Source organism: Mauremys reevesii, linkage group 5 (assembly GCF_016161935.1).
Source record: "Mauremys reevesii isolate NIE-2019 linkage group 5, ASM1616193v1, whole genome shotgun sequence".
Taxonomy (NCBI): domain Eukaryota; kingdom Metazoa; phylum Chordata; order Testudines; family Geoemydidae; genus Mauremys; species Mauremys reevesii.
In genome coordinates, this window is record NC_052627.1 from 50,787,059 (window position 1) to 51,264,287 (window position 477,229).

General features: G+C 41.8%; 2 protein-coding genes and 2 long non-coding RNA genes across 15 annotated transcripts; 1 reads left to right on the top strand and 3 right to left on the bottom strand.

Annotated features, from left to right (window-relative positions):
• Positions 1-33,852: 33,852 nt before the first annotated feature.
• On the bottom strand, positions 33,853-77,066 carry LOC120406202. Its single transcript, XR_005599139.1, has 4 exons — positions 76,995-77,066; positions 56,314-56,398; positions 35,638-35,906; positions 33,853-34,700 (listed from the first exon to the last, which is right to left on the bottom strand). It is a non-coding gene; the product is annotated as an uncharacterized LOC120406202 (long non-coding RNA).
• Positions 77,067-171,768: 94,702 nt separating this feature from the next.
• Positions 171,769-352,738, bottom strand: LOC120406201. 3 transcript variants are annotated; one of them, XR_005599136.1, is made up of 4 exons: positions 352,574-352,738; positions 187,265-187,388; positions 172,813-172,957; positions 171,769-171,916 (listed from the first exon to the last, which is right to left on the bottom strand). It is a non-coding gene; the product is annotated as an uncharacterized LOC120406201 (long non-coding RNA). The 3 variants fall into 3 exon arrangements; XR_005599138.1 differs by lacking the exon at positions 352,574-352,738 and adding an exon at positions 201,337-201,362; XR_005599137.1 differs by lacking the exons at positions 171,769-171,916; positions 172,813-172,957; positions 187,265-187,388 and adding exons at positions 204,528-205,615; positions 285,591-285,671.
• Positions 352,739-372,864: 20,126 nt separating this feature from the next.
• NOCT (nocturnin) lies at positions 372,865-392,379 on the top strand. Of its 2 annotated transcripts, none has more exons than XM_039540631.1 (3): positions 372,865-373,718; positions 388,421-388,690; positions 390,197-392,379. In XM_039540631.1, the coding sequence occupies exons 1-3, from the start codon at positions 373,346-373,348 to the stop codon at positions 391,030-391,032; spliced, it is 1,479 nt and encodes a 492-aa protein (XP_039396565.1). In that variant the 5' UTR covers positions 372,865-373,345; the 3' UTR covers positions 391,033-392,379. The 2 variants fall into 2 exon arrangements, with proteins under 2 accessions (XP_039396565.1, XP_039396567.1); XM_039540633.1 differs by having other exon boundaries at positions 372,869-373,376; positions 390,197-392,377.
• A 10,040-nt stretch (positions 392,380-402,419) lies between these two features.
• ELF2 (E74 like ETS transcription factor 2) lies at positions 402,420-465,391 on the bottom strand. 9 transcript variants are annotated; one of them, XM_039539688.1, is made up of 9 exons: positions 465,117-465,391; positions 453,941-454,149; positions 448,009-448,174; positions 421,299-421,412; positions 416,480-416,653; positions 411,075-411,161; positions 405,854-406,046; positions 405,029-405,379; positions 402,420-403,592 (listed from the first exon to the last, which is right to left on the bottom strand). In XM_039539688.1, exons 2-9 carry the CDS (start codon positions 454,010-454,012, stop codon positions 402,965-402,967), a joined length of 1,785 nt encoding a protein of 594 aa, XP_039395622.1. In that variant the 5' UTR covers positions 454,013-454,149; positions 465,117-465,391; the 3' UTR covers positions 402,420-402,964. The 9 variants fall into 9 exon arrangements, with proteins under 9 accessions (XP_039395622.1, XP_039395623.1, XP_039395625.1 ...); XM_039539689.1 differs by lacking the exon at positions 465,117-465,391 and adding an exon at positions 464,427-464,544; XM_039539691.1 differs by lacking the exon at positions 465,117-465,391 and adding an exon at positions 464,375-464,478.
• Between the last annotated feature and the right edge of the window lie 11,838 nt (positions 465,392-477,229).

Sequence of the window (477,229 nt, forward strand, 5' to 3'; positions counted from 1 at the left end):
GTATCTCTTGATCACACCTTTAGTTTTGAGGACCTCCTCCCAGATCTTGGGTCTTGGTTCACTGGCCTTTTCCGTACAATTGTTAAATGGATTGTTTTCTGTCTATTCTTCCTATGTGTTAGTTGGATAATGATTCAATGTGCAAAATGTCTGTGTAATACTGTAACCTCACGTACACGGTACCATGAACTTTGTAACTAATGTTTCTTTTGCTGCCAGAGGCAGAAAGACCTCCTGCTTTAAGACAGTTTTTCCTTACCAGATAATGGTGTTACGGGGTTTAGTAACCACCAATGAAGTGTTAACACGGCATGGTCTTTGTCTGAAAGTGTATAAAAAGCTTGTGAAACTTGTGTGCAGTAGAGTCTTCTGTATCTATTAGAGAACTCTCCTTTCTTCTGCAGAATAAAGCATTTTTCCTTATCCCTGTCAGGCTGTTATTGGCTCTCAGCTAGGCAGACCCGATATTTCGGTAACATATTTAATCTTTTGTACTGGCCTAGTGGGTGGGGGAAAGCTGTAGATGTGATATATCTTAATTTTAGTTAGGCTTTTGACTCAGTCCCACATGATATTCACATAAGCAAACTAACAAAATATGATCTAGATGAAATTAATATAAGGTCAGTGCAAAATTAGTTGAAAGATCAGACCCAAAGAGCATAGTTCCCTGTCATACTGGGAGGGCATATCTAGTGGAGTCCTGCAGGGGTCAGTCCTGGGTCGATACTGTTCAATATTTTCATTAATTACTTGGATAATGGAGTGGAGCGTATGCTTATAAAATGTGCAGATGACACCAAGCTGGAAGAGGTTTCAAGCACTTTGTAGGACAGGATTAGAATTCAAAATGACCTTGACAAATTAGAGAATTGGTCTGAGATCAAGATGAAGTTCAATACAAATAAGTGCAAAATACTTCACTTAGGAAGGAAAAAATCAAATGCACAATTGCAAAATGTGGAATAACTGGCTGGATGATAATACTGAAGAAAAGAATCCGGGGTTGTAGTGGATCACAACATGAATATGAATCAACACTGTGATGCAGTTGCAAAAAAGGCTAATATTATTCTGGGGTGGATTAACAGGAGTGTTATAAGTAAGACAGGGAGGGTAATTGTCCTGATCTATTCAGAAGGAGTGCTCAGAGGGAGTACTATGCTCAATTCTGGGCATAGCGCTATAGGAAAGATATGGACAAATTGGAAAGAGTCAAAATTATAAAAGGTTAAGAAAACCTGACCTATGAGGAAAGATTAAAAAAACTGAGCATATTTAGTCTTGAGAAAAGACGACCAAGGGGGGACCTGATAACAGTCATCAGATGTTAAGGATTGTCATAAAGAGGCTGATGATCAATTGTTCTCTATGTCCACTGAAGGTAGGACAAGCAGAAACCATCTTAATCTGCAGTGAGATTTAGGTTAAATATTAGGAAAGATTTTCTAACTATAGGAATAGTTAAACTCTGGAATAGACTTCCAAGGGAGGTTGTGGAATCCCTGTCACTGGAGATTTTTAAGAACAGACTAGACAAACACCCGCCAGCAATGGTGTGGGTGTACTTGGTCCTGCTTCAGAAGGTCCACTCCAGCCCTACATTTCTATGATTCTCTTGTCTCCTTCCCTGTAATCTCTGATTAACATTTGCTGTTTAGGAGAGAATACACAATCAATTATTATGCTCTTGGCTTAACATTTTTCCACTTATTTGTCTTGCTTATCTTGCATTTGCTTCAAGGGAGATTGTGACTTGTAATATGTGCACATGCAAAGAAGTGAGTTTTAGACCCTTCCTTAAACCCTCCCTGGGCTGAGAATTACTTCCTTCTGTGATGCTCCAGGGGTAATACAGCAATGTGCCATCCCTCAACATAGGCTATAGCCTATGAGTTTGGGACACAATCTAGTCCTTTGACTAATTTTCAGTTTCATTGTTAGACAGCATAGTTAGATGATAAAAATTCTCCTACGTACAGGTAAGAGTAAACATCACAGGAGTCCTTTTTAATGCTTGAATAAAGTCCTCTGACAACCCAACTATTGAAGCTCATAAGTATTTCATCTAGTACATGTCACACTTCTTCAAGAATATCTGAAAATCCTGAAATGGGAATAAAAGACTACTGTTGGACCCCATTTTTTCTGGAAGTTTGAATGCAGCAAACGTCCTTTTCTAAATGTCTGTGCCATTTACAGTACTCACATTGGGAGCTATTACATGCCCTGCTTCTCACTGCTGTCCGTTATAAAAAGGAAAGAAAATCAGCAAAATGTAGGAACAATTCTTCTTCTCAATTCAAACTCTGAGTACTTAAAGCTATTGCCTTCATCCACTTTGGCAAACATTTGTTAGTCCTTTTTTGCAATTTTTCTGCCATCTGAGCCTATTTTCAAGGATGGTGTCCCTAGCCTCTGTTTGCCAGAAGCTGATAATGGGCAACAGAGGATGGATCACTTGATGATTACCTGTTCTGTTCATTCCCTCTGGGCCACCTGGCACTGGCCACTGTCGGAAGACAGGATACTGGGCTAGATGGATTTTTTGTCTGACCCAGTATGGCCATTCTTATGTTCTTATGACAGCAGAAAACAGTGACAGGCACATTACTACTGCCTGTTAGCTCACATTGCTCACCAAATTTATCCTGATTCAGATGCAGCCACCAGGAGCATCTTCCGCTGACAGTTTTCATTTGAACTGTTCTAAGTGAACCAAGGATTATGGCATCACTGCACAAACACAACACTATATGCAGCCACATTTCCCAGGGAGCTCATCTCTTCAGACTACATATGATTTACATTGCTTATCACTCAAAACATTCACACAACCCCTTAATACATACAGGGATTTTTGTTTATTTGTTTGGTTTTTAGTTTTGTTCTTTTAAGGCAGGATCTTCTTCATTAAGTTGCTGAAATTCTTTTGCAGCAATGGAACATTCTTCCAAAAGAGAGATTCTGAAAATAAGAGTTTCCCCCGAGTGGCAATGGGAAACATGCACCAGCATTTTCATGTTTTCCAGCAGTTTATTCCAAATGTCATATAAATTGCACATCCAAAAGTTTTAATATATAAACTAGACCAACAACATAAAGTAGTTTCCTTCTGAACCTTACCACTAACATTGAAATATTTATAAATATATCTATTTCTATTCTTTTTCTATGAGTTCTTAATCAACAGAAGGCCTGGCAAATCTTATATGCACTTTTGGCTACAATCTGTGGATTTTGAAGATGACTAAATTAGAGTCCAATGTGGTCAGTCCTTCATGCATTGAGCTCCTATTGACTTCAACAGGCCTTCATAAACAGAAAGATTGCATGATTTGTACCATGCATTGTCACTTCAAACTTCAGAGGATAGTCTGTTTAAACCTGCTTTGCAGATGTACTTGCAAATCATAGAATCATAGAATCTCAGGGTTGCCTGTCCTCCCCTCTGCAACTTGAGACCATTACTCCTTGTTCTGTCAGCTAAATGAGGCTATATGAATCACAGGGTTCAAAAATAATGGCACACTAATAACTACACTTAAGATAAACATTTACATGAATGAAACAAGGCACATACAGCAAAATAAATGACCTAAAATTCAAGTCTGGACCTGTGTTTTCCCTCTGCATACCTATGAAAGGCAGGAAATCTGCCTAATTCCTAGGTGTAGTAGGCACATCTTGTCCCTTCTGCTAGGTGATTTGTGTAACATTTTATTGCATCAAGTAAACCAAAGAGTCACTAGCCCAGCCATTGCTCAACACTGCAATTGTTATCAATATCATTCATACCTAAAAGGGAAGCTGAGCAAGATTGAAAAGGCAGGGAAATCCCCTATCTCTTCAACATTGGCAGTGTGTGGATGGCTAAGGAAATTTTGTTTAACAGAAGATTTTTGTGTATAACTTAGAGATGTTGTAGGTTTAGATATAGTCCTCTGGGGACATGATTTCAAAAATCAGAATAGGCAGGGCCCAATGCCTAAAAAAATTATTGAATCATTGTTTCATACTTTGTCACACTTGATAATGTTGGCACTGAAATAGACTAGGCAAATGTGGGCAGACAAATTTTCTGCTGCTTTTGTCTCTCTGACTAGAACAAGTTTTTAACTTACATAGGAACAAAATTCTGAAAATCTGAGTCTTCAATGGGAGATGAGTGTGAATGGCACCTCTCAGGAGGTGCACAGCACCTCAAAAGATCAGACCCTTCATTTTTTTTTTAAATGAAAACTTAAAATTTGTCCACAAGCTGTTAGAGTTGTGGACAGACTCTAGCGCAAGAGAATCTGTTCTGTGTCCAAAACACTATGGGTATAGCCAGGGCCGATGAGGGGGGGAAGCCGGTACAAATTACCGCGGCCTGGCAGTCCAGAAGAGGGACCAGGGCCTGGCTTTGTCGACCCTGTTTAGCTGGTCCGCCCTTGCTGGGGGACCTGAAAAAAAATTTTCACCGGGGCCCGAACCTGCTCTCGGCAGTCCTCGGTATAGCTACACTGCAATTAAAAGCTGTGGCTGGCCAGTGCCAGTTGACTCAGGTTTGCAGGGCTCAGGCTAACGGGTTGTTTAATTGCAGTGTACACATTCGGGTTTGGGCTGGAGCCTGGACTCTAGGACCCTGCGAGGAGGGAGGATACAAACATGTGACGAAATAAGTTCCTATTTAAGTACAACTTCTCCAGATTTAACTTTGGCAAAAATTTTAAAAGACAATAATATCTAATTTTTTATACTAACAAGACAGCAAAATAATTAAGAGAAGAAATAACATTTCAAATATTACTGAATATATTTTAAATATTCAATCTAAGTAACAATGCTTCAAACAATATTTATATCCAACCAGCAAACAGAAATCTAACTCAAAGAAGCCTGGACACCCAAGCTGGGCCCAGGGCCGCCCAGAGGATTCAGGGAGCCTGGGGCAAAGCAGGGGAGATGTGGCGCTTGTACTCATCCGGTGGTGATCAGGGTCTTCGGTGGCATTTCAGCGGTGGGGGGCCCTTCAGTTGCTCCACGTCTGTGGCAGCACTGAAGGGCCCCCCGCTGCCAAAATGCCGCCAAAGACCTGGAGAGACTGAAGAGCACCCCACCACTGAAATGCCGCCGAAGACCCAGACCGCTGCCGGGCCAGGGCTTGTGGGGCCCCTGTGGGGCCCGGGGCAAATTGCCTCACTTGCCCCCCCTGTGTGGCCCTGGCTGGGCCACACAAAATTAGTCAACACTTCTTTAAATATGGCTTCATGTGACATGTCAAAGGTTCCAGAGAAAGTCATTGGCAGAACCAGGATTAGCACTCAGAAGTTCCTGATTTCTAGTTCAGTAAGCCTGGTAATTTAATAACTTTTCTGTTTGCTTTCATTGTTCTTTCAGTAAAGAAAAAATAAGGACTTTCGGATCACAGGCCAATTTATGTAATCAGATATAACCATGGGACATACCTACTTTACCCTCTATTTGACTTGTCCTGTAAAAACACAGGATCCGTGTAAAATATATTATGGTTCAAATTCATCCCTGAAGTAATCCAATTGAAGTAACTGGAGAACAGTTACTAATACTTATCCACCTCATAGTCATGCTGGGAGGTTTAATTCATTCACTTTCTCAATTCACTCACTTGTTATTAAAAAAATCTGTTAAAAATCTGGTTCCTGTGAAAAGGGGACTTGTAGGAAGTTAAGCAAATCCTGAATTAACTGAGTCTCTAAGAAGGGCAGCTATATAGATAATTGCTCTGGATCAAAAGATGGCCATTTCCTTTCTTCCCATTCCTCATTACAAATGTTAAGAAAAAGATACCATTATTTCCCATAAAATCTATCCACCACCTACTATACGTAAGTTAGGACAAATATAACAGGCTTGTTCTCCCTTTCTACATCACCCCTCTGGCTGGGTTACATTCTTAAAAAGCAGAAAACCGCACTGACATCTCAGAAACCTGGGAATAAAACTTTTGTAATAGAAATGATAATTTATTTAACTGGCATCCTCCTTAATGCTTTCTTCTCACACCTCTCTCATTGTCCAAGTGAGGCTTCTCAACACTCAGTTCTGTTTTGGTTCGACATAGCTCCTGTCTGCAGACCATGCGAGTATCAGTTCAAGGTTATGGCATCGTGCAAGATGCATGCACAATAAGGTCAGTCTCCAGTCAATGTACTGCTCACTGATCTTGTTTGAAAGACCTTCAAGTATGAGATTGGCTGCTCTCTAGTATGCCCCTGTATCAGTGGGGGTAAATCTAGCCCAATAGCTTTGATTTCTCAGCCTTAAGCAGGTACATCCAAATATTACATATTCTAAAGCAAGACTGGTATACAAAATAAACATCAAGCTATTTAAAGAAGCAAAATAACTTTCACCCATAAACAGAATGTGTGTGTGTGTGTGTATAAGAGAGAAAGAATATTTACTGTGACTGATTTGACTTCTAACTAACATGACAGGTCAAGTCAATTTATTTCAAAAACCTGTTCTTCAGAGTTTTAAATAAAACTGAGTAAGAATAAAACCTAATCTAGTATTCTCTCAGTTTGCCAGTCAGGTTATGCAGTTGTGGGCTTTTATTTATTTTAAATACAAGAAATTGGTATAAATATTCATGTGAACAGAAGTATACAGGCTCAGATGAGATATCATATTAGTAGTTTGAAGGTATTTTAATAGTAATTCAAATCCATTTATTTCAACAAATCTGAACAAAACAAATTTTCCTCAAAATGTTTTGGGTTTTCATTAAAAAAAAATAAACCTCAAAAATTCTAGATGGAAACAAAAAAATTTTCACAAAAAAATCATTTTGTCATAAAGCAGGGTTCTGGTGAAAAAATATTTCAGTAGGAAAGTTCTGACCAGCTAATTACGATTTCTTCATTCTGCATTCATTTGAAATGTCCAACATTATGTCTTTAGGTAATTGGGTAAGTCACTGAAACCTCGTTATCTGCTGGGCAGTTTGACAGTTGAGAGAAAGTGAAATATTAACTCCATTTCTTAGGAAAAGAATTATTTACAGATTATTTAAAGCAGTGAATGCTTCTTTACCCATATATTTTTCAAGCATTGTCTGGGAGTATAAACTATACAACTCCAACTGAAACCGATCCTGCTTTAAGTCAGGTTGGCATAACTCCATTGATTTTCTGATTTCCCTCAGTGTGATTGAGTGAAGAATTGGACTATTGACTTTATTTAAATCCATTGAAATATTTGAAAAATTAAGTAACATAGGAGTTATCCTGCAAAGTACTGAGCACTACTTGGGTGATTCCGAATAGCCTGGACTCCTATTTAGAAGAGCAGAGTGGTGTGAGGCTGCTCATCACTTCATAGGTTCAACAGGAAACAGTGGGTTGTTTCTTTTTAAATGGAAAGATCTCTTTCTTCTCCTCTGAATACTAATTCTTCACTCAAGCACTGTAGTAATTTAACTAATTTAACTAAAATAGTCAAACTATTTAAAGCATGCCCAATAGATACTGCAGCCAGGTAAAAGAGAGAGTTTTTGATAGGCTGTCCTCTTCCCTTGCTAATTTATGTAAAATGAATAACAAAATGAAATAAAATGCAAAATATGGAAAGGTCAAAGTAGTAGAGAGCTTAACTCTATTTAACAGGATGCATTTGGCATTAACATTCTAATACCTATTCTCATGATAAAGGCTTTACTGAACACAAGGCAGGGCACAATATGAATCTGACCTCCTGCCAATGACTCTGTCAAGAGCTAAGAAATGAGAAATGATGCTGTGCTGGAAGCAGAAATGCAAACTGGAATAACCTACATAAAAATCTGATTGTACAGTTAGCATGGTTATATACAGCAGCTTAACTTTAAGTAACAGAGAGGGTTAGAACACCCAAGCTGACCAATGCGTCTGGGAGGGTGTGCAGTGATGAGACTGAGTATCTCAGGGTATTAATAACAGGATAAAAAGCCTAGTGCATTTCAGACTTCTAGTATGGAGATGAGAAATGGCCTTTTCCAGCATGATGGACACCACCACCTGATGGCTCTGAAAGGCAAAATATATCACTAAAAACTTTGGCCCAGATACCCCCCGTGGCATGGCTACTTTTTATTGAATCACTGGCAGATACTGGGCCACCCTCTGATAGCTGAAGAGCTGGCATAGTGGCTCCTGAGCCTGTCCCACTCAATGTGATGATCTACAGGGTCAAGCAATCCCTGGCTGCCCTATTGGCTACTTAATGCTGTTGGCAGCTATCTTTCTTTTTAAATTCTTAGACCACACCCTGTCACCCTGGTATCTGAGCACCTCTGTGGTATCTGAAGAGGTACAAATTGATGCAACCCTTAGGCTGCTTTAAATTACACTGGGGAACAGGTCCAGCTCACAGACCATCTACACTACCCGCCAGATCGGCGGGTAGTGATCGATTTATTGGGGATCTAGTGTAGACATGATAAAATTGATCCCCAATCACTCTGCCGTCGACTCCGGAACTCCACCGCGGCACAGGGGAGCGGCAGCAGTCGACTCGCCGCCATCCTCATGGTAAATCGTCCTTAGGTAAATTAACCTAAGATACTCTGACTTCAGCTATGCTATTCGCGTAGCTAAAGTTGCGTATGTTAGGTCGACTCCCCTCCCCCCCCGCAGTGTAGACTTAGCCTTGGACTGGGGAGCACAAAGGTGGCCTAAAGTCACCTTTCCACCTTCCCCTCCTGAGCTGTCCTGTGCATACCTCAGCTGTAGCCAAGGATTTGAACTTTTATTTTGAAAAAAATGTTTCACTGTGTATTCTTGCTGAAAAGTGCTTCTTAAATTTCAAACTTTATTTGCCAGACTGAACTAAATAGTTGCAGGTTTCCTTTTAACCTAGTGAAATTATGTAATGTTACACCTCATCATATGTATGTGATACTAAGTTTTGAATTTACTGTAACGATTAGTCAACTGTAATATGAAGAAACAAAATGCAAAAGTTGAGATACTCTTGATTTTCAGCTATGGAATTGCTTTTGCGCACTTTGATAGTCTCCTTTAATAAACTATGTACACAATAGCTGCACTGGCCCACTGCAATCAAAGTAATATAAAACATCATTATCAAAATAGAGATCCAGCCAGCTCAAGTATGTAGCCATGTTGAACCAAAGGAATTGGCACAAAGGAAAACCTGATTACTTTCAGCTAGTCTACCAACATAAGATCAATTAGGATGTGGGGTGGATTTTAAATACAAAAATGAGAGAACATAGGAAAACATCTAAATATGTAGATGTATGAGCCTGTTGAAACAAAATAGACTTGAATTTTGCCTCCAAAGCCGAGATCCAGGGCTGCTGATGGAGCTTCTTTGCTTATTAGTATTATTATTTGGTGTCACCAAATTTATCTAAGATTGCAGAGGTGACTGGAAAACTTTTTTAAGCATCCTCCCCACCAGCAGGTGCATCTCCACCCTTTGTGTTTCTGGTGTAAATCACTTGGGCTCGGTGCTTGGACACAAGTTTGATCAAACCTTTGCTGAGCAGTTCTTGGAGGGCAGCCCTTGCTAAAGATCCTCGAATCTTCAACCTTTCAGAGACTACAGCTGGTGTGATGAGCTTGTAGTTGGGCACTTCTTTGCACAGTTTATCATAAGTAGCCTTATCAAACAAAACAAGGTTGTTCAGCTTGTCTCTTACCATTGTGCTCAGCACTTTATGGAACATAAAGGAGACATGCGAGTTTTGCCACTTACTTCTATGAGGCCAGGATTTCATACCAGGTCTCTAGCCAAAGAAATATTAAGTAGATTAAAAACAACAATACAAGTCCAACACAAAGTGCACTGGCTGACTAGATGATGCATTGGATTGTCTGGAGATTTTTAAATCTATTTTCAGCTTGAAAAAGATCAATTAACTTATTAGGAAATCCTGGAGGTATGCAGATATAGATAATAAAATACTTTGCAAATGCATGGGCATATGATTAGTTTAGAGTTGATTAGCTCAATAAAATTAAATCTGATTCTGTGAAGAACTAAAAGGAGATTTGGAATACTTTCACTGATGAATAAATATAATACCCATTGCAAATGACTCCTAAAGCCTGCTTTGTGAGCACCCAACACCCAACATACAGTTGCTGTTATATGTTTCTGCTGGGGAGAGTGCTACGGAGCAGGGAGTCCACACAAGAAAACTCTGCACCCCTCCAATGCTGGGGGAATCGCAGGATTGTGAAGAGAGGCTCTGTGCAGAACCAGATCCTTTACTAGAGCTGGAGAAATAACTTATTTTTTGATTTGTTGGCAGCTCAGAAAAACAATAATTTTAAACAAAAAATTAGTTTGGGTTGAACTGAATCCAAACATTACAAAACAGTTTGACACACTGAAAAAAAGTTTCATTCAGTTTTGTCCATTACTCCAAACCCTGTGTACAGGAGACTGAATTGGCCAGGATGAACTCCTCTTTCACACAGCTTACAATAGTGACCACCAAGCATACATCTACATTGCAATAAGACCCAAGGCATGGTCACAGCTGTCCCAGGTCAGCTGACTCGGGCATGTGGGCATGGGTGGCGAGTTATATACCCATGTGGTGCCTGGGCACCAGCAATATTCAGAGCCCAGGGGTCCAGCTCCACCAATGTTTGGGGCCAGGTCTCCCCCCAGCCCCCACCTGCCGCCCCCCCCCCGGGTGTCCCCGGCCCCCCCCTTGCTGGCCCCGTGCACTTCCTCAGTCCTGGGAGGAGCAGAGTGCACCTGCCTCTTCCGTGCAGCTCCATGCTGCCTCCCTGCAGCAACTGCTGCCGCTGGGTCCTAGTGCCCCCCATATTAACTGCCAGGGCAAATTGACTCTGAGCCTGTCCTTCCACCTCAGACCCTTCCCTTTTCCAGTGGGACCCTCCATCAGCACAGCCTCCCCCCACACCCCGCCCATGCTGGGCAAGGAGGCAGCCCCATCCCCCATGCCCAGTGAGGCTACAGTCAGGGGCAACAGCAGAGGAGGAGGTGCACACAGCATCCCACTGCACCCACCACATGGGAGGTGAGGGAGATTCCTGGACCTGAGAGGGGCCCTAGGAGCACATGCAGTGACAGTGGTGGGGGTGAGTGTGCTGCTGGGGGGCGGGAAAGGGGGGTTTCTCCCCCAGAGCTCGCTGCTGCCGGCAGGGAAAGGGCTGGGGGGAGTCCTCCTTTCTGGCCCCTGTCCTGGAGCAGCCTGCCTGCACCCCAAACTCATCCCCAGCCCTGCCCCACCCTAGAGCCCCCAGCCAGAGCTTTTACCCCCCCCCCCCCGCACCCTAACCCTCTGCCCTAGCCCTGAGCCCCTCCCACACCCCAAACACCTTATCACCAGTCCTAGCCAGAGCCCTCATCCCCCTGCACTCCAACGCTCTGCCTTAGCCCTGAGCCCCTCCAACACCCCAAACCCCACAGCCCCAGACAGAGCCCTCACCCCCCACACCCCTACCCTCTGCTCTAGCCCTGAGCCTTCCAACACCCCAAACCCCTCATCCCCAGCCCCAGCCAGAGCCCTCACCGCCACACTCCTACTCTTGCCCTGAGCCCCTCCCACACCCCAAACTCCTCATCCCCAGTCCCAGCCAGAGCTCTCATCCCCCCGCACCCTAACCATCTGCCCCAACCCTGAGCCCCCTCCTGCATCATGAACCCCTCATCCCCAGCCCCACCCCAGACCTCCTCCCCTACCCAAACTCCCTCCCAGAGCCTTGGGCAGGTGCGGGGGCAGAGTTTGGGGAGGGCAGAGTTTGGGCAGGGGCAGGTTCTGGGCACCACCAAAATTTCTACACACCTGCCGCCCATGCTTCTGGAATCAGATGGCAGGGCAATAAAACTGCAGTGTAATCATTTGAGCTCAGGCTGAAGCCCACGACCCGGAGACCCCCCGGAGGGTGGGGATACTTCTCAGACCCTGGGCTCCAGACACAAGGCTATCAAATTGCAGTACAGATATTCACTGCAGGGGTCTCAAGGGAGGAGTGTCTCGGAGCCTGGGCTCCAGCCCAACCCTAAATGTCTACACTGCAATTTTATAGCCCTTCAGAGACTGAGCCACATGAGCCTGAGTCAGCTGAGCCAGGGTCTGAGTCTCAGTGCTGTGGAGTTTTTAATCACTTAATTTTCTGAAGAAATTTAAATTGTTTCCATAGACAGTTTATTATCAGGGTTGTTAAATAAATCGTTTCTCTTCTCTTTCTATTTATCATAAGAACACTTTCAAAATGAATTCATATTCAAGCCTCTCCCTCAGTAATTAAGAATATGACATTAGGAACAGATTACAAAGAAGAGTGCATTTGAATAAATTACATGTTCAAATGCAGCAGCTAAATTTGGATGTTCAATTAGACAACTAATTACGGTGAAAATACAGTTGTGTTTGTAAGTAGATGACCAAACCCCAGCCTGCCTAAGTGTTTCTACTCTCACTGTCCCCCTTATATGTACAATAGTGTCTGTTATTCAAATGCCACCTGTTGGAATCTGGAGGTGTATGTAAGTGTAATTGTACACCTATGTATAGACATCTCTCACTGGACTAAAAAATGCCCATTTCATATACAGCTAAGAGTTTTTGACAAGAAGTGTTTCATACCATGTAAATGTTCAGTATTATGAAAATTTGTTGGTTCGCCTCTTTTCAGGGCCGGGTTCCCAGTGGGGTGACAACCTCAGCTCTGTTGATGCATGTTCACCTTTCTGCCTATGTTTTTAAAAAAGTGGAAAATCAATGTATGCTTCATTTCCACACACAAAGGGATTTTATGAGTAAATGCTATCCTTTGAGTTCACAAGGGATCAGTTGTGCAACCATCAAAAGCAGCCAGATTTATATTTATAAAATATGGTGTTTAAAATACTGTTATACTGCCCATGCTAGCAATGGTGCAGGGATCAGGTATGGATGAACCAAGGAATGTAAGAATCATTACTCAAAATTAGATTCAAGGATAATTTGTTGTTAAGGAAATAATACTCCATCTATGATCCTGCATTATATTACCCCAAATAATTATGTAGGAAAGATTAACATTCTGATTAACTTTTCTTGTTTCATTTGTTGGAGAGTTTCACCATTGTTCCCATGTAGATATGCAACAAAACCCAAACTCTAATATGCAAAAGAAACAAAACCCAAGCTCTAATAACTGATGAGCACCACATGGAGCTAAATGATTTTCTAGACATTTCCAGACTTTTTATGTATCTCATTTCCTAACACAGGAAATGAATCTTCAATAAAGTTAATCTGTGCCAATGCATTATAAATGTAGGCACAAACAGGTGGCATAATACTCTTAAAGAAAAAATTATAAATTTCATATAATGAAACAGTGCAGGTTTATTCTTGGTAGTATTTCATACAAAAAGTTGCTGCCTATTTTTTCCATCAGTTGGGATGCTTAAATATGACAGAGAAATTCACTATAGAGAAAAGGCACCTGAACATTGACTTTCCAGGCTAGCTATTAGATCTTTCTTATGAATTGTCTAAGATACAAGATCCTTTTTAAAATGCAATATCACTGTGACACAGCTTCTGCTTACTGTTAGGCCACACATCATAATTGTTTTATAAAACTGTGTTCATAGAACCAATATTTTCTCCACGATCTGTTTAAGAGAACAGTCACTAAAGAAAAACCTGCATCCCTACAAAAGGGAGCCACAGAAGTAACCCTCCGTCTCAATCCTTGAATATATGATAGGAAACATTATTCCTTGAGACCTTTAAAATTAGACTGGATAACCACTAGAAAAGATAATGTCTGGAGCAAGGCAAGGGGATAGACTAAATCAAGTTCTTTTCTATTCCTTACTTCTATGACTACAACGGAGAAGGTCTTTAAGATTATGTCCTACTTTATTCTTTTAAGAACTTGCAGTAGTTTCCTCTGTAATAACACTGCAATCAGAATCAGAGGATTCTAGAGGTGTGTTAGAATATACTTCATAAATTTATAAATATTCTTTTAAAATGCAAAACTCAGTGTAGTTTTCTCTTTGCAAATTACATAAAAAATAAATATGTTCAATTCCTGGCATGCCATTTTGAAGTGCTAGTCATGGTATAATAGACTATTTGAGAGATACAGTAATGGGGTTAGCATTTATCATTTACTCTTAGGTTTTCTGAGCAGAGGCAGACAGCTTATTCAGAAGATGAAACAGAGGGGTGTCAGAAAGTGCTTTAAAAGTTCTTAAGAGGTTCTGATGACTGTCACTAAGCTTGTTTCGCTGCAACAGATTGAAAAATGTGAGAGGTTTTTCAGCTGAAGTCATGTGTGATTAGAAAGAGGATTAACATGAACAGTCTATGAGCTAATGCCAATTTCTTTTTTTTCTCCTCCCTTCCCCCTCTCCCTCCGTATTCTGGAATAAAGTTTTATTTGCGTTTCACTATAAGCATTTTCCCTTTTGGGAGTAATGCATAAGGGTGATGATGTTTTTAATAGATGAAGTTAGCACAATGTAACTGTGCACTACAAATATGTACTGTGTAGTAAAGATAGTATTAAATTAAATTAAAGAGATTTTGCAACATCTTAAGGTCACAGCTGATCATTTACCCCATTCAGTTGCTGTATGCTTATCTGGACACTCTGCTGACCCCAATATGTCAACAAAACCTATTCAGTCAAAGGAACAAAATCAGGTTAATATCCAAAGCCATTTCAAACAGAAATAAACCAGAAGTGTCTCAGGGCAATCAAACTAAACTTCAGAACCTTATCTCTACAGAACCAGAACAGGAAAATATAACTTTCTACAATTTCTAACATACAAAATCACCTACACAGTGCAGTCAATGGACAAATTTTTGCCTTCATTTACAATTACGCTACATTAATATCAGCAGAATTTGGCCAAGTTTCTGTAAATATCATGCCGATCAGGTATATCAGATCACTTTGTACAGAATAGCAACAAAATAGGAGAAATAACCATTGTCACTAGTAGCACTAACCATTTTTTCAGGATTGAATAGTTTCATTAATTAGGTTTGCACTTCAAAATGTACACACCTTTCATCTAGAAGTTCCTGTCCAATGCAGTCTAAATCCTTTGAAACATGCTAAAATAAAAATTAAAGGGGATATAAACTTTTTAAAGTCACTGAAAGGGGGAAATGAGTGACCTAAGGGGGATTAGTAACCATTCAAATGATTTCCCTCAACTTTCTTTGATCAGAAATGTTTTGTCCATAAGAATATGGTAGAGGACCCAGTCCTGATTTCATTAATAATTGGTGGACTCTGGTTTGAGAACACTGCCCTTGATACATGATATCCTAATCCAGTGTCACTGATAATTTTCCAAAAGAAAGAATCTTTTTGTTCAGCGGTATTGCTAGGAAAGGTTCCATAAGGCTGAATGCCATGTTCTAAACAAATGACTTCCAAATGTGCCTTACTCATGTAGAGACCATAATTGAAATTCTGTCTCCCCTGAAATCAAATGAGAGTTTTGCCACTGGTTTAAATACATCCAGGATTTCACCCCCAATCTTTTGACACATGTACAGGGAAGAAACTGACATAGCAAACAAAAAGCATAGCCTTTTTTAACCAGGACTTTTAGGAGAGTTAGTCCTATTCTGTAAAAAGCAAGCAAGAGTCCAATACATTTGTTAGTCTTTAAGGTGCCACAGGATTCTTGGTTGCTTTTTACAGATCCAGACTAACACGGCTACCCCTCTGATACTTGAGTCCTATTCTATTCAACATACCCTCGTATACTGCCCTCAGCATTGTCACATCTGAGCACCTTTCAGAAGTGCATTAAGCAATATGACCAATAGCTGTCATGTGTAGTTCCTTCTTTCTCTCATTCCCTCTCCCGGGGGAGAATTGTGTGTGTACAGGGCCGGCTCCAGATCCCAGCACGCCAAGCGCGTGCTTGGGGAGGCATGCCGCGGGGGGCACTCTGCCGGTTGCCGGGAGGGCGGCAGGCGGCTCCGGTGGACCTCCCGCAGGCGTGCCCCGGGACCAGCGGACCCTCCGCAGGGATGCCTGTGGGAGGTCCACCGGAGCCGCGGGACCGGCGAGCGGCAGAGTGCCCCCCGCGGCATGCCGCCGTGCTTGGGGCGGCGAAATTGCTAGAGCCGGCCCTGTGTGTGTAGACTTTTGTTTTTGGTGGAGAGGAGCGGGGGTGGGGAGAGGGGAGTGTACATGTTGCTAGCTGTTTATGTTAGAGAAGGCAAGGTTGAAAAAGTGTGCCTTGCACATGGAGCAGAAGGCAATACTCTTTTACTTTGGCACATACAGGAAAAGAAGTTTCTTTTAGCATTCTTACTCCATCTTTTCTGCTTCTAGTCAGTTATTTAAAAAATATGTTATTATTGTAACTACTTTAAGAAAACAAATGTAATTCTATGGAAGGTTCTATGGGTATAATCAAACTCCCCAAACTACAGGGCCTCTGAAAATCTGAAAAATCCATAAAGCTCCGGGACATATGAAATTTCAAAAATCCCCAAAGCTCCAGGGCCTCTGAAAAGTTTTGGAATATAGTAGAAAAATTTAAAGACCAAGATTTTTATTTATTTTTAATTTTAAACAAAACCACACCATAATATATTTTCACAAAAGTTTTTTTTAACACCTGCATCTGTTTAAACTGTGAACATCTCAACATTTACCTTTTAATTTCTTCGGTTAAGTAGTGCTCAGATTTAATTGCTGAGCATGGGGAGGATTAATTTCTGAATGGGGCCTGTGAGAAGAAGATTATATGTCCCATTATCATCATTACATAATATTTTCTCCAGATGGAGATAGAGTCAAAGGTAAATGAGACCCATGGGTCTGCTATGTTGTTCATTGAAGTAAGAAGCCTTGGTAATGCTTACACATTCTAAACTACTTCCCCCATACAACTTCAAACAAGTTTCTGTTTACCTTCTTAGTAAATGCTTCAGGAAGCACCCATTCAACAGAACGATTGTGCCTTAGAAACAAAAACAAACATTTAAAAAAAGCTGGAATGTAAAAGTACCATAGTAATAATAAGTTAAAGGACCAGATGTCTGGAGATTGATACAGCAGATAACACCATACATTAATACAACTGTTTCACCAGCACATTTAGTAAGTGAAATTCTGCCCTCACGTTCATATTGACCCTACTGCTGTGGTGGTGTGAGTGTAAAGGCAGAATACCAGGGATTGGTTTGTTTGGGTTTTTATTTGGGGGGTGGGTGGACGAGGGAGGGAGGTGCATTTCTGAGAAGTTGTTTTTAGTTCTAATCATTCATTAATTCTCTTTTCATCATTTGTCATATTGTGGAGTGTAGTCTGGCCATTCCCATGGGTTAAGACTTTAGCTGTGGGATATAAGATTCTCCAATGGACAGTTGATTTACTGTGCTTAAGGCATTAATTAACTATTCAAATACAATTCCAATTCTCACAGAAATCCTAAATCTGCATTTGCAAAGACAGCAGTTTATAGACACAGAAAATATCATTTCACCAGATTACCAGCCCAAAACCTTTCCAACCCATTCACTGAGAAAATAGTAAAATCACACCCAGATACGTGTCATATGTCAGCAGCATTTAAAGCTGTATATGTGACAGGTTCACATTCTGGAACTAGGTACACTTTGTAAATTGAAAACTACATGCTCTATTGTTGGTCACAGCATTCCAGACAAGGGACTTCATACAGGAACAGAGATATCTAATTAGGAACTACAAAACTAAGCTTCATTTTTGCTAAAGGCTACAAAGAGAGATTTATACAGTGGCTAGTTACAGCCAGATGTTCAAAAGGATGCATCCTGCTTGTGTAACAACCTCGACCATAGGTCATCAGCAGGCATGAACCTATGACTTTCAGCCCTTATAGCACAGACCACAGCACCAACCACCTGAACTGCAAGAGTACCACTATTAGCCTGTAGCAGTAACAGGCTCTTATTCTGTATGTTGATGAGCCATTAGAAGAGGTACCCCACATTTAGCCAGCATGTTACACTCACACCCCTAAATTCAGGCTGCATGAATGGAAGAGAGACTCATAGTTGCACTCATCTGCAGACCAGAATGCCTGGGCATGTATAAATAAATGCATGATAAATTCTGTATGCTCAACTATGTGAATTCCAGGATCATGTCCATACAGCTAATCATCGATTAATCTTAGTGTCTAGCTGAGGAGTTAAGTACAGTACGAGCCATTATATTTTCACATGGATATCAAGCAGTTAGCTATGCTGTACATAGATAGCAGCCCATCCCATATTGGCTATTAGATTCAATATACAGTACTTATTTATATATAAATTGCTCATATTGCTTAGTGCATGTCCTTAAACATAATTCTATGCTTATGGCATAATTGTTTGCAGTGGAAATGGTTACAAACATTCATTTAAACTGAGCTTTTACTTATTTAGACTATAGGTCATTTTTCTATAGAGAAATTTAAAAACTGCATTACATTTTTAAGAGTAACAAGGTGGGTGAAGTTATGTCTTTTATTGGGCCAACTTCTGTTGGTGAGAGAGACAAGCTGTCGAGCCACACAGAGCTTTTCTTCAGCTTGCAGAGGTCACCCATCTTGTCTCTTTAATATCCTGGCACCGACAAGGCTACATTTTAAGTCAATGAATAACAAATAAGAATGTCTTTTCCTTTTTAAATGAGGAAAAGAATATATACCATGCTTCAGGTGAATCTGGAATTGGCTGGGCTGCAGAACAGTCCCCAGCACTGCCTGTGTGACTCTCACTTCCCCTCTATTCTAATTAAAGCCATTGTCAAGGACACCATTGCTGCAGCCTTTTACCTATCCAGCAAAGCACTTGAGTAGCCTCACTGATTTTAGTGGGGCTTAGATTGTAAACTCTTTGGACCAGGGATTGACTTTAGGTTATACATATGGACATTGCCTAGTACAATGGAACCCTGATCTACCACTGAGTCTCTAGGCACTAGCACAGTATAAATAATAAAAACAACAATAAAGACTATCACATGCTTAATGTTAGGTGTGTGCTTAGTGCTTCACTATCTATAGCTCCCAGAATGTCTTGATGACCTGAGAACTCCACCAAAGGCCTGAAACTCAGGCTGTTTGCCTAAGGTTAGTCAAGAATGAATGAAAACAATGTAATCCCTTAATTTACTTGTGAATGTAAAGACTAATCCAAACCTGACATTACCATTAATTTATGCACATTTACCCACTGACGGAGCAGTTTTTTATATTGCTGTGTGCTCTTAACTGTGGCCTGGACATATTTAAATATCTAAGCCTCATGATTAAACAGAAGAACTGGCTCACAGGATCCCATCTTGCTCCAGTTGAAGTCAATGTCAGGAGTTTGAACCCATGCAGGACTGAGTCTAGTATGTAAATTCCACTGTTCCCTCAGCCTGGAAAGGGGAATGATTCTTCTCCATAGTGCACCTTTGGTGCCAGGAGGAATAAAGACGCTTCCGTTGAAGTGCTGTTGTATCACTCTCAGGCAAGGATTCATTTCCCAAGAATGTGAATTATATTAGAATAATGCAAGGATAAAGTTTGAGAACAGTCATGCATGTGCATGCACACAACTCTGTTCACCCAGCCGCCTGATCCTGGCCATCCCCTAACCCTTCTTCATAGATCAAGTTATAGAGATCCAGTTATGGGGAGATGAAAAGTCCCCATGGTGCACAAAGTTGCCTTGTCCAGCTTCAAATACTATTCAGAATAAAGAATCTCTTCCTGTTAGAGGAGGCTTGCATGATGAACCATCCCAATACTAATAAAACTGCAGTGGTTTAGCAGAGGGTGACTGATTATTTGAAGCACTTCCTACTCTCCTCCCACGGCACTCAACTGTTGTTAGATCCATGCTACTCACACTTTTGTGACGATACCAAATGTTTGGAACAAAGTGAATTCTCAGCAAACACAAGATCCTAGTAATTGTCTCCAATCTCATCATTTGACTCTTTCCCACCAGGAACAGGCATCAGAGCCAGAGAAGGAGAATTCACTAAAGTATTTCTTCTTTTAGGTACATGTCATCAGAGATGACCAGAGGATAGATCAGGTTTGTGGACAGATACCAGAGCATCCAGAGAGGCTGTCCAGCAAGAACTGGCTCATTTTCACCTCTAGCCCTTTTCGAAGTTAATACAATAACTATGCATAAGTAATTCTTTTAAAAATTGGAAAAGATGATGCCTGAGGCAGCTGTAATTTATATGCTGACAAGTTACATGCAATGCCACTGTAGTTTTGCATGGCAAATAAGCTATGTGGAATTTTAATACAGCAATTAAATACAGCAATGCAGCTGTCATTTAAAGATGATTACCCCAGCAGCCCTATTTAATGTACATTTTATATAGCATGTGTGTGTGCGCACGGACCCGCAAACAAGAGACATAATAAGACATATACAGGCTCATTCCGAATAAAAAGATATCGGATTTTATCTCACTAAGACCCCTTCACACTGCTTGGGCAAGTGAGAGCGAATCACATTTATACCCACTCCAAAGCACTTTTACACTGCCCAAATGGTGTAAAGAGGCAGCAGTGTAAATGAGAATCAGGCCCACCAATTCAAATAATACACTGTACTTTTTTAAAAAACCAAATGGTTTAGTCTGTCAAACAACATCACAGTGAAAATTCTGATGTGGAACAAATGATGGAACAGGTTGACTGTTGTTGCTGGTGGTGGAAGAAAAGTGCTTTGATAGCCTTCTGCCATAGGAAAAAGTAGGAAATCACTAAGAGCCACAGCATTTTCATCCCTCCTCTCCTTGTCCTTCTGACCCACCCCTGCACTCCTGCACCTTTCAGACACATCCACAAATTCCTTCTGGGCCATAAAGGGCTCTCATGACAAAAGGCTGTGTAGACTCCCTTTTTATCAAGAATCACACATCCCAGCTTCAAACCCAATGCAGCCAGATGGAGAGTCAAAGGTCATTGGAGGTCACCGGTCACTTTTAAGCTCCAACTTTCTAACAGGAGTTTCTCCCATGGATGTTAAATATCTCTGCAAGTAACTGTGTGTACTTTGGTGTGTGTCAAGGCTTTAGCATGCTATTGATGTAAAAACCTGACCCGTGGCAAGACTCTCATACTACACAGATGTGCGGCTGTGCAATAGAATGGCACCACTGTCTAATACCAAGGGCCAGATTGTAGCAGAAGGTAGAAGGGTGCAAGAAATTGTCTCTCATCCTCCCCCCGCTGCATAACGGCCAGCACAATTGCTATTCCTGTAATCAGAACTAGCAAACCTTAGGGCACAAGCCACCCAAAAGTGGTTGCAATGGAGGGGAGTCATTGGCTACATCTACACTGGGAGCTGGGTGTGATTCCCAGCTTGAGACTCACACTAGCATTTATTGAGCTAGCACACTAAAAATAGTAGCATGGGCAGTAGGGTGACCAGATGTCCCGATTTTATAGGGACGGTCCCGATATTTGGGTTTTTTTCTTATATAGAGGCCTATTACCCCTCACCCCCATCCCGATTTTTCACACTTGCTAACAGGCAGTAGTGAGCTAGCCACTCCAAGTACATACCCATGGTATCTGGGGGGAGGGGTTTACTTGGGGCAGCTAGTGCATGTCTGCATTACTATTTTGAGTACTCTAGCTCAATGAGACCTAACACGAGCATGCCTACTTGAGCTGGGAATCACAAACCGTAGCTCCAAGGGTAGACAAAGCCATTGTTCTAACTCCCCTCTTCCTACAGCCAACCGAGTTACAAAAAGCAGCCCCTGCTGCACCAGCTTTTTAATGAGTTAGGTCCGTTAGAAAATCCTATCACGGTTGTTTTGGCACAAGTGAGTATCTTGATTTGTAATAACAGGAGGAGGTAGTCAGGGGCAAGATGTATGATAAGATAATGAAAATAAATTCATCACTGTCAGTCCCCTGTAGCAGCAAAGATTTTGTTTTTAAAGAAGGAACATAGTTATAATGGGTAAGCAAAACAAATGTATACTCCTTTTAAATATTTAACTTATAGTTCTGTATATGTATATATACTGTATATATAGTGTGAGTCTACTGTACCTAAGCTTAGCAGTAAAAACAGCCACTGTATATATAAAGCTGCAGGTACTTGAAAATCATTAGAAAGTGTATAAGAAAGCTCTCTCTGTAGATCTCTGCAGTTCTCTTTCATCATCCAGACTACAATTAGGTGGTTCTAAAGAGAAGAGAGAGATGGCAGATAGATAAGATTTAGATTTACAAAAGGATTTTTATAAAGCCACTCATTTGAGGCAATTAAGGAGCCTTAATAACCAAAAAGTGAGTGATAAAGTCCTATCATGGATTAAAAACTGATGAAGAGAGCACTTTTCAGCATGGAAAATGGTAAGTAGCACAGTGGGCAATGGAGCTCTAATAGGCCCATTATTGTTCACCATGTCTACTAATGAACTGGGAGAAGGGACAACATTGAACTGGCAAAATTTGTTGATGACAAGTGAGGGGTATGAGGAAATCCCCAAAGACCTACCAATACTAGGAAATGGGGTAACATAATGCTAGATGAAATTCCATGTAAGCAAAGGCCAGCTATAAAACACAGATAAATTCTAAGCTACTGTAGCTGCCATATCTCAGTGTAAAAGAGCTCGGCGTTACCAATGAGAACTTCTACTCAACATGTAGAAGTTGCCAGGGCAAATAGGAAGTTCAAGAGTATGCCTATGCAAGGAACACCCTTCCTGAGCAGCTCCAAAAAAAACCACCATCCTCTCCTCTCCGTTTTTCAAATCCCTCCTGAAACCACTTCTGCAATTCCTACAAGAAGCTAACTCACTAAATCGTCTACTCAGTAACATCATTTATTTATCCTGGGAGCAAACTGCTCCTTTATGTTGAGGGCACTGGTACAGTATTAGGAGGGAGAGGCACAAGCGCATTGCTCCTGGAGATGGAAGTTGCTGTGGAGGAAAGACAAAGTGGCTGAATGATGGAAGGAGGGATGAGGAGAGGAATTTAGCAGGTTTAACTTTGAAAGTTTTCAAGCAAAACTAACTAATAAGACATGATACTTTGGCTCCTTTGTTGAATCCTTTCCCTCTCTCCTTCATCTGGCTCTCTCTTTTAGACTGGAAGCTCTTTGGGGCAGAGACTGTGCCTCACTCTGTTTGAATTGTTCCTACCACATTTTGAGCGTTAAAGCCGTCAGGGGATGGAGAATAATATGGAAATTACTATAGTGGCAGATTAGATGTATATGTACTATTACATTGGTTCCTTTGAGGGTTCAGGGAAGAATTTTTATTTCGTGAAACAGGCCAACCTAAAATGCATACAGGAGCTACTACTACTGATTCTGGGCCCCTCCCATGCAGATGCCTTATAGCACCATTCCTAATAGCATGGGGTCATAAAACCTGCAGGAAAATTCAGGAAAACTCTTTGGGAATGGGAAAAATCGATACTACACTCCAACTTTGTCAAGCAACCAGTACAGATGCAAGCTGAACTTTTTTTTATAGTTAGGTTGATCATGAGTGACAAAAAATGTTCACTTTGCCAGAGATGTATCACTTCTGCAAGGCTGGCAGTAGTAAAAAAATAATTTTTTTTTTGTCACTAAAGATAGCACATATAGCTTTGAATACACCCACAAAACTGGTCTTCTGAGTAATAAAATGCCACTTTTACCTACCTGCTTTTCAGAGTAGATCCTCACTTTAAACCTTGGTTCCTTCTGTGTTGATGTCTAAGTGTTCAGATACCCTACACTGACAATACAGCATAGTGTAGATCAGTTAGCGTGGTCACCCCTTTAGGTCTACTGTGCAATGACAGACTTTTGTGCTGCTTCTCTGCTGGAAACTCTCTCGATCTCTAATAGATGTGTGGGAAGGAAATCGGTACAAGACCGGTGCATAATATGATACACAACTGTATACTAAACTCTCCACCATCATTTATCTTGTATCTTGTTCTTTTGATGGAAACTGCATATGACGGCATTATACACTACTTTGTGCAGTCATACCCACAAAGATCTGAGAGCCAAGTTTAACATGGTAAGCTATTTATAACTGCTTTATAGCTTGCAGTTACCAGCTTCCTGTTTGTCATATATTCAATCATATTTAAAACCAGTATCAAAATGTTGCTGAATTATTGATAATGATCATGAACTGTATTAATTTAAACAATACTGATCTCTTATTTCTAGGCTTTCTCCACTTTATCTGTATCATGGCTCTTCTATTTACCAATCGAGGGACAATTAATTACCAACTGCTTCTCTTTCTTTTTCATAGCATCCCATTCACAGTTTTGCAGCATAGCAGCTGGTCATTTTTAATACATTTGACAGGAGCATACACATAGTTCTTGAGCTGCCAGGACCCAAGGGTGTGACCCTGACCTTGGAAATGTGTGAGCAAGACTCAATGAATGGCAAACAAAAACACAGAAGAGGAAGCCACAAAAGATAATGATTTAATTTCAGTAACTATATTGCAATTTGAGTTTCAGAGTTCAGCAGTTCTAATAAGAACATAAGAATGGCTCTACTGGGTCAGACCAAAGGTCCATCTAGCCCAGTATCCTGTCTGCCGACAGTGGCCAGTGCCAGGTCTACAGTAATAATAAAGAAATATCAAGTATGTAAAGGACAAAGGCAAATTGGAGCATACAATGAGTTGAATGCCATGGAAACAGAAATTTCTTTTCAGAAAGCTACTGAAGCACAACAATTTGGACTCCCTCATGCCGGAAGTACTTCTTACCCTATATATTGTGGGTAGGTTTTAACTATAAAGTGTTTAGTACATTTGGCAATTTTCAGGAAATGGTTTTCTTGCTAGATAATGACATCATATAATGCTGGCACTAATACTGATAGCCCTCGGTTACTGGGAGTCTGTCACCCAGCTTCCATCCTGCTTTGATACAGGACTTGGGTGTATTGTTAGACAGTTGATGACAGCAGCAGTCTCACTGAGGCTAAATAATTATACAGTATACTTGCTTTTTAAATTTGTTTCCTGTTCTATACAATTCATGAAGGGATCAGCAAGGAAACCTACCTTATTGAGGTCAGAGGGTGCAGGGAAGCTGTGAGAAAGGCAAAGCGACGAGTGGAGATGGACCTAGCGAAGGGGATTAAAACCAATAGCAAAAGGTTTTTTAGCCATATAAATAGGAAGAAAACCAAGAAAGAAGAAGTGGGACCGCTTAAAACTTTAAACGGAGTGGAGATTAGGGATAATCTTGGAATGGCACAATATCTGAACGAATACTTTGCCTCGGTCTTTAATGAGACTAATGAAGGGCTAAGGAATAGTGATAGAGGGACCGATGGGAATGAAGATATGGGGGTAGACATTACGGTATCTGAGGTAGAAGCCAAACTTGAACAGCTTAACGGAAGTAAATCGGGGGGCCCGGATAATCTTCATCCTAGAATATTAAGGGAATTGGCGAGGGATATTGCTAGCCCGTTAGCGATAATCTTTAATAAATCCCTAAATTCGGGGATTGTACCGACTGACTGGAGATTAGCTAATGTAGTTCCTATATTCAAGAAGGGAAAAAGTGACCCGGAAATTATAGGCCTGTTAGTCTAACATCTGTAGTATGCAAAGTCATGGAAAAATCTTAAAGAGAGAGTGGTTCGGAGCATGAGGCCGATGGCAACTGGGATAGATTACAGCATGGATTTACGAAAGGTAGATCGTGCCAAACCAACTTGATCTCCTTCTTTGAGAGAGTAACAGATTTTTTAGACAAGGGAAATGCGGTGGATCTAATATATCTGGATTTCAGTAAGGCGTTTGATACGGTACCGCATGAAGAATTACTGGTTAAATTGGAAAAGATGGGGATCGAAATGAAAATCCAGAGGTGGATAAGGAGCTGGTTAAAGGGGAGACTGCAGAGGGTAGTATTGAAGGGGGAACTGTCCGGTTGGAGGGGGGTTACCAGTGGAGTTCCTCAAGGCTCGGTTTTGGGTCCGATTTTATTCAATCTATTTATTGCTGACCTGGGAACCAAGAGTAGGAGTGGGCTGATAAAGTTTGTGGATGACACCAAGTTGGGGGGTATTGTCAATTCGGAAGAGGATCGGGATATTCTCCAGGGAGATTTAGATGACCTTGTAAACTGGAGTATTAGTAACAGGATGAAATTCAATAGTGAGAAGTGTAAGGTTATGCATTTAGGGATGTCTAACAAGAACTTTAGTTATAAGCTGGGGACGCACCAGTTGGAAGTAACGGAGGAGGAGAAGGACCTAGGAGTCCTGGTTGATCGCAGGATGACTATGAGTAGGCAATGTGATGTGGCCGTTAAAAAAGCTAATGCGGTCTTGGGTTGCATTAGGCGAGGTATTTCTAGTAGGGATAAGGAGGTGCTAGTCCCGTTATATAAGGCGTTTGTGAGACCTCATTTGGAGTATTGTGTGCAGTTTTGGTCTCCCATGTTTAAGAAGGATGAATTCAAACTAGAACAGGTACAAAGAAGGGCCACTAGAATGATCCGAGGAATGGAAGGCCTTTCGTATGAAAAGAGACTTGAGGAGCTCGGTTTGTTTTCCTTAACCAAAAGAAGGATAAGAGGAGATATGATTACACTCTTTAAATATATCAGAGGATAAATACCAGGAAGGAGAAGAATTATTTCAGCTCAGTGCTAATGTGGACACGAGGACAACGGATATAAACTGTCAGTCAGGAAATTCAGGCTTGAAATTAGACGAAGGTTTCTAACCATCAGGGGAGTGCAATTCTGGAACAGCCTACCGAGGGAAACAGTGGGGGCGAAGGACCTCCATGACTTTAAGATTAAGCTAGATAAGTTTATGGAGGGGATGGTATGATAGGATAACGGGCTTAGTCAATAGGTCAATTAAGTGCCACACTGGTAAATAGTACAATGGGTCAATGGTATGATATAACCTTTTCCAGAGGGTTTGGCTGGAGAGTCTTGCCCGCATGCTCGGGGTTCAGCTGACCGCCATATTTGGGGTCGGGAAGGAATTTTCCTCCAGGGAAGATTGGCAATGGCCCTGGAGGTTTTTCGCCTTCCTCCGAAGCATGGGGCAGGGGTCGCTTGCTAAGGAGTGGGTGGATCGGCTTATGTGGCCTGCATCTTGCAGGAGGTCAGACTAGATGATCATAATGGTCCCTTCTGATCTTGAATTCTATGATTCTATGATTCTTTCTGCTGTGTATTTTCAAAAATCAGCACTGAACAAAATGCATATAGTTTCCTTTGACGTCCAAAGCTAAGCTTTAAGAGTTGAATTCTAATATTCGTCTGGTAACAATGTAAAAAGTAATTTTTCAGATTTGCAGTTGTACTTTCATTCTAACAAGTTTTTCCAGCATGGATACAAGGGAAAGGTAGTGCCTCTTTAGGGAAAAAGAAAAAAAACAAGATTCCAAAAATTCCTAGCTGGACATACAATATATTAGTCCATACATGTGTAGCTTTATTTATATGAGTATCATGGAAGATACAAAGAACCTACCCATGAAAATAAATAAGTGAATAAAATTATCATCTATGGATAGCAAAATCCCAGTGGAGGATGAAAGAAACAGTGTAGCTACAACAAAATGCAAATTCCTACTATCTTACTCTAAATGAATATGGCAGTTTGACATGTCCAGAAAAAAGTAACCTCCATGTATGCTCCTTGAACAGCTCATTAAATGATTGAACCCAGAGTCATCGTGGTACCTGGACACTATAATTTGAGCCCAGTGAGGCTTCTGTTCTAACTGGGAAAATGGAAGCCTGTTGAAGATGAATGGGTATGTATGCTTTCATTCATTTCGCAAGGTCACAGATATGCTGATTACTGCACAGGAGCAATTTAGGAAGAAATAGTGACTGCCTACCTGAAGAATGTGGAGAGTCATAAGAAAATCTTACTGAATTCCCACTCACTTGTGTGGAGTTAGCAATGGCATTAGCTCATTACCTCAGTGGCAGTCCCCAAGTAAAATGGAGAGAAGAAAGCGTGACACATTAAAACAGAAAACTGAAACTGGCCAGGTGGCGATAAGATCTATGCCACACAAATTATCCAAGCTCATCAGATTCCTTAGCAACTCCAAAAATGCCACCATCTATAATTCAGAAAAGCACACCACAAGCATTACATACAGTAGCTTATCTTGAAAAGGTGCCATAAATCAAAGTCCTAACTATAGTCTTAAAGATCCAGTGGCATTTTGTTACAGAGGCAATGTTAATCCCAGTGACCTGGCTAAAATCCTATTCAGGTAATTGCAATCTCTCCCTCCCTCTAGTTTCCAGTGGCTACAATATTCTTTTTCACTTCCTGTCTGAAACTGCTGTCCAGTGTTGCTGTGCAATCTTAAACAACTACTGCACTCCATTGCAGAGACTGCTGCATTTCAGAGGAGGATAAAGTTACCTTTCTAGATCCCTACTTGATACAATGCTCTGAAGCTTAATAAATTAACATTAGTCAAGGAGTTTAAGATTCTCAGATGAAAGACACTATTAATGTTTGAAGTAATATTATTAATTAACCTTAGAACTCCTGAGACATGTTGAGTGCCCTCATCTCCCATCTGGCGTTAAAGAGTCAGTGGGAGTTGAGGGCACTCAAAGCCTCACAGGAGTGCTCAGAGCCAGAGCTGGTCAAAAAGTAGAAGTATGTTTTGCAAATGTTTCATTATTATTTTTCTCTTTTTTTTCACTGAAAATTATTGCCAGGCTTCACTTAGAACCTAGGGAATGGAGCCCTTAAAGTTTAATACACTGCCGCATTTAGCAACACATAGTTCCCGCTGCCCACCCAGCTGTCCTGCCTAGGGAAAGAATGATTTTATATCTAGGGCGGGAGAGAACATTTTTACTTTGGCATAAATGTTAATCAATTTGAAAATGGATGTAATTTTACAAATAATTTTTCTCTAACTGTCCCCCATTATAAATTGATTTGAATATTTGACACCTGCTCATTGAGTAAACATAGTAGTAAAATTATTTTGCTATACATATTATATATAAAGAATTATAGCTCTACAGATGATAGTTGTTCACAGTCTAATTGTACTATATGTACCTATGTAGCTGCTATGACTTTTTCTGTCTTGTAACCTTAATTTTTTATCAGTTGTGGCAGCCACCATTTTGTAAGGCAGATTAGAAGTAGTATGTTACAAAAAAAGGCAAAAACTATTGTATCTTATGGCAACTGTATTTTGATTCTTTCTTGTTTGTTCATTTCCCATCATCCCAAATAAAAGCCATTCAGCAATTTGGAAAGCATATAGTTTCTGTGTATTGAAAACAATTATATTATGTTTAAGTGCTAGCCAACAAGTACAGACCTCTTATTTGTTGAGGACATTATGAGTTGATTTTCCATTTCTGAATATGACTAATATAACTGCAATATTCTCATGCCCCAACCCAACCCTTTGGCACTTCCAGTCAAAAAAGCTACACCTAAACTGGGCCTGACAGGCCTTTTATTAAAATGAAAGAACAAGTAGATACAAAATACAGTTCCTCCAGTTTGTAAAGGGGGGCAGAATATGCTGTATGAAGGCGCTTAATAAAGTGATGGACTTCCAGTTAGGAGGACTTCCAATTAGGAAATCATTGTCTAATTCTCAGCACTTTCCATCTGTTTGTTGTGTCTGTTCCATACAACATTTCATATTACACTGTAAATACATATCAGCTACAGAACAACACTGTCCCTGCCATTGCAGTTACTTTGTACAGCACAGCTGTTGTGGCCTGTAGACTAACTATTTTTAGATAAAGATCAGAATCTTCAAGAGGAACTTTATCCACTATCAAAGCTCTTCCACATACCAGCAGTTTCTGCAGCCCTAAGTTTGAACATGCATACTATAAGTCAAATCAAAAGGTGATGTGTAAGGTATTAATAGACAGACGTTCTTAGCCCTGCTTACATTCACTTATGGATGTGCTGTGAGTGTAAGAGAGTCTAAATTAATTTAAATTACAAGCCCAGGAGCTCCCAGAAGATGATGATATATAAAAGTGATGAACTACTTTCACTTACGGGTTCTTTATACCTTCTTATTACAATGCTCACTTTTCACCTTTCCACTGAGAGTTACACAAACTTAGCTTCTCTCTGGACTCACTCAGGAACTGATTCCACCACCCCTACACACATTTAATAGTACCTTCTTCCACAAAGAGCCTCACTGAAATTATTGTTCCAGCCCAATGAGTCATAGAGTAAGGTAATATTCAGCCTCACTAAGACTGGCAGAATCTGGCCCTTAATGCACAAGCTGTGGCTATGGCAAGTCTGTGACTGCTGGAATTGTTCCATGTAGTTAAGTCCATTTCTAGACATAAGTTGTCTGATCTGAACAACTTTTTTAATACTAAAATACCCATTAAAGAGGAAACATGCAGTAACAAGCTCCAAGTGATCTTACAGCAGCTTAGCAGGCATCACTCCATGGAGGCTGGTCACAACAAGAAAGTTGGTTGAATTTTTTTTCCCCATATCTATCATTTCAGAAGAGACCTTCATTCTGATGTTATCCTTCAAATCATTGCAAAGATCAGTCTTGCAATAGTTATGGTTAGCTATTGATTACAAAAACAGTAGGACTTCCACTTCTGCAATTCATTATTTCAGAGAAGTTCTGTGTGCAACTGACTTGAATATGTTTTTTTTTTAATGCTTACTGAAGTTCCAGTTCTGCTTCCTCTAGGGTGGCAGAATCTGACTGAGAATTTTAAGTGAAGTAAAGGACATACATTTACCAATTCCACAAATAAATACCAGGCCCATGGCCAAATTCTGCTCTCATTTACACCAGTGTAAATGAAGTAACTATCCTGACTTCAGTGGAGTTGCTGTGGATTTTCACCTGTGCCAGAGACAGCAAAATTTGGTCCACTGGGTACAGAAATCTCAAAAATTGCTTGGATGAAATATCTTTCACAATATACATTTCTTTTTTCATTAGAATGGTCAATATTTAATCCTGCACTTGTTTCTCTCCAGTACAGCATTAGAGCCCTGCATTGGGATTTGAATGAAAACACAGTTAAACATAAAAAAGAAAGGAAATCTCAGGATTTCACTGTTTCATAGCACCTAAAACTTTGTTCCTATTCACCAGATTTCAGCTAATGTCAGAAAACTCAAAACAGTTTGGAATTTGACTTGGTTAAAATAAGCATCTTCTTTGAACTATCTGAAACTTTTGGGACAGATTCTGATCCCAGGTTTATACTTCTGAATATTCTATATCCAGAGTAATTTCAGTGAGTTCACAGGGAGTTAATATGCCTCCTCTGTCCCCATCAGTGGAGTTACTCCCGATTTATAAACAGAAATCTAAATCCATTCCCTTGAGTCTACACAACTGGTTGGGAAATTGATATTTTGAAACTGTCACATCAAGCCAGATAGAAAGACAGAGGTGCACACTAATGGGAGATAAATTAGCCAGACATTTTTTGACTCACAGGAAAAATATGGTTTAAGTTATGAACACAAGGATAGGTTGGTTCCTATTATATCAGAACTGGGTAGCCCATCTCTTATTTTACTCAGTTATCAGCAGGGCCCACCACTTAGATACATGAACTACAAGAAAGAGCCACAATAACACTCACCATCCAAATTAATTTAGATTTTTAAATTTACCTGCACTTAAACCATGAAACTTTAGTAGCAAAAAGCAGAGATCAGGATTCTGAAACAAAAAGAATTATGCATCTAAACTATATGGGTGTCAGGGGACAATGACATCTGTACTAATTACCAGCAAAGAATGGAAAAATTCCTCTAAATTACAAAGAGAGACAGACACAGACTTGTTAAGTCATAATGTGTTTAATTCCATTTACACCACAGAAATCACATACAGTGCTCAACACTTCTAATTTTCAGTCACATTTAACCAATCTTGGTCCCATGATCTCTTCTAATTTTTCTTTCTCACGATCCCAAGCAGTTACTGCAGTTCACCGTTTAAACATGTTTTCATCCCATGTAATTTAAATTCCAAAGACCAAACTATGAGCTTTTATTGTAGCTTTACGCATTTCTTAAATTAGATGAAAGGCATCACAAGCATTCATACAGAATGGCTGATTAGCACTGGCATGCATTGAATATGTGTTTGAGGATGCCTCCAGTTGTTTTCCATTCAACAGGTAATGTATGTTGTTAACACTGACAGGCGCTAAAGGTCAATAAAGCAGAATTTTATTATCATGCACGTGACATACTAGTCTTAAGATGAGTACTAAGGGTCTGATTCTCATCTACACTAACACCCCTTTACACTGCTCTGGCAAAGCAAATAAGAACAAGGACCATAACCTGAGACTTAGAGTGTGTCTACACAGGGGGTTAATATGAAGCTTTTTGATATGTGTCACATAATGCAGAGTATACAAGTACCAACAGCATGTATACAGAATGCCTGTTCCATTTTCAGTTTGCATTGTGTGAACCCACAGTGGCAGTTTGCTGCGAACTGAGGTAGTAGCATTCTCTGGGGCTATCTAACATTCCTTTGCTTTGCAGTTGAGCAGCATGCACCGTGGGATTGTTTTTGCTGTGAATTATGGAAATCCCATGTTTCCACTGTATCCGCCCTGTACTTCCTTTTCAGGCTGGCTCTCACCATTTTCAAATTGCTGTTAGCCTGTGTGGACCCAACAATACCCATCACTACTATGACAAGCACAAATATGCACAAGCTGTCTTGGGCTGTAATACAGCAGTCATAGACTGACAAATTTGGCATTAGACTTTGCCTATCACATCACCTAACAAATGATGAGGGAGCAGCAGAATATTCTACAGCAGCAGCAGCAGCTTCTTGGGCTGCACAGGGATACTCTGCAGCAATGACAGCAGGATAAGATAGAAGAAAGGAGAAAACTGAGCTGTTGGATCAAGAGGCTTGGGTCCTAGATCCCTTCACAGCCTTCAGCATATTTCCGGGCTCGGAAACCAGCATGGATTGTGGGAGACGATTGTTCTGTAGAGCTGGGATGACAAGTGGTGGCTAGAGAACTTCAGGATGGGGAGGGCTACCTTCTTTGAGATCTGTGCAGAAGTGACCCCAGAGCTTCAGCAACAAGCATACCAACATGTAGTGCCCATACCTGTGGAGAAATGGGTCACTGTTGTATTGGGAAGTTGGGCACCCCAGAATGTTACCGATCTGTAGCCAACCAATTTGGCCTAGGGCCTGTTGGGGCCATTCTCATGTAGATCTGCTATGCCACTGACAAGGTGCTGTCTAACCAGGTCATAAAGCTGAGTAATGCTCAGGAGATTAGTGATAGCTTTGCAGGCACTGGGTTCCCAAATTGTTTTGGGGAAACTGCATATCATTTGCTCCTCCATCCCAGGGCACAGAATTTATAAACAGAAAGAGGTATTTCTCCCAACAAGGCGTGGTGAACCACTGCGGCAGGTTTACCGACATAAATGCAGGGTGGTCTGGGAGGGTCCATGATGCAAGAATGTTTCAGAACTCAGTACTATTTAAATCACTGGAGAAAAGACTGTTTGCCCCCAGGAGCACTGTGGACACTAATGGTGTGGAAGTTGGTCCAGTTATTTTGGGAATGGTTTATCTCCTGATGCTGTTAATGAAATCATATGCTGGTCTCTTGGGGGGGAGGGGGAGGGAAGGAACATTTTAACTGTCACCTTAGAAGCTGCAGAATAGTAGTCAAGTGTGCATGTGGCCATTAGAAAGGCAGATGTCACTGTTTATGGAATATGTTGGAAGCAGTAGAAAAAAAATGTTCCAGTAATTATAACTGCATGTTGCATTTTGCATAGTATTTGAGAGAGCAAAGGGGAAGCTTTACTGATGGGTGGGAGGCTAAGGTCCAGAAACTTGCTCGAAGGTTCAAGCAGTCAGCAAGGCATCCCACAGAGGACACAAACTCACAGGGGATGATGTCAGGGATGCCAACTGCTGGTATGCTGAGTCTCATGCCTGAACATGTTAGCCCATGGGAGGATGGGAGGCAGACATTGCAAGCACTGGGGTATTGTGTGGAGGTGGTTAAAGTTTAATGTTCCTATGTGCTTTTGTGAAACAACTTTGAATTATTTCAGCTTTATTTAAAAGATTCCCTGTGTTGAGTACAGTGATATTCATAATGGATGAATATGCCTTACATCTGGCTATTCTTGTCCACCTGGGTTCCTGGGGTGGCGTGCCATAGCGCAAAATTCTCAGGTGTGTAAGAGCACAAGCATTCCCAATGCCCAAAGGCTGGATCTCAGAGGTGAATGGGAGCTGTTAGGAGCCCTGCTGTGGGAGATGCTGCTGGTCCAAGTAGCCAGCACTGTCCACAGGCTGAAGGACATGACTGGGTCCCAAATTATGGGACTGCAGAGCCTGCTGGCCTACCAGGAGCATGTTTTGCAGGTAGACATTCTGGTTCAGGATAGAGTCCATGAGTTGCCTCTGCATCTCTTTTTCCATGCTCTCCTTTATTGTGGTGATGCTGTCCTTGGCCACAGCTACATTTTCCCTGGTCACTAAAACACTGTCCTTCTCCTGGGAGAACTGCATTTCTTTCTTCTCTTTGATCCTCATATACCCTCTCAGCCAGCTTGGTTTACACTACTATGGGTTCTACAAACTTCTCTCCCACTCAGGTTGGCCACCCTGTCAGCAGTAGATAGAGGACTTGACCTTGATTGTCTGTGGCAGGTGCTGTCAGGTAGTGGGGGGAAAACAAAAGTTGTTTATTGTTCATATCCCAGGTAAGCCAGAATAGCTTTGTTTAGTTAGACAGAGAGAAAGAGAAAGAGAAAGGTAATTGGGCTGGGTGCATTAAGATTTCAGTCAACTACATCTGCTTTCATGTTGCTAGGAATGTGGTGGTTGGAGCTATAGTCTAAGTTTGTTTTTGCTGGGGGCGGTGTTGCACTGGAGGTGCTTCTATGGCATTGAAAATGTAAAGTGATGGTTATGAAAGATCTGAGAGATGAGCTAGATAATAATCCCCTCTTGACCCCCTTTTTGACTCTCAATTTCATTACAATGAAGTGGGTGACTAGGAGACAGAGAATGATTTTATTCAAAAGCAAAGGGCAGACCAGCACGATATGCTGTGAAGTCATTCACCAGGATGATCCCCAGAAGGACTGCAGGACTGGGAGAGGCTTGCAAGCTGTAGCAGGAGGAGGCATGAACATGCAGCTATTCCCTATAATGTGCTAAACAAAAATCAAGGAATTTCTCAGTCTTAAGTTCTGCTATATTTCCCCTACAGACATAGAGAAAATGCAGAAAAAAATACATATGTTCATATAACAATTGTCATCTAGAATGCATGTTACAGGGCATTTGTACTTCAGCAGGGAGCAGTATTGTTTTTCCTTGACTGGGAATGCAAAGTATGAAAACTAACCAAGTTTACTTTCCTGTAAGCACTGTCTCAAAAAACTGTTGAATTTTGTACAAATGAATGTTCTCAGTATTCAAATCTGCCATGGGGCAGAGGGAGGGAGAGAGACAAGTACAGCCTACAACTGCATCATGCTGGTAGGTGCCATTTTGAAACAGCAAAAGGGGTCATAGGAAGGATAGGGGGCTACTGGCTTGTCTCCATCAACACTAGTAATAAATTGTAAAGGTACGTACTTACATGCCAAAGTTCCCTCCAGGGGATCTAGCTCTTCGGTCCTGGCCTGCGTTTATGGCTGGGAGTTGGGCTCAACCGATGCAGGGCAGGAATCGGGCTCTGTTGTAGCAGCTGGCACTCCAGCTGGCTGTCATTGTGTTCCTGACTCCCAAAAAGACACTGGCCCTCAGCCTCCTCCTGCTCATCCTCTGACGGGTCTAGCAGGTCACCCTCGGTGTGGTGAGAGTGTGGACATCAGGCTCTGAACAGTACCTGGCCTGGTACAGGGCATACTGTAATTGCATAGAATTCTGTCAGTTCATCAAAAAATGGACAGGTCACATGTCTCCTAGCAGACTGTCTACTTGTGTGTCTTGTTTCAATGTACTTTCTCCTGAGCTGTTCAGTCTTTATCTGGAATTGGCTGGCATCCTGGTCATGATCCTTCACAGACACCAGCTCAATATCCCTCCATAATTCTGTGGCTGACCACAAGGGCCTCCTCAACTGACAATTAATTCTCCCCAGATGTTGATGAGATCCAGGGTCTCAGCACAGTTCCAGGGAGCTGCACTTAACAAGTTGTGGGGTTCAAGTGTATCACCAGAATAATGATACATTGGGAGCCAGGAAAAAAATCTTGCTCTGTGCCAGCTTTTGAAAAGGAGAAGGTTCATTCTAGAACTTTGACACTAGGGCGGGGAGGGCACACAAGTAAACTGATAGGTCAGCAAAGCAGTGTGGGATAAGAACATAAGCACAGCCATACTGGGACAGACCAAAGGTCCATCTAGCCCAGTATCTTGTCTTCCAACAGTGGCCAATGCCAGGTGCTCCAGAGGGAATGAACAGAACAGGAATTAATCATCAAGTGATCCACCCCCTGTTGCTCATTCCCAGCTTCTGGCAAACAGAGGCTAGGGATATCATTCCTGCCCAGCCTGGCTAATAGCCACTGATGGACCTATCCTCCATGAACTTATCTAGTTCTTTTTTTTTTATAGTTGTTGGACACATTTTTGATAGTTGTTGGGAGCATGCAAAAAGTGCTGCACAGCAATTGCTTGCACACGAACAAGAGACCAAACTAATTAAAGCCAATGCAAGCCTATCCCCATTTGCAAGAGGACTCCAGATTTCCTGATACATGTGGAGATAGTGCATAGTTATAGGTTGCATTGTGTGTATGCAAACGTTTTCTAATCAGATTAACTCAGTTTGATTCAGTTTAAAACCTATGTCTAGACTAACCCTTAATATCAAGTTATCCTCAGTGACCCAAAGCTTTCTCCCATTGAAGTCAGTGACAGAATTCCCATTAACTTCAATGAGAGTAGGATAGGGCCCCAATTTACTTTTGGTAAGACTGTTGTTTTTAAATTATACCCCTAAGTGTTTGTCTGGTGGGGAGGGAGAGCAGGGTGGTCATACCACCTCAAGTGCAAGAATGTATCATTATACCCAATTTACAGAAGGGTAAACTGAAGCAGAGAGCAGTTAAGGCAAACATTTTCAAACATGGCACTTAAACAAGTAACTTGCATTTCAGAGGTGCTGAGCACTCGTAGCTCCCCCATTGACTTCAATTGGAGTAGTTAGTACTTAGCACTGTTGAAAAATCAGGCTACATATTTGTCCACTTAAATTTAGATTCACGGGCCTAATTTGGATACCTATATTTGAACATTGTGACCTAAGTGACTTGCAAAAGATCACAAAGTGAGTAAGTGGCAAAGGAAGAAATAGAGCCCAAGAGTCCTGACTCCTAGCCCCTTGATATAACAACTAGGTAACAGGGCTACACAGAGGTTTTGGGGGGGCCCTGGGCAAAATCTAAAACTGAGTCCCTCAAAATTACCATAAAAATGAGAGCTTAAGAATAATGCTATTGAAAATGTCAAAGCTGATTTATTTCTACAAAAGACAAATTACATCATGTTTATCTTTCTCAATTTTTTTTAAGGGAATACATTTATAATGCTATCATAATTTAGATTCCTTTCAAGATCGTGCTTTGTTGACAGCCTCACTAAGGCCAATAATGCAGTCTTGGCCAATAGTAAATTGGAGGCTGGGCTTTTTTGTGTTTTTGTTTGTTTGCTTTTTAATCAGGGCTTAGTTACTAAAGGGAATTGGTATCAAGACAAAAATCCTTAGAGTGATGCAAGTCTGTGTGAAAACGTCTGCAGCCCTTTTTCAGAAATCTTGTTTAGCAACTTAATTATAGTCACTTTTCAAATAGTGTCATTCTGAGCTTATTTAAAAGAAGGGTCCCTTCAACAAAATCCTCTTCTATCAAATCTCGTAGTGGCATGTTGATATTTCTAACTCTTTTGTGATCCTGGAATTGGCATCATGTGTAGTTGGTTTCCAAATAAATGAGAACATGCTGCTGATTTTTTCAGCTGCTTCAGATCTTCTTGTAATTTCACAGATAAGGGTGTCTAGAGCAATGTAAAGCTTTGAACTCTGTTTCTTGGTTTTCATAGTCTTACACAGTTCTCCTGTCTTCATCATGGAATGTTTTCCTCTATCTGCCTCTTTTCTTCTTGAAATCTTGTCCCAGGCCAAGACCAACTGCTACAAGTTTGATTCATCAACAGAGGCTAAGATTCTCAAAAGCACTCCGGTTCAGTTAGAAGTGATTTCATCTGCCTTATTTCTTCATCCAGTGTAAGCTCAGAGTCCTGAAATAAATGATTTAAGTTATCAATGGCTTGTGGTTTTAAACCAGAAAGTGGCTGGTAAAATGAATTAAAACGACTTTAACCATTTAGGCAAACAGTCCATTTCATTTCAAAAGTCCACAGGCAGTTTGAGTTCTTCCTTCAGTTTTACTAAAGCATGTAGAATTTCCCTCAGAATCTTTGCTTATGATTTCACTGCTTAAATTCTTGCACACAACCAAGTCTGTGACATACTATGCAACAAAGTATTTGCAGCTTCCTGTAGATTTTCCCATCGGGAAGGGTTGGAGCTGAACAAGTTGAGAATTGTTAGTGTTTCCAAAGAAACTCTTCATCTCCATGCTAGACTCTGCACGCGTAGCACAAAAATTCAGAGCCTGTGTACACTACTCAGTGAACAGATTGTCTGAGGATTCTTCTGTAAAATTACAGCTTGCGCTCCTTTAAAAGCCCAGCCTTATTTGACCTCTTGTCATATCCTAGGCCTCTACCATTTTGGAACTTGATACCACTCTCTTGTAATACTCTGCATATCAGCTCTGAAATTCCTTTCTTTTTAATTCTTGCTATCTTCAAATGTCAAAAACCTTTTTCTAATTTCCCATACATTACCTTGATTTTGTTGAGCATATCGCAAAACTAAAATAATTCACTCCATATAAGAAGCACCAGGTGTTCCATCAACAACATTTGTTCTTATGAATGGTGCCATATTGACAGCCCTAGAGAATGACGTTCACTAGCCAAAGGACTATGAAAGCATAAGCAGTAAACGTTCAGAATTCTTCATTGTCCACTCAGTGTGATCCAGCTCCGTTCTCTAAGAGCCAATTCTAACAATGCTACATTCAGATTCAGTCTTTGGCCTTTCTGCTGATAATTTGGTTTTAGTGGTTATTTTATGATGTGGACTGCTGTCCTCCAGAAACTGAAATGAAACTATACAAATACTGATGGCCAAGAACTGAGAACTGATCAGCTTTGGAAAGATAGCCTGGGGCTGTGACACACCATAGTTCACCATCACTGGATCCCTTCAGGATTGAATTCACTGCAAATTCCGGACACTTTCAGGTATACTCCTGTGATGAAACTGGCTCATGGCAATTTTGTAATAGAAAAGCTGCACTGAGCAATACATCAGTTCCTCCTGAACAAATAAGACAAAACCTGTCTGCTCTTCTCAAAGATAGCCTTAGATTCCAAGTAGACCGTGGTACAGACCTGGAGCTTTACATTTTCACATGTCCTGCAGAGGAATTCATGACTTCTAAGGTGAATTTCACTGAATAACAGTGAGTTCTGGTAATAAAGACATGGACAGGAGGAATGTTAAGGCCCCCAGACTCTATAATCTCAGATACACGTCTAGTCCGAAAAACTCAAAAAAGAATGTTTGATTTTCTTAAAGGTCTAGGGCCTTACTCTTCTCTTACTTACACTAGCGTAAATCCACTGAAATCTATAGAGTTACATAAGACTGAGATAGTGAGAGGAGAATCAGACCACTATCTTTTATACACTATAACCAATGGGAAGGATTTTGGTAACGGTTTAATAAACAAAAGCCTATAATCTGTTAACCAGGAAAATAATCTGCCCTGCATAATAAAAAAAGAGTGGTTCATTTTACACACTCTTAGCATTTGTGCAAATGAGTACAGAAGTCAGTGAGGAATCAAGCTCTGAGTCGTTATGAAGGAATTACAGGATAAAAACTGTCCATTCTTTTCTTATTTTTTTGTAAATGAATTTATACTGTACATGTATGGAGGCAAGTCTCAGGGAATATACATCTGCCTCTGTGTGGGTGCTCATGCGTGTGTGAGTGCATGAGAGAGAGAGAGAGAGAGCATGTGCATGTAGCTGTAAATCCTGTGATATAAAAAGTGTGTGATATAAAAATCAAGCTGTGGGGTTTGCTCTTGCACATCACCAACAGAAGAAGACTGCTTATATTTATTATAGGTGTACAAGCAGCATATCAGTTAGTTGTAGCCAGGGGCGGCTCTAGACACCAGCACGCCAAGCAGGCGCTGGCGGCATTTGGCTCGGTGGAGCTCCGCCGGCATGCCTGCGGCAGGTCCACCAGAGCCCGGGATGAGCGGACCTGCCGCAGGCATGGCTGCGGCGGGGTCCCCTTCCCGCTGGCGGTTGAGCTCCCGCAGGCATGACTGCGGCAGGTCCGGGCTCCGGTGGACCTGCCACAGGCATGCCGGCGGGAGCTCAACCGAGCGCGGCGCAGCGCTCCGCGCTGCTTGGGGCAGCCGGATTTCTAGAGCCGCCCCTGGTTGTAGCATATTTAAATATTGCAAATATTTATAAATACATATTGAATGTAAAACCTACACTCTAGGAAACAATCCTACACTGGCAGAAGGCTAGACTAGATGACTTGATAGGTTTTTTATATCTCAAATTACTAGGAGTATCCTGTAAAAACTAACACACACATTACAAAGCACATTACCCAAAATGTCTGTGCTTCGCAAAACATTTTGGACTAGGAAAATTATAAATTTGACCAATAAAACTGCTGCAGAACTACATCTTTATTTCAAAGTCAGGCCATTAGTTACTTGTTTTGTTATTTTTAATATGATATTTAGCCATGCAGTAGATTCCTAACAAATGAAATTTGCTGAATGTTTGACACGTTCTATATAACTAGGCAGCCAGTATTACAAAATTTTAGGACTCCTTATTTCCCAAGGAGACAATTTTAGCTCAGGAACCAAAGCCATAATTTTCACATAGCCACATATGGCAGCTTGAACATCTATCTCTAGCATACTTCCCTCTCTCCAGTCTTCCACAGGAAAATGAAAATACTCCTTCCAGGCACGGATTACATGAGCTAGAGACCAGGGCAATAAAATCCATAAGTATCTGCTGAACACAGACTTTCATGAATTTATTCACAATTCATAATTTTTCAACTAATGCGTTGTGAGAACAAATTTCAGCCTATTGATTGCTAGCAAATTGTTTATTGTGACTTACTCTTCAAGAATTCAATATTTGCAATTGTGTGATTTATCACCAGGGCCAGCTCCAGGTTTTCTGCCGCCCCAAGCGACCAAAAAAAAATTTAAAAAAGCCACGTAGCTCAATCACACCGCTCCACTCTTCGGCTGCAGGTCCTTTGCTCCGAGAGGGACTGAGGGACCCGCCGCCAAATTGCTGCCAAAGACCCGGATGTGCTGCCCCAATAGCAGCTGGAGTGCCATCCCTAGGTATTGGCCGTCCCAACCACCTGCTTCTTTAGCTGGTGCCTGGAGCCAGCCCTGTTTATCACCTAAGTCATAGGGTATTGTTGCTGTTCTCTGATTGGATAAACTAATCTTTATTGATGAGAGGAATGCCTAAATAACCTTATCTGTGACAAAAGTACTGGGGCAAAAGAAGACAGGAGAAGATAATCAGGACTAGAGAATTTTCTTTTTTCTTCTTCGTTCTTTATCCTCCTGCCCTGTCAGGGGTATAGGATGTCTACCAGTTTCAGACATTTATTTTGATCTTGTGCTGGTCTAGTCAAGCTTTTTCATGTCATGTGGTTAGATTTGGCTTCTTTCGCTATTATTCAGTGTAATGTTTCTCTCGCCACCATCTTTTTCTCTTCCCAGATGCCATCTATCATATCACTTGATGTGGAAGTCATGTTGATGGCATCTTTAAAGCCTAAATATAGAATCATAGGACTGGAAGGGACCTTGAGAGGTCTTCTACTCCAGTCCCCTGAACTAAGTATTATCTAGACCATCCCTGACAAGTGATTGTCCAACCTGCTCTTGAAAACCTCCAATGACACAAACTACACAATTTCACTAGGCAATTTATTCCAGTGCTTAGCCACCCTCACAGTTGGGAATTTTTTTTCTCATGTCCAACCCCTTGCTGCAATATAAACCCATTGCTTCTTGTTCTATCCTCAGAGGTTAATGAGAACAATTTTCTCTCTCCTCCTTGTAACAACCTTTTATGTACTTCAAAACTGTTATCATGTCCCCCGTCAGTCTTCTTTTCTCCAGACTAAGCAAACCCAGTTTTTTTAATCTTTCCTCAGCGGTCATGTTGTCTAGACCTTTAATCATTTTTGTTGCTCTCCTCTGGACTTCAGTGCCCATCATCGTTGTCTTACCATGTTTGATGCTTTAAGTTGTTTTTTTCTCCTTAGATTTTTTTGATGCTGCAGGAAATTCTTGCTCCTGAGAAAGGTGAAGACTTATTTCTTCTAGTGATTCTCCAAGTTCTCTGATGGTTGCTTTTGAGACACTAAGAGCCATATATTTTGTCTTAAAACTGACATCTGTAAATTTTGAAGGAATAATCATATAAAGGATTATATATTGTGTTACAAATGTATCATTTTTTACCATTTATAAAACATTGTGGGGCAGTTGCCCTAAAAAAGTTGTCCTGTATTTGCAGCCAGTTGTCCTGTATTTCCTTGAGCTGTAGGTGATCACCCTAAGACGTAGTTTCAAAAATATGAACCACATGCCACTGATTGTATAACTAGTTTAACGCATTCATCTTTCTGATACAAAATGTAATTTAAAAAAAAAATCACATTAACCTTTGGTCTTTCTTTGCTGCGGCCTTAATTTCATGATCTTGGCCTAAGAAATGTGTATACATAAATCAATTGGCTAGCTGACACTTGTATAATGGTAGCACCTGTGTCTTTATGAATAGTGGGCATTATGCCCTGTCTAATCAAGAATTAAATATTTCTGTGGACTGCAATGCTAGAGAGCAGGGTGGATTTTTCTCATCTTTTGTGCAATTAAGAATAAAGAATTCTATTTTTCTAATCACTGATTATCTCGGAATTTCTGCTCATCCTCAGATATCAATATGGGGGTGGAGATGAGATTATTTGACCCTCCTCCCCAAATGAGTTGGTTAGTGAGTGCCTGGATGTAGGAATCTCAAATATTTCCAACCGTTCAAAGAGGTTTGGTTAATTTAAAAAATGATTAAAGTTTTGGCAGAGTTATCATTTTATCTGCCTATTTACAATAGGTAACTAAACAAAAGTGCCACCTATCTGGCATACAACCAAACTGAGCATGACATCTGCATGCAAAGAGGGCTCTCAGTGTCTGAGCGACAGTAGCACTGCAGTTGGTCACCCTTAAAAGAAAACATATTTTCTATTCATGTCTCCAAGTACTGCTAAGAGGAATTTTCAGAATCTGGATTATAATGGTTTCAACATGCTTTATTGATCTACTTCTCTACTTGCTGGAGTGTCGCTCTAAGGAAGATGATCTATTTTATATGATGTTCTGACCTTCCCCTATGTTTGACAAAATCATAGACATAGCTGAAAGTATGGCTGTCATGTAAAAAAAATAGATTTTTAAAAAGACTTTTGAAAAATCTTTCTCCAGTGAAACATCACTGAACAATACTTAAATTATAGGGGGAACTAGAAATTAGGATTATGCACATTTGTCTGCTTTTCAGGGTGTGAGAACAATTAAGAATGCAAAGAGTTTTCAATAATTAATTAGCAGGACATTTGTTGGTGCTGCTTCTGGGATACTTCAGACATTAAGAAACCCTATAAACTTCAATGGCACTGCACAGGATATAAATCTGTGAAGAATTTGATGTTTAGAATTTAAGACAATGTTCAAATTCAGAGAGGGGAATGGATTGCTATTGTTGTGATTGAATGGTAGTGTTTAACATGCATTTTTGCTAGTGTCAGGACTTTTATTTAGACTTTGAGAGGAGGCAGAGGACAAGAATTGAGGAAGACAATCTGTTGTCTAGTTTAACACTTCTCTGGGGGAATGACTAGGCCAGCCCTTCTAAGAAAAGGACTACAAGTGCATTCAAAATAAGTAACTGTAAGGAGGAAATGGTGGCATGGTGGAAGCATGAGTTACAAGGATGAAAGTTCAAAGATAAAGGGGCAGGGACAGCAGGGTCGGGGGACCCAAAGTGAGCTGTAAAAGGGAGAAGAGCCAGAGACTCTAGCTGATTGCTAGCTGATTTTACATGGAAGGTGCTCAGATACCATAGGGATGTACAGCCGTATAAAACTCATAGGTAGATAAATAAATGGATAGGAAGTGCAAGGTGAAAGAGGCAAGAAAGGTAGCAAAACCAAGAATACAGTACACACCTAAAAGTGTACACGACTGGCACAACACTCATTCCCCCCACTCCCTTAGAGTAACGTTAATAGATTAAACAACTGATTGTTTCTTCATCCCTCCCCATCACCCAAAAACATCCAAAGAAATCTCATGGCACAAGCTTGTGCTTATTCTCCACTCACCTTAGCTGCTGCACATCCCTGTGGTACTTGAGCCTTTTCCTTGTAAAATCAACTAACAACAGTGACGTTCCTAATGCATATTTAGTTCTTTTAATCTTTCTTCCTAACAAGAAGACTGTCCCAGTAACCTGGGGATGATGAAATTATCTTAATGTGTATTTTTGACTGGCTGGGAGCACCTGTTACTTTTTTGATCAGGAAAAGAGGCCAATAGCATGTCTGCACAAATGAGGCGGGAAAATGACTGATTGGAAGTTTAGACTGGGGAGTGATTTTGCACTTGAAAGCCAGCAGCACCAGTTAGGGGTTCTGAACAGATCTTTTGATGCTGGGGGCCTACAGTGACTTCAATAAAAGCCAAGGCTGAATCCAATTCTGTAACTTTAAAGGTAGATATTTGTCAAGGTTAGTGGTGAGGCAAACATGACAGGAGGAGACCACCAGGCAGTACAGATCTAATATGTGGCCTTGTATAGGCATTTACTTTCCTAATGTATTCATATGAATTGACAACCTAAAATAAAAATATTCCCTATCAGGAAAATAATGGGGTGTGACTTCACCGCAGGAAAAACACATTGAATTTCCAGCTGAACAGTTTTGGCGGGGTATAAAAATGGCTTTCTCCATGACTGCTGTTCTTTGACTGTTTTAAGTGTTTGCATTTTATATTTACCCAGCAGTCAGAGTGAACTTCCACCTCAGCAGGTGCCGAATGCCAGCAGTATGCCTGACCAGAGGACATGAACATTTCTTACTGCTTCACACAAACAAGGAAGAAAGATTAAATGACTGAAGGAAGAGAGGCAGGAGGAGGGGTGGGAAGAGCTAGGGGACAGAGAAAGAAAGATAAGTCATTGACTCTGATCAGACCTTTCCTGCAGAGGTTATTCCTATTCCCCACATACCCCCTACCCTTTGCACTGGGATCCCTAGCTCAGATCTGTGCTGCAGCACTGGAGGAGCATCCCTGTATTTTGCTTCCTACTTTTAGCACCATCTCCACCTACAGTACTTTATTGGCAGTTTATGAGGCAGGAAAGAGTTATATTACTTTCCTTTTTTAGAGTGGGGCTGATACTGCTGAAAGGCTGGACTGATCAGCTTACTGGTCTGAAGTTCTCTGTTTATCAACACAAGGACCTGAGCAGAGGACCTGTATGAGCCCTTCTGGACTTGGTGCTCATGGGATTTGACAAATCAGACTGTAAGGTCCATTTCATGTGATGTCACCATCCCTTACATTTTACTTTGAATTTCAGGTTTGTCTGAACTCAGTACGGTGCACACATAATGGGCAAATTTCATCAACCTCTGCATTGCTCATGAGCTCCTTCAGTTTGACTGTAACTACACCAAAAGCAGCCACTTTTGGTATGATCTAGAGTACAGTGCAAATGACACCAGTGCAGAGTTATGTGGTGTGGATGCCTCTGATGTGATGTTAGTTCTTTTAAAAAGATGGAAGTGAAATCACAGTGTAACACCTCTTATATAGATATATATCCACAAATATAGTAAGCTTGGAGGAGAAAAGAAATAAGAGGCTGTTGGAGATAGTGAAGTACAATTAACATTCCATCTGTCTATGATGTTTCACAGGGACAGAGCACAATTATAGGAACATCTCGCTCTTGCAACACAATTTCAGTCAGTAATTCACCATGGCTGAAGCCTTTGAGTCTATGGCCTCAATCTGATTGAGAACAATGGGAGATGATGGCCTTTTTGAGAAAGATATCTTAACCGAAGGCAGCCTGTGGCCTCAGTCCCACTGAGAACAAGACATGTCAAGCCATTTTGAAAGAGGGTACTTCTTCAGGGAAGTCTCTGAAAACAATGACCACCCTTCAGCTTCCATTGAAGGATGTAACGTGTAACATCCTATAACATGTTGTACCTATGTAGTGTCTTTTGTCTGAGGAACTCAGAGTGTTTTACACGCTTTGGAGAGTTAATATTCATTGATTCATACATTCCAAAGTGAAAAAGGACCATTGTGATAATCTAGTCTGACCTCCTGTATAACACTGACCACAAAACTTCCCCAAAATAATTCCTAGAGTATATCTATTAGAAAAATATCCCAATTTGATTTAAAAATTGCCAGTGATGGAGAATCCACCACAACTCCTGGTAAATAGTTCCTCTGGCTAATTACTCTCACTGTTAAAAATGTATGCCTTATTTCCTGTCTGTCTAGCTTCAACTTCAAGCCATTGGATCATGTTATATCTTTCTCTGCTAGACTGAGGAGTCATTCTTAAATATTTGTCCCCATGAGGGTACTTATAGACTGTAATCAATTCACTCCTTAACCATGTCTTTGTTAAATGAAATAGACTGAGTTCATACCACTCTAAGGCAGGTTTTTTAATCCTTTAATCATTCTCATAGCTCTTCTCTGAACTCAGCATTTTTCTTGAATTGTAGACACCAGAACTGGATAGAGTATTCCAGCAATAGCTGCACCAGTGCCAAATATAGTGGTACAATAACCTCTCTACTCCTACTCAAGATTTCCCTGTTCATGCGTCCAATGATTGCATTAGTCCTTTTGGCCACAGCATCACTGGAATTTTTGCAACAGGCAAGGGAAAAAAAATCCCTAGACAAAGCCTTCCCTTCAATCCTTCCCAGCCTACACAGGCATAGTTATTTTGTGTGTCAAGACTTATAAAACTTTTTATTTGCTTTTTCTGCTTTTGGAACCTGAGAAATTGCAGAGCTTAGCAAAAAACTCCCTGGGAGATCCCACACAGAAATGGCATGGTTGTTAATGATAGGTTGGCAGATTTGTTTCCATATGAAAAACTGTTGTGTTTAGAGTAACAGTTGATGCCTGTGATGTAAGGAGAACAGGTCTTCAACTGATGTAAATCAGCAAAGTTCCATAGACAACAATGGAATTATATCTATTTACACCAGCTGAGGATCTGGTCCAGAGCCTGGAATTTGAACTGGAGCTTTGAGTCTCTGCTCTCTGAGTGGATCAAGACATCTGCAGGGACTCACAACCCAATGACCCCTCTCTCCGATTCTACTAAACCTCCTGCAGGATCGCAGCCTCTAGAGAGCCTCCTTGAAGGTTTAAGCCTCACCTCCACCTCCTCTGGGAGCCAGCCCCATGGGTGAGAGATTGAAACAACCGCCAGAGCAGCAGGCATTGATGTTGTCTAGTTAGATAGGCACTCAGGGACAGTTTATATTTAAAATAGGCAAACAAAGAAAAGCCATGGAGCAAGCAGACCTCATGCTGATATCCACCCTCATCACTTTGCTTGAATCTTATATCCCACTCCTGTTATCTTCAAACTGCAATCTCTTTGGGGCTGGCCCTATATATTCATGTGTTTTTGTACAGTGTCCAGTTCAGTGAGGCCTTGATCCCAGATAGAGTCTTTGGACATTACCAAAATATGCATAATAAATCATAGTAATAATACTTATATGAATAGTTAATTGGTGGGTAAAAAACTTTTCCCTGTGGGCCAGTTATTCTGAAACAGTCTATTGTGCATCCTCTGAACCACCTGACCCAAAATAAAATATTTCCTTTAAATTTTTCCAATGGAAAGTTGAAAAAATTGAGATTGTGAAAACTGCATTTTCCATAGAATTATTTCAATGGAAAATTCCTGAGCAGCTCTAAATGGGACACATTCCAAATGGGAAAAACATTGCTCTTCAGAAGTATCTGTATAAACTGGGAATAAAAAGTAATCTCAGACAGGGATGCGCTAGCTCTCTTCAAAAAGGGGGTGGATTCTCGCAGAGGCAGAGAAATCTTGTATTTGTATATGTAACATAAGCACATGCAAAAGTCTGTGAACATTTAACTTTGAAAATCTGGTCCTTTAAGAGCTCCTAGTGTATTTGTCTGCAGATACAAAACTAAGGACAGCAGTATTTATTATACATTATAAATACAACTTTAAGCACCTTTTAAAAGTTCCTGATGTTGATCGTAAGTTTTTTATACAAAACTATATCTGTTTCTTTCATAAACATTTACTCGGTTACTGCTAAACTTATTTTTTTCTATAAAATTAAAGTGTGACTGGCCTGCTTTTGTTGTTTTTGTGACAATGCTGTGTTAAATCAATCTGGCAAAAATGACAACACAGTGGGAGATATTTAAGATTTCATCTTCTTTCCTGCAATGTTGTTCTTTTTCTAAATTGAAAATGAAATCAAATCAGATTTCATGTCAACTAACTCAATGCCCCTGCCCTGACCATTCTCATTCTTCACACACCACCGGCATAACAGCCATTCTAAGGCCTGGTCTACACTACGCGTTTAAACCGAATTTAGCAGCATTAAACTGATTTAACCCTGCACCTGTCCACACAACGAAGCCCTTTATATCGATATAAAGGGCTCTTAAAACCGATTTCTGTACTCCTCCCCGACAAGGGGAGTAGCGCTGAAATTGGTATTGCCATGTCGGATTAGGGTTAGTGTGGCCGCAAATCGATGGTATTGGCCTCCAGGCGGTATCCCACAGTGCACCATTGTGACCGCTCTGGAAAGCAATCTGAACTCGGATGCAGTGGCCAGGTAGACAGGAAAAGCCCCGCGAACTTGTTTGCCCAGCGTGGAGCTCTGATCAGCACGGGTGGCGATGCAGTCCCAAATCCAAAAAGAGCTCCAGCATGGACCGTATGGGAGATACTGGATCTGATCGCTGTATGGGGAGACAAATCTGTTCTATCAGAGCTCCGTTACAGAAGACGAAATGCCAAAGCATTTGAAAAAATCTCCAGGCTATGATAGACAGAGGCCACAGCACAGTGCTGTGTGACAAGTGTAACGGAAAGCCAAAGAATCAAATGGACACTCATGGAGGGAGGGAGGGGGTACTGAGGACACCAGCTATCCCACAGTCCCCGCAGTCTCCAAAAAGCATTTGAATTCTTGGCTGAGCTCCCAATGCCTGAAGGGTCAAAAACATTTTCCCGGGTGTTTCAGGGTGTATGTCGTCAATTTACACCCTCCCCCCCCCCCCGAAAGAAAAGGGGAAAAATCGTTTCTCGCCTTTTTTCTATGTCACCCTATGTCTACTGCATGCTGCTGGTAGACGGGGTGCTGCAGCGCTGGACACCAGCATCCCCTTCCCGTGGCAGATGGTGCAATATGACTGATATCCATCTTCATCATCAGCCCGTGAGTGCTCCTTGCTGGCCTCGGTGAGGTCGGCCGGGGGCGCCTGGGTAAAAATGGGAATGTCTCCCGGTCATTCCCAGCAGATGGTACAAAACGGCTGGTAACCATCCTCATCATAGCAGCTGGAGGCTGAGCTCCATCAGCCCCCACCTTTCATGTCTAAAGAAAAGATTCTGTACTGCCTGGACTATCATAGCAGCTGGAGGCTTCCTCCCCCTCATTTTATCTCACTAAAAAGTCAGTATTTCTTATTCCTGCATTCTTTATTACTTCATCACACAAATGGGGGGACACTGCCACGGTAGCCCAGGAGGGTTGGGGGAGGAGGGAAGCAACGGGTGGGGTTGTTGCAGGGCACCCCCTAGAATGGCATGCAGCTCATCATTTCTGCGGGATCTCTGGGGCTCTGACCTGGAGCAGCTGTGCTCTCTGGCTCTCTAGTACACTTGCCCCATATTCTAGGCAGGACTGACTCTATTTTTAGACAAAACATAAAGAAAGGAATGACCCGGGGAGTCATTCCCATTTTTGTCCATGCGCCCCCGGCTGACCTCAGCGAGGCCAGCCAGGAGCACCCATGACAGCAGCAGACGGTACAAAACGGCTGATTTCATCTCATCGCCAATTTACAATGGCAGACGGTGCAATAGGGATGGTAACCATCTCTGCTACCTTGCAAAGGCAAATGAATGCTGCTGTGTAGCACTGCAGTACTGCGTCTGTCAGCAGCATCCAGTACACATACGGTGACAGTGACAAGGCAAAATGGGCTCCATGGTTGCCATGCTATGGCGTCTGCCAGGGCAATCCAGGGAAAAAGGGCGCGAAATGATTGTCTGACGTTGCTTTCACGGAGGAAGGATTGAGTGACGACATTTACCCAGAATCACCCGCAACACTTTTTGCAATGGGATCTCAACCCAGAATTCCAATGGGCGGGGAACTATGGGATAGCTACAGGATAGCTACCCAGAGTGCAACGCTCCGGAAATCGATGCTAGCCTCAGTACATGGACGCACACCCCAAATTAATGTGCTTAGTGTGGCCGCGTGCACTCGACTTTATACAATCTGTTTTACAAAACCAGTTTATGTAAAATCGGAATAATCCCATAGTGTAGACAGACCCTCAGATCCTCTCCCTCCATAGGGAGACTGATCAAGCATCAACCCCCTGACAAAGCATTTGGGGCCTGATCCAAACTCCAATTAAGTCAATGGAAAGATGCCCATTGATTTCAATTAGTTTTGGATCGTGCTAAAAATGTTTCCATTTGAAGCTCTGTTTATGCACTCTGGTTTCTAGCCATGATACACCATGATATCCAGTATTATTCATTATAATTAAATGTTGGTTGGAAAGGGGCAGTAGGAAAAGCACATGGGAACAGAATATGACCAGATGGAAACCTAGGGCTCTCATAACCTCACTTTTACCTGGGGATTACTAGAACAGCAAAACAAGTATCTCTCTCCATTTTCCTGTCTAAGAAAAACTCTTGAAAGATTTCAAAGCAGGGCTCAGGGGAAGCATTAGGAAAGTAACAATGTCCAGCAGAGCTCTCATAATCCCCGAATTATTATTCTGATCTTGAATTCCAAGCAGGCTGTCAGCAATCTTATAGGAAGGACTGATGATCGTAAGGAAATGATTTAAACTGCCATCTGAAAAGAACAAAATTTAATCATCCAGTTGAGCTTATACGATGCCGCGCAAACCAAGTTCTAGCTGCCACCCCCTGAACTGTGGTCTGAAGAAAGGTTTGTTGTTTGCATTTCTTTGGTGCTGTAATTTTACTGCTGTTTTGCTTCTCTTACAGCTGGGTTTGCCTCATTTGAAATTCTGATGCACAGCACTAGGACACAGCTCAACATTTCAGGGATCTGCCTTCAGCCATAATTATAGGCTCACCTTTGTGATCTGCACTTTCAAGGGAGACAGTAGCTATAAATTACCAGGGGTGAAAAAAATATCAACAGCATTCTTGAAGGGGCACCAAAACAGGCTACAAGTTTGTCCATTGATATTTTCCTCCTGGATAACTCAGGGCAGAAGGTCAAAAAAATGTCTAACTAACACGACAGCTAGCAGGGAAAAGGTTACATGGATGTTAACACCAGCTGTTAATAATGAAACAGAAAAGCACTATGTGGACAGCTAATGTAGGGAAAATATAGCAGAAAGAGTGAAAAGAAACTGGGGTCATTCAAGAAGTGACTAGATGCTACTCAGGGAGAAACAATTAACTGGAAAGGATGCAATCTTATTGGCTAAATATCCTTCACATAAGATCATAAGAATGGCCCTACTGGGTCAAACCAAGGGTCCATCTAGTCCAGTATCCTGTCTGCCGACAGTGGCCAGTACCAGGTGCCCCAGAGGGAATGAACAGAACAGGCAATCATCAAGTGATCCATCTCTTGTCACTCATTCCCAGCCTCTGGCAAACACAGGCAAGGGACACCATCTAATAGGCTAATAGCCATTGATGAACCTATCCTCCATGGATTTATCTAGTTCTTTCTTTTAAACCATGTTATGGTCTTGGCCTTCGCACCATCCTCTGGCAAGGAGTTCCACAAGTTGACTGTGTTGTGTGAAGAAATACTTCCTTTTGTTTGTTTTAAACCAGCTGCTTATTAATTTAATTTGGTTACCCCTAGTTCTTGTGTTATGAGAAGTAGTAAATAACACTTCCTTATCTACTTTTTCTACACCACTCATGATTTTATAGACCTCAATCATATCTCCCCTTAGCTGTCTCTTTTCCAAGTTGAACAGTCCCAGTCTTATTAATCTCTCCTCATACAGAAGCCGTTCCATATCCCTAATATGCCATTTTGTTGCCCAGTCACCCAGTTTTGAGAGATCTTTTTGTAGTTCTTTGCAGTCTGCCTGGGTTTTAACTATCTTTAGTAATTTTGCATCACCTGCAAATTTTGCCACCTCACTGTTTACCCCTTTTTCCAGATCATTTATGAACATGTTGAATAGGACTGGTCCCAGAACAGACCCCTGGGGCACACCACTATTTACCTCTCTCAGTTCTGAAAACATTTATACCTACCCTTTGTTTCCTATCTTTTAACCAGTTACCAATCCATGAGAGCACCTTCCCTCTTATCCTGTGGCAGCTTACTTTGCGTAAGAGCCTTTGATGAGGGACTTTGTCAAAGGCTTTCTGAAAATCTAAGTACACTATTATCCACTGGATCCCCTTGGTCCACATGCTTGTTGATCCCCTCAAAGAATTCTAGTAGATTGGTAAGGCATAATTTCCCTTTACTAACTGACTCTTCCTCAACAAATTATGTTCATCTATATGTCTGACAATATTATTCTTTATTATAGTTTTAATCACTTTGCCCAGTACTGAAGTCAGGCTTACAGGTCTGTAATTGCCGGGATCACCTCTGGGGCCCTTTTTAAAAATTCACATCATATTAGCTATCTTCCAGTCATCTGGTACAGAAGCGGATTTAAATGATAGGTTACAGACTACAGTTAGTAGTTCTGCAATTTCACATTTGAGTTCCTTCAGAACTCTTGGGTGAATACCATCTAGTCCTGGTGACATATTGTTTATCAATTTGTTCCAAAACCTCCTCTAATGATACCTCAATCTGGGACAGTTCCTCAGATCTGTCACCTAAAAAGAATGTCTCAGGTTTGGGAATCTCCCTCACATACTCGGCCGCTTTAATATGTGTCCTTTTGTCCACAGGCTTTGGATGTGGAGAATGTAAATCCATTCACTTTTTCTCTTTTAAGTAAGGCAATGACTTACTGATTGACCGATGTTCTGTTCTTTCTCCCTGACTCCTGTTGAAGATCCCTAACTCATTCACTTGAGCCTGACAGACCTGAGGTTGAGAATCAAGAAAGACAGACAGACATTTGTTCTTATGAATGGAGCTATATTAACTGCCCTGCAGAATGAAGTTTACTAGCCAAAGGACTATGAAAGTATAAGCTGTGAATGTTCGGATTCTTCGCTCTCCACCTCGTGGGACCCAACTGTGTTCTCTGAGGACCACCTCTAACAATCCTACATTCAGATTCAGTCTTTGGCCTTTCTGCTGATACTTTGGTTTTAGAGGTAGTTTTATGTTGTGGACTGCTGTCCACCAGAAACTGAAATGAAACTATATAAATAATGATGGCCAAGAACAAAGTCAGTTTTGGAAAGATAGCCTGGGGCTGTAACACACCATATGCCACCATCACTGGATCCCTTCCGGACTGAATTCATTGCAAACTCTGGACACTTTCAAAGTATACTCCTGTGATGAAACTGGCTCGTGGCAATTTTGTAATAGAAAAGCTGCATTGAGCAATACATCAGTTCCTCCTGAACAAATAAGACAAAACCTGTCTACTCTTCTCTAAGATAGCCTTAGATTCCAAGTAGAGTGTGGTACAGATCTGGAGCTTCACATTTTCACATGTCCTGCAGAGGAATTCATGACTGCTAAGGTGAATTCCACTGAATAACACTGAGTTCCTGCAACAAAGACATGGACATGTGGAATTTTAAAGCCCCCTGCAGGGCCGGCTCCAGACACCAACTAAGGGGCGGCCAATACAAAGGGGCGGCACTCCGTCCTCTGTTGGGATGACCCATCAGGGTCTTCGGCCGGAATTTGGCGGTGGGTCCCTCAGTCCCTCTCTTACTCTTTGAGCTGCCACCGAAGTGCTGCCAAAGAGGAAGAGATGGAGTGAAGGACCCGCCGCCGAACTGCTGCCAAAGAATAGAGTGGCGCGACTTAGGTGCCGCTGAAGTGCCGCTAATTGGCTTTTTTTTTTCCTGCCGTTTGGGATGGCAGAAATCCTGGAGCCGGCCCTTGCCCCCTGCCTCTTGAATCTCATAATTATATAATATAGACAGAGTGGTTCATTTTACACCCTCTTAGCATTTGTGTACATGAATTCAAAACTCAGCAAGGAATCAAGCTATGAGTTGATATGAAGGAATTATAAGATAATAAATGTCCATTGTTTTTCTCTTTTATAATATTTTGGAAATTGATTTATATTGTACATGCATGCAGACAATTCTCATGGAATATACTCTCTCTGTGTGTGTAATGGTTATGAAGGGGGAAAGGGGCTGCATAGGTAGCTTACCACTTTGGAAATCTTGACTGCTAAGGCTTAGGATCTATGCAGTAAAGTTCACAATCAGTAAAAATACTCTCGTCTTACATATGTATGAAATTAAAACAGTTTCTGAAAGCACTTGTATTCTACTCTGCATGCATGCAAATATAATTTTGAAGTGGTTTTATTCATATCCTTAAAAAACACGACAATAGAAACAATTTCGACCATTGCTTTTGGTGAGCACTAAGTAGAAGAAACTACATCTATACAAAATCTCAGACAAGTTCTGTGGTAGAGGAGGGTTCAAACTAAAGACCAGATTCATATACCTCCAAATTCAGATCCCAGTTTTGTGACCTCAGTCCATCTCTATTGTGTGCTATTAAAGTAAGGGTCCAATTTTGGTCCCATTTAGATCAATGGCAGAAGTATGATTTACTTCAATGGGAGTATGATCAGAACTTGAAGCAGCAGCTCCCTTCCTAAAAACTAGTTAGAACCAATACAGATTTTATCCCCCACTATTTATTCTGAATAGGGCTGTCCTTAGGCATATGCAGCATACATGGCTGCATAGGGCACCCAAAAATTTGGGGCACCCAGGGTCTTAGTGTCTATCCCCCTCCCACTCTCCCCAGCATCTCTTCCTATCCCTGTTCTGACCCTTTCTGCAGACTCTCACCACAGCTGGAGGCTGCAGCCTCCTGTGTCTTGCTCCAGGAGGGGATCTAGTACTTAAAAGTGAAAAAGCCTTCCAGCCTGCCAGACCTATTAGCTCAACATTGAAACTGTTAAAGAGCCATTCAAGTGGTAATGAAGCCATTTAACTGGCATTTGCCAACCCCCAGATATATACTGTCAGTTTCTGAATTTACTGACAAAAACAGTTGTGTATTACTGTAATATTTACTCAGTACATGTTAGTCTACAGGACCTTAGTTTAAAATTTGCTTTAAAAATATTTCATTCGTGTGTTGCTGAAGATTATAAAATCACATCTCTAAAAAATCCTTGCATAGATTTTTAGATGCACAATCTGAGTATTCATCTTTAGCCTCAAATGATTGCATGCTTCAGACGTATAGTTTTTTAAATAAATCCTTCAGAAGACCACTCTTATCTAAAACACATATGCGAGCCCAGGCTGCCATCAAGCATAGGGGCACCAGTTTAATAATACTGCATAGGGCCCCATAAATCCTAAGGACGGCCCTGATTCTGAATATACTGTATTAAATCATAAGCCTATTCTGGCTATAACTGATATTTCCTGGAAAGACAAACCCAGGTCCTCTGTCTCTGATGTTGGGAGATATAAACACTGAAGGTGAAGAGTTGAGACTCTCATATCCTTTTAAAATAAAACCATATGGATAGCGGGAAACTAATATTTATTTTAAGGATACTACCATGTATGAAATGAGAACATGTACAAGACTTACCTGAAAAATTGTTTACCTCTGTATCTCTAGCTCCACTGAGAATAAGCAGCACGAACCATCCTGTTTTATATTTCTTCTCTTTGCTCTGAAATATCAAGCATCCTCTTTAGTGGCACAAGGAACTATGCCATAAAGAGGGACTGAAAAGAAGAGAGAGCATACATTTTATATCTTTTTATATATAAAGTCTGACTTTGATCAATTTTCAGAGCAATTAAGCCAGTCTGGGACCTTCTGAATCTCTAATACTTTATATGCCTCATTGGTTGTAATCTATGGAACTACTGTATGTTAAAATGTAAAAATCACCCAGTGTTCCAAACCGATAATATTCTCCTCATTGGAAGCATGATGTCTGCATAGAAATGAAGAAGTATAGCGAGCTACATAAGCTGCTAAAAATGTTAATCCACCCTCCCAGCATGAGAAAAATGTGGAGTATGTAGCTTAGTAACCTGTCTCAAACAATGGAAAACATGACTGTGCACAAAAGAAAAATAATAATTTGTTTGAGAAGTATTAGGATACTTAGATGCAAAGGGTGAAGAGAAATGAAAGGAAATCAAGGTGAGATTGAGTGTTGCTATGGTTTAACTATGTGAGCAATTCCAGCCTAAATCCTTGTTTTTAGGCATTTAAAACAGTGGGGAAACGGAGGCACGGAACAATCAAGGGTGTGATTTTCAAAAGCATTTTACTGATTTAGGATTGTTGAGTCTGAACTCTTTATGAACTGAAACTTAACTCAGACTACATGTCTCTGTCTGAAACTTTTAATCAAAAGCTTTGACCTGCGAACTACTCATGACACCCCCCCCCCCAATAAGTAGCCATCTCTTCCTTTGTCTTTTCTAATTTACATTTTAACCTGTTTTATCCTGTAGAATCTTGATTGATTATGCATGACCATTATGATCTGTTAATCACTTTGTTTACTTCTGTGTATAAACATTGATGCTCACCCCTAATAAACTTGCCACACTTACTCCAAAGCTTGGCTCTTAAGCTAAGGATGGTGTGAGCCCGTTGATCAACGAATTGTTGTCTGGTCTCTGACAGATTTCTGAGCCTTATACCAACTCCGCACAAACTCGGGTGCTGGAGAGGTGAGTAGGACTTGCTTTTTACCTAACAATTTGGGGGCTCGTCCGGGATTCCTTCTGGTGCGGTGCCTCTGTCCAGTGGCCAGACCACTCATATACGAATTGGCAGGCGCCATGGGAGATTTCTCCCAGCCAATTCAATATTGAGGGGTCGTGTACTGGACAGCAGGATAAACGCCAGTTGGAGGGCTCCTGTCAGACACCATGGGTCAAGGGACTAGCGTGCCTCTTGAGAGTCCGCTGGGGATTGTAAATAAGTTATGGAATGAAGGGAAACTCCCAGTACAGACAGGAATGTCTAGGAGGAAGTTGTACACACTGTGTGTAAGGAATTGGACTGGGTATACCGCGGTATTGGCCGACCCGGAGATGAGGTGGCCTTCGTATGGCTCTTTCGAACAGGCTGCCTTAAGAGGAGTAAGGAGCCAGATCGAAATGGACCATCCGGGACAGTTATGTTACTGGTTTTGTTGGGACACAGCAGCAGAGCTGTGGAAATCTTTAAAAATTATGGCAGTCAGGTATTCTTCCGAGAGTGAACCCCCTCCATGTTATTTCGATGAAGGGTGTAAACCACGGCGTGTTTTAACTCGTCAGTTGGTCCCCACTGCACCTGCCCCTATTCCTCCGCAAGGGGACTCTCTCCAGAGTGCAGAGGGGAATCTGCAGGACTCCAGATTGGAATCTCTGCAGAGGGATAAGGAGGAAATGGAGGGGCACACCTCGGAAGAAGTAATTACTAGGCAAAAGATCAAGCAGCTGCAGCAGGATGCATACTACTCTTATTTCGTTTTTTGTGAATCAGTCAGTACCCCCTGTAAGGGATTATTTCTTAAAGTTTCGCCCTGGTTGGGGAGGTGAGTCAGTCACTTCAGTGTTGGACGTAGCTGATTTTGCATGGGAGAAAGAAAGGGAAAGTAGTAAAAAGAAAGAGAAAAAGGAAGAATATAAGTTGATGGCTTTAGCTTTTTGCGGTGGTATTTGAGGCAGAAGCCGTGGCCGTGGCAGGGGATTTCAGGGTGCTCGGGGAAGAGGGTCCTGGCAACCCCAGCCATCAGGAAATTGTTTTCAGTGCGGACAGCCCGGTCACTTTAAACGTGAATGCCCCTGGGGACGCCCAGAGGGTCCGGTCGCATCCGCAGATACTTACACCAGGGACTAATACACCCCTGCACCACCAGCCCAGCCCGTTCCTCAGGTCTGGATCAACTACGGGCAACAGCAGCAGCTGCAGCAAACTCAGCCTTCTCAATGACGGTACCCCGGGGGCGAAGGCAAACAATGTGATGGTCTTATTTCCTTAATGTCTTTAGCCGGCTCTTTCCTCACTTTCTCCCCTCCCAGCAAAGAGCCTCATCTAACCCTTTCAGTCCAGGGACTGCCTGTCTGTTTCCTCATTGATACTGGAGCTACTTTCTCTCTTTTAAATCATGCCCCTCTCCTGGCTATCCTCTGAGGTTAAAACTGCAACTGGGGTGGAAGGCAATCCACAGTCTCTGGGACTCACTTTGCCTCTAAATGTTATTTATGCTGATAAATGTTTTTCTCACCGTTTTCTTTTTTCCCCAGCTTGTCCGATCCCTTTGATGGGCCGGGATTTACTCTGTAAGCTTGAGGCTACTTTAACCTGCACTCCTGAAGGGGTAGGATTATTGATGACAGTGTTAGGAGATTCGCCCCCAGCTCAGGGTAATTGGGAAACCCCCCCCCTCTCTCTCCCCTGACCTCACTGACTTGCCTTCAACCCTCTGGGGAATTTCTGACACTGATGTTGGCCTGCTCCTTTCAGCAGAGCCAGTAAGGATTCAAGTGAAGCCCTCCTTAGCCCCCGTCAGTCCCCCAATACCCCCTGTCGCTGGAAGCTCGGGAAGGCATCCGCCCCTTTGTCGAGGGATTGATTGCACAAAAGCTAGTCCGCCCTCAGTGCACTCCTGTAATACCCCTATACTGCCTGTCAAAAGCCTCCTAAAAAGGACGGAGACCCTATTCGTTGGCGCTTTGTACAGGATCTACGGGTTATTAATCAGTATGTGGTCCCTCTTCATGCAGTAGTTCCTGATCCAGCTACTATCATCAGCCAAATCCCTGGGATGCTGAGTGGTTCACTGTTATTGACTTAAAATCAGCCTTTTTCAGCATTCCTGTGCACCCAGACTCTCAATATCTCTTTGGTTTCACCTGGGAGGGACAAAGTTATGTCTGGCAACGACTTCCTCAAGGCTACAGAGACAGCCCCACGATTTTCAGCCAATGCCTCCGCCACGACTTGGAAGGCTTCACCAGTCCACAGGGATCCACGTTAGTCCTATACGTAGATGACATCCTTACTAGGTAACATGAAGAAGCCGCCCTCCGCATCGATGGTAAGGCACTTTTATTATACCTACACACCAGAGGCCACAAGGTAGACCCTAACAAGATTCAGTGGGTCTCACAGAAGGTCCGATATCTGGGCTTCCTGTTAACCCCAGAGGGGAGACAAATGGACCCAGTCCGCATAAAGACTATCCAAAACTGCCCTCTGCCAAACACCAAGAAACAACTTTGAGGTTTCTTAGGATTAATTGGCTTCTGCCGCCCTTGGTTGCCGTCCTGCGGGGAGTTGAGCAAACCGCTCCACCGACTCACTGCTAACCTTGCTCCTGACCCTTTGCAGTGGTCCCCAGACACGATCCAAGCCTTTCAGTTACTCAAGGACAGTGTGGCCTCCTCCATGTCTCTCCGCCCCCCCAATTACAGCAAACCCTTTCACCTTTTTGTCCACGAGAGGGGCGGAATTGCTAGTGGCGTCCTTACCCAGCTGAGCGGGCCCCACCATTTCCCGCTTGCTTTTTACTCCCAGCAGATCAACCCTGTCGCTCAGGGAACCCCATCCTGCACCCGGACTCTGGCAGCAGCTGCCCTGCTGATCACAAAGGCAAAGAGCCTGACCCTGGGTCATTTTACCACGGTCTGGACCTCTCATGCCTTGTCAGCCCTTCTGCGTAAGGGCACGACCCAAGTCTTTTCGGCCCATCGTCAGCAGCAGCTAAAGGCCGAACTCTTAGAAGACACTAACCTAATTTTTAAAAGGTGTGGGCCCCTTAATCCAGCTACCTTGCTTCCTGACCTGCCAGTCCTCCAGGATCAGCACGACTGTGTGGAAGTAGTTCATAGCATCTTACAGATAAGGAACAACCTGTTTGACGTGCCACTGGACAACCCTGATTGCATCCTCTTCTCGGACGGAAGCTCCTTCTATGTTGATGGCAAGCATTTCACCGGTTATGCAGTCACCTCTGAATGGGATATTCAAGAGGCCGCCTCACTGCCAGGCAACTGGGGAGCCCAAGCCGCCGAACTCTACGCCCTGGCCCGAGCTTGCCAGTTGGCCGCTGGTAAGACCGTTACCATTTTTACTGATAGCAAGTATGCTTTTACCCCGTACCAGTACCCGCTGCTGAACTACAGTCGTGGGAGAGCCTCGGAGCCACTCTGGTCAAAGGGACCTGGCTTATGCCGGATGGCCGAGCCTGCCTCCCTCGCTCCACATACCCCGTGGCAGTTCGCTGGCACCATGATAAGGGGGGTCACTACGGCACGCAGGCCCTTGTGGACACCATCGCTCGCTTTTGGTATGTTCCAGGCATTCAACCCTACTGCCTGTCAATAGTGAAAGCATGCAGCACATGTCAGCGTAATAAACCTGCTCCGCCTCTTAACAAAATTAAGGGTAAAAGACCTCCGCCTGCTGCTCCATTTCAACATCTTCAAATTGACTTTGCAAATATGCCAAAGGCTTTTGAGAAAAAGCATCTCCTTGTTTTGGTTTGCCCTCTGACTTCATGGGTCGAAGCTTTTCCTACTGCTAATTGTACTGCTGCCACAGTGGCGAAGATCCTCCTTAGAGACATTGTACCCCGTTTTGGCATCCCTCTCATACTTGATTCAGATCGCGGACCCCACTTTACTGGTAATGTCCTTGGCCATTTAGAACAAGGACTGGGCATTTCACACTCCTTTCATACACCCTACCACCCCCAGTCTAGCGGGAAAGTTGAGCGTATGAATAGGGAGCTTAAGCTTACATTGGCTAAATACTGTCAGGAAACAGGGTTAAAGTGGCCTCAGGTACTTCCCTTGGTCCTGTTTCACCTTCACACTCGCCCAACCCGTGTATTGGGATTATCCCCCTTTGAACTGCTCTATGGACATCCCCCTTTCAAAGGCGGGGTTGCTACCACGTGCTGATGTTTCACTATTGGGAGGGGATCATATGACCGCGTGCCAGTTTCTCTCCCTACAGGCTCGCCTCCGTACCCTTTGGAAAGCCTCACAGTTTTCCCAGACCATGCCGCTGGAAGAACAGATCCACCCGTTCCAACCAGGGGACTTCGTCTGGGCCAAAAAGTTAGTTCGTGGCGACGCCCTCCAGCCGAGGTTTACTGGACCCCACCAGGTTCTTTTAACAACCCAGACTGCAGTGTTCCTGGAAGGACGCAAATCCTGGATCCACCACTCCCACGTCAAGCCAGCCGTAGTGGACCACAGTGACGGACCAGCAGCTCTTGCCACCACTGAGGACACTGCCTCTGACCAGTGGACCAGCTTACCTCTTTCAGACATCAGACTTAAATTGACTCGGAAAAAATGAGAGGACCTTTTATTCTGACAACTGTATGTTTTTTATTATGCCTTTTTAGTTTATTTTCTGCTTATGAAGATAATGCTTTTATTAGATATTCCCACGAGGTTAAAACTCGTATTTTAGGAAATAGAAGTAATTGCTGGGTATGTACTCAATTTCCAGTAAATGCAGAACAGGGACTCCCTTCACACCCATTCCCCTGACCACTGCTAATATGACTTGGATGCCACCGGCTAGAATAAAAGATCCAGTCCAACACAATCTTACATGGGACAAAACAGGAGTGCCAATTAACAGATATCTCAGGGTAACAAATCAGACAGGATCACTGTGTTTTGTTAAAGAAAAAGGGTCAACTTTTGTGGGAACCAGTAAATGCAACATCTAAGGGAAATGGCTAAGAACTACTCCTCTGGCCAGCCACCTTATGATTGGTGGGGAGCCTTATGGAATTGGTTGCCTGGATTTGGGTGGGTTAAAAACCTCTTGGTGGGTATTGTTGGGGCCATAGTAATCCTTATAATACTGTGTTGCTGTATTCAGTGTGTTCCCTCCCTCATAAACTCATGTGGGTCAGTTTATTCTTTTTCTACTTCAGCCAAAGGCCTTACTCTCTTCGAGTTGGCCTAGGCTGAAATTGCCAAGCGGCCCTTGGCTCCTTAAAATGGGGTGTAGCTGTTGGTAAATAGTTATCCCAATAGCTACAAATGGAGGAATGTTGAGTCTGAACTCTTTATGAACTGAAACTTAACTCAGACTACATGTCTCTGTCTGAAACTTTTAATCAAAAGCTTTGACCTGCGAACTACTCATGACACCCCCCCCCAATAAGTAGCCATCTCTTCCTTTGTCTTTTCTAATTTACATTTTAACCTGTTTTATCCTGTAGAATCTTGATTGATTATGCATGACCATTATGATCTGTTAATCACTTTGTTTACTTCTGTGTATAAACATTGATGCTCACCCCTAATAAACTTGCCACACTTACTCCAAAGCTTGGCTCTTAAGCTAAGGATGGTGTGAGCCCGTTGATCAACGAATTGTTGTCTGGTCTCTGACAGATTTCTGAGCCTTATACCAACTCCGCACAAACTCGGGTGCTGGAGAGGTGAGTAGGACTTGCTTTTTACCTAACAGGATCACAATACTTTCAGTTGGACTTGGGCTTTTAAATCCCTTAAGCACTTTTGAAAGTTCTGCCCTGAAACAGAGCTGCTGACTCATCAGCACGGCGCCTCCTTCTGGTCCAGGGGCGGCTCTAGAAAATAGGCTGCCCCAGGCAGCGCGGTGTGCTGCGCCGCCCTTCCTCGGTCCCGCGGCAGGTCCCCTCTTCCCGCGGCTCCGGTTGAGCTCCCGCGGCAGGTCCACCGGAGCCCCGGGACGAGCGGACCTGCCGCAGGCATGACTGCGGGAGCTCCACCGGAGCCGCGGGAACAGCGAACCTCCCGCGGGCACGGCTGCGGACGGTTCGCGGGTCCGGCGGCTCCACTTGAGCTGCCGCAGTCATGCCTGCGGGAGGTCCAGCCGAGCCGCGGGACGAGCGCCCCCTCCGCAGGTCCGGTCGTCCGCGGCTCCGGTGGACCTCCCGCAGGCATGACTGCGGCAGGTCCACCGGCCCAGCCTGCCGCCCCCTAGATTTGGCCGCCCTAGGCACCAGCTTGGTTTGCTGGTGCCTAGAGCCGCCCCTGTTCTGGTCAGTCCAGGAATTAGCTCTTTCCAGCATCAGTGCACTTCCTGCTAGCCAGTTTCTCTCCCTTGGTTACCGGCCCTAGTGTCTCCACCACCTCTGGCCCTGTGTCCCTCCCGGACCCCGCTGCCCCATAGCAGTGCCCCCCACACTCTGGGTCTCCCCTCCTTAGGGGAACCCCAACCCCCTATGCCCACCTTGCCTCAGTGGCTACTGCCAGTCGTCATCTAGCCCCCTTTCTCTGGGGCAAACTGCAGTCTGTAATGGCCACTCATCATTGGCAAGGGGGTTGGACCTGCTGCCTTTCTAGCCCCCAGCTGTCTCCCTGCAGCCCCAGTATCTCCTTAGGCCTTCCAGTCAGGCATCAGCCTGGGAGGTAGCCAGGCCTGAGCTCCCCAGCTCAGCCTGCCCCTGTCCCAACACTGCTCTGTCAAAGGTACCCTGTATCTCCCAGCCACTTAGGTCCTTCTCACTCCAAGGCTGGAGTGAGACTCACTGGGCTCCTTACTCACAGCCCTCTTATCATTTATTCACTCTAATTTAAGGTTTCGAGTGCCAGTAATATATTTTAATGTTTTTAGAAGGTCTCTTTCTACAAGTCTATAATATATAACTAAACTATTGTTGTATGTAAAGTAAATAACGTTTTTAAAATGTTTAAGAAGCTTCATTTAAAATTAAATTAAAATGCAGAGCCCCCCGGACCAGTGGCCAGGATCCGGACAGAATGAGTGCCACTGAAAATCAGCTCACGTGCCGCCTTTGGCACACGTGCCATAGGTTGCCTACCCCTGGGCTAGCCTATGGTCACACAGAAAGACCATGGCAGAGATGGGAATGAAACCCAAATGCAACATTATCCATCTGCTGAAATAATGAACATTTATCTGGTGACTTTGAAATGGCCAGCTCACTCTTTTCAGCAGCTGTTTAATGGAGCTGTGAAATCAGCTCAGTAATAAAGCAAACTATTCAAGACTTGGGTATTCTGTTTTACTAGTAGTTTTTATGCAGCATGATGAATATTAAAAATATCAGAAGTCCAATTTTTTTCTGGGCATAAACAAAATAATACCTCTCTGAACTGTGCGACAATTCCAATTGTGCCATGTGTCACTTTTTCCCACTCTCTCTCTTTATCCAAGATGATGCCCTTAAAAAAAACTGAGCTGAACTGAACCTCTTATCTTTAAAGTACCTAACCAAATCATGTTCTAGGGTACAAAGGAATCTCCTATTGCTTCATGAGTAATTGCTCATTCATGGGGATGGAGGGAAAGGACAAGTGGGATGGGGAGCTTGAGATTAATAGGAAAGGAGTCTGGTCCACAAGGCAGCAATCTGTAAAACTCTGCTGGAAGGGGCAGGATAGGTCAGGAATGGCCCCAGTGCCCATTCAGAACCTCACTGCTATTAGCATTAAGCCTCCATCTGGACTGCAGTAGAATGCCACCAGCACCAGCCACTCCTAAACTTCCAACAGTGTTGGCTGAGATTCAATGGAGCCTGACAAGATAACCAATGGCTGTCCCACCAGCGATGCTGCACATTCCATCCACTTGATCCCCAATCATTCAAGTGAAAATTAACTTCCTCTCATCTGATCACCACCAAAAAAAAAAAAAGAAAGAAAGAGAGAGAATACCTTGTGAGAAAATGAAGATTCTGTTAATGCGAATGATTTGGGGTAAGGTAGGTGTTGGGGTTCAGCTGAAACAAATGTTTATTAGAGAAGGAGATTCAGCCTTTGTCACAGGGGGGAAGATAAACTATTTGTGTTAGCTACATCTGTGGCGCACACACACACAATAGCAACAACAAAACAGATGTAACAGAAGGAGAGTGTGTTCCCTGAAGGATGGAAAAATTGTTCACTTTCCCCACAAACAGACTCTTTTCACAACCTGGAAGTCCCAAACTTCTGAATGTTTACCTTGCAATTTGAGCACATGCTCCATGGGTGGCAGCAACTGGACTCCAAGTATAATCTGAGTCAGGCAACTGACAGGCTGTCTCTGCAAGAGACATGATGGTCTTATCAGAGATGAGCAGGCATTGAATAAAACTCCCACTCTGTCCCTTCCATTCTGCACCCCTCCATCTACACACACTTCTGGAGCATTTTTAAGAACTAGTCTAAGAGATCAGAAAACCTGAAAAGTTTTTGGTCTTGCCTAACGCTGCAGAGTTCCACAACCCATTTCCAAAACTCAGTGTCATTTAGGCACCAACAACCCCTACCTCTTACTATTAGGGACAACATTTTTTACAGGAAATTACATACTGCATAATAAACTACTGATCAAAGAGGCACACCAAACTATTGTTCATGCAGTGCCTTCCTGTGTTAGGATGACTGCCAGAGGAAAACTGGACCCATAATATCAGTTATTAATGCACATAGTACCTTTCTGAATGTCAATTCTATCACAAGCTAAATGGATCCTTTTATTATCTTAAAGATTATCTCGTTTTTATAACACATGAACAATCTGGAGGAGCTGAGTAATTGTTTCATAAACAAAGGAGCTTTTGTCCCAGGAATCCACTAATCACAAAGAGACTCCACCCTGCATAATAAACAGAGCAGATTGAGTTGGTTGCTGTCATTTAAAGGATAAAGAAAGACATGTTTTTGTGTCTCTTTAATTGTTTAGACAGAAATCAGTCCCAGAATAAATATGGAATGACCAACTTCAAGAATTCAAACATCCTGGATCTCCTCCACCACCCCAAAAATAACATGAGCTGTCTTAAAAATCATAAGACTATTTATAAAATCATATTTGGCTTCTGGTTTTGGGCTGTTGCTCTAGGGGGAAAGTTGACATCTGGATCTTAACTGTGTGGCTTATGTCTGTCTCATCTCAGAATCTACAGTATAGACTGGCTGAGCAATACAGAATGTTTTGCAATATGCTCTTCAGACCCTCTGACTAAGCAAAGCGTGCTTGGGGAAACAAGCCTACTCTCAAGTATTTTCAAAGCAAAAAATGTGGTGGACTTTTGCATGCAGACATGCTTTTCAGCTTGCAGATAGCTTATAACAATGTTAGTGGCCAGGCTCTAGTGAGAAACACAACAAAAAAACTAGACATTTTTGAAGTGACAAAGGCCTAGACCAGGGGTCAGCAACCTCTGGCACGCGGGTCGCCAGGGTAAGCACGGGTAAGCGGCGCAGGCGAGGGATGTGCTGGTCACGTCTTCCCACCACCCCTATTGGCCTGGGACGGCAAACCACAGCCAGTGGGAGCCACGATTGGTCAAACCTGCTGACACAGCAGGTAAACAAACTGGCCCAGCCTGCCAGGTGCTTGCCCTGGTGAGCCGTGTGCCAGAGGTTGCCGAGCCCTGACCTAGACCCTCAAAGATATTGAGGTGCCTAATTCCCATTGAAATCATTGAGAGTTAGGCATCTAAATACCTTTGAGGATCTGGGCCAAAAAATCCGCTAAATCCTTTGCATTCACGAATGGTGGAAGATTTTTCCCATTTTTAACCTTCCTGTGCTCTTTTGTTTGGCACTTTGGCTACTCATCAGTTAGAAAATCCAGGAGACTAATTACATTCCTAAAAATGGTTTCTTTTAAGGTTTTCCTTGCAGTTTGGGAGAGGGCAAAACTTGCAGGTGCTTGGATAGAAGAAGCATATTAGCAGAGAACTAGGAAACATTCAGAAAGCAAAAAAGAAATGGAAACAAGGCACAACTTTTTAACAGCAAAAGTAATTAACCACTGGAAGAGATTACCAAGTGAAATGATAAATTCATCCATCACATGAAATCTTTAAATCAAGATGGGATGTTTTTCTTGACTACATGCTGTAGTTCAAGTGCAAGTTATTGGGTTTGATGCAGCAATTATTGGGTGAAAAATCTATTGCTGTGCTATACAGGAGGTCAGACTAGATGATCATAATGGTCCCTCCTGGCCTTAAAATCCATGAATATTACAAAGACTGATGTGTTGCTCTATCCTCTCCCTACTACGAGTCCCTTGAACATCTAGCTTTAGAAGATATTTTAGCTGTAGTGTTGTTGTTGTTTTAGAGCCCTTCATTTTCATAAATTGACCAAAGGACTATTTTTAATTTTTTTTTAAATTTAAATACAGACTAAATAAGCATCCTGGTTCCTGGTGACGGTTTCTCTAAAGCACTGAGCCCAGAAGTCAGCTAACCTGTGGAACACATTAGTAGAATTCCCTTAAAAAACTGTAAGGTTAATGGAGATTTTCCCATTCCATTTAAAGCACACTGATGTACAGAGTCAAATCCAAAGCCACTTATATGAACTTATCCCCTATCACAGACTTTGGAGCAGGGTTAGAGAAACTGAGGTGCAGATCTGCACACTATTACCAGTTTAGGTTAAAGATTTGCAAAACTAAAATCTGACCTCTGTCTCATTGCACAAATGGTTTTAGTTAAACCTTGTCAGTTGGATCAGATTGCTGTCGGCAGAGACATTTTTTCTCATATTTACTTTATAAATCCCATGCATTACACCTGTTTAGACTAAAACCACTCATATTTTATTTGCTTTTCAGTTTACAGTTTAGAGTTTTTAAGTGGAGCCTTTTGTAATATGTCTTTTAAATTGCACCTTAATATAGCCTCCTATATTAACTTTTCAGTCAATAATAATAGCAGTCAATAAGGGTTACATTTAACAAAATAAATGAGTCACATGTACAGACTGTTAAAACCTATGTGCAAAATTTTTAACCAGTTGCAGTAAGCTTGTAAATGTTGCACACCCAGGGAAAGATTAGGCCAGAAGTGCAAAGCTTAGATCCAAATCCAAACTTTACCCAAACATAGGGTTGTTTGGAACCAGGCTTTATTTAGTTTGGTCAACAGTATCATATGTCGGTGTGGCAATACTGTTCTTGTATTTATAAAAAACAGTTATCTTGCTTTGATTTTTATACATGGAAAACAATAAAATATTACCTGTAAGAAGGTTAAAGTGGAACGCACCAGCAGTTACAGTGCAGCACGTTATTCTGCTTTACAAATGGCATCCCTATGGTGTACTTTGTTGCACCGTATAGACAAGTCCTGAATCCTTTGAAAACTAGTTGTTTCAATGGGCTTCTAATAAAAGTTAATAGCTCTCTGGAAACAACAGTTGATTTTGGCTGCAGCCATAAAGCATACTACTTACTATCCAGTTTGAGATTTAAATTATTTTATGCAAAATAAAAAAAAACGGTAGAATGTTTTGTGCTGATGTGTCCTAGAACTTAAAGTTCTTTAATATCTTCAGTCCAGTCTTTGTTTGCTTATTGTAAGTTCATGTCAGAAATATGTTTGTTTACTTCTTTCTCTTATATGTCCCCCATTGTTACTACAGGCATTTGTTTCCTGCTGTTTTTCCACTGCTGTTTGCTTACTGGTATATGTTGACCACATATGGACTGTATGCGGTAATGCAACCCCCATTTCTTTTCATCTCCCCTCTACATAAGTTACAGTATCACAAGGGGTTTTACTATCATAGTTCCGGCAGCAGCTTGACATGTACAGTCAGTGGTTTCCCATCCGTTATGCTCTTGTAACACATCTGTGACAAGATGTTAGTTCACACAGCATGAATTATGTAACATCGGAGGGTTGAACGTTGTCTAAGCAAACCAAGGATGATTTTTTTCCTTATGAAATCTCTGATACCTACTTTGGGTCTCTGGATCCTGGGGGCAAAATGACTCTCAAAGTACTGAAACCTCTGAAACCATAAGGAGAGAAGAGGGCTATTTTTTTCAGTTAAATGTTGTAAATAAAAGCTAAAGGTTTGGATTAAGTTCAGGTGTTCCAGGAAAGTAACAAGGGTTCAAATTCCAAGAGATAGTTACTTGCATCTACCATTGCAGTCAAAAAGAGATACACGTACTTAGAAGCAACTTTTTTGAAGATTTGGGCCAATTTTATTAACATGTAAGGCTAGATTTCCCTCAGATCACTTGTTCCATGTCATTAGAGACAGCCTGCAATTGAGATGTTGGGTTTGGCTACATCAAACAGAACAGGAGATCAAAACCTCATTTTTATTTATTTATTTTTCCCCAAATCAGAAGATGGTTTGGATCTGGGTCCCCCTGTATGCAAATACCCAAAATTTGCAGGGAAAGGGATTATTCTAGATGGTCCTGGATATGGCCCACCTCTGAAAGATAACAGAGGAAATGGAGTTTGATTTATAAGTCAGCTCTGGAAATACTGCTTCTACAAAGGAGCACACTATCAGGGATGAAGCCTCTTCGCATAATTGTCTGGCACTATCTGCAAAATCTGTGTTCAGACCCAGACATTATTTTGAGGCCAACTCTACTTCCATGTGCTCCCAATTCTCAGCTTTGTTTCTTCCTTCACTCAACATTCCATGCTTGGAACAGCCTCCCATTTTCCTCTTAAACTCCTTCAAACTCATTTCTTTTGTGATTTACAATATCTCCACAACTTCTTGCATGTATATGGTTATCCCAAACAGTCTATTATATTTGTCTGAATTGAATTATAAACTATGAACGGCAAGGGCCTTGCATTTTCTACATTAGTGAAGAGATATGTACACATACAATGCTCTATAAACAAATTAAATACAGAGAAAGCTATAAAGTAAAACACTTGTATTAGCAACCTCCTGCTTAAATGGACTGTCCCAAATAATCTCCAAACGTATGAAATTCTAGGCCACGTAATATTAGAAGGCCACTTCTATTAAGGACCTGTGTTTCAGATATCCTATATCTTTATCATAAAACTATCAACAAGATCAGCTTCTCTAAAACCTAAATCCAGTTTCCAGGCCTCACAAATGACACAAAACGTGCCAGTGAAACAATCTTGGCTCTCCCACACACGCATTTTACCTGGTTTCCTCGAGCCAAATCTGCAGTTTGTGAAGCAGTGAATCCTGTCTACCCTAAAGATAAAATTCAGCAGGACGCAGAAGTGGCAATAGTCAAATAAATGAGAGAAGGTGAGCTGATTGTCGAGACATCCATGAAATGAGCTTTGGTGGCAAAAATTGGTAATACCAGGATTGTCTTGGGAATAAATTATTGTTGAAGCAGTTTCACTTTGTATAAAATATTTAAATAGTCATTGGGCGTGAGAGAGAGAGAGAGAGAATATGACCGTATAACTCAGTGATTAGAGCACTTGTCCAGGAAGGAGACACCTGGGTTCTAGCCCCAGCTTCAATTAATATTTAATAACATTTACATAGTAGAACAGCTTCAACAGGAGATATTGTGAAAGACCCCCTATCCTCAGGGAGTTCAATTTTGATACCTATTATTGTTTGCCAATATCTTTTTTGTAAAGTCACTTTATAATTTTTTCTTTCTGTGGCTAATCTAAAGCAAAAGATTCTTAGCCATTTCACAATCTGAACAGTTAATGATGATACCTTCACCTTAGACCCACCATTTACATGATTCCCCATTCTAATGAGGCCAAACAAGCTGCTAGCCATCTGCCTCCTGATCAAGGTCACCTGAGTGTGCACAGCGAGCTTGTCCTTATAAAAAGCATATTGACAGGTGGTAATGCAATGCATTAGGCCGCTGCACTCCACCACTATAGTTCTGGTAACAGTTTGCTGTGAGCCAGGGCCTGTTGTGCCAGATCTAACACTAGTCTTTAATTTAAGGTTTACAACATAGACAATTTTACTCAGAGTTCAATGAACTATTGACACACATCACAATAATTTGTTCTGCAGCCCATGAACCTGAGAGGCAACACTGTGATGATAAAACTTTCGGACAGGACTGAACTGGGAGTTGGGAGAGAGAGCAATAGTTAAGACACTAGTAAGTAGTCCATGTAGTGGCTCCCTGCACTGCCACAGGCCTGGTGACGGCCAGTGACTGCAGGCACAAGGCAAAGCAGAGTCTTCCAGGCAGGACTCTGCTCCCATCCACTGGACCACAGCCTCCCCAACCCCTGCACCTTGTACTTATAGCGATCAAGTGTCACTGGCCCCACAGCAGCACAGGGAGCCCTCTGCAACTCCACTGTCTTGGCTCACTCATTCTCATGGCAGCAGGGCTGCAGAGGGCTCCCTGCACTATTGCAAGAGCCATTCAGCACCACAATGGTTTCCCCTGCACCTGGGGGCTCATCCTCTTCCTCCTCCTGCTCATCACAGTCCTGGCTGTGGGGTATCTGCTCTATTATCCAAACCGCCGCATTATCAAAATCCCTTCCTTGTCCCTCAGCATGAGATACACAGGGAACACGGAAGGGATCTGGAGAATGCAGAGGTTTGGATAATAGAGTTTAGGATAAACAGGAGTATACTGTATCAGTATCCACCGTTGTGGGTCTGACCTGAGGTTCTGGGCAAAGTCTGAGCCCCACTGAAATCAATGCAGACCCTAATTAATTTCAATAGGGCCAGGATTCATCTGTATAGGTTAAGCCAAATGGCACTGAATACTAACTCAGGGCACACTGCCATAAAGACTAGACCAATTTTCTTCTTAGTCTAGCACTCTGCTTCAGACGGCAGCCAGTACTTAATTTTTCTGAGGAAGGCAACATACTCAAAAAATGTCCTTGACTAATTGTATAATATTCTAGTAAGGGGAAGGAATTATGAGCCTGATCATACAGTCCTCCCCTGGGCAAAATTCTATTGGTTTCAATGGAAGTTTCACCTATGTAAAGACTCCAGCATCAGGCACTTTTTCCTGTCCCCAGCTGGTATTCAGTTTTTCCCCTGAAGCCAGATTAATAGCTCATGTATGTAATTTTTATCCTTGCTAGTGTAACAGTTAGTTATTTTCTTTTTCATGTGTCTCTAGTCCTTCTTCTGATCTAACCAGGCAATTTGCCACAGAATCATCCCACCTCAGCAATTTCCATAGATTAAATAAATGTTGCATGAAAATAAGAGTTTCTTTTCATCGGTTTTAAATTTGTTGCCTTTTAATTTCAGAATGTCCTGTTGTTCTTTTACTGTGAAAATGGTAAGTAACATCATCTGATTGGGCTTCTCTTTACCATTCATTATCTTATATACCTCAAACATATATCCTTTTATAATGTTCTCCTTCCTTAACTAGGTCATCCTAGCCTTTTAAATTTATCCTTGCTTGGAAGCCCCTATGCCTCTAATAATTTTTATTGCCCTTCTCTGGATCTTTTCTATTTTTGCCATGTCCTTCTGATATAATGTGACCAGAACTGAATGCAGCATTCAAGGTTAGGAATAGGATGTACCTTCTGTTTCAAGAATGTCATTTTATTATCTTCTGTATAATTTTGTATCCTCTGCTTAATAGAGTCTAATACCTCATTCATTCTGACTACCACTGAAAACTGTGCAGCCATCTTCAATGAGCTGTCAACTTAGACTTTTAGATCTTTATAATCACAGAGGTCACCACTATTATAAATCAGAATGCTTCAGTGTATTCAGATACTTCAGAACTTGTAAGCTTTCTGGGGCAGGGACTGTCTTCTTTGTTATTTGTTTTTACAGGATCTAGCACAGCGATGCCCTGGTCTTGATTGCGGTTCTAGGCACTACAATAATAATAAATTGTTCTTTCCAAGGTGCATTGCAAACTAAATCCCTGATCCTGCAAACACTTACGCACATGCATATCTTTATTCACATTAATGTTATATATGTGCACAAGAGTTTGAAGGATTAAGCCACATTTATTTCTGCTTAAAAACTGCTTATGAGCTATCTATAACTGTTACAATTAGTCTGTTGTATTTGTTAAATCTCATGAATGCTGTTGCTATTATTGAGCTGGAAGCACAGCTGGTTAACAACAAACTGTCAGAGTTTTCAGTATATGGAATCCATTTCCTATTGTTGTTGATTACAAAGAGGATATTTGCAACACTTTCTGAGTCATTCATGATTTCCATCACACTCACGCATGCCTCTTCCTCTTTCCACATTGGTTCCCCTCTCCAGTCTAATAACGTAAAGATGTTGATTTCTTCACTGACTGCTTCTGTGCTTCAAATTATATACCACTTTCAAATCTTGAGGGGAAAGGCTTTTTTTTTTTTTAGCTTAGCCATATGAAATGCATGTTTCAACCTATGGGACATCTCTTTGTTACATCTCTGTACAGTGCCTCACACAATGGAGATGGGACCTCTGTGCTGTCCCACAATCATAATAAATAATAGTAAATGGGTTCTAGGAAATGTTATAAAAATGTATGTTTAAAATAGAATGAAAAAAATATATATTTTCAGCTTAAAACCATTTGGAGGATTGTTGAGATTTTGGTTGTTTTTTTGTCTGGCTTGTGTTTTTTGCTCATCAATAACTTGAAAATGACTGATCAATAGCAATGGTAAACATGGCATCATGCTGACCAGGTATAATGCAGCTGCAGACAGTCAGATATAGGTTATCTACTGACAGTGCGGTTGCAGGAACCTGGCTATAGAATTCCTTCCCAGAAGATACCAAACTGAGCTGGGGTCTCACTGCACAGATGTCTGAGTATAAGACAAACACACACTTTTTTCTGAGGAAGTGTGCCCTGGAAATAATGCCCATAAACAACAACAACAAAAGAAAATAATTTTAAAAAACCCCACGAATTCATGCACTTTCCTTATAGGGGATGAGAGACAAATAACACTATTTTCTGCCATGGACTCTGATATTTCTAATTGTGTTTGACACTTGAGTTGCCTGGTGCGAGATTCCTCAGAAATGCCAAAGATTGGATAAGATTTTAGAAAACCTAAATGTGATGAGAGTGGGAGACAGATACATAGACAGAAAAAAAATTAATGTGCTTGGGTCTGGGAGCCTGTGTACAGCAGCTGTGTGTGAAGGAAAGCAATTTTAAAATGAGGGTGTCCAGACCCTAACCAAAGCCATTAGGTCACTCACATGTTAAAATTAGGCATGTGTTTAAGTACCTTTCTGAATCAGGTCTTTAATGTGTATGCTGTAGTTTTCCAGGGGTGAAAGGATTGACCATCCCATTAGAAACAGCTTGATGAGTCTGGCCAGAGTAATAAACAACCTACACTAGCCCACAACAGTTAGAAGCTGTCAAATGGTGTGCTGGCAGAAATGGCAGCTGCAACTCCCCAGAGATGTGCACTTGGCATGAGTACAGTTTTTGTACACTTATAGATGCCATGTTGAAAGACAGCATTTTTAACATGGTTATTTCATTTCTCTGTCTTTGAAGAAGTGCAACAGAGTGGTGCAACTCAACAATAATCAGGGGGTGATAAGCCGCTTTGTTTCCTTATTTTATACTTTGACTTTTTATTTACTATTAATGTTTTAATATTTACAAGATCAAAGTGCAACATTAATTTTAAAGATTTTTTTGGTTTTAAATTTGTCAGAAGCTTGTTGAAATCAAGGAACCTCTGTTTTTTTACAGGTAAAGCAAGTATGTTGACCAGGCAGATATCAAGCCTAACAAAATGTGGTTCTCTACATCTACAGACTGCTTTTTCCATAAATATTCATGATCCTGCTGACATCCACCCTTGGATATTTGAGGGGAATTCTGTTTTATGTCCATGTGAAGAAAATATGTTCAGAGCATCCTGATTAAAAAAAGGACCCTAACACAACTAGTATGCTTGACATGTCCTGTGCATGACAGTGCTGTGCAACTGGTTTAGAAAAAATAAAATACATCAGTATAAACAAACAAGAACTTGCCCCATAAATGGCTACTGAAGTGATGAAGTCTGGCCTCTGCAACAGAAACTATAGCTGCAACCATCACACAAAGTACATAGTATGGGGGGGGGGGGGTTTCAAAAGCTCTCAGCATTGGCCTAATACTGCTCCCAATGAAGTCAGAGTTTTACCAGTGACTTTAGTGGGAGCCAGTTTAAGCCGATGTTGAGAACTTGCATATCCCAGCCTACTAACATTTAAACTTTCAAATAAAGAGCCAATTTCAATACCGCTACCATTAGCAAATGGAAGAAAACCTAATAGCTAGAACTGAACAAAGGTTTATTTCCCACCCAGCCAAATATTAGGTCCATTCACAGACAGGTCTGGCAGGTAGGGCATTTTCTTAGGCAAGAAAATTCAGTTATCTGGAAGAAATGATTTCATATTGGGCAGTCAGGAAAACGGTTATTAAGCTAATCCTCTGTTTACAGCCGGGCCTTACTGTGACCTCCACCTTCTGTGGTCAACAGTGAGAACAAAGCATAATGAGCACCCTTCATAACATGCAATTTAAGGGATGATCACATTGTCACATGGCAGATGTGAGATCAGAAGCTATAAGTCAAGCTATTAGGAAAGGAAAGCAAAATAAGAGACAAAAAAAGCTGCAGAACATAGAAAAGGCAAAGAGAAGAGTCCATGATGGACAATTCTATATAAATCTTAATTACTGTATCTGGCACTCAGACAATACAGTAATGGGTGACCTAGAAATTGCATAGAGGATGGATTAGCTAGAAAAGATTACAGTATATTTTGAAAATCGTCCTTACAGAGAAGCTGGCCTAATTGTCTGAAGGATACAGTGTGAGTCTTGGTACTCTACTTTTAAAAACCTAGCCCACTAAGTCTGTTCTGTAACACAATCAGAATGCAATTAGTCAGTAATAGGACAGTAATCACTACCACATCAACATCCAGATGACAAAATGAGTAAATCTATATTATTCATTTGTACTAACAGAAATGAATAGTATCTTACAACATCATTGTAAGAGAACAATGTTGCACAATCAATGTCTCCAGCTTTGAAATCAATATTTTTGCTTTGCATTGGCTTTTATGTAGCAGCAGGCGCCCATTATCCTGTGACAATGTTCTTCTCTTTACATCATATCTTTAGAAAGTATAACAAAACTCTTTTTGGCAGGATTTTACCAGTAAATTTTGATTTAAACTGAAGAAATGGAAGCCTTCATTGTTTTCAATCTTTCCTAAAAAGCCATCTAACTTAAGCAGCATAATTCTTCTCCAGGGTGACTTATTTTAATGAAGTGCAATATTAAAGTCCAAAAAAAAAATCTTCTGTGAAGTTAGAGAATGGCCAGTGTTTGCTGCTAAATAGCCTCTTTTTAATCAGGATTTGCAAAGAGGCAAAATACAATCCAATTAACTGAAATAGCTTCATGTGATTAAACTCTGACTGGCACGATCGCTCTCATAGTTCATCGGTAGCTTTACTAACTAGCACATAACTGAACAGGATCACCTGACCTTGCTACACCGAGTTTATATTATGGTTTACCCTTTTGAACCCTGAATCAGCCTCATTACCTGCTTTCTTCCTCCCTTACTGCAGAGCTCCTTCCTATGCCTTTCTTGAGCTGGTTTCTTTTTAAAGTCATCCTAGCAGTCAACAATGATTATCAAATCACCAGCTTCCATAGTATCAAATTTTCATGGTGCCCCCACTTGCTCCTGAAAAGGAAAGTGAAGAGAGAAATACTGGAAGCATTAAGCGCTGCTTTCAACAAGAATCTTTTTCTTCTTGTACTTTAAATTCATTACAGTATTAAAATACAGCACAGGATGGTTTAAAGGCTATCTGGAGTGCAGTTTTGAGGTTTTAAGGGCCCACAAATGGGAACCATCAGTGTTTGCCAAAATGTAAACACAACTGCAAATGGTGCCATGAATATTGCTCAACAGTCATTTGCCAATCAGAACAGAAAAGCAGCTTCATAGAGCTCTTGGCAGAAACATCCAGCAGGTGACAAATGTCTAAAACAGAGCCACTGATTTCCCTTCTTGCTGTATCATCTGCTAGGGTTGCTCTGCAGACAACTTCCTTTCCAGGTGGTTTTGGCATGTGATCATTGCATTATTAATGATGAAGTCCAGACTAGTGCAAGTTATTCCTATTAAATAAAATAACAGAAGAAGGACTTACTAGACAATGCCTTCCCCATAACGCCCCTGTGGCTGCATGGCTTTAAAATGACCTCTGACAGAGTTAAAGATGCACAGCGGATAAAGGAAGTACTTACTATTTATTGAAGATAGTGAAGCAGTAATTGATAGCCATGATATTGCAGACTTTTGTTGGAAGGAGTTTTAGGAGCACTAAAGTACCCAAGAGCAAAGATTGTCAGATTAATTTCCTTGGGGATAAAGCAGAGCATCATAGGGTAGGTATGATGAACAGACTTTGGTAAAAGAACAAAAGGACTACCTATCTGCATCAATTTACAGTTTGGCATCTGAATTATAGTCCATTACCTACTAGAACTGATTGTCACACTGAATAAATACGGATACTGAATGAAAACTAATCACAGCTCTTTCATTGTAAACACTAGCATCCTAATACCAGTAATTATACCATTGTACAAACAACAACACTAAAAACAATGGTAATAACCTTAGTAGTGAAGCAGACAAGCATGAAACCATGAAACTATGCAATCTGTAAACTCAAAACCAAATTGGCACTTTAAAACATTTCCGTGATCAAGTCGTGGCTATATAAATCCCAAATCAATGTGCTGGCATCTTGTCTAATCAGGATGTTCCACATCCAACACAAAACAATTTAGCAGCCTCCGTACAAAGTAAAAGCAACCTACTGCAATCTAGAGCTAGCCAGAAAACAAGAACTCCATTTTATGAAAATTTTGAGATTTCAAAATTTGTATTGAATCTGATGTGGAATGAAATAGACCTTTCAAAATTTTTCATGGGGAGAAGAGGGAGACAAAAAAAACCCACAGAGAGACACCACCACTTCAGAATCACTAATAGCCTGGTGGTTAGGTCACTAACCTGGGATTTGGGAGATCCAGGTTGATTTGAAGTAGGAGGGTTGTTCTCCATGTGTGTCTGTCTCTCCAGAAATTCTGTCCTTGACTCAAGACACCTTTTGCCAAAACCAATATGTTTCCCTCAACATTTTCAGTTTCACCCAGTTGGCATTTTGTGCCAAAAATTATTTTGTCAAAAAAATTCCAAATGACTCTACTACAATCTCTTTTCCCTTCCATATCTCCCCTCTTCCCTGTTCAATCTCTGTGACATTTCCATTCCTTGTTCTACCACTCTCCTGATATTGGCAGTTCATCTGCAAATTGGGCCCAACTGCATGTGAATTTAGTGGATAACTGTTGGCCAGGGACTAAATTGAGACCACTAAGTTAACCTTCACTTGTGTCCTAGACTAAAGCAGATCATCAGATGTAAAGGCTAGTGTATTAACCCACTAAACTGTTTTAAATCATTCCTCTATAACACATCAATTTAGTATTGAAGCTTATCCAAAACTCTTTGGCGTAGAAATTGGGCTAGAAATCTCACAAGAAAAGGTTTTCACAAAATTTCCATTCTTGTTCCTTTAGCAATATCAAAGTTTAACATGAGGACAATTGTTCAATGTTTTTCCATTTCCAGTCCTAAATTACACACAAAAAATGCACAAATGTGCAAAACTCAAATGGAAAAGTTGAATTTGGTTCAGATTTTCAGTAACAGATCAAACAGGGTCTTACCTTATCTAAAGCAGTGGTCACCAACTGGTAGATCGTGATCGACTGGTCGATCACAGAGCCTCTGCCAGTCAATCGCAATCTCCGGACGCTAAAAATCCAGTGGTGCAGTGGGGCTAAGGCAGGCTCCCTGCCTGCACTATCCCCGCACCACTCCCAGAAGAGGCCAGCACATCCCTGCATGGCGGGAGGGAGGGCAGAGGTCTCTGCACGCTCCTCCTGCCTGCAAGTACCGCCCCCGCAGCTCCCATTGGCTGGGAACAGGGAAACACAGCCCATGGGAGCTGCAGGGATGGTGCCTGCAGGGATGGGCAGTGCTTGGAGCCATGTGCCCACCCAAAGGGGCTGCAGTGCATGGACATACTGGCAGCTTCTGGGAGTGGCGTGGGGTCAGGGCAAGCAAGGAGCCTGCCTTAGCCCCCCTGTGCCGCCGCCTGAGGTAAGCACCACCCAGTGGGCACCCACACCCCTCCCGCACCCCAACCTCCAACCCTGGAGCCAGCACCCCGTACCCCCTCATGAACCCCAACCCCCTGCCCCAGCCCTGATCCCCCTTCCAGAGACAGCACCCATACCCTCTTCTGCACCCTGAACCCCATCCTGCACCCCAACCCACTGCCCCAGCCTAGAGCCCCCTCCTTTTTTGACAAACTCCCTCCCAGAGCTCACACCCCTCACCACCTCCTGCACCCCAACCGCCTGCCCCAGGCTCATCCCAGAGCCTCCTCCCACACTTCAAACCCCTCGGTGCCAGCCCAAAGCCTGCACCCCCACCCATACTGCAACCCCCTGTCCCAGCCCAGTGAAAGTGAGCGAGGGTGGGGGAGAGTGAGCAACAGAGGGAGGGGGAATGGAGTGAGTGGGGTGAGGCAGATCCTGGGTTGCACTTAAATTCAAAAAGTCATCTTGTGCTTTAAAAGGTTGGAGACCACTGATCTAAAGCAATTAATCAATCATAAATTATATCACATAAGTAATAAAGTGCTCAACATTTTAATCTTTAGTAGATAAATTACTTAATCATTTTAATTTATTAAATTATTTAGTTTATTAGGACAGATATATATCGTACATAACTCAAGTACTTAAATGTTAGGAAATGCCAGAGTCAAGGTTGGCTACTAATTACATGATCAAATATTATTTTTTCACAGTACACTTCCAAAAGAACTATAATATTCTCCAAAACAAGAACTGAACAAAAGTATCTCCTCCTGAATATGGTATTAAGTTAAATATTCCAGTTAAATTTCCATCATAGTTCAGGATAAATGCTAGTGGATTCCTGGATATGCAGGTCCATATTCAGAATTAAATTAACCCTAATTTTGACCTGCATTTGACAATCTTTCACTGGTGGACACTCTCACAACATTGGTAACCCTTATGTCTTTCATCTATCCACATTTCCAATACTTATGGATCTTTTCTGGAGTAAATACTTATTCAACAAACTCAAAACACTTCACAGTGACATATCTATTTTCCCAAACTTTATTGAAATGTTTTATTGCATAATGTTTCATTCTGACTTGTATGTATGTTAAATTACAGTATAATAATAAAATATAGCATAAAAGTCAAACTGATAAAGTTGGAACTCAACAGTTTAATAAAGTCATTTTGATGTTTCTGAAATGAAATAATTTAAGTTTAACCTGAACTCTGAATTCTTTGGTTTCTAATGTGTGTATCTGGGATAATTATAGCATCCTCGTAATGTATTTTGTCCTATATTACTGACAGGTATTCTCAACAACCTTAACTCCATCTCAATATAGTTTTCAATTTGGTAACTTACATAGGGACTGATCCGAATTCAATGACTCCTGCTGATTGCAATGGGCTTTGTATCAGGCCTAAAGTTGCCATACCACCAATAATTTTGCAAGGAACTGTGTTAAAAATAAAGCAGGGATTTGGCGGCAGCCAGATCATGGTAATTGTGTGTGTGTAGGAGAATAGTTGTACACATGAGCCTTATAAAGTGAAAAGTGAGCCAGGATCTGGATAGGAAATCTCTTTCAAGGTGAAAAAGGTATAAACAGTGAGGTGGCAAAATTTGCAGATAACACAAAACTACTCAAGACAGTTAAGTCCAAAGCAGACTGTGAAGAGCTACAAACGGATTTCACAAAACTGGGTGACTGGGCAACAAAATGGCAGATGAAATTCAATGTTGATAAATGCAAAGTAATGCACATTGGAAAACATAATCCCAACTATTCATATAAAATGATGGGATTTAAATTAGCTGTTGCTACTCAAGAGAGAAATCTTGAGGATAGTGGATAGTTCCCTGAAAACATCCACTCAATGTGCAGCAGCAGTCAAAAAAGTGAACAGAATGTTGGGAATCATTAAGAAAGATAGATAATAAAACAGAAAATATCATATTACCTCTATATAAATCCATGGCAAAGCCACATCTTGAATACTGTGTGCAGATGTGGTCTCCTCATCTCAAAAAAAGATGTATTGGAATTGGAAAAGGTTCAGAAAACGGCAACAAAAATGATTAGGGGTATGGAACAGCTTCCGTATGAGGAGAGATTAATAAGATTGGGATGTTTCATCTTGGAAAAGAAACATCTAAGGGGAGTTCAGATAGAGGTCTGTAAAATCATGACTGGTGTGGAGAAAGTAAATAAGTGTTATTTACACCTTCTCATAATACATGAACTAGGGGTCACTACATGAAATTAATAGGCAGCAGATTTAAAACAAACAAAAGGAAACATTTCTTCACACAATGCACAGTCACTCTGTGGAATTCTTTGCCAGAGGATGTTGTGAAGACCAAAACTATAACAGGGTTAAAAAAAGATCTAGATAAATTCATGTAGGATAAGTCCATCGATGGCTATTAGCCAGGATGGGCAGGGATGGTGTCCCTAGCCTCTGTTTGCTAGAAGCTGGGAATGGGCGACAAGAGATGGGTCACTTGATGATTATCTGTTCTGTTCATTCCCTCTGGGGCACCTGGCAGTGGCCACTAAGCTATATAGATCTTTGGTCTGATCCAGTATGGCCGTTCTTATGTTCTTAATTGAAGGCACTGTATTGTATAAGACGAAAGAATGAATCCATCCTGCTCGGATTTGGACCTATTGATCTAGTCCATCTAGGCATTTACAACTGATTCTTAGACCAGCAAACCAAATTAGTCAAATCAATCCATTAATTCTGCCCTGCAAATAAATCATCTTTACCATGTCCCCATCAATAATTCTTTCCCCAATCTCTTTGCAGGGTTTCTCTCTGCTTCTACTGTTGCAACTGCTCTCAAGATCACATAGGAAACCCTGAACCTTCCAGCTTATGCTCATGTACTTGTGTCCTCTGCTCCTCGTTCCCACTCCCCTACTGTTAAAAGGACAGTAGCTCAAAGGCTGTTTTGGTCCTTGCACCATGTGAAAACATCTGTGACCCAGAGAACAATCTACTCTCTAATTCTCTCCTCCCTTTCTGTGAAAAAGCCATGACTCCAGCTATCAAGGTCCCTTCCCACCAGTCCCTAGGGCCACCTGTGGTAGTTGGAAAGCAAAAGATCAGAAGCCTGACAGCTACCAGTCTTGGGACACCAAACAGGAATCCAGTTTCCTCTTCACTGACTCTTGTTTACTGTGCCATAGAATACTGCTTACCCATCCGGACACACAGTTCTCACACATCTCTTGTCAATTCTCAGCTTAATACCATCACACTGATCATTATGGGCACAGTAAAATCAACACCATAACCATGACTTTGCATACTGGTACATGTCCATGCACCCCAAATTTGTCACTACATGTGAATTCTTCAGGATTCCCATCGTATCAAAAGTAACAAGGATCTCCCAATACATGAAGATTTAAACACCATACACAGATTCTGACTCACAGCCAGAAAACCATTTTGGCTTTCAGTGCAAGAGTGTGAAGACTCAGGGTTTTCCCCCAAATATCAATAGTGAGCAACATACAAGGATGCCAACATTCTGAACAAACATTTAATCAAGGACCCAACCTAGAGACTTTTCCCTCCCACAAAAAATATGGTCCACTTTGAATGGCATCTGCACATCAGATGGTAGATGTGCCTACCTTCTCAGTAAATGGAGACTGAGACACAATACTATTTGTGACTCTAGAAATAGACTTCAAACTACGGAACATCATGTCAGTCACTGTTCCAAATGATGTTGCATGATCTGGTGCAGAAGAGTAGAAGGAGAAGTAATTAGCAAAGCTGTATGAAATGTGGCTATTTCCCTTCACAGACGCTTCATGTGAACATTTCCCTCTGTTTCAGTCCATTGTGGCCAGTTCAGGGTCCCTGTGTTTTGTTTGGAGGTTTATATCTGAAAGAGCTCAAAATCTTAAACTGAGTAAAAGCTACCAAGTTTACCCATGGCTTTCCTTTCCCTTCCTGTAACCACACATTTCAAATGGTTTTAATACAATGTCATAAAATGGTCCAGGTTCACTCAAAAGGTTTGTAAAACTTTTTACAAAACTTGTAGTGAAATCAAAGACAGGACATGTTCATGTTTTCAGTTTTGTTGTAAACATCTCACAAACCCTTCATAATTAGTTTCAGATGCATTTATGTTACATTGATCAATCTCAAAAGACGCTAAGGCTCCAACAACTTCCTAATAGAATATTAGGGTTGGAAGGGACCTCAGAAGGTCATCTAGTCCAACCCCCTACTCAAAGCAGGACCAATCCCTAGACAGATTTTTACCCCAGTTCCTTAAATGGCCCCCTCAAGGATTGAACTCTCAACCCTGGGTTTAGCAGGCCAATGCTCAAACCACTGAGCTATCCTCATTACCCAACAGCAAACAATAATTATATAGGAAGTCATACTAGATGATCATAATGGTCCATTCTGGCCTTAAACTCTATACAGTCTATGAATAAAACATTAATATCTTTGGTTTCTGTTTCAAAAGAGCTAAATTTTATTTTGAGCTTAAAACACTAGTTTGCTTCAGAATTTCATCTGGAAAAAAAAAAGAGTCCCTCTCTCTCTTCCTATGACTTCCTGGAAGCTCTGACATTAAGAAAGATTGAAAGATGTGCAGGAAGGGTCTATCATCTGATCTCTTGACTTCTATGTCTCAGGGGTAATCAGCGGATCTTAGCAGCTTCTACCCACACAGGAAACACATGTAAGACTCCCACAGGGGAAAAAAATCACCTATATATTAGATTATTATCTTTGCAGCATGAGATAAGTGACTTTCAAGAATGGAACTGACATTTTTTCTTGGCCAGGATGATATTTTGAAACTCTTTTCTATTTGAAACATGTGTTAATGATACTATGTTCTTAAATTTAATGCATACTTATATTAAATGATGAAAAATCACATATAAACTAAGTCCTTTCGTAGTGAGCTGCTCACTAATAGTGTACTGCAGCATTCATTGTTTCCACTCCACTCAGAAAGGATTTCGGCTTCCTTACATTTTTCTTGGCCAAGTGACCAACCAAAAACAAGAAAAATTGACCAGAGATTATATAGTAATGCACCAGATCAAATAATGAAAAAAAAAATCAAGCCAGAGGCAGATAAGAATAACATATCATATAAAACACATGCTCCTATGTTGCTCCAGCTGGCTTTAGGCTTTTGCCTACCTTCATGTCTATTATTTGTGCAGTAGCTGCAATCCAGAGACTCGAAGATGCTAGGCACTGCACAAACACAAAGACAACTCCTGCCAGAAAAAGTTTACAAACTAATTAGACAAGACAATCACGGGGAAGGGAAACAGAGGCACAGAGAGGTGAAATAACTTGCCAAAGGTCACACAGCAGGTCAGTGGCCAATCTGGGAACAGAACCCAGAACACCTGTGTCCTAGCCACTAGACTATGCTGCAGTTCTACATAAACTTTCACTGGCTTAACGTTATTCTCTGAGCACCTATCCCTTAGTCTCTCTGCCCCACACATATTGGATGATTTAGTTGGCACTGGTCCTGCTTTGAGCAGGGGATTGGACTAGAGGACCTCCTGAGGTCTCTTCCAACCCTAATATTCTATGATTGCACACTCTCCTCCTGGACCAATGTGCAGAGGTGCAGCAAACCCAAGAGTCCCATATTAAATTTGGTCTCACCTGTAAACAAGCCTGTCCTACCCTCTTTCTAACCCCCATCAGCTGCTTGATTTACAAGGCCAAAAAAACTGTCCTGTTTCCTGTTATCTTAGTGGTCATGCTGGATAAAAAGCAATTGAATAAAGATGGCTAACAAAATCTCTGTGCTTGTGCTGTAACTAGTAAAGCTGTCTGTTGTGTGATTGCTACAGAAATTGTGGTTTTAAAGAAAAAAATACATTGCAGGAACCACCAAAACTATTCCTTAACACTAAGCGTTAACAGACATTCCGGTTGGCCAGGAAATGATCCCCCAATTCACACACTTGTACAGTATTAAATGTACTTTTCCCTTCAACTCATCGTGTGATCATAATGTAACAAATACGTGGCCTTGATCTGGTTGGGAAAATTAACTAGAGTATTCAATATACAATGTTAGTCATCATCTTTACATTAATTTTCATTCTTTAAAAGGGAACTATGATGGGGCGTTAACCCCACATTAGCACAGACGGGGCTAAAGGGGCAAGAGAGTCCAATTAGCCTGAAGCTGCACCTGCTGGGGATCTAAAGGGCAATGAGACTGATAGAGAATGAAGCGCACCTGGGCAGGAACAGGTGGGGCTTCTATAAAGCATAGACTAGTGCAGGGGGCAGCAGTAAGGTGAGTCTGCAATCACATTCCCTGACATAAAGAGGAGAATAGGAGGCTGAGAAAGAGCAGGGTAGGAAGCAGTCCAAGGAAGGAGCAGTAAGGTCTGAGAGAGATAGACCTGAACTGCTAGTTTGAGGGTCCTAAATTGGAACCCAGTGTAAAGGGCAGGCCTGGGTTCTCCCACCAGCCGCTACAAGAGTGGTACAGTCAGCATAGTGAAGATGGATACTGTCAGACTCCAAGGAAGGAGACACTGATGATACCCCAGAAGGGGAAGACAATGGTCACTTGGCCAGAAGGCTAAAACATGAAGAAGAGACTTCATGACCAGCTCCTAGCCAATAAAAGAAGGCTGCAGAGCAAATGACAGAGGCAACAGGCTGAGTGCCAGAAGCTGGGAATGGGCAACGGGGATGGATCACTTGATGATTACTTGTTCTGTTCATTCTCTTTGGGGCACCTGGCATTGACCATTGTCAGAAGACAAGATACTGGGCTAGATGGACCTTTGGTCTGACCCAGTATGGCCATCTTATGAGTGACTGCCTGGTGGGGCATAGACAGTGGCAAGCAAATTCTCCATGTGGGCCAATAGGAGGTGCTGTCAAGCAATAAGTAGCAGACCCTGTGACAGGAACATAATTTGAAAATCCAAGCTTCTTCATACTATATCAATGGCAGAAGAGCTTGAGGACAATTATGTTTCCAACAATACTTCACTATTCACCCAGGAAATCTCTTCAGTTTAATGTATCATGTTTCATATTACCAGATATGAGCTACAGTAACAGCTATGTCCTGCCAACTGCTATCCAAATATTTGAGAAAAGAATGGAGCAGCCAAAGTTGGATTATAGAAATTTAGTTTTTGTGGCTCTTAGCACAATATGAAAGATACAATCTTCCGCTGGCAATGCGCAGAAACTGAACATTTCATTTTCTTGTGCGTTACAGTATGGGACATTAACTACATACAGGAACTGAAACCAAGTAAAGATTTTAAATGGAAGGAAAGGAAGGCAGTGTGGTATAGTGAATAAGGCACTAGACTGGGTGTCAGATAATGTGGGTTCTATTTCCAGGGTGGCCACTGATCTGTTGTGTGACTTCAGGCAAGTCACTTCTCTGGGCTGTGCTTCTGTTTTTTCTCCTATTGTCTGTCTGTTTTTTCTACATTGTAACCTCCTTTAGGCAAGCACTACCACTCATCAGGTATTTGTACAGCCCCTGACACGATGGGGTCTTGATCTCAGTTGGAATGTCTATGTTGCTACCACTACATAAATAATAATAAAAACAAATAAATGACTTTTAATGTGAGTTAAGTTACAAATGACAGTACGCAACCTAGTACAGAAATACAGCCTATTAGCAGCTATTCTTACAGTTGCAGAAGAGTCCAATTACAAGAGAGGCTAACGTGTTAGTGAACCAAATCACGGAAAAATAGCAACTGTTTGAATTTCTGTAACACTTTTCATCCCAAAAGAACCTAAAATGCTAGTCAACCTTAAACTAATATGCCAACTATGCCCAATACATTGGAATGACTTACCCACAACTAAATAAAGCTGTAACAGTATAAGCCAGCATTATACAACAGAGATTAAGAATACCTTATCCAATTGAAATACTTTATACAATATTGTCCAGGGTCTGTGAGTAAACAGACAATTTTTCTTAGGCATGTAAATAATATTTTTGCAATAGAAGGGTTAGTCTTGAACTAGATCAGTTTTATTTGTCACACTTGAATACTCATGAACAGTCAATGAAATGACTAAATTTTGCATTCCAGTTACTCATTATGAAACTCTTGTTAGCTTTCCCAGCCATAGACCTTATAATAGATAGATATACTCTACAGGCAAATTGTGAAGTGAGAGTCATCCAAACCTAATGTATGTGAACAACAATCTAAAAAGTGCAAACTACAAACTACTGTCCTTTGCCTATACACAGAAACTGATTTCAAATGGAGATACAATTCACAAGCAGGGCAGCAGGAAAGGAATACTATTAGTTATGCAATGAACATTAAAACAGAATAATAACTAAGATGAGCAATTAGAGATTGACTTTGTTCTTTGGAGAAATACCAAGTACAGGTTAGAAAAACTGAGTTGCAAATGGCAGGATTGCAAATGAGGATGGAAAAAGGAAGTTAGAATCTTGTAGAGAGTACATTATAGGCAGGGCTAGTAGCATAATTTACTATTAAAGTTCCCTAACACTTCCCATTATAAGACCCTGTTTTCAGTTGCCCATAACTTTGTCAAACTTTACCCATTTGGACTGACATTTTCAATGCTGAATGCTTACCTCAGGATGATTTTTTGAGGAAATTTTCAGCCAAAATAGTTCAGCTGTGTCTAAGAATTTGGGTAGGGGAAAATATATGTTATTTTGCGCATGTTAAAAAATTCTAGTGAACTGTTCATTGAAATGTGCTAGTGCCTCTATACTTTAGAGGAGGGGCTTTAAATTTGACAGGGGGTAGCCTTTGTATCAGGGATGTGACTTTTACCATCCCCATGAAAATGCACTTGAATATGATCAAGTTGTAACCCTTTGAAAAATCCAATTTTGCACATGCTCAGCAGAGACTTGTGAGTTTAACAGCTAAAATAGCAAAAGATTCTGTTTGCATTGCAGATGCTTCAGCCTGGGTTGCTACTCTGGACTGCTGCAGACAGGGAGTCTGTCTATCCCATGTTCTAAATGCCAAACTGCCTGATTTAAATGCAGAGGGGATAAGCGAGTAATAGTGGGGGAGTAGAGTGAGACAAGGAGGCTAGGGGAGAGGGCAGGAGACTTGGACTGGATCCTGGGGGGCCAGGAAGAAGGAAAGTGAGATTTCAGGTTGGGGGAGAACTGGGACTGGCTGTGCAAAAAGACTGAGACAAGGAGCTGATGAGAAGGAAGCAATGAAATTGGACAAAGAGCTCCAAGAGGGAGACTGGGATCCAATGTGACTAGGGAACATGGAGAGACCTAATTGGAGGCCTGGGGAAAGGGAGGAAAGAAAAAGATTGGAGGAGCAGCTAGGTGGGGAGACTGGAACTGGCTGGGCAAGGAGTCTGGGACTAACGGCACAGGGAAGGAAGAGAAACTGGGGCTTGGATGGCAAATCCAGATGAAGAGATTAGAACTTGTTGGGCAAATAGACTGGGATGAGAATTCTGGACTGGGATGAGAATGAGTGTAGAGCATGGTACTGACAAGTGATGAGAATGGGCATTGGACAAGGAGCCAGGGGTTGGAAAAGATCGGCTGGAGTGGATGCAGCAGAAGCATCTGTGACCACTAGACAGCATTGTTCTCCACAGACTGGAATATAGCCAAAGATTCCTCAATGGGGCAAGGTCTTGTGGAAAAAATAATATGTGATCATGTAATTAAAGATTGTACCATAATGCAAACACACAGACAGCCCAAACTGAGGCTGCCCAGGCAACCACAATGCTGGTATATCCTTATTTGATTGCTTGACTTTGCAACCTTAATAGTGTTCCTTTAATGTAGTTTTTATGTGTAATTAAACATTTAATTTAAAGCAAAATAAATGCTAAAGGCAACATGTACAGACAGCAGTGACAGAAGTGAAAGCAACAGCCTCCCAGAGTTGACACTGGCCTTCCCTTATATTTGATTCTCAAGCCCAAAGCACCATAGCACTTCCCAGGATTAACCCAACCCATTAATCTCACAGTACTACCAGGTTTACATTATTCAAAGACTTGCAACTTAATTAAGGTCCACAGCTATTTGAAGGCCTAACAAGACTAGACTACAGTACAAGACAACCTCTGAATCTTTTCAAAAGAGTTTGGGTCTACCTGTGAATCCACCCTCTTCTACACTAAAGATGAAGTGATGCCTAATTCACAAGAAAAGGAGGCATTACTCCCAGTTCTGGCCACTTCAGGGTTGGCAGAGCCAACCAACCCTTCCACATTAATTCTCTCACTGCTGGTGGGAATATAACCCCTACTACTAAAATCAACGGCTTACAGTGGCATATATAAAATGTACCATGACATTAAAGTACAGTTATTCACCAAACAACCATGCAACATAAACCCACATCAGTGCTTCACAGTACCTGTGCAGTGAAGGCTTTGAAAGCCTGCTTCACAGTCAGGATGCACCTGTGCCATGAAAATCCATGCAGCTGCTGAAGTCTCTTATTTTATTTTGTCTGTGGCAGGGGCAGGGGCAAGAAAAAAAAGCCAGTTGCCTTGAGCTCTCTGTTTCTTCACAACTGTGCTCAGAGTGTATAGATACCAAGTTGACAGACATCTAAAAATATGAAAGAGAAGAGTATTAGGATGTTGATTACCTGACAGCCTGACAAAGAGAATGGTTGAGAGGTTTGGCTTAAAAGACACAGTGGCCCAGTGTCACCAAAATGTTTATTTATAATAGCCTTCTCTCATTCTATTGTTTCCTGCAGCCAATGAGACGGGAGGCCTAACCAACATAAGGAGGAGGGGAGGAAACTAGCCTTGAAAAAAAATTCTAGAAGCAAGCATGCACGCATTTTGGGAAAGCTAAAAGCACCTTGAGATAATGTCCGCTGCCACTCAAAAATTCCCTAATTTCATTGGTGGCCTGTGCTTTTTAATCTGTTACATAAGCAAAGCCCCAGCTTGGTAAAGATTGATATTATATGCTAGGAGAAGGCAATAGTTATTTTGAGTGCATCTGTCAGATTAGTACTGCATCACTGATAATTTTACCTATCTCCAGAAAGTAATAAGCTGATCTGTCCTGTCACATTTTTGTTGAGGCAGTCAGCAATCCTGCTCCTTGAGCTCTTAATGGGATTTTAAAGTGTCTTCTCAGCATTGTTGCCATACACATTTTGCTTCATGTCCAGGACAGCTGACTGGTACCAGGGGTGCTGGAACAATTTGTAAAGTGGGGGTGCTGAGAGCCATTGAACCAAACTATAAACCCTGTATATGATGGAAACCACTTCAAGCCAAGGGGTTCTGCAGCACCCCAGCACCCATAGTTCCAGCACCTATGATTGGTAGATTTTATCTTTCAGAGAGTCACACTAAACAATTCAAGGGCACTTTTTACATGGAGTGGGAGCCACAGAAGAGCACAGAATCTGAAACTGGAAATATGCCTAACTCTTAACTTTCTCCTTTCATGTTTCTGTCCTGTTGATTTAATAATTTCAGTGATTCCTTTGATCAGTGACCCAAACCACATGCTGCAAATAAAGTGGCAGTTAAAAAGTACAGTGAGGAGCTGGAGGCCTTCGAAGGATTAAACAAACATCTTTCCATACAAAACACATTTTTCCATACAAAATAGAGGATGTGATCTGAAAAGAAATGCTAGTCAGCAGTAGGCATCAGTTCATTAGCTCAGCCTCAAAGAATCACATCAGCATTCCAACCCCACAAGAAAAAAAAATCACCCAGTTCTGTGGGAAAAGATCAAGCTGAAAAGAGCATACAGCATCTCTTGTGAGTAATACTGGAGATTTATAGCACCTTCACTTTTCACAGTGCTGCTAAGCAGAAGCTATAAGGTACCATGTCCTCCTTTCTGCATGAAAGGAAAGCTCTTTCTCTTGTTTGCTTTCTTTGTATCTTGTTCTAACAATGACTTACACATTCAAGTTACAGGGGTTGTTTTTACTAAATTAGAACAAAAATAGGCAGGTCCCTGTAACGCAAGTCTGGTATATATCTCAAATGACCCTCATTTTCAAAGACTGGGACAGTTGCAATGGTTGCAAAGGTAACTCTACTGTGAATTAAGTATAACACAAATTCCATAGTGAATCAAAACTACTTCTGAAATGTTGTAAACAGTAATGGATGAAGCCTTTGTCACATAATCCACTCTCTTCCTGTAGTTTTCTGTAATGTCCCAAAATAAGGCCTTATTTTCAAATGTTGAGGCTGAACCAACTCCAGCATCCAAATTTGTGTGACTCCTTTGACTTGGGTGGATAATCAGCTGAAAATAAATTCTGAGTGTGAAGCCATGGGCAAGAGGTCTAATGCAATCCTTGGATTAGAAACAGGGAGATTTTCAGTAGGAAGGTAATATTACCTCTGTATTTGGCATTGGTGCAACCACTACTGGAATTCTGTGTCTAGTTCTGGCATCTACATTTCAAGAGGATGTTGATAAACTGGAAAGGGTCCAGAGGAGAGCCAGGAGAATGATTAAAAGATTAGAAAACATGATTCATAGTGAAAGACTCAAGGACCTCAATCTGTTTAGTTTATTAACTTCTCCTTGTTAAGTACCAGTCTATAAGTACCTACATGAAGAACAGAAATTTGATAATAGATGGCGCCTCAATTTAGTAGAAAAAGGTATAACAAGATCCAATGGTTGGAAACTGGACATAAAGTAGAAATAAGGTGAAAATTGTGAGGGTAATTAACCATTAGAACAATTTACCAAGGGCTGTGATAGATTCTCCATCAGTGATGATTTTAAAATCAAGATTGGATGTTTTTTTCTAAATGATATGCTCCGCCATAAACAGGACTTCATTCAAAAAGTCATATGGTTTGTGTTATGCAGAAGGTCAGACTAGATAATCACAATAGTCCCTTTTATAATCTATGAAAATGATATGCCTACTTCTTTTTCAGCCTTACTTTTCAGTGCCCAAGAGTTCCTGGATTAAAGGCTTAAGTGATTTAAGAAGTTTACCTTGGAGTCAAAGAGGTAAATTTCACCAGTGCAAATCACTTTTTTATACTGGTGAATGAATGTATACTTGAGGTTTGTACTGCTGCAGTTATATTGGTGCAAGCCACTGGATGGGGTATACATATTGCATTTGCATGAGAAAATTGGGCAGTTGTATGCCTTACTATCCAATCTGCAACTTCAGATAGAGCTCAGTCATGCCATTTAGGAACTGTCCTCTTTCTGGGCAGGGTAAAATAGTATCACCCACGGGGGGAGCTCCAGGATGAATCCTGCAGAATTCCTCCCAAAGCTCCTCAGCTCACAAAAGGAGCATGTCTTCTGCCAGTCCCCTTTGGTACAGTTGGGAGGGCACCATGCTCTCCCATGCTGCCCTGTATGTAGTTGGGGACATGGCCTTTTCAGGCTGCCATGTTTTAATCTTGGGCTGTGTGGTAGGCATCACACAGACAGGCTCTTCAAGCAGGATGGATTTCAAAATCTGCCAAAAACCTAACATTATGACATAACAGATTTAGTCAGTAAATGATAACATAATAGTAAAATAATAAACATGGAAAGAGCTGGGATATAATTGTAATTGTAAAAGTGTTGAAAGCAATCCAGAATTTTCTCTTTAGCAACATTAAAGGTGTGTCAGTTTATTTTCTCCTTGTATGAACCTGCCTTTGCTGATGTCTTAGGCCTGGTCTACACTAGGGGTGGGTGTCGAACTAAGGTACTCGAACTACCTTAGTTCGAACTACTCACCCGTCCAGACGCCGCGGGATCGAAGTCCGCGGCTCCCCCGTCGACTCCACCACCGCCATTCGTGGTGGTGGAGTTCCGGAGTCGACGGGAGCGCGTTCGGAGTTCGAACTATCGTGTCTAGATGAGACGCGATAGTTCGAACTCTGAGAAGTCGAACTCTCCGCGTCGACCCAGCAGGTAAGTATAGACCTACCCTTAGTGAAGTGACAATGTTTCATTTTAAAGAGAAACTGATTAGTATGGCCAAGTAGTTAGTAATGTAGCCATGTTAAAAACTGTAGCCTACAAAAGTGACACAGAAAGAGCATTTGGATAAATCACAAAATGTCTGCTTCTGCATGCTCCACCCTTTCACCACATCTCTTAACTGTCCCCTCCGTCACTTGTACCAAGAAATAGCATGGTCTCGTAATTAGTGGAGATCTCCTGTTAAGGAGTCCAGAGATCTTGCTTCTATGGGGACCTATTCATTAGCTTTCTGTGTTGCTATGAGCTAGTCATTTACCTTTCTATGCCATAGTTTACCCATCTGTAAAACTGAGATAATACTCTCACACTTTTGAGATCTTCAGATGAAAGGTGCTAGTAGTAAAACCCTAAACTTACTACAGAATTTCATTTGTCCCACATTCATTACTACCAGTTTTTGACTTGAGAAAATATCAAATCATAAATCTGAGGTGATAGCAATGGGATGGCTACTAAAATTAAAAAAATGTTTCCATATTATTTTAAGCTTCCTGATTTTTTTCCTACTGTCCTTCAGTTTAAGACTCTGTGACAAATTTGAACGTTAGCACATTGAGAAATGGGCTTCACATTTCGTCCCACTTTAATTTTGATGTGGAAAAAAATCTTGAAGCTTTCAATAATCTTATAAAGTTTGAACCCTATAGGGTCATAAGATTTTAAGCAGAGTTCAACCTTGAAGTTTGATTTTAAAGAAGAAAATGCTATATAGCCAACTGTAATTCTCAGGAAGAAGCAGCGGGGAATGAATATGCTAACTCGGTGGGTCTCAAACTTTAGCAACCCAAGGACCCCACATTTTGATTTAAAAAATGTTGGGGACCCCCAAACCTCCCACTCAGCCCCAGGCCCTGCCCTCACTCCACCTCTTCCCCCACGGCCACACCCATGCCCCACCTTTTCCCACCCCTGCTACGCCCCTGCCACTCCTCTTCCCTGCCTCTTTCCTCCCATCCCCTGATTATGCCCTGTCCCCATTTCTCCCCCTCCCTCCCAGTGCTTGCTGCATGCCAGGGAACAGCTGGGAGGGAGGGGTAGGAGTTGATCCTCTGAGCACACCCTGTCCCCGCTCCTCCCCCTCCCTCCCAGCACCTCCTGCACGACGCTGAATAGCTGTTCCCCAGCATGCAGAAGGCACTGGGAGGGTGGGGGAGAAGTTGAGAGAAGGAGCAGGAGGAGTTGATCAGTGAGGCCCGCAGACCCCCTGGAGTACCCTTGCAGAACCCCAGGGGTCCACAGACCTCAGTTTAAGAAACGCTGTGCTAACTATTGTATTTCAAAAATTTAATCAGATGCAAATGTTTGTTTCCACACAGGTTTCAATTAATTTTGTATAGGGGAAAGAATTTAAAATAAAATGCATTTACTAAAGTATTACCCATTCAGCTAGCAGCCACCAATTTTGTAAATATTTATATACTTGTAAGTTAAAAAGAACATAAAGCTTACTTTTGAAATTGGCAGAGCTCCAAGTACCATTAAGCAGCCAATCCATCACACTTGGAATAACCTGATTGTATCCATCTCAGATTTGCATTGTTTTACATCTAAAGCAAAGTTTAAATGGGTTGTGTGTGAGAGAGTACAATCTGATGTTCCTCCTGTATAATGCAGCATTCTGTTTAAAGCATAATATTCTAAATAAAGGTCATTACACAATAACTAGCAAATCCCTCCCCCCCCCCCCCGCTGATGTTAACCTCTGAATTTGAGCCAGCGTTCTCTAAACATTTTACTAAACAATAAGAATTTCTGTAGGCAGCATTCCTAAAAAGAATTTGACTAGCCAGTTAAGTCTTTAAGCAGAATTGGCTGGATTACAAATCCAAAAGCATAATTGTAGCTATCTTTTTTTCCCCAAAGGGTCTTGTTGCTAATAATTGATATTCCATTTTACAAGGCCTCCACCATTTTACATTCTGTCCAGCTAAATCCTATATGGTGAGTGTCCATTTACAAAATTGCAGTGTCTGTACCATACCCAAGAGAAAGTATTGACAGAAGTTGTACTAGATGACAAAACTGAGCACTCAGCACTCAGCACATGAAACAAAAATAAAAAGACATCAAAATAAAGGACGGGATAGCAAAAGTTCTTAAAAACACTCCTGGTATGTTGCAGATATGTTATATATAATAATTACACAGTTTCACACACTAGTTTTCACCCTGTGTGCCAATATTGGTGCATAAAGGATAGAGATACATAGCTATTATATCCTCCATGAGCCAATAATGGTACACAGGATGAAAAACTAGTTTCTTCCATTCCTCTCTGTCATTTGCTGCTGTTTCAATCTGCTGTATGAGGCTGAGATCACCTGTTCTGACCTCCCTGCTAAGGTTCTTTCTATGGTTTTTCTAGGGTACTCTCATTTCTTCACACCAGTTGGTTTCCACTTAACTTCATGTGGGAGTCTGTGTGTTAGCATCTGGAGTACATGCCCCACATATGTCCAGCACTTCCTTCCAGTCACATACAATGTCAAGACATTAGCTTGTTATACTTATTAAATTCATATAATTTTCCCCACTTGTATTAAAAAAGATATATTCTCATAGACTCATAGACTTTAAGGTCAGAAGGGACCATTATGATCATCTAGTCTGACCTCCTGCACAATGCAGGCCACAGAATCTCACCCACCCACTCCTGTAACAAACCCCTAACCTATGTCTGAGTTACTGAAAGTCCAAAATCGTGGTTGAAGACCCTGCAGCATGAGAGAATCCCCAGCAAGTGACCCATGCCCCATGCTGCAGAGGAAAGAAAAAAAAACTCTCAGGCTGCCAATCTGCCCTGGAGGAAAAGTCCTTCCTGACCCCAAATATGGCGGCTTACCAGCCAGCACCTAGGAAAGAATTCTCTGTAGTAACTCAGATCCCACCCTATCTAACATCCCGTCACAGACCACTGGGCATCTGAAAGGAAAAGGAACTGTAGCATTTCACTTTACATTCTCAACATATTCTCAAACCAATGTCCCTACAAATGGGGATGAAGGCAGTAATTTGAATAAATGGAATATATTTACCCTAAGTAATTGATTGTGCTTTTATTTAACTTGACTGATGTATATTCTTTTTAGCTTCCTACAGGGAATAAAAAGTACAGTTGTCACCTTGATTGCTAAGGACAAAATAACTATTCTTGTCAAGGTGACAAGAATACTCAATGCATTTGGAAAAAAACCTAATGAAGTGATAGCCCCATCCTAAATGTAAAACAATAAAACCTTTATCCTTGTGGTTATTTTTTCCCATGGATTACAGCTAATAGTTTTAATTGTCAATTTTCCTTTTCATTACATTCTGTGCATTTATTCATGATTCTTCATATAAAGGAGCTCCAATGCTAATAGTCTAGAAAACTTCATGTTCTTTTTAGAGTTGTTTGTTTCTCCTTTAATTAATTCTGAATGACATTAGGGTGAGCTTCCAATATTATCACCATAATGGTATTTAGAACATAAGAACAGCCAAACTGGGCCAGACCAAAGGTCCATCTAGCCCAGGATCCTGTCTTCCGACAGTGGCCAATGCCAAGTGCCCCAAAGGGAATGAATAGAACAGGTAATCATCAAGTGATCCATCCCCTGTCGCCCATTCCCAGCCTCTGGCAAACACAGGCTAAGGACACCATCCCTGCCCATCCTGGCTAATAGCCATTGATGGACCTATCCTCCATGAATTTATCTAGTTCTTTTTTGAACCATGTTATGGTCTTGGCCTTCACAACATCCTCTGGCAAGGAGTTCCACAGATTGACTGTGCATTGTGTGAAGAAATGTTTCCTTTTGTTTATTTTAAACCTGCCGCCTATTAATTTCATTTGGTGACCCCTAGTTCTTGTGTTATGAGAAGGAGTGAATAACACTTATTTACTTTCTCCACACCAGTCATGACTTTATAGACTTCTATCATATTCCCCTTAGTTGCCTCTTTTCCAAGCTGAAAAGTTCCTGTTTTATTAATCTCTCTTCATTCGGCAGTCATTCCATACCCCTAATCATTTTTGTTGCCCTTTTCTGAACCTTTTCCAAGTCCAATATATCTTTTTTGAGATGAGGCGACCACATCTGCATGCAGTATTCAAGATTTGGGCGTACCATGGATTTATATAGAGGAAATATGATATTTTCTGTTTTATTATCTTTCCCTTTCTTATTGATTCCCAACATTTTGTTCACTTTTTTTATGACTGCTTCTGCACATTGACTGGATGTTTTCAGAGAACTATCCACAATGACTATAAAATCTCTTTCTTGAGTGGTAACAGCTAATTTAGACCCCATCATTTTATGAGTAGTTTTGTATCATCTGCAAATTTTGCCACCTTACTGTTTAACCTTTTTTCCAGATTATTTATGAATATGTTGAATAGGATTGGCCCAGTACAGACCCGTGGGGGACACTACTATTTACCTCTCTCCATTCTGAAAACTGACCATTTATTCCTACTTTTGTTTCCTATCTTTTAATCAGCTACCAATCCATGAGAGAACCTTCCCTCTTATCCCATGACTGCTTACTTTGCTTAAGAGCCTTTGGTGAGGGACCTTTTCAAAGGCTTTCTGAAAATCTAAATACACTATATCCACTGGATCCCCCTTGTTGACCCCTTCAAAGAATTCTAGTGAGACAAGATTTCCCTTTACTAAAACCATGTTGACTCTTCCCCAACAAATTATGTCATCTATGTGTCTGACAATTTTGTTCTTTAATATAGTTTCAACCACCACAGCCTTCACAGTGTCATTACAGCAAAGTTTGAATTAGAGTGGAGGGGGAAATGAAGATGGCATGGGATGATCTAACTTTTTTCTCAGGTCCCTCATTCTCCATTATGGACAGGACATGTGTTTTCCTTACAGCTAGATAGGGTCCCATTTCTTTAATATTTGTTACATACTTGTGTGGAATGTAATATAACAATATGAAAGAGGCCACTTACATCTGAACTACAGTATGATGAATGTCAATACACCTTTTCAGATAGGTGCAACATGAAAGACAAATGCTATTTACTTTTCATTTACCTTATGTACAGTTCAAAGGTACTTCAATCAGCAACACTGAGAATCTGGGGTATGACATACCTAGTATGCCAACACACAGTTATTCATATCTTACAAAAATGCCATGGGAACTTTAATGATCAAAACTGATCTGGTCCTCCATGTTACATCTCTTTCAATGACAGCAACTTCCAGTGACAGACTACCCTTTAAAACCATCCTGGGACAGTGGTTCAATACAACTCAGGAGTGAACAAAAACATCTGCTGAACTGCCAGCACTCCTTCCTGTAATAGCTAGGTGTTCCTTAAAGGAATGCTAATCTAACCTGGTTTAGTTTATGAGAGATGATAAAATCATAAGAAGAAGATATAATTAAATAATTAGGACAATTCCTATCAGATTATAAACATTTTAAGGTGAAGTATGTCAAATGTTTCGCTTAGGGGGGTTGAGAGTGTCCCTTTTAGTGAAAATTGACTCAAGTTCAGAAAACCACCTAATTTAAGCATATTCTTATGAGCTTGACAATTTAAAATAGAGATTATCTATTTGGTTTTTAATAGGTTTCAGAATGGTAGCTGTGTTAGTCTGTATCAGCAAAAAGAATGAGGAGTACTTGTGGCACCTTAGAGACTAACAAATTTATTTGGGCATAAGTTTTCGTAGACTAAAACCCACTTCATCGATGCATGTAGTGGAAAATACAGTAGGAAGATGTGTATATATATATATATTTTTAAATATATATATATATATATATATACACACACACACACACACACACACAGAACATGAAAAGATGAGGGTTGCCATACCAACTCTAACGAGACAAATCACTTAAGGTGGGCTATTATCAGCAGGAGAAAAAAACTTTTGTAGTGATAATCAGGATGGCCCATTTCAAACAGTTGACAAGAAGGTGTGAGTAACAGTAGAGGGGGAAATTAGCATGGGGAAATAGTTTTTAGTTTGTGTAATGACCCATCCACTCCCAGTCTTTATTCAACCCTAATTTAATGGTGTCCAGTTTGCAAATTAATTCCAGTTCTGCAGTTTCTTGTTGGAGTCTGTTTTTGAAGTTTTTTTGTTGAAGAATTGTGACTTTTAGGTCTGTAATTGAGTGTCCAGGGAGGTTGAAGTGTTCTCTGACTGGTTTTTGAATGTCCACATATCTAGTCAAGGGACACCATCATAGGACCTAATCACATCAGCCACACCATCAGGGGCTCATTCACCTGCACATCTACCAATGTGATATATGCCATCATGTGCCAGCAATGCCTCTCTGCCATGTACACTGGCCAAACCAGACAGTCTCTACGCAAAAGAATAAATGACACAAATCAGACGTCAAGAATTATAATATTCAAAAACCAGTCAGAGAACATGTCAACCTCCCTCCGCTGTGACAAGTGAAGTCAAATGAAGTAAAAAATTAGTTGCCAGGTATGTTAGGATCATTCTTATTCTTGTAGTTAAATCTTAAATATAAACTGAAATAAAATGGGAACTATTATGTGCACTGCATGAACATGCCTGGAAAAGCATACAAAGGAAACATGCACCAATGCTCAACCCTCAAGTCTGTGTCCCAGTGATGTATTGTTATGGGTGGCAGGAATCACAGTCGGCTCAACTCTGTCACTCATTCAATAACTTACTTTGTCATTAGTCCAATGACTTCAGAGGATGGAGGAATAAGGTTTCACCTAATATGAGCAAGCTTCTCATTCTGTCCTCCAATATGAATAATGATTGCAAGGCACAGGATTCAGCAGATGATACCAAAGATATGTACTGCATTGTGATTATTCATGGCAGTACACTAAAACATGTTTGCAAGATGAGGCCTCTAGACCCTGTCTCATTACATATCTGTAAAGCAATACTGCACATCTACTGCACTCCATAAATAAATAATAATAATAATAATAAATAAAAGTTGAAACTCAGCTACATTTCGACTTACTGGTTAGAAGTACAAACATTGCATTCTCAATTGGTAATGCAGAGGTAAACATAGCAAAATTAAAGTCATCCTGTTGCTTAAAGTATACTGATTCCCATATGATTCTTTCTTTGAAGCTTCCATTATGAAGGGGCATCAAGGAAGGTGGCATATTTTATAGTGGCAGGTCTAACAAATTCTGTTCTTTTGAAATATTTAAAAAGTCACACAAAGATCAGTAGCATTAGAAAGAACTGGATGAGAGCAAGAGAACACTGCTGGAACAGCTTGAGGTAAAGCAGAGATGGGCCTGTGGAAGTGAATTTGCTACTGACTACAAGTTCGTATTATTATTCTGCTAAAAAGTTTGTCAATGTTTGCAAGCACTTCATGGCAAATGAAATGGGACAAAATTCGAGATGGGACCAAGCCACAAAGTTTAGAACTGGATTATGAACACCTCATAGAGAGGATTTAGATCTGAAGGTTTGGTTTAGTTCATTATAGAAATAGGTGGCACCGGCCAAGTTTGGATCCTGTCCATTGCATTGCACTATAATTCAGATCTGAATGTCAGTTGTCAGGGCAGGGTTGGGATCTGACCTTTATTTTCAGGCCTCTCCCTAGAGGGGAAAAAAAGAAAAAAAATTAACTACCAACAGAAACTTGAGAGAGTGTTTATCAGCTCAGAGTATTAAATGACTCTTAGGAGATTCCATTTTACTATTTAGAAATGTTAATTAGTGTGGCCACACCAAAGAATGAACCAACAGGGCGCTCTCAGTCAGAATGACCTAAATGTTAACTATTTTAGAAAGATTCTTCAAAATAAAAAAAAATAAAAAAGGTTGACTCTAAAAGTCTGTATTAATTATGGTGTGGTGCCAGGGTTGTAAGAACAGGTAATAAGGTTTGTCTTAAATGCCGTGATAAATCCATAGTTACCCTGATGCATGAGTGGGCCCTACTTCCTTCATGTCATGTCAGGCAGTCAACAAAAACTGGGGAGTATCCTGTCGCCAAGGGTTCCAATAAATCATTTTTGAGACTATAAGTCAAGACTGTTAAACACTTCAGCCACTCATAATTGGGAACCTGGAATTGCCCCATATCTTTTGGAATTTATGAAATACAGTTGGAAACAAGACGTCCAATAATTCCTAACATATACAACTTGTCAAATCCATCACACCCCACTTTTAATGAGAGATGCATTACTGCCTGTAGCCAATACAGGAAAGAAAAAGAGAAAGAGAAAAAATATTAGAGTATTACAAGCTCAAACTTGAGGTAGAATCTGAGCTATTGCCCCGACAATATCAAGCATTAGAACTTGAGGACTATGCAAAACCACAGAGTAATCACTTTAATGTCACATATTAAAAACACCTTTTAATAGATTGTCCTGCCTAACAACATATTTATAGCCACTGCACAGGGATAATCTGTACCTCACATTCTTGGTAAAGAATTTAAGTTTGATGTTCATGAAGTTTTGGTTGCATGTAGAACCTTTCATATATTAAGGGATGCATTTTACTTGAAGCATATTAAATCTTAAAGTCTTTTTTTTTAAGTACCTCAGTATGTGGGTTTTGCATTAATAAAAAATATGAGAGCGCACCAATGGTGAAGTAACACTAACATCTCTATGGAGATATGGGTAATCACCAAGGCATGTGCAGTGAATAAAGGGCCAGGTATTCAGCTAGTGTAATTCAATGGAGCGATGCTGATTTACACCAGCTGATGATCTGACCCAGAAAGTACACTGAATAAAAGCCCTGTTAAAATTCTTACCACTTGTCTAATGCCAGAAAGAGATGCATCTGATCCAAAGGTAGAAAAACAATTCTAACAGCTACTTCTGTAAAGACAGACAGGTTAGACAAGAGAGAGCTATGTAAATAGTCAAGTTAAACTACAGGGCTAACTTGATCCCTTCCCTCCCACTATCTTAGAATTCTGATGCATGTGTTTATTAACCTACGGAGAGAGTTCAGTTCACTCTAATTCTGTATCACTTGTAGAGACTATTATAAAGCCGGATCCAGAGCCTACTGAAACCGAAGGGAGACTTTCCATGGACTTTGGTGGGTTTTCCAACAACCCTAAATGATTGTTTCCTAACACAGAGGGCCATATTTTTCTTCCTAACCTATGCAGGCCATACATCTTCATAAGGAAGCGTACACCCACAGAAGAGGCCCTCTGTAGCAAGCTCCTTCCTGTGTATATGGTCTGGTGTGGCCTTCTTGGGTTTTTAGCTCTGCCTAATTAGAAGGGCTGGGCAAGGAGCCAGGGAGATAGCCATACTCCTTCAAATTCTCCTGCTAACCTGTGAGGCTGAGGCACTATTAACATCTGCTGATGTGGTCCTATGTCGAAACCCTCTTTAAGGAGAAGTCCCAATGGGAGACACAGGTAGTGAGACCTAGGCAAAGCTGCTTCTGGGAGCTGATGGTAAGCTATGGGGAACTAAAGCTGATGCAGCGATGCTAGACTTTCCCACAAATGGCTCTGACTCTAATGCAGAGCTCAGGGAATCTCCCAGCTTCTTCCAGGGGAGGGAAAATCCTGGCCTATGACAGTCTCATCTCTCAGAAACTCTGCTAGTTTCAGCTTGCCATTTCCTATCCCCTAGGTTGGTTATTTCTAAGTAGGAGAGAATAAGAGTGTTAGCTTTTGTTTTAACTCATTCAATGCTCCTGATCAGATAGATATTACACATTTGGCTGCTCTGCGATTTATTCCTTGAACTGCAAAAATTTTAATATTAGTTTTCGCTTTTGTTGCCAGAGGCTTGAGGAAAATGACCTTGAATCAGCAACAAGAGACAGCAGCAATGCAACAGCATAATTAGGAGAGTGACTAAATACAATGCATACAGGGTGAAATTCAGAGGTCCTCAGTGAAGTTAAGTGATACATAAGCCTTGTATTGACCCTCTGCTCAGAGGTGAATTTCGCCAACAATGTATATGTGTTTTTAGCTCTTCCAGTCTCTAGCCACTTTTACTGTTCTGGAGCCATTTCCGCCTCGCCCAGTTTTGTCTGTATGGCCACATTCAGCATAGCTTCAGTTGTCCTCATTTTATTTCAGCACTGTATAAGAGAGAGAGAGTGCACAGCAGCAATATTTGATGTCCCCCCAGTGAGCTATTATTAAACAATGGAGAAAATAATTGAAAAACAGTCCACTGCCATTCAAAGTGGTGGCTGGGCTGATTGTGCAAAAGCACAAAAGCTAAGCTGTTTATTTCTTCATTGACCTGACTGCCATCTTTTATTCAGTTTCACTGGTTCCATTTTGAACTTACCTGTTCTGTTGTACAAAGAGAGAGATCAGAAGTGTTATGACCTTTTAGCACTTGAATAACTGAAAAATATAGAGTAATCAACGAGTCTGCAGAAAATGGGGGGAAAGGTGAGGCTCGGGATCTGGCAACTGAACAGTGGGAATTTTGTAGGGAAACTTGTGCCCCTTCCTGAGCACTTTTAAAGGGGCTGTACAAAAGTTGAGCTGCACTATTTATTGTCCCAGGTAAGATCATGCCTTTCATTTGCCTGCTGAATAAATAAAAAAATGGGGAAGGCAGTTTGGAGAGACTGATGTTATAGAAAAGCAGGTGTTTGATGGCTAATTTTAAAAGAGGTCCATGACAGCAAAGAGGCAGTATATGACAGCAAAGAGGCAGAATTTGAAGTGTATCTTTTTATATTCATGTCATGTACATATGTTTTCTGGCTTAGCATGACAAGATTGTGCTTGAATTTTCTAATATAATAGGATGATATATATCCTAGCCTTGATTGAGAGTACTAAAGTATTGCAGATTGTTTCTCATACAATGGAGTCGCTCATTCATGGATTCAGAGCAGAGCCTGGTTGTTATCTTGTCAGCAGAGGTCTCAGGAAGAAAGTTAGAGGAAAGTAACATTATATTACTTGAATTCCAGCTACATTTTTTGAGACAGTGGGATATCAAAGGAAAGTATTGTGATTCCCAACAAGTTTAATCATATCACAAACACAGGCTTCTTTTCATCTCTGTCTCTTTCTGGTTCTTTTCCCCTCAGGCTTTGTTCTTTTCCTTCCTGAACTCTCCTGTTTTTTTCTGGGTTTTTCTTCCCCCTTTCCCTCAGGCTCTCTCTTCCTCTCCCATTCTTGTCTCCATGCCCCTCTTAATCTCTGGCTTTATCTCATCCACCCAATCAGACGGTTTAATTTTGCTTCTCACTCTGAGGTAGAGCAGTAAGACAGACAAAGAGAAACATTTTCCCCCCCTTTCTGTGTCAGTTCAGACAGTGTTAGATGCCAACGGGGATGCAGAGCCTGCAGTGTGAGACCCTGAAAGGGCACGCTCAACTACTTTTTTATAAATATTTTTGCATTCCTCTCTAAAACCCTTTTCCTGTTATTGTTTTTCTGTTTTGCAAACAGTGAATTTTTATTCTCTCCTATATCAGACCAAGATATAGATCCAAATTCAAACATCACCAGTGTTTGGGGGTTTCAGATTTAGTGTTCTAGTTTGGGCCCATTGCAGAAAAAAAATCCAGATTTGAGAAATTCATCCTCTTGAAACTTCAGGGGTAATTCAAAACCAGTGATCCATTTCAGCCCCATCCATATTTAAGCATAGGCTGCGTGCAACACTTAAGGGACTTCTATAAAGAAAAATCCTATAAGGATCTAGTTGTCAGAGAAGATCTTCTCCAATCCTAAATTCCATGATTCTACATCAGATTATAACCATTTAATGATAGGTCAAGTCTTAATACTGTTTAATTTTAGTGATCCAATGTCATACTTGGGCTAGTTTAAAAAGACACACTGTTGGTAGTTTTACTACTAGATACTGTTGAATGGAATGTATAAAAGGTGCATTCGACAAAGTGGGTATTCACCCACGAAAGCTCATGCTCCAATACATCTGTTAGTCTATAAAGTGCCACAGTACTCTCTGCTGCATGTATAAAAGGCAGATCATTGCCTCGTTCACCACACCATCCAAAGGTACAGGGACTTAATTTCTATTATTGTTTTTCATTAGTCCCTTTAATATCTAAATTCAATTAAAATACTAATGTATTAACACATGCTTCTCTCCCTCCTGAGTCTGTTAGAATCTGAAGCTAATCTGTATTGTCCATATAACGCTATCACTCTTCCAGCAACTGTAATATCTTTGGGTTTCCACAGGGCAGCTGAGGAATGATGCCATTATCATCTGAATCATGTGATTCTGCAAATTCAGCATCTGACTGTGGACATTTAACATAAATTCCCTTAGTCATAAACCCAAGTTATCAGTTGCACTCACTGAACTTTACAATAACAACAGGACGTGAATAGATTTATAAATTGTACAACCTGACATACCATAATAGGTCAGATGACTGTAACTTGAAATTGAGGAAGCGGGGAGAATCGAAACAGACAAGCATTCCACCTCCCACCCCACCCGCCCGCCCACCCACAATCATCCTATGACAGGTCAACTCCTGATGCAGCTGCTACATGTAAGGCATACATCTGTTAATTAGGTGTTCCTTTTATTGAAAGAGACAACAAAGTAAACTCAAATACCATAAAAGAATACAATTACCTGTAAACACTGTGCAACAGTTTAGAATGAGAAGTAAAAGACACTATTTCCAACAGAAACTCCTACCAGGGAATATTTTAGGTAGTCAGAATGTAATAACCCAAACTGGACTTTGTCCAAGACATCAGAGTAAACACACATACTACAGAGAAGATAGGCAGATTCCCATTCACATACCAATAGGTAACCCATGAGAAGAAACATAAAATCCATCTACATTTTTGCCTTTAAAGGACTGCAATCCCTGCTGCCCACAGAAGCTCAGCCACTCACCCCAAATCCCCTCTACGAGAATTAGAGGCAAATGTTCCAAGCCTGACCCCATTCTGCCCTCCCACCCAGCTGTGCAAACTGTCCAAAAAACCCTACCAAGAGCATTGTTTTAATCTCGTTCCAATCCCGCTGCTCGCACCCCGCACAGCCCAGCAAGCCAGCCTATCTCCTGTGTAGCTTTGTTAAGCTTCAGAAGTCTTTTATTGTGTTTCCTACCAAGCTGCTTGCAGCCAAGTGTTTTCCCTTTGAAGACTTGCATCCTCTCTATGCTGTTTCACTGCTTAAGTAAAAGGCTTTGTCTTAAGTAAGTATTTTTACAACTCAAAAAGTGTTTGTTTTTAAAAAGAATATTCACGGTTTAGCAGCAATCATGCTATAGTGTGAAATTTGACCGAGATTTATTGATTTTCTTTTTATCGTGTCCACTGAGAAACTACTTTGCATTTTATTATTAATATTGATTGTTCAGTGATCAGTAATCAAATAGACAAATCAAATCAAAAATCTAAGGACAATACACTATAATATACAAAATGTATTGCATTCAAAATCTGGGATCAGACAGGAAGACAAACAGGGACAAATCTGTGGCTAGCAGCAGCTGATGCACACCTTATAGTGGCTTAGGCCATAATGACTAGTGATAATGTCTTCTGAGTTTGAGATCTGTGTCACTTACTGCACCAATGTTTCAGTAACTGGTAATAAATTAAGGGGCTTTTACTTTGCACCCCTAGTTACATAATGTATCTTTCCCAAAAGATGGTGAATCCTTCTCTGCCACCCTGGAAGAAGACAACACCTTGTTCTGAACATATATGTCCTACAAGAAATCGCCTCTATCCCTCTCCAACAGAACCTGCTTTATTTACAGCAAAAGATGTGTATAATAAGGTTGTTTCAGTGCACCATTGCTTAGACAACTGGAAGGCTTTATATTGTCAGCCTCAGTAAACAGGCAGCAAGGGTTTCACTGGTTTAAACCATGTGGCAAAATGCACTTTTATCTGCAACAGAGTTGTTACAGATCCACAGTTGGTTCTTTCACCACTGCATCTAGACTTGCATGGCAACAGCATAAAGGAGTGTCTCAGATACCAGTGCAGAGTCACTCTTTGCTATACAGGTCAAGGGAAAGGTAAATAACCAAAGCTTCAAGGCGTGCTGTACTTGTAAGACATTTATGGAATTGGATTTGCAATGCAGAACTCACCTGTACTCCTACTTATTCAAATTAAGTATGGCCAGAATTTCCAAACATGGGTATTTAAAGTTAGGCTCCTAAATCCCTATACTCCTAGGCCTTCTGCCTGGGGCCTTTTCTGCTTTGGTATGCCACATCTCAACCCTACCTGATTAGAGTCTCAGGGTAAGTCTACACTACGAAATTAGGTCGATTTAATAGAAGTTGATTTTTTAGAAATCGATTGTGTGTATCCCCACTACGTGCATTAAGTCGGCGGTGTGCATCCACAGTACCGAGGCTAGCATCAACTTTCAGAGCGTTGCACTGTGGTAGCTATCCCACAGTTCCCACAGTCTCCGCCGCCCATTAGAATTCTGGGTTGCGCTCCCAATGCCTGATGGGGCAAAAACACTGTTGTGGGTGGTTCTGGGTACATGTCGTCAGGCCCCCCTCCCTCCCTCCATGAAAGCAATGGCAAAAAATCCTCTCTCGCCTTTTTTCCTGGGTTACCCGTGCAGACGACATACCACAGCAAGCCTGGAGCCCACTCAGCTCACTGACACCATATGTCTCCTGGGTGTTGCTGGTAGACGCGGTACTGCATTGCTACACAGCCGCATCCTCTTGCCTTGCCTTGCGGATGGCAGACGGTGCAATACGACTGCTAACCATCATCGTTGTCCCGTGGGTGCTCCTGGCTGTGGAGCACACAGCAAGCAGTAATAACAATGGGAATATTGGTTTCGCTGAGGTCTAACCAAGCCTGGAATATCATGCCAGCTGGAGACTCCGCTTGCAGAGGCAATAAAATCATTGTTGTTTCAAATTCATGCATTCTTTATTCTTTGGTAGCTTGCCTGAGCTCCTTACGTTTCACGCGGCACTGCTGCGGGTCCCTGTTATTGCGTCTGTCCTTCATGCCCTTGGAGATTTTTTCAAATGTTTTGGCATTTCATCTTTTGGAATGGAGTTCTGATAGCACAGATTCCTCTCCCCATACAGCCATCAGATGCAGTACCTCCCGTTTGGTCCATGCTGGAGCTCTTTTGCGATTCTGGGACTCCATGGTCACCTGTGCTGATGAGATCTGCACGGTCACCTCTGAGCTCGCCATGCTGGTCAAACAGGAAATGAAATTCAAAAGTTCCTGGGGCTTTTCCTGTCTACCTGGCCAGTGCATTTGAGTTGAGAGTGCTGTTCAGAGCCGTCACAATGGAGAACTCTGGGATAGTTCCCGGCGGCCAATACCATCGAATTGCATCCACGCTACCCTAAATTCGACCCAGCAAGGTCGATTTCAGCGCTAATCCCCTCATCGGGGAGGAGTACAGAAATCAATTTTAAGAGCCCTTTAAGTCAACAAAAATTGCTTCGTTGTGTGGATGGGTGCAGGGTTAAATCGATCTAATGCTGCTAAATTCAACCTAAACTCATAGTGTAGACCAGGGCTTAGTTTAAAGTCTCTGGACTCCATTGGAGTCTGTTCACTCCTAGCAATCTCTGGTCTCCCTGATCAGTTCCCCTCTACTGTAGCTTCCTGGTATTCTTTATAGGGAATCATCTGATCACTCAGGTGTGCCGCTTCCATAATCAGGTTTGACTGGCCCCAGGACTCCAGCCCTTAAAGGGCATGCTATCCTGTTACATTCTTTTCCTGAGGATCCCAAAAAAGACACTATTAATTGTTTTGTACATGTTGGAATTGCTTAATTTATCCATAGATGGCTGATTTGTTGGAACACAGCAGCAACTATTCTGTGTCAGCAACACTCACGCAACTATTTTATAAGGAGAAGAGAATAACTTCCCCAACTGATACTTGGGGAAAATTTGAGGTAGGGAAGAATACAATCAACCAAATCAGAATTTGACTAGGGCAGTAGTATTAACACCATGATTTGCAAAAAGTGCCATGTGATTTTTAATGACTAAGAATGGAGTTTTAGAAGCCAGGATGTTAACTCTGGTGCCTCTGACCAAATGCCAGCCTCGGTAGGTCTGTTTACCAAAATCTCCCAACCAGCAACAAGGACATTTGGGGGGAGGGAGGGTACCTACATAAATAGCCTGAGCTGCCATGGTCTTCAATGTTGCATTTAAATCATATGTTCTCTTGCAGAAATAAGAGCTATGGGTGCTCAGTATTTCTAAAAAGCAAGCCAGTTAATTAGGAGTACATGTATATACAAATGTGAGTAGGCCCCTTCTGTGCAGCCTACAATAACTATTCTAAGTTGAGCATATCTTTAGTTTGCTGTCAGCACTGCAAACACCATCAGTGCATTCTTGCTTGGATATGAGGGATAGAACCTTGGTAAGAGCTCCAGAGAGTGAAACTTCACTTAAGTACTTCTAGGCCCATTTTTGCAAAAGCTTATGGGATCACTGCAGCCTCCCTGTTAAGCTCAGGCTGAAGAACAAGTCTAAAAGCTGCCAATGCCCCTCTATTAATATTTGGAGAATTAGTTGTTTTATTAGAGAAAAAGGCCAGGCAGTCAGGAGAGAGATTGTGAGCTTAGGCTAAAAATAGTAGTGAACATTTATTCATCTGTAGGTCTGTTTGTCTTAGAGACTTTTCCATTGATTTTACTGACACTCTTCCAGGTCTGCAAGCTTGGAGAGCCTTTAACAAATAAAGGAACTTGTTTGTCAGATGGGCTATTTCTAAGCTCAAAGTAAGAGGCAGCCTTTAACCTTTCTGATAAAGCCATCAATAAGAGTGATGATCAGAGAGGAGCAGAGTCTACCCTGAGTAGCGTGTACCTGTGTAATGGCATGTTGTAAAGGAGGGTGGACATACCCAAACTGGAAGCAGAAAACCAGAAATGTGTGGAATAGGCAGCTATGTTGACTGACACTGTGCATCATGCACTTTCAACAGATGTCAGATCATTTGAAGGCTGGGCGCTGGGTTACTATTCAAATGAAAGACCTGTTACATGAAGTCATATCGGTGATGTGACAATGCTTTACCCTTCAGTGTTAGGTAAGACTGTATGCCGAAGGTGCTTTCCTTGGTATGAGACACTATTTTGCATTTATATAGCATCTTATAAAGCTCTGTACAAAAACTAATTTATGAACCATGAGGTATTTAAGGGAAGTAGAGAGATCATTTCACCCACTGCTGAAATGCACACACTTGTGAAGTAAAATGCAGTAGCTATTGTACATCATGTAGCAACAGTACACAACAGCTAAAAAAATAATGTTCACTTGTCCTCATAGCATAAGATAAGGTGTGTACAAGAAGCTACCAGCTTCAACTCCATGTGCATTTCCAGTTTTTAAATTCAAACCTGATAGCCTAATTGCGTGTACTCTCAATATTCTATAGCCATTGTATGGGTCTAGGGTCAGACCCAAAACCTCATATTGCTAATGGCTTGTGCATGATTTCTTGGTGTATAAACTTCATTCAGCATTAGGAAACATGTACTGTACATGTTTATTTACCACTGTTTTAGCCCCCTTAGTAAGGCACAGTGAAAACCCACACCTGAACACTACTGTTACTGATGAGTAATAATGAGTTAAATTATGAAGTGTAGGCTGAGATTCTCAGTTGTGTAAACTTAGACCAAATGAGGATCTAGCCCATACTTGGTCATTTTTTTAAATTTAAATAGAAAAATAATTTTAATGCAAAAAACTTTCACAAAAACCCCATCCCATTATTTAACCAGCTCTATTTTACATCTAGATGATGTATATGTCAGAATTGGATTTCACTCTCAGACGCATCAAAATTTAATAAATCAAGAGTAAGAATAAGATAAACAGTGTAGGGCCAGTAGATGAATCATGTGGAGACAGAGCAAGAAATGTTTGGCAGTGGGAAGACTTCAGGGCTTAAGAAACTGCTGCCCTTTCTGTATGATTCTCATACAGCCTCTTAAGTTATAGGAGAGTGGATCTCAGGCAGCGTTAAAATAACTTCTAGCTCACAAATGATACCTCACAGTCACAACAAAGTGCCAGCTTCAACTGTCGATGATACTTACCCACAGACATCATATTTTTCCTCTTTCAGTAAAAAGCTATACTTAGAGCATGATAAGTCCTTGATTTAACTCTTTGTAATAGAAGTTAACAGCACTTCTGCATGTCATAGCTAACTGAATTCCTGGGGTAGGGAAAAAAGTACTTGTCTGAAACAAAATGCAAGCCTATTGAGAAAGAGAGCATGCAGCAGCCAGGAAATAGAGCTGGTTGAAACATTTTCAACAGAAACATTTCACAAAATGCAGCTTGAATTAAACGTATATTTTGGTGAAATGTTTCAATAGGAAAAAAGTCAAAACATTTTGTTTAGACAGTATCAAAATGTTTTGTTTCGATAATACTGTTTTAACTTTTATATTACACTAAAATATTCTCTATGTATAATACACATATATTATATATTTAAATAAAATATAAAAGTCTAAATAAAACTGAAACTACACTACAAAAACAAAACATTTTAATGGTCCTGAATCAATTTTTGGGACTTGTCTAAATTTCTGCTTTTTGTTCCAAATAAGAACTATTCTTTTTTACATGTCAGAATTTTCCACAAAATGGAAAATCTGGTTCCCAGCTAGTTCTAGTTACAAACTGTAAAGAAACAAAAAGGTGCTGGAGGGAAGGAAAACAAACTAAAAATCTCAGTTTTATTGTTTTATGGTTTTACTGTAATGGCTGAACCTTGTTGTATATAAAATACTTTTATTTGGGGTGGCTGCCTCCCCAAATCACTGGAGCATCATATTTGTGACTATTAATGAATTCTGGTGAATTTTATGTGTCATTAAATAGGTTGGTATAAGAAGATAGATAAAACTGACCAATGAAGTTTCCAAGGTATATCACAGGAGACCATAACTTACCCACCTACATTTCCTTTACCATCCATATACCGGAACGAAAAGGGTGAGAAAAAAATTAAAAACTAAAATGTTTGCCCTACCAATTATTCCTAAAAAAAACCATGTTACCGTTATAAAAACATTTGTATTGCTTTGCTACCACACTACATACTTCTACGTATATGGCCCCAGTCACTAACAGACCCCAGTGAAGCAAATAATATTACATTTTACAGATGGGGAAGCAAGGTACAGAGAGATATAGTAACTTGTCCATGGTCACACAGGAGGTTTGTGGCAGAACTGGGAACTGAATTGGAAATCATATTGGATATGAGCATACACATTGCACCACATTTGTCCCCATGAGTGAGATTCAGTCCAAGAATACGTCTTAACCACAAGACTCCCACTTTATGAGCCTGCTACATACTCTATTTCCTAACCATTACCAAGTAATAACTGAAGCCCCTTTCTCTGATCTCAGTAGCTTTAGAAAAAAGGCAGAAGATAGTCAACTTCCCAATATACAGAAAGATCAGATACATAGAAGAATGTGTGTTATATGTCCATGATCATTCCTTGTATAGATTATATGAAAACATACCATGGAAAACACAGACATGGTATATTAAATCTCATGATGGATTAAATCTCAATTAGATTTACTAGTTAGTATATGCCTCATGTCTTGGGTATCATAGGAGGTCACAGAGTATAGCTTTATAACCATATCTGTATAAATTACAGTATGTTATGTTAAATATAATTAGAACTATGGAAAAATATCTCATTACTGCAGAATTGCCAAATCTACAGTTTTTCATACTACACTACAGCTTTTTGTCTTTTTCTACAGGTTTGTTTGAAATCTGTCTGAGTATTTCTGGCTCCAGTCTATGTGCAAGGCATGAAATCAAAAAGTGATTTGTGTGCTAAAATATAGATTTGGCACTAAAATGTTTAAAAATAATACCCTGCTTCTCCAAGTCAGCCCTTAGAGCTTTTCCATAGCTTTTCTTTAGCTCAATCCACTTCCCAATACCCTCCTACAAGGCCTATTTGTAAGCGAATAATTCTCCCTTTTTTAATAATGTCTATGGCCTCGATCCTATGACAAATTTCCATGTAGAAACAAGGTTCCTTCCCTCTGCATTATGCTCATTTCAAGATAGGGGCCTACATTCCTCACATTTCCATTTCATGCCATTCAAAATTGAAGTTTGTTGTGAGACCCTTTCAGAGCTATCTTGATATGATAGGTTGTTTTCTCAGATCAGAGATCAAACTGTTCTAGAAATAAAAAGTGAATATACTTTTCCGGATCCCTTGTTTGCTAGTGTATAACCTGCATATGGGGATGTTTCCAAAGGCGATGGGTGCCTCGAAGGAAAGCTGCAACTGGAAGTAGACCTCACAGTGGATCCTCTGTGCTTACCACAAAGGAAAATGCCCAGGGCCGGCTTTAGGCCCATTCCCCCGAATTGGGCCCCGCGCCTAAGAGGGCACCGCACCCGCGCCTACGAGGGCCCCCGCACCCTAAAGAAGAGCGCCTAACTTTTTAATTTTTTTACTCACCCGGCGGTGGTCCAGGTCTTCGGTGGCATGTCGGCAGCAGGTTCTTCACTCACTCCAGGTCTTTGGTGGCATTTCGGCAGCGGGTCCTTCAGTGCCGCTGAAGACCCAGAGCAAGTGAAGGACCCGCCACTGAAGACCCGGACCGCCGCCAGGTATTCGAATCGGGCCCCATGCTTCCTAAAGCCAGCCCTGAAAATGCCAGTGGCACTACATAATCAAGTATGCAAAGAGCTCAAAAGTCTGCAGAGTAGGGGTATAATAGCACCTGTAGAGGTTATAACAGCCAGGGTAGAGAGGAGGGTGATGCTAAAGAAGCCATCAAACAAATTACATATCTGCACAGACTCAACACCACAGAGCCACACATTGAAAAGATGCCATTATCCACTGACCACAATCATAGGCGGCAGGTTTGTATAATTTTTGGTGGGGCCCAAAATGGGTATAAAATGAAGCTACACGCGTCAGTGCCACCACAAGATTACAAGGGTCAAAAAAAAGTGTCAGAGCAGCACTTGCCTACTTCTTCATATACAGTATTATATTTTTTGTTGCATGTGTTGTGATGAAGTGAATGTTCTTAATATTTTCTCTGAATACTGTGTGGGTGCCTCAGTTTCCCCAAGCCAACTGAACTGAAGGTGTTGACAGAGACAAAGAGATCCTGCCTCCTCCAGAGAGAGAGGACAGAGAGAGGAGGGGAGAGAGAGGTTTGAGCTGGCTCTGACAGAGGGGTTCTGTTTTCTGTACAAAAAGCTCTGTTTAAACTGTGTTCCGTCATCTAATAAACCTTCTGTTTTTTTTTCTGTGCTGAGAGTCACATCCTGACTGCAGAGTTGGGGGTGCAGCCGACCTCTGGTTGCCCCAGACCAGCCTGGGCAGACTCACTTTGGAAGAAAGTGCATGGAAGGGCATGCTGCTCTGCCGAGTCAGAGACAGGGGCTCCCAGAGTCCTGACTGGCTTTGTATGGAGATGTTTCCAAAGCATCACATCCCCCCTTCCACACCACTTCCCCAGAAGCAGCACAGGCACACTCACTCTCTCTCCTCTTTCCTCTTTCTCTTTTCATAGGGGGGAGGCCACTCTCCTCTCTCCTCTCTCTCACCTCAGTTGGCACTTTGCAGGGATTTGGGAGGGGGAAATGAAGTGTAAAGCTGCCCAAACCAAGCTGAGAGAGAATGAGCTTTTGCATCTTTGAATGTGGAAGGGGGGTGGTGGGTGGGGGAGGGCTCTGGGCTCCATGGGGGGGTGGGGGCAGCAACTGTCTGGAGCTGCATGGAGCCAGATACGCTGGTCTGAGCAGGCACAGGGTTGGGGTTGGGGAGGGGAGGAGGAGAGGGGGGGGGGGGGAAGGGGGGGAGGGGGAGGGGAGGGGGGGGGGGGGGCAGGGGTTGGGCAGGCAGAGGCACAGCAGGCAGCAGGGGAGTGGGGAGTCTAAGGTTTATCAGGGACAGGGGGGGGGTGGGGTGGGGGGGGGTTGGGTGGGGGGGGGAGGGGGCAGGGGGGGGAGGAGGGGGGGCAGGGAGGGGAGGGGGGGGTGCAGGGGGGGGGCGGGGGGGGCGGGGGGGGCGGGGCCGGGTGGGGTCCGGGGCGGGGGCGGGGGGGCGGCGGGGGGGGGTGGGGGGGGGGGGGGGGGGGGGGGGGGGGGGGGGGAAGGGGAGGGGGAGGCTGGGGAGGGCTGGGCTTGGGGGCATAAATCTCAGCCGCTGCTAGGATTTAAGGGCTCTGGGCTGCCTGGCAGAGCCCAGAGCCGCCCCCTTTAAAAAAAACTCAGCAGGCGCAGGGGGGGCTGGGCTGGCTGCAATCAGAGGGCTCTGGGCTCCGCTGCAGCAGGCAGCCCCCGCCCCTCTGATGACCACAATTATGTCTTACCAGAACTTTCCAAAGCCAGAATTTTCACAGTCTGTGATGTGAGGAATGGCTTTTGGCTCATAAATCTGGATGAAGAGTCCAGCAAGCTGACAACTTTTGCAATACCATTTTGTCACTACAGAAGGCTGTGCATGCTGATGGGCCCAGGCCCAGCACCAGAGGTGTTCCAGAGAAGACTCATCCAAGCACAGGAAAGACTTTCCTCGGTGAAAATAATTGTATATGTTATCCTCCCTGTAGGTGAAGAGATCAACGATAAGAAAACAGAACAGACCATGATAGAAAACTACAAGCTTTTCTATAGTAATCCAGGTACAAGAACCTAAAATCAATCCAGAAAAAATATGACAAACAGCATGAGGTGATATGCTTTGGACATGTGCTCATAGAAGAGAGACTGAAAACAAATCCCTATAAGATCAAGGAAGTCATGGACCTGGCAGCTCCTGTGTTGTGACAGGGGTACAGCACTTTATAGGAATGACAAATACTCATAGACTCATAGACTTTAAGGTCAGAAGGGACCATTATGATCATCTAGTCTGACCTCCTGCACAATGCAGGCCACAGAATCCCACCCATCCACTTCTATAACAAACCCCTAGCCTATGTCTGAGTTATTGAAGTCCCCAAATTGCGGTTTGAAGACCTCAAGCTGCAGAAAATCCTCCAGTAAGTGACCCGTGCTCCATGCTGCAGAGGAAGGCGAAAAACCTCCAGGGCCTCTGCCAATCTGCCCTGGAGGAAAATTCCTTCCCGACCCCAAATATGGCGATCAGCTAAACCCCGAGCATGTGGGCAAGACTCACCAGCCAGCACCCAGGAAAGAATTCTCTGTAGTAACTCAGATCCCACCCCATCTAACATCCCATCACAGACCACTGGGCATACTTACCTGCTGATAATCAAAGATCAATTGCCAAATTAATTGCCAAAATTAGGCTATCCCATCATACCATCCCCTCCATAAATTTATCAAGCTTAGTCTTAAAGCCAGATATGTCTTTTGCCCCCACTACTCCCCTTGGAAGGCTGTTCCAGAACTTCACTCCCCTAATGGTTAGAAACCTTCGTCTAATTTCAAGTCTAAACTTCCTAGTGTCCAGTTTATATCCATTTGTTCTTGTGTCCACATTGTTACTAAGCTTAAATAATTCCTCTCCCTCCCTAATATTAATCCCTCTGATATATTTATAAAGAGCAATCATATCCCCCCTCAACCTTCTTTTGGTTAGGCTAAACAAGCCAAGCTCTTTGAGTCTCCTTTCATAAGACAGGTTTTCCATTCCTCTGATCATCCTAGTAGCCCTTCTCTGAACCTGTTCCAGTTTGAATTCATCCTTCTTAAACATGGGAGACCAGAACTGCACACAGTATTCCAGATGAGGTCTCACCAATGCCTTGTATAACGGTACTAACACCTCCTTATCTTTGCTGGAAATACCTCGCCTGATGCATCCTAAAACCGCATTAGCTTTTTTTACGGCCATATCACATTGGCAGCTCAGAGTCATCCTGTGATCAACCAATACTCCGAGGTCCTTCTCCTCTGTTACTTCCAACTGATGCGTCCCCAATTTATAACTAAAATTCATGTTATTAATCCCTAAATGCATGACCTTGCACTTTTCACTATTAAATTTCATTCTATTACTATTACTCCAGTTTACAAGGACATCCAGATCTTCCTGTATGATATTGTGTTAGCAATACCTCCCAGCTTTGTGTCATCCGCAAACTTTATTAGCACATTCCCGCTTTTTGTGCCAAGGTCAGTATTAAAAAGGTTAAATAAAATTGGTCCCAAAACTGATCCCTGAGGAACTCCACTAGTAACCTCCTTCCAGCCTGACAGTTCACCTTTCAGTATGACCCGTTGTAGTCTCCCCTTTAACCAGTTCCTAATCCACCTTTTAATTTTCATATTTATCCCCATCTTTTCCAATTTAACTAATAATTCCCCATGTGGAACCATGTCAAATGCCTTACTGAAATCGAGGTAAATTAGATCCACTGCATTTCCTTTGTCTAAAAAATCTGTTACTTTCTCAAAGAAGGAGATCAGGTTGGTTTGGCACGATCTACCTTTTGTAAAACCATGTTGTATTTTGTCCCAATTACCATTGACCTCAATGTCCTTAACTACACTCTCCTTCAAAAAAATTTCCAAGACCTTACATACTACAGATGTCAAACTAACAGGCCTCTAGTTACTCGGATCACTTTTTTTTCCTTTCTTAAAAATAGGAACTATGTTAGCAATTCTCCAGTCGTACGGTACAACCCCTGAGTTTACTGATTCATTAAAAATTCTTGCTAATGGGCTTGCAATTTCATGTGCCAGTTCCTTTAATATTCTTGGATGAAGATTATCTGGGCCCTCCGATTTAGTCCCATTAAGCTGTTCGAGTTTGGCTTCTACCTCGGATGTGGTAATATCTACCTTCATATCCTCATTCCCAATTGTCATCCTTCCATTATCACTAAGCTCCTCATTAGCCTTATTAAAGACCGAGGCAAAGTATTTATTTCGATATTGGGCCATGCCTAGATTATCTTTAACCTCCACTCCATCCTCAGTGTTTAGCGGTCCCACTTATTCTTTCTTTATTTTCTTCTTATTTATATGGCTATAGAACCTTTTACTATTGGTTTTAATTCCCTTTGCAAGGTCCAATTCTACATGGCTTTTAGCCTTTCTCACTTCATCCCTACATGTTCTGACCTCAATAAGGTAGCTTTCCTTGCTAATCCCGCCCATCTTCCACTCCCTGTAGGCTTTCTGCTTTTTCTTAATCACCTCTCTGAGATGCTTACTCATCCAGCTTGGTCTACAACTCCTGCCTATGATTTTTTCCCCCTTTCTTGGGATGCAGGCTTCTGATAGTTTCTGCAACTTTGACTTGAAGTAATTCCAGGCCTCCTCTGCTTTTAGATCCACAAGTTCTTCAGTCCAATCCACTTACCTAACTAATTTCCTTAATTCTTTAAAGTTAGCCCTTTTGAAATCAAAAACCCTAGTCCCAGATGTATTTTTGTTTATCCTTCGATCTAGTTTGAACCGAATTAACTCATGATCACTCGAACCAAGGTTGTCCCCTACAACCATTTCTTTTATGAGGTCCTCACTACTCACCAAAACCAAATCTAAAATGGCATCCCCCCTTGTTGGCTCTTCAACTACTTGATGAAGAAATCCATCAGCTATCATATCCAGAAAAATCTGAGCCCTATTACTACTACTAGCACTTGTCCTCCAGTCTATATCTGGGAAGTTAAAGTCTCCCATGATCACACAATTCCCATTAGTGTTTACTTCATTAAAAACATTAAAGAGGTCTCTATCCATCTCCAAATCAGATCCCGGCGGTCTGTAGCACACCCCAAGCACTATCTCAGGGGAGGCTCCAGTAGCGTTCTTTCCCAATGTGATTTTTGCCCAGACAGACTCTGTCTTATCCATTCCATCCTTTCTTATTTCTTATACTCTAAATTCTGTCCACACCCCTACTGCAGTAGTGGAATCTATACATCATCTCACAAGGCAGAATATTGAGTGGGACTGGGGAGGTCCCCTAGAGTAAACATTTAACACACTGAAACACATGATAATGAATGCCCCTGTCCTGAAGTACTACCAGCCAGTACAGCCACTGACCATCCTGTGTGATACATCAGAGAGCAATACTAACAGGGTGGTCAGAGGACAAAAGACAAGTACCAATGAGAGCAGAACCATATTTTCAAATTAAATATGGTCTGAGGGTGCTGGATGGAATCATATTTTGAAAACAGAGCTGTTGTTCCCACCTCTTTACATAAAGATGTCATGCAAAAAATACAAATGTTAGCTAATAAAAGCCAAAGCCACTGAAGTCAGTAGGAGTCTTTCCAATGACTCAAAGGTCATTTGATCAGACCTTAAATGCTTATGATAAATGTAAAAATAGCCAAAAAGAATACACTGTACTTGCACTCCTTTTGCTTTCTGGAAATAGGAGATTTAGGTAATATTCTGTTTTAAAAAGAGGAAAATAACCTGTGGTTTCTGTCTGCAAGAATAACTGCTCCCTAGGGCAAGATGACAGGTTGGGACTGAAATGTCTCCTGCATGGCAGATACTTCATCTTAGATTAAGATAGTCAGTGGAGAGAGATTCACCATCTTTTTTGTTTGTTTGTTTGTTTTGTTAAGGCAGTCTGAGCATGCCAGTCTAAAAGGATCTTGAATCCAGAATTCTGTATTTTAAATAATTTCCCCTTTTATAGACTCAGCAAAATAATATTTTCAGAATTACAAGAGAACTATCATTCCTTGTCACCAGTGCTGTCACCGTAAACAAAACTGGCATTTCAAACGTGCCCTTCTCAAGTGCTTTAATACACATAGAGCTATGTAACTACTGAGCCCAGCAACTTTCCATGTGTTCTTTACGTTTCAAGATACAGCATTACTTTGAGAAGGACAATCCAGTAACTGCTAAGAGAAAGAATCAGAGGAGTTGAAAGCAATACTGATAGAAGAATGTTACAGGTATTGTTTGGGAAAGGAAAGCGACAGATGCATGTAAATAAATATTTCACACAGGCAAACCTCACTGCAATAAAGCTCTGATGGAAAAAAAATGAGTTGGAATGATGTTCTGCAATTTTCCTAGATCTTTACATGGAAAGCTGAATGTGCTAAGCACCCAGATGACCAATATTACCCTGTGTATTTGCACAGAAGTACATAGACAGTGTTCAAATGACCACAGTAATCCTGCAAACAGAATCAAGCATCTTTCTTTTTGCCCACAAAAACCCTGGCTAAACCTTTTTCAAACTTAATGAGCCCTTTCCTAAAGCAATAACTGGCTTAAACCCTGTAGTTTTGGGGCACAAGGAAGTAAAAAGGAATGCCACAATGAGAGAGACTCCATCTGTTCATTGCATCACATCTGCCAACTTTTTCTGCCTTCAGTGCTAGCTTTTCACATTGCTTTCTCCTCCTAAGAGAAATCCCTTGTTTTTGACAACTATAAAAAAATCAAAGTTCTCTATAGACTTATTAGGACTGGAAAATACTTGTATTAGGTCCCAGAGAAAGGGGATGTGCTCTACTGGTAAAAGTATATGACTAGGAATCCAGAGACCTGGGTTGTATTCCTGTTCCCCCAATACTTTTCATCTAACCTTGGGCAAATCGTGCAAACCTCTCTGTGCTTCAGTTTCCTCAGCTGTAAAATGGTGATAGTAACATTTCCTTACATCACTGGGGGAGATAGGGGGTATGGAGAATAATCAATTAATGTTTGTAAACCTCTTTGAGATGACATAAAAGACATTATACACGTAAAAGCTAAGTATTATTCTAGGTCATCTACTTCCATCTTCTGTGCTTTTTAATTTTATTTTGCTGATCTAAATTTTGATCAAGGCTGATTGATTAAGACTCCTGTTGACTATAGGATTATACATACTGTACTACCATGAGAGTTTGAATTACAAGTGTTCTAGTTGTCTGCACTGGGTTTTATTTGTAACTTATTATATGCATGCTTATTTTTCTATGATTTTATGTACCAGGTACTCTCTAAAATTTGTAAAGATTCACTCTCTATTTTGTAATTAGCATAATTTCATTTGTTTTTTTGTTTCTTCATTATATCAAATTTAGACATGTGCCTTGACCAAACTCACTACAGTTCAGTATCAGAAGCAAGAATACAAACCAGGTCTCCTGGTGACTATCAATAAAATATGTATGTTTAATAAAGACACTGAAAAGATTTCTATACATCAAAAGGGCATGAAACAAACGACATTCACAAAAGAACATTTTTTCCATTTTTAAAATGTTGCTTTGAAAGTTAACAAAAAATCCACAAGGAAGAAGTCAGCAAGTCACATAGAAAGCACTTGAAAGACTGAAGTAACTAAGCAACTGAAAAGTTTTAACAGGTCTCTGAGGCTTGAACAATTTGTTCCCACCAGGAGATTTCTCTATGGAAGTCCATCTCCTATTACGAGTGACAAAACACCCACAGAGCAAGTAATGTGTGTCTAAAAAAATCAATCAAATACAATTATTTTACTGCAACTATATTTTCAATTATACTTTCTAAAGATTACAATATTTTATTAGTGCTGTCGCTGCTATAAAGTTCTTTTACACAATACTCTTGCCTCACATAGATGTTTGGCATTTTTATTATTTTTCGCTTCCTATTACACTGTTGTTTTGTTTGTTACACTTTTTCTGTGTTATAGAATCACAGTATTAGCCCTTGGAGGAAGCCTGTTGTCTAATCCATCTTAGCCTTCTGCCTCACACAGGATATGTCCCTGCATTATTCTATTGTCTTGATTAATCTATTCAATGTATTTTAATTGTAAACTTGTGCAGAGAAATAGAAAACAGAGAAGTGCATTGATAGGATTGGCATCAGAGGCAGCAGTCAATAAGCGCAGTATCAATTTCATTTCAGCTCTTACAACAGCAGAATACAGACAATAGTTAGCCCAGATAATTAAGAAACACCTGTGCCAGGGACTGAAAATTTTGCTAAATTGGTTCCTATCATGGAGTTTACTAAACATTCTTCCATGTCAGGTGTTATTTTTCTCCAATCCCTATCCACAACAACAACAACAACAACAACAAAAATGGTTTGGCCTTCCAATCCATGATCTTCCAAGACCCACTAAAGGCCATATCCTCTGTGTGTGTGTGTGTATATATCAGCTCTAGGGCCTCATTTATCCCCCTGCTTAGCAACATAGCTGCAACTCAGTCATGCTGCCAGGCTCTTTCATTGGCCCTGGAATCCACACACATCCAGGAGTTCCACATATCAGAGGGACAAAGCAGTTAACATTCATATTATCAGCATTTACCTACACGTGGAAGAGCCACAAAACAGTAATTAAAATGTACATAAGATTCAAAAGATAAAGATACAGCTTGGTTGTATACTTAATTATATTCTTAATTATCATTTTGGTTTACCTAATTGAAATTAGGTGGTTTCTTTTTTTTTTTAGTGCTTGCATATGTCTACTACACATATGCAAGTGGGTGAATGTCTCATGCACCAGTGTCAGAAAGTTTTCCCTAATGGTACCTGATGGAGTGTCTCCACCCATTAGCAGCTCCTTATGCTTTGGGAGGAGGGTATAAAGGCAGAACCACCCCCGCTCCTTCAGTTCCTTCTTGTCATCTGTGGTCAGTAGTTAGAGCATTCTGAGTTCACAGAACAAAGTTATGGGTACTTTAGCTCACTTTTTTCTAGTGGTAACCGTTTTAAATCTCTTCAATGGGTTTTTCTATTTCTTTTTTATAAAATTTTCTTTTTCATACTTTTTCATACAGTAGCTGGGGAACCTCTGATAAAGTTCCCAGGTTTCAGATCCTGTTCTAGCTATTGAAAGCCAGTGCCTGTCAGTGACCCTTATTCACACAGTCTAAGACGTTTTGGTGAGGGCCACGGATTTGATCTGCCAGGGCTTCAAGACCAAAATAAAAAGATGAGAGGAGCACCTTAGATATATTCTTATAGAGACTGTTCTCTGCCCAGCATCCAAACCCTCTTGGTTGTCAAGAGGGAGCACATCCATAACTCTTTCACAGAGGGTCCCACCAGCTTTCCCAGCAGACTGAAGCAGCAGGAGATCTCCAACACCATGACCATCTCCCTCAAGAATTAAGACATCAGATCAATCCCGCCTCAGAAAAAAAAGAAAAAAAGTCAGCCTTGGGTTATTCAAAATCCAAGATTCTTCCACAGAAGGCCAATTCAGTACCGAAGGTACAAGTGTACCCTTTGGCTCTCCACTGCCCAGTATTGTCTCACACTGACACCCATACGCCTGAGCCACTGTCTCCAATACCCACCCAGGGACCATTGAGACCTGCTACTTCTTTCACTAGAATAGTAAATCAGCCATCACTGAACATGGCAGGACAACCACCTATATTGGTGCCAACATCACTGGAGGGCTATGTGGTGGCAAAAAGCCTATTATGGCTTTTGATATCACCTCGTTCTTGACTCAGGGTGAAGACCCTATTCCAGCACCACTGCAGGTACTGTGCTTTTCAGCTCTGATACAGTCTGCTATGGGCCCATCTACCTTAAACCCAGTACCACATCCGTTGCCTTCCTTGGTGTCCATCTCTAAACCTCTCATTTTGTCATACGCTACCAGCATCAAATAAATCTTTCACGCTTCCTCCAATACTGCTTTGCTAGCATACATCACAATCCTGGTTTCCAAGGACTCCTCTCAATACTACCACCGCCTCAGCTTTGCAAAGACTGTGATTCTTCATTGGAATCAGAGGTGGAATCTTGGATCTCACACTTCCAAGTGTCCAGAGCTTCCTCCAGATCTGATTCTTGTACTCAAAGAAGGCGATATGAGAAGAGTAAACCCAGAGATTTGGAGCTTGATCAAGGCATAACTGAGCCATAGTACCTTACCAGTCTCCTCATTGGCTATATTGCATGTCTTGGGAGAATCTTCACTCCCTTATTGGGGCAGGAGAAGGTTCTGATCAACCTACGGACAGTTCAACCTGCTTTGGCACAGCAGCCTATCTCAGCAGCACAGGAAAAACCTTGGGAGGTATCTCCCTGGCCTCCTTTCAATGCATCATACTCATCACCAGAGGCAGCTCTGGTACTGGAAGTGAGCTCCCTGATACTGGATAACTTTAAAATCTACCAAGAGCTTCTCAGAAGAATGGTTGCTTCTTGGTATACAGGAAGAGCCGGTAGAGAATGCCCACATGCTAACTTATTTTTTGCACCTGGGTACAGTGGAAAGGTAACTTTACCTATAAATGAGGCCATCATACTTCCTATCAAGACCCTGTGGCAAACCCCTTAATCCATTCCACCAAAGGAATGAAAATACCAGGTCCAGCGGACTTAACAATTTTACTCACACCTTCCGCCAGGCTAACTAGTAGTAGCTGCAGTAAACAAGAGGTAGTGTCAAGGTCAGGCTAAGGCTACCTGCAAAAGAGGATGGAAAAAGCAGATCCTTCAGCTTAGATCATGAATGGTCTCTCAACACAGCCATTCTAGCTTCAGTGTTTTCCATGGGGGGCGAGGGGTTCCATTGGTGGATCTGTTTGTGACTCGGCAAAACAGGAAAAGTCCCCAGTTCTGTTCCAGAGCAGGTCACAATCCTGTGTCAGTTTCAGATGCCTTTGTGTTTCCAGGTGCCAAGGACCTGCTGGATGCATACCTACCAGTAGCTCTAACTCCCAGAGTCATTCTCAAGCTGAAACAATATTAAGGCAGAATGAGCCTCATAGCTCCAGCCTGGCCAAGGCAGCCATGGTATTCCAAACTATTCAAGCTGTCCACTTGTGAACCCTTGCTCTTGCCTCTAATCAAACACTTGTTAACTTAGAATCAGGGACACGTATTGCATCCAAACTCTCTTCACAGTGTGGTTCATCAGTGGTCAAATATAGAGAAGGTGCTCAGTTCAGTGGCAGTCCAAAACATCCTCAATAGTAGGAAACCTTCTGCAAGAACTGCTTACTTTAGTAAATGGAAGCACTTCTCTCCACAGTGTGACCACTCACAATGTGTCTCCTATCCAAGCGAAGATTCAAAAATTCTGGACTATCTTTTACATCCCCAGGAACCAGGCTTAGCATCTCATCATTAAGGTGCATCTGGCTATAATCTCAGCATTTCATCCTGAAGAAGATAGTAAAACAGTTTTTACTAATCCTATCATGATCAGGTTCCTAAAAGATCTAGATAGACATTTCTCACTTATTCAAGATCCAGGGCCACCTTAGGACTTGAATTTAGTTTTGTCTGCTCTTATGCTTTCTATGCCTCTCAACAAAAGTGGCCTTTATAGTAGCCATCACCTTGGCTAAGAGAGTGGGTGAACCTTATAACTGATCCTCCACACACCATTTTTTCAAAGACAAGGTCCAGCTTAGGCATGGCTAGAAAGGGTTAAACAGCTTGCAGGCTGAATGACCAAGCCCACCTTTAAAGTCTTGTTAGAAAGGTATGTGAATGATAATTAGGGCCATTCATGCTAAACGGGCTAGAACTTTATAATGCAAACCTGTATTGTTAGAAGTAATACTAATTGTGTGTATCTTGGATGCCACCTGTTAACGGACAGTTCCTATCTGTCACTATAACTATTGATTCAGAGATCAAAAGGGAATATTAACATTTAGATGAATCTTGGGTAAAATAATGCCATTATCTATATATCTCTTCAAAGTTTGTAAAAGACGGCCTAATGGATAAATTGCCCTATGTTAATTTGTGTAACTAATTACTGGTGATGTTTAGAAAGCAAAAGGTTACATCAAAAGCCTATTGTTTAACCAGGACTGTGTGGTCAAGTGGATGCTAGAACACTGAATAAAAAGACCCTGGGGTCCTGATCCTGTTAATCTCAGATCTGCTTCAGCTTCATCAGGGGAAGTTTGAGTCACAAGACTGAGGTCCCAGTAATGCTGGTACACCCTGAATATGATATTTGAACATTGGACTATAACGTATTAACTGAATTCTAAAGGAACTCTTTGCAACTACAAAGCTCACCTTCTCTGCTATGAATCTGAACCTCAATGGATTGAACTCATGTCTGTATGTATACTGATCTTTTAAACATACTCTCTCTCTTGTTTTTTAATACATTTTAGTTTAGTTAATAAGAATTGGCTGTAGCGTGTACTTGGGTAAGATCTGCAATATTCAGTAACCTGGGAGGTAATGTGTCCGATCCTTTGGGATTGGTAGAACCTTTTCTTTTATATGATGAAATAAGATTTTCAGAAATCATCATATTTGACTTAGGTACTTGGATAGAGGCCTGAGCTGGATCACTTTAAGGGAACTATGTTGTTTGGACTTCTGAGTAACTAGTAAGGTAATAAAGAAGCTGTTTTATGATGGCTTGATACATCTAAGTATTGGAATATCCACCAATATTTTGGGGATTTGGAGTTTGTCTGCTTTTTGGTGGTTTGTCTGCCCCATTCTTTGCAGGTCACCCTAACTGAGTGACCATAGCTGGCCCACACTGGGATCCCGGTCACACCTACATTTCTGTCAAAGGTAGTGACTGATTTCCGCCTGAATCATTTTATCTATTTGCCAGCTTTTTTCCCAAAGCCACATGCTCATAAGGATGAAGAAAAGTTCAGGGTGTGTGTCAGGCTTTGGCTTTTTATCTGGATAGGACAAAGCCCTTTGGGTTTTTTTCCCAGCTCTTTGTTTTCTATACAGAATACATGACAGGTCACCCAGTTACAGCACAATGACTCTCAAAATGGATTACCAACTGTATTGCTGTGTGTTACACTGCAAAGGCAGAGCACCACCTGGGAAGCTGACAGCACACTCAGAGTGCATTCTGCCCCAGCAGCATTCATGGACACTTACCTAAAGTGAACATCTGCAGAGCCTTGATGTGGTCCTCCAGCCAAATTTACTAGATAATATGCACTTACCACTGCATCAAGGGAAGATTCAAATGTGGGGATGTCTTCCAAGGAGATGCCAAGCCACACCATCTTTGATAACAGCTTGGAAGTCACCTATATTGTCATGGACATATGCAAGCACTCGAAGAAAAAATGGTTACCCAAGCTTTTATAATTGTTCTTCTAGATGTTTTGCAGATGTTCATTTCATGACTCCTCCTCCTCCCAGGTGCACTGGAGTCTATCATCGGGATTTTGGTGTGAAAGAACTGTAGGGGGGGTGCCCTCTCTGCCTTTTCTGCCCCCTTCTCGAGCATGAGGAATCATAGTGAGTAAAGCCCCGCTACAGACACCATTCAGATAAACTCTCCAGCATGGTAAGCGACACACACACACACACACACACACACACCCTATGGGGTAATGGACAAATGCAACACTTCTCAAAGAAATGTTATGAAAAGGTAAATCACTGGCTTTTTCATCTTGGCCAAATTAAACTCTAATTAAAATATTAGACAAAGTGGGTGAGCTAATATCTTTTATTGGACCAGTAAAAGATATCACCTCCCCCATCTGATCTCTCTAACATCCTGGGACTCACACAGTTACAACAACACTGCATATAATTATTGTAATTTCAGAGGTTCATTCTCTTTCAGTTAAACAAGGACTCTGTAAATTGGTGTATTCGCCAGTCTTTCAAAGTAGAAAATTAGTTGGTATTGGGTGGTGCAGCAATTGATTGATACTAAGGGTCTTACTACTTAGGTGTTCAATATAGCAGTACAGGAGGTGAGTTGTGCAGGGTCTTAAGACATCTTTTGGAAAGACTTAGCTTTAGTACTAAGGGTGGTGTCTCAGTTGGGTTGGATGGTGTGATAAGTGAAGGGGAGAGGGGTAGCTCCCTTTTATGGACACTCAGACAGCCAGTTAGCTATAAAGTCCCTTGGTGGCTGTTCTCTGCTTGCTTTACCTGTAAAGGGTTAACAAAGTCCACTAGGCGAAGGAAAGGGAATGGGCACCTGACCAAAAGAGCCAATTGGAAGGCTAGAACTTTTTAAAATGGGGAAAAAGCTTCCCCTTTGGCTCTGTGTTTTTTCTCTGGGAAAGAGGGGAACAAAGAGCACTTACGCTATGAAAAGCTTTAAGCCGGGTATGATCATAAAGCATCAGATCATACCTAGAACCAGGGATGGCTCCGGGCACCAGTGCAGCAAGCGCGTGCCTGGGGTGGCCTGCCGCGGTGGGCGGCGTGCCTGTCGCCGTGAGGCTGGGAGCCAGGCAGCCTTCGGTGGCGTTTCTGCAGGAGGTCTGCCAGTACCGCAGCTTCATCAGCAATTCGGCAGAGAGTGCCGAGGGCGCAGGACCATCAGATCACCCGCAGAAACGCCCCCAAATCCGCGTGACCAGAGGACCACCCAAAGGCATGCCGTCGAAGACTGCTTGACTGCTGTGCTTGGGGCGGCAAAAAATAATAGAGCCACCCTTGCCTAGAACTACTTATTTGGAACTCCCAAATGTGTAAGTAAATCAGGAATGTTTAGAAAGATGTGATTAGGTTTATTTCTGTTTATTTCTTATGGCTAATGGACTTCTCTGCGCTAACCCCAGATGCTTTCATTTGCTTGTAACCTTTAAGCTAAAACCCCAAGAAAGCTATTTTGGGTGCTTAATTTTTGGAATTGCTCTTTTAAAATCTAGCAAAAGCCTAAGTTCCAGATGTATTTTCTTTCTTTTTTGTTTTTAATGAAATTTACCTTTTTTTAAGAGCAGGATTGGATTTTTGGTGTCCTAAAAGGTTTGTGCATATGTTGTTTAATTAGCTGGTGGCAACAGATAATTTCCTTTGTTTTCTTTCTCAGCTCTTCCCCAGAGAGGGGGTGAAAGAGCTTCAGGATGGAATTCCCAAGTGCATCTTCCTGGGTTCCAAAAGGTGTTTTGCATTTGGGTGGTGGCAGTGTTTACCAAGCCAAGGTCAGAGAAAAGCTGTAACCTTGGGACTTTAATACAAGCCTGGAGTGGCCAATATTAATTTTTAAAATCGAAGTGCCAGAATGGGGAATCAGCCTTGACAGATGGGTTATCTTGATTTATTTAATCACATAATAGAAAAGAACTAATAGAAGGAAAAATCAGAGGAATGTATATGTGACACACTTCAATATGCAGATTCGGTCTAAAAATTACCATCTCTGGGGAACATAATAGGCATTTGTCCAAAAAGATTAATCCTGTGCACTCCCTTCTGTGTATGCCTTATATATAGGATCTTGTAGCTTCTATAATGAGGATAGCTGTCTTAAAAGCTATCTAAAACCAAAAGAAAATAGAAAAATTTGAGACCCTTCTAGTCTTGGGACCTTCCCTAGGGGCTGTAGCATAGGTTAGGGAGCTGGGACAAAGAAAAAAGCAAAGGACAGAGCTGAAGGAAGCCAGAAGTTTCTGGTTAGGCAGGATGAGAGGGAGAAGATATAAAAAATATCTGGATAAATAATGACCCTTTATCTTGCTAGTTAGTATTCCGTACTGCCACATGGAAAAATCTGGGCCAAATCTCTTTGCTCGCCAGTCTGTTAGAGGCACCATGTGCCAATCTGCAGCATCTCTGCTTGGATAAGCAGGGATAAAGGACTCCAAAGGGAAACTTTGCAGCAGATAGGTTTCTGATATACATCTTTGAGGAAGGAAGCAAGGAAATCTTCTGCTGAGGACTGTAGTAGGCAAAAATCCTCCACTGAGCGGGGAAGGAATAAGAATCTTTTAGAACTTATAAATCTTTCCAAGTTTTTTTTGTTGCTCTCTCATTTCTAGCTTGAATTTCATCAATTCTGAATTCACAGTGCCTTATTGTTCTCTCATTTACACTCATGTAAATCAGGAATAATTCCAGTGAAATTGTTAATTTAATCTAACATGTGAAAAGAGATGTGTTTTAAGAAAAAGGAAATGGTCTGGAAGAAACCTTTCATTGAATAGCCTTGTTTTTATTTGCGGGACCATTGCTATAGTATAGACTATTTGAAGGTTTTATTCTAGGAACATTAACTGCCTAAAAATATCATTCAACACAGTGCCAATGAACTACAAACAATTCCTGGGCAACGTTTTAACCTCATACAGCACAGGTTGCTGGGCTCATTGCATATTCTATCATGCACCCAGTATAACAAACCCACACTCCTGCATAACCCTTCATTTGCTGTTCAGTACAGTATCTTGATGCAGTGAACATCTTTGTTTTCTCACATCCAAGGAGAGAGACATATCATCAGCAAATCTGTATTTCTAATTTACCCCTTGGGCCCAAGCTCAATTTCCTTCGCATTCATTTATATTTAAAAATAATCACTGTGATGTTAGTAAGCTTTCCCCAGCTGACCATGGTACAAACACAGTCACTGGAAAATGCCTCAGCATGTGGTTTTATGACATCACAGTAACACACTTTACAAAGCTAAAGGTCTAATAAAATGCAGAAGTGTTGTGCAGTGTGTGAAAATGAATTATAAATAAAACTGATGAGGTTTTGCAACCATCTTCCTCCAGATGATGGTAACATAATGTTATATATGCACTGTTTGGCTGAGGAAATAATTCGTCTATTGATTCTACAGTGCCTGTCCTCTACCAAAATCAGGAAGGAATTTTGCTCCTTTTTTAATTAACAATGTAGTGAAAACAAAAAAACCAAACTAATCAAAGATTTAGAACTAGGAAAATAGCTTGAGGACTTCAGAGACAATCCCTGATTGTACATTCAGTTAAATATTTTAATTTCAAGATTGACTTTACACACTGGGAAAATAAGTTTCTTGTGTTCTATAGCCAAGCATATAGAGCTGTAAGCGTTTTCTGATCTTGTTAATATTTCAGAGCAAATATATCTACATCATTCTATTATTTTTATGTACTGCTTAGGGAGAAAAAAAAAGAAAGATAGAAGGGAAACTCAATTCATCTTATGGATGGTAACTTATGGTTAAACAATTAAAACCCCTGTGTAAAATCCTTTTCCTTTTAAGAACTATTCTGGCTAACTTGAAAATGGTCCTGGCTACATAAAGGGCTTGATCCTGCACCATTCAAGTCAATTCTGTGAAATTCTGGCCCCACTGGAGTCAATAAAAAAACTTCAATTGACTTGAATGAGACCAGGGTTTCACCCAGGATAATCAAACAGCCTCCGGGGACACTGAAGCTTACAGAAAATAGGTGTCTCATACTTAGGTACTGTGTTTCTTCCTAGCCTTAGAATCTCGTACCTCCTGTCTACACAATTCACTTTAAAATTTTACAAACCAATTTAAAGAAACACTTTTAAGTTAAGCAGCAAAGAATCCTGTGGCACCTTATAGACTAACAGTTAGTCTATAAAGTGCCACAGGATTCTTTGCTGCTTCTACAGAACCAGACTAACACGGCTACCCCTCTGATACTTTTAGGTTAATAATTCAGAATATCTGCTGCCAGGGGTGACTCCAGGCACCAGCACGCCAACCGCGTGCCTGGGGCGGCAAGCCATGGGGGGCTCTCTGCCGGTAGCTGCGAGGGCGGCAGGCAGGCTGCCTTCGGCGGCATGCCTACGGAGGGTCCGCTGGTCCCACGGCTTCCGCAGACCTCCCGCAGGCATGCCGCTGAATCCGCGGGACTGGGGACCTCCCGCAGGCAAGCTACCGAAGGCAGCCTGCCTGCCGTGCTTGGGGCGGCAAAATACCTAGAGCCGCCCCTGTCTGCTGCCAACTTTTAGTAATGAGCTGTGGTAAAACAGCAGGCTCATGTGGAAACAAAATCACTCTTGGACCAGAATTAAGGGTACTGCCACATAAATCAGGAATGGCCCAGGGTCATCTTCCTTTTCACTTAAACTTAGGGAAAAAAGCCACATATTTGAAAGGAAACAGACATCAAGCAATCACAATAAGGTTCCCCTAACATCAGAATCAGAACCCTAATTTAAAGTCTGCTCCTTGGAGGTGCTCAGCAGCGTCAGCTTGGTACAAATTGACTGGGTTTTGGCTTTTCCCAGTATCAAGTATGTGTATACTTTAAGCCAGGCAAACCTGAGAAAAGAGAGTTTTCACACTCTATTGATGGTCTTTAGTCAGGAAAAAGAGTAGAGAATTATACACACACACTGGCTATTGGTGAGGATGCGAGGAAAGCCTTGCGCCCCACCTCAGCCATGGTTTGTTCTCTCACTCTATGTTCTACCTGAAACTACCTTACTCTTATTAAAACAAAAAAGACTAGAACAGCAGGTAAACAAAAGAAAGGGGAGAAAACATGGAGGGGAGAGTAAATGTGTGATTTGCTAGTAAATATGGGACAGGGAGGAGTCATTCTATTCAAATACATTCGTAGAAGAGAAGTGCCAGATGCATAGAACCTGTTTCATTTAAAAAAAAAAAAAAAAAAAAAAAAAAAAAAACCTTGAGGTCTACTCCAAAGTCACTTATAAATTAAATTAGAAAAGGAACATTTCAGGAGTATAGGAATGTGATATTTAGAAAAATAGAAAGGCTGTAAGTACTTAACCTAACAAGTGACTATTGTACTTCCATACTGCTGGACAGAGCAGGTAAAACAATTTTCTATGCAATAGTGCAGAATGTAAATTCTATTGCCATATGAAGGACAGGTCTGTTTATAGGCAATATACTTAACCACAGCCTGCTTACAAGCCTTTGTCAGTGGAACTCACATTGACTTCACTGGGAGTTCTTCATACAGAGGGCTTGAGGTATCATGGAGACATATAGTGACTTCTGGTCATTTTTACCCTCCTCAAGTGGAGGACAGAAGTCAATACAAATCCATTGTCAATGGGGTCATCCTGGCTCTTATGGCAACAGTTCTCAAACTGTGGGTTGGGACCCCATTTTAATGGGGTCACCAGAGCTGACTTAGACTTGCAGGGGCTCGGAGCCAAAGCCCAAGCCCAACTGCCTGGGGCCGAAGCCCAAGCCCAAGGGATTCATCCCTGGGCATTGGGGCTCAGGTTACAGGCCCCCTGGCTGGGGCTGAAGCCTTGGGGCTTCAGTTTTGACCCCTTTCTGGTCAGGGGCAGTGGGGTTCAGACTTTGACCCCCCCATCTGGGGCAGTGGGACTCAGGTGGGCTCAGGCTTCGGTCCCTCCTCCTGGGTTCATGCAGTAATTTTTGTTGTCAGAACGGGGTCGCGATGCAATGAAGTTTGAGAACCCCTCTGTCATGGTATAATACCTGGTTACCCATTCATCGAGAAAGAAAATCACATCTGGGCTTCCTGTGACAATGTTGACACAGAAGTATAGGAGCAGGTCCTGGGCACAGCTTGATGACACTCTGAAAACCTGCATCTAATATTTTTTAAAATAGCTTTTTTGTGCCAGAAAGGGATACAAAAAAACTTCCACAAAATCCTACTGTGTAGGCTATCTATAATGAGATAATTTTCCTCATGACCCCCACTCTCAGAAAAGTTAGTCAGCTATTCTTATTGCACATAACTGAATAACAACCCTCTAACTTTTTTAATCCTATAGGCTCATCCAATATTTGCTTCACTACATTTTAACTGCTTAACTTCAATACCAAAGCTAAAGTGAACTACACCTACTCACCACCCCTTCCTCTGCAAAGTAATGGACTATGAAATTCCTCATCTTGAGTAAGGATAGAGAGGTTATTTTACTACTGTGACTGCTGCTTGGATATGTGTCCAGTTCGGTGTCCAAAATTCAAGAAGGATGTTAATAAATTTGAGAGGGCTCAGAGAAGAGCCATGAGACTGATTAAAGGATTATAAAACCTGCCTTGTAATGATAGACACAAGGAGCTCAATCTATTTTGCTTAACAAAAATAAGGTTAAGGCATAACTTGATTACAGTCTATAAATATCTAGATGGGGAACAAATATTTGATAAGGGCTCTTCAGTCTAGCACAGGATAATAGGATCCAATGGCTGGAAGATTAAGCTAGACAAATTCAGACAGGAAATAAGATATAAATTTTTAAATGACAGTAATTAACCATTGGAACAATTTACCAAAGGTTGTGGTGTATTCTCCATCTCTGGCAATTTTTAAATCAACTTTGGATGATTTTCTAAAAAATACACTCTAGAAATTATTTTGAGGATGTTCTATGGCCTGTGTTATGCAAGTCAAACTAGATGATCACAATGGTTCCTTCTGGCCTTGAAATCTATGAATCTGTTCATAACTTCCCTCTTAAACGTATGGCTTGTCCCCCAGTTCTGGTTTGTCCACCTAATACCAGAGGAAAATTACCCTCTCCTTAAGACCCACTTCTGCCATGCGGCCCACTTGTCTGAGAAATCAACCATACTGGAGTGGCTAGACTGATAGACAGGGGTGGATAGTGAGTACTTTGTTTCTGTATAATTTTTTTTAAAAGCATTAAAATGGTCTACATTTGGTTGTCTCTCTCTTCCCTCACCTTTCACGATTCACTTGTCTTAGATGATATACTCTGTAGGGCAGGAACTGTGTCTTAAATGTTTGTACAGTGCCTACCACTCAAAGGCCCCCAATCCCAAGTAGGACCTCTGGGAGCTACTATAATATAAACAATAATTATTCAGCATCAAATTTAATTTTATAATCCCTTATCTTTACTTCAATTATTTTACTATGTATGATCTTTTCTCAACACTAAATTCTGACTTTTTCAACCTCTCCTCATTCCCTTTTATTTGTCATTTTAGTTGCCCTATGATACACTCACTACAGTTTAACTAGATCTTTCTTCAAATAGAGTGACCAAAGTGGGACAATAAATGCCAAATGAAGACAAAATGGTGTTTTATAAAGTGACAGCATAACACACTTGGACTTAAAGTCCACTTGATACAAGCCAACATCTTATTAATCTTTTTACTGGTACTGCACACTGGACAGGAAATTTAAATATTGGCTCTATCAATACACCTCAATCCTCTTCTTCGACTCAAGCATTCTTGAAGTGTATTTGATTTTCTGAGAGTTTTAACCATTGATCATCTATCAGAATCTCCTTTTGAGAAATGACTGCATCACAATACAAAAGAAAAATCCCTGTATTGATACAGAAATATTTGATACAATAACAAAAGGAAATACTGACCAAGAACCTTTTTCTCAAGTATCAGAATAAAACGTTCCCTCTCCTTAGCAGGCTGGCTGCTTCATGGAAAAACTGCTCATTTAATGCTTTTGAACACGTTTAGATAAGATGAGGGAAAGAACTTTGGGAAATTAGAGGATGTTTATTCTAAGTGTGACAGAACAATAAAACACACTAAATTTGCATAGATTTTGCTTTTCTTTGGTTAAAGTTCATTTCACCACAGAGGTTTGTACTTCTCAGGAATTCAGAGATTGTGTTTCTTTGGCTTTGTGCAATATTGGCCATCTGGCTCCTCATGTTCCTTCCACAAAATGTTTATTTTCCTGTCAATTCTGTGCACTTAGGATGATTTTAATCTCTCTCTTGCACTCTTTTAAATGGTTTCACATAGTGCCTCATGGAGCCTTCACGTAACTGTACTGGGAGAACTTTGTTAGTGACAATTAGTCACTTATTGTACTCTGTGCCAGCTGTTCTTTTGCCTGTTGTGCATATTTTCCTAACTGCAGAGAGATCTTTGAATTTAAAAAAACCCTCTGAAAAACCTCTCTGTTCTTAGCACACTGGGGGTGATGAGTGAGCTTAGAGGTCCATCAAGTTCTCACCACCTCCTGCGTTCTGTGTCTATACAAGGAATAAGGCAAATCTTACTGTGTACTGAATTCTGATATGACCAACAGTTTTCCACTATTTCTATGAACAAAAAAGATCCTAGATTTTTAAAATAATTAAAATGACTGCCAGGGCACAGAGGCAGCCATTTTAGGTGTGTTGCAGTCCTATGTGCTGATGCCTCCCACCATTCCTCCATAGTGCCCGCGAAGCACTTTTTCCCACTTCTGTTGTCCCTTTCTCTCTCAGCTCCACCTTTTGGCAGCCTGCTCTCTCTCCCCACTTTATCACCGTTGTCTGGATACCTCTCAGTTTCCTAAACCCCTGCTTTGCTTCCTCCCTCTTCCCTGTCCCAGTAGAAGCATACTTCTCCCAATCCCCTTCCAAAAGTCAAAGCAGGGAGGGGATGACACACAGGATCAGAGATAAAGAGAAATGGGGAGTGGAGAAGGAGGAAATGATGCAGCAGAATCTACAGTCAATGGAGGAGGATGTGGAAAGTGGATGTGGAGGAGGAAGACATTGAGGACACAAAAGTGGTAGCAATAACCATGGCAGCCAAAATGGTGAACAGGCAAGAGAACTGAAGAGGCATTATTACCTGTGCATTACTAACAGGGGAAGAAAGGGCAGTATTCTGTGACAGGATGGAGGTACAGATACACAGCATATGACTTTGAGGTAGTTTCTAGTCATCGAGTTTGGCTCCAGTGTAGGGTGACTAGATGTCTCGGTTGTATAGGAACACTCCCAATATTTGGGGCTTTGTCTTATATAGGTGCCTATTACCCCCGACCCTCTGTCCCAATTTTTTAAATTTTCTATCTGGTCACCTTTCTCCAGTGAGCTTCCCAGGAATACTCTGAGAGAGTCTTAAACCAGTGTTCGACTCAGTACATCTCTATCTTAAATACAGGAAATGGTGGGAATGGAGAGTTAAGAATAAAGACATTTTAATAAACTACTACATGAATGTAACATTCTCACTTTCCATCAGATCGCCATTGTGAGAATTGTTCAAGCAATATCAAAAGGGCCATGAGGCAAAAGCAGATGGTTCTTTCTTGAACTAAGAATCCAATAACACTGTAACATCAACTAAGTTTTGCAGGATAAGTTACATTGGAAAAACTGTACTCAGAGTTCAGTAAAGGTTTTGGAGTTGTTTGTTTGAAGAATTGGCTTTATTATTCTATTGCCATTTTTTTCTGCTAACCCACAAGTAAGGGACAACATAATCTAATCACAGGAGCACTTCAGCAACCTCAGAGCTCATGAGAGTTCCTGGCAGGAGTACCTTTCTCATCTCTCAGGGAGAAGTGGAAGTGGAGGTGCCATTCCAACTCCTTGTAGATGTACCCATGCTGACTCTGCTCAGGCTACCCCACTGAAAATAGCAGTGTAGTATGGGCAACTTTATATTTTCAAGGGCAGCTGTTTCATTCCTCCAAGCTTACAGCATCTCCAACTGGAGAGAGATGCTGTACTTCCAAAAGGAGAAAGGTGTTAATGAAAACGATCAGAGGGGGTTGGATTATCAATTCTGGGCAAAGTGTTCAAAGCGTCTCTTTGACAGGATACCCAGATATGAACTCCTTACAAGAAGAGAGATAACTGAACCCCAACTTACCTGTGTTTAAATCTAAATGTGAAGCACATTTTCATGAAAGTCCCTTTTCAGGAATACTGGCTGTAAACAAAACCAAAAAAATAACCTAATGTTATAAAACCATCTTTAAGCACCTGTCTGATCTTCAAAAGTGATAAGCAACCAGCAGCTCCCAATGAAATCTTCTGGGTTTTCAGCACTTTTCAAAATCAAGTCACTTATTTAGGTGTCTAACCATGGATTTAGACTCCTATTTTTTTTTTTAAATCATGGCCTTTTATGTGTATATTTTATATATACGCATACATACATAACATACACACATGCACACAAAGGGAAAGAGAAAACATACTTTCTGTATACTTTGTGATTTTGTTTGTGATTTTGCTTAGATACTGTGAAAGTAGAATGAATTATATTGTAAAAATAAGAATGGATTAAAGAAATGTTGTATGTACCTTTAAGCAGAAATAAGAAATGTTGAAATACAGGTGCCAGGAAAAGAAACATTAGGCATAAACAATGGTGCTAATGGCGAAACATTAACAGAAGATGGGTAATAGTTAGTAAGGATGTAAGATATGCATGCCTAGCCCAGGTAAACTTATCTGATTCTGCTTCCTTTGTTATCTTGTTAAGTTCTCACCCTTTATCTGTATAAATAAGATAGTTTGTGTCTTGCATGGTGCTCACATTATCTGGGTGTTATTAGCAGAGCGCTGTGCTAATAAAACAGAGTGGTCTGACAAACTGTGAGTCCTGAGTCTAACTTTGACAATACCAAGGTGGCACATATAGTAGAAGTATCTCGGATACATCAGATACTATTGATTAGATAGATAAATAGATATGGAAGAGTGTTGCTGGAGGACTATTTAATTTTTATACGTCTCTTCAAACTCTTCTCTTGTTCACGTCAGGTGGAGAGAATGCAAATGTCAACAAGTTATTACATATTGCTTACTCTTTCTGGCTCGTAATCCCTTCTTGATTTTTATGAGCCTTGAATAACAGAAGAGGGGTTTGTTTATTTGGATTCATTATGTAGGCTTATTCTGTCTGTCTGTCTACGTAGTACTTGTATAGTCTCAACTGCCAAAGTATCAGAGCACCTCCCAAATATCTGAACATCAGAGATGCTTTATATATAATTTTTAAATTCTTGGAAGTATCACCATCATCTCCAATACCAGTTATCACCTCTGTCACTTTTTTTGTACACTGCAGTCATAGTTTTCTCATATTATTTTAAGTTCTTTATAAATCATACATAATATATTTTATAGATACTGGATACTTGACACAGTTCTTACCTTTTGTGTCCAAACAGTTCCCTCTTTCTCAGAAACCCATAGAAAATAATGTATTGTTTTTAACCATTGTGACAGACCCAGACCAGTGGGGTAGAGGAGTCTGGTAGAGGGCAAATATACTGGTCACTGGATGAGTAGTTTTCTGTTCCCTGAGTGACCAGAACAGGGACTGCACTAGAGTAATCAGGAACCTGCTAGAACCAATTAAGGCAGGCAGGCTGATTAGAACACCTGCAGCCAATCAAGGCAGGCTAATCAGGGCACCTGGGTTTAAAAAGGAGCTCACTCCAGTCAGGTGGGGGGGGGGGGGAAGAGCTAGAGGAGAGGAAGTGTGTGTGAGGAGCTGGGAGTGAGAGGGTGTGCTGCTGGAGGACTAAGGAGTACAAGTGTTATCAGACACCAGGAGGAAGTCCTGTGGTAAGGATAAAGAAGGTGTTTGGAGGAGGCCATGGGGAAGTACCCCAGGGAGTTGTAGCTGTCATGCAGCTGTTACAGGAGGCACTATAGACAGCTGAAATCCACAGGGCCCTGGGCTGGAACCCAGAGTAGAGGGCAGGCCCGGGTTCCCCCGAAACCTCCCAACTCCTGATCAGACAAGGAGGAGTTGACCCAGACTGTGGGGAAGATCACTGAGGTGAGAAAATCTGCCAATAATCGCAGGACCCACCAAGGTAGAGGAGGAACTTTGTCACACCATCCTATATAATTTAAGTTTAAATTGTATTCCACATAAATCTTCCTTGTGGACTTTTATAGGATGGTTAAAAAAAACCTATAGAAAAGAGATCATCTTCTGTGAAATCATATAGCTTTTTAGAGTAATTTCTATAGAATCCTATTAAATTTCTATATAATAGTATTGGTTCCATTTTTATTAAATTCTATTGGGCTTTGACAAAAGAATGGTTTTTTAATTGTTAAATTAATGTTGGTGAAAAGGTGCTGAATTGACAGCCTTGGGATCCACCACACTTTATTTACTCACATAAGACACAACATACGGGCAATGCAATGCAAATAGTACACTGGTAAGCTGGAGTGAGTTCTCACAGAGATGAGGGCCCATTTAGTCCTTTATTGCTCTGCTGAAGCAGCCAATACTCATGTGAACTCTCATGGTGGCTTAAACTGTAGTGTATTTTGTGGGCACTTGCTCAGTAGGAAATGCAGTGAGACCAGCAAGTCATTTAGCCTAGCAGCTTTTGATCATTACCTATTGTTGCCTGTCTCTCTGTCGAACCCCGACACTATCTAGACTAATATTCAAACAGTGACCTAAAAGGTTAAGGCTCTGTATTCCTTTAACAGTCTCCAAAGCCATACAACTTTCCCCTTTCCCTCCCAACTCACCCAGTCTCCTCTGTTATCCAGCCAGACATGGGGCATCAAAAAGAAAAGGGAGATCACACAATTTTCAGGTCACTAGTTCATTGTAATATCCCAGCTGAAATAATAATTTCTTCCTGGGGTCCAATTTTTGGTAGAATAATAATATATTTGTATGGCAAATAATACATGCTAGCACAAGCACAGACAACAAACAAGTGTCTCTTCGATTTTGATTTAAAACCTTGGACCAATACAGGTTCTCAAACAGAGTGTGACAAATGATTCCATAAACAGAGAACATAAATGCTAAATGCATGAGCTCCAAATATCTCCAGTTCATGTTTTGTGCAGTCTAATATATCTCCAGAGTTTGAGAATAGAAAATGACAAGGAATATAAAAAGAACATAATCCGAAAGACATGCTGGCATGATGTTCTAAGGGCCTTCACTATAACCAGTGGTACTTCAAAATGAGCAATATCCCTCCCCATCCACCTGGTGATGTGATAATACTGTGGCAACTGCTCTATCCTTAACAACAACTAGAAAGCTTCCCAACTTACTGAAAAAGTTTTTGTCATTAGGTTAAATCAATAAGGAATAAGCATGCCATTAAGTAACCAGTTTGATTTAAGAGGACAGTCAGGAATACCGTTCAGTCAACACACTCCCCTTTAGCAATGGTTTAGTAAGATGTTATAGTCATCTTTTGCCCTCCACTAATTGTCACATTCACCATGACATATGAGTCAGCATACAAAGAAGAAGCAGCTGAGTCAATGACTAAAACTCCAGCGGCGGAAACATGGGCTGTATAGTGCCTTCATCTTGCATAGGACTCCCAGCACCATCTTTCTATATCATTTGTCCCAGATAACGTCAGTGACCACCTTATTCAGTGTCCAGCCAGACTTAATCTGAATGAGATCAAGATAACGGCGTATACTAGACAGGTGTTTTGTAATCTGCAGATGTTTACAGTTTGTTTCCTTTAGAGACAACCCCCCACCCACCCACCCGCAATGCTGCAGCACAACCCATATTCTGGGAGGTGAGTGCAGGGCCCAGCTGTGGCACAAATGCACAAGCAGGTTGTTCCTCACCAACATTGGCATTTGTGGTTGGATTATGACTGAGCAAGATAAGGGATTGTAACCCAGATTGTGAACCTGGCCTGTTATCTTTAAAACATGTAGGTGTATATGCAGTTGGTTAAGTCAATGCAATCTAGAGACTAGTTGAACATGCAGTAGCCATATCTATTAGTAAATGTTGCTGCTCTGTCTTTATTACCACCATCCAAGTGGATACATTTCTATTAATAGAAGAAATACAACCCTCTTTTTCCTTGGCATATCTTTCAAATATTGCAGATACAATCTTCAGGAATGGGCAAAGTGGAGACAAGTCTATTCAGTTGCATGTTACAAAGCAGACTGTGGCCACCCTTATTTGAACATCTGAGATGTGTTTCATAGAAACTGAGATGTGTTCCATAGGACACAATGCTTCAGCTTAATTCGTCCAAAAAGGCCACTCAGTTTCTCAGGTGGTCCTGCCATCTCCTCAGGCTGCACTTCCACTCTGGAAGAATAGCTGTTCTCTGTTCCATTTTATGTCAATCAATTACTGTCTGCTAGACCATCAGACTTTGAGGAGTTGCCACTATGGCCATAAACTGCGAAGCACCTAATACTGCATCAAGTTCCAAATGTAAACATATGCCATTGGTCTGCAGTCAGTATCTCTAAACAAACTCAGCAGATTGATAAAAAGTACTGCAGCAGTCAGTTCAAAGTCTGTGTCCCTTTGCTGAGCCAGTCACTGCTGCATTGAAGGATGACCCATAATCAGATTTTTGTTAGTGTTTCTTTCCAGGATTTCAGAGTCTTGTCAGCAAAAAGTGCTAAGAAAATGCTGGCATACAGCATTTTGTGGTTAATTTGGGTATTTTCATCTGATCTACCTTTTCTCTGCCTTCATTCCATGCACTTCCTTCCAGAACAGAAGCAAGCAAAAAGCATAACCATTTCCCTTTAAAGAAAATTTGCTGCATTTATTTAAGAAAGTCAAAAAACTACTGAGAGTGGAATACTGATGAGCAATCTCAAAGAGCTCTGTAAATAAAATCCAGACATTAAACCTGAGCTACACACTTGCAGTACCCAGGCACAGGACTTTTTTGGGCCAGAATCCTGATGCTGCAACACTACATTTACTAAGAAGGAATTTGCAAAATGTCAAGTTCAGTTTGGAAAATTAAAATACAAATTATTTAGGCAGTATCTAGATTCCCATCCTGAAGTATTTGTCTAGCCCTGGCTTCAGCCTTCCATTGGCAGAAGGAACGAGGAACTTAGTCATAGAACATTTATGAAGAGTTTACAATACATTCTATTTTTAAGCAGCTATAATGTGATCTTCCTCCAGATAAATCTCATAAGACCAATATATTGAGAGTCAGACTTACTTAGATTCCAAATAATCACTGTATGCCAAATTGCCACAATCATTTGCAAGTTCAAGTTTGCTGCAAGCCTCTCTTCCCTCATACAATGCTCTTCAGTCCTCCTAAATACAGGGTCTCTGTGTGCCAGTTATGCTGCTAATTGGAGATGAGTCTGAAAGAAAATCTCAAAGTCTCAGGACAAAGCAGAGACTTCCGCAGTGGTTGGCCCCCACATAGGGTGCTTTCCCTCGCCCATGCATCTCCACAAGTGCCAGTCATAATCTGGCCCTATATGAACAAAAACTACAGGCCAGATCCTCAGCTAATTTTAATGGAACTATGTCAATTTACATCAGCTAAAGATATGGCCCAATTACTGTCCATAACTATATTCAGTGATAGCTACCAAAGTGTTAAACTTTGAGGATTACTTAAACTTTATCTGTCTGACAGACACCTCAAAGTTCATCCAAGACTGCTTGGAAGAGGAGGCATATTTTCACGTCCACGAAGTAACTAATGTAACTAAACAAGGAGAAAATAATTGTTGATCATTACATTTCCCAAGGAAGTTTGAAGCAAGTCTGAATTATACAGCAGTATCACAAGAGGTGAAAATCCACCTGGTTGTCTCTCTATTCAGTTTCTTGTTTTTAATTGCAGCCTGGTTTCAACATTCTGAGACAACAACAAAGAAGGGGAAAATATGGTGGAAACAGCCCATTACAGTTTAATAGAGACAGCTGTTTCCTATATCGCAGTGAGACAAATGGTATAAAATAAGACCGTTTCTGAAAAGACATACTCTAATGTCTATTAATTGAATTATAGGTTCCGAGGCTCCAGAATTCCATTGAATTTACTTTTTCCTGGAAATCCAGTGGTCTAGTTTCTCTGATTACGTTTTTCACTTGGCTACTAATATTAGTAAGAAATATTATATACTCAGTTTTTTTCTTTTTAATAAAGACAAGGAGAATAATTTTTAATGTCTAATTCTTAGAAAACTTTAACATTTTACATTTTCCCATCTTTATTTTTTCTTAACTTCTCCACAAGAATGTTCTGCATCTCTGGAGATGTGCTGTTGAGAGAGCAGCACAGAGTATTTGAAAGGAACTACAGGGCTTAACATTTCATTTTAACACAGGTTTATGTGGCATCAGTTTCTAATCCTTGGAACTTCCTACCTCCATTATGGTAGCTTTTTACAGGCAAAAAAATACATTATTATTTCGATTGCAGTAATGCTCAAACACAAAGGGAGACACCATCCTTTCCCTAAGGAACATGCCATCTAAAATGAAAAAAAAAAATTTAAAAGATCTCATTTTGTTCCAATCAGGGAAAGCCTTGCAGGAAAGAACGGGCAGTTTTAGTTGCCAAAAATTTTCCTACGTACAAGTTTGAGAACAACTCTGTCTGTTATGTCATCATAGTATAAATATAGGGATCCAGTAAGTTCTCCTCTTCTACTGCCTGATATTTCATCAGGAGGTCTGTGAGGTCTACTCTCAGCCTGTCTTGGATTTTCTCCTCAAACTGAGTCAGAAAGACTCCCTTGTAGCAGCTCTTCAATGTCTAAAGGACACACCTGAGTATTAAAGATAGGCAAACCAACACTGTACAAAATAAGGATTCCCATTTCCTTACTCTCCTCCCCCACCCCCCTCACACCCCAGTCTGCACAAGTCTCCTGCTTTGAAGTCTATCAGGAGAATCTGGGCCAGTTGCCAATTTCAAATCTGGGAGACTAGGTGGAAGCAATGAGTTGGAGCAGCAGTGAACAGCCACTTTCTGATCCAGGCAGATTTCCACTAGGAAATCCCATTTAGCTAAGCCATCACTATGTCTTTCTACATAAGTGCAATATACCCATGTGAATGGGAAGGGAGGGAGGTGAGTTGTTCTGGAGCAACAGCTAGAAGGGCTAGTTTTGGAACATAGTTCTAAAGTGAGCTATAATGACATAGAAGCGGGTATAGTGCAGAAAGCTCAATAATAGTGACAGTCCTAGACTTTTGGCAAGTGCTGCTGCCTCCTGAGAGTGTCCTTAGAGCCATGATTCATGGTCCAATATCTACTGGACCATCCAGGGGTTCATTTCATGGGGTTGCACATAGGGAAAGTAGCCTCAAGGATCAACTAACATGCTCTAAACAAAAATCACAGAAAACCCAGTCACATACAATTGACAGTGATGGTGGCAACATTTATGATTTGGCACCATGACGGCCCCATCTCAGCAAGAGCCAAGCATTGAGGACAGGAAAACTCTGAATATTTTATAACAATCAAATTATAGTTAAATAAAAATTGAAAACAGTTCAAACAAGTCTACTGAAATTAAACACTAAGACAAACCATACAAGGATCATTATAAAATGTAGAAGTGGCCTAATTTGTTAAGTAGCTATGTGCAATGGCTATTTATCCATTACCAGAATTGTTCATTGCTTTATCAGTGATTTTTTTATTGATTTACTCTTTTACTTTATATTATTTTTAAAAACTGCTATAAAACTACAACCAAGCAAATGCAGCTGGTTAAAAATCTATGTCTATGCATAAGCTAGGAGATAAAATAATTCAAACATTAATCTCTCTCTTCAGGCTCTTACTGCAAAACACAACAGTAAATTGCAGGCAGTTCACCGTAAGGCTGTCTAAGGTGTAATGCTATAAAAACTTTGATAAAACTTTAGTACCAAATTTAAATCCAGTGACAGTCTCTATCACAAGGTCTTCATGCTCTGGCAAGAAATGGGTTTTGTTTAAGAGCAGCAACAAATTAATTAAAAGTTGCAATCAATAGCACAGCATTTTCAAACCATCACTGTTCATAGTAAAAGTGTGGTAATACTTCATATTAGAGGTATCAATATCATGTGAATGCTTTACATTGGACTTGTAATGCTCAAAGCTTTAACTGGAAGGTGAAACATAACTATAGAATAATTATAGATTACTTGGGCTTAAACTCTCTGCCCCTTCCAGATATACACACAGACTCTGAGCTCCCTGGAGGTGGGCTTGGTATAGGGCTTGAGTAAGGAAGAATCTTTCAAGCTACTGGACTGGTAGTGACGCCATTCTGCAGCAGCAAACCTTCAGTGTTCCCTAACATGCTGCTACATGCATTCACCATCTACTATCCACAGAATGAGGGAGACTGGTTTTGCTGCTGCAATCCTGAGGCTGTTCTGAAGCAATGTCTTTGCTTATCCATGAGCTGGGTAATGCTGGAAAGAAAATCTCCCTCCAGCTCCTTTGGAACCAGCTATATGCTACTTCCTTCTACTGTGGCTTGGTCCTGAGTAGAGGAAGGGGACAGAATATAAAATCAGGTAATCTGGATGTATAGTTATGTTATCTTCCAAGTGAAACCAGAAGATCTGCCAGGTCAGTATAAATGACAAACATGAAAAAATTATGATGTTACTACAGCAGATGCTTTCAAGACCCTGTGGTAATTTAAATACATGAGATCTCAGAGAATTCAGCATTTTGCAGAATCAGATCATTGAGTTAGTCAGTAGCACATGGCTCACCTCCTATAGTATGGGCAATAAAACTGACTTTCCAAGGCCCATACCAAATGAGCGCACAATTGGAATGAACAGCAGTGGTTGTGGTTTTTTTTTTAAAAAGGGTAGAGTAAATATACCTTCATCTATGGTCCCGAACTTTAGTACCAAAATCAATACATTAATCTTACTTCCAACAGGTGAAACCAGGTCACCCAGGGTATGTCTACAAACAGGGGCGGCTCTAGGCACCAGCAAAACAAGCTGGTGCCTAGGGCGGCCAAATCTAGGGGGCGGCAGGCTGCGCCGGCGGACCTGCCGCAGTCATGCCTGCGGGAGGTCCACCGGAGCCCCAGGACGACCGGACCTGCCGCAGGCATGACTGCGGAGGGAGCGCTCGTCCCGCGGCTCGGCTGGACCTCCCGCAGGCATGACTGCGGCAGCTCAAGCGGAGCCGCGGGATCCGCGAACCGTCCACAGCCGCGGGGGGTCCAGCCGGGCCACGTGGGACCAGCGGACCCTCTGCAGTCATGCCCGCGGGAGGTCCGCTGCTCCCGCAGCTCCGGGGCGCCTCCCGCGCATGACTGCTTGGGGCGGCCAAAACTGTAGAGCCGCCCCTGTCTACAAAGCAATTATATACACGTGGCTGGCCTCAAGTTAAGGGGGCTGTTTAACTGAGGTGTAAACATTCAGGCTCGGGCTTCAGCCCAAACTCTGGGACCCTCCCAGGCTCCATCCTGAGCCCGAATGTCTACATCGCAATTAAACAACCCCTTAGCCTGAGCCTGAGTCAGCTGATATGGGTCAGCCACGGGGTTTTAATTGCAGTGAATGAGTGAGTCAATTTTGAAGTGGATTATATGCTCTTTCTTTACCCAGATTATCAAAAGTCTGTCTCCCTAGTCATTAGAATAGTGTGTCACAACCATGCCTTTAGTTGAAGGTTGTCCCTAATTTCTCCGTCTCACAGAAATAAGGAAGGAACAATAACGGATGGAAGCAACAACCTTTACCCCCAAAGTAATGTGTCTCAACCCATAATGCTTCCCTCCTTTCTTGCATTATATTTTGTATTTAATATAAAAAGAATCCTGTGTGTGTGTGTATTAGACAAGGGTATCACAGATAGGGCCAGATACAAAACCCACTCAAGTCTGGGTCAGGACCGCCACTGATTTCAGTGGGCTTTGGATCAGACCTGTAAAGCACGCAAACATGGAGGAAAGAGAAAACATAGTTACATTGGAATTATCATAGTACATCAGACCCAAAGTCCACCTAGTCCAGTATCCTGTCTCTGACAATGGCCAGCACCATATGCCTCAGAAGGTGTAAGAACCCAGCAGTAGACAAATGTGGCATAATCTTTCCCATCCCAATAGGAAGACCCCATTAGGTCTCATGCTAATCTCCAATCGTTAGAGACTGACATAAACCCTGAAGCATGAAGCTTAATAACTCCTCCAGATTTGTTGTCATTAATTATTTTATCTCTGGATATTCTTGTTGTCCTATACATGTCTAGTCCCTGGCTGTACCTTGCTAAGGTTCTGGCCTCAACAGTTACCTGTGACAATGAGTTCACAGTCTTGCTATGTGAGAAAGTATTTCCTTTTATTAGTTTTGAATGTATCACCATTTAATTGAATGGCCCCTTCTTCTTGTGTTCTGAGGCAAGCAGAACAGAAGCTCTCAATCTACCTTCTTTATCCCATTCATTATTTTATATTCTTTTAACCAGATCTCCTCTTATGTCTCCTTTTTAAAATAAACAATCCCAATCTTAAAGCAGACAATTATTTTCTTATGAATAACATTTTGCATATATTACTCACAAAATATCTAGGGTTTTTTGGTTAAATATAAAACACTGCTAGCATTTTCAAATGTTACCAAGCTTACTCTTGGCTTCCAAGAAAACTTGAGAGTCAGATGTGCACAAAATAGAATATTGAACAGCAAAGGAAAAAGTATATGATAATTTTTAAAACATATTAAATGCACCTATCTATAACCTCAAAATAACATGCTTTCCTAAGGATCCTGCTAAATATTTGGCAGTTACTCATCTCCAATATTTATTCCTATTGAATTAATGTTGATTTTAAATTTTATTTTGATAATAGATAGCTTAGCACCTCCACCCACCCACCTACAAAAAATGACAGCATTTCAGCAGTTACCATGCTTTTGTATATGTTTGTACAGCACTCAGGATAATGGAGTTCCATTCTTAATTGGGGCCTCTCTATGCTACTGTAATAAACATATTAAATAATAGTACTATCCTCTTTAGATACACATAGCATAAAAACAGGTTAAAGGGTTTAGCTGTTGCAAAATTACACCTTCTGACTAGGAAGATACAGCTACCAAGGATACTCTCGAAACGCACCATGTTGAAGATTAAGCCATCTTAAAGGATTTTAATATAGAGGGCTAATTCATTTAAAGTAAGATTAAAAGATTCTGGTCCCCAGGATAATTGTGGCTGGATAAGATGGGATAAGAGTATGCATCAATTCTACAGGGTCAGTACTGTATGCTTTCTGTAGACAGCTGTTTGTGTTTATACAATAGTAGGCTTGTATAATGTTTATGCATTAAAAAATGCCCCCTGGCACATGGAAGAATCAAACAATGAAAAAATTAAAAGCAGGCAAGAGTCAAGGCAGGAAAGAAAACACAAGGAAGGGGCATGGGAGACTAACTTTTTTTAAAAAGAAAAGAATTGACAAGCTGGTTGGACATTCATATTTTCTGAGGAGCTTTTCATGTAATACAGGGACATGGTACACTAGGGACATCCAGCCACTCTAGGCAAATAAGTTTGTTGGACACACTCTAGTTGACTTATTTATAATCTTCAAGACGTCTGTCTCTTTAGTTGGTTCCATTTTCCGTATACTTGGCCTTCTGTTTCTCCATGCAATGCTAAGGATTCGGGATACCCTTTTGTATTTTTTGTTGCTCAGCCTGAGCTTCAGCTGCATCGCTTCAATAATAAAAGCAGCAATAAGTATCTTTCTCCTTCATATAATGCTTTCCTCCTGAAGGCTTCTAACACATTTAATAAGCTACCATACATACATGCAGATCCACTGAAATGCAGCCACCTGTGAGACAAAGCACAGCAAGGAACAAGCACTGTGCAACATTGAGGAGAAGAGGAAATTTTTGCTGAGGAAACTAGGACAAGCCCCTACTTTGATGGAAAATGTCTTTTTAAAAAAAAATGGTCCTGGAGTTTATTAGGACTAATCGAAGAGAGCAACAGTCATCTTCTAAAGGCCTTTCCAGTGAGCAAGAGCAGCACTGGCTAGCGACGGGGTAGATGGAGATTGATGCAGCTCTGCCTACTGATCTCTGGTCTGGCCACAAGCATCTTCAGCTGCACTGAGTCCAATGGCACCAGTAACGCTGCTGCCAAGCACCCAACTAGAACCCTGCTCTTTATCCGCTGCACTGCCAGTGTGCACTCCCAACAGCTCCAGGCTGAAGATGACCAGGAGAGTCTGTACAGCACTGCCCTCTTGTGAAAGGGAAACAAACCCTCCCACCCAAATAAAGCAGTAAAGGCCATGAAGGGCTCCCTGAGAATCCAATGGGACTAAATAAGGCCATCAGCTTCCTAGATAAACTCTGCAACTGGATCCACTGTGGAGCCAGGAGAATTGGGCAAGTATAATGTGCATCAAAACCTCTGGGAAGCACCTATTTCTACTTGCCATGATATTCCCCATCTCAGCCTGAACGGCAGGCTCAGTGACCCTTTCGAAAGGGATTTCTGTCCCCCTCAGCACTCTGTGCCCTATGTGTGGTGTGGGCACCCTGTGGTGACTCTCTACCTGGGCCCACATTCATAAAGAGACATACTATATTTTGTATCCTGAAGGAGCAGAGAAGATTTCAATTTTTGTTTCAATTTATATTTTATTTTAAAATATGACAAGAATAAGGGGACGACCAAAGAACAAAAAATGTAAACGATTCGGAAGGAAGGGAAAGGAAAGGAAGCAATAGGGGCAGGGAGAGGAAAGGAGAGTGATATTTCCATTTGGTAGGGATTAATCAACGGTTTCTAAAAATTTAGACCAGATCTTTTCAAACTTGTCTGGGATCCCTTTTCTCTAAAATGTTACCTCTTTAGCTGCCATGTCAGCCAAATCACTGAGCCAAGCATCTATCCCTGGAGGCAGCCTGCTCTTCCATTAAAGCAATATGAGTCATTTGGCTACATTCACCACTCTAAAGGATCAAGCTTTCTGTGAGCTGGAGAATTTCCAAGATGATGGGATATATCCCAGAACAGAGTTCTGAGTAGAAATGTTTAAGGAGGTATCCAGACCATTTTAATCCTCTTGCCTCCTTCTAGACAAAAGGATGGTATCCTAGGACAATCCCAAAATATATGAGCCCATGTGTCTCTGGGACAGCCACATCTCCAGCCACAAAGCAAGGCCCAAGCACTGTAACCTATGCAGGCACCACTGTGAACATAATACCATTTTCTGCAAGACCTTTGTTTTTAAATTCCAATCCAAACTACTTTCAGTTGTCTGGAACTCAGTTTACCTGTTCTCTGTTTGAAGTTGTTCCACAAACAGAAAATGAAGCAAAATTCTTTTAATAAATTTTGTTTTGAATTCTTTGTTAATCTCTTGGAGTCACAAGTCACTATGGACAATTTGTAAAGCTCTGTAAAATAGGTTAATTGAGCAATACTGCATAGTGTAGATAAAGCCCTATATTCTGTGTGCAAACAAGAATGTGCTTAGCAAATCAGGTAACTTTTGCACACACAAGTACTATTTCTACATGCAGTTACACAGTCTGGCAAGTTTACATATGTATTATGATTGATTCCCTTTTGTTTGTTAATGTATATTGCAATTACAGTATTTGTGTGGCACAATGTAATACTACAAAGGGCTTAATATTTTTATGTACTTCAGTTTGAAAATAACTCGATTTTGTATAGTCAAATGCTTTAATATGTTGGAACTTTTCACATCTTTAGAGTACCACAGAGGTCAAAAGAGATCAGAGACCTAGAGAGAAATCTGTTATAGTCATTTAAAATTATTAGGATACTAATTTTAGAATCTCTCCAAGCACTCAGAAATTCACTCCAAGCTTATCAAAAGCACACTGAGAAACAAAGTAATAGTCTCCCTCTTTCATTTTCAAATGCCAAATTGCTGTCTTTCTAAAAGTTGCCCTGTTCAAAAAAAATCAAGGTAAATGAGGAGAAATTCATGTGTCTCACAGTTTCATTATCAAAACTGGCTTATTAAGTTTGATAATTTGTCAGTCCACTAAGTGGCGATAATATCAGGCATGCACAGTAAGAGATCCTGAACTTTAATGCGTCTACAGTGTTTTACTTTGAAACGCCACATAGACATCAGCAGTTGTATAATTCATGCCACAAGGCTAAAATTCGCATCTTTGTTTTTATGGCTGAAGCAAACCACAGAGATGGAAATGGATGGATCTATTTCCATCAACACATCCTAGAATAAAACAAATAGAATACGTATTATATTCTCTAGAGTATTGGAAAGAGTTGAGACCCAAATCCTTTCAACACTCATGTAGTTCCTATCACTCGGACTCCTCATGGCCTTCAAGTTAAGCATATGAGTATTTACAGGAGTTAATCTAAAGCAGTGGTGCTCAAGCAGGGGTACGCAGAGATCTTCCAGGGAATACATCAACTCATCTAGATATTGGCCTAGTTTTACAAGAGGCTACATAAAAAGCACTAGTGAAGTCAGTACAAACTAAAATTTCATACAGACAATGACTTGTTTATACTGCTCTATATACTATAATCTGAAATGTAAGTACAACATTTATATTCCAATTGATTTATTTTATAATTATATGGTAAAAATGAGAACGTAAGCAACTTTTCAGTAACAGTGTGCTGTGACACTTTTGTATTTTTATGTCTGATTTTGTAAGCAAGTAGTTTTTAAGTGAACTTGAGGGTATGCAAGACAAATCAGACTCCTGAAAGGGGTACAGTCGTCTGGTCTAAAGCTCTAAAACCTTATATTTATTTTGCCAACTTAATTTGTTTTAAGGTGATTAAGAACTAGAATAACCCTATAAGATGGCTATTTAGAGCTGTTATGTTTTATTGCTATTTCTGGGTTCTTTGAATTATACAGCTAAAAACTGGAAAAAGCAATAAAATAGAACAAATTCTCCAGGATGTCCACAAGGCATCCTGGAAGTTGTGAACCTAGCGGCCCCCAGATTTTGGCTTATTTAGAAAACTGACCACTGACAAGATTTTCAACTGTTAGCACCTATATGCAGACCCAGTACAAATACCTGGCCTCTTTTTCTACAAGAGAGGAGGCTGGTGATAGCCCATACTTCCCCGCCACTAAAAAAAAACCAAAACAGTGAGGAACAGTCAAACGTAAAAGACTCCCATTTATACAGAACATATCAAGGCAAGCAACTAAATATTGACAAAATGTAAAAGTGCTTATATACAAATGCTAGAAGTCTAAACACTAATATGGGTAAACTAGAGTGCCTGGCATTAAATGAAGATATTTATAGGATAGGCATTGTGGAAACTTGGTGAAATAAGTATAATCAATGGGATATGGTAATATCAGTGTACAAAATATATAGGAATGCCAGACTAGGTCATGCTGGTGGCAGAATTGCACTATATTAAAAAAGCATAGAATCAAAGAAGGTCAAAATCTTAAATACTTTAACTGTACAATAGAATCTTTATAGCTAGACATTCCATGCTTGAATAATAAGAGTATAGGAGTAGAAATATGCTATCAATCGCCTGAGCAGAATTGACAGTAATTGTGAAATGCTAAGGAAGGTTAGAAAGGCTACAAAACAAAAAAATGCACTAATAATGGATGGTTTCAACTATTCTCATATTAACTGGGTAGAAGTCAAGTAAGGGAATGATGCAGAGATAACATTTCTAGACAGCATAAATGACTGCTTCTTGGAGCCCACAAGAGGAAAGGCAATTCTTGATTTATCCTAAGTGACTGACAGGATCTGATCCAAGAGGCTAATATAGCTGAATCACTCAGTAATAGCGACCATAATGTTATTAAATTTAGCATCCTCGCAGGGGGGGGGGGGAAATACCAAAAAAACTCCACCGCAGTAACATTTAACTTTGAAAAGGGGAATTACACAACATATAGTTAGATGGAAATTAAAAAGAGATGTCACAAGGGTAAAATGCCTGCAAGCAGCATGGAGACTACTTGAAATTACCATAACAGAGGCTCAGTTTAAATATATACCCCAAATTAAAAAAAAGACAGCAGGAGGATGAAAAGAATGCCACCCTGACTAGACAACAGAGTAATGGAGGCTGTTAGATGCAAAAAGGCATCCTTTAATATTTGGAAATCAAATCCTAATGAGGAAAATAGGAAGGAGCACAAACTCTGGCAAGTAAAATGTAAAAGTATAACCAAGCAGGCTACGAGAATTTGAGAGGCAACTTGCATAAGCTAACAGCAATTTTTCTTCAGTGCATCAGAAGCAGGAAGCCTGTCAAATTGACAGAGGGGCCATAGATGACAAAGGTGTTAAAGGAGCAATCAAGGAAGACAAGCTCATTCCAGAGCAGCTGAATGAATTCTTTGCATTGGTCTTCACTGCAGAAGATGGGGGAAGGTTGGGACACACATCAGAGCTATTCTTTTGGGGCAACAAATCTGAAATAGTGTCCCACATCAATGTGTTAATAAAAGAGTTTTGAGAACAAACTGATAAACTAAACTTTAATAAGGCGCCAGGACCAGATGGCATTCACCCAAGAGTTCTGAAGAAACTCAAATATGAAACTGCAGAACTACTAACTGTGGTCTACAAACAATCACTGATAACTGGAAGGTAGCTAATGGAACACTGATTTTTTTTAATTGGCTCCAGAGGAGATTCTGGCAATTACAGGCCTGTAAGTCTAACTTTGGTACCAAGCAAATTGGAACACATAGTAAAGAATAGAATTATCAGGCACACAGATAAAGATGTTTTGTTGGGGAAGGATCAACATGGCTTGCTGTAAAAAGAAGTCATGCCTCACCAATCTATCAGAATTTTTTGATGGAGACAACAAGCAGGTGGGTAAGGGAGATCCAGTTGATGTAGTTAGTTGGATTTTCAGAAAGCCTTTGACAAGGTCTTCCACCAAAGATAGGTCAGTGGTTTGAGCATTGGCCTGCTAAACCCAGGTTTGTGAGCTCAATCCTTGAGGGGGGTATTTAGGGAACTGGGGTCAAAGCTGTCTGGGGATTGGTCCTGCTTTAAGCAGGGGGGTGGACTAGATGACCTTTCAACCCTGATATTCTATGATCTCAAAGGCTCATAAAAAAACTAAGTAGTCATGGGATAAGATGAAAGGTCCTCTCATGCATCCATAACTGGTTGAAAGATGGATAACAAAGGGAAGGAATAAATGGTCATTTTTCACAATGGAAAGAGAACAGTGGAGTCCCCCAAGGATCTGTACTTGGACCTGTGCTGTTCAACATATTCATTAATGATCTGGAAAAGGAGGTGAGCAATGAGGTGCCAAAATCTGCAGACAATACAAAATTATTCAAGATAATTAAGTCCAAAACAGATTATGAGGAGTTACAGAGTGATCTCACAAAACTGGATGACTGGACAACAAAATTACAAATGAAATTTAATATCAATAAGTGCAAAGTAATGCACACTGAAAAAAATAATCCCAACTATACATATACAATGATGGGTACAATGATGGATACAAAATTAGCTTTGACCATCCAAAAATCTTGGAGTCACCATGAATAGTTGGTCAAAAAGGCTAACAGTTTATTAGGAACTCTTAGGAAATTGATAGAAAATAAGACAGAAAATATCATAATGCCACTATGTAAATCCATGGTGCACCAACACCTTGAATACTGTGTCCAGTTCGGATTTCCCCTCCCCAACATCTCAAAAAGGATATTGTGGAACTGGAAAAGTTTCAGGCAACATAGATGATCAAGGGTATGGAATGGCTTTTACCATGGACAGCATTACCACTGTCTTGTTGGGTTTAAGTTTCAGCTTTCAGTCAGTCAGATGGCAACTGGGTGATACTGCCCTCAGTCCCAGAAGTGAATGAAATTTAAAACTAGGCATTGTCTGCATATTGTTGACATCTGAAACTACAGCTGGTTGGAAAATGGGAAAACATTTTGTGATTTCTCTTCTTTTCCTGCCCCAACCCTCATTCTTCTTCAACATTTTAGAAACTCCTACCTGTACTTTACCAACTTTTACCCCATTCTGTATACTGGGATACAGAATCCCCCCTTTAATAAATTCATCCCTAAGGCCCCATTGTGTAATAGCAATACCTCATTGTGCAACAAGCGTACTCCTCCCAGTATCAGCTCTTGAAGCAGTCACAGAGATCAACACTCTTGTAACAGCCTGCCCAGCTTCCTGCAACTAAATCTTTTCAGGCATGAGTAAACCAACATTAAAAACAACTTCTAAAGTACAACAGCCTGCCACCTAAGCAACACCTGCTGTCAAAAACACATCACCACAGTGCTCTGCACAGTACACTGGCTATCCATAAGACATCCGGTTAATTTCCAGATAGCAGACTGCTTCATAGCCCTCCATGGCATTGGATCAAGTTACCTAAAAGATAACCCTTGGCAGTTGCATTCCACAGGAGCAACTCTCATCCCTAAGGGTTAAACTCATAAAAGTGGGAGTTAGAGTTTTCTCAGCAACTGGCCAAAGACTCTGCAATTCACTTCCAGAAGGGCTACAATTGACCCTAGGTCTCACCAACTTCAAGGCAAAATGCAAGGCTGTTTTTTTTCTCCCCCAAAGTAAGGGGAGGACAAAAGAAAAAGCTTTCCCACAGTGATGATACCTTAAAAAGAGATGACAGAAGAGAATAAAAAGAACTGTTCTCTTTCTCTCTCACACACACACACAAAATTATAGCAATCTCCTAGAAAGAGAAGAATATAATCCACTTGTTGGATCCTGTCTTGTGTTAGTCATTTTTCTGGTGGCACTAGATACTACAGCAATGGGCACGTGAAGGAGGGAGAAAGAGAAACATGTCATGTACCTTTAGAAAACTGAGGTTCTGAGGCTGTTTAAAATGTTTTTTTTCCCTAAAAACTAGTGCCTATTATGGCTCAAGTATTGAGCCACATTAAGAATTGGCTTTAGGGTTCCTTCTTCTTGTTTGTTGCTGGTAGAAATCAATGTATATATATTACACAAGTTAAATTGCACCCTCCATTTTGTGAGGAAAATGGCCAGTAGCAAATACCTTCTTAATCAATTTCATCTTGTCTTTACTTCTTCATTTGTTACAAAACAAGGGCAGTTACATTCCAGCACCTGAGAACATTATGGTTCCACAAGGATATAAGAATCATGTACGAGCAGTTTGAATCCCTAGAGTCTCCTTCTGCTCAAGGAAGGACAAAGAACTGGTAAAATAAGATTGAAGAGCATTATCTGGCAGTTGGAATGTGGAGTGAGTGAAATTCACATACAGTGACAGGAGGGCACTTTGGAAATTCCTTGCTTTTGTCAGGGCTTGGCTACACTTGCAAGTTGCAGCGCTGGTAGAGGCTTTCCAGCGCTGCAATTAGTAACCGTCCACACCTGCAAGGCACATCCAGTGCTGCAACTCCCTGGCTGCAGCGCTGGCTGTACACCTGGTCAGGTTGGGGTGTAGTGATTGCAGCGCTGGTGATCCAGCGCTGCTCATCAAGTGTGGACACACACCAGTGCTTTTATTGGCCTTCAGGGAATAAGGAGATATCCCAGAATGCTTTTAACTAAATTACTCTCTTTGTTTTGTTATGCAGCCTCTCTTTGTTTTGTTGTGAACTCCGATCGGAGCTGCTCCGGAGCTCCGTTGAACTGCTTATCTAAAAAAACAAACACTGATCACAGCAAACAGGAGCTATCTGTACCTGGCTGTGAACGATCAAACGAGAGGCAGGGAGTGAATGTTTGCTTGACAGAGAAACAGCATTGGATGCAGGCTGTTTGCAATTAAGACTAAGGGTTCGCGAACATTTTGTGATTTTTCAATCCAGGAAGCTAACACACAGTGTTGGCTCCAAAAATCCACTCTCTCTATCTTCCCCGCTCCCTGTCACAGTACACCACCCTCCATCCCCTCTTTTGAAAAGCATGTTGTTGCCACTTGAATGCTGGGATAGCTGCCCATAATGCAGCACTCCCAACAGCGCTGCAAATGTGGCCACACACCAGCGCTGTTCCTGCACAGCTGCATGACCAGCGCTGTAACTCCCAGCGCTGCAACTTTCAAGTGTAGCCAAGCCCTCAGTTTCATCTGAACTTTAGCCTTATTTGTTTATATGTTCAGTGCATGAGAATGAATCCATGAAAAGTGTCTTAAGAAATATTTGCATGTTAATAATTTCATTTTCTTTTATTTAGTAGCAGCAAACTTTGTGTTGGATTCTCTCAGGGATTTTGTTCTCAGTCCAGCAAAGCATTTGAGGAGGTTGGGATGACTCGTCAGTGCTTAAAAATTAAGCGTTTTGCTGTGTTGGGGCTTTTAAAACTCCACATAGGTTTATGAAAAAAAGCCATATAATATTAATTATTATTGGATTTTTGTGAAGAATCCAGGAATTGGCAGATCTTTCACAGTCAGCAATAACTCAACAGAAAACAAGACAGACAGAACTAGTGACATTTAAGAGCATATAACTCTGCTAGCGGCAGACGTTCAGCTGGTGAAGAAGATTTTATAGCACCTTTCTCATGAAACATGCAGCCTTGGGAATGATCATAATTGATAATCAGAGTGCAAATTTCTATGCTCAGCAGTGTCCTGTTGGATGCCCCCCAGCACTAAATTTGCCAGGGCTTTCATTTAATTTCATTTAGTTGGTTGGGAGGCAGGGTGAACTTGTATTTAAAATTAAGTGATCCTGATTTCAGGTGATACTGAAAGGTGCCAGAATGGCAGCCTGGGAGACTAAAATCCTCTATTTCTGTACAGAACAGGTGTAGCACAGGCAGTGTCAGCTTTCCCACTCTGGCTTCTACTAATCTGGCTCATCCATGGTCTCAAGTGAGAGAATAGTTTATCCTCCATAACCATTCAGTGCTCAGTCTCTTGGTTAAGATCACCTCAGAAGGGTGTCAATTAGAACCAGCCGTAGTGGCTGTTCTTGTAACGTGGATGGATATCTGGCCAATGGAAATTTGACTGAAGTTTTCGGATGAACAGTTTATTCACTGAAAAATGCATTTGTGGTCAACCCACAACCATTTGTGAATCTGACACAAAATTACCAAATAGTTTTTTTGCGGGAAAAGATTTTTCAAGACTTAGATGCCATTCACAAAAAGGGCAGAGGATGAGGTGGTAGTACCAGTGCCCTACCTATGACCTTTACCCCAGGGATTAGGGGACTCACCTGGACTGTAGAGGCCCAGGTCCAGTTCCAACCCCTGCCAGATGTGGTGATTAGGGCCAGAAACAATGGAAGTGCCCTAAAAATGTGATGGCCACTGGTACCTGAACTGTGGCCCTGCCCCCCACACCACCTCTTCCCCACGAGCCCCCTCCCCACCCTCCTGCCTCCCCTTCCGAAGGCCCCACCCCATTGTCTGCATATTATTGACATCTGAAACTACAGCTGGTTGGAAAATGGGAAGACATTCCGAAAATGGGAAGCAATGCCGTTCCCCCAGCCCCTGCCCTCATGCTGTCCCTTCCCCCCAAAGCCCCACTCTCACACCACCTCCTCTGCCCAAGACCCTGACCCCCATCACTCATCTTTACAGACAGTAAAAAGTGGGATAGTATAGCCCCCTGACCCCCCTGTTCTGGGACCCCTGATTAGGGCTCCCACCTGGGATGTGGGAGCCCCAAATTCAAGCTACTGCTCCAATGACAATGTATTTATAAAAAGTGGAACAGCTTCAACATGGAAGACAGAGAGGCCTAGCCCAGAATATCCCATAGCACAGTGGTTAGGGCATTCTCCAACAGGTGTTCAAATACTTTCTGCACTTTAGGCACAGAGTGGAATTGAGCCAAGGTCTCTGCCACATCTCAGAAGAGTGTCCTAAACAGAGCCAAAGATACTATGGTGGGGAGCTGCAGCAGCACCAGCTCCACTTCCTCTCTCCACATACACTTCCATTTTGTACTTTTAGCCCTTTAAAAAGTGCCTGAAACGAAAGATTTCAGGTCAAATGAAACATTTCATTCAAACCTCAATTTTCAGATTTGGTTTGACCCAACCCATACTTCCCCCAACCCTTTTTCTTTTTCTGTAGATTTTTCTCAACTGCCAGAGAACCAAAGTCAGTTATTTCCCCAGCTCTAATTCACACAGACCCCCAAGTATTCTTTGCCAGTGGAAAAGACCTTTGATTACTACTTAGTGCTGACCTGGACTAGAGATCTGGCTTTGAATCAGTGAGCCCTGGAATAGAGAGCCAGAAGGCTTCCTATTCCATTACAAATCATATATACAACCCCATTCCTCCTCCAGACTTTTACTGGGTATGTTATGCACTAGGTATGCTAAGTAGTACTATGGTATTGTAACTGAAGCACTTATGAACTTTGATCAAAGCCTTTTCAACATCCAGCAGTTGCTAATGGACTGATGTCACTGAATGGAACCTGTTCTAAACAAAGCTTGTGAGTGATGCACTGAAAGAGACAGCAAATGCCTCTTGATTTTACAACTTTACTCCCTTGGTCAACATCACTCCCTTTCCTGTGGCGTTCTCTTCCAACTAAGATCATTCAAGAGCACTTTTTATTTTATTTTTTAAAACTGACCATCACTACTGTCAAGTCACTAATTTTTAACCATATGTATCTGATTGTCTCCCATATAAACACCATTGTTGATAATATTTAGTCCTGCCATGCATGCAGGGGACTGGACTAGATGACCTCTCGAAGTCTCTTCCAGTCCTACAATTCTATGATTGTTGCGAGGTTTGTAATTTGTATCAGGTTAAACTTGGCATAGAATGGAAGGGGGAGAAATCATCTTTTGAGCAGTTCAGGACAAGGTTCATATCTTCCTGTATTTAATTATTTCATAGAATCATAGAATCATAGAATTCAAGATCAGAAGGGACCATTATGATCATCTAGTCTGACCTCCTGCTAGATGCAGGCCACATAAGCCGATCCACCCACTCCTTTAGCAAGCGACCCCTGCCCCATGCTTCGGAGGAAGGCGAAAAGCCTCCAGGGCCACTGCCAATCTTCCCTGGAGGAAAATTCCTTCCCGACCCCAAATATGGCGGTCAGCTGAACCCCGAGCATGCGGGCAAGACTCTCCAGCCATACCCTCTGGAAAAAGGTTATATCATATCATTGACCCATTGTACTATTTACCAGTGTGGCACTTAATTGACCTATTGACTAAGCCCGTTATCCTATCATACCATCTCCTCCATAAACTTATCTAGCTTAATCTTAAAGTCGTGGAGGTCCTTCGCCCCCACTGTTTCCCTCGGTAGGCTGTTCCAGTATTGCACTCCCCTGATGGTTAGAAACCTTAGTCTAATTTCAAGCCTGAATTTCCTGACTGACAATTTATATCCGTTTGTCCTCGTGTCCACATTAGCACTGAGCTGAAATAATTCCTCTCCTTCCCTGGTATTTATCCCTCTGATATATTTAAAGAGTGCAATCATATCTCCTCTTATCCTTCTTCTGGTTAAGGAAAACAAACCGAGCTCCTCAAGTCTCCTTTCATACGACAGGCCTTCCATTCCTCGAATCATTCTAGTGGCCCTTCTTTGTACCCGTTCCAGTTTGAATTCATCCTTCTTAAACATGGGAGACCAAAACTGCACACAATACTCCAAATGAGGTCTCACCAACGCCTTATATAACGGGACTAGCACCTCCTTATCCCTACTAGAAATACCTCGCCTAATGCATCCCAAGACCGCATTAGCTTTTTTAACAGCCACATCACATTGCCTACTCATAGTCATCCTACGATCAACCAGGACTCCTAGGTCCTTCTCCTCCTCCGTTACTTCCAACTGGTGCGTCCCCAGCTTATAACTAAAATTCTTGTTAGTCATCCCTAAATGCATAACCTTACCCTTCTCACTATTGAATTTCATCCTGTTACTAATACTCCAGTTTACAAGGTCATCCAAATCTCCCTGGAGGATATCCCGATCCTTTTCCGAATTGGCAATACCTCCCAACTTGGTGTCATCCGCAAACTTTATCAGCCCACTCCTACTCTTGGTTCCCAGGTCAGCAATAAATAGATTAAATAAAATCGGACCCAAAACCGAACCTTGAGGAACTCCACTGGTAACCCCCCTCCAACCTGACTGTTCCCCCTTCAATACTACCCTCTGAAGTCTCCCCTTTAACCAGCTCCTTATCCACCTCTGGATTTTCATTTCGATCCCCATCTTTTCCAATTTAACCAGTAATTCTTCATGCGGTACCGTATCCAACGCCTTACTGAACTCCCGATATATTAGATCCACCGCATTTCCCTTGTCTAAAAATCTGTTACTTTCTCAAAGAAGGAGATCAGGTTGGTTTGGCACGATCTATCTTTCGTAAATCCATGCTGTAATCTATCCCAGTTGCCATCGGCCTCATGCTCCGGAACCACTCTCTCTTTTAAGATTTTTTCCATGACTTTGCATACTACAGATGTTAAACTAACAGGCCTGTAGTTACCCGGGTCACTTTTTTCCCCCTTCTTGAATATAGGAACTACATTAGCTAATCTCCAGTCAAACGGTACAACCCCCGAATTTAGAGACTTATTAAAAATTATCGCTAACGGGCTAGCAATATCACTCGCCAATTCCCTTAATATTCTAGGATGAAGATTATCCGGGCCCCCCGATTTACTTCCGTTAAGTTGTTCAAGTTTGGCTTCTACCTCAGATACTGTAATGTCTACCCCCATATCTTCATTCCCATCGGTCCCTCTATCACTATTCCTTAGCCCTTCATTAGCCTCATTAAAGACCGAGGCAAAATATTCATTTAGATATTGTGCCATTCCAAGATTATCCCTAATCTCCACTCCGTTTAAAGTTTTAAGCGGTCCCACTTCTTCTTTCTTGGTTTTCTTCCTATTTATATGGCTAAAAAACCGTTTGCTGTTGGTTTTAATCCCCTTCGCTAGGTCCATCTCCACCCGTCGCTTTGCCTTTCTCACTGCTTCCCTACACCCTCTGACCTCAATAAGGTAGGTTTCTTTGCTGATCCCTCCCATTTTCCACTCCTGGTACGCTTTCTGTTTTTTCTTAATAACCCCTCTAAGACGCTTGCTCATCCAGCTCGGTATAAAACTGCTACCTACGAGCCGTTTTCCCCTTCTCGGGATACATGCCTCTGACAACTCTTGCAACTTCAACCTGAAGTAACCCCAGGCGTCATTTGCCTTTAGATCCCTAAATATGTTAGTCCAGTCCACTTCCCTAACTAGTCGCCTTAATTTAGTAAAGTTAGCCCTTTTGAAATCGTAAACCCTAGTCTCAGATGCACTATTGATTATCCTCCCATTTATTTTGAAACGAATTAGCTCATGATCACTCGAGCCAAGGTTGTCCCCTACAACAATTTCCTCAACAAGGTCCTCGTTACTCACCAAAATCAAATCTAAAATGGCATCCCCCCTCGTCGGTTCAGCAACCACTTGATGAAGGAATTCATTAGCTATCACGTCTAGGAAAAGCTGAGCCCTATTATTATTACTAGCATTTGTTTCCCAATCTATATCCGGGAAGTTAAAGTCCCCCATGATCAAGCAGTTCCTATTAGTATTTACCTCCTTAAAAACATTAAAGAGCTCTCTATCTGTCTCCAAGCTAGATCCCGGCGGTCTATAGCACACCCCAATCACTATCCCGGGTGAGGCTCTGGTAGTTTTTTTCCCCAATGTGACCATTGCCCAGACAGACTCTGTATTATCCATTGCATTGCTAGTTATCTCATTACATTTCACCTCATTATTGATATACAATGCTACTCCCCCACCTTTACCTTTGCATCGGTCTTTCCTAAACAGCACATACCCTTCCATACCTGTACTCCAGTCATGGCTACCGTTCCACCATGTTTCGGTTATTCCTACGATATCCGGTTTCAATTCTCGGACCAGGAGCTCCAGTTCCTCCATTTTGTTACCTAAGCTTCTTGCATTGGTGAACAAACATCCTAATTTTTCCTGTTGGGCTCCTCTCACTCTTTTCACCCAACTCGGTAGGGACACAGTACTTCCAGTATGACTTGTAGATCTAGTATCCGTCCCCCCCCTCTTCTTTACACCTAACCGTCCCCCTCTGGCTATATCTGTTGTTATCTTGTTGTTCTCACTCCCAATGTATAAATTTGGCGTGGAGAGCACCAGGACCTCTCCCAACCGTCTCCCCCCAATTTGAATTATTGTAGTACCTAGGATGTCCAAACCTGGACCAGAACCCCAATGTGCTAGGTGCTGTACAAAACACAGAATGAAATATGCATGGACAGCACATATTACACTGTGGTTGATACTAGAATACAAATAATAGATGAGACAACTTTTCTCTATTTGTTAATTGTATAGCAAAAAAAATGTTAGTAGCTTTAGATACTTTTGGCCTTAATGGAAGAATGGGTTAATTTTAAAAACCGAAGGGTCTTTTTCCTTGAAATAGGAAAAAACTGCAAATGACCCTGGTATTTCCTAAAGGCATCACCCAAATGGAGAAAGGACTCACATTTCAGCTAGTGAATGGCTTTTATCAAGATGTTAATTCTTATTGAGATTCATTATTTAAAATACAGCATTCTGTCATCAAAAGATGTCCAACTAGAGTTGGCTAAAAAAATTTGTTTAAATTTGTTTAAATTTTTTAAAACAAAAAATGGCTTTTTTCGCAAAATGGATATTTATGTTTGAAATGTCCATTTTCAATTTATTTATTTTTTAAAGATTTTTCATTAACTGAAAACTTTAGCCAGTCAGGTGTAACTTTTCAGTAAAACAAAATATCTTTGCCCAACCAAAAAGGAGGAAAAAATTACTTCTAGTAATTACATAGAAAAATGTCAATTAATTTTTTCATTCACTTTGAAATTTTCACGGGCAGACATTTTCAACTCGTGTGTTCTTCAGAGTCCCTGAATTTTTGCTTTTTTGTGAGTTTTTGAGGACGGAGAAGTGTTTCAACAGATTGGCTCCCAAAACCCAATTGTTGCTTTAAAATGTCCTACATTTAAAATTCCACATGAAATGGCTATGACAGTTATCACTGGCAGTTCTGAACTGAGGAGAGACTACGGAGAGGACTAGAGCTAAACACATCCAGATGGCCACAGAAGAAACTAAACAGTGACATACCATTCCACCAAACACATGGAAAAGGTTGGCAGGGGAGGGGAAGGACTGACCACTGGAATAGTAACTGAAACTACTTGAAATCTAGTTACTAATAATAATAATAAAAAGTTAAAGTTGATCATTTTTATTCCAGTGCAAGATTCTGGCTTTTCTAGCCTGCTAGGTAATGTGCAGAGGGGCTCAGTATACATGAGTTCTGAGGCTGGCTGACACAATCAAAATCCTTGGGGCCTGCTGAAAAATGTTTGCTGCATGGGTACCTTAGCAGCAGCTGTACTGCCACGTGGACACAGATAGCTCTGCATGATGTTGTAAGACAGGGGTAGGAGCATGCTCGGCCCCACAGATTGAGTCCAGTTTTCTTGTCTCCCACCCCAAATGCTCTCAGTTTTCATCAGAACAATTCCTTATTCTGTTTACATTGTGTATTGGGAATACCTGCTAGATTATTTGAGTTAGATGGAAGCATCTCCCCTCCCTATCTAGTTTACAGCCTGCCTAACAAGTTCTGCCAGTTTTCAGTAGAGAAGGCTAGTACCCCTGCTGCTTAAGCAATCAAACCCAAAGGAGGTTTCATCACTGAAGTTGCTCCAGTATTCCATACCACCCACATTGCTCCTCACCCAGGCACTACAAAGTTCACAAAGAAAACATGCATGCAATGTTAAAAAGTTATACGCACTCCAAAAGTACAGCATATCCTTAACAGGGTATTGTGTTAGGTCAGGCATTTTGGTCCTGGGCAAACCACTAATGACAAATTACAGAGAGGAACAAAGTTACAGAAAGTGACACATCCTAAAGGCACTTTTATCTTTTAGGTCAGTCCAGAAGTGAAAAGCTCTATCCGCCAGAATTTGCTCAGATCTTATCCCTTCTGAGGTCGGAGGATCTGGTGCTCACAAAAAAAATATGCTTCCATTTTGTAGACCCTAGTCAATAAGAGGAGAGGCACAAGGGAACATGTTACTTGTCCCCCAGTGCAGAAGAGTTGATTTTCAAATGCTCTAAGATTTAGGCATTAATACATTCAAAGATCCAGCAAGCAGAATGGAAATAAGAATTAATTAAAAAACAAAAACAAAAACCTACACAGTTAAGAGCATTTTCATGTGATTTATGAAAACCTGTATACATTTATAATTAAGTAGTCGTATGTGAACATTTAATGGCTCTTTTTTCATTTATTGCCCCTTGTAGGCCTCCCAGACAATGCCCTGTTCAATGTTAATGTGTCAACCCTAATGACTGTGTTGTTTAAGAGAAGCTCCATGGTGCCAACTACCTAGGAAAGCCCGTTCTCTAAAGAAGAAAACATTAATAACCAGTCCATTTTCATCTCCCTGTTATTGACATGCAGAAAAAAGCACCACTCGCTTTTAATAATAGGACTTCCTTTCATGCAAGATAGTGGAAGATTTCAAAGAATAAATAATTCATGGTCCTCCAAGCTCTGAGAATAAATTTGTTGCTTTTCTGTTTTGCTTTCCTTCAAGATATGACATATTAGGAAGGAGGGAGTGGGGGAACTACTTTGTGCTTCTGTGGGTATAAACAGCTCAGTGTTTTATTCTCCATTGCAAGAAAATTGTAAGATCAATAGACAAGAGCTGAAAAGCTTGTCCCTCCTGACAGACACTATGCCATCTAAATGTTCCTTCAAAAGATACAATCTCACAAACAGTAACAACAAAGGAACATTCAGCTGGTCCATTTTTGAGCATGCTCAGAGTAATCTCACAAGGGGATAAAACCACAACAAGATCTGACATCAAATTAATTGAACTTGATCAAATCTCTGGCTGACGACCTATAGTTCTGTCTGCATTCTTATAAAGTTTAGATTAGCCAACTCCAAAGGGGAAAAGGGAGATTGTTTTGCTTGTTGTGATAGTTTCTGTAAACAAGAAAAGAAAGTTGTAATCCATGCTGAATAAGGATGCAGCACACACCTTCTGTTAACTGGACTTGATTTACATGAGCCTAAAGAAGTGTAAAAATTGCCTGATGCAGTCACCAGTCTTGGTCGATGCCTGAAAATAACGTGAGACCAGACTTTCATTCCCACTAGGATGACCGGACAGCAAATGTGAAAAATCAGGATGGGGTTGGGGGTAACAGGAGCCCGTATAAGAAAAAGACCCAAAAATCGGGACATCTGGTCACCCTAGTTCCCACAAATCAAGTTGGCTCCTGGATCTCTTACAAGCTCAGTTCAGTTTGGATAAACATCCAAAATTCAGATTTGGAAGAATTCGTCAGAATCCTTTTGTCTGCAAATTGTGCTAGAAATCTTCTTAAATCAGGTTCTCTAATGAGATTTATCACAGAATTTAGAACAATAAGGTATCCCGTCCATCCTCCTGCCAGTGCAGGATTGTTTCCTACAGCATAGGTATTAATGCTTTGCCCAGTTATATTTTAAATAAATTAAGTAATAGCATTCTCAACATTTGTTTTGTGAGCTTCCACAATCTATTACAGATCACTGTCATCAGTCACAGATTACACACAGCTGTCCACATCATGGAGTAATACCCTTCAACATTATATTTTAAACAAGACATCCTTTTTCAGCACGACCGGACTGCATTACAAAATAATGAGCTTCTGGCTAAAGAGTGATTACTGGATAAGAGTAGTTTGAAACATTTAGTCGACCTATAGCAGGGTAATTTTAAGGCTAGAGAAAAAAAAACTTAACAGATGGAACTTTATATAAGTGATAGTGTCATCAGTTTACACCTCACTGCTGCAGGTAAATGATTTTCAGTAATACCGACAACTGAAGCCAAAAGAAATCATTGCCAATAATTTTTTTAATGACTGCTATTGTCAGTACTACTAATCCCCCTGAAGATCCCACTGAGATTATTGATCAAACAACTGTAAGATAATGCCACTACGAATACAGTCCACCATATAAAACAGCTTTCTGTTTCAAGGCTCACCAAATCAAACAGTGTGCCGGTACTCATAAAAGAGTGTTAAACTGCAGCGTCTACAAACATCACATTAGGAAAAGAGAAAGTGAATAAAAGAAAATGAGTTAGGCACAAATATTTTGACAGAGTGGATGCTACAGTTCATTCAATGACTGGGAGCAGAAAGGAGAGGGAAGAACACAGGACAGACAACTTACAGCAGCAGCATTATTGCTGTGGAAATCATTTGATCAATAAGGACTCTGAGCACAAATTCAGATATATTATGGGAATGGTACTGAAAACACAGTTTCTTGTTTATGCAAGAATGGCAGCTACGTAACAAAATGGGTTTGCTTGTTTTAAGGAGTTAATTTCACGTTCATGTGTGGGTTTGTGTTTGGTAAGGGGGAGAATGGTGAATGTTTTTTCTTTGTAGGTTTATTTGTTTCTTCTTTATTTCTTGTCTCTTTGCTATTTTTGCTGTTGACTGAACTGTGAGGGGAAAAAGCCAGCAAACATAATATTGAGCTTTTTTAGCTGAGTGCACTATACGCATTATTGATTTGGTATCACAGTGTGCATTCAGCAACATTTGCTTCAGTGACTTCTAGCTATAACAAAAATAAAAAGATGGAGAAGTGAAGAGAGAAATGTTCAATAGTGATTTTTTTTAAATCTTTTCCCATTTTTTCTTTATCTTTACATTTTGACTTTGTATCAAACAGAATTATATCCCATGTTGTTCTGTAAGACAAGCTCATCTAGAATGATCTTGATCTATTTCAAAGGTAGCATGATATGTATTGCAAGTACGGCTATGCACCCTACCACTGAACTGGAGAGAAGGCAGAATCAGTGCGCACTGAATAGCACCACCACAGTAAAAGCCTTTTCTAGCCCCCCTAGTACAAACTCAAGAGGAAAACTTAAAAAACTAACAAGAAGCTCAGCCTCACCCTTTATGTATTAAGGGCCCTGATTGTGATCCTAATAAGTCCTGTCAGGGGAATAAGGAGAAATTACATATACAGAGCCCTGCACAACCAGATTAGGGATGCCCATGATGCTAGTTTGGGACATTAGAAGAAAGACATGAGCTAAGCACCACTGATACTCCCTCCTCCAGTACATGGGTGAGGAAGGGCAGGAAATGAGAGGGATTTTGTATTTGTCCCTCCCACCAAGCCAGACAGACAGACAAGTGGAACAATTACAGAGTGAAAAAACAGTAAATTACTCTGTACAAGTAGCAAAGGAGTCACATTTCCTCCCCAGAGCAACTTCTGGGACAATGCACCCAATACTGGCCCATATTCAGAGTAGTTTGAATGCCCGAGGTGCTGTACCAAGCATGATGTGGTTCCATCCACAACAACCCAAGGTTGTGCTAAAACAGCATCATTTAACCATTAACGGTTTCATTTTTCCCAGGAAAGAAATGAAGAAACTAAAGCACTGCCTTCCTGGTCAGTACTATATACATTTCAAAGCAATTTGGTATCCAAAAGCAATAATTCAGAGTGAGAAAATATTGTGAGTAAAATTACCATGAACATAGGCACTCTGGCTTAGCACATCACTGGAATGTGAGTTATTCATTTAAAAATTAAATTGTAGCCTCTCAACCCAGCTTCACATACAGAATGAGAATGTATATGCAAGTTTTTAATTTACAGACTAATGAGGGAAGGAGGAAGAGAGAGGGAAAAAACAGGCTGATTCACTAGTTCCAAAGGGGAATCCATAATTTAAGACTGAGCTGCATGACAAATCAAGTCAGTCATTGTTTTCCTCCTTGGCTTCTGAGGCCAGGGCTACATTATGAATTTTTGCTGGCATAGCTCATCAGTCGGGGTATGATGAGATGAGATTTGTGACCAACATAGCTGTGCTGGCAAAAGTAAATGCAGTTATACTTGCAAAACTGTGCTTTTGCTGGTATGGCTTATTTTGCTCCAACAAAGGAGTTCAGGGGAGAATAAACTATGCCAGCAAAAGCGCAATTTTGCCAGGGTAGCTGCGTCCACACTATGAGTGCTTTACTGGTATAATATACTACTATAGCTATACCAGCAAAGCCTTCCAAGTGTAGACATGGGCTGAGAGGTAAAGCATAACTGAAGAGGCCTTTTCCTTCTAAAAGGATTGGGGTTTGGTAGGGCACTGAGTTGAAGTCTTCATGTTCAGTTTGGTGAGTTGCAGGGGCGGCTCTAGCCATTTCGCCGCCCCAAGCACGGCGGCACGCCGCGGGGGGCGCTCTGCCGGTCGCCGGTCCCGCGGCTCCGGTGGACCTCCCACAGGCGTGCCTGCGGCGGGTCCACTGGTCCCGTGGCTTTGGTGGAGCATCCGCAGGGGACGCCTGCAGGAGGTCCACCGGAGCCGTGGGACCAGCGGACCCTCCACAGGTACGCCTGCGGGAGGTCCACCAGAGCCGCTTGCTGCCCTCCCAGTGACCGGCAGAGCGCCCCCCGCGGCATGCCGCCCCAAGCACGCGCTTGGCGTGCTGGGGCCTGGAGCCGCCCCTGGTGAGTTGACTACAGTGGTTTCCTTCCCTCCTGCACTTGAGCTTTCCAAAACGTATATCTGGGTATAAGGAACTTTTCCCTTCCAGATATGCAGCTTGATCCTTTTTCCTTGCTTCCCCCAAAATAAGTTTTCTGTTCTGAATTCTAAACATTCCACCAATTTAAACAGCAGTTGAGAATTCTCAAATGGAAGTGCTACTTGAAAGTGGAGAAGTAGAGTCTACAATGGTCAACACTGGAAACTCTCCAACTGTTAGTGGATAACCTACAGCAACTCTTGGAGAGTCATTTTCCCTGAGTTTTGGACCGAGTACCCAAGGGACTCTTCCAGGCTCCATGACAGGAGACTCCTCAGCATCCCTGGTAGTAAATTCCTGCTCTCCTTTCAAAATTCTGTTCAAACAAAATGGGATCCTTGCCTTCTTCCCCTTCCATATGCCAGTAATTTTATATTAGATCTCCAGCTCCTGTTTTCAAGATATATTTTTTCCAAGAGAATGTAAATCTATTTCCCCGAGATCAGAAAAATTTTGTCTCTTAAATTCTCTGTCTTTCATGTTACCAAGCCTCATCTCAGTGGCAGACATTTTTGTTCTGAATGTATCGATGACCACAGTAGACTTCAGTTCTCCAACTTCATGTAGTACTTCCATTTAAGATTTCTTAATTTCTTTTTTAATCTCTTTTAGACTGGGCCTCCACATGTTACTATCATAGAAAGCTGTCTGCAGTAGCAGTCAGTAGCTAGGCTCCAAGTATGGGTCCACAGACATTCCAAAGACATTCCTATTCCTCAGGTCTTTTCTTGGGTTAAAAATCCTTAAAGTCTCATTCATTCTAGTGGCTTTGTTTTAGGACTGCCCTTTAAAAAAGCACATACAGAAAGAGTTCTGAAGTAAGTGTCTGAAGACCAGCATCTCTACTTTCCTATTTGCTATCATAGCATGAAAAATCCCCTGCTCATTTATATTTCTAAATATACTGGCTGCATCCACAATGTTCATATCATTTCTGCCAATGCTCACCTGTTCAAGTTTATTAGCAGAAATATTTGTGGAAAGCCAAGTTTGAGTTTGCAAACTACTCAGACAAACACATTTTCAATGCACCTTCTGGAAGCCTGATTATAAAAATTATGTTCACTAGCCAATGAATAGAATAACATCACATGAGTTACATGACCAATCACAGCTAAGCAACACTATTCAAACAGTAAGCCATACAATAAATATTTCTTGAAAAATGGCTGAATAATTTCAAACAACAAGTATACTTGAGAAAACAACAATGTATTCCTAGGCAATCCATGAACAAGAAGAGACCAAATTCAAATACATTATTAGTTGCATGTTATTTACTCAGCTGTACACACATTTCCTTGTTCACTAACGTTCCATCAAACAGTCAATAGCTTTCATATGGTGGTGCAATCCCTCAAGACTTCAGTTCCCAGGGGATGATCAATGTTAAGGTACAAATCAAGTTAATGAAGATCAAGTGTGCTATCCAGTGTATGGACCACACTTTCAGTGGTTTAGGTGCAGGGGACTACAATCTCCTCCATTTTATGCACACTGTTTTGATGGAGTTTTCTAGTCAGGATCTGTGTAACTCAATAAGATATTTACACACCAACACGTGGATGTGGATTCTTGGCCTGATGAAGTCAGAGAAATACGGCCATTAACTTCAATGGGCTCAGGATCAGTCTATGCATTGTTTCTCTATTAGCCTAACTGCTTCTAGGTTCAAGTCAGGGCAGGAAGGTATTTGGTTGCTCTGTGTTTGAATGATTAAATAAGAAAAAACGAGGGTGGGGGGAGAGGAGGGTATTCTGAATAGCCTAGGAGAAGTTAGAGACTTACAAAAACCACCTTTTTTCCCTGCAGCTATATTAAAAATAAAAGGAATAGTGCTGGCAATTTACCAGAGTCAAAAAAGAAATCCAAAGGATTTCTCCTGAATGATCTAAGATTGTAAACAGGAGTTGGTAAATCTCTTCTTTAGATAAGAATTAGTAATAATTTAGGATATTTGAATAAAAGTATTTTGAAGCATTTTTCCTTTATTTATACTGAAAAGATGCTTCAAAATACTTTTTTGTTTTCTGTTATAATTTCCAGCTCATCTTGCTTTTTCATTGTTATTTATGTAAAGGAGAGCTGAGTGGAGCTAAACTTTTCTCTTTATAAATTTCTCACCTCTAATTTCTATAAAATCCTTGGGGGAGGGTTGTATGCACTTAAATTGTAGTGTTTTATGTTAGATTTAAGAATAAACTTGTTTCATAATTTCTTCTCATGTTCAGACCAGTCCTTTAACTTCAGTGCAAGTTCTGGATGTGCAAGGAATTCACGCCTGGTCCTCTGACGCCTGCTCATTATTACTATAAGAAACCTTAATTAAAGGAGGAGGTAAGCAGTCTGACATGAGCACCCTTGAAACATGCCATTACAACACTTTACAGAGAACAGAGACAACCCTTACCCTCAAGCAAAGTATACAAACAAATCAGGGGTTACTTATGGCAGCAGAATTAATAATTAAATGTACCTTCTAGAATTAGAACAGGGAGACAGAGTTGCAGTTGGCTGGTAGGTCAGTAGCACCTGGCTGTTAGATGTTACCCTCAGGCTCCTGGGAAATTTCCAATGTGTCCTTCAGTTGCATAAAATGTGGGTATATCCATTTATTCCTGCTGTATGAAATTAGAAAATGGATGAACTGATGCGGATGATAACAATAGTAAGAGGAGTTACTGATTATCAACACACCCATATAAGATGGTCTGACTGGTACAGGGAATGTTAAGATACTGTTTCACAGCTATTGTCTCTGCACATACAGGCTCAGATTGTCGTTTCTCATTGTATGGTCAGAGGAGGGCCATCAAGACTCCTTGCCCAGTTCAGAAAAGGGCCAGGACATTTGCAGTCCATTTGTTTCAGCGATCACTCCCTGGGGTGCAAACCACCCCAAAAGGGACAGAGAAAGGAGCAAGGCATGCAGCAGAGCTGGCTGCGTGTGGAGTGAGAAACAGGCATAGAGGATGGTGTAGCTTTGGCACTCCTACCCTATATACCCAAGAGTTGGTAGGAATTGTAACTCACTGAGATGCAATCTTTCCCTGCACTATCGCTTGGGCAGTGCAATGCCATACTGCAACCAATGCAGGCCACTGCTTTTAAAGCAAAATCTGTTCTACAGCCACAGTATCTTACAAATATTTCCTTGTAAGTACATTCGATGTTATAAAACTGTAAAAGTGGTCAAATGTGCTCATTAAAGAATTCTTGTATTTTGGGGTGCCTGGATCTGGTTTTAGTTGGAAGCGTACATCCTGTGTACATTCCCAAAGAAGAAAAATCTACTCAATGGAGATTGTTTCCATTAAATCTCTTCATTCACGTATGTACTCCAGTATAATAATTTTTATTATTCTAGTCAGGAGTCTATGCTTTAGAGCATATTCTGGACTGCAGTTGGTAGGTGTAGAATAGTAAGTGCTAACTAGTCACCTAAATATCACTTCTGCAGAAGAATATGTTGCATAACATTTAAAGTGTGAGAATTGAGACTGGCAAGCAAATTGTCTAGATAACACAGTTCAAACACCTGTGCCAAACAAACTGTGTGTTTTCCTCTGGGCAACAGTATTGGAAACAAGAAACCTGCCAACAATTTCTTTTGCTGAATTCTTTACCTAATTTAATTCATTTTTTTCCACCCACTGCTGAACGTTTCTAATCTGAAACAAATCTAAACCAAGACATAGGCATAATGAGGAAGCCTCTCCAGAGTCTGGAACAGTGGCCATAGCAAGAGATCATTGATAAACTCACACCACTGTTTCTATGTTCATTACCAATGGGGTTTTATCAATTTAGACTCTGAATTGGAGGATCTTCGGTTTCACAGATGGAAGAGACACTGGGGGAGTGACACTCTTCTCAGTAAAGCTGTGAGTATAACTGATTTTTTCTTTTTTTTAGTTCACTGGCAGTTCCAAAAACTCAACAACAACACAATCAGGGGTTTGGGTCAAACCAAAGCCAATTTTTTTTAGAATTTTCAGCAAATCAAAAAGTCAGAAAAAAATGATTTTTTGGACAAACAAAATGTTTTGTTCGACCTGAAACAAAAACATCTCAAGCATTTTTATACAAAGGCAAAGGAAATGAAGGGCTAGATTCATAAAAACAATGGACAAGGGAAAAGTGAGTGCATACTCCTTATACTCAATAGCCCAGTTGTTAGGATATTCAGTCAGGATGTGGGAAACCCAGGTTCAAATCCCCACTCTGGAGCAGGGACTTTAACCAGGTCTACCCATGCCTAGGTGAGTGCCCTAGCCGCTAGGGGGGAGGGCTCTCTGAATCTCTCCTCTTGAAGCTGTTGTACTTCATATAAATAATTAATTATTCATTGGAACAGGACTGGAAGCTGGGTCTCCCCCTTACCAGCTAGCTATTGGACTATGGAATCATTCTCGCTGGCCAATGGCTATTCAAGTATTTTATAGAAAGTGGAACAGCTTCAACAGGAGAGACTGAGAGAGACCCATGTCAGACTGCCCTACGCCTGCTGCTTAGGGCACTCACCTGGGAGTGGGTAGACCTGGGTTCAAAGTCTCTGCTCCTAGGATTTCAAACTGGGTTTCCCATAACACAGATGAGTGCCGTGCAGCTCCATCTCCTCCTCTGCAAATTTGCCTAAATCCCCTCGTGAATCTAGACCTCAAAATAGAAACGTTTCATTCTGGAAATGTCAAAACGTTTTATTTCGACATTTCTGAAATCTTTTCTCTTTTCATTTCAACCAAAACAGTTCCACCAAAATCTACACAAATCCCCAAAATGTTTCAGTCGACCCAAATATGCAGTTTTTGGTGAAAAAAGGGTTTGGATAAAAAATTGTGCCCAGCTCTACTTCTCCAAAAAGAACAAAATAAATAAAATGAGAAGGTAAGATTAAGTCTAAGGCCTGGTCTACACTAGGACTTTAATTCGAATTTAGCAGCGTTAATTCGAATTAACCGTGCACCCGTCCACAGGAAGCCATTTAATTCGACATAGATTGCTCTTTAGTTCGAATTCTGTACTCCTCCCCGACAAGGGGAGTAGTGCTAAATTCGACATTGCTATGTCAAATTAGGCTACGTGTGGACAGAAATCGACCTTAGTAGCTCCGGGAGCTATCCCACAGTGCACCACTCTGTTGACGCTCTGGACAGCAGTCCGAGCTTGGATGTTCTGATCAGCCACACAGGAAATGCCCAGGGAAAATTTGACATGCTCCGGCACCTTGTGGATGTTCTGCAGGACCGCAGGCAGGAGGACAGAGCCCCCCTGCACTGTATCTGCAACCGCCCTCCCCTGCCACAAAGTCCAATACCCCCCTCACCCAAAATAACAAGAAGGAGGGGCGCCAGGGGCCGTGAAAACTGTCACTGCACCCCAGCAGAGTGCTCAATTACCCAAAAGCTCTCAGTCCATAAATTTTGAGAAGTCCTTCCCTTCCTGACTCACCCAAGCCCAAATCCCAGTTTCATCCCCCAACTGTGTTGTTGAGTATTAAAAGTAGTTTGCTGTTAATTACTGTTTCCGTCATGTTTCTTTGCAGAAGACTTTGTGTGAAGGGGGCTGGGGGGTTGTAATTGCATAGGACATTCACCATTACCAGGGTACAGACATGGGGGCAGGATCAACAGCAGGTCACACACAGAGTGCAGTCACTAGGCACCCTGGTCAGTCTGTGAGGTGTTTTTAATGTTCTGTTCATAGGCGGCAGGTGCCCTGCTCAAGGTATATTCGGAGGTGGGTCTCTCCCCCGGCCCTGCCTGGATCGGGCCCTGGTCCCCGCGGGTCTCCCCCCGCCCCGCCAATTCCCTGCCTGGGGCAGGTCCCAGCCCCCACCTGCAACCCTGTCCCCAGCATGTCATCTCCCCCCCACTCCCGCCGCGCTGCGTCCCTGCCTGACAGTAGAGCGGCTACCGGCAGAAATGCTGTCTGCTGCCCCAGGGTCCTAGCACCTGCCATCCACAAATGGCAAGGCAGGCTGCCCTTACCCTGCCCTTCTACCGTAGCCCTGAGCCTCTACAATGCCCCAAACCCTGAATCCCAGACAGAGCCCTCATCCCCCTACACCTCCTCCCCCTTCCCACCTACCCCGCACCCCTTCCTGCAAACCCACCCCCAGCCCAGAGCCTGCACCTAAACTCCGTCCCAAACCCTGCACCCCTCACCCCTTCCTGCACACCCACCTGTAACCGTCCTCCCCCAGAGACCGCTGTAGGAGCAATAGCCTATCATTCCTGGAGTCTAGAAGCGGTCTCTACATCACTGCACACCCGACCCACCACAGTCTGCGTCCCAGTTTCAACCCTTTAACGCAAAGTCATTAATAAAGGAAACGTAGTTAAGTAACAATGAAACATGGATTTTATTTTTACACGTGTGTTTGAAGGGGGGAAACGGGGTGAATGGGGTATATAACTGCAGAGGATAATCAACAGTAAGTGGGTAAAGAAACAGGGGCAGGTTCAGCTTCTCTGTAAAGAAACTGAATAGTCACAGGTCACGCTGCTCGCTGAGGAACCTAGCTTTCAAAGCCTCCCGGATGCACAGCGCTTCCCGCTGGGCTCTTCTAATCGCACGGCTGTCTGGCTGAGCGTAATCAGCAGGCAGGCGATTTGCCTCAACCTCCCATCCCACCATAAAGGTCTCCCCCTTGCTCTCACAGAGATTGTGGAGCACACAGCAAGCTGCAATAACAATGGGGATATTGGTTTCGCTGAGATCTGAGCGAGTCAGTAAGCTCCTCCATCTCCCCTTGAGACGTCCGAAAGCACACTCCACCACCATTCTGCACTTGCTCAGCTGGTAGTTGAAGAGCTCCTTGTCACTGTCCAAGGCGCCATTATAGGGCTTCATGAGCCAGGGCATTAGCGGGTAGGCTGGGTCCCCGAGGATCACTGTAGGCATCTGCACATCCCCAACATTTATTTTGTAGTCCGGGAAGAAACTACCTTCCTGCAAGCGTCTAAACAGACCAGAGTTCCTGAACACACGCGCATCATGAACCTTGCCCGGCCACCCGATGTTGGTAAAGCGTCCCCTATGGTCCACCAGTGCTTGCAGCACCATTGAAAAGTAGCCCTTTCTGTTAATATACTGGCTGACTGGTGGTCCGGTCCCAGGATAGGGATGTGAGTCCCATCTATAGCCCCACCGCAGTTTGGGAATCCCATCGCGACAAAGCCAGTTATGACGACCTGGACGTTTCCCAGGGTCACTACCTTTGAGAGCAGGAGCTCCACGATTGTGTGGGCTACTTGCATCACAGCAACCCCCATGGTAGATTTGCCCACGCCAAAGTGGTTCCCTACTGACAGGTAGCTATCTGGCGTTGCAAGTTTCCACAGGGCTATGGCCACTCGCTTCTGCACAGTGAGGGCTGCTCGCATCCTGGTGTCCTTGCGCTTTAGGGCAGGGGACAGCAAGTCACATAGTTCAAGGAAAGTGCCCTTACGCATGCGAAAGTTTCGCAGCCACTGTGATTCATCCCAGACCTGCAGCACTATGCGGTCCCACCAGTCCATGCTTGTTTCCCGGGCCCAGAATCGCCGTTCCACAGCATGAACATGACCTATTGCCACCATGATCTTCACGGCGCGGCGTACTGTGCTTTGTGAGAGGTCTGTGCCACTCTGTGACTTCCTGTCCTCACCGTGCTGCCGTTGCCTCCTCGCCCGATTTCTCAGCATCTGACTGTGGAAGAGGTGGACGATAAGGTGCGAGGAGTTGACAACGGCCATAAGTGCAGCGATGATCGCAGCGGGCTCCATGGTCGCACTGCAGTGCTGTGGCGTCCACGCTGTCACTGACAGAAAAAGTGCGCGAACTGATTTCCCGCCGGCGGGAGGGACTGTTGAATTCTGACAGTTACCCAAGACCACCCTTGACACAGTTTCCCCCCCAGCATGCATTGGGGGGAAATCCCAGAATTCCAATGGGCAGCGGGGAGGGCGGGAACTGTGGGATTGCTTCCCACAGTGCACCGCTTCCAATGTCGACGCTTGCCCCGTTAGTGTGGACTCACAAAGTCAAATTAGTGTCCTTAGTGTGGACACACAAATTCGACTTTGTAAGGTTGATCTCAAAAATTCGAATTAACTTAAATCGAACTAATCTGGTAGTGTAGACATACCCTAAGTGTGCATCCGGTGGCAGAAGTTTACATGTCTATGTAACATCTGCAGTGTGGAAGTTTTCAGCTATAGGCCAGACCCACTCCACTGAAGTCAAGACTGAATCCTTAAAGAGTGATGGTGAATGCTAAAACTATAGCATATCTTGGACAAAATAAGTCCATACAGTTCTCATTCTTTCACTGTTGCTCTTGCCTTGTTTATTCTCTGAGGTGCTAAAACACCCTCAATTCCCAATCCCAGTAGCCTCAAAACTTTCACCCTGTAGCTATAGCACACTTAATGAGGTGATTATAACCTTAAAATCATTCCCAATACTATATGATATCAAACATAGGATTAAGGTTTCATTGCAGGTTTAACAGAAGGCGACACTGGATTGTAAAGAAGAGTGCTCTTAGTCAGACACAATAGACTCCAAAATTACAAAGGTAATTATGAAAAATTGCTAATAAAGAAAAGTTTGGGGAGGGGGAGTTTTGTTTACCCCATTATGAAAAACATTATTTAACACAAAAAGAAAGGGTGGGGGAGAGTAATCAGTGATAAACTTTGAATTATTATTTAGAAGATAGAGATGGATAAATCTCTAAAAAGTTTTATTCAGATTGGCACCAAAAAGTTCGGATGCTTACCCAAACCTTTTCCTAGCTATGACCATGAATCTGAAAACAAACATTTGTGTAACAATCTGTATGTGACCAGACCCATTCAGTTCAAAGGACAAGACAGAGACTATAACTTAGCTGTATATGCAGACCATTCATATGGAGATATATAGTTGAGTAAGGTGCTCAGAAGCCAATGATGGATATTGTATGATCAATAGAGATTCAGAATAAATTCAGAATATCAGTTCTAGCTATGGATAAATAGTACCTTAATTGTATTTGCAGTCTGTGCACTGCCAGCAATTTTAGTTTTCTAAGATGTAGATTTGTGAACACATACTATTATGTGAGCAAGTTTCCTGACGTCTGTAGAGAACCTGTATTATGTAACATACGGATTTGTGCATATATATTACAATCACTCCCCAACTCTTTGGTCTATATGGTGGGAGCGCCCAAGCCACACCATCCTTAGGCCTACTAGCCACTCCATGCCCAGCCAGCTCTGTTGCATGGCTTACTCCTTTCTCTGCCCTCTTTATAAGGAATGTCAGATGACAGATTTGCTATAATAATAGGCAGACAGAGGGTGGGAAGGGTTGGTTTGTTTTTCATTACTCTGCTAATTAGATATGTATCTAATGAACGTTAATCTCCACAATGGTGACTTTCTGTATGGTGCAAGAACAAGACATATTACATTAGACAACACACCACTACAGTAATTACTAGAACATGAGTTGCCTCTGAGAATGGAAAGCTCAGAAAAAGAGAATTATGCCAGGGGGTGGAAATACTCACTTGCAATCTTTCTCCTTAAGACTTCAGCATATGCTGTAATGGATACCGTGGCCATCATACAGACTTTCAGCATAATATGGTATTATATTTATCAGAACTACGGTGTATATGACTGATCATTAATTCATTTCCTATGTGACAATGAATATTCAAAGGCTAAATATAAGGCCCCCTGTTAATTATGCAGGAAGATGAATTATTTCATATGTTAGTTGTATCAAAACCAGTTTCACCATCTGTCAGAGATTAATAGGGAAAAGATTTAGAAGCTCTAATGAATTTGTCACACCTCTTAATGAAAAATGACTTAGGTGATGACAATTATTTTCGAAGGAATATAAATAATAAATATGAATGTTACCTTTTGAACTAGACCCAAAAGTTCAATTTTGAAATAAGAAAAGTGGCAGGGGTATGAATTGAGAGCTAAGGTAGCTTTTCTTCCTTGTTTGTTAGTTAAGGAAAACAGCATATTAAAGCGGCTCCTTCTTGGACCTATGTGCATAGCCCTATGTTTTCTAATTTGAATCTAAGCCTGTTTTGGGTCCTTTTCTATGGGGTTTCTCTCTGTTCAGTCAAATGCAACTTAAAATCCAACAAAAGCTGATAGGCCAATATGTAAGAAAATGCTAAATTAGTATCACAGCTGCTCTTTACCATTCTTAAAGGGCTAACAGATTGTTCTGTTTGGTTTACAAATGTAATTTATTTTTTTCAAATCAGAGCAATCATACATATAACAACATCGAAAAAATACCAAACACAAAACTATACTCTGGCCCTTTAAAAAGGAAGAGCAACTTCCATCCAGAAAGCAGAGATAGATAATTCAGCACTGAATTGATACCAAGATGCTAACTCTACACTTTCTAAACAAGTCAGTCCTAAGCGTTCCACTATCTTTTTGATTTAGCTAATTATTAGATTATAAATTATTAATTATTATTAGTAGTAATATTACCATAGCACCTAAGAGACCCAGATTTGATGTCAGCTTTTCAGCAGAAATTTTTAGATCAGGCCTGTCAACTTAAAGGAATTTCTTTTTTTTTTTAGATTCACATGTATTACCCCAATATTAAACTTAACTCCCCACACTCTCTTCCTCATATATAACAAGTCGCTAACCAAGAGCACTTGTTTTTCCCAATCATTTAGTTTAAAGTTTTAAAGTACCAGTGACATCTCTAACTTTTGAATTTGTTGCCTTCTGACACTAGGCATTCCTAAACTCTAATCTAGGCTCTGACTTAAGGACCTAGCATAATATCATGGAGACACATTCACCAGATTCCCAGGCATGAATCTCAGACAACCAAAGAACAGAGACTTTCCTCAGGTTTACACTGAGTCAGATGCATGCTAGAACAGGATTTTGGGAGTTTAGTCAGCATTGATACTGTTCTAGGCACCTTTGACCAAGTTTGAAATACAAAACCTAGCTACAAACATGGCTAGACACATACATTGTACATGGTATATTTATATAGCCATCAGGTTAGATTTACAAATCTTGAAAATTATATTCTTTCATCAGGCTTGAATCCTGCCATCAGAATTGATTCCGATAAGATTTCCACAGCAGATCTATATCTGTCTTCATTTAGAATCGGAAGAAGCTCAACCTGAGTTATATGCGTGCTAATAGTTAGTTTTCCCACCACACCTACCCTCATCACCAAATACCAACTTGCATATTTAAAGTAATCTGACAACAAGATATGTTTGTTTATATATATATATACACACACACACACACAATTTTTCTTCATGATCTGTCGGCTTTTCCCTAATGATCCCATTTCTTCATATTTGGTTAAGTAAAGGTGGTGGCGCCATAACACTACAAAAAGACATACAATGTCTACTTCACTGTTAGAAGGGGCAGTTACAATATGTTTTTACTGCATTTTGAAAACAAATCGATTGCCATTCTGGGCATAAGTGCAGAAAATGTAACTATAAAGCAGTTATTTGCCAATAATATTTGTAGTGTTAAGCTGCCATAACACTACAAATATTGTGGCTCAACATAACTAACTCTACCTTCACCTAGGCAAATAGTTAAATGTTCTCGGGAGATTTCCAGCATGAGGTAATTTACACTATCAAAGATGAGAGAGTTTATGCTGTGCCATTCTCAAAAAAAACCCTAGTGATACAAGTTGTATTAAGTAGCTCACATTCCATGATGAGAAACTAGAACTAGAAATCATGTTTTTCTCTATAGCTCATCCAATTATTTTATTTGATTCCAAATGTGGCTTGTATATTCTGCAAGAAAATTAAACACCAATAAGAATAGAATTGAAAAATTGAAACTGAGAAAGTCCAGTCAGCTTCTCTTGTGGGATAGGGATGAATGGTTGCTAAGAGAAACCATGTATATTGTTAAACAAAGTTCCTGCTAAAGTTCATCTGACTCCTGGACTGTGGAGAGAGTAAGGAAATATTTTTGTCCCCTATAAGAAAGGATAAATTACTGTGGCCAAAACACAACCCAGAGCAATAAACTATGAGGAAGCCATACACTCCCTGGGGCTTGCAGTATAATGTGAACTCCAATTATCCAGATCAAACAGCAAATACCTTAAATGCAAGAAACTAACAACCCTCATTGTTCTCCTGTAACTAAGAAATCTGTCCAGTGTGAAACAATATTTTATATTTGTATAGCTGCTTTTCATCCCATAGAGCATTACAAATAATAAAGCATCACTGAAAGGCAGCCACCTCTGGGGCAGAAAATGGAAAACAATGGACAAACAAAACACTGTATCCCAACACTGGGAAAGGAAACACTGCTCAAAGAAACAAGAGCAAAACTCCAGCCCGTTCAAAAAGTGGTTTGTGGTCTTTAATGTCAGCAGGGTCAGGGTCTCAGCTTTTGAGGTCCCATTTGGAAGACCCACATGTAGTAACATGTATGGAGTACCTTGAAGAGTGAATCAACCTTGTCAGGATGCTAAGTTGTGACTTCAGGAAGTGTAGGTATTTCAAAGCTGAAGTAAGTGCACTATCCTCTCTGTGGACAGTATATGTATAAATGACTGTCTCTCTCATTCTGTTCTAATTTAATAGCAAAAATCAACCAGTAATTCCAGCCAGCTCCTGCTGTTCCATTTGAATCAATTTTCATCAGATTATCACCCCTAGCAGTGATAGAAATATTAATGATTTCTTGAAGGGAGTACTGAATTTAAATATGTCAAACCTGTTGGTTTGTTGTGTGCCAATGAGAGGAAAACATATTGACTTGGAGCTACAGCTAATGCTGGCTTTTATAAATATTCTGTCAGACAAATAATGGCTCTCAATAGATTCCAATATGATGTACAGTTCTAAAGCAAACACTATATTGCTGAGAGGCCCAAAGGAAACTGCCATCACAATACCATAGACTGAATAATGGGATTTTTTTAAAGTTTATCTTGCCTACCACAGAAGCTGAGCAACAGAGTAGATGGCTCAGCATGCCCTGAGTAGAATGTAGATTGATTCATCAGATTCATTGAAATGCCAGCACCTCTAAGTAAGAGCCTCTGCTACACAGAAGGACAAAGTTTGCTGGTGATTCCATTAGACAACACAGCAGCAGAGAAAATGCTTTTAAAGACTGATCTTGCTGACACTTGGAAACATATGTCCATGTGGCTCATAACAACAGCTGCTTAGCCTACATAGATATGCAAACACTGTACTCGAATCTATACATTACACAGCACTATGTATTTATGTCTCTAAGACCTGAATACATGAATATGCTCTTTTCTCTCTTGACCCCTTACACGGAAAAGGCCATGACTACAGTAGGAAATATAAATGTAAAAAACAGATTAGCATACTTCTAGCATCTTTAAACCACTTGGAAATTAGAGATGGTTAGACAATTCACAACAAATAACTTATTTGGTTAATTTACCCCCTTTTTCTGTTCATTAATTGTTCACAGACTGATTTTTATGAATATATTCCCTAGTTGCAACTGTTCAACCAATATCATGTGATTATGTGTGAAAAAATTTCAGCTTATGCATCACTTATTAATTTTACAGCTATTCCTTGGAGTATCTGAACTTCACAATTCAAGCTATGTGATTGGTCAGCTAAGTCATATGACATTGTTTCTATTTCCTGATAGGCTGACTTAAAGTTTATAAATAAATCATTAGGGCTATGGTTCTCAGGAGCCCAGGAGAGACCATTTAGAGAACGTGGCATCTTGTCACTGAGGACAATGCTGCTGCTGCCTATGAAACTGTGTTATTCAGTTGACAGGCCTTCAAAGCAATATTAATTTCCATTGGCACCTACACATGGCTGCTTTTTCTGCCTCTATGACTTGTTCCAGAGTTCTAGTTTTGAATTTCTGGATCTAACTTCACTAAACAAAATTTCCCCATGGATTTTAAACATGAAACAAAAGCTAAAGATGCTAAGGCTGCTTGGGTTGTTAAAGATTTGGTCTGGTGGCACTATGCTTTTGTAATGGACAAGGGGGTGCTAAAGTAATACTATGATCACTGTCACACTGTCCTTTTTCTGTAAGTCCACTTACCCGTCTGCTGAAGCATAGGCCAGAATTGTATCTTTTCAGAGGGGTTCAAAATGGTATTACTCAGAGTTAATTCTCAGAACTATGAGATGCAAAAACCCTGAAAATAGTCATTAATACAGTTCCTAGCCAGCTTCAGAGAGAGAGAGAATTTCTTAGTAAACAAAACCAACACTTAATACATACAAAATTATTGTAAATAGTTTTTGAACTACTTAGAAATAGCTTTTAAACAAAAGGTATTAGGCAGTAAACCTACAGGCATTCTCTATATAGATTTCCCCATTTTGTTGCTGTTACATATAGTTTTTATAAATATATACACTTTTATACTTTGGTACACGCATACAGACACATCGTCCTATGACCTCGCAGAGATTATTTCTCAATCTCTATGGGCCAGCCTCAAAATTTCTCTTTGAGCCTGAGGAAAATGGCATCCTCTCAGTCCCCTCCCTACACTCCAGAATCTCTTCAGCAAAAGCAGTCCAAAGATCTCTGCAGCCAGCAGCCAGAGCTAACAGCATCCTCAAATTTCAGCATGACTGAGAATGTACAGCCTGTATCCAAAAGAAATCCTGGTATTGGGATGCTGCTTCCATAGTGACACATCCTTTGGCCCTGCATCAATCAACCACTGAGTCCACATGACTGTCCATCTCCCATATTTAGAATCTCTTCTCTTTGCACTCCAACTAGCACAGTTTTCAGAAGGTGAATGTGTGGAATCTGCAAGACTGCTTTTCCTCAATGAAAACCTTTTGAACAGCTTCAGAAACAGCTAATGAGCAGGCCTAGTAACTGCCACACCCTACTCCTGGGTGTTTCTGGGCTCTTTTATTAACTAAGTTGCCCTGCCCTCATCTCTGTATACATTAAAGACTCAACTAACATCCAGATCTCCTCCCTACTGCTTCTCTCCCTTTCTATGGGTTTAAAAAAATCAAATACTGCAGTATAAACATGAGGGTTATGCATTCCTTTGGAAAACTAGTGCAATCACACATACACCATACAAATACTAACAGTGAGGAAGAATCTTGGCATGTTGTATTCCAACAAATGACCTTTTCCTGGAATTTATTCACTATTCGAAAATAATTGCTATCTTCTTCAGGAGCAATTGCTTGTGTCAAATATTCAAAAGTCAAGTTGTTTTGATTGGACACAGGTGGCTTGGTAGGTTTCTACTCACTGATTCGGTAACTCAGCTTTCTTACGCACACTTACACATTCAAAACTTACTTTTCCTCAATGTTCCATAATATTCACTTAAAATTCACTACTTTGGTGAGCATTCCTGCCAGTAAACTATGCTAATATATTCACAGAAAGCAAACTCAAAGAGAGCATGCAAACACAGTCAACGCACATTTGTTCAAAGTTATTTTTTAACTATCCACCCAGGTCCACAATGATTTACTTACTAACAAATATACAGAATTCAGAGATCCACATTTATACCCAGCTGTAGCTGTCTTTGTTGGGGTGGAGCGGTGGCAGTGTGGAAAGATGACTTGATGTCCAGCTAAAGTGCACGTAATGCAGCAACCCAGAAATCCCAGGGAGCTAAGGAGTTAGCTTCCAGAAATCTCTACAGCTTTCCAACTAAAAATATGACACAGAAAAATGTACCAGAAAAATAACTTGGCTCATGTTTTAAAGAAGCATCATTTTTACAAAGGAAACACTCTGCGCAGGTTTCTCACTAATGCTTTCAGTACAGTGGCTACTCAGCTATTAGGGCACTTTCTGCAGATTAAAAAACCTCAGCCTCAGTTAAGGGTGTCTGATTTCCTAATGTATGATTTATCATCAGTTTACCTGGAGTAGAGGAATTGCCTCTAGTCCTCTTTTATTCTCATCTCCAGTTTTCTTCTTTGCTGCCTGCCCCCTTCCCATCATGCTGATGGCAGAAAAATAGCATTTTCTTTTAGCTAGAGCAGTATTTTTAACCTTCACAGCTTAAGTGACAGGAAGGAAGCATAGTGGCAAAAGAGAAGTTTCTTTCTTGCCTTTGCTGTCTTCCAGAAATATAAATCTACCAAGGACTAGCCAATTTCTGGTTCTGAAAATTGTGCACAGTATTAAACATCTGTATGACATGCACTCTAACGGCCCAATCCAGTTCCCACTGAAATCAATAGGAGCTGGACCATTCCCTAATTCTGTATTGGGTTTATGTGAATTAAAAATATACACCACTTTAACAACGGTGGGGGAGGAGTTAAGTAAGGCATTCCTCAAAGCATGAGAAAATCATAGTAGTTGGGGAAGGGTGTCCAGACGTCCCAGTATTATTGGGACCATCCTGATATTAGGGGCTTTGTCATATATAGGCAACCTATTCTTCCCCCACCCCACATCCCAGTTTTTCACACTTGCTATCTGGCCACCCTAAGTTAGGGAAGAAAATGTCCACCTAACAAGAGGAAAAATATTGAACTAGGGCAAAACTTTACTGCATTTTTGTATGGCACCTACCACAATGGGGCCCTGATCCCTCTTTGAGGCTTCTAGGCTCTCCTGGAATTTAAATAATAATAAAAATGACTACTGAGGCTAGTAATTGTGGTAAATCACAGCACTGCAAAAAGCAACCAATTGTTAAATATTGAATGCTTCCCCATCAGTTAAAAAAATCATAAGAAACTAGACAGCAAAAGATGCAGGAATGACCTTTCTTTCCCTCCCTACTGTTTTAACAGACAACAGTAAGGTTAAGCACAAGTACTTATATTAATTAAACAGGGAGGGGAGCACAATCACTATATTCCTGGCCTCTGAAGCCAAAAGCATCACAGCGCTTAAATAATTGAACAGTCTCACCTTGTGCAGTCAAGCTAAATTCCAACAGGAGTAATTAATCTTCATATGGGTCTTTATCCCCTTCCTTGTGTATACTTGTACTCTTAACTAAAGAAAAGCAATTCCACGTGTTGCCTGTTTCTTTCTGAAAGAAAAAGTGGGGAAAGAATAACTTGTAGTTTAAATTAGATCACTGGGTCACTTCAGGAGATGCAGCATTTATACATTTATAAAATGGGTAATAAGGTATGGTGGGATGGAAGCTAATAGACTTATGTATCCCTGTATTTTTAATAATTTCTAAATCAAACAGCTCTCAATTTATCCTTTTCTAGTATTATCCTGAATATTACTTAGCACACATTTCTGCATTAGTACTGCTCTTTACATCTACAAACCAAAATAAATAATGACTACAGGATAATCTAAGTGCTTAACCATCAGGAAAGCCTTTGCTGCTGAGCGTGACAGCCATCAGGAAATCCACCACCCTATTGTTCTTGACTACTTGGCTTCTCGCACTTCCCACAGCTCTAACCTTGTACAATAGGCTCCTTTTAACTTTTACTTTCCCTGAGAAAATACAAATCATAAACTTTAATGAGTGAAGAGGCATCCAAAGTAGCACTACTTGCAGGGGCAGCTCTAGACATTTTGCTGCCCCAAGCACGGCGGCAAGCCGCGGGGGGCACTCTGCCGGTCGCCGGTCCCGCAGCTCCGGTGGACATCCCTCAGGCGTGCCTGCGGAGGGTCCACTGGTCCCGTGGTCTGCTGGTCCCGCGGCTTCGGTGGGCCCTCCACAGGCACGCCTGCGGGAGGTCCACCGGAGCCGCCTGCCGCCCTCCCGGCGACCAGCAGAGCGCCCCCCGTGGCATGCCGCCCCAAGCACGCGCTTGGCGTGCTGGGGCCTGGAGCCGCCCCTGACTACTTGTGAGGTTGGATCGGGAGAAGCAACAGCTTTTAAATTTGCCACTCCAGCCTTGAACCATTCCTCCCACCGCTCCTCATAACCAGCCTTGCTTTCATTATTGTTATACTGTTATAAAAGTTAAACCTGGAGCACAGTACACTCCCAATTTAGCATTTTTAAGAACAGCCCAGCTGCCTGTTTGGAGCTTCAAGAAACAGAAGAGGAAAGGAAAAAAATTATTAAATTTTCCACTACCCAAGGTGTATACTAATGGACCAGTAAAACATGCCCTGGAGTATCTTAATGCTTTAATATTAAACACTATGCGCCATGAGCGTCAAAGCCTATACACTGTAACAAAGCCTCCCCCCAGCCTGACCAATGCCCTGGTACTTAGCTTTACTCATTTTTCATATTTTCCATTAAGGAACAGCTTGAAATACAAACCTTTTTCCAAAGTGCATTGCTGCCCTCTAGAGTTGTAATAAAGAAAGATCTTTTCAACAAGCACAAAAAAACACAGTTGAGAATCATCCCTTGTCTCCAATAGCTCTGATCAGATTTCTGTAGTGTGTCTTGTATTTATTCTCTAGACTGAAAGGCCTTTTACATAGCAGTTGTCTGGTTCAGCCTGGTTAACTGATATTCATTATGTCAGCCTATCCAAATATATGACCTGCACTTTGATTACAAACAGGGATCTTTCTTGAGTGGGGGAAGCTTCCCCTTTATAAATTAAACCATCTCTCCCAGCAGACACCCAAAATAAGCCATGTTTCATATAACCTTTAAAATCCTATTTGGGAGGCTCAATCAAAAGACATTTACTGAAAAGCCAAGCTCAAGGAAATCAATGTTTGGGTCTGACAGCCATTCGTCTACCAAACAAATGTATTTGGTTTTAGATCATCCTTTAATCTTGATATCGGGAACAGACCTTACACTGACACCCCTGAAAATAATATTACTGGTGATGTGTCACATCAGAAGGTCCCTTTTCTTGCTAGATAAAATCCGGGCTATAGTTTGATGATAAAATTACTCAAATAATTTACTATGAAAAAAAGAGCATAACTGGAGTGAGTATTGTTAAAATGCTGCCTGCTAGAGCTCCCTTGTTGATCACCTATAAAGACATAAAGTACGATTTATAAAGGGCTTTCTTCTTCTATTGCAAAGGATTCCTAGTCAGCAGCTTTCCTCAGCTTAAAAGATGCAGCAACACAAATACAGCCGACTGCCTTTTACTTTTATTTAAAAAAAATATCTTCTAACAACCTCCAGGGGAAAAAACAACCCTGTGATTTCCTAACTGTTTTCTTTCACCAATGAAAGTCTGACCAAAAAATATCCCTACAGATGGATTTAGGCCACAAAATATAATACAGATTTGGATTTCAAAACACCTTCCCTCTCTACAAAAGAGTGTCAGGGGTGATCAGATGTGGTATTTCTATTCATCCCAGTATAGATTTAGAGGCTGGCATCAAAATTCAAGTCTGGATTCGTCTTGTTGGATTCTATTCTAAACTCACCAGAGCTCAGGGTTATTCAGGTTTGGTGGTTTGGTTCAGGGCCATCTCTTTAAAAAAAAAAAAATCCAAACAGTCAGCATCTGACTCCTTTTCATTCTGACTGAACAGTATGTAATAGCCACCTCCTCATAACCCCATCTACCATGGAGCTTATTGCTTAGTTCTTTCCTCATTCTGTAGACATTTAACTCCTTCCTATCCCTGGTGGTAGTCTAAATACAACAGACCAGATCCTCAGCTGGTGTTAATACATTTACTTCAGCATAACTATGCCAATTTACACAAGATGGGAATCTGACCCAATGTCTCTTGCCAAACGGAAGCTACAATGTGAAGGAAACAAGGCTCCCTAAGGATATCCTGATCAGGGTGAGTACCTACATCCCCTTTCGCTAGTTCCTTATTTCTTTTCTATACCACTTTTGTTTGAAGTGGAAGTTAGGTTTGGTTTTTGAGGAAGGAGAAGACAATATGAAGGCTCTAATTTTCTTTAGATACATGATCACAGGTTTCCTTAATATTATTTACATATTAACATAATTGGCCCTGTATCCATATCTGGGTTTTATCCAACACCCATCACCAGAGCACCTGTGCACTTATCAAGCATTAAGTGAAGGATATAATGGATTCTCACTCCTCAACATTGATTAGATTTTAGTAGGTACATCTGTGCCAAGCCCATTAACAGGCCCTTTCCCAAAGAGTTTGTCTAATTGCACAGTTGAGTATGATACAAACAGATATCAGTGTAAAGTTACTTCAGTGGGACTATTTACTATCTTCTTATGTCAAATGACAGTTTATGATGTATGATAGGCTAGACAAACCCCACACTGTACAGTGCAAGAAGAGGTTGATGGTCTGTCTGAGCGACTGGTGTTGAAGCCTGGATGCACAGCCCTTCACACTGAGGGAGTAGAAAGACAGGAGCTTCAGAGCTTGACCGTTCTAGCAAAGGGATCTTGGGTCTGCAACAGAGAGGCCTGTGGGGGTGGGCTGAGCAGCACTGAATTAGGAGTCCTACTAGCTCATCCAAGATTGGGGATAAGGCTTAGGCTAAACCTTATGTTGTCTTGTTGTTAATTTGCTTGTTCGTGTACTGAGACCTTCACGAAGAGTGAGAGTTTTGACCCTGTACAGGGGGTTATGAATGTTGGGAGAGTCACCTGTTCATAGCATGCATGCATAAAGAGGAAATAAAAGAATGGCTTCCTTTCTAGGCAATCTGTTCAAGGGCGCTGAACTGGGAGCCAACAGACCTAACTTCTATTTTAGTCTTTGCCACTGTCCTGCTGTGCGACCTTGAGCAAGTCACTTCATCTCTCTGTGTATCTGTTTCTTCATCTGCAAAAATGGGAATGATATTCGTCCATATCTGTAAAGCACTTTGTGATTTCTGGATGAAAACTGCTAAATTAGAGTGTAGTGAGGCGCACGCTGGGCCCCTCTGGTTTCAGCCCATTGCCCTCTCCAGGAATGCCGCAACTTGATGCAACGCCCGTGTTCTTTAGTTACAGTTGTTTTCCTGCCACAACTTTCCACCTATGTACAGGTTTCGCAGCCAACTTAGCTAAGTATAGGCCTGGCGAGCAACCAACCAGAAGGGCCTCATCTCCCTCTGTGCCTGGTCTTTCTCTCTTCCCCTTCTTCTGGCTTCCTCCCAGCCTTTAGAACCCTGGCTAACAAGACTGGCAGGGCAATAAAGGGCTTCATTTTCAAAAGGAATTTAGGCATTAAGGGCTTCATTTTCAAAAGGAATTTAGGCATTAAGGGATTCATTTTCAAAAGGAATTTAGGCATTTAGGAGCTTAAATTACATTGACTGTTGATGGCTCCTAAGTGCCCAAATCCCTTCTGAAAATGAAACATTGGCTCCTAAATCAGTTAGGTGATGCAATGCTGAATAGAGTAATGCCTAAATTTCTTTGAAAATCTGGGCTGAAGTGCTTTGCCAGTAAACATGATCCACGGATAGGGTACCCAATGGAATGCATGAAGAATTGCTCTCCCTTCCCTGATTATAGGAGGCTCTGCTTGTAGTTGTAGTTTGGGAAGGGTTCTTTTGTTTTCCATTTTGTGTGTGAGAAGAGTCTTGTAGCATGCCCTAAAAGAGGTAAATTGCCAGATTAGCCTCATTATATAAGGAAGTTTCTTTCACAGTCAAATCTTTTCAACGGAGAACATATGATTGCAGAGTCTCATATACTTTGTCCTGCACTTTGTGAGATGAATATCCTAAAGAAGTGCAACTTTCTTTGTGGGTCACTGACGGAGATGTTGGCCTTGAGGTAGGCCAGATCCTGACCCACTCAGGGCTCTGAAGAACAGAATCAATGCCTCAGACTGAAAGCAGAAGTGAACTGCGAGTCATAGGAAGGGGGTGCTGAGTTCAGAAATCCATCCCATTGAAGAGGCAGGTAGCTCTGTTCTGTGTAAGACAGAGCCTCTGCATGGTTTCCACATCCCAAGAATTACAGAATCTAATCAGGAGGTGGCGAACACATGAGTTGATGTGATTAGATCCTTGTCTGGTGGAAGAGGTGATGTCTCCTTACAAGCTGAAGGGAGAAGAAAGTAATTGTTACCACTGGTGTTAATGATGCATCCAAAGCTGGTAATTATTTGAACTGGACCATCTGACTTCACACCCTTTTGATAAGTTGGGGTGGTTGTCTATGAAGGAAAGGGTGGAGTTCAGAGTTCTACTACTCTGAAGCATTTCCATCTTCTGATTAGCATCATTTCACTCTTGCACAGGTTCAGTTTGAGGCAGCTGTACTTCATTCAGGAGTTGGACACTAGGCACAGTATTCATGGAAAGTGGAGTCTAACTTTCCAGGTTCAAAAGCTATCATTTGGCATGGGCAAATGAGGGAATGGAAGGTCTGGTTGGGGCCATCTGAACATTTAGTCCTAAACATTATAGACCAGAGATTTCATTCTGCATATTACTACTTTTCAGCAGCCATAATTGATCCAAAAATTGTTAATTTTTTTAAGACATTGAGTTCAATATAAATATTTTAAGATATATCATATAGATATATATTACCTGTACAGCACTAGCAATGGGACAAATATTGATTTGATAGCATTATGGAGAGAAGCCTTTTTATAAATGTGATACTAAGGTATGCTCACTAATGGTCATTCCCAGTACAGCTTTTTGTTCTTTTTTACTTTGTTTAAATGTTTGCTTGGTTTTTACAACACTTAAATCTCTCCCTCCCCTTTTAAAGTTTTTATGAGATATATGACCTTTCATAGAAATACTGTACAGTTAAATTTGCCTTCAGCAATACCACAAATCACACGCAAAAAAACAAGTATATCATGCTGAGCATACAAGGACTAGAATTCTATTAAAATCTTTGCCATACTTCAGCCTGGACTCCATTGAGAACAACTGTTGGAGTTGAAAAACAGAGGACAGGTTTGTTTTTTTTAATTATTATTCTTTTTTTTTTAAGGCCAATTTTCCAGATTGTCTCCAGATGGTGGAATTTTATAGCCGAATTACCTATTCCCCTCACTAGAGGATACTGCAGTGGTTTTTTTCACAAAACTCTGGTATTTGCAAAATGCCAACCTGCATCTGAAGGGAATGATCCAGTCAGCAGAAATTCTTGTTTATTCAAGCTGGTACTATGCTAAAGAATTAAGGCCCAATGCATAATTTTTTCCATGTCAGAAGACTCCAGTAGAGCAGTTTGTAGAATTCAGGCCTCAAATCTCTGTCCACCCCCATTCCCTCAACCCACCCAAGCTCTTCATTTTTACATCACTTCAAACCAGCAAAAATAAAGGAGTTCATTCTACTGGCACCTCCACAATAATTCAAAATGTTTAGATGACAATTTTCTATTAGCAAGTACGGCAGCACACTAACCCCACCAAAAAGAGGGAGCTATCAAGTAACGCCCAGGCCTTTTCAAAAAGCTAATAGTAAAATTTCTAAAAATACGCTTTCTCCCGAGCAACATTCTGTGTCTTGGACACTAAATGTCACTTGAAGTAAGTTTTTCTTAGCATACAACATTCCATTTTGCATCTGAGGCTTCCACTGATTCTTTGGTAGTTCAAAAGGATTTAGACATAGGTGAAGTGAGCAAGTACCTAGGGAACTATAACTAAGGAGATAATACTGAAACTGCTATGGTCACTCATCAATAGGTCACTTATAAAATACTTTAACCAGCTATGGAGTTTATGCTGCCTTAATCCTACTCCCAAAGGAAGCTTCATTTACTCCTTTGGTTTTGTCTCCACTTACTGTGGATTGATGCTGCTGCAATCGATCCACCGGGAGTCGATTCAGTGGGTCTAGTGAATACCCAATAAATTGACCACTGAGCGCTCTGCTGTCGACTCCGCTACTCCACCAGAACAAGAAGCATAAGGTAAGTCAATGGAAGACTTTCTCCCATCAATGCAGCACAGTGTAGACACTGCAATAATTCGACATTTATTCCAGCTACATTATTGCATAACTTAAGTCAACTTAGCCCCATAGTGTAGACCTGCCCTTTGTCATATGCAAATGAAGATAAATAATTCTAGAGACTTAAAGGTGTCTCAAATACAACTGTAGAATCACCGCTAATGCTGCTGGACCAAAGCATTCAGAAGTGCTTGGGAACTCAAGAGTATAAAAGCGTCTATGTATCTATGTATAATGATAAGGAAATGATACAGATAAAACAGGGTATTACCCAGGTTGGAAGAAAGAAGGCAGGGGAGCAATGGAATGTCAGTGACTGCTTAACTGGGGCAGTCATAAAATTATCACTTTAGCTTAGGGCAATAAAGTCACACCGCTGTTGCCTTGTAGTAGCTAGATGTTAGCATTCTCAGTTTTAATACAGCTGTACTAGTGAAACACACAACTACACAGATTACCGTCAATGAGACTGCGTGACAGGACAAAGAAATCAACCCCTTCTATGCCCAAAACAGAATAGGCTGTCTGGAATTTAAAGAAAATACTGTACACAGTCAAATGATAAGGAGGAATGAAAAATGCAACACTCTCACCCGTAACGGTTTCCTAACCGATTGGTGCATTGTACCACATTCACTACTTTTATTTGTTATGAGTGGCACCTCACCAGTATAGGACACAATAATGATCTCTTCGAATTCAATGGAACCAAGAAGTAAAACTCCTATTGATGTGAATAGAAGCTGGATTGAGGCCACAAGTCATTTCAAATCATATAGTAAATATAGACTACAAAACTGAAAAAAATATTGCAAGAAGATGGAAGCAGAAGAGACTATAATGACAGTTTTGTATCCACACTGTCCATTCATCCAACAGGGATTTTTTTCATCTATTGTAGCCTGTAAATAGGATTTGCAGATAACTGGTCTCTCTAGAGATAATTGTGCACCTAAATGACCACCACAGTAGGAGAAAAGTTATAGAGGACTAAAATAGCACAACCCAAGGGCAATTAGACTCCTTCCCAGTGATTAAAAGTGATGAATGCTGTAGGAGGTAATGAAGTGGAGTTAACTATTAGCAAATTTCTCCTTCATTCATACAGTACCTCTAAGCCTACAAAGACTCACATGGGTGACATTGTGCTTTTGTAATGCGTGACAGGCACAAAAGGAGAAAAACAACACAGAAGAGCAGAGGAGACAGCTTGAAATGATGTGGGATTAATATATATTAGTAAGTGTAAGGGCTTGGCTACACTTACAAATTTGCAGCGCTGCAGCAGGGTGTGAAAACACACCCTCTCCAGCGCTGCAAATTGCGGCGCTGCAAAGCGCCAGTGTGGTCAAAGCCCCAGCGCTGGGAGCGCGGCTCCCAGCGCTGTACGTTATTCCCCACACGGAGGTGGAGTACGGACAGCGCTGGGAGACCTTTCTCCCAGCGCTGGCGCTTTGACTACACTTAGCGCTTCAAAGCGCTGCCGCAGCAGCGCTTTGAAGGGCAAGACTTTATATTGCCATAGTTTCAAGATTCAGCATTTCTAGTGTCCATAAATTACAGTAATGCACAGTCAGAAAACAGCAGGCTGGTGAGTGACGAAAGTAAACGTGGCCATCACAGAAGCAACATAGCTTGTAATTGAGTACGGTTGAGAGATAAATCCTCCTCCAACCGCCCCCTCTGGAAAAAAAAATCACATTAAAAGAGGCTTCATCCTTTTAACTAATACAATATCTGCCCTACCAATATGCAAACGCGCTTTTATAATCAGGAAAAAATCAGAAACATTTTCAAGAGCCATTTCACCCTGTTTTAAAATCCCCTTAAAAATGCTGGAGGAAATGTTTGTTTACAGTATTTTAAATTTCTCTACCAGGAAAGGAGTTTAAGTTCAAGTATAGCTGTGGGAGCAGGAGCAGGAAAGAAGATGGGAAGGGGGGAGAAATGAAGGGAAGGCAATCCTACAATTTGGCTCTGCTTTGCCAGCAGCAATAAGGCAATGCAAAAGCCTTATGTCCTGTACAACCTGCCAAGTACAGAATCAGTATAGCACATCCTCTCTGTTACTAAGATTCAGGAAAAGATCAATTTCTTGAATCTATTGGAACAATAAATAGATGACGTAGTATCAATCCCATTAGGGATTAAGAGAAAGAAATTACTTATAGTCATCACTAGCGTGCTGCCAATATTCATAGAAATTTTTTTTTTAATTTAATAACTGAAATCTTCATGATCTTCACAGAAAAGATCAGTACATCTTAGGCTGAAGACTCTTGTTCGTTAATAATCTGGGGCTGGCCCAACAATCTAGTGGTAACATCAGTGTCCATGCTGGGGATCCAAAAATGGTTATCAGACCCCTGGCCTGGCTGAGACTGTTGGGATAAACAGTTATGTTCTGCCTGGAGGAGAGAAACAAGACACAAACTCCATGCTGCGATAGGAACTTGCTGATGGATTTATAGAAATCAAAGAAAAGATTAGATAGAAAATGACTCCTGTATTAGGTCTTCTAGTCTCCCCCCAGCCCCCGACAATAGGGAAGAAAATGCACTCTAACATATTTTCCAGCATTTTTTTGCAGTACAGTTTTAAATATCTCGTGCAATATGGCACCTGTCACTTCCATCTCACTCTGTGCTATTCCTGATATTCAGCCTTTTCTTAATTTCAACCCATAACTCCCAGCCTGAACACCATTTTCCCTGGTGTTTACACCCTTCCTGCGTTTGTAGCTAGATATCACGTGCTCTTCCTTTGATTGAGCACTTAGCTGAAATTTGGCTCTCATTGTAAATCAGTCCCTGCAGCCCCTTAATCATTTTTGTTCCAGCAGGAGCTGCATACAGCCCTTCTCAGCTGAAACTAGCGTTGCCATGACATCATGCCCAGCTGGGGAGATGGAAACTTGAAAACTAAAAGGTGGTATTGGAGGGATGCCTGAGGACCCCTCAGAAAAATCATAATCTAAATAAAATCCAGGTGAAAAGACAGAGGTTTTGAACTGCAGTCACTCTCTTTCCTTCTCTTAATTAAAAAATGGGCCCAGCATTTTTCAAAACTCCTTGTCCCACCCCCAAAAAAATTGGAAACCAAAAGAAGATATGAAAAGGCAGAGTATAAACTGCACCCTATCTAGACAAATCCATAAGAATTTGCCATGTGAGCTTCAACCAGCATGTATAGTTTCAGTAAGGGCAGATGCTCCATATAAAAAAAGAGGCAATTATTTACCTAAATTCTGTAAACACACTCTCCTTTGTGGCTCTTGAAGAGCAAATTGCCTATGACCAACATAATTGGCTTAGATGTGAAAGATTTCCATTATGTGTAGCACAGAGTTTGTGGCAGCTGGTGACATCAGCAGAATCAGGTAGACACCAGTAAAAATATGGTAAATAGCAGGCATTTGAGATGAAACACTCCCCTAAGGGTTTGCCTACACACAAAGTTATACCATTTTAACTATACCAGTACAGTTAAAGCAGTTCAGCCCTCCTTTCCCGCCCCCTCCCACCCCAAGTATGGATGCAGTTCTACTAGTATGAAGGTGTTTATATAGGTATAACTTGTTCTTGCATGGAATATTTTGGGTTTAAAAAAATAATCACATCCCTAGCCAGAATAGCTATACCTATATAAAAACTTCACATAGACCAGGCCTAATTCAGATGTGAATGTGTAGAGACAGATACTACTACTACATACCAGGCCATCTGCACCACTTTATGCCCTCAATCCTACCGCTGCTGGTATTGGGAACTCAGGGAAGCACCTTTTTTCATGAAACTTACATACAGTTGACTAAAAGAGTGTAATTTACACCCCCTTTTTAATGGTTTCAGCTAAAGGCAATTGAAGTGAATTGAAAGACAACCAATGACTTCAGTAGGCTTTGACTAAGGCTCTAACTGTACACCACCCACCAGATATGATGACCGGTCCTACGCATGTCTCTGGGACAAACTTAAATTGAGACAAGGAAAGGGAAGACAAAAGCAAGCCTATGTAGATCACTGACTGTATGTTAAATGGGCTTCAATATATTTTAGAAGAAGCACACATGCCAGGAGTTGTTTTCAATCAATAAATAACACAGAGGTTGAATTGTTCACCTGCAACCTCACTACTGCCCCCCAGCAGAGGTGGAATTATCTCTTAGCCTCAAGGTTACTGGCAAACTAAAAGTTACATTTACAAAAACATCTATTTGCCAGCCTTTTATTTTTTCCTTTATTTCCATTACAGGCAGCAACAGAATTTGACACCCACAAGGACCCTTCTCAGCAGGGCATTATATATCACAGCATAGAAATCCATAAATGACAAATTATCCCTGATAGCACTGTGTCTCTGCTGACCTGCTCAAGGTTTAAAGGCGGCTGGCAATTAAATGTCATGGCTACAGATCTGTTAAAGGCTTAGGGTAGGCTGTATTTATATCAATCCAGGGAAATTGAACCAAACTGCATTTTGTAGCTGTATTTCTCCACTGAATTCAAATAGTATTCATTCTTTTATTTCTCTTATTGAAATGATCTCTCCAGCTCTCTCTTTATGTTTCATTGCTTAACAATTTGAGTTCTAACTTGCACTGGCAATTGCTTGCGTAAATTAAGGACATTACTTTAAAAAATGCAATCTGCCAGGGACTGAGAAAATAGAATGATATTGCATGCCATGACTCTACAATATTTATGGATTTGTAAACAGAACTGTGCCACAGTGTATTATAAGGAGCTGGTGACGGATTGATCCTACAGAAAATAAATGCAACTGACCTTTAATATTGCTTTTTTAAAACACTGTGTACATTTAAAGAAAATAGAGTTGCTTTTCGCCCCTGTTCTTTTAGTTGTTACTTTGAAATATTGATTTTTAAAAGGTGTAATAAAACCACCACCCCGACTCCCTTTGATCAAGTGCACACCTGGCTACAGTATATGGAAAAATTCATATACATAAAGTTGGACTATGCCCTCCCCCATCACCCCTTAGTCCCCATGCAGCAGCTAGGCATAATTGCAGGCAATGCGTTTCAAATACAAGAATTGGTCTCTCTTAGTGCTCATGTGTTTGGATGGCCAGGCCCCCTGAAATCAGCAATGGTTAGCAGGGCCACCTATGCAGAGGGAAGTACACTGTATCCCCTAATACAGGTTCAGCTGTGGGCCTGCCCCTGGAGCTCTGGGATTGACTGTGCCTTCATGAAGTGCAAAGCCCCCTGGCTTTCACAACAGGAACAGTCAGAGGTACAAGATCCAGCGAGGGACACCTGAACAGAGCTATCATTCAGCACACTATATGCAAATAGTGCAGCAGCCTAGAGCTTGGCAGAGAAACAATGAGATTTGGTGTATTCTCTTTGGGCAACACCGAAGGGCAGGGACGAGGAGAGGATTGTTGTAAGATCACAAAGACAGAGAGAGGGGAGCAGAGGCCTGTTGTGGTCACAGAGACGGTGTGGGCAATCAGCAATAGAGACTAGGGGGGGGAGGAAGGATTAAAAACTAACATTTTAAATATTTGGTTGACTATGCATAAAACCACAAACTTTAGAGGGCCTATCAAACCAAGCCTCTGAATTTACTATGGCTCATCCCCTGTTAATGATATGGCTGGGTCTGTAGCATGCACAAGTGTGCATGAGAGACAAGGCTGAGAACTTTTCACTGGTTATCATCATTGTGTTGTCAACCAGAATGTGTAGTCAGGTCCCAAGAAATGAAAGCCCAGTTCTCTAATTAACTGTCACCAGCCCCTGATTTAATACAGTCTCCTCTTGCCTAAATGTAATGGTTAGCTATAGAAAAGCAGCCCATGTGAGAAAAATACATCAGAAACATTAAAACTATGTAATCTTTGAATATAATTATGTTTGGGTTGTATTGTACCCTTCTCAAAATTGGGGTGCATTATGTCAGTCACAAGATAAAACAGCACCACTGGTCTGGTGAAACTATAGCTTCCCGCACACACATTATTTATGTATCACTGCACTTTTAGGGTAAATAACCAATATCATATGGTCCTTTATTTAACTTTCCACTGTCAAAAAAAAAAAAAAAAAAAAGGCCCAGCCACACAAGTAAGTGAAGAAGCCTCATTATTAACTCTGACATTTCCTGGTTTTTTTCCTCAGCACTCACATGCTGAATATTAATAGTTAGATTTTCAAAAAGCACTCAATCTCTGCTCCTACTGAAGTCAATAGTTTAACTGTTGAGGTCAATGGAAGCAGACCCAACATTGAGCACTTTGGAAAATCCCACCCTGAATGTAGTTTTCTTGTACTGCGATATAATTTTGGAGATGATGTACATAAGTCTAAAAAGAAAATAATTAATATACTGTGCAATTAGTTAATATGATACACAAAGATCTCAGATGCTATAGCCTGTGTGTTATGATTAGCATTCATACCATCCTTATTACTTAAATACAGTGATAAATTTTGCAAGTCAGTTTCTCATATCTTTGGTCAGAAAAAAAAACAAAGCATGTTTATGTATGAATTTCAAGTGGCTATTGCAATGGCTGTGGAAGACATAATTTAAACACAAAAGAACTATTCTCTTGCATATAAACATGATCAGATTCCAGTGCCTTCACTACTCACAGAAAACAACCTGGGGAAGGATTACTGAAGTTTACAAAATTTTCAGTCAAGTTCAGTTGCATTTAACCCTGTGCATCTCTCATTTACACTACTGACGATCTGATACAAGAATACATTAAGAAGCCCTGAACATCTGATTCAAAAATCAACTGCATTGTAGAAAGCCAAAATTCTAAAGTCACATTCTCATTCACTTTTAAAAATTGGTTATTTCTACACAAAAAGCTGAGCTTAAATTCTGTTACAGTTGTGAAATAAATAAAATGGGTGAATGTATTCAGATGAAATAAAAATTAGCTCAAACCTGAGACTGAACTAAACCTGAACCTATGCACACAATAGGCTGGAAAAAAGTTTAGACAAATCCTTTTTCCAGTCCTTAAGACACCTGTAGCACAGTTGCCACTCCAGCACACCTCTTTGTAGCCAGATGTAGTGATATTACTGCCTTAGTTTCTGCCTCTGTCCTTAGAGCTACTCTGGCCATAGGAGCAATCTGGCCCTCCACCAGAGTCCAACCCTTTCTGGGACTTCAGAGTCTTTTATCAAAGTCCAATCAAAAATATGAAATAAACAAACCTTCAGTCCAGCCAGGCTCAAGGGGCTGACTCTGTCTCACAGTTGCACCTCAAGTGCTAAGGTCTTTCCCCAAACCTCTTCTCAGGCTCCTGTGCCTCCACTGTCCATGGTGCGAACACTCCTTCCCTTACTCATAGATTCATCAGGCAGGCTGAAGCTCATCAGTATTCCTGCCTCCACCTCATCCTGGAAGAAAACTCTCTCAAGGTCTCAGCACGATTTGGCAATCAAAGCTGAGTCAACAGCTTTCTCCATATTGTATGAGTTCTAGATTGCACCTTGAATTAATAAAACAATTAATTTGAAGGCCTTGTGACCTAAGGAAGGACAAGAACTTGTACTATTTTTAAATAATCAGGTAAAGCCCTATAGAGAAAGTGAGACCTGCTGAGACGTCTCTAAGTCCAAGATGCAAGAGGCTACCTGTCAGAGACATGGTTGGGAGCCAGGGGGTTATTTTGCAAGCAGAGAGAGCAGGGAAACCAAAAGTCCTGTTGGTTGATGAGCATATGAAACAGGAGATTATGGAGTCTGTGGTGGGGAAGATGCAGGAAGATGGAACAAGGGGGTGAACTTGAGAGAAAACAAGGGTAGGCTGAAGGAAAGGGGAGAAGGACAGGGTCTGATTGTAGAGTCATAGCGTTTAAGACCACTTAAATTATCTAGATTATCTAGTCTGACCTCACAGGCCAGCACCACCCCAAGAACCTACCCATTAAACCCAACAATGGGAATGGGACCCACGGGAGACTAGACTATTATGTGCCACAAGCCAAGGTACTTCAGTGCCCAAGTTCCTGGTGCTGCAGAGAAATGATTAAATGAGATATACCCAGATAAATGACCTGCACCTACATGCTGCAGAGGACCCCCAAGGTCACTGCCAGTTGGACTTAGGGAAAAATTATTTCCCTACCCTACATATGGTGATCAGATAGACGCTGAGCATGTGAGCAAGAACCAAGCAGCCATTGGGAAATTAGGTGTATGGAACAGAAAACAAAGGGTATGTTAGCCTGCTTTCTGCAACCCTCCTGCCCCCAACAACTCGCTTCAGCGATTCTAAAATCAAAAACACTTACCGGGGCCTCCTTTCCTGTTTGCACTTCACCAAGCTCCGACAGTTGTGACTGGCTAGCCTCCTCTGGGGTAAAGAAGACCTCCTGGCTGCGTGCATCTCTGACATCCAAGTTGTCCTCTGCCTCTGGGTCCCCCGCCCCATCCTTGTCCAAGATTTCCTCCTCCTGGCTCGGTCCACTCTCGACTGACACATGAACCACTGAAGTATCCACAGTGGCCTTCACAGGGGAGGTGGGGTCACCGCCAAGTATCGCATCCAGCTCTTTGTAGAACTGGCAGCTCATGGGTGCAGCATCGGAGCAAGAATTTGCCTCCTGCGCTTTGTGGTAGGCGATCCGCAGCTCCTTCACTTTCACCCTGCACTTCAATGTGTCCCAGTCATGGCTCCTTTCCGTCATGCATCATGAAATCTGTCCATAGGTATTATAATTCCTACGGCTGGAGTACAGCTGGGACTGGACAGCCTCCTCTCCCTAAATGCTGATGAGGTCCAGCAGCTCGGCATTGCTCCAACCACGGGGATCGCCTAGAAAGATGTGCTGAGACCACTGCACGCATCACCAAGCAAACAGGAAGGGGACTTTCAAAATTCCCAAGGAATTTAAGGGGTGAGGCTCACGGTTGGTCACCTGAGGGCTGGGCAGTAAAGTTCAAATCAATGATCAGAGAGGCAAGAACAGGCATTGTGGGAGGCCAGAGGCCAATTACAGCACTGTAATCAACCAGGAGGCCAAATGCAGTGCTGTAATCGACCACGGTGTCTACACTGGCACAGCGGTGCTGTAGCCCTGGCACAGAAAGCGGTATGCCTCTCGTTGGGGTGGGTTTTTTACAGCACTGCAACTGTGCAGTTTTTGCGTACTAAGTGGCTTGGCAGTGTGTACATCTCGGGAGTTACACCACAGAAATCTGTTTTACTGCTCAGAAACTTGCCAGTGTAGACAAGGCCAAAGAAATTGAGAGGAAAAGAAGGTTAGAGAAAGAGAGAAAGTAAAATTTTCTGAAGTGGCTTTTGAAATTGGGACTTAGGAACCTAAGTCACTTGGGGTATGTCTACACTGCAGTTGGGAGCGTGCCTCCCAGCCTGGATAGACAGACTCGAGCTAGCTCCACTCAAGCTAGTGCACTAAAAATAGCACTACGGTCATTGCAGCACTTGTGGAAACTTGGGCTAGACACCCAGCTCAGAGCCAGGGGTTAGGTGAGCTTGAGAGCCCAAGCTGGCACCTGAGCCGCAACATCCATACGCCTATTTTCAGCACAACTAGCTTGAGCTAATACAAGTCCATCTACCTGGACTGAGAGGCATGCTTCCACAGGCATTTTTTACTTTAAGGTGCTTATGTGAGCCAAATCTCCAAAGACTTTAAGTTTGCTTATCATTACTATGGTCACTTGGAGTTAATCCTTTGAAAATTAAGTGCATGTCACTTGGCAACTCTAATATCAAGAGTTAAGAGGTCACCACGGGAAAGGGCTGTGCAAGTGAGGATTGAAGTTTTCTGTACAAAAACCCAGCTTGCCTTCACCTGTCAGGAAGTCTAGACCTGTGCACCTGCTTTGATTCATTTCCTGCCTGTGAAATGTGCCGACTTTTATTCAGATCCTTTGGGCCTGATCCTGAAGGCTGCTGAGCAACCACTACTCCCTTTGAAGATAAATATCTGATTGGTCTCTGCTTAGTTTTTGATTTGAAATTAATGTCAGACTGGAGACATGTTTCCATTCATGCTTATTATTCCAAGTAGATATGACATATATGATATTTATCAAAGTGGTTGGACATGATCTAATTAAAATCTATCACCTGAGAGAGGAGATGGGACTTGCATCAAACTGTAGTTGTCAGATTGACTCTTGTAGAACAACAAGGAAAATAAATACTATAGTCTACCACTGTCTACTGAGAACACCCTGCCACCAACCCTCAGACTGTTAAACCTAGAGGCTATTAGTTTACTGCCCTAGCACATACACATTAGCTAAAGGCAGCCCATTCCAAGCATAGCTAAGAATTACCTTCATCTTTAGCACGTGATAAAGTCTTTTTTTTTAAATGCATCTTCTAAGCTTTTGTAACTAAAAAAATATACAGAGGACTGGATCTGGATAGCTTTATTCTGAATTAAGGAAAGGTACAATGAAAACAGCCATGGGAAGAAAGGCTAAATATGTGAAAGCAAATCTCACGCAACTGTGATAGGAACATGGCCAAATATGGGTCTCTCTTCAATCAGCTCTTTTTATTTCATTTTAAACAAGCCAAGTCCTAAGTGAGCATAAGCCTCTACAAAGTTTTTGTATATATTTCATGTTCACTACTGCCCTGAAAGCCAGCTAGTAAAACAAGAGAAACTACTGGCAGGAAGACGACAAGAATCTAGATGTTTTTAGCTACTTAAGGCTACCACACAGGAGCTGTTTTCTTGCAAGGACATTTCATTTTATTCACACACTTTCCATCTCAATTGGTCAGCAGTAAAACACAAATGATGCTCCTGCTAGCCCTCTTGTTTCAAAATGCCTCTTAAGTGAAGCCTATAGGTATTTCTTTCTGACACACACACACAAACCCTATTCAATCTGTTCTTCCCACATAAAAATATGTGGGTGGCAATCATGTCTCGTCTCCTGTGGGAGAGTATTATATATTATTAACTGCCTTTCCATTAGAGTAAGGCCTGTCAGAGATGAGCATCTTCTCCTCTGTATGAATAGTATGTGTATGCAGTACACAATTTCTTATACTGTCCATTAGCTTACTGAGAGTTGCATTTACCGTTATGATAGTCTTTCTATTTTTTTTTCCTTCTTCCATGGGTAATGGTGCGTGGAATGAATGTCTGAATCTTGAAATAGCATCTTAGACTAGTAATCTTTAAAAAAGTTTTCAGCATCAGAAAAAAAAAACAAGGGAGCACTCTTTGCTCTGTTTCCTTTATCAGAGAGAAACCTTTGGTTTGATACCACTGAAAATTAGAAGACAAGTTACAACTGTAATAATTAGAGTGCAAAGCAAAATGCAAAGCGCCATCAGAGAAAGTCAGCTAGGCACATTTGGTTTTGTTTGCTATACTGTATTCACAGCTTATCATTGGACTCAACTCTTTCCCAGCCCTTCAGTTTTGTTGATAATGTTGTCTTACGGGTTGCAAACTTCTCTGGTGATCGCTGGATGCTGCCCTTCAGTTTCATGATACTGTGATATAAAAAGAAGGAAATACTGGGCTGTGAATTACCCACAATTGCATGCATGATTATCTCACAACATCCCACTGTTCCCCACTTTTAACCATGTCAAAATTCCAGGCATACTAGATGTGAATTATTTCTTAGATTCCATTTTCCTCCTTGATGGAACATTAAAGCCTGAATGTAATTCCTTTCTTATAGACAAAATTATATGCCTCATAGCTGACTGAGAAATATGAACAGAAAATGATTTACTAATTAATTAATTTACTAATTAGTCACCAGCATGAATGTGAGAAATACAACATGTGATCACTCCCTTGCCTGGTGTCATGTTCTTACCGCTTGGCTACATCTACACTAACTAGTGGTGTGATTCCCCTGATTGTGTACGTATACTCACACCAGCTCTCATCAAGCTAGCGTGAGTGTGAATAGCAGTATAGCCAATGGTAGCATGGATAATGGTAGCAGAGGCACAGCTGAACCGTGCCAAGTACAAAATGGCCTCAAACTGGTGGGCAGCTACTCAGCACAGCTCAGCCATGCCTCCAATGCCACTATAGCAACACCACTTTTATACCTGATACTTCTACTAACACAAGAACATGTATACGAGCAGGGGAGTCACATCCCTACTCATAGTGTAGACGTAGCCAAGTGATAAGAACGTGACATTAGACACGGAAGTAACCCCATGTATTTTTCTGAAGCTATCACGGGGGGGGGGGGGTTTCTCTGATTTTGTTAGTGGATTTGGTGTTCATGAAAGGTGCTGGAACAGCAGCTCTGAAGATTAAAGCTCTCTCAGTCTATGAAACAGAATGATATAGCACAGAAAGCAGCAGTACTTCTCTATGCTGTGCTTCCAACGTGCTTTAGCTCCAAATGTGTATGGACCATATCTAGAGATGAAGGGGTCCTGCCCTCTACATGCCCAGTCAGCCCTTGGCCTCTCTGGAAAGGCTGACAGAAAGTGTGCCAATAATCATAAATAGTAGTGGTGGTTTTCTGTGACGTGGACACTTGGTTGCTGGAACTGAGCTTGGGGCTCGTCTACACAGTCAGTTGGTGCGCAGCAAGCCAGGGTGGGGAGGTACAGCACTCTGGCCTGCCATGCACTAACTGGTTGTGTGGACCCTGCTTCTGTGCTCTGCAAGTTACCTAATGCACTTTGACATACTGTTGTAACTCGTAGTGCGGAGCAGCATAGTCCACACGGCCAGTTAGTGTGTGACAAACTAGAGAGTTGTACATTCACACCCGGGCTTGCTGCACACTAAGTCTCTGCGTGGACAAGCCCTAAGGCAAAACTCCTATTACAAGAGCATTCCAAAAAAAAGCCATCAGATAGTAACAACACCTCTCAGATGTGTCGTGAGAATAAAAATATTACAGTCAAATTTTCCAAACATAGATACTGGACATTGGGAGAGGAAAGCAACATTTCACAGGTGCTAGCACCCATCATGGAGGGATTTGTGAGTGAAAGTGGAGGCATTATAGGTTACCAAAGACAATAAATTGGAACATTTAAAAATGGGTCCACTCCCACACACTTTTTGCAGATCTTATATACATACAAAAATTTGGATAGCTACAAACCTGCAATCAAATGCATTACAAATAACACAGCGAGGAAATGGACTTGTGCCCCAGAACCCTAACACACAAGCTATCACAGAGCTCTGACCACATCCTTCACTACTCTGACCAAGTAAGCACAACGCGCACTTGATTAAATTGTTTCTTTAAAGTAATTGATGGATTGTAACAGGTGTAACAGAAGATGAAGAGCAGGACATTTAGGGTGACCAGATAGCAAGTGTGAAAATCGGTAAGGAGTAATAGGAGCCTATATAAGACAAAGCCCCAAATATCGGGACTGTCCCTATAAAATCGGGACATATGGTCACCCCAAGTATATTCTAAAAATGCACTTGATAGATGTATCGAGTACTTCCATATGCGAAGCGGGAGTCTTAATGTATTTCTCATTTCTCTGGCTAGAGGCAGTGCACTGTTGTAATTAATCAAATGAAACACGGAAAGAAATATAACTGCTGCAACTATCCAGCATACGTGGTTATGAAATCGTTTCTATAGCAGAGCGATTGTAGGGAAGGAAGTGGAAAATGGAAACCACTAAATTCAAGTCCAGCTAGGTGGTAGGTATACTGATACTGGGCAAAAATTTTCAGTCAAATAGTAAATTCACCAAAAAAAATGCAGTTTCAGGCTGAAAGACTCTGCCAATTTGGGTCAAATTTGGTGAATTCTTTCAGCTGAATAAAAACTCAAAAATATTGCAGCTGTTAATTTCAAAGTATCACTTTTGAAGTGACCCATCTCATTTTGAACCAAAACACAATTTTTCAGTTTTTCTTGTTGGCAAGAAATGTTTTGTTTGTTTGTTTGTTTGGCAACTGAATCAAAAAATAAGACTGTTTTTAACTCAGCTGTAGTTTATGGTATAGAATGAGTAAGGATATTAAATGATACATTGCTGGGCCCAAAATGAGAAAGGTGATGGCAGCCTTCACAAACTGACTGCATCTGCACATGCAATTACTAACTGTGGTGACGATACAGAATGAAGGACAATTAATTCAGCCCATGCACTTGTTCAATTTACTATATGAAATATCATATTCTATTTGAGATGAGGAATACATAACACTTCCCCAAACCACCTGGGCTGTGGGTTGGACACTGAGGCAATTCATTGAACAATAGAAACCAGGGCCCATGACTGCATCCCTTGTAAATAAGACTGTATGTTCATATTAACTTACTTGTTTTTGTGACTGTGATAGAAACTGGAGGTTCAGTTTGCTAAATAGATGGTGATAATTATCTTAAAATTCCCCAGGCCTGTTCCCTGCCAAGCTTTCCCTAAATGCTGCTATCTATCACAATGAAAGAAATAAAAACCCAATGGTCATCCAATCAGGGAGCAGAGACACCTGTATGTGACTTAGGTGATCCACACAGCTCAAAGAGTAAATTCCAAGTATCAAATTCACTATCACTGTTCATTTGAGGGTAATAATCCACCAGCTAAAGATGGTCAAGGAGAAGATGTGAATAATTACAAGGAGAGTGATCAAATCTGTAAAAATCATTATCTGTTTTTGGATAATTCAAGAACAGGAAAATGGACTGAATCTAAAGAATAATTTTTTTTTTCAGTATGAAATGTTTCGCCAAGCCTATGTATAAATATTTTTCCCCCTGTGATAGTTCATGTCCAGACAAAGCATATTACAAATAAAGAAAGTATAAAAATGCAGGAAGGAAGGGAGGGGAAACACAACTTTGTAGTGCTATACTTGGGAAATAATTTGAGTTTATCCCGATTTTAAAGCTGTCTTCTACAGAAAGCAACAAAAGTCCCTTTTTCTGTGGGAACTGCCCTTTTAGAGAAGGTGTAGCAAAGCCATCTGCTGCTTTATTGGAACTGTTTTCAGCCTTGTTTTGTGGCAAAGCAATTAAACCATACTAATCACAGAAACAGACTGTTCAGCCAGCAAACAGAGGATGCCAGATTCCCCAGAATCCTAACCCACATGTATTGAAATTACAGGCTTAGCTTGCAATTTTATGGGCGAGTGTTTTTGTATTTATTGATCTGGACCAAGTTCGGGTCCTATAGGAGGAATATGACAGATTTCATCTGTTTGACAGCCAAATCTAATTGTATTTTTAGTATGAAATGACCAAAGACAAAAGTGCACATATCTAGGTACTTCACTGGGGTGCCATATGGAGGTTTAGATAAAGGCAGTGTTGGTTGTTAAAGCTCCCTATAATAACTGGACATGGCCTGCATCCTGAACAACTAAAGCAAGGAAGAATACATCTGAGCTTCCTTTTAAAGGGAGGATTAAAAGTGATCTGATTTTAATGCAAGATGTGGGTGTATGCATGCTGGACTTTTCAAGAGAATTAGTACTCAAATACTTATATTTATCCCATTTCTTTCTAGATAACATCACATAACCCTATATGGCACATAGCAATCCCATCTGTACAATGTTTCATACTAAAAGTGAAAAATGTGAAATCAAAATAGCTTCCCCCACATTTGAGCTATTTCTTCATATAAGATATTAAAACAAAAAAGGAATATTCCCCCAAAAAGACATCGCTCCAACTAATTTATAAACAGTGGACCAACTTCATGCTTTTTGTAGTTACATTCATTTTAGTGACTTTTTCCTTTTTTTGTTCCAAATGTTTTCTTTGTTGTTTTCTGATTCTTATGGTGACACTTTATATCCCATTTTTCTCTCCTCTCCCCAATCTTAAACCCCCCTACACACACTCACGTTTCAGTCAGTAGAACCTCATTTATTTGAAAAACAAAACCCAATTTAAATCTTTTTTCTCAGATACTCATCCTCCCCTCCAACCCCCCCAACCTATTAACATATAGAAATATTTATATTATATATTGATTATCACAAGGAAATGCAACATCAGTAAGTTAATTCAAGACCCTATACCAATACCCCCTTCATGCCCACCAAATGCAAAGTCTGCAGAACTACAGCTGAACATTGATTTAAGTTGTTCTTCCCATATTTTAATTAGCATATTAAAATGAAAGTTAAACATAATCTTTGTGTCACAGTTGCCTGCTACTGGTATAATAGCTATTAAAAGAGGTTATAAACTTTTAATATTGACATTGTTAGAAGAACCAGCTAAGGTTTTCGATATATCACGTTCATTGTTAAAAGAATGGACTAATTTTGCGTAATAACTATATTATTAGTATCTTTGCAATGAAAACAAGTATCAGGACTTTCTTGCCTAATATATTTTGTGAACAGGAATGTATTCTAATACAGTGACCTTTTTGATATTCTCTGTTCTGGTTGGCTGGCCTTTCACCCCTTTCCCTTGGGGTGGTGAGACTGTAAACTGGTTTGAGGAGAGGATACAATGGAATAATATTGAAGTGGTCAGATTCTAAACAACACACATATATAATTCAAAGAATAAGTGAGGGATTCAAATATAGTTACCATATTAGTAAGAATGGTAACATAACACGGCATAACTGTAAACCACTGACATAATACTTTACCAAGTAGCCTCTGTGTCAGGTGGTGGATTCAAGTCCCATTGCATGACTTAGTGCTGACTCTAGAAAGGCCACTAATATTAAAGGTACCATTCTTCAAGAGAGACATAGAACTAAGTTCCATTCAGCCAGTCTCTGGTGGCCTGTCCAGATGAAAATTAAAGACACCATTGCAGTTTTCAAAAAGAATAGCAGATAACCCAGTGTTGTGTGTCCAAAGTTGTATGAGCTACTGCTGAGTACACAGTGATTGCTCTATTTGCCTATACAATCAGTGCACTACTAGTATCCAAGTCATTATCCTAATGTGCTTTTTGGATAGTTTGATTATAAAAGGCATTACCTAAATTTAAAAGCCACATAATAGTAGCGTATTATAATTCTAGCCCATTATAATTATAGGCACCGGAGTGTAATTTTGGAGTTTTCATTAGTTGCTGTTTAACTGAAGGCAGAATTTGGTCCACTGTACAGCATTCATACACGCACACATCCATACGCGAGCACGCTGCATTGCTGAATACAGGAGGCTGCCATGTGAGCCCCAAAATCATTTTGCTTTGTTGTTTCTTATAAATTATGGAATATATCAAGTTACTCTTTTCTCAGACACTCAACAAATAGTCAGGCTGGTGATTGTTCTTTATGGGGCCACCCAAACAACCTCAGCACACCAACTGGAGATTACTGGAGGTGGGGGAGAGAACAAGGAAAGAGAGGGGCAAAGAACAGACAGCATAGTCAGGTATTAAGAGCGATGGGGCATCTTTGAGTGAAGGAGGAAAGAAGTGTGGGGAATTGAAGAGAGAACTCCAAGAGGAGGAAAAGGGAAGTGAGGGTGACAGAATATCAGAGCAGGTGAGTGAGTGGCAAGATGCCACTCACATATGCCAGGAAAGGCTTGCTAGATATCCACTCCCTTGGAGATGCCAGAGGGGAGGAGAAAACTTCTACTCTTGCTTCCAAAAATACCAGACATGGGAAAACATGTCAAGATTTCTCCAAACATGATGGTAAGGGGAGCCAGGGACTGTTAGGTGTGTTAACAACATGGGTACGTGCTGCTACATTGGGCAGGCAAAAGGAAGTCAACAGCAGTCTGAAAAAAGATTCTGCAGGTGCAGTGGTGCAGATGGCCCTCACATACCCTTCCTGGGGCCTAGTGGCCAACAACCCTCCTTCCCACTCCAGCTTTCTTGCCTTATGTAAAATATTGGTAACTCTGAGGAAGGTTTACTTCCTTGGGCTCGAATGGAAGCTACACACACTACCTGCCATTGGTCTGCAAATCACAGGGGCACACTGCAGTCCATGTCCATGTATTTGCAGAGAGAACATTTTAGTGTCGCTGTAAGGTCTTGTTTACGTTGGGAATTTGCACCAATTTTAACCGGTGTGGTAGCTGCACCAGTGCAAACCTCTTGCATAGACAAGGCAAAGATGCAAACTGACTGGCAACTGGGGTAAGCTTCACAGGTGCAAATACCTTTGTTTTGTTTGTAGTAGAGGTTTGCACCAGTGCAGTAACACTGGTGGCTGAAATCAGGGCAAATCCCTAATGAAGACAAATGGCCCACATGCTCATAGCCCTTTGAACTCCCCTATAATCGCTTTAGCTAAAGAAGATCCAAAGGCCCTAGTTGAAATCTTCAAGAACTTCAAAGTGGGCCAACCAGAACAGAGAGAGAAAAGGAACTTCCCCATTAGTCTGTATCCATTTGCTGTCTGCTGTCCTATAATTAGATTGTAAGCTCCTTGGGATAGGAACCATTTTTTGTTCAGTGCTTGTACAGCACCTAGCACAATGGGGACCTGATCCATGACTAGGGTTCCCAGGCACTACAGTAATATCAATAAAGAGAGATTTTTCTTATTTTAGAAACATATTTTTAGATTTTAAGTTAGAAAAGTTTTATTTTAAAGAAAAGGAAATCAAGATTTTATAAACTTTTTTAAAGCTTGTAGTGTGTTACAAATATCTTGTTTGGTTAAATGCACCACGGTTTCTCCTTAAGCATTCACATTTGATGCTTAAATAATACAAACATTACTAAATAATAATAGTTTTTCAAATCACATGGAGACAACCCAAATTCTTCCCTACCTTGTGGGGGAAAAAAAATCTTGGTTCCACTAATTCTCAGCTAACACAGGGTCTGAATCTGCTCTCATGTGTATAGCATAAGTCACAAGCATCTCCTCTGAGGAAAGTGGGAGGAGATTTTGGTCTGATAGTCACAAAGGAATCTACCTATCACATGTCACCATGAGCATCTAGTGAATGATTCAGTCTAATTGAAGTCTGACCCTTGGGAAACACTGCCAGTAACTGGTTTATTTCTTATCTTTGCTTCTCAGCAGAGGACCACGTTCTTCTGTATTTTTACAAATAGCCATAAATTTTTCAATCAGTGAACAGACAGTCTGATTCCATTTGGTTTCTATTCCTTTTTGTTTGGTATTGGGATGGAAAGGCAGGGGGATGTCTCTCTATCAGCAGTATACACTGTGTTTCTCACAAACTGTGCTGAAGCCCTATGGGATGGCACTAAAAAGAAGTTCATGGCTGTAAATAACTTGAATGAGTTTTCAAATGAAGTACAACATTTTAGCCACATGGTTCCCTTCTACATTAACTGCTTCGCTGCTACCTCAAACGTGTACACCACACATAATGTGCTTTCAGCTCTACCCTACATATCAACCATATGCTTGCAGGCCAGCATCTTTAAAAAGCTGAAGCTGCAGTCAAGGCACTCCTGTATTCTGCCACAGGACAGCAGCTGGTGTGGAAGACCAGCAAACATATTGGTATAAGGCATGGCTAGCACAATAACTCGTAACCTTATTCTGTTACCCTTCCTCAGGCTGTGTGACACTTCAGTGGAACTGGTCTCAGAGAAAGAACAGCAAGATCAGGTCCAAAATCTTTACTATAAACATTATCAAACATGTAACAGCTGGACTTCTTTTCACAAAGGGAGGGCTAATGGGAAGAATGCAACATTTCTGCACATTATTTCTGAAATGCTTTGTTTAAAAAAATTCCTATTCAATTGTAATTTAAGTCTATTTACCTACAGGATGGTGAAAATGATCTATACCATTCCACAAAATAGGCCAAATCTCACATTTATAAAATACCGTAATGGTGGGGATGGAGGTGAAAGTTCACATGTACAGACAGCACAGCTGTTAACTGGATAGAATCAAAACTTTTCAAGCGTTTGTCATAGGATCTACACTGCTTACAGCTAACACAAGGTATGTTTACACTTTGACCTGGAGGTATAAATTTCAGCTTAAGGAGACATATCTGCACTAGCTCTAATCAATCTAATCACTAAAAATAGAGCATAGCCATGGGGGCACAAGGGGCTAGCTTCCCTGAGTACATACCTTTGAACTGGTACGTACTTGGGGTGCCCTACCACTTCCACTGCCACGGGTACACTATTTTTAATGCACTAGCTTGATCAGAGCTAGCGCAGGCATGTCTCCTCAAGCTGAAATGTACATGTCCAGCTCAAAGTGTAGACATACCCATAGAATCTTCTTTAGATCAGGTGACAGGGGCCTGCTGTTTAGGAGCATGATGATCCACGTTCTATCTCCACCCTCACCATTCATCACACTGTGCCGCACAGTTAAAGCCCTGAACTCCTAGGTGGCCAAGGACTGGTTGCAGCAACTGTAACAGCAATGAAAAAGGAGCATCCTAGGAAACAGCAATGTGCTTGTAAGCCCTATGGCACAAAGCCTTGGAAAGGAGGGAGCTCAATACTGTCAGCTATTGGTGAAATGGGAGAAGAACAGCCCATAGCTGCTTAAGAACTGCAGATGGCAGGAACTCCATTGGAAAGAGCTCTCTGCTGGCATCTGTTGGAGAATTGACTAATAGGGCAGGCCACTCTTGCATTACTACATGACAGTTTGGGACATTTTGGTTAACGTATAATTATATTTGACATTTGGGGACAATAAAATGTAATTAACCTTTTGGGGAGATACCAGGACAAGACATCAACCCTGAATGTGCCTGGGGTCACTCTGACCTAGACTGCTGTCAGGAACAGTTGGGACCAGCCATTTTAGACTTGATTCTAACCACCAAGAAGAAATTCGTGAACTTTTCCCCCATAGATCACCCTTTAACATTCCATTCAGCAACTGAAAGTCACCCCCATCTGATGGCTGCTCATTCATCTGAGATGGTAGTCTCAATCCATTTCCTGGAGTAATGGTTCTCAACCAGGGGACTGGGGTCCCCTCGGGGGCCGCGAGCAAGTTTCAGGGATCCACCAAGCAGGGCCAGCATTAGACTCGCTGGGGCCTAGGGCAGAAAGCTGAAGCCTCGTTGCATGGAGCTGAAACCCAGGCCCCTGAGCCCCACCAGCTGAAGCTGAGGCCTGAGCAATGTAGCTTTTCAGGGGCCCCAGGCAATTGCCTGCTTGCTACCTTCTAATGCTGACCCTGGCTTTTATATGCAGAAAAACAGTTGTTGTTACACAGGTGGGCTGTGGAACTTTTATAGCATTTTGGCGGGGGCCTCTGAAAGAAAAAGGTTGAGAACCCCTGTCCTAGAGAACAGTTGTCCACCTCAGTTGAAACCACCATCACAACTGGCATTCCCAGTGGCAGTCTCAGCAAGGGCCAAGGATTCATTGGGCACAGAGACTGGTTTCTCACCCAGATCTGATGTCTCCCCAGGTCAGATTTAAGGCACACAGACATGTTAACATGGGGCTGATTGCAGTAGTGCTGACTACGTCACATGTGCCCCCAAAAAACTTCAGTCTCCAGTGTTGTCAGTCTTGCAGCTTTCATTAGCCTTAAATTCACTGACATTCAAAAAAATAATCCAAGAAACATTTTCAAGCAATAAACAGATTATTTCTCTGAAAGGAAACGTAATTTCCTGGTAACTTTTGGAAATATTTAAATAACCCACACATCTTTACAGCCAACTAGCTCATTTGAATAAGGAAATTTCTTATCTTTTGTTTACAAGTTTCCCATTCACTTATTGAAGCAGCTTTACCTCTCACCTTAAAAATCAACATCCCCAGTCAGTAACACTGAATCTGGACCAATTTTCTGGTCCTGTTCTATCCTGCTTTCCTAATCACTGATTTGATATGTACAGGAAATTCAGACTTGTACTAGAATGTACAGACTTCTTCCCTCCAGAGGTCAGAGTGCTATGGGAACAACCCACAGAACTATATCATTGCCTGGAGGCAGAGTTTTATTTCTGTCTAATTTAAAATAAATCAACAGCTTTTCTTTCCATTCAGTCCAGCATGGATAATTCCCTGAGGCAAAGGAAAATTGCCTTCATCATTGCATTGCCTGGTCCTGCTACAAGAATGCAATATTTTTAAAGCGCTTGTTCTCGTGAGAAAAATGCCATGAGCTATATTTATTTCTAGCTAATCCATTTCTATCTCTGCTCTAAGATTAAAGAATTAGGGACTGCTACAGATGCTGCCCTTATCATATTAATTGCTGTAAATTGGCAGTAGTCTCAAAAAAAAAATCCACTTCCAGAGTGTGGGAGTGCCGGGTTCTATGCTTCAGGCATCAGAAAGAACATATTGAATGGATCAGTGTTATGCAATGCTAAACAAATGAAGGATATGTTACATAGGAATGATTGGCTTGATCCAGCCGCCCTTACTGTGTCAAAATTCCCATTGACTAAAGACTGTAGGACCTAACCTTGTGTGTGCTAAAGTTTCTTTGTAGTCAAATGATTTCTAGTTCTGCTTTTTTCTTTTTTAAAAGAACACTTTGTGCTATACGTTTAAAAAGTGGTACATGCTAGGGGCCTAATCCAAAATCCAAAAACTCCCTTTGACTTCAATAAACATTGGATTATGCCAGGCAAGAGGCTGCGGGAAGCGGCGCGGGCAAGGGATGTGTTGGCCATGGCTTCCCACAGCCCCCATTGGCCTGGGACAGTGAACCGCGGCCAGTGGGAGCCGCGATCGGCCGAACCTGCCGATGCGGCAGGTAAACAAACTGGCCCGGCCCACCAGGGTGCTTACCCTGGTGAGCCGCATGCCAGAGGTTGCCGACCCCTGGATTATGCCCTAGGTGATATTAGCCTTTTGCTTTCACTTTATGTAGGCCTGGTTGATTTTCATACAGTTCAGAGAGGTAAGAAATCAGTTGATACCATTTTGTATTGTTAGATAATGCATGTAGGACTAAGTTTTTTCAGTAAATAGTAAATTTGCCCAAAAATGCATTTTTGGGGTACCCAAAGTATTCACAAATTAGGATCAAATTCAGTGAATAATTTCAGCCAATAAATGGATTTCTTTCCAAAAAAGTCAAAACAGTTCATTTCAGCCATTTCTAAACAAAATGTTTTAACTTGGTTAAAACATTTTGTTCCAACTGTGATAGACTGGGCAATTTCCTGAAATGTTTTTGGGAGATCTTACTGCATTAAGTTTATCTATCATGGTATGCCAGAGACTGTCTGTAATTCCATGGGAGAGGGTGACCACAGCTTGTCCAGGAACTAAAAAGAGCAAGGAATGATCAGGCAAATTAATTCTGGTTGTAATACCTCTAGACGAACAGTTCTCAACCCACGGGCTGCATGCGGCCCAATTAGCATACAGCTGGGGCCCAGCTCAGCTGTATGCTAAAGAGTGGCTTGCAGTCCAGGGTTCCACCAGGTTCCGAACTGCCCAGCATCTGAGCTGCCCTGCCGCCCAGCACACTGGAGGCAGGGCAGCCGCACACCAGGGGCTCAGGGCAGGCAGCTGGACAGCGCCACACAGCAGGGATCCAGGGTCAGGTTCCAGGCTGTCGCTGCCCTGCCACCTGGCCCCTGCAGCTAGGGTTGCCAACTTTCTACTCTCACAAAACCAAATATCCTTGCCCCACCCCTTGTCTTGCCCTGTCCTGCCCCTTCTCCTAGGCCCATCCCCCACTCACTCCATACTCCCCTCTCTCTCTCACTCTCCCCACCCATTTTCACCAGGCTGTCTCAGGGGGTTGGGATGCAGGAGGGGGTGAGGGCTCCAGTTGGGGATGCGGGCTCCGGAGTAGGACCAGAAAGAAGAGTTCACGGTTTGGGAGGGGGCTCTCAGTACTGCTTCCACCTTGTCATGGGGTCCACTCTCCCCTGGTGGTGTCTCCTACTGGCCATTCTGGGGATTAGCTCTGCCACCACTGTTGTGATCCCCTACAGCGGTGTCTTTCCCATTTTCCTCTTGTCCTGCGGACCCCTCTCACTCCAGGAACTGGAGCCTCCTCTTCGTGACTCATCCCTCTGGCCAGATCACTATGTGTTCCCCTTCCAGGGCTCCCTGGCAATCTGCTATCCTATGCCTGTCCTGTGCCACATCCCCAGTGGCTGGTAGGGAAACCTGAGCCCACCATCTACTCCACGTTCCAGCTCAGGGGCCTTCTGGTCAGCAGCCAAGGCCTGGTCTGTCCTATCTGCCACTTTTCCCAGAGACTTTTCCTACCTTACTGGCTTTGCCAGCCTCCCTGCTCTCAGAGCATCTCTGCAGCCTGTCTTCCTGCAGCCCCAGACACCCCTCACTTCACCCAGGGAGTTACTGAAGGCTCCTTCCCTCCAGTCCCTTCTCTTGCCAACTTCTTGACTTATATAGGCCCTGCCTCTTCCAGCCCAGCTGAACCTCTTCTAATTAAATCCCTGCTCCCTGTCTCCTTGTCCAGGTGCAGCCTGAGCAGTTAATTGGCCATCTTAACCCTTCCAGGCCTTCTGTGGGTTGGACACCCCATCACACACCTCAAGAATAAATGTGCTTGCTTAGAAAGGGTCGTGTGGTAATTTACAACAGCTGGCAATTACACTGTTCACAGCCTTTGAAGAAAAATTCAAGAGCAGACACTGACCTGTTCAGGCAGTCTGGCTTGCTGGGAGATATCACAGTGTAGGCAGGGAACTGGGCAGCCTGGAAAAAACCCCGGTCAGGAGGGAGAGAGACATGGGTCTCTGCCCAAGAGAGGTGACAGCTAGGGAGCCAGAAGACTAAGCGTGGTTGATCATTGGCCATATGACAGAATCTTAGAACATCATCTGGACTCAGGCCAGAACTACCAAGTAGAAAGACTACATCAGAAGCAATAGTCTGTACCTCAATGTCATGGTGAAGCACCAAGTGATTGCTCTTGGATTCCAATATCATTTTTCAGACTTTGTCCCCAAACAGAGAAAGAATGCACACTCCTCATATACTCTACTTGCCTACGCACCGTCCACCTAGAGGCTTGTTTAGAATGTAGTAAACTCAACAACTGGCATTTCATATGCAAAGATCTAAATCTAACCAGAATTTCCTAATTAAAGAAAATATTAGCTCTTGCTGCTGGAGAAGAATATTGTCCTTCCAGTGACCTTTTGCCTTCCCATGCCTACAAAATGAAAAAAAAATCACAGAAGGAATTTTCTCAGTCTGAACTAACTCAGATGCTTTTGACACTCCAAGAATTGTCAGCTCTCATTTCTGAATCTGAAAATCAAGAAAGATTACTTCAGTTTTTATGAGAAATGTCATTCTATTAAACTTGCATTTATTTTTTCAGATGTCATAAACTGACTGAGGGGAATGTTAACTACATAAACTTTTTAATATTCTTTCAAATCACTGTATTTCATAAAACAGCTACAAAACCCAGACCTAGTGTTCATATATCAACTCTTAAAAAATAAATCCACTCTGACATGTTTTATTGAATATCACCAAGTAATAAATCTAGACTCTCTCAAGCCCATATTCTTGTATCAGATGCATGGCATGCATCACTGTACAGCTCAAAATATTTCCTGTTCCTCTGCCAATCAGATTAGAATCTGGCACAACAGATTCATCTGCCTTAGTTAAGTGAAAGATGCTCATTGAGATTATAGAACTTTTAGTCTCACTTTTGCAAAACTATTAAATACGTAGAATCATAGAAATGTAGGGGGAGATGTCTAGCCCCTGCACTGTGGCAGGACCAAGGAAACCTAGACCATCCATGTTTCAGAGAAGGAAAGATTGAGGAAAATAAGGGGAAATTAAAAATGGAGGGGGAAAAAACTAACTTCTTACTAGCCAAGGCAATATTACAGAAAAATCCCACTTGGAAGAGTGATTGAGCAAAGAATATATTCTGAAAAGTACTATTTCTACTAAAAAGCTAACCAGTTAAAACAGTGAAATAAAGTATTTTATTATTTATGATAACGTCTGTGAGTTCCAAAATTCTTCTATATGATTCATCATTTAAATGCAATTTGAAAATCAGTTTGTCAATATAAAAATATACCCCTAATTAAAAGTATGACACTAACAATTAAGCTATAACAATCACTGAAGGGACTAATAGATATGAATAAATATTCCAGTGTTTTAAGAACTTTTCTTAACTAGAATTCATTGTGAAGTGAATGGATGAATGAAAGTTAAATAGTGAGTCACTCAGTGCTTATTTTAAATTTTCTTCAGTTTTCTTTCTGTCCACTTGTGCAAAAGTAAAGGCTCATTCTGCTCCTTTGAAGACAATGGTAACTGTTAGGAACAGGCCTTTAAACAACAGAGGGGGAGAGATTGAGAATCAATACTATATCTCTGTATTTTATTATCACAATGTCTTATTCTAATAATTTTAAAGCATTTCATGGGAAAATAAGTCATAATTAGCAGGAGAGAAAATACTTTGCACCTCCATGAAATGGATATAATTATACCCATTTACAGCTAGGGAAACAGAAGCACAGAGATGTCAAGTGACTTAAGCATGGACAGTCACAGTGAATCAATAGCAGACTTGGTTAAGAATCATAGAATCTCAGGGTTGGAAGGGACCTCAGAAGGTCATCTAGTCCAACCCCCTGCTCAAAGCAGGACCAAACCCAACTAAATCATCCCAGCCAGGGCTTTGTCAAGCCTGACCTTAAAAACCTCTAAGGAAGGAGATTCCACCACCTCCCTAGGTAACCCATTCCAGTTCTTCACCATCCTACTAGTGAAAAAGTTTTTCCTAATGTCCACCTAAACCTCCCCCACTGCAACTTGAGACCATTACTTCTTGTTCTGTCATCTGCCACCACTGAGAACAGTCTAGATCCATCCTCTTTAGAACCCCCTTTCAGGTAGTTGAAAGCAGCTATCAAATCCCCCCTCATTCTTCTCTTCTGCAGGCTAAACAATCTCAGTTCCCTCAGCCTCTCCTCATAAGTCATGTGCTCCAGCCCCCTAATCATTTTTGTTGCCCTCTGCTGGACTCTCTCCAATTTATCCACATCCTTCTTGTAGTGTGGGGCCCAAAACTGGACACAGTACTCCAAATGAGGCCTCACCAGTGCTGAATAGAGGGGAATGATCACGTCCCTCGATCTGCTGGAAATGCCCCTACTTATACAACCCAAAATGCCATTAGCTTTCTTGGCAACAAGGGCACACTGTTGACTCATATTCAGCTTTTCGTCCACTGTAACCCCTAGGTCCTTTTCTGCAGAACTGCTGCCCAGCCATTCAGTCCCTAGTCTGTAGCAGTGCATGGGATTCTTCCGTCCTAAGTGCAGGACTCTGCACTTGTCCTTGTTGAACCTCATCATATTTCTTTTGGCCCAATCCTCTAATTTGTCTAGGTCCCTCTGTATCCTATCCCTACCCTCCAGCGTATCAACCACTCCTCCCAGTTTAGTGTCATCTGCAAACTTGCTAAGGGTGCAGTCCACACCATCCTCCAGATCATTAATGAAGATATTGAACAAAACCGGCCCCAGCACCGACCCTTGGGGCACTCCACTTGATACCGGCTGCCAACTAGACATGGAACCATTGATCACTACCCGTTGAGCACGACCATCTAGCCAGTTTTCTATCCACCTTACCGTCCATTCATCCAGCCCATACTTCTTTAACTTGCTGGCAAGAATACTGTGGGAGACTGTATCAAAAGCTTTGCTAAAGTCAAGAAATAGCACATCCACTGCTTTCCCCTCATCCACAAAGCCAGTTATCTCATCATAGAAGGCAATTAGGTTAGTCAGGCATGACTTGCCTTTGGTGAATCCATGCTGACTGTTCCTGATCACTTTCCCCTCCTTTAAGTGGTTCAGAATTGATTCCTTGAGGACCTGTTCCATGATTTTTCCAGGGACTGAGGTGAGACTGACTGGCCTGTAGTTCCCTGGATCTTCCTTCTTCCCTTTTTTAAAAGATGGGCACTACATTAGCTTTTTTCCAGTCATCTGGGACCTCCCCCGATTGCCATGATTTTTCAAAGATAATGGCCAATGGCTCTGCAATCTCATCGGCCAACCCCTTTAGCACCCTCAGATGCAGCGCATCCGGCCCCATGGACTTGTGCTCATCCAGCTTTTCTAAATAGTCCCAAACTACTTCTTTCTCCACAGAGAGCTGGTCACCTCCTCCCCATACCGTGCTGCAGAGTGCAGCTGTCTGGGAGCTGACCTTGTCTGTGAAGACAGAGGCAAAAAAAGCATTGAGTACACTAGCTTTCTCCACATCCTCTGTCACTAGGTTCCCTCCCTCATTCAGCAAGGGGCCCACACTTTCCTTGACTTTCTTCTTGTTGCTAACATACCTGAAGAAACCCTTCTTGTTACTCCTAACATCTCCGGCTAGCTGCAACTCCAAGTGTGATTTGGCCTTCCTAATTTCACTCCTGCATGCCTAAGCAATACTTTTATACTCCTCCCTGGTTATTTGTCCAATCTTCCACTTCTTGTAAGCTGTTCTTTTGTGTTTAAGACGAGCAAGAATTTCACTGTTAAGCCAAGCTGGTCGCCTGCCATATTTACTTTTCTTCCTACACATCGGGATGGTTTGTTCCTGCAACCTCAGTAAGGATTCTTTAAAATACAGCCAGCTTTCCTCAACTCCTTTCCCCGTCATGTTATTCTCTCAGGGGACCTTGCCCATCAGTTCCCTGAGGGAGTCGAAGTCTGCTTTTCTGAAGTCCAGGGTCTCTGTTCTACTGCTCTCCTTTCTTCCTTGTGTCAGGATCCTGAACTCGACCATCTCATGGTCACTGCCTCCCAGGTTCCCATCCACTATTGCTTCCTCTACTATTTCTTCCCTGTTTGTGAGCAGCAGGTCAAGAAGAGCTTTTTCCCTAGTTGGTTCCTCCAGCACTTGCATCAGGAAATTGTCCCCTACACTTTCCAGAAACTTCCTGGATTGTCTGTGCACTGCTGTATTGCTCTCCCAGCAGATATCGGGGTGATTAAAGTCACCCATGAGAACCAGAGCCTGTGATCTAGCAACTTCTGTTAGTTGCTGGAAGAAAGCCTCGTCCACCTCATCCCCCTGGTCTGGTGGTCTGTAGCAGACTCCCACCACGACATTACCCTTGTTGTTCATACTTCTAAATTTAATCCAGAGACTCTCAGGTTTTTCTGCAGTTTCATACTGGAGCTCTGAGCAGTCATAAGAACATAAGAACATAAGAACATAAGAAAGGCCGTACCGGGTCAGACCAAAGGTCCATCCAGCCCAGTATCCGTCTACCGACAGCGGCCAATGCCAGGTGCCCCCGAGGGAGTGAACCCAACAGGCAATGATCAAATGATCTCTCTCCTGCCATCCATCTCCATCCTCTGACGAACAGAGGCTAGGGACACCATTCTTACCCATCCTGGCTAATAGCCATTTATGGACTTAGCCACCATGAATTTATCCAGTCCCCTTTTAAACATTGTTGTAGTCCTAGCCTTCACAACCTCCTCAGGTAAGGAGTTCCACAAGTTGACTGAAGAAGAACTTCCTTTATTTGTTTTAAACCTGCTGCCTATTAATTTCATTTGGTGACTCCTAGTTCTTGTATTATGTGAATAAGTAAATAACTTTTCCTTATCCACTTTCTCAACATCCCTCATGATTTTATATACCTCGAGCATGTCCCCCCTTAGTCTTCTCTTTTCCAAACTGAAGAGTCCTAGCCTCTTTAATCTTTCCTCATATGGGACCTTCTCTAAACCCCTAATCATTTTAGTTGCTCTTTTCTGAACCTTTTCTAGTGCTAGAATATCTTTTTTGAGGTGAGGAGACCACATCTGTACACAGTATTCGAGATGCGGGCGGACCATGGATTTAGATAAGGGCAATAATATATTCTCAGTCTTATTCTCTATCCCCTTTTAATGATTCCTAACATCCTGTTTGCTTTTGACCGCTCTGCACACTGCGTGACATCTTCAGAGAACTATCCACGATAACTCCAAGATCTTTTTCCTGACTCGTTGTAGCTAAATTAGCCCCCATCATGTTGTATGTATAGTTGGGGTTATTTTTTCCAATGTGCATTACTTTACATTTATCCACATTAAATTTCATTTGCCATTTTGTTGCCCAATCACTTAGTTTTGTGAGATCTTTTTGAAGTTCTTCACAATCTGCTTTGGTCTTAACTATCTTGAGTAGTTTAGTATCATACTAAATTTACTTAGTATATCATATCATACTTAGTATATCATACTAAGTTTAGAGTCATACTGCTCTCTTACATACAACGCAACTCCCCCACCTTTTCTGCCCTGCCTATCCTTCCTGAACAGTTTATATCCATCCATGATAGTACTCCAATCATGTGAGTTATCCCACCAAGTCTCTGTTATTCCAATTACATCATAATTCCTTGACTGTGCCAGGACTTCTAGTTCTCCCTGCTTGTTCCCCAGGCTTCTTGCATTTGTGTATAGGCATGTAAGATAACTCACTGATCGTCCTGCTGTCCCAGTATGGGGCAGGAGCCCTCCCCTCTTGCACTCACCTACTTGTGGCTTTCTCCCGATATCCCACTTCCCCACTTACCTCGGAGCTTTGGTCTCCTTCCCCCGGTGAACCCAGTTTAAAGCCCTCCTCACTAGGTTAGCCAGCCTGCTTGCAAAGATGCTCTTCCCTCTCTTCATGAGGTGGAGCCCGTCTCTGCCTAGCACTCCTTCTTCTTGGAAGACCATCCCATGGTCAAAGAATCCAAACCCTTCTCTCCAACACCATCTGCGTAGCCATTCGTTGACTTCCACGATTCAACGATCTCCTCCCTGGCCTTTTCCTGCCACAGGGAGGATAGACAAGAACACCACTTGTGCCTCAAACTCCTTTATCCTTCTTCCCAGAGCCACGTGGTCTGCAGTGATACGCTCAAGGTCATTCTTGGCAGTATCATTGGTGCCCACGTGGAGAAGCAGGAAGGGGTAGCGATCTGAGGGCTTGATGAGTCTTGGCAGTCTCTCCATCACATCATGAATCCTAGCCCCTGGCAAGCAGCACACCTCTCGGTTTTCCCGGTCAGGGCGGCAGATAGATGACTCAGTCCCCCTGAGAAGAGAGTCCCCGACCACCACCACCCTCCTCCTCCTCTTGGGAGTGGTGGTCGTGGAACCCCCATCCCTAGGACGGTGCATCTCATGCCTTCCAATCAGTGGAGTCTCCTTCTGCTCTGAATCCAGTTCTCTTGATTTTCTGAACCCTGCTCTAGCTACAAATTCTTCAACAAAAAAAACTTCAAAAACAGACTCCAACAAGAAACTGCAGAACTGGAATTAATTTGCAAACCGGACACCATTAAATTAGGCTTGAATAAAGACTGGGAGTGGATGGGTCATTACACAAAGTAAAAACTATCTCCCCATGCTAATTTTTCCCCTACTGTTACTCACCCCTTCTTGTCAACTGTTGGAAAGAGTCCATCCTGATTATCATTACAAACTTTTTTTTTCTCCTGCTGATAATAGCCCACCTTAATTGATTAGTCTCGTTAGAGTTGGTATGGCAACACCCATTTTTTCATGTTCTCTGTGTATACGTATCTTCCTACTGTATTTTCCAGTGCATGCATCTGATGAAGTGGGTTTTAGCCCATGAAAGCTTATGCCCAAATAAATTTGTTAGTCTCTAAGGTGCCACAAGTACTCCTCGTTCTTTTTGCTGATACAGACTAACACAGCTACCACTCTGAAACCTATTAATCATACTGTTTCTGTGGAATGCTGCTGTATGGAGAAGGGCAGAAACAAGCCATCTTTCATACACTTGCTCCTAGCCCATTCAGTGCTTTCAAAGAAAGGTCGGGGAGAGATCCTTAGCTGTTGTAAACCAACATAGCTCCATTGAAATCATAGTGGCACTGATTTATACCAGCTGAGGATCTGTCCACAAGATTGTAAACTTTATACTGGCTGCCAACCAATGTAAGACACAGAACAATAGTTACGTGCTATTGTCACTTTGTTCCACTTGGCAGACAGGCAGGAAGCTGACCTCTAGACCCCATCTGTAACAGGAAGATAACCCTGCATCAGTGTGGGCTGTGGGTTGAAAACAGTTTATTCACTAGTGTGAACAGGGCAAAACCATTTTCAACATCCTGTCCGGACAGAGAGTATACACACCATGTGGAATACACACCATTTGTTTTTAATTCAGTGGCTTCTGCATATTTTCTTCATGTTTTCTCTTTCTAAATTAAGATGTGAATAGGCTGCTTAAGGTTTGCTGCATACACAGTGTTCTACTATTCCACTCTCAAAGCCCATTGACACTGCAACAAATGTGGTTAAACACAAATTTTGAAACATTTTTCTCTGATATAATTGTTTTCCCCTGGCTTGTGTGGACATTCCCATACTGCCACATCTGCAATCAGCATAGGTGCTTGAGCTGGAACCCTCTCAATTTGAGAGAGAGGAGTTTGGGGGTATAATGTATTCTGTAAAAGACTTTCAGCTCAAGAACGAGATCCTCCCCTTGACTGAAACAGCCTGTGTCTGTTGGCCTTCAGAGCATGCTACAAAGTACATCTATTTTCATGGACTGCTGTAGGGAGCGAGGTCTGACAGGAGTTAGATCTACATGGGGGAGGAGAGTTTCATCTTAACGTTTTGTCAGAGGTTCAGCTCTGCTGGGGAGGAATAAGCCATTGTTTAATTGTATTTGTTTCTGTAACACTTCGCGCTCTGGATAGGCATCACTTTATAATTGTAGAAATCCAAATAAATAAAAAGGAAATGTTGCAAACGTGGTAGAGAACAGTGTTTAAACCCTGTCAATATCCTGGTCAAAATAGAGAGTAGGATCTCAACCCCATTGAAGTCAATGGCAAAACTCCCATTCACTTCAGCTGGGCCAGGATTTCAACCATTGCTCCTTAACATTGCACTCTCCCACCACATGGGCAAGGAGATGTCATGTTATAACACAGCTGGGCTCCTGCTGTAGATAGTGACTAAATAGGACATTACTGATTCTATCATTCACTTGGTAGCTAAGGCTATAGTTAAATTTGCAGGACAGTTTCAAATGTAATCCATATTTTTATTTGATCAGCACTTTAAAAAAAATTCTCTTTTTGGAGCTAAAGTTTTCTATGGTTGGCTTCAGCTGTAAGGTAAACTTTTCTGGAACGTTCCTGACACCCAGATATCAGAGATGTGAACAATAGAAATAGACAAAGAGAGTCAACTTAAAGATACAAGTATATAAAGATGTTTTGTGAATGAGATGAATCTACTTACACAGTCCAGTGCAACTGAAGGATAGAATTTATTTTCCAGTCCTCATACAAATAAGCCATTCTATCTCATCATAAGTCTAACCTATAGCAAATAAATGCATCTTCTCTAAATACATATGTTGCGCTACGTTATCTGTAAAGTGACTATTTTAACTATAATATATGAAGTTGGATGCCCTGGTGCTTAGACTACAGGGGACTGATCATGCTCTTGCTGAAGTCAATGGAAATTTTACCATTGGCTTCAATGGGAAAGAGGCCCAGGCCCTGAATGTCTCATATTTGCCACCAAGGCCCATTATGAACTACACGCAAGATTTTTCAGAACTGCTTATCTCCCATTTAGGCATCTAAATCTGGCTCTACAGCTTCAGGAGCATAAAGGGACCCGATTTCAGTTAGTTCCATTCTGTACTGCAAAAGGGCCTAAATGATGTTTTAACCATGTCCATAAACCACACAAAAGCCTTTGGTCACATCCAAGGCTTTAGCGCAGTTCGGGGACACAATTACTATCCCAGGTATGCTACAAAATGGAATTACATGATGGTTAAAGTTATTGTGTAGCTGGAACCTAAAAGTTTTAACTGCTTCTATACAAGCACAGCATGCTTTATAAATTAAAGGGGTTAACCACTGATATTTGTGTTATTTTCTGCCCCTTAAAGTAGAACAGGAAGCTACCTGTTCACATCAGTATGCTTATCTGACACCCAGTCCACTAAGAGTTTTGCAGCGCCAGACAACATCTGGTGTTCAGGCACAAGGGAAGTGACAACTCAGCAGAGGCACAGCACACATGCTTCTTTGTCAAGGCTTCAGGATGCACCATAATTTCCTCCTGCCTCTCCTTTTGTACCTCTGCTTCAGCTCCGCAGATGTGCAAGAAGGAACGGAAGCCAAAAAACAAAATAACTTTAGAACTCTTCATTTTAAGCTCTTTAACCGACATTGAAGCTTTCCCATCTAATCAAGACAAATCTTTCATACAGTAATTAAACTACAGCTCATCTTCAAGGGGAGAAAAACAAATATTGAGACAATTAGCTGAGTAAGCCAAACTGCAGATTTCTACCTCTCCACCTAAAAAGAAAACTTCCAAGTATTCCTGCAAGAGAGAACACTTCATCAAAGCTATAAAATAGAAAACAGAGTAGACTCTTAAATTAGAAATTATTTAAAATGAATTGTATATGAAAAATGCTCAGGAGTTGCCCTGCTTAAGACAAACTTCAGGTTCTCTGCATGGCTGGAATCACATTAGCAGGGAAAAGATAGCCTCATGTATCCACTAATCTATTACAGTCAAGTTAGAAATAGAATATTGCATTAGCATGCAAAAGGACGCAAGCCAGCACAACAGGGGAAAGTAACATTTCTAGAATAGTATCAGAGGGGTAGCCGTGTTAGTCTGGATCTGTAAAAGCAACAAAGAATCCTGTGGCACCTTATAGACTAACAGACAGCAGTTTGCAGCATGAGAGCTTTTTAAGAGGGGTATTCACCCACGAAAGCTCATGCTGCAAAACGCAAAGGTCTCTTAGTCTATCATTTCTAGAATAAGCACTGCAGAATGGCCATGCAGATTTCTATAAGTAATGAGTCCTAAGGAAAAAAAGGGAACTTGCACAGTTGTAATGCTTATTCGCCTTGATTATAGTATTAATATTGCATTCATTTTCATGTGTTAACTGTTTGGAATACCCTACAGAAGGCTGGTGTTTTATTTTGCTCCACTGGGCCCCTCCTTTCCTTCTCTTTCATTTGCCTAAAAAAATTAAAAGAATTAAAGCTCAGATGTCCTGAAATCTTTCAGCCACTGATGACTGCCAACATTCAAATTAAATTCAAAGCATTTACTACGCTCTCAGTTTTAGCTGTATAATTTACAAAGCCTACCCAGAGCAGTTCCAATCTAATTTGCAGTTCAGCAATGAATACCATTTACTGACTGAGCCTACCTGAAGTTTTTCTTTTGAAGATCAGAAAAAAATTAAACTTGCAACATTGGTGTCTTTCCTCTGGGTAATGCTTGAAGGGACATTGCCAATAGGTAGCCTGGCACAAAGTTTCATACTAAGCTAGAGGTGAAGGAAAGCATTTTGGAAACTGATGCTTGGTCATCCACATTTGGAGATGAGTCAGACAGGACCCCAAGATTTCACACCAATTTGAAGAATAGTAACTGCATGCCTTCGATGGAAGTTGGAGACATCTTGACCAGTTCTTCTAAGTGTTTTCACCTTTCCAGGTAGCATCACTTTGGTCTTGCCTGAGTTCAGCCTGAGCAAGCTGCTCTTCATCCAAGAGCTGATTTCTTGTAGGCATTCTGGCATTTTAGTAGCAGTGGTGGTTGCATTAGTTGAGAATGAGATATGTAGCTGAATGTCATTGGCATGCTGTTGGCAGCTAAATCCGTGGCATCTCATGTAGATATTGAAGAGAAGCAGGAATAGTATGGATCTTTGTGTGATGCCACAGGTGAGGACCTACAGAGAGGAGGAGCTGTTACCCATCACCACTCTGAGTTCTGCTGGTGAGGGATGATTGGAACCACTATAGTGGCTGGATTATCTACTCCTGCTGGGTCATGTAACAGCTAGTAATATGTTGTGGTCCACTGGGTCAAAGGCTGTAGAGAAGTCCAGCAGTACAAGCATCCAGATCTTTCCTCTGTGAATGGCCATGAGGAGATGTCAAGTATCAGGGGGTAGCCATGTTAGTCTGTATCCACAAAAATGAGGAGTTTGGTGGCACCTTAATGACTAACCATTTATTTGGGCATAAGCTTTTGTGGGTAAAAAAAACACTTCTTCAGATGCATGGAGTGAAAATTACAGATGCAGGGTGGACAGACTGGACTTCTACATAGAGTGCTTCTGCAGATGTGCACAGCCTGAAATTGTGAACAAACAGCATCACTTGCCCCATAACCTCAGCCGTAAGAACACAATGCCATCCACAGCCTCAGAAACAACTCTGACATTACAATTAAAGGGGCTGACAAAGGAGGTGCTGTAGTCTAATGAACAGGTCAGATTATGAACAGGAGGCTGCCAGGCAACTCTCCAACACCACATTGTATGGACCACTATCCTCCGATCCCATTGAGGAGTACCAAAAGAAACTACACCATCTGCTCAAGAAACTCCCTACTATAGCACAGGAACAAATCTACATGTACACATCTCTAGACCCCTGACCAGGGGTATTCTATCATCTACTATTCAAGATCCATAAACCTGGAAACCCTGGACGCCCCATCATCTCAGGCATTGGCATTCTTACAGCAGGATTATCTGGCTATTTGGACTCTCTCCTCAGACCCTACTCTACCAGCACTCCTAGCTATCTTTGAGACACCACTGACTTCCTGAGGAAACTACAATGCATTGGTGATCTTCCTGAAAACACCATCCTGGCCACCATGGATGTAGAAGCTCTTTATACCAATATTCCACATGAGGATGGACTACAAGCTGTCAGGAACAATCTCTCTGATGAGGCCATGGCACACCTAGTGGCTGAGCTTTGTGAATTTGTCCTCACATACAACCATTTCAGATTTGGGGACAATTTATACCTTCAAGTCAGCGGCACTGTTATGGGTACCCACATGGCCCCACAGTATGCCAACATTTTTATGGCTGACTTAGAACAACGATTCCTCAGCTCTCGTCCCCTAGCGCCCTTCCTCTACTTGTGCTACATTGATGACATCTTCATCATATGGACCCACGAGAAGGAGGCCCTTGAAGAATTCCACCTGGATTTCAACGATTTCCACCTACTTACCTACATGCCTCCAGCTTCCATCCAGGACACATCACATGATCCACTGTCTACAAGCAAGCCCTAAGATACAACCAAATTTGCTCCAATCCCTCAGACAGAGACAAACACCTGCAAGATCTTTATCAAGCATTCTTAAAACTACAATATCCACCTGGGGAAGTGAGGAAACAGATTGACAGAGCAAGATGGCTACCCAGAAGTCACCTACTACAGGACAGGCCCAACAAGGAAAATAACATCACTGGTCCCCAGCTAAAACCTCTCCAGCACATCATCGATGATCTACAAAATGATCCCTCACTCTCATAGATCTTGAGAAGCAGACCAGTCCTCGCTTACAGACAGCCCCCCAACCTGAAGCAGGTACTCACCAGCAACTACACACAACACCACAGAAATGCTAACCCAGGAACCAATCCCTGTAACAAACCTCGTTGCCTACTCTGTCCCCATATCTACTCTAGCGACACCATCAGAGGACCCAACCACATTAGCCACATCATCAAGGACTCATTCACCTGCACATCTACTAATGTAATATATGCCATCATGTGCCAGCAATGCCCCTCTGCCATGTACATCGGCCAAACCGGACAGTCTCTATGTAAAAGAATAAATGGACACAAATTGGACATTGGGAATAACAACATACAAAAGCCAGTAGGAAAATACTTCTATCTCCCTAGACATTCTATAACAGATTTAAAAGTTGCCATACTTGAACAAAAAAAAGTTCAAAAACAGGACTTCAAAGAGAAACTGCAGTACTACAATTCATTTGCAAATTTAACACCATTAATTTGGGCTTGAATAGGGACTGGGACTGGCTGGCTCACTACAAAAGCAACTTTCCCTCTCCTGGAATTGCCACCTGTTCATGAGGAGATGCTAATCTTTGAGTGTCACTAGAGCTCTCTGTGTTGTGCCCTGGTCTGAAGCCTGACTGTGAGGCATCCAGGATGTTGGCTGATATCATATGTTGTTGCTTGCAGTCCTGAAGACGAGCTCTGTGTAGCTTGAAAGCTTCTCTCTCTCTCACCAACAGAAGTTGGTCCCCACCTGGTCTATCACATGTTGTTGTAGTTTGATGGTTACTACTTTTCTCAATTATTTTGCCCGGAAACAGGAGATTGGAGATGTGACAGTAGATGGAAAGATCTTCAGGGTAGAGGGTTGGCTTTTTTACATTAAGTGAACTATTGCATATTTCCAGGGAGCTTGATAAGTGTGCTTCTCTGAAGAAAGCATTGACTATTTCCATTAATAGTGGGCTGCGTTGTTCTTCACTAAATCTGTTTCACAGGGAATGGCTATATCATTTTCCAGGGTTTCTTGAGTTTGTGAAAAGACCAAACTCAGTCAGGGGCAATGGAGCAGATAGTACAATCTGGCTATGGTGGAATTTTCTTTCCCTGTTGGTTCCATACATATTTGGTTGGTCTTACCAGAGAAGTATGATGAATGCTCTTCCCAAAGGTCAATGCTTGGGTCGGGTAACTTAGTTAATTAGCCAGTGTGAAATAGTTCTGCTGGCTGCGATTCTACCACATTGGTTGAGGAATAAAAGGTGGCTCATCTTACCTCCTTTACTGCAGTGGCATAGTGTCAGAAGTGTTGTTTGTGCAGCTAGTGGAGGTATTCATGATGTTTGTTGCATCACTGGCATTCTAATTTTCTGTGAACTTTATCTGCTGTAGTTCATCTGTGAAATCCAGACCTTATGTCAACAGAGCTGCACTCATTTACATCAGAGCTGAATTTAGCCTTATCCTATTAGAACATGTGAACAGGTTACAGGGTGGCTGGCCCTTTAAGGAGACTTGGGCCTAGTCCCACTTGTGACCAGTCAGTTCCCTCACAGATGATGCTGTACAGCCAAGGACCAGGTGATAGCTTGAAGATCACCTGGTCCACCTAAAAACAGCAAGTAGCTCTGTTGGGTTGGAGAATTCTGCAAGGAATAGGCAGGCTCCTATAGGAGTCCCTGGTGAAAGAGGCCAGTTTATATGTGACTTTCAGGCAGATGGTCTGTAGTGTGTAATTGTGCAGGCAGGAGGCTGTAAGGAGAAGAGAGCAGAGAGGATCACCTTGACTTCCAAGAAAATGGCCTCTGAATATAATCCCAATAGGGAGTAGGTAGGCCCCTTCAGAAGACCCCAGCCCAGGGGGAAGGGACAAGACTGACATATTGAACTTATGTAATTTTGAAGAAATTAAATTGAAGCCCTAAAGAAAGGGGACTGGAATCCAGTGACTGAAGACTGTTCTTTGTAAGCCAGCAGGCTAACTCACTGGCCCATACACCAGAGTGTCATCCATATGACTTCACTCTTAGGTAGGTCACTCATCTTCCAGTTTCTAGGGCTGAGAAGATAACACTGTAATACCCTTACTCTTGAAAAATAGTAACTTACTCTACAGGTAAAACACTGTCGGCATTGAAGATCATCATCATCACTCCCATAACCTCACTGGTCGTTGGGGCACCATCATTGATGAGCAATCAGCCAACTGTCTCCACCCCGATGATTGTGTGTCAGTGCTTGAGTCTCTGCAAAAGCCGTACCACTTCAGCTTGTGCTTCTTCATGGTCATCAGGAGGTCTTCATATGACCCAGCGCATTGGGTGATGATGTTGCAGACCTCTTCATTAGTGATGTGATTGAAGTAGGAGATACCCAGGATTTTACGGAAGTATCTCATCTCTACTACCTGTATTTTCCCTTCAAGTTCTGCCATAAGAGTCCATGTCTTGCATGCATACAGAAAAATGGAGATGACCAATGCATGCAGCAGTTTCAGTTTGGATTCCAGGGAGACGTTCTTATTCCTCCAAATTGGCTTTAGCTTAACCACTGCTGCTGTTTTGTGCAGTTCTTGCCAGAATTTCTTCCTTTGATCCTTCATCGGTGATGATTGCCCCCAAATACTTGAACTGTTTCACTGTTTCCAGCTCTTGTCCATTGACAGTGATATACGAGCTGATTCCAACATGTTTATGTCATCAGCTTAGAATCATAGAATATCAGGGTTGGAAGGGACCTCAGGAGGTCATCTAATCCAATCCCCAGACAGATTTTTGCCCCAGATCCCTAAATGGCCCCCTGAAGGATTGAGCTCACAACCCTGGGTTTTGCAGGCCAATGCTCAAACCACTGAGCTATCCCTCCCCCCAAACACTATGTAGTCGGCAGGAGCTTGGTTTTCTCTGCACTGATTTCCATGCCATATTTTGTGAAGGTTTCATCCAATCATTTCACAAGATTGGCAAGTTCATCTTCGCTGCCTGCCAGGCCGTCAATGTCATCAGCAAACCGAAGATTTGAAATTATTCCCCCCCCCCCCGATTCTGACTGTGCATATGTGATCTTCTAGGGCATCAGTCATTATGCGCTCCATGTAGTTGTTGAACAGTGTGGGTGAAAGAAGGCAGCCTTGCTGGACTCCAATAGTGGTGCGAAACCACTCTCCTGTTGTGCTATTGACGAGAACTGCACTGCTGGCTTTGGCATACAGTTGTTCAATGGTAAGAATAAGCTTATGACCAACATTGTACTTCTTTATGGTTACCCAGAGAGCTTCATGCCATGCTCTGTCAAACGCCTTCTTGAAGTCAACAAAGACCTGATAGGTGTCCTGCTGGTGTTGTCATAAACAGATAGTTAAGGGTTAATGTCTCTTTTACCTGTAAAGGGTTAAGAAGCTCAGTAAACCTGGCTGACACCTGACCAGAGGACCAATAAGGGGACAAGATACTTTCAAATCTTGGTGGAGGGAAGTCTTTTGTTTGTGCTCTTTGTTTGGGAGTTGTTCGCTCTTGGGACTAAGAGGGACCAGACATCAATCCAGGCTCTCCAAATCTTTCTGAATCAGTCTCTCATGTTTCAAACTTGTAAGTAATAGCCAGGCAAGGAGTGTTAGTCTTATTTTTGTTTTCTCAACTTGTAAATGTTCCTTTTTGCTGAGAGGATTTTACCTCTGTTTGCTGTAACTTTGAACCTAAGGCTAGAGGGGGTTCCTCTGGGCTATATGAATCTGATTACCCTGTAAAGTATTTTCCATCCTGATTTTACAGAGAGAATTTTTACCTTTCTTTCTTTAATTAAAAGCTTTCTTTTTAAGAACCAGATTGATTTTTTTTCCTTGTGTTAAGATCCAAGGGGATTGGATCTGGACTCACCAGGAATTGGTGGGGGAAGGGAGAGGGGATGGTTAAATTCTCCTTGTGTTAAGATCCAAGGGGTTGGATCGGTGTTCACCAGAAACTTGGTGAAAAAGCCTCTCAAGGCTGCCCAGGGAGGGGAAGGTTTTGGGGGGACAGAAAGTGATCCAGACACTGAAATTTCTGGATGGTGGTAGTGTTACCAGATCTAAGCTAGTAATTAAGCTTAGAAGTGTCCATGCAGGTCCCCACATCTGTACCCTAAAGTTCAGAGTGTGGGAAGAACCTTGACAGGTGTCCTGCTGGTGTTGTAAGTACTTCTCACATAAAACACGAAGGTTGAAAATCTGTTCTGTGGTACTTCTTCCAACACGAAAGCCAGCCTGTTCTTCAGCAATGATATTCCCGGCTTGTGGCTTCAATCTGTTCAATATGACTTTCAACATCCATTTTTCTGGGATGGCTAATTAAGCTTATGGTCTGGTAATTTTGACACAATTGCAGGTTGCCTTTCTTTGGCAGAGTGATGATTAGTGACTGTGTCCACGTGGAGGGCCAATCACTGGTCTGCCAGATCTTGTTGCAGATCTTAGTGAGTACATCTATTACTATTTCTCCTCCGAATTTCATCAGTTCGGCTGGGATGTTGCCAATACCTGTAGCCTTTCCATTCCTGAGTGATTTCAGAGATGTCCCCACTTCTTCACGCAGTACTGGAAAGTCATCCTCCTCTGTTGAATCTGGGCTGCCTAGGACACTAGCATCCCCATTTGTCTGGTGGTAGTATAGATCATAGCAGTAGTTTGTCCACTTTTTGATGACGTCCCTTTATTCGGTAAAACTGTTCCCTCCTTTGTCTTGAATTGCATTAGCTTTGCTCCATCTTTCCTTCGTCAGATCTTCTACAACCTGGAAGGGTCATTTGCTATTTTTATTATTGATACACCCTTCAATTTTAGAGCATTGTTTTTCAATCCATATCTCCTTGGCTACCTTCATTCCTTTCTTGATCTCTCTGCCAATCGCTCTGATTTATCAGCTCCTTCACTGTTCTTGTCTCTCGTGAGTTCTCTTCTAACGTCACACATCTGTAGTATTTCATTTGTGACCCACAAAAAGCATTGACGATAATGAAGTTCAAAAAAAGAGAGGGAAATTCCACTCAGCTGTATAAAGTTACATTCATTAGTACTAGCAGTGGTGACATTAGTGCTTATGACATTTGCCTACAAGGATTAAGGCCTGCTCTATACTACATGGTTAGGTCAGTGTAAGCTGCCTGCATAGACCTTGCCATGGAAGTGTCTTCACTTAAATTTGGCTCCCGCCAACTTAACTGCCTATCTACACCAATTAAGTAACACCACTTCCCGAGCGGCATAGAATCACTGTCGATGTAATCAAGTCGACACAGTATCAGTATAGACACTGCATTGCTTACATAGACTGTTACTGGATTTCAGGAGCTGTCTCACAATGCCCTACACTGGCAATACAGTTGATACCAGAGCTCCTGGTGAGTACATGTACCACTGATACAAGGAGCCAAGTGTGCTCACACACAAATGATTTAATAACTGTGGTGGCTGTATGCTGACGTAAGTTAGGTCGACATAGTTTGGTAGTGTAGAAGTGGCCTAAGATTAGATAGAATCAAATTCTATAGCCACAAGACACTTATTGCCATCCAAATTATTCAAAGTGTGTTGGACAGGATGAAAAGTGTAGGGAGAAAGTGTGGTCATCCTTGGCTGGGAAGCTGACTAGGAGTGAAAAGACCTGGGTTCCACTCCTTGCTCTGCCACTGACTCTCTTGGTGATCTTGGGCAAGTTATGTCTCCTCTCTGTGCCTCAGTTTCCTCATCTGCAAAATGGGGATGATACTTATCACTATACTTACCATAGATCCATAAAACTAAGACCTATGGATGAGAAGTGCTACATTAAGTATTACATTACTATTATACGGATACAGAGGATCCCAAGTTATTTCCAGTCTAAAAATATATAAGATTTCTTGGACAAAGAATATAAGCAGCCAACATCGGCTAGTGTTCTGTTGCTTAGGGTGCCCTGATTATTCACCATCTCCAAGAAAACCATGGTCTCTCCCATGGCCTATAGCTACTTGGCCATCAAGCCAATGCTTATTAAACTTGGTTTTAACAAGGAAAGTAGTCACATAGTTCTCTGTTCTGTATGCAGCAGGTGTTTTGCTTTTTGGTTTATGCACATTACAAGTTTCTATTTATACTTCAATAGAACAGTAGCACATTCAAAGAAAATGCTCCACATGCACTTAATTAGCATGTTGCACATTGCTTGATTAAATACAATTAGACAAAATTAAGCATCAGAAAGATTACTGAAACTTGCATTGCTCTTGAAACATTACACAGAACTACCCATCTTCACAATGAGAACAACAGTGAAAACAGTATTATTAATGGCTTTCTGCAACTATTGGAGCCTTCTCCAAAGTGCATTGAAGTCAATTGAAGATTCCCATTGATGTCAATGGGGTCTTTGGATCAGGCCCTTCAGCCCCAGTCCTCCAACTGATCTGAATGGACAGATTCCAGCACCCTCAAAGTATTCCAGTGAAATCAACGGGCTCCACCCACACAATCATTGGCAGCAAATAGGCAAATAAAAAGCAGACTTCTGCCTTTCCAGTAACGAACAAGAGATGGGAGTCTTAGAAAGCAAGTGCCTGTGACTCATATCCTTTAATGGAACAGTTTTTCTTTATGTAACAATAGCTATAATCACAGAGTACTCTCGCTACAGAGGCCCTAATCATTGTTTTGCTGATTTCCATGCAGATTATGCATCTAAATATTAATCTGTACTGCATTAATGAATCTTCATTGTAACCACTTTCCACTAAATATTCAAAAATATTTCCCCATTCTGGTTGGGTTTTATTTTAAAACCCAACCAGAGGATTAGGTTTTAAAATAAAAAACAGGCATACCTCAAGTACACAGTCATTAATTTCAAGTTTAACATAAACAATCCATTTACAGCTGTGGAGCCAGCATAGACTTTAGGTCCCAGTTCTCAAACACAAGGGGTTTCTGCCTGGATTGATTATTAAAGGATCACTCAGTATCTTTAAAAGACAGCTCTTCTATTAGGGTTAGGAGGGTAGAAAGAGACTGGATACATCATGTATGTCCTCCTTTTTGGAATTGACATAATATATACTGAAAAAGTCACATTTCCTGGAATACAGTATCCAGATGGGGTATTATACCAGCATATAGACCATTATAGTTGTGTAGAAGATTCAGCCACTGGCTGGAGGCCCCATCATGGCAGCCCTTCTGTCTTTGTTGCCCTCTGCTGGCAGTGGGCTGTTCCTTCTTGTGACTCAGCCCTCCAGCTAGGCCACTTAGAATATGTCTACACTGCAATTAAAAATCCATGGCTGGTCTGTACCAGCTGACTCAGGTTAAGGGGATATTTAATTGCAGCATAGACACTAGGAACCTGTGTGGTGGAAGGGTCCCAGTGCTCTGACTGCAGCTTGAGCCAGACATCGACACTGCAATTAAATAGCTTCTTAGCCCGAGTCAGCTGGAATGGGCCAGCCACAGGTTTTTAATTGCAGTGCTGACATATCCTTAGAACCTCACTCCTTCTGGAGTAACAAAAAGTCCAAACTACAACCTAAAATTAAAGGGCTTGTCTACACAACAAGTTATTGGGCAGCAAGCCAGGGTGTGACTCTATAGCGCACCAACTGGCCATGCAGCAATTCCCCATGTGAATATGGCTATAACACACCTGAAAGTGTAGTAAACCAAGCTACACTCCTAGACTTTCACTAGACTGCAGCAGTTTCTGCACAGGACATTTGTGTGTGACAAGCTGGTGCAATGTAGATTCACACCCAGGCTTACCAAGCAATAACATACCATGTATGCAACCCCTTCCTGTCCACCTACCGGATCTGGGCTAAGTAGATCTTGCTCCTTTTTTCCTGAAGCTTATAGTGCCCCCTCCTTCAGGGGGAAGGTAGGGAATCCAGACCAGCCTTCTCCTCTGTGTTCCAGCCCCAGGTCCGAGTGATAAGCATCTAGGTCTGTTTATGTTCCCTCGTTGGCTCCTTGGGCTGCTTTGTATCTTCACCTGCTTATGGGCCCTTGTCTTAGAGCTGCATTCTCCAAGCCTCTCTCCTTGGAGCTTCCTCTCTCCATGTGGCTTTTCCCAGTTTTTTGCTGAGGAGCTTTCCTTGGGGTGGCTCCTAGCCTCTCTAGCAGCCACCTGGAACCCCTTCCCCCTGCTGCCTTCCCCCCCTTCAGGGTCAGTCCCAAAGTATAATCTCCCCACTGCACCTCTCTTCTCTAAGTCCTCCCCTCTAGGCTCTTCATTCCTTCCCTTCTAGGAACCACACAGTCTAGTTCTCTCCAGCTGGGTCCTTAATTACCTGTCTTTTCCCCAAGTGCCAGAGCATGGGCTAACTGGACTCTCCGGTGCCCCTTAACCCTGTCACTGCCAGTGAGAGTGCGAGTTTATACACATATACCCCCCCACACATTTTACCAGTTAGTTTCCCCATGTAGAAAAACACACAGGCTACCTCTGGTAGAAATTGTACCACTTCCAATGCCCCAGCAAGGAGGGATCAGCTAATCTTTCAAAAAGGTCTTAGGGCAGAAGAACAGAAGTGAAAATCATGGACAGGGATAAGCACTGGTGGATAGTTACTCTTTTCCAGTTTATTTCTTCACTTAGGGCCAATTTTTCAAAAGTTGGATGGAAATCAAAACCCATCCCTGAAAAGAAAAGCCAGGAAAAAGCCAGCACCAATTCTGAAGGCAGCCCTGCACTCTCTCCTCAGCCCCTCCTCAGTGCATCACGTATTGCTTGGGTCCAAAAGGAAACACCCCCTACAATGCTGAATGAGGGAGGAACAGGGACTAGAACTTGGCTCTTCCAAATTTCATGATAGAACCCTAATGACTAGACTATAACATGCTTGTGGAAACACGCACACACACATATATTTTGTGAAAATGCTCAAAAGGTTTGATTTTGTTTTGTTTTTTTCAAATGAGGAATTAAACCAAGTTTCAAAATGTCAAAAATTGCCACCAAATGGAATGGTTTTTCCTCCAGTCAGCTTTAGTTTTAAAACATTCATTCATTTCCACCTTTCTTCAAGGAGTACAGATTTCGGTTTGCAACGTCTGATCAGTGCTTAGATACAGCAGCGATAGGCACATTGATGTTTTCCCACTAAATTTAGCTCAACAGCAAAACTTGAAACCAACATTTCCTTAACTTCTTTCACCCACTGAAACCAAGCTACAGTCACGCAAGTCACTATCTTGGTGTGGCAAAGACCAAATTTTGATGAAGAGGTTTTCTTTTTCTTTTTATTATTTATACTGCAGTAGCAGCTAGGAGCCCTAGTCATAGACTGGTTCCACGCTGTGCTAGGATAAGTACAGAACAAAAAAAAAAAAAGCTTACAATCCAAGTCAATCTAATTCTAATGAAGTGTGCTAGAGTGAAAACCATAGTCCTCCATATAGGGAACAGATACAGGAGTAACAACAGTCAAACTCACCCTGACATTCAACCCTAGGACTCCCCACTAAGAATGCTAACAGCCAAAATGGCAATTAGCAGCAGCTGACTTGGTTGTTTTGTAATATGAACAACTGCGTTAACCCTTAACCACAAGCTCGAGGCATACTTCTTTTCATATACCAATTTTATAGTAGTATAACTCCACAGACTTTAATGGAGTCATTGTTGATTTACATGGGTGTGAGGGGAGACTACAGCCTCAGTTCTAAAACCACTTAGCAGCTGTCAGATGGTAACAGATTTCACTATCTCAGCTAGATTCATACCACTGATCTAGTGGTAAAAATCTAGAGACACAATTTGAGCAATGAACTTACTAGAGTTTTTGGAGAAATTTTGTTACTTGAAAATTTCAAACAAACCCACTCTGAGGCTTGGGAGCATGACTACATTTCAAAAAAATATATAAAACTTTTCATATGCTGGCTGGTTTCTCATATTCACAGTACCACTCCTTGGTCACATAATAGCAGCCTACAGTGAATATTAGCGATAATAAAAACAATGAAATAGGAAGTTTGTACTGATTTGCATGGTGACATGAGGTATCATCCCTTGTGGAAAAATAAAGAAAGAGTGCGTATTAATAAAAACACTGTGCTTTTATTCACAGACAAACCACACCAACACACAGACACATTCAGACATCCACACAGTTGGTGGGGGGGAAGAAATGGGAGAGGGATGATTTTCACAGTTGAGTATAGCTCCAGCTTTCATTGGAACAGCTGTCTGCGGGGGTGGAGTGTAGAGGAAAGCACAAAGTGCCAAAAGGTGGAAAGGAATGAGCAGGAGGAGTTTGGAAGTGCATGAGAAAGAGTTCACAATGCTGTGAAGGGGAAGGCAGGCATGCATATGCTCAGTCTGCAGTGTCATGAGGGTCTGGAGCATGTCGGTTTGATGCTCCAGAACTTTAATCAGCCTCTCTGTGGCATCCCTGTTGTAAGAATCCTTCTCTTCTCTTTCCCGCTTTTCACTTTCCCTCCACTTCTTGCATTCAGTGTTTTCAGCCTCTGACTGCTGTAGCGTGATCTGGAACATATCTTCCTTGGTCCATCTCGGACGGTTTCTTATCTTGCGCAGATGCTTCTGTAGGGCGGTTGTTTCTCAAGGTGGAATCTGGAAACACATGGTTCACAATAAACAGAAGAGCTAGTGTCAGCTACACACATATTACTGAAACAGTAACATTAACACACTGCTGGTAACATACTTATCACTTTCTCAGTGACCCTAGGCAAGCACACATGAGGCAGATGACCCCAAATATGGGCAGGAGCATATTTTATTGTACTGAAGCAATCTGAAAAGGTTGCAGGTCACGTAAGGGGGGCAACACTCTAAACTCTTCCATTTTCCACAGGTGGTGGTCATTATGGAAGATATCTCACTCCTGACGGTAAGCAGGGAAGCAAGGGTGCATCTGCTACATGCTTGTAGCTTCCACCTCGATCCCTATGTTGCTTGCTTGTGGGCAGCTTTGGTCCCTGTCCAAGTGATTGCAGAGTGGCATGGGAAAGTGTCTTTCAATGGGGAAAGGAACAAGGCAGCTCTGCCAAGGAACCTAGGGCAGAGGATTGCTGAGTACCTAAAGGATTCCTTTGAAATCTCAGATTGCATCAACTCCCTGTTCTGCCGTACTGCCTAACTGTGTGGGGGAATGCTGAACACATACAAGCAAAGCCAGCCTTCCACATGTCTCTGCCCTCAACCCACTTCAGAACTTCACAAAGCAAAACCACTTACCAGAGGTCTGCTCTCCTGCTTCTGGCTCGCCTGAGAGCGACTGCAGAGACTGGCTAGACACTTCTGAAGTACACAACCGCTCCTGACTGGACACATCATGGGGTTCCCCATCTTCAGCCTCCACCTCTTCATCAATGACATCCTCCTCTGGGTTAGGTACACTTTCCACTGGTTCCAGACCCACTGAAGTATCCACAGTGCTTTTTGCAGGGAGGTAGAGTCACCACCTAGAATAGCATCCAACTCCTTAAAAAATGGTAGGTCTGGGGTGCAGCACTGGAGCGAGTTTCGCTCCCTCACCTTGGGGTACGCGTTCCTCAGCTCCTTTATCTTTGCTTGGCACTGCAGCATGTCCTGGTCATATCCCTTTTCCTGTAAGCTGTTTGCTATCTGGCTGTAGGTATCAAAATTCCTATGGCTTGTGCACAGCTGGGACTGGACAGACTCTTCTCCCCAAGCACTTATCAGATCAAGTAGCTCTGTAGTGGACCAAGCAGGAGATCATTTGCTGCATGGAGCTCCCTTAGTCAGCTGGGAAGATGCGATGTGAGCTCTGCATGCCGAGGAAAAAGGAAGGGGACTTTCAAAATTCCTGGGGCTTTAAAGGGGGAGGGGTGGATGGTTGTTTACCTAGTGTCAGGGCAGCAGAGTTGAAAGTGCTGACCAGAGTGGCCAGGATGAGCATTGTGGGACAGGCATCCGGAGGCCAATAACAGCGCAAAATTCAAGAATGGTGTCCACACTACCACTATGGCGCTAAACCCTCAGTGCAAAAACCCTTATGACTCTCATCAGAATGGTTTTATTGCAGCACTAAAACTGAGGAGTTTCGGCGCAAAACGTCACTTGTCAGTGTAGATGCCCATGTTGTTTCAACACAAAAAGCTGACTTTTAACACAAAAACTTGCAAGTGTAGACCAGGCCTAAGAGTGTCCACACAGGGGTTATACCGGTATAATACCACCTTTATAACTGTTAAAACTTTCCCACGTAGACAAGCCCTGAAGAGTCTGTTCACTCGAGAGAGAATTGTTACACTGCATATCAGATTGAATGGGGCAGGGAGGAAAGGAAATAGAATAAGACTCTTTAGATGTGAATTCTCTGATCCACTCCCATATTCCCCCCTTACGACTCTTCAAGAAGTAGAGTAACAGCTCAGGAACCAACCCATGCAACAAACCTCGATGCCAACTCTGCCCACATATCTACACCAGCAACACCATCACAGGACCTAACCAGATCAGCCACACCATCACTGGTTCATTCACCTGCACGTCCACCAATGTAATATATGCCATCATATGCCAGCAATGCCCCTCTGCTATGTACATCGGCCAAACTGGACAGTCTCTCAGGAAAAGGATAAATGGACACAAATCAGATATTAGGAATGGCAATATACAAAAACCTGTAGGAGAACACTTCAACCTCCCTGGCCACACAATAGCAGATCTTAAGGTGGCCATCCTGCAGCAAAAAAACTTCAGGACCAGACTTCAAAGAGAAACTGCTGAGCTCCAGTTCATCTGCAAATTTGACACCATCAGCTCAGGATTAAACAAAGACTGTGAATGGCTTGCCAATTACAGAACCAGTTTCTCCTCCCTTGGTTTTCACACCTCAACTGCTAGAACAGGGCCTCATCCTCCCTGATTGAACTAACCTCGTTATCTCTAGCTTGCTTCTTGCTTGCTTATATAAACCTGCCCCTGGAAATTTCCACCACTTGCATCCGAAGAAGTGGGTATTCACCCACGAAAGCTCATGCTGCAAAACGTCTGTTAGTCTATAAGGTGCCACAGGATTCTTTGTTGCAGTAACAGGGTTATATATCTGTTCATTATTCAGCTTCGCAAATTGCCATCTCCATGTGGACACTGCTGGTTACTAAGAAGTGTGTACCTTACAGAGGTGTAATTAAGGAGGCATTAAGATGTTTTCACCAAAAAGACAGTTTGTTCATTGCAGCTGCACTCTTTTTCTACAGGTTAACTACTTGGCAGTCCTTGCATGTCCTGGAGTCAATCTGTAACTAAAGGATGAAGGAAAGCGGGTGGTTCATCTTCTGTGTTCTCGTTTATTACCACATTGCTCAGTAGCACAGCTGACCCTCATCACATCATAACCAGGGATCACACACCAGTGGGACTGGAGGAATGAGAGGAAAACAAATTGTTTCCAAAAATCTACCTAATAAGTAAAAGTAATAATGAAACAAAGATAACAGTTAGTTTGAATGCCTTAATAGCAGCAGACGCTGGGTTTATTTATTTCCTTTACTACATCACCAATGTGGATAAAACTATCTTTATTACATAAATAGTGGTAATTATGCAATAAGCCTTATAATCACATACAGTACGTTTTTTATATTCTGCCTACAGCTGAGGTATATGATTCTATTTTTGTTTTTTAAATAGGAAATGTCTGCTCATCAACAATAGATGAGAGGCTCTGTCCCAGTCCTGACATAAGGTCCATCACACTTCGAAACCTTTCTGCATGATGATATATGACTAGAATGGCAAAGTCATCATGGACTGCACATGCTGTGTCACATCATTTATATCACTACTGTGTTCCCATCAAAAGCAGAGAGAAGTTGTGAGAAGGAAGGGATACTGGAGGATATTGTCAGTGTGTTTAAAGAGAATTGCCATTAAGAAGTTTAAATTGAAATAACCTATTTATAATATAGTAATTTTTTTCTGTTTAAATGTGCACAAAAGAAATGCAAGAACCATCCCCCTATCCTGGTTAGATCACTCTCTTCTCCAAATAGAAATAAAACTCCCTATTACAAGAAGCCATTACCATATCCCACCCCAAAAACTCATAGACCCTGCAAAATTCCAAAACCTACTTATGGAATAGTCTACCCAGCCAAGGAGTAGTAAAATTAGTGAAGTACTGCAACTACTCTCTGACCACTACTATAGACAGTATAACACTGAAGTGTCCTTTTCCACCTCACCGCCCACCACCTCTCCTGGGTGGCAAGAAAGGAAAGAATATCCAGGTTCTCTTCTGATAATTGGGCCAACAAATGTATTCTGGTTGTGAGTTTAATTGTAAGAAGTATATTGAAGTTTGTAAAATGTCACTATAACTTATAACAACAAATGCTGATGGGGAAAGGTACAAAAGCAAGACAGACCGAATTAGTCTGAACACAAAGGCCTATTGATACAACTCAAGGATTCTATTAAGATCATGTAAGGTAAATGAGAGAAGTGTGGGATGAAAAAATCAGTGAACCAAAATTGGTGTGTTATAAATTAGACCTAACTGGTGGACAAAATAATGATTGGAGGGGCTATTCCAACTATCACTCCCTTTTGGGGTTCTTAAAGAAACTTTGGGGAGAAAAATTAGCTACTAGAGCAAGATTTGCCATCACGGCTGCCACTCCCACCAAGGTATTCAGACAACCTGCAACAGAAAAGCAGAAGGGAAGAAAACTATCCTCACTGGCAGAGGAAACAGTTTAATAAAGTCAGACTCAGACGCAAAGAGTCCTACAAACCTATGCCACTGCTGTGAAGGAGGCAGAGACAACCAATGTCTCCTTCACCATAAAGGCATCTAAGGTGCATCCTTCAGAGCTTTTCTACACCATAAAGCATTGTGTAAACGCAGACTGCCTTCACTCAACCCCTGAACACAGAAACTTCTGCTGCATCCAAATCGGGGATGACCTCAGATGTCACTAAGAGCAAGCTGAGAGCAGGACCAGAAGCACAACATCCTCCTTACAAGTTATTCAGTCCATTTACCCGTGTAATAGTCATGGAATCACTGACAGCCATTAGCATCTATGACAGGACCCTTCTCCTGGGTGGCAAGAAAGGAAAGAATATCCAGGTTCTCTTCTGATAATTGGGCCAACAAATGTATTCTGGTTGTGAGTTTAATTGTAAGAAGTATATTGAAGTTTGTAAAATGTCACTATAACTTATAACAACAAATGCTGATGGGGAAAGGTACAAAAGCAAGACAGACCGAATTAGTCTGAACACAAAGGCCTATTGATACAACTCAAGGATTCTATTAAGATCATGTAAGGTAAATGAGAGAAGTGTGGGATGAAAAAATCAGTGAACCAAAATTGGTGTGTTATAAATTAGACCTAACTGGTGGACAAAATAATGATTGGAGGGGCTATTCCAACTATCACTCCCTTTTGGGGTTCTTAAAGAAACTTTGGGGAGAAAAATTAGCTACTAGAGCAAGATTTGCCATCACGGCTGCCACTCCCACCCAGGCTTTAGTCATCCTAATCCTGAGAGATGTCCCGACCAGACTCGCCCAGAAAGAGGGACCCAGATGACTCTACCAGCTCCAGCTGAATCCCAAATGCCATCTGGGATAAGAGATTTTGCCAGACTACCTCCCACTTGTATGTTCTTTTCCTTCCCCATCTTTTTTCTTCCCTCTCCTTTTTCCTTCTGTCTAATAAGAGTCTAGCTTAGCTGGCCAAGACTGCATATTTTGCAGCACAGCTATAAGCCTATGAACAGAAAGAGCCAGCTAGAAGCAATGCCCTAAATAGCCTGATGTTGGGACAAGCTTGCCAGGTCTCCGAGTGGCTGAACGTGCCGTGCTTGTGTTTCTCCAGCAAGGAGGTTGCATGTGAGAGTCAACGTCAGAGACAGAAGTTGCATTGTCTATTTTTGCTGTTGTTTTCCCTCCCCTTTTGGATGGGTGTCTCTTTTTTTGTCTTCTAGGAAACAGGATTGGACTTTAACAGCACCAGCAGCTCCAGCCCATCTCAGCTAACTTCTTCTCTTTGCCTCAAAAGGACAGTTATTACCATCTTCGATACCATCTTAGATCTCAAAGACTGTCAAACAAGGAGGTTTTTCTTTAAAAAAAACCTCTCTCCAGTTAAAGGGAAAGAGAATAAAGGATGTTGTTAAAATTAAAGCCTTACTTAACACATTTCAAATCCTTTGACTGTTTTTCCTTCTTTTCTGTATCTTTAATAAAAATATTGAAGACTTTTTAATGGTGCATTTGCCAGGGTACTAAACAGGCTGAGGTCTCTGTATATCAAACCCTGAACCTTGTCTAAAATTGTTTAATGTTGGACAGTGACTGAATTATGCTAACACCTTTGACTCTTTGGGTCTATTTATTCCATCTAAATTAATACAACAGTTCCCTATTAAAGAAGGTGTTGACAATCTCTGTTGAGGCGAGTCTACCACTTACTCTAAAACTATGCAATAGTCTAACCAGCACTAAAGAAATCATAACTCAGTGCTTGAGACCTCAGAAACATGGTAGTGTCTAGCCTCCTTTTTCTAAGCCAGCTCCTCAAGCAAGGAACAGTCTCCTATGCTGGTGGTCAGTTTCCAATTGTGACGGACCCAGACCAGTGGGGGACAGGAGTCTGGTAGAAGGCAAATATGCTGGCCACTGGATGAACAATTTTCTGTTCCCTGAGTGACCAGAGCAGGGGCGGCTTTAGAGCAATCAGGAACCTGCTATTACCAATTAAGACAGGCAAGCTAATCAAGACACCTGGAACCAATTAAGAACGTTCTAGAATCAATTATGGCAGGCAGGCTAATCAGGACACCTGGTTTAAAAAAGGACCTCCCATCAGTTAGTTGGGGGGAGGGGGGCGGTGCAAGGAGTGAGAAGGGGTGCTGCTGGAGAAGTGAAGAGTTCAAGCGTGATCAGGCTTCGGGAGAAAGATCCTGCAGTGAGGATAAAGAAGGTGTTGGGAGGAGGCCATGGGGAAGAAGCCCAGGGAGTTGTAGCTGTCATGCAGCTGATACAGGGAACATTGTAGACAGCTGCTATCCACAGGGCCCTGGGCTGGAACCCGGTGTAGAGGGTGGGCCCGGGTTCCCCCATCCCCCCCAACTCCTGATCAGACACAGGAGGAGTTGACCTGGTCTGAGAGAAACACCAGAAGGGAAGGTCTAAATTGGAAAGGGATCTGGCCTGTCCCCGACCCACTAGGTGGGACACAGAGACTGTGGGGATTGTTCTCCATTTTCCCCATGCTGGCCAGTGATGAGGTTAGCTGAGTGGACGGCAGGTTTGAGCCACTAGCAAAAGTGGCCAAACTGAGGGCTGCTGTGAGTCTCTGAGGCGAGCAAATCCGCCTATAAGCCCAGGACCCACCAAGGCAGAGGAGGAAATTTGTCACACAATGTTCTTTGATCATTCTCACTCAGGCATCAGGGCATGGTACAAATACAGCACTTGTGCCTCTGGTGGAGGAGCTCCTCTTTTTCACAGCCAACAGAAGTACATCCATACTCATCCTATTAGACTTCTCCATGACATTTGATATCAGTTTGACCAAATACTCCTGTCCCACGTCCAAACAAGCACAGGAGTGAATGTAAACAATCTGAATGGCTTGGAGCCTTCCTCATAGACTGAGCCCTCCCATAGTACATCCTCTTCTGAGATTGCCACAACACCACTATAGGAGTGTGAAAAGATTAATCAGATGCAGGCTGTGAATCTATACACCAATTGAGATTTAAAGTGCCTCTGTATTAAGAATCAGATAAATCTTGAGCAGGGGAATGAACTTGTCCCTTCTCGAGCAAGTTTAAACATGCTTAGATCTGTGATTGATAGATGTGAGTGATGGCTGCATACTCCAGGGTGACCCTGTTCATGCTGTCTCCTATGACAATGATTTCAGAATAAATTGCCCTGACTGATAAAGAAGAACAAAATAAATGATTCTGAAAACTCACTCACTTAACTTGTACCAACATGATTTTGCTCCAGTTAAATTTACCAGAATGCAGCCAAATCAATCTAGCAGGACTGAATTTTGGTGACTTAATCATTTTCACTTTAATGAGGCAACAGTTGTGCTAGATGGGGGTAAATTCAAAAAGGACCAGGATGATTTTGAAGTGCAGTTATTTTTTATATGAAAAATAACATGAAAATGGGGTCCTATACTTATTGTCTCTGACTCCTGGTCAAATATTCTTAGAAAGATTTTTTTTCTGAGGGGAGGGGGCTATGGAGACAGAGTTTTAGTTTGGATTTTTGAGGAATAGTGGTTGTTTGTTTTGACTATGTGATAATACCTAGAGGTCAACCAGATCTGGGCCCTGTTGTGTTAGGCACGGTATTAACACATAGTAAATGACAATCCCTGCCCCCAAATAGTTTACAATCTAAAATACAAGACACAATAGGTGGATGAGACAAGCAAGTGGGCTGGTGTGAGGGACAGAAGTGACCAAAAAACAAGAGGATGTGTGTTATTCTTAGCAATCAAGAACAGTAATCATGAGTCTAAACAGAGCCAGGGGTTGACTCTGACTTCAACAAGAATAAAGATTCTGTAAATGGAACTTAGACCTAGATCATAAGAGATATTTAGACACCTAACTCCCATTGAAATTAATTTAGGTGCTTAGCTCCCATCGATTTCCTTGGGAGTTAGGTACCTAAATACCTCTGAGGATCTGGGTCTTAGTTAACAATTCTGTTGATGATGTGTGAACCAGAACACAATCCAATACTCTCTTAGATGTGCTGTTTCTTCTGGGCTAACATCTTACCTTTTTGTCCCTAAAGTAAACAGATATGACTCAGAATCCAACAGTGAGTAGATCTATTGAGGAAAAAGGTGCCATATTTACATAGTCACTTTTATTACCCTAACAGCATTTTCAAGGAAATGGGCAATCCAAATTTAATATGTAGTGGGGAGTGCTTACTCTTTGATACTGTTAGAAAGCCAAGAGAGAAGCAAGAAACTAAGGGAATATGCAATACTCATAAAACAGCCAAACACGGAATGCAGAATTAAAAATCTCTTTCCTACCCAGTAATTTTATTGTGTTTCCATTAAATTATCTAGAACTGAAATGTCATGACTATTGCGCAAACTAGAACAGTGAGGTGTGATTCAATATACTTTGGAAAATGTTTATTATCAAGCTAAATTACTCAGATTATTTATTCAGAAAGGAACTAAATGTGGGAAAAGTACATAACACTTATAACTGGTTGTTGACAAAGCAAAGTTTGTTGGATAGACTAAATAATAAAGGGAAAGAAATCTTAGTATTTTAATTAAAATTTAGGCAAATATGTTCAGGGATGAGATCTGACCTATATGGTGTTGCATTAAAAAAGGCACAGAGAGCCCGATCCTCAGCTGGTAATGATCAGCATAGCCATTGACTTCACCAGAGCTGCAGTGACTTACTCCTGCTGAGAATCCTGCCGATAGTCACAAGTGGGAGAAGACAAAAGGTCTGTCTACACCAGGGGTCGGCAACCTTTCAGAAGTGGTGTGCCGAGTCTTCATTTATTCACTCTAATTTAAGGTTTCGCGTGCCAGTAATACATTTTAACATTTTTAGAAGGTCTCTTTCTATAAGTCTATAATATATAACTAAACTATTGTTGTATGTAAAGTAAATAAGGTTTTTAAAATGTTTAAGAAGTTTCATTTAAACTTAAATTAAAATGCAGAGCCCCCAGGACCGGTGGCCAGGACCCGGGCAGTGTGAGTGCCACTGAAAATCAGCTCGCGTGCCGCCGTTGGCATGCGTGCCATAGGTTGCCTATCCCTGGTCTACACTTTATACCAGCATAGCTATATTGGGGGTTCTACACTAGGGGTTACCTATGTCAGTCAGAGGTGTGAGTTTTTCAAACCTCTGAATAGCCATGTTGACCTAACTTTTATGTGTAGACTAAGCCAAAGGAGGTGATTGGGCAGAGTTGGGATTAGCTGGAGATGAGAACTGCAATGTAAACAGTGGCAGAGTTGGTTAGACCTTTGAAAGTGATGATGAGGACTTTGAATTAGGCATGTTCTACACTTAAAAGTTAAGTTGACATACCTGCATCATTCAGCTACCATCATTCTGGGAGGTGGTGTTCCTACATGGATGGAAAAATCTCTTCCATCAGTGTAGGTTGCAGCTACACTACATGGTTATGTCAGCATAGCTACGGCGATATAGATAGGGTGTAATAGTCCCTGTAGTGTAGACATACCCTTAGTTACAGAAAGAAGAGCCAGTGAAGGGACTTGTGGGGAGGGAAAGGGGAGATGCTGTCAGAGTGTCATCTCACGCCATAGCGCCATAAAAAAAATTCTGATAATTTCTTCTACCCACTTAACAATTTACAAAGGTACATAATAAAGATACCACACTATCTGTTCACAGTATGTCTACCTCTATCTATTCCTCTCACTCCCTGCCTTTTATCAGTACAAAATCAATTGTAAATAATAACTGATTTCACTATTTTTAGTATCAGAGAGGTAGCCGTGTTAGTCTGGTTCTGTAAAAGCAGCAAAGAATCCTGTGGCACCTTATAGACTAACAGACGTTTTGCAGCATGAGCTTTCGTGGGTGAATGCCCACTTCGTCGGATGCAAGAGTGGAAATTTCCAGGGGCAGGTAAATATAAGCAAGCAAGAAGCAAGCTAGAGATAACGAGGTTAGATCAATCAGGGAGGATGAGGCCCTGTTCTAGCAGTTGAGGTGTGAAAACCAAGGGAGGAGAAACTGGTTCTGTAGTTGGCAAGCCATTCACAGTCTTTGTTTAATCCTAATTTAGTTTCTTATATTCCAATATACCCAAATTACAGCACTGATGGTGTCAAATTTGCAAATGAACTGAAGCTCAGCAGTTTCTCTTTGAAGTCTGGTCCTAAAGTTTTTTTGCTGGAGGATGGCGACCTTAAGATCTACTATTGTGTGGCCAGGGTGGTTGAAGTGTTCTCCTACAGGTTTTTGTATATTGCCATTCCTAATATCTGATTTGTGTCCATTTATCCTTTTCCTTAGAGACTGTCCAGTTTGGCCGATGTACATATCAGAAGGGCATTGCTGGCATATGATGGCATATATTACATTGGTGGATGTGCAGGTGAATGAACCGGTGATGGTGTGGCTGATCTGGTTAGGTCCTGTGATGGTGTTGCTGGTGTAGATATGTGGGCAGAGTTGGCATCGAGGTTTGTTGCATGGATTGGTTCCTGAGCTAGAGTTACTATGGTGCGGTGTGCAGTTACTGGTGAGAATATGCTTCAGGTTGGCAGGTTGTCTGTGGGCGAGGACTGGCCTGCCACCCAAGGCCTATGAAAGTGTGGGATCATTGTCCAGGATGGGTTGTAGATCCCTGATGATGCGTTGGAGGGGCTTTAGCTGGGGACTGTATGTGATGGCCAGTGGAGTCCTGTTGGTTTCTTTCTTGGGTTTGTCTTGCAGTAGGAGGCTTCTGGGTACACGTCTGACTCTGTTGATCTGTTTCCTTATTTCCTCGTGCGGGTACTGTAGTTTTGAGAATGCTTGGTGGAGATTTTCTAAGTGTTGGTCTCTGTCTGCAGGGTTAGAGCAGATACGGTTGTACCTCAGTGCTTGGCTGTAGACAATGGATCTTGTGGTGTGTCCGGGATGGAAGCTAGAGGCATGAAGGTAGGCATAGCAGTCGGTAGGTTTTCGGTATAGGGTGGTGTTAATGTGACCATCACTTATTAGCACCGTGGTGTCTAGGAAGTGGACCTCCCGTGTAGATTGGTCCAGGCTGAGGTTGATGGAGGGGTGGAAGCTGTTGAAATCGTGGTGGAATTTTTCCAGAGTCTCCTTCCCATGGGTCCAGATGATGAAGATGTCATCAATGTAGCGTAGGTAGAGAAGGGGTGTGAGTGGACGGGAGCTGAGGAAGCGTTCCAGGTCGGCCATAAAAATATTGGCATATTGTGGGGCCATGCAGGTGCCCATAGCGGTGCCACTGATCTGGAGATATATATTGTCATCAAATTTGAAATAGTTGTGTGTGAGGATAAAGGCACAGAGCTCAGCAACCAGTTGTGCTGTGGCATCATCAGGGATACTGTTCCTGACAGCTTGTATTCCATCAGTGTGTGGGATGTTTGTGTAGAGAGCCTCTACATCCATGGTAGCTAGGATGGTGTTTTCTGGAAGGTCACCACTGCATTGTAGTTTCCTCAGGAAATCAGTAGTGTCACGGAGATAGCTGGGAGTGCTGGTGGCGTAGGGTCTGAGCAGAGAGTCCACATATCCAGACAGTCCTTCAGTGAGAGTTCCAATGCCCAAGATGATGGGGCGTCCAGGATTTCCGGGTTTGTGGAAATCTTACTACCCAAGATCTTGGTGGATGTGCAGGTGGATGTGCAGGTGGATGTGCAGGCAAGATCTTGGGTAGTAAGATTTCCACAAACCCAGAAATCCTGGATGCCCCATCATCTCGGGCATTGGAACTCTCACTGAAGGACTGTCTGGATATGTGGACTCTCTGCTCAGACCCTACGCCATTAAGTAGGACTTAATAAGGACATATTTTGTTTCACATGGAGGAATCCAAGGCTAAAGGTACAGTTAAAATGTTAACCAACATTATACCTTCTATATGCTCTACCTACAGGTATAAAAGGTTAGGAATTATTGCTCCAAAGGTGGCACCCCACAGTTTGAGGACCTCTGGCTTAGAGTGTCTTCACCAGAAGCACTACAGCGGTGCAGCTGCATCAGTGCAGCTGGGCTGATGCAAGTTTGTAATGTAAACCTGCCTTTAGTTTTACCAGGAGGAAAATTACGCGAGATCAGCCTTATAGTCTGCCTATTTGACTTCTTAGTAAAACAAAAGTGCCTTGTTTTTGTTGTGTTTTACCTCAAGATACCTGAAACATGTTATTTACCCCCAAGGTTTAAAAAATATATTTATTTATTTATTTGAGCAGTGAAGACAAACCCCACCATGACAGCACTTTATGGGAGTTAAATTGGACAGCAAAAGTGAAGAAAATTAAAGGGTTGAGGAAAACTTGCTGACTGCATTTTGATCAAACCAATATTTTGAGTCCCTAATTTTGAGAGGACCCTGTGTATGTGCACCCCTTCTGCTGTGTTGTTTAACTCTCAGAAAGCATAGAAATCAAAGTTCAGAAAAGATACTTAATCAAATGCTGAACTTCAGACTGCACAAGATTAAGAAGTGGGATTTTGGTATAAATCCTTCTTATGTTCAAGATCACTAATGACAGCAGAGGGTTTGCTCTTAGAAATAACAAAGGCAGAATTACTACACAAATATGGTGCAGTGAAATCATTTTTAACTATTAGTTAGGAAGAACAGCCTTCTGAAGATCAAAATTCTTAAATTCATACTTTTTTATTCATAGGCCTTGCCTACGCCAGAAAATTTTGCACCTACTTTCCAGCAAGTGCACCAGTGCTAGGGCTGAGAGGAAACAAAGAAAGAGCAAAGTCTTCATGAGATAGAGAGAGAGAACAGAGTGACTCCCTTTTGAACATTCTGTATCTGAACAGAAACATGAACCTTCTTGGACCAGTGGGCACTATCTGGGTTTTCTGCTCAGTGGCCCCTCCTGGTTCCATTTTACTATCCCTTTAACCCTGCTTCCATCCTACATGCTCTCATTTCCTGTGTATTTAGTTGACTTCTGTGTTTTTGTGGACCCTCAGCAGTGTTGGCATTGGTGTGGAACTGGGGCCTCACCTCCTTCCCAGAGGTCAGATAGACTGCAGTGAAACACACATTGGCAGCTTCTCCTGCGTCAGGCAGGGAGACACCTGTCCATTTAAAGGTACCATATGCAGAAAAAACAAAAACAACCTTTCCTTCTATACATAGTGATACCACTATAATAAATTAACATTTTCAAGGTAGGTTACTGCCAGCCTTGACAGTGACCCTTTAAAAGGCGAATAATAAACTAGGTCAGGCATTATAACACTGTACAAAGCCAGAAATGAATTCAAATGGAAAGAGGCGACATATCCAGGAAAGGACCTAATCCAAAGCCCACTGAAGTTAATTGAAAGACTCCCATTAACTTCAGTGAGCTTTGGATCAGGTTCTGAATCAACATGGGGAAAAATTAACATTAATGTCACTAATAATTATTTGAAAGTTACATTACAATCAGATGTAGCTTCACAGAGCACTCCCCAAGTCAGGCAGTTTATCACCACACTGAAATACTTGTTTTGGGGATCACTGGAGAGGCAATCACAGGATGGAAAGCCCTAAGCATTTCATAACCACAGAACTCAATTACAATTGAGGAATAATGTTAGACAAATGCTATTCTGGAGCCTATTCCCCTCCTGGCTCTTGCAAGTTAAACTGCCATGTACGGTTTCAAGTTACACTGCTCAGATTATATGATGAGGAGTTGCAAGCGTGACCTTGAGAGAGCAATAATTCTTCCACACACTGCTGGTTGCATCAAATCAACCAACATTCCTCTTTCCCCCTACCCTTGCCAGCATACTCAGATTCATTAAATATATTAATATAAAGCTCAGTGCAAAAAAAGGCAAGTCAAATTAGGGTGTGTGACAGGAAATGGAGTAATTATTAAACTTTAGCATTAAACTCAAAATGGAATTGCCAAGAAATAAAAACAATCAATCTAAAAAAGCATCTTCTTGCCAAATATAAATGACTTGTTCAGCTGATTATAATCTGTGGATTGCAAGGGCCATAAATACTTCCCAGGGTTCTGGAAGTATCATAATAAACCACAAGAGCAAAAAATTCATGTGGTTTATGATGTCACCATTACCATGAGATGTATTGATAGCCCTGCTCACTCTGTTCCCATCTATTACCTTATATAATACATGGATCCAACTACAAATTGTAATAGGAAAACGGTTTTATTTAGCAGAGAAATATAACTTGGAAATTGAGGGTTCTTTCCTAGCACCACATACCTCAACTTTTATATTACTCAGAAAAGGGCTGGCTGTAAGCCAACATGTTTAGAACAAGGTCTTGCTGCTGGTACAGACGCTCCCCGGGTTATGCAAGACCCAATTTATGCAAATTCGCACTTACGTAAAAGGTTCCAAGAGCCAGAAATAGGATTTTCAAGTTGCAGGAATTTTTGCGTAACATACGGGTATACGTTTCCGACTTACACAAAATTTGAGTTATGCAAGGCTTTCCAGAACGGAATGATTGCATAAGTTGGGGGGCATCTGTATATAAAGCCCTTAATAATCTAGCCCTGAGGTAGTTGAATTAGGTTCTCTTGCCCTGTGCCAACATAACTGAGATTGGCTGGGTTGTCCTTGTTCTCTATCCCAGTGTTCCATCTGAATCCGTTTGGGGACAGGACCCCCTTACTCCCCTCCTGTCTCTCTATAACTGTCCCCATGACTTGATGTAGGGCCTTTCTATTCAGAGCAACATATCTACAGCCCATTTGGACTCTTCTGCCAGATTTATATTTTGGCCAATTTTCCTTTTTTGTCAGAGGTTGATTTTCTGGGCCATTAGGTCCATTTTATATTCATTATTCCTTCACACGTTTACAACATCCCAGATCCTTATCAATGGGCATTGCTAGAAAACAAACGCCATGAAATAAGAGAGCTGCACTGACTTTATTTAGGTGATAACTCAAGGGGACTCCCTGTTTATGATGTACTAAGAAAATTCTCAGCTGAATAAACTCTGATGCCAAGATGTTAGTAGTCAAGGATACAGTTATCAGCTCACAAATATGGAGTACCCTCGAGTTGTCATCCCAAAACATGCTCTCTCACTAGACAGGCCTCCACTACAAATTTACATCAGCACAGCTGCATCAATGCAGCTGCACGGCTGTAGAGCTTCTGGGGAAGACGCTCTAAGCCAATGGGAGAGAGCTCTCCCATCAGCTTAATAACTCCACCTCCACGAGAGGCGGTACGTAGGTACGTCAGTGGGAGAAGTTCTCCCACCGACCTAGCGCTATCTACATGGGGGGTTAAGGTCAGTATAACTATGTTGCTCAAGGGTATGGATTTTTCACACCCCTGAGTGACGTAGTTATACCGAAGTAAGTATGTAGTGTAGACCCAGCTCCTGTCTCACCCATTCCCTCTCAACTCCCCTGCTACTTAGGAAGCCCTCCCCTCTAACCAACGACTATGTTATTCTTAAAACTAACTGATATTTATTGTTAAAGCTCTCTCCCTCCCACCCCTGCACCGCTTTCCCACCCCTCTTCACCATCTCTGCAAGAAGTCTGTTTTTGCTTCATTCAGTTCCATTCCAAAGCTGACCCATGGGGAGCACAAGATGCTTCATCAGCTCTGTTGGTCTGAAGCGAATGAAGGTGATGTCCAGGCCACATCTGTACCACTTCTCCAAGGTAGAGTAGGGAAACAGCACAAAAGCCTTGACTGGAGGTGATGGGAGCTTTGCCTTAGCAATGGCTATGATCAACGGCTTCACACACAAGCTACCATGTTTTATTATTCAGTAACAGCTCTGATATTTGGGAGTCCATGTCTCCCTTTGCATCCTCACCCAGTCTATCTTTTAAACTCTGATTAAGGGATTCACTTTTTGTGGAGAGGGGGAGAAGAGAGTCCATGAGAGGGTGGGAAAGGGGGTAAGCTGTTCCCAAGAACTGGGAAGGGAAATCACTGAGAGGATCAGATTGGATGAGGTGATAAAAAGGGAGGTTGTAAGAAGTTAAAGTGACTACATTTGCTGTGGGCATACAGATGGGGACTTCTATAGACAATAGCAATTAATCCCAACACTGCCACTCCTACAGGATATATACATATCATTTATCCATCCATATTACAAATGAATAAACTGATGCAAACAGAGATGAGGCGACCTGACTAGAAGATCAGGGAAAATCAGGAAACAGAACTCAAAAAGTCCTGACTCACAATTACTTGCACAGCCCACTTTTAGTGGAAGAAGTGCAATCAGAGGAAGTTCAACATACTGCCTAACTCTCCCACTGGTGCAACTCTCCTGGGGATGGTAATAGCAGGTGCACTCATAGAACATCTGCTGGTGTTTTTACCACTATGTTATCTAACCCTTTTCTGAGCATCTCTAGAAGCCAGAGTAGCTAAAACAGGTCTAGAAACCCTGGCTACATTACTGCTCCCTCTGTTGCTACCACTGGGAGAGCGGCACAGGTAGTAGATTTCACACACAGGCTAGTATAGACAAGACCAAATACTCACCGTCACTGCTCCTCAACCTTCGGATCTTCAGAATCTGTCAGTCACACGAGATTTGTAGTACAAGACAACTTCCAAACAATGGGGAAGATACAGAAACATACCCAGAAAAATGAATTACAGAAATATAGAAATGTAATATTTACAGCAATTGTTCATGTTCTGCAGGAGTTGGTTTAGTTTCAACAAATCAAGTTTAACATTTCATGAAGTCAGGATTATCTCCCCATTCTCCCTTTGATAAAGCCAGAAACGTCTCTATTTATACCTTAGTTGTTGTTGTTGTAGTTAATTTACACAGTGCAGACCATTAGTGTACTATGTTTGTCCAATGGAAGTGCTTCTAATCATTTATATTTTATAAGGCTACTTTGTAGTGATTATTTTTGTCTAGCTGAACCTCAGTAGACTGTTATCTGGCTCTTTCTTCTGCTTTCACTGCCATAGCAGATCTCATATGCCAATGAAAAGTCGTATACGGTAATTTTAAAAAAAGTAAAATCTGATGTAGAAAGACTTTGTGCTTGCTCAGTTATCACCCACTCTAAAAGACAGGCTATAATGTTTCCTGACCTTCAGCACCACAAGCTCTGCTTTCAGTAAGAAGGAAAAGGTTCTTCCTACATTTCCCCTTCCTCTGCATCCGACACACTGCAAACATTGCACCTAGCTCAGCAGCAGATTGTAGGGAAACAACAACATACCTGTTAGCACCCTTCTGTGTCTGCCTAAGTACAGCTCTAGACTCACTCTGACATGGGGACCTGATTAAATACAGCAAAGATTTTTTTTCTTTTCCTTTTTCTCTCCCCTTTCCTTTGTAATGGGTTCATCTTCTCTCAATATTTGCTATCTCCATTCCTCCATTGCTTGTTCTTTCTTCCCCTGTTCCCTGTCTCTTGGTTTAAGTCTCACCTACTTCTGATTGTTCTTTGCACTTCAGAATATGTTTGCATGATCAATCCAAAATGAAGGCCTGGTTCCTTACAGGACTAGGCTCTCCCACAAATGGGATTATGTCAATTAAAGGGACAGAGTTAGTGCCTAAGCGCATTAATACACACACACAAATTGTTGCATAGCAGCTACAATTACTACAAAAGCACACTTGATTCAAACCCACAAAAATGAGGAAAGGAAAAGTCACCTACCACTATTTGCCCTACACTTCTCCACCCACAAACACGCACCTTGCCACTACCACATACTACAACCACACAACACAATCCATAACACTGGCTCACCTTCCAAGGGACTCAACCTTCCCCCTTTAACAACCCTTCACCAGATTTTCTCCAACACTAACACCACCCAGCACTTTTCATCAGTAGATCTCAACGTACATTACACAAGAGGTATCATTAGCAGTTGTGGATTTTTGGTGTAGTTAATTACGTTTGAAGAGATAGATTGGTAAAGGATTATGTGCAGAAGGGAAGTTAAAGGGGGTGATGGAAGTTCGGGGACTTGTCCAGCACATTATTCCAAGTAGAGGCCCTCTGGGGATTTGAACTCAGGCCATCTGGATATAAAAGCATTGTTGACCTTCAGAAGCAGATAACACCTGTAGTGTTGAAGCCTAAAATAGGCACAAAGTTCTCTAAACTACAATTAACTCTTTCATTGCCTTTCATCTTAACACCAGCATTCCAAAGACTTCACATGCTTCTGACTTGCTTCCTGTGTATTTTTTTTAATTCTGTATAATTGAATGACTATTTATAATCCAAAGAGTTTTGAACATGGCCAATGAAACAGATAATACACACTGTAATGGGATGTCATACCCCTGAATTAAAAGATTGTTTATAACATCATAATCACAAATTATTATTTTTTTCCTCTGGTGCCAATCAGTTTATTGAATGGGAGAGCTATATATTATAACAATATATCATGACTAAGTCATTTGTCTTGATTACTTCAGCGTCCTTGTTTAAAGCTCCATCACTGTAGCAGCTGGTTGAAATAGAACTGTTCATTTAACAAAGTGATTGCAGGAGCCCCAAAGTAGGAATCTGTGTCCTTCACCATCAGACCCAATATTGTTTTTCAATGTTCTTTGTGGATCTACCCATCATTTTTTCTCTCAGACCCTCATTTGTCTCCAGCTTTCTCTGATCCTCATTTTTCTCCCTTTAACTCATGACCTTTCACAATGACTCTCATTAACACACTTCCATTGTGCCACATACAACGCCTGAAGTAATTTTTAATGCTATTTAGCACTAGTTGCATACCTATAAACAAGGGTTGGTCCTAAACCAAAACACTGGATTGGCATTGTTCAAAATCTGGATCTGCATCTGAATTTTACACTTTTTTCTTTCTTTCTTTATAATGGGTCAAAATCCAGTTCCACCCCCTCCCCAAATGGAATGTTCTATTCATCTGAATTGTGATACTTAAATCTCTCTACCTATCAATCAGTACAAGTTTTGACTGTGAAAACCTTTATCTCCCATGAAAACCCAAATACTATAGGAAGTTGTGGTTAGTGGCATTCTTTCCTCTGCATCAGTATTGAACCAATTAACCCAGCATGATAGTGGGAGACACTGAGCTGTTGGAAGTGCCACCTTTCAGAAGGAATATAAAAAGAGAGGTTCTGACCAATTGTGATGAATAAAAACCTATGGTGCTTTTCTCATGAATAAAGGTCTTAACCGTCATGTGCTGACCAAATTCCAGTTTGGGTAATTGTATTCTGCCTCCTAAAAGTTTTCCTGTATTTTTACTTGAATAAATTATTATTGCCCCCTGTGTCCCAGAGTGATTACCCAATATTTGGGGCTTTGCCAGGTTGTTCCAATTTTAGGAGGAAAAATTGATTATGCATATCTTTGGTAAATCCTGTTTACCTACAGAGAATGATCAAAAACTCCTGTTTCTCTGAACACAGTAGAGGAAACAACTGGAGCTGTTTCCTTGTTCACAATTACCAAGCCTGCCCAGGCGCTCCATCTCTGCTCTTTCTCAGGGTCACTCTCTTCATTCTTCTCTCGCTGTCTGCTAGTTTTCTATCCCACAGACACACACAGCTGCAACCAAGCAATTCCCTTGCCCCTGCATTTGCAATTACAGGGAAACTCTTTAACCCACATAGCTTAGTCTGGTCTACACTTGAAAATTAGGTCAACACAGTTATGGTGCTGAGGGGTGTGAAAAATTCACACCCCTTTGAGCCACAGGTAAGCCGACCTAATCCCCAGTATAGATGCACCTAGGTTGATGGGGAATTCATCTGTTGGCCTAGCTACCGCCACTTAGCAAGGTGAATTACCTACAACAAATGGAAAAACCCCTTCCGTTGCTGTAGGAAGCATCTATACCAAGGCACTACAGCAGCATAGCTGCAGCACTGTAGCTGTGCCTCTGTAGCACCCATAGTGTAGACATGCCCTTAGCATCTGATTAGCCTTGCCATGAGGCCCATTGCCTTGGGTGGTGACTTCTTATTGTTTCCAATTGTCACTTCATAAAGGGGTATTTAATTCCGTCTTCCATCTTGCCTGAAAGAAAAGGTATTTAGCACACCCATCATCTTTAATAAGATCTTTGATTGTCTATAGATCGAAGACTTGCATGGTGGCAGCCATTAATACCTTCCAGACACTATGAATTAGTTCTTATACTAGTGATTAGTGATACTGGATGTTGTTAGTAGTTGCTGTGTTTCACCCTTGAGGGGGCCATTTTTCAATGGTGCATTAAGTGATTCCTGCATAGAGCTTGTAAAAATCACTTTGTAACACACTTGGGATTCTCCTGGATGAAAGGTGCTACACTAATGTAAGATCATTATCTTGTTCATTTCTTTCCAATCTTTAGCAAAAATTTTGCTATGGGATTTCCTTTGAATACCGTTAAGGGAGGAAACATTTGATTGTAGTTTGGGCAAACACAATTTATTATTGTCAAGCACAGACTGTTTTATTCAGTCACCTGCACTAAGGTGGTGCTACTTCCAGGATTCACAAAGATTTTGCTGCTTCAAGAGAGCTTAGGACTGGAAAGCTTCAAAGCAGCAAGTTAAAAGAAAAACTCAGTGTATTGTATAATACTATTCTTAACCCATACTTCTAACCATAAGAAGTGTATATTACTACTTATATTAAATACTTCAAAATATTTGAAAAAGAATCTGATAGGAAGTTGCTGTCCTGACAGTCTGATGCAGCGCTGGATTGAGTTTATGCTCAAATTATGCTCTTCCGCACTGGGAACCTCTCCTTATCTGCTGATGTCCTCAGGGGACAGAAAGGTATGACTACATGGCCAATGAAAGAGTAATTGCAGCACGGTAGGCATACCCACGCTAGCTTTAATCTAGCTAGCACAGGTAACAACAGGAGTGAAGACATGGCCATACAGACTTCTGCATACATTAGCCACCCAAGTACAAGCCCGGTGTGGACCTGGGGGACCTCAAATTGCTAGCCCATACAGAGATCGGTACCACCACATCTACACTGCTATCATTACCCATGCTAGGTAGTTTTAAACTAACATGGATACGGCTAGCCATGCTACAATCACACTTTATTTTGATGTGTTGATGTACCCTAACTAGCGTATCCCACAGCCCTCTTGCTCAGTTCCTGGATCCAAGTGTCCCCATATACAGTCCACCATGTCTTCAGGGAGCACTGGATTAAAACAGTCCTCAGCATGGTTTTCTGCAACAGCCAGTAAGAGCTTCTGCCTTCTCAGTCACTAGGGCATTATTCTCACCCATGATATGGCAGCAGAAATACTCTTGTAGTGGATGGCTCTGTATTGAATTAGCTGTAGAGCTGCCTCATAAATGGTAAATAGGGCACACCCTACTGTACTGTACTAAGGAGTATTGTCCAGATCAGGAGAAAGCCAGCTGGCACTGGGAGCAGGAGTAAAAACATCTACAGTTGTAGATAAGTTAGGCCTATCTGCATATAACAGTCAATTGGCAATTAGAAGAGAGTCAAACTTGGTCAGTACATTTTGACCCTAATAAAATCAGTAGCCCCGGTGGAGTCCTATTTTCTGACTTATAAAGCAGTGCACTCTGACATCAATCTGTCTCACCTCAAGCTGAAAAGACTCCTTACATATTCCTACTCTAAAAGTTAATGCTATTGACTTCTGTCTTCACATCTGAGGGTTATCAACATCAGCCTAGCTCTTGTGGCCAAAAAGCATTCATTCTCCCATGGCACTTTGATTCCATATAAGCAGGATGTCTTTATCTCACAGGCAGACTCATCTACTGTCATGCAGCTCACAGAGCCAGTGGCAAATTGATCCCATGTGTACAAACTGCAAAAGGCTAGGCATCATACTTACTGGCCCAATTGCACAAAGAGGAATGGAGTTCAAATGCATGGAGCAGAACTGAAGAGAAAACAAGAGGCTACTTGTCAAATGAAGGGTCAAGAATGAACCATTTTTTAAAGTGTACATTTTTGTAATGTCTCCCTATAATTGTAATATTTATTGGGACACTGGCAAGAAAAGGTTGATGGCCAAAGCTGCCACAGTAGTAGTATATTAGAGAGAGTATACCTAGCATGACAGTTATAAACACACTGTCTCCAGAAAAACACTTCATTTACAAAATAGATTTGACAGCTTAGGTTTGTTTGCAATGCAAAGCAGCCCTCCTCAACCCCCACATGGCCCTGTGAGCTTCGATTACTTCTTTGACGCTGGCTCTTCCACAGAGACCCCTAAAAGGGAAGTGATGAATGAGGTCCTGTCAGGCTCCATTCCCTTGGTGGCCTTGAATCTATCCTGTTATCTGTTACACTGCCAGGGCTGACAGTGATGAACACAAGCCAGGCAGCTGGTGACACCCCTATTCATTACCCAAAAAGAGAGAAAAGGCAAGAGGTATGTCTGCCACCCTTCAAAGCTTCACTCACCTCTGTCCATGCTCCCTCTAGAGGACCTGCCTGAGGAGGAGCTGAGGTGGTCTGTTTATACAATTGTACTGAATAAGAAATCCAACATCCCTCAGACCTGCTAAAACTGGGAGGGAAATGGCCCAGATGCCAGCACTTCTTTTTTTAAATTAAGTTGCTAATAAATATGTAATACAGATTTACTATAGATGGGCATGCTGATGAATCTGTCATATGTTTGAATACTATAGAACACATTTGTACATCTATATTTAACAAACCTGGCTTTTTAATTAATCAATAAAGTGATTCAATAAGGGATTAAAACTGGGAAGGAGATTATTCTTGCAGCGAAGATTTTTTTACCAGTGAAATGACTAACTATACTTGCAGTAATTATGACAATTATGACTTCTATGGAGAAGTTTTGATTTCTGGAGATGCCCTGTAATTTGTGAGCAAAGATTCTTGCAGCTGACTTGTTCCTCTTGCTTTCTTTTGCTGCTTTAGCATGTTCAGTGTTCAGTCATTCATCTGTACCAGTGTTGGCCGGAATTCTTGTGACCTCCAGTTTGACCCATATGAGCTCAAGCATAAGCTCTTTTACAGCTAAGGCTGTATGGGATATCTTTACTTGTATAACCTTTGCCCTCTTCTGAAGCTACAGACCCACAAAAGGATTAACAAGCATCAAATAAAAACATAATATTCAGAACCTGAGAAAGACAGAGAGCTCGCAAAGCTCACCGCCCTTGTCTAGCTGCTGCCTATTGCCTTCCCTCTGTGGCTGTCTCTTTTTTTCTGATCTTTCAGTTAAACCGAGTTGGATGCTTAAGTATCTCTGCAGTTACTTACCAGTTAAAACAAAATGCATACACTACTAACCAGAGAGCTGTGGGCTTCATATGGTAGGGACACAAACATGTTATCACTAGGGCTGGTTGAAAATTTTGTCGAAACTGTCTTTCAACAGAAAATTCAGTTTTTTAAACTGGATCATTTTTCTCAAAATTGTCTGTTTAATGCAGATTTTTTTTATATTTCATCAAAAAACAAATGGTGAAAACCAAAACATTTTATTTTGACATGCTGCCACAGTATCTCATAGGAATTGTAGTTTGGTTGTCTAATGTCCCCATTTTCCTGAATGGGCCAGACATCCCAACCAGACTACATCTCTCATGATACACCACACCCAGGGACTCTCTTGATGAATTACCTTCCCTGTCCAAGAGGGGCTATTGTGCTGCATTATTTGAGACTTAGTCTGACAAAGGAGCCTGGCCTATAGAAAAGAAGAAAACATATCCAACAGCAACATTTCTGAAATGAAATCATTTGGACTTTAGCCAAAATATTTCAATTTCACTGAGAAATCAAAAATTTCCTGTGGAAAGTTTAGATGAAAAATATTGTTTGTTTTCATCAACATTTTCTGAGTGGGAAAAAAACAAAACTATTTTCCGACCAGCTCTAGTTATCACAATCTCTAGTGCCTTCTTTACATTAAGTGTTCAGCCTTAGCTGAGATATAAAAGTAATCAGTAATATATTTCAAAACCACTCCTTATTTCTCACACACAAAAAGACCTAGAGCTGGTTGAAAAAAGAACACCTTTTTGTGAAAGTTCTCATGAAAATTTTGCCCCTTAATTATTTTTTAAAATGAAAATTTTTGACAAGCCCTATTAAAAAAATAAATAAAAGCAAGCCCTGAAGAACACTTTACCTGGAAAGCAACCTCTCTCCCACTCATCTTATTGTTCTAGAACAAGCAGCTGAAAAAAGCAAAAGTAAGGTGTCATAAAAGGGACTAAATGCAAAAAGTACAATTTATAGTGGGATGTTATGAACCCAAGAGCACAGGTGTTGGAACTATGGGTGCTGGGGTGCTGCAGCACCCCCGGGCTTGAAGTGGTTTCCATTATATGCAGGGTTTACAGTTTGGTTCAATGGCTGTCAGCACCTCCACTATACAAATTGTTCCAGCACCACTGCATAAGAGCGTAACTTTTCATTCTAGCTCTATGCGTTCCAATTTAAATGTATTTATTTGTTTTTATTTCTCTTTAACACATAAAATGACACACCAGGGCTCTGGTCACTCTGACAAGTAATTGGAGAAACAACCCACCCAAAGCAGCATTCACAAACTAGTGGCCACTCCTGTACAAAACATTCATCCTGATCGCTCCCCCTCCCACTACTTCCCCAAAGCACTAAATCCCATCAAATAACCCAAGTTCTGAATATATCAGTCCTTCCCAAACTCCTGTTCAAATCAATGGATTTCAAAACACATCCTAAAAGACAAAGTTGAAGACCCTTCATGGAGATCTGACTCCCAGCAGCCCCCTCTTTCATAAACAAAGGAGACTTCAACTCAAGCATGTCTACTCATCACAACTTCAGCAGTATTATATAGGACAGGGTTTCTCAAACAGGGGTCAGCCAGTACATCCCTCGGCCCGCACCACTTCCAGCAGCTCCCATTGGCCCGGAGCAGTGATCTGCGGCCACGGACGGGGCAGGTAAACAAACCAGCCCAGCCTGCCAGGGGCTTTCCCTGCACAAGTGGTGACCCCTGCTTGAGAAACCCTGATATAGGAAGATCCTGCAGCTAGGCAGGTCCCAAGCTATTTAGGGCTTTCACAGCCTGATTAGATTCTAAAATGCTGGTGTTGTGCCCACAACTACATGCCCTATTTAATATGTATCTACATTTTGCACCAGCGTCAGTTTTCACATGGATTTAAGATGAAGCCCTATGGAGAGCCCATTGTATCAGTTTAAGATGAGAATGACAACGGGTATGTCTACACTACCTGCTGGATCGGCGGGTAGTGATCAATCTATCAGGGATCGATTTATTGTGTCTCGTCTGGATGTGATAAATCAATCCCTAAATGCACTCCCCGTCAACTCCGGAACTCCACCGCTGCAAGAGGAGGAAGCGGAGTCAACGGGGGAGTGGCAGCCATCGATCTTGCGCTGCGAGGATGCGAAGTAAGTCAATCTAAGTCTATCTAAGATATGTCGACTTCAGCTACGCTATTCTCGTAGCTGAAGTTGAGTATCTTAGATCGATCCCCGCCCCCAGCGTAGACCAGGCCAAAGGCTTGGATTACAGGGGTGAAGTCTACACGATTTGTATCAGGTCTATGCTACATGCTGAATTCATCTTTGGGTTAAACAGACGCTGCTCCACTGAAGACTGGAATTGTATTTGCTTGTGTCAATAGTGACTTTGTCCCTTAGTGTACGTCTACACTACCAGCCAGATCGGCAGGTAGTGATCGATCTATCGGGGATCAATTTCTCATGTCTCATCTAGACGCAATAAATTGATCCCCAAACACACTCCCTGTTGACTCCAGAACTCCATCGCTGTGAGAGGCGGAAGTGGAGTCGATGAGAGAGCAGCGGCCATCGCTGCGCCACGAGGACGCGAAGTAAGTCAATCTAAGTCAATCTAAGATACATTGACTTCAGCTACGCTATTCTCGTAGCTGAAGTTGCATATCTTAGATCGATCCCCCACTCAGTGTAGACCAGGCCTTAGACTAGAAGCATAAGGAGTATGAAAGGAAGGAAAGTTTGACTTTTATGTTGAGCCAGAATCTAAGACAGATGGCATCATCTGCTGTGAGATATTTTACCAGGCTTTGGCAGGATTAGCAGAACCAATCTAATCCAAAGTCATTCTGTTTTCTCGTCTTAAAGATACAAATGGTTAATAAATATTTATGTCTGAATTTCCTGGAGATATTATTAAAGAAGAGAAAGTATATTAACTGAATTACAAAAAGGAATTACAACAACAGATCTTCATCTACTGAAGCAAGCATGCTGTAGACTATCAGTAGTCTGGCCAAAAAAAGGCAGCAAATGAACAAAAACACAAGGGGGAGTGAAGGGTGGGTGGGGAAATGGACTATAAACATCAGAATCACAAAAATATTTTAAGGTGCAAAATTAATTATCTTAGAAAACAAATCCAGTTTGGCCATAGGCCTTCCTGAAAATTTCCAATGTCTCTTTTGAATGGAACTGGCCTCACGCAGACTAATCAAGCCACTTGGATTCCCTGTATAGTACAGCTAAATGTACATCTTCCTCACAATCTCTGCAACCAACTTACCATCAAAAAGTATTTACTTTGTTGATTTTGGCACAGGCATAAACCGTGTTAGAATTGGACTCGGGCTGAGCCCTAGAACCTCCACAGTGGTTGATTAGAATGAACACTAGACTTCCGTTGTTTTGGCATCTGAAATCCAAACCATGAGCATGGGAGAGGCAGATAAGAACGAGAATAGCAGCACAGCATGAAGTGGTTACCAAAGTCAAATAATCTTCCTCCACACTAGCTCCATTTTTTATACTAGATGGAATTCATCCTCACCCTACAGGACATCTTGTGGGGTTGTTGTGGAACTGCATCTCCCCAAAAGGAGTGTGGGTATGACTGTGACTCAGAGCATAACCACTTCAGCAAATCAACAATGCCTTTGAGGAGTGTGCATGCTGTATCAGCCCCAAAGAAGCTGGCTCCCACCAGTCTCTTGTACCCCAACCTCCTTTGGAGAGTTTTTGTGCCCTGAGAATAGTAGGAGGAAGCTATTCCTGTGCTCTCCTAAATACAGGCACTACTTTGTGCCTATCTGGGGAGCACATATGAGACAGGTGGCTCCCTTCACCCTCCTACCCCTTCCTGCACCACCATGCTCCTGGGCAGGGACAGTGCACAATACCAACCAGACTACATCTCCTCTACAGTCCTCTTTGTCCAACAATACTGGTGAGCCCCATTCTCCTCTTGGCCAACTTCTATTTTGAATGTGACCAAATTGTTAGGTAGAACATCAAAATCTTGATAATCTAACCTATTTTATGGGCTAAGATCAAGATCATTTCTTCACAAGAGCATGGGGCAACCAAGGTGCTATTTTAGGGATGATGGACCTGAAACTGTATTAACAACATTATTTAAAAAAAAATTACATAAAACATTGTCTGTACAATGAAACCATCCATCACCTCTGATAAAACCCCGGATATTAATACATTTTTTGAATTTAAAAAATTCCATCTTGACAGAGCCTGAGACTGGAGTCCTCATTTAGATACAGAAGAGACAGCACCTTCTGAGTGTGTTGATTATTGCAGAGCAGTATGCGCATGGCTGTGGTATACAGGGTGCGATATGAGAAGAATACCAGATTACCGCAACCAATGCTGACAAGGAAAATATGCCTCTGCACAGTTTAGAGAAAAACTCTTTACCCAAACACATAAGACAGACAACAAGTTCTCATCATCCCAACCTGGATGTGGACCAAGGCCCACGTCCCCACCCCTTCTAGTCCATATGTAAGCCATTCTGGGGGTTTAACAAAAAAAGAGAAAAAATACACAAACACAGTTTGTCCTTTCACTTTCCCTTACCTCAGCTATAATTGAGGCACTAGGCAAGAGACAGAGCTCATTTTACACACCCCTTCTTGTCCTGCTCAAAAGAACCTACACTGCAGATTCCCTACCAAAAACAGGATGAAGAATATGGTACAGTTCTAATCCAATGGAGTCACTGAGTTCTGGGCTCCCTATCTCAGCCACCTACATGGAACAAACAATTGGATGTAATATACATACAGCACTATAATTTAACATTTCTCAAGATCCTCCTAAAGAAAGCAGTGGATGAAAAATGCATACATTTTCATTTATTTGCATAAATTCAGGCACAGACAATTAGAAGTATGTGACTTCTCATTTAAAAAGAGAGAGATAATGGGAGAGATAATTACATGCGGTTATGCAGAGCCTAGAGTGATGGTATCATATACTGTACATAAATAAATGAATGGATTTCCATGCCATATTTCCAATGTTGTTCTTTTTAATGGTGACAAGTATTTAGAAAGTAGGAAAATGGATGCCTATGAAAACTATTCTATCTTAAATTATCAATAATTAACCCCCAAAATATCAGAAGGAAATGCAAAAATGTCAAAACATTTTTCAAGAACTCTACTGCAATGCTTAGGAAAACTGGCAACATCATCATCTTTTATTTGTATACTGAAAAGTCATGGCTACAAACTCTGCATTCCCATTTTTCCCCACAAATGTGTTTGTTTTCAGATCCCAGGGAACAACCTGAACAATTCCAAAGTAGCAACAAGAAGTTTTTATAACAAATTTCAAACTTGAATGGGATGAAATGGGAATTCTAAGTAAAGTGAATATTAAAATAAAAAAAACAAACAAAATAGTTATTTAGATTTCTCTCTTGTGAAAGAGCACTGGGGATCTGGATAATCTAAGATCTAGGATCTGTATGATAACGTTGAGCATTTTAGCACCAGGACTATTTAACACAGTATTTGATTTTATATTCATAATCACCCCTGCACTGAACCATATACTAACACCAGGAAAAGCAGTAGACTGCAACATCTGCCAATATTCTGCTTAGTTCATAAATGGGCTTCCATCTGGGAAGTGATACAGAGACAGCCATTATGCCCCTCATGGGAATATGTAGAAGTGGAATGGGGTATACAAACTCAACACTGAGCCTCGAAATAAAGATGTTAATAATCTGTCCTGGAGATGGTGACTTAAATCGGGCCTTCCCGCAAACTCAGCAATTTCTGTTCAGAAGGGTTCATGAGAATCAGTGCAGTTTGAGTTCTTATGAGTTCACAACCCCATTTTGAATTTCAAGTTTGAACAAATCCAGAATCTCAATAACAAGTACTCTGTTTTACCTAGTTTGATTGCAAAACCATAATCCATGCTTAAAACTGGGCTTGCTTAGCCTGAAATATTTGTGGACCTTCGCCTTACCTATTTTAGTATTTTCTCCGGTACCCCTCACCGTGGCATCTGTATGTTCTCAGATACCATGGTGACGGGTGCAGTTTAAGAAGTTAAATAAATAGGGCAATTTTGAATTTGTAAAGAAATAAAACCTGGCAAGTTCTGCCTTTAGTAGCTACTTTGGGTATTGTATGAAAGTTTTGCACAGCTTTAGTGCCGATACACTAAGAGCCAGCTGTCTTATATTATAGGCTAAATTAATCCCTGATGTAACTCCACAATGGAGTTACACCAGAGATGAATTTAACCCTATGAGTTAACTGTGGATGATTGGATTCTTCATCATCTGAAAATCAAATTCCTTACTCTCAATTTCTAAGAGCCAACTGTTGCACCTCCTGCTTTTTCCTACCTACAACTACTCAAGTCTAACTAATCTGGACCCATTTCCATTGCCTTTCTATTCACTAGTGACAAATAAACTTCTTTATTTGCAACTTATCTATAGAACGTAGAATTGATGGACAAGAATTAACTGTCAGTGTTACTACTGGAGCAAAAGAATCCATCAATCCTGTTGGCACTCTCTTATTCAAGAGAATCAAAAGAGAGCAGTAACATATTAAACTCCAAGAGACTAACTCAGAAGTTCCCAGAGCTTCGCAAGAAATGATTCTGATCAATGGACCAGACTAATCAAAAAAAGGGGAAAGTTTCACAGCCTGCAGCTCAATTACAAGGGTGAGTCACTTCTGAGGGTAAGAAGCCTTAAAATGGAAATAATCCAAGCAAAGGAAAGAAGGAGCAAATCAAAGCTTTGGGGGAAGAATTTTATTAGTGCAGCAGGGAGAGAAGGCGAGTTATTTTCACTTGCTCTTATCTCCCACCCTCTAAAAATTATATTCTAATTGATACACTAATAAATAGGGGGGTAAAGTATTTAATAAATGCCATATTGTTTTACTTGCTAATAGAAGTGTTAAGCTGCTCAATTAAATAGCTTCATTGCACTGAGAAAAATGCCCTGCCCAACTATAACGATATACAACAACAGAGGAGAACCAGGGCACTCACACTCTGCACACAGTAAAGCTATGCTCCTAGAAAATGTACTGATTGAAGCTTCTTAAGCTTCTTTGCCTTTTAAAGGCTCTGGGCTGTTTCATCAGCCAGGCAATGAGCTGCCTTTGTTGCTGGGCTCACTGGGGGCTTTCAAAGTTGAAATGTGTTGGGTTTTTTTTTAAATCTCTGTAAAGTAAGTTTTGGAGACTAATCGGAAATGCTAAACTAGCATCCTGCTTTGCTCCCTTCCAATTTCCTGGAGTTCCTCTGTATGAGAGTGTTCATCTCCACTTGTCTTCAAACCTCACTCTCTTCTGGTTCTGACTGCCACTTTGCCTAAGAGAGATCTCTCTTGTGTGCTTAACTGGTGTGGCCCTGCTGAGGAAGTTCGCCCATAACCAAATAAAAAGGAAAGCTAGAGCCAGAACAAAGCATTTGTTTAACTTGAAGTCAAAAGTATCTTTCTTCTCTCAGATACTGGGCTATTGTTACCTTTTATCAGAGGAACAAATATTCCAGGAATGACTTGAAAGTTACAAACGTGATGATTGATGGCCAGTCAAAAGAAACATCCAGAAAGCAATAAGCTGTAAAAAGGGGAATGTGTTGAGCCTGGTTCAAGATTGCCTAGCTGTGCCTTTCAAATTTCTTTCATCACATCTGTGACTGTAAGCACTATAGGGTGAGAACAAGCCAGGACTTTGTGGAATATTTGGAGCTGCTGATATGTAAGCCGTATTGCCACTGATAGCAACCTGAGGATAAAAGATTTAAAGAAATGAAAACACAAGAACTGGTTTTGTGAAAGAAAGAGAGAGAACAGTGAGATTTATGGAAACCCATTGGGAGTGCACTGGAAATCTCTTTGATGAAAGATTGAGATTGCTTTGAAATAGACTTTATTGAAGCAAAAAGTAAGTGTTGTGCACAGGGACTGAGGTTGGCAGGGCCACTTATCAGTCTTGCCTGACTTTCCCTTTCCTTTTTTCTTCTACATTTTTCACATGCTAAGTGAGTCCCTGGCTCCCCAAATATTTCTCTGAGTTAAAACATCACATGGAAGAGGGAAGTTTTTGGAAAGTTAATGACTTGTGCTGCAGTTAGTGTTAAAACCCATGGTGGCACTTGGGAGTGGGGGGAGAATAATATAACATATCTGAATGATCCTATCTGGGGAATACACTCACAAACATCACTTACAACAAAGATCTTGTGCTGAGGATAATTCCACTGATCTAATTAGGTGACTGGGATGTTAGATGTGATCAAATTCCACTAGGATAACATTTGGACTATAAAGTCACCCCTCCCCCGCATTTCAATTAAATACAGTATTCTTCATTTTCTATTCTGAACTCTTGTGCGATGTTGCAGGGATCTGTTATACAGCGGGCTCATTCCAACAGGTGGCTGGATGCATTTCAGTGGAAGTCATTTCTGATTTAATAGGACTCTGCGTCTCAGACACACTAGGAGGAAGTCTACCTCCCCTGTTGCTTTCCGGCACACCGTGACCCATGGGCAGCAATAATCCAAACCCAAGGATGGCATGACTGGAAACAAGAAGGCTAAGTCGATATAAGCCATTAGTATTATTTCTTTGTGAGCTATTCCAAATAATAGATTTGGTCTAGTGGGAAGAGACAGAAAATGTTCTCTACCACAGGTAATAGTGATTTTAAAATATGGTGCATAGGCCAAACTGTTTTTAAACAGCCTCTAATTTTGTCTATGGCATTTTGCACTCACAATCTGTCAGGAGTGCACTATTGCAGATTAAGTCAATCATAGATGCAAATTACAGGATTTAAATATCTAACTCTTGGATTTCTGACTACAAAGATTATTTGTGCCTGAAAACCAGACAACGAGACAGCTATATTCTGTCACTTGTGCCTGAATTGACCACATTTTTGATTGATTGTGGAACAGAATTACAGGTAAAAAATTTGGATGCCATTTACAGCCCCTTTTAAAATTTGGATATGAATATGAAGAAAGAATTTTGAACTACATTCCACCCTCAGTTACCCCAGGCAACCCCACTTATTAACAGAGGGAAAAATCTGATCCAATACCTGTATGTGTGAGGAATATTGCATTATATGTAATTTGTTCAGTTTAAATTGAGAATTAAGAAGCAGCATTTAATATACATAGTTGAAGGGAGTATACAAAGTATGATTTTATATGTATTGACTACACCTAATACTGTTTGCCCTCTAGTAATTTTCTTTGTATCCGCAACAACCTTCATCAAGAGCAATGGTGACAGGTTCGGTGCTAATACTATTGGTATTGTGTATTTAATGCCGATTATATGCATGGTGCTTTACAAATTAAAAACACAGCCTAAGACAGTGTCTATTCCAAAGACCTTACAATCTAGATTTATTTGCTTACAGTTAGAATGAGATGAGCCAGGACTTTGCCCAGATACCAACCAGGTGTGGAATAAGAGACTGCTTTTGTGAGTTTTTGTCTGTCCTCTGTTGGGTGGGTTGCCAGTCTCTTCTGAAGAGTGTGCCATGTATCCTTCGAACGGCAGCAGCCAACAGAATATATAAACTCTAATATCACTAGCCCCGGCCAGCATGAATGTTTCACAGGTTACTAGGCTACTAGTAGTAATGGCTAGTTCTGGTACATGCTAACTTTTTGGTTTGCTAATCAAGGTACCTGCTATAAGGAAGTAAAAGTGTTTTGAGTTTGCTTGCTTTTTTGAAGCACCAAGAATAAGGTTTTTGATGCTGACAGCCTGGTATTTCTGAATTTGAACATTGGAAATATGCCTCCTGAAGACAATTACTTTTGACATTCTTGGTTTACTGTGGAAACCGGAGGAGAGTGAATTTTTGTTCCATTAGAGTTCTTATAATTGTGGGTCATTGTACCGTGTAGGCAACCTGAGTCCATTTCTCTGTGCTAGTCTTTTACTCCTTGCTCTAGCAAGGATTGGGGGCACTGTGTGATGCAGTAATATTTTGATAGCAAACCTTTGCCTTTTGCTGCCAGCAGTTTGGGGAATCTCTCTCTCTCTCTCTCTCAGTGCTACAGACGATGAGGCGTCCCTACCCGTACAGTACGTGATCTAGTAAAAAGTTACACCAATGTCAAAATTATGATAATAAAATTGTGATCAAAGTTACCTGGCACTCAGAGGAAATGTGATCCCATAGTTGTACTGATATTTACTGATAAGCCTAAGGAAGGAGAAGCTGCCCAGTTTCCTTCTTGCCTGCTGCAGTGAAACTTGCACTAGGTTTGTGGGACTGAATGTCATGCTGAGCACATCTTAGAATATAGTATAAATTGAAGGTAGTTCTTTCCATGGTGAGTACCAGAACCTGCTGCCTCTAGTACATTATGCCCAGAGGGGTGCATAGACCTCTGTAAGTCACACTGAGAAGTGGGTAATCTTTCAGCAAAACTTGATCACGATAATGAAGAACGTGCAGTTACAGTTACTGATCATTATAACACTGAACAGGAGGGGGTGACTTGCATTAGGGTGGCTGTAACAACATAAAATAGCACAGACTGAATCCAGCTGAAGTTTAAGCATCATATTTGTTAGAATATGTCAACGGAAAGTAAAACCCACTTGTGTAAGATACAGCATATGATCATAATTTTTTCCCACACCACTGAGAGAAGCTTATCTGCACATCAGTAAGCCTGTGCATATAAGGGTATGTTTAAAAAGAATTAGAACTTCCTTATATAGAATTTGAATGGCAGACAAGTGTTGCTAGCACTGAAGTTTGTTTAGCTGTTGTTTATGTAGCGTTATCTATCTAGTGATGAAATAGGACATATTCCCCTGCTGTTTACCTTCAATTCCCGCATCAGCGCCAGCCTGTTATAGGTCTAAGTCATCAACTGACTGTGCACTGCAAGAGGAAATCTTGGAAAGTTCTTGTTCACTGCCACATATCTCATTAAATATAATAAATGTAAAATATTCTTCTGACTTACTGCAAAAGAAAATAAAAAATAAAAATATTAAATAAAAAATAAAAAGGCCTCCACCTTGCATGGTCCCTTTAAATGTGTTAACTTCTTATGCTAAACAATCTGTTCCACCTTGTATTTAGCTGTGACATTCTGAGTAAGTTCTCAGACCTGAAGAAGAGCTCTGTGTAAGCTCAAAAGCTTGTCTCTCCCACCAATACAAGTTGATCCAATAAAAGATATTACCTCACTCACCTTTGTGACACTGCCTTCTAAGAAGTGCTGATCACAACTGCAATCCTGGTCTCACTGAAGTCAGTAGCAAGACTCAGTAGAAAGAGTAAAATATATTGGTACTAGTAATAACATTAATCATGGGAAATATATGTAATATGGGTGAAATTTCTCAGTTGCACCCATGTGGCCCCACTGCAATCTAGTCAGGTCCCATTGAAGAGATTTCAGTGGAGCTGCACTTGTGCAACTGAAAGAAGAAGAATTTGCTACATGATCTGAAAAGATGCTGTCACAGGAATCATACACACTAAGATCCTCATATTGTCCAAATGGTAACCCAGGGAAACAAATTAATTGAGCAGAAAATTCTCACACTGCCGTGAATTTCTTCATTTCAGTTCAGATGGGGGTTTTCCCCCGTCTACCTGATGCAGGCTGAAAAATTAGAGCTGTGCCCACTGCTAGGCCCAGATCACATGCTTTCTGACTGAGCCCCCTTCCTGCATGAAGAAGCAGAAAACCCCCTGACAATTTAAAGTAGGACATCACAATTTAACACAGTTTTCAAAACACACCACAGTAGGCTGTTTGTCCCCTCCTTCCCTGCAGTAAGGAGTGAACAACCTGTTCTGCCTGTCCAAGTGGAAGGAGCAGATTGCTTGCCAGCTGTGCACAAGGAGCAGCCCTGGCAAACATACCCTCAACCCACCCAGCAATATTGTTAATCTATCCAGCTATACAATTAGGACAGACTCTTCTGCTGAGCTATCTCAGGGACTCTCTTTCTGTCCCACCGCCCCCACGAACACAATACAGTTCTGCAGTGACCTGAAAGCCTACTTTCACCATCTCCGCCTCAAGGAATATTTCTACCACGACACTGAACAGCGCAGTAGCCCACAGAAACCATCCTACCAACGATACAAGAACAAGGATTCTGTGTGGACTCCTCCTGATGGTCGAAACAACAGACTGGACTTCTACATAGAGTGCTTCTGCTGACGTACACAGGCTGAAATTGTGGACAAGCAGCATTGCTTACTCCATAACCTCAGCTGTGCAGAACGCAACGCCATCCACAGCTTCAGAAACAACTCTGACATCATAATCAAAGAGGCTGACAAAGGAGGTGCTGTAGTCATCATGAACAGATCTGATTATGAACAGGCCACTAGACAACTCTCCAACAACACATTTTACAGGCTATTATCCTCTGGTACCACTGAAGAGTACCAAAAGAAACTACACCATCTGCTCAGGAAACTCCCTAAAGATACACAGGAACAAATCCACACAGACACACCCTGGGAGCCCCAACCAGGGGTATTCTATCTGCTTCCCAAGATCCATAAACCTGGGAATCCTGGATGCCCCATGATCTCAGGCATTGGCACCCTGACAGCAGGATTGTCTGGCTATATAGACTCTCTCCTCAGGCCTTACACCACCAATACTCCCAGCTATCTTTGAGACACCACTGACTTCCTCAGGAAACTACAATCCATCGGTGATCTTCCAGAAAACACCATCCTGGCCACTATGGATGTGGAAGCCCTCTACACCAACATTCCACACAAAGATGGACTACAAGCTGTCAGGAACAGTATTCCCGATGATGTAATGGCTCACCTTGTGTCAGAACTTTGTGACTTTGTCCTCAGCCACAACTATTTCAGATTTGGGGACGATTTATACCTTCAAGTCAGAGACACTGCTATGGGTACCCGCATGGCCCCGCAGTATGCCAACATTTTTATGGCAGACTTAGAACAATGTTTCCTCATCTCTCGTACCCAAGTGCCCTTCCTCTACTTGCGCTACATTGATGACATCAAAAGCTCATCATCTGGACCCATGGGAAGGAGGCCCTTGAAGAATTCCACCAGGACTTCAACAATTTCCACCCCCCCATCAACCTCAGCTTGGACCAGTCCACACAAGAGATCCATTTCCTGGACACTAGTGTGCAAATAAGGGATGGACACATAAACACCACCCTATCCCGGAAACCAACTGACCTCTAGCTTTCATCCAGAACACACCATACGATCCATCATCTACAGCCAAGCCCTAACATACAACTGCATTTGCTCCAATCCCTCAGACAGGGATTCACACCTTCTTGTCAACTGTTGGGAATGGAACACATTCACCCTGCTTGAACCATTGACCCCCCCACACACTTGGTAAGGCAACTCCCATCTTTTCTTGTGCTGTATATTTATGCCTGCCTACTGTAATTTTCACTCCAGACACCTGAAGAAATGGTTCATAGCCCACAAAAGCTTATGCTCTAATAAATTTGTTAGTCTTTAAGGTGCCACAAGACTCCTCGTTTTTTCTCTGAGAAACAATCACTTTGGTGTGCCTCCTGGACAGCACTCCACAGCCTTCTATACGCAGCAGTGGCTGAAAAGCAACAATCCAGCCCTTAGCGTATTATGTGAAGTGGCATCAAAAGATGATTTGGTCACAGACACTTATATGCAAAATTCAAACACTGGCTTAGAGAGTCTCATTTGTTTGTCTGAGCATATATATGTTGTTTGATAAATAAGAAGATTTGCCTGTGACTTATTCATCATGAGGAAGTGAGACTGATTAGCATCAGGATGAAACAAGTTGGATCAAAATCTAACCACTGAAGTCTTTGCAGTTGGGACTTGAAAGGAGAACAGAGAGAGGGAGAAAGAATACCTTAAAGGGACAGTCTGAAGGTTGACAGGTGCATATTTGAATATGCTCAAAAAACAAACTTTTTTTAAACCGCTCCTGATCCTGAAGTACCTCTCAGCCATTCAAAACAAGGACTTTCGGTGCAAAACGATGTGCTAGGTGCCCAGCACTTCCTGGGTTTGTTTGACATCACAAGCACATGAGAGCTCTTAATGTAGCAACTTGCATTCCCATCACACCAGACCTTTCTGCTCTGTTGGTTTGAATGGAATGTTATATTGAAAAATATATTAGCCTGCTCTCTGAGGGTAAATTTCTGGAACTGCACATAAAAAGTGAGTAATTGGTCTTTGAGGTGTCCTCTACAGGCCACTGAGGAGGAAAAGCCACCTCTCTGACCCCGAGTGAGGCCATGGTCGCTGTTACTCATGCCTATTGGTTGTAGTAGCGACCACTACCCCATACCCTTTCCACAAGTGTGCCCAGCTCTCCGTGAGCATAGATATAGAGCACCTTCTCCAGCTCACTCTGAGTTCTCCTTTTCTTGCCTATTCAGAACTGACATGGGCCTCTACATCCCCTGTTCACTGAAGAAGGTGGACTCCTTCTGCCCAGTTGTTCGCTCCCCTCTCCCCCCTCACAAAGGTACTACATGCCATGTGCTACTCAGAGGGCCTTATACAGGTCATCCAAGAAAAGGGATGAATTCTACCCTGGCAGGCAGCTCTAAAGCCAAACAGCCTGGGCAGTACTCCTACATGAGATCCAAAGTTTGAATGTAGCCTGAACATTACTAACTTTTAATGCTTGCACAATGAAAATATAAACGTTTCTCTCTTGATTTTCAGAGGCGCTGAGCACCTGTAACTGCCGTTGGCTTCATCTGGAATTGTGGGGGCTTAGTACTGCTGAGAAATCAGGCCTACATGTAACAGTTGCTTTGATGTTAGTGATGTCTGTCTATGGAAATAGCAGAAGAGCTATGGTATGTGAGTGAAGTGGCACAATAAATGCAACGCAAGAGCAACATATTTGCCTTTGCTATGTCATGGTCAGGGGCGGCTCCAGACCCCAGCACGCCAAGCACGTGCTTGGGGCGGCATGCCACGGGGGGCGCGCCCGCGCCCCGGAGGCGGCGGGCAGGGGGCTGGGTGCCTCTCCCGCGTGCCTGGGCGGAGGGTCCTGGGTCCGTGGCGTGGTGGAGCATCTGCAGCGCACGCGACTGCGGGAGGTCCCGGGAGCGCCGCGACCCGCGACCGCAGAGCGCCCGCCCTGCTGTGCCCTGCTTGGGGCACTGTCATGGTTCCTGATATTTCCAACATGCAGGAGATCTCTTTCTTCATTCACATAGCTCTTTTCCAGACAGATACCATTAATTTTTCAAGGGATGCACAATAAAAGGGCAAGCCTCTGAACTTGGATCAGTTCAGAGGTATAAGGTATTATCTGATGAATAATCAAAGTTTCTGCTGAAACTCAAGATGCTGTTACTGCACTTAACAGAGAACAGTGGGCAATATTTTCATCTTAACAAAGCACTACATTTAATTGTACTAGTGTATGTGATTTGTCACTGAGTGATGTTCTTTTACAAGTTCAAGTTACAGCCAAACCTTGATCACTCATTACTTTAATGCTATTAAAGCAAAGTAAGGACCACTGATTAGGGACCTGCTCTTGTGAATGCCTACTGCTGGGAGTAGCTCTTGTTATGAAGAGTAGGCTCATTGATATAAAGCTCTCAGTAGGTGTGACATTAAGATCACCACTTTTACAGGACTATGATAAATTTTGTACAAAGTATGCCTTGTGATATTTCATTTGAAAACCCCATCTGGTGAACATTACTGTCATTGTAAAAATATGTATCAACATTGTATATAAAGTTATACATTTCTACTGTATAACATTGCTGTAACATGTTCCAGAGTTAGAAAGGCAAGATCAAACCATTTTCCAAAGACAAAGACACACTAGCACCCCAGACAAGTGTTAGAAGACTATCACCTACTTAAGCGGACGTCCTCCAGCGGGTGGGGAGGAAGGGTAGGAAAGTGTAAACAAGACATTTACATTTCATCACAGGGATGATTCAAACCTCACGTCCACAATGGACTACATGTCACCATGACTCTGTAAGGATGTTTCTAGCACAAGAAACTGAAATATAAAGAGGGAGGAAAACACTTGATTTCACCTCTTCTCCTTCCATCTCTCTGCTCATGACATCAATGACTATCAAAGAACTAAACTAAGGGGGAGTGATTCCAGGCTGAAAGGAGACCCAGCCTATGAAATTTACAACAGTGTACGGTGAGACAAAACCTTTCCTTTTAAATTCACTTAGCTTGTTAAGTTTGTAGTACGCAAGCTAATACCTCTTATTTTCTTTTTTGTAACCAATTCTGACTTTTGTGCATTGTCACTTGTAATCACTTTAAATCTATCTTTCTGTAGTTAATAAACTTATCTTTTTGTGTTATCTTAACCAGGGTGTTTGGATTAAAGTGTATGGGAAACTCCATTTGGGATAACAGGTCGGGTGCATAAATAATTTTCCTTTGATGAAATGACAGGCTTGCTATGAGCTTGCATTGTTCAGCAGTCTGCTGGATAGTACAAGACACACATTTCTGGGGGAAAGTCTGGCACTAAGAATTTGCTGGTGTTGCCCTGTAAGAAATTCACGAGTGACTGGCCAGAGTGCTCATGTGAATTTGCATGCTGAAGGCTGTGTGCAAGCAGGCCAGTAGTGGATGTTCTGACAGCAAAGAGGCGTCAAAGGCACCCCAGGCTAGAGAGTTAAGGGGGCATTGCTGTAACAGTCCAGATTGTACCCTGGGCAACGTCACAATGGGAATACTCAGAATAGCATGCATTGAGGCAGGGCCTCCGCTGGTTTAAATTGTCCTACCTCCACTGAAGTCAAGTCATTGAAGTCAACAGGGTTATGACAATATAGACCAACTGATGATTTGCACCTATGTCCACGAGTGTTTTAGCATCTGATCCCAATCAGGGGCGGCTCCAGGCGCCAGCATGCCAAGCGCGTGCCTGGGGCGGCAAGCCACGGGGGGCGCTCTGCCAGTCGCCGCGAGGGTGGCAGGCAGGTTGCCTTCAGCGACTTGCCTGCAGAGGGTCCGCTGGTCCCGTGGCTTCAGCAGACGTCCTGCAGGTGTGCCGCCGAATCCGCGGGACCAGGGACCTCCTGCAGGCAAGCCGCCGAAGGCAGCCTGCCTGCCGTGCTTGGGGCAGCAAAATACCTAGAGCCACCCTTGATCCCAATCCTGCAAAAACTTATGCATACACTGAACTTTATACATGAGACATCAAAGTGCTTACAGAATTGGGGCCTGTGGTATATGAAAAAATTCTCAGAAATCAGAAAAAAAAAACATGCCAACACTTTTTTAAACCTTACCCCTCCCCATTTGGTGTATTTGTCTCAACTGGTTTTTATTTTGGGTTTGGTTTGGTTTTTTGCATGAAAATGTCAGCACTTCTTCCTGAAAATGACAATGTTTTGTATTGCTGAAAAGTAGGGATTGTCAGCATTTTTTGAATTTTCAAAATTCTGATATTTGTTAACATTTTTTGCAGTTTGCAAACCAGCTTACAGAGAAGTTAGAATTTTCCAAAAGTTTGAAATTGTGATTAAAAAATTTCCAAAAAAAGTTACAAAATATTCTGCATTTTTTTTTCAACCAGCTCTGTTGAAAATACGAGTTTCACAAAATTTGCCAAGGTAGCGTAATAAAGGGAGTGTGACCAATCCAATTGTTGTTAAAGAGGGCAAAGGTCTATACTGGCATGTAACAAATCAGTATCTACTGATTGCAATGGTTAATGGCTCAGTTTGATCCACCTGTGACAATCTATAAATTCTCAGACAGGTTTGATTTAAAGATGAACTGCTATGGTAAAATAAAATTAGAATTAAGCTCAGAAAATCCTGCCAGATATCTTGACAAACCAGGCTATGAGGCAATTCAGCACAGAAACAGTTTAAGCTCATTTTTTCCAGGACTTCTCCCCACCCGCTCCTTTGCTGTTTGATAAAATTCTCACACTTCCAGCTTCCCTAAAAATCATCTCAAAATGTGTCATGCATAGACTCCACTTATCGGTCCTGTTCACCCCATTCCCTCAGAACCCTGCTTGAGCACTATTTTCAAGCCCAGCTGTAACTAATATGGTTTGTGCTCTGGTGTGCAAAGGGCCTAGTAAACCCTCAAAAGAGTCTGAATCTATTTCTCAGGGAGAGCACTGTTCAGCAGTGCCCTTTTTCCAGCAGTAATAATAACCCTTCATAGCTTTTCAACTTGTCATCTATGCAACTGTTTGCAAAATGTTAAGGCTAATGATATAACAGACTCTGATAATTACACTGCAGATGCAGAAGGACACCCCGGCATGAATAAAATATAGGTCTCCGAGTAAGCTGAAAGTGAAGGGGTAGGAATCTCACATAGGCATAGATCTTGCTGTACATGAGTAAACTTGCATATAGCTTGATTTGAGTGCAAGGTCAAACTGTAAACAAGGGTGGACAGGCTGTGTGCTGGAGATGGTGTCTCCAGACTAGTTGAGGTAAGTGACAACACCTTGATAAGCTTGAAATGTACATAAGGTGAGGAGATAAGTGATTGGTCCTTACACAATTTGCAAAGCAATTGGTCCTTATATGATCTGTACAATGTCCAGACCAATTTGGATTCAAGAAATATAAATGTTAGTAGCTAGGAAAAAAATGTATCTAACCTGTGTAGTGATGACATGATTTGGAATTGTGGTATCACCCTGTACCTAAACCTAGCCAGTGTGGGCAAAGAGCTGTCAAATGCCTAATAAATTAACCTGAGTGGCCAACTGGAAGCAAACTGAGTTTCTGTAGCCCAGAGAACTGGAGGAAGTGTTCTCTCAGAACTGAACATGGTGTTTGGATAAGCCTAGTGGAAAAGGTCTTGGAGGGAACCACGACACCTCAGACTTGAAAACGAAATATTGTTCCTAGTCTGCATAACCCTGATCTGGTCTAATTTTTAAAAATGAGGAGGTTTGAATTTAGTTAGTACATAGACGAGTAACCTGCACAGACAGTGTTCTAGGCATACAGCTTCCCAATTATTTTATATTTTATAAGATTCTATCTTGAAAAAGATTGTACATTTGATGCCCTGCCTCGTGATCTCATGGTGATGCTCTGAAGTGCTATGAAGGAGACTTGAGTTTGAGTCCTACTGCTTAACTTATTCCCCTGGCTTCCAAGTATAAATCAAAGGAAAAAATCACTATACTGGAAAGGTGTGTGATCTTGTCAGCTAATCAAGGCTGGGACTGGCCAGTTCTTGGATGGGAGATTTCTGAAAAGAACACTGTAGAATATGTATAATTCAGAATGCTCTGCAGATCTGTATTCTCTTACAGAAACTCCTTTCATTTGTTGTTTCATTTTCTTCCTCTCTTTTTTACCCTTTTTATTTATTGTGGTGGAGGGGAGAGTAAACTATATGCCTAACATTATGTAAGTGCGACACAAAAGGCCAAGAGTGGCAGCCTTTACTAACCAAACTTCCCAGTAAGGATTGCAGGATTGAAAAACAAACCTTAGGGGTAAAAGGAGAGGAAAAGAATACAATAAAAAAGTTGAGGGGAATCTTATGTAGAAGAAAGAGTTGTGCACAGGTGGAATGGGCTTCCAGTCAAGGTGATGGAACCAAGTAGTATTAATATGTTAGGGATTTATACTGACCTCACTATAGTGCCTGAGTGTTTGTTTTTTAATTTATGTAAGCAAAAAAAAGTATAGACAATTTAATACATTAAAGTGGTTTTAGTCAGTTTCCTGTTTTGTAGTAGCTAGCTGTTCTTTGCAGGAGGGCATTTACATTCTTGGGAGGATATTTTACATTGATCCTGTGGGGTGGGTTTTATTTGGTTGGTTTTTTACACTAGATTGCCAATGTGTTTTTTCTGCATGGGAGTGTTTTTGCCTTCCTCTGGCAAAGTTTAACCATATGTAAAATAGAGACGGTAGAGCTGTCAAACATTATAGACTCAAAGGGCCAGATTCTCAGCTGATCTCCAAAGAAGCTATGCCAGTTACATCACCTGAGGATCAGGCCCGAAATGCCTGCTTTTCGGACTGCATGTCTACACAACTATATAAGGTCTCTGCTTCTGCAGAAAAAGTGGGGCTTTCCCTGTACTGAAAACAAACCAAAAAAAGTTTGTTTTTTTCCCAAATTAATTCAAGGGACTCTGAGCATTACTGAAGATTGTGCTGTTCTCTGTGGTAGGATGAGTGACACATGGTGACTCTGCACATTGTGTTCAGAGGACGGGGTCACTTGCATTATTTACAGTGTCTCTAGTTTACATTTTTCAATTAGGAGATAATCAGTATGCCATTATAAGTTAAAATTGTTGGACTGACCTTTTGACTGTACTTTTTTATCTGGTGAATCCTCAGGGATGGCTTGATTGAAAGCATGACAGCAGAATGAGCCAAGCCAGACTGATGATAAATAAGAACAATTATCACACTTATTATCTGATAAATAATTTATTATGATTTGCCATTAATCCATCACAAAATGCCTTCTTCAAAAAAGAGCCGGAAGTCTGGCTTCCTTTTGTGTCCCCACTTTGTTTCAGATACTGGTGTTAAAGGAACATAAAAGGAATGTTTACTCAGAAACAGCAAACTGCCTCTGCATACCTGATCATTTCAATCAGTAAAGATACATTACAGCCTTCATGCAACAATTTGGCTCTTCTGGTTTATTTTTGTATAAAAAGGAAACAGAGTCTGTTGCATGTTTAAATATCTCAAGGTCCATCACAGAAATAGGTACTAACCCACTTTGGGTACCTCTACACTGCAGTACAAGACCTGTGACACAGCCGCAGCTGGCCTGGGTCAGCTGACACAGGCTCTTTGCGCTCCAGCTGTGGAGCTATAAAATTGTTGTATTCTACATTAAGGCTCAAGCTGGAGCCTGGGCTCTAAGACCCCTGGAGAAGGGGGGGTCTCAAAGCCTGGGCTCTAGCCAGAGCATCCCCATGGCAATTTTATAGCCTGAGACCCATGAGCCCAAGTCAGCTGACCTGGGCTTTGAGGCTCAGTGCCACACATTTATTGCAGTGCAGACATACCCCTTGACTTCTAGAGCACCAAAAATCTCAAAACACTTCCCCAATTGTAATTAGTATTAGTACATAGTATTATCCCCATTTCAACAGATAAGCATGTCGAGGCACAGAGGTCAGGCCAACATTTTCTAACTAGGGTGCCTAAACTTATGTCTCTAGAGCCCTATTTAAGCACCTAAATAGATGGTCTAATTTTCAGAGGTGATGAGAAGCTGTAGTTCTCGTTAGCTTTAGGTACCCACTTTTTAAAATGATGGGGTAAGAGGCTTGACCAAGGTTACAGAGGAAATCAATGGCAGAGCTAGGCACAGAAACCAGAAGTCCTGACTCTCTGCCTCTTGCTCATTAGATGACAAGCACTCTTTATGTGGAATTCCCTTTGACTGGGTTCAGTCAGTACCTGAAGAATAGACCTAAAGTAAACAGCACTCACTGCCTCAATAATAATGCACTGTATGTGGAATAATATTGGCTGAACATTTGTATGCTATTCAGTACTCAGTAAATTCAATTACTGGAGACATGTAGAATACATAAAAATGATTCTAAATACTGGAAGCACAGGGAAAAAAAACATTGTTTCCCCTACTGTGTTTTACTTGATGATAGTAATTTCAATAGGCATGAATGTATTTTAGCCACTAGTAATTGATAAGTAATTTGGACCTTTGGAAATGCAGTACCTATTTCCCAGCAAATTTCATTTATTGATCCATTGTTGCTTTTAATTTTTTCCTTTCGTCTTGCTTTTTATTTTATTTCCTTTTATCTACTCCCTTTGGCAATTCTTGCTTAAAAGGTTGAAGCTTAAGAAATTACACATTTGTTTGGGCTTTATCCAAAAATATTGTGTCCTGCAAGTGACTGCACTTAATTCACAGACTCTTTTCATACATTTCAGCCACTCATTTCCACTGTGTATGCATTAGCTTGGATGTTTGCATTCCTTATATAAATTCACCATCTGATAACACGCTATATCCAAAGAAGAGTGTTTCTCTCCATAAGCCCTTATTAGAGCTGTTCAAAATAATTCTCACTATAACATAACTGGCTAAAACACAAGTACACTGTTGACAATTTTGCACTACATTTTCTGATGTGATAAAAAAGGCATAATTATATAGTACCCAGAGGCACCAGCTCTGGCCCTGCTGGAAACTTCTATAAGGTCTCGGTCATATAGGCCTCCAAGGCCAAGTACAAAGATAATGCTAAGAAAAGAAAGAAAACCCCTTTTCTTTAAGCCCTACGCTGCCTCTTTAGGTCCCATGTTGCCCTTTAGCAAAACCCAACAATCTAGTAGACTAGCTTGGTGTTAAATGGGATCTTTTTGGCCAATGGTCTGCTCGAGATTCAAGTTTACTTTAATGAATTATATCAGCTGGCACCAGGGTTCTCTGCAGCCTCAGTAATGTCTTTAAAACAAGTATTATTTAATACAGCACCATGAAATGTGCATAACCAATTGTACAAGTCAAAGAAAGACCCTGACCCAAATAGCTGTCCATTGGACATTAAGGGCCCTAACCTACACCTCCCCTAAAGTACTGAGAGCCCTCAGCTCTCACTGAAGGTAGAGGATTTCTAAGCAGCAGAGATCCAAACTAATCAATGTGACAATAAGCTACTGTGGTGGGAGCAGCTTAGGTGATTAGTGGGAGCTTAGGGTGCTCAGCACTTTGCCCAGCAGCAATCAGTACAATGTCAATCACTGGAACAAACTTCCATCTGAGCAAGATGGCAGTCCAGACTAAAACACACAGTACTATCCCACTAGAGAACTCAGCCTCAGTAACACATGACAACCATCAGCAGTGACACCTGAAGCTCCCACACCCTGATGAGACAATTCATTTGGAGGGGAATTCATTTTTTCTGGGCTCAGGTTTATTACCCATTAGACTTGGGCTTCATTTTTCCACAAGGTTGGTGGTGTCAGGAGCAAATCATTTTATTCTTAGCTAAATTCACTAAAATGTTTGCATCCTGGTAAACTTCTAAGGCACAAATGGAGATCTTTGCCAAGGCCTACTGAAAGTATGAGGTCTTCCAATACGTAGCCCGATAGAACGTCCTAACCACAGCTCAAGTGCAGAAATACAGTTAGTGAGATAAGTCAAATAATTATACCAGGAGGGGCAGTGACTGCTACAGTTAAGATTAAACAATGATTTCTATTCTAGCTCCTTGCTTTCACAGTTGTTCCTAAAATTCCAAAAACTTTCAGCTTTGAGGCTGCAGTTCTCTAGGCATGAAGTCTTCCCAAGCATGATTTTTTTTAATAAATCTGAGCAAAAACAATTAAGTAATATGGGAGTAAAAAGAGTGGGAGAAATATTTTCCTCATTGTTTAAAAAAAAAAAAGCATTGTTGTTTTGACCAGCTGTTAGCACCAAACCACTTGGAGGTAAAAAGTAGCAATTTGGCAGGGAAATAGCCCTCTGAGAATTGTCTTTGAGGGCCAAATTCTCCAGTCTAACAAGGGCATGAAAGTGAACTTTAAAGTGGCTGGAGATTTGCACTAGGGAAGTTTCTCTGTGCTGGGGAAATATCCAGCAGAGTAAAGCTGCCAGAAGCAGCTCTGTCTCTCCCTGCTCCTGGTGTAAGGGGAGAGAATGAGCAGGTCAGTGGTTTGGAGGAGGCATGACGGGTGAAAAGAAGGGCACAGGGTGAGTAAGGCTCTGCTATGTCTGATTCTCTGTAGGTGCAAGTTCCTGAGGGACCTTTCATGAGTAGCATAAGTTAAAGCTGTCCCCACAACTTTAATTTGACCGGAGCTGGGGAGCTGAGAATTGGGGAGCTGTGGGCAGCTCCCAAGCAGAGCACAGGAACAGCAGAGAATTGAGCTCTGAGCATTCTAGTGAAAAAATGGTTTTGACTTGACTGATTTATGAACCTTTGGAAATTGCACTCCAAGCCTGCCTGGTAAATTTTGACCAATGCTAGAGCTGAGCTCCACGTGCACATCTAAGGAAGGCATAGTACATGTTTCTTGGCTAACTTAGCTGTGCATTTTACAATGTATTGCATTGCATGATGAAAGGGCTTCACAGGTGAAAAAATGAAACATTAAGAGTTAAAAAGCTCATCTATGCCACATTTCTGTCCACCCTCTATAGAGTGCTATGCAAACAGCTGCCACGGAGCAGAACGTAGTGTATTACAGGGAGCACACATACCTTGTTACAAGGGTGCTCTACATAGGCATACACTTAAATTGTAAGTTAATAGATAAGTTGTCTGTAGATGGTGCTCAAGAATATAAAGCACAATCCAATGGTTTTCTCTGTGGAGTTGTTGGCATGGTGTCAGTAGGAAAAACAGATTGACCACTTTAATTGTTTATTCTGAGTGAGTAGGGGCACTTCAGCACTCTTCCCTACATTGTTCAGCTGAATCAATCCACTCCCAAACGCCCTCTGTGGCCTTTAAACAGTTGATGTATGTTGATTAAGTGATCCAAACACACTGACAAATTACTATAGAGGCAAATATCGAAGATGACAAGTCTTAGTACTCAAGGGAGAGGTTAATTACCCACACACTTCCTGGAAGATACTTGATGATTTCTGTTTTACTGTATATAAGTTCCTGGGCTGGATTGATATTAACCTCTTATCTCTTAATAGAAAGAGCAGCTGGAGGTATGGCAGTGTAGGCCTGGTATTGACCAATAAGGAAGAAATAATCAGGAATCTGAAGGTGATGGGTACCATTGAAGCCAATGACCATGACATGATTAAACTCATTATGTTGAGACAGGCTGTTGCTTATTTACACTAATATTACTATAAAATACCTATAAAGTTGTGTAAGAAAAAGTCATGACGCAGAATGGAAGAGACTTGCTAAAGGACATAAAGTAAATGAGAAGTTTTACAAAGAAAACATGGGTAAGTGGATCACTCAGGAATGGGTAGCTCTCATTTACGGTTCAAGCCTGCAGTGCCTCGGGAGCTATGCTTAGCATCCTTAAGGATCATTGTCGTGAGCAGCTGACAACATCACTGGGATTTGAGGGTGTTCTGCGCCTCTCAGGAAGCACTCAGCACCAAGTCCTAAAAGAGCTAGGAACAATATAACAGAGGACTCAAACTAGCTAGCCCTTTCAGTCTCAGTCTGCAACAGAAAAATAAAGAGCATAAGAGCGTTGAGAGTTGAAGGCTAAAGATGCTTTAGGTAAGATAGTGGAAGGACTGATAAAGAGGCTGGTGAAAGAAAAAACCTTAGATAAACTAAATGTAGAAATCAGAGAGACTGGGTGACATGCATGTGAGGTTTTAAAGAACTAGCAGGAGAAACTGCCACTAGCACTGACTTCTTAAAATTCTTTGAGAAAGGCAAAGTCCCAGAAGGTTGGTGAAGAGCAAATCTACTACCCATCTTTAAGAAGGGGAAAAAAATCCTAAGCACTATAAAAGGCTATCAGCTAGTAATATGCAGTCTGGTAGCTGACAGAAGTGGGACAGCACAAGTTTGAAGAGTGAAAGGGAAAAAAACAAGCTATCATTTTGATGTATGTCTAACTGAAATTAAAAACCCCTGGCTGGCCTACACCAGCTGACTCAGGCTCACAGGGGTCGGGCTAAGGGACTGTTTAATTGAGGTGTAGATGTTTGGACTCAGACTGGAGCCCATTCTTTGGGACCATCCCGGGCTCCAGTCCAAGTCCGAATGTCTACATCTAGCCACAGGTGTCCAATTGCAGTGTAGACATACCCTTGGAAAACAAAAATGTGGGCCACTCTAGTTTTTGAAGAGAACAACTTACTAGAAGGAATGCACAAAACAGAAAACATTTAGCAGTGAGGGAGACCATTCTGGAACATCACGAAAAAAGACTTCCCATCCATGAAGAGCTGAAAAAGTGGAGACTTTTTTCTGTACAGAAGACCAGGGTCCTGATTCCACTAATAATAATCCCCATTCTTCAAGTCAATGGAATTACACAATGTGAGTGAGACTGGGGTCAGACCTATTCTCTTTGTTTTCATTTCCCATATAGTTATAACATTTAAAATTAGCTCACACCAAAACCTGAGATCTAAACACCCCCAATTGTATGAATGTTCAAAATCCAGACAGAAAGATCTCGTCCCCCCACCCCGCCATGTGAGCTCCCCTTAACCATGTGCCTCTGTGCAGCAGAACTACCCTACTTATGCCTGGTGCTCCCTATAGCGGAGGAGGAGGGACCCTCTTTGAACATTAGTTCACCCACTTGCCATCACTAGAACACTGATCATCTGCAGAACGTCCAGTTCTATCAAAGAGCCCTATAGTCAGCATCTTGGGAACAGCTTAATGCACCGTATTGATTCGAACAGATGAATTTTTTTTATTTTAAATAAGACTCAAGGATTGAGAGCACACTTAGGGCAAGCAGGAGCCAAGACTTTTCCCACAGCCAGTTAGGGTGACCAGATGTCCCTGATTTTTGGGTCTTTTTCTTATATAGGCTATTACCCCCACCCTCCCCCATCCCAATTTTTCACACTTGCTGTCTGGTCACCCTACAGCCAGCAGAGCCCAAATACCTCCCCCATCTGGACACAAAAGGTAACCAGTGAAGTGTGGTATTTAATGCATTTGCAGTCCCCTAAGAATAGTGCCTGTTTTGACATAAATAATATCCAGACACTAAAGAATTCAGAATGTACCATAGTACAATTAATCAGGCTCTTAGACATGCAGTCTGTGCTGCTGCCTCTACTTTGCAAAATAAAAGCCTCTTTAAGGAGAGGCATTAGAGCAGGTTCTCATCATGTGACACCCTGAGTAAATGAATGGTGTGGATTTAAATCTTGTGGTTAACAAGCAGCAGACTCTTGTCCCTGTGCACTCATTTCCCATTCTTTGTCCTCAAGAGATACATTTCAGGCCTATTTGGTCCTTTACCAAAAGCAATGTTACATTGGTCTAATTGCTACTTTCCATAGTTAAGCCTTTTTATGTAACACCTGCACTATTAACAGTATGTATCCTCATTATAACCAAACACTCATTCAAGTCAATATTCTGTTCAGGTTCTTATAACACCCTCATCACTGTAGTGTCTAGTGCCTTCTCATTGCATCACAGTGCGCTTCTGGAATTTGTCACGTGTGAGTCTATCTCCCTACAACTCTCCAAGTGGAAAATTATATAATTTCTTTTTAAATTGATTTTTTTATGTCTGCTGCAGCACATGCATTTGTTACAGAAGGCAAGGAACTGTTCAGGTGGAGCAGCTACAGAATCAAACCCTCACTAGGAAACCTCTGCTGTGGTATTTGATGTAATGTCCAACATTCCAAACCTCTTGTTTCTGATTTAACAGCCTTTCCAGGATTTGTGTAGAATTCCTTCCAGAAATTAATAATAAAATGTTAAGAATTATTGATAATCTTTAAAAGAGAGAATTTACATAATGTTAAAAAGTCAAATAAGCCACAGACATTTTTATTAAAAGGAATAACAGTGACCCAAGAGACTGATTTTACAAAACCAAGAATCAGCCAAGAAGTTAAGGATCAGTTGTTTCAAAGGGATTTCAATCCAAACACTAAAACTGCATGCACAAATCTGCATGTCAAAGATTTCATACCCAAAATGTGCAAAAATAAACTGGGCCAGATTATCAGCTGTTATACATTGCTGTAGCTCCACTAACTTCAAGAATATAGATATAGATATGGGTGAGTGTGTGTGCGCGCATGCAAACTGTGTTTGTGTGCACAAAGAAGATAGCTACACACAGATTCAAATTTCTTGTGCATAACAAAATACATGTGCAAAAATTTGACTATGCCAAATTGTTCCCATGGTTTTAGAGGCTGCTTTTGAAAACTTGGTTTTTAATGGTCTCCAAGTAGTGCAGGGGGGTGACAGTTTTAAGAAAACTGGAGAAAGTCATTTTCTATCTATCTGGGAAAGGAAGACTGAATAGAAGTAGTCACAATTCTTAAAAACATACAATGTGAGCAGATGCTGTTCCCATGCTGCTCCAATAGAGTCACCACACACACTGAGGGTTGAAAACTCACCCCTCACCAAGGTTCAGCTTTATTACAGTAATAACGAACTTCAGCCTTCTCCCAGGCTTGGCTGTTTCAATCTTATAACCAGAGAGCCACTTCCATCTTCCTTATATCCAGAGTAGATTAGCAACTGCACCTGCCACAGTGAATCAACAGGATTCCAAAACCTGTATATTCTGTGGCCTGCATTGTGAAGGAGGTTAGACTGGATGATCATAATGGTGCCTTCTGACCTTAAAGTCTATGACTCTATGATAACCTGCTGATGTGGTAGATCAACAGAAGTACCCAGCCATCTTGTTACATATGATCAAACCTCTGAATTATAAAAACAAGTATAATGATGCAGGATCCTACATGCCTTATCCAGGCAAAACTGCTATTGTGCTTTGGCTGTTACGATAATGGGAGTTTTGCCAGGGAAGGTGTGCAGGATTGGGCCTATAATTTATATAGGGGTGATTTTGATTTTAGATGCATCTCTGAGCAAGGACTGGTACATGAAATGTACCAACTCAGGAATAGCCCCAGGAGGCAATGTCATAGAGCTGCTCTGTGTGCCAATGGAACTTTTTTTGGTCAGAATTTGCCGATTCATTAAAACCAAACAGTTTTGCAAGAATGGTTCTGTTTGGATGAACCACTGACACAGCTGCTCTGCCTGCGAGGCAGATTTCCATTGCCTCGTTTCCTGTCAACACACTTGCCTGGCTCCTCTGAAGCTTGCTGAGCCAGCAACCTCAGCACTTGGGAACCAGCAGTCCCAGGGCTTCCAGCTCCCCCTCAGCCCACCAGGCAGGCTACTGAGAACAGAGAACTTCCCAGGCTTCCAAGCTCCTTGGGTCTCAGGCAGCCTGACAGGCTGGCTACCAGGGAGCTGGGAACCATGACAATCTTGGCAGCTGCAGGTTGGCATTAACATAATTCTTATCAGATTCCATTTTTGAGTTTTCAGCTTTTTGCTACAATTTAGGACAAGAAGCTCTTTTATGAAATCTTAAAAGCTTTCCTGGAGCTAGAACACTATTTTCTACCCAGCTCTAGAAACGTGACTCAGACACCCTGCTCGGTCAAAATTTCTCCCGTTCTTCCTCCTTGCTTCTGAGGATAGTCATTAATTGCTGGCTTATACCAGCAGTAGACTATTACCCCTGTCCTCCAGTGGCTGGTGAATAGGGAGCCATGGGTCTCTTCCCCACCCAGATGCTCAGGAAAGCAAGTGAGTGCAAGAGTAGCCCTGCTTACTGCTGCTTATCTGTAGCCAATGGGTATGAGTAAACCACATAAGGGTGTAAGGAGAGGTCCCTGCTTCCTTACACAGGCATCAAGCCCTTAAAAGATTATATCCATCCGATTCACTTGCCTTTCTAATGGGGAAAAAAATATTTTTCCTAAAGGGCAAAATATGATGTCTCTCAGCATGGAAACATACTGACTGCACCACCAACACCAAGTTGTCGGTTGCTTTGACTGAAGAGCAGTTAATAGCCATCCTCCTGCCACTGTTGTATAACTGGATTGCTGCACTTCATGCAGATGGGATTAGTTGATGTCAATTTCACTAAGTTTGAACTGTACATATATTAGACAATTTTCTCTTTTTATTTCAGAAAATAATCCTTTATTCTAAAATTGTTACATTTAATATTCCAGACCAAGCAATGCCAACCACGGTTTGCTATCACAGGTTTATAATACATATGTTCCGTACATCTCTAGTTCAAAGATGTACAGTAACCATATAATTTCCTCAGAACTTAAGATTCTGGTGTCACCTCTGTTGTCCTACATCCCTCTCCAAAGCAATAACAAGATGTATAGTGATCAATATCATACACAGTAGTGCCGAAGTACTAAAATATCAGTATTTTATACAGTAACCCCTAAATTTTTCAGGAGTTGTAGGGAATTCTAATGGGAGACTCTCTAAATAAAAATCTTGTAAAAGGGCATTGAAAATTTAAAGACAATATCTCTTCAGTCTTGTATTCTCATTGATTGGGAAGGTGAATAGAAGATTAAGTTGTAAGTAAGGGTCTAAAAAGCATTAGGCTGGAGTCAGTCTAGCTAAGATAAGCAGAAACACTCTGGTACTAGGGACAATGGACAAGATAAATTTGGAATGAAGAGATCAGGTTATATACATGAACTGCACATGGACAGAGCATGCTGTACATGGATTGATTCCTGAAAAGTAACCAAGCCAATCATGAAGCACGTGATGCAATGTATAGTCAGGAACGCAGGTGTCAGTAGAGATGTATACAAGGACAAGTTTTGCTGTGTAATTTCAGGATTTGTTATGTACCCTGCATCCACTCCCTGCCTGGCCAGCTTGGACATAGTGTTTCTGTATGCCAAATAAAGGTACTTGAGTGATATATTACAAATTCAACAGGCTAAGTATGTATATCTTTATAATTATAAACCAGTCAAAAACAAAGGCCGCCTCTGTCCTGTTACTGAGAAATGCTGAATTATTACTGATCTAATAATATAAGGCCTAAACCTGCAGTTCTGATCAGACAAAAGCCCCACAGACTTCAGTAGGGCTTTTGCCTGCACAAGGACCGGAGGCTTTGGCCAACAGCATTTTCATGTAATCATCCTGAGTGAAATTCACTCAGTCTGGGAATGCAGAGAAAAGGTCTCGTATGCATCTTAAGTCTTGAATTTCTTTCTCAGGAATATTTGTAAGAATATCCCCAGCTGTTCTAATCAAGTTCATTGCATACAACTGTAAGAAAAAGATTTTTCCATATGGACAATATCACAAAGCTAGTCAGAGGAAAACACCACAAAAATAGTTCATAATTACAGTTTGAGAAAGCATTTAAGTGACGTAAGTGTCTAAGCCCTTTCCAAAAGTGATTTAGGCACCTGAGCCTCAGTCTCACTGAGGCTATGTCTACATTACCCTAACACTGCTGCCAGTGATGTGCATGTGCAGCTACACACCACAGTGAAAAGCAGGCCGCGTTTACACTACTGTGTGTAGCTACACAAGACAGTGAAAGGGGAAATAGAGGGGAAAAGCTCTGGCAGCTCACTGCTGATTGAGCCTTTCCCTGCTGCCTCCCCCCACCAGAGCACAGTGGGGCACTTCACAGCTAAAAATAGCAGTGTAGATAGCATGGGCAGCACATAATGGAGACTGAAGGAGCCTAAGCCTCCCCAAACTTCCACTAATGCTCCCTGCTCCGGGGCCAGGCTCAGAGCTCCTCCAGGCAGGCCAAGGGAAGCTCAGGTTGGGGTGGCTCAGCCAACTGTGCCAGAGCTCCTCTAGCCAAGGTCTGGGGCCTGGGGTTCCTCTGACTCTGGCAGGCGAGAGCAGGGAAGGGGCAGAGTGGGGGCAGGGTTGAGATGGGACCTCATGTGGAAGGGGTGGGGCAAAGGGCTAGTCACCCCCAATGGGCCATTCATGCACTGCCCATGGTAGACAGGGAAGGCATCATGTGAGCATATATCCGCGTACATACCCACAGGCTTCCGCTGTGTCTTGTCTTGGCCTAAGCTGTGCCTCACCATCTACATTGCTATTTATACCTGTGTTAGGGCAACTAGCCATACATGTACTCTACACACTTCTTACAGAGGTGTGCAATATAGACATACCTTGAGAGTTAGTGCGACTTAGATAATATCATCAGAACAAAAGCAATGACTTAGGTAACATTTTCAAAGTGATTTCAGAGTGAAAGTCCAATTTTCAAAAGTGACATAGGGTTCAAAAGGTGCCCCCTAAATCATTCTTTTGAGACGATTGCCAGACCCACATTTTAAATGTTACAAATTATTTGTGTCAAATGCTGATGAGGTTTATGGTTAGTTATCAATAGAGATATTTACTGTTAGGAAAACACATAAAGGTGCAAGAATATTTATAAACTCAGGATGACTAATCAAGTAAAGAAAGAATACTCTTGCTACCAACAAAAACAAAAGCAAAAGATAATGAGGTGTTAACTTTTTGCCCTGGAATCTTTTCCCTGGAGACCATCCATATGAGAAAACTTAGAACATGGTCATGTTACTTAGATCTGTCCATTCTGTTTATAATGTGCTTGTCCCTCATAAAAAGGGAACGCTGTGGTTAGAAAGAGGCAGTTAGAGACAAAAAGACATCTTTTTCAAATTTGGAAGTCAAATCCTTCTGAGGAAAATAGAAAGGAGCATAAACTCTGGGAAGTCAAGTGTAAAAATATAATTAGGAAGGCCAAAAAACAAGAATTTGAAAAGCAACTAGCAAGAGACTCAAAAAACAGCAATTTTTTTTTTTTTTGGTACATCAGAAGCATGAAGCCTGCTAAACCAGAGCCATTGTGGTGAATCTCAATGAATTTTTTGCATCTGTCTGTGGAGGACATACAGGCGATTCCCCACACTCATTCTTCTCAGATGAGAAATCTGAGGCATCAACAGAGGAGGTTTTGGAACAAATTGATAAAACAAACCATAATAAGTTACCAGGATCAGATAGTATTCACCCAAGAGTTTTGAAGGAACTCAAATATGAAATTGCAGAACTGCTAACTGTGGTATGTAACCTATTGCTTAAATCAGCCACTGTACCAGATGATTGGCCGATAGCTAATATAACACTGATTTTTTGTGATTGCCAGAGGCAATCCTGGCAATTATAGGCCGGTAAGCCTAGTTCAAAGTACTAAACAAATTGGCAGAAACTGTAGTAAAGAATAGAATTATCAGGCCATATGTTGGGGAAGAGTCAACACAGCTTTTGTAAAGAGAAACTATGCCTCATCAATTTATGAGAATTCTTTGAGGGAGTCAACAAACATGTGGACATGGATGATCCAATGGATATACTGTATTTGGACTTTCAGAAAGCCTTTGACTAGATCCCTCACCAAAGGTTCTTAAGCAAAGTAAGCAGTCATGAGATAAGAGGGAAGATACTCTCATAGATCACTGGTTGAAAGAAAGAATAGGAATAAATTATCAATTTTCACAGTGGAAACACTCACTCAAATGATCTGGAAAAAGGGATAAACAATGAGATGCCAAAGGTTTCAGATGATACAAAATTACTCAAGATAAGTCCAAAGCTGACTCCAAAGAGTCATAAAGGCATCTCACTAAATGGGGTGACTGGGCAGCAAAATGGCAGATGAAATTCAATGATGATAAATGCAAAGTATTGCACATTGGAAAACATTATCCCAACTATACATACAAAATGATGGGATCTACATTAGCTGTTACCACTCAAGAAAGATCTTGGAGTCATTGTGGATAGTTCTCTGAAAACATCCACTCACTGTGCAGAGGCAGTCAATCGTTAGGAAAGGGAGAGATAAGTAAATATCATAATGCCACTGTTTAAATCATTTGTATGCCTACACCTCGAATATTGTGTGCAGTTCTGGTCATCCCATCTCAAAAAGATATTAGCAATGGAAAAAGTACAAAGAAGGGTATGAACAGCTTCCCATATGAGGAGAGATTAAAAAGACTGGGACTGTTCGTCTTAGAAAAGAGGTGACTAAGAGGTAATATGATAGGAGTCAACTAAATCACAAATGGTTTGGAGAAGGTTAATAAGGAAGTGTTATTTACCCCTTTACATAACACAAGAACCAGGAGTCACCCAATGAAATTAAAAGGCAGCAGGTTTTAAAACAAACATAAGGAAGTACTTCTTTAAAAACATACAGTCAATCTGTCAAACTCATTGTCATGGGATGTTATGAAGGCCAAGAGTATAACTGGGTTCAAAAAAGAATTAGATGAGATCATGGATAAAAGGTCCATCAATGGCTATTAGCCAAGATGGTCAGGGATTCAGCCCCATGCTCTGGGTGTCCTTAAAGCTGACTACCAGAAGCTGGGACTGGATAAGGAGGGATGAATCACTCAAATTACTCTGTTGTGTTCATTCCCTCTGAACCAGCCACTGTTCGAAGACAAGATACTGGGCTAGATGGACCATGAACCTAATATGGCCATTCTTATGTTCATAGTACAAAAATCAGGAACTGATGCCAAACTGTAGCCACATTTTAAAATGCACTGTGTTGGACTTCAATCTTCAAAACATAATAAAATATGTTTAACAAAAGCCAAAACTGCAAACCAGAGCAGGCAATAAAAGATTAAGGCCAAATTCTAACAATACATTTTGGGGATACATGGAATAAGGAATGTAAGGCCCACATTATTTTTAAAAATTCAGTTATCTAACCTGCTACTCCTCTTTTTTTCCCTTCTTTTCACAGGCTGTCTGATGTGCCCTGACACGTAAGCTGATGATGTGTAGTTAAATTGGACAATTACTGAGTGAAAAGTGCATAATTAATGAACAGTCACCGTATATGTTTGGAAAGCTGTGACCCAAACACTGAATAGATGGCTAAACCACTAAAATAAATGACTTGTTCAGCTCATTACCTGATCAGCATTTGTTTAGAGGTTCCTTGGTGCCCTATCAAAATTCTAATCAGTTCCATTTAAATTGCATTTTTTGCACTGCATTGTTACAAATGCTAATTTATGCCTAGAAAGGAATAGCTTTATTTCTTGCCTCGTGAAGAAACAGATGAATGAAAGCATACTTCTATAGGGCATAAAAGATTATCAGAGGTTCAATGACTATTGGATTTTGCATTTGCCAAGAGATCCTGAGAGTCTGTTCTAAAGCTTTAATCTAAGGACAACAAGGACATTCAAACCCTAATGCAGCAAAGTGGAAGGGAGACAGTTGTACTAAGTGCAGCATCTGCACATCAGCCAAAATTTTGTCTCTCTCTACTCCAAGGCAAGCAGAAAGGGGGAATGCTGCTCCTCCTACAGACAATTCATCTCAAGGAAAGGGGATTTCATAGCCAGGAAATAAAAAGCAAAATGAATTAACAGAAGCCATGCCCTGTTTCCCCTCACCAAGAGCCAGAGCTCAAAGCCTGGTGCCTTGCCTACAATATTCATCCTGCACCCCTCTGTGGGGAGAGGACAGGAAGAGTGGCTGGACTCAGGGAGTGCAAAAGTGATTCAAACCAGCACTCGGTTGCTTAATGTTGGTTCTAGTCTGATAGGACCAGATTAGTTGTTAATTGCCAGCAAAACTACAATATGGACCAAATCCTGCTCTGATTTGTATTCCACACAGAAGCTGGCAAAGGGATTTTTTTAAATGAGCTAGGCATGGGCTACCTTTAATCCTGCCTACGCTTGCATATAATGGCCATGTAAGACAGAGTTACTTTGTGATAGTGAATGCTTTTTAGTGACTAGTCCACAACTACTAGGGAGTGCACATACATTTCAGTCTATCTTTGGCACTGTCATTTTTGCTGAGAAGAACACTGACAGGCTGATGATTATTCAGACTAAACATTACTTTTATGAAATTCGTAAACTAACAGAAGGGATCCTGTTGGAAATAGAAATGCAGCTTTTGCACTCCAGGTATTTATTTATCATAGTAGAATGCAAGTCTCTTGTGACTGCACTGCTGATGCCTTGAAGGGAAGAGGAAAAAGAACTGAAATATTTTTAATATGAAAGTTATTCACTGCAGTTTTCAAGCAATATTTATGTTGGGCCCAATCCTGAATTCCTCACGGATTCAAAAGCCCTGTTGACATTGAGTGGGAATGTTGCCTGAGCAGAGAGTGCAGGAGCAGGTCCATTGAATGATGAAAGGCCAAACCATGCCCTCCATTTTTTCCAGGGGTGGCACATGAGACACACTGTCTCATGTGGTGGAGCGCTCAAGACAGCATTGGGTCCCACAGGCTTATGACACAGTGGTGCAGAACTGTGCCCCAGTGGCCCACTCCCACCCTTCTTAAAACAAATGTTTATGGAAGCAGGAGAAATGAGAGAGCAGGGGCTGGTAGTGGTGGGGATTCCCTCACACACCCAAGCATGAAACAAACAACATGAGAACCAGCTTGGGGAAGGGCCTCCCATGCTCTGACCAAGATAGCAGAAGGCAGCAAAAGCAGGTTGGAGGATTGTCCCCTCAGTAGCTACCAAAGGCAGCTTTCACAGTAGGGACCAGGACACTGATGCTGATACCTAGTATTCCTGGTCCCTTCCATGATAACTGATTTTCAGAAAATTTAAGTCCAGGCTGTAGAAGTTTCATTTGCCACTTTTAAAAATATTTTTTATACCCTGCGCCAGTGTTTTTTCTCCCCCTTGCCATGTACAACTGCAGCACCAATGGCAAGAGCTGTGGCAGTAACAGCAGCCTCCATCTTAGATTAATGTAAGTGACATTTTCCCTCCATTTTATATAGCTGGTGTCAGTCACATCAACTTTATTACTTCATTTTATTCAGGACATCCTTGGAAATGCCACCTGATGTCCCTGAAAGTATTTGCAAGAGTTTTTATTTACTGTTATTTTCATGTCAATTTCATTTTCTTTTTCTGTGATTTCTCTTTCCTACAGTTTGTCTGACAAGTCTATAAATGCAATAGGCTAGCAAAGAAATAGGCCTAAATACTTCAAAGTTTAAATATCTCAGTTAAAAAGGTCCTTTCCCCCCAAAAATGTCTTTCAGCTTCTGATTTACCTTCTACCGAGCTTGCTTTATGTTTAGTTCACAGGGTCATGAGATCTTATCTCAGCCAACCACTACCTGGTCAATAGTTCAAAAAACTATTGACCATCTAGAAGGGTAAGAGGATTGAATTATTTTAGGTCTCATGACCCTGTGTGAGCCAAATGGATTGTGTTTGAGAATCCATGGGTGTAATACATTATACAGCCAAATACACACACATTAGAATACTTTGGTGGTGTAGAAGACCACGAAGTACTGTGGTGAGGATAGGCCATATTTAAACTATATAATGAGTATGGGTCATACAGTTGCTTTTAAATTTATTCTGAATGCAGCTTGTTCAGGTGTTAAAACCTCTGTTCTTTTGCTAGGCAAAGAGATTGAAAACACAAATCTGAAATCCTTTCACAGTTTACCCTCCTTCAAACCATATACCATACTTACAATTATTTTGGGAACAAAAATCAGACAAACAAAAATAAAAACAAATCAGAAGCCACTTGTTCAGCCTTTTTGACTGGATTTTTTTTGCAATCCACTACCTAGAAAGATGGCAACCAATGGGGAAGGCTATCCATGAAGAAGCCAGAAAAGGAGAAACTGGTGCACAATGCAGCGCTGGTTTCATCATTTAGTGTGCTCTTACAGTGGGGTCAAAGCAGAGACCAGGGGCCTCTTAACTCAGGAGAACGTATTGGGATGTACTGGCTTTTTAAGACTGACGAAAGAATCCTTCTGTGCTAGCACTGTCCCATTCCAGATTTTCATTCAGGGAACACACCTGGAACATAAGGAAGGCAGCAGCTGAGCATGAGGAAATGGTCTCCTGGTAGCAGTTTGTGGTGTGGAGAGAGCCCAAACTCTGCTGATTCTGTTTAGGCCCTGGATTGGCGCTCCAGCATGGAGAGTGGGTTGCAACTCCCTGACAACTGAAGTAATTGTTTCCCAGGACAGATGCAATGTAGTATAAGTTTCCAGCAATGTATGTTTGGAGAAAGGAAGATTGATGTCCTCCTTTTTCTCCAGTGAGAGGAAATGAGGAAGGGAGACAAAAGGGCTGAGACGCTCCTGAGACAGGGAAGTAACCTCTGGCAATGTTGGTTTAGTTTTTTCAGTTAGGGCCCCAGTTTGTGCTTTGGGGTAAAAGGGAAGATTTGGCTTGAGCATTGGTGTAAGCCCGAGTCGGGTTTGTTTGGGAGATTTTTGAGACAGGCCAGGGGGCGGGAGAGGGAGTCTGGGATACCAGGAGAAGGACTAAAACCTTAAGAGAACTCCAAAGCCATGGCCTTTTTGATTCCTTTGGCCTGACACAGAGAGTTTCTTACTATTCCAGGCTCTCTCCTCTCATTAAGCTAAGTGGGACTAGAACCCACACTGGAGTTGTAGTGGGACACGCTATCTTGAACTGTCACACCAGATTCTTCTTCCTGCACCCTGCTCCTCTCCTGGACTAGAAGCAGCTCCCATAGAAATTGACATGCTAGCAGAGTCCTGCTGAATCTTTGAGTTTACTGACATCAATGCCAGGCAGTTGTAAATGATCCTAAAATCCACTTGGTTTACAAGAAGTCTGGGGTTATCTTAAATATAGCTAATAATTTATATTGATAAAGACGCCAAGCTAGGGAGTTTCATATCCATTGCTACAGAATTTTAGTCTCTAGGGCTGGCTATGGGAGTTCTGCAGCCTTGAGATCAGGATCAGCTCTGCCATAAAGGTAAATATCAGAGGCAATGAAATATGGATGACTAGAGGCTGATGATATTTTGCTGCTCTAGTCAACTGTCTATTTTGCTGCTATGACAGAACTGATATTGGTGTAAACCCAGTGACTTAGTATTTTACCTACTTCAATGAATTTGTTCCAACACATGTAAAGGTGGTTTGTTTATCAAATCAGAAGAAAGGTTTAAAAAAGACAACAACGATGATAGTCCCAGACAGCAGGGACAAACAGCAAAGGATGTTCCACAGAAAGTGGGCTTCAGAAAGCAACTAGCACATGTCACTTCGTTTCAGTACAATAAGATGTTAACCAGAAGCCATCATGACCAAACAGAGACATACTTGCAGCTGAACTTTAACACATGGACTATGTAAGATCAGTGAAACCGGAGTGAACAGAAACTGCTTTTCCCAGAATTTTTAGTTGCTTGATATATGTTTTCATGCATCTGACTTGTCTCCTTTCATCACCACAAAGATATAAGTGCTGATCCACTACTGCATTACTATAGTTACACAGCCGTATAACTTCCCTGATTTCAATAGAGTTATATTAGCAGAATACAGTTATGAATCGGGTCCAAAGTTGCATGTCACTGTTATCATTCCATACAAGAGGCCTGTCTTGTTCCTACAGACATAGGAAGTAATGGACATTTAGACTACCATGTGAAGGATCAAGATAACTTATAGCTAGAGCTGGGGGAAAGTTTTTGTGCCAATACTTTTTTCCATCAAAAAATTACAGATTTGGGTTGACCAAAACAATTTGCAAATTTAGGTCAATTTCAGGTAACTTTAGTGAAAAAATATTTGGCAATATGTAGGTGTTTCATTTCAGTACTTTTGAAACAAAACATCTTAACTGCTTCCGAAAGATGTTTTATTTTGAAATTTCCCCAATTTTAAAAAAATTTAAAGCTATTTTAAAAACCTCAAAATCCAAATAAAATATATTTTTTAGGGTCAAATGAAACATTTTGTTCAACCCAAAATAATTTATTTTTTAATTTTTTTGTTTACCTAAAAAAAATTGAAAATTTTTCTTTTTTTTTAAATCTTTTGATTCAGTAGCTGATATGAAAAACTGGTTATTTGAACTGCCCTGGTTTTCACACGATGTGACTAGGCATTACTTGGTTCTTCATCTTATACTTATTCCTGTGTGTTTTAGTCCATTTTGAATACCAGGAACCTCATTTGCTATTGCCTTCCCCCTTAGTGTAATCATTTACATTGGGCAAAAGTGGGTGTAAACCAGTGGTTCTCAAACTTTTGAACTGGTCACCCCTTTCACACAGCAAGCCTTTGAGTGTGACACCCCGCCCTTAAAATTAAAACCACTTTTTTTATATTTAACACCATTATAAATGCTGGAGGCGAAGCAGGGTTTGAGGGTGGAGGCTGACAGTTTGCAATCCCCACGAAATAACCTCGCAACCTCCTGAGGGGTCACAACCCCCCAGAACCCTGGTGTAAACAGTCCCAAATTAGAATAGTAGTATTTTATACACACTCTACACAGGCATAACTGACTAGGCAAGGTCCAAGACAGTGGAGAATCAGGCCCTGTATCTATTCTCGGCACGGATTCACTGCAACCATTATTGTAATTAATTGTTGATTCCCAACAACATGCTTGATGCAGTACAAACAAAAGGAGTGCTCACTGAAAGGAAGCAAACTTCACACTCTGGATTGATATGGTTTTCCCCTTATACCATATATCTCTCCTGCCTTTAGTCAATCAGAATACTTTAAAATCCCAAATGAAAAGTAAACACACAGCCCAGGCTTCTTTCATCTCCTAACATGTGTCATAAATAACATATTCCCAGCTTTAATCAGTCATTCATTTTCTGTGACTTGAACCTTACACAGAAGAGGATGATGTGTGTTTGCAATGAGAAAGTATCTAATGCAGGCTGTGCTTAATAGGTATGCACTGCATACCTGCACTGAGGAATCATTATGCCCCCTGTGAGCACTTCAGTATTTATATATAATGATCTCATTACCAGGCTGCTCTTCCAATTTTATCCCGACTTTGATATTTCTTGAAGCAAAAAGCATTCAAAGGGGTTTTGTAATGACAACTCAATCAGACGTCGTACTGGTGGACAATTACTCAACTGCCAGTCAGTACAAGTAGAAGAGAAAAAAAAAATCATCCTCAAACTAGGCTGAGTTTTCGTATATCACTACATTAGTTCATAACCTGGTATGGAAATGAGATACTTCAGGAATATAGTTCTATGTTGTACAGTGAAGTTTTAATGAAAGCTGTACAAAATCCAGCAGTTTTGCTTCACATAGTGTTGTACAAACATTTGATTTCATCTCCATCTATATGGCTCACATCTCCCACCCCTTCTATCTCCAAAGTTTCATTTTCAACTCTTGGTCTGAATTAACTTAAAATCTCAGTGCAAAAGCACTTTTAAATTACTCAGTTTGAACAAGATTCTCATCCAAATCATGTGAAGCTGAATTTTGCATGATTTCTTTAAGTTTTCATTACAATTTAACATGGGGGACATCCCATAATAACAAATGCAGGCACTTTTAATTTGCCCATTACTTGTTGATTAGATAAATATATTGATCTCCTCTAATTCACACTTTTTACTGTTAAAATTTTTGCATGATTCAGATGTAAAATCATAAGCTGGCCTGTGTTTCTGAACCTTAACCCTTGGTCTAAATTTTGAGATTATCATAACATTTCAAATGAAGCAGCTTTCACATGGTTTGGGTTTCATTGAAAACCTTTTGATTTACTGCAATTAAGTGAAATATTATACAGAGTCTCTTCCACCACCATACCAGTATTTGTGCTCTGGGGATAAGAGGACTGCAAGTCAGCCCCTCCCGTGGTGGAAACAACCCTTCTGACAGAGGGCAGGCTGTGGGAGCCCCACCACCTTCCACATCAGACAGTGGAGGTGGGCCAGCACAGAAAGCAGGTTACACATTTTCAAAGAGGCAGGAGCAGCCATGCTCCACTTCCACTCCAAGAGGCACTGTGCCTGCTTTACGCCCTATGAGCCAGATTCCGCTCTCCAGATGTAGGCGAGCATAACTGCATTAAATAAATGGAGTTACTTTTGATTTACACAGAGGCAACTGAGAACAGCATTTGGCCCAATATTTCCAAGAGTGCCCACTGCAGCCAACCCAGCAAGTGGCTTTCCCTTCACAATCTGGCCTTACATTCTTTAATGTAATTAGTATGGCAAAATATTGGGGAACATTCTTCCACTCTCAACAGAAACTTCAACATGGAAAAGGACCTTTCCTCCCTGTTATTGACATTTTCTGCTTGCATTAATATTTTGACCATAAGGACTAATTAACTTATTGCAACATTTGTCAGTGCTTTGTTTGGGGGAGGGGGGGTTGGTGTTTTTTTTGTTTTGGTTTGGGGGTTTTTTTGGTCTCATCACGCGTTCCTGTGACAAAGATTGCAACAAGAGCACCACATGTATTCTGGTGCTGCAAACTGTAATGAGAAGAGGGCAGAGAATTAAGCCTGTCTCATCATGACAATCTTGAGATTGGTATCTTATGGTCTTCCTCAAATGCAGAAACTGCAACATCCATCATTCTTATCCCAATATGACCTGTCACGCTAGAGGTAGAAGATACATGTCCTGTGCGCTATACTAGGAATAGAATGCAACTGCCTGCTGATCAGTAATCCCAAAAATATTACTTTCTCCCTGAACATAGTAAACAAAACCCAGATTAATCTGAAGAACTATTTTAGTGAGAAAGAACCCCTCAGGTGAACAGCAACCAAGACTTATCACCTGATCCTACTCCCTGACCCGTCTCTCAGTCACCGCCTCCCATACAGCCATGCTATCTTATTGCCACAAAGAAGATCAGTGGATTTTCTTTCAGAGGGTTTAATCAGAGCTAGAACAATTGCCCAATTTACCCTTATTTGTCTTGTCCTGGGGCATCTTGTCTTCCTTCTATAGAAAGCTGGTTTAGGTTAAATTAGGTGACCATGTTAGATTAAGATTTCCTCATACACACCTTCCCATATTATGGGTTCAAGCCTCTAATGTGACCTTAACCACCACCCATCACCATCCCAGTAGGAGCACTGAGAGAGACTGGGGATCTGGTACAGAAGGTCCTCATGGCCCATCTTCTACCAGCCCCTCTTTGGGGTAACTAGTGCTCACAGGGGAACTTAGAGAGAGCAGTCCCCATGCTGAAAAGTGTGCAGACACTGTGATTGTGACTGGCACTGCATGAGGGGAAAAAGCTCCTCATGCCCTTTCCCCTTCATGTACTTGTGCCAGGCCCTGGCCTCAATCTGGGATGACGATTAACAAAGCCACCCCCAGGGAAAGGCTAAAAACAGGTCAGATGTTGTTATTTGCAAGACAGGCTGAATGAGTCATAATAAGAATGATGCAGGCTTTCTAAAGGGATTAACAAAACAAAGAAATGACACTTAACTAAAAGCAAGGAAAGTAAAACAACAGCCTTTTTTAGCAGAAAGCAAAACATTATTTCCGTAACTTAAATCATATCTAACAGATATTCTCACCACGGCTTCTCTCTTTAGGAACCTGTATTCGGCTAACCATGTGATCTTCCCAAGCAAAAAAACACTCACTCTTTCCCCAATCTTTCTCTCCAGGTTAGGACAGCTGGATGTTTTAACCAGAGCTGAAAGGCCTACAATAGGAGTTGGGAGAATCTCAGGAAACTTAATTATAAAGCTTCCCTTCCTGTACCTGCCCCAGGAAATTTCCACCACTTGCATCCGAAGAGAATTGGGTTCACCACCATGCATGCAAAAAAAAAAAATGTTAGTCTATAAGGTGCCACAGGATTCTTTGCTGCTTTTACAGAACCAGACTAACACGGCTACCCCTCTGATACCTTCCTGTACAAACATTTGAAGACTTATGAGGTCTTACTGCTGGAATCCAAGAGGTCATCATCAGAACCAACATGAGTAACAATGCTGTTATGCTGGCCCTCCATACAGACAGGGGGAAATACAAAGGGGTTTTTGGGGTATCCAGAAGGCAGTAGGACTTTTTTCTAGTTTATAAAGATAACAGTGCACTAGTGACATGCCAGCCCTTATTGTATTAGTGATAAGAAAGGAAGAAATTAATGAAGAATTTGTGCACCAGAACTGAGCAATAGTTTACATAAAGGCTTGCATTTTAGCTGCACTGAATATGAATTCATTGTTGTAGTACTTTGACTGCTTGTGTTGCATTTTTTCATCCGGTGTTAGATTAGTTCTGTCAATGGGAAACAATGTTTCTTGTTCTGTAACTCATCATGACTAGATTTCAGTTGCTCTTTTCTACCAATTCGTATGACATGGTTCTGCAGCGTACTTACATGACGATCACCTCCTCATGGCAGTGGAGTTCAGTCTACAGTATTATCCAGAAGAGATGTGACTGACCTCCTACTATTTAAGTACAAATTTAGTTTACATTTAAACTAGAGGACGTTTGCTCATAATAGAAAGCAGCCCTAAAAACTAACTTTGGAGCATTTCTTCCAACTACAAAAATCTCTTGCAAGAACGGATTGTAACCTAGCTAATTATGTATGCCCTAAGTTATCCAGTAACAATGAAAGTCTTGTGTTGGATGGTGGCAGGAGATCATAGCACTAGGTAATCCATCATGCAAAGCAACAAATTGTGGAAACCTTTGTGATAGCTTCAGTAACATGAAAGAGGTCTGTTGTCCTTGTCTGTTACAGCTCCATTTTGTTTCTTAAAGCTGCCCCCTTACTCCATTTTGTTCTTGTTCTCCTCTGTGGCCGCCCCTCCCTGGCTGTTAAGTTGTTTACCAGGGCCTCTGCCCTTCTCAAAGGGAGAGCCCCCTAAGTTGTTTAACAAAAAGCCATTGCCCTTCTCAAAGGGATGGCCACTTATGCTAAGTGGGACCACTGCCCTGTTCAAAGGGTTAGTCCTGTTATCACCTTGTTAAAACCTGGGCTTGGTGTAGGGTAGGCTCTGTCCAGAGCTGCAAGACCTATTGTGTTTTTAAGATCCTGGGCATGAGTCATACCTCTGGGCTCAGGACTAGTCCAAACATGTCTTGGTGGCTGCCTGCAGTTTTTTTTTCTCTGCCTTCTCTCCTACCTGTAAGAGGGGGAGCCAATCAGAGTTACTGGCGGGAAGCTGCCAGGGTTTGCCTTTATAAACAGACATTTTTTGAACAGACTTCAGAAAGGTTCTTGCATTGCTGCCTGGTCTGATCAACCAGGGGTTCTAGGGATCCTTTCTCCGCTCTCGTTTTATTTTTGAGCATACCCCCGTTTTTGAAACCTCCCCTCCCCCACGAAGAACGAATTGCTGCCTGAGAGATCTCCTGATTATCAAGATTATACCGAGCCTTCTGATGTGCTTGCTGTTTCTGCCTCTGCTGCTGCCTTGTGGGATGGTAAGAATCCCTCTGTGAAACTTTCTATACTTTTATTTTAGCTGCTGGCTCTGTCTCCCCAGCACACAGACTCAAGCTAAACCTTGGTCTGTGTCCTAAAACCTCTCTTACCACCCCCACCCCCATCCTGGCTGCTGCTCTCTCCTCAGCACACACAGACAAGCTAAACCTTGGTCTGTGTTTTTTTCCTCTTAAACCCCGTGGCACTCTGCCACTGAAAATAAGTTTGTGCTGCTGCTAAGTTCTGCTCCTGTGGGCTTTGCCTTGGACTGTTTTCAGCTGTATCCACTGCTGCAGTCACCTCCCCCCCTCTTTGGAGCTGTGTCCTGGACACACACCACTCAGCCCTCTGGAACTATCCTTAGCATAAGGTGCACCCATTAAGTTAAGTTTAGCATTATACTTTGTAAGTTAGGCTTAGAGAATTGTTGCATTGTGTTTTAATTTGTGTAGTCTTGGTTAAGTTAGCTCATAGATAAGATTTTGCTGTGTTCTGTATAATTGTAATTGTCTGTCTTCCCACTGCAAACACACACACACACCCAGCTTCTCTGTGTCTTTCTACCTTGTTACACTCTCTCTGCTGCTTAAGCTTGCAACCTGTTTGCTCTGTCTCACTAAGTTTAAATCTCTAGCATAAAACCCCATTGGTTACTTTCTTCCTTTCTGGTACCCCTCACATTCTACATTTACACCACTGTGACACATTTTTACCTGGAATTGTTTGTTATTTAACACATTTTATCCATAACTGTTAGTTGGTTATATGCTGCTGTGACACACCTTTTTACATAGAAATCGCTAGCTACCTGTTACATTCATACCTCAGTGTTAACTGATTACCCACTGTATTGTATCCTACTGTGTTGTACCCCACTATTGAAACCCCCTTACTGTTTACCAAAAAAGAAACCCCTGCCCAATTGTCTACCTTAACAACCCATACCCCTCACTATTGAATTTTCCCTGTTTTTTGTATTTTCTTAATAAAGTTTATTTTGCACCCCACCCCTGTGGTAAGTGTTCCCCAAGATCCCATATACCTGCTGGCAGGGACAGTCCTATCTTAAATTAATCCATCCTGTCCACCATAACCTTGAGTTCTCTCTTCTTTTGGATCTAGATTTGCTCCAAACCTATTCAAGGGCTGAACTTTTTAAAAGAGGGAAATAACTTTACCTTTCATTAAAGATGCAGAGCCTGCTTCCCCCTACTCTCTTGGCCCTTGTGTAGTTATCTACACCTGTAGAAAGTGGATAGGTATAAAATGCCACCATTCTGATTCAGCCACATTTTACACCCACTTTGCATAGGCCCACAGTGAGAATTCAATATAATTTTGCATTTTCTTAAACTTGGTTTTGTTTCCTCCATTTTGATTATTCATTCCACCAATTAGACATACGCAGAGAGAGGGGTGTGACATGTTCGTACTGAAAAGATAAAAAAGTGCCTGTAATGGAGTAATCTGAGAGCGTGGAGCACGAGGAGCTTGGTTTGTCAAAGGATCAAACAGTAATATGTGTTACCTGGGCTGAAGTTCTTTACAGAGTCCCAGTGAGAGACTGAAAGTAAATAACCCAGTTGCTGTGAGGCATGCACTGCAAGGTTGGTGTCTCTATTCCTTTAGTTGCTTTTATCCTGAACTAGAGTTGCAGGTATTTTTACATTGGGGCAATGTGTTGGTTGGACCTGGGAGAGGCTGCAGTGTTTGCTTATTTCATAGGATATCAGGGTTGGAAGGGACCTCTGGAGATCATCTAGTCCAACCCCCAGCAGGACCAATCCCTCACTAAATCATCCAACCAATTTTTGCCCCATATCCTTAAATGGCCCCCTCAAGGATTGAACTCACAACCCTGGGTTTAACAGGCCAATGCTCAAACCACTGAGTTATCCCTCCCTCCTTCTAGTTGTGAGACTCAGATGAGTCAGGTAGAGGTGGCTGATTGGCCAGCACCTATTAGGGGTTGGGGCTAAGAATTATTTTAAAGCCTACTCCAGCCCTGAGAATCTTGCTTCAGTTTGGGAACTCAGTTAGAAGCCTGTTCCAGCTCTAAAGGACTCACTCATTGGTGACTCACTCAGGAGTGGTGGAGTTTACAGATCATCCTTTGTTCAGAGCTGTGCTTAAATACATAATCTAGCCCTCTGGGAAGGAGAGGGGTATGGGGTTTGGTTTCTTTTAAGACAACATTTATAATGCAGACAACTTCTTTTTGCTATGTACAAATGTCTTGGCTTTACAGTGTGTTAGTTTATCTGTATCTTGTTTCCTAATCCTATTATCTATATCTGTTCCATCTATTTAACTCCATTAAACCATCCAACAGTATATCTTTAGCAGTCAGAAGCTCACTTCCTAGTGCTACTTGCTGGATAGCACAGTACAAACTGCTCTTTAGATACTCAAGTAGTTTCTCCTATGTACCATACAGGAGCTTTTGTAATGTAACCCTTCTGCCAAGTGGAGCCAGCAGCAACCAGTGCTGAGTTCAATATCTAGGGGTTCTTTTCCAACAATACAACACAGAACCGGCTCGAGCCCCTGCCCAGTAACCTGGGGAAATTACACACCATCCCTGGGCACCTCTGAGATGCAATACGTACGCACTTGCAAGCACAAAGTCTGAGTGTAGAAAAGAAACTTTTAATGAAAGGAGGGAAAATGCCACAAGCAGGATTCATAATCATAAAACTGTGAGCAGGACACCCACCCCAGAGTGCATGGGGCAGTGCCTTCTGCCTCATGTTCCTGAGCTCTACAACCAAAAGTTCCTTTACTGTGCCCCTCTCTGCTCCCTCACCCCATCCCACTCACAGTGGTTGTCCTTGGTCAGTGAGGACCCAGGGCTCAGAGGTGCATGTATGTGAGTTCACCTCCCACTCAGGAAGAAAGCACCTTGCTTACTCTGAACACTTGCTCTGTCTGGCCCCCCTGACAGCCACTCGTTCAGTTCCACTGGCCGCCTTCTGCGTCTCTGCTGTGACCTCCGCAGGTTAGAATCTGGAGGTTCCACCCAGCTTTTAGTGATTTTCAGCTCTGAGGCTGAGCAGAAATGCTATCCCATCACAAATGATTGTCAGCTCTTTTAAGCACTTAAAATAACAAATGGACCCTATTTAGCTCTATCTTTGAGCAGTGGGGAGGAGCCAGTTAAACCAGACCAGGGACCCTTGGGGAGAGTCTACACCTCCTGGCTGGCGCACCTATTCCCACCTCTCTTTGCTTTCACAGGGGTCTGGCATTCAAGCCCCTGGCTTAATGAGGTCCTTTCAACTGAGGGAGACTCCCTCATTTGGGACAAATTAAGCACAGTTCTATTCCACTTTACTCAGAGAATAAAGACAACAACATTGATAACAATATGTCACTACCCCTGAATTCAGTACTAACGTGATTTGTAATCCAACACTAGTCAAAGCTGATCACTTGGAGCTCCTGTCTGCTAGATACCTATGCAGAGTAGGTGTTCATGTAAATACAGTTTGCCCCTGAAGTCTCTCCCCCTACCCAGCTAGCTGCCAGGGGAAGAGTTCGTTCAGACCTTGCTTACAGTAATATACAGTTGTTTCAAAACTGCCATCAGAAAGCACTTCCTGCATTCATTAACTCAGATAAATGAGTTGATCTTGCAACAGTGAAGACTATTTGTTAAAAGCATAAGATCCGGAGCAACAAATTTATCCATTCCTTGCTATCTATTTATTTAACCCATGCGAGACAGTAATCCAGTGCTTTGAGTGCCACTGAGGTCCCTGCATCCAGCTTCAGTGTTATACTGTTGCACCCAGAATAATTCATGTAGAATAGCACTCATATTAAGGTTGTTATATGATTTTCATCTATGTGGCAAATATCTCTTAGCTCATAGCATACTAGCTATGCAAGATATAGCTATATGAAGCAATATTGAGAACATATATGCATAGCTGATTGCTAAAGGCTAGTTTTTGCCATCCATATTCATGAGAAAAATTACCCTACTTTGAATGTTACACCACATTAGCTATTTAGGCATCCTCAGCATACATGTGACAAACACAATAAGAATACTCTAAGCATTCCACTTGCCTGCCTTTCCTTGCTTATGCTCTGCTTCATCTGCACCTGTATATAGAGGGTATTATCGTGCAGTTCTATCATTTATGCAGTTAGTTACAGCACAAAGATCAGGACAATTTTTTCCCTGTGAAATATATGTTCAAGACACAGGCAGCTCAGAGCGGTATATTTGAAAACCACCAAGTCAGCAGAAAAGTTATGACAATTCACCCAGTACAACATCAATGTATTACTTTATGGAGTACACAAGACAGTCTGATAAGTGCAGATGCCGTGTCCTTAACTTGCACAGTCTCCTCATTATGTTTCAATAGCCCAAAGATATAAGAAATAGAGAGCAGGCTGGGTATTCTGTGCTATGTTAAAGTGAAAGGACAATCAACATCAGGAACATTAGTGATGGCAGAGCACAGGATTGCTCAACAGTGTATGAAAAGAAAACTAGTCATCTGAATTGAATTTTCATCTGGGGCCTCAGAGGCCAAATTTAATCATCCACCTGAAATGATCACACAAGTCAATATTCCCTCCCTTTCCTTTGCAAAAAGAAAGGAACTGATTCTCTCTTTTTCAGTCAAGCAGGTGGCCTTGAGGCAGCTAACCAGCTGGCTGAAATCTAAATACCTTTGCCAAGACAAAAGCTAGTAACATGATTGATTATCTTCCTCTTGTACTAGAATTAGACTTTCCTGGCCAATCAGAATGGAAAGCTACTATTCAATTGTCACACAGTGAAGCTATTCTTGGGAGCTGGTAAGTAATGTTACCCAAATCCCGGGCTCCAACTGGCTGCCACTTCAAATACCAACTCAGTTCAGTTTACTGAATTTACCTGGATTAAAAAAATGTGTTTGTTTCTAAATTTCATTTTTAGAGACTCTGGGTTAAAAATAGCAGTGATCACAGCCAGAGAGACATCATGTTTCACCATTTAAAACACTAAGTTAGAACTATGGTACTTTATTCCCGATAATATCAGCTAGCTCTAGGTTTTATGGGCTCCATGTGAAGGAACATACATAGGGCCCCACCTGTCCTTTCCCTCACCCTATGACCAGATCCTATTCTCCAGGTACACACAAAATCCCTGTCTATCTCTATCCTATTTTGCAGCCCCTCCCAGTCTGTGGAGAATCCACACACACCCCTGTTTGTGATGCTTTGCTGTCTGGTGATCCCTCTCGAGCATGTGCACGTGCACAGGGAGGTAGAACCAAAGCACAATTTAAGGCAGAGTTAGAGAATTCAATTTCTGTCAATCTTTTATTACGCCCTGGATAAACAAGACCCCATGTTGATACACAGGTCACCAAAACCTTACACCCTAATGAATTTCTGAAGCTGTAATTCCCACCCCTGACACTGTGTACCCCTTCCCCTCAAGAAACCTGGGAGACAAAGTCAAACTAAAGACCCAATCTTAGTTCTTGGGCTTTCTATTTACTGCCTTTCACCTACCATGACATAGAGGTGCATTCCAGCTGGTCTCTTCTAACCATCCTGCTGACCTACTTACATTCATGATCTGCCTCTCCAAAAACTGAACCTAGCATAATTCACCTCCAATTCTCCCACTCAGATGATCCAACTTGAACTCATGGCTGATGTACTTAGGAATCAATCTAATGTACATCCCTCTTTCTGCTCAGCTACCCTTCCTTTCCCACATGCATGGTCAAGTAAGCAGAGCAGGGGAGTGTGTCAGGTCTTATAGCTTCTATGCCCAGTTCTACCTCTGAGACCTTAAGCAGGGTACTTTTAATCTGTGCCCATGTATCGAATGGGTAATATTAATATCTGTCCCCAGAAGGGTGTTGTGAAAGTTAGAGATTGGGGAGATTAAGCACTATTCAAGTGCAAAATATTTACCCGAGTCAATTGTTGTCACATGCCACTCATCTCATCCTATCCAATTTTTAATCCCACTCTCTATAGGGCCCTGCCACTGTTACTATCCACCTGCCTTTATTCTCTGCTCAGGAATCCTGGTGCTTCCTAGACATAAGCACACTGTAAAGTATTAGTGAACAAGTTTTTTGAGGTAGGGAAGCATTGCAGAGTCCAGAACATCTGACCAGGCAAAAGGCAATCCAATTATAGATGCATTGTCTGGGCCTGAGGACACATGGATCGAAGATAGAATGTACCGAACTGATGGAAGTAACTGGGAGGAATTAGGTGACCAGATGTCCCGATTTTATAGGGAAGGCTGATTTTGGGGGCTTTTTCTTATATAAACATCTATTACTCCCCACCCTGTCCCGATATTTTACACTTGCTGTCTGGTCACCCTAGGGAGGAAGAAAGGAAAATAAATTATCCTGGGGCAGGTGTATTTGTATTTGTAGTTAAGGGTTTTTGTTGTTTGTTTGTTTTTATCATCATTTATCCCATCCAAAACAAACCTTTAAAAACCCCACAGGTTTGTTTGACATCTGTGATGTCCAATGACTAAGTCAGTTGAGATGTTTGTAGCTGCTATTGCGTGGAGATTTATTTCTGTGTGCGTGTACATATAACAAAAGATTCCATTTCACCCCATAATGGGCCTGATCCTGCAAACACTGATACACGGAAGCCACATTGCTTATGTGAGCAATTCTGCTAAGTTCACTCAATGCAGCTACTCATGAACAAAGTTATTCCCTGCATAAGCGTTTGCAAGATTGGATCCTCTAAGGGCACAAAGAGTAGTTAGAGGTATTGCAAAAACTGCTGCCACAGTGCGTAAAATGCCTCAGGCTGATGCCTGAGAATGCATGAAGGTCTCTGGAGACACTTTCTCATACCAGCGCTCTTACTGTGTCACAGAAACATTGTTTACTTCATTTTATTTTTCAGATCAAGGGAAGAAACATTTCCGACATTATTTTCAGTAAGACCCCCTGCAATTCAGGGACAAAGTTAGCCGTATCCTCCGCATTATTTTTTCATTTCACAGGGGACAACAGCAGGACGTTGGGAATAGTGGAAACACAATGGAACCCAGGCAAGTAGAATCTGAAGAACCAGTTCCCTCTCTTTTGCATATTCTGCAGCACAGGCCTGTTATCTAGCTTGGTCTAAAAATAAGACTACACGCAGAGCTCCCAGGCTCAGTCCTGCAAGGTGCTGAGCACTGACGTTATTGCGATTACTCGTGTGTTAAGCAAAGGCTTAAGTGCTTTGCTGGATCAAGCCAGGAGTGCTCAGCACCTTGCAAGATTGAGCTTCTGGTGAGCAGCGGGGTAGACTGCTGGGTTTGTATCAGACTATAAAGTTGCTGTGCACAATATACTATAAGAGATAAGCTTGAGTAAACAGAGAATCAAAAAGTAAGCTACTGGGTAAGTTTCTGGATTTTCTTTCCCTTTCTGTGTGCATGTGTGTTTGAAAGGTTAAGCAACTGACCATGCTGAAAGCTGAAGTACTTTGTTTATACACAGAGCTGGTATGGTTCATGCACAGTGTAAGATCCTCCATTTTATGCCCAGTCACTAACTTCCTTCAGTCACATTCTAAAAGAGCAATATCCCCTAATAGTGTTAAGTGAATTGAGCTCCATGCTTCAGCTGTGTGCAGAAGGGTATGTGAGCAGAGTGAAATAAGCCCTTATTAAAAAGTCGCTTTTTGGTAGATTACAACTGAATGACAAATGAATTTCACTAAGGACTGTAGTTTTCAAGCAAAGAGCATAAGTGTTTATGTCTAGTAGGGTGAAGGAATTTGCTTATATTCTATGCAGGCCTGTGAAAAATATTCCTAACGAAATTGGGAAATGTTGACATTTGAAGATTTGCATTTCATAGAAATGATTGAAGTAGGCCTCCAGAATTTTCCCCCCCTCCCTCCAAAATTCACTCATCAGGATCCTATTTCTGAGCACAAGCCTCAATTTTTTGGCAGTTTTGAGTTTCAACATTTATTTCAAACAAGATGTTTTCACGTTGAAATATCAAAAATTAGAATGTGTGTGTTGTGAAATCCACCCACCTCACAAACATTTAATTTACATTTTCTAAATTCTGAACTGGCCCTGGGCACAAATATAAAAACACTGAAATATTACAGAAGTTAAAATTCATTATTTTGCACACTAATAAATCCACGTTTATAGGAACCATGAGGACTTGGTATCTATAGTCACAGAACCTTTCCTGTCAAATGCTTTGTGTTTTTCTCTAGGTATAGTATCTGTAACAACATGTACCTCAATACAAAAATTAATCTAATAAAATCAAAACTGTATAAAACTAAAATGTGAGGATAATGCAACCCTTGCAAAATCTGGTAATACTTTACAATATGTACCCTTGGGAGCACTAGCCATTCACAGCGAGCTTGTGTCCCCCCCACACACACACACACACACAAAACACCCTAACAAATTACACAATAAATTTTTGATAAGTGATCCATTATCAACCACCTTCTGCTACAAGGTCAAAGACCAAACCATACAACTCCAGAGGAGAAATATTCTTGCAATCCTCTGTTCCATTTTAGCTCCATCACATGGAAAAGTTTTCAGAGTCTAAACAGAAGAAAAGAATGACATTGTTTATCAGAATAGCACAAATGGTTTGGGGACAAAGTGTGTGTCAGATGCCAAAAGGTGCTAAAGCATCTGTCAATCATAAATTCAGATAGCAGAAAAGTAATGTTATACAGTACCAGTTGGCCTGCAGGCAGTGAGGGTAGGAGTTATCCAGAGAGTGCAGTATGCCCAATTACAGAAAGGGATAAAGAATGTGCTAAAAATATAGAAAAAGAAGGAATCGTTACGTCTGGAACATTACTTCTAATTTTTTCAGGATGTGTCAAACACTGAGCCCATTTTGGACACAAAAGAAATTTGGGGCCAGTATTATGCTAAGAAAGATGAAAGGGTTGCGAGATTGGAGGTGGGGGAGGGGAGGAAGAGTGGGAAAGTATTAGGTTTGATGTTATCCAGAGAAGGAAAAGGAGATCAGATAATCAAAGTCAATATTAGAGCAAAGGTCTGAAAGGGCAAATTCAGTTATCTCCATGTTTTGATGTTAATGGGGTTCTATGCGAGTAGCTGGGGTTAGAATTCGGCCCTTTGTTTATATCATTCACTCTGGAGGTGGTGGAATACCAGAGAAACAACATAAACCTGATTGCAAAAGCAGATAATTCATGAACCTCTCTGGGCAACAAGGCAACTTCTGTTCCACTAGTTAGCCAGAGTCAGCTTCTTTCTTTTTTTTTTTTAATGGTATCTGATCCTGAAGAAATGTTAGGTCAACCTTCACCTAACACGAAAGCTCATGCTGAAATAAATGTGTTAGTCTCTAAGGTGCCACAAGTACTCCTGTTCTCTTCACCTAACACTCACTCCCAAAATGTTTGCATTTTGAAGAACCTTTTTACTCATTAGATTTCATTTTTATTTATTAGGATTTATACAAATCCTACCTAGAAACAGAGCTATCCAGGGCTGTAAGTATTGTCACATATCGGAAATACACATACCTATGAAAAACAAACAAACAATTCCCCTAAAGTCAAGAATGAAAAAGAAAGCCCCTCAACTTCCAGTACATAAATCCTAGCCATCCGCACATGTATGTACACACACACACACACATAACAGAGCTTTGCAGCATGCTTGAAAGTCAACAGATTTGGGCTAATTCAGACCAACTGAGGAGAGACTTCCCAAGGTGAGAGCCCTTCACAGACAATCCTGCCAGCAGTTGACTCAATACCACCTCGTAATCAACCATATCAACAGCAGCTAATAATTCTACCATTGACTTCAGTGGGGCCAAGATTTTAACCCTGATCGTCATTCCCTGTCAATAGACCCTCTAGTAGAGTCAACAGTACAGTCTTTGAGCCATACACAAGCCTGCACCCAAATAGATATTTCTGACATTTATCAGAGGCATGTAAACACTCTGTAAAGTTTCATACCATTTGGGTGGGGTTCTGGGAGAGGGTGTTTAAGTAACTGGGTTACGTTGGCCGTGGAAGGGTTAGCATGGGTCCTGAGGACCAAGGACCTCCATTTCCAAGATGGGGTAAAAGGCTGAGAGTCAGTGCCCAGATAATATGCCAGAGGGGCCAATGAAGGAACCAGTGCTACAGCCTGCTGAGGCTCCAGAAGCTTGGAATACCCAGGAATCCAGAGCAGCGGAGGTTTGGCCCTGGTCTACACTATGAGTTTAGGTCGAATTTAGCAGCATTAGATTGATTTAACCCTGCACCCGTCCACACGACAAAGCCATTTTTGTCGACTTAAAGGGCTCTTAAAATCAATTTCTGTACTCCTCCCCGACAAGGGGAGTAGCGCTGAAATCAACCCTGCTGAGTCGAATTTGGGGTAGCGTGGACGCAATTCGACAGTATTGGCCTCCAGGAGCTATCCCAGAGTGCTCCATTGTGACCATCCTGGACAGCGCTCTCAACTCAGATGCACTGGCCAGGTAGACAGGAAACTTTTGAATTTCATTTCCTGTTTGGCCAGCATAGTGAGCTGATCAGCACAGGTGACCACAGAGTCCCAGAATCGCAAAAGAGCTCCAGCATGGACCAAACGGGAGGTTCTGCATCTGATCGCTGTATGGAGAGACGAATCTGTGCTATCCGAACTCCGTTCCAAAAGACAAAATGTCAGAATATTTGAAAAAAATCTCCAGGGGCATGAAAGGACAGAGGCTATAACAGGGACCCGCAGCAGTGCCACATGAAACTTAAGGAGCTCAGACAAGCCTACTAAAGAACCAGAGAGGCAAATGGCCACTCCGGGTCAGAGCCCCAGACATGCCACTTCTATGATGAGCTGCCTGCCATTCTAGGGCGTGCCCCTACAACTACCCCACCCCTGTGCTTCCCTCCTCCCCCACCCTTACCGAGCTACCTTGGCAGTTATCTCCCCATTTGTGTGACGAATTAATAAAGAATGTATGAACTTGAAACAATGATTTTATTGCCTCTGCAAGCGGAGATCAAAGGGGGGAGAGGAGGGCAGTTGGCTTACAGGGAAATAGAGTGAACCAAGGGGGCAGGTTTTCATCAAGGAGAAACAAACAGAACTTTCACACCGTAGCCTGGCCAGTCATGAAACTGGTTCAAAGCTTCTCTGATGCGCAGCGCGCCCTGCTGTGCTCTTCTAACCGCCCTGGTATCTGGCTGCGCATAATCAGTGGCCAGGCTATTTGCCTCAACCTCCCACCCTGCCATAAACGTCTCCCCCTTACTCTTACAGATATTGTGGAGCACACAGCAAGCAGTAATAATGATGGGAATATTGTTCTGTGATGTCTAACCGAGTCAGTAAACTGTGCCAGCGAGCTTTTAAATGTCCAAAGGCACATTCTACCACCATTCTGCATTTGCTCAGCCTATAGTTGAACTGCTCGTTACTACTGTCCAGGCTTCATGAGCCTTGGGAACAATGGGTAGGCGCGACCGCGCGGTGCTGCCAACTGGGAGAGCAGCCTGAGACAGAAGCCTCTAGCTGGCATGATATTCCAGGCAGGACTGAATCTCCATTAGATGAAACTTAAAGAAGAGAATGACCTGGAGTCATTCCCATTTTTGTCCAGGCTCCCCCGACCGACCTCACTAAGGCTGGCCAGGAGCACCCATGTCTGCCCAGGTGCCCCCGACCAACCTAAACGAGGTTGGCCAGAAGCGCCCATGGGACAACGATGGTTAGCAGTCGTATTGCACCATCTGCCATCCTCAAGGCAAGGCAAGGGGATGCTGCTGTGTAGCACTGCAGTACCGCGTCTAGGGTGACCAGATGAGAGGAAGAAAATATTGGGACACATTGGAGGGGCTGCCGGCGGAGCAAAAAGAAAACGGTGTGCGAAATATTGGGACAAGTTGCCTAAATATCGGGACAGTCCCAATTTTATCGGGACATCTGGTCACCCTAACCATGTCTGCCAGCAGCACCCAGGAAACATACGGTGACAGTGAGCTGAGCGGGCTCCATGTTGCCGTGGTATGTCGTTTGCACAGGTAACCCAGGAAAAAAGGCGAGAAACTATTTTTTGCCATTGCTTTCATGGAGGGAGGGGGGCCTGATGACATATACCCAGAACCACCTGTGACAATGTTTTTGCCCCTTCAGGCACTGGGAGCTCAACCCAGTCTTCCAATGGGCGGCGCAGACTGTGGGATAGCTACCACAGTGCAATGCTCCGAAAGTCGATGCTAGCCTCGGTACTGTGGACGCACACCGCCGACTTAATGCGCTTAGTGGGGACACACACAATCGACTGTATCAAATTGATTTCTAAAAAATTGACTTCTATTAAATCGACTTAATTTTGTAGTGTAGACATACCCGGAGTCCGCTCAGAGTAGTCCGAGTGGGTGACCAGGAGACGACACTCACTAGGTTCTATGATAGTCCCATAGCAAATACTGAGCTGCTACAGAAAAATCATCATCAGCATTAACACTGAAGTCACCAAGCACTGTCAGCCTTGGGTAGACACTGGTAACAACTGATTTTTCAGTTCACAGTCCGATCAAAAAAAAAATTTTTTTTTAATCATTTAGTGTTGACCCAACTGAATTTTTTGGCAAACCCAAAAAATAAAATGAAAATTGGGGTGGTGTGAAATGAAGTCTTTTGCTTCATTTTCTAGTTTGTTTTAAGCAAGGGGGATAATAAAATTGAAGCAAATTTCAAAATGAAAAGTCATTTGGAATTGTAAAAATCTAGTCTTTTTTTTTTTCTTCCCCATTTGAGGAGGAGGTTGAAATTTTTTGTTAGTTTTCCACCAAAACAATTTGGAAAATTCAACACCTGATTCACAGAGTATTTCAGTCAACCCAAATCTGCCTTTTGTTCACAAAAAAATACTTTATATACTTTTTTTTGTTGGAAACATTTCACCCAGCTCTAGTCTTGGGCTCCACCACCACCAAAACATCAAGCATTCAGGCAGTAATTTCACAGTGCAGAGGGACAATCTATATATTTCTGCACTACTCTGGAGTTCTGGCCAGGACTGGAAAGATAAGTGCCAAAATGCTACCAAGAAGGCTCATCTCAGTATTTCCAGCCTAACCAAAAACAGAAGGTATCAGGAAGGTTTTAAAACAGCCTTTTCTGATGAGATTTCTAGCCTGGCTTTAGATCTAAGAAGTTTGGATAAAAATCAAAACTTCTGGGTGGTTGTCCAAACCTTTTAGATTTTTCTCATCAGATTTGTTCATCATTCAGGCAGTGGCTAATTTCCCCCCCGCTACTTCACCAATTTTATCAGCACTGAATCAAGGAATCATCTTAAGAATCAGAAATCACCTACTAAACTTTAGGTCAGAAGAACCTCAGATTATAAAAAACAACTTTTAGCAGGTCTACTTCCAGGAAATTATGTGTAACATTCAGTGTTTAACACCACTCATCAATAACACTTCAGGAGGCTACATCAGCAATGGCTTTCAACTATTATTACTTCTGCTAAGATCAACATGCTAAGAGCAATATTAATGACAAGAGAAAATTGAAATGTGTGTGTGTGGTTGGTATAAGCCTTACCTTTATCTCCATCATCAACATTGGTAATTTTTTTATATCACATTATTACTACCATGGGAGCACATAATGTCAAAAAGTGACAAAAAAGCAAGAATCTGTTTCTGTCCATCATTGGTTTTTATATCTAAACTCCCATCTAATAGCTACAATGACAAAACAAGACCAAAAAAAATTGAATTTTAGTTGTCTCCTTAGCTATACTCTTATAATGAGGCAGGTTCTCTGCAAACCTTTCCCTCTGACCTGGATGTTCTGTCTTAATGGATCAGCATGAATACATTTGTGACAAGCCTAATGTTCATTTTTTTAGACAAAGAATAACTCTCTATATCCAGCCTGCCAAGACTATGGCTTATGCGTTTTCATTCCCTCATGCTATCAATCCTGTATTTCACTGCAAACATCACACAGATGTCTTGGTCAGTGCACATTAAAGGCTTAGCTTGTCCACTTCTTGGAAAGGAAACCTAACATTGGGAACATGCTAGATGTAAAAGAACAGCTTCCACTATTGAAAATGAAATTTTATATCTTAGGGAAAAATACAACATATAGTCTGTAGGATGCATTATGAACCCGTTATTGCACATGGGATTTATGATCAAAATCTCTCTTCTATGAGGATCCCTACATGACAATCTGCTTTGCAAAAGCCTTTTGTGCCATCTAGTGGCACTTCTTTATAAAACCTACAAAGTCTTTTCCGCACAGGGCTGTTTGGAAAAGATGAGCCAGGTTGGCAGCAAGAACAGCCCCTTAAGGCAGTCTCAGTAATGGATATTGAGCATCTTTTTACTGTACCAAACCAGCAAAATCTTATTTGTAAATCACAAAACTGTGCTGCATTTACAACAGATTGCCAATACGTTCATGAGATTTTGAAAGGAGCAGTTTGCAACCAAGTCTCTGAAGTGTACTGTTTTTTCCCAGTCACTGCCTCATCAGTATCATCTTGAAGCATACAGATAATGGCCAAATTCTGTTCTCAATTACACTTGCATTGATTTGGAGGCACACAGGTGTGGGGGAAGGATTTAGCCCAGAATGGTGTAGTGTATTGCAAAACAAAACAGATAAGAAGAGGTCTGATGAGTTGAAAAGGTTTGATTTAGCTTTGAGGTGAACAAATTATTAACTGAAGGAAGATACTCAAAATCAGCTCTTAGCAATTACTTGCTTGTAGAACATATTTGTGTCAGTCCCCTGCCTGCTAACTCTTAATTGCTGAAATGAATGCTAAGTTTGTGACTAACAATAATTTGTTTTTGTGGCATCTCCCCTCTGAGGATCTCAATGTGCTTTAAAGGCATCAGTAACTTCACAATCATGACACCCTTGTGATATAGGCAAGTATCATTATCCGCATTTTACAGGGCTCAGAGGGGTAGCCGTGTTAGTCTGGATCTGTTAAAGCAGCAAAGAGTCCTGAGGCACCTTATAGACTAACAGACGTATTGGAGCATGAGCTTTCGTGGGTGAATACCCACTTCGTCGGATGCATGTAAGTCAGTGGCGGCTCCAGGCCCCAACACACCAAGCGCATGCTTGGGGCGGCAAGCCGCGGGGGGCGCTCTGCCGGCGCCACGAGGGCGGCAGGCAGGCTGCCTTCGGCAGCTTGCCTGCGGAGGGTCCGCTGGTCCCGCGGCTTCGGCAGCCCTCCTGCAGGCAAGCCGCCGAAGGCAGCCTGCCTGCCATGCTTCGGGAGGCAAAATGCCTAGAGCCGCCCCTGCATGTAGTGGAAATATCCAGGGGCAGGTATATATATGCAAGCAAGAAGCAGGCTAGAGATAACGAGGTTAGTTCAATCAGGGAGGATGGAACTAACCTCGTTATCTCTAGCCTGCTTCTTGCTTACATATATATACCTGCCCTTGGATATTTCCACTACATGCATCCGACGAAGTGGGTATTCACCCACGAAAGCTCATGCTCCAATACGTCTGTTAGTCTATAAGGTGCCACAGAACTCTTTGCTGATTTTACAGGGAGGGAAACAAGGCAAAGTGAGGTGAACAGATTTGTCTAAGGACGTTTGGGAAGTAGCATAGTAGGGAGTAGAACCCAAATATCCTGTCTCTTATCCTCAGACGATGCCAAAAAAGCAAGTCATTGATAGCAACATGCTTTACATTGCCTAAGAGAGGGGTAACAAATGAAAACCATTTTAAGACCAATATTTATATAGAAACCAATTGGCTGTGGGAGGGAACTTTATCAAATACACTTATTAAAATTGTATCACCAGGGAACCTTAGTCAAGGACCAGACCCCACTGTGCTAGGCAAGGTAGAAACACAACAAAGACACTCCTGACTGCAAAGAACTTACAATCCAAGAAATACCATGGAAATAGACACAAGGCAAAATGAGAAAAAATAAGACAGAGGTAAGATAATTCTCTAGCCCTTTTCTGATTTTTTCTTCCCCTCCCAGTCCAGTGGTCCATGTCATCTTGCATAGAGAATAGTTTAATTCTCTGAAGATATCTAGAAAGGAGTGATTTAAAATTATTTTTAAAAAAACAAAACATTTCCTTAAAACAGGAATTTGCTAAGAATGAACCCAGGAGCCTTGGAAACATTCATTTCTTGCGCAGCCTTAGCCCTTGAATCTTCATCACAGAGATGGATTTTAGGGGGTGCAAAATCCTTTGCCAACCCCCCCCCCCAATTTGGGGTCCTAAAAATGTAAAGAGGCATCTCTGCTTTCATTTTAAAAAAAGTTTCTTGAACTGAGGCCTATTTCCTGTTCCTGTGTTTTGGCCTTGTCAGTGTATTATTTTAAACTGCTTGCAGACACATTTGCTGGCTAAATATGGCTGGGGAAGGAAAATCATTATGTGTTCAGTAGAATCTTCTGAAGCCAGCAGCTATAGTTTTACTGTTAGAGTATGTAGTGGGTAGAAAGATACGAGCTTTCCTGAGAATTTTAGAGCACATTCATTTACATTACTAATCAAAGCTAATGATCAAGAAATCAGTCTGACTCGTAAAGCTTTGCTATTGCAATCATTTTCCCTTTCCAGTTATTCTTTTATAAACCTGTGATGATCACAAGGAGGCTCTCACAGCTTGTACCTGCATATGCCTAGGCCAAATCATGATGATCTATTGTATAGGTAGATGAAAGGTACACTGTAACTCCCAGAATGGAGAGGAATTGTATGGGATGGTCCAAGGTGGTTAGAGTGACAGAATGGACGCAATGAGGAGAAAATGAAAAAATAAAAGGACATTTAAATTGACTATCAAGAAACATTTCCTAACAATCAGACTGTAGAATAGCCTCTCTGGGGAAGTGATGAAAGCATCACTGCCTGTCTCAAAAATGGAAAAGCACCGGAGATTTGGCAAAGGTGAACTATATAACTCAGGGCTAAGCTGTCAGTTTACAACCATCCTTGAGTACAGGGCAGCTGATAGTTGCACTACCCCAGGAGCAGACCAGGGAGGGAATTGTGACCTGATCTCCCACTTACTTCAGGGAGAAGGAATCTACTACTGATATATACCAGTAGCAGATTCTGTCCCTATCAACACCAGCTCAGCTATGCTGACTGGCATATAATAGGGGAGGAGAGTCAGGACTCTGCACATACCGTACATCTGCTTGCCTACTCCATATCACCTGTGCATGAATGAGAGCTAGCACAAGTATGTCTTCTTAAGCTAGGAATCACACACACTGCTCCAAGTGTAGACATATCTCGAGCTATGCAGGAAGTCAGACTAGAGGATCTAATGGCCCCTTCTGGCCTCTTTTTATACTGTTATTATTTAAAAAAAAAACACAACACACACACACACAGAAAATTTCCAGACCAAGATAAAGCAGCTATATCAGGGTATACAAATTACCACCACAGGGCCAAGGGGCCAAGATATCCATGGGTTTTAGGGCTCATTGGTTACAAAGACAACCCAATGTTAGCATAAAATTCCCTGGCAATATTTATACATTTAACTACCATAACTGTGTATATTTGTGCATGTAAATAGTCGTTTAGGTGTCCAAATGACAATTTGCATATTCCACTTCTCACTATGGGAGTACAGTCATGATTATTATGCTCACAAATTTAAGCTCAAATTTATGTACATATTTATGTACATGTATGGCCTTCTGTAAATATATGACCCTTAAATTCTAGGGTTTTTACATTACTCCTGGCCACATGCAGCTATGAGTAATTATATCATCTTTTTCCTAAAAAGTGAGACATTGTAATTATGACAAAAACTGAAATTGGAAGACATTGGCGTAGGAAGATGGAACATTTTATGAGCTATCCCAAAATATACCTAAACTAGAATTACATGATAGCATGCTTTGTTGCTGATGTGACACTGTTATAAGTTTTCAAGAGAGCATTGCTCTAGTCTTTTCAGTAGACCAGGCCTACCATGAGAACACGTATAACCATTTGGGAATCTGTAGAGATACACACATGAAAAAGTAAATATGCAATACTAGAGGTGAGAGGATTATAAATAAGGCTAAGTTTTTGGTCACAGATATTTTTAGTAAAAGTCATGGACAGATCATGGCAATAAACAAAAATTCACAGAGTTTTACCTCCCAGCCTGGGGGAGGGAGGCGGGAATAAGGGGCACCTTACATCGTCCAAGGCCAACTGCCCCGCCTCTCCCTGGGGTTCTGCTGCAGCCTTCACTGCGAGCCACTCTGCCAGCCACTCCGCTCCACCAGCTGTCCCAAGAGCCACTCCAGTCATCTTGCAAACTGCTCTGCCAGCCGTTCAGCAACATAGCTTCAGGCCCTCCCACAGCACTCAGTGATATCAGCTCTCAGTAATTTTATCTCTTTAGATGATTTCAGCTTGTAATAGTGGAGCCTCAGTGCTGAATTCATCTCAGCAGCCTAGACTCCTAATAGAATTAAAATTAGCTCTGATATTCCACAGTAGAGAGAGGAGGTGCAACTGGTATTTCAGGCCCTCAAAGGGGGGCCATACCATCAGGTACAAATTCCTGTCCCCAGCCTATCTCAATTCACTGGGTTTTGGAACCCATATTCCCTGTCTAGCGGGTGCTACTTAGTTGATGGTGAGTCCCTCTGTCATAAAACAGTTTCATTGTCCTTGATTCACATAATCAGGGTAACAAAACTTTATTCTTCCTGCCCCAGTAACAGAGAAACTAGGGATCCCACAGCAGCCAAAGTGACCATTTGGGCTGCTGTGGGCTCATGCTAGGCGGGGTGGGTGTGCCTATGCAAACAAGATCAGCCCCTGAAGTTCTTTTCCACAACTCGCCACAATTCACCACCAGATGTCAGGGTAGAGCTCTTCCTGACTCTGCTTACATGAAGATGCATCCTGAGTGATCCAAGACAAATGTATTAAAATGACAGAAGTGTTACTGAGCCACTCTGTTCTAAACCTCTATGAAAAAAAGCATTTACAATCTGAAAAAATCAAGAGGGAAAGAAAAAGACTTCAGATTCCTAGTCCTGCAGAGACTGATCCTCAGCTCCAGCCTACATATATTCCTTTCAAAGATCACAGGATATTTTCTCAGTTGCATGTTTTCCTTATATTGTCACTCCAGGGAAATCTGTCCATTCAGTCTTCAGTTTCAATTGTTTATTCAGTCTTGCAATATTTCAAGATCTCCCCGACATACACCCTTTTAGAATACCAAACATGAGGACTAATAGCTGTTTACATCCATTTAAACATTTCTAATGACTCCACAGAGACAGATTTCTATAACCTAGCCCTCAGGTACCTGAGCAACAGTCTTGCCCCTATGTTCCTCCATGGAGAGCAGCTGGCTCATCTTTGCTCCATGTCACAACATTCCAATTGGACTGAGCTAGAAATGGAGCCTTTTCAGTTCACAGAACACCCTGCCTAAGTAGTTGCACCCAAATCCCTTCGTAGCTGCATTCAAGGTTCAGCAAAAGGCCTTAAGGTCAGTTAACAGATCACTTTAGACTCCCTTTTTCACTAGAAGCAAAATCTCACTGCTGTGTCTGAATTCATTATAAGTGGGCTTCTTTGTATTTAACTACATTATTTTAAGAAGGGTTAGGAAAAGCTCCTACAAAGATAAAAGTAGAATAATTTCTAGAGTTTGTAATTATGACCCCTTATTGCTAGGTTCTCAGCCTTTTTCTTACAGTCAAAACCTCCGCTTCTCACAACCTTCACACATACCGCAGAATCCTAATCTTTTGTGACTGTTCCTCTGGTGCTTCAAAAGACTAACTGAGAGATGAAATAAACAGTGGTTTATGTGGTGCTTCTGGCATCAAAGGAGATCAGTCATAAATGGCTCAGAAAGCAACAGGGAATGGGAACCACGTTTCCCTCTCCTTCCACCCCTATACTAGCAGCTGCTAATGACCTCTTTTGGGGCTGCATAACCCAGAGGTTGAAAAAATTGCTTTTTCACTATTCTGTTGCTATTTTCTTCTTCCATTTTAGATGGCATCTCTCAGATAATTTGGTCTAAACGGCATCTCCTTATCTGAGATGCCTACACACAAAATGATCCCTACAGAGAAATACTATATTCTGCATGCAATTATTTTGTGTGTATACCAGCCATTAAGAGTTCTTATTACCCGTTAAGAACCACACTCCCATGTGAACAAATGGTGAACTCCTTACTCACATTGGGACCTCTCGTGCTCACCAATAGGAGTTTCACAATCTAGCCTGTTATTGTTACTTTGAAATAACACACTGGAGACACTGCCTTTCCCCTTCCTTCCTGCAGACATTATCCATTTTACCATGTACCAAGATTCGGCCTGGTTCCAAACTTGAAATTCAAACTCAGCACCCACTTTTGACAGCCTTTGCGCACATTGGCAATGCTCCCTGCCTGACAAAGCCTATGTTCTCAAATTTCATTGTCTTAGGGTATGTCTGCACTGCAATCAGATATGTGACTGTAGCACATGTAGACATATTGGAGCCAGTTTTGATCTAGCTAACTTGGATACCAAAAGCAGAGAAGTGAGACTTAGGTAAGCTTCAGCACAAAACAGCTGCCCAAATACATACCCATGTTCCCAGGCAGGATTGTACAGCCTGTGCTGAAGTTTGTACGACCATGGCGTCACTGTTAGTGACATCCAAGTCTATGCATGTTACAATCACACACCTTGACCCCAGTGTATACATATCTGTCACAGGGCAGCTGGTCTCTGTGGAATGACTGAGCCTAGCACCTCTGGACTGGAGCAGGTGAGCCTAATCCAGCTAATTAAAGAGGACTAGGCTACACCTGGGCCTATAAAGGGCTGCTAGTAGGCAGCTGGAGGGAAGGAGGAGTGAGACAGGCTGAGATCTGGGGTGCAAAGCTATGCTGGAGTGGTGTTAGTGCTTGGGGTGAGGCCCAAGGAAGCAGCCCCACAGGTGTAGCTCCAAGGGGAGAGCAGAGCTGGTGGAGGTGATGAAGCTGCCAGGAGCTGGAATGCCAGAGACCTCTGGGAGGGGTGGCCCTGAAGCCTGGTGGCCAGGTATTGAGTTAAGACTGCATGCTCTTTGTTAACCTTTGTTATAAAAAATAAACCTCTTTAACTGAGGTGGGGCATGGCAGCACATGGCTGGAGCTGGGGCGTGCTAATCACCTCTGGTGATACAATCCTAAATTAGAGAGACAAAGTGAGTGAGGTAATATCTTTTATTGGATCAATTTCTGTTTGGTGAGAGAGACCAGCTTTCACACTTGAGGACCTGAAGAAGAGCTCAGTGTAAGCCTGAAAACTGGTCTCTTTCACCAACAGAAGTTGGTCCAATAAAAGATATTACCTCACCCACCTTTTCTTTCTAATATCCTGGGACTGACACAGCTACACCACCAACACTGCATATCCTAAATCAGGGGTTCCCAAACTTGGTTCACAGCTTGTTCAGGGTAAGTCCCAGTGGGCCGCAAGATGCTTTGTTTACCTGAGTGTCCGCAGGTACGACCACTCGCAGCTCCCAGTGGCCGCAGTTCACCGTTCCCGGACAATGGAAGCTGTGGGAAGTGGTGAACCGTGGCCACTGGGAGCTGCAAGCAGCCATACCTGCAGACGCTCAGGTAAACAAAGCGTCTCGCAGCCTGCCAGGAGCTTACCCTGAACAAGCTGCAAACCAATTTGGGAACCCCTGTCCTAAATTAGACATTGAGATATTAACAGGAAAGATTTTTAGTATTCTAGAAAGAGGCTGTGAAACTTAAGACCACAGAAAGGAAGTTAAAAAGGGAGTTCTCTTTCAGAAGTTAAAATGTATGAGTACTTATTTTTGGTAGAGAGGGAGAAGCAAGGAAAGGAGAGTCAGAGACACATTCTAGTGCTCCCTAGACTATGAAGTAGAATGCATGCTTCACTAACTAGTCACATGGCACTTTTCACCTTTGTAAGCAAGGATGCTTTTAAAGCTTCCATATCTGTCACTCACTGCTAATTCATGCACCCAAATGTGACACTGAATCTAGTGTCTTCTCCCCAGCTGCCATATGGTACCAGTGATAACTATCACCCACCCATCCCCCAACATCCCTAGCCATCATCTTTCCCTCATGAAATGATTATGTTTTTACTGTGCACTGTAAACAAGTAACTGAGAAAAAGCATAGTGAACAATTTCCTCCATTCTAATGTCCTTGACTGGAAGTTGCGATTCAATTGCTCTTCTTTCAAAGCACACTGTATTTGATAAAGGACATCAGTGGCTGCACATCCTCTCATCAAAGAGGTATTGACTTTTTAATTTTATAAATGTGGCTCTTTTCCATGAGGAATACAGAGAATTCATTAATAATCACACAGCGGAGAGTTCTTCCACGTACATATTCCTTTCCTCTGGCTATTGTATAATTACACAATAATTTCTTATCACAGAAACTTTTCTCTTTAACTTCTGTGTAACGTTTGACTGTGGCTTTTTCCTGTACTTCTCATGAAGAGAAGGAAACCCTGAAACACATATGTCCAAGGTATAGGTTTCAATTTTGTGTGTTTTTTCTTAAAATTAAACAAAGGACACATAGCAAGAGAAATGATATTCAGCAAAACGTTCCAATCAGCTAGTGACAAATACACAACTATTGGTGTGAGAAGTAACAGAGCCCTCAAGAAGTTGCAATTCTTCCTCTATTGGTTTTTCTCTTTTTTCCTTAATTCCTTGTTGGTATTTTGTTATTAGTCCCCACACAGTAAACAATGGGTTGCAAATTCTGACAAAATAAACTACTGAAATGATTATTCATCCCTCCATGAGATTGCTCTGTGAGCCAAGGACTACATGTTCTGCATTCTGTGACTAAGATACAGTCCCATGTGTTTTCCCAGTTCAATCAAGTGTGCTAAGAACTGTCACAATAGTCCTTGATGCCAAGAAAATAAAATTTAGGGTAGAATAGTAAACCTGAGTTGCATCTTAATAGATTTTCATTTGCACCTGTTTTCTCCACTTTTTATTTTATTCTTTTTTAATCTTTATTGACTATCCATTATATTCTTAGCATCCCTTTCAACAGCAAAAGAAAAGGAAGTTGTTATTTTACCTATCTGGATAATTGTTACTGAAATGTTGTCAAATTCTTAGAAGTGACTATATTTCTTTTATGTCATACTACTGGGACTGAAATAAAAATCCATTTCCACGTTTGTTTGCATCTTTTGTTCCTTCTAGAATAAGATGTTAAAAGAACAAATAAGTCACAGTGATAAATTATGACAGAAAAAAAACCAACATTTGAATTGCATGATAATAGCAAGAGCATAGGGGTCTGAGGGAGGATTCTATCAGCATCAGAAAAGAACAGTACTGGAAGTTATTTAAAATTGATAGAAACCCTCTAGGATCCACAATCCCTGAGTTGTTTCCCTTTGGAAAAGCAGTTTTCAGAACAATTAACCTTAATTGAATTCTGCCTTAGTAGTAGCTGGAATTTTAATTGACTGGGAAGGTGATCATAAATCTCTGTTCAAAATACCGTTTGGCCATTAGCAAATCCCCTGATGGCAAAGCAAAGTGTCATAGAGAAGGACTTAGCTATTCTGCAGGTAAGGCCAGCTTTTAGATCATAAAACAAACATTCAGAAGGAAAAATCCCCAGTAGTAAGAGCCAGTCCTATGAGTAGTCATTGTTCTCAGTGCTAATTAGCTATGAATAAGAACTAGTGACTTATATAAACAACATATTCCTGTGCACAGCATTCTTAAAGGACTTACTTAAAAGAGTGCTTATCACATATTTTGCTTTTCCACTTACCTCTACTGCCACTATGCAATTATTCATCTAGGCCGGGGTTTTCAAAGGAGTCTAAGGGAGTTAGGTGCCCAAATGTGATTGGGGTTCATGGGGATTTGAATGCCTAATTTCCTTGGACTGTATTGAAAATCCTCATCTCTATTATTTTTCCTTAGCATAAGCTTTAGCCTTGGAGACATCTCACAAATTTTATGATCTCTGAATTGCCATAGGTCTTCTAACTGTACTGCACACTTATCACATGCTATGTTTCAGGCAGAAAATAAATATTTTTTCATGGTTAATTATGCTCTGCTTAACCCTAAGATGAGAGTTCAACAGAGTGTGGTAGAAACTTATGGTATGTCTACACTGTAGTCTTAGCCCATGCTCTTACACATTGTTTTCTTCAGCTACCCCACCAGCCACACACAAAACCTTCAAGCAAATGCTTAGTGAATTATTTGGTCAGTCATTAAGCATTTCCTATATAACATAATTTGGTGGTCTTGGTAAAATGAGGATTTAGTGAAACTCAGTGTTGGGTATGACAGACTGGAAGACATTTGAGGGGAGTAGCTAAAGCACCTCATTAAAGAAAGGTAGAGAGTGGTTTCTCTGGAAGTCCATGTAGAGCCATAGACTTCAATGAAAACCTGTTACTAGAAGCAAGGATAAGTTCAACAATTAAGTTTAATTATCCATATTTAAATATTTAACTAAAAATACCACAGTTTTTGCTTTCCATTTCAGAGAGTAGAAAAGAAGGTTCAAGATAGTCACCAATTTTAGCCCCCTTTCTTCAAAAGATTGATTTTGAGAAACAAGAATTTTGCGTGTATTAGCAAGGTCTTTAGGTCAAGGGTGTAGCAATGTGGCATAATATACTATAGTCAGAAATGAGGATTTAATAGCCTATATCAGAGGTGGCTACATAAAACACGACATCGGAGTGAAAATGTGATACATTTTGGAAAACAATCAAATTAATTACATTCCATACCTACAGCATGTTCCAAACTTGATTGAATGGTATAAGTAGAAATGGAGGGTGACATTCATGATGGGCAGGTTGATGTTGAGTTGAGCACCTGGCCCCAGAGCACCTGCAATTTTACTACAGATTGATTTTATGTTCCCCCCCCCTGTTTAAAGCCTGAGCGTCTTGCAGAGAACTTTGCCTTCTTAACAGAACTCATCAATAAGAAAGAGAAATGAGTTCTTGTCAAGGCTGCAGGACAGGTGTCTATGCAATGGAGCCATCAGCAAAACTTCTCTCTGGCTTTTCAAACAGGCTTAGCAGTATTAATCCCTATTCAGCCTCAGCAATAGAAAAAAAGCAGTTAGTTGAAAGAGTCAGTTAATAGCAAGGAAGACAGGCTACTAAGCTGTTTTTCCATCTCTGCATGAGAGTAGGGATCAGGCCAGGAATCATCTGACTGGGTATGAAAGTTAGTTCTAGAACTGGACGTAGATAATGATTTACAACTTAGTGTTTATGACAAACGTAACAGTTATTTTTTCCTAATAAAACATTTCTTGACTAAAGCATTATCATCTAATAGGTAATAAGGGATATAATTACTGTGATTGCCTGATTGCCATATACAGCTTACAGGGTTATACAATATGGCTGTGTGGTTTCTCTAAAAGCAGCATTTTATGATGTTGAATTACACATGCAGACGACCAAAATAAGGAGGTACAGTGAATCTGTAAAAGCATTAAACACCGACTCCAAGTACCAACAAATTTAGGGGTGTTTGAAATCTGGATCTGAATGTTGTGTCTTGGGTCCATCTTCCATATCAATTTTAATTTATACAAACATACAGAATACACATACTTTTTAAAGACACCATAATAGAGTCTTAACTTAAATGTATATCCCAAATTAAAAAAACATAGTACGAGAACCAAAAAAGTGCCACCATGAATAAACAACAAAGTAAAAGAAGCAGTGATAGGCAAAAAGGCATCCTTTAAAAAGTGGAAGTTAAATCCTACTGAGGAAAATAGAAAGGAATATAAACTCTGGCAAGTGACGTGTAAAAATATAATTAGGAAGGCCAAAAAAGAATTTGAAGAACAGTTAGCCAAAGACTCAAAAAGTAATAGCAAAAACAATTTTAAGTATATCAGAAGCAGGAAGCCTGCTAAACAACCAATGGGACCATTCAACTGTCGAGATGCTAAAGGAGCACTGAAGGACGATAAGGCCATTACAGAGAAACTAAGTGAATTCTTTGCATTGGTCTTCACGGCTGAGGATGTGAGGGAGATTCCCAAACCTGAGCCATTCTTTCTAGGTGACAAATCTGAGGAATTTTCCCAGATTGACGTGTCATTAGAGGTGGTTTTGGAACAAATTGATAAACTAAACAGTAATAAGTCACCAGGATCAGATGGTATTCACCCAAGAGTTCTGAAGGAATTCAAATGTGAAATTGCAGAACTACTAACTGTAGTCTATAACCTATCATTTAAATCAGCTTCTGTACCAAATGACTGGAGGATAGCTAATGTGATGCCTATTTTTTTAAAAGGGCTCCAGAAGTGATCCCAGCAATTACAGGCTGGTAAGCCAGACTTCAGTAAAGAACAAAATTGTCAGATGCGCAGATGAACATAATTTGTTGGGGAAGAGTCAACATGGTTTTTGTAAAGGGAAATCATACCTCACCAATCTGCTAAAATTCTTTGAGGGAGGGGTCAACAAGCATGTGGACAAGAGGGAACCAGGAAATATAGTGTACTTCAATTTTCAGAAAGCTTTTGACAAGGTCCCTCACCAAAGTCTCTTAAGCAGAGTAAGCTATTATGGGATAAGAAGGAAGGTCCTCTCAAGGATTGGTAACTGGTTAAAAGATGGGAAACAAAGGGTAGGAATAAATGGTCAGCTTTCAGAATGGAGAGAGGTAAATAGTGGTGTCCCCCAGGGGTCTGTTCTGGGACCTGTCCTATTCAACATATTCGTAAATGATCTGGAAAAAGGGGTAAACAGTGAGGTGGCAACATTTGCAGATGATACAAAACTACTCAAGATAGTTAAGTCCCAGGCAGACTGCGAAGAACTACAAAAGGATCTCTCAAAACTGGGTGACTAGGCAACAAAATGGCAGATGAAATTCAGTGTTGATAAATGCCAAGTAATGCACATTGGAAAACATAATCCCAATAATATGCATAAAATGATGGGGTCTAAGTTAGCTGTTAACACTCAAGAAAGAGATCTTGGAGTCATTGTGGATAGTTCTCTGAAAACATCCACTCAATGTGCAGCGGCAGTCAAAAAAGCAAACAGAATGTTGGAAATCATTAAGAAAGGGATAGATAATAAAACAGAAAATATCATATTGCCTCGGTATAAATCCATGGTACTCCCACACCTTGAATACTGCATGCAGATGTGGTCACCCCATCTCAAAAAAGATATGTTGGAATTGGAAAAGGTTCAGAAAAGGGCAACAGAAATTATTAGGTGTATGGAACGGCTTCCGTATAAGGAGAGATTAATAAAACTGGGACTTTTCAGATTGGAAAAGAGATGACTAAAGGAGGATATGATAGAGGTCTATAAGATCATGACTGATGTGGAGAAAGTAAATAAAGAAGTGTAATTTACTCCTTCTCATAACACAAGAACTAGGGGTCACCAGATTAAATTAATAGACAGCAGGTTTAAAATAACAAAAGGAAATATTCACACAATGCACAGTCAACCTGTGGAACTCTTTGCCAGAGGATGTTGTGAAGGCCAAGACTACAGTGTGGTTCAAGAAAGAACTAGATAAATTCATGGAGGATAGGTCCATCAATGGCTACTAGCCAGGATGGGCAGGGATTAGGGTGACCAGACAGCAAGTGTGAAAAATCGGGACAGGGCGGGGGGGTAATAGGAGCCTATATAAGAAAAAACCCCAAAAATCGGGACTGTCCCTATAAAATTGGGACATCTTGTCATTCTTGCAGGGATGGTGTCCCTAACCTCTGTTTGCCAGAAGCTGAGAATGGGAGACAGGGAATGGATGACTTGATTACCTGTTCTGTTCTTTCCCTCTAGGGCACCTGGCATTGGCCACTGTCGGAAGACAGGATACTGGACTAGAGGAACCTTTGGTCTGACCCAGTATGGCTGTTCTTATATAGAATATATATGTATTATCAACTATATATCTCATATACCTTTCTGTGTAGGCTATAGACAGAAAGATACAAAATAAGATGTAAGCTTGATCCAAAGCTCATTGGAGTAAATGGAAGGATTCTCCCTGACTTCAGTGGGCATTGGGTTGGTTCCTAAGGTTACCCAGTTAAGCACTCAAAAATCTATGTTCAGTGTGCAACCTTAAATATATCCCTTTGTGCCTAGACATTACAAATCAGTCTTTAATGACACAATCACATACTGCTGTATCATACAATTATCCTACAACCTTAGAGACACACAAAGCATCTCATAATATAGTTTCATTCTTTGTAAATTTAAACAAATTTCCTTCCAATAATGACCAACTACATCTCTTTCAGCTTACAAATTTTACATACATTTTCTTCCTTAAGGTATGGATTTGAATAATTGTATTAGCACTGATGCTTTATACATTCAATGGGATATTTTTGTTTTACCTTGGCAGCAGATAAATCTCTGAAGAGTAACCTATTATTGTATTATTTCACAAGCAGTTTCTCTTGGAAATACTTGATATGTATTGTTGTATTAACAGTATAAGGGTTCTTATTTGATTAGATTTCATGGAGAATTGAAATAATTTGCATTTCCATGTGGTCTGTCTTCAAATACTATTCTTTACTAGAGTTAGTCAGGAATTTTCTGTCAAATGCTTTTTTCATAGAAAAATGCAAGTTTCTGCGAATAGGAATTTTCCACTGGACAATCTGTTCGGAGGGGGGGGGGGGCGGGGAATTTTCCATTAGGAAATCAAAATTAAATCTCTCATTTCAGATCACATCAACCAAAATCTAAACATTTTGGTTTGTTGAAGCAAATTAAAACATTTCTGGTCAAAGTGCATCATAGGAGATGGAGTCTAGCTGGGAAGCATGGTCTAAAAAGGCACGGGGGCATGAAGTACTTGAACCAAAACTCTTATAAGTCCCCACAGCACCACAGGGGGGTGTAGTTTAATATTGAATGAAGGTGAAACTAAAAAAAAAATCAATTTGGGAGTGTCAAAACATTTCAATTTGACATTTCAAAATCAATTTTTTTGGAACTTGCCTTTCCATGAAAAACCTTTGAGATTTTTACACCATTGTAAATGCAAGAAGGGGCTTGAGGTTGCTTTAAAAATGTAAGGGTGGTGGGGAGGAGAGGTGATTTCGAAAAATTGGTAACAAAATAATATACAAACTTCAAATCCACCTACATTTGTTTAATCCAAAACAACGCAAAGCTGCAATTGAATCTGAGGTCTGTAAGAGTAGTTGAAAGTCCTACTTATGCTGTTTGACCACTAATCTACTGTACCTGCAGACTAACTCCCAGTTCCAGTGGAAACTTCAACATCAGAGGAACAAATGATTTTATAGACCTTTATCATGCTGGCTCATTGACTGATCTCAGCAGCAAAGGGAGGTAGCTACCCTGAGATGGAAAAGAAAAAAACTACACTGTTCCTTGGAACACTTAGTGTCAGTACCAAGTATATGAGATTTGCCAGGCCTAGATGCTTCTAATAGGTATCACCAAAAAGTAGTGATGTAAAGAAGTTTCAGTATAAATATGGAGTGAAAATTGAGACTGGTGGTGTCAGACATGTTACATTGAATGTAGCAGTAAAACCTGTCTAAATCAACCTGTGAGAATAAAGCAACACTTCACACTTTTAATTCATTGCAAAAGTGGCCTGCAAAGTAAAAAAACAGGGCTGTCTTTTTTATTCCTTTCTCATGTATAACAGAATGCCTGGAAAGTGTTTACAAAATTAGTGATATTTTTCTGCTTCTTTTTTAACATTAAAAATGCAGATCCTGCTTACCCTGTTTTTCTTGAAATACTTTATGGCCAACTGAAGAACTAGTGGGATGAGAACATCAGAGATCCCCCGCAAATGAAAGCTGGTTAACTGACTGGGAAAGTGATTTTTATTCAGAACGTTTAACACAATTTCAATATTTTGTTTGTTTTTGTTAAATAGATATTAACTCAAAAACTGAGAAACATTATTATTTGTATTACCAAAGCACCTGGGGACTCTAATCATAGCCAGGGCCCCGCTGTGCCAAGCACCCCGCTGTGCCAAACACAGAACCAAAAGATGGTCCCTACCCCTTAAGAGAAGAGATGTCTTTATTAAAGATTCAACATCCCTGTGACCCTTAATTAAGGGCTGAGAAAGTTCATGCTCCACACTGCTGATACCTCCAAGAAAATCAGTGGAGGCTAGACTGTATATCCCTGATATTTCTAAATGTAAAAGATACCAGGAAAGGAAGGGTGGGGGGAACATTTCCAGGGCTTCTTTACACATCATAAGGAAGCAAAAAGAGGGATAAACACAGTATTGTTTCCTTTGCTGGTCACCTTTAAGTGAATCTAGTGTTAGTGAAAAGTTCCAGATCATCAGCCTATTTATCCAAAGAACAGGCCCAGAAAAGACAGTGACGGTACAACGTTTCCCACACTCAGGGACAGATTTAAGATAAAGGCCCAGCAGATAAATGAACTAGAGGGGGAGGGCGGGTAGGCAACGATAGCGTCGAGCATGGGGTTTGGAGAAGAGAGCGGGATGGAGGGATAAGACTTGGAGACTAGGTTTTGGGGGTGGGAACCACCCTTTTTATTCCCCCATCCCATTTTGTGTCTCATAGCCCCATTCCTTCTCTCAATCCCAATCTCCCCCTCTTGATCTCTCCTTCCTGGGGTACACTCTCACAGGCAGCCACACACTCCCCTCATCCCTCTCCCATTCACACATCATTCTGTCTCACCTCTGCTGCTTGGATAGCAGGGTGCCACAAGCAAGATCATCACACCCCTCGAGCAGTGTTTAAATTACAGAGGGGGCAGAGGAGGCCAGGCTCCCTTGCTACTTTTAGGGACTACCTCATTTCTGTCTTATTCAAAGGCACAGCTGGGGAGGCATGTTTTGGCCTGCTGATTTCTCATCAGTGCTGTAATGCTGCTCAGCTGTGTGGATGCTGTGGCATGGGTGGCAGCTCAGGCTAGCTGCCCAAGAGCCAGCCTTCGTCCCTGGGGCTGAGCTCAGGAAGCTAGCAGCAATGCCCGTTTGTGCTCAGGAGACTACTATTGCCCTTGGGCTGCTGCTGCAGCCTTGCTCTTCATGGAGCTGTAGGCCATGATGGCCACCCCCCCTCCGCTCTCCCAGCCAGAAACTGGCCCCCTGTTCCTGCTGCTGATTGCCTCTGTGCTAAGGAAAGGGACAGATGGGCTGGATGCCCACTACCCGCTCCCATGCACCAAGCAGTGCAGGGGGAGAAACAGAGGGCTGTTCTGGGATCCTTCAGAGGCCATTTACACTCTGCTGCTACTGGGCTGGTCTGTTAACTCAGCCCTGGAACCATAAACCCTTGCAGAGCGATGGATCCGAAGCCCAGAGGCAAATATATCCTGTCACTATAATGTTCTGTCAGCCTAGTCTCTCTCCACTGTCTGTACCAAAGGCTCTGATAACAGGCACATTCCCTGCCTGGCTGCATATTCCTTGCCTCAATGCTCCTTAAACTTTCCCCAGGATTAATCCACCCACCTTATGGTATAAGACTCGATCTTTTCATGTCTTGTCTCTTTCTCTCACATCCCTTCCCCACCCCCTAAAGTGTCACCATCAAAAGCTGCCCAGGAGGAGGGGAGAGGATAAAACCCTAGAGACAGATGTCCAGCAGCCCTAGTGAAATCAGGAAGGGCAAGTTGCTTTTAAAGCCTTTTAGGTGCTCAGGAAATGCCTTTTGCAAAAGGAGCAGCCCATTTTCCCCTCCCCAAGTTTAAGTCAGTGTGTCAAGTCAGGTCTGGTCCAGAGGGAGACTGGGGATCTTTCATTGTGCTATGAAACAGTATCAACACTAGTGCTAAACTCCTAGAAACGTGCTCTCCTTTGGTAAATTGATGAAGGGACTGACCCAGGAGCCCTCAATCCAGCAAACATTCCCAACACTTGCTCATGTTCTAAAAATAATATTTTATTTTTTCATTAAAGATCCCACTACCTTTTTCCACCATCATCTGAGTATGGCTCTCCAGGCCTGGAAAGAGGGTACAGCCCTAGGAAGAACTTGCTCCCTCCACACACCAGGCCTGGTGTGGCACCAGTGGGGTGGAAAATACATTGCAGGAGCTTCAACTCCTTCCCCTCCTCCCCCCGGACTAGGAGCATTGCTGTAGGAGGAGCTTCAACTCCCTCTGAGTCTGGGAGTCAGGAGAGATTTGGAGGGATCACCTATAGGAGGAGGTGGAGAGGCAATGCTCCCAAACTGCCTCTCAGATAAAAGGGCTGGAGAGGTTCAGGGATCCAGATGACAAATGCCAATTATGCCGCCTTTACAGCTGTCGCTGTCCCAGCAATGGGCCACAACAACGGGACCTCTGGGGTGATGACATAGCTCAGACTCAGTGTCCATTCAACCATGCCTTCCTTTTGATTGTGGGGGGGAATCCTCCAGGAACCTTCGCACATAAGCACCCCCACTACAGCTGAGGAGCACTGGATGTGGTCCCCTCTATAGCGAATGAACCTCACTCAGAGTAGCAGCCAGATTTAAGTCAGCTGAGGTTAATGAAAGATGCTGCCTCCCCACTTCCAGGGGCTGAACATATTTCACGTTCACAGGGGCGGCTCTAAGAATTTGGCCGCCCCAAGCAGGGCAGCATGCCGCAGGAGGCGCGCTGCCGGTCCGTGGCGGCGGGGGACCTCTTGCAGACGCGCCTGCGGAGGGTGCGCTGGGAGTGTGGCAGGCGGCTCCGGCGGACCGTCCGCAGTCATACCGCGGGACCAGCGAACCCTCCGCAGTCGTGCCTGCAGGAGGTCCGCTGGTCTGGCAGCTCCAGCGGACCTCCCGCAGGCATAACTGCGGAAGGTCCGCCGGAGCCGCCTGCCACCCTGCAGGCAAAATGCCGCCCCAAGCGCACGCTTGGCGCGCTGGGGTCTGGAGCCGGCCCTGCACGTTCATGCCCCTGCACCCTGTTGACTCAAAGCTTGGACGCCCCTTTCAGGACAGTCACTGGACCCCCAGACTCTGTCCCAACCCTAAATCTGCCTTTAAATACAACATGCAACTGCATTTTGTATAGGCAGCCTTAAGAAAGATGCTATTTTTCTCTGTAGCGGTTCACTCATGAGCCACTGAGCAATGAGCAAGTTTGCCTCCTTGAAAGTAACAACCTAACATTTATGACACAGGAAATATTGATTGCATCTCTATAGCGCCCAAATGTAGCTCCTTTAAAAGAGGTTTTGTTGTTGTTTTACCAGCATACCAAGTGAGAATGTCTCTTTTAAAATATATCTAGCTTGTTTGGTCTCAGGGATGGTCTGTTTCTTTGGCAGTAAAATATCCACACTGTCATCAAGTTCCTAGTTGAAATCAATCCAGAAATACAATGGTAGTTCAATAATGACCCACTTCAGCCAAATAAATCAATACTTACCTCACCGCAAACATAGCTCACGCTGCAACCAGTCAATTATTTTGAAGGTGTTATTTCCCATACTCAACTGTATACCTATTTGGGGGTTTGGCTGATTTTGTTCAGGGATTTTTTGTTGTTTTTGTTTTGGGGTGTTAGATGAGTACACACTGGATCTCCCCCTTTTTTATAATTGTGTGTGGCTATTTGATGCTCAGCTATAAGGGCCTTGTAATGGAAGCAATGCATCTTCAGTGAAGGAAAATGACAATCAGAATAAGACGACGAACCCAATTCATCACTTAATGCAAAGCGTGATTGTGTTGCAACTAAAGCATCACACTGAGACAGATTATAAACGAGATGACACCTCCCCCAGGGGCTACCTGGGATATTATTATAAATAAAGACCCATTCATTTTGGAGTCTTTATTATTGCAGAGGATAAATTGTACCTCAGAGCCTTAGGTACACAGCAAATATCCCACTGAGTACAATGTCCCTTATCTGCCAGCAAATGAGTTTTGTCTCACATAATACAGTTTCATAAACAAGATAAGACTCTAGACAAGAACCAGGAGATCTGTAAAGAGCTTGATTGATAGTAAGGAACTATTTCCATGAAGGACATGCTAAAAATTCAGTCAGTCTTTATTACAGGAAACATGAGGAGTGCAGCAGCTGGAGAGGACTTTTGCTTGCTGACTGAAGGGGAGAAGGCCCTAGAGGCCTGTATTAATCCTTAAGGGTCATGTTTCCAAGACAGACTCAGTCCTTTTAATTTTCAAACATCTAACATCCCATGCTAAGTCTGCCCTAAATCTGTCATTCTGCAGGATTAAAATAAATAAATAATTTCCTAGGCAAGGAAAATAAAAGAGCTATTGAAAAACCGTAGGGTTAAATTTGAACCGTCTGTAAGAACTCAGATTTTATTTTAACCAAATACCCCGCTTCTCCTGACAGAATGGCTTTCTCCTCCTCTGGGTGTAACACAAGCGCCCTCTGCTGAGCAAACACCAGAGTACCTTTGGACTCTGTTGGCACAACCTGGACAATAGTGCATATGGACCTAGAGACAGATAAATAGTCTTCTGTCTCCTGGCAAACACGAGAAGCACTATTAAAATGAATAATTTATTGACCCACAATTGTTTATCAACCACTGTCCTGTTATTTACTCTTTGGTTTTTAAACACTTCACAATGTGGAGAGCTGGCAGCTTTTAGCAATGGCAAAAATCCTCAAAGTACACCACCAGCACCACCCTCCATCACTCTCTTTCTCAGCTGCTTTTGTTGGCTCAGGGTCAAGTTAAGCAGGGTGTAATAACTTTATCAATTCTTTTATTATATCCTGTCACTGAAAAAAAATGCCTCCTGCTTTCCTATTGCCACTTAAGCTGTTTCGAATGATCTGCCAGGCCTGGGGGTTATTTGTATAATGTTCTGTCAGCCTAGCACAGCTCCTGACAGCCACTTGAAATCAAGTGAAGAGAAAAAAAGTTAATGGCTTTTATTAGTCTCCATTCTATACATCAGAAAACAGATGCTATCCATGCTACGCTGCCCTTATATACAGAAATAGGCTAGGAAAAAATGTCACCTCCTCTAGTCACAAAACAATGAGCAAGATTAGAAGAACTGGTTTATGTAAGTACGGTAATTACACCTTTTCACCTTCTGAGTGGCAATGTCAAGAAATTTGGGGGTGGGGGTGACTTCTCTTTGATATCACAGGCATTTGTGCTCATTTAAAGGGACCGCAAAGTTCAGTATGTCTCCTCCTTTATCAGTTGCCAAGGTCCAGCTGATTCTACAGATGAGCTTTAAAAAACATGCATAGAGATGAAGGGCTCTCTCAATGCCAGTAGTCTCTGACTCTATGCTAACAGAAGAGAGCACAGCATTTATCAGGATGTGAGCATGATATGAGTATACACATGCACTGACTGGCACCTGTTTGCCTGCTGTGCCTCTCTGCTCTTTTCTAGTTCATAGACAGAAAAGCAAAAAAATTACTAGATTTCCAGCCTTTATAAAAGCAGCAAAGAATCCTGTGGCACCTTATAGACTAACAGACGTTTTGCAGCATGAGCTTTCGCGGGTGAATACCCACTTCTTCGGATGCAAGTAGTGGAAATCTCCAGGGGCAGGTATATATATGCAAGCAAGAAGCAAGCTAGAGATAACGAGGTTAGTTCAATCAGGGAGGATGAGGCCCTGTTTTAGCAGTTGAGGTGTGAAAACGAAGGGAGGAGAAACTGGTTCTGCAGTTGGCAAGCCATTCACAGTCTTTGTTTAATCCTGAGCTGATGGTATCAAATTTGCAGATGAACTGAAGCTCAGCAGTTTCTCTTTGAAGTCTGGTCCTGAAGTTTTTTTGCTGGAGGATGGCCACCTTAAGATCTGCTATTGTGTAGCCAGGGAGGGTGAAGTGTTCTCCTACAGGTTTTTGTATATTGCCATTCCTAATATCTGATTTGTGTCCATTTATCCTTTTCCTTAGAGACTGTCCAGTTTGGCCGATGTACATAGCAGAGGAGCATTGCTGGCATATGATGGCATATATTACATTGGTGGACGTGCAGGTGAATGAACCGGTGATGTTGTGGCTGATCTGGTTAGGTCCTGTGATGGTGTCGCTGGTGTAGATATGTGGGCAGAGTTGGCATCGAGGTTTGTTGCATGGATTGGTTCCTGAGCTAGAGTTACTATGGTGTGGTGTGCAGTTACTGGTGAGAATATGCTTCAGGTTGGCAGGTTGTCTGTGGGCGAGGACTGGCCTGCCACCCAAGGCCTGTGAAAGTGTGGGATCTTGCAAGACAAACCCAAGAAAGAAACCAACAGGACTTCACTGGCCATCACATACAGTCCCCAGCTAAAACCCCTCTAACGCATCATCAGGGATCTACAACCCATCCTGGACAATGATCCCACACTTTCACAGGCCTTGGGTGAAAACTTCAGGACCAGACTTCAAAGAGAAACTGCTGAGCTTCAGTTCATCTGCAAATTTGACACCATCAGCTCAGGATTAAACAAAGACTGTGAATGGCTTGCCAACTACAGAACCAGTTTCTCCTCCCTTGGTTTTCACACCTCAACTGCTAGAACAGGGCCTCATCCTCCCTGATTGAACTAACCTCATTATCTCCAGCTTGCTTCTTGCTTGCATATATATACCTGCCCCTGGAAATTTCCACTACTTGCATCCAACGAAGTGGGTATTCACCCACGAAAGCTCATGCTGCAAAACGTCTGTTAGTCTATAAGGTGCCACAGGATTCTTTGCTGCTTTTACAGATCCAAACTAACACAGCTACCCCTCTAATACTTGAGCCTTTATAAAGGAGTCCTCAGCAGAATTCTCTCCTTCAAAGGAACTCAAGATGTCAGCATATGGAGCAGAAGGCACTGCCAGTAGAACACTGCAAGAAACACCCTACCCCACCAATGGTAAACTCATTAAAAAGGACAAAAGAAACAAAAAACTCCTCTATTTCTCCTGTTTTATCTCAATTTCTTTTCATTGATTGGATTACAAAAGGAAGCAATAGCTATGAAGGCAGTAGCTGTTCCCAAGTGAAATATTATCACTTTCTCATTCAAAACCAGATAGTCTCACACACCTCTAGCCGCTCATGTTTTTCAGCTCGCCTTCCCTCTACCCCCAACTGAACAGTTCAAATGGAGAGAAATTCTAAATGCTATTTTGATTTTAAATTAAAAAAAAAATCTAACTTTCCAAATCCCCTAGGAAGTAAGAAAGAATTATTGTCCCCATTTCTCAGATGAGGAAATTGGAGAATGGAGCAAATAGAGGCCTGATCCTGGTCCAACTAAAGAAATAAATGGGCATGGGATAATCTGGCCTCAGTGTTTTCAAACCCATACAGCAAGTCTATGGCAGAGCTAAGACTAGCACCCAGATCCCATGCCTTAACCATTAGACTATCTTTTCCCTCTCTCTGGTGGTCCTATTGCAGCACCACCAAGTCACTGTGATACTCACTGAAGAAAACACTAAAAAAAAAAAATGGCTTGACTCTGTAGGGAGTTATTGGAGCTGGTCAACATTTTTTTACTGAAAACTTTTTTCAGTGAACAATGGCTTTTTGGAACAATATGAAAGATTTTAAATGTTCCTTCAGAATGATATTTTTAAGTTCTTTTGTCCTCCACCCTCCATTTTTCTTATTCCTCCCCCTTCGCTAGTGTAGGAACAAACCCCAAAAAAGAACACCCAGCAAGTTTTTATTTTGAAGCAGAAGGAAATTTTTCCTTTTGATGAAAAATTCCAAACAAAATGAATATTGTGCAGTGTTCTTTAAAATGTTTTATAGAAAGTAACTGCCATTTTCCAGCCAGCTCTACTAGTTACCTTGTTACACATCATTTATATGCAAGGCCTTTCTGGATGTTTCATGAAATTATTAGCGGATGTTCATCCCACATGGAGCTGCTCTTTCCAATTCTTTTTCAGTGTAATAGACCAAAGGAAAGTGGCAAGAAGATCTTATGCTGCTGTGTTTCACATGTTCCCCAATTTTTCTTTCTACTGTACGTGAGAAATCGGCTAGTGAAAATATTGCATAAACACACAGTAGGTGCTGGTCAGGTTTACTTCTAGCCAGTTTCCATGCAGCTGCCCCTTCACATAAAGCACATCATTCTAGTACACAGCCAGTGTTCAGGACCATATTAAAAGTAAACAGAAGGACGATATGAGTTCAGAGGTTTTATGGCTCAATGATTCTGGGAGCGAGAAAGGGAATATATCACTTTCAAGCTTACTGTATTCACCGTGCTTTGATTAACAGTACTGTTGGCCAACTTAGAAAAGGAAAGTTTGGCCTGACCTTGTAAACAGGAGTTTCTGCATAGGGGGAGCACCCATCTAAAAGTGGGCTATTCCTCTTCATTGCTGTTTCCAGACTGGTAGCTCACCACTCAGAAATGAGCATTGTTGCTATCCAGGGATTATGCTGGAATGAAGAGAGGGAAATGGTGGTACTCTATTCAAGCTCCACCCACAACCTAGGAGGATGTTTCTACTAAAATGATCTTCAGCAAAATTCTTAACAACGATTTGCCATATTGCCAACTTCCTGTGTGATTTGGGACTTGGCTACACTAGAAAGTTCTGCTGCCTCATCAACTATACCAGTATACATATGCAGCGTGGATGCAGTTATAGTGGTATAAGAGTACTTCTGGAATAAATTATATCAGTGTTTTAGGAATGGTAAGTCTACACTAGGAGCTCAGTGCTAGAACAGACTATACCATATGCTATACCAGCAAAATGCTCCTAGTGTAGAGGCAGCTATATTGGCAAAGCTCCGTTTTGTACAGACCTAGTAAAACTACCGTCCACAAGCAAAACAAGCTATGCCAACAAAACATAGTTTTTAGCAGTATAACTGTGCCTCCTCTGGGGCGTCAGCCGGCACAACTATGTCAGTCAGGGATCACACCTCTTTATACTCCTGACCAACATAGCTAAGCTGACAGATGTCTATAGCATCGACCCGCCGAAGCCAAATAAGCTAGACAGGTATAAGGTATCTTTATACCAGTATAACTGCATCCCCACTAGGGCTTATACCTGGATAGCTATATTGGTAAAAAATTACACTCCTAAACAACAAAGTAATGCTAACACAATTTTTCTAGTGCAAACCAGCCCTTGGTGTTTTATTTAGAGCTCCAGCTCCCGGAGACAAGTGATTATTTGACGTGATTGAACTGAAAACATGAAAGGGAACTAGATCATCTGGATCTAGATTTCAACTGGATTACAGCTTCATTTAAAATAAAACAAAAATAAATGTAAGTTTCTAGCACTCATGCTTGCAAGGAAAAGCTTAACACATGACATGAGCCCACCTCGAAGGCTCAAAAATCAGAAACCAGGTAAAAAGAACCCTTATTTATTTAAACTCTTGAGTTTGAGGCAATCGCCTGATTTTTTGAGCCCTGATTCTTGCTTTCTGAAAGTTTGGGGTTGGCAATACTGCAATGTCAACTTTCAATACTTATTATTGTTCAGAATTGGAAATCAGTGGAATTATATCAGGTTGGAGTTTGGCCCATAATATTTTTTAAAAGGCTAAACATGAATCGCTAATATTACCCCATTGTCACTTTTCTCCTATTGGATGTCTACTAATAGTTTCGGGCCTCTGTTTATCATGGCCATTAATATAACACAGAAGATGGCTGCCAGACAGACACTATCCAAGTATCTGTTTATTTACCACATCTCTCCTACTCTGATTATAGTCCTGAACTCCTCTACTCTTATCTACACTAAAGAAGCGCAAAATTGCTTATTTGGTAAAGTGTCATTACAAATCTATTTGTTGAGAAGTAGTAATTGCAATGAAATATTCAGGAAACAGTAGTGCGTGAACATATTGTGCATAGGGCCCAGTGTTAATCAGAACTCTCCATGCTCATTCTGTAGGGTCTTATACTGATGAGAATTTGTTTACCAGTTTTGCCTTATCACTAGTAATTAAGTCTTGGTATTAAAATATATTTCTTGCTAAACAGCTAATATGAGAGTAGATATGGACTCTAGCAATTAAACTCAGATCCAGAAGTCATACACCTTAAGTGTCAAGCGTGTTTGGGTTGAGTCTGGGGTTTTCTTTCAACCCATTATAATAAATAATAATACTTAGCTCTTAAATAGTGCTTTTCATCAGGAGATCTTAAAACACTACAAAGGAAGTCAATATCACTATCTCCATTTACAGAAGAGGAAACTTAGGGACCGAGAGGTGAAGTAACATGTCCAAGGTCAGTGGCACACCAGTAGCAGAGCTGGGAATATAGCAGGTCTCTTGAGACCTAGTCCACTGTGTTATAAAGATAAGACCATTTTCAAAATTTGGATCCAGATTCCAATTTCAAACAAAACCCCACATTTGAGGGGTGGGGTTGATTTGGTTTCAGCAGTGTGTAATAGTAACTTGCAAAACTGCTAGAAAATAGTGGGCCAAACAAAATAGATATTTTACAATCTGACCTGAACTCAGCAAAATAGACAACACAGACCAGGGATGCCAGCATACAGGCTGTGGGCCAAATGAGTCTAAAGGGTGCTACAAGCCAGGTGCACCATTATCTTCAGTAGGGAAGTGCAGCCAACAGCACAAGGGCAATGCTTCATCATGCAACATCCCATCATGATTTGAGTAGCCATGATGAAGATGCAAGCAGCCGCAGTCTGTTTCCTGTCATACCACTTAGGTGCAGTCTTCAGCTTCCTGGCAAGTTTCAGTGTGTCACCTCACTTTTTGGGCAAGATCTGCCTATTTACCACACTCTTACATGAGACATCACTATAATGCACATAGTGTTTTCATTTTGTCTTTTTAAATTTAAAAAAATAAGATAAAATAAAAACACAAATAGTAGGTTTACGTGCCCCAGTCCTTGCCAAACTGAAATGAAGCAGTATTCCCAGCAGAGCTCTCCTCTGTTCTCTACTGGTTTAGAAATTTTAACTTGTAAGGATGTAAATTCTGTAATTTAGGGGACATCTGTGGTGCTAAAACCCACATGAGAAGGTAAACAAACAACAGACTTGTCTTGTTATCAATTCTGTCTAAAGTGCTATTTATTTATGTCACAGCTAACTGTTTGGTGCTTCTTTAAGACTGATTTAAAAAAAAAGAGTGGAAGAAAGCCATAAAATAAATGTTGTTTATTCTTTCCCTTTAGACAACATAAAATGAAAAGCTAGTACAGCCATTCAGAACTGTCTGTCCTCTGTGGTCATACTTCTATTTCATTCACACTGTCATCTTAATTAAATGGTTTATAAAAAATTGCTTATAATGGGGGAGGGGAAGAAACAGATTTAAAAAAAAATCAAGAAAATAGAGGGAAATTATGTCAGTATTCTTTCATTGAAGTCAGAGGAAGCTTTTATTATTTATTTATTGCTCTGTGCCTCAAGAGAAATGCAATTAAAATATAATCAAACCCACCACCTGTATTCTGCAGAAAGGAGAAGAAGATAACCAGGAAAATATATGTTTTGAAATCCAGCTGCACACCTGTCTAAATCCCCACTGCCAAAGGGGATGGACAAAGGAAAGATTGCCACTGTCTTTACTCTTCTTTTTTTTTAAATGGGCTTTGAAGGGTTTCATTTTACCAAAGCACTAATGAATGTCTCTCTTGCAAACTGTAGGGGGAAAAAGGTTCTTATTTGGAAGTAATTGAAAATGTGTTTTTGCAGCCATTTATGCACCCTCTCCAAATAGCCTTCCTTTTTAATTAAATCACCCAATCCACTGGCTTCTGAAATATGTTTGTATGAATTCCTTGCAGAGAAGTAAAACGAATTGCACATGCAAAAGACAAAGATGGAGGTTTGGAAATAGAAGAATTTAGATTATAATATACTAGCAAAATAACATCATGCAACAGCACAGCAGAACCTCACTTATTCCCACTAATTATGAGGAGCCCGACTGCAAGTTACTGAATTTTATTAACCTGTAAGTAATTTTAAAAACAAGGATAAGTACACAAAATGGACTGTTCATTAAGCCCTGATCCTACAGTAAGCCCCATTGAACTCAATAATGGTGTGTCTGGGTGCCAGGGTTTCCCTGAACAGCTCTCCCTGCAAGACCAGGGCCTTATTTGTCTGCTATTTACATTGCAGCTGCTATAGTTAAAGTTGCAAAATGTTTCCATTTTGACCCTGTTTTTTCCACATGCTCATAACATTATGAAGCTTTCACCTTTGGGGCAGAAGTTCTTTCGTGCTTTGTCAGTCCAAAGGCATATGTGCGTGTTTGTTTTTGTAAGTTTGACCAAAGTCACATAGGCTGTTCTGGCATTATGAGTATGAAATATTGTTATCATAAAATAGTGACAGTCACTTTCTTTTCCACCCTTCAACACCCTGAGGGATACAGTATCCCTAAAGACAGCTGCTTTGAACCCTAATACAGAGGTTTTCAAACAGTGGATGTGCCCCCCAGAGGGGCATGGAGGAACATTTGGTGGGAGCAAGCAGCAGCACCAGGTGGCTCATGCCAGGCCCACACAGCAGGGCCAAGGCCTGCCACCCCAAAAGGCAGGAAGGGAGCACCACCTCCACCCCCTGACTCACCTCAGCGGGCCACCCAGGTTGTGGGTCAGTGTTAACATCTACTGTGGCTGTGCTGATTTCTGCTCCCAGTAGCCTCTGTTCCCAACACTGGCTCCGCCCCCAGAGACCACTACAGGTGCCTCACCCCACCCTGAAAACCTGAGGCGGGGGGGGGGCAGTTATCTGGCCCTGTTAGCAGTGCAGCTAGCAGTGCAGCAGGCTGCTGCTGAGGAAGACTGTGTATTTGAAGTTTCCAGGTGTATGTAATTTAATTAGCTGTGTTAAGGTCTCTGTTAGCCTTCTCATCAACCTATCAAGCATACTTTTGTGTGTGTATTTATCTCTTGGTTGAGGGGGTGCAACCAAAAATTGTAAGTCAAAGAGGAGAGAAGGGATCAGCTCCAAAAGTTTGCAATGTTCTTAATTAGCAGTGCCAGCTTTGGCAAGTTCAAACAAATTCTCTCTCAAGTAATCAAGTTATAAATATCTGAAAGTGTGGGGCTGAGCAGAATAGTTAAATTGTTGACTGTACACACAGGGCCAGATTCTTCAAAAGAACTCAGAAACAGATTTTTAAGAGCGCACATCCATAATTGGGGGCAGATTTTCAAAAAGGCTCAGCACCTCCACATGCTGAGCTCTCCTGAAAACCTGGCAATTTACTCTGGTGCTTAATTAGGACCTGAATTCTTATGCAAATTTGGCCTGTAGGGCTCAAGTCTGCTCCTCCTGACATCAATAGTAAAGCTCCAGTGGGAGCAGGATTGAGCCCCTAATGGTGGATGCAGTGCTCGTGCATGAAGAATTTGTTGAGTGTGCAGCAATATGCCCATTATCTGCAAAGCAAAAGCAAATTGATTAACTCAAATATCTTAAGATCAGCCCAGAAGGGACCATATAGTCTGACTTTCTACATGACACAAGCCATAAAACTTCCCTGTAATAATTAGAATTTCCCTCCTCATCTTTCACTACAACAGCAGTGAGGGAGCACAGTTCCATAGACTTCAGAATGATGAACACCTGGGGACACTTCTAATACCCAGATGGATCACTGAGCAAGGTCCATGATTCTCTTCTTTGCTTGGCAGGGTTGTGTGGGTGGAGGCAAGAGAGGTGTTCTACTTCAAAGATGTTGAGTGCTAGAGAAATGACACAGTCCTAAATCCCTCCCTGATGCAGAAAAACCCACAATTGAGCCCATGCAGTTCCTAATCTGTAGTTCCCAGCAGATGGCTCAGTGAGCAAGGAGAGACTCAATTCCCACCCATGGACTGAGCAGAGGGTTCAATAGATTTCCAGAAATCAGTATGGATCCAGGAGTGTCACTGATGGCTACTGCCAGGTGCATAGAGGCCTCCTTCTCCTCACTTCCTCCCAGCTGGGCTGTCAGGGATTCTCCTAGCAGCAACTGCCCTTTAGACCCTTTCCTAAAGGTGATTGGGGCTCAGCATTGAGAAAAGAGACCCTGTCAACATGAGATTTCAATAGTTCAGCTTTCTAATAGAGACCCCTACAAATGACATGTGCAGAAAAAAGAAATTTAAAAAAAAAATCTCTTAAATGTTAGAAGGGTCTTTGCACTGCTCCTGCTAATAAGCAGGGCTTCACGCATTCTGCAGCCATGAGCTTTACCATAGCATGCACCTGTTATTGCAGAACTATTTTCCCGATTCTCAGCTTTCATTTAAAAACAAACAAAAAAAAGACCCACAAACAAATGTTTCTAGCCTTCATGGTTGAGAGGGTAACTTTGAAAATGTAAACCAAGGCAATGCCATCTTCCTGAATCTTCACCCTTCTTGGAGCTATTGCAGTGGTTCTCAAACTTTTGTACTGGTGACCCCTTCACACAGCAAGCCCCTGAGTGTGACCCCCTTATAAATTAAAAACACTTTTTTATATATTTAACATCATTATAAATGCTGGAGGCAAAGCGGGATTTGGGGTGGAGGCTGATAGCTCATGACCCTCCATGTAATAACCTCGTGACTCCCTAAGGGGTCCCGACCACCAGTTTGAGAACCCCTGAGCTATTGTTTCAAGTTGTCTGAAGTGCCTATTCATCTCAGTGGGTTTTGAAAGCTGAAAATATCATTAACTCTTTCACTGCTAATTATTATAGAAGTAATATCCAGCTCACGGACCTTGTTCTCATGTCTGCGAGGGGTCCTATGCATCTCTCTGCTGCTGCAAAGTGGATGACCCCCAGGGGACAGAGAGGGGAGTAGTGGTTCTCTGCTATCCATCCTTTACAAATCTTAGCTCCCCTGTAAGAGGTGGAGCCAGGGAAAATGGGGCTAAGGCTGTATTGTCTTTGTTTCCCAGATATTCCTGACTGGCTAGAACAACCCTGAGAGCCATAAGCAGACAGGCATAAGTTAGAACAGCCCTAAGACTGCTCAAACTTATGCGGTGGGGTTGAACTGATACTTAGCCAATCCCAAAATTAGGGCTAAGATGATATCAAGTCACCTTTTTCCCCCCTTTGGATCCTGTACTGAGTGCAGCTTGGCCATGCCCAAGAATCAGAATCAACATTTTTATCTCAACTTTGAACTCTCCCACATGCCAAAAGCCCCAGCTGTTCCTACCCAGCTGCCAAAAACTCCAATTCCACCCTCCAGCCTCCTCTCCAATGCAGTTCTGCATCGTCAGCACAAATATCTGCAGCACACTGAAGAATGAAATTGTGGGGACAGCATAAATGTAATATACAAATAAACAGGCACTACTGTAATCAGAATTTTCATAATTAATTTGATTAAAACCCCAATTTTTAAAATGTAAATGAAGCTGCTGCAGATTTTACCATCTGCCTCAGCAGAGTGCTACAGAATTAGGTCCAGCTTGCTGCAAAGTACACAGGAGGATAATGATGGGCCCAAGAGTAAAACCAAACGTGCTCAGGCCTAATCCTCTTCTCCCTTTCTCTCTCTACCTGACTACTTGCTACCTATTCAGTTTCATTGCTGTGTTTACTGGGGAAGAATGTCCCTTTAATATAGCCTCAGGCTGTGGTCACTTCTCACTCAATTGCCACTGGTTTCTGGGCAAAAGGGAATTATGCACAACCTGCTGCCCCTTCCTGCAGCTCTCATTGCATGGTCAGGGCAAGAGAGTAGGATGCTAAAGAGGCAGCTGACCCCTTTCTATACCACCTGTTGTGATAATTGGGCCTACAGATTTACTCCAATTGTGAGTTCAACTGTAAAAAGTATGTGAGAGTTCATGTCACAATAACCTATAATAGATTGATGGGAAAAGGTATGAAGAAGACAAAAAGAATAAATGAGTCTTAACAAAAAGGCCTATGATGGGTGTCTGCCCCATACTGGCAGAGAAGGGATGAATAGAGCTTTAGGGAGGCAGCCAGTCAGAGGGGCTGTGAGGAGCAGCCAATCAGGACTCAGCAGGCCCATATAATAAGAGCCTCAGGGGGCAATCAGGGTCAGTAGCTGCCTAGAGCTTGAGGAGGGAGGATTGTGTCTGGAGTAGGTGACAACCCTGTGGCACCATGGACAGCTTAGTGCAGACAGGAACCCAGGGAAAAGCAAAGGAGCTCTAGATGGGCTGCTGAGACTGAGGAGTGTGCTGTGGTTGCAGGGAAGTGGCCCAGGGAAATCCAGTGATAGTAGAGGCAAAGGAATGCAGTAAGTGACACTAGTTTGGAGGGTCCCTGGGCTGGGACTTGAATTAGTGAGTGAGTCTGGGTCCCTTGCTTTGCCACTGGGGAAGTGGCTGGACTAGGAGCTATGTTCCCCTGGAAAGGGGGGATATAGATAGATAGTGAAATGCCTGGAGGACCACACCACAAAGAGAATGCTGCAGTTCCTGACCCTGCGAGAGGGGTTGCAGGCAAACTGCGGTGAGGGAGTGAGGGGGTGAAGACTGTGGACAGGGGTGTTAGCCTTGAGCTAATCCTTAGAATAACCAGAGGACCTGTCAGACCAGCAGTGAAGGAGAGGCCCACTAATATAACTCAAGGACTTTGTTAAGATCATGCTTGATCAACAAGAAAAGTGAGATGCTGGAAATTAATGAACCAAAATTGGTGATATTAGGCCTAATTGGTAGACAAAATAATGAGGGGATGAACCATGTCACCCACTCTTCTCCTTTTTGGAGTTCTTAAAGATATTTGGGCAGGTGGGGAATTATCTTCCCAATGAAGGCCAGCTCATCTTCCCTGACCACAAGACAGGGAGCAGATCAGACTGAAGGATTTTATTCCTGAGGGGTAAGGCTATCAGACCTTGCTCTTATTTAAGGGACTTTATTTTTCACCTGTGAATCTTGAAAATCATCATGATATCCCATCAGCAGGGATAGCTAATTGCCAGCACTGGGGAGGCACGCAAAATCCTGTTTTAGTCTCCCTTCCCTCGAGTGTTACTTTCTGTACCTACCCCCCCATCTCTTACTCTCCTGGTTTTTCATCGATTCCTGAAATCAACTGCATTGCATCAGCACAGCGAGATGAGATGTCCACAATCCTTCCTTGTCTAAGGAGAAACGATCCAACTAGATGATGGAATGTGAACCAAGGTCCAAGCAACAGATGTTGTGGTTGTTCTGCAAGCCCAAAGCATCCTTTCGTAACTGACTAGCCAACCAGTTTTCCAAAGACATCAACAAATGCCATATTCCCCCCACACACACACACACTTTTCTATCCTCTCTCCTCCATCTTCTGTCTCTTGGTTAGAAAAAGAAGTGAATACCCTTCACGCATCATAGCTGAAAGTAAAATTAACCCTTTTCATCAAAGAAAGGTTGTCAATGAAAATAAGACTAATATTTTGCCTCCAAAAGGAAAGATGCTTTAAAGGTTTTGTTTACATTTGTTTTGCATAATCACTCAATGTCCATTTCAATGTAGTAAGTGCTTGTTTTAATTTCCTGTGTTTGATCAATAAAATTTCAAGTTCACAATGAATGCTTTTGGGTGTTCACCAAGAAACCAGTAAATCAAGGCCTCTGTAGGTTCAGAGTGTTTTTGTTTTTCAGTAAGTATCACTTGTCAGGCTCCCAAAAGTCTTTCCAGAGTACCCAGATTGTCTCTGGGGATCTCTTGTGTCTAGTACACTTTCCTGTAAGAATTCAAACAGTGAGAGATAAAGTATCTTTCTTTGAATTTATACTTAGTGTCTTCACACACAAAGCAAGCTGACAGTGTCTCTAGCAACACAGGCTTTTCCTTTGACGTGAGGAATGCACTTAGTCTTTTGACCTCTGACCATCATATATAATGGCCATTTGCTTTGAAATTAGCATTTTCTGCTTAAGGCCTTCATTTGCATTTCAGAAGATTTCTTTGACTTATTTAGTTACAGGGATATACACAATGTAAATGTTTGCTGTTGCATTATAACAGGAACAGAAATGAAAACAATACAAATAACATCCCATTAGTTTTCATGAAGTTTAAACACCCAATACATCTAACCACTACTCTGATCTATACTTATACACAATTGGCCTGTGGCCCTGATCTGCCAGTGTCACATCTCTGTTTTAATGTTGGACAGCAAAAGAGTTTCTAAAACACATTTAACTCTTTTGGCCTTTGAGATCAATACAACCACATCTGGATATCCTGTGGGCCTTCATCCCCTCCAGCCACAGAGGAGGGGGTGATTTGTCTCATCAAAATTAAAGATGGACAAGAACTATTCGGTCTTCTAGTCCATCTTCCTGCCATTTAAATATCCCAACTGATGGGGCTTCATTTCCCTCTGGAGAAAGCCAGCCACTGCAATCCACAATGTAAAAATGCCATTTATTAATATCAAATACTAGCTTTCAAAACTTTACCAGAAGAGTCAATTTTGTGTTTTTAGAGGATTCCTGCCACCCATTGTTATCATTTTTCAGGCTGGGAAGATTAGTCTCTTGGTAAATTAGCAGTACCTCGTATTTATCTTTGTGTTTGTCCTTGTTTATTCACTCCAGGAGGCTTTTTCTGACTACAAGACGAACAGTGGACCTAACCTCAAACTGTCTAGAATGTGTGTCCTCAGATGATCAAAGATAGCATAATAAGTAACTTATATAGCCTGAGTCAGAATACTCTAAAATTGCTGATTTGGATTAGAATCAGATGCTTGTTTTGCTAGACTTTGGACCTTTGAATTGAAATGCTGGCTGGTTCAGGAATGAATGATGAGACATGGACTTTCCCCTTCAGGTCACTTGTTCAAATCCAGCCCAAGGCAGTAACAATTCAGAGTCATTCCCATCTTTCAGCTGATGAGAACCATCATATATCTTATCACCTTCTTCTCCAAGTGCAAAGTGCATTCCTTTGACCTTGCCTTCTCCAACATAAATACATAGAAAAGAGACATTCCACTGCACATACACCTCCCACTGCAGAGAGGATGAGAGAACATATAACACATGACAGATGTTAAACTCTGGACAGATATGCCTCCTAGTGGCTGGGTGTGGTGCTTGTCCTTCTCCCCTCTCCCCTGCTGACAGCCACATCTGGCCTCCAGTGGTCTGTTGCTTCTTGTGACCTAGCTGGAGGGCTGAGTCACATACAGTCCCACCCCTTCCAGAGTAAACAATAGTCCCATAAACCTCATATTGAGCCTTTGACCCAACTCCAGACTCACTAGTCCTTACCCCTTATATCAGGGGGCTTCAATAGTCAGCACTCTTTGTGCCTGGAGGTTTCTGTCCCCATCTTCCTCAGTGGACCAATGAGGGAACCCAGGCCCTCCCTTTCCTCTGGGATCCAGTCCATAGATCTTTTAATATGCAGTCAAGACCTGGCTGTACTGACCACTTGCTGCCCTCCCTGGACCACTTCCTACTGCAACCTGTCTTAGGCCAGTAACCTCATCCTGGCATCTTTCAGCTCAGCGGCGAGTTTTGCCTGTCCAGCTCAGTAGCCCAACTCAGCCCCCTGGCTCCAGCCAGGCTTCTCTCACTGAGTGAGCCAGCATTCTGCAATCCTTTCTGGTCAGCCCCCACCTGAGTCATGGTCAGCTCCCCAGTGTAGTATCACAGTCATGTTGCTCAAGAAGACCCTATGGAGAAGACCTGAGACTATATGAAGTAAATTGGTCTCAGTCCAGTTCCAGACAAGGACACACATCACAGAAACAACCAATAAGTGATGGTTTTGAAGGCTATCATCAGAGAAAGATTAAATGGGAATAGAGACTTGGTCCTGAGAGGTTATTTATACCTCAACATCAAGATTGAGGCACATTGGGGGTTGCAGTCTAGAGAAGGTTACTTTGCTGCTACCTACCACACTACCAGTTAGATGGACAGGGAATTTCTATCTTTAGGTCTACTACGTTATTTTGTTTCAAACCTATGGACCAGAGTGCTTCCATTCATATATATGTCTCTGCAAATATCAGTGGTCTACTGCATTCTACAAGACAGAAGCCAAGCATCCAAAGCCAATAACATAGTGACTCTGACCCACGTTGGTGCTTTAAACTTAGACTAGCTGGCATGGCTGGAGACCTAGCAAAAGGCTAGTGAGTTATCCACTTTGCAGTGTGGATATAGGCTAACTCAGGTGCTAATAGTCCTCTAATGCCTTACCACAGTTCCCTCAGAGTCTTATTTTCTTGTCCTCTAGCTACTCCCTTCTTCTGCACCAGAAGTCACATATGTATTTAGATACACCAGGTTGGCATTTAACATCCACATCCTCCCAGTGTTCTGCCAACTGGCCAGATGCTGACACCAACTTTCTGGTGGATCTTTAGTGTGAAAACAGTAAGGCCCACAATTTGGGGGGAGATGTCTCCCCAAAATCTGCAGTTCTGTGAGGCCATCTCCAAGAAGCTAGTAGAATAGAGGATTCACTGGGTGGTACCTCACTGCAGGGAGAAAATCAAATCCCTCAAGACCGTGTTCCAGAAGACCAAAGATCACAATGCCCTGTCCAGCAATTCACTGTGAATGTGCCATGGGTAGTGTGTTTATGTGGCTTGCCAATATTTTTACAAAGATGCCAAAAGATTTTAAAACTACATAGATTTTCTTACAACTTTTCATCACCCTGTAGCATCCATCATCATGATTTCATACCATGCACTTTAATATTATTGTGGCTGAGTAATGTCAGGGCACAATGTTTTCAAACTTCCATAGCTCAAGACAAAACCCTTAGCCAACATCCATTTGTCACTATTCATTAAGAGTGTAGGCATTAGTGAATTAGTCTGATCTAAAACTATACTTTAGAAGCTACTTTGCATATTATGCGTGTTATTTATTCAGAGAAGAACTATTTATGACTCTGATTTATAACTGTTGTAAATAGGTGAAAGTAAGTATTGTGCCCTAGCACTAGAAAATTTCTTTTTCTAGTTAATTGGAATTTAACTAGAGACTGGATGACTCCAGGAATTGTTAATAGAGTTGTGAGCCAAACAGCTCCTAACTACTATATATTTATCATACATTTCAGCCTTCAAGCCTGCTGATGTGTGATCCAAACAAACCAAAACATGTGGCAAGATGTGCAACATCTGGGCTTTGGGGCACAGGATACCATCATTGATAGGTTATAGTGTAACTAAAAAAAAAAAAAAAACAGGTAGGGATTCTCCCTCCTGCAATGCAGCCCCTATATGCCATTTCTGCTAGCTGTCCTCCAAAAGCACATGGCAGGGGTAAGGCGAGAGGGAAGTCCTTGTAACGTACACCACTATGGGGATGCTGGCCCTAAGGGGGAAGCAGAGCAGCCCAGATTCAGATGGATCCAAAGAAGGGTTAAAGCAGGCCTGCACAACATACAGCCCGCGGGGGGTGAGTAGGCAAGCAGCGGGGTGGGGCAAGCCAACGGCCGGCTGGCTGGTCGGCCTGTGGGTGAGCGGGGTGGTGAAGAGGCCAGTGGCAGGCTGGGGAGTGAGGGTGAGCCAGCAGCAGGGAGCGGGGGCAGCAGCAGAAGGTAAGAGGCCAGCGGCAGGCAGGCAGGTAAACTGGGGGTGGGGGGAACAGGCGAGTCGATGGCAGACAGGCAGGTGAGCTGGCGGCGGTGGCAGTGGGGGGGCTGACGAGGCGAGGTGGGGGGGATGACGAGCCGAGTGGGTGGGCAGTGGCGGGGGACGGGTGGGCTGAGGAGGCGAGCAGGCAGCGGGGGCTGAAGAGGCAAGCCGGCGAAGGTGGGGGGGATGATGACCCAAGTGGGTGGGCAGTGGGGGCAGGTGAGCAGGCAATGGGGAAGGGGGAGCTGAGGAGGCAAGTGGGTGGCGGGGGGTGAGTAGGTGAGCTGGGGGGGGAATGACAGGTGGGCAGTGGCAGGGGGGCAGGTGAGCCAGCAGTGGGGGAGGGGGGGCTGAGGAGGCGAGTGGGGGGTGAGTAGGCGAGCTGGGGAGGGTGGGGAAATGATGAGCCGAGCGGGCGGAGAGTGGCGGGGGGACGCTTTATACTTGGGGGGGGTGAGGAGGGGAACGGCGAGTCGGTGGCTGACCTGTTCTACTGATCTGGTCTCTCATAAAAATTGGTCCTTTTGCTGCTTTTCTCTGGGCTAGGGATTGTCTCAATGCTGCAAAGAGGGTGTTCCCAAAGGAAGGTGCTTGCTTCTCACCCCCGAAGCCGTCAGTATGTCTGCTCTTCAGTCAGCCCACTTGACAAGTTTGATTGTCCTTGGTCTAGCTCCCAGCCCCTCTCCAAGGGTTGCAGCTGTCTGGAGGTTCTGCCTTCCACGCCTTCCTCATTCACACCTCATTCATTCAACAGGGCACTTGATTACAAAGTGGGGGGGGAGATCTTACTCTACTTCTAGCAAAAAGACATTTTTCTTTTACCTTAATTATACTACCTTAGGGGCAGGGCCGGCTCCAGACCCCAGCGCGCCAAGCGCGCGCTTGGGGCAGCATTTTGCCGGGAGGGCAACAGGCGGCTCCGGCGGACCTCCCGCAGGCATGACTGCGGAGGGTCCACTGGTCCCGCAGCTCCGGTGGACCTCCCACAGAAATGCCTGCGGAAGGTCCGCTGGTCCCGCGGCTCCGGTGGAGCATCTGCAGGCATGCCTGCGGGAGGTCCACCAGAGCCGCGGGACCAGCAGACCCTCCACAGGCACGTCTGCAAGAGGTCCCCCGGAGCCGCGGGACCGGCGACCGCCAGAGCGTGCCCCGCGGCGCGCCGCCCTGCTTGGGGCGGCGGAATTCCTAGAGCCACCCCTGCTTAGGGGCCCGCTATAACATATTACCAAGTATCAGAGGGGTAGCCGTGTTAGTCTGGATCTGTAAAAGCAGCAAAGAGTCTTGTGGCACCTTATAGACTAACAGACATTTTGGAGCATGAGCTTTCGTGGGTGAATACCCACTTCGTCGGATGCAACCGACGAAGTGGGTATTCACCCACGAAAGCTCATGCTCCAAAATGTCTGTTAGTCTATAAGGTGCCATATTACCAAGGTTCAATACCGCTGTTTCTGTGGGGTGGCACTGGGGAAGGAGGGTTTGTTTCCACGGGGCCAGACGGTGCTGGGGGTGTTTCGGGGGGGCTGGGCAGCACTGGGGGCGGTATTTCAGAGGGGGGCGTATTTCGGCCCTCAGCTGTTTTCTTTGAAGTAATATGGCCCTCGCTGCTTTACGAGTTGTGCAGGCCTGGGTTAAAACTACCTTTGCCCCCTCTCCACCAAGGTGCCATTCTGGCAGCAAAGAATCTCAGCCCATTTTTAGGATGATTTCTCATTGTGAGAAGAGCACAGCTGCTCAGGGCCTGCTTTGTTCCCTCTCTCCTCTCCTACCCAAAAACTACCTCGTCAACTGGGGTCCTTCCATCAGAGGCCTCTCTCTTCACCTTGGAGGGGAGAGAAAAAGTATGAGGGGGTCACAATAGCAAGAGAAGATCTTAGGAGGAACTAATTGTTCAAGGAGCAGTAAGGATCATTAGCCCCAGCCAGTATTTAATCCCAAGGATATACAGTGTGGGAAGATAATTAATTCTGCTGTATGCTGGGGAAAATGGGTATAGAGATTTTTTTGTAAGTGAGTAACACAGTTTCCCAGATGTGATATTTACATGGCATTGCAAGACTGACTGGTCGAATCATGTCCCAACATTCTATTCAGCTTAGAATGACTGTTTAATGCAAAAAGAACATAGTTTATCCATATAACCAGCCTGAAAATCACCCTTACTCAGGGCAAATATTTATTGTTCCTGGCTAGTCTGAATATTGTTCAGTTGTACCTGTGCTGGCCAGGTGTAAGGAGAAGAATGAGTTTTCTTGGGCAAGCTAAGTCAAGTATTTCCAAAGTTAAAGGGGTCGTTTGTACTAGCATGTAGGAATCCATTTTTGCTAAAGAATATTATTGCTTTAAAAGCATCCCTCTGTGTGCCAACCAAATGCTTACTCATCTTTTGGAACTAAATCACAGTTCCTCCTGTCTTTATCAGAGGAAGTGGTAGGTGTGGAAGATAATTTGGTACATGCCAAAAAGCTTTTGTTTCTTTGAATAATGATAGATGCTGTCCTACTGATTTGTTCACGTACAGCTTAACAACCCTAACTGCATAGAATAACTGATTTAATACAAAGAAAGAAGTATGAAGCTCAGAAAACTCATATTGAGATAGTTTGGCCCATTTCCAGCTACAATCCTGTAATTAATAAACTGCATAATAATCAAATGTTTAACATTGAATCATTAATTATTTGATGAAAAAATAAATCTCACATCAAGACACTAGACTGGGTTGGAGTGGTAGATAGTAGGTAGAGCAGGATTGTTAGATGGAGGGGCAGCTATGGGGGCTCAATAAAAGTTAGGTGGATGCAGAGGCTGCATATTGGAAGCCGTGGGATGAAGGATCAGATGTAGACAGCCTGGAGGCCAGTCGGGCAAGGATTTAATGGAGTGAGAGAAACAGGGGAGGGGAAGAGGAAGAGACTGGCAGACTGAGAAGTAGCCAGATACAGGGCTAGTGATGATGTGGAGGAGAGATGATCAAGAGATACAGTGCAAGTTAGAGAGAAGCAGCATGGTCTAGTGAACTGAGCATGCAGTTAGGAAGTAGAAAATTCTGAGTTCTAAGGCTGGCTCTGGTACTGATGACTTGCTGTGTGACCTTAGACAAGTCATTTTATCGATATAGAAACTGAAGAGAGGTTAATGAGGATAATAATTATCTACCTCAAAGGAATTACAAAGGATTAATGTTTGTGAATTATTATTTTAAATAAAGGGTTGGAGTACACAACCCGTTGATTAAAAAGGCCAATTTTGCTCCCAAATAGGCACAGGATTGTTTTTTAAAGGAATGATGCAATTTCAATGCTTATACAGTCGGGTCTTGATTTACATGATACTGTATACAGACTTTACGTTTATATAGTAGTGTCTTTTGCCTGAAGCTCCCAAAACTCCTTACCAATATTCATTGTCACAGCATTCCAGTGAGACATCTGAAAATCAAAGCACTTATATTTACAAGCACTGAGCACCCATAAATCCAAATGAAGCCACTGGGGAACAGCAGGTACACAGCATCTTTGATATACCAGGCCATGTATAATTAGGCTCCTAAATCTATAGCTAGGTGCCTAACTTTTGGCACCCTGGTTTATAATTTGGCTGTTGAATATAAATTCAAACTACACCCTTTTTTTAAATGGGAAGCTAGTGTGGAGAGCAGAGCACTAAGATTGTTGTGAACACATCATCCGTATTGTTTAGTACATTGGCTGCTGCGTTTTGTACCAGCTGAAGCTTTTTGAGGGTATGTGGTTTCATTCCTAGATGAGTTGTGGTATAGACCTCCAGGCTTCAAATGTACGTACTGTATAATTGTGGCCACATTCGCTTCCATTAGGATGGAGCAATCTTCTAGCAGACACAAATGGAAATGGGCTATTTTCACATCCCTGGCTCTTTAGACATTCAAAAGCACTGAAGGTGCCAGGAGGATCTCAAGGTTATAAAACTAAGAATGGCCAGGTGCCTTCAGCGAAGGAGCATATCATGGATGAGGTGAGCTCTTTGAAGCACTTACTTTCCTCTTCTTACCAGTATCAGCTCAGCCTTGTGAAGGTTCAGCTTCAGCTTCAGCCAGCTACTCTCCCTTCAGGTGCTGAGCTCTGCTAGTCATTGGGAGATCTGAGAGATGGTACTATTTACATCTGCTGTAAAAGCAATAGAGAGGTGTATGTCTACATATTGCCGGCATTTCAGCATACATTGTCTAACTAGCTCTCCATGGCTTCATGTACATTTTCAGCAATATGAAGGGAGAGGACCGAATCTTGTGGGTCACTAAAGGTGAGGGCTTTAGAGACAGTCATGAGCAACCCTTCCTCAACCAGTTGGTTCTGTTTGGAGAAAGAGCCATTTAAGGGGATTTCCATTCATACATGCAGCTGCTTGGAGGCAGACCATGAGTATTTGGTGATTGCTGCTGTTTTATGCCAGGCACAAGTCCAGCAAGATGGGGATGGATGTAACTTCCCTGCCTATGAATAAGAGAAGGTTGTCCACTAGACCAACAAGAGCTGTACAAGTACCATGCACTGATCTGAACTCTGAGAAGAATCCAGGATACTGACAACTGACGGTGGGGTTGAAAGCTGTTTCTGCTAATTTCTCAATTAACTTGCTTAGGAAAGGAAGTTTTGGTGTTGGGTGGTAATTGTCAAGATTACCAACAGCAAATGATGGCTTTCTTAGTACTAGTTGAACTCTTGCATGCTTTGGAATCGAAGGTAGACTCCTGTCTTCAAAGGAAGTGCTGACAGTGTCTTTTAGTAGGAATCTTGAATATTCTCTACACTCTTTTTCCACCCTGAAAGAACAGTGGTCAGAATCACACACGATGGCCCTAACTGAGGTCAATGCTTCCATGACTATTTCTTGTGTCACTCATTGGGCTGATTTTTTGGAAGTAAGGCATTGTAGGTTGGATCTTGCAAGTCCATTCTGTACACTGATGATCTCCTTGTAATGCGTGATGGGAGAAATTATAATTCCTTATAATGAGAGATGGTAGGGGTGACATTGCACCCCATAATGCTTTATGGAAATATGCTTATGGATGTATATATGACATAACTGGAATACGTTTTATGCTACAGATGCTATGTAACATCTCTGCAAATGTTATGCTCTACCAAATATATTAATCCTGTTTGTATGCATGTATAATTTTTATATTCAAAGTTATGAATATTGGCTGTGTACTTGTTTGATTTTAAGTAGCCTTAGTAAGGCATTTGGTCAGCTTCTTAAGAAAGGAATTTGCAAGTTAAGTGCCCAATCATGAAACACTTGACGGATAATGAGACCTTGGAAGACTACAATCCACATAAGAAGTCTACCTGGGGACGTTCAAGGTAGCATGTAAGCACTGGTTGCCACTTGTAAGGAACTGAGTCATGCATGGACATGTGACTTGCCCACGTGACTCCAAAACTCCATCTTGGAGCTGGATTCTACATAGGAGAGAGGAGGAGGTCTCCACCCACAAGAAAAAGTATATTTAAGCCCCTGGGAGACCCCTCCATTTTGTCTTCAGCTGGCTCAAGAGCTAGCCTCTCTGCCCCCAAAGGATACCTGAAAGAAACTGGAACAAAGGACAGTAACCACGGGGGTGTGAGTGATTGCTGGACCCAGGCTAGAAGGAGGCTAGTCTGTAAAAGAAACTTACTGGAACATCTCTGAGGGTGAGATTTCATCTGTAATCACTTTCTTACTATATTAGGTTTAGACTTTGGTGTTTTATTTTATTTTGCTTGGTAATTTACTTTGTTCTGTCTGTTATTACTTGGAACCACTTAAATCCTACTTTCTGTATTTAATAAAATCACTTTTTACTTATTAACCCAGAGTGTGTATTAATACCTGGGGCGGAGGGGGGTGGGCAAGCAGCTGTGCATGTCTCTCTATCAATGTTATAGAGGGCAAACAATTTATGAGTTTATCCTGTATTCGCTTTATATAGGGTAAAACGGATTTATTTGGGGTTTGGACTCCATTGGGAGCTGGGCATCTGAGTGTTAGAGACAGGAACACTTCTTCAGCTGTTTTCAGTTAAGCCTGCAGCTTTTGGGGGATGTTGTTCAGACCTGGGCCTGGGTTTGTAGCAGGCTAGTGTGCCTGGCTCAAACCAGGCAGGGCACTGAAGTCCCAAGCTGCCAGGGAAAATGGGTTTAGAGGTAGTCTAGGCATATCAGGTGGTAGTTCTCAAAGGGGTTTCTGTTTTCCAACCCATCACAGTAGGTTTCAGGGGTGCTAGAACAATTTTTATTGTGGGGGTGCTGAGAGCCATTGTATATAATGGAAACCACTTCAATCCAGGGCATGCTGCAGCACCCGCAGGACTCCTACTTCCAGCACCTATGGTAGGTTTTGAGGTTGAGTGTAGTCAGTCCAGATTTACAAAATGATATAAAGTCAAGAGAAAAATGTTACAGAACAGTTGCGAGGGGCATGACTTTTTTGCCTCCATGGTAAAGGAGAAGCAAGCTTTTTTCCCCTTCTTCACAGTTGCAGCATAGGTTTGTAAAAATGTATTGTGGCAAAGGCTATCCGGAATGAACTGTGGTTTCCTCCAGCAAAACTGAAGTCTTCTTCCTTCCCTTTTTCCCTGTCATAGATCATCTGCAGACCATGGGGAGATGGAAGGAGGCACTCTGACACTAGCCATAGGCTGAGTGTGGTGGTTGTGCTTTATTCGCTTTTCTATTTCTAGACTTCCTTGTTGGGTGAAGTTTCCAGAAAGTAATGTGGAGTCTGAATTTTCCAGGGTGAACTTTGGTTGTAGCTTCTTCCTAATGAAGGCAGGGAGGTTTCTTATTGTATCCTGCTTGGAGCTAGCATGATCATCTGCCTGGAGGAGTTATTAGTAAATATTTTACACTGCATCTTTAGGCTAAGCTCTAGCACTAGAGCCAGTTGAAAATATTCCTTCTAAACTGTTTTTCAGTTGAAAATTGTGTTTTCATCAGAACTTGATGGTCAATTTATATGTATTTGTTCTGGGGTCCACACTGATGCTTAACTTAAATAACTCCTCTCCATCCCTGTATTTTATCCTCGATGTATTTATTTCAGAGTAAATCATCTCCTCTCTTCTCTTCTATATATTAGACTAAAAAACAAAGTCTTTTCTTCTCTTCTTAAGGTAGGATGATCTGAGGAATGTTTTCACATAAAGTGTCTGCTTTCTATAGAAACTTTAAATTTTTACCAAGAACCTGAAACTTTCAGATTTTCAACAAAAAGTCAAAATTTTCTGTGGGAATTTTTTTAAACCAGCTTGTCTTGCACCTACGTTTAGGATGCTACAGGGTTATCATGCCTACATAAGGATTTAGACCCAAATCCTGCAATGAGCTCCACAGAGGCAAATCTCCGTGCCCCACATGAAGCCCCCCCCACTGACTTCAGTGGGTGTTCACCCATGCTGAGGCCATTGTAGGCCTGGGATTGTAGATGCTTAATTTTAGGCATCAAATATGTAAATTTAGCCTGTGTAACTCACCCAAAGTGATGCAGTGAATTAGTGGCAGATCTAAGAATAAAGACCGTGATCTCTAATTTCCATTTCCCTGTTCTATACAACACTTTGTACATTAGACTATCAGATAACTTGACTCACTGTTAACTTCTTGTTTTCCGTTCAGCTTTTAGTAATGGTTACATGCCTGATTAGATCAGGTGCAACAAGGTTTTGAAAGAGATTTCCATTTTTTTTTTAATTCTTGTACATTTTTACTGTAGTGTAAGCATTATTGGGGAAGGGGAGATAAAGAAAATATAACTGAGAGCAAATCCTTAACTAAAAAGGCAAAAAATAAAATTTTGATAAGATTTGTCTCATCTTTCCAATCTGATTATGTAAAGTTATATTTTCATTTTATTACTTTATATGGGCAACACTAGACTTGGCAGAAAATACTCTCCTGTCCATATGAAAAAAGAAAATGTCAATTATTAAAATCTCTGGAAGTACTTCAGCCTTTGGAGTGCTTCCTGACTGCAATATGTTACCAAGATTTAAAAACAAACAAAAAAAACCCTCATGCAGTTCTTTTCACATAATATCTTGGTAATGAATGAAAGACCATTTCACACGGAATACCAAATCCTAAAAATGTGAGGACCCCACCACCACCACCAGTGCTGTCTTCTGACCTCAGGGTGAATTCTGCATAGGGGTAGTTTGACTTCTATGTTTGGAGGGGTGGCTCCAGTCAGGCCAACGGGGCCGCGTGTGTGTGTGGGTGGGGGGGGGGGATTCTGTGCCTGCCCATGGGGCTCTGTTTCACATGGAGGAGCGGGGGCATGCAATTTTAACAGTGATTCCAGGAGGTACTTTGGCAACTGAAAACTCTAGTGTTTTTGCAGACAGCAACTTAGAAATATCTGACAGGAGCATTGTATCTAATTCCTAGATCAAGAAAGAAAATTAAATAACTATTAGACCCACTCAGCTCTAATACTAACATGTTCTGACATCTTGTGGCAAGTCACTTATGGAACACTGGTTAGGTTTAAAATTGTAATGTAAATTCTTACTCAGATATGCTTACTAAAGTCAGGAGGTACCATCATGATCATCTAGTCTGACCTCCTACACATGGCAAGCACCACAGAATCTCACCCATCCACTCCTGTAATAGACCCCTAACCTCTCACTGAGTTACTGAAAACCTCAAATCATGGTTTAGAGACTTGAAGTTACAGAGAATTCACCATTTACACTAGTTTAAATCTGCAAGTGACCCCATGCTGCCGAAGAAGGTGAAAACCCTCCAGGGTCTCTGCCAATCTGACCCAGGAGAAAATTCCTTCCTGACCCCAAATATGATGATCAGTTAGACCCTAAGCATGTGGACAAGACCCACCAGGCAGATACCTGGGAAAGAATTCTCTGTAGTAACTCAGAGCCCTCCCAGTCTAGTGTCCCATCTCCAGCCGATGGACCACACACCATTGTAGGCAGTCTTGTCATACCATCCCCTCCGTAAACTTATCAAGCTCAGTCTGGAAGTCAGTTAGGTGTTTTGTCCCCATTACTCCTCTAGGGAAGCTGCTCCAGAACCTCACTCCTCTGATGGTTAGAAATCTTTCACCTAATTTCAAGCCTAAACTTGTTGATGGTCAATTTATATGTATTTGTTCTGGGGTCCACACTGATGCTTAACTTAACTAACTCCTCTCCATCCCTGGTATTTATCCCTCGGATGTATTTATTCAGAGTAATCATCTCTCTCCTCACCCTTCTATTGGTTAGACTAAACAAGTAAAGCTCTTTGAGTCTCTTCTCTTAAGATAGGATGATCTGAGGAATGGAAAACCTAATAGCTCTTCTCTGCACCTGTTTCAGTTTGAATTCATCTTTCTTAAACATGGGAGGCCAGAATTGCACACAATACTACAGATGCACACACTCACCAGTGCCTTGTATAATGGTACCAACACTTCCCTGTCTCTACTGGAAATATCTCGCTTGATACATCCTAGGACTGCATTAGCCTTTTTCATGGCTGCACATAGGTGCTGACTTTCCAAAGTGCCAGAGGGTGCTCAACCCCCAGCATTGCCCTAGGCCCTTCCCCCATCCCACCCCTTCCCCCAAGGCCTCACCTTTGCCCCTCTCTTCCCACCCCCAACCCTGCCTTTTCCCACCCAGTTCCGCCCCCTCCCCTAAATGCACTACATCCTCACGCCTCTCCCCTCAGAGGCTCCTGCATGCTGTGAAACAGCTGATCATGGCAGGCAGTAGGCACAGAGAGGGAGGGGAGGCACTGATCCACAGGGCCCGACAGTGAGCAGGAGACATTGGGGAGGTGGGAGGGAGCTGACAGGGGGGCTACCGGTGGGTGCTCAGCACCCACCATTTTTCCCCATGGGTGCTCCAGCCCCGGAGCACCCACAGAGTCGGCACCTATGTGGTTGTATCACATTGATGGCTCATAGTCATCCTGTGATCAACCAATACACCCAGCTCTTTCTCCTCCACAGTCACTTCCAATCGATAAATCCCTAGCTTCTAGCAAAAATTATTTTTAGGCCTTAATGCATGACCTGGCACTTTACACTTTTAAATGTCATCCCATTTCTATTATTCGGGTTTACAAGATCATCCAGATCTTCTTGTATGATATTCTGGTATTCCTTGGTATTGGCAATACCTCCCAACTTTGTGTCATGTGCAAGAGTTATTAGCACATCCTCATTTTTTGTGCCACAGTCAGTAATAAAAATGTTAAATAAAGTTGGTCCCAAGACTGATCCCTGAGGAACTCCACTAGTAACCCTCCTCTAGCCTGACAGTTCACCTTTCAGGATGACCCGTTGCAATTTTCCCTTTAACTAGTTCTTTATCCACTTTTCAGTTCTCACATTAATCCTCATCTTCTCCAATTTAACTAATTAATTTCTCATGTAGAAATGTATCAAGTGCCTTACTGACATCCAGGTAAATTAGACCTACTGCATTTCCTTTGTCTAAAAAGTCAGTTATCTTCTCAAAGAAAGATATTAGCAACTTTGTTACCATCTCTTGAATACAACACTTGGAACAACTGTACAAAAATCTACAATTACTCTCTACCATTTAGGCTACTTACTATTTATAATTCACCAAGCTTGGGACTGATCATTTAACTTTAGGAATCGACCTAACAACTCTTTCTTAACTTAATCACTCTGTTTATAAACAAAATTCTGACTCCCAGCCTCAGGGGTACAAGCTGGGAGCAGCAGGTCTCCTGACTCCTCTGCAGAACTCCTTACATTGAAGGCTCAGGCTGCCTGCCTGAGGCCTGGGGGAAAACACCTTCCCATGTGCCCACCCAGCTCCGCCCATGGAAGCACTTAGTATTACTATGATGGATACACACTTGATGGTGCTGTGTGTATGTCACTTCACTGAAAAACTTCACAGGACTATTTTATGTCACTTTTTACAAAGGCAAGAAGTCATCCAAATGTGAATTACCAAAATCCTTAACATTATTAAAGCTGTTACAAAAATATATATAATAAATAGGGAGAGAAAAGAGTGTCTCTACATCTGGGTATAGTGCTTAGATTATCCACAAAGTAGCAATACTGAAAAGGGACCTAAATGCAAAGCTCTGGCAAACTTAGAGGCCAGCACTATAGAAGGATACTGACCAATATGGAAACGGATCCAAGTCAGGGCAAAGGCAAACACAGGAGAGTGGGTTTTGGAACAGTTTGCTTTTCAAAGTCAGCTGATTTCCAGCGTGACACAGCATTACGCTTCCTTTCCATCTAGTCAGCTGTAGCGCCTCCGTCACGGGCTATTTATGCGCCCACCTTTCCCCTACATCCCTCCCACCCAGTCATTCACCGCCGGGCCACCAGCTTTCTCTTTCTGTGTGATGTCAACTGCAGAGCTTGGTTTCGGGAACCCTTTACGGGCAAGCCCATGTCATCAAACGGCAGAGGGGTGGATTGTAAATGGCCCGGCTCCAGACAGGCTCACCAACCCCCTCTTGTCCAGCGAAAGGCCGCCTGCAGCCCGGTAACACCGGGCCACACGAGAGAAGTCCCAGCCCGTCTAGTCCAGGCTTGCTTCAGCGGAGCGGAGTCTGCGTGGGCGCTCCCCTCCCCTGCGCTCAGCGCTGGTCGCTGCCGGATGTTTCAGAGACGCTGGGAGCCGGAGTCCCCCGCGTTAGGAGCTGGAGGCGTGGGTAATAACGGGAACTAGCTACGGAGAAGCTGCTGCGTAGATGGGGGGCGGCCTTTGTTCCTGCCGTGTCTGAGCAGCACCGGCCCCTTCTCCCCTCTGTGTACGTCTGTGGCGTCCCACTAACATCTGGCCGGGCAGCTAATGCTAGAGGAGGAGCCCGCAGCGGCAGCAGGTGAGCCAACCCCGCACTCCGGTCCGTCAAGCCTTCCACACTCAGCAGCTTTCTGGTGCCCTCGTCTAGCTTTTTTGGGGGGCAGCGGGATTATGTATCAGAGTCCTGCTAGGTCCTTGTGTTCGGCCCTGTCCACTCTCTGCTGTGCCCCTTGCACCACCACCTCCTCGTCGCCCCTGCTGCTGCTCCGATCTCCTGCTCCGGTGAAGAGAGCCCTTTCCCCGTCTGCACTCCTTGGCTCTTCCTCCTCTGCCTCGCCTCGCAGTGGTTGCTGTCACCAAGGGGCCTCGGCCGGCCAGTGTTCTGCAGCTGTAGGTCCAGGTGTTGCGAGTTCCCGAGCAGGTGAGTGTTTAGAATGTTCGGGGTCTGAAGCTTCCATGGAAGGAATGTGGGCATTAGAACGTTCTAATCCCGGACACAGGGAACTAATAATTTTTCTCACCATAAACCCAGTGTAGGCTGGTTTTAAAGGAATACGGTGTGGATTTAAACAAAAACCTAATCTTTCTCCGAAAGATTAAAAAAATGTTCCAAGAAAGCCATAGATTAAGAGAGTGTGTTTTTTAAATCAAATTTACTTTTCACACTGATCACTGATTTTTATTTTATGCAATCTTGCCCCGTTGATTAAAATAATGTATTCTTAGTTTTTTAGCTAGTTTCACTTTATGGCTCTCCATGTTCTAGCCAGGTGCTAATATGATTTTTAGTTGAAAACACTGTAGAGGAATTTATAAATTCTCCCAGACTGTAATATGTTTAAAAGAGGAAGTTTAAAAAGATCCACAGAGACTTATGTTTCTTGGTCTCTCTAGAACCTTACTTCTTGCAACTTTAAATTTCAGGCCAGTGCTTTTCTTTAACATTCGAGTCACACTTATAAAACGCAAGATATTTAGAGTTAAAACTTCTTGATACATCCTCACCCACTTCATGCCTTGGTATCGTCACTGTATGGTTAAGAACATAAATGGTCTGTTCTCAAACTTGATCATTCTTGTACACAAGTGGTGAAAGAGAAGATCAGAGCTAGGGCATTTCAGCCTGTATTTGCTCACTTGAATGAATATGCACATAAGACCTTGCATATTTTGATCTAGCTTTTTTGCAGTCAACTTCCCTTAAAAAGCAAAAACAAAACTTGTTTCTACATGCAATATTAGGCTTTGTTTAGACTAATAACTGTGCTGGTGTAATTAAAAAGAATGAGGAGTACTTGTGGCACCTTAGAGACTAACAAATTTATTTGAGCATAAGCTTTCGTGAGCTAAAACCCACTTCATCGGATGTATGCAGTGGAAAATACAGTTGGAAGATAGATAGATATATAGATATATACACACACACAGAGGACATGAAAAAATGGGTGTTACCATACTAACTATAACAAGAGTAATCAATTAAGGTGGGATATTATCAGCAGGAGAAAAAAAAACGTTTGTAGTATAAATCAGGATGGCCCATTTCTAACAGTCCTAGTATAGTTGTACTGCAGAGGTATAAAGTTTAATCCTTAATGACATTCAGACTGACATTCAGACTGTAAATCAGAGGTTCTCAACCTATTCACCAATGTGGGCTGCATCCATATACACACACACACCACCTCTCCATCTGCAAAAAAAAATACAAGGTTTAGTATTTATTATGTGACAGCAATATAATTCAAATCGATATAGTACCTTTCATTTCAACACTGGCAAATGTCTAACAAGAGCATTTTAAATTAGCAAAATAAGTCAAAACATTAACTAAGCGCTCGGAGAGCATGGATGCATAGCCTGCCTGCAAAGATGGGGAACACTGCCCCCCATGCACCCAGCCCAGGACTGTCCCCAGACTGCCCCTTCCCAGTTAGGGAATACCCCCTATCACCCAACCCCCCTGGGACTGTTCCCCCAGCATCCAGTGAGGCCCCCCCCCCAACACTGGGCTGGCACACGTGCCTGCCCTGCAGAGGCTGGGTGCCCTGTCCAGGGCAGAATACCCCGTGCCCCCGGGACTGCCCCCTCCAGCATCTAGGCCTCAAAGCCAGCAACTATCCCCATGCCCCCAAAGATTGCCCCTCAGCACTCAACCCCTCCCAGCCACCAGTCCCCACCTAGAGTCTGTCCCACATGCACCGGCTGCACCCTCTCCCCATGCCCCTGTACCCCCATCCCCATGCTCATTGGTCATCTATCTTGGCTGCATATAACTCAGTCATGCAGCCCACCCTTCCCACCTGCCGCTGAGGTCCTAGTGCTCGGGAGTCTACTCCAGCCAGGGTCACTGAACCCGCAATCCTGTGGGATATGGGGGTGATGCTTCTGGACCCGATCCTGCCAGGGGCTGATCCTGCACCATCCCATTTTTGCACCCCACCCCTGCCAGCTCTGTGCCCACAGCAAGTGTCCCTCTCTAGTTCCGACCCTCAGGATGACATATGGGCTTCAGTTGTATGCTGATCAGGCTGCAGGTTGTAAATAGTTAAATTAATCAATTTTATAGTATGCTGACTATTTTGCTTTGGGGACTGATCCAACTCCTGATTAAGTCTGAGTCTTTCCACTGACTTCACTGGGAGTTGTATCAGTCTCACTTGTGCCCCAATTATACAACTGGTTCCACGCAGGTGGACCATTGCACCTGAATGGCACCCCAGTAGTGGAGTAAGCTGAAGGACTGAGTCTTAATATTTGCTAATGCCACCACTTGGCACATATTACTACCTTTGCTGAGCCCTGAAGTTGTTCTATAGATCTATGGACAATAACACATAAAAACCTAAATATCCAGATTTTTTTCCCTGTTAAGTTAATAATATTTTGAATTAGCTTGGATTGGGGGTACAGAGTTGAGTGGATCATGGGCTGACATTGTGTGCAAAATTTCACCCTGGAATGGATTTTTATGACAAAGCTTTAAATTCCAGAAAACAAGGACTCAATAAATATGTTGGCTAGAAAGGATAAAAAAAAAGTACTAGAAATAAATACTGTACTATATTAATGTTTTAAAAATAATACACTAGCAAAGACATCTCACTAATGCAGAGGGCAGGGCAGTTGTCTATATGTAACAATAGGAAATGTAGTGCCTGAGACTATATATCTCCAACTACAGACCATTTTTGAGCCCTGAAGTACAGTGTTTGACATGTGGTTTCCAATGTATAATGACAGAAATACTTCAAGGTATGCATCTGACAAAGTGGGTATTCACCCACAAAAGCTTATGTGCCAATACTTCTGTTAGTCTATAAGGTGCCACAGGACTCTTTGTAGCTTTTTACAGATCCAGACTAACATGGCTACCTCTCTGATACTTCAAGTTATGTGGCTTTTAAAGATATGTTATTAGTGAGAGTGACTTACAGGCTTCTTCAGGCCTCTGATAACTAATGCCTGGATCCTGCAGTTGGCTCTCCATTGGAAAGCCAGTTGCAGGAATAGGACCTAATTTACTTAGATTATGATTTAGATTAACAAAAAACAAAATGGAATGTGTGACTTTCTGGTTTTGTGAGGTTACCCCCATCCCCTTGAATTAAAGGAAGGCTCAGGTTCTGAAACAGAGCCGAGTTTCTCAATCTCCCTTGAAAGCATGGGTTACATATCTCAAATTGTGAGGGGTGGGAGATTTTAGGCCAATCACATTTCCTACCAATAACTTCCCATGTTGTACTGTTACAGATCTCTGATCTTCAGAGTGACACTCATCTGGGGGTTTAAGATTTACTTTATATGCTTATTTTTCCTTCAGAAACCAGAAGTACTTGAGCAAGAACTTTAAAAAAAAAAAAAAAAAAAAAAGTAGGCTGCTCCTTTATAATTGCAGTGTAGATCTGGGCAGTTGATTGTATGCAGGAGTAACTTGTCATTCTTTAAAAAGAACGAGGAGTACTTGTGGCACCTTAGAGGCTAACAAATGTCCAAATAAATGTGTTAGTCTCTAAGGTGCCACAAGTACTCCTTGTTCTTTTTGCTGATAGAGGCTAACATGGCTACCACTCTGAAACCTTTTCATTTTTTATCCTTCTCCTAACTTTTTTTTTTTCTTCTCATAAGTGTCTTAGTTTGAAAATACAAACCTTGTTTTTAAAATGCCACAGGAGTATAGAAGAGTGCATTGGTGGGGCCAGATACTTTTTCATTTCTTACTCAGAAGAAACGCCCAAGGAGTTCTGCCAAAATAGACACGTCAAGTCTTGACTCTCGCTAGGATATGGCCATTCAAGAGGGTCAGCACTGGAAGCTGATAGGGTGGATAAAAATCAATGTTTGTTTGTTTTAAATGAAAAAATATATTTTTATTTTAAATTAAATACAAGTTTATTTTTTAAAAATAAACCTATTCAAAATTAAATTTGAAATTGACAGCTTATGCTAAGGCCTAAACTACTTATAATCTAGTAATCTTTAAATACAAAAAAATATTAAGTAGTATATATTTGGTGCCAGTAGTTTAAAGAAAGTCAAAGCACTGAACTGGCAGAAGTACTGGAACTCACTAAGCATCTGGAGCTAGAGTTTGTTGAAGTAGTATCCCAGCTTTTGTCAGCAGTAGCTTCTTCTGCAGATGCAGAGAGAAGATTTTCTTCATTTCAGTTTAAATAGTTCAGTTCTGTGATCAGTTGATTCAAAGGTAAGAAACCACTGTGAGCTGAAAAAAACAGGAAAGCTTTAAGAATAAAATGTAAGAATAAAACTGGGTGTGAGAAGATGAGATCTACTAATTCTAAAATTTTGAAGGACATGGTGAATAGAAATAACCAGTTCAGTTCACTAACTGCAGGTCCTACTTCCTTTGTTTAGTTATTTTTAAATGCAAAGCATGTTTTAATAAATGTTTTTCTTGTGTATCCAGCACATTTAAGGTAGTTTTCTTTAATAAAAGCAGCAAAGAGTCCTGTGGCACCTTATAGACTAACAGACAGTCTATAAAGTGCCACAGGACTCTTTTCTGCTTTTACAGATCCAGACTAACACGGCTACCCCCTGATATTTTCTTTAATAAGAAAAACATAAAATGCTGTTTTAAGCGTTTAAATTGAATTTGAATTTCCATCCCTGCAGAGCCTGAGACAAATCAGAAGTAAGAAAATAATCTAATAAATAAGAAGTGCATCAATCACTATTTTCCAATATAAAAACTGAGAATCTGAATAAATAGATATACACTATCTCTTAACACATTTAAATAATTATATCTTGGATTGCCAGAAGAGCACCAAATTTAGTTCAAAGGCTACATTTAGTTGCAAATCAGCATGTTTTAATGGTTACCAACCATGGAGAATCAGCCTTTCTTCAGAAAAATAAAAATACTAATGCAAGCTATGATTAAAATCTATTATGTAAATAAGGTTTCTTGCTTGCTGATCTAAATTTGTGATTAAATCACTTTGACTTAAATCAGTCTGCCATGGAAGCTGAAGAATAAATTTGGTATTGTACATCCAAGGGCTGTGGAACTTCAGAGCAGATAACTGTTTCCTGATGTAAATAAGTGGCCAGTACATAGCTCCTCATACTGTGTAATTCACAGAGCAGTAGTTGGTTCAATTTAAGTCTGGGAGAGGCCAAATAACCTGGCTTCAGTGAAGCCATGCTCTTGTTAGAAGAAACAAGAGCCCACCTCTAGCAGCCACAGTTACCCGAGTTTTGTTTTTTTTTAACAGGAAAAGCTGATCTCCTTTTGAAAATTCGGATTATCAGGGATAGCTATCCTTTTCCTTCTAGATCTGCTACTGAAATTGTGCTTCACTTCACCTGACAGGAGCAGAATTTGCATTATGCCTGTTCTGAAATGCACTATATTGCATAGTTGGAGAGCACTATAATTACTCTCTTGCTGAAGACCTGGGTCCTGATTGTTTCTCTTATGCTAGTGTAACTCCATTGGCTTCAGTTATCCTAATTTACATGGGTTGCTGAATGTGAGATGAGGTGCATGATGTATGTAACCCACACACCTCCTAGGTGTGCTGTCTGTCCCCGCTAGTGGCACCGAGACCACTTAGAGATTAATGAGTCTGCTATAGCCTTAGCTAAGAGCCATGTGGCTTTTAGCTCATGCAGTAGAGGCTCATATACTAAGTTCCAGAGGTCCCAGGTTGGGGTAAAGATACTGAATTGGACTCTTATATACAAGATCAATTTTTCTCTGGTTGTTGGCATGAATTCTTATTAAATACACTCTTAATAAAAGGGATTAATTGTAGTGGTAGAAAAAAGAGCATCTCTTATGCCATCCTCCTTTTTGAGGTGAGATCTATTAAAAGGGAGCCCTCTAATAAACAAAAGCGAAAACTTTGATAAAAACTAGAAGAAAAAGGAAGCATGTCCTAAGCTTCAAAGGCTTCCCAGTTGATATCCTGCACAAGCCCCCACTTGTAATGCTGACAGACTTACTGCATAAGTCACATGGCTTTTAGCTAAAGCTATCAGACTCATTAATCTCTAAGTGGTCTCGGTGTCACTAGAGGGGACAGAACACCACACCTAGAAGGTGTGTGGGTTACATGGACACTAAATCTTTCAAGGTGTTGTCTTCAATTTATGGCTTAGGTGACTTCAGCTGCGATCTCCTCACATACTCTTGAACGGAGAGCAGCAGCAATGTGATTGGTGTTCTGAATAATTTTTCCTAGATTTGTCATTTCTGAGGCAGACAGGCACAGACTTGATATGGGTGGAAAGGATTTCTGAAACTGCAGCCAGTTCCTTGTGGGAACAGGAGACAGAGAGCTGTGGGTCTATTGTGGAAACAAAGCTTTCTTTTGTGAATTAGTATTCTCAGTTTAAAGAAACATTTGCTTTAGTTAAACATGTTTCACTCCAAATAGAAACATCTGTTTCTTATCTCTAAATTATCCATAATAACTTGTGTAAACTTCTTGCATAACTAGCTGTCTGTGGCAATTTACAGCCCAAGAGGTGTTCTAGTAATTGAACTCAGCTGCTTATTTTATGGGAATGACTTTTGCTTACTATGTATGAACAAGTTGGAATAGAAGGAAGAAACTATTCAAATCTCTGGTCATTTACCATAAGTGCTGTTGAACAACCTGCTTAATCAGACCGAACTAGATTGGTGGGCTGAACAACAGACTTTAAAATAAAGTCCAGCACCTAGGGTTAAAATTTTCAAAAACTCCTGAGTAATTTAGGAGCCTAATAGCTTAGCAGTGCCAATTTAACCACTTAGATTGTCCTCAGACCTTTGTCTTGTACATGACACATTGTCCATCATGTTCAATTTAGGGGTAGAATTTTCCAAAGTGCTTCAGGGACATTTTACTTGTTGTCTGATATTGTGGACAGTGTGTTATGTACAAAACAAAGTTCTGAGGAAAATCTAAGTTATGGTCTGTGCATTGCATCACTGGGGAGAAAACATCAGGGTAGATGTCAAGATAATGATCGATATGTAAAATTATGGCTATCAGATTTCTCTAGGCCAGAAATTATTTTCCAAAATTCACGGGACAGTCCCATTAAATGCTTTAACAATTAATCAGAATGTCTCTTTTTCTACCCTTTTCCTCTGCTTTCGTTTTGGCTCTGCTGTATGGGGTCTGTCTGGGCTTCCCCCAAGAAACTCTTCAAACCATCAAAAAGAACAAGGAGTACTTGTGACACCTTAGAGACTAACTAATTTATTTGGGCATAAGCTTTCGTGGGCAAAAACCCACTTAATCAGATGCATGCAGTGGAAAATACAGTAGGAAGATATTTTATATATACACACACACACACACAGAGAACATAAAAAAATGGGTGTTGCCATACCAACTCTAACAGGACTAATCAATTCTATTACCAAGAGAAAAACTTTTGTAGTGATAATCAGGATGGCCCATTTCAAACAGTTGACAAGAAGGTGTGAGTAACAGTAGGGGAAAAAATTAGTATGGGGAAATACTAATACTAAATACTTTGTGTAATGACCCATTCACTCCCAGTCTTTATTCAAGTCTAATTTAATGGTGTCCAGTTTGCAAATTAATTAATTAGCCCACCTTAATTGATTAGTCTCATTAGAGTTCGTATGGCAAACCCATTTTTTCATGTTGTCTGTGTGTATATATATCTTCCTACTGTATTTTCCACTGCATGCATCTGATGAAGTGGGTTTTAGCCCACGAAAGCTTATGCCCAAATAAATTTGTTAATCTCTAAGATGTCACAAGTACTCCTCGTTCTTTTTGCTGATACAGACTAACACAGCTACCACTCTGAAACCTTCAAACTATCAGGCAGTTCAAAGGCAAAAACATTACACTGCAATTTAAAAGGCTGTCTTGAAAGACATGATCAAAGTACATCAAGAACTATGTTGAGACCATATAAGTTTGCACAGATAAGTAGTTAAGTCAGTAAATGCCAACTTCTCCCCCTCGGGGTGCATTTTCACTAAGAAAAAGGTCCATTTTTAACTCCTCACTAACACATGGTAACTAATATGGGTTGAAATTCCAGTGCAGACAAAGCAGTTTGTAGTTCGATGAGAGTTAGCAGGTCAAGGTAAGTCGTAGGCTTCCCCCATAGTCTTTACCTCAACATGCTATGGAGGAGCCTAGGATTTACCTTGATCTGCTAACTTCCGTTGAACTACAAACTGCTTTGTCGTCACTAGGATTTTAACCCATGTTAGCTATCATGTGCTAGCTAGCATGAGTTAAGAACATGCCTTTTTCCTAGTCAAGATAAGGCCTTGGTACATGTGTTACACATGCTAAGTGTGTGTGTGTCTTTGTCCCCTATAGTGGTTGGTCCTTATCAAAGGCTGGTTAGACTGTTGTTGCTTCCAGCTAATGGATGGAAAGTACTTTAAGTAGGTGCTTGATTTTATGCTGAAGGTCCAGGGTTCAAGCCCTGCTGTTGTCCCAAGCGAGGGTAGTTAAATATGCAGCATTCTATCTGATTAACTGACCATACTGTTTCTCAGTCAGAAACATTATATGATCTACTAGAACTTTAGATACAAGTCTAGCATCTTCTACTAATTTGTGCTGTCCAGAAAAGCCATTTATAGATACAAGATATGCAGTGAATGAGGCTGAGCTCCTGCAGAGAGAGCCCTTTGCCTCCCTGTGTTCCATAAAATCTGTGCAGTGAATGAGGTGAGGGCTGTCTCGAACCCTATTTCTTCTCAAGGTTAGGAGGGGGTGGAGCAGAGCACCAGTCTCTCTGCCCAGAAATCAGTGGACATGGCTCAAGAAGTGCTCCTACGTATCTACATAGATTATCTGGAGATTTCAACAGTGATCTTTCAAGCACACTTGTAATCATGTTGTTAATATGAAACCTATGAACTGCTCTCTGATGGCATTCTTAGGAAATCATGTCTTCTGCTGGTATCACTAGATGCCATGTGCAAACTTGGACTTGCACCCAGATTCCTAGACACGTTCTACCACTCCCACCATGTTGAGAGTACGCTATCTCTGCTGTAGGACAGTCATGGGAAGAATACTTGCCGAGATGGTGTTCCTGACTGCAGCATCACCCTAAGAATGTCACCTCCATGTTAACCAGCCCATGACTAAACTACAAACTTAATTGTGACTCTTCTCTCCCTGTAGGTGTTTTGTGATATGGTGAACTTCATCAAAAGGGCAGTTCAAAAACTTTATACTGTCCTGTTAATTACTGAAGATATGGAGAGCAACTGACATGCTTTAGCTCAGTTAATCTAAATTGTGAGCTCTTCAGGGCACGGACCCTGTACTTGTCTAAATGCCAGGTGCCCATATGGCACCGTAGAAATAACAAACAGAGAAACTTGGGAACTTGCTAGCTACCAACAGCTGCTTCTGGGAAAGCATTACTGTTCCCTGATTACAAGCATTATTAAGATGCAGAGGACTTAGGGGAATTCCCCTAATTTAAATAAATAGGGGACAAGGAGAGACCAGGATTCCTGTAATACAGCACTCTAACTTGGCTTACTGGCTTTTTTTTACAGCTGACAGGCTATCAGCTGTGATCTGGCTAGTTTACAAATCTAAAATGCTGAATAAACATCAGCCAAAATATTTTGATTGGCCTCTAGAAAAACATTACTTGGAATTTAAAGATGTTGCAGTATCATGCTGCATATGATGTGGTTGTGGTGTTAAACTTGTTCACTGGTAAGATTTTAATTTATTATCCTAGACACAATCTGTATACATTCTAGTTCTCTTAGTAGACACAAGAACAGTGTCTAATCTCAACTACTTCTTATGTTTGAACAGAAAAATAATCTCTTTTGACCCCTTAAATCTATTCCTCTTTTGAATTATTTTCCTCAAACTCTCCAAAAAATACTCACTTTGGGTCAAGACAAAACCTGAAAAACTTTCAGCCCAAAGAGACTTCTAAAAAAGTTATGAATATATGTTCTGAGGTTATAATGAGCATGTGTTCACTGTAATCTCTATTGCAGTCACTCTTATGCCACTGTTATAATACAGAATACTTTCTAACATGATGAATGTTCAAGTTCCTCATCTTTTGGTACTAAAGCAGTCCATAATGCTCATGTGTTGACTAACAAGCATAAGAAAAAATTTCATTCAAGAATCTTTCTTGACTCAGCATATTGGTCACTGTAATAGCCTATTTAGTTTAGCTTAACTATGAAAGTTAACCACTTAACCAAAAATATTTTCCACGCTAGTCTTGATTGTTTGAAGCAATTCTGCCAAAGGCCACTAGATGTCCCTACTTGACTAGTTTGTTCAATAAAGAATGGTCATGTGATGTTAGGACTCACATTTATGTACCTTTCACCATTTAACTTTGTTTACTGCATTGGCACTGGTGCATCCTTGCAGCTTAGCAGGTGTGTATGCAAGATAACTATTCTCTTTGTTTACTGTTTTGGAATTGTGTTGGAGTATTGCAAAACCTGTGCTCAGCTTAAACGCTGAGCTCTTGGGCAGTGCTTAATTTGTAATGAAAGAGGGACCAGGACTCAAGCCATTAGGTGCCAGGGCTCAAGCAATTTTCTTACTTTCATAACTGACATGCAAAGCCCATAGGGCCAGGGCTACAAACTGCCAACCTAGAGGTGCTGGGTCTGAGCCCTAGCAAGACCCAGCACCAATTAAGCACTGCTCTTGGGTAATACTGGAAGTGTTTAGAAGTTTCCACGTATGTACAAACTAGTAAATATTTTATATAGTTAACCAGGTATCTGGCAGCTGTAAGACAGCATCTCCATATATTTCTGTGAGAAAGAAGAGGATGTATAAATAACCAGTTATTTTTTTAATGTATTTAAACTTGATGTTTAATTTTAACAGCTATATGAGGCTTTAAGTTCTACCAGAAGCTTGAAGTACCCAACCTGCTATATTACTTTTACACTACTAGTAAATATCAGAATTTTAAAAATATTCTGTGTAATCTTATTTGTCTTCATGGTAAACAAAAAATGAGAGAGCCAGTTCTGCAAAGAATCTGTTGCGGGAGAGGCATCCGCTTCCTCCAGTGTAGAAGGTCAGACCACTTTTCTTTTTTTATAATTAAAGTATAAATCTGCTGCTTGATCAGGAGGAGCAACGGATTACAAGGAGAAGAAAGCTGAAATCCTTTACAGAAAGGTATTTCACAATCCAGATAATAATACTATAAGTAGAGGAAAGGCACAGTAGGGAAAGAATAGATTTAAAAAACACCTAGACAGCAGGAACGTATTTAAATAGGCAAGACCTGATTTAAAATTTACACTAGAATGCTAAAGCAGAAAGTTATTTAACTAGTAAGCTTTTTGGATCAGGGACTGTATTGTACTATATTTATACAGTGCAGTGGGACCTACTGTAGTACAGAATAATAGTAGCACCAGAATTGGTGGTCATTCTAGAGAAAGTACAGAGGAAAGGTACAGTTGTAAAATGGTAAACATCATATCTACTCTTACAGAACAAAAAGGGGAAGTTGTATTGAGGAATGATCCAGGCAGTGGTGCAAGTAGGGCAGTACAGTATGGTATGCTGTACCCTTAAGATATTGATTGTTGGTACACTGTACCGGAAAGACACAGGAGCAGAATGTGGGGCTGCCAGGCAGCCCCACGCCAGCAGCTCCTCCGGCACAACTGTGCTGCCCGTCTTCCACAGGGCTGTACAGACCTCAGACAGGAGATGCAGCTGCATGGAAGGGCTGGGGGCGATACAGCCATGCCAGAGGAGGCCGGTGGCCCCACGTTCTGCTCCTTTCACTGCTGTGGTTCCGGAAAGCCCTGCAGTTCAGAAGTCTGTATCCAGCGCAGAGGACAGAGGTCCCCCACCCCACCCCTGCCCAGATAACATGGGATGGGGAGAGCACAGGGGCAGGGAGGAGTCACGTGAGGGGTTGTGACACCCCCTTAGCTGGTGCCCCCCCCCTTTGTGTCCCTCCCATGAGTCACCTAAGCACCACTGGATCCAGGAAACTGCAGACCAGTAAGATTAACACAGTTTCTACTCTGCAAAGGTACTGGGTGGGAGGGAATGGAAGGGGCAGAGGATTGCACCATGTTTCTCTAGGTTTCCATATCAAATATGATCAGTTTATAAATTAAAAGGGGGGGAAGTGGGAGTTTCTAGTTGTCAGCCCTGCAGACTAATCCTGGGCTTTCAGAATCAAGATGATTTCTTTCCTTCTTGCACATCATCAAGGCGTAAAAGGCTCTGCAGATACAATTATGCTGTTAGTGACCTCTGGCAATTCCATAGCAAGCCCATTAAAGCCATGGGTATAACTATCTGAAATGACCAAAACCATTCTGTTGGTGCGGAAGAGAACAGAACCTTCTTAGCTGTTCTGCCTCTGCAAGGCTAACGTGAGTAGAAAGTTAACACTTTTTTGTCATGAAAGACAGCAAGTGTGATTACACAAGGAGCAGATCTTGTGGAGTAAGAAGGTGCCACTTTTATGTACTCTTCAGAAGAGAAGCACAATTGACTTTCAGTCCCTTTTCTAGCAGGTTTAACAGGTAATGATAAGTGAATGGTAACTAGGGCTCTAGTCAAGCAAGTCATCATGACATTCTGGTTTTATAACAAGCTGAACAGAAAGTGGCTGAACATCTCTAGATGTTTGGTTTGGTTCCACATGGCCCTGGGAGCAAACCTAAAGATATGTGGATTAGATTAAACTAAAATACTCATTAGGATTTAAAGGAACATGGTCATCTTGGGAAATTAGTCTTTTAAAAAAAAAAATTAACATTTAAGATTACCATAGACCTTAGTTCCTCTTGCGCCACTGTCACATTGGGCAGTCCAGCTCCTCCGTTGATTATGGGCACTCACTAGTAGCGGTACTTCTTCATAGGTGATGACAGCACATTCAGTATCCTCTGTCACTGTCCTCTGCCCATTCTTCCTGGGCCTTCCTTGCTTTCTTTCCTCCCTGGTAAGTTTGGATGGGCGATAAAATGTGACTTTTTCCCCCAAAAGTGGATCAGTTTGCCTAGACACTGTTACCAGATTTGCCCATTACTTTGGGGTATGCTCATTTATTCGGGTTACTCTTCAGGGGGCGGCGGTTCTGTACTTCTATCAATGTACTGCTTGTGTCACTTGTGTTTTCATATGGAGCTCTGCTTCTCCCTGCTACAAGTTCCCTCCCATTGGAGCTATCCTGCAGGACATAGGTTCCCTAGGACTGGGTTTCTCCAACCCCAGAGCCAGATGAACACACACACCCACACATACATTAACAGAGCAAGTCTGAGCGGACTGGGTCAATCAGCACTGTCAGGCTGTTACCCTTATGCATCCCAGATTCAGCACTTCCCTATCCCCACTCTCACATCACAATTGCACTAGCAGTAACCTACTTGATGAGCAAACCCCACAGTATTTTGGGTGCTGCAGGGATCTTTAGCTTAGGTAAAAGAAGTGTTGCTGTAAAGTGAATGGGGGAAGCTAAAAACACAAAAGAGTAAAGTTCAGCAAGAGAGAGTGAAGCGACCAACTTAACCATAAAAGTTATTTATTGAATAATAGTGATAACTACACAAGGGCTAAACCAATATAACATACGTTATTAAAGGTTAATACCTAAGGCAGAAAGGAAAACAGAGAGAGAGAAGGGGATCTCACCCACTCCATGAGGCTTGAACTGGTCGGGGTTCCCAGGTGATGGTGGTAGCTCAGGGTCCTGAGTGCTGGAGACAGGCAGAGCCCCCAGCACGATCAGTCAGGAGAAGATGGAGTCCCAGTGGAACTGATGCAAAGGTTGAAGGCTACTGTATGGAGAACACTCTTAGCAATTTGCACAACTATGATAGGGTTGTGTGTTCACACACCCAACTTTTCTGTGGCTGGTTTATGATGGAGCTCATCAACACAGTGAGTCAACCCTATTTGTCAGATTTTTACACCATGCCCACACAGTGTGAATAAAATCCTTTAGACAAAGCTATATAAGGAAATGGTTGGAAAAGTTGAAGATCATTTAATTTGGTCTTATTCAGTTCAAAAGCTGAAAAGAATTGTCATAACAAAATGTTTTTGGAGAATTGTGCTAATATGGGGAGGGAGGATCTTGAAGCCAGTTTCTGCTGGTCTCTTGGTTTCTGTCCAAGAATAAATAGTCCCAGGAACCAGCAGACCTGTTCACTATATACCTCTCAACCTGGCAAGACCCAGATATGGGCAAGTGTCTGACAAAGATCCACAATGAGGGACAAAAAATACGATTTATGCAAGAAACTTAAAATGCTGTGGGATTCCTTGTTTATGAATGCATTTATTTGTAACTTAAATCTAACTATTAGCCCTTAGTATTCACTGGATTTTTTAAAATTTAAAAAGCCTTGTCAGTTCCCCTTAAGGTGCTATGAAGAGGTAAGAAAACAGAACTTTGAGAGAACCCTAGCTGCACTTTTTGTGCAGCACTTTGAAACATTCCCATACAGTGAGGGGCAAATGCCAGAAGTTTCTGGACTTTTTGCAATACTACTGTTGGTTCACTAGCCTACTCTGACTTGGGAGATGAAAGATCAAGCCTGTATTTGAAAATAAGGAGGCGGGGTTAATCATACCTGATGCTGAACTGTCACTTCTTTCTTTCCAGCGTGTTCCATGGGAGACAGTACGAGCAGGCTATATAGCACTCTTGCTAAGACGTTGAACAGCAGTGCTGCCTCCCAGCATCGGGAATACTTGGAACAGTCAGACTCGGAGCAGCTGGATCCCATAGATCCTAAAGATCTGCTTCAAGAATGCCAGGCAGTTCTTCAAAAACGCCCTCCCCGACTCCAGAGAGACTTTGTAGACCTGAGAGCAGATTCTACCAGCACCCATCGTCCCATTAGGGTCATGCAGTGGAACATTCTTGCGCAAGGTATGAGCCTTGTATAAATCTCCAACTTGAGGTAGTCCCCTTGGAGCTAGACACTGTTGAAAATGAATTATATGTATTTTTTTAATGTAGATATAGTGTGTTTGCATAGAGTACAAATATATGGAATTGGGAGGGTTAGGGTAGAGACATGTCTATTTCTGAAGGAATAGCAAAAATAGAAAGCTTCTGGGTCTGAATTCATGTGACCTTCCCTGCACAACAGTCACACAAACATTTCCTTTTCTTGTACTTATAAAACTGAAGCTGCTACTCCTCTCTCCCCATCTTAATGTGAATAATAGAATATCAGGGGTGGAAGGGACCTCAGGAGGTCATTTCGTCCAACCCCCTGCTCAAAGCAGGACCAATCCCCAAACAGATTTTTGCCCCAGATCCCCTCAAGGACTGAACTCATAACCCTGAGTTTAACAGGCTAATCCTCAAACCACAGAGCTATCCCTTCCCCCGAGGCATCTCCTATTACATTGAGATGCACACCACTATTAGATCCTTAGTGACCTCCAAAAAGTAGACTTGCCCTCTGTACTACTTCTTTTGAAGTTGAATTATAACACATCCAGATCATCCTGTGGCAATGTATTCACAAAAAAACTAGTTAAACTTGGTTCAGAATTCCAGGAATTTTTTCATTTGTCTTGGTTATTGCTACTTGGAAAAGCACATTTGAGGTGAAATAATTAACTGGAATAATTGTGTTTATAGTGGTATTTTCCATATTGTGCACTCAGTGCTGAGGGTTGAACTGGGAACAGTGGCCTCATCTCCCCTTCTCTCTGCACATTTTTTTTAACTTTTGAAAAGACCATATTGAGATTAAGAATGTTGTCAAATAGCTCTCCTATCCAGAGTCCTTTCTGCCCTGTAACATCTTCCAAATGATAGCGTAAACACAATAGCATGGAAGAGACTTAACAAGAAATCCTTCAAGATGACGTAGCAGCCACATGTGCTAATCTAGTTTAAAGCAACTTGTAATTTTTGGGGTGCCCTGTGTGACACACTTCTTTACAAAGGCCTCGGTGTGTAGAGGTTGTTTTTGTTTTTCTTACCAGACACTTCTGAAAATAACACCCCTTTGAGGCATCTCAGATTGGGCATCCAAAATCAGTAGTCACTCCTGCAAACTGTGGCCACAAGTACTTGTAACTGGGTATTTTGGAGCAGCAGTTCCAATCCAGTCTGGTATCCATGACTTAGGTATATGCCACAACTTTTGCACACATGTATCCTACAAAGTATGGTAATAAAATCTCCTGACAAAATGGAGACAATATGTCCTATAAACCACACTTAAAATTAACTTAACCCTTAAATCCATTTGGGGTTAGGTCCAGATTTTGAGTAGAAATCTGTATACTACTTACTTGTAGCTGGCAGTATGTTTACAAGGGAGTCCCTTATTTTCACAGGCCCATGCAAGTCTCAGTTAGGAAGGGGATGATTTTCTTTGGCAATTGATAGGTACTGATGAATTTTTCATTCCAGCTCTTGGAGAAGGCAAGGACAACTTCGTTCAGTGCCCCATGGAAGCTCTCAAGTGGGAAGAAAGGAAATGCCTCATTCTGGAGGAAATCCTTGCATACCAACCAGACATTTTGTGCTTGCAAGAAGTGGACCATTTTTTTGATACCTTTCAGCCACTCCTTAGTCGGCTAGGCTACCAGTGTACTTTCTTCCCTAAGCCATGGTCCCCCTGTTTAGATGTGGAACATAACAATGGGCCAGATGGCTGTGCCTTGTTTTTTCTCAAGGACCGCTTTACACTGATCAACAGTGTTAATATCCGTCTAACGGCAATGAAGCTAAAAACCAACCAAGTGGCCATAGCCCAGACGCTGAGATGCACTGAAACTGGGAAGCTGTTCTGCATTGCAGTCACTCATCTGAAAGCCCGTACTGGCTGGGAGAGATTTCGATCAGCACAAGGCTGCGATCTTCTACAGAACCTAAAAAATATTACCCAAGGAGCAGAGATCCCTCTAATAATCTGTGGAGACTTCAATGCAGAACCCACCGAAGAAGTTTACAAGGAATTCTCTAACTCCAGTCTCAACCTGAATAGTGCTTACAAGCTGCTGAGTGCAGATGGGCAATCAGAGCCTCCTTACACTACATGGAAGATCCGGCCCTCTGGAGAGTGCAGGCACACACTGGATTATATCTGGTATTCCCAGCATGCCTTAAATGTAAACTCTGCTCTTGGCTTGCTGACTGAAGAACAAATAGGACCCAACAGGCTGCCATCCTTCAATTACCCTTCAGACCACCTGTCTTTGGTGTGTGACTTCAGCTTTAATCAAGACCCTGACAGGCTTTTATAACTTGTTTAACCTCCATATGGTGTTGCAGTGTCTTAACTCCCCATTGTTAAGGAAACTTTTGATGAGGTTGGATTTACTTAAGGATGGGGTATATGGATGGCTTAATATATTTTCAGGCATGTTCTTGAAAGTAACTTTGCCATTCAAACCTTATAATTTGAAGCCTCCAAAGGAGGAAAAAGGAGTTGACTGCCAATTTTTGAGTTGTGATGGTTTTGTTCAACATGTGCTTTGCCACAGCTTAATTTGAAAATTGGAGGGGAAACTGCGTTCTTCCTCCTTTCATTCACTCCTTTGTTTAAGGACTGAATCAATCCTGAAATGAATGTTCAGGCCTTTAGTTCTCAAGATAAGAATTCAGTGTATATGTAAACAAACAAAATTAGCATGCTGACAGGGCAAGTTTTAATGTTTTCCCCTTGGTGCACATACAAGGGTAAGAGGCTTGACTATATAAGTGTTTTTATTTATTTTTATATTGATGTGTAAGCAATGCAATTGACCAAGTTGTGTTAAGCCTAAATGTAGGAAACACAAGCATTTCAGACACACAAGCAGATCTAGGAAGGCCCTAGTAATTCTGAAATGATTTGAGATGGGAGAATTAATCTGTGTTTTAAGAACTGATAGCAGCTTCCATAGAGCATGTAATGTGATGCAAAGCCAACTCCAGTAGGAGTGCCTACGAGAGGAGACTTGACCATAGTGTATGATGTAGTAGTACCTTCAGTTTTGCAGAAAATGTGCCTGCATCAATGCATATGTGGCCTGTAGAGACACAAAGTTTTAACTACTATTTTCCCTGTACTTCCTTTCAAAGGACACATTTAATCCAGGAATATTTTGCTTGCCAGTTTAATGCCACACATTTCTGAATGTTTTAAATTTATAGTCTTATTTAGTCTTGTCATAGTTTTACTAACAGTTTTGATAAAGGTCCGATCTTCATGCTAAGCCCCACTCCCCCTGCCTTTTTTTTTTTTTTTGTGTATGTTGCATTGCATTTTGAAGACTTAACACTGGCATTTTTTTAGAAAATGGTAAACAATGTATTGAGAGGGACTGATGGATCTGCCTCTGCCATTATAAAACACAGGACAGAAAGGGTTGGCAGCAGTCTTGAGTTTCTCTTTTTTTGTGGGTAAGTGGAACTTTAGCAATGCATTTAAATTGTGGAAGAGAGAAAAATATTAGTATAAGCAGCTCTTGCCAGCCTTGCTAAGTGGGGAGTGCGTTTCTCCACCAAGAAGGCCCTGTAGCTATGGGTTGTGAATACAGCAGTGAGAGTTGTTGTTAAAGTAGGGGTGAGGAGGGCAGGAATGGTGGCTGGAGTGAGGAAGCCATGGGGCTGACTTTGAGGGGGGTCGAGGTGGGCGGGGAAGGAACCATCCATAGGGCAATTCCAAGCTAAAGCAATATTTCATTTCAAGTAATGTTACTGGCCCATTCTGAATTGTAAGTGTTCCAGATACATTAATAAATGGTCTTTTTAAAATAATTATCAATGTAATGTCTTCTTGCTAAAGTGTCCGAGTATCACAACTTTCAAAGACATATTTTTCAGAAATTGTCTTCGTTGGCGACATGCCCAATCCTTGATAGAGTTACCGCCACCGTGGAACTATAGACTCCATTTGGTGAGGCACGGACCAAAAGGCAGCCAGAACCCACAAAGACGACTTCTGAGAAATAAGCCTTTGTTTTGCTGGCGAACTGCCTTCTCTGGAAGTACTGCAAAATGCATCTAAACCTTACATTAGGCTATGGCTATATCCTTCTTTTAGGGACCCTAATTGACATACCAAATTCCACATTAGTGAGCCAATGGAACTAGAGCAAAGTAATGTCTTTTTTCCCCCCTCCCAGAATGCAAATACCGGCTGACATCTATCAATTAGAAAAAGCAAATGTGGCTACTTGGGTAAGGAATGGTGTCCCTAGCCTCTGTCTGTCAGAGGGTGGAGATGGATGGCAGGAGGGAGATCACTTGATCATTACCCATTAGGTTCATTCCCTCTGGGGCACCTGGCATTGACCACTCTCGGTAGACAGGATACTGGGCTAGATGGCGCTTTGGTCTGACCCAGTATGGCCATTCTTATGTTGCTCATGGGGTGAGCATTTTCACTTAGTCATGCTGTGAAATAGGGGCTCTCTGCTGCAGATATGTGCCCACTGGCTAGCTCCCTCCTTTCCTGGGTCAAACAGGAATGGTTGGAGTGGGAGGGTAAACACTCCAGTCTGATACTGTGTTGACCACTGCTTTGTCTTACATTCCCACCCCACTACCTGCTTGCTCTGGGTCACCACAATTGCAGCAGCTTATTCTGCCCTGTCTTTCTCTGATTCTTCTCTGAAAAGTCTTTAAAGTTCTACTCTTCTGCTAGTGTCCTGAGCCACAATTTTTTGTGCCCTTAATCCCAGTGCAAAACATGCCTGGGTGTCAACAGAATTGTGTAGATCACAGACATAGTATAATCCTTCACTTTCACTGTGGAGACTTGCGTTCATGAATCACAGGTAGTTTAAACTTGGGCCGTCAACCTCAGCAATTTGCAGTGCCTCAGTGAAAACTCAACCAAATAACCTCAGAACTGTTTCTTGCTGCCCCCTGCAAGCTGTTGTCTGAAACACTTCCATGTTTCCACTCCAAAGTGCTGTTTCAGAAAAAGGTCTCTGCCAATGTCTGACAACCCACCCGTCTACTTAAAGACAGATTGAAATAGTGTTCTAAAAACAGTATTAAAACTGAGATTTAACTAAAACTTAAACCTGTAACAAATTGGTTCCTTTCAAAATTTCATCTTTCATTTCCCAATATTAAAATAATTTAAAAAAAACACCACCCCAGTCTCATCAGAAGCCAAGCGCCTATTCTCCCTGCTGGATCTTCCAGCAAATTGCAACAGCCTCTACTTTTGGAATTGCAATCAGGTATCGGCCTAATTTTTCACCTGTGATATTACATAGTCTGGGTGACTTGCTGTCATAGGTCCAATCGAGCACTCCCACTTGGCCATTCACCAGGCTGCTTCGAGGGGATCCAGCTGCTGATCCCCATGTGTTAAGCATCTGGAATCTGAATAGAGTCCAGGCACTGTCCACTGACTTGGGGCTCCTAGGCAGGCCCTCCCTCCCAGCTTTAAACACAACCTTTCCCAGAATCCCATTGCAGGTATGAGCCTTCTGGTTTACCTCTTCAAGGGGGCATGTGTTAAGTGTAACTTTTAAAATGCACAGAGATTTTGCACAGGCTTCTAACACCACTGCTCTTGCTTTTAAGATAAAGCACAGAGTGTACAGATCGCATTGCACTCAGGATGTTTTCTATCTCCCTCACCATAGCTCACCCTTTCCTTGAGACATGGGCTGAGTTCAGCGGGGAAGGATTTCCACTGCCTCAGACCCCTGCAACAACTTCTCTCTGAGCTGGTGAAAACGGGCAAAGACCCCAAATAGATCAGCAGCTCCTGCCCTTTTATAACCTTTCAGTCTGTCAGGTGACTCCAGGATTAGCCTCAAGTGACCAGATCTTTGCCACAAGACTCACCTCCCCTGACAAACCAATTGTTGTGTGTGGAATCCAGCCTGTTGTCTCAGATGCTTGTATTTGGCTAGAAAACCATCCTGAGTTAATGTTCTCTATTGTCAGCCCTGTATTGCTACCCCTTGGAGTTTCAGTCCAACAGGGAGGCAAATAGACACTAGAGATGACAACTAGTCCCAGCATATATAATAGTTTGCAGTCTGAAAGATGCAAAGAGTTCATAATCTCACACACAACTCAAATTGTGCACAGGTTCCCTATGTTATCACACATGCCACAACTGGAAAACAAATGATACCGTATATCTTCCGTTCTGAGCCAGGTCACAAAATGCTGCAACCCACCCTTTTTCTCCTCCCCTGCACTTTTGTTATAAACAACATTTCCCTTCATTTCTATGTTCATGTTGCTGAAAAAATTCTCTGGTTTTTCTCACGAATGTCTCGTGATTCCAAACTCTCCTGGGGCACTGAGCCACAGCACAAAGGCTGCAATAAGTCCTGTTTACTAACGGGACCTACGAAGCTAAACTATCATGCAGATCGGCCAAAATGGCTTTTTCTGACTGATGGGCTGCCTCCCACCCTAGGGAGTGTGTGGGGGGGGGGGTTTCAGAAGATCTGTAGGATGCTTTTACTATTTTGTTTGGAATCTCACCATCAACGGTTTAATTTGTTTTTTCCAATTAGAGTTAAAAACCACTGTCATACTTTTACACCCCCCCCAAAAAAAAAAAAAGTTACCTCCATGTCTTCTGTACTTGATGGTCTGATTTCTGTGCAACTGTCATCACTGCCAAACCTTTATATGGTGAAACAGGGCAGGAGCCTCTTAGTCCACTCAGTCATCATTCGAGGATTGTCTGCAACTGATGCATGTCCTTGGAGACTGATGATGAGAGGGAAGTGAGAAGGGGGACACTAAATGCAAGAGGGCTGGAAAGCAAGTCACTTAATTCCTGATTTAACAGGCCCAGGAAGTCACAGCTTTCTGGTGGACTTGCAAGAGGAGATTACAACTACTGTAGTTGAAGATGTGTTGCATTCTCCCTTAGTGTAACTATTAAAGTTGGACAGCATTTGGCAATGAACTGCTACAATCTAGGTCAGCTTCGGCCTATTAACCCAGCTACTGCCATAAAAGAAGTTTTGTGGGCCCCCACGCTGAGGAAGACTAAAATGAAACGTTGCCCTTGGTCTTTTAGTATTCTGCAAGAGAAGAGTTTGCAGTGGTGAAAGTGCTTTTGTTCTTGTATTGATAGTAGCTGGTCATTTATCTGAAGGAGCAGGAGAGCCACTATCTTTTTGTTGTTGTTTTGGAGGATGAGGGGGAGGACCCCATGCCGCAGTGTGACTGATTCTAAAATACAAATGTCTTCACCACCCAAGTTCTTCTGGGACTTGCCTGCTCTGTGAACACACACTACTCAATATCCAGTGTCACATTCTCTTTTTTAATCTTAAGTAGAGGCTGTGCTAACTTTTATCATCATGGAGTCCTTGTTCCCTCCCCAAAGTTACGCTGCAGGAAGAAATTATGAAGTTATTTCATTGTCTAAAAGGTTGTTGGGGGTGGGTTTTTTTTGTTTTTTTTTTTTTAAACCTGCTGCAAGTTCATCTTTCAACACACACAGAGCTTAAACAAATTAATGTCACAGGCCCACCCCTCATCTCCCTACCCCCCCCCCCCAAAAAAACCTAATACCCACTAATAGGTTTACATACACTATTATGGCATACACTGAATTTAGCTTGTTCTGTCTATGATCATCTTTTTGCTTGAAATGGACATCTACATTCAACCAACTTCCAATGAGTAAGGACTGAGATGTCAGTCCTGCAATACAGTAAATTTACTTTACCTTAATATTCAAGTTGATATCTGACTGTCTTTTATCTACTAACTGTACTATACCTCCAATCACTCTCTGCTGTTATTCACCAAGCAGAGGAAGTGACAAAGAACGTAATTTTTGTTGGGAGGGAATTTTCCTCCAAACCAGCTTTTCAATACTGTTGAAGTTCTTGGATCAGTCTAGTAACAAGTGACTCCTCTCTCTAATCAGAGCTAAGTGTAAGATGCTGGCAACTATCTGCTAGAAAAATGCAAACTCTTGTTCCAGACTGTTTCATGCTAAGAAGGTGGACTTCATCAAACTGAGAAAATAGGATAGGTAACATGACAACTGATTGTCTATTTCACAGTTTGCAGCAGTTGCCTTGGGAACAGACAGTTTTGAGCAGATGGCATAGGATTCTGGTTTTGTAATTGATAGACCAAGGCCCCTGCCACAACAGGAATTAATAGTCTGATATTCAGCTATCTATTCAAGGTCACAACACAGGAAAGGCAGCCCTTTGTTGCCACTCATGTTTGACCTCGCTCTGGTGGTCTGGCTTACACAGAAATAGAATATCCTTGCTATAAAATGCAGGTCTCGTTTGAGAAGTGACTTTGAACTAATGACATTGTGGGATTCCAGCTCCGTGTCTCAATGGCTTCTGTATCAAATGTGCTCGTTTTACAACTACAGACGTTCTTTTGAACAGCACAGGCAGCCCGGGCTCTGAGTCAAGCCTGGATTCTTTCCACCTCATGCAGCAGCAGGCTCAAGAAGTTCTGCTGGCCAAACCAGGACTGCCCTTGCACAGAGCCAAAGGTATTTAGAGATCTAAAGACACAGATAAGTACCAGGATCTTCAGAGGGGTCTAAGTGCCTAACTGCCATAACTGCTTTTGAAAATCTCATTAGGCTCTTTTATGCATGTTTAGACACCTAAATAACTTTGAAAATCTGACCTAAACCCCCTTGTCTTCAAATCATGCCCTCAACAACCTCTTCCTTGCCTCCAGTGACGTTGTACAGGTGTCATTAACTACAATTTACTAAGTAATATGCTGGAGAGTGGGGAAGGAGAACTGTAGAAGTAGTAAACTTTGAGCTTCAGTTAGGGGTGAGAATTTCTTTCCTTCATGCATTATCTGTAGAAATCATCGAGAGGTTGCTGTTGCTCTCGTCTCTCAGGGGTTTAAGTGTTAGGGCCAGCCTCCTCTCCAAACTACCACCAGCCTAAGCTGCCAAACTGAGCAGAGTACTGGGTAGGTGCTCTGAGGGCCAACTTTCTTAATTTCAGGGCAGCTAAAGATATCTTCCTGCTGTAGCTCTCAGAGATACAGTACCTTGATAGTGACCAAAGCCTGCCTACCCTTTTAAGAAGCTAGTTTAACAAGAACTAGACAAAGGGACTGGATGTTTGAAGTGCACAGTAAGCATCCCTTCCATTTCAGCCATAGCATATTCATGGAGGCTTTCAGATTCTAACAGCCCTTGCTGTGCTTCTGATGAGTGATCTGCAGCAGCATTCACAAGTGTGGCACGCTCACTGCTGGAAAGAGGGGACAGCCAGGATAGTGGCTGCTCAGAACTTTAGGCTGTTGGGTTTAGAAGTACAGCTTATAGCTGCCCTCTATCCTTTTATTTTTATGATTGCATGAGGAAGAGGTAGAGAAAGTCCTGACTGCAGTCTAGTAAGTGTCATCAAGTCTGGATCCTTATTTGTGAACAGAAACTTCACTCTAACTAGAGTTGTATATTAGGTGGAAGGGAGTTCCTCTGAACTGTAACAACTCCATGTATTCAAAGGTTCATAAAGTTTCATGCTGTGGGCCATATCTTAAGTGTCTGAGTGATGTCAACTTCTCTCAGGCATGGTCATGCAACATCCCTTTGGTTAGCGATTGCTTATATGGAAGACATAAAAGTGTTCTTTAAAAAATATGACAAACTCAATTTTGATTTTCATCTTCCCCTCTATCTTCTCTGTTCTTCTCCATTGCATGTTATCTGATTCTCTCACCCCTGCCTCTCACCAGTGGTTCTAGGCAAGTCCAACTCTACTGTCTCCAGTTGGCAAGGGCAGCTCTTTGTTTTCACTCCTCTTCTCCATAGTGGCAAGATACACAAGACATAGCTACTTTAGGCTGGGTGCCTTTCTTCCAATCCCTTCCACGCACCTCCAGGTTCTTGAAATAGCAGTCTATGGAAGTGGCCAAGGAGAGGACACAGTCCCACTTGACATGGCAGCTCCTCAGGGACTAGTTGGTGAGCCTGTCAACCACCTACCCAATCCCCTTCACCCAAATAAGCTGATCAAGGGCAGTGTACACAACGTGAGGATTCTGTCATTTTTTTTATTCCAGCCTCCTCTCTGGTACTGCAGCACGTCAACCCAGTTTCTTCTTTCTCTCCTGGACTGCTGCGGTCAGTCTTCAACTTCTTTCTCAACGTGTCCCATTTTCTCCCTGGCTCATGAGTAGCAGGGTTCAGCTTCTTCATCTTATAGAAACCTCTGATTCTAAGGGTTAACCATTAGGACACTGGATGCTGCTCCCGCCTTTCCCTGAGTCAGTTCTCTGCCTCTCAAACCTCTCTTCCCTTCTACCGTGAGTATATTCAGAGGGTGCTCACTATGCAGCAGACTTTGCTTCCCACCCACTGGCTTGCCTGTATGAAGTCAGTCTGGGTTCTAAACCATCTCTCTTCCTGCCTGAAGATTTTCACTTGGTCCTGCTTCTTGCTTGACAACCACTTCTCCTTCACTACTTCCCCCCCACCCCATAGACATCAAGATTAGCTGGCCTTTTTAGTTAAGGTGCAAGCTTTCCTCTTTTTACATCTCCTTTATTGATTCACACGCTCTCTAGAGTATAAGCTCAGACTGTGCTTAAGTGAATCTAGAATCTGTACAACCCTCTGCTCTCAGACTGTAATACCTATGCAGTATCCCCCTCTAACCACTGTTTTCAGTCTAGTTCTCATGGATACAGAACTCTGCTACATGTTCCTGCCAACACCAAAAGTTCAAAAAATCAGATGAACGAACAATGTGGACCGTGAGACATGCCAAAACCCAAAGTTAAGTTTAAACCCAAATTTTAATAAATGTTTTTGTTAAACTTCTTCTGCCTGCCCAAACCCCAGCGCCCCCGCCCCTCAAGAAAATACAATCTCTCCACCCTGCTAAGAGAACAGGTTGTGTAGCTGACCACTACAATCTGACTTCTGTGAGAAAATGGGAAATGAGCTACTAAGTTATTTCACCGTTTGTGTTTGCACAGTGGCATCTCCTGACATTGAGGGGCAAAATTAGGACTCTCTGAATAGTTACTTCCACTAAATTAATGATGTTTATGATCACAGGCTGTCTCTCACACCCCATAGTGGCTTTCTCTGGTTCTGGTCTGAGAGGGCTTTCACTTAAAAAAGTTCATTGGAATTTCATACATGCAGTAGCACACAAAGGAAACAAGTGGCAGAAAAAAAAATTTAAATAGATTGTTCAGACCCCAAAGCCTCACCTGAAATCATGAGACTTGTGCTTGAATCAGAGGATTGACAGCCCTGTGTTGGCAAAATCCTCTATTATTCAAAGGCAGCTGAAAAATACTTTTTCCCCTTTTGTTATTGACTGACTGCAGCACCAGAATCACCTGTGGCATTTAATCAGAATAACCTAAGGTCTCTTTCTTGTAAAGCTTCCATGGATTTTGTTACATAATTTGTTTTCCAACCCCCTCCTTGGAAATCTGAAACAAATTGTCATCCCAATTTTCTTCTCCCTCATAAGCAACTGAAAGAACCGAGTCAATGTGGTCATGTGTATAAGAAACCTCACTGGGAGTCAGAAGACTTAGGTTCCATTCAAGTCTCTGCTGTTGTCTTGCAGGTGACATTGGGCAAATCAGCAAAAAACAAAACCACTAAACAAGACGCTCCACTGCATACACTTCTCCCCCTGAGGAGAGGATGAGAGAACAAACCATGTGATAGTTGTAGTCATATCGCCTAATGCCCGACTGGAAGGTGCTCAGATAATAGTGATGAGCACAATATAAGAACCTATTTACAACAGAATTTAACAACTTAATCTCATAAAAGATAGAAATAAGAGGACAAGGACAAATGATTACAGCGATGAGGCTAGATGAATAAAAGGGACAAGATAGAGGTATATAATATAAATGGTAGAGAAAAGGTAAGGGACCTGGTAGAACTAATGGCCGCTGGATAGTGTGATTAGACATGTATATAGATAATGAACACCCACAGAACTTTATAAGGAATGTAAATCCTCATATTTCAGGGCATATGCCAGCCGACTGATGGGGATGAGGAAGGAAATTTCTCCTGGAGTCAGGCTGTTCCACAAGCAGCCACTCTGGGATTCTTACTGTTTTCCTTTGAAGTGTAGCGTACTAGCTACTATCATAGACAGGATACTGCACTGGATGGGCAGGTGGCTTGAACGAGTGTTTTATTCCTTACTACTGTGTTTCCCTCTCTGTAAAATGAGGATAACATTCATCTAGGTTTTGTAAAGCATTTGGAGAGCTAAAGATGAAAGTGGCGTATGAAAGGAGATATTTCCTTATTATTTTTTATGTTTCTAATCCAGAGAAAAAAGTGCCCAGAGAGGTGGTAGAGGAGGCAGTGTGGGGAAGGAGTACTAACTAATCTATACCCTTCACAACCAACTGCAATGAGCCTAAGGGAATTTAACTTTTCCTTCAGCCACCCCTAGTTCTCACATTATGATCAAAGCCCACTTGTCCCTGCATTATGTCCTTATCATTCACACTAGCACACTTTCCACTAGCACTCTAACCCATTCTTTTCCATCTTCCCTTGCCTCATCTACGGCCCCACAAACCAGGTCCTCCAAAACCTTTGCAATTAATTTATATATAACAGAACCCTCAAGTTATGCACATGACTAACCAAAGTAACCACGCTCTCTTTCTTGTAACATTTGTTGTCCCCAATCTTGTCTCAGTTTTATCATTCATGTCTGAGCTTAGGAACAGGAACTGCCTTATCAGTCTGTAAAAGTGCTTAGTAATACTTTGGGCACCCACATAAAATAGTAAATAATAACTGCTGTGCTACCACTTAAAGCTGTTACTCAAAGGTGTTCCGTTTAATGGAATCAGTGCAACATCAGCTGTACTCTGCGACCACAGGATTTTACACAGCACATGTCTATTAGCAGTCATTAGGTTAAAAAATAAATTACCAATTATTCTGGCGACCTGCCTCACAACATTATGTGTAAGGGAGCAGAGTTCTTCCATTGAAAGTGTAAGGGAGCTCCAAACCACCTGACTGTGTCACTATCCTCTTAGCTTGGTGACTGGAGTATATCAAACAAGCAGGTAAGTAGTTGGACAGACAGAGGGGAAATAAGTTTTGATTTTTTTTGTTTTTTTTTTTTTAAGAAAAACAAACAGACCAAAATCAATTAAATTTCATTTCTATATTTCAGTAAAACCTACTTGAATACACTTTGAAACAAGAGTACAACAAAATAGAATATACTTCAAATGTTGAATATACAAACTATTATAGTTCATTCTGAACACTGGTACTTCCCTCTTAACTTCAACTAAGAAACTGTACAGGTTTAGAACTACCTGACAAAAATTCATGCTGAGCGTGACCTTTCAAGTGACAGAGTGGAGCTGAAATTGAAATGTATGCACAGATGTCAAGGCTAAGTGAGTGACACAGGCATGTTACAGCAAAAGGCCAAAAGCCTGCTGCTATTTTGTCCACAATTAAGAAATTTAGACAGACTTTAACTACCATACAAAATATGTTACATGTAATTCTATAACAATACTGTGCTAGGTACAAGATTTTTAAAAAAATTTGTTTTAATAAAAAAGCTTTACACAAACAAGCCATTAGCTTATTTCAAGAAAGATAACTGAAAATCAGTCTAAGGCTTTCATTTTAAATCTGCTTAAGCTATATGATACAAAATCCCTCTAGGTCTCTGTCTTCTTTTAGAAGCTCTTAATCCTCTCCTTTAATTCACATTCTAGTATACCTAGTAGCAGAGTTTTTCACATAGCACCAGTTGAGTACTGTGCGCACACAGTAGTAATTGCTGGTATGCATACAAAAATGCATCAGATTTGCCATTTGTAACAATGAGACTCCTCTCCCCCTGAAAATTAAACCAAGACAAGCCTCTCACAGAACTCATTTTAGTGTTCCAGGTCTTAGTGTAACTTGATATCGTAGTGAACTGTTTGGTCCCTTTCAGTCCAGTCCCTATAATTTTCCTTCTTCATAGGTTCAGTTGTTTCCCAACTGAAAGAGGCAGTTTTCTGTCAGCATATGAATGTGTGGTTCAATTCCCACTGAAACATGGGACAGTTAATTAATTTCCAGTAAGTCTCTGATATACGCATGTATGTTTACATTTTTAAACTCTCATTTTTGCCTTCTTGATCATGTCCATTCCCCCACCCCACCCCAAGTCTGTCAGAATGTTCAATCAATAAAAGTCAGGAAAATCCATGTTGGTAACTGCCTATTCTTCATTTCTCACATGTTACTATTCCTTCTGTTTTCATTGTTAGAGGAAGGGCAATGGCCGAAGGCGTACTAACTACTACGACATGCGTCACAGTCTTGCTTCCATCTGCTGGCTTTTCTTCTTGTACAAGTTGCAGTGTTTTCATTTCACGTTCCTGTTTTAAAGCCACTGTATCTGGTTTCACCTCTGGCCCTTTTATGACTGCACTAATAACTCTGGGAGGAGTCTGGCCAGATGCCTGCTGGGCAGGCATTGATAGTCTCATTACTGGTGTCCCATGAGCTATAGACACAGGGGTAAGTGCTCTCACAGCCAATGGGGTTCCAACGATGTTAATACTTCCTGATCCAGTCAGGCCTGTTTTTGTCTGCAACTGACACTGTGCGAGTTGTGTAGCAGGGATGGTAATGATTTTGGCAGGCTGCATTGTGATTTTATCTCCATTTTCAGCAGATGCTGGCATCATGGTAGGGATTGTCTGGATTACTACCTTTGGGGTCGTTGCCGTTGTTGGACTTGTGCTGGTTATTAATGGTGACCCTGCATTTACTGACTGTACTGCCACAGTTGAAATTTTCTGCCCCAGAGATGTCATTACGACAGGCACTTGCATCGCCACACGAACAGTCCTGTTGAAAGATTAATATATATGTATCTACATTCATTGCGTTAAGACAGCTGTCAGGTCACCACAAAAATTAAAAAGGATAAAATCCCAGGACTTACAGGGAATTTTGCCAAAAGAAAACTGTACCTTTTTGATCCACCCAGCAATCAGAAAAAGCATTCACATCCTTTTCTTCAGTTAAATAAATCATCAGATTATTTGAACATTGAGTCTGGTGGCAAGCATACTGATAGCAGCAGCACGATGAGTAAGGCTGTGAGCCTGCCACATAGGTCATGGATTCCGTGACTTTCCATGACCTCCACGACTTCTGCAGTGGCTGGTGCTGGTTCAGGGACTGCCTGAGCCAGGCAGCCCCTAGGTCAGCAGTAGCAGTTTGGGTGTGCGGGAGGGGGCTCAGGGCTAAGGGTTGGGGACCCCCCCCTTCAGCTCCCAGGTGGTGGAGAGGTGGGGGGCGGGTCTCCATGCCGCATGCCGCCAGCGCCCGCAGGCCCTATCCCTGCTGCAGTTCCTGGCCAATGGGAGCTGCAGCAGCCGGAGCTTGTGGCGGGAGCAGTGAGCAGAGGAGCCCCTGCCCTGACCCTGCCTCTGCTGCCTAGGAGCTGCAGGGACGCAGAGCCGGGTAGGGAGCCCTGCCAACCCCTGCTGCGGCCTGGCCCCCTTCTTCCCCAGCACCAGCAGGGGTCCCGGCGTGTGCTGCAGCCTGGCCTCTTCTCCCCCAGCACCAGCAGGGGTCTCAGGTCACCTCCTCCTGTTTAAATCAGTGGTCCCCAAATTATGGGGCGTGCCCCCTAAGGCAGCGTGGAGGAACATTCGGGGGGAGGCACAGTGAGGCCTGGGTCAGCCCCCATGGGGGGGCAGGGAGTGCCACGCAGGCCTGCTCTGCCCCCAGCTCCTTTCCGGCCCTACCCCCAGCCACAGCTCGGGCCCCAGCAGCGATCTGTCTCTCAGCCACAGTGGTGGCACCAATCCTGGCCCTGTTCCCAGCTCCCAGCCCCTGAGCGGATGCAGACAGGTTCCATTATTGGGGGGGATGGAAAAAGTTTGGGGACCGTGGTTTAAATAGTAAGGCCAAAGCTTTCTAAATTAAGAGAGTCTAAAGTCTGGCTCCTAAATAAGTGGTCTGATTTTTCATGTGCTGAGTACTTAGCAGGTGAGTCTCACTGACTTGCTGGCTGCTCAGCCCTTTTAAAGAATCAGGCCACTTATTTAGGAGCCTAAATATGAACCTTGGGAGCCACAAACTCCTATTTTTTAAAATCTTAGCCGAAGGGCTTCATGACTGGAGAGCAGCTTACAACCAGCTATGCAGGGCTCTCATTACCACAGTATGTTTTAGCAAGGTGGTTGACACCAGGTTATCTGTAGGCACTACATTACCACAACTCAGCTTCCTGACTGAAGGGTTCAGCAGATGACAAAGAGTGTGGCACGAACCTGGGAGCTGCTGTTGCTGGAACAGTGGGAGTGGTGGTGGGAGGACGAGATGACGTATCATGCCCTGGAGAGGCAATATTCACAACTCGGGTGACTGCCTTCTCTGCTCTTGTACAATTTAACGGAGAAGAATTTTTTCCACCACGTGCAGATGCTGCTGCTTTCAAGAGGCTTTCTGCAGACAATGACACTCGTTCCAATGACTTCTCATCTGTAGGCATTGCTAAATCTTCATTGCAAGATTCACTTTTGTCATCATCTATGACCACTATGTTTTTTGGCATCTCCTTAAACTGATATACCAGCCTTTGCCCCTCAACCTTTGCGAGAATTCCCCTTTGATAGTAATATCTGCAAGGAAAAGTACAATTATGAAGTAAACAACACTGATGGATGTACATAGGGACTCAACATTTCAAACTTGCTTGTTAACATAGACCAAAACCACACTAATTTCTACAATAATAGGAAAAAAAGCTATCAAACATACTAGCTAAGCATAACTATTCAAGGACCATAGCTTAAAAGTTTGGATTGTGGTATTTTTTAAATCATATTTACACAAAATATTTAAATAATAATATATATTCACTGGGAATATGAAAAAAGCAATGAAAATGGCAGAGATTATGATTTATAGTATACAGTTGCATTTTAACAATTGTAAAGAGTTAAAATCTAGTAGCTATAGAAAAATGTAGGTCAGATGTTTATGATCATACTTTTGGGGTTTTTTTTAAGTCTCCAATTTAAAATGACTAATTATACAATTGCAGACTATTTTGTAATTGAAGGAAATCCCCAATATTCTTCCCTTTCATTTACCTCAGGGCCCTTCCCATCGTCTCATAGTTCATGTCAGGTTTGTTCTTGTGCTTTCCCCATAGCTTGGAGACTGCTTTGGAGTCCACAAGTTTAAAGATGCCCTTCTCTCGCTGAGTCCACTTAATGTATCGAGGACAAGTATTTTTGTCCTGAAGAAGATCCAGAAGGAACTCCCACAAATATGTTGTATTTCCTACAAAAACAGAAAAGCATATGAACGTTAGACAACTTACACTTAAAGCTATTAAAAACCTCTCCATATATAGACATACAAAAGTGCACTTAGACAACTATCTGATATAGGAACTTTGAATTACTACATTACATACCATCGTCTGCCTAACCTCACTTGTAATGTGTATGTATTTGTTCACTCTGACAAATTTAGGAAGGATTTCATAAATATTTACATTCTGAAACTCAAAGGGGTTAGCACTAGAACTGTGCTATGCCACATGATGTGGGAAACTCTTCAAACCAAAATTAGTTCTCAACTGCTATAAGAAAGCGAGTGATGGAGTCCTACACATCACCAACACCTCCTGGCTGCCTAGAGGACATAAACAATGCTCTGAAAGGAGTTCTGTTCAGCTCTTAAGACTGCAGATAGCAGTTCCAGAACATAGGCTGTACATTCTGGGATGGAGTAGGAAGGGAAGGAGAGAGGATGGAGAGACTACTTAAGGAAAGGCAAACTTTTTCTTTGGCAAAGGAGAGGGGGGGAAGATATCCCCATACACAAACTCCTAGAAACCTCCTCCTTTCTGATCTGCCTCCATCCCTCACCTTTATTATTGGGAGTTCAGTGTTCACAAGGTGTCTTAGCCTGTTCACTGGACTCCACTGCTGCGGTAAACCTTCCCAACTGTAACATCAGAGTGTCTAAAACACCTCTAAATCTCAAAGCCATTCCCCTACTGTGTATTATTGTTTGTACTGCAGGAGCCCCTAGCCATCATAAATCAACACCCCATTATACGATGCAGTATACAGAGCACAAAAAAAACTGTCTCTATCCCAAAAAGCTTACAATCTAAGTAAGTGTGTGCTCTCAGGTTTCAGAGCTGTGGCATATGTAATAGAGAAGACCTAGCATTGCACTAAATTTAAACAGAGAAGCTGCTTAGACTCCGATTAGACCACTTCCATCTGGGAGAAAGGGGCTATGAATAATAAAAAACAGACCACATTTTGTTCATCACAGGTGGAAGGAAGTGATTTTGTGAACAAATCATCAAAAAAAGAAAGGAGAACCTGTAAAATCATGAGAAGGGAGAGCAGGGGAAGGGCTGCTGAATGCTGAAAAACAGTTCAAACAGTTTGTAAATTTTGAGATTTACCCACACCTAAAAAAATAAAATAAAGGAAGCCCTTCAATGAGAGTACAGATTAAAACTTGACCATCCTATTAAAGGGACACTCAGTCAGAGTCCCCAGATTTTGTGACCTGACCAAGTTTTCAATCCTGGAGGAATGCAGAAGCCCAAGTAAATAAACAAAAGCCCGTTAAAGAATAAATCTGTTTGTGCAACATGCTGCCATATCAATTAACAAATACTCACGCATCCGCTCCTGAAACTTGGTGACAGCATCATTGAAGCTAGACTATTACAAAGTCTATGATAAAAGCATTGCAAAATACATTTACTTCCCTTAGAGGTAGTTTAAAGAGTGCCACGGTCCTCAAAATTCCTTAACATTTACTAACCCTTATCTGGGGAAGCTATTATAGTTCCACTTTATAGATGGCTAAACAGAGGTACAGAGATTACATGACTTGTCTAAAGCAATATAGGTCCTGATCCAAAGCTTACTAAAATCAATGGGAGTCTTCTCACTGATTTCAATGAAATTCGGATCAGGCCCATAGTGAGTAACAGTCAGGAACACAACCCAGGAATCCAGTTCTCGGTTCTAACCAAGAGACCACACTTCCTAGACATTCCCAGATCTACTGGTTTTATTCTGACTTGCCAAATGAAACTGAAACAAAGTTCCAGTACTAAGTGCTGTTTTTTAGATATTCTACTTAATAGCTGTTCTATTTTGCACATGATAAAAAAAGCCAAAAATGAGTTTTCAATTCAATAAATTGTTCCTACTAGATAAAATGAAATTGTTAATTTGCTGTAATTTCTTTGGAATTCTTTTAACAGTTATTGATTTCTGGTCCACCCAGAGAGGATTTCTCCAATGCTCATTAACATGCTAAACCCCAGCTATCAATGCTATTTGTCTTTCTGCAATAGCTCCTGCACTGCGAAAATGAAAAACTCACATCATTAAGTGAGCAAGAATTTCAACATATGTTGTTTCCCCTGCAAAAACACATTAGATCCACAAAATACCAGATGAAAGGAAATGGCCCTCATTTTGCTGCAGTAAGTGGTACTGGTGATTCAGTAGGTGGCACTCTTTCCTCACAGTCTGTATTGAACTAAATATGTATGTCTCCATCAGCAGGAGTTTGGGACAGCTATATTACACCTCTACCTCGATAGAACGCTGTCCTCGGGAGCCAAAAAATCTTACCGTGTTATAGGTGAAACCGCATTATATCGAACTCGCTTTGACCCACCGGAGTGCACAGCCCCATCCCCCCAGAGCACTGCTTTTCCGCGTTATATCCGAATTCATTTTATATCGGGTCATGTTGTATCGGGACAGAGGTGTAATTACAAGGTGTGTGGCAGGTTATCCCAAAAGAGTGCCAATAAAACTAGATTATACCACTGCATATTCTGTAGCTATTACATATTTTCTAAAATTGTGTTTTTGTTAATATTTAATATAAATTTTAAAACATTTCAGTGGGATTTTTTTAATCCCTTCACTTGTAAAGCCAGGATCCCTTAGTGAACCAAAGCATACAGACTTCTGAGGAAGAGGAAATAATGCCTGAAAACCTTTAAAAATGATCTAAACTAGGTTTTCTATGCACAGAAGTGTCACAATGGTAAAGCCCAAAAGGGCAAGTCCTTCCAGGACTAACGCACATGCTGTATCTCACCGGAAAGCTATGAATGTGCTCTAATGACTCAGAACCCTATCTGTGATTCAAGAAAGATTTGTCAAACCGGAGTTGTTTTCACAAAAACGGTTCAGTTTCAACAAATCAGCGTTTTCAATAAAAACTGTTTCATCAAAATATTTCCAACCACCTCTAAGTCATTCTTTACCACCTAGGGATTCCTCTCCCGTAATGAGGACTCCTCAGGGGGCCAATTAAGCCAGATTTACAGCTACTTTGCACCACCACAGCAGCTCAAAGCATCAGGGATGCACCAGTGAATCAGTCTACATCTTTGTGTGAATATTATGTGTATAATATGATCTTTGATGGTTGTAGTCCAATATGAAACTGGTTGCACACCATCTGCTGTCACTCCCCTAGCCCTGAGTACCTTGTTGTCAGTGCTGAATTGTGTAAGGAGTTCCCCAAAAGATGCCAAATGTAAAAACGAACCATAAACATGCAAGTAACTCTTGAATACACAACAACCCCACAACACATCCCAGACAATAAACAAAATATACATCTAGTCAGGCTCAGGGGGAGAGAGAACTTTCCCCAATAAATCTTGGACACTGAGAATCCTGTGAGATGACCTCTTCAAGTAAGTACAATTACAAGTTAAGCAATTGCTCCTTCTTTAAAAATTCCAGGGCTGTCAAATACTTATTCTTGGAGACTAAATATTTTGAAAGATGTTAAGTTAGCCAATACCCAGCAAGAAACATAAATTGTTTTTAATATAAAAGAAGGGGTAAGAGACACAAGCAGAGTCAGTCTCAAAGAAAGTGTCCTCAGAAAAATAAACTTTCAAAATATTGGCCAACTAAAGAAGAAGAGATCCCCAGTGGAGACAACACTCAAGGAGATAAGAGTTTAGACATTCTTTAGAAACAGGTTCTCTAAAAGGCATAGAACTAGGTCACTTCTCTAAAGTATTTTTCAGGAAATGGAAAGCCAGCTCGAGTGAAGCCAGCAGAAAGGAACATAAACTACGCCAGCTAAATTGTGTATCTATGGCCATTCTCAGAAGGAGGAGATTTTGCACTACCAACTACACTAGAGCTGAAAACCACACATCTCATCCCATATGTTACTATTAAGATTACTAAATCTTTGTGTCTCCTGAGTTTGGTTAAGACCTTTGCTACCAATTGTATTAGCGGACAGGTGTACAGGATTTTTTCTCCTTTTCTCTTCTTCAATATAAAGAAACAGTATCCCTTACTTAGGGTGATTTTTTCCTTATGCCACAAGCAGAAGTCCAAACCACTTTTTGTTTAGTAAGTGACAAAGGCATCCATGTTTTGAGTCTTCCACTGGAGGAAGATCTGATATATCACACACTGACTCTGAGGCAACTTGTGAATGCCTACCAGCAACCACCTTTCTGCTGACTGGAGGGAAGGGGCAACAAGGAAGGATGCTCTATGCATCAATGGAACTGATGGTGAAAGCATGGCTCTTCTGACCAATTGGTCAAGAAAGAACAATTGGAAGGCTCTAAGGTAGTGACAGTTGGCAACATAGGGGCACGTATGCATACACACAGATAGGGGATGGTGGTTGTGCACTGACAAGCATTGCCTCACAGGGCCAAAACACTTCACTTTAAAGGCGTTCTCATCTTGTGGACAAAAAACCAAGTCTTGTGATGTAAGAAAATATATAATAATTAGTTTTCCACCTAGTTAAGCCAACCACTGAACCTACTGCGAAGGCAGGGTACTTCCTTGTGTATACTTAAGCCACTGCAGAGGCTGAATCCACTACTAAAGCAACAAGCTTCTCTGAACATACAACAGGGAGTCCTTAAATGTATTATTATACAGCATAAGTGCGCACACACTGTATTGCTTGCTCTGCCTGACCACAGGCTCTTCAGTGGCAGCATAACAAAGCACGTGTCCAGCAACAAGCCAACAGGGAGCACATCAGCCAGCGTGATAACTGCAGCAGTTATGATTATTAAATATTGATATTACAGTAAAACCTAGAGGCCCCAATTAAGGCTTCAATTTACTTAGACCCTGTACAAACACATACTAAAACATGGGTTGAAATTCTGGCTCTGCTGACTTCAGCAAGGTATTTACAAATCTTGGTATTTTACAAAATGTGTTTAGTACTAATGCATAAAAGGTATATTGGGATTTTTAGATAAAATGCACTATATTATTTTAAGACTTAATGCATGGAAGAAATTACCTTTGCCTTCTCTGGGTTTCTTCTTTATACCTAAATCTGGAGAACCATTGGAAATGGCTGACTGTTGGGTCTTTGGTTTACGGCCAGCTGTACATGACATTTAAAAAGAAAATTGTAAGACATACATATAGTAGAAATAATTAACATCTTATGTCTGAGTGGCAATTCATGTTTCTCATGTTATTTCCCTTATTACAGTGTATGGTCAAATAGGCCTTTATCAAGTAGGCTAATTTTAAATCTTATATAAAGGTAAGATTTTTCATTTTGCAAGTCACAATAGTAAGTTTGATTGTGGATTTTGTAAATCAATGTAACTCAGTTCCAGCTGAGTTAAATACAACATATGCACTAAAGATAAAAATTAACACACTTATAAGTTTGCATTCCTTTGGTCTGATGTCAGTAATAATTATTGCTATATTAATTTAAATATCTTATCCATTGTAGTTTATGCTTCCTTTCAGAAGAACTAATTTGTTTTACAAAAAGATTAATAAATATAAGGAAAACAATTTTTAAAGAAATCTGACCATTGAAATAGTACTTTTTTTCAACCACATGAAAAACAGCTCTTACATTAAAAATATTAACGCCTTACTCCTTTGTGAAAGTACACTATGCAAAGGATCACAATCCCTTCATTACTATATAACTGTGGAGCAGACACACATTGTACAGTAGAAGACCATTATGACACCACTGAAGCAGAGGTCAAAACAAAGTGAACAGGAAGTACTGTATCCCTTAATTTCTGTTTAACTTTTTGTCCATTAAAAGGCTAGAAGTGAGATTCTGTGCGGTACTTCTAAGAGGTGCAGCACCAAACTCACAGCACACGTAGAGAGGGGACTAAGGTGATTGTAAGCCAATTTTCCACTTCCTTGATGCTGGGCTGCTTTGTGCCGCTCAGAATTATTTAGACAGCCTTCGGGGCCTAAGTTATAGCAGCCTATCCATGGCTGCCTATGATCCCCCTGCCTGAAATCTCTGCAGTGCTGCATGCTATGGCCATGCCCTGACATGCCTTTCCTACCCCCAGTTATGCTCCCTAAAGGAGGGCTTGCAATGGGGGGGGCCTAGGAAGGCAGTTTTACAGCTGACTTCTTCAGGTTCTTGTGCCAAGAGAATCCTTCCCCAGGCAGATTTGGTGCTTTCAGAACCACTGTATGCTGCTATGACCCTTTAACTCAGCATAAAAGGGCCAGAGCAAAGGGTGAAGATCTCCCCCTATGTCAGCAAGCAGAAGAGAGTCTGTGTTTCTGTGTTCAAGGCTAAAGAAAACTTCAACCAGTAACTCATATCTTAGGAACGTGAACACAAACTGCTCCTGAAGAAAAGTGTTGTGCATCAAACATTGAAATTCAACAACATGTATTTTTATAGAGGTGCCAATTGCAGTTCCATAGTTAAGACTGAGTTGAGTTTTACACTTAAAGCAGGGAATCAAACTCTTTGTAATGTACAAAAAATAGAGCACATCCTTCCCAAAAATCACAGAATTTACTCTTTGACTATAACTCTGCTTGGTAGCAACACTATAATAGGTTAGGGAAAAGTGTTTTTAAAAAAATCAGTTTACTCTAATCTCGGACCACAAACACTAAAATTACTTAATCATAAAGATTACTTTAGGGTGTCACTTCAGGAAGGAGCTACGGTTGTTTGAATGCCTTAACTCTGTACTTCCATACCATGTTTGTATTTCTGTTAAGTTTAGCCATAATGAACTCCTTGGATTTATATCGCTTTATCCTTGTACTGTACTTTATCCTAAACTACTGCTGTGTCCTCCATCTTAATGTACTTTTTCTGTGTGAATTTTTAGAAATCTCTGTCATACAGAAGCATCTCTATATATGTGAATGATTCTGGTGCCTCAATTAAAATTGCTATTTTACTAATTACCACAGGGAAGTCTAGCCTGCTGTCATCCTCTGAAGGCAATATCACTCACAGATGCATATGAGTTTGGAGAATTTCAGTGTTTTAAGCTGATTTACGTTTGCTACATACATTTTTCTATTAAATAAAATATACAAAGCTCTTCTTAAAACTGTGCAACTCTCCAAATTCATGTATTCCCTGCTGAGTAGCATTTCCTTCATCAAATGGGTTTCAAGCAAACAAGAAAGAAAGTAGCTTCCTCCTTTAATAATTTAATTCTTGGTTTTTTTTTTAATTGGTGATTTATATATTTTATAATTTGATACAATGGTTAAAAAATTTGCAAATTACAGTGCAGTTAGTCACATAATGAAGCTGAAGCTTACAGTAACAGTGGAATATTTACAAGAGTCATATCCCAAGGAGGATTACTGCCCATTGAAGGCACATTTTTAAAGGAAAATACCTTGCTGGTGCTATGGTTTATAGTCACGCCTGCTTTAGCCAAGGAAACAGCTAAATTATTAAATTCAGAGGGGAAGCAGGATTATTTTTTAAAAAAAAACTGAAAAAGTGAAAGAAAGAGAGAGACAGACATTCTGTGGAAAGAAGAAAGTCCCAAAAGGTGCGCACACACAATTGGCTGCACTGGAGTTGTGTAAGTCTTTCCAACCAACAATTAGACATTCAAGTTATTGGCACCAAAAACTTGGCCTGCTAGGAGGGTAACTGCTAAGACAGCTTTAGTAACATGATCCAACTCTGGTAAATCTGACTGTTTGATAGAGAGAGATTTTGGAGGGTTGTAGATTTTATTTTTCACTGAAGCATTAAAATGGCTGAACAGAGTATTATTGTAGCTACTGCAGAACTCATTATGGCATCTGGATTTTGACAAAGTTATTTTTCTCCTCATTGTGCTGGCAGTAAGAACAATAGTTCAGGGTTAATGCCTCTTTTACCTGCAAAGGGTTAAGAAGTTCACCTAGCCTAGCTGACACCTGACCAGAGGAACCAATGGGGGAACAAGATGTTTCAAAAAGACAGAGGGAAGTTTCCTTTGTTTAGAGTCAGTTTCAGTTTCAGCTGGAGTGAAAAAGATCAAGGAACCAGCCTCTTATCAGAGTAGTAAGTTTTAGAAAAGAATAAATAGGTTTATGTTTATTTTCTTTTGTAATTTGTCTTTGTGCAATTAGGGGAATAATCAAATTTGGGTATTCTTGTGTGTACTAAGGTTTTTGCCCAGGGGAACATCCTGTGTTTTAAATCTGTCGTCTGTGAGATCAGCTTGTATGCTGTCTCCCAGAGGTTTTTTTTTTTTCTTCTACCTTTCTTTTCTTTAATTAAAAGACTTCATTTTAAGAACCTGATTGATTTTTCCCCCCTGTTTTTTTAGATCCAAGGGGACTGGATCTGGACTCACCAGGGATTGGTGGGGGGGAAAGGGAGGGGGAAGGAGTAATTCTTCCTTGTTTTAAGATCTAAGGGTTTGGATCGGTGTTCATCAGGGAATTGGTGGAGGAGTCTCTCAAGGCTACCCAGGGAGGGAAAGGTTTTGGTGGGGGGGAAAGACAGAGTTTTCCAGATGACTCAGACATCTGGTGGTGGCAGCAAAACCAGATCTAAGCTGGTAATTAAGCTTAGGGCTTCTCATGCAGGTCCTCATATCTGTACTCTAAAGTCCAGAGTGGGGGTGAAACCTATGACCCTACTATATTCAGAAAATAAGTCATAGTTAATGTAGGCACTATTGGAAGTTCAACTATAGTGTCTTAGGTGTTGTCTACACTAAAATCTTAAATTAACCTACATTAGATTGACTTAGAGCCACCGCAGTAATTACTGTGGTGGTGCATGTCCACACTACCCTCTTTGGGTCAGTGATGTGTGTCCTCACCCGGAGTGCTTCCACCAACCTCAAAGAGGCAGTGTGAGGAGCTGAAAGTCCAGTCTCTCAGCTCTGCTGGCAGCTCCCCACGGGCTCCTGGCGAGCTGCACCCCACCTCAGCGCCTCACTCCCTACTGGAAGCAAAGGAAGCCGCCTGGGGCTTCTCGCCTCCCAATTCCCTGCTAGGAGTGCGGGGGGGAGGGGAGAGGAAGGGAAGCCGCTCATGGCTTCTTGCCCCCAAGAGCAGGATCCAGCTGCCTCGGTTTCTCAGCCCCTCCCTTCCCCCACTGGGAACCAGGCAGACTTGTCAATTTGACAAGACAGCCAACAGCCAGGAGCAGGCACCCAGCCCCCCGGGGCTTCTTGCCCCAGCTTCCAGCTGGGAGCGGGCTCCAGCCGCCCAGCTTGTCAATTTCACACTCCCATCCCATTTCTGCTGGAGAAATGAAAGCTCCATGAAAGCCATGACAAGCGATCTAACAGCCCATGTAAGTAACAGAGTATCTACACAGACACTGCGTCAGCCTAGCTACACCATCATAATCCCTACACCTCTCGTGGAGGCGGAGTTATTATATCAGTGTTGTAGGGCATTTACATCGGCAGGACAAGGCTGTAGGGCAGACACTGACATGATTCAGTTGATGTAAGCTGCCTTACACCAACCTATCTGTGAAGTGTACACCAGGCCTTAGCTTCTAATGTAAGCTGTGAACCTCAGCCGTAGTAGGAGGAAGAGAAGCATGTTTCGGCCTATAAAGACACTGTTCACAAGGACCCACCACTACCACTTTCAGTGAAACACCTGCCGCTAATGTGCAGTCTACAGTTCTTACCCCCCAGGCAATAATTTAAACAGATGTCATTTGCTCTCATGGTGGCCTGGACTTGTTTCTGATGTAGCATTTGGAATTATTCAAAATGGTATTTAAGGCAACCATATATTAAAAACAGTATCTTTGAAAGGACCCTTAGATAAGCAAGGATGGATAACACACCAAGATTTTCATAGGTTTCAACTATTAAAATGTACCAAGAAAATTATAATTTTATTTATATTTGAGATGCTCCTTGTGATTTATGGAAGAAATTATACATATTCCAGATATCAGAGGGATAGCTGTGTTAGTCTGGATCTGTAAAAGCAGCAAAGAGTCCTGTGGCACCTTACAGACTAACAGACGTATTGGAGCATGAGCTTTCGTGGGTGAATACCCACTTCGTCATGCATCCGACGAAGTGGGTATTCACCCACAAAAGATCATGCTCCAATACGTCTGTTAGTCTATAAGGTGCCACAGGACTCTTTGCTGCTTTTACATATTCCAGAGAATATTTACAGACAAATTCCATCTTGAATCCCTTAATTTTTTCAGTGTTGCCTCATTTTCTTATCCTTATTTCTTCCATCTTTTTTCTTCTGATTTAACAAACTATATTCTTTTTGTTATGCTTTCCCCCTTCTTTTATTGCATGCTCACAACTCAGAGTTCACTTTGTACACATTAGCATATGAGTGGGGATAATGTCAAAACTATCTCCACCTGAACCAGCTCCTTTGCATACAATACTTTGGACTAGGGATAAAATACACTTAAAATCTCTTACTTTAAATAAAAGTCATGTGTACCTTTTTTCTTTTTCATTGGTTCACGGATATCAGGGGATGTTGGAACAGGAGACATATCCATTGGTTCAGACTCCTCGGTTGATACCTCCACTACAGTCTCTGTTATCACATCTGGCCTCATAGCAGCATGGATAAACTCTGGGGTTGACACACAAGGAGGGACAAAAACTTCCACTAAAGAAAAAAAATGCACCAGATAAAGTTTCTACCCAATTCCTTTATTATGTCATAAATCAAATTATTTATGGCAAAGAACCTGGAGGGGGCCCATGATTCAGGGACCAAATCATGCAAACTTTACATAATTTGTCACTTAGGAGCTCAATCCAGTCCGCAAAACATGCATATACAAGTCAGTGTTATTAGATATATGGCAAGGACAGGTATCTAAAAGTCCAATCTAGGTCTCACTGAAATCAGTAAGAACATTGCTATTCACATCAGAGGGAGCAGCAACTTGTCTGAAGGGCAGAAATAAGTCTAGAGTCTTAAATAAACTGTTTGCTGCAAGGTCAGTAACATTCTTAACATAGTAAGAAAACTTTCTACGATATTAAAAATAAGTGAAAGACAAATGGCTGAATTTTAAGTCAGATATGTTTAAGTACTTGTGAAACTTTCCACGTTCCTCTTTAAAGCCCAAATTTAACTTTTTCAAAAATGGGTATGAGTAAAGATGTGGCACTTTGATATTTACTGATGTTAATGGTCCACCAGCAGTTCTATCATACACTCCTATTTTCATAAGTTTATAACTTAGCCATGATTACAAATTCTACCATAGAACTCAACACACCATTAAGTTTAATCAAAATGTTACATACGCATATCGGAGAGTCCCCTCTGTCCCCACTTCAAAATATGAACTTGTTTAAAATGCAGCATATTAAAAAAAGAGATAAGCTTACAATTTTAGCTGTATTTTTGCACATGTATTTTAAAAATAGTTTTTAGGTGGATTTTTGAACACTGGTCATCTAAAACGTACACTCAGGCTTATAAGCATTTTTTGTTTTTTATTAAAAGTAGCCACTTTTTTCAGCTACTGGACACAAACTATTGTCCTCACTTGATTGATTTTCATGTACAACAGTGTAACATCACCATAGCACAGGTTGTATGCTACATTATATCACCCAACAAACTATATTATATAGTGTCTTCAAAGGAGCCATTATGGTTTACCTGGTTGGAAATCCTTTTTTTTTTTTTAATAAATACAGATTCAGCCAAGGAGCCATAACTGTTCTAAATAGGACTCTAGTAGAGTTAGAGGGCAACTATACATTTGTTACTATGTATACATATATTTACGCAATAGATAAGAAAATTTCTCAAGCAAACAATATATAGCAAAACAACTCAGGAGAAACTTTTAATACTTAAATGCTATTACAGTTCTTGAAAAAGGGATAAATTTAGCTACTAAGAACTATGGCCCCAATCCCACAGAGACTCAAACATGTTCACAATTACACATGAGTAGCCCTACTGAAGGGAACAGGGCTAATCATGTGTAAAGTTGAGTACATGCTTATGTTTTTGCAGGATATTTTAATATTATGGATTGGATTTCAACGACAAAAACAAAATTCAAAGTTAAGTTGAAATGAATTAGTTATACTTTTGATATATACATATTTAAACAAAAAATATCCAAGCAGTATTAAATATTTTTAAAATGATTTTAGAATGGCCTAAATTGAAGGAACCAAAAAAATTCTCTCTCAACTTTTGAAAGTGGCTTCTTTCCCAGGCATTCAAGTAATTTCTACATTCACCAAGTACCCAAACTTTACAATGTGACAGATTCCCATTTGTCTTTATTACAGGTGGGACTCAGAGCAATGCCTATTATTAAGGCTGCCCACACTTTCCAACTGTTTTCAGCTGCTTATAACTTTGCAAAACTCTAACAATTTGGGCTGAAATTTTGATGCCAGGTGTCAAGCTCAGGCTGAATTTTTTTGGAATATTTCAACCACAACAATTCATTCATTTCCAAAAATAAGACTATGGGGAAATATGCTGTTTTGCCCATATAAAAAAAATCTGGCAACTTTTTTGTTTTCGTAGCTCCTGTGCCCACCCACTTTGGAAAAGCGACTTGAAATTTGGCAAGGAGTGAGGGAGGACTTTATGTCAAAGATGTGCCTTTTCTGTTCCTGTGAAAATACACTCAAGTTTGGCCAAGTTATAAGTTTCAATAATCATGGTTCACAAAACTCAGTAGATACTTGCTAGAGCTTCACAGTTAAATTCCCTGAAGATTCCACCTGCATTGAGCGTGGGTTCCGGCAGGACTTTCCCTACAATTACAGCTGAGTTGCCCCTGGAACAGAGGTCACAGAATCTGTCTCTCCTGTGCACTCAATGCTCCCCCTGCTGGGCCCAGGCAGCATGGAGGAGGAAACTGCCCTATTTTTCTAGTGCAGAGGAGACAAGAGCCAGAACAAGAGGAGGGAGGGGAGTAGACTGAGAACAGGATCCTGGGAGCAGGGAGAGAGCAATCTTAATTAGGCCTCCATGTGCACAAGGATTATGATACAGTCTTATTATGACCACATGCTATTTTTTCCACAAGATCAGTGCCTCATTCAGTTCACCAAATGGATGGTGCTCGTTTAATGAGCAGCTACTCAATATTTTGGTTCCAATTTATTGTTTAAATGAGTGATCTCATGCCTTACTTACATTATTCAAACCCAACTCTGAAAACAGAATTATCTTCGTGGGCTTTCCTATGGTACTCAGCATTATATGGAGTGCTTCACAGATATTAAATTTATTTTCACAACATCGCATAGAGATGAGGAAGTATGGTTATCCACATTTTACAGATGGGGAACTGAGCACAGCAAGATTAAGGTCAAAAGTATCCACAAATTTTGGGTGCCCTAGGTGAGATGCCTAGGGCCTGATTTTTCAGAGTGCTTAGCATTATATAGCATTTTATATATTCAAAGCATAGCTTCTATACATGTGAGTTGCAGCTGTGGGCACTCGGTACTTCTGTACATCAGGCCCAAAGGTCGCAAGTCAGGCACCCAGAAAATAAGGAACACACAATTAGTGAATACCTGGGAAATGTTTGGTTAAAGTGATTCGCCTACCATCACAGAGGGAGGGACAGACTCCAATTATCTAGGGCAACATTCAACTGCCTTAACCATGAGATCATACTTTCATCTCCTACAATCCTCTGCCTCACTAGCTACACACCTTCCAACTTCTTCAACAAATGAGGCAGGAGTCCTACAGACAACAGACTCCTTCATTATACAACCCTGATTTATCTCCAGAGTAGGTCCGTCCTGTGGAAAAAAATAGTATGTGGTCATGTCATTAAAGACTGTATCATAATGTGTACACACAAGGGGTCCAAATTAAAATGGCATAGGCAACCTACATTCTGGCATTACCTAACTTTTGAGTGCTTGACTTTGCAGCCTTACTAATGTTCTTTTAATGTAGTCTGTGTGATTGTGTAATTATACTAAGATACATGGGCAGCTACTTTTCAGAGGTGCTGAGAACCCACAGTTCCCACTGAGTTCAACAGGGGGTCTTAGTTCAACAGGGGGTCTTCTGAAAATTAGACCCAAGGCTTCTGTGTATGATTTAGTCTCCTTTGTAATAAAATGGAAAAGTTAAACTGGAATTCTCTTTTAGGAACGTAACTTGGTTCTTTATCAGGCAAATTAGGGGTCATGCTCAGAACAATTTATGAAACAAACTAGAAACAAAGCTGACTGGTGTAAGTTTCATGTCTGCAATTTTTCACGCCCAAGAAAGTTTTATGTATACTTTAGCCTTTATAAAAGTGAAAAAATCATCATGTATCTCCACTGTGTGACTGAAGGGATAAACTATTTAAAGAGTCATGGACACTGAATGGACCGTGTCTAACCGAAAGCACTATTTACAATGGTTTTAGAATGACCTCAATGCTTTTGATCCTCAGCTCACTAGGATGAGAAAGTTTCTAGAAGTGAAACATTCCATCTGAAGGAAGAACTCACTGTCACTTCGTAAAAGTACCACCATGCCTATTGCTTTACAGTGAAATAAGCATTAGGCAAAGACTTTTCAAAGCTATCTTACCATTAAAACTAACTAATATGCCAAGATCCTGCCTCAGAAGGGTTGAAAATTATTAGGAGTACCGTATATACTCATTCATTAGCCCATTCATTTATAAGCCAACCCCCCCAAGATGGTTAGGTAAAAATAGCAAAAACTGTATGACCCTTTCATAAGCCGACCCTATATTTCAGGGGTTGGCAAACTTTGGCTCCTGGCCTGTCACAGTAAGCTGGTAGCAGGCCGGGACGTTTTGTTTACTTGGAGCGTCTGCAGGCATGGAGCCTCTCAGCTCCCTGTGGCCACGGTTCGCCGTTCCCAGCCAATGGAAGCTGCAGGAAGTGTGAGGGGCTCCATGCCTGCAGACGCTCTAAGTAAACAAAACAACAATGTATTAGATATTCAATTCAATGATTCCATAGAGTTTAAAATTATCAAATTCTGGTGTAGACCCGTTTATAAGCCGACCCCCACTCTTTGATGCGTCACTTTTTTACCAAAAATATTCAGCTTATGAACGAGTATATATGGTATATCCCTTGCAGGACAGACACATCAAATAAAACCTCTCACAAACCTGGGGAACTAAGACAAATCAAACAATTGTTTTGAAATGAGAAAACAAATGTATTTAATGTCTTACAGTCCTCAATATAAGCAAGCTCCTTGTAAATCTGATTATTAAATTAGTGAAGGGAGAAAGATCTTATACAATATGCAACTGTGGTTGACATACCAGGACTCCTGGCATCTCTCAAGCAGGTAGGAGACTCCATATGAAGCAAAGCCTCTGCAGCTTCAATTGTTTTATCTGTGCAGTGCACATTGCTGCCATGAACTGATGCTTCCACTGCAAAATAATACAAAACACAATCATACAAGGTTATTTATAAGAGGGTCACAGGTGCTGAAATACAACCTCCTTACATGATTCAGCACACATTTGAATTGTGTTGTACAAGGTGAAACCCAAAAGAAATCTGACAGATGTATTACACCAAGGGCTTCATGCTAACAACAATAAAACATGTTTTAGGTAGATCAAAGGCAACTAGAAACCAATGTCCCCACTTCTTAAACTGGATTTTAGTTAGTCAGTGAGAATACAGTTCCTGGTAGGTAACTAAGGGATTACAAGATAGGCCTTTGAGATTTGACTTCTGCCTTAATTTTAAACCAAAACAAACTGATTTTTAAATAAAGGATGGTTGTAGATGAACCGTTGTCTATGGAAGGAGTTACTATTCAGATGCATCGCCAAGCATTGTCCCATTAAAGCCCAAGGGTCACCCAGTAATGTTTTCAGTTTATATAGGCAGAACAGGTAAACAACAAAAAATTTAGTTTGCATAACAGATCTGTCTGGTTCTATGTTCTATTACCTGACCTTAGCTATAACTTCACAGAGCGGGGGGTTAGCAGTTTTTTACTATGCAGCTTTATGCTCTTGAGTGAGAGCCGGGAAGCAAGAACGAACTACTGAATATTTCACTTTCAACTTCAATCTTACAAACAGTAGATTATTAAATAAAAAGCTTTAAAATTAAATCTATCTGTAGCATACATTTCAAATTATAACTTGATACAGGACACATGTTAACATAAGCACAGCAACAGTATTTGTTCTAATAATAAGCAAGCTGAATTTTAAAATATCATTACATTCAAGGCCAATTCTCTACTCCTCTCCCTTGGATAAAGTTTTTAAAATCGGCAACTCCATAAACACCCGTTGCACATCATTGACACTCTCACCAAGGTACCCTGTCCCTCTCCTGTTACTCTTTCCATTTATGGAAATCTGCTCAAAGCTAAATCGTTCCTGCCAGGCAGCCAATGTCTGAGTGAATCTATCTTTAGAGTAAGCAGAGTCACCTATCTCCAGCGTCAGTGAACTAAAGAGGATTCAACTAGTAACTCTACTGGAACTTCAAGACACCTATCCAATTACTGAACATCCTGGTGAACAACTTGACATTGCTTAACTAAAAAGTAGGGAAAATACCCAAACCATGAACTATTATATCTGGTGCAGGAAAAATAAATTGTTCAGATATATACAAAGTCATGTGGTACGTTTTGGGGGCGGGGGGGGGGAAGAGAGAGAGAATAAGGTCTCTTTCTAGCATGGTCTCCAGTTAATGTTAGTAAAAGGCAGGGACTGAGAAATTTACCAAACACTTACTTGCCAAAAGACTAAACATACTAGTCTAGAAGCTCATATAAGAAGGCATTATCAGCAAGGCCCTGGGTCAATGCAGTGCTTTGATGAGAAACCTAGCTCCCCAATCAGCTGGCTACTGACATTTCTAAGAAAGACCTGACCCTGAACTCTAGTTATGAGCTTATCTTTTTGGAGTAGTAGGTGCCTGGTAAATTTGATGTTCCATCACTACACTATAGCAGCTGGAAAGAAGAGCCCACTCCAGAGCATCCAGATTGCTGTGAGTTGGAATAGTCTCCACTATTTACTCATCCCTCCCTCAACCTTAGCCTCCATAAGAAGAGAAGGAAGGAATTCTCCAATACCCTCCCCACCTTCCCATGGCAGCTATTTTTGGATCCTCCTGTCTCTGCTGCTGCTCCTGCTAACATTTTCCCAAGCAGCAGCAACATGAAATTGATATGATTCTGACAGTTTCACTGATGTACAGCATTTGGAAGAGCAGCAGTGAAAATTGATGGTTTTGCACTGTCACTGATCCCAAATACGCAAAAAAACCTCTAAGTAAAAGCTTCAATTATACAGAAGTTGACGACTCAGTCCCCTCACTCAATAGGTAAAACTTTCCACCAATCAGTCATAAGCAGAAATGCTATTCAGTCAACTAATTATAGAATTTCAATTCCACATCAGTCTGGAAACTAAAAATGCCAAGTTATATTTAATGCCGTGTTGTAGTAGTGTTGGTGCCAGGATACTAGTTATATTTTAGATAAAATAAACCCTAAAAAGTTTCCAAACAAAATTTCAAAATTATTCTGACACTTTCCCCCATGGTCAGCTGTGAAATTTTCATTTTGTTTTAGTTTGCTTTGTCTTAGGAATTACTGTTTGCAGTATTGCTAGTTAGCACCCTATACCTTTTCAAGATGTATTGTTCTATACATAAATGCATTATATGAATACAAAACAATTTTTGATGGATTTAAGTTCTAAGTAATTTATATTACTTCTAATTTAATACAATTGTGTACATCCATATAAATTTTACATCTGAAGTTGTCAGTCATTTTTTACAGGTGGTACTGGGTTCTGCTCTGCAGGTGAGGAGCACTTGGCCTTTCACAGGAGCAGAGGCACAAAAAATAGCTTCAAATCACCTTTGCACTTCCCCAGTACTGGGGCTGTCTGGGTGCCAGTATAATCCCAGCTGTATGTAAGAGCAGGGGTTCTCAATCTTTTTCTTTCTGAGTCTCCTCCCCCCCCCAAAAAAAAAAAACCCCAAACAAAAAATGCTATAAAAACTCCACGGCCCACCTGTGCCGCAACAACTGTTTTTCTGCATATCCAGTAAATTAAAAGCTGTATTAAGTGGATAGTTACACAGTTAAACACACACACACACAAAATATTAACAAAAATATGGACAATAGAGGCACAAAAATAAACTGACATTTTTTTTTATTTACTCTCTGAAACTTGTTGAGGGTGCTGATCAACAATTCTGTCAAGACGTGGGGGAGTATCTTTGACAAGCACATGCACAGGTCATGGTCCATCCTGGTTTGGTACTTTGTTTTCACTGATGTCATGGCTGAAAATCTGGCTTCACATAAGTAGATGGTATTAAAGGGGATCAAATTTTTCAGTGCTGCAGAAGTAGTAGTGATGTATTCATCAGAACACTCACACTGAAATGTCTCCAGCGGCATGTCTTTGAACCTGGTTCTGAGGGAGCTATCTGACGAAATGTCAATGATCTCTTCTAACAGTTTTGAGGGCATGGAAATGGAAGTTTATCTTCAATGTTCTCACTGTAGCCCACGTGTGTAGCGGCTTGTTCTGTTGTGAGTTCAGGAAAATAAGCATTAAATTTGTTAAGCAGACCAGACAGATGCGCTGCTAGCCGAGCTTTAATTACATCCAAGTCAATGTTTCGTTCCTGAATAAAAGATTGTAGGAGCTCAAATATATTAGTAGTGCTCCCACAGACAAACTTTCCAGAGCTGTAATTGTCTTTTGAATGCCTCAATTCTTTCACGGTGGGCAATAAAATTAATGTTCCCACCTTGCAGTTTTATTTATCTTATTAAATGAATACGTCTGTAAGGTAACCCAGTTTTGCCTGCCACGCGTCATCTTTCAGCACTTTGGCAAGTTCAGGATTCTTATCTAAGAAAGTAAATAACTCTTCCTTGAGATTAAATATATGGGTAAGCATTCTGCCTCAAGATAGCCATCGTACCTCTGTATGCGTGACTAAGGAATGGTGCTCTGTACCCACCTCCTCACAAAGTGCAGTAAAACACCTGGAGTTTGGTGCTCTGGATTTAATAAAATTAATGAATGTTATCACTGTGTTCAGAACACTGTGAAAACTTGGTTCAATATCTTTTGCAGCAAGCACCTCTCGGTGTAGAAAGCAGTGTGTCCAAATAGCGCAAGATGCAACGGCTTTTATTTTTTGCACAACACCAGACTGCTCTCTGGTCATTGCTGTGGCTCCATCAGTGCAGACTTGGATGCAATTAGTTCAGCTGATTTCTGCTGAAATCATAAAATCATCTACAGTTTGAAAATGACATCTGACTTTGTTGTTGTCTTGAGCTCTTTGCAAAACAAAACGTCTTCCTTTATTTTCTTATTCCACACATACACACACACACCCCGAACATAGGCAAGTAAATGAGACATCTTCTAAATGTCTGTGGATTCATCTAGTTGTATAGCAACATCACTGTCACGCAACCAATCAATATACTGTGAGACTATGTCTTCTGCCATAGAAGTGATCCGTTGCTTGACAGTGTCATTTGACATCGGTAGTTTTGTCAGTACCTTGGCCTTCTCCTCTCCAAACACCTCCTTTGTTATTTCAATAGCACACGACATTATCAAAGTCTCAGCAATTGTTTGTGATTTTTTTGTTTTAGCAATTTTCTGCGCTACTATGAAAGATAACATTAAAAACCTTTTTATCCACAGTAGTTATGGATTTCGCTACTGTTTTAGTACCACGCAGTTCCTTCGCCTTTCGCTTATTCTTATATATTTCATGCTTTGTAATTAAATGTCTCTGTAATTTGGAGGGCTTTTCAAACATTCATTGGACAGTACCTGTGCAAAAATAACACACAGCAGTTGAGGTACATCTCCATGTCAAGAATAAAACCAAAATTCAAATAGCTGTCTTTGTATTTCCTAAATTTTGCAAAGCTAATAGCTTTATGTTTCTTACTCAAATCACCTCCTCTGTGTTCTTCAGCCCTAATGGTAGCTGAACACATTGAAGGAAGTTCAGTATTATCACCCAGTGGGTTTTGTTGTTTTGAAGCTGATGGTCAAATTAAAAATGTATCCATATTTCATATATATTGTTTACGTTTACAACAATTTTCCCTGTTCTGTGTAATTTGTCCTGCTCCCGCTGAAACAGATCCTTTACACCAGATAAATGGAGTTACGTAATGCACAAGGCCGGTGTTAAGACTCACTGGGCCCAGGGCAGAAGCAAACTGGAGTGACCCATGCATGCTGGTCTCTGGGGGCGGAGCAAGCACTGGATGAGAAGGCACTGAGGCTGACCTACAGGCGGGGTTGCTCCCATCCCCGGGACTGAAGGTGAAGCCTGAGCCCCACCTCCCATGGTTGAAGCCAGGGCATAGGTTTTGGACTCAACCCAATGTCTACTGTCATTAAATAATTACTGTCTGACCTTTCCCACTGTCTTATCACCCCCCACATAAATTCCCCAAACCAAAAATTAAAATTGATAAAAATGCTTAAAAATTAACACAGAGTTGAAATTATAAAAAAATAAAAATTGAATTCTGCCAACCCTAAGTACACTATTTTTTTAAACTCCTCATCTTCCTTTGCACACGTACTATATGTGTAAAATTCTGTAACATACTTGAGTAATCATATAAAAACATCAGACCAAACATTACAATGTCCCTGTCTTGACGGACAAAAAGGGTGTGTTTTTCAATCATGTTAGTTTAATCAAGTTAGCTTAAGATGATCTAAAAGCCCTTTTAAACATTCATTAAGACAGAGGCCATCACCTTTAAAGCCATGTTAGCTAGCCATGCTCTCCCCTAGACTTCAACACAGCCATCTAGCATAGCTTCAAAAGTGTTAGTCTGCCTAAAGAGCATTAAGAGGGCTTTTCAAACATGCTAAATTAATATAACTGTTAATATAACACAACTGCAGGGAGAAAAAAAAATCACCGTATATGGTAATTTTAATTTCTTAATGCCAAACATGTACGTTGTGCTTGATCTCTTAGAGGCACAGCCTGGGGTGGGGGGGGAGAGGTGCTTTTTGTCCTCCCTCTCCCAGGCATTTCTGGGGAGTTGAAGCAGCCCTTATCATAATTTAGATAGCTCTGAGGATCAGTCTCAATTACAGCAATGTGTCTCTTCTTTGGCACAGGCTTGTGAGAGGTCCCAGGATGGCAGCCTTATGGCGATGTTCCACAGCTCCTGTGCTGGAGGAATCCTTCCCTGCCTGGTATCATTTTAGAGCCCCTTTACATCTCTCCAGTCCCTTTTACACCTAGACCAGTTTTGTCAAACTCTATTCTGGAAATTCTTTTAAATTCCCAAAATTGTAGCATGTGTCTGGCAGGAACAGAACCTGGTAAAGCTTTGTGACAGAAAGGGGAACTAGAAGAGATATCCTGGAGATTTAATTGGGGAGAAGACTAACTTTGCCAGAACTGCCATTGCTGCCAAGACAGCAGATGAGACAAATAAGCCAAGTTGGCTGACCTTGAAGACATCAAGAGATCTGGGTGATAAAGTAGAGCAGGTCATTAGACTGCACTCCTCACCACCACCACCATTTTATCATGTCACCAGGTAAAGGAGGTGAAGGGAAGAAAAGGGCTGCCCCAATAAAATCCAAAACCAGTCAAAAACAAAACAAAACACTCTCACAGTGAAATATAATCCAGAAGGTGCTTCACAGCAAATGCCTTTCAACAATACTGAATGACTGTCTAGGCTAGCGTACTTTTATTACGTTAGAAACCTCCATTCTCTCTCAACACCTATCATTATAATACATAAGCACTATACCATAGTAAGACAATCTCCTTTTACTTGATTAGAAAAAAATTACTTCTTTACATTTTTTAACATACATGCATAGGTACCCATTCAGTGCAAATGGAAATATTTTTATACCTATACTACTCACTTGCAAGTCTGAAAAACTCAATGTAATAAATATTAATTGTACTGATTAATCAATTTAATCAAACCCTAACTCTGATACCTTAAAAAAAATTGCCTATGAATGAATTACCACTTTCCCAAAGGAGGCAAAATAATTCACTCATGTGGAGATAAATTTTGCAAAACTGGGTAACAGAATCAGAGGAAATGACACTTACCTGTTTGGAACAGTTAAAAACTAACATGACGCTCACATTCCATTCTTTAAACCAAGTTTTATCTTACTACATACATGAAACAACTTGATTCTCTGGCACCTTTTAGACAGTTTATATAATGATGGCATCTAGTAATCTAAAATTAATTCCTCTTAAAAAAAAAAGTTATGAACAATCCAAATACAACGTGCCGAGTGGCTCTTTCTAATACCCTGATCACCAGTTGGATTTGCTATAGGCACCAGGAGAGTTAACAGAGTAAAGAAATCAGGAGAGTTTTAATTATTAAAAAGAAGTAAGTACGTCAGTGTTTCTGTTCACTATTACCTAAATGTCTTCTTATTTCATTTCCATCTTTCTAAACAAACATTATGCACAGCAGATTATACAAGGCTCTCAACAGCTGTTATAAAACACCAAACTTGGTAATTAAATCTGACAGTGCTGTGCTTCAGCATTACAGAGCAGAATACTGGCAACGTATCAAGTTTTAAAACTGAGAGCATTGTTACAAATAAAATATAATATAGTAACAAAATGAGCAAAAGCAAATAGAAATAAAGCCTGGGTTTTTTTTAAGGCTAGTTTAAAGAAACCAACAATTATGCAACAGTTCCCTTCCTGTCTTTTTATCTTGATAACTATCATTATCAACATTACAAGGTCAACATTTAACTGCAACAGCTGATTTACAATACCTTATTTAATACCATGTGGCAGCTAGTGCAATACTTTAGTGAAGAATTCATAATTCCAAGCACTGAAAATGGACAAATACATGAATGGCAAATGTATTCTAAATGATTTCATAAAGGTCTACAGAAGAACATTATTTTATTTCAATATTTCACATAAAAAGGAAAACAAAATGTTAGTATTTAAATCATAATTTAATTAAATAGCTAAACTGTCTCTACATGTATTCATTTAATACTCAGGAACTTTCAGAACACAATATGCCCACTTGCTGAAAGCAATTTTAGACTATTGGGTGGTTCTTGATAGAAATTTGTTCAGAAGTCCAAAGGGCAGTTTATTTGTAGAACATTTGGAATTCTACTACTCTGAATTAACTATTTAAGATTATCTGAAAAATACTTCAGAGTGATACTGAAATCACTTCAGAAAAACAAAATTGAATAGTAGAAACAAGAATAAATGTTTCCAAACACTAATTTTTGTACAGATATTAGCAAATTATCAGGCCAGCATTGAGAGAAATATTTTGCTCTTATGACCACAATTTTTTTTTTTTAATTTTAAGATCAATTCATACCACCAAAGATCAGGATGAACTTGACCCTTGCCACTTTTGGGGTGCAATGTAAGATTCGTCTTTGCCCAGGCCTTTGACTAGCAATAGACTATCTAGAAATTTTTGCTCTCAAACACAAATTAGAAGACCTCCTGAACAGAAAAGCCAAAGCACTAAAGAGTGCAATCCCTTAGGATAAAGGATTGCTTTTCCTAAACCAATTTGACATCATGTAGATACATTAAAATAAGTAGATAAATATGGTGTCTACATACTGTGGTGATGGGCATACTAGCATTGTACAGATAGCCATTTCCAACACCGCAATATGAATATCAAGTAGTTAAAGGGTAGCTAAAGACAGATGTTGCGCCCACCACATCTGCTAAGTAAGGAAATATCTTGCAAACATCTAGGCCTATTCTACTCTAAAGAAAATAAACCAGTGAAAGGTCCTAGCACATTTGTAGAACACTTTATCTCCACATATAAAAATACCCCAGACAGTCTACCAAGATCTGGTTTAAGAGACTTTTTAGTGGGCTTAATAAAGCCAGTCAAAATCACCTGGCTGCTACTGTGATGCACACAAATTAAAGGATTCAGCTAATGCTCCCACTACTGTCCCAGTGGCTTTGTGAAACCCACCAGAATGCACTACTTCTGGGAGCTCAGCTAGGATGAATGCCCATCAGGCATTGAAAAATAAACTGTTTAGGACAGTCAGTGCTTATGTAAATGTAAGGCAAAATTTATATTCAGGATGGCTAGTGTGAACACACTGTTTATGCTTAAACCGATTCAGTTACGAACAGTTCAATTGTCTAGCGAAGAAAAGGTCTTAGGGCCACATCCAACTCACCCTATTCACCTTCATAAGTCCCACTGAAGTCATTCGGCCTACTCTACTTGCCTAAGGCAACAAGGATTTAATCTTCAAATTGCATCTTTCTAATATCTAATGATCTAATATCATTAACAGCACTAAATTTAAATACACCAACAGTGTTGATCAGGCAATCCTATCTGTACTATTTTTTGTATTCTCTTGGCATGCTTAAGATGATTTAGACTTCAGTTGTCCCTATTTTCATACTCTTTTTTTTCATTAGTGAAAACTGTGATGACCATACAGATTTAACCAAATTTGGGTAATTTTATATAGAATATTTTGGTTTGAAAGGGGCAAGTTCTGTTGGCAGATGAGCTGCATTTTTCCCTGCATTTTCTTCTTTTTCTTTTAACTCCTATTGGGGTGTTTATTGGTTTTGACTGACGGTGCTTTTTATTTATTATAAATCCAAACACAAATAATGCTCTTTTAAAAATCTGAATTTTAAGAAGTTAAATGAAATAAACAAGCTCATCTTAAATAGTCTGAAGTGTGTGCTGGGGGCAGGACAGAAGGGGAGTTCTGTGTACAATAGAAGATACCTGTTTTCACCAAAAACATTTTAATATTCCTTTAGTACACTGATAGATGACAGAACATTTACATATCAAATGCATCCCTTGTAGTTGTTTCCCAAAGTAAACAGTAACAATTATTAAATAACATTTTAAAAAATTCAAATTAATGTTCAACTGGTCAGAATCTGATTGAACTACATGGTGGTGTCCAATTCAAATGCAAAACTCCAGAGACTTCCATCCTGCAATCCATCCTCCATTGACTGCCTTCAGTATTAAATACTACGCTTCTATGAAACCTTCACTGTAACTACTCATATGAGTAAGGGCAGAACTGTATCCTTAAGTTGTAAAGGAAGGACAATGAAGAGAGAGCATGTCAAACCAACCTAATTGCCTTCTCTGACAAGGTTAATGGCCTAGTAGTGGATGAGGGGAAGCAGGAGATGTTATATGTCTTGATTTTAGTTAAACTTTTGGCATTCTCATAAGCAAACTAGGGAAAAGCAATGTAGATGAAATTACTAGAAGGTGAATATACAACTTGTTGAAAGACCGTACTCAAAGAGTAGCTATCAACGGTTTGCTGTCAAACTGGGAGGGCGTATCTAGTGGGGTCCCACAGGGGTCAGTCCTAGGCCTGGTACTATTCAATATTTTCATTAATGACATGGATAATGGAGTGGAGAATGTGTGTATAAAATTTTCAGATGACACCAAACTTGGAGAGGTTGAAAGCACTTTGTAGGACAGGATCAGAATTCAAAATAACCTTGACAAATTGAAGAATTGGTCTGAAATCAACAAGATGAAGTTCAATGACAAAGGAAACTTTACAACTACAAAATGGGAATAACTGGCCAGGTAGCAGTACTGCTGAAAAAGATCTGGGGTTTATAGTGGATCACAAACTGAGTATGAGTCAGGAATGTGATGTGGCTACAAAAAAGGCTAATATTCTGGGCTGTATTAAGAGGACTGTCATATGTAAAACACAGGTAATTGTCCAGCTCTACCCAGCATTGGTGAGGCCTCAGCTGGAGTACTGTGTCCAATTCTAGGCACCATACTTTAGGAAAAATGCATATAAACTGGAGAGACCAGAGAAGAGCAATAAAAACAATAAAAAGTTGACAACTTGACCTATGAGGAAAGGTTAAAAACTGGGCATGTTTAGTCTTGAGAAAAGACTGAGGGGAAACCTGAGAACTATCTTCAAATACATTAAGGGCTGCTATAAAGACAATTGTGATAAATTGTTCACTAGGTCCACTGAAGATAGGACAAAAAGCAACGGGCTTAATCTGCAGCAACAGAAATTTAGGTTAGATATTGGGAAAATCTTTGTAACTGCAAGGGCAGTTAAGCTCTAGAATAAGTTTTGAAGGGAGGTTGTGGAATCCCCATCGATTGAAGTTTTGAAAAACAAGTTGGACAAACACCTGAGAAAGTGATGGTCTAGATTTACTTGGTCCAGCCACAGTGCAAGGAACTGGACTTGATGATTTCTCGAGGTCCTATCCAGCCCAACACTTCTATGATTCTGTACCCGATGATGAACTTGGCAGTAAAATGTTTATACTGTATCCCAGCTTTAGTTTATTCTTAAAATGCTAATGAACATGCATTAATCTTTGTTTTCCAATATTTCTAAATACACTTCCAGAATGTTTTTGTATGCCCGGTTTTGTTGTCATTCACGAAATGTGTTCCAGAAGGCATGCAACACTGTAAAAATGATTTAATTTTAAGCCAAATTTTGTACAATTTACAGTTTAATAAAAAAAACAGGGCACATTAAGTGGATTTATGCCTGACTTTGTATACAGTTAACAGCATTCCAGACAGGTGTGAAGTCTCCAGTCTCAATACTCTAACAGCAGATTCTGTCTATACATCAGGGTTTACAGATAAGGAGCGGTTATGAGAATGAAGAAGAGAAGTATTAATACTGTATCTCTACAGACATGCAAATACAAATTTATTTTTATAGAGATTTCTAATTAAAAGCACATTAGCATTCTGCAGCTGGTTGTAAAGATAATTCCTTGGGACAGTGGTTCTCAATTTTTTTCCATTCTGGGGCTCTTTCTATATACAAGGACACTGCCTTCCCATTGCTTCCCAAGTTCTCCAACCCATCTGCCTGGGACCCCGTTCTCATTTAACAATATTGGAAGGGCAATGTCACAACTCTATGACACCTGTTTGTGACATACATATACACACAGGTTGAGAATGCATTATTTTGAAAAATAACACTGCTGTATTTATAATTATTTGGAAACAAAAAAGTAATAATTTCACTCAGGTTCTCTGTCAACCGATGCAGGTCCAACCATTTTTTTCTCTATTCTCCTCACCTCACTGAATATACAGGATGGTGGCTTCATTGTGTGATGACCAAATGGAATTTCCATGGGATATGCTTTAGTTGACTGGAGGCATCATTGTTGAGCTACATAAGAATTCCTCTCAATGGTCTGAAGATGTTGCTTCATTACATTCCCAGTCTTTTTTTTTCTCTCCTCTCTCTCAAGAGCCACAAGAATCTATGCCTTCTATACAGTTGGGGGTGAATAAAGGTGAGAATACAGGGTTCTGGGCCAGGAGGGGACCCCCTTGGACTCAGAATTTGTATCCAAGGGAGTACCCACCACCATCCTCCATAAAAAGTGGGAAGCAGGATAAGAATGGCAGCAAGGCAGTAATGCTAGGAGAATTCTGATTTACTGTACAGCATCCTTTGGTTGAAATGGATGTGATCCCCTTATTCCATCACTGCAGGTGGGATGGCAAAAACTCATATTTTAATCCCAGACATGTTAAGGAGACACCTTTCAGTTGGGCTGGACTATGATAGAGAGAGACTTCAGTTTGCAAGTTTCTCTCTTAATGTCCCTGTAGAAGCGTGTTTTGTATGTTTGTGTAGTACACCATGCCCAATGTTTTCCATTAAGTTCAGTCTGCTGCAGACCACCGTAGCCCCTGCCGCACATATACCCTGCTGAGGGGCGTGGCGGGAAGGTCGAGCCTTCCTTCCGGGCCGCGGAGGGAGGGTGCTGAGGCAGGAGTCCCACGCGCGCTGCTGGAGTAGCGGAGCTGCCTGCTGCAGAGTCAGCGCCTGAAGCATGGGTACATGCACCCACACCCGGGCCGGGCCCGCTCACTCCAGCTCCAGGCGGGGGAGGGGCAGGCAGAAAGCACTCCCACCCCACGAGGAGACGGCCCGCTTCTCTGGCCGGGGTGACACTGAACTGCCCCCGCGGCCAGGCAGGGAGACGGCTTCCAGACAGCAGCGCAGGCCCTGTCCCAACCGCGCTCCCCCAGCACTCAGCCATCCCCCCACCCCCACTTCCGTGTTTACAATCCTCTTCCCTCCAATTCCAAGCGCGCATTGTCAGCGCCACGGGGAGCTGCCACTCACCCTCCTATGCCGCTCGCATTGGTCCGGCCGGGCCGAGCCCCGCCTCCAAAGACCTCAGCGTTCTGATTCCGAACGTCCCCGGTAGTTGATTGGTGAACTGGGCTCTCGCTCCCCCCGCGCTCGGGCCCCTGAGGGTGCTCGGCGCTTCCGCTATGGGGTTTTGTGGGGGAGGGGGAGATTGACTTTCCTTTATCACCCCCGTGCACTACCCCCCAGGCCGCACACGTGGGCCGGGCAATCTCCCTGCAGCTCCCGAGCCTGTCCCGCCTCAGCACCACAGATCCCAGCCCCTGCGAGAGGGGGATTTAAAGGGCACGGGAACAACGGGCTCAGGGTACTACACCCCCGGGCCGCACGAAGCCCGCCAGTCCGGGGAACGGGGCAACTCAGCCCCCACCCCGACCAATGCAGGGAGAGAGCGAGTATTTGCACGGGGAAGCGGCAGCCCACGGCCTCTCTGCTCAGACAGCGTGGCGGCAGCGGCGGGAGGAGGGACGGCAGGGAGGGAGGGAGGAGAACGGACAATCCCACACACTTCCTGGTTCTCTCCCCAGCAGCACAACCCCCACGAAACTCCGCTGCCCGCCTCGACACAACTTCCCCGGAGGCGGAGGCTCCCCTCTGCAGGGACAGGTGCCCGCCGACCTGCTGCCCAGCCCCATGCCAGCCAGGTTGCTACCCAAGGTGATCACTTCCTGATTTGTCCTCCACGGCTTCAGCGCTGTAGCCGCCCCCGGCCCAAAGGGTGCGCAGCTGCTCCCGCAGCCTCCGGCGCGCACCCCCTAGGCGGAGAGGAAACTTGTGCGGGGCACCTACCGGCTCGGATGAGCAGGTCGAGCTGGTTCGTGGGCCCCTCATGCAGAGAAGTCGCCATGTTTATGGTGCTGGAGCGGCTTCACATTGACTCGCAGGGAGCGCAGAGCGGGCGGGCTCGGACACACGCAGCCCCAGCGCGGGGCGGGCACACGGCGCGGATCCTTCCGCACACCGAGCGGCCCGCCAGGCAGCCCAGCGCGGGTCACCCCCACAACACAACGCGGCGGCGGGGGAGCGCTTCCTCCAGCACAGCACACGCGATCCTTCCGCCGCCAGCCTCAGACAGGAAGTGGCGGGCTGCCACTCACAGCAGCAACACAGAGCAAGCGGCGGAGCCCGCGGCGCGGGAGGGGGCTAGGGCAGGCCAGGAAACAGACACCTGCGGCTGGGGAGGAGACAGGGGAGTGGCACGGCTGCTGGTTGCACCGCGTAGCTAATGCTGTGCCCGGTTCCTCTTGACAGGCTCCGGCAGCCCGGGACGGGTCCCAGCATTGCCTTTGCTAACGCTGCAGTCGCGGCAGAGGAGCCGTGCACAGCTCGCCGTTGCCCCTGTGCAGAAGGCAGGACTCCGCACTAACGCGGCGGCCCTGCCTTGGGTGGCTGCAGACTGCGGGTAGCGGAGGCTCGGGCCCATTGCACTGCCCCCTTCTCAGCTCAGTTGGGAGCAGGCAGGTGAGCGAGACTCTTCTTCAAACGTCCCCGCTGCCAGCGAGGTGGCACCTGCTCGGGACGGAGGGGGCCAGCGGCGGGTTGCTGTGCCGGGAGAAGCGAGTCCGGGGCCGGCAGGAAGGATCGCGCGGAATGGCAGTAGGCTCTTCTCACCCGTGCTCTCAGCGAAGCGGCTTTGCTCAAGCAACGCATCATCCTCCGGGGAATCTAGCTTTTATATGAAGGGGAGGGAGCTTCGTCCCGTAACGTGTCCCGGGTCTGTCTCTCCATTCCTCCTGGGGCACAAGCTCCTCGAGTTGGAGATCATGAGAAAGGCTTCCCAAACTTCCGCAGCCCAGAATCATGTAGACATATGAAAGTCAGTCGCAGGCTTAAAATGCATTCTTCCGGCACTGCGTTGTTGCCTGTGTCCACTCCAAGTAGTTTAACAAAGAAACTTTCCAAGAGATTGGTATATTGGTCGATTGGTAGAGCTTTATCGACTGCCATGGATGTATTCAAAAAACACTAAACTATCCCTCAACTATAGCCAAAACTGCTAAACTCTGTTTACCTTCACCTTTGACTCAGCCACAATAGTTGACTATTTCAAGAGAACTGGGATTATATTATAATTCACTGTTGTCTCACACTTCATAAATATGCTGTTATTTTTTCAGATTTGGCAGAAATATTTTTTTCTGGACCAGCTCTGTGAAGTCCATCTCTAAGACTTGTTGGTAGAAGATGTGCCAAGGTATAGCATTTCTTCCACTGCATGTAAAATTCCTCTACCTGGCAATAATTCAATCATAGCATCTATTTAAGATTCTGATTACTGAGAGAGACCAGAGCTATACTGAGGTTGCTAGCTTCCATCAGTCTTAGAACTGGAAGACTCCAACAGCTTTATATCCTTCCCTCTAGGAATTGTGAAAAGTTCCAAGTCTTGTCCTAGGCAAACTCCAGGTCTTCATTTAGGCAAATGAAAGGCAGCCACTGTGCATTCAGTTTTCTATGAGAAAGATATGCAAACATGGGCAGGCCTAGCTCCTAGCTGTCAACCAAATAATGGCATGAATCTTTTTTAGGAAATTTTAACACTTCCCACCAAATCAGGTTAAACCTCACAGCAAATGACCTGTCCTTATATCAGATTAGCAACTGTAGGCACTTTGATCCAAGTAGTGTGATTCTACTCAAAGAACACTCTGTTTTTAAATATCTAAAGAGCAGCTTACTTAGTGGCAAAGTCTAGCCTTTCACTGACTGACATGAAAGGAAGTACCTACAGAAGTGATATTCAGAGAATTTCTATCCTTTGTTTATTTATAAGAGTCCACCTATAAACTATAATGTAATCTAGCTGAAATTGAAACAGTGTGTACTGGGAGCAGTTATTAACATCAGCAAAATTATGCTGTATATTGAAGTTTGTACAACAGTATCTCACTTTGACTGTAAAAGTACCCTAGTGGGTACATGCATTATATCCACTGCACTGGGACTTTTCAGAAGGAATCTTTATCTAGACATGGGGTTCTCAACCTTTTTCTTTCTGAGGCCCCCCACAACATGCTATAAGAACGCCAGGGTGCTGGGGCGACTCAGGCATAGGCATAGTTTTGGGTGGGTAGGTGCCAGTGGGACTTAAGCCAGCTCTGCATGGCAGGATCTGTGAAGGGAGCACTAATTCTCCCTGACTCATCTCAGCAGGCCACCTGCCTGGCGGGGGAGGGGCGAGAGAAACCAAAAATTATAACTCAAAAGGTGGGGAGCTCACCTCAAAAAGTTTGAAAAAAGCTTAGGCTACAGGGAGAGGGATAGCTAGGGGCTGTGTACAGGCAGGGGGTTAGCTCAGGGTGCAAGGAAGGAGGTGGGTAGGGGCTGGGGGCTGTGTGCAGGCGGGGTAGCTAGGGACTGGGAGTATGGAGTTGCCCCAGGACTGCCCTGCTCTTGCACTGTAGTTTGTGGGGGAGGAAGCAACAGCCCTTGTGCCCCCCAACTCTGCCCATGGGCTCAGGGCTTCTGCCCAATAAGGAGCACTGGGGCTCATGGCTCCAGGATTCAGCCCCGCAGGGGATACCAGGGATTGGAGCTTCAACCCCACACATGGCTCCTGGCTTCAGCCCCACGGGAGATGCTGGGGCTCAAGCTCTGGGGGCCTGTGGCCTCGCTGAAAGGGTTCACAAACCCCCAGTTAAGAACCGCTGATCTAGACTATGTTTTTCTCAAAGCAGCTTCTTTCATACATCTGCCAGCTACACAGGACCCCATCATGTGTAGGGTAAATGTCCTCCTATGACTTCCCTTAACTTTTTTAGAAGAGGTCTCTCTATTCCTTCTTTCAAGTGTTGTGGGGTTTTTTAAATATAGCAGTCACATCAGCCAGAAAGTTCTAGAAATTCCATTCATAGAGCCTCAGTTTTGCCTTTTTCATGCCGACGAAGTGATTAGAAGGATGAACCCGTCCAAGTCAGTTCAACATCTCAAATCACACACAGTAGCATCATAATCCTTTTATTCCAAACCACAATGTTTGAGGGGAAAACTGTCACAACTGGAACTGAAAGTTTAGAATTTTTTTTTTTTTTTAAACACTAAAGCGTTTAGGAAATTTAGCTCATCAGAGTTTGTATACTGGCAATGAGGGATCTAGATACTGAAGACCTTTTGTTCATCCATCAGATGACATGACTCACACAAGGCAAACAGCTTCTCTTCTGCACATAGATTATCTATATCAGGGGTCCGCAACCTTTCAAAAGTGGTGTGCTGAGTCTTCATTTATTCACTCTAATTTAAGGTTCTGTGTGCCAGTAATACATTTTAACGTTTTTAGAAGGTCTCTTTCTATAAGTCTATAATATATAACTAAACTATTGTTGTATGTAAAGTAAATAAGGTTTTTAAAATGTTTAAGAAGCTTCATTTAAAATGAAATTAAAATGCAGAGCCCCCTGGACCGGTGGCCAGGACCCGGGCAGTGAGAGTGCCACTGAAAATCAGCTCGTGTGCTGACTTCGGCACCCGTGCCTACCCCTGATCTATATAGTAGAGGCATTTGAGGTGGACACATCCCCTTAGCAAGCAACCTGCAATACAGCCACATGGTCCTTCATAAAACACTTGTTGAGATGCAGCCCTCATCAGGACGGGAGGATACTGCACACTCTAGTGTAGTGGTTCTCAAACTTTTGTACTGGTGACCCCTTTCACATAGCAAGCCTCTGAGAGTAACCCCCCCTTATATATTAAAAAACACTTTTTTATATATTTAAAAACATTATAAATTCTGGAGGTGAAGCGGGGTTTGGAGTGGAGGCTGATAGTTCGCAACCCCCCATTTAATAACCTCACCACCCCCAAAGGGTCCCGACCCCCAGTTTGAGAACTCCTGCTCTAGTGTCTCACTCACTCCACCAGGAGAGCCTACATGCATTGTTTCTTTCAATTTTCAGATATGTATTAGAAAGGAAAACAATTTAACCTGTTTACACGCCGCTGCAAACCTTTCTGTGCTGAAGAGCAGGAAAATGGGCATGCCTACAGAAACGTCCTGTCTTCAATTAGTGACGGCCACATCTATGACAACTCTGAAGAAATAATTATTTAGTAGCTAAGTCAATAACAGTTCACATTCCCAATGTGCTATAGGTATATTCATAGATTAGTATTAATATTTGACTCTTAAGAACTTCAGAGTAGTAGAAAGAGCTGGGAAATCATCTGACCAAGATAATCTCTTTCTCCCTATAAGTAGAGACCTTGTGGTTTTTATATGCCTGTTACAATCATCACTTATGCAGGGTCCAGAAACCTGTACAGCCCTCTTGATTAAGGGCCACTTTTATACAAGCAGCCCACCAAGCCTGAACATGCCAACAGCTCTGAATTCTACTCTAAGCCTCTAGGATGCTCAAGGAGCTAGCAGTCCTGCTAGGTCCTACCTTCTAGTAAAACAAGTCCCTCTAGGTCTAAGCCTCTTACTACTGAAGCTGAGCCATCACCTTCTCACCTGTGTGGAAGGAAAAGATCCAGGGCAGAAAACAATGCTCATGTACAAGAGCAGTACAGAGCATATAGCAGAAGCAGCCCGATGATACACTTTATGTTCCATATGCTGCCCATGCAAGTAAAATTCCAGTTATGCCAAAACTACAAGTTTGAAGAAATGTCCACTTAAAGCTTGAACCCACAACAGACCACTCCTGGAAGGTGGATTTACATCAAGTTACGTGGCAAGTAGTGCTTACACAATGAGAATACACTTATTCTCCTGTGTCTGAATACTATCTTCCATAAACAGGAAAAGTAACTCTTCAGATAACAATTCTCTTATAAGATGCACTGCCTAAATTCTAGCCCCATCTATTATGATGCAGTGTACCAAGACTTAATTGGGGCACAAGCCAGTGTGGACTAAAACTTTCACATGATAAAGCCCTGTGATTTCAACTCAGCCTGGCTGCTTACCAGAACACTCTCTCCATTACATGTCCAGTTAGAATTTAGAACACTAATGTATTCATGTAGTTAGATCTAGAGACAAACAGGGTTCACAGATAGCACCAGTTCAGCTATCTTACATATGAATGGCCATACTGGGTCAGACCCAGGGTCCATCGACCTCAGTATCCTGTCTTCTGACCGCAGCCAATGCCAGGTGCTTCAGAGGGAATTAACAGAACAGGTAATCATTAAGTGATCTATCCCATTGCCCAGTCCCAGCTTCTGGCAAACAGATTAGGGACACCATCCCTGCCCATCCTGGCTAATAGCCATTGATGGACCAATCCTCCATTAATTTATCTAGTTCTTATTTGAACTCTGTTCTAGTCTTGGCCATTACAACATCTGGCAAAGAGTTCCACAGGTTGACTGGGTTGTGTGAAGAAATACTTCCTTTTGTTTGTTTTAAACATGCAGCCCATTAATTTAATTTGGTTCTTGCTTTCCAAGAATTGGCTCCTTGACCATCTTAAAAGAAATGGATCACTGTCCTTGCAACTCCATAAAAGAAGGTTTCCTTCTAATAACTAAAACAAGAATAGATTGTTATACCATATGCATTACTGTAGTATCTGAATAGGTACTCTGCTCCCTATAGTTATGTAAACCTTTACTACAATCCTGCAGCCTGCTATTAATCATGGCCTTAAAATGCAGCTCAACTCTGGAAAAATGATGATTTAAAATGTATTTTTATAGATCTGCTGAGTTTAATGATGAGAGTAAAATTTTTAACTATTTAACTCTGTTTAGTATTGCAGAGCCCATCCAGCTTTGACCGTGAACTGGCTTTTATTCTGACTCATGCATCAATTGTTAAATAAGTTCCAAATAAAGAGAAAATGCTGCTGTGTGTTACACCTAAGAAATACTATGGAACTCAAGGGATAGGATGCAACTTGGACAGACAGTATGAAATTGGATAGGTATAATATAAATTTGGCTTGCAGAATTTTTTACAGGTAGCAGTACTGCCTGAACCAGAAAGAGCATAACTTGACTTTTCAGATCCCAAGTGGAGTTTTCAGTATTTAAATGTAAAGAGCAAGCTTATGCCCCAAACTTTGAGTGGCCCATAATTTTTGCAGTTCTATGCTGGAGAAAGACTATTTGAACAGGAAGACTCTGCTCAGCAAGAGGAACTATTAACAGAGAGCTCTGAAGCTGACATGTTATGTTCTATTCCAAAAGCTTCCTTAGAGTATCTTTGTAGGCTTTAGATTCCAAAAGTTGACTGTAGTACTTCACCATTGTTAAACAAAGACAACTATCAGGGGCTGCTGCTTCCTGACATAGAAGCAAGATCTAAAAGTTACATTGGTTGTGTTGCCCCCTCTCTCTGCCATTTTAATTTACAACATGATTTGAGTAGTCATATCACAAACAGACATTTGAATGCAGGAGTTTCAGGCTTTTCCATTTCTTCTATAGCAGTTTGAATTGAATTTGGGAGTTGAGGGGGATACCTTCCAAGTTAGAATTATCAGAGTTTAAGGTCTGGCATTTCAAAACCTATACAGGCCTAGTAGGAAGGACTATACACTACAAGAAATCAGATTCTCAGCCATAGAATGACATATAGTTTCATTTTCTATCCTTGAATACTTCTGGGATTAGCTTTTCAAGTCATTGCTGATACCTGTTACCAGGTCAAAAGACAAACCCTGGACCTGTAAAAGGGATAAAAGGAATCCTTACAGGACTGCTCCTATAAGTGCACTTCAAGTAGATGGAAAGGTGCAGATATAATTATGGCACCCAATGTCTTACTATACTACTGCTTGCTATTTTCTCAAAGAAGGAAACATACCCAAGTTGCATGGAAGAAGATGGCATCAAAGATTTCAGTTTTAAGGGATGCTGCTGTTCATGAAATGAGAAAAGAGAATTCACCAGAACATCCATCAGTCCTTGGTCAGTATAATTGAATGGTGTAGAATTAACAATTTAATCCCCCTTTTCCTATTTGTAGATATAGGGATTGGATTTATGTTCTAAATAACTTGTGTATATACTAGGACTGTCAAGTAATTACAAAAATTAATTGTGATTAATCGTGCTGTTAAACAATACTTAAATATTTTTGGATGCTCTCTACATTTTCAAATATATTGATTTCAGTTACAACAGAATAAAAAGTGTACAGTGCTCACTGTAGGTTCAAATATCCGATTTATAAAGAATATCCGATTATTATAAAGATATCTACAGCACTCAGCCCAAGGTCTGAGAATCTGAACTGCCATCCAAAATCTGAGAGGGACAAGGGGTGGAGCATGCTTTCAGAAGTCTTAAAAGAGCAACAGTCAGATGCAGAAACTACAGAACCCAAACGACCAAAAAGAAAATCAACCTTCTACTGGTGGTATCTGACTCAGATGATGAAAATGAACGTGTTGGTCCGCTCTGCTTTGGATCATTATCAAGCAGAATCCATCATCAGCATGGATGCATGTCCTCTGGAATGGTGATTGAAGCATGAAGAGACACAAATCTTTAGCGCATCTGGCGCATAAATATCTTGCGACACTGCTACAACAGTGCCATGCGAACACCTGTTCTCACTTTCAGGTGACATTGTAAACAAGAAGCGGGTAGCATTATCTCCTGCAAATTGTAAGCAAACTTGTTTGAGCAATTTGGCTGAAGTAGGACTGAGTGGACTTGTAGGCTCTAAAGTTTTACATTGTTTTATTTTTGAATGCATTTATTTTTTGGTACATATTTCTACATTTGTAAGTTCAACTTTCATGATAAAGAGATTGCACTACTGTACTTGTATTAGGTGAACTGAAAAATACTATTTCTTTTATCATTTTTACAGTGCAAATATTTGTAATAAAAAATATAAAGTGAGCACTGTATACTTTGTATTCTGTGTTGTAACAGAAATCAATATAATTGAAAATGTAGAAAAGCGTCCAAAATATTTAATAAATTTCAATTGGTATTCTATTGTTTAACAGTGCAATTAATGACAATTTTTTGAAGTTAATCGCATGAATTAACTGTGATTAAATCGACAGCCCTATTATATACATATGATGTGCTGTTTGGGAAAATGGGAACTTAGGCCAGAGCTGCTACAGCATTAAGTGTTCAAAAAAAAAACAAACTGTTTTAAATTCAAGTTTCAAAATTTAGTTCTTAATCCCCTCTTGCATTAAAACACAATAAAAGTTTGATTTATTCATTAAAATAGATACACCATGTTTTAGCCAAAGTTTTTACAAACTTTTTCTATTTATCTAAAGTACTACATTTTTGTTCCCTGATGAAGGGGTAGTAACTGACATTAACTTTGCTCGAAAGAGCGGAGTGCTTAAGCAAGTTTGTAGAGCCAACAACTGGACAGCCTAGTCAGCACTTAGATCTTCCACGACAAGCAACAGTTGGTTTATTTTTTAAACTAGTCTCAGTAAATTCCAGGGAACAGGATTTACCTACTCTGTCCGAATTCTGTCAGTGGGATACATATCAACCACTAATTCTAAAGGGTTAAGGAAGCAAATGCTTCCTGAAAATGTAGGCCAGATGTCCACATTAGAGCCTTCTTAGTAACACAGCTTAAATGTCTGGACAGAACGGAGGATAATGTACTGTTTTATCTTGTCTCCTCCTCCCTCCCCCCCTGCAAAAAAATAAATTCCAATCCAACTACAAGGTTTAAATCTGATTTAATGTTCTACAGTGCTAAGCGTACAACGTATCAAAACTAATGCAGACATATCCAGACAACTGTAATACAGCTTGGAGGCTCAGATTCAGAAAGATCAAAAGGTAGCATTTTTAATTAAAATGGAACAAGGTCTAGGAACACAAACAGGTAAAAACAATTAAAGACTTGAAGTTGATGTAAAGAATTGGTTCCCACAGCAGTAGTAGTGTAAGTAGTAATCTGAAATTCATCTGTGAGAGAGAGAGAGAGAATTTGTTTTAAAATAAACAATTTAATGTATTATATTGTATAAAGGGATGAGGAATTCTAAGCTTTACTCCACTGTTTACTATTCCCCTCCCTTTTAAGGATAACCATGAGCATTTATAAGATAACTTTAAATAACTAAACTTCCTATCTAGCTTAAATTTCTAAATAAATTATAAACAAACATACCAGCATCGTTGTCTTTCTAGCTCAATATTTTTCATCACATGGTAATCCTGGAGTGGCTTCTTTTCAGATCCCAGCTTTTCGGGTAGGTCTTCTACCTCCCCATGGCAACAATATTTTTAAAATTAAAACAGACATTCACTTTTTGCCACAAGGAGGATTTCTGATGGAATGCCAAAAGCAAAAAGGAGTTGTCATAGTTCACACTGAAGTCAAACGAAATCTCAACTTCTCTTTAAAAAAAAAGTTGAGTTTCCTCTTGATTGTGATCGGATTGTTCTATAAAAAAATCTCACTTACTTTGGCACATTTAAAAACAAAAAAATACGCATGCACACAACTGATTAGTTGCATTTGCCTTGAATTACCTGAAACATGATACATATTAAGTATCAATCTGTTCTTAGTTTACCTAGTCTTTGAGAAGGACTTTGAGAATAAACATTTTGTTTATTCATTAGAGCAATATTTTTCAAAATAGCTTATTTAGTTTACTGCACAGCAAAAGGTATTTTAAACACCTGACACTGTTTCTGAAGACTCAACATGCAATAGCAAACAAATCAATGCTGACAATATTTTCATGCTCAAACAAGGTTCAACAAAATATGTAACCAATTTTCCTGAAGTATTCCCAGAGATTTTTTTTGTTGTATTTTTGAAATAGCATTATTTTAGTGTTTTATCTTTACTGAGGATTGTCATAACAGTGTGGCATTTTACCAAGCATCCAGTGTACCAAAAGAAATTTAGTGATGTTACATGAATATAAACATACTTCAGCAATGCAAGAATGGTAAATTAAGTTTGGGTGTTCTACTGTTATTAAGTCTCAGACTTACTCATAGCCACATACTTATCACCATTCAAAAATATATGTACAATTAGCAAAGAGATTTAGGTAAACTTTATTTCAGAGTGGCTACATTTTCTTAAATGGAAACAGCTTCTGCTGCCACTAAGAGTGAACAGCAAAGGTTTTGCTGAAGGGTAGACAGTTTAACAGTAACCACCACTGCATTTTAACAAAACTTTAAGCAGCAACCAGGTCCCTGATGATATGTCTACACTGCAGCTGGGAGTGTGCCTACCAGCCAAGGGTAGAGAGACATGCTAGATCTATTTGAACCAGAGTGCTAAAAATAGCATACCTGGGTGGCTAAAGCCTGTACTGCAACAGTCTACTCTGCTATTTTTAGTGCACTAGCTCAAGCAGAGCTAGCTTGTGTCAGTCTACGTGAACTGGGAGGCATGCTCTCAGCTGCAGCATAGCCATACCCTGTGAGTCTAAAGAAATTGGATTGTAAGCTCCCAGGTTCCTCGATTAGAGTGACATCACATCTATGGTAAATATAAATTAAGAACTATTTCAATCTAAGCCCTACATTCTGCCTTTGGAAGCTTACACAAGGCACCTACTGACTTCAGTGGGAATGCCACCAGTTGACATAGTACACAATGTATAAACTTCAAATCCTCTCTCAAGGTTACAATCCATTGTGTAAACCTCACTCTTAACCAGCCCATTATATTTGGTGCATCAAATTTAACCCTCAGTTACATTCTTACGGTGTTCCTGTGGGCTGGAATTTTTCTACTCTCAGTCAACTGGTGGATGTTTCTGGAATGTTCAGAAAAAGTCATCTGAGCTGTTCTTAAATTTTTCAACAGTATGAAATGCATGTCCCTTTTAAAAAATGAAGATGCTTGTTTAGTTTGTTTTGATTTTTTTAATACCCTGTCGATTTCGGCTCGTCATGGACTGAATCCTCAGTAAAAATTAGTATCTGATGTTTAAAGAAACTTAGTGTGGCAAAGGGAAAAAAAAAGAAAAGAAAAAACCAAACCTGTACTGCTAGCATTAACGGACAGTTAAGTATTATGGATTTCAATTCTTATGCTTTGTATAGTCGAGTCAGTACTTATTTGAATCGCATTCTTCAAATTCATCAAAAGCACTAGTCCTTGATGACTTTTTGCTAGAATAAACCCACACCATAGGCTGTGATAGTACAACTAGAGCTTCATTGATGGACCCTTGCAAGGGTCCACACAAGCAGATCCGATGCCTGTGGCCCCTGTCTTGTAATCATTCTTCACTACATAGTACACAATGTATAAACTTCAAATCCTCTCTCAAGGTTACAATCCATTGTGTAAACCTCACTCTTAACCAGCCCATTATATTTGGTAAAAAGGAGATTGCCTCATATCACTGAAAACAAGGAATTTGTGTTTTAATCAGAGGCTTGTGAACAGATTAGTTTCAAAGTGGTTCAGAGCTTTTAGGATATTCTGTGCTGATTTACATCCTATGTTACCCTACAGAAGTCAATGATTGCAATGGATTGGAACCTGGCCCACTGATTACATTAGGGACTCAGATACCAGAGTGAGTACTACAGAAATACCTACAGACAAGCTGTATAATATTCAGTAGTGCAGTTGTATAATGAAATCTGGACTTAATGCAATGTTTATTTTAAAGCCTGTATGAATTTTAAATATTATTTTCTATCTTCTAGTACCAAAAACCACAACTGAATAGTAAGATGATAAAACAAGTTCATTATACAGTGTATTCCGAAGCTGTACAAGTGATTTGTGTTAAACTTTACTCCTACAGCATTATGTTTAATTTTATCCAAAGAACTACTGTATATTTAATGGTCAACATATCACTGAGCAGTCTTCTTTGAGAGATTTGTACAATTACTAAGTTTAAATAATTTCAAAACATTAGTAAGAAATACATTTGAAACATTAAGTTATTTGAAATCTGCTCAGGCTAAATCATCAGCATAACTTAATCACATGTTCCTTGGGAAGCCAACATGTACTCTTTAAATTAATATTATAGACTAAATGCTGCTGTCATCTAGTAAGTGCTTTCCTTGTTATTTAATGTATTGTGTTTATCATTTAGATGCCTGCTTTATAATTCAGTTTTGTACACAGTACCGGTCACCAACTCCTGCAAGCAGCTATTTTCCATTGAAAGCCCCAAATCCTATCTCCTGCACAAAAACATTCCCAGCTTACTGCATCTCATTAGTTACTCTTACAGGTTACCACTTTTGGTCTACCCTTCTTCCACTGCAGCAAGTTTCCCAGGCCCTGCACACCAGTATTCTACGCATACCTTAACCTTGGATGTGTACATATGCCTAACAGTAAAGGTTAAATGACAACAATACTTAACAGATTTTCTTTACATAGATTTGTTAAACTTGTATGTCTTGACTTAATTACATGAATTAAGTTTGAGGAAGCTAGTTATTGTAAATATTAACATCTAGTTACAATCATTGGCCTATATGCATCTTAATGAGCTGATATGCCCTTTGGAGCAGCTGCCTGAAGAAAGTAAGGCCCAGATTCTCAAAAGGTGTACTTAACTTTATGTACTTAACACCTACTGATTTCGCTGGAAGTTAGTGAATAAATATCTTTGTGCATCTGGGTACAAGTAACTTTGCTTTTACTGAACTACTTTAACACATCAGGGTCTTAAGTTTATTCCCACTTAAGTTAACGGAAAGACTCCCATTGACTTTAATGGGACTTGCATAGGGCCCCAGGTCAGGATCTCTTCTTGAGGGTGAATATAAAGTCACATTCTTCTGGGAGTGCTAGCTCTGAACTCATGAGAGAGGGCGGAAGAAAAGTTCATAAACGTTTAAATTAAAAAAAGTCTACCTGTTTCCACAGTTTCAGTCTCAATTTCTTGTTCCTCTGCTACATCTTGCATCAGGTAAGTTTCATCATCATAAACCAGGACTTGAGCAGCATAACCCTGTTCTAACCTCGCACTAGGAACTGGTTCCACAATCACTGCTGGGTATTCGGAGACTGGCTTATTTTCCTATAGGGAGAGAAAACGCCTTAAATATTGAACCACCAAATCTAAACTAATGCCTTCCCCTGCTTCTCTATTGTTTTTTATATATTTTGTGGAATACCAATACAAAATATTTGTAAAAAGTTTTTTTTGTGGGAGTTAAGGTAAAACTTTTAAAACAAAATTAAAAATAAAGGACCTATCATGAAATAAGGAATACTACCAAATCATATCAGGATTTAAATATAAAGCAAGCTAAAAGCAGAGTTTTAAAATATTCCTAATGTGAGAATAAATTTATTTTCCATGAGAATGTTGGCAAAGAGTGTTACGTTTTCCAGTAAAAAAAGTCAGATCTGAGAAGTAATTATCTCTCTCCACACCCAAAGAATTTACATGAATCAGTTTTAGACACAATATTTCCTTTCTGGTAATGTACCTGTTACACCACACATATGTCTTTGGCCCCTGCCAACACATATTCACATGCTTAGCTTTAAGCATCTGAGGCCTGGTCTACACTAGGAGTTTATGTCGAATTTAGCAGCGTTAATTCGATTTAACCATGCAACCGTCCACACCAGGAAGCTAATTAGTTCGACCTAGAGGGCTCTTTAGTTCGAATTCGGTACTCCACCCCGACGAGGGGAGTAGCGCTAAATTCAACATGGCTATGTCGAGTTAGCCTATGTGTGGACGGAAATCGACCTTAGTAACTCCGGGAGCTATCCCACAGTGCACCACTATGTTGACGCTCTGGACAGCAGTCCGAGCTCAGATGTTCTGATCAGCCATACAGGAAAAGCCCCGGGAAAATTTGAATTCCTTTTCCTGTCTGGCCAGTTTGAATCTCAATTCCTGGTTGGACATCGGGGCGAGCTCAGCAGCACCGGCAACGATGCAGAGCTCTCCAGCAGAGGGGTCCATGCAATCTCAGAGTAGAAAGAGGGCCCCAGCATGGACTAACCGGGAAGTCTTGGATCTGATCGCTGTGTGGGGTGATGAGTCTGTGCTTTCGGAGCTGCGCTCCAAAAAACGGAATGCAAAGACCTACGAGAAGGTCTCCAAAGCCATGGCACTCAGAGGATACAGCCGGGATGCAACGCAGTGCCGCGTGAAAATCAAGGACCTGAGACAAGGCTACCAAAAAATCAAAGCAGCAAACGGACGCTCCGGAGCCCAGCCCCAGACATGCCGCTTCTACGAGGCACTGCATGCCATTCTCGGTGGGTCTGCCACCACTGCCCCACCAGTGACCGTGGACTCTGAGGATGGGATAGTGTCGACAGGCAGCTTCTCGGCGATGTTCGCGGATGGGGAAGATGAGGAAGGGTTTGTGGAGGACGAGGCAGCCGACAGCGCTTACACTACTGATTTCCCCGACAGCCAGGATCTCTTCATCAGCCTCACAGAGATCCCCTACCAACCCTCTCCGGCCGTTAACCCGGACTCTGAATCAGGGGAAGGATCAGTTGGTAAGTGCTATAAACATGTAAACATTTATTTTTTTAAAAACAGGAATAAAAACTATATGAAAAGAAGGTCAAGACATATAGGGATAGAACAGAAATCCTCTTGGGAGAGTTCCACGAAGCTCTCGTAGAGGTACTCGAAAAGCCTCCGCAGGAGGTTCCTGGGGAGAGGTGCCTTATTGGGTGCTCCGTGGAAGCACACTCTTCCGCCCCAGGCTATCCTCAGGTACAGTGGGAGCATTGCCTCCACGAGCATGGCAGCATAGGGCCCTGGTCTGTGCAGGGTTTCATGCAGCATGCGCTCTGTCTCTCTTAGTGACCCGCCTCAGGGTGATCTCACTCGGCCACTGCTGCATCTAATTAGGGGAATTAGTGTAATGTTACTATTGGGAATGCTTGACTTTTCCTTTGCATAACAATGACCGTCGTTTAACAGCCACGTGGTGGAGGCTGCAGAGGGAAAGCATACAGGGATCTTTCCCGGGGACAGCCGCGAGGGGGTGGAACAGGGTCAGACTTTATGCTTTCCAGATTGCCTGCAGCAGGAGGGCACTGCTATCCATTAACTGTTAAGCAGCCTAAAGTTTACGGCTTACCAGGCCTGGCTGCTACACGGATTCTGCTGTCCTGCCCCGCTTGTCTGATCTCCAGTGCAAGACCCCAGGCAATGAAAGCGAATGCCGAAAATTCGAACTTGTCCTGAGAGCGCATGAGATAGGTGCCGTGTATGGTCTTGTTCACAGAAACAGACTAGACTGTGTTGTGTTCACAAACATGTATCTTTGCAAGGAATTCACTTCCTTTTTCCCAATCACACAGCTGCGGCTGTTTCCCGAACTGCCCCGGCATCCCCCTCACAGAGGCTGGCGCAGATTAGGCGGCAAAAGAAAAAGACTCGGGACGAGATGTTCGCTGAACTGATGGCCTGCTCCAGAGCCAAGGCGGCCCAGCAGAGCCAGTGGAGGGAGACCCTCTCTCAGCAGCAGCGCTCACACAGCGAACGGGAGGACAGGTGGTGGCAGGAAGACCAGCAGGCGACTCAAACGCTGCTTGGACTAATGAGGGAGCAAACGGACACGCTCCGGCGCCTTGTGGATGTTCTGCAGGACCGCAGGCAGGAGCAGAGAGCCCCCCTGAACTGTATCTGCAACCGCCCTCCCCCGCCACAAAGTCCTGTCCCCCCCTCCCCCCACAGCACAAGAAGGAGGGGCGCTCGGGGCCGGGACAACTGGCACTCCACCCCAGCAGAGCGCTCATGTACCAAACAGCTCTCATTCCCTAAAGTATGAGAATTGCTTCCCTTCCTGGCTCACCCAATCCAAAATCCCAGTTTCATCCCCCAACTGTGTAGTTGAGTATTAAAAATAGTTTGCTGTTCATTACTGTTTCCGTCATGTTTCTTTGCAGAAGACGTTGTGTGAAGGGGAGATAGGGGTTTGTTAATTGCATAGGACAGCCACCATTACCAGGGTACAGACATGGGGGCAGGATCAACAGCAGGTCACACACAGAGTGCAGTCACTAGGCACCCGGGTCACTCTGGGAGGTGTCTGCTGCCCCAGGTCAGTCTGGGAGGTGTATGCTGCCCCAGGGTCCAAGCGCCTGGCATCCACAAATGGCAAGGCAGGCTGCCCTTACCATGCCCTTCCACCCTAGCCATGAGCCTCTCCGATGCCCTGAGCCCCAGCCAGAGCCATCATCCCCCTACACCTACTCACCCTTCCCACACACCCCTCACCCCTTCCTGCAAACCCACCCCTTCCTGCACACCCTCCTGTAACCGTCCTCCCCCCAGAGACCGCTGTAGGAGCAGGAGCCTGTCAGTCCTCGAGTGTAGAAGCGGTCTGTACATCACTGCATACCGTACCCACCACAGTCTGTGTCCCTGTTTGAACCCTTTAACGTGAATTAGTTAGTAAAGAAAACTTCGTTAATTAAAAATGTTCCAATAACTTTATTTTTAAACGTCTGTTGGAAGGGGGGAAACCTGGGGAATGGGGTATGTAACCGCTGAAAAAAGTCAATAGTAACTGGAACAGGGGCAGGTTCAGCTTCTCTGTAAAGAGACTGGACAGTCATAGGTTACCCTGCTCTCTGAGGAACCTAGCTTTCAAAGCCTCCCGGATGCACAGCGCTTCCCGCTGGGCTCTTCTAATCGCACGGGTGTCTGGCTGAGCGTAATCAGCAGCCAGGCGATTTGCCTCAACCTCCCATCCCGCCATAAAGGTCTCCCCCTTGCTCTCACAGAGATTGTGGAGCACACAGCAAGCTGCAATAACAATGGGGATATTGGTTTCACTGAGATCCGAGCGAGTCAGTAAGCTCCTCCATCTCCCCTTGAGACGTCCAAAAGCACACTCCACCACCATTCTGCACTTGCTCAGCCAGTAGTTGAAGAGTTCCTTGTCACTGTCCAGGGCGCCTGTATAGGGCTTCATGAGCCAGGGCATTAGCGGGTAGGCTGGGTCCCCGAGGTCACTGTAGGCATCTCCACATCCCCAACAGTTATTTTGTGGTCCGGGAAGAAACTACCTTCCTGCAGGCGTCTAAACAGACAAGAGTTCCTGAAAACACGCGCGTCATGAACCTTGCCCGGCCACCCGATGTAGATGTTGGTAAAACGTCCCCTATGGTCCACCAGTGCTTGCAGCACCATTGAAAAGTAGCCCTTTCAGTTAATATACTGGCTGGCCTGGTGGGCCGGTCCCAGGATAGGGATGTGAGTCCCATCTATAGCCCCACCGCAGTTTGGGAATCCCATCGCGGCGAAGCCATCTATGACGACCTGGACGTTTCCCAGGGTCACTACCTTTGAGAGCAGTAGGTCAACGATTGCGTGGGCTACTTGCATCACAGCAACCCCCACGGTAGATTTGCCCACGCCAAAGTGGTTTGCTACTGACCGGTAGCTGTCTGGCGTTGCAAGTTTCCAGAGGGCTATGGCCACTCGCTTCTGCACAGTCAGGGCTGCTCGCATCCGGGTGTCCTGGCGCTTCAGGGCAGGGGCCAGCAAGTCACACAGTTCAAGGAAAGTGCCCTTACGCATCCTGAAGTTTCGCAGCCACTGTGATTCATCACAGACCTGCAGCACTATGCGGTCCCACCAGTCCGTGCTTGTTTCCCGGGCCCAGAATCGCCGTCCCATAGCATGAACATGACCCATTGCCACCATGATCTCCGCGGCGCGGGATCCCGTGCTTTGTGAGAGGTCTGTGCCACTCTGACACTTCAAGTCCTCACCGCGCTGCCGGAGCCTCCTCGCCCGATTTCTCAGCAGCTGACTGTGGAAGAGGTGGACGATAAGGTGCGAGGAGTTGACAATGGCCATAAGTGCAGCGATGATCGCAGCGGGCTCCATGCTCGCAGTGTTGTGGCGTCCGCGCTGTCACTGACCAGAAAAGTGCGCAAACAGATTTCCCGCCGGCGCTTTCAGGGAGGGAGGGCGGGAGTGACGGTTGAATGACGACAGTTACCCAAAACCACCCTCGACACATTTTTCCCCCAGCAGGCATTGAGGGCTCTACCCAGCATTCCAATGGGAAGCGGGGACTGCGGGAACTGTGGGATAGCTGCCCAGAATGCACCACTTCCAATGTCGACGCTTGCCCCGTTAGTGTGGACTCACAAAGTCGAATTAGTGTCCTTAGTGTGGATACACAAATTCGACTTCATAAGGTCGAATCCACAAATTCGACCTAAGTTAAATCGAACTACTCTTGTAGTGTAGACATACCCTGAGTGGTCACAATGAAGTCACCTGAACTACTCAGATGTTCAGAGGCAGGCACATATAGAAGTGTTACATACTTAAATCCTGAACCTACAAACATACTTAATGAGCCAAATTCTTCTTAGTGGTGGTGCACAGGTACAGCTGAGTGGAAAATCTGATTAATTATGAACACTATACCCAAATTTATTGCAAGCCATATGACAGTAACATACCTCGTTGCTTAACAATACAAGATATGATGATTTAAAAAGTCTTTGGAGCTGGCTAATTTTAAAAGCCTCTGGTCTGCTCTCTTTATATTATACAAATATCTAGACATATCAAATTGGAACCCAGAACCCTTGTTTAAACTTTTAAAAATGCATTTTATATACAATTCTGCAGTATGGCAGACAGTACAACCCTCCATTTCTTCTCTGCGATAAGATGATATCTAATAAAGGATACTTTTAAAATTGACTAATATCCTGCTCTCTTCAGCAACTTCTAACCTATTTTACAAAGCAAGTTTATAGTAACGCTTGTTTTTTACATACACAGTGATATGAAGTGTGTAGGCAAATAAGTTCTATACAGATTTCTAACCTCCTGATTTTCTACTCCACTGTTGTCAAACTCCAGGCCAGAACCTCCACTGTCAACCACTGCTGATGTCATGGTGCATTCCCTGAAGGATCTTTGAAAGTTGTTAGTGATCCCAAAGACAGTAATGCTGAAAACCTAAGGTACCAGAGGCTTAAATTCTGTATCCAAGTAGCATGTATCCAGGTTTTTTGTACTGCTAATCAGAGATGCTGAAAAACAAAACAATTTGAGAGAAAGGTATAAAAAAAAAGGAAAACGCAAGTTTTGTAAATTCTCAGTTTTGCATTGTTTACATTTACATTCAGTGCCTTTAAATTGTTACTACTCTCTTCATCAAGAGAACACCAGGGAGCACTCTAGTTCAGACACAATGCACTGACCTTGATAGTTCTACAACACTCTGAACAAATAGTAATTTACCATCACAAAACAGTATTTCCATACCAGCTTTTAATGCTGAAGGAATAAAGTTTAACTTTTAGTTCCCTGCAATTGACATCAATAGTTTTACATTTACCTTAACTGTTCACTGTCACTATCTACTGATTTTCTGTCCTTAACACAATGGAAACATTCTCTCCGGAGTCCTTGAAAACCAGAGGTTCAATTCTTTTGGGACTACTTGCATGCATCCAATCAAATATAGTTTTAGAAAGTTAATTTACTGGACATGTAACAGTTAGAACAAATATTTAATATGATTTTTCTATATTACTTTTTTTCTTTACTGTTTCCCAATACAAAGGAAGACATTGTAAGGTGAACTGATTTTGTAGAAAATGTTACGATTTTGTTGCATGATTTTGGGAAGGGACCAAATATATCCTATTGCTCTGGAAAGTTTTAAGAGAGGATTTGTGACTTCAGTAAATATTGTGGTCCAAATCCTCTGGTTTGGCTAACCTATGCTGAGCATAAATCAAGATGAACAAAGGTGGTTTGAAGACTTTTTTACAGTCCCTGGATTCTGAGGCACCCAGGTGCTGATCCACTTCTCAGTGCAAGGTAGAATAGCATTCAGGCTACTTATTTTATGATGTGTCAGCTGCCAATAGCATCTACTAGCAATTCCTCCATGCCAGGGGCTGCAAGGAGGAATGACTCTGTTCCACCTGGGAATTCTCTTATGCAGCTGGAATCCTCCAGTGGGTGGAGCCACTGGATTTAGTGCTGTTTTGTATTACCCAAGTGATACAAAGAAGCTCTATCACTCCATAGAGCTGGGTCTAGTGTGTGAGTGTTTCCCTTAAATTATTGTGATATCAATAATCAAACCCTTACTAAATACATAAACAAAATTCTCTGACGTGGGAAGAACACAGACTGCCTGGTTAGGAAAATGGATCTTACCAAGTCACCAAGCATTTAATCTCTCACAGAAGACACATCTGACAGCATTAAAAATATGGAATTACCAACTCCCTCCATTTATTAATTTCAGTACAACATTTTAAAAGATTAGTAGTGAGCAATTACGGGAATTAAAGATAGGTACGGAACATTGTATTCAGGTGCAATTATATCTCAAATGGAGGATAAGAATTTTTTTTAAGTGTTTCTGAAGAAGTGAATATATTAAAAGTATCTATTGGGTTTCCGGGAAACAGGGCGGGCAAAGTAGGATTCAGCGGTCCTTTGACATGGATTGCATCAATTTTTGAGTATTTAAGGTTATGCCTACATGGAGGATTTGCTCACTCTACTGTTGTTGCTCTAGATCAGTGCTTCTTAAACTTTTGTACTGGTGACCCCTCTCACCTAGTGCGACCGCCACCCTTATAAATTAAAAACAGTTCTTTATATTTAACACCATTATAAATGCTGGAGGCAAAGCAGGGTTTAGGGTAGAGGCTGAGAGCTTGCGACCCCCCAGGTAATAACCTCGTGACCCCGAGGGGTCCCGACTCCCAGTTTGAGAACCCCTGCCCTACAGCCAATGCATCTGCAGAGATCCCTAGCAACAGCAGAAGCACTAGTCTCAACTGGCCAGAATTTTTAGAACTGTGTCACCTAACTAGGCTCAGAGAGGGTCTAGATAACAACAGAAGTAAAGACACCAAAGAGTGGTTCTACATAAGTGGAGCACTGGTTTGCTTCATTAATAGTCACCAAGTACTGATATGGAAGAGAGGCAAATATATAACAAATTAGAGCCCAGATAGTTATTTGAGATACTCAACAGGAAGACATATCTCAATTTTTTAAAAAAATGTTTCCAATTTTGCAAACTTTATCAGGGCAGGTTTTTTGGTTCTGGGCTTTTTAAAAAAAAAAAATCTATATACAGCTATGTATTTCTCACTGATATCTATCAGAGACTAGTCCCTACCTGTGAAAAAAATAAGCTACACAAATGCAGTGCTCAAACAGGTGTATAATACTCAACACCTAATAAAGTACGAAAGAAGAAATATACTAACTTCTACTAACAACATTGTTTGGCTTTAATACAGTTAAATACTAAATTACTTCTAAACATAAATTAATGCTTTAGCCTTAACATATGTTTCCATGAAATCAAAGTTTAAGGCCAGAAGGGACCATCAGATCATCCGACCTTCTGTATATCATAGGCCACCAACACCACCTGCACATTAAACCAAACAACTAAAATGAGACCAAAGTACTAGAGCTCACAGGAGACTACACTATTAATGGACAAGCTCTATTTTTTTTTCTGTGCCCCATCTGCTATAAGAGGAAACAGTTCTACTTTAGAATTTGTTCTTAATCAGTCCTGTAACAAAGAAAGTTTCATATCTCAGTTATACAGTCAATAATATCAAATTCATACAGGTATGAGAATGTATAACCTCCATTTTTGTAAATTTCTTTAATCAAAATTGAGATTAGAACTTTGTTTCTGAAGAACTGCTATCTTAAAATATTCTTATAAATGTTACTATTGTTCATATCCAGTCTTCCCAAAGGAGAATAATCTGTATTCATAAATACTGTGTTTGCAGGGTTGGTTTATTGCTTCAAGATGCAAGCTTTTGCTGTTTATTTAGATTTACATATATTCTTTTCTACCACTTTGAACTCAAACACAAAAATTCAAATCTGGTCTCTACTGCTAGTAATAGCGCAGAAAGCACAAATTCTTAGGTACTTGAGATGCGTGGCATGGGCTTGTTCTGAGCTCAATTACCTTGTAAGTAACTCCATTAAAATCAGTGCCCTGTAGGGGAGATCAAAATCTGGCCTAAGGTCTTAGACTTTATTCCACTTTCAGTATAATGCCATCCATACAAAAACCCAATACAGTCACACAACAAAGTTAGTTCTGCAAAGACAACAGACAGAACTACAATATAGGCCAGAGCCTGTAAGGTGCTGAACACCTTGGTACGAGCTGCTGATAGATCCTCAACACCATTGGGATGGGACCCTATATCACATCATATATTAGTAAACTAAGCAAGACTGTGCTATTGATTTTGCTCCATTTTCATGGAGCAGAGTGTAAATACTTCACCACACCTGGATTAAAAAAAAAAATTGAGAACTTATTCTGATGTCAGTGTTCTGAGCAATTAATCTTAACTGAAAACTAAATAATAGAAAATTCTTTCTGGAATAAGAATTCTTCATGTTCTTCAGTAATTGATGTAATTATTATGGCAACAAAATAATTACAGCATAGAGAAATATTCCAACACAGGATAACAGCAATATTTCAGTTGAGTATTTTTTCTTAAACGGACAGTGAACTTGAAGAAAAAAACATGCCTAAAAATTTTTCACCTACTGTAGTAACAATACCCACTATTACTGTAATTTTTAAAATTTTTCAATGTTTGATTTGTACATTTGACAGCACATTGTGCATAGTCAGTTTTACTGATTCCCTGGATAGTCAGTCTTTCCTTTTGCGAAGAAGACGTGAGCCTCCAACACACAAACAGTATCCACTGAGGCCATGCACATCTCTTCACCACCCAGGTTCTGTGAATATAAAAAGTGCCATGTCCTCACCTGTCTTTCAGCTCCTTCACTATTCAGAAATCCTTATCTGAACGTTTTGAAAAAGTGGCCAAAGTGGATTCATTAACGCAGTCTTCTAGGAGAGCTACATTTACTAGGTAAACAACCATTTTTAACATTTCTAGAATTTCCTGTATGGATCCACACTTGGGAGATTAATAAGCAATAGCGACCCTCAAGGAGGGATCTGAGTTTTAAATTGATTGATCTGGGCATCATATCAAAAAGCCAAATTGAGGAAGTAATGCCATGTACAGGTATATACAGAGCGCCAAGTAGCAACTTTGCATATTTCAAATGACACATGCATCATGAAGACATGCCATAAATCTAGTTATCTGTATTAATTTAGTGCCTAGAAATCCCAGTCATGGACCAAAACCCCAGTGCTGACAGTACTGTAATTCCCCACAGGTGACTGAACAGCTGCCAAGTTCTAGCAATCAAGAATACACATTTGGACAATGTACATTGAGATACTGACCCTAGTCTTTTCCTTCTATGACACAAGTAGTCTGGGGCACTTCTAGATTGGTTTGGTCCTATTTCAATAACTAGGGCCCTTCTTAAGATGCACCTCACCTGGCTGTCAATGAGGTGAGGGAAGAGGAGGATAAACGGCAATGGCCTGAGTGTTATGGTCTCTGGTTTCTATCTCAGTGAGAAATTCAGGGGGAAGATACAGGACCACCTTATTCTTATTGAACACAGTGTACACAGAAATCACTCATCAGGCCCTGGATCTCACTAGCCCTTTGCTGGGTTAATTTATAGGTATGATGAATGCCATCTTGAGAGAGACAGCAGGGAGAATAGTGAATGAACAGTCAGGTGGATAGACAGATCTGACTGTTTTAAATCAAGTAGAGAGACCAAAATTAAGAGAATACAGGACTTTTGCATATCTATCCATTTCTCAGCTGGCCTGATGAAGATTTTTTCCATTTCATTAAGACAAATTTTCTTGTAGAACACTTCTTGCTTTTCAATAGAATTTTTGGACCTCAACAGAACACTCAATCTAGTGACCCCACCAATTCAAAAACTAAACTGTCAGCCTGCAACTATGGCTCCAAGAACAGAATCTCATTCCAACCCTGAGATAAAAGATCTGGTAGACTGGGAAGCAGGACTTAAGGCTCCAATATGAGTTCCACAAAGTTAGAGAACTCAGACCATCAAGCCCAGGACAGGGATATTAACAGCATAGACTGCCCTGTTTGGCTTTCTGATTAATAAGGGTCAGAGGGAATGTGCAGGGCAATTTTTGTCCTCCACCTAGGAGAAAGGCACCTATCTGAGATGCTGGATCCTGCCTATCCCTGAAACAAAGATGGGGGGATTTTGGTATTTTTCCTAGCTGGTTTACAGATCTAGTTGAGGCCCGGCCCCATTTACAGAACATGTAACAAACAACTAATTTCTGACAACTCATCCCCTGGATTACAATTTCTGCTCTTGATGGAGAGCTATCAAGGTGATCAGATAGTCATTATTTCCCTCCCAAATCTAAATCATTGGGGATGGCTGCTAATAAAGACCCTAGAGTCAGATGTGGGTAAAAGTACTCAAAACTTTGCCTTCTTTGAGACAGGAGGCAATAAAGAGCCCACACATTCCATCGCCTCTATTACTGACCACTCAGTCTGAGACTGCTATGGAGATGCCAAATTGGGAACAAAACATTAAAGGATAGGTTGTTTTCTTATAATGATTCTCAATCTTTTCAATCCCAAGACCACCCCGAGACCCTCCTCATCTAGCCAGAACTCCACTTCCTATTTAATAATATGGGGAAAGCAGCGTGATTGCAAAGCCCTAACACCTGTTCAAAACTCCAAGGCTGAGAACCCCTGCTTTAAAGGATAGGCATCTACATAGAAGAGAATTCTGCCTATTCCTTTTTAGAGATCAGCCCCCTGGCTCTCATTCCTGAAGACTGAGAAGGTCACAAAAGCCAAACAAGGCCAAAGGCCCATGGCTCCATAAGAAAAAGGTGGTGCAGAAGGCTTATAAGAGTCCAGAGAACCTCTAGAGATACAGTTCAGACAGGGGAAATGCTGGTCCAGGATAAAAATTGTGTTGAATTCAGACACAGTGCAGCCAGAAAGATAAGGCAAAACCTAATCACTCAGGTGTGTGCGCCAAAGCCTAAAGTGGAGTAAAAAGGGGAAAATCCATGCTAGAGTCTCTGGAGGAGGAAGATGACAAAACCACTGTAACTAGTATCACCAAAGGCACAACCGGCATCAGCTCCCCAGTCTTCTTGGTTTACAGAGTATCAGCAACACTGAAGCTCCCAGAGCCCTTGGAATCAAGAATACTAACACTGAGGGAGCAACAATGAGGCATCGCACTTCCTTGGTGAATGACTTGGTACCATGCCTTCTGTGACCGGTAAGTAGGAATGGGGAGGGGAGAAACACCTGTTACAAGAGCCGTCCCTTGGGTAGGGCAAATCGGGGAGACCGCTCCAGGCCCCGCGCTTTGGGGGACCCCGCCAGCCAGTGCGATTGGCTGGTGTGGTCGGTCCCAGAAGAGACGAATCCGTCACTTCTGCCCCAGGCCCCACACCCCCATAGGGATGGCCCTGCCTGTCCCACTGTACCTCTTCAGCTTCTCCCTCTTGCCATGAAATGCTGAGTCTAGATGTCAAGAAACTGAGTTGGTGTTGCAAGCCTATTTAGCTGGGCTCAGCATCAAGGAGCTCCTGGCACTGACCTTTACACTCCTCAGACAAAGGCGAGACTGTGATCTTTGTTACTTTTGGTGGTCGAAAAAACACTTCTGGCAAGGAGATGAGTCTTCCGAGACTAAGGGCTACTTGTCACAGATGGTGTCAGATGCTAAGTACCAGTCAGTCAGCTAGGCCTATCTAGATATATTTATGGCCCACATCACTATAGTATCCGAGCATCTATCCACAGGAATTTGAGACAGCCCTAATAATCTTTTGAATACTGTTGGAGAAGATGAGAAATTTAGCAAGTCTAAACATTAGTCTTCTCCCAGTCACTGAAGGCAACGAATTATCAGTGACCAACATCACCAGGTCACATAAAGCCCAAGGCTTTCAGACTATCCTGGTAGCCATGATTCTGCTTGGCAACAGACCACTAACAAGGCCTAATTAGCCCAACAGAGCAGAAAAACATAAGAAAATGGAGACTAAGAGGGATGGACCCTGAATGACACAGGTACTTCAAAACTGGGTTGTTGGGTTTAAAAACAAAAACAAACCACACAATCTAGACAAAAGCAGTGCTTAGAAGGGCAGAAAAGGAACAGCAGCAGCAACAAATAAATTAAACAAGGGAAGCTTTAAGGATACTGAGATGTGCTCAGACATCTGCTCCTGCAGGAGACTGAAGGAACTTAGGGTAATTGAAACATTAACCTCTTTTATACCCAGAATGTGGGAGATAGATTTTGATAGGTGCCCATATGGATGAAGTCAGCAGCAATGTACTATACTACTTTTCAAAACAGCAGCAAAGCCTTCTACAGATGCAATAGAAAGGATGGGGCAGTCAGCTAGGAAACTAAATTACCAGTAGTTACAAATTCAGGCCCAAATCCTGCACTGTGATCCACTAATCCAGAACCCTGGAAGAGTCTCTTTACCTGTAACAGGATTTCACATCAGCACAGGGGGCCAATTTAACAAATATAGTGGCTTCTGTATCTCAGCAAATTTTCACTATTACTCTCTGCTACACCTATAATTAAAGTACTTATGTGAGATTTTTCCCCGATGATATTCAAACCTTGGTTTAAAAAAAAAAAAGGCATTTGCAGATGAAAATGTGAATCATTGTTACTCCTTGTCATTTGCTGTGAAACTCAGAGAGTCATTACCCAGAAAGAGAAGATTAAGGGTATGTCTTCACTACCAACGTTAAAGCACTGCCTTTAACATGACTGTGTAGTCATGTCATGCTTTAAAAAAACCAAAACAAAAAAAACAAAAAAACACACCCCCAAGAGAGGAGTGGCTCCCAGCGCTGGTACACTGTCTACACTGCCTACACTGCCACTTTACAGCACTGAAACTTGCATCACTCAGGGGGGTGTTTTTCACACCTCTGAGCAAGAAAGTTTCAGCAATGTAAAGTGGCAGTGTAGACAAGGCCTTAGATTCAGGCACAGATTCAGTTACAGTTGCTGAGCACCCACCACTGCTTAAGTAGGGGATGCACTGGTGGTCTTTGCAGTCCCCGGTCCAAGGCCATCTGTCTGCTGGGTTGGTCCCTCGGTGAATTCAGAACAGCCCAATGAGTTGCCAAATTATACCAGTTACCAGTTCCAACTTGCTAATACAAGCACTAATAATCACCAAGGCAAAAAATCCTGGCCACATCCCCCACACCAGAAGCTCTATATCACCAATGGATCCCTCTGCATTGGGGTAATCTTTCTGTGGCCAGTTACATAGGAACTGCCATACTGGATCAGACTACCAGTCTGTCTCATCTAGTACTTATCACCAACAGTGGCAAGTACTAGCACCTTCAGATGAAGATGCAGGAAACCCTGTAGTATAGGCAGAGTTTCCTCCAAAATCTCAGTAATTAGAGATCATCTCAAGCCATGAGGGTTTCTATCCCCTGTAAAACTTCTTTTTTTTTTGGTCAGTATTTACCATTAATCGCTGGGTATTTTTGTTATCCATACCAATGACTAATCTCTATCTGAATCCTGCTAAACTCTTGGCCTCCATTATGTTGTGTGGCAGCAAGTTCCACGGGTTAATTGTGTATTGTGTGAAGTTATTTCCTTTTAACTGTTTTGAGTTTGACACTTTTCAATTTCATTGAATGTCCCCTAGTTCTTACTTTCTTAGACAGAGTGAATCAAAGCTTCAGATCTATCTTTTCTACCCTATTCATTATTTTGTATGTTTTATGTCCCTCATACCTCATCTCTAAGGTAAATAATCCCAATCTTTTCAATTTCTTTTCATGAGAGTTTTTCCATGCATTGACTAAAATTTTCTCTGACCCCCCACTTCAGCAATATCCTTTTATACTGATCTTAGAGTTGTTTTGGCATACGCACTGTGGTACAAAATGGCCATATCATAGCATTTAGGCCTATATTGCTTAGAGCAAAAGAAACAAGCTTTGAAACAACATTCTAATAATCAAGTGTTTTCTGCATTTCAGATTTTCATATACCAGAATATCTACATTTGTGTCTGAATCCTGATTTCATGCCCTTTGTCTTGACTAATTATGATATCAACATAGAACTTTGACACTATGTGTGCATCAAGAAATACCTAATAACTGTAGGTCTGATGTTATGATCCAAATTTATTGTAGCACTGATAGTAGAAATACTAAAATTAAGTTCTGAATAACACTCAGCATACATTTTAAAAGTTGACTGTTAGATGGCACGACAAGGACATAATACAGTATATCCTCTGGAAGCAAGTAGTATTCCACAAAAATTAGGATCTTTAGACTTCTTTAAAAGTTGTTGCTGCTGCTCTTCCATGTTAAAGGGGTAAAATAGTTAAATAGTATTTGTGGAGGACATAGCAGTGACTAGTCCTAGGGAGGGACTAGGAAAGAGGAAATGAGGAATTAAATTATTTTAATAAAAACTTTAAAGGGGCTAGTAAGTAAAAACAAATAGATTTTAATATATTTTACAAAATATTAATATATTCAGTTATATATAAGCAAGAGTTCAAAAAGATCATAAATGGACAATCTTAGAAATGAGCCATGATAGTTTAAAAACAACAATTAATCTTACAATAAGAGAAAAGGATTAGGAAAGGGATGGTGGCAGAAAATAAATGTTTTTTTTTTTAAAGTAAACTTGAGTAATGGCTACCAGCTAACCAGCCATCACAGGGCAAGCTAAGGCTGCCATCTTACTTGGCCCATCATACGTAAACAGGAGAACATTTCTATAATATTTTTCTAATACCCCTTCAAGTTACTATACAGATGTTCATATTTATCAATCTGAAGTTCTACTTCTGGACTAGCAAGTAACATGAAGAAACATAGAATAGGTATTTTCATGAAAGTAGAAAACTAAACACACAAAAGATTCCTGAGGCTATGTTTATACTGACAGCTAAAGAGAACTGCCATCGTGCCTGGCTGGGAATCTCCCCTCCCATTCCAGGATCTGAGCCCTCTGGTGATGACTCCCTAACATTTCTGTGTTTAGTAGGTCATCTAAACGACAGGACGGGAATCCCCAAGAACAGCACCACCATAAAACCAAGCAAGACACATCAAAGAGACAGAGCAGCACAGGACCTAAATCACAGGGAAAAATACAGACCGATGGTCTCAGTTACTGCGCTCCTACCCTGGAAAACATTCGTGTGTGGATTGCAGGCTGATTCACGCCGCTGTTCTCAACAGAGGTGAAAAACACGTCCAAGCCACCAGCTCCTCCGCCCAGCACGCACACACTCACTGTTCAAAAAGTGACTCCCAGAACTAGTAACACGCAATCCACAGCTACTCACAGCCACGAAGAAAGGCAAATGTGATTATCAAAGCCCCTGCCTGAGCGACGCTTCCCCGAGGAGTTACACGCAACGCCGAGCGGGGAAGGGGGCGAGTAAATACACATGAAACTGAAAGTGCAGGCTCCTGCGGGGGAGGGGGTGGTGGTGGTGTAACGCCGACAGCTCATTCGCCAAGGACCGATTCAAACTGCTCCATTTCAGTCCGCTCGGCTGCAAAGCACCACGATGGCCCCAGTCAACCCCAGCACGGGGCGGGCAGGCTGTCGCCTTGCAGATCGCCCCTGCTCTCCGGAGACGTCTCCCTCAAGCCTGTTTATTTGCACAGCACCAAACTGCGTGAGTGAGAGCGGAGCAAGTCCCCCCGCCCCCGGCTGACAGCCCTGCCGCGGGGGTAAATACCTACAGCACCTGCCCCCAGGACACGCGCCCGTCGCGGGGGGGTTACCGAAGTCTCAGGATAAACACCGGCGGGGCGAAGCCAGCCCCGGCACCCCCCCGCCCCCGGGGAGGGCGAGCCACCAGCCCAGCCCAGCCCCGCTGGAGAGGGCCACGGAGAGACCGCGCCGGGAACCGGCTGGGCTCAGCCAGACACCAATCGGCCACCTGAGCCGGCCCCTCCATCAGCTCGCTCCGGCCCGCCACGCAGAGCGGGGGAGAAGGACCCGCCCGCACCCAGGCCGGACTCACCCCCGAGCCGCCGCTGCTGCCAGGTCGCTGTCGCCAGAAGAGCGGAGCGGAGCGGAGGTGGCAGGGTCCGGCCCCCTGGCGCACACGGGGAGGAGGCGGCAGCAACACCCCTGCTCGCCTACTGTGCCCGTGTGTCAGGGGCTGGCGTCGCGTCACCCGGTCTCCCCTAGGCCGAGAGCCCGCAGCCGCCCGGAGACTGGGAGCCGGGGCCTCCCCAGCAGTAGCAGCCGCCCCGGGGGGTGGGAGGGGGCTTGGCCAGTGTAACAGCAGAATCTGCCCTGCCTCAGAACGTGCCCCTTTCCCTTCTGCACATGCTCGCGCCCCGCACGGGGCCCCAGCGGGCATGCGCGCAGCCTCCGTACATGCCCACTGGCGGCGTGAAGCCGCTGCCCTCACCCTTCGCCTCCCTGGGGCTCCTGTCTCTGGCCAAGGGAACGCCCGCCGCGGGCCGGGGAGCCGAGCGGGGGAGGCGCAGGCGGGAGGGATGGAGCAGCGAGCACCCAGCCGCTGGCGGGAGTCCGGCCAGCCGGGTGAGTGGCTGGGGAGCGGAACAGATCGGGGGAGTGGGGGCGCAGGGGCAAAGAGGGGGCCGGGAGGATGAAGGAAGGGGTCGGGGTAGGTGTTTAGGAAGAAAAGGGGGTCGGAAGGAGACGAGGAACAGATCGAGGTGGGGGACGGAGGAGGCTGGAGCAGATCTTGGTGATGGAGCAAAAAATTGGTTTCGGGGGAGGGGAACAGATCAGGGATCCGAGGGGATGGCGGAGGAGAGAACAGGAATGAGGGACAGTGAGGCAGATTTTAGAGAATGAGGGTGGTGGAGGAGATCAGTGGGATGCAGAGGTGGGTGAGCAGATGTAGGTTAAGGGAAGGAGGAGCAAAGCAGGGAGAATATAAGAATAATAAAATGATTTTATTGGATTTGGATTGTCATTACTGGAACAGAAAGAATCTAGATCGACAGAGAAAAACTAGAATACAAGCATTCAGTGTCCCCAATATGCTTGAGCAGTTTGCTCATTGCTGTGATTAATTGATAATCTGTGTATTGATGTTCATGATTTCCCCTGAAGATCACCCAGAATTATGTATGATTTCTGTTCTGAGAACTTTATAATCTACATTGTCAGTTAAAACATAATAAAGTGTCTCACTTTCAAGTGACTTTCAAATTAGATTTTGCTGTGTATTTTTTTTCTTTCTATATTTCCATACTTATTTGTTTTTATTTATATTGGGTGATGTTTCTAGTCAGATCTTTTCTCTCTTAAATTAATAACCCTCCTTTTTCAGAAGTAAAAAAAAACTTAAATTTCAGTAAGTACCTATCATAAATATTAATAGATCATAAATTGTCTTGCTGAAGAAGTACTTTAGCTTTTCCTTCTAACTATTTTTGCAAAAAAAAAATCAGTAAACATGTTTTGTTCTGGTAATGTGTAATATTATAACATGTGTTTCTTTGTTTTGTATAGCTGCCTTCTGTAACAATGTCTTATTAATGGAAATGAAGATGTACTGGTAAATATAATTATATCAGTCAGTGTAAAAAGAAAAAACGCTAAAAGACTTGTGTGAGTACCCAAACATCAGAGCTTTAAATCCCATACATTTGTAGAAACTGTTTTCTGCTGCAATAAAACAATGATTCTTAGTTGCAAGAGCAGCTGTCACTTGCAAAATAGAGGCTGTACATTAATAGTCCACTTACTATTCATGCTTGTAACAATGAAGATAATAAAAAGAACACTTTCAGTGACCATTTCTGTAAACAGAGCTGAATCAAATAGTGACTACTTGCACTAGTGACGTTAAACACCTCCATATGTTTGCAGGACTGGAGCTTAGTCAGTCTGCAATAAGATGACACAATAACACTATCAAGTTTGGTTAGCATTCAGCCTAAAATAATGAGATTTGTTGTTTTGTTGGTCAACAGCTCATACTGAAAAATTCCCAACTTTCTCTTCTCTCCCCTATTCCTCTCAAAGCAAGTCCACAGAATTTGAGTTGGTGGTTAGTTTTCCATTTCTGCTGTGGTGCACTTTGATCAGACTTTACCCTGGATAATTTCCAATGTTATAACCAGGGCGGGAAATGAGATCTTAGTGGAGTAGTATGACATTACAAAATTATTGCATTAAGACCCTTGTGGAGATTCCCTCACAGAGATCTCCCCCATGTCATCCTGGCAAGGAAATGGGGATTCCCCTCATCCATGGGAAAGGTGGTAGGACTGTCTCCAAGCCCGAAGGTTCCCCAAGATCCACAGCCTGCCTCTGCACCAGCAGCTTGGCACTTCTGAAAACCAGGCCACTTTCATTTAAGTACCTAAATATGGATTTAGGTGCTTAACTTTAAGAACCAAAGTCTGAAAAAGTTGGTCTTAAAGAATGAGTGAAATGACATATGAAAAGAAATGAGTACATAAGGCTATATACTTTCAAAATCTTTTCTGTCAACATTTTTATATTGTCAAAAAAATCTCTGAAATTGGCTGAAAAAATTGTAAAAAAAATTAATAAATACAGAACTAATGTATGCTTGTTTCTGAAAATGAAGGGAGACACACAATGTAAACACAAACACACATACTCATGTAATAAGAGTTCCTTTTGAAAACAGTTATGCTAAAAATGGCTTACCAGATAACATGTAGTGACAGTGTTGGCATGTCTATTCAAGTTTTCTACAAATAAAAAAAACACACGATTGTTAAAATAATCCAAATATATAATACATTTACCATCCCCTCAGTGATGTGGCATGTACATTCTTGTCCTCATTTTGCTTTCATACTAGTGTGTATCAGGAGTAACTCCACTGATGTCAATGAGTTACACTGATATAAAACAGCTGTGAGCTCCAAATTGAACCCTCTGTTTGCAAATATTAAGCTTTAGCCAAGCTAAAATGCCACAGTGTTGACTGTGATTTAAGATCTTGAATAGAATAGAAATTTATGTACAGAATACACACAAAAAAAGTGTTAAAAGAACTTTATTAAGATTTCCTGTGAAATCTTAATTCAGCCTCCTTCTGTGTTTGCATTATGATACAGTTTTTAATTACATGATCACATACTATGTTTTCCACTAGTCCCTTCCCTCCCTAGCTCCTTGTCGTAATCCCATTCTCCTCCCCTAGCCAGTCCCAATCTACACTGGTTAGGCTTCTCGTCCCAGTTTCAGTCTCCTTGCCCTACAAATCCTAGTCTCCCTTTGCAGATTCCTGGGCCCCTTGCCTAGCCATTCTCAGTCCCTTTCACCTCCAGCTCCTGGTCTCCTTGCCCAGACGGTCCCACTTCTCCTTTTCAGCTCCTCATCTGATCTGTCTTTCTCCCCATCCCTGGTGTCCAGTCACCCTACCCCAGTAGCTCCCTCTCCTAATCTCCCTCCCCTGGCTTCCAGTCCAAGTCTTGTTGCCTGGTTAGTCCCAGTTTTCTCCCCTCAGCCTGACTCCTTGTCAGATCTGTCCCTTCCCCTCAACTACTTCTTCCACCCCACTGGTTCTCAGTTCCAGTCTCCTGGCCCAGCCAGTCAGTTTCCCCCTGACTCCCAGGCCCAGTCTCTTTACCTAGCCAGGCCCAGTCTCCCCCCACCTCAGCTACCAGTTCCAGTTTCCCTCACTCCTGCCAGCCTGCAGTCCCAGCTGCTTCCACGTAGGCGCCTTTTCCCTTACTCCTACCATCACTAACCTCCCACAGGTCCAGCTCTTGGACTTTACATTCCAATCCAGCAGTTTCCTCCTCCACACTGCTTAGGCATCAGTGGGGGATGGTTTTTGGGAGCACAGGAGAGACAGACTCCTTGTTCTCAGTTCAGATGCATGGACCTGCAGCTGCTGAGAGCTGCAACTGCAAAATTGTTGCTGCTGGGGTGTTCCAGAGGGATTCTGTGGGGTCAGCAGTTGAACTGATGCTGGTCTGACACTTTCACGTGGGAGCTTGCAGTCCACATTGTTTCTAAGCAGTACCCTCAGATGGTGAGGCATATCTGAATCTGCCTGTAGTGAGTTTACTGCCTTTGTCACTCTGGTGAAAGGGAAGAAATTATATTAATGAAATGACACAGAAGCAGTGAAGGAGTTTAAGTCCCACCAACCCCTCAATCTCAACTGGTCCATTTTGTAATTACTATTAATTAAGTAGTGCTAACTCTTTAGACATATTTATTTAACGCCTTTGCTCACTGGGAAAGCCTCATGAGATGCGCCTCTCATTTTCATGAAAGTTCCGGGGACAGCAGTCATGCAATCATTCAACACTCAAAATGTAATAGTGGCAATAATTTAAAAAATAAACAGAAAATGGCAAGAGGGGCTTTCAACAGACTCCACATTCTGCTCACAACCTCTGCTGTAAAGTACCCTGTTCTTGCTCACCACTATTCACTTTGTGATCTCTCTGAGTTATCCTTGGTTACACACAACATGGGAATAGAGGATGCACACAAGGAAATAAGACTGTTTAAAGAGCTTTTCTGAGTATTTTCTTTAAACTTTTGTATTTATTTCAGTCCTAATGAAACAATTGATTTCACCTCAAAGGTACACTGGTAACAATTTCAGTATAAATCTAGAAAAACAGATTCTTCGGGGAAACTACAAGCACATACCTTTTGAATGACAGGGATGCATTACACCACTTTTACATTCAAACTATTTTAAAAACACAGATATGTAGGATGCAAGTGTTATTAGACTGAGTTCCTTAATCTGTGAGATAAAACAGAACACCTACGAGAGTCCCTCCTATTACTCCTTTTTGGTACATTATATGGAAAGTCTTTTGTAAAAAGAGGTTCTTTACATAAAGAAAATCCAGTCTAGATCCAGTTGGTTTTCAGCCATTTTCCTTTAAAGGAAAGTGGAAACAAGATTTGGCCTGGACAAGACAAATTATTTTTCACAATACGTTATTCTACCCCTTGCATTTAAAAATGCTTTTCAGATCTATGCACCTACCGACTCTGCTATTGATAAATGTCTTCATCTGGACTGTACAAGGGTGAAGGCATCTTGAAATTAATACAGAGAATGAGGTCTTGAGAACAACACACCAAAAGGCAAAACAAACAAAAATGGATTCAAATATCCAAGAAGGGCTTTATTTATATTTACAAAGGGATTAATGTAACAACTTCAAACACTATAGTAAAAGCAGCAAAGAGTCCTGTGGCACCTTATAGACTAACAGACGTATTGGAGCATGAGCTTTCGTGGGTGAATACCCACTTCGTCAGATGTTGTGCTTGTCTTCTTTGTTTACATGACTTCTTTGTTTACAGTCGTAGATTAACACAGCCCATAGTCTGCACCTCCTTTTAATTCCATTAAATCAGCCCTGTTTCTATCAGCGGAAAGGGGTAAAACTGGAGTGATTTTGGTTTTGCAAAACTTTATTGATCATTTCAACAAAAACCAAGATGGTTCAGAGCCAGGGCCCATTTTTCCCTGTCCTCAAAATTCAGTCAAGCCTGGAAAAATGACTCCAGTCTTGGCTCATCTCTAGTCACAGTATAACAAATTCAAAATCAAGCACTTTGCATTGAAGATAATTGCCTTCTACAGCTGTAGAATGAAAAGGAACAATATGATTTGCATTTCCTTCAAGGTGCAATTAAGCTTCAAAATCAAACCAATTTTCTCCAATAGAAAACATAAATTATTCATTTTTGTCTGCATTGTTCAGCTTCAGGTTTTCTGTGTACTGGAAGGATCCTCTGTGGTACATTTCAGCCACCTTGATGCCTTTGATTTAGTGCCCTCTTCTGTTTGATAGTGTCAGTACACACGAAGCCAATGGTTTGTTGTCTTCATTTAGCCTAAACAGAGACAATGCTACTAAAAACTACCGGGAGTGGAAACAGACTGAAATGTTTTAGAAGTTGAAAATTACAAGAGCACTAGACATAGGAAGAAAAGCTCCACTAGAAAATTCTATTGTGGAAAAATCCATAAAATCATTGCAAGCCTGTATGTGCCTTTCTTTTAATGTAATTACAGTCCTTCAGAAAATGCCCTTTTTTGGAGTAGTCTTTGTTGGTTTTATCTTGCATACTTGACAAATGTTTGGGCTTTCTCCTTTACCATTTGGTCTCTCCAATTTATTCCTATGTCATTTCCTTTTGTTACTGGTTTGCAGAACTGCAGAATTTTTGCTGAGACAAATTACAACTGATACCACCTACTCAGCTGAGCCAATAGAGCAGTAGCAACATATAATGCTTTCCTTGGTGAGAGATCTGGGTTCATGTGTACATCATAACTGAGGTAAGGAGGTCACGGGTGTTTGGAATGGGGAAAGTTAATCACCAGCACACTACCAACCGTTTGAGATATTTAGGAACACTTAATCTGTACATGAAGCTGATAACTTGGGTTTATGTAGCAAAATATAATTAGTTGGCCAAGCACAGCAAAGTCCTACATGCAACTTGATGATATTTTTCTATTTGTCTGTATGTAACATGGTAACTTTTGAACACTGCATCTGATCAACTACAAAATTTCAGGGAATGTTCTAAGCATCAGTGGGCAGAACTCTATTGCATTTGGTAAAAAAAAACAGATGGGGAAAATGTGGGGACTCACACAGAGCTCCTTGTATCTGGTTAGCAGACCAAGCAGTTTCATCCACATCTGTAATTGTCTATAGATCAAAGAACTGGTGCATGGGATCCATTAACAGTTTCTGGCATAACAATACTCCAGATCAGCTCTCCTTACCATCCCAATGTTTAAAATGTTGACAGGTAAAAAGAAAAGAAATAAGAATGGTGGAGGAGAAGGGGAGGCCTGGTGGAAACCCAGGAATAGGGAGACAAAAGGGATAGGATCCACAAAGGTACTTAGGCACCTAAGTCCTGTTGTTGGCACCACTATAATCCACAAAACTCCCTCCTGGCTGCTGCCTATCCCTGTAGATGCCTAAATTCATTTGGTGTCTAAGTTTTTGCCTCTGGGCATCTGCACGGGCAGTCTCACTCTAGATGCCCAGATGTCTGTCTCCTGCCACACAAACCGGGAAAGGTAGGTGTGCAGCTGCCCAAGTCGCTGGCGGGGGGAGAATCCACTAGGCTTGCTCAGAGGCTGCCTACGGGATTGGGCCCCTCAGGTGAATTTATACAATAGCAGGTGCAGTGGGGAGTAAGGACCTCCCTTGTAATCTTTAGTGAACAGGGTACTTACCCAGAATGTGGGAGACTCCCTGTCCAGAGAGGGGAGAAGGGATTGGAACAGGGATCATCTACTTCTCAAATGGGTGTCCTAATCACCAAGCTAGATATTCAAATGGTTTCTTTAGCCCAATTAATGTTTAGGTATTTAATTGTTTAATTTAAGTGTACCAACTTCAACAGGAGAGATTGAGGGAACCCCACATCAGAATATCCTATAACCTAGTGGTCAGGGCACTCACCTTACTGCAATTACTGATGTGTTTAAGACATACAAAAATCAAGGCCAGATAAGATCACCAAACTTATTTGCGCTGATGACCTGACTTTAACTTTGAGGAGATGAAAAGCTAATGCATTAACCCACACCAAAATATGCCCCCGGCTATTTTTTAATATTTTTGGCTATTTTAAGGATTAGGTTTCTAATTGCTGCCCACAGGTCCTTTTATAGGCACAAAATGGATCAATTCTTGGTGTTCATGTTATATTGATCCTTAAGGAATAATGAAATAATGCTGATATATGCCTGAACATAAAGAGTAGACAGAGTTATAATACAGTATTTGATTCTGTTGGTATTGGAAAAGTGATGATAAGAGAAAATATTTCATACAACTCCCAGTACAAAGTACTATCTCATTATTGCTTGTAAATCTGCTAATCATGCCATTTTACCCTAGCTGAATGCCTTTTCTATTGGTATGCATGAGATCTAAATTTGATTCTCATTTGACCACCAAAGAACTCAGAATAAAGCAAGGAAATGCATTCTGCCCTTTTCAGAGAATGTTTTGTGTTACTAAAACACTAACCCTTCCAGTTAAACAGTAGCATTGATGAGCCCCAAAGGCAATCCCATCCATTCTTTCTTAGGGGGAAGGATGCTGGGTGAGATTCAGGGCAGCAGATTCTGTGCTTCCTATTAGTCACGTTGGCATGCCCTAGAAAGCTGCCAGATCTGGCCAGGCTCCTTTTTCCAATCTACTCCCCCCCCCCAAACTCTTGTCCCCTATCCATTTGAATCAGGCAGCTTCTCCTCCATGCTGCCTGGGCCTAACATGGGGTCATTGCAAATACAGGCTAAAGAGGCTCCCTAGTCTTAGTTCAGGTGCCCATGCCAGGATCTGAATCTGGATCCAATACAACCCATAGCATTCCAGGGTTTTATTGCAGGGAAAGTTCTGCTCAGCCCTATGCTGGAGCATGCCCAGCACAGATGGAATCTTCAGAGAATTTAGTTGCTAAAATCTAAGGTCTGGATCCATAAAGGAACATAGGCGTTACAATGCTCAGTGTCACAATGCTTAATTGTTAGACACCTAGAAAATCAAAGGAACAACATTGTGATCCACAAAACCTGAATTAGGCACCTTGGCTCCCTAGACAATGAATGGGGAAGATAGGCACCTTAGAATGTGATCAACAAAAGCCAGTGAGTCATCTAAATTAGTCAATGGGAGATGCCAATCATAGGGGGAATGCTGTTCCATTGTGTATAAATTATAATACTTAAATAGTTATAGGCCGAGAGAGAGAGGCACCTGGGAGGTGGGAGACCAAGGCCCAGGGCCCCCTTTTCCAATCACTCTTTCATTATTTATCCACAGTGGAACAGCTTACACAGGAGAGACTGAGAGAGACCCAGATAAGAATAGCCCATAGCTCCATAGTTAGAGCACTCCTGAGTGGTGGGAAACTCCTGTTCAAATGCTTTCTCCCCATCAGCCTGAGTGGGCAATTGAACCTTGGTCTCCCACATCCCAGGTGAGTGCTCTAACTACTGAGCTAAAAGTTATAGGAGGACACCACTGCCACTGCTGAGCACACGTACCTGATCAGGTGCTGCCTGGGAGATGGGTGAGTGAGTGAACACCTATTTCCCCCCAGTTTGTGGATCACTTTGGGGCTTAGGCAGGAAATAGGCATCCAGATGCCTAGAGTGAGGCAGCAGCATGTGCTCCCAGAGGCAGAAACACAGGTGCCTAGGGAACTTTTACCCTGAAAACTTAGGCACCTGCGGGATTCAGCAAGAATTTTGTGGATCACAGTGGAGCCTAAGAGTGGGACTTCAGAGCCTAAACCCAAGATTTAGCTGCCTTAGTAGCTTTGTGGATTGGTGCCTGAGTCTCTACGGAGCATGTGCAAACTATGATTTTTCAAAGGCTTATAACTTGGCCAAATTTGGGTGGGTTTTCACAGGGGCTGCCAAAGGCACATCCGTCACACAAAAGCCACCCCCTGCCAAATTTCAAATCTTTGCTCCAAGGAATGGAGATGCTAGAGCTTTTCAAATAAAAGTTTACCAGAGTTTGTTTAGATGGACAAAACAGCATGTTTTTCCTGACCTCACTCTCGGAAGCTGTTGAACTGTTTTGGCTGAATTTTTCAATAAATAAATAAATAAATAAATAAATAAAAATAATCAGCCTGAGGCAGACAACTGGAATATAAAGTTTCAACCCAAAGAGTTATAGTTTGGCAAAGATATAAAGCCACTGAAAAACAGGCTTCAAAGTATTACTTAGAAAGACTGTAAGTTTTCTGCAGCAGTGTCTGTCTTTTTATTTGCTGTTTGTACAACACCTACCACAATGAAGTTCTGGTCTATTACTGGGGCTTGTAGGTGCTACGGCAATACAAACAATGAATGTCTTCACTCCAGAGTTAACTCAGGTCTGGGCAGTCAGGGGACCTGGGTTAGCAAAGCCTGGGTCTGAGTGTCCACACGGCTAAGCCACCGGTCCTACCTGCATAGTCACGTCCCTACCGGCACTACCCTAATCCAGGCTAGCACTTCTGGGAGCATATCCCATGGTTCTTAGCTGCATCACTCTATGAATTGTTTCACTGTGTATTGTGGGAGAACTTGTCTGTGCTTCCCTACCCCCTTTGCGGAAGGACTCTTAGCCTGTTAACTCAGTAAACTGAAGCACGTCTACACACTTGGCATGTGTGGTTTAAATACTATACTGGTGTACATAAACTGATAGGTGACTTGCAGTGCAGAAGAAGAGAATAGGTAGAAGGGCAGGAAAATATGGCCCAAGAGAATTGTGGGAAGGGATTGGAAGACTATCAGTACCCACGTTAAATAACTGGTTTACAGCCTGCATACTGCAAAGTACATGGGTTACAGCCCAAGTTCAAGCAGAACCCAGGCTCTAATCTATACCCTCAGCTGGGTAAGTTAGCTCACATTCAAAGCATCTCCAAACCCAAGTTAAAAGTTTTTGTATGTGGATAGTTGGGACTCAGGGCTAAAGGCCAAGAGGAGCCCAGGTTAACCCTACAGTGAAGGCACACTCAACACTTCCCATTATAAAGATAACCTTAATAATAGGCAGTACTCCACCTATAAGTGTTTTTTAAAATAGGTGGGGGAAACCTTGATGCATTACTGTGGTATTAATAATAGTGCACTGTTTTGATAGAGAGGTCAAAGACAACATTAAATGATTCTGACATTAACTTTTACTTTAGTTGAGATTTCTCCAAAATCTCATTGTTAATGATGTTTGTGGGGTTTTAGTAACTGACGTTTCAAGACATACCAGTGGAAGTCATCTCTTATACAGCAGCTCAGCCAGTATGGACACCAGATATTAATGATTCAGCTAACAGCACATCACCGTGGTAATTTGCACATGTATAAGTAAGGAAATTTTATAGACACTCTAAATTCTCATAATCCATCATTTTTCAAGGCCTAGTTCATCCTTTCTTGACACAGCCAAATGCACAGACGTATACAGAATATCTCATATATTTGTTAAAATAGTGGAAATGCCTGGTTATGGAGACTCCATAGTTAGAGTGATATTCTAAAATAGGGCATAAATTCCTGTTTTTCTTCAAAAGTGGATGGCCAGTTTATATGAAATTTCAGACTGGGTTAGTGTTTTTTTTCTTTGAATTTTCTGTGTAGTTTTTGTTTTTTCTTGGTTTTTTTAATGGTAAGGGTTTGAAATTTGAACTCTGACTCAAGATCTCCTTGGCAGTTCTACTTACATAGTTTATCCACACAAAAATTTGGTAGAGAGGGATCCTGCGTAGAACTGGGGCAACAGAGAACATTTTTTAAATGAATGTTGGATTTAGGGTCATTTTTAGCTGCTACTAACATTGTAACTGAAAGTTTATATATACTGTGCATGCAAGCATGATTGATGGAGTGCATGTACATGATAACACGATTGTGGCAGTGAGGGTAGGATGTGCACAAGATTGATTGATTGATGGTGGGGCATGGAAGGCTGATTTTTCTGAGGAGGGGAGGGGGGCAAAGGGAGCTCACGCAACCCTGCTTGGTTGATGGGGTAGGGCAGGAACACAGAAAGCTGACTGGTTATTTGGGAAGGAGTGAACGCATACAAAACATGATTGATTGATTGATCAATTGGTGTGGGGGCATACAAAAGTCTGATTAATTAGAGGGGATTTTAGGGGCGAGCACATGCTAGCCTGACTGATGGCGGGGCAGCGGTGGGGGCAAGCACACCCAAACCTTATTGGTTGATGTGAGGGGAGACCTAGAAGCCTGCTTGAGTCAGGGGGAGCAGGCACATGCAACCCTGACTGATGGGGTCAAGAGTCCAGACACACTTAAAACTATCTCCAGGAGGAGCTGACTTTTTTGTCAGATTTTTGTCCTGCAGCAGAAAAGGGTTTGTGTGCACAACTGCTGATAGGGGAGGGTTCAGGCAGAGCTGCTGACAGATAAAATATTTTCCCACTTCACTTGTAACCCCCTAGGCCCATTCCTCTTCACTCATCCACTGCCTACCCCATTAAGCACAGAAAAAACCTTGGAAATTAATACACAGCATACTGATTGTCAAGTATCTGGTGTGCTGTTCTTATTAAGGCAGAAAGAGCTTAATAGTTAACTTAGTGGTATTTAAATGTTCCCTAACAGCCATGTGAGTCAGCTGTAGG

Bases quoted from the DNA above. Each gene is read 5' to 3' on its own strand.
- NOCT (XM_039540631.1), top strand. From the start codon at position 373,346: ATGCTAGAGGAGGAGCCCGCAGCGGCAGCAGGTGAGCCAACCCCGCAC. The intron at 373,719-388,420 runs GTGAGTGTTTAG...CTTTCTTTCCAG, and splicing joins TGTTGCGAGTTCCCGAGCAG to CGTGTTCCATGGGAGACAGT. The intron at 388,691-390,196 runs GTATGAGCCTTG...TTTTCATTCCAG, and splicing joins GTGGAACATTCTTGCGCAAG to CTCTTGGAGAAGGCAAGGAC.
- ELF2 (XM_039539687.1), bottom strand. From the start codon at position 424,510: ATGCCCTCAAAACTGTTAGAAGAGATCATTGACATTTCGTCAGATAGC. The intron at 421,413-424,179 runs GTCAGTTTATTT...ATTATTTTGCAG, and splicing joins GAGAGTAAATAAAAAAAAAT to TGGAAGCATCAGTTCATGGC. The intron at 416,654-421,298 runs GTATGTCAACCA...TTTTTTCTTTAG, and splicing joins GAGAGATGCCAGGAGTCCTG to TGGAAGTTTTTGTCCCTCCT.